At 39.2% G+C, this 473409-nt stretch overlaps 5 protein-coding genes, 2 long non-coding RNA genes and 2 pseudogenes across 35 annotated transcripts; 4 read left to right on the top strand and 5 right to left on the bottom strand.

The window, feature by feature from the left end:
* Window positions 1–13583: 13583 nt before the first annotated feature.
* Window positions 13584–45167, bottom strand: LOC141420838 (uncharacterized). Of its 7 annotated transcripts, XR_012445505.1 has the most exons (4): window positions 44227–45158; window positions 43392–43514; window positions 29352–29474; window positions 24375–24465 (listed from the first exon to the last, which is right to left on the bottom strand). XR_012445505.1 is itself a non-coding variant. In XM_074066167.1 (3 exons), exons 1-3 carry the CDS (start codon window positions 44623–44625, stop codon window positions 14725–14727), a joined length of 525 nt encoding a protein of 174 aa, XP_073922268.1. In that variant the 5' UTR covers window positions 44626–45158; the 3' UTR covers window positions 13584–14724. The 7 variants fall into 7 exon arrangements, 5 of the variants coding, with proteins under 5 accessions (XP_073922268.1, XP_073922266.1, XP_073922267.1 ...); XM_074066167.1 differs by lacking the exons at window positions 24375–24465; window positions 29352–29474 and adding an exon at window positions 13584–14727; XM_074066165.1 differs by lacking the exons at window positions 24375–24465; window positions 29352–29474 and adding an exon at window positions 14737–16910 and having other exon boundaries at window positions 44227–45160.
* LOC141420839 (uncharacterized) lies at window positions 24407–39256 on the top strand. The gene is made up of 2 exons (XR_012445507.1): window positions 24407–24513; window positions 37795–39256. It is a non-coding gene; the product is annotated as an uncharacterized lncRNA (long non-coding RNA).
* On the bottom strand, window positions 40170–40696 carry LOC109702057 (small ribosomal subunit protein mS33 pseudogene; annotated as a pseudogene).
* On the top strand, window positions 44321–262441 carry Herc1 (HECT and RLD domain containing E3 ubiquitin protein ligase family member 1). Of its 14 annotated transcripts, none has more exons than XM_074066147.1 (80): window positions 44321–44459; window positions 109467–110422; window positions 115447–115542; window positions 120260–120454; window positions 121254–121565; window positions 123749–123845; window positions 124331–124474; window positions 125917–126044; window positions 129421–129565; window positions 129792–129963; window positions 131545–131679; window positions 131971–132136; window positions 141131–141256; window positions 142310–142531; window positions 143325–143477; window positions 143615–143747; window positions 146324–146515; window positions 148872–149093; window positions 151878–152051; window positions 155700–155814; window positions 155903–156023; window positions 157653–157824; window positions 160794–161133; window positions 161901–162021; window positions 167568–167619; window positions 170001–170024; window positions 171934–171999; window positions 175054–175322; window positions 176310–176525; window positions 177137–177257; window positions 177454–177691; window positions 177805–177998; window positions 180330–180485; window positions 181977–182083; window positions 182595–182705; window positions 186142–186318; window positions 193059–193298; window positions 193837–193920; window positions 195241–195761; window positions 197640–198415; window positions 201291–201489; window positions 203640–203800; window positions 208887–209003; window positions 209935–210166; window positions 211365–211489; window positions 212495–212715; window positions 213635–213907; window positions 214938–214986; window positions 215660–215860; window positions 216734–216908; window positions 219355–219625; window positions 219753–219966; window positions 220812–221068; window positions 221805–221932; window positions 222558–222685; window positions 223450–223650; window positions 230815–230945; window positions 231771–231970; window positions 232153–232258; window positions 233971–234117; window positions 234551–234652; window positions 235898–236071; window positions 237215–237508; window positions 238828–238893; window positions 239069–239194; window positions 240374–240512; window positions 241585–241766; window positions 242462–242617; window positions 243348–243470; window positions 245100–245202; window positions 247235–247404; window positions 248524–248662; window positions 249601–249770; window positions 253647–253816; window positions 254178–254343; window positions 255110–255186; window positions 256062–256314; window positions 256818–256970; window positions 258518–258823; window positions 261782–262441. In XM_074066147.1, the coding sequence occupies exons 2-80, from the start codon at window positions 109493–109495 to the stop codon at window positions 261965–261967; spliced, it is 14754 nt and encodes a 4917-aa protein (XP_073922248.1). In that variant the 5' UTR covers window positions 44321–44459; window positions 109467–109492; the 3' UTR covers window positions 261968–262441. The 14 variants fall into 14 exon arrangements, 13 of the variants coding, with proteins under 13 accessions (XP_073922248.1, XP_073922255.1, XP_073922253.1 ...); XM_074066154.1 differs by having other exon boundaries at window positions 44325–44464; window positions 160845–161133; XM_074066152.1 differs by having other exon boundaries at window positions 44325–44464; window positions 160821–161133.
* A 4691-nt stretch (window positions 262442–267132) lies between these two features.
* Fbxl22 (F-box and leucine rich repeat protein 22) lies at window positions 267133–271521 on the bottom strand. Its single transcript, XM_020182557.2, has 2 exons — window positions 271132–271521; window positions 267133–268694 (listed from the first exon to the last, which is right to left on the bottom strand). Exons 1-2 carry the CDS (start codon window positions 271464–271466, stop codon window positions 268352–268354), a joined length of 678 nt encoding a protein of 225 aa, XP_020038146.1. The 5' UTR covers window positions 271467–271521; the 3' UTR covers window positions 267133–268351.
* Window positions 271522–273824: 2303 nt separating this feature from the next.
* Usp3 (ubiquitin specific peptidase 3) lies at window positions 273825–363117 on the bottom strand. Of its 10 annotated transcripts, none has more exons than XM_020182558.2 (16): window positions 362879–363117; window positions 335725–335785; window positions 330735–330866; window positions 317998–318081; window positions 314774–314855; window positions 313729–313811; window positions 312348–312461; window positions 309809–309922; window positions 305667–305759; window positions 302641–302787; window positions 299181–299287; window positions 298934–299014; window positions 279469–279587; window positions 279082–279195; window positions 278878–278945; window positions 273825–276801 (listed from the first exon to the last, which is right to left on the bottom strand). In XM_020182558.2, the coding sequence occupies exons 1-16, from the start codon at window positions 362967–362969 to the stop codon at window positions 276636–276638; spliced, it is 1656 nt and encodes a 551-aa protein (XP_020038147.1). In that variant the 5' UTR covers window positions 362970–363117; the 3' UTR covers window positions 273825–276635. The 10 variants fall into 10 exon arrangements, with proteins under 10 accessions (XP_020038147.1, XP_073922261.1, XP_020038150.1 ...); XM_074066160.1 differs by having other exon boundaries at window positions 335725–335778; window positions 362879–363009; XM_020182561.2 differs by lacking the exon at window positions 362879–363117 and adding an exon at window positions 362381–362529.
* A 24445-nt stretch (window positions 363118–387562) lies between these two features.
* LOC141417522 (uncharacterized) lies at window positions 387563–409627 on the top strand. Its single transcript, XR_012442153.1, has 3 exons — window positions 387563–387659; window positions 407046–407183; window positions 409568–409627. It is a non-coding gene; the product is annotated as an uncharacterized lncRNA (long non-coding RNA).
* LOC109678598 (lysine--tRNA ligase pseudogene) lies at window positions 399027–400494 on the bottom strand (annotated as a pseudogene).
* Window positions 409628–412505: 2878 nt separating the features above from the next.
* Window positions 412506–412880, top strand: LOC141418434 (small ribosomal subunit protein eS12-like). The gene has a single exon (XM_074058883.1). It carries the CDS (start codon window positions 412506–412508, stop codon window positions 412878–412880), a length of 375 nt encoding a protein of 124 aa, XP_073914984.1.
* The last annotated feature ends 60529 nt before the right edge of the window (window positions 412881–473409 follow it).

Genomic DNA, 473409 nt, shown 5'->3' with positions numbered 1-473409 from the left:
AATTAGGAGTCACATAGAACTCTGTGAATTCCCACAGGTGTGACCTTGGGCAAATCAGGTTGCCTTTCTGAGCCTGCCTTGTGGGGTTGTTGGGAGGGGCAATGCTTACGGCTTTAGAAAGATGCTTAAGATATTTTGGTATGAAAATCAGATTATTAAAAAAAATGTATCTCCAGTCGTGGTGGTGCATGCTTGTAATCCTAGCACTTGGGAAGTTGAGGCAGGAGGATTGCAAGGCTGTGTAATGAGGCTAGCCAGTGCTACATAGCAAGGCTCCTACTTCCCCACCACCCCCTTCCAGCCCTTCTACCTCTGCCTCCCAGCAACTTCCTGCCCCTTCCTTCCCTACCCAAAATCCCTCCCTCCCTCGACTTCAAAGGTAGTTACAACAATGTCATCAAGGCATTGAGAATCTATCTTTTCCTCAGTCTGAAGAAGAAAAACCCCACTCCCTCTTTCCTCTCAGGAGGTTCCCCTCAGAGGAGGTGAAATTGGGTTTGTAAATATTCCTCTTACCAGCTCTGAGGTTGAAAATTTTAAAAGGAGTTATGACCCCTTCTCAAAGATCCCTCTGGGGTCTCAGAACAGGTTGGTTAATTTCTGGGACCACAGATATATACTTGGGCTGAGTTAATGTCTATTTTGGGAATTCTCTTCTTGGGAAGAAAGAGCCATGATCCATAGAGCAGCAATGGCTATCTAGGAGCATGAACATTTCTGAGGACAAAGTATCCTGGTGGCTGATGTTCAGTCTCCTGATCAAGATCCCCAATAGGAAAACAACACCCCAGGGCACTGAGAAAATATAAGAGACTTGAGAGATTTAATAATTTGGGGATAATCCGGGGGAGGTGATTAACACAACCATTGGCTTTATAAATTTCCTGGGAAGCCAGGGACTTCATATTTCAAAGAATAAGCTACAGCTTGCTGAGAATGAAGTAAAATATCTTTGACATTTGATCAGTAAGGGCCAACGAAGGATTGGCCCAGAAAGAATGGAAGGAATCACTGGTCTCTTGCTCCCAGGAACAAAACAAGAATTGAGAAAGTTCCTTGGCTTAGTGGGATACTGGCAGTTGTGATAGATGCATATGCCCTTAAAAGTAAATCTTTATATCTCAAACTGACCCAAGAGGGACCAGACTACCTTTCTGTACCCCCAAGGAGATAAAACAAGTAGATGAACTAAAACAAGTCCTTATCACAGCCCCGATGCTAGCCTTGCCTTCTCTTGAACAGCCTTTTCACCTCTTCGTAAATGTAAATAAGGGAGTTGCCCTTGGGGTGCTAACCCAAAAACATGGGGGTCAATGAAACTTGTGGTCTTCTTATCTAAATTCTTAGATCCTGTCACCCGAGGTTGGCCTGAGTGCACTCAGGTAATAGCAGCTATAGCCCTTCTAACCAAAGAAGGTGGAAAAATCACCTTTGGGGGAAATCTAGTTATTAGCACTCCCCTTCAACTTAGAATGATCTTAAACCAAAAGGTGGGCAGAAAATTGACAGATTCCAGGATCCTAAAGTATGAGGCTATCTTGCTAGAAAAGGATGACCTTACTTTAATTACTGATGAGGCCTTACATCTAGCCACTTTCTTGGAAGGGGAAGCAGGAAGTAGAAGCCCCACACATAAATGTTTAGATATTGTTGAATACCAAATGAAAGTAAGGCCAGACCTCAGGGACACTCCTTTCCAGACCGGGTTCCATTTCTTTGTCAGTGGATCCTCCCTGGTAATTGAGGGAAAAAGACATAATGGGTAGACCTTGAACTATAATAGAATCAGGCTGACTCCCTCTAACAATTGGTCAGCACAGACTTGCAAGTTGTTTGCTCTAAATCAGACTATTAAAAATCAGCCTACTAAACTAGTCTTAGAGACCAGATTACCTTCAATTAATTGCCTTCCCATAGCACTATTCAGGATAAGGATGGCCCCTCAGAAGGACATTGGCCTCTCCCCCTAAGAAATGCTTTATGCAATTCCCATCAAAATCCCAATGACATTCATTAAAGAGATTGAAAAATCTACTGTCAAATTTATATGGGAACACAAGAGGCCACGAAAGATAGCCAAGGCAAGTCAAAAGAACAATGCTGGAGGTATCACGATACCCGACTCAAACTATATTACAAAGCAATAACAATAAAAATAGTGTGGTACTGGCACAAAAACAGACATGAAGACCAGTGGAACAGAATAGAGGACCCAGATATGAAGCCACACAACTATAACCAACTTGTCTTTGACAAAGGCGCTAAAAATATAGGATGGAGAAAAAGCAGCCTCTTCAACAAAAACAGCTGGGAAAACTGGTTAGCAGTCTGCAAAAAACTGAAACTAGATCCATGTACATCACCCTATACCAATATTAACTCAAAATGGATCAAGGATCTTAATATCAGACCGCAAACTCTAAAGTTGGTACAGGAAAGAGTAGGAAATACTCTGGAACTAATAGGTATAGGCAAGAACTTTCTCAATGGAACCCCAGCAGCACAGCAACTAAGAGATAGCATAGATAAATGGGACTTCATAAAACTAAAAAGCTTCTGCTCAACTAAAGAAATGGTCTCTAAACTGAAGAGAACACCCACAGAGTGGGAGAAAATATTTGCCAGCTACACATCAGACAAAGGACTGATAACCAGAATATATATGGAACTTAAAAAACTAAATTCTCCCAAAACTAATGAACCAATAAAGAAATGGGCACGTGAACTAAACAGAACTTTCTCAAAAGAAGAAATTCAAATGGCCAGAAAACACATGAAAAAATGCTCACCATCTCTAGCAATAAAGGAAATGCAAATTAAAACCACACTAAGATTCCACCTCACCCCTGTTAGAATAGCCATCATTAGCAACACCACGAACAACAGGTGTTGGGGAGGATGCAGGGAAAAAGGAACCCTCTTACACTGTTGGTGGGAATGTAAACTAGTACAACCACTCTGGAAAAAAATTTGGAGGCTACTTAAAAAGCTGGACATCGATCTACCATTTGATCCAGCAATACCACTCTTGGGGATATACCCAAAAGACTGTGACACAGGTTACTCCAGAGGCACCTGCACACCCATGTTTATTGCAGCACTATTCACAATAGCCAAGTTATGGAAACAGCCAAGATGCCCCACTACTGACAAATGGATCAAGAAAATGTGGTATGTATACACAATGGAATTTTATGCAGCCATGAAGAAGAACGAAATGTTATCATTCGCTGGTAAATGGATGGAATTGGAGAACATTATTCTGAGTGAGGTTAGCCTGGCCCAAAAGACCAAAAATCATATGTTCTTCCTCATATGTGGACATTAGATCAAGGGCAAACACAACAATGGGATTGGACTTTGAGCACATGATAAAAGCGAGAGCACACAAGGGAGGGGTGAGGATAGGTAAGACACCTAAAAAATTAGTTAGCATTTGTTGCCCTTAACGCAGAGAAACTAAAGCAGATACCTTAAAAGTAACTGAGGCCAATAGGAGAAGGGGACCAGGAACTAGAGAAAAGGTTAGATCAAGAAGAATTAACCTAGAAGGTAACACACACGCATAGGAAAGCAATGTGAGTCAACTCCCTGTATAGCTAACCTTATCTCAACCAGCAAAAACACTTGTTCCTTCCTATTATTGCTTATACTCTCTCTTCAACAAAATTAGAGATAAGGGCAGAATAGTTTCTGCCAGGTAGCAAGGTGTAAGGGAGGGTAAGGACAGGGGGTAAGGGAGGGGGTCGGGGAAGGGGGGAGAAAAGACCCAAACATTGTATGCACATATGAATAAAATAAAAATTAAAAAAAAAAAAGAAATGCTTTGTGGTCTTCCTTACCTTAGCTCTGTTACTGATGTGCCTACCTTTGAAACCAGACTATTTCCTCAAAAATTATATACTTGGATTGTCCTCTACCTTACTTTCTCTTAGGAAAAATGGGTTGTTAGCACAAGCTCCTCCACTTGACTTTTCTGTTCATGTATACCAGCCTGGCGATTATGTGCTGATCAAGACCTGGAAAGAAAATTAGCTTGAGCAAGCTTGGGAAGGACCCTTCCTGATCCTGCTGACCATGGAAACAGTCTTCTGGACCACAGAGAGGGGAGTGGACTCATCACACATGGATAAAGAAGGTACCCCCACCTGAACAGAAGGAACAATGGACCATGCTGTCACATCCAGGAGACACCAGAGTAAACTTAAACAGACTATAGTGAAATTATTCTTTCTCTTTCATCTGGGAAATGGTATGTTTATTATTAATGTAACTCAGAGTACTTTTCCCTTAATAGTTGAATTCGATGCATGCCAGATCTTTCCTTGTGAAGACCTTACATCCCAACTCCAGCTCCAAGGAGACTCATTTTATATGTGTGCCATCCAGGGACCCACAGGGAAGCCAGAGTGGACAGATGTGGGGTGAAACACTGATTATAAAGGATACACTTCTCCCTTTTATGACAATCCTAAGGGCTGGATCAGACCCCAAGACACTGGTAAGACTCCAATTTCCACCATCTGGAACAATTGACAGTCTTTTAACAGACTACACTTGAAATTCAGCTGTTTTAGACACACCCCTTTCCTTCTTGCAAAGATAAACAGTGTGACCCACTTAGCTTGGTCATAGAAAGCTCTTGGAGTATGATAAAGGAATCATCCATATTTCGTAAATATGGGTTTGGGGTGGATGTCTCAGGAACAAACCTGTTAGGTGCCTTTGAGCTCTGTCTAGCTCCCAAACCCTCTCAGGGGACATCCAGTTCTACCTCCACTCAAACATTACCTCCACGTTTATACAACAATCAAACTCAAGTAACTGTAGTAGACGTCAAGGACCTAAGACAAACTGTGGCTGTTGAAATCGTGTATGGAGATACAAATGCTTGGATGGAATGGATAAAATATTCTGTCTGCACATTAGATAAGAGCAATTGTTACTATTGGGAGGCCAAAGTCTCAGGTGGTCCCATTTCCATTAGGATGGTCCTCAGATCCACATGGAATGTATTGCATCTTGGCTCTGTTTCAGGATGTCATGGCTTGGGGTAATGAATCCTGCTGGATTCAGAGGTCAGAGGTCAGAGGTCTTTTGGGTCAGCCCCCGAGGAATATTATACCCGGTGTCTCACCAGGCAGGGGGAACAATCGATAAATGTAGAAAACCTGTTGGGATACAGTGAAAGCCGGGTCTCCAACAGTCTCACAAAGCAGTGCACACTCTTGCTGGGCAGAGCCGATGTCTGTGGTACTGCAGAAGACCTTTACTTGAGACTCTCCCAGGTTACGGGGAAATCACCTGAGCTCTGGTGCAGTTGGCAGTCCCTTTCACCCTAGCATTTAGACCCCAAGCCCGTGCCACAACACCTAGGAAAAGGAGGGACATAGGCATAGATGTTGCAGCCAGCCAGAGAGGCTCCTTGGGTCCCTATCTTTATATTGATATCATTGGGGTTCCTAGAGTGGTGCCAAATAAATTTAAAGCCAGAAATCAAATTACAGCAGGATTTGAATCACTACTCTTTTGGTGGTCCTCCATAAATAAAAATGTTGATTGGATTAATTATATTTACTATAACCAACAAAGGTTGGTTAACTAAACCAGGGATGCTATCTAAGGAATAGCAGAGCAATTGGGACCAACTGGTCAGATGGCTTGGGAGAACAAGCTAGCATTAGATATGATGTTGGCAGAAAAGGGAGGGGTTTGTATAATGATTGGAGTTTCATGTTGCATGAATATCCCAAATAATACAGCCTCCGATGGAACTATTAGTGAGGCCCTACAGGGATTAACTACCCTATTCAATGAGCTAGCTGAAAATTCAGGTATAAATGATTCCTTCACTAACTTAATGGAAAGTTGATTTGGGAGATGGAAGGGCTAGATGATCTCAATCTTAACTTCCTTGGTCATAGTGGCTGGAGTTTTAATTTTAGTAGGATGTTACATAATCCCTTGTGTCCAAGTACTAATACAGTGGTTAATTGAGACAGCCCTCACCCAACAATCACCCTAGCCCTACCCAAATAATTTGTTCTTATTAGAAACATAAGAGCCAATGGCTCCTAAATGAGTTTGAAGAAAAGAATTTAAAATAAAAGAGGGGGGAAATTGTAAGAAAAATGATCTTTTGTATCAAAATATATGTCACCCTCTTAGATTACTTAAAATTCCTTAGGTGGCCATTTTAGGTGACTTGTGTTGTTTAAAGGGTTCCTGTTTCTTCCTCTGGATTCTTGTACAGCTCCATTGCCCTCAAAAATTGCCTGCCAAATTATGTGCCCTAACCCATCCTCCAAGCCTTTTAGGCAATCAAGAAAGACTGTGAACCTTTGACCTGGACAAATCCCAGGTGAGGGGCAGGTACAACTGTGTCAGGGATGTAAGGAGGAGCCACTGTTGGCCATTTTGTGCTTGTGTGTCTGCTCAGCTGGAGTGAGTACATGCTTGCACCCTTTTGATCAAAAGAAATTGCCTTGTCAAGATTTTCTATCTCTCATGTACCTGTTTTCGGCACCAGGGGGTCTTTAATTCATTCCAACAAGGAACTCTGAACTTATGAAATGACTCCACTTATCATTTTTTCACACTAAAAATATTTATCCAGTACAACCCTGTATAGTTTGGGTCTGGAGAACAAAAGGGAGAATGAGCCATAGATTCAGGATTTCTTTTACAAAGCTTTATTCAGTTTGTGGAAAGAGTTCATTTACACAGCTTTTCAGGAACCTTGCTTTCTCTCCCATGGGGGTATCCATATCATCTGTAGGATTACTTCCTACTGCATTTACTTCCAGGTTATAAGGATTGTGTAGAGCTCAGGAGATTTAAAATATTGTCATAGAGAAAATTGTTCAGACTGGAGGTAAAATAAAAATTGAAAGTGAGAGGCAACTGTCAAATAGGCATGAGCTCATTCTGAGGGGGAGATAAACCCACCCAGATTGTCCTCTACACTGGAGTCCTGGGAAAAGTGAGAAGCAGCAGACAGGCACACAGAGTTCTCTGAAGTTCCAGAGTCAGCCAGCACTCCTTCTGGAAGGAGTGAGCTGCAGGAGGGGGCTCTGTCATATACATAGTCAAGAAAACCAGCAGCCATTTTCACATTCAGTTCCAGATGCTTCCAACTGTACTGTGGTGGGTGCCATCTGAAGCAGAGGAGTGAGAAGCAGTTGGTCTGTCCCCAGTCAGCTACCTCCAGCTGTACTCACCCAGGTCTTTAAGAAGCAGACACTAAGACAGGATTAGATGTGCAGAGGGTTACTAGGCAAATGCCTCTGTGAAAAGATGGGGATGGAGCTGAGGAGGCTGGGAGAGACCTTGGACCTCAGTGCAGGTCTGACCCAGGTGAGGGAAAAGGGGAAGAAAGGAAGACTAACCTGGAACAGCTTATACTTGGGCAGCTCTAAGAAAGGTGGGCAAGAACACCAAGAGTTCTTTTCAGAGGAGTCCCTTGACTTCTAGGTCTGCCTTAGTATCCCCACTGGGAGTAGCCCAAGGGAAGAATAGACATAGGGCAAACACCTCAAGCAAGTTATCTCACTTTTCTGAGCCTCAGTTTCCTCCACTCTAAAATAAAGGTTGTTGGGAGCAGTAAATAAAATTGCATACTTAAAGGGCTTAGAATGGAGTGACATGCCTAGCAAATGTTCAATGAATGTAAATTCCCTTCATTCCCTTGACCTAGGCAAGTTTAGCACCACCCTGTGACCTCTCTACCCAGCTCTTCCTTCAATCTTCCTTCTTCCCACTCCTAGCCAAACAAAAAAGAGGTAGATGTGTGTACAAAAGGGCTCAAGGGTTTGTGTTTTGCTAACTACCTTTGAGTCTTTACTGCAGAGGACATGGGGCTCCAGCCCTGAGGTGGGGAGGAGGAAGACCCCAGAGGGATAGCTGACATTCTCACCTGGAGGGATAAGCCACGTCTGTGGGGAAGGACTCAGGCAGGCTCTGCTCCTAAACACTCAGGCTGAGGTCCAGACCACCCCTACCTTACCTTACTCTCCATTGGCCCCAAGCTCCTGCCATGCTGTTCTCTGTCTCTGTCTCCCTCCCCACCTTGTAAATGCAGGCTTTGCTCCTCTGGTCTCTTTCGCTAGAATGTCCTTCCTCTTCCCTCACACTCCTAGTGAAGCCCCTTCCTAGTCCAGCTCAGATATCCCCTCTCAGGACAGCCATCACCCATTCACTGCTCTCACTACTGGCTCCAGTCCCCTTGGCATGTCATCCTGCCTCTCTTTGCCTGTCTGTGTATCTGGAAAATAAGGGTAAGGAAAGTAGGTAATCATGGTGTAGTGATAAAAATTAGATGAAATCTTGATATAAGCACCTTGAAAGAGCTGTATAAACAAGCATCATGGCCAATAGTAGGTGTGTGTCCTATAGACATTGCTGGACAAAGCAGTTACTTTTGTGTGGTGGGTATGATACACAGATGACACACAGGAACTTTTAGCTGTTGAGGGTTCTTGGGTCCACTTTGAGACTGAAAGCAGAGGCGAACTCCAGCAGTAGAGGTCAGAAAGATTTTATTTGTAGAGACGAGATGAGAAAGGCTGCATGGGGGCATGCAGTGAAACCCAGAAACCAGTGGTCCCATGGGTCAGATTGGAAATTGGGTTTTATAGTGTTTATTTATTTATTTATTTTTTGGTATTACCTGAGGGTGGAGGTGTCTCTCAGTTGCAAACTTTCCTGGGAAGGAGAAATGTCTCCTTGGCCAATTATCACCTTTTGGGAACTCCTGCAGTCCTTCCCAAGCCCACAGTGTAGTGACATGGGAGAAGTGCTAGACTCTCTGGGCCTCAGCTCCCTCCTTTGTTCAGTTAGGCCTGGCCTCTAAGGACCCTCTTAGCTATGCTAACTTGGCTCAGAGGCTCTGGGTTGTGAACTCTCAGGCATCACCTGAGCCCTCCCCAGCTCTGCTCCTCAGTGCTGGCTTCTGAGACTGGACAGCTCCCTTGCTATTTCTAGAGGCTGCAGACTCTCAACTCTCAGCATCTGGACAGCACCTCAGACTGGGATTGCAGAGGCTGGGGACAAACCAGCCAAGCCAACAGACCTCTGGCCTGGGCTCTTGGATGATGTGTGAGAGAGGCGCAGCTCCCTCACAGAAGAGGGGGTGGACACCAGCAGCAATGAGGAGCTCCAAGGCCTGTGTGGGGGCCAAATCTGGGCAGATTCTGAGGTGTTTGTTGTTATCTCCCCTTTTGCATTCCTGATTCTACTGATTTGGGTTTTTTCTCTCTTCATTTTAGTCAAGTTTGCCAGGGGTCTGTCGGTCTTGTTTATTTTTTCAAAGAACCAACTTTTTGTTTCATTAATTCTCTGTATGGTTTTTTTTGGTTTCTGTTTCGTTGATTTCAGCTCTTATTTTTATTATTTCTCTCCTTCTATTTGTTTTGGGATTTGCTTGTTCTTGTTTTTCTAGGAGTTTGAGATGTATCATTAGGTCACTGATTTGGGATCTTTCAGTCTTTTTAATATATGCATTCATGGCTATAAACTTTCCTCTCAGGACTGCCTTTGCTGTGTCCCATAGGTTCTGGTAGGTTTTGTTTTCATTTTCATTGACTTCCAGGAACTTTTTAATTTCCTCTTTTATTTCATCAATGATCCATTCTTCATTAAGTAATGAGTTATTCAGTTTCCAGCTGTTTGCATGTTTTTTGTCTTTACTTTTGTTGTTGAGTTCTAGTTTTGTTGCATTGTGATCAGATAGTATGCACAGTATAATTTCTATTTTCTTATATTTGCTGGGCTTCCTCACTATTTTGAAGCAGAGAACACTGGGAAAGTTATAGTTTGGAAGATGAGGACACAGAAGGCTATTGTCCAGGTTCCTTTTCATTTGTCATTCTTTCAGCACAGATGAATGAGAACTGGCTAAACAGGATAGTTGATCTTTGCCCAGAGACCTAAAGCCATGGTCATCTATGGTATGCCAAGACCAATGGGGAATCAATACCACTCACTCCTATCCTGAAGAAGAAGGAAGAATAGAAAGGATACAAATAACTAGAACCCATATAGATAGGTAACTGAACTTGTAGAAAAGCACCAAGGAAGTGAGGAGACAATTCCACCAAATTAGAAGTCAAAATGTTAACAGCACTGGTGCAGTCTGTGATCAGAAGACTTCCAAATTCTTTGTATCCCACCAGGAAGAATCCATGGTGGGTTCTGTGGGTGTAAAGGGAGTTTATTAAAAGTTAGAGAAGAGAAATACAAAGGGGAGCATGGTGGGGGCCAGGTGGAAGCCAGAAACCTAGAGAGCATGTTTCTGCTCTTCAGGGGTTTTAAAAACCTCTGATAACCTATGGGAAGGGGAGAAGGAGATCCCATCCAATCATCACCCCACAGGCCGGGCAAGGGCGGTTCCTGAGCCTAAACATGGTTAATCTAACATTTTCTCTATGAGTCTCTAATGTAGCCTGCCTCAAAATCTCATGAACTTTCATGACCTTTATTTTTATTTATTTTGAGAAGTTTGTAGAAGTTTTTATTTAGAAAATTAGGAAACAAAGCATATTCCAATAGGCTGGAGATGTGTGCACATGAGAAGTGAGCCAAGTCCCTGTGTAAGGTTTTTTTTTATAAAGTTCAAGCCATCTCTGCCTCCTCTTTCATTTTGCCCACCTGGCATGCTAATCATTTACTGAGACACCCTTCTTTTAATTATATCTTATTTCATGACCTTTAGGTTAAAATGTTTTACATAATGCTGTTTTGTTTTGTTTTTTGTTTGCTTTCTACCACTTGAGCCATACTCCCAGGTTTTTTTTTTTTCCTTTAGTTTATTTTTCAGATAGAGTCTCACACTTTTATCTTGGCAACCCAAGGCTCAGACTTTGATTTTCCTAGCTCTGCCTCCCAGGTAGCTGGGATTACAGGATTGAAGCACCACACCTAGCTTAGTTATTCTTTTCTTTTCTTTCTTTCTTTTCTTTACATAGGGGCTTGCTTTTTTGTCCTGGCTGACTTTGAACCTTGATCCTCCCACATAGCTGAGATTACAGGCATATACCACCATGTCTGGTCCACAGTAATGTGTTACATAGTGGCAACACAGGGTTTAAAACTATATCCTTGGGGCTTGGTGGAGTGGTTCAAGCAGTAAGTGGTTCATGCTAGCAAGCATGAGGCCCTGAGTTCAAACCCAAGTGCTGCCAAAACCAAAACAAAACTATATCTTTGGGCCAGGTGTGGTGGAGTACATCTGTAATCCCAGAACTCAGGAGGCTGAAGCAGGAGGATCAAGGGTTAGATGCTAGCTTGGGCTACATAGTGAGGGCCTGTCACAAAACAAACAAGATAGATTTTGTTATGTATATGTGTGTATACATATATATGTTTGCATTTGTGTGTATATATATGTACTTTGCTATCATTTTCACTATATTTTTCACTGTGTACAAGGTTTATTAGAAAAGGAATTTAGTATAACAGGATAAAAGTAGGAATAGGGAGAAAAGGGAGAAACATTTCCCTCTCCCCATGAAGGAAATGGGAGTAAAGATTTCTTGTTATAAAAGGTTTGTTCAAGAAGAATTAACCTAGAAGGTAACACACATGCACAGGAAATCAATGTGAGTCAATGCCCTGTATAGCTATCCTTATCTCAACCAGCAAAAACCCTTGTTCCTTCCTATTATTGCTTATATTCTCTCTACAACAAAATTAGAAATAAGGGCAAAATAGTTTCTGCTGGGTATTGGGGGGGGGGAGAGGGAGGGGGCGGAGTGGGTGGTAAGGGAGGGGGTGGGGGCAGGGGGGAGAAATGAACCAAGCCTTGTATGCACATATGAATAATAAAAGAAAAATGAAAAAAAAAGATTTCTTGTTATATGTATTTTACAACAGTAAAAATGAGTTCAGGGGGCTGATGGAGTGGCTTAGGTGGTAGTGTGCCTGCTTAGCAAGTGCAAGGCCCTGAGTTCAAACCCCAGTACCACCAAAACAAAAGTTGAAATAAAAGAAAGAAAGAACAGGTATGAAGGAGAGTGTTTTGCAATCGGTAGCATAAAAGGAAATAGCTGTGTACAGTGTGAATATTTACATTTCTGCTGGAGCAACAGTCAGAACTGCCATCCTCACCCATCGCTTCTATCACTTGTTTTCTAATCTGAGAAATATAATAGGAAGAGGTAGATACAAAAAAAAAAAAACCCAAAAAACAAAACAAAAGAAAACCATTCATCAAAAGAGTTGAAAGGGTTCCTCTGGGAAGTGAGAAACCAAAGTGGTCAGGACTGATGTTTTTTCTAACAGCCTTGTAGAACTATTGGACTCTGAGAAAAAGAAATCAAATGTTTCCAGTTCATTATTCTTTAATGCTCCTTATTTACTCTCTGTTCTGTGTTATTGAATTTTATTCCATAATAAAATTGGACCGGGCCAATGAAAAACACATTGTTATTGACAGGAAGAGGCTGCCACAGAGAACTGAGCTACCGGTGCTCTGCTCACTCACCAGGCACCCAGGACAGCGTGGTGCATCTCCCTCAGTGTCCATCCGTCTCTCAAGAGTCTGGATCAAGGGTGTTCACTCATCTGGGTTTCACCCTGACTTGTGGTTGAGAAAGTGGCTGAGGGAAGAGTAGAGCATCCCTCTCTTGTTCTCCTGCCTGGTGTGAGTTTGTCTGGTCACACACCTTGCTGGGTCAGGAGTGTCACTCGAGGGCACCACCATGTGCCACACATTCCCAATGGACACAGCCCAACACCACAAGCAAAACAATGTGTCCACGGGTGACACAATGGTACCCACGTGTGGTTTGTGTGCAGGGCACATAAAGGGGATGGGCCCAACTGACTGGAGTTGGTGATAGACCCAACTGCCTGGGACACACACATGCGTTAGCTGTCCCTATGCATGCTGGTATGCCCCACACCATAGTTTTTATATTGGGCACATTCATTCATTCCAACACTCCAGCCATTCATACATGTGTGGTATATATCATCTATTTGATCATATAAATATAAGCAATGTATATGTTAGGTCCCCCTCCATGAGGCTGGTTCACAGAAAAGCAAGAAAGAAGCAGAAGCAAAGTTTTAGTCACTTTCCAAGGGAGGATGTGGTGGACACTGGGAGATCAGTCCTGAATGAGGTTAGGGCTGGGGCTTATAAGCACTTAAGATATAGAAGGAATACACTCTGTGTGAGTGTGTGTGTGTGTGTGTGTGTGTTTAAATAGGAAGGGATCAATAGATAGACGCAGGGGTTTTGTGTGTGTGTGGTACTGGGGTTTGAACTCAAGAGTCTAGTGCTCTGCTACTTGAGCCATGCTCCACCCACCATTTTGTTATTTTTGAGCTAGGGTCTTGCTTTATGCCCAGGCTGGCCTGGACTGCAATTCTCCTATCTGTGTTTCCTGCATAGCTGGGATGACAGGCACGCACTACCATGTCCAGCTTTTTTAATTTTTATTTTTTTATTATTCATATGTGCATACAATGCTTGGGTCATTTCTCCCCCCTGCCCCGACCCCCTCCCTTACCACCCACTATACCCCCTCCCTCTCCCCCCCACCCACTCAATACCCAGCAGAAACTATTTTGCCCTTATTTCTAATTTTGTTGTAGAGAGAGTATAAGCAATAATAGAAAGGAACAAGGGTTTTCGCTAGTTGAGATAAGGATAGCTATACAGGGAGTTGACTCACATTAATTTCCTGTGCATGTGTGTTACCTTCTAGGTTAATTCTTCTTGATCTAACCTTTTCTCTAGTTCCTGGTCCCCTTCTCCTATTGGCCTCAGTTGCTTTTAAGGTATCTTCTTTAGTTTCTCTACATTAAGGGCAACAAATGCTAGCTAATTTTTTAGGTGTCTTACCTATCCTCACCCCTCCCTTGTGTGCTCTCGCTTTTATCATGTGCTCAAAGTCCAATCCCCTTATTGTGTTTGCCCTTGATCTAATGTCCACATATGAGGGAGAACATATGATTTTTGGTCTTTTGGGCCAGGCTAACCTCACTCAGAATAATGTTCTCCAATTCCATCCATTTACCAGCAAATGATAACATTGCTTTCTTCTTCATGGCTGCATAAAATTCCATTGTGTATAGATACCACATTTTCTTAATCCATTAGTCAGTAGTGGGGCATCTTGGCTGTTTCCATAACTTGGCTATTGTGAATAGCGCCGCAATAAACATGGGTGTGCAGGTGCCTCTGGAGTAACCTGTGTCCCATGTCCAGCTTTTATTGAGCTGGGGTCTCAAGAACATATTGCCCAGGTTGGCCTCAAACAGATGTCCTTCTGAGATCTTTACCTCCTGAGTAGCTGGGATTACAGCTGTGAGTCACCACACCCAGCAGTAGTCATTCTTACTGTTATCACCATGTCATTACCACCACACCGCTGCTATTCTGACAGTACTATGGCTCCTGCTGCTGCTGCTACCACTGCCATTAGCAGCAATGACATCTATGGCTGAAAAGCAAAACAGGTGGCACAGGAAGGATCAACAGAGACCGCAGAGCAATGACTTTCAGAGTGAACCCAATTTCAACCTGCTATCGGGGACTCCCTCTGTCTTAAGGCTCTTGGTGTCAAGGAGGTTGTTCTCCACATCTGCAGTCCTGGAGGGTCTGTGTCTGTGCTGCAGCTTCCTGACAGAGGGACTGACTCCAAATCCCCAGTCAAGGCCTTCCAGCTGTGCTTCTGTACAGGTGCTTGCCTTTAAGCCAGGCATGGAGCTAGTGGATTACTGGGGAAATGCAGAGATATGTTACAGACCAAAATTCACAGGGGTGGCCTACTCCTCTAGGACACAAACTGGGATCTTGAGTTCAATTACACTTATCATTTCACTGTGGTATATTTCAGCAGAGAAAACAAAACAGCAAAAGAATGTGTGGACAAGGCACAAATGCCTCCTTTTGGTGATTCCCTCCCAAGGCCCCACTATCCTTTAGGAGCCTTCTTCTCTTTCAATGTACAGCACTAGAATGCTCTTCCCTAAGACACCGTTTGGCTGAGTAACACAGTAAGACAATATATTGTAGATATTTTAGCATGCAATACCACTTAATGTGGTGGTTAAGAACCCTCTTCTGGAATCAGATAAAATCTGGCTTCACATCCTAGTTTTGTCATTGTGATGTTTTTGTTTTGGAGACATCATCTCTGCCCTCAAATTCACAATCCTCCTGCCTTAGCTTCCCTAGTGCCGGGATTACAGGCTTGTGGCCTCCACACTGGGCATATATTCTAGCTCTGATTCCTTTAGCTATGTGGTCTTAGGTAAGGTTCTTAACTTCTCAGAGTCTCAATTTCCTTTTTTTTTTTTTTTTTTGTGGCACTGGGGTTTGCACTCAGGGTCTACACCTTGAACCACTCTCCATACCTTTTATGTGAAAGGTTTTTACAAGATGGGGTCTTGCCACCTATTTGCCCTGGCTAGCTTTGAACCACAGTCCTCCTGATCTCTGCCTCCTTAGTAGCTAGAATTATAGTTGTGAGTCACTGGCGCCCAGCTTAAAAATGTTTCTTACTACAGGTATCTTCTAGGGTCTAGTAAGGAGAAATGAGATAATCGATCTGCAGGACTTAGCACCCTGCCTGAACTTTGGCGATTATACAGTAATTGTTGGTTATCGTTGTTGTTAGTATCATTGTGATGTTATTCTCATTTTCAGAACATAACTTTAGCTTATGACCAGAGGTATTTGCGAGTCTTTTTGTCTGTTTGTTTTAGTAGGGGTACTGGGGCTTAAACCCAGGGTAGCATGCTTGGTAGGCAAACATCCTACCACTTGAGCTACTTTCCTAGCTCTTTGTTTGTTTGTATTTTGTTTTTAGATAGGAACTCACTAGCTTTGTCCAGGCTGTTGTTGTTAGAAATATTGTGGCATGGCCATGTTCACAAATCAGTCACGTGCTCAAAAGCTGATGGACAAGGCAAAATTTACTTCTGCAGAAGGGTGTGTGTGCCTCCGACCTAAGCTAGGCAAGCCAGCACACACTGAACAGAAAGTCCACTCAGTGTTTATCTCTTATGCAAGTATGCCCCTCACCTTGATGGACGGGTTTGGATCACAATCCAAAGATTGGCTAAGGTTGAGGTTTAGGGGTGGGCATAGGGGGAAGAGCAGACATGATTGGAGAGCACGGACAGAAACTTATTGGTTGGTGTACTCAAAGACAAAGAAGTGAACCATAAGGTGGGAATTGTAGGATTCTGGGAAAACTGAGGCCTGAAATGACTGTTTGACCCAAAATGGCAGCACCAAGTATATAATTAACCTATGGGCCAAAGGGACCATAAACCAGAGATTCCTTTGGACACTGATTATCCTAAAACTAGCAGTTTGAGTTTTAGGACATCTGATAACAAGCAATTCTCTGCTTAAAGAGAGAAACTTTACAGCCAGGCAATGTGCCACCGAGCACAAAGACAACTGGGGAAATTAGCTAATATCCACACAATGACAGACACATTCCATAGTGTGATACTGGGGGTAGGTGGTCAAACCCAGGACCCTGAGATTAAGAGTCTCATGCTCTACCAACTAAACTAGCTCTTTGACAGATAAGACCCAATTTAGTTGATTCTCACAGTCTCAAATTTGCAATTCTCCTTCCTCCATCTCTTCAGTAGCTGGGATTATAGGCATGAGCCACTAAGCCTCACTAGCCACTAGTATTGATGTCAACTTGGCTTTGCCTTTCTATGTTGTCACAGTGGCTAAAGTCTGCATGCTTGACAAGGACTGGAAAGTCAGGCCTCTTTTCTCTCCAGAGTTCAGGTTGATGGGCAGTCAGCCTGAGGAAATATCCCCAGTGGGTTCAGCTGGGCATGACTGTAGTTGACAAAGAAGACTTGTTGACATGTTCCAGATGTGCTCCACAGCTGTTGTGGTGGGGACTGGTGCTGTCTGTCCCACTAAACTGTAAAATTAATTAAAAAAATAATAAAATTAAAAAAAATCATTGCTGTGAAGTTGATTTCTCATTTCATGTGTCTTTGGACAGAAAGGTTGAATTAGTTGACTGGTTAATTGAATTATGAGTGATAAAACATATATAAGAAATTATGAAACTTGAGATTTATGTCACATGTACAATTAAAAGCAAGAGCCCATGATTAGCATGTACAAGGTCCTAGGTTCAATCACATTAAAAAAAACAAAAAAGAGCTGGCTCATGCCTATAATCCTAGTTACTCGGGAGGCAAAGATCAGGAGGATGGTGGTTCAAAGCCAGCCAGGGCAAATAGTTTGTGAGACTCTTATCTCAAAAATACCCAACACATAAAATGGCTGGTGGAATGGCTCAGGTGGTAAAGTGTCTGCCTAGCAAGCGTGAGGTCCTGAGTTCAAACCCCAGTACCACCAAAAAAAAAGAGAAAGGATTCCCCAAGTGTGTAAATAGGATGTATAGAGTGAGTCAAATGATGTTTGGCCTTCAATTCATGCCCTTGCAGCAACAGCAATTGATGGAGTACAGTGAAATAAGTATTCTGTTTCTTTGTACATGGCAGTAAAGTCACTATAACTTTTGGGAATGTATTTTGCCTATTCAAGTCAAGGTGTTTATTTCTTTTTTTTCTTTTATTCATATATGCATACAATGTTTGGGTCATTTATTTATTTTTTTTTTAACTTTTTTTTGGCAGCACTAGAGTTTGAACTCAGATACTCATGCTTGCTACTTAGGGTCTCAACCACTTGTGACACTCCACCAGCAAGGTGTTTATTTCTTTAGATTTGCTAATTCCACCTCTGAGAATCTATCCTAAAGAAATAATCCACAAATTTAGAAAGTGCTGTATGCAAATGTTTGTTCCTTGTCCAATTGTGTATAAGCTGGAAACTTCCTGAATGTCAAACTAAAGGTCTAACAATATGAAGCTGGTTAAATAAATGACTCATATCCACTCAGCAGAGTATCTACCCCACCACTGCTAGTGAGTTTCCAAGGAACCACGTGGCAATACAGGGAAAGCCTATGGGATTCAGTGGGTAAAAAAAATCAGAAACAAAATGGCATACCTTTAACTATGTGTTAATAGGAAAGAGGATTGGAAAATTAAAAATATTAACATTTTACAACACTAATTATTAACAATAACTAAAGTTAAGAAAGATATTATTAGTAATTGGCTCACAATGAGGGAGGAATTGCGGGTGCTTTTTTTGTACATGTTCTGAGTTTTTAATTTTGTAGTGAAATAAAGTGTGTTGTAGGCAGAATAAAAATCCCTCAAACAATCTCATATCCTAATTGCTACAGCCTGTGACTGTGTTATCTCACATGGCAAAAGGGACCTCGCAGAGACCAGGAAGGATCAAAAACAGTGGATTAATTATACATTTTCTTTTCTTGGCAGTATTGGAGTTTAAACACAGAGCTTCACACTTGCTAGGCAGGCACTTTGGCAGGTACTCTACCACTTGAGCCACCCCTAGCATACATTTTCTTTATATTTATGTTCAAGACATTTTTTTTCCTTGGATGAGAGAGAGGATTGATTTGCATCACTGGGTTTGCAGGAGGCAGGCCTGAGTTTGTAGCTCAGTTACCTCAGTGGTTGGCTGTGTATAAAAATTCTGATCTCCTCATCTTCATAAATGTGAACTGAGAAATAAGATCATTTTAGCTACCGTGGCTCTTGGAGTGGTCTTTTTCTTTCTTAAATGCATTCTTTGAAATTATAAAAAAAAATTAACATTACAAACAGAATAAAAATATAGAGAAACTTTCCTATGATTTCTTTACCCTAACACAATAATCCTTTTGCACATTTCCTTCCAATTAAAAAAAAATACATATGGAACTGGCGGCTCACGCTTATAATCCTAGCTACTCAGGAGGCAGTGAGCAGGAGAAGCGGGGTCCAAAGCCAGCCTAGGCAAATGGTTGGTGAGACCCTGTCTTGGAAAAAAAAAACACATCAAAAAAGGGGTGGGGCTGGGGGGAAGTGGCTCAAGGTGTAGGTCCTGAGTTCAAACCCCAATACCGCAAAAAGAAAATAGTACAAACTGTGTTAGGACTCATGGCTACTAGTAGCCCAAACCCATAGTAGCTTAACTGAAAAAAAAAACCACTGGGTTTTGGAACAGCTAGATTTAAGCGTGCTCACACGATATTATTAGGGCCTCGTGTCTCCTCATGTTTTGGCTTGGCTTTCCTCTGTACGGCTTCATTATTTGACCTCTTAATGTGGTAGGAAGAATGGCCAACAGCATGGTGTGGCTCCTGTGGTCCTTAATAACTCTTGAGCCCAGAGGAAGACAAAGCATCAGCCATTGAATATCATGCTTCAATTCTCTTTGGCCATCCATGGATCACATGCCCCACCTTGGACAAACCAGTCTTGGGTGGGAGGAAAGACTCCTCATTACTGTCCAGACCTGTGTCACATGCACAGGGATTGGCAGGAACAGTATGACTGCCATACAATAAGAATGAGAGCGGTTGTATGGCTGGCATTGGACATGAAAAACTAGGAGCCGTCCTCTATATTTTACTTATTTATTTTGCTGTACTGGGGTTTGAACTCAGGGCCTCAACACTTACTACGCAAGCACTCTACCACTTGAGCCATACTCTCAGTCCTTTTCTGCTTGCTGTTTTTGAGATCACCTCATTTTTTCCTTCCTGGGGCTGGCTTTAGGACCAAGATTTTCCTACTATGCCTCCCTATCCCTGCATAGCTGGGATTAAAGATGTATACCACCATTCCCAGTTTGTTTGTTGAAATGGGATCTCACTAATTTTTTGCTGGGGCTGACCTTGAACTGCCATTCTCCTGATCTCTACCTCCTGATTCTCTGGAATTACAGGTATGTACCACCACACCTGGCTATTTAATTAATTTTTAAAAATATTATTTTGACATTAAAAACTGTATATGTAATTACATACATGTATGAAAATGACACAATGAAGCCCATTATTTTTTTCATACGTAGAATCTAGGGAAGAAAGGACATGAAAGTAGAAAGGGGACTATCAGGAAAGAGGAAAGGGGGATGGGGAAAGGAGAATAGGAGAGGGTAATGGGGGTAAATATCAAAATATATTATATGCATGTGTGAACGTGTTAAATAAAACCTATATCTGGAATTTAGAAGAAAGATATGAAAATTGTATATATTTATCATGTTCAACATGGTGCTGTGAACCATGTTGTAGAATGCTAAATTCAGTTAATTAACATATTCATTACTTCACATATCTATCCATAGTTTATATCATAAGTAATTTGTATTTCTCTCTATAGTCTTCATAATTACCATTTTAATGGATTTAGGATTGCAGCATACCACAGTTTAACTAAACCTTGTCAAATATTGATGGCTATTTAAATTATTTTAAGAATTCCTCTATTATAAATAAGGCTGTAATGAATATCTTAGTGCTCTTGGGTTCAGAAAACGATACCCCAAAGATGGGAGTTGGACATGCTGATATGCCTTAGAACCTACTTCATAATCTAAGTGCCCATGTCAGTCCTTGTTTTCTCTTCCTCCCTGCATAGAGAGAGGCTTTCTGCAAAGTTCCACAGTCTATCTGACCTATCTGACAGGTTCCATCAAAAGAGGAACACAATTGCCCCGGTCTTCTTACTGGAATTTCAGGGTTGGGTGGTTGGTCCAAGTGGTAGAGTACTTGCCTAGCAAGTTCGAGGCTCTGAGTTCAAATTCCAGTACTGCCAAAAAAAAAGACCCATTACCCAGAAGAGACAAACTCATTATAGAAAGAAATAATGAAGTCTGACAACACATTTTGACAGATAAACTTTTGTCATACCCATTGTCTATGAATCATTTGCAATTCTGCAGTCTGTGCCAGCTAAGGACTTTGTTCTCCAAGCCCATTAAGTTCTGGAAAAAACATCTACTATTCCCTTAAAAAAATCATCATTCTTCTTGTCCCCTATAGAAAAAGGTGTATATTAAGTTTCTGAATCGTGTTGGGCTGGTGAGTAATTACACTCCTCTGATTTTCCCCTGTGCTGTGATGTTTTTTCCATTTGTCCATTAATAAATTTACATGTCTTTTTTCCTATTTAAAATGTCTGTTGTTAGTTCATTCTAATGAAACTTTAGAGGACAGAGAGGAAATACAGTGCATATAGTTTTCTATAATTTAGATTATTTCTATAAGAAAGATCCCCAGAACACAGTTTGTGGGGTTAAAGGTGAGAACAGTGATTTATTCTGGCAAATTGTTTTCCAGAAGGGCTTGACCAGCTGTTGAGGGGAGAGGGAGAGTTGTGCTGTCAGGCTTTGCAAACTGAGATGGGCTGAGGCCACAAATTGGTATGTTCTGAGGACATGACCAAAGCAGCAAACAGGAAATATACTTTCCCTGCTTAAAACTAAGATGAAATGAAAACTCACTTATAATTAGGGAAGTGCATATTACAACCATGAGATACCATTTTTCATCCTTCAAACTGGTAAAACCTGAAAAGATGAATCCATAGTCTTTGTTATTAAGACTGAGGAACAGATACTCTTATGGTCAGCTGATAGGATGGGAATTATAACAACCTTGTGGGAATGTAATCTGGCCATATGAATTAAAATTTGAAATACACATAGCCTTTGAGTTGAGAATTCTGTATTTGTGAACCTGTCCCATGAAAAGAAGGTGTCAGATGTGTTTTCTGTTTGTGTCAGTTCCTCTTTTTTGTCAGTTACAGTTCTGTGCATGGATTAGGCCTATCAGATGCCTTTGGTCAGGAGATGCCCTGTTGTAAACAGCTGAGCTGTGGCTGAGGCAGCTGACTTCAATAGTCATTTTCCCTTTCTTCCTTTTAGTAATAAGTCCCAGAGAACCTCTGACCACCCAGTTAGAGACCACATAACCCAGCCTCCCTTACAGCTAAGTGCAGCCATATGAATAAGCCTGACCAATAGGGTATGAGGGGAGGAATGTCTACAACCCCCTGGGCTGGAGAGTTGTTTGTCTGGAAATTTTGTCCCTGACCTGGACACTGGTGGCTCATGCCTGTAATCCTAGCTAATCAGGCAGAGATCAGGAAGATTGCCCTGGTAAATAGTTCTGGAGACCCTATCTCAAAAAAAAAAAAAAAAAAAAAAAAAAACCACAAAAAAGGGCTGGTAGAGTGGCTCAAGGTGCAGGCCCTGAGATCAAATTCCATACCACAAAAAAAAATTGTCTCTGAGAGGTACTAGTGAATATTTGTTGGACTCGTGAACTAAAAAGTTACAGAACTGAGAGCCACAAGATGGCTGCTTTCTGACATGCAAACACAGAAACAGGAAGAAGGTGTTTGCAGAGAAAGAGAAGGGAGCAGATGTGAAACAAAAGAGGTGAGATGGGATTTCTGGGGAACCCATGGGACCCCAGGGTTCCTGGCTCTCATTCTTCATGAGTGAAGCTACACATCTGTCCCTGTTTTGTTTTGATGCTGATTCCTCATTTTCCTTCAGGTAATGTGAATAATTTTTCTGTTATTTGCAAGAAATCAGGCTTCATAAAACAGAGTCTATTACAATAGCCCTTTGCTTTGTATAAGACGGCCAGTAAGGTGTGATGGGAAAGTTGAGATGTAGTGTGTTGCTTTTGTTTGTTGTGGAAGAATTATAAAGAATGACAGCCATTTATTTATCTACTGCTAGAATTTTCCTTCCTTTATCTGAGAAGATGGATAGGGTTTTTTTTTTTGCCACAGAGGAAGTGAATTCTAAGGCTGAAAGAAGGCCTGCAGTCCTAGGTTTGATTTGCAGAAGTGGAATCTTTCTGTTATGTGTCTTAGGGTAGAGCAGTGAGAGTGTCAAAGGAGAGTTCCTGAGTTGGAGGGGATAGAAACATGTAGGTTTTGTGACTCTCAAAGACCTGTACCCTAACCTGCTAGTCCCAGGGAAATGGATGGATCACAGAGGGTACCAGCAGCCTTGTGCATACAGAGAGAGTGGACCTTAGAGTTTGGCTTTCCACACTCAACTATCTCTTCCTTTTATTTTTATTGGTGTATATTAAATTGTACGTAGTAAGGGGTTTCATCTTGACACTTCCATACATGCATATAATGTATTTTGATCATACTCACCTCCTCTGTTACTCCTTCATACCCTGTCTTCCCTCCCCTTTTTCTTTTTCCCTTCCACCTCCCTAGTAGCTTTCCTTTTACTTTCAAGATTTTGGTTGTTTTGTTTAGTGTCCCCTTGTAAGAGGTGCTTAAACTGCTTTTGCTGAAAAGCACTGACTCATTACTTGGGCCCATGAATTAACTAAAAACAGGAGAAGCTTGGCATCCCTGCCTCCTTTGCTCTGAGCCATTTTCTCCTGCATCCACCTTGTAATCAAGGAAGGACATGAATGATCAATAACATCTTTATGCAAGGCATTGAAACTACCACTAAGGAACAGCAGAACCTTACAGGACAGACACCCCTCCAAATGAAGACAACTACCTACAATGATAAGGCTGCACCCTGGAGCAGGAGTAATCATGCCTTGGGAGCCAGAGTTCTCCCCTCAAGTGATGACAGTGATAAAAACTTCTCTGGAACACTATGTAAGAAAAATGATCTTTTCTATCAAAGTATATATCACCCTCTTACATTACTCAAAAATTCCTGAGGTCACCATCTTAGGTGACTTGCATTGTTTAAAGGGTCCCTGTTTCTTTTTCTGGATTCTTGTACAGCTTCATTGCCTGTGAAAATTGCCTGCCAAACTGTATGCCCTAACCCAACCCCCAAGCCTTTTTGCCAATTGAGAAAGACTGTGAACCTTTGACCTGGACAAATCCCAGGTGAGAGGCAGGTACATCTGTCAGACATTTTGTGCTCACATGTCTGCTCAGCTGGAGTGAACATGTGCTTGCACCCTTTTCATCAAAAGAAATTGCCTTGTCAAGATTTTCTCTGCCTCTCGTGTGTCTGTTTTTGGCACTGGGGGGTCATTAATTTCAACAACTGGAACCTTCAAAGAACAAGGACTGAGGTAATAGTCATCCAGGCCCCACTGAACCACAGGAACACACTTGTGACTAGGACTATGCGTAACTTTTGTCCTGTACCCTAATTCCTTGTCTATTTAAAGCTAAAGATCATGTCTGTATCCCAAAGATGAAGGAAGATGGGCTGAAGTGCTTACTTTGCCTTTTCCCATGATTTGTCCAGGTCTTGTAATAAATCTCCTTTCTCTTGCCCTTTACCATGTCTCTTTAATTGGTGTGTAGGGGCAAGTGGCCCTACCTGACATATGGAAGCCTGGGATTTTGGTCCTGGGGTCCAAAACTCTGGTTTCACCCTTAGTTTCCTCAAATGAGAGAAAACATGTGATACTTGTCTTTGTGAGATTGGCTTATTTCACTTAACATGACGATCTCCAGTTTCATCCATTTTCTAAGAAACAACGTAGTGACTATCTCTTCTTTTTTTTTTTATTAAGTAGATATTGTCTGGTGAATACATGCAAAACAGATATTGCTCTGGTCATCCATTAGAATTACTGGGAGCTGAAAACAAGAATACAAAGTATGTCAAAGCCTTGGGAGAACCCATAGGTAAGAAACAGCCTGATGCTTCCTCTTTTATTTATTTATTTATTTTTTATTCATATGTGCATAGAATGTTTGGGTCATTTCTCCCCCTGTCCCCACCCTTCTCTTTCCTCCCCACCCCGCCCTTCCCTCTCCCCCCCACCTGGTCACTACCCGGCAGAAACTATTTTGCCCTTATCTCTAATTTTGTTGAAGAGAGAATATAAGCAATAATAGGAAGGACAAGGGTTTTTGCTGGTTGAGATAAGGGTAGCTATACAGGGCATTGACTCACATTGCTTTCCTGTGCGTGTGTGTTACCTTCTAGGTTAATTCTTCTTAATCTAACCTTTTCTCTAGTTCCTGGTCCCCTTCTCCTATTGGCCTCATTTGCTTTAAAGTATCTGTTTTAGTTTCTCTGCGTTGAGGGCAAAAAATTATATCTAGTTTTTTAGGTGTCTTACCTATCCCGATACCTCCCTTGTATGATCACGCTTTATCATGTGATCGAAGTTCAATCCCCTTGTTGTGTTTGCCCTTGATCTAATGTTCGCATATGAGGGAGAAAATACGATTTTTGGTCTTTTGGGCCAGGCTAACCTCACTCAAAATGATGTTCTCCAATTCCATCCATTTACCAGCGAATGATAACATTTCGTTTTTCTTCATGGCTGCATAAAATTCCATTGTGTATAAACACCACATTTTCTTAATCCATTCATCATAGTGGGGAATCTTGGCTGTTTCCATAACTTGGCTATTGTGAATAGTGCTGCAATAAACATGGGTATGCAGGTGCCTCTGGAGTAACCTGTGTCACAGTCTTTTGGGTATATCCCTAAGAGTGATATTGCTGAATCATATGGTAGATCAATGTTCAGATTTTTATGTAGCCTCCAAATTTTTTTCCAGAATGGATATGCTAGTTTACATTCCCACCAGCAGTGTAAAAGGGTTCCTTTCCCCCCACATCCTTGCCAACACCTGTTGTTGGTTGTGTTGCTAATGATGGCTATTCTAACAGGGGTGAGATGGATCTTAGTGTGGTTTTAATTTGCAGTTCCTTTATTGCTAGAGATGGTGAGCATTTTTTCATATGTTTTTTGGCCATTTGAATTTCTTCTTTTGAGAAAGTTCTGTTTAGTTCACTTGCCCATTTCTTTATTGGTTCATTAGTTTTGGGAGAATTTAGTTTTTTAAGTTCCCTATATATTCTGGTTATCAGTCCTTTGTCTGATGTGTAGCTGACAAATATTTTCTCCCACTCTGTGGGTGTTCTCTTCAGTTTAGAGACCATTTCTTTGGTTGAGCAGAAGCCTTTTAGTTTTATGAAGTTCCATTTATCTTGCTATCTCTTAGTTGCTTTGCTTCTGGGGTTCCATTGAGAAAGTTCTTGCCTATACCTATTAATTCCAGAGTATTTCCTACTCTTTCCTGTACCACCTTTAGAATTTGGGGTCTGATATTGAGATCCTTGATCCATTTTGAGTTAATATTGGTATAGGTTGATATACATGGATCTAGTTTCAGTTTTTTGCAGACTGCTAACCAGTTTGCCCAGCAGTTTTTGTTGAAGAGGCTGTTTTTTCTCCATCCTATATTTTTAGTGCCTTTGTCAAAGACAAGTTGGTTATAGTTGTGTGGCTTGATATCTGGGTCCTCTACTCTGTTCCACTGGTCTTCATGTCTGTTTTTGTGTCAGTACCATGCTGTTTTTATTGTTATTGCTTTGTAATATAGTTTGAAGTCAGATATCGTGATACCTCCAGCGTTGTTCTTTTGACTGAGTATTGCCTTGGCTATCTTTCGTGGCCTCTTGTGTTTCAATATAAATTTAACGGTAGATTTTTCAATCTCTTTAATGAATGCCATTGTAATTTTGATGGGAATTGCATTAAACATGTAGATTACTTTTGGGAGTATAGACATTTTTAATATATTGATTCTGCCAATCAATGAGCATGGGAGATCTCTCCACTTTCTATAATCTTCCTCAATCTCTTTCTTCAGAAGTTTATAGTTTTCCTTGTAGAGGTCATTCACATCCTTTGTTAGGTTTACACCTAGGTATTTGATTTTTTTGAGGCTATTGTAAATGGAATTGTTTTCATATATTCTTTCCCAGTTTGTTCATTATTAGTTTATAGAAATGCTAATGATTTTTCTATGTTGATTTTATATCCTGCTACCTTGCTATAGCTATTGATGGTGTCTAGGAGCTTCTGAGTAGTTTTTTGGGTCTTTAAGGTATAGGATCATATTCTCTGCAAATAGGGATATTTTGACAGTTTCTTTACCTATTTGTATTCCTTTTATTCCTTCTTCTTGCCTAATTGCTCTGGCTAGGAATTCCAGTACTATGTTGAATAGGAATGGAGATAGTGGGCATCCTTGTCTAGTTCCTGATTTTAGAGGGAATGGTTTCAGTTTTTCTCCATTAAGTATAATGCTGGCTGTAGGTTTGTCATATATAGCTTTTATAATGTTGAGGTACTTTCTTTCTAATCCTAATTTTCTTAGAGCTTTTATCATGAAATGGTGTTGGATCTTATCAAAGGCTTTTTCTGCATCTATTGAGATGATCAAGTGGTTTTTGTCTTTGCTTCTGTTAATTTAATTTCTGACATTAATTGATTATTGTATGATGAACCACACCTGCATCCCTGGGATGAAGCCTACTTTGTCGTGGTGAATGATCTTTTTGATGTGTTGTTGAATTTGGTTTGCCATTATTTTATTGAGGATTTTTGCATCAATGTTCATCAAGGAGATTGGCCTATAGTTCTCCTTTTTGGAGGTGTCTTTGCCTGGTTTTGGGATAATTGTAATACTGGCTTCATAAAATGTGTTTGGCAGTTTTCCTTCCCTTTCTATTTCGTGGAACAGTTTAAGGAGGGTTGGTGTCAGTTCTTCTTTAAAGGTCTGATAGAATTCAGCAGAGAATCTATCAGGTCCTGGACTTTTCTTTTTGGGGAGACTCTTGATTGCTGCTTCAATTTCATTTTGTGTTATAGATCTATTCAGTTTATTAATATCCTCTTGGTTCAGTTTTGGATGATCATATGTATCTAGAAATCTGTCCATTTCTTTAAGATTTTCAAATTTATTTGAATATAGGGTCTCAAAGTAGTCTGTGATGATTTCCTGGACTTCCATGGTGTTTGTTGTTATCTCCCCTTTTGCATTCCTGATTCTACTAATTTGGGTTTTTTCTCTCCTCATTTTAGTCAGGTTTGCCAGGGTCTATCAATCTTGTTTATTTTTTCAAAGAACCAACTTTTTGTTTCATTAATTCTTTGTATGGTTTTTTTGGTTTCTATTTCATTGATTTCAGTTGTTATTTTTATTATTTCTCTCCTTCTATTTGTTTTGGGATTTGCTTGTTCTTGTTTTTCTAGGAGTTTGAGATGTCTCATTAGGTCATTGATTTGGGATCTTTCAGTCTTACTAATATATGCACTCATGGCTATAAACTTTCCTCTCAGGACTGCCTTAGCTGTGTCCCATAGGTTCCGGTAGGTTGTGTTTTCATTTTCATTGACTTCCAGGAACTTTTTAATTTCCTCTTTTATTTCATCAATGATCCATTCTTCATTAAGTAATGAGTTATTTAGTTTCCAGCTATTTGCATGTTTTTTGTCTTTACTTTTGTGGTTGAGTTCTACTTTTACTGCATTGTGATCAGATAGTATGCATGGTATAATTTCTATTTTCTTGTATTTGCTGAGACTTGCTTTGTGCCCTAGGATATGATCTATTTTGGAGAAGGTTCCATGGGCTGCTGAGAAGAATGTATATTGTGTAGAAGTTGGATGAAATGTTCTGTAGACATCTACTAGGTCCATTTGATCTATTGCATATTTTAGATCTTGGATTTCTTTATTGATTTTTTGTTTGGATAACATCTATTGATGATAATGGGGTGTTAAAGTCTCCCACAACCACTGTGTTGGCGTTTATATATGCTTTTAGGTCTTTCAGGGTATGTTTGATGAAATGGGTGCATTGACATTGGGTGCATACAGTTTGATAATTATTATTTCCTTTTGGTCTATTTCCCCTTTTATTAGTATGGAATGTCCTTCTTTATCTCGTTTGATCAATGTAGGTCTGAAGTCTACTTTGTCAGAGATAAGTATTGCTACTCCTGCCTGTTTTCGGGGGCCATTGGCTTGGTAAATCTTCTTCCAGCCTTTCATCCTAAGCCTTTGCTTATTTCTGTCGGTGAGATGGGTCTCCTGTAAGCAACAAATTGTTGGATCTTCCTTTTTAATCCATTTCATCAAGCGGTGCCTTTTGATGGGTGAATTAAGTCCGTTAACATTAAGCGTTAGTACTGATAGGTATGTGGTGATTCCTGTCATTTAGTTGTCTTAGTTGTTTGAAGGTTTGATTGTGTGTACCTAAGTTGAGGTTACGCTCTACTGTCTTGCTTTTTCTTTTCCTGTGGTTTGGTGCTGAATGACATGCTCTGACATGAATGAGGTTACATGAACTTTTATAGCCACAGAACAAAGAAGGTCATAAATCAATACATTTGCCAAATACATTGATAGGGCATTAGCATTAAGAAGGTGGGCTACAGCAAAGTAGGGAAATCTTTTATATAGATTTCATTTTTATTTTTCTGTGCTGGAAATTGAACTTGGGGCCTTGCAGAAGCTAGGCAGCCACTGTAACTACCATTGAACTACATCCACAGCCCTTAGATGTTATAGCATTCTTAGCTTTATGGTTGGGGGAGGCAAGAGGTCTGCCAAGTTTTACCTAATAGTAACGAGGATGTTACATCAGATACAGAGGTTGAAAGTAAATGACTTCTAAAGGAACTAAGATAGCCCAAGAAAATTTTGATTCTTGACCTGCAACATTCCATCTGTCCACAATCAGGATGTTCTGCCTGCCCAAGGTCAAGCAATCTGAAGGATCTTTCATACTGATGCATCTTCTTCAGAGAACTTCATTTCATTTCATGTATGGCTGAGCTATACATTAATATGTAAGAAAGGTTCACAAGAGAAAAATTGTATATAATTACATGCATACACACAGGAGTCCCACAAAAGATGAAGCTCAAAGAAGGGCTGGATATTGATAGCACTCAGAGCTTGGAATTGGGGCTTGGATGAGGGGAGTACAGAAATACAGTTATGGGACACAGAGGGGAGAAAATGTATGGTGAATAAAGGCTGACTGATTATGCAAGGAAAAAGTTCTCAGGTAATAAAAAATTGTCTGGAGCAGCCCTCTTCCTGTTCCAATTATTTTTAGAAATGTAGATTTCCTTTATAGATGTAAATTTTATAGAAGGGCATTTCAGAACCATTCTTATGTCTGCAGCACCTTATAATCACTTGCTCTAAATGTGCCTAAGAAGTATAATTTGGGTGGCATATCTGGTTTTCTACAGTTATATTTTGGGGTAGGGTGTCCTGATCCCCAGAATGTGCATGTGGATCTATGTTGCACAACCTGGGAACTCTCAGAGGCCTACTTGTCTCAAATGTTTGATCTATCCCCCCTCAAATTGTTTGATATTTCTTGGAAATTTAATTTATTTATTCATTTATATTTATTTATTAATTTTTGCAGTACTGGGGTTTGAACTCAGGGCCTATGCCTTGAGCCACTCCATCAACATTTTTTTTTTTTTTTTGAGATAGGGTCTCACAAACTATTTGCCCAGGCTGGCTTCGAACTATGATCCTCCTGATCTCTGCCTCCTGAATAGCTAGGATTACAGGCATGAGCCACTGGCACCCAAGGTGCTCTACCACTTCAGCCACTGCACCAGCCTGGAAGTCTAATTTAGAATGCACGAATGTGTTAACTAGAGGGATGTGTACATCGATCCTTAGAATGCAGTATCACTATGGAGAAAAGTAGGACAGGACAGATACATTTTAAGGAGAGAATAGATATTTTTTCTTTTTATGGGGGAGGGTAGGTTGCTATCCTGGGCAGCCAGGAGGTGGTATCTAAGGTAAAGGATGAGGATGAATATGTTACAAAGGTAAGGAAAAGAGAAGTTGAGCATGCCTATTATTTCACTGTTTTTCTAAGATCTTGGTAATACCTACTTGTGCCGTGACTCTCTCTTCCTGATAAGAAAGTAGGTGTGGTGGAGCAGAATTGCTCATCTCATGGTGGCCAGGAAGCAGAATGAGAGAGGAAGGGGTCAGGGAGGGACAATGTATATTGTTTCCAGGGACAAGGTGACACCCACAGTGACCTACTTCCTCTAACTAAGTCCTATCTCCCAATAATGCAATGTTATGATTCCTTCAAGGGATGAAGTCATTGATTAGGTTAGAGCCCTTATGACCCATCACCTCTCAATGATTGGATCTACCAACTGTAAACCAAGCTTTCAACTAACTCATGAGCCCTTTTGGGGGGGCATTTCATAAGCAAACCATAGGCCAATTCTCACTCATTTGGCATTCTACAATCACATTTCTCAATTTTCTTCTTTCCTTCTCTTCCTTCTTTTTTTTTTTATGGTGCTAGGAATTGAACCCAGGGCCTTCAAATGCTAAGCAAGTGATTTACCACTGGGCTACATCCTCAGTTCCCAATTTCCTATCTTTTATTTATTTTGTACTATTTCTCTTACTGGCCTATTTTAGTACCTTCTAAATCACACTCTAACTACTCCCTTATGCATAAGAGATATGGAGCCATAGAGTCTTCCTTTCCCTTTGTTGTTGTTTTTGCTTCCTTAAAACTTCTGGTGCCCGAGGCAATCATGAAATGAAAGGAGTTTCCTTTTATGGGCAACATATAATTAAAAAGAATGATGTATTGAGTGTTGGCTCTGGAACAGGCAATTGGGTGATACATCTTACATGGGTTCTTTAATCTTCATGATAACCCTGTGAGTGGGAATTATCTCAGACTTATAGAGCCTTATAGGTTTGTTTTAATGATTAAATGGAATGTTTGAAAAATTCTTAAGGGGGGTTAGGAATGTACCTCAGTGGTGTGCAAGGCCATGGATTTGACTCCTAGCACAGGAGGAGGAGGAGGAGGAGAAAAAGAAGAGAAGAAGAAATACTTACAATACTGATATTTAATTACAGATGTCAGTTGTTATTACTACTTTTATTTTTTAGTGAGGAAAGAGGAAATAGAGGCTTGGGCTGGTTAACATATCCACCTAAAATCACCCATCTAGAAGGTTAAATACTAGGTCTTACAATCCTTAAGCCAGTGTGAAAACTATTATTTTTCAAAATATCTTTTTGCAGTGCTAGGGTTTGAGTTTAGAGCCTCATGATTGCTAGGCAGGTGCTCTACCACTTGAGGCACTCCATTAGCTCTGTTTTTTTTTTTTTTTTTTTTTCAAAATAGAGCCTCAAGAACTATTAGCACAGAAGCAAGAGTTTTGGTAGTGGCAAAGCTCCTGACGCCTTGGTTTATTGCCCTATGCTAGTTTGACCGTTCAGTCCTTTTTTGGATTCCTTTGAACTAAATCTTCCCCTTCCCTTTTGCCTAAACAAGTTCAGATTGGGATTCTGTCATTTGCAAAAGTTCTGGATAACATAAGCACCGCAGAGCGACACAGAACTGAACTACCTACTGAATTTTTGCTTCTGCTGTTCCTTGTTCATACAACATTCCCTATTTCTACATGCTAACTACTCAGTCTTCTAGATTCCACTTCTCAATAACTGTCCCTGTTCTGACTTGCTGGAATTCAACTATCCCTCTTTTCAGCTCCCCAGTTCCTTAACAGGAGGAAAAGGGATACCACTCTTACTGAACTTAGAATTTTTGAACTTGTATTACAGTTATTTGTGCATGGAGCCTCTATTTTCTTTCCAGAACAAAGATTTGCCTTGTTCATATTTTTCTCACTGTGCTGCCAGTGTCTGAGGTGGATTACACACTATAAATGTCAGTTCTCTTGCTTCCCTTTCCCCCCACATAGCTACACTTTCCCCCGTTGTTGGCAATAATGGTGCCGATAGGTTTCAGTTCTTACTGCACCCTTAAGCTTCTGTTTTCCAGGGTCACAGTCCTGCCTCAAGTCTAGCTTGAATCCTCCTTCTGCCCCAACCTCCAATCAGCATGAACCATAAGATCCTAACCAATCAGATCATGCTGAGTCCCACTGAGGGGTGTTTAAGCCCCTGCCCTTCCTGCTTCTCTCTCTTGGCTCTCTCCCTCTCCCACCCAGCAACAAAGAATCTCTTGGCCAGTTCACTTCTCTCCACATGGTCACTTTGGACCTACATTTGCCTTATATTTGGTGCTGTGACTCAGATGGGGGCTCCCCACTAATCCTGGTGGGACCCCCATTCCGACTCGCCCCACGACCACTGAGGACATGACTGGCCAGGACTCATCCTCCTGATTGCTCTCACTCACATCCAACACTGGACATTCTTTGGTGAGTCCACCTACCCTTCTTGGGCTCCCTTTGCAGTCCCTCCCTTCAGTGTCTCTGGGGTTTTAGAACACTTCCCCCGCTTTGGGCTATCTCTGGGTGGCTCAGACGGTAGAGGGATCCCCTTCTCTGCAGGGCTTGGATTTTACAGGGTCCGGGACCCTACAAAACCTAGGCCTAGGTAATCCAAGCCTCCAGCCTCTGGCCTGCAAACCACCTGAACTCAGTGATGACTGATTCGCGTGCGCTTTGCGTTTTCTTGGATACTTGTGCTGTGCGAGGACGCTCCACAGTACATAATATCCTCCTCTCCCATTCCGGGACCGGGTCCCTCATAATGGGTGCCTCTACATCTTATCTGTCATCTGACTCCCTGTTGAGATGCCTCCTCAATAATTTAGACACCTTGGGTTTGACCCCAGATATAAAACCAAAAATTTGATCTGCTTTTGCACTCAAATCTGGCCCACTTATCCTTTAGACAACCAAAGTCACTGGCCCCTTTTTGGGTCTTTAGATCCCAACCTTTTACAGGACATGTAACTACTGTGAGCGATCGGGACGATGGGGAGAGATTCCATTATGTCCAAGCCTTTTCATACCTCCATCTAAATCTGGTTCTCTGTACCATTTGCAAGCCACCTCAAACCCTCCCTCTGTACTTTGTGTTCCCCTGCGCAGATTCTATAAGCCTGTAAACCAGTTTCTAAATCAGCCAATTCCTCTCCAAACCTCCTCCTTCCCCACATAAACAGACTTCTTGCACTGCTTACCATACCTATCTCCTCCTATCTTCCTGAAAAACTTTCTGTCATGGAGTTAAGCAAGCCACTCCTTGCCAATTCTGGCCTCAAGGAGGTTCCAGCTCTGGAGATCTCATGCTCCCTTCCTCTGGGCTGAGACCAAGCCCGGGACTTATTTGGTGACTGGAGAGTGGAGGTTTTGTTTCCTGAAAGCCTGCCAGTACCAATCAATGGGAGCAACCTGGAGGCATAGGTGATGGCTAATCCCTTAAGAGTGTGTCATGCCTCCAGGCTCTGCCTTCCCCTCCCTTACCTAAGATGTCAGCACATCTTTTCTGCCTCCTCCATGGTCTCACCACGTGTCCTTTGTCTCTGTCTGCCTTCCCCTCCCTGGGCTTACCGGGACCCTGCCTCCCATGAAAAACTTGTAACATGGTACCTTATGACTTAAGCTATTCCAACTAGTTTGCCAGGCCTCTCAGTCTAAAGTCACTTTAAGTCAGCTGCTTTACAAAAGCGCTTACAAAAACCTGCAGCTGCCACGCTTATGCTCTAACTCCACCTTACAAGGGGAGGAGGGAAAGCGAACAGGCACACCTGTGCACAGGATGCCAGCTTCTGGACATAGCAAAAACACCTGCCAATAGCTAAGAAAATCCATACAGAGGACCCAGTACATCCTGGGTTGCCAGCCACACATGGTGATGGCTGCATCCTGCCACCACTTCCCCTAGAATAAACGCGCACAGAGTACACAGGAAGGGGGGAGGGGCAACAGGCCGCAGGATCAGGCCTAGGCAGTCAGGGTCATTTGCCCCAGGTGTGTGTGGAGGGAGTGGCGCCTTGCACAAGTCCTGCTCCTAGCCCCACCTCACACCTCACGGCATCAGACCCAGCCCTTGTAAGCCAATTGTTACCTCGAGGTTATAGTTCCAGAAATAACAAAATAGACATTACTGTGATCTCTAAACTTCTCATTTAGAATTTTCCATACCTTTGGCCTCAGCATAAATTTTTCCCTCCAAATAGTAACACTAGTTGTCCCGTATGGCACTGTTATTGGCCTGAATGCCCTCTGAATGCCCTTCTCTAACATTGCAAATGATTTCTTTGTTAAAAAGGTAGCCTTTATTAAAGAGGCTGCCTGATGTTAGCTAAAAGACAGGATCCTAACATTTTGTTCTTTCTAGATGGGACCTGCATCTTCCAGTCTTTGGCTGGTAGATGTTGGAAGCTTTGTACTGAGGTCGGCCTCAGTATGCCTTGGGTGACCAAGAGAAGTGGCCTTCACAGGGTTCCTTAAATTACAATACCATACTCCAGTTAAGACCTTTTCTATAAAAGTCAAAGTAAACTGAGGTCCCCTATACAAATTTCTACCCTCTAAGCCACCCCAATACTCAGAACCTCTAAACGAGTGCTTCCCTCTTCAACAGGCAATGGTAGGAAGAGGGCAAGTTTTAGGTCCCCTTCCACTTATCAGATCTAAGGGCAATTTAAAAACATCTAAACAGCTGTACTGATGCTCAGACAAATACATTCAAGCCTTTATCTCTGTGATCCAAACCTTTCAACTGACATGAAAGGGTATTATGCTTCTATTAGACCAGACTCTTATCTCATTAGAGAAGCAGTGGGTTCTGGCCCAGGCCACTCAGGTTGGAAATGATTATATGGCTCAAGCAGTAGAGTGCTGCTTTACAAGCATAAAGTCCTGAGTTCAAGCCAGTACAGCCAAAGTAAAAAAAAAAAATAATAATAATATTTGGGGCTAAGGAAGTAGCCCAATGGGAGAATGTCTGCCCAGCATGTGCAAAGCCCTGGGTTCAATTCCCCAGCATTACTAAATAAAAAATGGTAAAGAAGATAAGTGGCATTAATGTCACTTCAGCCATCTCATAGTAGAAAAACATAGTTTAACCTAGACCAGATCCCTCATTCTTCAAGTGAGGAAACTGAGGCCCAGAACAGTTCAGAGACTTGCTCTCCAGAGTGTCAGGTGTCAATGTAAAATAACAACTTTACAGCAAGAACTTAAAAAAAAAAAAAAGAAAAAATACTCTTACCTTTCTACAGCATCTTAAGGACGCTATCAGAAAGCATACCACGGTGGACTCAGAGTTACAGGTGAGAGAGGTTCTCCTCAAAGATAAATTTCTAACAGTCAGTCCCAGATATTTGTAAAAACTCAGACTGTGGCTGAAGGGAAAAGTCATTGAACCAAGTAATACAGCTAGCCATGTCTGTATTTACAGCTATGTCTGTATGTCCGGGACCTTACTAACAGGAGAAAAAAAGTAAGAGACACCATGGCCTCAATGCTGCTCTCAGAGAGGGCCCCACCCAGCTGGGGCCTGTATCCTGAACTTGCTACTGTGGTGGACAGGAGGGGCACTTCTGCAGAGAATGCTTAAGGGGGGACAGCCTGGGAGACAGCCCCGCCCCCAACCGGGACCCTGCCCTCTGCAAGGGTAACCACTGGAGGTCTAAGTGCCCCCGTTACCAGATGGAAGATGAAGTGCCACCTTCTATGGATTGATGGGTCCAAGCCTCCTGTCCACACTCCACTTCTTGGCATCAATATTGAGGAGCCATAATGGCAGAAAAACAAAAGGTCATTTTCCTCCTAGACAGTGGAGCCCATCTCTCTGTTTTACTTTTTTCTCCTGGTACCCAGTCCAATGACAAAAGTTATCGTTCAGGGCAAATCTGGCTAGCCCCTAGAGCGCCAGTTTACCTGGCCTCTGGCCTGCTCTTGGGGAGACTTCCTCTTCTGTCACTCTTTCCTCATAGTACCTAAAACTCCAGTGTCCCTGATGGGACAGGATTTACTATCTCAATTAAAAGCTCAAATTCTCCTCCCCCCAGGCAGCTATCTCTGCTGCCCCCTCCTTCAGGAACAAAGAGATTCCACAGTGTGGACCGATGAGATGAGTATAGGGTAAGCCAGGATGGCCCTCCCTATTCAAATAAAACTCAAAAATCCCTCACAGTTTCCACACCCAAAACAATATCACCTCAAGCCTGAGGCCTTATGCCTATCACAAATTCCTTAAAACAACAAGGGCTACTAATTAGTTGTTCCAGCCCCTATAGTAAGTTTAAAATTCTTATAAAAGTTAATTTTAAAATACAAGTTACAAAGTAAACAACTGGAAAGGATATAGATAGGTAATAAATGTATTTTTGGGGAAGTTAAAGGAAAAAGGAATGGCTTTTTGGATGAGAAGGGATTTTGTAAAGAAGGATTTGTCCTAAAGATTGTTTCAAATAGGAAGGATAAGGACAAACCATCGAAGGGTTTAGTATGTTGTATGAAGGTCTGAGTAAGTTTGAAAAGTGTATAATAAAAACTTCGGTGTGTGATAAAGTTGAATATAATCTAAGAGTTGCCTAAAAGATTTTTAGGGTCATGTCAAACTAAAATCAAATCCTCTATGTCTATGAAATAACAAGGTTATCTTAATGTTGTTCTGCTCTGAGTAACATCTACAAAAAAACATTACAGCGAAAGTTTTTATAAAAGAAATTATTTGTGTTTTCTGCTGATCTTGTCAAGCTTTAAGTACTACTAAATCAGAATTCATTTACATATTTGCTTATGTGTCTTAACTGACCACCTTGTAACAGTGTTATGTTATGCTTTATCTAAATATGGTACAAACATTTAAAAAGTTAAAAGTGTCAATTTATATAAAATAATGAGCTAAAGCTCTCTTTTATCCAAGAGTGTTACATTTAAATCCTGACAGCCCCTGCCTCCCACAGGTCACCTACCTAGGTGTGGCCTTAAAGGGACAGACTCACTCCCTGAGTCATAAATGCATCAACCCAATCTTCCGTTTCCCAACCCCCATACCATAAGACAGCTTACAGCTTTCCTGGCAGTTATAGGATTTTGCAGAATTTAGATTCCTAGGTATGTAGTCCCTGAACAGACACCTTTTTATGCTCCTCCTAATATTCCTATTTGGGTCTTAGATAATGTATGGCCACCCATTTCTCTCTCTGTAGTTGGAGGACTCTTGAAATTGTCTAGGGAACAACATTTCACAGTGGTTCTCCTGGCCAATGCCCATCCTGATGCCTATGTTCTTGCTCTCCTATTCTTAAGCTTCCTCCCTTGTATCATACTGCATGTCTGCTATTGCTAATCAAAAATTTAACCAGTTGTACCTCCAGGGATACCAACCTCTCCAAAATGCGAGGATAGTTGGCTGATACCTACCACGCGGAGGTCGGAGGATTGGCTCGAGACTCTTTATGACCTATGGCTACAAGGGACTTTCATCAACTTCAGGGAAGAGGAAATCTTCATTTTTGGAGCCTGGGTGTACGCCACTATGAGGCTCACCATCCCAACACTGTTTGCCAACTAACCCTCCCTTCCCCTACGCTGCCCCTTGCCAGCATGAAGAAGCCAGAGCGAAGACAACGCCCTCCTTCCTTAACAAACAAAAAACGGAGGAATGTTGGCAATAATGGCGCCGATAGGTTTTGGTTCTTACTGCACCCTTAAGCTTCTGTTTTCCAGGGTCATAGTCCTGCCTCAAGTCTAGCTGGAATCCTCCTTCTGTCCCAACCTCCAATCAGCATGAACCATAAGATCCTAACCAATCAGATCATGCTGAGTCTCACTGAGGGGTATTTAAGCACCTGCACCCCCCCGCCCCCAAGCTCTCTCCCTCTCCTACCCGGCAATAAAGAATCTCTTGGCCAGTTCACTCCTCTCCACATGGTCACTTTGGGCCTACATTTGCCTTACACCCCTGCAGTTTCATTTTCTTTCCCCAGCATCAACATTCCATTCCCTGCTGCTGAGTAAGAAAATGTTCACTGGTGTCTGCCCCAAGCAGTTGTGTTTTGATGAAACAACTCTAACAAACTGTTATAAAAATAATTTATCTAAAAATGGTTACTGCATTGTAGGCTTACAGAACAGCATGTAAATAAAGTTTTTAATAAAGTATAGATGGTAGGTTGTCCTCATGTATATGATAGTTCATTTCGTTTAAGGAGCCCACATAGGAACTCCAGAAGTTTTGAATCTATCAAGGAGGAACTCTATTTCCAAAAGAAGTACTTGCCAATCTTGTGATCCCATTTTTAATATTCCGGCTGCCCTTCAAACCTTTTTGGCAGATCAATTATCCATTAATGAGAAAGAAGGTTCTCATATGGAGATACATTTAACAAAAATTCTAATCAACTTTTTTTTTTCTTCTGGCTTGGAGGTTGTTTTTTTTTTTTTTTTTTGAGAATACGTTATTATCAGAATATGTGATTTTTAAAAAATATATTTTGCTATGAGCACCTCCCACCCTAATTCTACCTCCTGAATGAGGTTCTGTTTGTCCAGCAATCTCTTTTCTAAGTTCTGGTTAAATATATTTCATTTTTTCTTCTACCTTCTTCTAGTCTGTACTGTGTTGCTTTGTATTAATGGCTATTTTTTGCACAATTTTTTTTCTCCTAAAATTAATTTTACTTGGCCTTTGGATTTGGCTAATTTCAAATTTTACCTGTACCAAGAGAAAATTGTAATGGCTGCACTGTTTAAAGGACTTACTAAATTGCCTATTATAGATCTGTAAGTATCAGGTTACAATAAACATCCTGCCTTTCCTTGACATCCTGCTTCCCTGGAGAAGCAGTCATGTAGAATAAACAAGTCTCAGAAGTTGGGCATCTAACTTTTCACTTTAGCAAATGGAGAGGGATAGCATCCACTATAGGGATAGAGTGATACAATTATTGATTATAGAGCTCTCTTTTTATGAATACTCATCTCCATCTCTAGTTTTCATACTCCTAAGGGGGCATGGACATACTTTATACAGCCTGTATTTCTAACATAACTTACTACACACAGGTGTTTAATAAATGTGAGAAACAACTGACTGATACACTCTCTTAAGAGTTTCTTTGTGGAGAACATGATTACAAATAAAATGTTAATAGCTATCGTGGGCTGGAGATGTAACTCAGAGGTAAAATGCTTGCCTAGCATGTGTAAGATCTTGGGTTCAATCCCCACCACCAAAAAAAAAAAAAAAAAAAAAAAAAGGTAGGTGCCGGTGGCTCATGCCTGTAATCTAGCTAGCTATTCGGAGGCACAGCTCAGGAGGATGGTGGTTCAAAAATAGCCTGGGCATATAGTTCATGAGACCCCTATTGCAAAAATAAATAAATAAAAGGGCTGGTGGAGTGGCTCAAGATGTATGCCCTGAGTTCAAACCTTAGTACTGTCAAACCTTTTAGGCTGGGGATATGACTCCATGATGGAGTGCTGGCCTAGCATGTATAAAACCTGGGGTTCAATACCCAGCACTGTAAAAAAAAAAAAAAAGCCAGGTATGGTACTACATGCCTATAATCTCAGCTCTCAGAAGGCAGGAGAATTGCAAGTTCCAAGCCAGCCTAGGTTACATAGTAAAATCTTGCCTCAATTTTTAAAAGTCTTTTTGTAAATAAGTAGACTATAAATAATCCATAAACTAAAAATGTAAGGTATTGTAGCATGTTTTGTTTTGTTTTGTTTTAACTGGATTGGATGATGTATTTCTCCAAATAACCTTCATTGAGGAAATATGTTCCTCTATTATGTTCCTCCTCTCAGTCACTAAAGAAGATATGTTGTTTCTTGATGGGCTGGCACTATTTCTTTTTTTGCTGCTCTTTTCCCTTCTCCTTTCTTTGGTTTCCCTTTTCCATGAAGCTTCTTTAAATGTCTTTGCTCATCCTTAAAATCCTGATGCTCATCTCTGTAGAAGCCAAGAAAAGGGAGTGTGCCCATGAGTGCAAAATACGTGTTGTGATTTGGATACCAGTCATAAGTCTCCTTCCTCTTAGCCAAGGGCTGTTCACTGAACAATTTCACCACTTTCATGGACTTGGAATCTGTAGGCTTGGCAACTTCACCAAAGAGGCGAGCACTCAGGCGAGACATGCGCAATGCATATTCTGAAAGTGAAGACATTTCTTGAGCAGTAAGGAACAAAATTCCCTGGTCCTGACCTTCTTCACCCACGCGCCCCAGTTCCGGAAGCTGTAGCATGTTTTAGAAACATCTCTTGGGCTCTGGATTAGAAAGATTGGCTGCAGGGACCAAGCATGTGAGGGGGATGTATTCTTGTGTTCTGGTGTTGAAACACAAGATGTAAGAAGAAAATGTTTCTAATTAAGATACCATGGATTTTTCACTCCATTAATCCCATCTTTCTTCAAAGCTAATGGGTGTATATAGTGACTCTACATCAAAGATTCTTTTCTAATGGTTTAGGAGATGTGAGTTTTATTAGAACAAAGCAGAATTCACAACCCACAACACAGCAAATTTGTTGGAGTTGTTCTGGAGCTGATTTATGAATCACTCTTCATGAAATGGGCTGGATTCTCATTATGTGTGCTATCCTTCTAAGCCTCCTCCAAAGTCTTTCAGCTCCTTCCCCCTATACCTTTTTGTACTCCATTTATACCCCACTCCCATAGTATTATAATTATCTTTCCTATTTTCTCCCCTTGGACTGTAAGTTCCTTGAGAAGGTATTAAAACTTGTTCAATAGTATATTCAACACCTTACACAGTGCCTGGCTGATGACAGACATTCTATAAAGGTTTGTTAAGTAAATGAATAATCATGCCTTACATTTACAGTGATTTCAAAGTACTTTCTTATGTTATTTGACTTTCACAATACTCTTTATTATCATTATTTTTTGGAGGCATGGAGTTTGAACTCAGGGCTTTGAGCTTCCTAGAGAGATGCTCTACCACTTGAGCCATTCTGGCGGCAACTCTTACACAGGCAACTCTTTTTTTTTTGGTGGTAGTACTGGAATCTGAATTTAGGCCTACACTTTGAGCCACTCCACCAGCCCTTTTTTGTTTAGGGTTTTTTTGAGATAGGGACTTGCCACCTATTTGCCCTGGCTGGCTTTGCATCTTATCCTTCTGATCCCTGCATCCTGAGTGGCAAGGATTACAGACTTGAGCCATTGGTGCCCAGCTCATAATACTCTTGAAGGAAGCAGGAAACCTATTTATTACCTGTTTAGTAGTGTGAGACTAGGCTCAGAAAGGCTGTGGAAGCTGAGGGCAAATAGATACAATTTTGGGAGATGCCAGGACTCCTGATGCCAGGACTTCTGTTTGTGGATTCCTGTGTTGGCACTCCTTTCTGTTTTTAGTGCTATCTCCCGAGCCAAGTGACAAGGGCACAAAAAACTTATTCCCTGAGTCCTTTTAACCTCTCCCTCCTCTGTCTCCACACTTTACCCCTCTGCTAGATCCTTTTACTTCCCACTTAGGTCTAATTTTTATTTAGGAGCCATACATTTTCTATATGCAGATGAAAGATAAAAAAACATACATTATGTTGATTTTTCAGGTCTTTCTGGCTGTGGTGTGAGAGTGGAATGTGGCATGAGATAAGGATAATTTCCATATGTGAGGGGAGGAAGACGTGGCTGACTTGTGTGTGATCAGTGTCCTGTCAGAGGACTATCAGGACAAGTACGTATGATACTGAGGCCTTGGCCTTGTTATCTCTCTATCCACTTTCCCCATGTCCAACATTTTTCTCTAAGGGAGATCTGCATAAAATGCTGACAAGTCTCAGGAAGATGTTGACTTAGTGTGAAAGGGTGTTTTGGGAAAGGGTGATGTGGTCAAGGTGAAGGTGAAAAGTAGTCAGGGTTTACTTGCTTACCTTAATTATATTTAATAATTGCACACAATTGTATTCAATTCTCTTTTGTAAACAGTCTTAAGGCTGGATACTAAGGAGAGGGCAAAGGAGGGAATCTCTCAGCCTTTTAAGCAGTCCTTTTCTTTTTTTCTTGAGACATGATCTTCTATTTAGCCTAGGCTACCTTCAAACTATTGATGACCCTGCCTCAGCCTCTCTGGTGCTGGGATTACAGGTATGTACCACCACACCCCACAATCTACTTCTTTTTCTTCTTTTTTGGGGGTGGTGGTGGTGGTATGGGTCTTTGAACTCAGGGCCTCACATATGCTCGGCAGGGGCTTTTACCACTTAAGCCATGCTCCCTAGTCTCTAGTCTTATTCTTGTAAGAGAATGGGCAAAATTAGTACATCTTTATAAATTGAAGGAAAATGAAATGTCATGAATGATTGTGAGTGCCACAGATGACAGTATCATCAAGAAGTTAAAATGAGAATGATTAAGGTGCTGGGCAATGTGGCTCAGTGGCAGAGCCACTGCTTAGGTTGCACGAGGTCTTAGGTTCAATCCCCAGCACCCAAAAAACCAAACCAAACCAAACCAAACCAAAAAATTGATAAGAGACAAGAGAGTTTGCTGGTTTTGAGTCAGCTTCATACAGAACACCTAGATCATAAAGCAGTAGCAATAATGACATCACTCCACATATATCTGCTTCCTAGTTCACCAGTAGATACATATTTTATACACAGAAACTTAAAAATTACACATGTAAGAACTTCCACTTAATGGGTACTTAATATATACCAGAAACCTAACAATTTTTTTTCTTTACTTCTCAGGGGACCCCTGTGATAATAAGAACTAATATTTTAAGTGGACAGTTAAGGAACAGTTTTAGAGAGGTCAGGCAACTTGCCCAAGGTCACATACCTAGTTAAATGGGATTTCAGAATTCTGGCTCTTAACTCTTAGGTTAAACTGTCTCACATGACACACAGATATATCAAATTTAACCACGGGAAAGTGCTCCCTCTTCTGCCTATACCATACTTTTTAACACTAGGGACACATACGTGGCTATTTCTCCTATGCTTCTGGAGGGCAGACACCAGCTTCATCGGTCCTCGTATCTTCAGCCAGTTACCGATAAATTGGTACTCAGTAGAATATTTTGATGAAGGATACCATGAAGGTACCTAGAAAAGATCAGAGGCTAGGAGTGAAAACAACTATAGAGGTACTCATTCAACAATTTAATGACCACCTGAACCTATGCTAGGTGCTGAGAATACACTGTTGACCAAGCCTGTCAGAGTTCTTCCTCTCACCGAGCTTCATTGTAGAGGTTAGGGTCAAGAACAAAGATGTAAATAAATCACTCAAAGGGCAATTTACTTCAGTTTTCCTTAACAGAAAATAAAACCGGAGAAATCGCAGGCCCCCGCGTCTGCAGGGATCTGGCAGACCTGCAACGCACAAAGACAGGAATATCAGGGTGGAAGTAGGTCAAGTGAAACGCTTTCAAGGGGTTGAACTTGACCAGCCAGAGAGAGGGCTATGGCCGGCTGTGATGGGAGATAAAAGAGCGCTGAGCGCCCGGAGCACAGCAGGGATAAAAGGGTGTGGCCACCTGGCTCGCCTCCAGCTTTTCCACCCATCCCTGAGACCCGAGGCACCTAGATGCCAGGCGGTGGAGTTTTCCCCGCAGACCACGAGGAAAACAGGGCGCGCTAGCTTGACCTCCACTCCTCACCGCCCTTGTAAAACGCCCCCAATAGTGCTTCATCTGCAGAGTGCAGTTCCTGCCGGCACACCCGACTCCGCGAGGGCTCGAAGATGAAGACTGCGTAGTGGCGGGGTGTCCCCAGAACCTCGCCTCCTAGTTCCCTCCCCCTCACTCCCGCTTACCCGCGCTCCTCCCGCGCGGGACCTGAAGGCGGGACGAGGGCTCCGAGCTGCGCGAGAGTTCTGCCCAAATCCCGCGAGACTTTCCTGCCGCCGCTGCCGCGGCCTCTTACGTCTCTCCCTTTGACAAGTCGCCGCTGCTGCAGCAAAAATAAAGGACGCGACCACCGCAGCCGCGGCAGAGCCGGGCTCGGGTCGCCGGAGCCGCACCCCACGCTCGCCAGCTCCGGAGCCACGTACGGTAAAGCCTCCTCGTCTGCCCTTTTGACCTCCTGTGTGCGCGCTCCTCTGGCCTGCCGGCCAGCAAGGCCGACTGGGGCCGTTTCCGGGCCGCCCCCGACCGGGGCTGCCGGGGTCCGGGTGGGTGGCAGACAGAGGCCTGAGGGAGCGCTTCCCGCTCATGGGGACCCCAACCCCAACCCCAGGACCTCCACTGCTTAGGCTCGTCCGAGCCGCGTTGGAAGCCCGGCCGCCGGCTCGGTGGAGAGCTGAGGGACCCGCCCCTCAGCGGCTGGCCGAACATCCCCGCGGTCCCTCGGGTCGCTCTCTGACCTTCTTCCTCAAACCTTCATTCGCCAACGAGCGCCCCTCCCTCGGCCGGGTTCGGGCCGGGGCGCGGCCCTCGGTCTGTGGGGAGCCGCGACCCCGGTGTCCCCGTTGCCGGCTGACTTTTGAGGGCTGGAGGTTGGGGCGATGTCTTTCTTCTCGCCTAAGCCTTTGGGTGGGGGTAGCTCATCATTCAGTAAACCTATCTGCAGATCTCCCGTGCTATAATTAATAATATCTGAAGTCTTTTCTACCAGGAGAGACGAGGCGCATTGTTTAATCTCCAGTGTGAGACGAGGATGAGAGGAGCTTCCTGGGGAGCACAGTGCTGTGTGACAGAGGTGGCAGGTTCCTGGGAGACACGAGGACAGAAGCCTGGCACTGCCTCTCCCAGGAGTTATGTAAAAGACACGCTGTCTGTTTTAGATGTTAAGCACAGGGGCAGAATTTGCTTTAGTGTTAAAAAATAGCTATACTTTGAAGTATGGGTAATCCCATAAGAATAACATCTGAGTGAATTAACTCATCTCCAGAGATAGACTTCAGAGTTAATATTTTGGTGTATTTCCTAACACTTAGGTTTTTTTCCAAATAGTACTTGGCTCATCCTTACATGGGACTTCCTCATTTTATATATGTTCCAAAAATGATTTTGCTCTATTTGAATCATTTCTTTGGCCTGCTTGATTAAAATTGGTTACTTGCTCATTATCGTTGGCTGTACTCTTTCATCACTATCCCTTTCATTGGCCCTTTTCCAAAATGATTGTTAGCCAAGTGGCTTCAAAAATTAAACATTAAATTTTTTTTCAATTTGGATCTAATACATACGTATTTTATTTTATTTTACAGTTCTGCTTGTGGTGGGTGCTCAAAAAGGGCAATGTTTATGAAAAGCAAAAAGCCTGATTATTCATAATGTAAAGAAATCACTTGCCTCAAGGTTTTATATAATTGATTTCCATTAGTTATTTTTGTACTAAAATTATGTGACATTGTTTCATAGTGCCTTTTGTGATTATGTGGGATGATGAGGTACCTTTGATTATGTATGCTCTATAGTGTGTGTTTATACAAGCAAAAATGAGTGTTGTTAGGCATACATACACAGGTATATACACATATGTATTCTGTACCTGTACATACGTATTTGTATGTCTTGGAAGTGAGTTAAAATGTGTTACATTATTTGAGAGAAGACAGCAGTAGGTAGGGCAGTGAACAGTCAGTTATAATATTTCCCTCAAACCATATGACAGGACTGTATGGCACAATGAGGTATCTGGGGAGGTTGGAAATCTGGAGGCTTTTAAAAATAGGATAGATTGTCATTTGTCTGGAGTTGTTGTCATTGGAATGGATTAAATGGTCTATTAAGGCCTCTTGTAATTCTAAACTTTTATGAATTTTGCTTTCCCTAATGTTCTTATCACTTTGCTTCTTAAATTTCCAGTCATGCTATTTGCACGTGACACTTACCCATTTATTTGCTGGTCATGTATTACATTTCTAATGTAGAGATGCTGGTGATACATGGAGGAGAAAGCAAATGTGAATGTGTCCATTAGTTTGCTCATTAATGTAACATCTCCTGAAAATCTCATATGATTAAAAGGAATAAAATTACTCCTTAGTATTTGTGTGTGGGTGTGTTTGTGTGTATATATGTATGTGTGTATGTGTGAGAGAGAGAAAGGAATAGGATATACTAGATCGCTGATTTTTTTTTAAAGTTCATATTTTTACAACTTGAATGACATTAGTGACAACATCGATGTTTGGAATGTGGGGAGAAGTTTGTGTTAGATAAAAGCAAACTTGTGAAACAGAACTTGAATTTTAGGTGGAGGCAAGAGGATCTCAAGTCTTTTTTTTTTTTTTTCCAGTAGTCAGATTTGAACTCAGGGCCTACATCTTGAGCCACTCCGCCACTCTGCTGGCCCTTTTTTTGTGATAGATTTTTTTTTTTTTGAGATAGGGTCTCTTGAACTATTTGCCTGAGTGGCTTTGAACCTCCATCCTCCTGGTCTCTGTCTACTGAGTAGCTAGGTTTAGAGGCATGAGCCACATATCTCAAGTTTGAGGCCAGCCTTAGCTACCTAGAGAGTTCCAGACCAGCCTGGGCTATATGGTGAGACTCTGTCTCAAAAAACAAAAAACTTGAATTTCATAATTGGACAACTATATAAGTAACAGGATTTAGTGAAGATAATTTTTATTGTAAATAAAACTTTAATAGACACATGAAATGGATTGTTATGGGCACACTCTGGAGATTATCATGATTTTGCAAACATAAAGTATTGGCTAAAAATCATTTAAAAAGGAGTTTGCAAAGCTAGCAAAGTCAGGTCAGTTAGCATTTTTTTTTCCTAAACAATGAGAACACAAATAATTAATTTACTTATTAGATGCCAGATTCGACTTTTGTGATTTTAGTTTGTTCTGCTGTTTCTTACTGGGCACTCTAAATTAATGGGAATATTAACTTTCAGATGAGATCCCTGAGCAAGGAAAAAATGACAGTTGAATCAGATGATCATTTGAGAGATTTTTATTCATTTTTAAAGTTTAAAAAAAATGTTAGACTTAGAAAAGTTGCAAAAGTACGTACAGAGTTCTTATACATCCTTTACTCAGTATCCCTAATACCAACTACTTGCATAACCATAGTATAATTATTTAAACCTGGAAATTAGGATTTATATAATACTATATAGATTTTGTATGAATTTCAACAATTTTCCCCCAATGTCTTGTTTCTGTTTCGAGATCTAATCAAGAAAGCCACATTGCACTTAGTTGTGTCTTAGTCTCCTCCGCCTTTGACAATTTCCTAGTCCCTCCTCACACCTTTTTTTTTTTTTCATGACCTTTACACTTTTTATGAGTACTGGTCAGTAGTGTTGTAGAATTTCTCTCATTTTGGGTTTGTGTGATGCTTTTCTCATGATTAGACTGAGATTCTGCATGTTTCAACAAAATTATGGAAGTTTTGTCTTTCCCAGTAGGTCATGTTAGTGGGTACGTGGGTGTTGATGTGTCATATTTCTAGTGGTATTTTAACCTTGATGACTTTGTTAAGGTGGCTTCTGCCGAATTCTTGAAGGTGAAGTTACTATTCTTCCATTTATCATTGATAGATATCTTGGAATAGAGACTGAGACTGCAGACACACTGTTTTTCCTCACATTTTTCTCCCATTGATTTTTTTTTTTTTTTTTTTTTTTTTGTGAAGGGTATTTTCAAGATAGGGTCTTTGGAACTGTTTGCTTGGGCTGGCTTTGAACTGTGATCTTCCTGATCTCTGCCTCCTGAGTAGCTAGGATTATAGGTGTGAGCCACTGGTGCCCAGTTCTCCCTTTTTTTTTTTTTTTAAAACATACATTGGTGGATCTTGTCTGCAATAATTATAACTGGTGTTTGTCTAGTGGTGATTTTATATTCCCCTCATTCCCTACATTTATTAACTGAAACTTATATGGGAGAGATATCTCTTTTTCTTCATTTACTTATTTAATTATTTACATTAGTATGTCCTCATGGGTAATTATTTTATCCTACAATTATCATCCAAAACTACTAGGTCATATGTTTGTTATTAGTTTTGAAACATGATCTCTCTATGTTGTCCATGCTGGCCTCAAACTCCTGGGCTTAAGTGATCCTCCTGCCTCAGCCTCCTGAATAACTGGGACTATAGGTATAAGCCATTGTGCCTATTAAAACTCACACTTTTGAAGTGTATTGTTCAGTGGTTGTAAGCACATTCACAAAGTTGTACAGTAGTCATCAGTACCTAATTCTAGAACATTTTTATCACCCCAAAAATAAACTCTTTGACTATTAGCATTCACTCCCCAGTGCCCATCTATTGTACCTTCCTTCTGTATGGATTTGCCTATTTGGGTATTTTGTGTTAATGTGTTCTTTTGTGCCTGGCTTGTTTCAGTTAGTGTAATTTTTTTCCAAGGTTCATGTATATTGTAGCATGTATCAGTACTTCAAAAAATTTTTTTATGGCTGAATATGTGGATATACCTCATTTTGTTCATGCATGCATTAATTGATGGACATTTGATTTTTCTACCTTTTGGTTATGTGAATAATGCTGCTATAAACATTCATGCTCATGGGTAGGAATTCCTGGATATATGATTACTCTATGTTTAACCTTTGTGTGTAGTGTGTATGTGTGTGTGTGTGTGTGTGTGTGTGTGTGTGTGTGTGTGTGTGCTGAACCTAAGGTCTCATGCATGCTAAGTAAGCTTTACCAGGGAACTACAGCCCCATGTTTAACTTTTTGAGGAACTTCTACAGAGTATTTCTAGTCTTTTCTTACATGAAGAAAAGAATATTATACTCTTTTACTATTTACTTTTTCACTGAACGGTATATCCTGGAAATGACTCCAAATTAGTTCATTCTTTTGAAGATACATTCTTTTCATGCTCATCATTATATTTTAACAGGTGTTACTACTTCACTGAGTAGATACATCTTAATTTATTCACCAATTCTGTATGTGACATTCAAATTGTTTACTCATTATGAACAATGTTGCTATAAATTACCTAGTACATGTGTATTCCTATGTTGCTAAAGGTCTGTCTTCCAGGTAGATTCCTGTAACTAGGATTGATGGGTCAAAAATTAAGTATACATGTAGTTTTGCTAGGTATTCTAAAATTTTTCTCTACCTATGTTATGCATATTTTCATTCCCACAGTAAACTATGATAGCATCTGTTTTTTTTCCCCATAGCTTCGCTAACAGAATGTGTTGTTATGCTTTTTAATTATTTATTTAGCCAGAGATAAGTGATCTTAAAATATGCTCTGTAGTCATTCCCGTGGAAGGGCTGTTATTGGCAGATTCTTAGAGCTTGAAAATAAAATACGTTGTCCATAATATTTATTGCACTGGTCCATAAAGGTTATTGATTGGAATATGATTTCTGGCCTAGTTATGATTGCTCATTTGAAACTTTGTGCTTTTTTTTTTTTTTTTTGCTTTACTGGAGTTTGAACTTACAGTCTTGTGATTGCTAGGCAGGTGCTCTACCACTTGAGTCACTCCACCAGCCTGAAATTTTGTGCTTTTAGTGGAGGTTCTGCATTGGTTTGTAATAGCCTGTGCTTTAAAATACTTGTGAAGTTTCACAAAGAATTTATGAAATTGTAAAAAGGATATTTTTTCCTCTAGGATTATTTATGATACAGTACTTATTGGTCATATCTTATGCTAGTTATTTTGAACAAGCACATTTAGTACCTATTGATACCCATGGTTTGGTAGTTGTTTTGACAAGTAATGGCGGTATTTGTCATAGTTCAATAAGGAAGCAGGCCATTCTTCAAATGAAACTGAAAGTTTAAAGTTCTGGATTAGCACAATCCTGTTCAATTTTAGTGGTGTCAAGAAACTAAGACAACATTAAAACATTTCCAACATACTTAGACATCCATGTATGTAAAGAATTAATTTCTTCCCAGTGTATCTAGAATGAGACAAGTTATATACCATCCTTGGGGGAATTGGAAAAATAATATTCTCCTTGACTATTGTCTCTGTTCTCTGCTTCAGATGATAAGTTTCATTTGAGAAAGGTCATGGGCATTGTAGTCAGTTATATACTTTTTTCCTCTCCACTCTGTTTTTTCTAGTATTACCACCTATCAGCAGAGTGATGTTAGGCAAGTATTAATTGCCCAGACCTGGTTTTCTGATCTATAAAATGAGGAGAATAATACTTGCTATTTCATAGGGCTGATGCCAGGATTAAATAAAAAAGACTTTCTAAATTACATTTATCTAGTTTTATGGCTTTCAATACTATCTTTGTGTTAATTGACTTCCACATTTATGCCTTCAGCCACCAGCCACCATCCCTTCCCTGAGATATTCTGCTTCTCATTTGGCTATCTAATAGGTATTTCAAACTAAATTTTTACAATAGAGAAGTTGTGATTTCTATCCTCATTTCCTCTGAATCTTTTTTTTTTTTTTTTTTGTGGTACTTGGGTTTGAACTCAGGGCCTACACCTTGAGCCACTCCATTATTTCTTTTTTGTGATGGGTTTTTTCAAGATAGGGTCTCTTGAACTATCTGTCTGGGTTGACTTTGAACTGCTTGTGAATTTTCTTTTAGTAAATGGCAGCACCATTTAACTTGTCAGTCCTAAGTATCACCTATGATTCTTATTATACTTCATTACTAGACCATTAGCAAATCCCTTTGGCTCTATTTTCTGAATCTATCTATGTATCTGTCTTTTTTTTTCAGTGCTGGGACCACCTCATATATGCTAGGCAAGTACTTTACCACTGAGCTAGATCCCCAGCTTATATATTTCTAAACTGATTGTATTCCATCATCCAGCCTTATTACCCTGATATAAATTACCATTATCTCTTGTTGGATAATTACAAGTCTCTTAGCTGTTTTTCCTGCTTTCTTACTTGATCTCCAAAAGGCTATTCTCTACTTTATAGCTAGAATGATTTTTTTGTTTATCTGTCTATCTTTTGAGATAGGGTCTTTTACTGTGTTGCCCAGGCAGGCTTTGAGTTTGTGATCCTCTTGATTCTCCTGTCTCAGCATTCTAATTAGCTGGAATTACAGACTTTTGCTACCATGAATGATCATTTTAAATGCCAGTCAATTCTGTAGTTAATTCTTTTTTGTTTGTTTGTTTTTGTTTTTTTGAGACAGGGTCTTTGTAGCCTAGACTGGCCTCCAACTGGTCATCTTTGTGCCTTAACCTCCCCAGTGCTGGGATTCTAGGCATGCAGCCACTATGCCCAACTCTACTTAATTTTTAAAAATGATTTCTTTTGTAGTATAGATAACACCCAGATTTCTAGCCATGATCTTCAAGGTGCTACCTGATGTAGTCCTTGCCTTCCTCTTCCTGTTCACTCACTTCTACTACATTGAATTTACCTGAGTTCCTTGACCATGAGTTCATTCCCAGGGTTTATTACTTGCTCTTGACTCTGTTTGGAGTGCTCTTTCCTTAGGCCTTTGTGTTGCTGGTTCCCTCACATTATTTAGGCTTCTGCTTAAAGATAGGTTCTCAAAGTCTATCTCTTTAGAGAGGTCTATGATGATCACACTATAGAAAATAATGATCATCTCCCATTCCTTTTGTTTCTCTTGCTTTTTGAAAAAATTAGATTTTCTTTTTTTTTTTTTGAGACTGTGTCTTCTTGTGTAGCCTAGGCTGCCTTGAACTCTGTATCTTCCTGCTTCTGTTTCTTGAGTGTAGGGATCATAGGCATGTACCATCATGCTCAGCTCTCTTGCTTTTTTTTTTTTTTTTTAATGGCACTTAGGATTCTTGAAATATAATTACTTACTTGTTTACCTGTTTATGATTTGTCATCTTCACTAGAATATACATTCATGAAAGAAACATATGCTTTGCTTATTCCAGTGCCTAGAAAAGTCCTCAGCTTGTAGTAAGCTAGGGATATGGCACTAAGAAATTGTAAAACTGTCTTTAACTTAGATTAAATGATTCTACCTTTGTAAGGCCATTCACATACTCTTATCCCCCGTTGAATCCATGCCCTCTACCAAGCTCACTTCCTTTAAGATTTAAACTACAGGAGCGCTATTAAATCAGTTAAAGAATGCTGTGAATTTTTTGCATTAAATATTAGGATTTAAAATTTATAATATTAAAAATATGTAATTATGCATAAGGTATACTAAATAATATGTAAAAAACAAACTTGAATTTTCAGCTCTTGTGCTTCTTGCAAATGTTTAACACTTTTTGGTTGTCCTCTATGATGGATATTAATATAGTAGACATATTTCCTCTTGCTTCTGGCAAGTTATTTTTCCTCAGTCTAAACTGCCTGTTGAGGGCTGAGGGTTTACTTCAGTGATAAGAGTGCTTGCCTAGCATACATGAGGCTCTGGGGTTGATCCCTATTATCACCAAAAAAAAAAAAAAAAAAAAAAAAAAGTTTTGATTTTAGGGGAGGATATAGTGCTTTCTGACCTTTAAAAAAATATAGTAGCATTTGTAGAAGTCCCTTAAAATTTTATCATATTTGAAGACCATGACATTCTTTGGTCACAGGCAATTTTATGTGACATAATTCAAGTAAGCAGAATTGCTAACTGATAGTATTGGAAATGAATACAGAACCTCATCTAGAATTTCAAAGATTATATTATCTGTGTTAATATGATTTGAAAGCCTGTGGGGGCCAGTATTTTATTTTTTTAAATATATATCATTGAACTTTTTATACAGCCAAATATCTAACACATATAATGAAATTTGTTGGTAATATAATCATAGGTTTTGCTTTCTTTCAATTGCTGTTCTTTTGGGAGGAATGAGTAATGGAAAATGATGGCAAGATTTGTATTATTTAGTAATGGTGGTATGGTGGGGCAGTAGACAACTCCACATATAAAGGAATAGTATAGTTCCTTACTGAGCATTTACTGCACAAGTACTATGTAAACAATTTCATGTATTGCTATTTTTATTTTAACTTGACAAAATTACATATGTTTATTGTGTACTACATGCTATTTTTTTGAAGTATGTCTAAATCTAACTGTTTCTTCACATTTATTTTTGTGGTGAGTGTACTTAACATCCACTCTCTTAGCATTTTTCTGTATATTATTTAAACTACTTTTAAACCTAGGAATAAAGCTTTATTTTGAGGACAAGGAAATTGAAGCACAGAGAGGCTAAGTAACTTGCTCAAGATCACAAGGCTAGTAAATTATGTAGACTAGTTGAAAATTCAGGAATGAAATGGGTATTTGCAGAAACAGGAAGATGCAGATCATATAAGTGTCAATATGATGGTTTTTGGTGATCTAAATAAAGTTCCATAAAAGTAGTGTCCTGTGGCAGGACCATTTTTACATGGGTATTCAGAAATTCCCATGACAGAATTTTAGGGGCTACATATTGCTGTGATTTCTTAAAACATGTTGCTAGTTCTGTTTTTGCCAAGAAGATGAATAGATGTTAGAAGAGAACGATAAGTAGTGTAAAATCAGACTGCTATAAAAAAGTGAATATTAATGAGTCTTTTTTGTCCCCAGTTATCAAGATTTTCTTGGTAGAACATGAAGCTCAACGCAAAGAGCAAAGTTAAGCAAACTGTCTTTAGTGCAGACAAGTTGTGAAAAATAACACAGCCATTTTAATTTATGGCTTTTTGGTTCACAAAATACTTTTGAAATCATTTTCTCAATTGGTCTTCATAACACCTCTGTGACTGATGTAAGCAGGCTGGTGTTCTTCCCTGTTTGGTAAACATGGGAGAGAAATTGCTGCCCTTGGAGGGATGAGTCATGATACAACATCAACATCTAGTTGACTTTTTTTAAATGATGCAACCAGAGTTTATACTTTGCTATTCCTTTGGAAAATGGCCAGAGTGTGAGTGGTAAACTTCTGCATTGTGTTATTTTGTATGCTTGATCTTTTAAATAAATGATTAGAAAGTTGCTTAACCTGAAATGGGAAAATACTTGGCACGATGAATGGGCCAAGATAGCCTATTTTATTTGGCATGTTCTTAAAAAATGTTTGTTATAATGAAAGCCTAGGGTGGGTTTTTTTTTTTTTTTTTTTTTTTGGTGGTACTGGGGTTTGAACTCAGGGCCTGCACCTTGAGCCACTCCTCCAGCACTTTCTTTCTTTCTTTTTTTTTTTTTTTTTTTTTTTGGTGATGAGCTGGCTTTGAACAGTAATCCTCCTAATCTCTGCCTCCTGAGCATCTAGGATTACAGATGCAAGCTACTGGTGCCCTACTAGGTTTATGTATTTTTATTATTATTTAAAAACAAAATAAAAGCAAAACTCTGCTGGGGATTGAACCCAGGACCTCGTACATACTAGGCAAACATTCTACCACTGAGCTACATCCCCCCAGCCCAAAACTAGATAATTTAGGCCATGTAATTTAGATTAAAACTGTAATTCTAACAAACTGTTGTAATATATTTTAAACTAATATTTTAATTAAAATTTCTACTAGTTAAGCTGCAGTAATATTGAGGTTTTTTAAAAATTATGTTAGATTAGTATAGAGGTTGGGAGCTTAACTTTTCTGAAGGTCAAAAAAAAAGTCTAGTAGCTTCTGAAAAGGTAGATGTAGAGCAACAAATGAAATTCTGTAAAAGTTTGTCATGTTCTGTTTCTCTTGTTCATTTTGAAAATGGTTTGTATTGCTTTGGTTAATTTAAATTGCTTTGAGATATTAAGAAGGACTTCTCAGAACTTTTTTTTATTTTTTGGTGATACTGGGGGTTGTACTCAGGGCCTGGTGCTTCTGAGGCAGGTACTCTATCACTTGAGCCACTCTGCCAGCCCCAAACACTTTTAAGTATGCTATATAAAGGCATAAAGTCAGATGCAAATTGACAGAATCACTTAGCTTTAAAATAATTGAGGATTGACAAAATGTGACTTTGTTTTTCAAAATTTTAAGTACTTCCTGAATATTTTGTAATTTTAAACTACTATTTAATGTGTCTTTCAGCTCTCTCAATGTTATTTTCTCTTTTCAGCATGTTCTCCTACTGCTTCTTTATCAGTACCCTCTCTCGTCTGCCATCTGTTAGTTTAGCTCCTTATTTCAGCATAGGCAGGAAAGGGTTTTTGTACATAAAGATAAAACTTGTCCTGTTTGGGAGCCCAGTGAGCTGGAATGCTTATGCGGTAGTCTGTTGCTGATAAATTCCAGAAGTACCAGAAGCCCATAGGACAGAAAGAGAATGATGACTGTGCAGTATTGTCTGCAAGTTTTTTCTGTGTCTCTGCAAATTGTTTCTGTGACTTTTATTTAATAAATAAAAGATAAACCATATTTAAACACTGTACTTTTTTACAGAACGAAATAAGTTGTTTAGATACTGCTAAGAGACTTGTAAATAAGAGTAATTACACAGGAGAATTCAGTATATGTGGGTTGCTAGTAAAGTTCATGTCAAATGATTTCTCTCTTTATTTTTGCAGCCTTGGATGGAACCCAGGGTCTTGAACCTCCTAGGCAAGTGCTGTACCAGCCCCTCAATTTTTTTTATAGTACTCTATAAATATAATTTGATTTTAGTAAATTTATAGCCACTTACGTTTGACTCTGGATTCATCTGTTACGGGAATATGTAGAGATTATATGTAGTCCTAGGTAGATAATTCAATTTCCAGGTAGCATTTTTTTCTTTTTTATTATGAACTATTTTAAACAAATATTAATATAAAAGTAGAGAGAGTAAAACAAGAGTAGAAAAAAGCTGGGAGCCAGTGGCTCACGCCTGTAATCCTAGCTACTCAGAAGTAGAATAATGAGGTCCTGTGTACGAAACATTGAACTTCAAGAATTATCAACTCAAAGGATGCCTTGTTTTTTTGTTTGTTTGTTTTTTGTGGTCTTGGGGTTTGAACTCAGAGCCTACACCTTGAGATACTCCACCAGCCCTTTTTTGTGAAGGTTTTTTTTAGATAGGGTCTTGACAACTATTTGCCCATGCTGACTTTGAACCGTGATCCTCCTGATCTCTGCCTCCTGAGTAGCTAGTAGGGGCGTGAGGTATGGGCTCCCGGCCCTGGATTGTTTTAAGTCAAATTTAAATCAAATTCCACACATATGTAATTTATACATTTCAGATATTTCAGCATTTTTCTCTTTTTTTTAATAGCATAGCCAGAATACATTATCATACCAAAAATTGTTTTTGGCTGGTGTTTGAACTCAGGACTTCATGCTTGGTATTCAGGCTCTATTGATTGATCCACACCTCCAATCCATCATACCAGAAAATTTTTTTAATTTTTATTTTTTTTATTAGGATATACTTGTTATACAGGGGGAATTCATAGTCACAATTCTGATTAGGCTTATATTGTACAGTATTTAGATAACCCCCATCTCCTCTCTCCCTCAACCCCCTCCCTGTGCCACTTAAAGCAATTGCAAGAGATTTCTTTGTTCTATTTCATATAAGTACATGAAGTTCATCAACCATATACCCTCAATCTTAATCTCCTTCATTCATCCTCCTCCTCCCTACTAGTACTCCCCCACGCCCACCCCCACTGTACCTCTCTACCTATTTTACAGTCCTGTCTTTTATTATTACTGTTTTTTTTTTTTTAACGTTACTGGGACTTGAACTCAGGGCCTTACGCTTACTAGACAGGCACTCTTGCCATTCTAACAGCCCTTGTCTTTCATTATTAATATTTAAGTTGATGTTCAAAGATGTTTCTCAGTGTATCCCCTCTGTGAGTATACTTTACTTTGGTCTATTCAACCCCTTCCATTATTCACATCCTTATATTCTCTACCTTCACAGATGTTATGTTTTATAATATTATTGATGCTCTATCATTCTGTTTTCCTTTCTCTCTTTCCCCAAGTTCCATAGACTAGTTCCATTATTACAAACATGGTCTACATATGAGTTTGTATATGATCATGCTTATTTTTGAGTATATGTTTATATTTTGGATCTATCTTCCATGTATGAGAGCAAATATGTGGCTTTTGTCTTTCTGAGCCTGGCTTACTTCACTTAACACATGTCCTCCAGTTATATCCATTTACCTTCAAACCATGTCATTATTCCTTATGGCTGAGTAAAACTCCATTGTCATACCAATTTTTAGAGCAAGTTCTTTGTGTGTGTGTGTGTGTGTGTGTGTGTGTGTGTGTATTGCTGAGGATGGAACCCAGTACCTTGCAGGTGCTCTACCACTGAGCTACTCCCCCTACCCTGTAGAAAAATCTTAATATCATTGTATATGTAACTAGGTTCTAGGTTTCATATTTCTCTGATATCCCCCAAACCCCCTGCATCGTGGTGCTAGGGATTCAAGCCAGGTCCTTTTGAATGCCAGGCAAACATTCTAACCACCGAGCCATTCCTCTAGTCCCATAGTTCTCTGATTTATATATACATAGCTTATTTGCTTGAAGTGGGATCCAAATAAAGTCCATACTTTGTAATTATTTGGGATATTTTATTGTTAAATCACTTTAAATCTTTAGACTCTCTTCATTTCTTTTTTTCTTTTCCTTAACAGTTTTGTTAGGAAGAAACCAGGTTGTTTGCCTTGAGAAGTTCTCATAGTCTCATTTTGCTAATTGCTTCACCAAAATATCATTTAACATATTCTTTTGTCTCAAATTTTCTATATATTAATAGTTGAGATTGTTTTGATTTTTTTGAAAGAATACTTACTAGGAGTTGTTTGTATTTCAGCAGGAAGTACATAAAGTCTTATTGCTGTTTGTGATGTTAGTAGTGACATGATCATTGCTTAGATTTATTAATTTATTAGGGATTGTAAAGTAGTAAAATTCTACTATTCCTTCTTCATGTATTAGATGCCATTCTTTTGGGTAGTTCTTGTATGTTTAGGGAACTGTATTTATGCCCACACTGGTACTGGGATGATTTGATAAGCTTATGTATTGGAATTCCTTTAGGGGATGACTCCAAGTCCTTGTTTAAAAATGAGAAAATTTGGGAATGTTGAATGAGTAGGCTTTGTTTAAAGGATGTTTGGTAAATAAAATAGGTTATAATCCCATAAAGAAATGAATAGCTTATCACCTAGTGTGTGGAGCTCTGGTCATTGGTGTTTGTTCTTTTTTAAGAGGTCAAATGTTCATCTTAAGACATTTCAAAAGTGATTTGTACAGCTGGGCACCGGTGGCTGAAGCCTGTAAGCCTAGCTACACAGGAGGCAGAGATTAGGAGGATTGTGGTTCAGAGCTAGCCCAGGCAAATAGTTAACAAGACTCTATCTTGAAAAAAACCCATCACAAAAAAGGGCTGGTGGAGTGGCTTGAGGTATAGACCCTGATTTCAAATCCCAGTACTGCAAAAAAAAAAAAAAAGTAATTTGTACAGAGTAGCAGTTAATAATTTCTTGAGCCAGATTTCTCAACATGAACTTGAAAACAGGCTGTGTGTGTGTGAATCAGATTAACAGAATATGAAGTTTATATAATGCAACACAATGTATTTTATATTAAAGGTTGTCAAAGGACTAGAGCAGCAGCAGTTTTTAGTGTGACTTCTTAATAAAAGGGTTTTAGGTCAAATAAATTTGGGAAATAATATGTACTTTATCCTCTCATGGAGTGTCATAGTACATATTAACATGTAAAAGGCTTACAGTAAAGAAACCTGTTTAATATTAACTCAGCAATTTCCAAATTTATTTAATCACTGAACCTTTTTCTTTCTTATGTACATCCTGAGTAAGTAGAGACCTGAGAACAAATTTTGGGAAATGTTGGATTAGAGTATTTGAATAGAGTTAAGAAAAGTAGCCAATGATGAAGAGTCTTTTTGACTTTTTGAGATAGGCTAAAGTTAGGGAAAGTTGGGGACTCATAGAAAAATATTACATCTTACATTAACGATATTTTGGCTCAGGAATTGCCCTCACTTGGCGGGGAACAGCCCATGCCCCTCCCCACTTATTGATTATTGGGTGGAAATCACCTGGTTCCTCCCTCACCACATGTTATCTTAGGTTTTAAAAGCACCTGAAGAGCAGAAACATGGTGTCTCCGCCAGCAGACTCCACCTGGGCATCACCATGCTCCCTCAGCATTTTCCTTTCCTAACATTTAGTAAACTCCATTAATACTCACGTGTCCTGCCATGGATTAGAAAAGTGCTTCACTTACTGTAACATTTACTGCACCCAGGCATGTGTTTTTAGTACTTTACACAACCTACTATATGGGTGTTCTGTTATCTCTTTTATAGATGAGGAAACTGAGGCACACAGAGATTAAGTAAATTGTTAAAGGTTGCATGTGACATGCTGAGCCAGAGTCCATGTTCATAGCCACTGTTAGGATGAACAAAAGGGAAGCTATGTTAGGATTGACCCCCCTCACCCTTGCAGGCAGCTTACGAGAAACACCTCAGCACTTACTAGAAGGAACACACCTAACTTCAAGGAAATGACAAAACTCTCACCTTGCCAGGGGGTCCTGAGCTGGTCAGCACCCTATCTAACTTATTTCCTTTAGCTTCCCCTAGTAATCATTAACTCTGCCCAACCAAATTTCTCCTCCAGACCCCTCTCCAGTATCTACAGATTACGATATCTGTAAGCGGGGTGGGCTCCAGCTCTCTTGGTGGGGACCACCTCTACAGGGCTCCTTCCTGAATAATGAACCCTATGCTGCTGTTTGAGTTGTCTTCCTGCCTATTTATTCTGTGCCTCTTTCAGTCTAACAGCCACTACTTTATACTGCAAGACATGGAAGGTGTAGAACATGAAATACAAGTTAGTTTAAGGGGGGAATTAAAGTATACTTGGAAGGCACTGGAAACCAGGGCCATAAGAGAAGAATGTGGAAAATTGCCTGTGTCCTAGTGAAAGTTGAAAACGTGAGCACCTGGGAACCATTATCCATTAAAAAAAGGTATACCTCCATAAGAGGTAGATGCAGGTAGAAGGCTGAGTTAAGAGGATACTGTTAGTACCAGAATTTCAGATTTATACATGAATCTGAGATGAATTTATACATGAATTGGAATCATTTAACATGATCCCCTCATACAGAAGATAAAGAGTTTACATAGTTTGTTCATGGACTTCTAATAATCACAGCTCACATTAGTGCTTTCCATTAAAGTACTTTCACATGGATTCTTATTTGAACTTCTTAATTTTGAAAGGTAGCTAAGTAAGTTCCATGTTTTCCAGTACATTTTGAAAACTAATGTCTGGGCTGGGCGCCAGTGGCTATCGCCTGTAATCCTAGCTACTCAGGAGGCAGAGATCAGGAGAATCATGGTTTGAAGCCAGCCAGGGCAAATAGTTCAAGAGACCCTATTTCGAAAAAACTCTTCACAAAAAAGGGCCAGTGGAGTGGTTTAAGGTGAAGGCCCTGGGTTCAAGCCCTTGTACTGCAAACAACAACAACAACAAAACCCGGTAATGTCTGGGCTGGGGATGTAGCTCAGTGTTAGAGTGCTTGCCTAGCATGTGTGAGCTCTGGGTTCATTCCCCGGTACCACAGGGGGGAAAATAAAAGCTGCTTTACTATATCATATTGCCTCGGTTCTTGATGGATAACATATATTAAAGAAGAGTAAGTAGTACATGCTTTTAAATGTGACAGGGTTTGGATCAGAAAGAAACATTTCATTTTAATAAGTGGAAATAACTCCCACCTGTGAGAAGTAATATATGCTTGTTAAAAATAATTCTTTGGTTAGTATAGGGAGAACAAAGAAAAAGGTAAAGCTGGATGTTGTGATGCACATGTCTAATCCCAGGTTGAGGCAGAAGGATCATGAGTTTGAAGCCAGCTTGGGCTATAGCCTCACTATAGACATTCTCTCAAAGTAAAAAAGCCAGGTACCTGTGGCGCACCCCTGTAATCCTAGCTACTTGGGAGGCTGAGATTGGGAGGATCTCAGTTTGAGGCCCAACCCAGGCAAATCGTTCTTGAGATCCCCTTCTCCAAAATAACCAGAGCAAAATGGACTGGAGGTGTGACTCGGGTGATAGAGATTCTGCTTTGTAAGCACAAAGCCCTGAGTTCAAATTCCAGTTCCACCAAAAAAAAAAGTAAAAAATGTTTGTAATCTTACCATGCAGAGTAGCCACTGTTAAATTTTGATGTGTAATTCTCCAGTTTTCCTCCCTAGCTTTATTTATATTTTATAACCTGAAATTTGTGTGTGTGCATGTGTGCATGTGTGTATATATCCGTCCTCTTTCTGGAGATAGAACCTAGCACCTTGCAAACTCTATCTGAACATATTACCGCTGAGATACATTTCCCCCAGTACTTGAAGTATACTATTTTTTTAAGAGGCCATTGATAGATGTTTGATCTTTTGCTTCTACTACATGCAGGGACAACAGGGATAAAATGGTAATATTCTGGGTAAATTGGGATGTATAATTCTTTCCTTCTTTTTTCCATAGTAGTAAGTTGACTTGTTAGTGAAGGTTAGATGAATAAGTAAAAACCAACTAGGGGATAGGTTAATTTAAGGAGGCAGAGTATAGTATAAAGCTTTCTTTTACTGTTTTTCTGTAGTCTCTGGGATTACTGATTGTTTTGTAGTTTGATAAAACAAGAAAAAAGCCAGCAATAACAGAAACCTTTCACATTGGTCCTAGATTAAAAGATGAGTGACTCAGGCCTTTTGAAGTAAATATTAGGAATAAAGTGTGGTTCTTTTGGAGCATTCTACATGTGAGCTCTGTGTGTGTGTGTGTGTGTGTGTGTACACGTGTATACTGATTATCAATACTGTTGGAGTGGGAAGAGAGGAAAAGAACTTGTGTTCTGTAATAGATTTTGTATTTGGAGTCAATTCTCAGGGAACCATCTTTAGATTCTTTAGCAAATATTGTTTCCTGATTTGTTGACACTATCTCATAATTGGCTTTATTAAGTTACTTTCTTTGCCCAAGCAAATTTTTGGGATAATTTTATTTTTAAAAATAATTTTCTTTTTGAGGGTTGGTTATATTTTATTTCTGTCTCTCAAGATTTCCTTAAGTTCTAAGTTGATAGAAAGGTTTATTTAACTGTCCTAGTTGCTTTGCCTTTCCATATAAATTTTATATGCTTTTTTTGGTGGTATTGGAACTTGAACTTAGGGCTTTCACCTTGAGCTACTCCACCAGCCCAGTTTTTTGTGATAGGGTTTTTTGAGATAGGGTCTCATGAACTATTTGTCCAGGCTGGCTTCGAACAGCAATTCTTCTGATCTCTGTCTCCTGAGTAGCTAGGATTACAGGCAGGAGCCACTGGCGCCCAGCTATAACCTGCTTTTTTCTACTTAGCAATGTTGTGAACACTTGTTCATGTCAAAGAGGTTTTTTGTTTTCTGTGGTGCTGGGGAGCAAAGTCAGTAAATACATACAATCATATAAATTTTTCTTTTTGATACAGGGTCTTGCTTTGTAGTCCAGGCCAGTCTGGAATTCATGATCCTCCTGCTTCAGCCTCCAAGTACTGGGGTGTATCACCATGTCTGGTTTATAAATTTTAAAGTAAGATTATTGATAGTTACGGAAATTGTTCTGGGATTTCAATAGGTATTACATTAAATCTATAGACCAGTTTGCAGCAGATTTGATATTTTTATAATAGCCTTCCAGTCTAGGAACAAGACCTGCCTATCTGTTTAGATGATCTTTGATCTTTCTTTCATTAGTATCTTGTAATTTTGTGTACAAAGAGCCTACACATTTTGCTAAATTTGTACCTAGATAATTATTTTGCTAAAAATGTTTAAATACCAGTCACAGTGGCACACATCTATAATCCTAGCACTTAAGAAACTGAGGCACGAGGATTGAGCATTTGAGGCCAGCTTAGGCTACGAAGGGAGCCCTGTATCAACAAACAAACAAACAAATGCTTAAAAAACTTTTTATCAAAGTAGAATATACATTCATAGATGTGTATATATAGTATGTGTATAGTTTGATATGTTCCACAGGATGGGCTTATTTTCAAACTGCTATTTTCTGTCATCCTGAGAGATTTTTAGGAGGGTAGTTTCAAGATGAGGAAACAGGAAATACTTTCCACTTCTTTCTGAGTCAGGTCTTCTTAGTGTGACTTCATTGTTTTGTTTAAAAGTAAATCCTCAAGACAATAGACATTCAAATGATAAGCATATATATATTTCCAAATTAGTTTTGCCATTTAGATTTTTCCTTGCTGTAATTTACCTCATCATGTTATAATAGAGATTTGCTTAGATGTTTTCTGTTTTAAAACAGTTAAGATGTGGGTTGAAAATTGAAGAGAAAGTTCTGTCTTCCCATCATTTTTGGTGAACCAAACTATTCCTGCCCTTTAGCTTTGTTCTGCGTGGTTGGTACAATGCACAAGCTTAAGTAAGCTTGTCATCTTGCTGTCCCGTCTTTTATCTTACGTGTGGGAAGGGTAGGCAACTAGCGTTTGTGTTTATGGAGGCAGTATTTTTCTTTCAGCTCATTTTTGAGTGAGAGTTACAAATCTAGTTCAGAGTGAGTTTATTATACATGCTCCATTAGGAATTGGAGAACATCATTCTGAGTGAGGTTAGCCTGGCCCAAAAGACCAAAAATCGTATGTTCTCCCTCATATGCGGACATTAGATCAAGGGCAAATACAACAAGGGGATTGCACTTTGAGCACATGATAAAAGCGAGAGCACACAAGGGAGGGGTGAGGATAGGTAAGACATCTAAAAAATTAGCTAGCATTTGTTGCCTTCAATGCAGAGAAACTAAAGTGGCTACCTTAAAAGCAACTGAGGCCAATAGGAGAGGGGGACCAGGAACTAGAGAAAAAGTTAGATCAAAAAGAATTAACCTAGAAGCTAACACACATGCACAGGAGATTAATGTGAGTCAACTCCCTGTATAGCTATCCTTATCTCAACTACCAAAAACCCTTGTTCCTTCCTATTATTGCTTATACTCTCTCTTCAACAAAATTAGAGATAAGGGCAAAATAGTTTCTGTCGGGTATTGAGGGGGTAGAAGGAAGAGGGAGGGGGTGGAGTGGGTGGTAAGAGAGGGGGTGCGAGCAGGGGAGAGAAATGACCCAAGCCTTGTATGCACATGTGAATAATAAAACAATAAAAATTAAAAAAAAAATACATGCTCCATCAGGAAAAACATGATTAATAATGGAAAAACTGTACTTATCATTTAACCCCTATGTATACTTCAGTTTTTAAAATTTTTTTGCAGTACTGATGCTTGAACTCTGGGTGTACATTTTGAGCCACTCTGCCAGCCCTTTTTTGTGATGGATTTTTTTGAGATAGAGTCTCATGAACTATTTCCCCAGGCTAACTTTGAACCTCGGTCTTTCTGATCTCTGCCTCCTGAGTGTCTGGGATTACAGGTGTGAACCACTAGTGCCCAGCTTATACTTTAGCTTTTTGAGGTAGGGTCTTATTACATAGCTCAATCTAGTCTCTCATTATGTAGCCCAAACTCTCAAATCTTCCTGTCTCAGTTTCTTTAGTGCTGGATTACAGGCATGTACCACCACTCTTTGCTCTATCTGTGCTCCCCCTCCCCCTTCTTTGCATTGGCTGTGCTTGATCCATTTGTTTCCACCTTTCTTCCCAAACTTTGATTGTGAAAATTTTCTCAAATCTATAGAAAAGTTGAATAAGTACTACAGTGAACATCCATCTGCTTTTTACCTAGATTTGTAGCTTGTAACATTTTGCTGTAATTGCTTTTTTTTCCTTTTCTAAATATACTCACATTTTGCTTTAAGTGAAAGTAAGTTGTAGTGATAAAGGTACTGCACCACCACCTGCCCCACCTTGGCATGTGACTCTTAAAAATAAGGGCATTAATGTGATAATACCTTTATTACACATAAGGAAAGTATTACTGATGCATTTTCACCTGATATGCCATGTTTTTTTTTTCCCTCCAGTTTTGGGGTTTGAACTCAGGACATCATGCTTGCTAGGCAAGCATTCTACCACTTGAACTATACCCCTTTAAAATTTTTCTTGTTTCCCACATATCTCCTATAGGTGTTTTTTTTTTTTTTCTGATCCCAGGATCCAATTACATTCACGTACTGCCTTTGTTTTTTATGCCTTTAAATCTAGAATAATGACCTGCTTTTTTAAAAAAGTGGCATTAACTGTATTAAAGACTCGAGGCCAGTTGTCTTATATAATGTCCTGCTGTCATAATTTGCTCCTTGTTTCTTAGATTATGTATTCAGATTAAACATTTACTGCATTAACACCATAAAGGTGATATGTACTGCTTGCATCACCTCATAAGGCACTTAGTTTCATCTTCTACAGATGATGCTAACTTTGATTACTTGTTTAAGGTGGTGACTACCCTGTCACTTCCCTGCTGAAATGGGGGTGGGGAGTCTTGCTCATATTTTGCTGACCTTGAACCATGATCCTCCTGATCTCCACCTCCCAAATAGCTGGGATTATAGATGTGTACTGACAGCTGGCTCCCTGTACCTCATTGCTGTTAGTCTTCTTTACCTCTTCTCTAGTCACTGGCAACCACTGATCTTCTTTCTACCATATTAGTTTTACTTCTTCTGAAATTTCATATATGTGGAAGCTTAATTATGTGGTCTTTTATGTCTGGCTTACTTCACTTGGTGTAATGCTTTTGAGATTCATCCATGTTGTTGCTTGTATCCATAATTCTTTCTTCCAGTTACTAAGCAGTATGCAATAGTGTGAATATACTATAATTTACTTAGTCATTTGTCACTTGATGGACATTTGATTTTCCAGTTTTTGGCTATTATGAATAGAGCTGCTATGAATATTCATATGTAAGTCCTTATGTCATCTTTGTTCTTTTTCTGGATAATCATGTAAGGGGTAGAATTTTGTGTATTACTATAAGTATAGTATGCTTTAATAAACTTCATAATAAGTTCTTAGTTTTTTGTTTTACATTTGTACCAGCAGTGTATGAATGTTCTACTTGCTCTGTGTCCTCACAGGACATGGAGACTTGAGACAGGGTCTTGCTATCCAGGATGGCCTTGAATTTCTGTGCTCAAATGATTCTCCTGTCTTAGCCTTCCAAGTGTCTGGACTATATGTGTGTGCCACTATTCCTGGCTTTAGGATTCTTTTTATATATTCTTGATAACTACTTATTGGATATTTGGACATATGTTTCACAAATAGCTTCTTTCAGTTATGGCCTTTAATTTTCTTTTCTTTTTTTGCAGTACTTGGGCTTGAACTCAGGGCCTACAGGTTGAGCCACTCCATAAGCTTTTTTGTGATGGGTTTTTTTGAGATAGGGTCTTGAGAATTGTTTGCCCAGGCTGTCCTTCAAACTCAGATCCTCTTGATCTCTGCCTCCTGAGTAGCTAGGAATACAGGAGTGAGCTACTGTGCCAGCCCTTTAATTTTCTTAACAGTACTTTTTGAAGAATGAAAGTTTAAAACTTGGATCAGGTCCAATTTTTCTTTTTTTTTTTGTGGCCTATTTAAAAAACGTTATCCTAAGATTTTTAGGGTTGGTAAGGTTTTTTTCCCATGTTTTCTTCTAGAGATTGATATTATTAATTTCTTACAATTAGGTCTGTGAACTAATTTGAGTTGATTTTTGTATATGGTATGAAATTAGGGTCATAGAACTGTTACCAACATCATTATATAACTTATTTTCATCATTCCTCAAAAGTTTCACTGTACCTCTTTGCTATTAATCTCCTTTATCTATTCCCTTGCCATTGGTAACCACTGATCCTCTTTCTGTCACAATAATTTTGCTTCTAGAATTTCATATATATGAAAGATTTATTTCTCTATATATGTATAGCCTGTTGTTCAAGCATCTTTTATTGAAAACATTCTTCTTTGTCCACTAAACTACCTTGACACCTTAGTTAAAAATCAATTTGCCATATGCATGTGGGTCTATTTCTGGACTCTCAGTTCAGTTCTGTTGATTATACTGCTATCTTGATGCCAGTACCGTGTCTTGATTACTGTAGCTTCACAATAAGCCTCAAAGTCAGATAATGTAAGTCCTCTAACTTTGTCCTTTATCAGAATTGATATATTCTGATATCCTGATCCCTTTCCTCCTTCCCCTCCCCCACCCTTTTTTTTTTTTTTGCCATGGAGTCTTGCTGTGTTGCCCAGACTGGTTTCAAACTCTTGAACTCAAGTGAGCCTCAGTCTGAGTGCTAGTATTATAGGCATGTATTGCCATACTTGGTTACACTTTTGCATTTCTGCTCTGTAAATTTCTGATGAGTACTGTAAAAATATTTTGCCTTGGTTGCTTTTTTGTTTGTTTGTTGTCTGATTGAGCTCATTTAGTGATCTTGAGTGAGTAGTTAGGAAGAACTTATTTCAATCATATTCATAGCAACAAGCCTCTAAGAGTGAATAGAATTGGCAATTGATTCATTGAAACATTCTGAGTGTTTCTTTTCTTTTCTTTGTAAGTACTGGGATTTGAACTCAGGCCTTGTACTAGCTAGGCCTTACCACTTGAGGGGCTCAAGCCACCAGCCCCTTCTGAGGGGTTTTTTGTTTGTTTGCTTTTGCTGGCACTGGGGTTTGAACTCAGAGCCTCACGCTTGCCAGGCAGGTGCTTTATCGCTTGAGCCACTCCATCAAGGCCTTTTTTTTTTTTTTTTTTTATTGTGATGGTTTTCTTTCAAGGTAGGGTCTCACAGACTATTTGCCCAGGGCTTAGAACTGTGATCTTCCTGATCTCTGCTTCCTGAATAGCTAGGATTATAGGTGTGAGCCACTGGTGCCCTGTCTGACGTTGTTAATTTAAAAAGTTTAGAGTGATGTAGAACATGTGAAAAGAAGCGGTGTGATTTAGTGATTGAGAGGTCAGATGTCAACTGCTTGAATTCTTAACCAATTACTATCAGTGTGACCTTCACCAAACTATTTAGCCTCTCTGTGCCTTTGTTTCCTTTCTTGACAAATGGGAGTAATAAGCACCTATTTTATAGAGTTGTTCAGAAGATTAAACAGTTCTTGCCACATAGAAAGTGCTCAGTGAATGTTAGTGTAGATATCATTTCTTTGTTTATGTAGAGAATGCAAGAAAGCTTCAGAATTTGACAAACTCACTTACAGGAACTATTTTAAGGGCTCACTTACAGGAATTGTCTACTCAAATCTTTCAGTCTTTCTTATTTCAGTTTTAGAAAGATATTGGTAGTGCTAATTGAGTTTATTCCTAGTCCTTGATAGTTTTTCTAACTCAACTTTTTTGTTGGTAATTAAATTTGGATTTGTATGTTGGGCCATGAGGGGAAAAAAGAACAGTGGGTTTTTAGAGACATAGGGTGAATGTGATTGATATACTTCCTATACAAGAATGAATACAGAATTTTTAAACTTGTTGAACTCATCATAAGAAAGGGGACTAAAGTAGAAAGGAGAAAAATAGGGGAGATGAACCTATTTGGGTTATAATACATATGTAGATAGACATGTAATACTGAAATACCATCTATAGCTATCTTAAACAAACAAAAATGCCATTTTTTTTGGTTTTTTTCAAAAACAGAACAGGAAGGCAAAACAGTTCCAGTGTAGGGTTTGGTTCTAGAGGGAGGAGGAAAGATATAAGGAAAGGGTATAGGAGGGTGAATATAGTAGAAATATTATGTACACATGTATGTAAATGGAAAAATTAGACCTGTTGAAACTATTCCTGGAATGGGGGAGGAGGGATAAAGGAAAATGATAGGGGTGTGTGAATTCAACTATGTTATATTGTAAGAACTTTGTAAATATCACAGTGTACCCCCATTACAGCAATATAAAAAAGTTATTTAGCATATTAGAAATCATTACTGTGAAATTTAAAACAAAACATCAGCAGTTTTTTTCTTTGCCAGTATTGATCTGGTTCATCAGGATTGTGAACTGGTGGTTCTGGAATAAAATAGAATACCTATTAATTTGATTCTGTTTTGTCTGTAGTCCTTTACTTGCTGAATAAGTATACCTGCTTCCTATTTTATTTATTTCTTGCTATTGTTGTACAAAATAATTTGGTAGCAAACTCAGCAAGTCTTTTCCCTCTCAAATGTATTTCCTTTATAAATAATGGCAATAACAAAAATTACACGTTCAATTTTGTGCAGCTAAACCAATTTTTTCAAAAGATAAAATTTTAACAAATTTAATTATAGATCGGATTAGCTTTTATTTGTGATTCATGAATCAAGCAGCACTATTCTGTAAAACAACATGAGTGTTCTAATGGACTGAGCATAGGAGATTTGTTTTACAGACAGAAAAGAGCTCAAGAAAGCAGAAACAAAGAACAAAAAGTAGATGAGTCTTTTTAAATTTACTTACTTGTAGGTTAAAGCAGAGGGGATTATTGTGTTAGCTAAAATGTCTTGTTTTTTCTCCTGATTTTTTTTTTGAAGGTCAGATAAACAGTTTCATTTTGTCTTGGCAATGTGAAACTTTGGCATGAGTTACTCCATTTTGGTTTGGTCTGTAGGACTTAATGCAGGAGCTCAGTCCAAATCAGTGATCTGTTCTACATCTTTGTGTAAGAGTTTGTATGACTTAATGAGTAAAAAAAAGTGCCAGAGTCAATCATTTAGCCTAATGAATCCCTCTAGAAGGGACGTACTTGTGGCAGGAGTGGGGAGAGCTGGAGTTTCAGTTGCAGAACTTTGTAAATGGGCTTTCCCTCCTGCACTTTGAGAAATGCCATGATGAGTATCCTATTGATATTTTTCTTTTATGAACTCTTAAGTACTTTGTAAGGGGAGTTGGGGTAATAGATGATGAGTTCAGTTCAGGATAATTTTGTGTGTGTGTGTGTGTGTGTGTGTGTGTGTTTGACAGTACTGGGGTTTGGATTCAGGGCCTTGCATTTGCTAGGCAAGCACTCACTTGAACCATGGCTCCAGCAGATTTAGTTTTAATTATGTTGAATTTGAGATTCCCTTGGGACATTGAAGTGGGTATATCATGTTAGTAGTGGATATTCAGGACTAGAGCTCAGGAGAGAGAAGTTTGGATGAGTCATTTGCATATGAGAGGTAAGTTAAAGCCTTGGAGTGGCTGAGATCCAAAAATGTATGTACATTGAGAGTAGGAGACAGAAGTGGACTAAAGACAAGAGTCCAGGAATATGTCCTACTGTGGTACCATCACAGTTAGTCTTGCTTCCATTATATCAGTTCAGAGTAAGACAATATCTGGTTTTAAATAATATGTGAATAATGAACTACAAAGGCCCAGAGTGATCAGCTTAATTCAACAAATACTTATTGAGGTCCTATGTGTGCTTTATCTGAGCTAGTAAGCACTGGGGATATAAGGCATATCAATAGGCTTTACATACATGGATTTATAGTGAGAGAGATTATGCTGTTTTTATTTACAGCATTTCTGACACAAATGGGCTTTTTTCCTCACCCCTACCAATTCTTTACTCAGACATCAGTTGAATATCTGCATTTCAATTGAGTCTTATATAAACTACCCAGATTTAGGATCAGTCTCCACAGTTTTAGGCTTAGTTCCACAAGACTACCTTCACTTCAGATGTCAATCACATGTAATGAGTCCTCAGGTTAATCACATCTCTGTCTGACTTGCATAAAAGTTGAAGATTTCCAGCCGGGAGCTGGTGACTCAGTCCTATAATTCTTGCTTCTTTGGGAGGCTAGCGGTTCCAGGTCAATTCAGGCAACAAAAGTTTGTAATACCCCATCTCAAAGGAAAAAAGCTAGGCATGGTGGTGTGCACCTGTCATTCCAGCAAGGGCAGGAAGTATAAAAGAGGATCTTTGTCCAGACTGGCCTGGGCAAAAAGTGAGACCCAATTTCCAAAACAACCAGAGCAAAAAGGACTGCAGATGTCGCTCAGTGATAGAATGCCTGCCTAACAATCAGGAAGTCTTGGTGTGGAGGTGGTGTGGTGGTGGGGTGTTTGTAATTACTACCGTCCATTAGTTCAATAATCTGCTAAAATGAGTCAGAATTCAGAAACACTTTTACTTCTGATTACTAGTTTATTATAAAGGCTATAACAACTCAGGAACAGCCAAATAGAAGAGATGCATCCAACAAGTTATGGGGAGAAGGGAGTGGAGTTTCTGTGCTCTCTGATGTGCCACCCTTCTAGTACCTCAATATGTTTACCAACCCAGAAGCTTTAAAAAATTCTGTCTAGTGGACATTCCTTTATGTGGGCTCAGTTGATTAAATCATTGGGTGTTGGTGATTGGCTCGGTCTTCATGGCCTCTCCCTATTTGGAGATGGGACTGAAAGTTCCAAAGCTTTAATCACTTGTTTGGTTCTTCTGACAACTTATTCTCTGTCCTGAAGATAGAGATATCTCTATCTCTGTCTAAGGGCCCACAAAGAGTCATCTCGTTATAAACTCAGATATGTTTGAAAGGGGCTTGTATGAATAACAAAAGATGCTCCTTTTACTCTTATCACTTAGGAAATTCCTAGGGTTTTAGAAACTATCAGAACAAAAAAAATATAACATGTATAACAAAGAAATATACATTTGGTTTTGGAGCAAAAACCAAATGTATATTTCTTATTATGCCATAAATGGACATTAAAGGAATAACCACATAAATAGTACACAATTGCAAGGTGCTGTTAAGTAGAGTAGTGACTGCTGTGTGAGCATTTTAAAAGAGGGACTCAAATGGGTCCCCTGTAAATCCTAGGTACTCAGGAGGCAGAGATCAGGAGAACAGAGGTTCAAAGCTAGCCCAGGCAAGTAGTTTGTGAGACTCTATCTCGAAAATATCCAACCCCAAAATCAGGACTGGTGGAGTGGCTCAGGTTGTAGGCCCTGAGTTCACACCCAGTACCATACACACACAAAAAAAGAGGGACTTGATTTCATATAGGTACCATCAGAGATAACTTCTCTGGGAAGTGACATTTTATTCAACTTATAACTTATAATTAGGTTGAATTTCTGAGTACAGAATATGTCCCTGGTACTGGGCTATTTAAACTGATATCTTGTGACTAGATATTAACTGGATAAAGGCAGGCTGTCGAGGGAACTGCATGTGTAAAGCTCCTAAAACAGAAAGGAACATGATGCCTTCCAGGAATCAAGGATCTCTGGTGTAGCCTTTAGATGGAAGAGAGGTCATTCTTGGCTGCTGTGGCCAGAGGAGAGATTTTGTTTTCTTTTAGTAAACTTTTGAAAAACTTGTTTTCTTGTTTCATTTTTATTTATTTTTTTAATTGTAGGAAAAAAAATTAAACATACACTTAAGTGAAAAGAAAATTCCCTACATCACTTTCAACAGTTAATCAGCTTATGGCCACTTCTATTTTATTTGTGTCCCATCCATGTTTTCTGCTTCTTGTATTATTTTGAAGTAATTCTCAGGTATGCTATTCCAAATGATTTTAAGCCAAGAGAGGGACATAATCAGATTTGACTTTTGAAAATGTAGTACTGTGGCCAGGGAGGCAAAGAGGGTACAGGCAGTGATTTAGGAGATTTTTTTTGCGGTGGTTCATATGAGAGATGATTGTACAATTTGTAAGAATTTGCAGGGTGGCTGTTTTGTAAGGGATAAGTGGATGAGGGTGGAAGATGATAAAGTGGAAAAGGACCTTAATTCCTGATCGTGAGGAGTTAGTTGGTATGAAATAGTTGATCTTTACCTGGCTAGGTATCAGGTAGTCATTTGAGGTTTTCATAAAATGAGTTACCTCAGATTTTGGTTTGTAAAAAGATAGAGGATGCATTGGAGTTAAGGAGAACCTAATAACAGGAGTTGAATGTGGAAGCAATGTAAATGGGCAGCAAAGAGAATTTTCAATTAAATTTCATCTAAAGTATGTATTCTAGAAGGGAGAAGTAGCAGGTGGTGGTGTCACACTTCTTCAAAAGAAGTGAGAGCTGTGCATACATGTTTTGTCAAGTACTTACACTCGATTCTTATTCACAGCCACCCTGCATTTAGAATTTTTTCCAAGGAGTGATATTATGTTGTAATGAAAAGAGCACTGTCTTTCTCTCTCTCACATCTTCCTTTTCCCTCTTCCTCCCTGTCCTCCTTCCTCCTCCTCCTCCTCCTCCTCCTCTTTCTTTCTTAACTTCTCACACTCACTCAAGATGGCATCTGTGTTGTCCAGGCTGACCTTGAACTCCTTGGGCTCAAGCAATCTTCATGCCTCAGCCTCTTAGTAGCTGGGGGGCATGTACCACTATGTCCTGCTGCTGGTTTTGTTAGGATTTTTTATGATAATTATGTTGAAGTATATGAAGTTTGGTAATTATTCAGGAAAAGATTATAAATTTAAGCTTAAAAATTTAGCATAATTTTATAAAAAAATTATAGGGCTAGCGTTGTATGTAGCTCAATGGTAGAGGCCTATTCAATCCCATGCACTAAACCAAACACACACACAAACATTAGAACCTACCTGAATTTAGTCAGATTTCAGTACCATTATCCACATAGTATAAAATGAAACAGAAAGATATTAAAAATTATAGATGTGACTATTGAAAAATGTATTCAGTGGCACATGGATTTAAGTAATAATATGCTTTAGTAATGAAATAAATGTAGTTTTATTTTTTTATTTTATTTTTTTTCCTTTTTCTTTTATTATTCATATGTGCATACAAGGCTTGGGTCATTTCTCCCCCCTGCCCCCACCCCCTCCCTTACCATCCAGTCCGCCCCCTCCCTCTCCCCCCCCCAATACCCAGCAGAAACTATTTTGCCCTTATTTCTAATTTTGTTGTAGAGAGAGTATAAGCAATAATAGGAAGGAACAAGGTTTTTTGCTGGTTGAGATAAGGATAGCTATACAGGGCATTGACTCACATTGATTTCCTGTGCGTGGGTGTTACCTTCTAGATTAATTCTTCTTGAACTAACCTTTTCTCTAGTACCTGTTTCCCTTTTCCTATTGGCCTCAGTTGCTTTTAAGGTATCTGCTTTAGTTTCTCTGTGTTGAGGGCAACAAATGCTAGCTAATTTTTTAGGTGTCTTACCTATCCTCACCCCTCCCTTGTGTGCTCTCGCTTTTATCATGTGCTCATAGTCCAATCCCTTTGTTGTGTTTACCCTTGATCTAATGTCCACATATGAGGGAGAACATACGATTTTTGGTCTTTTGGGCCAGGCTAACCTCACTCAGAATAATGTTCTCCAATTCCATCCATTTACCAGCGAATGATAACATTTCGTTCTTCTTCATGGCTGCATAGAATTCCATTGTGTATAGATACCACATTTTCTTAATCCATTCGTCAGTGGTGGGGCATCTTGGCTGTTTCCATAACTTGGCTATTGTGAATAGTGCCGCAATAAACATGGGTGTGCAGGTGCCTCTGGAGTAACAGTCTTTTGGGTATATCCCCAAGAGTGGTATTACTGGATCAAATGGTAGATCAATGTTTAGCTTTTTAAGTAGCCTCCAAATTTTTTTCCAGAGTGGTTATACTAGTCTACATTCCCACCAACAGTGTAAGAAGGTTTCTTTTTCCCCGCATCCTCACCAACACCTGTTGTTGGTGGTATTGCTGATGATGGCTATTCTAACAGGGGTGAGGTGGAATCTTAGCGTGGTTTTAATTTGCATTTCCTTTATTGCTAGAGATGGTGAGCATTTTTTCATGTGTTTTCTGGCCATTTGAATTTCTTCTTTTGAGAAAGTTCTGTTTAGTTCACTTGCCCATTTCTTTATTGGTTCATTGGTTTTGGGAGAATTTAGTTTTTTAAGTTCCCCATACATTCTGGTTATCAGTCCTTTGTCTGATGTATAGTTGGCAAATATTTTCTCCCACTCTGTGGGTGTTCTCTTCAGTTTAGAGACCATTTCTTTTGATGAACACAAGCTTTTTAGCTTTATGAGGTCCCATTTATCTATGCTATCTCTTAGTTGCTGTGCTGCTGGGGTTTCATTGAGAAAGTTCTTACCTATACCTACTAACTCCAGAGTATTTCCTACTCTTTCCTGTATCAACTTAAGAGTTTGGGGTCTGATATTAAGATCCTTGATCCATTTTGAGTTAATCTTGGTATAGGGTGATATACATGGATCTAGTTTCAGTTTTTTGTAGACTGCTAACCAGTTTTCCCAGCAGTTTTTGTTGAAGAGGCTGCTATTTCTCCATCGTATATTTTTAGCTCCTTTGTCAAAGATAAGTTGGTTATAGTTGTGTGGCTTCATATCTGGGTCCTCTATTCTGTTCCACTGGTCTTCATGTCTGTTTTTGTGCCAGTACCATGCTGTTTTTATTGTTATTGCTTTGTAATATAGTTTGAAGTCAGGTATTGTGATACCTCCTGCATTGTTCTTTTGACTGAGTATTGCCTTGGCTATTCGTGGCCTCTTGTGTTTCCATATAAATTTAACAGTAGATTTTTCAATCTCTTTAATGAATGTCATTGGAATTTTGATGGGAATTGCATTAAACATGTAGATTGCTTTTGGGAGTATCGACATTTTTACTATGTTGATTCTACCAATCCATGAGCATGGGAGATCTCTCCACTTTCTATAGTCTTCCTCAATCTCTTTCTTCAGAAGTGTATAGTTTTCCTTGTAGAGGTCTTTCACATCTTTTGTTAGGTTTACACCTAGGTATTTGATTTTTTTTGAAGGTATTGTAAATGGAATTGTTTTCATATATTCTTTTTCCGTTTGCTCATTGTTAGTGTATAGAAATGCTAATGATTTTTCTATGTTGATTTTATATCCTGCTACCTTGCTATAGCTATTGATGATGTCTAGAAGCTTCTGAGTAGAGTTTTTTGGGTCTTTAAGGTATAGGATCATGTCATGTGCAAATAGGGATATTTTGACAGTTTCTTTACCTATTTGTATTCCTTTTATTCCTTCTTCTTGCCTAATTGCTCTGGCTAGGAATTCCAGTACTCTGTTGAATAGGAGTGGAGATAGTGGGCATCCTTGTCTGGTTCCTGATTTTAGAGGGAATGGTTTCAGTTTTTCTCCATTAAGTATAATGCTGGCTGTAGGTTTGTCATATAATAATTGTAGTTTTAAAAATCAGTTTTTTCTGTGTTGACCTGTGAGTCACATGGGCAAATATGAATTACCTTCAGATTAATTCAAAATAAGGACCTTTATGTATCAAGCATAATACTTAGGGGATGGTGGTGGAAGGGGTGGATTTCAGTTTTTTTGAAGTTAACCTTTTCTAGTTGATTGAAAATAAGATTAAATAACTGACTTCTAACTTGCAAAAATACTGATTTTCTTATATGAAACAATTTTCTCTGTTACATTTACGTCTCTGTATCTTCAGTGCTACTGCCATCTCTCATGCACCTTTTTTTTTTTTTCTGCAGTGCTGGGTTTGAATTCAGGGCCTATACCTTAAACCACTCCACCAGCCCTTCTTCGTGATAGGTTTTTTTCAAGAGAGGTCTGTGAACTATTTGCCCAGGCTGGCTTTGAATCATGATCCTCCTGATCTCTGCCTCCTGAGTAGCTAGGATTACAGGTGTGAGCCCACCAGTGCCTGCCTCATGCACATTTTTATAACGTGCTTTTATTGAATTTTTAAGTTGTCTTTACTCTTTATCTACTTTGAAGTCTATTTCCAAAATGATAGAGAAAACACAAAGTTTTAACAAAACCAATGTAAGAGGCAATCTTTAGTGAATAAGATAATTTTCCTAGCTTTTCCTTCCTCAAAATTTTAATACCTGGCTTCGAACCATGATCCTCCTGATCTCTGCCTCCTGGATAGCTAGAATTACAGGCAGAAGCCGCTGGTGCCTGGGACACAAAATAGTTGTTGGTAGATAAAAGTTGTACACTGGAAAGTAGTTGATTAAATCAGTGATTTTGCTTATTTTTGAACAATTATGGGGCATCAGTATTGTTTAGCTTTGAAATAGATGGTCTGAAAACTAGTTTTGATGAACTATTTGAAGAAATACTAACAACTTTATTTTGTATCCTAGTAAGGGAGAAAATTAGTTTATTCTGAATTTTCACATGTAAGGAAGCATTGCTGATTGTAGCTGATCTGAATGGGTTTACTACAGCTTGGAAAATTTAGGCATCTAATTGATATTAGTTTATTATAAGTGTTTTAGCACTGAGGGAACCTAGATTTGCAATTTGAGCACCCTTGATAAAACTCCATTCTTTTTTATGCTTCATTTGCTTACAACAGACTGACTAGGCAGAATTTACAAAGTACCTCAGATTTTTATTGGAAATGTTGCTAGTTTAATGTAGGATCTTATTCTTTGAAGTTCTCTTTGCTGATGATAATTATTTGGAAAGCATCCCTTTATCTTTGTCAAATCTTGTTTCATTGATGATTCATCTTTCTATTTTATAGAATGCATCATCAAAATGTATGCAGAAATTGTGTATGTAATATATAATATATAAGCAAAGACAAGTCGTAAGTAAAACTACCTCAACGTATCTGGGGTAGAAGACTAACGGAAATGGTATCTCTAGGGAACCTGGTCCCAAACTGCAGATTTCTGTATGCCTACAGAAAGGATAAAACTGCTAAACTTACCTTACTTAATTTTGCTTTCCAAACCTTCTGTGTTATAGTTAGAAGCAAGATAGATACAGCCAGTCATTTTACAAAAGGAATCTTTAGACTTTTTTTGTTGTAAAATGTTTACAAAATAAGTTTTCTATTACGATAATCTTTGTTGTTTTTTCCTTTTCTTAAGAAAAGCTTAATACTGAAGAGAAATGTAAAACATACAATCCTCCTATGTTTCTTCTGTCACTTAACAATTATAAAAATGTTTTCATGTTTATGGAACTATTTTTATTTTTTGCTGAGCTTGGAATTGAACCTAGTACTGTGTATATGTGAGGTAAGTATCCTACTACTGAGATATACCCACAGCTGCAACTATTTCTAAAATAAAAGAATTAAAACATTACACACAAAATTGTCCTTTTTTGACACCTGCCATCCCTAGGCAATCACTTTTGTGAATTTGGTCTATCATTTTAGTCTTGAAAATACTTCAAATACATCTCTACAGCCAGTATATAGTAGTAATAGCAATAATAAACAAAATGATAATGTTCATAATAGCAGCTTACATTTATTGTATACTATGTTCCAAGCAATGATTCTAAGAACTTTTATATGTGTTATCTGATTTAACTCATAACAACCTTTGAGGTTCTCTTATTGTCTACCATTTTCCAGAGAAGGAAATTGAGCCATGGAGAAATTAAGGAACTATCTGTGGTCAATATGAGGAAATGGTGTAGCCTCAAATCAAACCTATACTGACAGACTCAGACTTTGGGGTGTGTGTGTGTGTGTGTGTGTGTGTGTGTGGTTTGAGACAGTCTGTTTATGTAGCCCAGGCTGACCTTGAACTCAAAATCCTTCTGTCTTTACCTCCTGAGTATTGGATTAACAGGTATGCACCACTATGCCTGGCTTCTTGAATTGTTTTTGTGTGTGTGTGTTTCCTAAGCACTAAAATTGTTTGGAGCACTAAAAACTTATTTTTTTGTTGATTTGTTTGTATTTCTTTATAGTATAAAGCTTATAGTTTAACATATGAATATACTACATTTTAATTATTTCTTCCCTATAGGTAAATATTTAAGTTGTTTTCTTATTATAAGGAGAATCCAGTAGATACCCTTAAATATGTCTCCTTGTAAACTGGGTATGATGATTCATGCCTGTAATCCCAGCTATTTGGGAGGTTGAGATAGGATTTTGAGTTTGAGGCCAGCCTGGGCAAAGTTAGTAAGGCCCTAGCTTAAAAACAAAATAAAAACAAAAGGGCTGGGAGCATAGTTCAAGTGGTAGAGCAAAGGTCCCAGTTACCAGCCACCCCCTAGGAACCCCCAAACAATCTCCTTTTATACATTGTGATGTAAAAAATATATGTGTTCATTTGGAATAACATGTTTATTATATGCTGCATTCATCAAATACCAACTTCCTGTATGTATTTGGTTCTATGTGCAGACTCTCAATTATTTTCTTTTGACTGTCTAATGTATCTGTTTATTCTTGTGCCAGATCACATTGTTTTAGTTGTTTTTGCATTATAATGTCTAATATCTTATAGGGGGTTTCCTTTCTAATTTTTTTCATATTTTTTGTAATTTCTGTGTATGTAATTTTACAGATAATCTTAACAAACAATTGATAAAATCCAGGCTAATTTTGGTTGTTATTACATTAATGTTATACATTAATTGAAAGAAAATTGATTCTCCAAAATGTGAATTCTTTCCAACAAGAGCATTGCTTAGCTTTTCCCTTTATAAAAAAAAGATTCTCTTGGTCTGGGAGTGTAGTTTGGTGGTAGAGCATTTGCTTAGTACTAGGCCCTGGGTTTGATCCCCAGCACCACACAAAATACAAATCCAAAATTCTCTCTTGTTTGCTAGTAGTATTTCACAGTTGTGTTTTAAACAAAATTTCTGTACATTTCTTACTCAGTTTATTCCTAACTATTTTATATTCTTTGTTGTAACTTTTAAATGGGGATTTGGTTATTACAGATGTTTAAGGATACTTGTGAGGGTCCTCCCCTTCACCCCACCACCCCGGTGGTACTGGGGCTTGAACTCAAGGTCTACACCTCGAGCCACTTCACAAGCCCTTTTTTGTGAAGGGTTTTTTCAAGATAGGATCTCATGAACTTTGAACCATGATCCTCGTGATCTCTGCCTCCTGAGCAGTTAGGATTACAGGCATGAGTTACCAGTATCCAGCTTTTTAAGTTTTTTTGATTTTTGTTTATTAGGTATTAGGTCCTCAGTGTGCATTTTTCCAGTACTTAGCAAGATTCTTCTGGTAGATTTTTTTCCCAGTTATTCAGTAATGTCAGCTGCAAATAGCAAAAATTTTTAAAAGATAAAATACTTTGTTTTGTTTATGTGTTATTGATAATAGTGATGAAAAGTGGACACTTGTCTGTTGTACTTGATTCTAGGAGCCAGTGCTGCTTGATGATTTTTTTCCTTACAAAATGTGATTTTTTTTTTAGCCATTAGAAAAGAAAACCTTTATAATATATCATTAGAAATGAATGTTGCATTTTATCAAGTGCCTTTTTAACACCTCTGAATATAATACGCCTCTTGTTAATCTTAATAGATTTGCCTATGTCGAACCATCATCATATTTCTTGAAAGAGTCTTGCTCCATGTGGTGTTATAACCTTTTAATGTACTGTTTCATTTTGTTTGATCATACTTTAATTGAAGATTTTTGCAACATCTTTTATGTGGCAGTACATTTTCATTTTGAGTTGTGGGAAACTTACTGTATTGATTACTTTAATAAGAGTGAGATGCTTTTCTCTATGCCTTGCTTAGGAAAATTTTCTAGTTCTTGAAGGCATTATAGAATTTTCTCTTGGCTGTGGTGGTGCCAAGGCTGAGGCAAGAGGATCTTGAGTTTGAGGCCAGCCTGGGCTACATAGTGAGTTCAAAGCTAGTCTGGGCTACATAGTGAGACCCTGTCTAAAAGCAAACCAAACCAAACCAAATCAGACCAGACCAGACCAGAGCAGATCCCAAACCAAATCAACCTGGTTTGATTTTGTTGTTAGTTTCCTTGAATCCCATTACTGACTTATTTTAGCACTATTAACTATATTATCCCAGCTCTCCAATTAACAGTAAATTACTGTCAAATCACTTTTTTGGAAAGGCATTCTTCCTTGAGGGAACATGAGTCACTAGCTAGTGTAAGTGGAGATACCATTTTTGTCCAACAAATCATCAGTTTTAACCCCTTGTAGGTTATGGAATTAAAATCCAGACTCATTGGTTCATTAGTTTTTTTACATTTTGAAGTCAGCCTTCATTTTCCTGTAATGTATAAGAATATTTTTATCTTATAGCTTTTCTGATATCTCTATTTTTTTAAACATGCTTATACTTTTTTCCATTTAAATTCACAATTTGATGAATCTTGCATGCTGTCCTGTGATTTTATATTACCCATTACAGTCATTCTTTTAATATTATTCTTTTTTTTTTTTTTGGTGGTGCTGGGATTTGAACTCAAGTGCACTTGCAAGGCAGGCACTCTGCCACTTGAGCCACTCCACCAGCCTACAGTCATTCTTTAGAGGAAAAAAAAAAAAACCAACTTTTTTTTTTTTTGAGACAAGGTCTCACTATGTAGCCCAGGCTGGTCTTAAACTCATGATCCTTCTGTCTCAGCTTCCTGAGTGCTGGGATTATAGGCATTTCTACCATGCCTGACACCCATTGCAGTTATTCTTGATGTAAAAAACACTTGTGTATTTGGTTGCCTATCATTGATTCTTCTCTCTTGTGGGGGGATTGGGTGGGGTGATAGTGGGGTCATAAATTCTTCTTTCAGTAAGAAATCCTAAGTTCATTTTGGAGAAACACTATCTGCCACATTAAATAAAAATAATTTATTGAGTTAAAATGTATATAATATGTAATTATCCACTTTGAAGGGAACAGTCCCATGGCATTTAGAACATTTACAACATTGTAAACTACTGTTTCTGACTAATTCCAAATGTTTTCATCATTCTAAATTAAAGACGCTTACTCATTAGGCAATTTGTCCTCATTCTTCTCTCTTCCTTCCAGCCCTTGACAACCACAAGTTTTTCTGTCTCTATGCATTTTCTAATTCTGGATGCTTCAGATAAATAGAATCATAACAATCAGTGGCCTTTCATATATCTGGCTTCTTTCAGTCAGCATAATGTTTACAAGCTTTAGTCAAGTTTGTCGTGTTGTAGCCTTGTCAATATTTTGTTCCTTTTTATGGCTAAATAATATTCCACTGTATAAATATTACTACATTTTCCTATTCTTTTTAAAAAAATTTCATTTATTCGTATGTGCATACATTGTTTGGGCCATTTCTCCCCCATGCTCCTCCCTTTCCTCTCCACCCCCCTCACTTCCAGGCAGAACCTGTTCTGTCCTTTTCTCAATTTTGTTGAAGAGAACACATAAGCATGTTAAGAAAGATACAACGTTTTTGCCAGTTGAGATAAGGATAGCTATACAGAGAGATTCCTAGCATTGCTTCCATGTACGAATGTGTTACATCCCAAATTGATTCATCTCTACCAGACCTCTTCACTACTTCTATTTGTTCTTTTTCATGGACATTTTGGTTGTTTCTTCTTTTCAGTTATTATGAGTAGTGCTCCTATAAATGCTCATATATATGTTTTTTATATAAAACACATTCTCTTTATTCTCTTGAATATAGACCTAGGGGAGGAGTTGCTAGGTCATATGAAAGGAAATTCTATTTTTAACTTTTTGAGGAACTACCAAACTTTCCCACAGCTGTCTTTCCATTCTTACTCATAATACTGAGCAACTTACGTTTTGTCTTAATTTTTTTTGTGGTGCTGGGGACTGAACATAGGGCCTTGTGTACCACTGAGCTGCACCTCTAACTCCTTTCTTTTTCTTTGCTGTTTTACTTGATAAGTTTAGTGGTTTGTTTTCATATTTTCTGCTAAAGAACCATCTCATATTTAGATATCAATCCTGTTTTTTGAAGCTTCCTAAATTGCCAATTTCTCTTTTCCTTATTATTCCTTTCTTGAAGTTTATTTTGTTGTTTTTCTAATACTGAATTGATTTGTTCATTTAAATCTTAGAAATGAAGTATTTAAGTCTTTTTTTTTTCCTATGTGCATACAAGGCTTGGGTCATTTCTCCCCCCTGACCCCACCCCCTCCCTTACGACCCACTCTGCCCCCTCCCTCTCCCCCCTACCCCCTCAATACCCAGCAGAAACTATTTTGCCCTTATTTCTAATTTTGTTGTAGAGAGAGTATAAGCCATAATAGGAAGGAACAAGGGTTTTTGCTGGTTGAGATAAGGATAGCTATACAGGGAGTTGACTCACATTAATTTCCTGTGCATGTGTGTTACCGTCTATGTTAATTCTTTTTGATCTCACCTTTTCACTAGTTCCTGGTCCCCTTTTCCTACTGACCTCAGTTGCTTTTAAGGTATCTGCTTTAGTTTCTCTGCGTTAAGGGCAACAAATGCTAGCTAATTTTTTAGGTGTCTTACCTATCCTCACCCCTCCCTTGTGTGCTAAAGCTTTTATCAAGTGCTCAAAGTCCAATCCCTTTGTTGTGTTTACCCTTGATCTAATGTCCACATATGAGGGAGAACATACGATTTTTGGTCTTTTGGGCCAGGCTAACCTCACTCAGAATGATGTTCTCCAATTCCATCCATTTACCAGCGAATGGTAGCATTTCGTTCTTCTTCATGGCTGCATAAAATTCCATTGTGTATAGATACCACATTTTCTTAATCCATTCGTCAGTGGTGGGGCATCTTGGCTGTTTCCATAACTTGGCTATTGTGAAAAGTGCCGCAATAAACATGGGTGTGCAGGTGCCTCTGGAGTAACATGTGTCACAGTCTTTTGGTTATATCCCCGAGAGTGGTATTGCTGGATCAAATGGTACATCAATGTCTAGCTTTTTAAGTAGCCTCCAAATTTTTTTCCAGAGTGGTTGTACTAGTTTACATTCCCACCAGCAATGTAAGAGGGTTCCTATTTCCCCGCATCCTAGCCAACACCTGTTGTTGGTGGTGTTGCTGATGATGGCTATTCTAACGGGTGAGGTGGAATCTTAGCGTGGTTTTAATTTGCATTTCCTTTATTGCTAGAGATGGTGAGCATTTTTTCATGTGTTTTCTGGCCATTTGAATTTCTTCTTTTGAGAAAGTTCTGTTTAGTTCACTTGCCCATTTCTTTATTGGTTCATTGGTTTTGGGAGAATTTAGTTTTTTAAGTTCCCTGTATATTCTGGTTATCAGTCCTTTGTCTGATGTATAGTTGGCAAATATTTTCTCCCACTCTGTGGGTGTTCTCTTCAGTTTAGAGACCATTTCTTTTGATGAACACAAGCTTTTTAGCTTTATGAGGTCCCATTTATCTATGCTATCTCTTAGTTGCTGTGCTGCTGGGGTTTCATTGAGAAAGTTCTTACCTATACCTACTAACTCCAGAGTATTTCCTACTCTTTCCTGTATCAACTTAAGAGTTTGGGGTCTGATATTAAGATCCTTGATCCATTTTGAGTTAATCTTGGTATAGGGTGATATACATGGATCTAGTTTCAGTTTTTTGTAGACTGCTAACCAGTTTTCCCAGCAGTTTTTGTTGAAGAGGCTGCTATTTCTCCATCGTATATTTTTAGCTCCTTTGTCAAAGATAAGTTGGTTATAGTTGTGTGGCTTCATATCTGGGTCCTCTATTCTGTTCCACTGGTCTTCATGTCTGTTTTTGTGCCAGTACCATGCTGTTTTTATTGTTATTGCTTTGTAATATAGTTTGAAGTCAGGTATTGTGATACCTCCTGCATTGTTCTTTTGACTGAGTATTGCCTTGGCTATTCGTGGCCTCTTGTGTTTCCATATAAATTTAACAGTAGATTTTTCAATCTCTTTAATGAATGTCATTGGAATTTTGATGGGAATTGCATTAAACATGTAGATTGCTTTTGGGAGTATCGACATTTTTACTATGTTGATTCTACCAATCCATGAGCATGGGAGATCTCTCCACTTTCTATAGTCTTCCTCAATCTCTTTCTTCAGAAGTGTATAGTTTTCCTTGTAGAGGTCTTTCACATCTTTTGTTAGGTTTACACCTAGGTATTTGATTTTTTTTGAAGGTATTGTAAATGGAATTGTTTTCATATATTCTTTTTCCGTTTGCTCATTGTTAGTGTATAGAAATGCTAATGATTTTTCTATGTTGATTTTATATCCTGCTACCTTGCTATAGCTATTGATGATGTCTAGAAGCTTCTGAGTAGAGTTTTTTGGGTCTTTAAGGTATAGGATCATGTCATGTGCAAATAGGGATATTTTGACAGTTTCTTTACCTATTTGTATTCCTTTTATTCCTTCTTCTTGCCTAATTGCTCTGGCTAGGAATTCCAGTACTCTGTTGAATAGGAGTGGAGATAGTGGGCATCCTTGTCTGGTTCCTGATTTTAGAGGGAATGGTTTCAGTTTTTCTCCGTTAAGTATAATGCTGGCTGTAGGTTTGTCATATATAGCTTTTATAATGTTGAGGAACTTTCCTTCTATTCCTAGTTTTCTTAGAGCTTTTATCATGAAATGATGTTGGATCTTATCAAAGGCTTTTTCTGCATCTATTGAGATGATCAAGTGGTTTTTGTCTTTGCTTCTGTTAATGTGGTTTATTACGTTTATTGATTTTCGTATGTTGAACCACCCCTGCATCCCTGGGATGAAGCCTACTTGGTCGTGGTGAATAATCTTTTTGATGTGTTGCTGAATTCAGTTTGCCATTAATTTGTTGAGGATTTTTGCATCAATGTTCATTAAGGAGATTGGCCTATAGTTCTCCTTTTTGGAGGTGTCTTTGCCTGGTTTTGGGATAAGTGTAATACTGGCTTCATAAAATGTGTTTGGCAGTTTTCCTTCCCTTTCTATTTCGTGGAACAGTTTAAGGAGTGTTGGTATCAGTTCTTCTTTAAAGGTTGATAGAATTCAGCAGAGAATCCATCAGGTCCTGGACTTTTCTTTTTGGGGAGACTCTTGATTGCTGCTTCAATTTCATTTTGTGTTATAGGTCTATTCAGGTGATTAATTTCCTCTTGGTTCAGTTTTGGATGATCATATGTATGTAGAAATCTGTCCATTTCTTTAAGATTTTCAAATTTATTTGAATATAGGTTCTCAAAGTAGTCTGTGATGATTTCCTGGACTTCCATGGTGTTTGTTGTTATCTCCCCTTTTGCATTCCTGATTCTACTAATTTAGGTTTTTTCTCTCCTCATTTTAGTCAGGTTTGCCAGGGGTCTATCGATCTTGTTTATTTTTTCAAAGAACCAACTTTTTGTTTCATTAATTCTTTGTATGGTTTTTTTGGTTTCTATTTCGTTGATTTCAGCTCTTATTTTTATTATTTCTCTCCTTCTATTTGTTTTGGGATTTGCTTGTTCTTGTTTTTCTAGGAGTTTGAGATGTCTCATTAGGTCATTGATTTGGGATCTTTCAGTCTTATTAATATATGCACTCATGGCTATAAACTTTCCTCTCAGGACTGCCTTAGCTGTGTCCCATAGGTTCCGGTAGGTTGTGTTTTCATTTTCATTGACTTCCAGGAACTTTTTAATTTCCTCTTTTATTTCATCGATGATCCATTCTTCATTAAGTAATGAGTTATTTAGTTTCCAGCTGTTTGCATGTTTTTTGTCTTTACTTTTGTGGTTGAGTTCTACTTTTACTGCATTGTGATCAGATAGTATGCACGGCATAATTTTTATTTTCTTGTATTTGCTGAGACTTGCTTTGTGCCCTAGGATATCTATTTTGGAGAAGGTTCCATGGGCTGCTGAGAAGAATGTATATTGTGTAGAAGTTGGATGAAATGTTCTGTAGACATCTACTAGGTCCATTTGATCTATTGCATATTTTAGATCTTGGATTTCTTTATTTTTTGTTTGGATGACCTATCTATTGATGATAATGAGGTGTTAAAGTCTCCCACAACCACTGTGTTGGTGTTTATATATGCTTTTAGGTTTTTCAGGGTATGTTTGATGAAATTGGGTGTGTTGACATTGGGTGCATATAGGTTGATAATTATTATTTCCTTTTGGTCTGTTTCCCCTTTTATTAGTATGGAATGTCCTTCTTTATCTTGTTTGACCAATATAGGTCTGAAGTCTACTTTGTCAGAGATAAGTATTGCTACTCCTGCCTGTTTTCGGGGGCCATTGGCTTGGTAAATCTTCTTCTAGCCTTTCATCCTAAGCCTATGCTTATTTCTGTCAGTGAGATGGGTCTCCTGTAAGCAACAAATTGTTGGATCTTCCTTTTTAATTCATTTCGTCAAGCTGTGCCTTTTGATGGGTGAATTAAGTCTGTTAACATTAAGCGTTAGTACTGATAGGTATGTGGTGATTCCTGTCATTTAATTGTCTTAGTTGTTTGAAGGTTTGATTGTGTATACCTAAGTTGAGGTTACTCTCTACTGTCTTGCTTTTTCTTTTCCTGTGGTTTGGTGCTGTCTGTCTTTTCATGGTTAAGTTGGGTTTCACTTTCTGTGTGCAGAATCCCTTGAAGCATCCTTTGTAGTGGTGGCTTTGTGGTCACATATTGTTATAGTTTCTGCTTATCATGGAAGACTTTTATTGCTCCATCTATTTTGAATGATAGTTTTGCTGGGTAGAGTATCCTGGGGTTGAAGTTATTTTCATTCAGTGCCCGGAAGATCTCACCCCATGCTCTTCTTGCTTTTAATGTTTCTGTTGAGAAGTCTGCTGTGATTTTGATGGGTTTACCTTTGTATGTTACTTGTTTTTTCTCTCTTACAGCTTTCAGTATTCTTTCCTTAGTTTCTGAACTTGTTGTTTTAATGATGATATGTCGTGGAGTAGTTCTATTTTGATCTGGTCTGTTTGGTGTCCTGGAGGCGTCTTGCATCTGTATGGGAATATCTTTCTCTAGATTTGGGAAATTTTCCATTATTATTTTGTTGAATATATTACGCATTCCCTTCGCTTGCACCTCTTCTCCTTCTTTGATGCCCATGATTCTCATTTGGTCTTTTGATGGAGTTCATGTGGGAAGTGGGTCTTCCCCCCTCTCCTGTGCAGTTTTCCTCCCACCGCCACTTTCACAAGCTTTCCTGCTCCTGATTACTGGGTGGTGCTGCTCCTGCCAGCCACCATGTTTGTTTACAGTTCACATGGGAAGTGGGTCTTCCCTCCTCTCCTGTGGAGTTTTCCTCCCTCTGGCACTCTCATAAGCTTTCCTGCTCCTGGTTGCTGGGCGCGTGCCCCTGCTCCCACCAGAGCCTCTCCGGCCTGCCCGGCTTGTTTATTTATAGTCCTGGGAAGGATTCCCTTCCCCCACTCTTTGGAGCTCAGTGCGCCCCACCCTCTTTCCTGTGTGTCTTTATTGTTCTTATTGCTTATTCGTCAGTTTCTCTTTTTTCCCCTGGGTGGGGGGTCAGTCTGTCCAGGGGGCTATGCTGCTCTGGCCCAGGCTTGTCTGTGGGAGTACTGCGGTACCGTGAAGCCCACCTGGTCCGGGTCTTCCCAAGCTGTCTGGGCGCAGGCGAGTCTTTAAGTCTTTGTATATTTATTTGAGTTGGCTTCTATTGATTTTGATACATAATGCTTTTTATATAATTTTCTGGATAACATGCAGATTCTTTTTTCCCCTCCCCTCTTTACCTGAGAAACTCTTTAGAAGAGTTAGTTTCCAAGATTTTGTTTTTTTTAAAACTATGTTTTGGATTTCTTTTTTATTTAGAAGTGGTGTTTTTATTTGTACAGATATTACACACGTATATATGAAATACAAAAGGTTACATAGAGCTGGGTGCTGCCACACCTGTAATCCTAGCTACTCAGGAGGCAGAGATCAGGAGGATTGTGGTTGGAAGCCAGCCTTGGCAAATAGTTCGTGAAAAACTATCTCCAGAAAAAAAATAATCACAAAAAAGGGCTGGTGGAGTTGTTCAAGCTTTAGGCTCCATGTTCAAAACCCAGTACCATAAAAAAAAAGAAAGTTACATAGAGTTACTCCAACTCTTAGTAACTCAAGGCTTTTTGCCTAAAAGGCAACTAGTATTCCTAGTTTTTTTAAAAACAATCTTTCCAGAGTTTATTTACGAAAATGTGTATTTATAAACACTTATAAATATGTAAATGCTTATAAATATGAAGGTATATTATATGTGAATTATCATACTATATACAAATGTATTTCCATGTTAGCTTTTCTTTTTCTTTCTTTCTTTCTTCTTTTTTTTTGCCACCCCCCTCCAGTACTGCGTTTAAACTCAAAGCCTTGCCCATGCTAGGTAGGCACTCTCCTGCCTGAGCCATGCCCCAGCCCTTTTATGCCTTAGTTATTTTTTGGATAGAGTCTTGTGTTTTGCATAAGGCTGGCCTGGACTGTGATTCTTCTATTTATATCTTCCACATAGCTGTGGTTATAGACGTGAACCACTGTGCCTGGCTTATTTGTTGAGATGGGATGTGGCTGACTTCTTGCCTCAGCTAGTCTTGAACCTTTATGCTTCCGATCTCTGCTTCCAGAGTAGCTAGAAATACCAGGGTAAGCCACTGTGCCCAGCCCTTCCATATTAATTCTTTTTGTAAATAGTTCCTGGTTTTACCACTTTAGAGTCAGGAATATGTCTAAATTATACATATATTTTAAAATAATGTATAAAACAATGTATATTTATGTATACTATAAAATATGTTAATACAAAAATATTAACATATACACATGTTTTGTATATTATATAGTATCATGTATTATATAAAAATATAATAACACTATAACGTATTATATATATAAAACAAATAAATCAACCATTTATATATATTTATACTAATTAATATAAAATATTGCATACTTTGGAATAATATATTTTGTATAAATTATGTATATATATTGGAATTTTTTTGTTGAAAACAGTCAACTTGAAAAGATTCTCCATATCTTAATAGTGATCATATCATTTTCCTTCCTCCCTCAATCACTCCCTCCCTCCTTTCCTTCCTTCTTCCCTCTCTCTCTTCCCTTCTCTCTTTTTCTTCCTCCCTTCCCTTCTCCCCCCTCTCTCCCCATGCATTGGGGATTAAATTCAGGACTTTGTGCTTGTTAGGCAGATGCCCTGCCACTTGAGCCATGCCTCCCACCTTTTTCCTTCACTTTTTCAGATAAGGTCTTGTGTTTTTTTGTGTGGGGCCACCCTGGACCACTGTCCTCTTACCTATACTTCTGATGTAGCTGGGATATAGGCATGTATCAACATGCTTGGCCTTTTTGTTAAAATGGGGATCTCACTAACTTTTTTGCCTTGACTGGCCTCTAACCCCTCCTGAATTCTGCCTCCTTAGTAGCTGGGATTACAGATGTACCACCACAGTTGGCTAATATTATTTTTCTGGTTTACATTTTCTTTCTATATTGTTACCCTACATTTTTGTCTCCAACGTTGTAAATGCCTTATTTTAGATTTACCTCTTGTAAATAGCATATACTTTAAATAAAAAGATTTAGTTATTAGATTTATTATTTATATTTAATTTATAGCAGAGATTATAAACTTTGGAGCACAGCTACCTGCATATGTTTTGTTTAGCTAGCATATAGATTGTTATTATTATTTATTATCATCCTTTGTCTTTTGATTTTAATATTTGAGATATACAGATATTGATATGGTAGGAATGCTTGGTCTTATAGCTGACTTTTCTATGCTTTTAAAACTTTTTTGCTGTCTTCCTTTGTTTTCAGTCATTTGTTATATGTTCTTTATTTCTTTGATTCATTCTTTATTTTATCTTTGTGTCATTTGGAAAAGTATATGAGTACCAAGATTACTAGATAGCAGTAATTAATTGGAAAAGGAAATGAGGGAATTCTATTAAAATAGCCACAAAACAAAGAATATGTAAGACTGAGATTAACCAGAAAAATACAGAAAATTAAGATAAGAACAAATAAATAGGAATACTATATTCTTAGGGGGATAAATTGACTATGATAAGTCTTCTGAACATACATAAATTTAATGCAAATAAAATTAGAACCTTAGTTATGTGATAGAAGGAGTGAAATAGGGTGGAATGTAATTGAATAAGTAATCTTAAATATTGGGAACTTGCCTTACTAGTCATCATAATATTTATAAAGCTACTGTAACCAAGTCACTATTCTTTTAAGAATGGACAAATGGAACAGAAGAGAGAAACCGCCAACAGATCTTATTAGTCTGGGAAAAAGATTATATTATTTTGTTTCTATTTCCTTATTTTTGATCACTTGCTCCATCTTGCACTGAGAGCTGCATATTAAAACCTCCCATTATTAATGTTTCTGTTTCTGTAGAATTTTGCTTTATAAAAGCTTTTGCCATGATATTCAGTTAGTTTTAAAATGTCTGATGTCAGGCTAATTTTTAAAATTTAAATTTATTTAACTGTTACATAAAAATATATTTAATATATTAATATTATTAATTATTAATTTATTTAACTGTTACATAAAAATATAAAAACTACATATATTTATGGTGCACCACATGGTATTTCAGTACATGTATGAATTATATATAATGCTTAAATCAGGTTAAACATATCTGTATTCTCAAACACTTAACATTTCTTAATGGTGAATACATTTATACTCTTGTAGCTTTTTGAAATGTACAGTAGATTATTGCTATTGATAGTCATTCTACTGTATAATAGCATACCAGAACTTCTTACTCCTATCTAGTTGTAACTTAGTAACCAATGATCAGTTTTTCCACTTCCCCTCCTACTTTCCCTGCCTCTTTTAATCACCATTCCACTCTCAATTTCTGTGAGTCAATTTTTTAGTATTACACCTGTGGGTGAGAGCATGTGGTTCTTGTCTTTCTCTGCCTGGTTTATTTCACTTCAAATAAGCCAAAATAAATAAATAAATAAATACAACTTTCAGTTCTATCCATGTTGTCGTGAATGACAGAATTTTTTTTATGGCTAAAAAGTATTTCATAGTGCATATGTACTGTATTTTCTTTATTCATTTGTCACTTGGTCGACACTTAAGTTGTTTCCATTTAAAGATTTTTTTTGGTGGTACTGGGGTTTGAACTCAGGGCTTCATGCTTGCAAGGCAGGAGCTCTATAGGTGGAGCCATGCCTCCAACCCTCCGTTTCTTGGTTATTGTGACTAGTGCTGCAAAAAACATGGAGCACAGATGTCTCTTCAACATACTGATTTCATTTCATTTGGATATATATATCTATATATCTAGATATATATCTATATATCTATATATAGATATATATCTAGATATATATGGCAGTTCTATTTGTAGTTCTTAAGAAAGTTTCACATTATTTTCCATATCCTATCAACAGAATGCAAGGGTTCCTTTCATTTTCTTCATAGACTTGCCAGTGCTTATTATCTTTTTGACTTTTTTGAGAAGAGCCATTCTTTGAGGTAATATTTGATTGTGGTTTTGATTTGCACTTCCCTGATGATGAGTGATGTTGAGCATTTTTTCATGTACTCATTGTCCGTTTTCTATGTCTGTTTTTTAAAAATGTCTACTTAAGTCTGTTGGCTATTTTTATTTTTTTTTAATTTTTGAAATATAAGATAAGATATTTGGAAATATTTTCTCCCATTCTGTAGATTGGCTTTTCACTGTGTTGATTGTTCCCTTTACTAAGCAGAAGCTTTTTAGTTTGATGTAGTCCCATTCATCTATTTTTATTTTTGTTTTTGTTTCCTGTGCTTTGGGCTCTTGTCCTAAAAGTCTTTGCCCATTCTAATGAAGTGTTTTTCCCTATGTTTTCTTCCAGTACTTTTATAGTTTCAGGTCTCATGTCTTTAATCCATTTTGAGTTGATTTTTGTAACTGGTGAGATGGGGGTCTAGTTCCATTCTTCTGTGTATGGATAGATGATTTTCCTAGCATCGTTTGCTGAAATGACTGTCCTTTCTCCAATGCATGTTCTTAGTTCCTGTTTTGAAAGTTAGTTCACTATAGATGTGTGTCCCCCACCTTCCCCTGGCTGTCTGTTCTGTTCCATTCATGTATATGTCTGTCTATATGCCAGTTTCATTCTGGTTTGATTACTACAGTATATTTTGAAGTTAGGTAGTATAATGCCTATCTGCTTCCCCCCCCCCGCCAGGGTGATTTTGGCTGTACAGGGCTTTTTGTGGTTCCATACAAATTTTATGTTCATTTTTTTTCTACTTATGTGAAGAATGTTATTGTTATTTACATAAGGATTGCATTGGGTCTATAGATTCCTTTGGATATGTATATTTTAACTATTTATTCTTCCAATCCATGAACATAGATATCTATCCATTTTTTAGTGTGTAATCTTTCCAAGTTCTTTCATAAATGTTTTTTTAATTTTCATTGAGGGATCTTTCATTTGCTTCCCCCACCCCCTCTTTGGTGCTGGTTATGGAATTCAGGATCTTGTGTGTGCAAGGCAAGCTCTTGAGCTACATTCCCACCCCTTGGTTTTTGGAGACAGGGTGTTCACTATGTAGCTTAGGCTGACCTCCAGGTCATGATTCTCCTGTTTCTACCCCCCAAGTTCTAGGAGTACAGGTGTGCCCTATCATGCCTGGCACTTTCACCATTTTGAATAGATTCATTCCAAGGTATTTGCAATAAATAGCTATTGTCAGTGGGATTGCTTTTTTGATTTCTAGTTCAGAGAATTTTCTACTTGTGTATAAAACAATCTACTGATTTTTGTACATTGATTTTGTATCTTGCAATTTTGCTGAATTTGTTTAATTAGTTCTAATAGCTTTTTGGTAGAGTCTTTGGGGTTTTCTATATAGAAGATTATGTCATCTGTAAACAGTGACAGTTTGACTTATTTTCCTTTTTGCATGCCCTTTATTTCTTTTTCTTTCCTGGTTGCTGTGGTTAGGACTTGAAGTACAGTGTTGAATAAAAGGGGTGAAAATATACATGCTTGTCTTTTCCAGATCTGAGAGAAAATGCTTTGAACTTTTTCTCATGTATTATTAACTGTTGGCTTATTGATAGTATTATATTCTAGGTGCTGGGGAGCTGTTGTCTTATCACATATAACCTTTATTATGTTGAAATATGTTTCTTTTGTATCTAGTTTGTTTAGAGGGTTTTTTAATTTGTTTGTTTTTGTTTACTGGGGCCTCATGCTTGCTAGGCAGGTGCTCTACCACTTGAGCCATTCCACCAGCCTTAGAATTTTTTTTTCTTTATCATGAAGGGGTGTTTAATTTTATCAAATACCTTTTCTGCATCTATTGATATGAATGTAATAGTTTTGTCCTTTTTCTGTTGATCTGCTATATCACTTTTATTTTTTTTGGTAGTACTGGGGTTTGACTCAGGATCTTGTGCTTGCTAGGCAAGTACTTGAGTACTTCAGCCATGCCCCCAGCCCTATTGCTTTAGTTATTTTTTGGTTATGGTCTCATGCTTTTGCCCAGACCAGCATCAGACCTTGATCCTCCTATCTCTGCCTCTTGAATAACTAGGATTATAGGCATATTCCATCATAACCAGCTTGTGCTGTGTGATAGAGTCTCGCTAAATTTTTTTTTTTTTTTGCCAAGCCTGGCTTCATATTTCAGTCCTCCTATCTTCACCTCCCCAATAGCTGGGATTATAGACATGTGCCACCCTGCCTGACTCTGTATCACATTTATTGTATCCCTGGGATGAATCCCACTTGGTCATGGTGAATAATCCTTTTAATGTGATGTATTCATTTTACTATTTTTTTCCCCTGATACTGGGGTTTCAACACAGAGCCTACACCTTGAGCCACTCCACCAGCCCTTTTTTGTGAAGGGTTTTTTCAAGATAGCGTCTCAAGAACTATTTGCCCAGGCTTTGAACCATGATCTTCTTGATTGCTTGTGTCCTGAGTAGCTAGGATTACAGATGTGAGCCACCAGCACCTGGCCATTTTGCTAGTATTTTGTTGAGAAGTTTTGCATCTCTTTTCATTAAGGTGCTTGGCCTATGGCTTTCTTGTTTTTGTTGTGTCCTTGTCTTGTTTCAGTATTATGGTAATGCTTGCCACAGAAAAAGAATTCAAAAGAATCCCCTCTTCTTCATTGTCTTGGAATAATTTAACAGAATTCATATTAGTTCTTCTTTAAATTTATTTTCTTTTTTTTTGATGCTTGAACATTCTTAGTATGAGGTCTACCACTGAGTTCCATCTCCAGACAGCTCTTTAAATGTTTAGTAGATCTTGATTGTGAAACCATCTGATCCTGGGCTTTTCTTTGATGGGAGACTTTGTTTTTCTTTTCTTTTTTTTTTTTTTTTTCTGGGACAGGATTTCACTATGTAGCCCAGGCTGGGCTTGAACTTGTGATCCTTCTGAGTGCTGGGATTACAGGCATGTGCTGCCATACCTGGCAATGAAAGACTTTATTTATTGTTGATTCAGTTTTGTTATTGTTCTGTTCAGGTTTTCTATTCATTTTTTATTTTGGCTATACTGGGGTTTGAACTCAGGGCTTTGTGCTTTCTAGGCAAGCACTCTACGGCTTGGCTGCCTAGTAGTGGGGTTTGAACTTGGACTCATGCTTGCTAGGTAGGGATTCTACCACTTGAACCATTCTGCCAGCTCTTTTGTGCGTTGGATATTTTTGATATAAGGTCTCTTCATTATTTGTTGGGTCTGGCTTTGAGCCTCCATTCCCCTGATCTTTGCCTCCCACAGTCATGAGTCACCGGCAGCCAGCCCTCTAGCCCTTTTTGCTCTAGTTATTTTGGAGATAGGGTCTCACTTTTTGCCTGGCTGGCCTGAAATGTGATCCTCCTATTTTTTGCTTCCCACAATAGCTGGGATGATAGGTGTACCACCATGCCCATCTTTTTCTGCTGATAGGGGTCTCCCAAACTTTCTTTTGCCTAGACTGCCCGGAATTGTGGTTCTCCTGATCCCAGGCTACCATGTAGCTGAGATGACAGGCATATGCTACTGTGCCCAACTATTGGTTGAGATGAGGTCTCATGAACTTTTGCCCAGGTTAGTCTGGAACTGTGATACTCTCGATCTCTGTCTTGAGAGTAGCTAGGATTACAGAAGTAAACCACCAGCACCTGTGGGTTTTCTATTCTTCATGACTACTCTTGGTAATGTGCGTGTGTCCTTAAATTTGTTCATAATAATCTCTAATGAGCCTGTGTATGTCTGTGGTGTCAAATGTAATCACTGTCTGTTCAGCTCTGATTTTCACTTTCTTAGTTTATTTTGTTTACCTTTTCCAAGAACCATCTTTTTTCAAGAATCCTTTGTTTTATTGATCTTTTGTATTATTTTCATATTTTATATTTCATTTATTTCTGTCCTGATCTCTTTTACTCCTCCTCTTCCTCCTCCTCCCTTCCTCCCTCTCCTCCTCCCTCTCCTCCTCCCTCTCCTCCTCCCTCTCCTACTCCTTCTCCTCTTCCCTCTTCTCCTCCCTCTCCTTTTCCCTCTTTTCCTTCCTTTCCTCCTCACTCTGTCCTCTCTCTTCCTCTCTCCCCTCTTTCCTCCCTCCTTCCTCCCTCTTCTCCCTCTCCTCCTCCCTCTTCCTCTCTCTCCTATTCTTTCTTCCCTTCCTCCTTCCTCTCTCCTCCTCCCTCCCTCCTCCTCCCCCTCCTTTCCTGCCTCCTCCCCCACCTCTCTGTCCTCTTTCCTCCCTCCCTCCCTCCTTTTTTTCTCCTCCCTCCCTCCCTCCTCCCTCTCTTCTTCTCTCTCCTCTTTCCTCCCTCCCTCCTTCCTCTTTTCTCCTTTGCCTCCTCTCTCCCTCCTCCCCCCTCCTCCCCCTTCCTCCCTTCTTTCTACTTTTTTTGGCATCTACTGCTTGAGCCATACCCCCAGTCCTTTTTTTCTTTCCTTCTACTAATTTTGGGTTTCATTTATTCTTGTTTTTCTCATTCCTTGAGATTCAGTGTGATAGGTTAATTATTTGAGACTTTTCTGCTTTCTTGATGTTCCATTTAATTATTAGTTCTGCTTTTGCTCTAGCCCATAGATTTGGTAAAGTGTGTTAATGCTGTTTTACTTTTTACTTATTTATTTTAGGGGGCTTTTGAGAAAGGGTCCACTAGTCTGGCCTAAAATATATTTATGTAGCCCAGGTGAGCCGCAAACCCTTGATCTTCCTGCATTAGCCTCCTGAGTGCTGGGATTACAGATGTGCATCACCATACCTGGGGCTGTTTTTAATATAGTTCAAGAAAATTTTAAATTTCTTTGTTGATTTCTTCCTTGATATATTGGTTATTCAAGAGTATGTTGTTTAATTTCCATGTATTTGTATAGTTTCAGTATTAGAATTCTCCCTAGAAACATAATCAATAGTGTGTGTGTGAGAGTGTGTGTGTGTGTGTGTGGATTACATTGGCTCTGTGATCTGAGACAGAAATCCACAGTGACCATATGCAGGCTGGTAGCTCCTTAGCCTAAGAAAATGGGAGCCACAGAATTAGGGAGGTCAGTGATGTAGCCCTGTTGGCCCAAAAGCCCCTTGGGGAGCTGCTGGTTCAAGTGTCTGTATTCAAAATCTGAAGAACCTAGAGTTCTGTGTCCACGGATGACTGCAGCAGGAAAACCCACTTGCTTGAGAAGTGTTGAGCTTGAGGTAGAGGTTAGCTTCCCCCTTCTGCTTTTTTGTGCTGTCTGGGCCTCAGCTTATTGAATAGTGATGCCCACATGCAGTGTGGGTTCTTCTTTATTGAGTTCACTGACAGTCTTCTAGAAACATCCTCACAAACACACCCAGAAGTATGCTTTACCAATTTGCTAAGGCTCCTTCAATCTAGCTAAAGTCACAACCAAAATTAGACCTCCCAGTTTTCAAAGTTTTTGCTGTTACTGATTTATAATATTATTGCATTGTGGTTAGAAAAGTATCCATATTATTTAAGTTTTTAAGAAAATTTGTCAAGGCTTGTTTTGTGGCTTCTTATATGATATCTTAGAGAATGTTCCATGTGCTGTTGAGAAGAATGTATGTTCTAAAGTTGTTGGGTGGAATGTTCTGTAGATATCTGTTAGGTCCATTTGGGCCAGGGTCATTTTAACTCTGCTATTTACTTGATTTTTTTTATCTGGGTGATCTGTCTACTGCCTTAGCTACATCTTCAGTCCATTTTACTGTGGTTATTGTGGAAATGGGGGTCTCCTAAATTATTTGCTCAGGCTGACCTTGAATCTTAATCCTCCTGGTATCAGCCTCCCGGGTAGCTAGGATTACAGCGTGAGCCATTGGTGCCTTGCGCATATGATGTACTTTGATCTTATTCACCCCCCCCCCACTTTCTTTTTCTTATTTCCCCTTCTTTCTCTTCTCTTTCTTACCTCCATAGTAGTCTCAGTTTTACTTTTATGACCTTTGTTGTTTCTTATTTGTTTTGTTTTCCCCTAGCTTCCACAATTAGAAAAAACAAAAGACTTGCTTTTGGGGACTGGCTTATTTCTATAACATCAGTTCCATACATTATCTAGCAGGTGACATAATTTCATTCTTCTAAATGGTTGAGTAAAGCTCCATTGTGTATATGTACCACATTTTCTTCATTTATTCATCCATTAATAGGTTCCTATGCTGATTCCATAATTTGGCTATTGTGAATAGTACTTCAATAAGCATGAGTATATAGGTATCATTATAGTAATCTGATTTTGATTCTGGTAGGTGTATGGGGTTTTGAACTCATGACCTTGTGCTTTCTAGATAGGTGCTTTAGCACTTGAGTCACTCTCCAGCCCTGCTATTGGATATATACCCAGAAGTGGAATGGCTGCATCATATTTTTAATTTTTTTGAGGAACTTTCATACTGAGTTCCATAGGGGCTGAATGAACTAATTTACATTCCTATCCACAGTAAGATGTTCCCCCTCTGCCCCTGTCACATACTCACCAGCAGCCATTCTGATTGTGGTAAGGTGGAATCTCAGCACAGGTTTGATTTGCATTTCCCTGGTGGCTAAGGATGTTTAATATTTTTTCAGATGTTTGGTGGCCATCTGTACTTCTTCACTTGAAAGTGTCTGTTGAGATCATTTCTAAAAACCAAGAAGTCAAGGGATGATGTACTTCAAGCCCAAAAGAAGTAACTGTCAAAGCTATCCTTCATAACTGAGGAAAAATAAAAAACTTTCTTTTTTTGTTGTGTCCTCAATCTGATTTTGGTATCAGTATAACACTGGCTTCATAGAATGAGTTTGGAATTGTTGCTTCCTTTTGTATTTTGTGGAATGGTTTGAGGAGCATTAGTGTTAGTTCTTCTTTAAAGGTCTGGTAGAATTCTACAGTGAATCCATCTGGCACTGGATTTTTTAAAAAATTATTTTTGCTGTTTAAATCTCATTGTTTGCTATTGATATGTTTAAGTCATTTGTATCTTCTTCATTCAGTATTGGTGGTCACACATATCTAGAAATATATCTAATTTATCTGAGCATACTTTTCAAAATATTCCTTAATGATCTTCTAGATTTCAGTGGTATTTGTTGTAATGTCACCTTTTTTCATCTCCAATTTTATTAAGTTTGGTCATCTCCCTCTTTCTTTTTGTTAGTTTGGCTAAGGGTTTGTTAGTCTTGTGTTATTCTTTCAAAGAAGCAACTCTTTGTTTTACTGAGTCTTTGTATTGTTCTTTTAGTTTCCATTTCATTGATTTCAGATCCTTCTCTCTACTAGTTATTCTATGTTTTTTGAGATCTTCTTTTTTTTAAGTCTCATAGCTATAAACTTCCCTTAGAACTGCTTTCGTTGTATCCCATATATTCTGTTATATTATGCTTTTTTCCCCTTCCTTTCCTTCTTCCCTTCTAGGAATATTTTGATTTCTGTCCATATTTCTTTGATGACCCACTGATTATTCAAAAGTGTATTATTCAGTTGCCATGTGTTTGTATGTTTTCTGTAGTATCTCTTACTTTTGATTTCTCATTTTGTTCTATTGTGATCTAATTGTAAGTGATTTCAGTTATCTTGTATTTTTAAAGACTTGCTCTGTGTTCTAAAATGTGCTCTATTTTGGAGAAAGTTCTGTGTACTGCTGAGAAGAATGTGTATTCTGCAGCTGTTTGGTAGAATATTCTATAGATGTCTGTTAAGTCCATTTGATATATAATATCATTTAATTTTGAAGTTTATTTGTTGATATTTTGGTCTGGGTGACCTATCAGTTGATGACAGTGGGGCGTTGGAGTTACCCACTGTAATGCCGTTTACCAGCAGAACCTGGGTGACCGAAGCCAGAAGAGATGAGGGGACTACTGAGTCCTGCTCAGTAGCCACTTTAATGAAGTATACATTGCTTTTTATAAACTCCTTTTACACAGAGAGCATTTGGTCAGAAAAAGCATGCCAAGTATTATGTGTCAAGGTTACATTAGCACAGGGAAGCACAATTAAAATTAACTCTTTGTTATGTCTCCTTGAAAACGGGAACAGAGAAGCAGGAGAAGCACATGGTCAACATAACTTTCTTATTTACATCTGAAGGACAGGAAGCCATCTGGGAACCTTGAATATTGTTTTTCTGGATGTCTGGCTTTCTCACAAGGCCAGATACCAACTCACACAGGCACAATCTGGTCTGAGACTTTTGCCCCAGTTCCTTGGAGCTTTCTCACAAGGCCAGATGCCGACTCACACAGGCATAGTCTGGTCTGAGACTTTTGCCCCAGTTCCTTGGAGCTTTCTCACAAGGCCAGGTACCAACTCACACACACATAGGCACAGTCTGGTCCTGAGGCTTTTGCCCCAGTTCCTTGGAGCTTTCTCATAAGGCCAGGTACCAACTCACACAGGCAAGGTCCCATTGCTGGCTCCAACAACCCACTATTACTGTTTTGAGGTCTATTTGTCCAGTAGTGGTTGTTTTATGAAATTGGGTATGCTGAACTTTGGTGTGTATATGTTTATAATTTCTTGTATCCTCTAGATGAATTGTTTCCCTTATCAGTATGAAGTGCCCTTCTTTGTTTCTTCTAATTTTAGTTTGACATCTGCTTTGTCAGATATGAGTGTAGGTACTCTTGTTTCCTTTAGGGTTCCATTTGCTTAGAATATCTTTTTTCATTAGCATGCATTAATTGTACAAAAATGTTTCATTGTGATATTTCCATGTGTGCATATAATGTACTTTGATCAAATTCACTCCAGTTGTATTTGCTTGGAATATCTTTTTCCATCCATTCATTTTGATTCTGTGCTTGTCTTTGCCAGTGAGGTGCATTTCTTACAGTCAAAAAAGAATTGAGTTTTGTTTTTTAAATCAATCCTTAGGCTGTTTCTTTTGATTGTTAATTGAGTCCAGTAACATTGAGAGTTATTATTGAAAGCTTTGTAATCCTGTCATTTGTCATTTTTTTGTCATGCTTATTTCCTAATTTTCATTTGCCTATCTCCTCTGTTAGTGAGAGTTATTCTTTCCTGTGTTCTCATAGTTGTGTTTATCTTTCTTTTGTGCAGAATTCCTTAAACATCTTTTGCAGTGCTGGCTTAATGATCATGAATTCTTTTAGTTTTTATCATGGAATTAAAAAATTTTTTTTCTCAGTTATGAAGGATAGCTTTGCTGGATATGGCAAAGTTGACAGTTATTTTCTTTCCGGGCCTCATCCCATGGACCTCTTGAGAAATTTTCTGTTATTCTGATGGGTTTGCTTTGATAGATGACTTGGCACTTCTTTTTTTTGCAGATTTCAATATCATTTTCTTTTTCTATATACTTATTATTTTAATTATAATATGATATGGAGAGGATCTTTTCTGGTCATGTCTGTTTGGTGTTCTAAAAGCTTCCTGAATCTTGGTGATCATCTGTTTCTCAAGAATTGGGAAGTTTTCTACTATGATTTTATTGAATGTTTAATTTTTATCTTTCTTCTATGCCTATCATTCATAGGTTTGGTCTTTTAATGGTGTTCTAGAGGTCTTATATGTTCTGTTAGTACTCTCTTATTTTTTCTTTGTCATCTACCTTGTCTTCAAGCTCTGATAGTCTGTATTGTACTTGATCTAGTCTATTGGCAAGGCTTTCAGTGGAGTTTTTTTTTTTTTATTTGAGTTATTGAGCTTTTCATTTTCAGAATTTTGATTTTATTTTTTTCCAGGATTCCTATATCTTTATTGAATTCCTTTCATATATCCTTCATTATCTTCCTTATTTCATTTTTCTGTTTGTATTCTCTTTGAATTCACTCAGATGTTTATTGATGTCCTCTTTAATTTTGTTGATCATTCTTACAGTTATTCTTTAAAAAATCTTTGTTAGGAATTTTATCCACTTCCCTATCCTTAGAGTCCATTATTGTGGAGTTAATTTTTGAAGGACTCACGTTGCCTTGATTTTTCATATTTTTGTGTTTCTGTATTGCAGTTTGTGCATCTGAGGCCAAGTTGTTGGTTGGAGGTTTTAATCACCTATATTCTTTTAGTTGAAGTACTCTGAATGTTCAAGTGGGACTGGGTAGTGACAGGGTTGAGGTGCAATTTCTCACCACTGGACTGGAGGTATAGCTTAGCAGGCAAACATTTGCCCATGTATTCAGGGCTCTGGGTATGATCCTTGGCACCACTAACAATGAAGAAACTACTAGAGTCTCTTGTAGTTCCTGCTGCTCAGGCTGGTGCTATATGAAGCCTGAGGCAGGACTACTCAGGGCTCAGTTTTCTGTTTCAGGCCTGCATTCACTTTAGAAGCTTCTTTTCTTTATGCACTGGGAGTTGCTGCTGGCTGTAAGGAACTTTGAGACTTTGGGCTGGGCAGGTTCCCATTTGCTGTGCAGGCATTCCTGCTTGTGTCCTCAAGGGTAGCAACATCCAAGCCTAGGGGCATCTCCTGAATGCATCAGGGAGTGGGGGAAGAAAACAGAGCACTGAATTCTGCACTGGAGAGGAGAACTGGAGAAATTTGGCACTCTACCTGCTAATCTTAGCATTTTCAGACCATGTACAGCAGTTTACCACCCTGTGAGAGGCAGGAGTCTGTTGAAATGGAGTGATCCAAGGGAATTGGTTTCAGAGCACTCAGTTCTGTCCAGCAGCCAATCATTCACAGCTGGGATGCAGTTCCTGGAGGGTGCCAGCAGTCTGCCAGCAATGGGATTGTAGCTCTGTTTCTGCAGATCCTCAGATGATTGACCTTGCTCCTCACTAGAGAGGGTAGGGCTGCCAAACACCTTGCCCTTAACTACTGAATCTCCCTGCTATTTTTTTGTTTGTTTGTTTGTTTTGTTTTGGTGATACTAGGGTTTGAATTTAGGGCTTTGGGCTTGCTAGGCAGGTGCTCTACCAGTTGAACCATTCTGCTAAATCCTTTTTTGTACTGAGTATTTTCTTTTTTGTGTGTGATTTAATTTTATTTTCTAGTTTAAACATTTATTTTCTTTATTTTAAATTTTATTTTATAATTTTTACATGTACTTACACGTGTATACATTATTTGGACCACCTCCTCCTTCTCCCTCTACTGTATATTTTTGAGGTAGGGTGTCACAAACTATTTGCCCAGGCTGGCTTTGAACTGTAATCCTCTTGATCTCTGCTTCCTGAGTAACTAGGACTACAGGCATGAGCCACCAGCATCTGGCTGCTTCTCTGCTACTCTGTCATCTCAGGTCCTCTGTCCTATGCAACTACCTCTTTGGCCATCTCCCACCCAGACACTGTGGCTCCCTCAGTTCCTTGTTTTCAGGTAGCTGTGTTAAACCATAGGCCTCTTCTCAAGGTGGCATGTGGTCACAGCTGTTTGAAACTGGCGAGCAACAAAATGGCTTTCTTGCTGACCTTCCACACAGGAGGAATTAGTGACATACCAAATCCCTGCATTGGATTTAAGACTTTCCAAGAGTATGGGCTTTTCCTGTGATTAGATCTGCCAGACTATTGTCACTTGGTTTCCACTGTCACTTGGTTTGTCTGATTTTCTTTATGGTTGTGGCTTCTACTTCTTCCCTCCCCATCCCTGAGGAGCTGGGTTTGGAGCTTGGAGCTGTGAAGTTTTCCTCCTTTCTTGGTAGCCTTTCTTTGTGTGTGTGTGTGTATGTGTGTATGTGTGCCTTTTCAGCTGTCCTGTCACCTCTTTTATGGTTCCCGATGCTTTTCTTTTTGGAATGTAGTCTCTTCTTTGTTATTCTAACTCTTCTCATTCATGGAGTCATAGGGAGGAAGGTTCAAATACAGCGTCTTGCCCTACCTCTGGCCTCATTTACAGTACATATATATTTGGAAGTGTTACTTTCTCTTAGTGAATTGACCCTTTTCTCATTATATAATGACCTTCCTTTTCCATTTTTACTGCTTTTTCATTTAAAGTCTACTTCTGCTTTCTGTTGAATTCCGTTTGCATGGAATATCTTATTAAATCCCTTTACTCCCAGTGTGTCCTTAGGGGTGAAGTGAGTTTTTTGTAAGCAGCATATACTTGGATCTTTTTTTTTTCTCTTTATTTCTAGTTAGTCACTCAATATCTTTTAGTTGGAGAATTTAATCCATTTACATTTATGGTAATTATTGGTAGGTAGGGGCTTACTGTAGTCATTCTGTAACTTGTTTCCTAGTTTTATTCTAGTTTTTTTGTTGTTGTTCCTGTGTGACAGTTACCTTTTGTGGTTATGTAATTTATTCTATGTGATGCTTAATCTTGGTTGTCAACTTGTTTGGATTGAGAAGCACCTAGAAGATTAGTAAAAGCATACCTTTGGATGTGTCTGTGAGGACATTTCCGGAGAGGATTAGCTAAGGGGGGAAGACCTGCCCTGAATGTAGGCAGTACTGTCTCATAGACTGGAGGCCCACATGGGATAAAAGGAGATAAAGGAGAGAGCCCACTAGCACAGCATATGCTGCACCCCTCTTTCCTAGCTACCATGATGTGAGCTGTTCTGCTCTGCCTCACCTTTCCCAACATTATGGAATGAAACTTCTGAAACTGTGAGCTAGAATAAATCCCTCCTCCCTTAAATTGTATCTCTCAAATATTTTTTGATAGCTATAAAAGTTTGACTAGCATAGAAAATTGGTAGTAGGAGTGTGATTGATGTACTTTAAAAGGGCTTTGGACCTGGCTTGTGGTAAGTATTTGTAAAAGTTTGGAGAAACAGGCTAGAGAAAGCCTTGAATGCTGTTAAGCAGAGCTTGCTGGGTGATTCTGATTGGACCTCAGAAGACTAGAATGCCAATAGAAATGGGGACAGTAAAGATGGTGCTCATGAGGTTTCAGATGGGAAAAAAGGACTGTATTAGGAATTGGACTGGAGGCCATTTTAATACATTCTGACAAAGAACTTGTCTACATTTTGTTCAGCTAAGATCCTTGAGACTTTGTGGGAGTCTGAGCTTAAAGGTTATAGACTAATTAATCTGGTGGAGGAAATTTCAAGGCTGTCCAGTATTCAGGCTGTGGGCATGGTTACTGCTGTCTGCCTTTAGTCAGGTTTATGGTGACAATGAGGAGCAAAAAGTGGAGCAGAAAGACTTGAAAAACTTGCAGTTTTGCCAGAAAAGCCAATATAAAGGTGGGGATAAGGAGGGCATGGTTTCTGAAGAAATTAATGCCGTTACAAAGAAGCCAAGTACTTTGCATGGGACAATTTGAAATTAGTGCATTTCTTCTTTTGATCTTTGCATTTCTGATTCAGGGTTTTTATATCATGGTATGTTTTAGTCTGTTTAATTTTGTTTGAATTGTTAACTTGTACTTGTTTTTGATTTGTTATCAGTGAATTTCCTTCAGTTCTTGGTGTGTACTTTTATTTCCCGATTTTCTCCAGTGGCTCTGTGTGAGTTCACTTTTTTCTTGTTTGTTTTTATAGTATTGGATATTTTATAGTAGTTCTAATTTAGTGGTACCATCTTCTGTCATCATGACCAGGTAGCCCAGGTCAAGGTAGCCCAGGCTACCTCGAATTTATAATCCTACTGCCACAGCCTCCCAAATGCTGCAATTACAGAAGTGTACCACATACCTGGCCTCTTTTTCTTTCTTTTATTTTTGAGACAGGGTCTCACTATGTTGAACTCAAGCTCCTCCTGCCTTAGCCTCCCAAGTGCTGGGATTACAGGCTGTACCACCATACTCATCATTTTTTGCTGTTTCTCTTAGTCTGCCTTTTCTTGCCACAAAGCCTTATGGCTGAATGGAGATGAGTGTGTGCACTGGGATTTGATGATTTTTCTCTCTTTATTCACAATTATTTGCAGTTTTGACATTCTATATTTTTAAGTTATGCTACCAGTGTGGTTTGGTATAGAATTTAATTATTTCTTTTTTCCTTCAGTGTTGGGGAAGAAATTTTGGGGGTTAACTGTGCAGTGGAGTATGTATAAATCTATGTATCTATCTACAAAAGATAGATTTAGAAGAAATATTTGCAGTGTTGAGGACAGACTATGATAAAATATTTAAAAACTTTACAAATTGACAAGATAACCAATAAGAAAATACATGAATAAGCATTTCATAGATAATAATGCATGCAAATGGCCAATGAACATAAGATATTCAGATTGATTAGTAACCAGAAAAATATAAATTAGAACAACAGCATATCCTTTTACAGCTATCAAATTGGCAGAATTTAAAAGCGAAAATCAGTATGGCTTGTAGCAAAGTATAAAGTACTCATATTCTCTACACAATATTAGTGTTTAATAAATACTAAATAGAGTTGAGGGTGGGGGGAATTGTGGTTATTTTTACCCATCATAAGAACATACTTTCCAAATACCTAATGAGTATAATAAATTAAGCATAGTGACCAGAAATTTGGGAAGGCAAGTGCCATCAGATTTATATTTAGGGTGTATTATATATATATTTTATAATAGGACATATTGTGAAATAGGAAACTCCTTTTAAGTTCCAAGTCTGGAATCTCTATTGAAAGTGTTGTCTTGAAGATCTGCCTGTCTCCTGAAAATTAAATTCTTTTCAGAGATTAAGAATCATTTTCTACTACCAACTTTGACTACCATTCTAAAGACTTGCCTGAGAAACAGGACTTAGTCCTCTCCTCTTCTCCTGCCTAGCAAGTACAAGGTTCTGAATTCAAACCCCCATACCAAAAAAAAAAGAAAAGAAAATTGTCTTTTTATTACTGAATTTGTTGGAATTCTTTTTATCTTTTTTTGGTGGGACTGGGGATTGAACTCAGGGCTTCACACTTGCAAAGCAAGTACTCTACTGCATGAGCCACACCTCTAGTCCATTTGGAGATGGGGTCTTATGAACTGTTTGCCCAGTCTAGCATCAAACTGTGATCCTTTTGTTCTTAGCTTCCTAAGTAGCTAGGATTACAGATGTGAGCCACTGCTGCCCAGCTTGAAGTTTTTTTTTTTGTTTTTGTTTTTGTTTTTTTTTTGCGATACTGGGATATGAACTGGGGGCCTACACCTTTAGCCATTCCACCTGCCCTTTTTTGTGAAGGTATTTTTCAGGATAGGGTCTCGAACTATTTGCCCGGCTGGCTTCAAACCACAATCCTCCTAATCTCTGCCTCCTGAGTAGCTAGGATTACAGATGTGAGCTACCAGTACCCGACTGAGTTCTTTATATCTTGATGTCAGTCCTTTGTGGAATATATATTTTGGAGACCTTTTCTCCCTAAGCACTTAGTTTTTAACAAATACCTATCAAGTTCTTAATATGTGCTAGAATACAGAAGTAAGCAAAATACACAAAACATCCCCACTCTTTTGGAATCTACCCTTTAGCTCTGGAGTCAAACAGTGGAAGTAAATACAAAATACAGAGTTTCAATGGTGATCTGTGCTATAGAGAAACTAAATCAGGTAAAGGAGAAAAGGAATACCTGGTGGCATTAATAGGGCATCTGAAAAGATCTGACTTAGGAAGGTAACATTTTAGCACAGATACAATGAAGTAAGAGAGTAAGCAATGCTGATATCCTTGGAAAGAGATTTCTAGCCTGAGAAAATAGCAAATATTCTGTATGTCCAATAGACAAGGAGACCAGTGTGTCTGGAGTCAGGTAAAGAAGAGAAGCAGGAGACAAAGTTAGAGAGGTAATGAATAGGTTAGGTTTTGTATAGATTTATTGGTCATCTTAAGGTTTGAGCCTTTTAAATCTGAGAGGAGGGGAAGCCTTTGAGTGTTTTAGCAGAGAGAAAGAAATGATCTCTTATACATATTCATTTCAGTTATTGTATTTTTCAGTTCTGAAAAATCTATTTGACATTATTTTACTATTTGTTCTGTTTTCTGAAATGGGCTTTCACTATGTAGTTAGGCTTGGCTTGATTTCCAGTTCTCCTGCCTCAGCCTCCCTAGTGCTGGAATTACAGGTTTGTACCACCATGCCCAGCAGACTTTTCTTTCTTTATGTTTTACAGTTCTCCAGTGAAATTTTCTATCTGTTTTTGCCATCATCTCTTTTCTTGGGATATGCCAATTATAATGTTAAAATAGTTTTCTGAGGGGTAGACTTGTGGCCTAAGTGGTAGAGTACATGCCTAGCAAGTGCAAGGCCCTCAATTCAGACCCCAGTACTGCCAAAAATAAAAGCAACATAAGATTGTCTGCTGCTTCTGGTATATTGGCCACTTTTAGATCTGCCTGTTTGTTTTCTTTATTTATGGTATGATATTAACCTCTAAGTGGGCTTGGTAATTTTTGATTAACTGCTTAGCATTGTGTATAAAAATTAGAGGCTCTTTCCTCTAACAGTTAGGTTTGGGTGGCAGTGATGGTGCTTGTGGATTAGGAGTTCAGGTTTGGATATGTTGAATTTTAGATGCCTATTTGATTTATCTATGTTGAGAGCTGGGTATCATGGTACATAGTTGTAATCCCAGCATTCAGGAGGCTAAAACAGGAGTATTGCAAGTTTGAGGGCCTGGACTACATAGTGAGTTCCAGGCTGGCCTGGGCTATCTAGCAAGACCTTACCTCAAAAAAAAAAGAAAAGGTTAGATCAAAAAGAACTAACTTAGAAGGTAACATCCACGCACAGGAAATCAATGTGAGTCAATGCCCTGTATAGCTATCCTTATCTCAACCAGCAAAAACCCTTGTTCCTTCCTATTATTGCTTATACTCTCTCTACAACAAAATTAGAAATAAGGGCAAAATAGTTTCTGCTGGTATTGAGGGGGTGGGGGGGAGAGGGAGGGGGCGGAGTGGGTGGTAAGGGAGGGGGTGGGGGCAGGGGGGAGAAATGACCCAAGCCTTGTATGCACATACGAATAATAAAAGAAAAAAAAAGAGTTCAGGAAAGAGGTCTGGATTGGAGATAAATATTTGGAATCATCAGTATGTAGGACTCACTGTTATACTAACAGATCAGAACATGAAGGTAGAAGATATATCTGAAGAAATCACTATTTTTCACAATAACTTTTTAATTTTGGAATTTTAGATTTATAGAAAAGTTGCAAAGATGGTATAGAATGTTGTTACATGCCTTCATCCATTACCTCCTAGTGTTAATGTCTCATATAACCATGGTACATTTATCATAACTAAAGAAGTAACATTTGTATATGAGCTAACTTCCAGGCTTCATTTGCATTTCACCAGTTTGAAATCATTAATTGTAATGTAAGGTGGAAATTTAGAACGATTTTATGAATCATCCATATGAATTTTTGACTGTTTTCTTTCTCTATAGAACTAATGGCTGCAGAATAAGTCAACATGGCAACTATGGTTCCACCAGTGAAATTGAAATGGCTTGAACACCTGAACAGCTCCTGGATTACAGAGGACAGTGAATCTATTGCTACAAGAGAAGGAGTTGCAGTTTTGTATTCTAAACTAGTCAGCAACAAGGAAGTAGTACCTTTGCCCCAACAAGTTTTATGCCTCAAAGGACCACAGTTGCCAGACTTTGAACGTGAGTCTCTCTCAAGTGATGAGCAGGACCATTATTTGGATGCCCTTCTTAGCAGCCAGCTAGCACTGGCGAAAATGGTATGTTCAGATTCTCCATTTGCTGGGGCACTTCGAAAACGTCTGCTTGTACTCCAGCGTGTATTTTATGCACTTTCCAATAAATACCATGACAAAGGCAAAGTGAAACAGCAGCAACATTCTCCGGAGAGCAGTTCTGGTTCAGCAGATGTCCATTCTGTTAGTGAACGTCCCCGGTCAAGCACGGATGCACTTATAGAAATGGGTGTTCGAACTGGTCTAAGTTTATTATTTGCACTTTTGAGACAAAGTTGGATGATGCCTGTGTCGGGACCTGGTCTCAGTCTTTGCAATGATGTTATTCATACTGCAATTGAAGTTGTGAGCTCTTTGCCACCATTGTCTTTAGCAAATGAAAGCAAGATTCCTCCCATGGGCTTGGACTGCTTATCACAAGTAACAACGTTTCTTAAAGGAGTAACAATTCCCAATTCTGGAGCAGACACTTTAGGTCGCAGATTGGCTTCTGAGTTACTGCTTGGTTTAGCAGCTCAGCGAGGCTCTTTGCGATATCTTCTTGAATGGATAGAAATGGCTTTGGGGGCTTCGGCAGTTGTAAATACCATGGAGAAAAGCAAGCTACTGTCAAGCCAGGAAGGAATGATCAGCTTTGATTGCTTTATGACTATATTAATGCAGATGAGACGTTCTTTGGTATGCACTATAAATGTCAACTTTAAAATTTTGTAGCTAATAATTTTTTGGAAAAGTCAATCCAGCTTTTTTGTTTGTTTGTTTTTTTAAATAAAAATTTTTATTAGGAAATACTCATTATACAGGGGGGATTTGTAGTGACAATTCCAATTAGACTTATATTGTACATTATTTACATTGCCCCCATCATCTTTTCCCCTCAGCCCCCTCCTCACCTCACTTAAAGCAATTACAAGAGATTATTTAGTTCTGTTCTATATGGGTGTTTCAAGTCCATCAAACATATACCATCGTCTTAATCTCCTTCCTTCACCCTCTCCCCTCCTACTAGTACCATCCGCCCCCCCACCCCCTGCCGCACACACTGTGCCTATTTTTCAGTCCTGATTTTTGTTACTAATATTCAAGTTGACGTTCAAAGGGGTGTCTCAATGTTCAATTCAGCATTTAATGAATTGGTGGTTGTTTTGGTGTTTATTATGTTAATTAAATATTTTGTGTACTTTGTGTGAAGAAACTTACACATATTGATATACAGGGACAGGCCAGTTGGTATAACATTACAACCAATGGATCAGGAGTCAGGTTTGAAATTTTAGTTTTATGACTTCTTATGGGAATTTGGTAATTCTTTGTGGTTTAGTAAATTCATACATAAATTGAGAAACCTTAGCTAGTGAGTATGGAGGTCTTTTGAAAACGTCTTAAATTTCATCCATCCTAGTTTTTATTAATCACTTGCTATAGACCAAGTATTATTCTACACATTAGAAATACAGTTTCTCTTTCTTAGAGCTAACAACCTAGTAAGACAGACAGTATTTCTGTGAAAAGTCACTTTATTTCTCATTTTATAGACTATATATTTTACATTGCATAATTATAGTTATATGATTATATACTTGCCCATGGTGGGTTTCCTTCTTGAACAAAATGCTGGTTACCTTGAGTAAGAGGCCTTTTCCCCATCTTTTCCTCTAAGGCCTTATTTTACAATATTGACCCTTAGTAGAAAAGGGATAATCCAGGAAACTTGGCTACTTTTTAAATTTTTTCTATGAATGCTTACCTTAAAATAGGTGTAAAATATGACAAATTTGTTTTATTGCTGTAGTTCTAGTTCTTTTCTCTACTTGGTTTCTCATTCCTGGACAAAATATCAAGTATACTTAGTTAAGAGTCACCTCCCTCCATAGCCATGCCTTGTAATATAGCTCCTTACTTGGCCAAGGGTGCCCCCAAAAACTAAACTGCTTTCCCCAGAATTCTGAATCTACTCTGGGGAAGAATTTTGTATGTATGATTTTGTTTGCTCTTAAAGTCATCTCAGGTCTATGTTAGATAGAATTTTAAATCTCAGATTGGGTTTAGGGGAAAGGAATGGTTATTTAAGTGAAACTTGTATTAGTTATTCCCTCTTGCATGGTGATAGAGTTTGATGCTTTTAGTCTCCAGAAATGTTTCTTATCCTTTACTATGTGGTCTGAGAACTCAAAAGTAGGTAGATTCTCTCTTGGTACGCTAGGCCCCAGCCTGATCTGATTCTCCCTGCCTTGTATTTCTCTATCTCTGAATGACTGAAGCAGGGTTTATCCCTAACCTAGAAGTTAAGAGGGAGAGGCACAAAACCATAAGTTAAGTACCTGACACAAGGCCTATGAAAAATAAGTTTAATTTGTAAATTATATTTACTTGTATATATTGTAATGTCAGTGTATATCTTTGAATTCTAAAAAAATAAGCCACAAGCTTAGCTTTGGGGCGTGATTCTGGTGGCAAGCAGTAGGCTCAGAGTTCAAACACCAATACCACCAAACAATAAGAAAATAAAAGTAAAAAATCATAATGTAAATCCCTTTGGCTTTTGATTCCACTGGCTGTTTACTGAGCACTATATGCCAGATACTGTTAGGTGCTGGATTGAAAAGATACATAAGCTTTGGAGTATCCATGCCTTTAGGGAGGGTTTTTTTTGTTTTGTTTTTTTTTGTCTTGTTGGAGATTGAACCCAGGGTCTCAAACATGCTAGGCAGGTGTTCTGCCACTGAACTGCATCCCTAGCTTGCATCTGTGATTTTAGGTAACTCACAGTTTAATGAAAGAGTGATGCATGGCCATTGCAAATTAATGATAATGGGCTAACTAGTAGAGGTCTGTATTGAGAGGAGGGAATGGGGCATAAGAAGAGGGCTGAAGGGGAAGAGGCAGAAAATGTCTTATGGGGGAAGAATCCCTGAAATTAGGGAGAGTTTGCTTGCCAACATGAAGTGTGTGAGTTTGAGAAACTTGGAAAGTTTTTAGGTAGGAGGGCCAAAATGCACAAAGTGGTGACGGTGTGGGACAGCAAGCCCCTGGATGAATGGGCTAGCAAGGGAGAGATGAGGCTGTAGGCAAGGCAGGTAGTGCATCCCATACTATGTGGGGCATGAGCAGTGGGGAGGTATTGAAGCACTTTTGAGTAAAACTAAATAGCAACAATATAAAGAAATATACTCCATTCAGTATTATGTCCTTGTCTGAGTATCTTAGACAAATGTGGGAAAAATAAAGTAATACATTCTTTTGGATGGTAGGTATTTAAGAGAAAGGTAGCTGAGCACTGATAGCTCATACCTGTAATCCTAGCTACTTGGGAGATGGAGATTGGGAGAATCATAGATAAAGGCAAGTCTAAGGAAAAAAGTTTGTGAGATTCCATCTCATAGGAAAAAAGCTGGGCATGGTGGTGTGCACTTGTCATCCCAGCAATAGTGGGAAGTGTAAAATAAGAGAATTGTAGTTGAGGATGGCTTGGGCAAAGAGCAAGACCTTGTATCCAAAATAACCAAAGCAGAAGGGCTGGAAGCATGGCTCAACCTGTAGAGTGCCTGCCTAGCAAGCCTGAGGCTACTTAAATGAATACTTGTGAGACCACACATTTTTTGTTATTTTAATTTCCACTTTATTTTTGGACTGTTGAACTTCCTGACATGTATTAAACAGTGTATGAAGCTATGCATTCAATGCACTATTTTTCCAAAATTAAGTATCTTTAAAAAAATGCTTAAAGTTGGGTGATTTGCTACACACCTGTTATCCTAGCACTTGGGAGACTGAGACAAGATGATTGTGAGTTCCAGGCCAGCCTGGGCTACATAGTGAGATACTGTTTCCAAAAACACAAAGCCCAGTTTTAGTTGTTTTAAAAATTATTGTTATGTATCATGTTTATAAAACAGTTAAGAATTCTGTGTAGAATGGGTTTTAGAGATGTCAAATCCCAACTGACTGGAGCTATTGACTTGTTTGGGATAAGATATCAATGACAGTCTGTATTAATAGAGAGTGTACAGGATGTTTTATTAGTTTAGTTTCTTTTAAATTTTTTTTAGTGCTGAGGAATTGAACTCAGAGCCTCACACATGCTAGGCATTCACTAGCATGTGTTTTTATTTAAAAGGATTTCTTATTATGTATCTTCTCAGTAGTTATAGGTTGATGAAAATTTTACCAGTATGAGACAAGTGAGGTGGTACACATTTGTAGTCTCAGCTACTCAGGAGGCTGAGGCAGAAGGATCACTTGAGCCCAGGATTTTGAAGTGCCTAGTTGATATAGGGAGACTGTCTCCCTCCCCAAAATAAAATAAAATAAAATAAAATAAATTTCACTATTATTTTGTTTACTTGATGGAGTAGAAAGAGGGAAGATAAATATGTAGAACAGCAAAAAGCAAAGAAAAGCCTTGTAAAACTTAAGTGTGTTATAAAACATAAAAGATTGTAACTAAATGTCATTAATATAAAAGCTAGAATTAAATATTGTGGGCATTTTGAAGGCACTGATTGGTATTTTTAAATTTGGTTCGAAACTTTTTTTATTATAGGAGTCATGTTAATTATAAAATAGTTGAATTTGCTAAAATCATAGAATCATGGTTGGATGGGCTCTTCTAGGACATATAAGTCAACTTTCCTTCCACAGTAGGGGATGTACTTTTCTATGGCATATCTGCCAGGTGATCATCTGGAGTAATACTTTTATAATATAGTATCTTTTGAAATTAAGCTACCAATGAAAATCTTAAAATTATAGAGTTAATAAATGACAGAAAATAATTTGACATTTGTGGCCTAAAGATTTAAGGATATGGAAATTTGAGGGATAATGGATATTGCAATAAATTTCTGATTTATCATAAATATCATTATCATTTTAAGATAATGATTTCTCAGACTGAGAGTTTGGCTCAAGTGGGTAGAGCGCCTACCTAGCAAGCATGAGGCCCTGAGTTCAAACCCCAATACTGCCATGAAAAAAAAAAAAGAAAAAAGAAAAAATTTTTCTCATGGGAACTTACTGCAGAGAATAGGCATTAAGTTCCAGCGAAGCACTGGAATTCCTCAGCTGTGCTAGGAAAAAGATGCTTTGTTGGTAGCATGGATGAGTAGACACGTGAACTGATACCTATGACTTTGATTGTGTTGAAGCTGAGAAGGAAGACTTTTTGCTGTTCTGGTCAGGGTCATTACTCAGGTTGGCTGTATTCCCACTTGCCAGTATTCTTTGGGAATAGGTGGGTGAGGTAATCCTGGGGGAGTAGAATATTGGTATGGACGTCATTTACTGGATATTGGTTGCCTAAAAAATGGCAAAATTTGCTGACAGAGTGGCTCAAGTGAGTGCCTGCTAGCAAGTGTGAGGCCCTGACTTTAAACCCCAGTATGTCCCCACCCTCCAAAAAAAGGGCAAAATTCCTCCTCCTTGACTGTTTCTGGAGCTTTGTGACTCTTGAATCAAATCACTGTTTAATAAGGTTGTTAGAAAGGGATTGGTACTCAATTGACTGTTTGACTTAGTAGCCAGATCTTTTATAACACTTCTGTGTAAAAGTTGGTTTTTATAACTTAATGTTGGGATTTGGTCTTAACATACATAATTATATAAACAATTCTTCAAATAGATACTGTTTTTTTGTATTTAAGTGATTTTAATACATATATCTCTCTCCTTTCCATACTGTATCCCACAATGTTCAATTATAGGGTTCATCTGCTGATCGCAGTCAGTGGAGAGAACCAACCAGAACATCTGAGGGCTTGTGTTCACTCTATGAGGCAGCATTATGTCTGTTTGAAGAGGTATGTAATCATTATGGCTTTTGCATTAAAAATTACTTTGTGTTAAAATGTTACAGCATATATTTAATCCCTTGCAAACAATCCATTCAAGTCTCTAAAAAAAAGAAAATGGCACCAGTAGTTGCCTCCAGAGAGTGGAACTGGGGTGTTCAGGGCTAGAAGTGGGAAGAAGACATACTTTTCAAATGTATCTGCTTTTTATTCATTTTTAATTGGAGAAAAACTTAAGTATAACAGATTCAGAAAGACATTATAACAAATGTATGTATTAATAAATTGTTATAAAATAAATACCCTTCTTTTCTGTATCCAGGTAAAGAACTAGAATTTTACTAGCCACTGCAGAAGCGCATTCATGTCCTGGTCATGACCTGTTTCCTCCTTCTCAGTGGAAATGCTGTCCTGACTTTGAGACTAATAACTTGCTTGAAGTTCATTATAGTTTTGTCAGCCTGGACCCTTGTTCATTCTTGCCCATTAAAAAACCCCAAAATGTAGAGTGTCCTGGTACACCTCTTCTCCTTCCTCTTTCTCCTCTGCTTCCTCCTTTACTTAACCTTCTCTGTATTACACTTAAATCTTCTTTCCTTCAAAGACTGCTGATTCTCAAAGATACTGAGGTGATAGAATTAGAGTATAACCATTATTACATGTGTATATCTATATACATTCTATACACACACAGAAATCCTAAAATAACAAAACAAATGCTGCTGTGTGATTACTGAAAATGTTAACTTTTCGTGCTGCCCTCTGTTTTGTTTGTATATGTGTATGTATGTATGTATGTACGTATGTATCTAGGTATATATTTAAGGTACTAGGGATTGAACTAGGGCCTTGAGCTTGTTAGGCAAGTCCCCAACCACTATAGTTACTACCCAAGTCCTTTTGTTTTTCTTTTGTATTTGAACTAGGGTCTTGCTAACATTGCCTGGGCTGCCCTCAATCTCAAGATCCTCCTGCTTCCAATTCCCAAGTAGCTGGGATTACAGATGTGTACCACCATACCTGGCCCCTCTGTTTTTTATAGTTGTATCATATTTGTTTAGAATATATAGACATGGCATACTCTTTGCCTTTTAACACTTATTTAATACTAGTTCTACAAGTAACTGCATAGTTAATGCTCACTAGCAGCCTCTTTTTTTTTTTTGGTTGTCTGAAGCCCATTTTTAGTAGATTTCTCAATAAGAACTCAGGAACAAGATTCTCTTAGTTTTTACATGCTGATAATTGCTGTGCTTTATTGTAGAAAGTCAGTTTTGAAAAAATAAAAATCTTTTGCTCACATTTTCTTTTCTTGTGTATCTTAAATGTTGCCCTGTTTTCTTCTGACATAGAGTTGCTACCAAAGTCTAGAGATGAACTGTCTTTTATATGAGTCAATGCTCATTTTGCTGAGAAGACCTTTAAGGAAAGGATTTTTTTTTAATCTTTAAACATAAGTAATTTTACTGTAATACACGTTGTTGTGCATTCTGGGTTGATTTTCTTGTAGATGTAATAATTTAATATGTAGTTTCAAATCTTTTTTTATTTCAGAAAAATATCCCTAAACTATATTTTCTAGTATTATTTTTTTTCCTTTTATTTGGTTCTCTTCTTCATGAACTCCTAATTACCTATATGTTAGATCTTTAACATTAATTTGTCACATTTTCTTCAGTAGTTTTTATATCTTTTTTTTTAGTTTCACCTTTTGTTACTAGTAGGACATTGTTCACTGTATTTATTTACTCTTGGATTTCTTCTAGTTTACTCTTCTGAAACTTTTTTAAAAATTTATAATACTTTCCTGAGTTATGTCACTTTATTTTTGATTATTTCTAATTCAGATTTGTGGTTTTCTTTTGCATTTTGTTTCATTTTTCTAATTTCTTTTAATTTGTTTTGGAATAGATCACAATTTGCTGTTTTGTGGGCAAGCATCCACAAAAGCACTTTCTGATGTATTTTTATTGTAGTGATGTTATTCTGCTCCTCTTTTCTTTTCTTTTCCTTTCTTTCCTGTCTTCCTTCCCTTCTCTCTCCCTCTTTCTTTTCTACTTGTTTGTTTATTTTGAGATAGAGGCTAATTATGTAACTCAGCCTTTCCTTGATTCAAGATCCTTCTGGGATTGAGGAGTGTGATTTCAGGAATTATAGGAGTGTGCTCTTTCTTTCTTATGCTCACTCCATATAGGATTTTATCTTGGTACTTTTCTCATGCAAAATTTAGGTGAAATTAGTTTTCCTGTGAAATTAGCTCAGAAAAACTGAAGTTTATTCCTTCCTCCCTTCCCTTCCCCTCACACCCCTCTTCTCCTCTCCCCTCCCTCTCTCTCTAACTGTACTGGGGTTGAACTCAGGGCTTTGTGCTTGCTAGGGAGCCACATCTCCCACCCTTTCCTGAATTTTTAAAATGGTTTAGGATCAAGGTGACTTTTCTAACTCCGTAGAAGTCCTCCTGCTTTTGTTTTGGTGTGATAGTAAGAAAAATGGTGTTTTTCCAGCTTTTTCTCCCCCTCAGCTTTTTATCTTCACGTTCTCCTCTTTCCTCTCTGTTCCTGTCGTATGTAGTTTTGATTCTACTCCCTGTAGTTTCTCCTTAGTGTGGGGACTGTGTCCTGGAAAGGAATCCTAGTTGATTAATGTTTCAAGGGTACACAAGAAGTAGATTACTCTAGCTTTTTTAGAACTTCTTGTCACAGACCTTACAGTTACTTGCTATCAGAAAGGGCAGAATGCCTTCCAGTTGCATATCTTATTGACTGTTTTAGGCATTCCTGTCAGAGGTCTGTCAGACACATTGCTTCCTCCTGCACAGATGCCATTACCAAGGTTGTTTTTGTTTTATGTTTGGTGGTGGTTTGTCCTCACCTAATTTTATTTTGGAGTCATTGGGGCTATCTTGTCACCTAGCTTGTTATGAATATTAAATATGGGTTTGGGATTTTGTTTTCTGGTGATTTGGAATTGTTTAGAAAACTATGTTGTTGCCACTATTGTCGTCTTCCTATCTTTACAGAATCTATACCCCATGCTCCAGTTTTCATTAAAATGCATTATTGCCAGATGTGGTGACTCATGCCTATAATCCCATCCCCTCCAGAGGCAGTGATCAGGATTGAGGTTAGAGTTCAGCCAGAGCAAAAACTTAGTGAGACCCATCTCAACAAATAAGCCAGGCATAGTAGTCCATGCCTGTCATCCCAGCTATACATGAAGCATCCATACTGGCCTGGCCAAAAATACAAGACCCTAATTGCAAAAATAACTAACTCAAAAAGGGCTGGCTAGGGCTGTGACTTAAGTTGTAGAGTGGCTGCCTAGTAAGCATGAGGTCCTGAGTTCAAACCCCAGTATCAGCAACCCCCCCCAAAAAAGCAAAAAAATAATTTGCATATACTTTTATATCCTCAGAACTGTCCTTATGTTCACTGGGAAATATTTGTCTAACACATATATTATTCTATTGATTTGAGTTGTATTTAAAGGTTCTGACTAAAACTATTCTATCTCCTCTCATTTAATGTGCTGATAAGCTAATATACTTTTTTTTTTTTTTGTGAGACTGGGGTCTGAACTCGGGGCTTTGCACTTGCAAAGCAGATGCTCTATTGCTTGAGACACACCTAGTTCTTTTTGCCCTGGTTATTTTGGAGATGGGGGTCTCTCGAACTATTCGACTGGGCCAAGATCCTCCTTATTTCGGCTTTTCAAGTAGTTAGGATTACAAGCTTGAGCCACCAGTGCCTGGCTTGTATTGACTTTTTGAGATTCTTTTATTGTTTGCCTAAAAGGCAGAGAGCCCGTGGACAATAGTTATAATCATAGGTAATACATTTATTTTTTTGAGTTCATGCAAGTTAATAAAAAATTACTCATTAGGCTATAGTCAATAAGGGGGCAAAAGTTAGTTCACTTCACAAATAAACAAATAGATGGAAAAACTTTAACTCTGCTGATAATAAGGAAATGGAACATTAAAATAATGGCATCTTTTTGTCTCCACTTAAGTTTGTTAAAAAAAGTTTAAAAGCATTCTGCCTATTGTTGGTGAATTCAGTGAAACTGTTATTTTCAGGCAGACCTATTCCTTGGTAAGGGCAACCTAAAGGCCACCCTGGGTTCTAAGCTTTTGGAGAGGAGCCTAGATTTTTGAAAAGCATAGTGAATGTCTGTGTGCTTTACCATTGTATTCAACACAAATTGTAAATAAGCCATGACTTTAATTTTAAGTGTGTGTGTGTGTGTGTGTGTGTGTGTGTGTGTGTGTGCGCTCGTTAAGTTACTCTGGGCTTTCCCTCCTTTTAGGACAACCTTCTTTTAGTACACTGCTGGTGATACTGGGGAATGAACTCAGGGCCTCACACTTGCTAGGCAAATGCTCTATCACTTAAGCAAGTCTTCCTACTTTATTTTTTAAACTTATTTTCTGTAATGCTTATATGTAATAATAAAATTTTTGTTTGAAAAGACTTCATTGTGTGTCTCTCCCTGCCCATTTTTTGTCTTTTTTTATTATCTTTTAGTAATTTATTCTTTGCAAGTAAATATTGTAGCTATCTGTATTTAAGACTGAATATGTTGTCCTTAGCTTTGAGCAGTGTAGAGTGTTAGAAGTAAAGACAACAATAATTTCAGAGAAATACATAAATAAAAATATATATTCATAAACTGTGTAGTTTAACAATGTCTTGATTATGTTTTGTATATTTTTTAATTTTAATAGGTTTGTAGAATGGCTTCTGATTACTCAAGAACATGTGCTAGCCCAGATAGCATTCAGTCTGGTGATGCGCCCATTGTCTCTGAAACTTGTGAGGTTTATGTTTGGGGGAGCAATAGCAGCCATCAGTTGGTAGAAGGCACACAGGAGAAAATATTACAACCCAAACTGGCTCCTAGTTTCTCTGATGCTCAGACTGTAAGTTCTCTGTATACTTATAAATTGGTACATACGGGGGTATACATTCATACTTATTTGCTTTAAATAATGTTAAGAGTATTTTTTAAATGAATGAAAATTCTTGGTTGATTTTTTTTTTTTTCCTGATCTGTGTTGTTTCTGTATGACACTGCATCAGTTTTTCATCTTAATAGAAAAAAGCATTTTTGGTCTTCCCTATGCCTGACAGCATCCAAGTTCAAGAAATTAAATTGGGATCTGGAGTTTTAAAAAGTCTTAGGAACAGCAGCAGAGTTTACCATGATATCCAACACAAATAAGAGTAAATAAGAATTGGACTTCCCCTTTTGTAGATTGACATTTCATTTTCTTATTGTGGTCATGTTTTAATAATTTGTAGTCCAGACTAGAACTTTTAATTTTATTATTATTTGCCCAAATAGGTGTATTTTTTCCCAAGGAGGTGTAGAATATAGTTCTTGCCATAATGGACCCTAAGGAATTCATAGGACAATTTTTTCCCTTCTCTAATTATAAGAGGAGGCTAAAGCATTTTACTTTGCTGTTTTATTCAATTGTGATCTGGTAGATAATCTGTAAACATGATATGTATATGAATTTGACCTCAGTAGTGAAGTTAGCATGAAAATACCATTAGTGTTTTCTTAATTTTCTATTTACTCCATCTGTATGGACAGTTAATAATGTAGTCTGCCTTAGGTGATTTCCTCTGAACCTCTTTGGTAACACTGACTTTAAGTATTATACTTTGATTCTTATAGAGGCATTTTATATTCATGATTTTGTTTGTTTCTAGATTGAAGCTGGGCAATACTGCACTTTTGTCATTTCTACGGATGGTTCTGTCAGAGCTTGTGGTAAAGGCAGCTATGGCAGACTAGGCCTTGGAGATTCCAACAACCAGTCTACTTTAAAAAAGTTAACCTTTGAGCCTCACAGGTCCATTAAAAAGGTTTCGTCTTCTAAAGGATCTGATGGCCACACTTTAGCTTTCACGACAGAAGGAGAAGTCTTCAGCTGGGGAGATGGTGATTATGGGAAACTGGGACATGGAAATAGTTCAACACAGAAATATCCCAAGCTTATTCAAGGCCCTCTGCAGGGAAAGGTAAGTGCTTTCTGCTTTACAGAATGCTTTCACATATATTACTCAATTTTAATTCCTTATAAGTATCTTTTTTTTTTGAGACTGAATCTTACTGTGTTGCTTAGGGTAACCTTGAACTAATGGATTCAAGAGATTTTCCTGCCTCAGTCTCCATAGTAGCTGGGAGTACAGGTGCATGCCATTGTGCTTGGCTCAGTTTTAATTCCTGTTAGAATAATGCTTCCTCTTATTATTTATTTATTTTTGGTGGAACTGGGGTTTGAGCTCAGGGCTTCATGCTTGCAAAGCAGGCACTCTACCACTTGAGCCATACCTCCAGTCCAGTTCTTATTTTCATAAGGTAGGTTTTCCCATTTCACATGTAAGGAAAGTAAGGATCATTCATTCAGTATTTATTTAGCATCTTCACAGTGTTAGGCAGTATTTTAGGCATTAGATATATAACACTGAACAAGACAGACAAGATGTCTTCTCTCATAGAGCTTTAATCTTTAGGATAGAGATAAGTAATAAACATAAAAATGTTTCACATAATAATAAAGAAAAAATTGAGTATTAGAGACTAACTTGGACAGGGCATGATATTAGGTAACGGGGTCAGAGGAAACGCTTGAGGAAGTAGCTTTTTAATAGATCTGAATCATGAGGCATTTATAGTGGTTAAGTAATTGCTGAGGGTCCCACTTAAATAAATGATGCCATTTGAAACTGAACCTAGCTATTCTTCTTATGTTTATTTTATTTTTCTTTAAAGAGGAAATTTATGCAAGGTTTCTCCATTTTAGGATTGCATTCTTTCCATGAAAGTTGCCTTACATAAAAATCTTTGTGAAGTCTAATTTTAATTTTCTAACAATATATTAGGTACATTTTTTCCTTATGAGAGGTTTTCTGATAGGGTTGACTATGAAACTTTACTCTGTTATAACTTTCAGTATTTTAACTTACACATTGGAACATTCCACTTTGAAAACATCAGTGGATACTTGATATGACGTTGAATATGCTAGGAGTGATGTCACACGTCTGTAATCCCAGTACTCAGCAGATAGAGGCAAAAGATTTGTGAGACTGAAGCCAGTCTAGGCTATGTAGCCAGACCCTGTCTCAAAGCAACAACAACAACAACAAAATATGGGGTTCTGAGGAACTTCAGATACTATTTCAAATACTATTTGAAATTTTTTATTCTCTTGGTCTTTCTCATACCTTCTTTCTCCCATAATTCCATTTCTTTATCTATCTTCCTTTGAATGTCCCACTTTTATAATGGAAACATGGCCAATTAAAAGCAACATAGTATGAGCATCCTGAAGGAAAAATGTCACAATTTTAAATTAATAATGTACAGATAAAAATTTTAGAAGTTCTTAGCATAGCATTTAGAATGTGTGATGTGTTTAGCTTTTTTTTAATTGAATTTATAATTTGAATTAAGTTCTCCTTTTTGGATATTAAAAGATACCAAGCTATTGGTACAGACTTTTTTCTCTGTGTAGTTTTTAGCAGTCACTGATTTTTATCAGTGTTAGAAGGTATGAGTGCTCCCCAAGTTATATTGTTATATATCCTTATTTCCCTTAATCTACTAATTAGTTGTATAGCTATTTAAGGGGAAAGAAGTATTGTCATTAGTTTAATTAATATAAGCTTATATACTGTTTAGATCTCGTTATATTGATAATAGTCTATGTTTTCAGTTTTTTTTTTTTTTTTTTTTTTTTACAGTTATCCTTATTATGTAATGGTTTTTCTTGATCATCCAGGACCAGAGGTTTTTTTTGAACTGGAGGTTTTGTATAATGTTATATTTTAAAAATTATCACTGTTCCATGGGTGTCGAGCTCTCTCCAAATCCTTAAATAAAGACTTGATTGATGATACAGTATTCCTTTAAGTGATTAGACTGATATCTTCAGAGCACCTGCTATCAGTTACTATGCCTGTGAGTTGAAAAGTTGTCCTCTCCTTTGGGTAGAAGCCAGGGTTCATGCCTTGGCAAGCATAGGCACTTACTTAACTGCTTGACCGGTCACCCTTGTCCTGAGTACAGCCTTCACATCTGTACATGGATGAATACAGATGAGTTTTGAATAATACCTGTGAAGTCTCTGTATAGGTTAAATACAGACCATGAGTTTTAGCATCTATGTGCTCATCAGATTCACTTGTATGCAATGCAGGTTGTTGTTTGTGTGTCAGCTGGATACAGACATAGTGCTGCTGTCACTGAGGATGGTGAATTATATACATGGGGCGAAGGAGACTTTGGAAGATTAGGTAAGATTTTTTAAAAAATTGAAGTTATTCCCACAAAATGGAAATGATTACACTTACTGAGAACCAGTGAAAGTATATTATTTTGTTAATTTTAAGATCAGAGTAAGATAATTTTATGTAGCTAGTACCCAGATTCTGGAATTTATCAAGTGCCTATTGAGACCAGACACTATAGGGCTTCAGGGATTAAAAAATAATAATAATAACATCGTGATCCTGAAGTTTATAATGTTCTGGGTAGTGAAAACAAGTTGACATGCGCATGATACAAGATAGAATAAGGTAAGTGCTGTGAGCGTAAATAGAATGGTTCATTAATTTGCCTGGATTCCCCAGTTTGGGAGCAGAGGAGAAAACTGAGAAGAAATGATTCTGTTTTTCATATTTAATTTCACTTGAAAATAGCTTGTAACATTTATTCCACTTGTAATAGACTGGAGAAAAAGAGTTAACATTGTTTCTTTGTTGTGTGTGTTTTATACAAGGTCATGGTGACAGTAATAGCCGTAATATTCCAACATTAGTAAAAGACATAAGCAATGTTGGAGAGGTTTCCTGTGGCAGTTCACATACTATTGCTTTATCTAAAGATGGAAGGACTGTGTGGTCTTTTGGAGGAGGAGACAATGGTATGTAAAAAATATTTATTGATGGCTTTGGTCTTTTTCTTGAAATTATTTTTAATTTATTTTTTAGGCATACATGCCTAGTGTAGAAAAAACATAAAAATGCAGATTAGCAGAAATAAAGATCAAATTATTCTTTTTCCAGTATTGCTTTAATCATTATTAACACTTTGGTAGATTGACTTCTAAAAATATATGTTTATACAAATATTTACATATATTTCTGCATAGATGCCTTTTAAAAACCCAATCTTCCTATATATTCCATACATACTATTTTATAACCTGCTTGTTTTAATCTGACATCTTATGAGTATCTTTCCTGTATGAACAAACTTGACTTTATACTTTATTCATTAATTCTCTCATTCATTCATTCATTCATATATTTATTGCTGGGGATTGAACTCATGGCCTTATGCATGCTTGGCAAGCGTTCTACCACTGAGCTACATTTCCAGCCCTATACTATTTTTTTAAAAGGCCCAAAATATTCTTTCATATGTCTGCAGTACAGTTTATAAAACCAGTTTGTCATTGTTGAGTATCTAGATGATTTCCAGTTTTTTTTCACTATTAAAAACAACACTGCCTACTCCATCTCTTCCCTTCCCTCATTCTTCTTTCTTTCTCCTTCTCTTTTTACCATGTGAGGACATGAAGTGAAGACAGTTATCTACAAATCAGGAAGAGTAAACAAATAAAACACTGAAATGAATGAACAAATCTTTCTTCACTTTAACTAATCACTCCTACAAACAGTGTAAATGCTCACTTGCCCATAGCACTCAGCAATATAAAATATTAAAAGGAAGATAATTTTAGCTGGGTATGGTGGCTCATACCTATAATCCCAGTACTTGGAAGGCTGAGGCAAGGAAGTCTTGAGTTTAAGGTTATCCTGGACTCTATAGTGAGACTCAGTCTCAAAAAACAAGATAATTTCAATAGTGAAAATGGTTTAATTTAGTTTTTATTTCCTTGATTTCTAGTAAGGTTGGATTTATATGCTCGTCATTTGTTTTCCCTTTTCAGTGATTTTCCGAGTTTTCTATTTCATGAACTATTCAACCTTTTCTAAGTTTCTAAAAATTATGTGAATGTATTGTGAATGTATATTCTTGTTGAGAACTTGTGTATTATGGTATCACATTTGAAGTTTAGAAATATGACCACTTAAGGAAGAGAAAGAAAGAACAATAATTTTCCATGTCTCTTTAAAGTGATTTTAACTGCTTGCAATTAAGATACAAAAGGTTATTAGTTGGTTGTTGAGCATTCATTTGTTAACTTCCTCTGCTATCAGAAACTTAATAACTTTCCATGTCTGTCAGGTTAGTGATATAAAGATTAGAGCGCTTTATCAACTTTAGTACTTATACAAAGAAGTAGAGACTCTTTAAAACAAGTGACTTGTTTAACTTGACTGTATTTGTTTTTTGTAGGCAAACTTGGTCATGGTGATACCAACAGAGTATATAAACCTAAAGTTATTGAAGCTTTACAAGGAATGTTTATTCGCAAAGTTTGTGCGGGGAGCCAATCTTCACTTGCCTTGACATCAACAGGACAGGTAGGACTAAGGGATGAACATAAAAAGAGAGGATTTCAGAGGACTAGGTGACTAAACAGTAATTTAAATTTTGAAAAAAAATTATTTAAAAGTAAAACATTTTTAGGCAGCATACTGAAATGAAATACTTCCTTCTGTTTGAAGTAGAGTATCTGAAAAGTAACCCAGGTTTTCTGACTGTGTAACCCAGATGCATTTTTCTTTAGCCCCCTGTAAGCAGCTGACTTTATAAAATCATTTAGCACTTAGCACCCCTTAAACCTTTTTCCCTAAAAATCATAGCTGGTGGGGAAAAGCAAGAGTAAAACTTGATGGAGCCAGGCAGGAAAGTGATCAAAAAAAGGATAAAGAGAAAACTTTCATATGGAAAATAGTCTGGGGTTTAGTTATTTCTGAGGAACAGGTTTAGCAAGTTAGGATAGTTAGAATTTTATGATACCTTTAAGGGTTTTGAGTTTTTGCATATGTGTTTTGACTCCTTCCCCTATTTGTTGGTGATAAGGATGGGCTAGGTATGGTTGACAGTATTTCCTCCCATATGTCCATCAGCAATAGCAGTGAAAAAGTGAGCCAACCACTTATATTCTTTTATGTAGGAGCTCACTATTTGCAAGGTAGTGGTATAAAATTGTTTTCTGACTAATTCCCAAGGCAGATGAGCAGTAAAGCTGAGATTTACATATAATTTAGTTATTCTTTGGAGACTGAAATGCTTTGTGTCCTAAAAAGTCCAACTTAGACTGTTCATCACCTTATATTCATTACATTAGTTAATTGTATCCTCAAAAATTTCTCTTTGACATGTTTGTCATTATCAGCTTTGTAGTAAGAATCCATGAATTGAAGTCAGAAGATACTTATTTGATGTATAGCCACAAGCAAATCACAGACCTCCACTGAGTGTCATGTACTTCTTTATTATGAGAGGGGAAATAATTTCTGCTCTGTGTACAAGTAATCATGTAAAATAATTATTTGAATTGAAAATTTCTGTAAACTATGAAGTACTGTTTAACAGTTTATTGATGGTAAATAATAATTAATATATCCATTATATTGAATTCCAAGGGTACTTGTAAGTTATTTGCTATATAGAAGAGTTGTATCATGAGTACATTAAGTTATAGGAAATCAAATATGTATGTTTATAAGAAATAAAGTGAGAGATATATTTTAAATGGTAAGATTAGTTCTGTTTACTATTATACTGGTTGAGTGTGAGGTGAAGATCAATATTTGCTTTTCTCTCATGCCATCTGAGTTCTCTCATGCCTCTTCCAAACTAACTTCCCACCATACTAAGGGTAATTCTAGATATGGTATTTGTTTTCTTATACAACATGATCTGATCCCTAAATGCACAACAAATATTCTTTATCTGGTGCTCACCTGAAGGAACATGCAAGAGAGATCTAGTCATGAGTGATTTCGCTTTTCAGTAATGATTTTGACTGTGTATTATTTCACCTTCCTTGTCTTTTCCTTATCTCTCCTAAAATAAGCCTTTACTGTATTGGAATTTTGCACTTATCTTAAATAAATTCTCTGGCATCTAAATAAGGATTTTTGTTAAAGAGGTTTAACCTGTTAACAGTAGTCTTTTCTAGATAACTGAAAGACCCAAATAACAACAACAAAACAGTGAAAAAACCTTTATGGCATAAAGATAAGACCATGCATACTCTTATCAAAATCCATTGAAAGTGGGCACTAGTGGCTCATACTTGTAATCTTAGCAATTTGGGAGGCTGAGATGGGGAGGATCATGATTCCATGCCAGACTGGACAAAAAAAGAAAGTTCATGAGACCCTATCTCAACAGAAAAAAAGCTGGGTATGGTGACAGGTGCCCATTATCCTAACTATGTTGGGATGTTTAAAATAGGAAGATCCCAGTCCAGCCTGGCCTGGGCAAAAAGTGAGACCCTATTTCCAAAATAACCAGAGCAAAATGGGCTGGAAGCACGACTCAAGTGGTAGAGCTCCTGCTTAGCAAGCATGAAGCCCTTAATTCAAGCCCCAGTACTACCTCCCTGAAACCCTTCCAAAAACCAAACCAAACTAAAAGAAAACAAAAAACTCCCAGCTCATTGAGGGACAAAAACCAGTTTGCTTATTGTTTTGATATTGTTCATTTTGTGTTACCAAATTGGCAGTCATTCATCCTTTCCTATTCCTGTATTCTTTGTGCAACACTTTCCCCAATCATCTTAACATAGTCAGTAGTCATTTTGGCATTAATTAGTAAAAAATGAAATGTTCAAGGGAAACTCTGTTGACTACTGCTTCACATGGCATTTTTTGTAAGTGATAATTAAAAATTATAACAATGAGAGGTATTTTTTAAACTAAATCTTAAACATCAGTTTTGTGATTTATATAATCCATTTTATATTATCACACTTCAGTCTAATCTTGGTCTCATCTGCAGAAACATGTAACACAACATGTAAAGGAGAAGTTTTAAGATAATATTTCTAAAACTGCTAAGATTGAGCAAAATAATAAAATACAAACTAATTAGTAAGAGCTTTAACAGAATTTCTCAGATGGTTCCATTTTATCTATAACCAGTTTTTTTAGCCGCTTGTCTGCCTATAAAATGAACATTTCAAAACAGTAAATCACTGTGACTATTTTTAAAATGACCAGGCAGTAAATATTATTTTAATATTAGAAAGTTATTTAGTATTAAGTTGCATTCTTGTTTGATAGATGCTATTTATTCCTTAAACAATTCAGATTGACAGCCTAATCATTTTAGGAATTTTTTTTTTTGAAATTTGACCTCATGATTTTATTTTCTGTATAAAAAGAAAAATAGTTGAAGCTTAGAACTGGATCACTTGCCGCTCTCTCTTCTTCTCCCAGTTTAAAATGCTTGCATCTCTTAATACCCAGCATTCTCTTAGATCTGCAGTTGGGCTCAACATACTCAAGCCTCAGCACAGTTTTCTTTGCAGTGTTAGCTTTTTTCTGGTGAATATGCCCACCATAGCCACTCTACTTATCATAGTGTTGTTTCCCTGAGCATATAGAGAATTCTTGCCCTTCTTGTTCTGTGTCACTTTGTGAGGTTGGTGCTTGCCATTCTTTTTACAGATAGTCTGAGGGGTTTTAGGAACATTAACCTCTTTGATTCCACCACTTCAGTTCCTCGTCCGCAAGGTTCCTTCAGAGTTGCTCCCGCCAATATTTTTTTTTTTTGACATATTGGGTCACACATGAGCCTATCCCTATCCTGGGAAAGTACCACTGAAGCAAGGGGGCAAGGATTTTAGCTACCTTAACCCCAGTCTACCATGATTATGGGAGGGCTATTGGCACCAAAAGCTCATCTTAGGAATTTATGTGTTGTGTATTTTTTTCTTTTGAGGTCTATGCTTGGGGCTGTGGGGCTTGCCTAGGTTGTGGATCTTCAGAAGCTACTGCTTTGAGACCCAAGCTTATTGAAGAACTGGCTGCCACAAGAATAGTTGATATTTCTATCGGAGACAGCCATTGTTTGGCTCTTTCTCATGGTAAAGTCATTTTTTGTTTTGTTTGTGCTTTTCTGAGAGAGTATCACTATGTATGTAGTCGAGACTCACCATGAGCTTGAAATTCTCCTGCCTCAGCCTCCCGAGTGCTGGAATTACAGGCATGCTAAGTCATTTGTTTTTAAAGAAATACTATTAACTATTACCTTTCTTAAATATATTATATTTATATTTGGCTTTTCTTTTGTAATTTATGTTTCATTTTTAGATAATGAAGTTTATGCCTGGGGCAATAACTCAATGGGGCAGTGTGGCCAAGGAAATTCCACAGGTCCTATTACTAAACCAAAGAAAGTGAGTGGTTTAGATGGCATAGCTATTCAGCAGATCTCAGCTGGAACATCACATAGTCTGGCATGGACTGCTCTCCCTAGGGACAGGTAACATTGCTTATGTTTTAAAATTCTTGTATTTTAATAATAGCAACACCACCAGATAAAACAAGAATAACTGTACTTTGTTCATAAAGTGTTCTTCTGAACATTTCTAGTATTGATTCTTTACTATCATAGAAAGACACATAGATCCTTTTTCATTTGAATATTGAGATTACATCTGTTTCATAAGCAAGAAGTTATACCCTGAATTTAATGGTCTTCTAAACATTTTAAATTCCCTGTCTGTAGATAATGATTTTAAAAATTAAATGTTTATACATCAGGAGAAAGTTAAATAGTTAAAATGAAAACTTGTCTTTATTGTTTAAGAGAATTGTTTAACCTCAGTGCTCTTTACCTGGTTGGGTTTATGGGGGAGAAAAAACAAACAAAACCAAATGAGGATGGTACTAGGACTTGAACTCAGGGCCTCTCACTTGCTAAACTGACATTTTACCACTGAGTCACACCCCTAGCCATTGTCGACATACTTTTAAATTAAGGCAGCTTTGTTTTGCAGAAATTTAGATTTTTTTCTTAAAGTGATAATCATACCTTTTAAATTAATTAGGTAGGTGATTTTAGTCAGTTATAGGATACTGAATTTTAAGTAGTTTGTTTTTTTTCAGATATTTACAGATGCATGTGGGCTGATTTATAACTGAGAATGTATTGTATGTGCATTTTATAAATACCTTTGATTCAGAAAGGGTTTATTACGATATTCTAACCAATTTCACTATTTATAGGTAGTTATCTCCCTTCAAACAAAAACCAAAAACAAATAAATTGAATGTAAATAATTTGCTATTGGTGTGAAATCTGCAGTCTTCCCCTTCATATGTATGTAGTTGTTTCCTAAGATCTTCAAAGTCTTGACAAGCACTTTAAGAGACTTTCTTTTCCTTTCCTTTTTTTTTTTTCTGGTGGTACCATTGGTTGAACTCAAGGCCTTTTGGTTGCTAGGCAGACACTACCACTTGAACCATGCCTCCAGCCCTTTTAACTTTGGTTATTTTTGAGATAGAATCTCACATTTATGCCTGGATTAGCCTGGATCATGATCCTCCTACTTATGCTTCCTGTGTAGCTAGGATGACAGGCATCTGCCACCATGCCCAGCATTTTATTGGTTGTGATACGACCTTGTGAGCTTTTTACCTGGGCTGGTCTTAAACTGTGATCTTACTGATCTTCACTTCCTGAATATTTGGAATTACAGGCCTGAGTCACTGTACCTGGTTGGTGTTTTTCTTCTAATAGATTCCAATATATCATTCTATAGAGTCAGGCTAATTTTCTTAATACGAAATACACATTTTACCAACCCTTAGATCCAGAATTTAGTAGATCATGTGCCTTAGCTCTCTGTTTTCAGTTGAGTGGACATCCAAACTTTCCAGCGTAGGTGGTGGTTATGTTTTCTTCTTAAAGGTGACAAAATTCTTGGTTTTCCTCGTTTGCCAAACTAAAGAGTTTTGTCACTTTCATAATCAGAAGGTTTTCTTTACATCTTGTTATTGAGCACGTGTAGAATTTCATTTTAAGACTTTTTCATGATTTTCATGTGCTTTTTTCTTCTAGACAAGTTGTTGCATGGCACCGACCTTACTGTGTAGATCTTGAAGAAAGCACCTTCTCACATCTGCGTTCTTTTCTTGAGAGATACTGTGATAAGATAAATAGTGAGATTCCTCCACTCCCTTTCCCTTCATCAAGGTGTGTTATAGATATGTATGTGTATGTGTGTATTAATTACTGTTTTTGAAATTTGACCTACTAGTTCTTATTTTTCTCCAAACTAATAAAACTTCTTTGAAGCTAAAAAAGAAATGAAATTATTATTAATAACTTTTAGGCTTAAAAAAGTTACCCACAATTATACAAATCATATTTTAAAGTTAACATTCATCATGATTTGACAAAATTTTTAAAGAAAAAAATTTACCCAAACTGTATAGTACATATACTTTTATGTTTCAGAAATTCACAGCAGTTTATTGGTTTCAGGGAACACCACAGTTTCCTCAAGCTGTGCCTGAAGCTGCTTTCAAATCACCTTGCCCTTGCACTTGCTGGAGGGGTAGCTACCAGCATTCTTGGGAGACAGGCAGGTCCACTTCGAAATTTGCTCTTCAGGTTGATGGACTCAACTGTGCCAGATGAAATTCAAGAGGTAAGAGAATAGGACTCATGAATCTGTAACTCATGTCATTGTTCCTTGAAATTTTAGCTATATGATATATTCACCTATACATTGGACAACTTCAGTTGTGCGTTCTTTCTTTTATTACTATTTTTTTGGTGGGAGTAGATACTTTTGGTTAACTCATTTTTTTAAGACAAATGTCAGATACTGTCTCTGAGAAACCTTTAAGTCTTTGCTCTCCTACCAGGTTGGGTTTCTGTCATATGTGTTCTCATTGTATCACATTATATTTTAGTTGCCTACTGACAAACATATTTATCTTTTTTGTCACAAAATGAACTTTTTTGTTTTTTGGTGGTATTGGGGTTTGAACTCAGGGTCTTGCTTGCTAGGCAGGTGCTCTATCACTTTAGACATGCTGTTAGATCCACAAAATGTATTTCTGAAGACGAGGATCTAGTTTTTATTTATTTTTGTATCCTTAGTGTCTAGTGCTTGGTTTGGTCAATCATAGTAGCTAAGTGGAGTTCATCTACTTGAACTCCATTCAAAACTAGGAGATAATTGAGGAGGACTATAAGTGGCTAGAATAGAACAGTGATTATAAATAAGAGACAGTTTGAAAAAGCACATTTGATATCATAATATTAATGTAGAACTTAAACCATTTTTGTAAGACAAAAATAAGGATAGAATTATAATAATTTTTAATATATTCACTCCTAAATAACCAGTGGTTCAAAGAAAAGATCACAAGGAACATTTTAAAAATAATTTGAACTAAGTGAAAATAAAAATACAGCATAGCTGGGCATGGTGGTTCATGCCTGTAATCCCTGTGCTTAGGAAGCTGAGGCATGGGACATGAGTTTGAGGTTACCTTGAGCATACCTAGTGAGATGTATGCTCAAAAAACAAAATAAAAAAACCAGTGTACCAAAACTGAAAGAATAACGCTAATATTTTTATAGGAAAAATTTGTAGCTCTAAATGCTTATGTTTAAAAATAACATAGATCTCAAATCAGTGATTAAGGGCTAGGGCAAGTAGAAAAAAAGGAAGGTAGTGTAGATTAGAATGAAATTAAAGAAACAAAGAATAGGAAACAGTTGAGAAAATCCATGAAATCAAATGTTGAGTTTTTGAAAACATCAGCAAAGTTGAGGACTTCTAGGTATATTGACCAAGAAAAAAAGAATGGAGATTCAAATTACTCAAATCAGGAATGAAAGAAGTGACAGTATTGCTAACCCCTCAAAAATAAAAGAGAATTAGAAGGGAATGCTATGAACAATTGTATGTCAACAAATTAGATGAAATGAACATACATTCCTAGAAAGACAAACTACCAAAAGGAACTCAAGAACAAAATCTGAATGAACCTATAATGTATGAAGATTAAATTTATAAGTTTTTAAAAATCCCATAAAAAAGTTCAAGGTCAAATGGCTTCACTGGTGAATTATTCTAAATGTTTGAAAGAAGGATTAGCCTCAGTACTTCACAAACTGTTCTAGAATATAGAAGTAAATACTTCCCAAGTATACGAGGCAAGTATTATCCTGTTGCCAAAAGTAAATTTTGAAAAGTAAATTTAAAAATTTTGAAAATTTTGAAAGGAAAAAAAAAAAAAAACTATAGATAGTTTTCCATCATGAATGTAGGTGTAAAAGTCCTCAACAGACTACTTGCAAATCAAATCCAGAAATTTCTCTAAAATATTGCCAGGTGCTGGTGGCTCATGCTTATAATTGTAGCTACTCAGGAGGCAGAGATCAGGAGGATCACAGTTTGAAACCAGCCCCTGCAGAATGGTTCTGTTGAGACCTAACCCATCACAAAAAAAAGGGCTGGTGGCCTGGCTCAAGATGTAGACCCTGAGTTCACGCCATAGTGCCATAAAACAAAATAAATAAAATAAAACACATAAAATAAAATAAATTATATACTGTGACAAAATGGGACATATCTCAGCAATGTTAGGTTGGTTCAAAATATAAGAATTGGGGATCACCAGTTTCCAGGTCCCCCTGCATTCCCCAATATGCAGTTTTTCTCTTCTCTTCTCTACAAATAAAATCTTTCCGACCTCTGCAAAAAGAAAAAAAAAATTATATATATATATATATATATAAATCAATCAATACACCATTATTAATAGAAGAAAGTACAAATATGTGATCATCTTAATACAGAAAAAGCACTTAACAAAATTCACTTTTGTTCCATGATAAAATATTTAACAAACTAGTAGGAAGGAACTCTCTTAATGTGATAAAGAGTGACTATGAAAAATTCATAGCTAATAAAATAGTGTAAAAAAACTGAAAGTTTTTTCCCCTAAGATCAGGAACAAGACAGTGATTTTAGCTCTTGCTATTTCTATTCTAGCCAGGGAAGTCATGAAAGATAAATTAAAAAAAAAAGGCATCTAGATTGGAAAGGAGGTAATCTTGTGTATAGAAAATCCTAAGGATTCCATAAAGAAAACTAAACAAAACATAAAAAGAACACAGCCTACTAGGGCTAATAAATGACTTCAGCAGCATACAGGATAGAAGATACTATAATTAGTTATATTTCCATATATAAGCAATGCATAATCCAAAAATGAAATTAAGAGAACAGATTTATGTACAAAAGCATCAAAAAGAATACTTAGGCCAGGTGCCGGTGGCTCATGCCTTAATACTAGCTACTAAGGAAGCAGAGATCAGGAGGATCATGGTTCGAAGCCAGCCCAGATGAATATTTCCTGAGACCCTATCTCAAAAAAAACCTTCACAAAAATAGCGCTGGTGGAGTGGCTCAAGATGAAGGCCCTTACTTAAAAAGCTAAACATTGATCTACCATTTGATCCAGCAATACCACTCTTGGGGATATACCCAAAAGACTGTGACACAGGTTACTCCAGAGGCACCTGCACACCCATGTTTATTGTAGCACTATTCACAATAGCCAAGTTATGGAAACAGCCAAGATGCCCCACTACTGACAAATGGATCAAGAAAATGTGGTATCTATACACAATGGAATTTTATGCAGCCATGAAGAAGAACAAAATGTTACCATTCGCTGGTAAATGGATGGAATTGGAGAACATCATTCTGAGTGAGGTTAGCCTGGCCCAAAAGACCAAAAATCGTATGTTCTCCCTCATATGTGGACATTAGATCAAGGGCAAACACAAGGGGATTGAACTTTGAGCACATGATAAAAGCGAGAGCACACAAGGGAGGTATGAGGATAGGTAAGACACCTAAAAAATTAGCTAGCATTTGTTGCCCTTAACGCAGAGAAACTAAAGCAGATACCTTAAAAGCAACTGAGGCCAATAGGAGAAGGGGACCAGGAACTAGAGAAAAGGTTAGATCAAAAAGAATTAACCTAGAAGGTAACACACACGCACAGGAAATTAATGTGAGTCAACTCCCTGTATAGCTATCCTTATCTCAACTAGCAAAAACCCTTGTTTCTTCCTATTACTGCTTATACTCTCTCTTCAACAAAATTAGAGATAAGGGCAAAATAGTTTCTGCTGGGTATCGAGGGGGTGGGGGGGAGAGGGAGGGGGTGGAGTGGGTAGTAAGGGAGAGGGTGGGGTCAGGGGGGAGAAATGACCCAAGCATTGTATGCACATATGAATAATAAAACAATAAAAATAAAACAAAACAAAAAAAGAAATTAAATTCCAGAATGTCAAACATGGTGCTTGTATGATTGGTTGATTCTCTCTGCTCAGGATTCTTTCTGCTTATAGCCAAATTGGAATTAAAAAAAAAATTAGTTGCTTTCCCAAAAAAACAAAAAACAAACAAACAAACAAACAAAAAAGATGAAGGCCCTGAGTACAAACCCCAGTACCACAAAGAAAAAAAAAAAAGAATACTTAGGAAGTGGAAAGATACCTTATATTCACATTTTGTTAGCCTTAACTTTGTTAACATGTCAATACTCCCCAAATTAGTTTAGATTCAGTGTAGTTAATATTAAAATTTGTTGCATTTTGTTTGCAGAATGTTGACTGCTGATCTTAAAGTTTATATGGAAATTCAAGGGACCCAGAATAGCCAAAGCAATCTTGAAAATAAAGAAAGTTGTAAGACTCACCACTCTTATTACTTTCTAGCTAATCAAAATAGAGTGGTACTGACAGAAGGATAGACACAGAGATAAGTGGAATAGAATTGAGAATCCAGAAATAAACGCATACTCTTGTGCTTTACTAATATTTCTGTAAGAGTGCTAAGATGATTCAATGAGAGAAAGATCTTTTCATCAAATGATGTTGGGCCAACTGGTTACCCACATGCAAAAGAATGAAGTTAGATTGTATCTCACATTATATATGAAAATGAACTCAAAATGTAGCAAAGACTTAAGTCTAAGACCTACAACTATAAAAATCCTAAAAGATTTTGGTCTTGGATTAGGCAGTTCTTTCTTAGATAGGACACCAAAAACACAAGCAACTAAAGAAAAATAAATGGGACTTCTTCAAAATTAAAACTGTCTGTGCTTCAAAGGATACAATCAAGAAAATGAAAAACAGTTCACAGAATGGAAGAAATATTTGCGATTGAGATATCTGATAAAGTTCTAGTTTCTAGAATATATGAAAAATCCTTACAATTGAACAATAAAAACAAAAAACCTAATTATAAAAAATGAGCAAATAATCTTACTAGGTGTGTTTTCAGAAAAGAGATACAAATAGCCAAAGAGCACAGGAAAAAGTAGTTGATATCATTAGTTATTAGCAATATGCAAATGAAAACCCACAATGAGGTACCTCTTCATATCCATCCACTAAATAGCTAAAATAAAAAAGACTGACAATAGCAAGTGTTTATGAATATGGAGAAGATAGAACCCTCATGGTTTTGAGTAATGTAAAATGGTGCTGCTACTTCAGGAAACATATAGTTCCTTAAAGAAACATATTTACCTTATGACCAGCAATTACACTACTAGGTCTATACCTAAGAGAACTGAAAATATATGTCTATAAAAAACTTGTATGTGAAACCTGGTGCGGGTGCCTCACACCTATAATCCTAGCTACTCAGGAGACAGAGATCAGGAGGATCATGGTTTGAAGCCATATCTGGCAAGTAGTTCATGAGATCCTATCTCAAAAAAACCCATCACATAAAAAAGGGCTGGTGGAGTGGCTCAAGTGTTAATAGTACCAGCCTAGCAAGCATGTGGCCCTGAGTTCAAACCCCAGTGCCACAAAATACAAAAAATAAAAAACAAAACCCCTTGTATGTGAATGTTCATAGTAGCTCAAAAATGAAAACACCACAAATGTCCACAACTGATGAGTTAACAAAATGTGATATATCTATACAATGCAATATTTTCAGCCATATAAAGTAATGAAGTACTGATACATGGCTACAACATGACTGAACCTTATAAACTTTATGCTAAGTGAAATGAGCCAGACACAAAGGGCCAAATATTGTATGACTTCATAAATACGAAATTTATAGAGCAAGCAGAAAAGAAAGAAGATTAATAGTTGTTACAGATTCAGGGGAGGGGAGATTGGGGGGTGACTGCTAATAGGTACATCGTTTCTTTTTGGAATGCTGAACACATTTCAAAATTAGGTAGTGATGGTTGCACAATTCTGTAATTATGGCACATCCATTATATATCAACTTTAAAGACATATTTTTCAACTAGAACATATTCCCTGGGATGAGGGTGGGAAGAATATTAACCTGTTGGTGAGTAGGAGCTATAATAATACTAGAATAGTATGAGGTGGTGTTTGTTGGTTTTTGGTGCCATCCTGGGAATTGAACCAGGCTCTCATGCTTGCTAGGTGTGGATTTTTAAAAGGTTTAAAATATTGGAATAAAATGAAGAAAAATTATCTTTAGAATTGTCTGCTCCTTGTATTTCCTTGGTAGCTACCCCAGCTTAGGAAAATAGAGATGGATTCTCCTAGGATGTGTATAGGGTTCTTCTGATTATGGCTATTTCTGTTCCTCTTTGCTTATCCCTGAAACTTTTAGTAATACCTGTTTGTGGTAGGTCTTTTGTTCTTTCTCTCTTTTTTTCCTTGTACCCTCTCTGAATTTCCAACTTTTTATTTCAAGCCAATTGTAGACTTAAGGAAAAGTTGCATAAATAGTTTTTTTGTCTCTCACCAGCTTTCCCTAATGTTACATAATCATAGTATAATAATCAAAATAAGAAATTAATATTCGTTTAATACTATAAACACTAGTTTTCCACAAGTGTCCTCATTCAGTTGTATGTTCCTATTCAGGATTCCATTTTACATTTCATTGTTACCTCTCTTTAGTCTCCTATAACAATTCCTCAGCCTTTCCTTGTCTTTCATGACCTTGACACTTCATGGTTTGGTCTATTATCTTATTAAATATCTCTTATTTTATTTACTTTATTTTTTGGCAGTACTGGGGTTTAAACTTGCTAGGCAAGCACTCTACCACTTGAGCCATGTCCCCACCCCCTTTTCCTTTAATTATATTTTGAATAGGATTTCACAGTTTTGCCCAGGACTGAGATCCTTTTATTTACACTTCTCAAATAGTTGGGATGACAAGCACTCACCACTATGCCCAGCTTATTGGTTGAGATGGTGTCTTGCTAACTTTTACTTGGGCTCAACCTCTAACCATGGTCTTCTGAATCTCTACCTCCCAAGTAGCTTGGATTACAAGTGTGAGCCACTGCATCTAGCACTTCTCTCTGTTATTTTCTCATGAAAAGATTGATTGTATATTTTTGGCAAGAATACCACTGAAAGGAGGCATCACAGTACATCATCATATGGGGTTCATATTGACATGGCTTACCTTGATCTCTTGGATTCAAAGAATATATTTTCTATTTACCCATTCTTTGAAGCTAGGTCTGATGGTGTATGCTTCCTGGTACTCTTCCCTTTGTTGCAAAAGTACCTAAGTTTCTAGGGATTCTACAATATAAACCACAGTGCTTCTTTACTTTCTTCATTTTTTACTTAAAATGCAGCCATTTTTAGTCTCTCTAAAAAGCCAGCTAACTTAGCTGTTGCTTTCTCCTTCCAAAATTTTGATGCTGTTTTTCCCTCACCACTTTATTTATTTATTTATTTATTTTATTGTTTTATTATTCATATGTGCATACAAGGCTTGGGTCATTTCTCCCCCCTGACCCCACCCCCTCCCTTACCACCCACTCCTCCCCCTCCCTCTCCCCCCAACCCCCTCGATACCTGGCAGAAACTATTTTGCCCTTATCTCTAATTTTGTTGCAGAGAGAGTATAAGCAATAATAGGAAGGAACAAGGGTTTTTGCTGATTGAGATAAGGATAGCTATACAGGGAGTTGACTCACATTAATTTCCTGTGCATGTGTGTTACCTTCTAGGTTAATTCTTTTTTATCTATAAGCTTTTCTCTAGTTCCTGGTCCCCTTTTCCTATTGGCCTCAGTTGCTTTTAAGGTATCTGCTTTAGTTTCTCTGCGTTGAGGGCAACAAATGCTAGCTAATTTTTTAGGTGTCTTACCTATCCTCATACCTCCCTTGTGTGCTCTCACTTTTATCATGTGCTCAAAGTCCAGTCCCATTGTTGTGTTTGCCCTTGATCTAATGTCCACATATGAGGGAGAAAATACGATTTTTGGTCTTTTGGGCCAGGCTAAACTCACTCAGAGTGATGTTCTCCAATTCCATCCGTTTACCAGTGAATGATAACATTTCGTTCTTCTTCATGGCTGCATAAAGTTCCATTGTGTATAAGATACCACATTTTCTTAATCCATTCGTCAGTGGATTAAGTCCCTCATCACTTTAAAAATACATTTTTTTTGGAGGTATTGGAGTTTGAACCCAGGGCCTCACACTTGCTAGATAAGTGTTCTTCATTCATCCCAGCCCTTTTTGCTTTAGTTTGTTTTTCACATAGGATCTCATGCTTTTGCCTGGACTAACCTCGGAACATAGTCCTCCTACCTCTACCTTCCAAGTTGCAGGCATGTACTTCCATGCCCAGCCCCCAAAATATTTATTTATTAAGCTACCCTTGCCACCTCATCCTTTTAGGTTGGCATTGGGAGAGGGAGTATATTTATTCAGTCCTTAATCTTTAGTTATCTCTGTTTAATTTCCATGGCTAAATTTGATTTGATTATGACCTGAGGAAGTCATTGAAGGTTCTTTCAATTCTTAGATGATGGAGAAAATATAACTTTTGATGGAAGCTATTAATTATTCCTGTTCACTTGAATTTTTAATCACTATACCATTTAATTCAAGGAATTATAAACATTGATTAACAGGAACTGTTAATCAATTTAGAACTGAAAAGCACTACAGAATCTGATTTTACTGATAAAAAGCCATGAAGTTATGAAGTTTAAGATAATGCAAGTAGCTATTGCTTATACTGTTCCTACTCTCTGAACCTTTGTTTAGTTGAGTGCTAATTAACTCTTTAATTCTCAGATGAGTAATACTCACGGAGACTGTCCATGAGCCTGTGGGCCACACTGATTGCCTGTGTTTGTGTGTATACCTACACAAGTTTCTGTTTCTTTTTAGTTTCCTTATATGGCTCCTTTCACAGTTATAATTACTTGCTCAGGTTTTTTTTTCCCCCATTAGATGATATTCCCTCCTGTTTCTGTATTACTTTGCAGTCTCAACAGAGTAAGCTTAACATTTATATTTGTTGGGTGATGATTAAGTACTGTTTATTTTCCAGTCTCAAAGACATCTAAAGAGGACTTACATTTTCTTTTCTGCATTCTACCTGTTTTTAGACCTCCATGATGCTAATAGACAGTGGTCAATTTTCATGCATTTTTATTAAAATAATAGGAACTGGCTAATCAACCAGTTGGTATTAATTGTCTGGTTAGTAGGAAAAACGCCACTGAGCCCTGTAGCTTTCTCGCTGCTAAGATGCCATTAATTTTCACTCTGTGATGTTTCTTAAATTTTTTGTTTTCTAGTCCATTTCTTTGGGCTTTAACCCAGGCTTTTGTTGTTAGGTTGTAATTGAAACTCTGTCAGTGGGAGCAACCATGCTATTACCTCCATTAAGAGAACGTATGGAATTACTTCATTCTCTTTTACCCCAAGGACCTGATAGATGGGAAAGTTTATCTAAAGGACAGGTAAGCCTTTGCATGGTATCTAAGTAAACCAGTCATATCACAAAAAATTAGATTGAGAGGAAAATAAAGCTAATCAGCTGCCTTGTGTTCATGAAGTAGTACTTGATGGACTGTAAATCCTACGTATGTAATGTTATATGTTGGAAGAATTCCCAAATGTCTAGTGACCTTAGGTGAAGCAAGTGGTAATTTACTAAATTATTTCAAGTCAATCATTAAGTAATAACGAATTTTTCCATCGTTGATTATGGTGTAAAAGTAGAATTCCCCTTGTTTATAGTGTACTGAGTTGAATAAATGTGCTCTTGGTTCCATGTCCACAACTTTGTTTGGAACTGTTTAATCTAAAAAGCAGTAGATGACTGCTAAGATGAAGTATTTGAGGATAGGAGTATGCTTATTCTGTTTATTTTTATTACCTTAAATTCCTTAAAATAAGTACATTTTTGCTGAACCTAGTAGAGCTATGGATTTGAGGGGGGAAGTGGTAATTACTGGCAATATAATATCTGCAGATGTTTCCCAATGAGAATATTGTGTTAGCATAGATTTCAGGTGATTTATTTACTTATATTTTTGTTTGGTGGGACTGGAGTTTGACTCAGGTCTTCATACTTGAGAAGCAGGTACTCTGTCACTTGAGTCACACCTCCAGTCCTTTCTCTGGTTAGGTGCCAGTCTAGTGATTTATTTTAAACATCAGAATAAGTAGTCGTCATTGGTAATTCTATAATATAATGTATAGTATAATTTACCTGTTGGTGTTTCCTATTCCTGTTTCCTTACAGTGCTTAAATTATTATGCACAATATGCCATTTTAGCTTAGAGTTGTAGGCATTATAATAAACAATGAAATAAAAGCCTAAAGTTGCATTTTTTTCAATGGTATTAGTTGGAGTTTTTAAAAATACATATTCTGAATATTATTGTTTATTAGGCTATTAAGTACATTAGTTAGCATTATTAGTGTGTATACTTTTTTCTAGGACTCTTTATTCCCTCTTCTGATTCATTTTAAGCTAATTATGGGTTTCTTTTTCATGGTTCTTTAGAGAATGCAACTCGATATAATTCTGACAAGTTTGCAAGATCATACCCATGTAGCCTCCCTTCTTGGCTATAGCTCACCTTCTGATGCTGTGGACCTCTCTTCTGTGTGTACTGGCTATGGAAGCTTGTCTGATCAGCCTTATGGTACTCAGAGCTGCCATCCAGACACTCATCTGGCTGAAATTTTGATGAAAACCCTCTTAAGAAATTTAGGATTTTATACAGTAAGTTGCTTTTTCATTATCATAAGAAAAGAATTAAGGGATAAGGATCTTTTTAGATCATAGTATTTTTACATTTAAACATTTATTATATAAGTAAAATTTTAGTCCTTTCGTCCCAAAGAGGGAAGCATATCAGGTCTTCTGAAATATTGTAGGAACCAAATGACATGTAATTGACAATTACGAAGAGATTTGTGCTATAATTTTATCAGACTTTTCTCATATTAATAAAGAATAATAAACAGGTAAAAGTAGTGAGAGTGATTTTTCAAGAGAAAAAGGATTAACTTTAACCATATATTATCTTACTAAAATAGTGTGATTGGTATTAATTGTCTAGTCAGTAGGAAAAACGCCACTGAGCCCTGTAGCTTTCTCCCTGCTAAGATGCCATTAATTTTCACTCTGTGATGTTTCTTAAATTTTTTGTTTTCTAGTCCATTTCTTTGGGCTTTAACCCAGGCTGTCATGATCTAATGTTAACAAGTGTTAAAACCATTGACTCTACTGGTGGTTTCTTTTCAGCATCTCACTGATGGAATAACCTCTTTATATTAAACTAACACCCCTTCAGAACCTTCATTATCAGCTTTCTCACCATTCTTGTCAGTGCTCATTCTTTCCCAAAATTGCACATGATATACCTATCTATCTTCTGCCTTTTCTTCACCAGTGTGAATCTTAAGACTTGACTGTTCTAGGAAACCTTGCCCAAATAATCCCTTCTAACCATGTGAATGTTGCTTCATTGCCATGCATTTCAAATATAATCTTCATTTGTGTGTCATTTTAGGATCAAGCATTTGGTGAACTAGAAAAAAATAGTGATAAATTTCTACTTGGAACATCATCATCAGAGAATAGCCAGCCTGCTCATCTTCATGAGTTACTGTGTTCACTACAGAAACAGCTGCTTGCATTTTGTCATATTAATAATGTTAGTGAGGTATGTGATTTTTTTTTTTTTTTTTGCCTTTTATGGTTATCTACCACAGACCTTGAAACAAAAGACTTGGGTATACTGTAATATTTTTGTACCTTATATTTTCAAAGTCATAATTTGGGGAACTTTTTTCTCCTCAGAATTCAAGCAGTGTGGCATTACTTCATAAACATCTTCAACTCTTGTTGCCTCATGCCACAGATATTTATTCACGTTCTGCAAATTTGCTCAAAGAAAGTCCTTGGAATGGCAGTGTTGGAGAAAAATTAAGAGGTGAGTTTGGTATTGAATTTCACATTTAAAGCCAGAATCATAAGCCTTTCCAAAGCCTCATGAGTGAGGGCCTGAAGTCTTAGTGGAAGAGGAATGATCTTAAGAGTCAGTTTTTCTGTCTCTCTCTCTGCCTTTCTCTCTCTCTCTGACTTTCTTTCCCTCCTTCTCTCCCTCTCTCCCTCTCTCCCTCCCTCTCTCCTTCTCTCTCTCCCTCCCTCTTTCTTTCTGTACTGGGGATAGAACTCAGGGCCTGAGCTTGCTAGACAAGCACTCTACCACTTGAGCCATGTCCCAGTCCTTTTGTTTTTGAGATAAGGTCTCACTAACTTTGCCAGGACTAGCCTTGAACTTCCAATTCTTCTTCCTCTGCTTCCCAGGTAGTTGGGATTACAAGTGTGCACTACCATGACTGACTTAAGTCTCCTGTTTACTGAAGATCTTTTGATCTTGGTTTAGGGCTAATGGTAACAGTGATTGGTCTTGAAAGAGTTTAATTGGCATGACAGAAGTCTAATTTAAAGACATTGAATGGTATAAACTCAAAAAGATTAATTTTAAATGCATAAATTGAGAGTTGGGTTTTTGTTTGTTTCTTTGTTTCTTTGTGGGACTGGGTTAGAACTCAGGGCTTCGTGCTTGCAAAGCAGGTGCCACTTGAACCACACCTCCAGTCCATTTTGCTCTGATTATTTTTGAGATGGGGATCTCATGAACCATTTTCCTTTTCTGGCCTCGAAGTGTGCAATCCTTTTGATCTCATCACTGAAGTAGGTAGTATTACAGGTATGAGCCACCAGTCCCCAGCTTGGTTGGTTTTTGTTTGTTTGTTTGTTTGTTTGCAGCATAGGGGTTTGAACTCAGGCTTTCATGTACTTGCTAGGTAGGCATTCTATTTCTTGAGTCTTGACCCCAACCCAGAGAGTGAGATTTTTATGTAGTGTTTCTTTATCTTTCTCCAGTATTTGCCAGTATTCCTCTTTTCTTTGTGAAATGCTTTCTTTCATGGGCTTATAAGTAGTTACGGTTCTGCTTTTTCTCATCTGTCTCTGACCACTGTGTTTCTCTGGGTTCCCTTGAGGATACTCTGCTTTTTGATTTCAGCCTTCATTTCTCCCTAAAGGGACTTGTGTTGTCTCAGTGCCTTTAACCAACACATGTATGTTAATAACTCCCACAGCTACATTTAGCTGCAAGTTCCTTTCCTGAGCACTAGAGCCTTTCTGTAGTTGCCTACTGAGTATATTTTCTTGGCTATCCCAAAGCAACTAAAATTCAGTATGTCTGTCTCAAACCAGCTCAACTGTGAAAGAAGCTGTGAAGCTTAACCCATAGCTTGTGAGATACCTCCATTTATTCTACAAGTAATTATATAATTAATATGTTCAAACTGATCTCTTCCCTGAATATTGCTCCATTGTATTCAGTGAAATAGTGAAACAACTTTGTTTTAAAGAGAGACATTTTAAGGTGATCTTAATTTTAAAAAGTAAATTTGGTTTAAAAAATATAAAAAAAACCCTTCTATTGCTAGAATGTTTCCACCACAGCTGTGTCTCCTTCACGTAGAACAGTGAAATTTACTTGAGTAAATTTAAAAATGAGACTGAATTAATGGGTGAGAAATTCATAATACATTTTAAGGAAAATAATTATAATTCTATGAATTTATTGTCTTGCAAGATTTGTGTGCTTTTCTGCAAAGTGTCTGTTGGTGGTACTTTCTGAAACTGAGTGAATACTAATATGATGCTAGCTGTCCAGTGGGTGTTCAACAGTTACTGAATTGCCATAAGCCCACCTTACTCGTAGATTTAGTTCACAAACTTTTGACTAGGTGCAGTCAAAAAATAATAATAATAAAATCAAAAGAAATTTCAAAAGCAAAACTTTTAAATTCCTGCATATGCACTATGCAGTTCAGTTGATGTGGAGAAGCTCTCAGTCCTGTATATTGTCAGTTGTGTTTAAATCATTGTATGATCTGCTGAGTGTTTCTGTGCCCTTAATTTTGTAAAAATATGCCTCCCAAAAATTAAATGGTGCTGAGAAAGTAAGGTTAAAGTAATGGTAGTCTTCCTAAGCTATAAAGGCTATCTAAATGTGCTTAATGTAAGTGATAAAGTGAAAATTATAGGTTTGTTGAAAGGTAACACATCTTCAGTGGAAGTTGGCAGTGTTAGGGGAAGAATAAATCAAGCTTCCACAGTATTTAAGACAAAGAACATGAAATAAGATCTACTTTTGGGTGATCAATATTAATGTATACAACAATAAATTTGTGACAGTAATGTAGCCTTCTCCATGCAGCTTCAAATTATGGACACTTACGTATACCAAAGGTATACTTTAGTCTACTCTCTTTCCAAACTCATAAGTTCCAGCTAGAGGTGTGGCTCAAACAGTAAAGAACCTGCCTCTCAAGTGCAATGTCCTGAATTCAACACACACCCCGCCCCTGCCCAGTAACTCTAAAAAAGAAAAAAAAGTTCTGAACTAAAGAAGTAGTTCTTAGTTTCTTTTTCTTTTTAAAATTTACTTGAAATGATGAATTTACCTTGCATTTCTTGCCTTTATAGATGTGATATATGTCTCAGCTGCAGGCAGCATGCTCTGCCAGATTGTTAACTCCCTACTGTTACTCCCGGTGTCAGTGGCTCGTCCTTTATTGAGTTACCTGCTAGATCTCCTGCCACCTCTTGATTGCCTTAATAGACTGCTGCCAGCTGCTGCTCTTTTAGAAGACCAAGAGTTACAGTGGCCTCTTCATGGTAAGTAAGAGCATGAAGTGGTAAATACTACCTTGAGGAAAGTTGTTCTTCTTGCATACATTAAGTAAAATCATATCTGACACTTGGGTGTCTCAGGCAATCAAAAAGATAAGATTATCGTTTAAGTGTTTACAGTGTAACATGAGCAACTGACCTAGGACAACTAAGAAAGTTGCTTGTTATGTGAGAATCACAGAGAAACATCTTTATGATCATCAGGTTTGAATACTAGTTTTTATTCATACTAAGACTTTTTTTCTCCAAATTTCGGCATTGTTGAAATTAAAATGCATCTTACAATGGGTGATAGAAAAGCATGGTCATAATTTAGTTAGCATTATTTTTTTCCTTAAAGGTACTTAAAATAATGACACATTTTACAATCAGTGGATTATTAGACTCAATTTAAAAGTTTTAATTTCTCAAATACAAAGGTTTTTAGTTTTAAATCTCTTTGACAGTAAAATGTTTGACATTTTGGTTACATATATAGATAAGTTGAATGTAATAGATGGAGATTGAGAATTTCCAATTTTTATCTTCCAGTGCTTATAGGAAATAGCATTTGTATACAAATTCACTCTTGATTTGTAAAATGTTGGCGATTCTAGACAATTGCAAACACCTTAAAATATCGTTTCTGAAAGAATATCACTGTATTATCCAGTAGACTCTATCTCTCTTAAGGCTATCAAAGGAACTTCATCACTAAAATCTTAAAACCTTTTGAGTTAAGTGAGACCCCTTGTTTTGTTGGAAAGATGTTAAGATGAGGCATTTAGAAGGTCTAGATTTTAGTCTTGGCTTTGGTAGTGACTTGATTTGTAACCTTGAGATAGCTGTGTATCACTGCTTAGAGCCTTGGTTTCTTCTGAAAAGCATTGAGGCTGGACAGGATGACCTTTAGGGCTCATCTTACTTTAACATTGTATATTTCTGTGACTACTAAATTTAGATAAAGCCAACTTGTCAAGTTTGCAATCACATCAGGATAGCAATTAGGCTTTGTATGGAGCTGCTCCAGGTTTATTCTTCCTTTTTAAAAAAAAAATCTTTTTCTTTCTTTTTGTTTGTACATTTTTATTAAGCATATATTAATGATATAGGGAGGTTTCATTGTGACATTTACATATGTGCTTACAGTATATCTTAATTACATTCAAACTTCACCCTTCTACCCTCCTTTTTTGTTTTTTTTGAGATAGGGTCTTGTTATGTAGTCCAGGTTGGCCTTGGACTTGCAGTCCTTCTGCCTTAGCATCCACCACTCATGGCTTAGTCTTGCTTTTCTAAAGTGTCTTACAATTTTCTAAGAGTCACTATATTTTTGTTAGATGAGTTAGGTATCTTTTATTTTGGATGTCTGTGTCTTGGTTCACAATTGATATTTTTCTTTAATCTTCCTTTTTTATGTTATCCTTTTCTAGTTTTTACTGCCAAAATTATTCTAACCTTAGAACATGAATTTGGAAGAATATTTCCTTTTTTTTTCCTATTTTCTGAAATAATTTGTGTACGAGTTATCATTTTTTGAAGTTTTAGAGAAATTTATTTATAAAATTATCTGGCCTTGGTGGTTTGTTGTATTTATTTGTTTATTTGGGTAGATGGGCTGTTGCAATTTTTGTTTCCTTTCAGATTAATTTTGGAATTTTTTTTTCCAGAAAATGTCATTTTGTTGTTTTTCAAATTTATTGGTATAAAACTGTTCATCATGTTCACATGTAGTGTTTAGAAAGCTTGCTGTAATGTATTTATAGCCTCTATTTTATCCTACTTTAAAAAAATTATGCCATCGGTTCTTAATTAATTTTATTAGAAGTTTTTCCACTTTATTAGTCTTTCTAGATAACTGCTTTTTGGATTTTTAATTTCTATTTTTCTTTTTATTTCACTGTTTTCTGTTCTTTATGACTAAATAGCCCTTTAAAAAAAAAAAGTAAAGAACTTTTAAAAATGAAAGCATGGGTCTAGATCTTAATACAAGCCTTAAAAGCACTAAACAGTGCTATCACTTTGTTGATTTTGGAGGAATGAGCTCAAAGACTTACTAAAGATGATAGAATTTGATCTGGACAATAGGAATAGAATCTACAGGGATAATTTGTCATTTGCTATTTTAATGTTTATCTTAAAACCAGTAACTTCACAGAGGAAAACTTTTAATAGCACACTTATCTGAACATATTTTAAATCATCCTGGTATTCCAGAGACTATATCTAGAAAGTATTGTATGTTTTCATTGTAAAATTATTTTGCATATCTTATTGCAGTGTAATAGATTCGAGACAGTGAGAAAACTTTTGAATCTTAACAGTGCCAGATAAAGACAATTACTACTGATTTTGTTTTCAGGAGGGCCAGAAGTAATCGACCCTGCTGGTGTGCCATTACCTCAGCCAGCTCAGTCTTGGGTGTGGCTTGTGGATCTGGAAAGAACAATTGCTCTCCTTATTGGGCGGTGTCTTGGTGGCATGCTTCAGGGCTCCCCTGTGTCTCCGGAGGAACAGGACACTGCATATTGGATGAAAACACCACTTTTCAGTGATGGTGTAGAAATGGATATCCCTCAGTTAGGTAATGTGTTTCTCTGTAGTATTTAAAACATGTTCCTGTTTGTACCTTCTTTAGCGATCTATTTTTTTTAGTGTTTTTTTTTATTATTGTTGTATTGGGATTACATTGGGATTTACCAAGGATCTTATAATATATCACAGTTGAATACACCCAGTCCATCATTCTCCTTTATATCCCTCTCCCCTCATTCCTGGAATAGTTTCAACAGGTCTCATTTTTTCATTTTCATATATGAGTATGTAATATTTCCACCGTATTCACCCTCCTCTACCCTTTTGTTATATCCTCCCCTCTCCCACTAGGACCAAATCCCAGACAGGATCAGTTTTACCTTCCTGTTCTCCTTTTTTTTTTTTTTTTTTTAAAAAGGCATTTTTGTTTGTATGTGATAGCCATGTAGGGAATTTCATGTGACATTTCTATGTATATATGTATGATAACTCAGGTTGGCTCCTCTCTATTTTTCTCCTTTCTACCTTAGTCCCCTTCTCATGATGATTTCAATAGGTTTAAAAATTCTGTATTTATTCTTGTAACTTTTTTTTATTTTTTGGCAACACTGAGGTTTGAATTCATGCTTGCTAGGCAGGCGTTCTAACACTAAGCTATACTACCAGCCAAAAATTTTATGTTCATTCTTGTATAGAAAATACATCAACCATGTTCACATTCTTTTTTTTTTTTTGATGGTACTGGGGTTTGAACACAGGGCCTCAGGCTTGCTAAGCAGGTGCTCTATCACTTGAACCACTCCACCAGTCTTTAAATTTTTTTTTTTTTTTAAATGAGCAGACTTCATGTCTGCTAGGCAGGTGCTCTATGATTTGAGCCACTCTGCTAGCCCCATAGTCACCTTCTTAACTTCTTTCTTTTACCCTTCCTCGCCCATTAGTGACCTCCCCTTAGTGTGACCTTTTATATATATTGCTTATATTTGTGTTGGGCCTTATATTCCACATGTGAGAGGAAACATTTGGCCTTTAGCTTTCTAAACTTGGCTAACTTTACTTAAGATGATGTTTTCCAGTTCTATTCATTTATCTACAAACAACAAAATTACTTTGATAGATATTTGCAACATTTAGCAGTATAGGGGATCTGATAGTATAATATTCAACCCTCAGAGAAAACATTTAAATCCTGTAGCATAGTGTAGGAGTCTTCTAAATTAAGAAAATGTAAGTCTGGTCCTCTTCTGTCACATTTATCACTTGTTTTGAGCAAGTCACTAGGAAAAATACTTGATTAGTTATGTTCTGAAGCTTGGGAGTTATGAAATTGCTTCACAGAATGTAAGGCACTGTAAGAGTACCTAGCATAACTTGCCAGTGCCCAGTTTTCCAACACCCCTCAGATGGGAGTGGCAGTCTTTTTTTCTTCCTCATTTGAAATATCTTGGGATTTTCCTTACCTTCTTCATCTCCCATTTCTCTACTTGGCTGACTCTCAGATTGAACCTGAGGACTTATCCATGTAGGGTTGGTCCTTTATTCTCTCTGGCCCTCTAATTTTGATTCTGTGAAACAATGAGTTGAATTAGATAGCCTTATATGGTCTTATTAGATCTAGAATTTTATGTTTCTATAATAAGAGAAAAAGACTCAGAGAACATTCACAAAGTAAAGTCCAGAGAGAGAAAGGGAGAGGGGAAGAGAGAAGTAAAGAAGGGGAAAGAGAAGCATGGAGGAAAGGGAAAAGAAAAGAAACAAACCAAGACAAAATGAGAGATGATTTTGCTGTAGGTGTTGTAAGTACGAGAGTTAGGAATGAGGGAAGCAGTTGAAGGTTTTCCTTTCTTTACAATAAGAGTGTGCATTCATTGCTTCGTTTATGAGCCAGAAAGTGATTTTGGGCCGGGCTGATAAATTCTAGACTGGTGTTTATAATACATATGAATCGAAGAAAGTAAAATCATGGGTTTTTAAAGGGATGTTTAATAAGATAAAGAGAGTTCTCTGATGCTCTCAGTGTTTACCCTTCTGGCAGTCCCAAATGATCTCCAAGAGAAAAATAAAACTTCGCCTTCCTTATATTCCTATTATATTCACTCACTATTCTGGATTTAAATATGAATAAAATCAACCTTAGTTTTAACATTATTTTTCAGTATTTAGGTTATAAAACATGAAACAATTAAAGTATTATCTTTTGTTTAAATATTTGCCTAAAGAAAAAGATACTATCTTATGTAAAATAAACATAATAAATCAACTATACTATGGATTAAATTGACTTTTGGTAGACCATCATTACAGCATTTTTTTTTAATTTGAAAAGAATTCTGAATGACAAGGTTCCCATTGAAAAGTTAGGAGCCACGTGTACAAATGAATTATCACTTGAGAAATTGTTCCTCGCTGTCTTTGATCATTTTTGGATCATTCTTAACTAATTAGTCCTTAAAGTAAAAAAAAAAAAAACTTCTGTCTGGTCTCTTTCCCATGGTCCCATTTTTCTCAAAGAGGACAGATACCATTCCATTTTGAATAAAACAGTTTTTTGTTATATGAGATTGTACTGCATGTGAAAGACATTTTCATCCCTGGCGTTTATGTGCCAGAATGCTAGAACTCCTTGAGTGTCACATCCATCTAGGGGGAGTAAGAGGGTTGATGCTACCTCCAACTCGAAGACATTAAAGGACTTTACCTTTGTAGCGTCTACTTAAAATGGTTTGAAATATGTATTTTCATATACATTAAGTAAATGTGGTAAGATTTTTGTTGTAGCTCCAAAATTTATGAGGTTTAAAAATCAGTAACTTAAGAATTTTTTTTTTTTTAGATAAATGTATGAGTTGCCTATTAGAAGTAGCTCTTTCGGGAAATGAAGAACAGAAGCCTTTTGATTACAAGTTGCGGCCTGAAATTGCTGTCTATGTTGACTTGGCCCTGGGCTGTTCAAAAGAGCCTGCCCGAAGCCTTTGGATGAGTATGCAGGATTATGCTGTTAGTAAAGGTAAGATAAAGGATAAAGTGAGTAAATCTGTACTTACCTCACAATGCTGACTAATATATGTATTTGACTAAAGTATTCCCCGTTGTCTAAGTGGATCTTCCCTTTGCAGGCCCTAGTTTAGTAACTGAAAGGATGTGTCCTTAGCAGTCTAATTTACAGGTCTGATGGTATTTCTGCATTCTACAAAACTCTTGCTGCTGCAGAGGGCTGGTAAATATACCAATTTGAGATAAAGGTGTACTATTGAATATAGTAATGAGGTACTATTCAAATATGTGCTGGTGTTTCAGTTTCTAATATTATTTGATTTGTAAAATTAATTTTATGTATAAATTTTTAACAGATATACCTGGTTTATTTTGAGCACTCATGTTCCTTTAACATTGACCTGTATTCAGAATCACACATCTGTCGTTATCCCTTTGCCATGTTATTTCTGTCTTTTAGTTTTCTTCCATTTCTTTGGATTCTTTCCTTCTGTGATATAAATAGTAAAAGTAAATATGTTTTTACTTTTAATTGACTTTTATCTTTTACAAATAAAATGAACTGGAGTACATATTATATTTAGATCTTTAAAACGGCAGTGAGAAGATAGCTTTGAAAGCTTAGTCTCATCCAGGTATTGTGGCATGCACTTTTGGTCCCCACTTCTTGGGAGCTGAGGCAGGGGGACTATTTGAGCTATGAGTTCAAGACCAGCTTGGGTGACATAGGGAACCCTCATCTCAAATTGAGCAAACAAACAAAGTTTAATGTCATCCATCTCATCTGAAGTAGAGTGAAGGGTGTTACTGTAGTTTACTCTATAAATTGAATATCAGCCTCCCTGAAATGGAGTCCTGTTTGATTGTAAGTTATAGCAGTTTTTCAGAATAATAAGCAGTCCTGTCGAGGACATAATTTCTCAAGAACCTGATGTGAGTAAATTTTGTATGTAAGGTTCTCCATGGGCTTTCAGAGTTTCTTAAAGTCAGGCATATTTGTGTTGTCAGTTCTTTCACCCATAAAAGTAGGTAAGTCTGAACTTAGATTTTTGACCGAGGCATACAGAAATGAAATGGATGAACCAATTCAGAATACAATACATATATACATGGAAATGTCGTAATGAAAGTACCTGTGTATCTATCTTAAACAAAAAATGTCTTTTTTAAAAAACAGAGGACAGCTAGATAAAACAGATCCTGTGTGGAGGTTGGTGTGAGTGGGAAGGAGAGGATATAAGGAAAGGGTGTAAGAGGGTGAATATGGTGGAAATATTATGTACTCATGTTTGAAAATAGAAAAATGAGACGTGTTGAAACTATTCTCAGAATGGTGGGAGGAGGAATAAAGAAGAATGAGGGAGGAAGTAAATTTAACTAAGATATATTGTGTGAGCTTTTATAAATGTGACAGTGTACCCCAAGTATAACAATAACATGATAACTTAAAAAAAAAAGAAATGAAATGGATAACCAAGATAAGATAACATTTCTTGACAGCCGGGCATGGTGGCTCATGCTTCTAGTCCTAGCTATTCCTGAGGCAGAGATTATAGAGATTACGAAAATCCCTGTTTGAGGCCATTCTGGGGGGTGGGGGTGGGGCAGAGTTCAGAAGACCCCATGTTACTCAACAAAAGCTGAGTGTGGTGGCCGTGCAGTGTCATTCCAGCTATGCAAGAAGCATAAATGTGAGAGACTACAGCAAAAATACCCACAGCAAAAAAGGCTGGGATTGTGGTTCAAGTGATAAAGTGCCTGCCTGGCAAGTGCAGGGCCCTGAGTTTAAACCCCAATACTGCTTCCTGACATTTTTTTTTTTTTTAAATCTCTTGAGATAGGAGTCTTAAGATTAGAACAAACAAAGTTAAGCTGGAGCTTAACATTATCCAGGGGTTTTTTAAAATTTAGTTTTGTTTTTAAGTAAATCTATCAAATGCACAATCTGTCAGTCACTCTGGGAATGGAGTGCCTAATAAACCGCCTACCACAATTGAATATATTCTTTTAAAGGTACAGTGTGCCAACATAGAATGAGGAGAAAAAAATAAACTTGACTAGTCCTCATCTAATGTTGTGATTTGGGTTTTCAATTACATATATTCATTTTTACTCATCTTGTGCTCACAGAATCTAACATCATAGCTTCAAATATTAAAAATATACATACTTGAATAATTTATCCAGTATCTGTTAGGATGTCTTAACAGACAGTATTCAAAACTAGACCTTTTTTTGTGGTATTGGGGTTTGAACTTAGGACCTTGTGCTTGCTAGGCAAACACTCTACTGTTTGAGCCACACCCTCAGCCCTTCCTTGCTTTGGGTTTTTGTTTTTTTTTTGTTTTGTTTTGAGATAAGGTCTCATATTTTTGCCAAGGCCAGCTTGGACTGTGATCCTCCTATTTATGCTTCTCTTGTAGATGGAATAATAAGCATATGCCACCATATTCAGCTCTTTTTGTTGAGATGGGATCTCAATAACTTTTTGCCCTGGCTGTTGTCAAACTGTGCTCTTTACCTCCTGAGTAGCTGGAATTATAGATATGAGCTATCATGCCTGGCTCAAAACCAGACATCTGATTACAGTTCTTTTCCATAAAAACTCATATAATTTTTCTTTCTCAGTATATACCAACTACATTGTAAATACATTTAGATTTAACTTTGACTTTTCTCGGATCACATATCTGGTACACCAAGAAAGCCTGTCTAGCCCTTCAAAATACATATGGACTCTGACCACTTCTCATTACCTCCCTTGTTCCTGTTCTGTTCTGAGCCACCATCATTCATCACATAAATTACTGCAGTAGTAACTTCTGCTATTGCTGTCCATATAATCAGTTTTTTGGGTTTTTTTTTAAACGCAAGTCAGATAATGACGTATTCTGTTCAAAGCCTTTTAATGCTGCTTCTCATTTTCCCATAAGTAAAACCGGGAGGATTTGTACTGGTTTGCAAGACAAATGTGTTCTAATCCTTGGACAGCTCCCTCATGTCTTCTTCTACCACTCTTGTGCCTTTATGTACTTTGTTCCAGCCACCTTTGCCTCCTCAAACCCTCTCACTATATCTTATGCACTAGTTTTTCCTGAAGGGATACTTTTTCCCCATGGCTGCTTTACCTTCTTCATTTAGATCTCTGCTCAAACGTAATCTTATCAAAAACTTTATCAGATCTTGCTGTATAAAATAGTAATACATACAGTGTAGTACTCTGTATTCTTACTTTGCTTTATTTTTCTCTATAGCACTTACCTGTCATTAGTCTAATGTTTTGTTGTTGTTTATGTGTGTATGTGTGGGTTTTTTTTGGGAGGGGGTTGTTTGGTGGTACTGGGGAGTTGAACTCAGGGCCTGGAGCTTATCAGGCAAATGTCCTACTACATGAGGCCACTCCACCAGCAGCATTTACCTGTCATATTAATGTTTTTACTTAGTGTTGCTTCTGCCTTCCCTGACCCCAGCAAGAATCTAAACTCTGTGAGATCAAAGACTTAGTTTTGTTTTCTGCTATATCCTCAGCACCTAGATAGTATGAGTATTTGTTAAGTAACTGTTTATATAGGTGATAAAATTCACATGTTGAATAACTAAAGCTATTAAAATTTTCTCTGAACTGTTTTCTGAATAGTCAGTGTATCATTTTTATTTTCAGATTGGGACAGTGCAACTTTAAGTAATGAGTCACTCTTGGACACTGTGTCTAGATTTGTTCTCGCAGCACTTCTGAAACACACGAACTTGCTTAGTCAAGCATGTGGAGAAAGCCGGCAAGTAACTTAAAAACTATCCTCAGACAAATATTTGCTTTTATGCTGTTAGAATTTAGTAACTTGTCTATTTTGGCTCTTCATTTAGATACCAACCTGGTAAAAGTTTATCAGAAGTGTATCGTTGTGTATACAAAGTTCGAAGTCGTTTACTTGCTTGCAAGAACCTTGAATTTATTCAAACTAGGTCATCATCACGAGACAGATGGGTAAAGTTGGAAATTAATTAATTTCTGTGTTTTTCTTCAGTCTGTGAGCGATAGCTCCATTATTGGTTTATGTGAGAAAAAAATGTGCCTTGGTTATTTGAGTAGTGAATTTTCTAGTGAAAAAAATAGAAAAATGAAAGATTTGAGGTTTGCTTCATCTTACTGTTATCAAGTGTGATAGGGCTGCGAAAATAATAATCTGCATAAATAATCGGTAATGAGAAGATGAACTGTCTAGATCATAGGAAATAATTACTCCTCTTTTTTTGGCAGTACCAGAGTTTGAACTCAGGGCCTTGCTAGACAATTGCTGTACCACTTGATCCATGCCTCCAGCCCATTTATTCTTTCTTATGCTGCTGAGGCCACATTTGAATTATCCTGTTTAATTTAGGATGCCAGAAATTATGAGGGACATTAACAAATACCTTGGATTGCTAAGATAGCCAAAAACCCTCTTATACAAGAATTAGAAGGTATCAAAAATGTTTGTTCTAGAGAATTGAAAATAAAGGAGAGGGACTTGTCACATGAGAATCAGCTTCCTTATGATTAGAATTATCTACTGCTGAAAGTGAAGATTGAAACCATTATCAAGGATTGTCCAAAAGTAATTCTTGTAACAAAAATGAGATGATTTTTAAAGTGCTTGGTGGTCCTGTATTATCGAAAAGAAAGCCTGGTACCCCATCTTTATAAGTGCTTGCTTTGAAACTTAATACATCAGATACTTTGCACACTATTGTTTTATTCTTAGTTTAAAAAACAATACAAAACTATCACTGCATTTGTGTTATAGTAGACTTTTGGCATGTACTGATTTAGTATTTGTGGATATGACTGTTTGAGAGTGACCTTGAAGGTCTATGAAATGCATTTGCCATTTTATTTAAGGCTCGAATTTGAAACTCACATTATGGGGGTAAATGACCCGTATAAGTGAGTCTTACTGCCCAGTAGCCCCATCTGTGTGAAATTTCTAAGTTATTTACAGGGCATGAATCACAAAACAACTTTTATCTTAGATCTAATTAAAAGTTTTCCTTTGTGCTTTATCCTGAAATTTGTGAGACAAACTACATATTGCTACGGTATTTGTGACTCTTTGGGTACTTGTTGTTTGGACTCTTTCCTTTATCTAGATAACTACTTAGTAGCAAGACCACTATGGGAAATAAAGTTAACATTGTCCTTAATAGAGTTCTATTGTTGGGGATTTTTCAGGGGCAAAGTTAAATTAAAATAAAGGTGCTTTAAATTTAGAGTTATTAAACATTATTATATAGAGTAATAACATATACAACTTGGAAGAAACAATGGAATTATAGTCATGTTCTTTTATTCTTAGTGTCCTGTTCAATGCAACTCATTTTAAGTTGCAGCCATGTAATTTGTAGCTGAATAGCAATGTAAATGTGAATCAATATATAACGTGACATTTAAACCAATATACTGAGGAAGAGAGATCACATGTATGTCTATGTATATATTTTGTGTCCATACATTCTTTCTAAACTTTAAGATTTATGCAGTACATATTTTGGGTTTTGTTTTAAAAGTTAAGGTTTTATGAAAGTTTTGAAATTTTTGAAAAATATATTCATTGTAGTTTCTGATAATTTCTGTAAGATCCCAGACAACCAAGACTCTGCAGATGCTGATTCTCAGGAGCGTTCATTTACCCGAACCATTGATGAAGAAGCGGAAATGGAGGAACAGGCTGAGAGAGACAGGGAAGAGGGGCATCCAGAGCCAGAGGATGAGGAGGAGGAACGGGAACATGAAGTGATGACAGCTGGCAGTAAGTACATCTTTCTTTCTTTAGAAATAAACACCATGACGTTCTTTTTCATGGGAAAACTGACTTGAAAGAGAAAGGGAAAGCATTTGCATAGTTTTTCTAAAAGAATCTGACATCATACTGGTGATCTAAATTTGTGTTAGCCAACATTTCAGTGCCACAACTGTGCTAGTGCTATTCTAATGCTTTTGTATTGCATGTTGTGGTCTGAAAAGTTGTGGAAGCAGGCATGCTGTTCTATGAGCCTTGTACATGAAATGACACCCTTGTTATTGAGGTTTGTTTTTTTTTTTTTCTTTTTGGTACTGGGATTTAAACTCAGGTCCTTGTGCTTGCAATACAGGTGTTCTACCACTTGAGCCATTCTATCAGCCCTTATTGAGTAGTATCATTCAAAATACTTCTCTGGGGGAATCAAGTTGTCCATCAGCCTTGCAGACCTCTATGTATGAGGAAGAGAGCCCTTTAGCAGAGCCAAATTAAAATTACAAGTTTCAACTACACTGCTATTTTAGTAGGGAGCAGGAGATGACAGCAATGGTAAGACGAGCAATGGTGTAAGAATACCATTGAGTGGGTGAATGAAACTTTTCATACTTTTATATTCCAAGGCTCCAGATATTTTTTAAAGGTAATTATTTATATGTTTAAAGAGAAAGAACAAAGCCTTAAAAAACATTTATTAGTATCTTTTGAGTTATTTGACTATTTGAAGTCAAAGTATATTTTCAATCTATAGCTTAAAACATGGCCAGCTATGCATTTGGTGTTGAGACTGTATAAATCAATCAACTTGACTTTTTTTTATTGTTAATTTATCTGTATTCTACATCCTACTAAAAATAATTTTGAGATTTCTCAAAACAAGACTAAAAATCATTTAAATAAGAAGAAAAAGATAAGGTCCAGATGGAGAAAAAGACTGTGAAGACAGTAAGGAGGAATAATTGATTTAGAAACCTAGGCTGAGGGAACTTTTACGGTTGAAAGTGAAAGCTTACTTTAAAAATTCCTGGACACAAAGACCAAAGAGGATAGATAACACAGTAACAAAGTATAGCTTTCAATTACAGTAAAATAAAGCACAATCGTTTGGGGAGTAAAAAATTTTATTGTACTATAATAAAATACTATAAACAGTAGCTATAATGTTTGGGCACCAGTTATACATTGGGCACTGAGTCAATTGATTGATTCATAATTTTCATGACAGTCTCATGAGGTAAGTTCTAGTTTTATTCCATTGTAAAATGGATGAGCTGAGGTTTAAGGAGGCAAAATTATGTGTGTTGGACCATTGTTAGTAGCATCTCGAATTAGAACCAGGACTGTTGAAATTATATTACTTTTATGTGAACTACTGTCACTGATTTCTACTTCTGGACTCTTGAGAATGTTTGTTGCTTTGATTTTATAGAAGTAAAGGACGTTTAACAATATCATGAAAATATTATAATAATTACATAAATACACAGATCCTATTTAAAAGTTTTTATTTCCATATTGACAGCTGAATCTAGTATTTTACCAACTTTTCTGCCTGGGTTCCCCATTAGGAATTCTATCTTTACTCTAAATGTGAGCAAAAAATTCTTTAGCCATTGTGAAATATCTACTACTATAGCATTAGATAGCCTCAGATCCTTGCTAACTACAGTAGTGTTTTCTACTTGTGAATTGGGGAAGTGCTGGCATCAAATGGACCTTTTTGATGATGCCTCTGACTGCAGAGGTAATCTTGCCTATGGATCATACCCAGATTCTGTTTTTGCAAAGACCTCAGGTGCATGCATTTATTTAATATGTTTAAGATATAGTAAAGTCTGTATATTAGAATTATATAGACTTTAGAAGGAGAGAAGGGTTTGTTCATTATATGTAGTATTACTTAAATTTTGTCCATTTTCTTTATAACCTGACATTTTTCATAAGGTCACAAACATTTAATAAAGTTATTTTTATCTAACCTATTGCTTCATAAGGTTTAGTGGTTTTTAAAATCACCTGGAAGGCTTGTTAAAACAGATTTCTAGCCTATATGCCTAGAGTTTCTAATTCAGAGGTATGGGATGGGCCTGATATTTGCACTGCTAACAAGTGCCCAGCTACTGCTGCCACTGCTGTTGCTGCTGCTGGTCTGGGAATACACTAGAACCACTGTTCTAACTCATTAGTAAGATTTGAAGTTGTAGGGGAAAGTGAGATCCACTCTACCACTCTTCAGTTTCTGCCTCTCTTTGGTTGGATCTAGGAATCAAATTAATACTAGAGCTAATAAGAAAAGTACACAAGTTTTATTAATTTTACATGTACATGTAGAAGAAGAGAAGAAGCCTGAAGAAATGACCTTACCTTGATGCTTTTATAATTCATAAATAAAGAGCAATACAATTGTAAAGGAATGATAGTATAAATGGATATCTGGACTAGGGAAATACATTTTAGGAATGTTTCCAAAAGATATATTGGATGGGGGGGTTGTAGAAGCAAGTGAAGATAAGGGTTACTTAAATGATTTTACTTATTCAGATTCATTACAGCCCCAGTTACAAGTCTCTGATGATCAGGGCTGTTTCCAGCCTTGGTATGTGAAGGGGATCCTTTCCCAAAGAAGCTACGTGGCTTGTCTCATGTACGAAAGACAGGCCAAATGGCCTCTTCTAAAGTTACAGTTCCTCAAGTAATTCTAGCTTGAAATAGTGTGTCGGTTTGGCATATTTTAAGATGGCCTGTTCTTAATGCCTTCAAAATAGAATCAGCTAAACAGAATTTATATAGACATATGAATATTTCCTATTATAATTTTTATGAAAAGTATAATATTTTGATACATTTTGATATAACTTTAAGCTACTATATTGTGTATTTAATGTCTAAAAATAATTTTTCCCCCTTTCAGTAAGTTTTTGGTCAAACTTTTTGACTATTTTTATTATATTTTCTTTGCTCTTCTCTCCCCATGTGTTAAGACCTTGTTTTTGTGTTGCGTGTTACAGAAATCTTTCAATGTTTCCTCTCAGCTCGTGAAGTAGCTCGTAGCCGAGACCGAGATAGAATGAACAGTGGGGCAGGGTCTGGGGCTCGAGCTGATGATCCACCTCCACAGTCTCAGCAAGAGCGAAGGGTCAGCACAGACCTTCCCGAGGGTCAGGATGTGTATACTGCTGCTTGCAACTCCGTGATCCACCGATGTGCCCTGTTAATATTAGGAGTAAGTCCAGTGATTGATGAGCTTCAGAAGCGAAGGGAAGAAGGACAGTTGCAACAGCCTTCTACAAGTGCCTCTGAAGGGGGTGGACTTATGACCAGGTGAGCCTAACTGGAAACTTAAAAATTTACCCTCTTCTCTTTGTATTGAAATGGTTTATTCTCAGAAAGTTACAGTGTTCTGAAATTAACAAAGACACAGAGCAAGAAATTGACTAGGATGAGTTTATTTTTATTTTTTATTTTTATTTTTTTTCACAATATATCAAAATTTATTAGATGTCATTAAAGTGATGCTTAGAGGGAAATTTCTAGTTTTCCCTGATGGTTCCCTCCATCCCTCTTTTCTTTGGTAGGACTGGGATTTGAACTTAGGGCTTCATACTTGCAAGGAAAGCACTCTACCCCTTGAGCTACACCTCCATTCCATTTTGCTCTGGTTATTTTAGAGATGGGAGTTTGTTGAACTATTTCCCAGGACTGGCCTTGAACCCACAATCCTCCCAAGCCTTCCAAGTACCCTTCCTTCATTCCTTCTTTCTTTTCTTTCTCTCTTTCTTTCCTTTCTTTCTCACTCTCTATTTCTTTCCTTTCTTTCTTTCTCTCTCTCTCTCTTTTGACTAGGATGAATTTAAAGTAACATAAAACAGTGAACAACAGAAGCTAAAAAACATAAATTATTTGCATCTTTTTGTACTTCAGTGGTCTAAGATTATTTTGATATAATTGAAAAGGTCTTTATGCCTTAATTAGACAAGATTTCTCTTGGACAGATATAATTAATTTTCACTGTGCAAGTATTATCTCTATGCTACCAGGTCCACTAATAGTCCCAAATCAAAAAACTTCTCTTTGTGCATGTGCAACAGGAGTGAAAGTCTTACTGCAGAGAGCCGGCTAATCCATGCAAGTCCAAATTATAGACTAATCAAATCGAGGAGTGAATCTGATTTGTCTCAACCTGAATCAGATGAAGAGGGTTACGTATTGGTAGGTATACCTAGATTCATTACAGAAGCATTTTTGTTTTCATGGCGTAGGTATATAAGGCTTTGGTTAAAGTAATTTATGTTTGTTTGGACATACAAAACTTTTTTTAAAAAAAAAAATCCCTTTAAAAGAAATAAGATAACTATATTGCATGAATATTTATAACATATGTGTTAATGATTTTTATCTTTATCTCTGACTTCTTTCTAAGCTCCAGCTTTATGTACCTGACTCCTGAAAGGACATTCCACTGAATGTGTCCTGATCTTCCAATCCTCCCCTATCTAAAAGTGAATTCATCTTTCTCCCGAACTTTCTTCTCTCATATTCCCTATTTTAGAAGGTACTATTTATTACCTAGGCTGGAAACCTGGGATCATTGTTAATTCTTTGTTTTCTTATCTCCTGTTTTCTTCATACTCTCTCCCTAATCCAATTAGTCATCTTGAAAATTTAACCCTTAATATTTCCAACAGTATCCTCTCCATCTCTCCTATGACTCCTGTTTTTCAAACCTTTCCTTTTCTTTTGTCTGCACATGTGCAAGAATCTCCAAAAATGGTTGCTTACCTCTTGTCTTGTGCTCATCTTCCACATTTCGCTAGAAGAATATGTCTCAAATGAAAATCTGTTTATATCTCTTCTACTTAAAGTCTTTTAGTACATCTCTGTTGCCTGCCATAAAAGGTGATTAGGGTAAAAATCTGTCAAGTAAGATGCTGATTTAGATTAGAAGTAGGAAGTAAGGTAACAATGTGCTATAAGGTGACTGGTAAAATAAATATAGAGTGAAAAATATTTAAAAATAGCTTATATTCAAGGAACTTTGAACATGCAATTGATAGTTGGATTTCCTTTTTGCCTGTTATTTTGCCTTATGTGTGATTTCTAGGTACGTTGACCTCTCTGGGCTTTAATGACATGAAGATACTAGTGTCTGCTATATATATGACAATATGTCAGAGATGGGGTAAAGTGCTTCCCTAGCATGCATAAGACCCAGGATTTGATCCCCAGACCACAAGAAGGCAATGTATGCCAGACTTGGCTTCTGGTCCTGAAGGTGTGAGATTTTTGGCTGTGTCATGTGACAGCTCTAATAGTAATTTTTTTTAACTAAGTGATCTGTATGCGCTAGTGTTAGTTCTGAAATTCTTCTATTTTGTAAATTAAGATAAGGGATATAAAAATATTTCTGAAAGGTATAAAATACCACATAAATACAAAGCTATTTAAATTTCAAAACATAAAAGATTCCTCATCTTGGAAAAATTCAACAGTATCTTTAAGGAAATTTCATTAAGAAATGGCCCAAACAATGTATGCACATATGAATAAATGAATAAAGAAAAAAAGGAAAGTTTTATTATATTATGATGCTTTTATTTTTCATCTCCATTATATCTCTTATGTTCCCACTTCATGCTCCCAGTTCTGTAGTCTGGTGATGTTCCTCTGTTCACTTATTTTTCCAATCTGGTCAATCTCATCATCTAGTCTCCCAGCCCTGTGATTATTTTAAAGTGTAGATCATGTCCCCCACTTCTCTTCTCAGAATCCTGCAGTGACTTCAGTTTTTTTCAGAATAATAGCCTAAGTCCTTATAGCGTTCTATAAGACTCCACATGATTTGGCTACTCTGCTTTTTGGTGACTCTCCTTCTGTCACCCTGAATTCTTGGCCACTCTGTAAATATACTGTACACAAGTTCCCCTTTGGACCCTTACTTGGCTATTTCTTCTGACTTAAATTCTGTGTCTCTGCCTGGATAATTCCTTTGGTTTCTTTAAGTCTTCATTTCAATGTTACTTTTTCAGTAAAGCCTACCCTCACCCCTCTATTTAAGATGTAGTTTTCCCTTCTTTTCACATACTCCCTGTTCTCCCTTGTCTTGCTCTATTTCCCATAGCACCTATAATTTACTTTTTCTTTTATGCATTGATCAGTTTCTGTTAGGCTACACTAGGGTATAAGATCTCAAATGGCAGGAATTTTATTTACTCACTGCTGATTCCCTACCACCTATAGCAGTTCCTGGCATATAGCAGATATTCAGAAAACGGTCTTTAAGTATATTAATAAAGATGTAGTTTGAGGGTAGAATTTCTGTGTCCATTAAGTCTTTTCTTTTTAGTTCAGGTCTTTTGCCTTTGCCAGAAATAAGAGTTCTCAAACTGATCTATTTTTTTTCTAGTTTCTCTCCTTAGACAATGCTCTCAAAGTTCAGAACTCTTGAAAAGGCACATCTAAAAGATCTGCTGGTTGTGATACCATCCTATACAAAAACTCTCAGTGACTCTGCACTGCCTATCTGAAAATCAGAGATTCTGGGAAATGTTACTTGCCTGCTTTGGGAGCCAGTTTCTGCTTGCAGAAGTCTGCATTTTTGGCCATAGTAGTCCATCTGTCATACCTCAAATGCCTCTTTGAGCCTCTCTGCTCAGGCATTGTTGGCCTTAAATGTCTTTTAGGCTTGCTTCTTGAAGTCTTGCCTCTCCCTTAAGGATGGGCTAAAATATCACCCCTTCCAGAAAGCCTTCAAAGATTCCTTTACTCACAGTGACTCTTCCTATTATTTCCATGAGTGTTTAGAACCTCTAGTAAACCACTAACAATTTTTCTCATGTTAGATTTTTAAATGTTTTATTAGTACACCTTCTCAATAAACCTAGAAAGTCTAACTTTTTAAATGCTTTTTCTAAATGCCCAACAAAATTAGAAATAAGGGCAAAATAGTTTCTGCTGGGTATTGAGGGGGGGGAGAGGGAGGGGGCGGAGTGGGTGGTAAGGGAGGGGGTGGGGGCAGGGTGGAGAAATGAACCAAGCCTTGTATGCACATATGAATAATAAAAGAAAAAAAATAAATCATACACAGTGCTCTTTACATATTGTAAATGATTGATAATTTATCTCAACTGAAATGAAAAGATAGAAAATGAGGATAGTTAAAGTAGTATGTGTTTTGGAAGCAAACAATGAAATCTGATTTAAAATAGGCTTGAGACTCACCCTGGACTTTGGCCTGGATTAGACATGTAACATAGTTTGTCTTTGAAAGGGGGAGTACTGCTACCTGTTATACTTGCCTCAACTGCATTGTTGTGAAAAACACATTTGGTAACACAATTTAAAACATTTTGGGCTAATGGCATACACTTGTAATTCTAGCTGCTAAGGATGCAGAGATGGGGAGGATTATGGGTTGAGGCCAGCCCCAGCAAAAGTCATCGAGACCCTATCTCAATCAATAAACTGGGCATGGTGGTGCACATCTGTAATTCTAGCTGTGTGGGGGGCATAAGTAGGAGGATTCTAGTCTGGGCCAGCATGAGCCAAAAACAAAAACAAAAAACTGGAAGACCCTATTTGAAAAATAAGTAAAGTAAAAAAGGGTTGGAGGCATGGATCAAATAGTAAAGCACGACCTAGCCAGCATGAGGCCACAAGTTCAAAATCTCAATAAGGCCAAACAAAATTTTTTTCTGAAAATTTATAAATGAGGAAGAGAAATCAATGAAGGGAAAATAAACCGACTTAATTGTCAAGATTATGTTCATTTATGTTTTTTTGTTCATTTAGTTTTTGCAAAATTTAAAAAGAGAACTGGGTGTGGTGGTACATGTTACCTTTCCATAGTGTATGAGGTTGCTTATGATTATCATTCTTAGCTGACTGTGAGATTACACCTGTAATCCCAGCTACTGGGAAGTGGAGGTAAGAGGATTGCAATTTGAGGTGGTTGGAGGCCAACCAGGCAAAAGTTAGCTAGACCTGTCTGAAAAACAAGCCTGGCATGGTGGCTATTATTCTTATCTTTGTGCTTTTTAAAACAAACAACAACAACAACAAAAACCAGTGCTGGGGATCAAACCCAGGCTGCCTACATGCTAGGCAAACTGTCTGCCAGTGAGCTACATCCTCTGTTCATTCTTTTTCAGGGACTGAACTGAGGGCCTCAAGCTACCTAGGCAAGTGCTCTGCCACTGAACCATGCCCTCAATCCTTTTAGTTTGTTTTGGAGTTAGGGTCTAACACTAACTTTGCTTGGGCTGGCCTCACCTGTTGATCATTCTGTTTCTCTCTCTAGAGTAAATGGGATTATAGGCATGCACAACCATCTCTGGCCCTGTAGCCTGTTGTTTTTATCTTTGATGTCTAGTAGTGCCTTATGTAGTCTGAATTGTTAGTGAGTGAAATGCTTTTTTAAAGTGACTGAAAGTAACCAGTTCAATGCTAAATCTTTGTTTTAACCTTCTTTCATAAAATATATCATGAATTATCTGCTTTTTTTTGTCTCTTATGAGTGAATAGAGAATTTCTTGCTTGATTGACAGCTATCATTCTTTTTACTTTATTTATTTATTTGGAGATAGGGTTTCTGTGTAGCTCAGACTGTCCTTGAGTTGACTATGTAGCTTAGGCTGATCTCAAACTTACATTTCCTCCTGAACCCCCAGAGTGCTGGATTACAAGTATGCACCACCACACCCAACTTGACAATTGTCGTTCTTATTAATATTTCTTACTATATGTCTAATCTATTACCTATCTTCTTCACATCTCAAAAGATGTTAGTTGGCATATAAAAACTGGTGAATGAATTAGGGCTAAAAAAAGCCCAGAGATGAAAATAAGTGGCCTGACAATATACCTATTTCTGTTGATGTACATGTGGATGGGTGGGTAATAAGACAAAATATGTTTATCTACATGTAGTTATTGGATCTGTATGTGTGACAAGTAGAGATATTTCTACAGTGGTATTTCCCAAATAAATCTGTTTTATCACTTCTGCAGCCTTACTTCTTTGGCACTAACTTTTTCAATTGGGTGATAGAAAACAATTGAAATTGCTAGGAGCAGAATGTCAAATGCATACTTAAGTTGTATATGGTTTATTTTTGATCAGCTATACACATGGACATGAACACCAGGCACACACAAATATACTCTGTTCTTCCTGAAGGCCTTCATTATCTGATTAAGCTGGCTATAGTTTCACCAATGTGAGGTTTCTGTATTTTAAGAGGTTTAAAAAGTCATATTAAAGTCTTTTAAAATGTACAGCTAGATGCATAGTACTGTGTTATTAGAGATTATCTTCTCTAAAGACTAAGCCAAAGTAGTATAAGTTTTGGAAAGAAAGGAAAATGAGAATGGACAAAAAAGTAGTAATTTTGGAAAATGACACTTTGCTCCAGGGGCTTTAGGTATTTAGAGAGTATTGATAAGATCGTACTGTGACTGGAAAATGAAAGACAAAGGTTCCAAAAAAGAAAAGGTAACTATAAAGAAAAACTTCTGCACTTTATTGTGTTAATTAATGTGCACTTTGACTTTCTGTTTGAGTATGTCCAAAGTTATATGCTGGGGCTTTCTTAGGTTTTTTCATTGTGTAGTTAGAAACATTTTAGTATCAGTCTGAATTTATTGATGAGTAAGTATGACATTGCTGTAACTATATTGATTACTTTTTATACTAGTACTTTATTACGTGTTAATGCTAAAATTCTTTTCAGCTAAACTTTATTTTTTACTTTTAACAGAGTGGCAGACGAAATGTTGACTTAGATTTGGCATCATCTCATAGAAAGAGAGGTAAGTGTTAAGAAAGTATTAAACATCTGGTTAAATTAAGTAGCTTTTTCTATGTAGATCTGATATATTTAGATCTGATTGTCATTGAAATGTAATTACTGAAAATAATTTTATCAGAATCATTTTATCAGGAGGATTAAAAGGAAGATAATTTTCTTTAAAATATATACCCTTTTAAAATCCGTGAATGTTTAGGAGTTAATTCTTTTCATTTTCATGTGTTTTATAAAAGTGCATTTTTTAAAGTCCTGTGGAATTCCAGAAACAGTGCATTCCATTATGGGAATTATGTTCATAATTTTCCATATTTTTAGCTCACTGACAGGCGTTACGGTAGTTTAAATGGTGTTGCAGGCAGAACTTCTCTTTGCTCCATTCACCTCCTGCACACATGTATAAATACTTTCAAACAGAAAGTTTCTAGTTTTTTTTTTTTTTTCCTTTTGGCATATAGTACATGAACTGATGTTTTTAAAAACACCTTTTCCATAGGAACAAGTTTATAGTGTTATCAAGAGTCTTGTTAAAAACTTTTAGTGTCAGTTAAGTCATATATGCAAATGGAGGAAAAGAGCAATAATTTTAGTAATATGAATCCAAATATAACTAAAAAGTCTCTGAAATATTATTGTGTTTTAACTAACACTTTTATTTAAAACCATTTATACTGTGGTTGTGAAAATGTGAAATGCCACTAGTGGCAATTTTCTAAAAAGCTTGTGAAGAAATTTTTTTCCATGATAATAAAATCTTTTCCTTTCCAAAATGAAATTCTTCTTTTGATAGCTTCCTTGGCAGAATATTAGATTTATTCCTTTATGGCAGAGAGAGAGAGAGAGAGAGAGAGAGAGAGAGAGAGAGAGAGAGAGAGAAATGAAAGAAAACCAAAGGAATGAGGGAAAGAAATGCATGTACAATTTTTCCATTTCTGTGTATATAATTCAGAAGAAAAAAATGTTACTCTGTAGACTAAAATTTGGCAATATTTTATCATTTAATTACAACTAGAAAATACAGATAATGATTTTCATGATTTTTCTGAAATATAGGAGCTATAAGGACCAGTGCTGATGCTTTTTTGAGAGATCTTTTGAGATTGTAACATCAAAGGTGCTGGGATTCTAAAAGTAGATTACAAAGGAATTTGTGATGTCAAAGAAATTAAGTGATACTATAATATAATGTGCAGTATGCATTGCATTATTTTATTATTTTTTGAAAATTGACAGTTCTCTTGCTTTAGAAATTACATTTTTGGAAACTGTTTACTTTTCTAATTTTGTTTAGGTTAGGTGAATATTGTTGCTAAAACTTCTATGTAGGCCAAGGCTCAAGCCTCTAATCCCAGCTGTGCAGGAGGCATAAATAGGGAATCATGGTCCAGGCTGGTCTGGGCATAAAGTGAGACCCTGTATGAAAAATACCTAAAACAAAAAGAGCTGGGGGTGTGGCTCAAGTGATAGAGTGCCTGCCTAACCTAAGCATGGTGCTGAGTTCAACCTATAGTACCACCACCACCACCAAAAAAAAAAAAGTTCCATGTTATATTAATAAGTGCATATAATTTGATGCTAAAGAGAAAATGGCAGCAGACTTGCTGGGTAGCATAGGGATCTAACTTACTGTTTAAGAGCTTCCTAATATATTAATCATATTTATATTTATAAGTGAGAGTTCATTGGCTTCTCTCAAATCTCTATAATGCTTATAGAAATATAAAATTGAGATTTAATCCCTGTTAACAATATTAGCCCGTAGCAAAGTAATAGCTTTTGAATGAAGTGTCTTTTTTCGTGGTACCAGGGTGTGTGTGTGTGTGTGTTGAACTCAGGGCGTTGCACTTGCTAAGCAGTTGGTGTACCATTTGAGCCATAACCTCGGCTATCTTGGCTTTAGTTATTTTGGGGACAGGGCCTTGTATTTTTGCCTGGGCTGCCCTGGATCAAGATCATCCTGTTTATGCTTCCTGCCTAGTTGGGCTGACAGATGGTGCCACCATGCCTAGCTTTTGGTTGAGATGGGGTCTAGCTAACTTTTTGTCCAGATTGGCCTTGAACCCATATCCTCCTGATCTCTCTGTCTTTTTAAATTTTAATTTAGTTTTTTGTCTTATTAATATTTATTTGAATTCTTGATAACTGGAATTAAAGGCATGAGACACTGGGCTCAGGGCATCTTTATCTTGAATTAAGAGTAGTCTATAATTTGAATCTAAGTTACTTAGGAGCAATGAATGTGATGTCTTAAATGTACATACTAGAATTGCTATGTATTCATATTTTTAAGCAGTTACCCTTAAATTAGATGTAAATTTCCTATAATTAAGTTCTAAACAAATATAAATGAATTACGCCATTAATCCTAATTTTGTTTATGCACAGATCATCTTCTTCAAAATGCTAAAGGTAATAACAGCACCTGTAAACTTACTGGAATTTAGCTTTATTTTTTCTTGAAAGCAGAAAGGAAATTGAGGAACTCATGGGAAAAGTTTTTTTCTTTTTCTTTTAACTACCCATTTGGAGATAAACTATAACTTTTCCTCATATCACTTAATATGATACCAGTTTATTATAGTAATCATTCCACTTACTGTTCCTAGGGAAATTTTTAGCTGGCATTTTTGTTCCTAAGGACAGGTGACTAGAAAGTAAAAGAGTTTTAATTTTAGGAAGATTAGCAAAAATAGTTCCTTTTCAATTCCATAGAATCCTGGAGTTGATAGATTAAACAGTGCAAATGTACACTTTATAACTTTTTATCTTATTGTAATAGATGCCTTCAAAAAAGTTAACATCGAAAATAGATTTAGGAAATTATTTTGAAACTTCCTAAACTAGTTAGGAAGGAATTTTTTAAAAAAATCTTGTGTATGTAGTGATTACTCTTTGACTATACAGTATGGTTTTATTTGTTTTGTTTTAAAATGATGAAATAAACCACCCTATTTTTTTCTTACTTATTATCAATATGTACCAGATGACATAAACTGTAAAGCTGGGCAGATGAACCTAACAAGTATGAGACTGTTTATGGCCAAACTGTTAGCTATCCTGATTCTGACTTGAGCCATGAGGGGTAAATGTCTGGCCAAGCAAGGACTCATGCTCATTTACCGCCTTCCAATATTAAGGAGGAAATACATATTTTTTTCCATTATACAGCTTTTGTGTTTATTAATATTAGTGGTCCTGACTTACTAAAAGCCAGATAAGAGGAATAGGTGAATGATAACAAGGTTTCCCTAGGTTAAATATGTGTATAAATGACATTTAATGGTTGTATGCATATTTTCAGTTGCTGTTATCATTGCTTCCAAAGACAATTCCTTGACAGTGTTTATTGTCTATATCTCACTGTTTGGCATTGGGGATCCTAGGGTTCATGCTATTAAAGCATGATTCTTTCTCTCTCCTCACTCCTGCTTCCAGTGTTTCACAAAGATCCAGGGAAGCAAATATGGTAAGAAGGAACAGAGCAATATGAGCAAGTAACCTTTAGTTTGACCACCCTGCTCAGCATTTCAGAGGCGTCAATGTTAAATTCTAGGCCAGGTGCATGTCTGATATTGTTTGAGCCTAAGAGTTTGAGCCCAATGTGGGCAACGTACCAAGACCCCATCAAAGCAAGCAAACAAACAAGATGCACACATATATATATATATACACACACATGCTAATTTTAAAACTAAGAATATGTCATAAATTATGTTAAAAAGAAACAGATAAAGCAGGTGTTTCTTTTGCTTGCTATGTCAGAGACATTATGAAATTTATATCTGTTAAAGATGTATGAACTGCTTACTCTGTGGCAGGCATTTATAAGCACTTTATAAATATGAACTCATTTAATTTTCAGCCTTTCAAAATTCATGATAAAACTTGTCAAAATATGTTGGTATTTTGGAATTTTGACAAGTACTTAAAAGATTTGCTATAGTTGTGTAGAACTGAGATAGTTTTTCACAGAAAGACAAAAACTTTTTGCACACTTGATTTTAATTTTCATTTTTCAGCTGAAACACTGAAAAATTGTGAGATATCAAAAAAAATTTAAGAATCAGTATTGGAATATTAGTTAAATCTTATTAAAGTATGGTTTGATTACCCCCCCAAGTCTTTTTAATGTTAGGGTTTTATTTCTTAAATAATACTGGAAACATTTATCAACATGTGTGTTTCATGGTAATAACATATATGGGTGAAATGCTATTTTATCTTTGCATTCCAAATTAGATTTTATAAGGAAGAATAAATGTAAATGTTGTCTCCTGTATCAAATTTCTCCTTTTGTCTTCTGATTCTCATGTGGTAGTGTATTTACTCCTTTTTGGCCAGTTGAGCCCCAGAAAAAAGAAGAGCTTCAAGCAAGTACACGATGGCATGTTTTAATTTTTTTTACTATTTTAGCTTGCCTACATATTTTATTGTTTATAAAGTATGTATTGCAGCTCTGCCATGTTCATTTTGAGAATTCCATTTAAAAAGTAAAGTTATAAGGACAAGTAAACAACTTCAAAAATGTCTTGTGAGACTATATTTTTTTAGTAGTAGATGATTCTGAATTAATATTAAGTAAGAATTGGGCTTAGTCTCACTTACTCTGTAGAAGCCTTTCATGTTTTCGGATGATATTTCTTATATTGAGATAAAAACAATACAGAAAAAAGCAAAACTGCTAGATTAGTGTGATTTTTTTTTTAAAGATTAAATTTTCTTTCCCATTTCCATATGTTTAAGATTTCATGTTTCATGGTATTTTTGATGTTAGACTAAGTATTTTGGTGAAAATTATTATTTATCCTAATGCTTTTGTATAGTCTTTCCTGTCCTTTTTTTATATTCTGTTTATAGGAAGTTTTGAGTCGGACACCTAATAATTTTCATCCTTTAAGGTTGGCAAGTTACAGCTAACAGGCCATATCTGACCTTCCATCTATTTTTGTGAATGAGGAGCACACCCATACTCCTTTGTTTATGTATTATCTGTACTGCTTTTCCAGTGTAACAGCAGAGTTGAGTAGTTGAAACAGAGACCTTCTGGCTCATAAAGCCTAAAATATATACTGTCTGACCCTTTACAGAAAAAGGTTTGGTGACGCCCTGCTTTAAATTGCAGAGGACTTAGTTCTGGGCATAACCAACGATTCCATAAAATATCTGGCATATCTGAAGGCAATTCACTATTGGTGAATTAACAATTAATACTTGAACCTTTATGAAACCAAGCAATTGACATTTCCATGGATTAGTAGTTTTTGAGTTGACTAATAATAGGAATTTATAAGATTACCTCCCATAGAATTAAGAATTGATTTTATTAATCTGGCAGATCAATTCGTTTGAGCCTCATTTTCCTCAGTTGAGGAAATTAAGCTAGATACTCTTTAAGGTGTCTTTTGGTTCCACGGTTCTAATACTATACATTGCACACTTGGTGTTTGTTTTCAAAAGTAACTTAAATGTATTTACAAAAAACCCTTTTGTTTTGAAACATATTATTGAATAAAACAGGCTTAATACAATGGGCCCAAAACTGTAATTTGTAAGTTAAGGCAATTAATATAGCTTCTGGATTTGAGCTGCTTAAGGAAAATGAGTATTCCTTTTTTTCTTTATTAGTCTCTGCTTTATGTAATTTCTTAAAAATTTAATATATTATGCATTTTATTTTTGCTATCTTGATACTATATGAAAGATCATTCAGCTATATATACAATTTGGGAAGTTTTTCAGATTGGTTATTTTTCATGTTCACTAGAACTGAAGATTAAATGTTTTTCTAATTTTAAGAATCTTCCTAAAACTTGGATGGCAGTTAAACCATGTATCCTTTGCCATTCTAAATTATTTTGCTAGGATTATGTAATAGTTACTTCATGATATTAATTCCTTGTTAAATTTCTTGTCTGATTTTAAAATCCCAGTATTTAAATGACACCAATGTAGTAATTAAAAATAAGATTGTGTATTCAATATTATATTAAATTTTTTTTCTGCATGGGCATTGAGTGCTTAAGTAATCATCTTTCAAAACTTTTCCATTTGGTATAATGTAATTAGTAAAGTTTTATCATATATATTTTAAGTATCTAAAATGCATTCCTAATAGATTTTGTATATTCACATGATAGGGTCTTATACAGAAGTCAAACAAATGAACTATGGCTACATTTAGTAATTTGGATGAATGTTAGCAGTATTATATTGAACGAAAAGAGTATGTTCAAAAGATTATATAAAAAAAGATACTTTTTTTAGAAAGTCAAAAATGACTAAAACTAAATCTTAGCCATCTTAAGAGTACATATAAAACAAAATTCAACAATAATAAAAGTAAGAGAATGACAAACCTGGGCTTTAGAATAATAAAACCTTAGGAGGAGATAGGAAAAGTTGGGCTCAAAAAACAAACAGATACAAGTTATTACCAATTTTCCAGTTATTATGTTCATAGGTATTATAATAAATACATAAATATAAAAGTGGGCCATGCATGAACCAATGATGAGACTATATCATGAACCAAGAATTATAAATCAGACTTATGTATCTGAGCTCATTTAAATATTAAAATCAAAGGTATGCAACAGTTGTATGTGTATATCTATTTCTGTATATATCTGTATCTATATTTAAAGCTAATCTTGACATATGAGTGGGAGAGTTGCTCTTGTACTCAAACCTGTTAATCATTTTAATGTCCATAAAGATTTTAGCTTAAAAATGCCCATTGGCAAAGCCAATGGTATTATGATGGCACTCATAATTTTGTATAAGTCTCATTTTATAGTAAATCCACATATTCTTGTTTTGAAACTTTGCTTCCTCAATATAGGAGTTTCACAACCTGCAGTAAATATGCACATGACATAGAGTGTTCTTTATATTAATGAAACCCAAAGGGTGATGTTTATGTCTCCTTTTTGTGTAAGTTTACTTGCCCTTTTATATTATTTTTTTGGTAATGTTCATTGCAATTATGTAGACATTTTGTGCAGTCTTTATCTTTGCAATGATAATGTTAAATTAGATAAAGTTCTGTTTTGAGTAGATTTATCAGCAGTGTCCTAAGTGCCTCGTTCCTTTTTGTTCTCAAATGATAGGTTTAGTATTGCAGAGCCTTTTTAAGTTTTCAGCATTTTGAAAGCAGCTTCTGCCTTTCTTTTTCTTGTGGCAGTGTGTTGCTAAAGCGCTTCCAGAGACACTGGTACATCAATAGGGCTTTCCCTTTGTTTTCTTACATTGCTCTAGTTTTGTTTGTTTATTGTTATTTTACCAAAGCATTTGCTCAGATTCACTTAATGCATGCATGTATTCAAACATGAATATCCATTTCTCACCAGTGGTATGATAGCTCTTAGCCCGCATCTAGTTTCAGAATGTATGTTCTGCTTGATTGCCATTGATGCATGTCTGTTTTGTTTGTGTATAGGTACTATGCATAGTCAATTGGAATCCCTGAGCGACTCTTGGGCTCGCCTGAAACATAGCAGAGATTGGTTGTACAACTCCTCTTACTCTTTTGAGTCTGATTTTGACCTTACCAAGTCTTTGGGAGTTCACACACTGATTGAAAATGTTGTAAGCTTTGTGAGTGGAGATGTGGGGAATGCCCCAGGTTTTAAAGAGCCAGATGAAAGTATGTCTACAAGTCCCCAGGCTTCCATCATTGCAATGGAACAGCAGCAGTTAAGGGCAGAAGTAAGTCTTTTAATATTTACTCTGGAAACTTAAATCAAACCACTGAATGTACAATTCTAGGAAAAACTTTCTCATTTCTTTTCTTCCTTGCTTTTTCCTTTCATCCCTTGAGCTTTTGACATTCCTTTCTTAACTAAAACAGCCTATTTTATTTATACTGGATAGAAGCACATTTTTAAATGATTATCTCTTAGAATAAAATACTCTAATCATACCTCTTCTCTTGTCTCTTAAAAACTATGGTAAAATTGACTGGTAACCATAGGGATCCTTACTCTCCAAGCCTGTATTTTTGACACATTTGATCTCCCACACCAGTGATTGCTAGTTTAGATTAGAACTCTGCAGCAATGATTGCTGTAGTAAAGATGGTCTAATGAATTGTAAAATTAGTGAGCAGGGGTGGGGAGGTGGGGTGGTGGCACTGGGGTTTGAACTCAGGGTCTCATGCTTGCTTGGCAGGCGTTCTGCCACTTGAGCGAAACCTTTATATTTTCTCATGAGTAGTTTAGATAAGGTACTGTTAGTCTCATTTTGCACTTTAAGAAACTGGGACTAAAGAAGTTAAATGACTTTTCCAAGATGACACAGTATATAGGAGAGTCTGGCCTTGATGCTGTATCTCTTATCATCTACTCCTCAGGGACTGTAAGTTTAGCTCATCAGTACAGCACGTGTTTAATGTGCATAAAGCCCCAGGTTCAATCCCTAGCAACAAACAAAAAACTCAGATTTAACTAAACTCAAAATTCTTCCCATTGTATTATGTAGCCTCTTTTATGTTACAGTATGCTTAAGGAGTTTTTAGAGAAATCTTGGTTTTGTTTTTTTTTTTTTTTTAAAGAGTAATGTTTATCTTAACAGAGTAGGTTACTAAGAAATGACAGAATTTTCTTTGTACTAAATGACATATTGTCTGTGACATGCAGAATTCTTGTGTGTCTGAATTCAGTGATGAACTCTAAATTTTTTTTTTCTCCCCTGGAGCTTCGTTTGGAGGCACTTCATCAGATCCTTGTTCTATTGTCTGGGATGGAGGAAAAAGGTAGCATCTCCATGGCAGGAAGCAGGTCAAGTTCAGGCTTTCAGTCATCCACACTGCTCACATCTGTGAGACTGCAGTTCCTAGCAGGGTGTTTTGGTTTAGGCACTGTTGGACATGCAGGAGTGAAAGGAGAGAGTGGCCGATTGCATCACTATCAGGTGGGTGACTCCTTGCAATATGTTCAGATCTTAACTATCTTTTTATAAAACCAATTTAATAACATGAAATTTTGTAGTGTTTATGTCTGAGGATCAAAAATATAAAGACTTTAAAATTGCTTTTTAAGATCTATCATTAGTCAAGTTTTTAAGTAGTACAGTTGGGATTAGATGAGCCATAGTACTATTGTGCTTTTGGATTTTTTGTGTACTCAGTTTTCTTAATCCTTAGTCATATTGGATATAGCTACATCTAAATTAAGATAAGGATTAGAATTTGGGAAGATAGCTGTTAAGAGCTTACATTTAGGATTTGGTTAATTTACCTGGTTTCTCTGATATATTACAGTTTCTTTTAAAAAGTGTTTATGTCTTTTGTATTTAGAGGAAAATTGTTTGGGGAGGAATGAGAAAAATTATGCAGAATCAAGAATTGTCAAGCATTTTAAACTAGACTTACTATAAATCTTTCATATACTGAGATATAATAAGTAATTAACAACCGCCATAGGGCCCTAAGATAGATAAAGGATAAAATGTTATTATTTCTCTTAACTAATTTGAAACTTCTTGTTACTAATCTTAAAAGTAAAAATTTATGTGCAATTCAGGATGGGATCAGAGCAGCTAAGAGAAATATTCAGATTGAGATCCAGGTGGCCGTGCATAAGATTTATCAACAATTGTCTGCTACCTTGGAGAGAGCCTTGCAAGCAAATAAGCATCACATTGGTGAGTGTGATAGGTAATGTTCTACATTTCATGTTTCACATTAGTAGACCAACTGACAGATAAAGAATAAGTGTTTGAAGATGGAATAGTATTCTGTACTACTGTTTATGTTTTGGGAAAGAACTCATTTTAGTAAATGCTTTGTTTACTGCAAAGAAGATTCTCAACCATCTCTCTTTTATTTATTTTTTTTTAGAAGCCCAGCAGCGTCTCCTTTTGGTTACAGTTTTTGCCCTTAGTGTTCATTATCAACCAGTGGATGTTTCCTTGGCAGTTTCCACTGGTCTGCTAAATGTGTTATCACAGTTATGTGGCACAGACACCATGTTAGGACAACCCCTGCAGTTGTTACCAAAGACGGGTGTTTCACAGCTTAGCACAGCTTTGAAAGTGGCCAGTACAAGGTTGCTGCAGATTCTAGCCATCACTACAGGGTAAGTATCATGAGTGTTGTGGTAGAACTATGTGGGACCTGGTTTTTCCATACTTTCCACAATGTTTTCCCTTCTGTGTTCATAAAGCTCCCCCCCTCTTTTATTTCACATAGGACCTATGCTGATAAACTGAGCCCCAAGGTAGTTCAGTCCTTGTTGGATTTACTCTGTAGTCAGTTGAAGAATTTGTTATCTCAAACTGGTGTACTACTTATGGCCTCTTTTGGAGAAGGGGAAAGAGAAGAGGATGGAGAAGAAGAAAAAAAAGTTGACTTTAGTGGAGAAACTGAGAAGAAAGATTTCAGAGGTATCATAAGCCTTTTTCTCTGTCATTACTTACAAATATTATTGAATCCTCATTGTGTGCATATGATAAGAAAGTAGACTTCTTTCCATTGTGAGACATGAAAAAAGGCTTTTATTTGTTCCTCTACAAGCCCCTTTTCTCTCTAAATGTGTGTTAGTTAGATGAGCTTCTGACCAATCCTTTATTTAGTCTATTCACACTAATGCTACAACCATACTGCCCATTCTCTAGGTTCCCTCTTCTTGGCTGCACAGGCTCTAGGACTTAGATTTTAGGGGACCAATTTCCCCAGGTTATGCATCGCCTATGGGGAGGCTCAGATTTTCTTTAGCATTTGATCCTGACAAGCCCTTTCTAACTGCAACTCTTAAACTATCTCCTGGAACTAGGGGTTTTGCTATTTGAGAACTGACTTATAATTAGAGGACCTCAGCCTCTTCCTAGGCTGTTGTGTTCTCTGCTCACTAATAGAATTCTTATACTTAGCTGACATAAGTTCTGGTTGCTGGTACATCATTTACTCTCAGCTTCATTGTGAACACTGTTCACAAAAGATTGTGAACCTGCCTGTTTTATTACCATAATAACTCTGGGAGCCCTTAAAAATACTTTCTAGATTAGCTGGATAGAGTGAGAGAGCAAATTACTTAACCATTCTGTACCCCAGTTTCATTTTCTGTAAAGATAATTAGAGAACCAACCTTTAAAGATTATTGTGAGGATTAAATAACTTAGAGCAGCATCTGGTACAGTACATGGAGAAAGCTCAGTGAATGTTAATGTTAATATTGGCATGTTATAATAAATTTAGAAATTAAATGCTATTTAAATCATATTAGTATTATTGATTTATGAAGTGGATAGATAGAGGAAATACTTTTGGGTTGCAAAATGATAAACTTTATCCTTGACCTTCTAGGGTATAAGAGAGGCAGACATGTAAACAGATAGTTACAGTATAATGCAAGAAGCTCGGAAGAAATATTTGAATCTCTTAAAGCCAGAATGTAGGAAGACGTGTATCTGGCTAAGAACTAAGGTATTCAGTTTCAGAGGCTAAATCAGTGGCCGGTTCCTTTTCCCTGTTTATGTATAGAGAACCATCTTTACACAAAGATCTTAGACAGAATCACAAGGTCTGATAAGTAAAAACATGGTTTTCTGCCTCCTCTGCTTTCCTGCCATCCAATGGGAGATAAATGGTTGTTAATGTAATAGGCTCTTACCAGTCTATGCGAAGTACTATGCATATGAACGACAGGGAAGAGTTGTAGTTACTTTTCAGCCTACAGGACTTAAAGAAACTGGATCCTTCCATGTCCAGTAAAGAGAGAAACAGTTCTTCAATGACTAAATCTTGGCATATGTAACAGCAGACCAAGTCCATCTGTTCCCCTCTAGTTGTCCTAGAGAGAGGGCCATTGAGAATAGCAATTCTCTTCCTATAAAAGTAATTCTCTGTTGCTTCCAAGTACCTAGGGTAGAGGGAAACAATGAGCGTGGTCCTAAGGGAGAGGCTGATGTTGATGCTGGTGGAAAAGCCAAGAAGATTGGTTAGGGCAATATTGTGTGAAAGGTCTTATATGTAGAGTTTGCTCTCAGGCAAACCAGACTCAGGCCTAGAAATGTGTTTCTTTGTAGAATCTGAGAAAATAAGTCTTTTTAGGAAATACAGTATTCAGTGGTGTTGAGCAGCAAGAATCATTGATTTTTTTGAAAGTGTAATAAAAGTTGTGAACTTTTAAAAGTTAAATCCACACAAGTACATAATTTTATATACAACTTTAGGGGACCCAGAGCATTCTCAATAGTCTATCCAGTAGAACTCTAGGCTTGAATAGGGAACCATTGCTTTCTAGAATAGCTATCCTTATCTGAACCAGCAAAAACACTTGTTCCTTCCTATTATTGCTTATACTCTCTCTTCAACAAAATTAGAGATAAGGGCAAAATAGTTTCTGCTGGGTATCAAAGGGGTGGGGGGGAGAGTGAGGGGGTGGAATGGGTGGTAAGGGAGGGGGTGGGGGCAGGGGGGAGAAATGACCCAAGTCTTGTATGCACATATGAATAATAAAACAATAAAAAAAAATAGACAAAACAAGTACACATATGCATTCTGGCATGCTTACTCCTTTTGTACACAGATGTGAAGGATGCTTAATTTAGCTTTTTTTAAAGGCTTTCCCCATTCTATTCTTTTAAGTTTTCAAAAGTGAGTAGTTTACTGAAAACCTAGATTGTGCTTACTGCAATCCAAATGTAAGCTTGATGAGATAAGTCTGTTTTCTATTGGCTTTGTGTATAATGTAAACTTACCTCTTCACTCTTCAGCCACTCTTAGGAAACAACATGCAGCTGAACTACATCTAGGGGATTTTTTAGTTTTTCTTCGCAGAGTTGTGTCTTCAAAAGCAATTCAATCAAAAATGGCTTCCCCGAAGTGGACAGAGGTGCTTCTAAATATAGCATCTCAAAAGTGTTCCTCAGGTAAATGTCCTTTGCCTTTGTTTTAGAATATTTTAACAATCATATGCATTTTATTAAAATAATGCCAGACTTTAGTAACGTTGGACACTTGGTTTTGATTTCAAGGCTTTTCTTTCTTATTTTCTGAGTACACTTGTTTGATTGAAAGAAAACTAATTTCAGGGGTAAAAATTGATAGAGAATTAATACTAGAAAGTATCACTGGAGAAGGTTGTGTACTTAATCTAGAGAACTTGATGCCATTTGTTCAAACTGTAATATGCACTAAAAACAAGTGGAGAATATTCCACTTCATATGATAATGTGGTATAGGATCTGATCTCACATGTTGGATTGTCAAGTTGCAGATCTGAGTTTGTCCATTCTCTCTTACTATGATGTGGTTTCAGTTGCCTTGATTATGACTCTGATTGTGTGGTCGTTCTAAATAATAAGATTAATTCCTTCTTCTAACGTGAAAGTCTTGTCTGCTTCTATGGATTACTGACAGTCCTTACCTAATTTTTAAAAATTAAATTAACTTAATTAATGAATTTAAACTATACATAACATAAAATTTAACATTTTGATTATTTAATTGTGCAATTCAATGACATTAAGCGTATTCATAATGTTGTATAACCCTCACCACTATCTACATCAAGAAAACACTTTTTCATCCTCCCTAATGTATTTTAAACATGCAAAAACACAATGTAATGTAATGTTCCATGTTATGGGTTATTTTATATGCTTACATTCTCAGTATACTAGAGTAGTTTTTCTTAGTAGTATAACTTACAACAGCTTTTTTTTTCTTTTAATAAAACGAGGCTTGGACTGGTAAAGTACCTGCCTAGCAAGTACAAGGCCCTGGGATCAATCCCCAGTACCGAACAAAAACAAAATTAGGCTTATTCCATATTAAATTCTCATATATTCATTTATTTTCAACTGTTTTTATTAGTTATATGTATATAAGGCATCACTATTCTGTTCCTACCTTTTCTAACTTTAGTACAAACTGCTTATTCCCCACTAACCTTAACAATCTCTGTGAAACAGTGAATGGACTAGGGAGAGACAATGAGAAAGTATAAATAAGCATGAGCTTTAGAGATTCACAGACCTGTTTAAAATTCTACTTCTACTGAGCTGTGTGACTTTGATCAGATTATTACTGTGCCTCAGTTTTCTTGTTAGTAAAATAGACCTATAATTTAGGGTCTTTGAGAATTAACAGGGCTAATGCATGTGGCAATGGATAGCACAATACCTCACAGGGGTATAGTGCTATCCATTGATAGTGCTTTCCGTTGATATGTATAAACTGAGGCATGAACATGAAATGTGCATTAGTAGGTATAGGTTAGGTCCAGAATTTATGTTGAAAGGAAGTCTGTTTCACTCATAAATGCTTAGCAGCCCCAGGGATTTTGTTAAACAAGAATTTGGTTTAACTTTGAATTTAAGTCATATGGTTAATAAGAAAATGTCTCTCCTCCACCCTAGGTATTCCTCTAGTTGGTAACTTAAGAACAAGGCTCCTTGCACTTCATGTCCTTGAAGCTGTGCTACCAGCTTGTGAATCTGGTGTAGAAGATGACCAAATGGCCCAGGTTTCTATTTTTAAAGTTACTAGATGTGTTCCATATTTGCAACATGATTTGCCCAAAATCCAAACTTATATATAGTCTATTTACTTATAAATATATCATAATTTCTACTTTAAAGATTGCTTTCTTTACTATTTCATCCTCAGGCAAGAAAAAGAGAGATTAAGTTATGAGATGTGGGAAGTAGAGGGATAGGGAATACAGGTAAAGGACAGTCTGTGGAATTTCTTGAGTAGGCATAGGTCTTTAGAGCAAGAAATGCTTGAGATTGTACAAACTAATCAGAGGTCCATATTCTAATAAGGCAATTTAAAGGCAATGGAACCTATTTTGTAGTGAGTTAATGATCTTCCTAAAATATATTCCATTTCAATCCACCAAAAGTAGTTGTTGGACATTGGTATAATTAAGCTTCATTTGTATTTTAATATTATAATTATATATATGTCTTTTTCAAAAATATATAAAATTCTTCTTTATAAATTTCATCATCCTTTTTACTTTAATAAAACAGGTTGTTGAACGGTTGTTTTCTCTTCTATCGGATTGTATGTGGGAGACTCCCATTGCTCAGGCCAAACATGCTATTCAGATAAAGGAAAAAGAACAAGAAATAAAATTACAGGTAATTAGTTCTTTCAAAAAGGTGTTTTTAGATAGTATAAATGAATACCCTATCCCCTGTCTCTGAATGCAAGTCCTATGAGGGACCTTGCTTTATCAGTTATTCCAGTCCTCTTTTGGATTCTGCCTTCTTCTCCACTGGTTCCTTCTCCTCAGCTTATGACTATACTTATGTCTCATTTCCACCCTTTCAGGTCACACATTTACCCATGAAGCCTTCTCTGTCTTCTCTCTTGTTCTTCATTATTAAGTTTCTCAGAAGAGTAATCTATACATGTCAGCCACATCCTTACTTCTCATCTCTTCAACCCAACTGTTTATGATCCCTTTAGATTCCAAAATTGAATGACAAAGATAATTGTTAATTGCTGAATACAGTGAACAGTTATTCATTAGTGTCCATAGGGAATTAGTTCCAGGATCTCCCAAGGATGCCAGAATTGGTGGATGCTCAGGACCCTTTTATAAAATGGTGTAGTATTTGCATATAGCCTATGCCTATCTTCCCATATGCTTTAAATTACCCCGTATTACTTTTAATACCTAATACTATGTAAATGCTATGTAAGTAGTTGTTATACTGTATTGTTTAGGGAATAATGATGAAAAAAGTCTGAACATGTTCAGTGTAGGTAGTTAAAAAGATATTTTCAAAGTGTGCTTAATTGAATCTACAGATGCAGATCCTGAGATATTGAGGGACTATACTGTATGTGTTTTTGTTCATGTCTGTTCTACCTCTGGAAACTCTAGGCTTCTGTTGTTTTCAAAGCACTACCTTTCCTATATCTCCATATATCCTCTGTCAGTCCTTGGTAGCCTCTAGCAATAACTCTTTTTTGGTGCTGCTTTCTTGTTGGCTCCATCTCAAAATGTTGGCTTGCCTTAGAATTCTGTCCTTAGCTTTCTTTACCAGCAGTGTTGTCCATACCCACAACCATTTTACTTACATGGAGTGTCTTCCAAACTTAATGGTAGCCCTAGTATCTCCCTTTAAAGCTTTTCCCTTTTTTTTCTGTCCCAGTTTTGGGTAGTGGAGCTATCATTCATCTAGTTTTCCAAACCTAAATTCTTGGGAGTTCTAGATTCACCTAATTGTCCCCATCCATGTAACCACTTATTTTATTCCCTAAATAGCACTTGAATCCATGTCTAAATTCTTCACTTAGTTTTCACAATTCTAGTTTTTCTGATTTTCCTTCCATTTCAGTATAATGGTTTCTCATTCTCCTTTATTGATTCTTCCTCTTCAGTTTAATCTAAGCATTGGAGTATATGGTGGCCTAGTTCCATGATTCCTTTTTTCTCAACCTCTACCCTTCTTCCCTTTTCCATATGATACCTCAAGGAATCATATTGGGATCCTTATGCCAGATTCTTAAATTATTATTTCCAGTTCTGACATTTTTCCTGAATGCTATACTTACATACCCATCTTCTGTGGTCTCAACACTTGTATGGTAGTTTAATAGGCATCTCATACTCAGGATCTCAAAAATAGCATGTTTAATTCCATCATATCCTGTTCTTTCCCCAGGTTTTCAGTCTCCTAGTGAGTTACTCAAGCAAATAACCTAGAAGTCATCCTTGATTCCCCTGTTACTCTTCCAAGTTTTCTCCATTCATACAATTCCCAGGCTCTTCTGTTGGCTCCTGTTTAAAATGTTACTTGACTTTGCCCACCTCTTCATCTCTGTCATTACCCTATTCTAAGCCATTGCCATCTCTGCCCTAGACCATGTAGTAGCCCCCTAACTAGTCTGTTTGCTTCCATTGTTACCCCTATAGTTCATTCACTGCACAGGATCCAGATTGATCTTTTATACTTACAAATCAGAATATATTGGTCCCCTACTCAAAAAGACTCCAATGATTTCTCATCAATTTTAGGATAAAGTCTAGACCTTTTTGTCCTCTCTCTTTGTTTACTGTACTCCGAACAATTTGTCTTTCTCCTTTTCATGAACACACTGAACTTGTTCCTTCTTTAGGGACTTTTTTTCCTCAGTACTGGGGTTTGAACTCAGGACCTTGTGCTTGCTAGGCAAGCTCTCTGCCATTTGAGTCAAACCTCCAGCCCTTTTCACTTTAGGTTGTTTTTCAGATAGGATCTTACATTTTGCCTGACCCTGCCCTCAGACTGCTATCATGTTACCCATGGCCTTTCACATAGCTGTAATGATAGGTGTGTGCCACCACACCCAGCTTATTGATTGAGATGGGCATCTCACTAACTTTTTTGCCCAAGCTCCCCTGAACCATGATCTTCCCAATCTCCATCTCCTAAGTAGCTAGGATTACAAGTGTGAGCCATTGGGCCCAGCCTTCATTAGGACTTTAAACTGGATATTCCTTCTAGGTGTGTTTCAGAAACTTCTTATCATTTAGAAATCAACTTAATTATCACTTCTGTAGCATCCCTTCCCTAGACTATTGAAAGTAGTTGTCACACACCCTTTGGACATCACCTAGCACTTATTACTTGTTTTTTACTTATTTTTTTCATCTCACGCTTCCAGAATATAAGTTCGACAAGAGCATAGTTTTTGCCTATCTTCTACACTGCTGAATGTAGGGGATCTGAGAGCGTGTCTGGTAGATGATTAATAAGTGTTCATTGAATGAATGAATGAATGAATGAATTTACACCTTCATTATTTCTAACCTGAACTCTTGCAGCAATCTCTTGATTAGTCTCTATGCCTTCATCCTACACACCACTGGTAAAATGATTTATAAGACACAGATCGGATCACAGATCACCTATAGAAATCATCTCTGTAGGCATTCTTTAATTAGTCTTTAAAGTTTAAACTTAATTTGGCATATAAGGCCTTCTATGATTATGTTCCTTTTCTGCCACTCTCATCCTCTAGAAATTTCATACTGCTTGCAGCAACTTTAAATCACTGAACTCTTATTCCTTTACTCCTTGGCACATGCTGTACATAATGTCTTAAGTGTCTCTTTCTTCTTTGACCTTCTGCTTAATAATGCCTTTTCGTCATTCTGTACTCATCTTGGAAGTCATTCTCTTTTGAATGCTTACTTTGTCCTTCTCAAGTGTGGTTAGATATTTATACTTCAATGTTTCCACTATGCCTATCATGTAACTTCTATAATTTTCTCACTATGTAACTGACATTGTTTGTCTCCATATTCCCTAATTGAATGAAAGCTCTTTATAGGCAGGGACCATGCACTATTTGGCATTGTGTTCCCCCTGCCCTGCACAGTAAGTGATAAATAGTAGATGTTCTCTCTATATATATAGATAGCTAGATAGATAGATAGATATAGATATAGATATAGATATAGATATAGATATAGATATAGATATAGATATAGATATAGATATGGAATAAAGCCACAGAGTCTCGTAAAATATTAGAGATCTGATTTATTCCCAAATACTGATGCAGCTTCATTTTTGGTAGAAGCAAGGAGAGCTGGAGGAAGAAGATGAAAATCTTCCTATACAAGAAGTATCTTTTGATCCAGAGAAAGCTCAATGTTGCCTAGTAGAAAATGGGCAGATTTTAACTCATGGCAGTGGAGGAAAAGGATACGGATTGGCATCAACAGGAGTAACTTCTGGGTGCTATCAATGGAAGGTGAGTAGAATTCCAAGTAGTTTTAGCATTTTAGTCCCTTTTCCCTTGGTTCTTTAATAAAAAAAAAAAATCTGTGGACTTTCTTTTTTTTTAAATTTTTTACTTTTTAAATTAATTTTCTTTGGGTAGTCTTTTAAACAACTGATGTTCTATCATTATGTAAGATGTTATCATAAATGGGAACTGATTGAGGATATACATGAACTCTGTACTATAACTCTTTTCTAATTCTAAAATTACTTAATTTTTTTTAAATGAATAGCTAAAAAATCATGATATATCCCTCCCATGAAGGAGGTGTATTGTGTGTCAGGAGAAAGGTGGGAGATGTAGAGTTAAACTATCAGTATATTGTTGCAAATTAGACCTAATCCAGAAAGCTGAACATAGTAAGTCAGGTCCAGAGACCAGCCTCTTTAGAGTGCAGGGTGGGGTTTCCTGTCCCCTAACTTTCAACTTTTGCTAGGAATCACAACTAGGCGTGTAATTAGTCTCAGTATTTAAAATAAATAGCCAATCAGTAGCTCAAGTTAGGTGATTCCATGAAAAATAAGTCCTTTCCCATAAGCATCTGCAAAAGACTGAGTCCAGCCAGCAAACATAATATTTTAATAATTTACATTCCTACAAAGGAATATCCTAAATCTGCAACAGACCCAAAACTTGAGTTTTGTTCTGTCTGTTTTTAGTGAAGCATAGCTTCATGTTGAGTGACCGTATCAGGTTTTAGCTTGAGTCTGGTCCAAGCAATTAGAATGTGTTCAGGATTCCAAAAAGCCAGCAACTTTTGGGGGCATAGTAAACATAGATGCCAGAGGACAGCACAGCTATGTATTAAGTCCACGTGGCCAGCAAAGCTTTTGTAAGTATATGTATTTCGTATGTAGAAATACAAATTTAGTAGGGCTAGCATGGCTATGATTGTTGGTATTAAGATTAGGTCATTTTTGTCAGTTCATCAATGATGATTCATTTTGGTAGGAATCCTGTTAGTGGTGGGAGTCCTCCGAGTGATAGTAGTGAGATGAGTAGTATTGGGGTAATTACTGGGGTTACATTTCAGGAGTGGGCCAAGGTGAGTGTGTTGTTGTTTGTGTTGTAGTTGATTATTGTAAATATGGTGATGGTTAGTAAGATGTAGATGATTAGGTTTAGTATAAAGGCTATTGAGCTATATGAGATGATGGCTATTATTCATCCTATGTGGGCGATTGATGAGTAGGCTATGATTTTGCGTAGTTGTGTTTGGTTTAGTCCTCCTCAGCCGCCTACTATAATTGATAGTAGGGCTATTGATATGAGGAGTTGATGGTTGATTGATGGTGTTAGTTGGTGTAGGATGGAGATTGGGGCTAGTTTTTGTCATGTTAGTAGTAGTATTCCTGACATCAGGGTAGCTCCTTGGGTGATTTCTGGTACTCATAGGTGGAATGGAGCTAATCCGAGTTTTATGGTTAGTGCTATTAGGGCTATGAATGACATGATGTGGTTTTGTGTATGGGTGATTGATCATTGGCCTGAGTCTAGCATGTTGATTACAATCGCTATTAGTAGTAGTATAGATGCTGTGGCTTGTGTCATGAAGTATTTGGTTGCTGCTTCTGTGGATCGTGGACTTCCTTTATTGATTAGTAGGGGGATGAATGCTAATATATTAATTTCTAAACCCGCTCATATTACTAGTCAGTGGGAGCTTGTTATTGTAATCATTGTTCCTATAATTACAGTGGGTAAGATAATTAATTTGGCAGTGGGGTTAATTAGTACGGGAAGGATATAAACCAACATTTTCGGAGTATGGGCCCGATAGCTTAATTTAGCTGACCTTACTTTAGAGTTGGGTGTGATATGGTAGCACGAAGAATTTTGAGTTCTTAGGACTAGGTTCGATTCCTTTAGCTCTAGAAATAAGAGGGTTTGAACCTCTATATTTTACTCTATCAAAGTAACTCTTTTGTCAGACATATTTCTATATTTGTGGGGGGATGCTTGATATGGCAACTGGGATGGATACATGTAGCATACATGCGGCTAAAGTGATTGGGAGGAAGTTTTTTCATAGTAGGTGTATGAGTTGGTCATATCGGAATCGGGGATAGGATGCTCGGATTCATAGGAATAGTATGGTGAGGCAGAGGGTTTTGATGGTGAAGTTGATAGTGTATAGCTCTGGGGCTAGGGGGTTGTGGAATGCTCCTAGGAACATGATTGTTGTGAGAGCATTTATTATGATGATGTTCGTGTATTCTGCTATGAAGAATAGGGCGAATGGTCCGGCGGCATATTCTACGTTGAATCCGGATACTAGCTCGGATTCCCCTTCAGTTAGGTCGAATGGGGCTCGGTTAGTTTCTGCTAGTGTTGAGATAAATCATATTATTGCTAGTGGTCATGTTGGGATGATGAGTCAGATATGTTCTTGTGTTGTGATTAGTGAGGATATAGTGAATGACCCATTTATGAGTATTACTGATAAAACGATGATGGCAAGGGATACTTCGTATGAGATTGTCTGTGCGACAGCTCGGAGTGCTCCAATTAGGGCATATTTAGAATTTGATGACCAGCCTGATCATTTGTAAGTATGCTTTTTTTACTCGTCTATCTTTTGTTTCAAATTGACCCACTAAAAAACATGCATTTCAGGCCAGAAAATTATCATCTGATTTTACAAAAACTCATTGGAAACTAAAAACTCCTTTTTAAATCACTAAAAGTATATCTGTGTATCTTTGTGTGGAGCTTGCCTTTCTTTTAATTTTATCTCTCTTTTTCCAGAGGCTCCAATATGAAGAAGTCATAACCAAAAATTCATCAGTAGCTGGGCATGGTGGTACATGAGTATAATCCCAGCATTTAGGAGCCTGAGGCAGGAGGATCATGAGTTCAAGGCCAGCCTGGGCTACATAGAGAGACGTTGTCTCTCTCTCTCCCCCTCTCACAGACCTCCCTCTCCACCAAGTCGTTAGTTAGGGACACATTTTACACATTTTATCTTCAATACACAAAGAATTTAAATCTGTTCACACTGATGGCGAAAAGGAAGAAAGTTGTGTCCACTAACCTGTTTTTGTCTTGCAGTTTTCCCCGATCAAGATGATCTATCATTTTTATAATATATCCAAGTGTAATAGCCACAAAACAAAGAAAGCTACTTTTAAATTTTTTCTTTCTCCCACTGAGCTCTTAAGTTTACTCAGGCTCCTAGTATAAATTTAGCATTTCTAGGGTTAATTCCTGTGGGAGAAGCTGCTGTAGCAATCTCTGCAAGAGACTAAAGAAAAAAGCTAGATTGTTTCTTTTCTTTCTTTCTGTAGTCTAAAACTTTGCTCCAGCCCTGGGAACTGATTTAAAGTTACCACTTACTTAGGAAAGAGAGACACACACACTTCTAACAATTTTGGTCTACTCAAAGCTTATTTTCAGGGATTTTTGAGTCCTTTCCCCTCCCACTGAAGGGGGGGATCTAATTTTTATTCTCTATATATATACATATATATATATGTATATATATATATATCATGTTATATACAATATAATTTTTATTATATTATTATGTTCAAGCTAATTTTATTCTTTGGTCTCTCTACAGCCCACTTGTAGGAATATTTGGGTCCTTTTTTTTTCCCACTTGGAAGAGAGAACAACACAAATTCACCTGAGCTGCTCTTTTTTTCCTAACTTTAGCTAGTAAGACCAAAAGTGCCCTGGAATCTAGTGAACCAAGTGTCTTGTGGTTATAGCTATCATTGTTGAATCCCACAGGTGACTTTTCCCTCTCACATCTGATAGCAACACACCTGCTACATCATACCACACGTAACTCCTTAGCCACCCAGACACTAGAGTTTTTTCTTTTCCCACTCCTTTCTCTTTCTTTTTCCCAAATAATGCTGTAACTGTATTATAATGAATCAGAGTTGTTTTAGTGAATCTCATTGCTGCCACCACTCTGTCATGGTGTTACCAGTCAGTTGTCTGGAGTCATTTTGCTTTACCTGGATAGGAATCACAGGAAGATGAAGAATACCTCTTCTACTTCTGGCATTCCCAGGCCCTTGAGTGCCAAGGCCTAGGGGCTGGACTGGCAGACTCAGAGGCTTATATCTCCAAACCCTGAGAGTTAGGGGCCCATTGCTTCAGCCTGTTGAAGGCTAATTACCTTGGCTTCTTTTTTTTTTTTTGATGGTACTGGGGTTTGAACTTAGGGCTTCATACTTTGCTAGGCAGGCCCTCCAGCTTAAGCCATTCCATCAGCCCTGGTCTTGGCTTTTACTGCCAACAGCCCTTGCACTTGGTACCTATTGTAATCTTTAGCTTCCAGCAGAAGTGAGCAACAACACCCAGTAGCAAGCTGTAGTAGGTGGGGCCAGCTAGTATTACAATTCCCAAACAGGCCTTGGATGCCAGTAACCTGAGCCCTACAGCAACAGGTGTTACAGCTCTTGGGCCTAGAGTGTTGGTACCCTCAACTCTTAATAATGCCTAGTGTTACAGCTTTTAGGGCTAGGATGATTGAGACCTTTGGCCCTTAAGGCTTGGAACTCTTCCAGTGACCAGTGCTCACAATTTTTTGTCAGCTTTTCATATCCCTTGTCTCCATTGCCTCTACTCCACATTGTTTCTGGTACAGCTACTCAATTCAGCTGCCCTCTTGTTGCTGTTACTGCTTCAGTCACTACTGCCCCCTTCACTGCTGCTACCCTTCTGTTGCTGCTTCCACTGGCTTCTCTTCATGTTACCAATTCAGCTCATTCTACTAATGATAAAGATAAAAAATAGTCAAGAAAAGACCATTCAAGAGAAGCCTTTTATTGAGCCTAATGTTGAACACTAGGGAGAAGCACAGGAGGTATCTCCAGGCTGACTTAAAAAGTGAACCAAACAGTCTGCTTATGTAGCCAGAAAGGCAGTGTGGCAAAAGTTTGCACTAGTCACAGCAGGCCCTTGGGGAAATGAAGGAGTGTGTTGGTACTGATCATAACACAGTCCTTCATGCAGATTGCATCAGTCATAGCCTTTTTGCTGGACCCTAGAGGAAGTGATACCACCTTGGCCTGGGTAAAAATGGCTGCAGAATCATCTATAGATCATGGTGGCTTATGATGGCAAAATGTCCATCCAAGCTGTTTGAAATGGTTGTGACTGGGATAGCGACTTCTGGAGCTGGAGTTGTGCTTTGGCAGCAAGTCCTTTGCTTAAAGCACCAGGGAGGGGTCTACCAGCCATCAATTAGGGAGTCACATTGCTCCAGCTGCTTATGTATTAGCTTATTAAAGGAAAAATAAACATTAAAAGGGATTCTTACACTAAAGGCTTACCTATTAACATTAATAGTGATTTTAAAATTATTTAACAGTGCTCTAATAATGCTTAACTCCTTCCCTACTGCCTCAGGGAGAGGAAGGTCCCTCTCATCTGTCAGTTGGTCCCCAAGACCACCCTCACATTCAGAGATTCACAAGGAGGACTCATAAGACTTGGCTTGAAGTTGTACTCATGACAGATTTATTATAATGATACAGTAAGGATATGTAGTTAGATAATAAAGACAGAGCTGACATATGGAAGAGTTCATGTGCAGGCTTCTTTATGTTCTCTCCCTCCTATGAGCACAGTTTCTCCAGCAACAAAAATGCAGCAAGCAACTTTGTATATGATATTTCTAGGGAAGCCCATTAGAGACTCAGAGTCCAAGATTTTTACTGGGGGTTAGTCATCTAGTTACCCTTTTTCCTCACATAAGTCAAAATCCAGGCTCTCAGAAGGTGTGAGCATAAACCATATTTTTCCTTTATCACTTAGGAAATGTTTTCTCTTGGTGTAAGAAACTGTTTACCAGTCGAATTCGCAGATACTAGCCAAGGGTCAGTGTTGCTAGCATACCTTTGTAAAAATAAGTGTCAGACCTGTTATGTTAATTCTTTTCTGAATAGAAGTATACACAAGAAAGTAGTTTTAAAAATATGCATATGTTAGGAATTGAAGTTTTCCATTAATAATTTTCTGGACTAGACATACTTCCTTAGCTTCATAATGAAGCTTTAAGCTAAAATTATTTTATTTACTTTTCTCTGGCCCTTAGTTTCCTCCTTTGTAAATTGGGGGCAACAGTAGTACCTGTCTAATGGAGTTGTTTTTAAGGCTTTGGAAAAATAATTCATGTGAACACTTGTATACTACCTGAACACAAAGTGAATGAATGTACACTGGCTTTTGAGTAATGTTAGTTATTGTTATTACTACCACTATATTGTTATTATTACTACCACTATTACTACTGTTCTGAAAACATTGCGCTTTTTTACTGACCAGCTTTAGATACTTCTCATAAATTAGAAACCTCAGAGGTCATTTTTATCTTATACTAATTGTAGTAGTATATATTACTGCTACAATAAAATAATCCTGTGTGTTTCTTCTTCCTAGATAATTTTAATGATCTGGAATGTTCTGAATGACTTGACTGAGTATAAAATTGCTTATTCTAAATGTTATAAGTACTTAGTGGTTATTCTAAATGTTCTATAAAATAAAGAATTTGTTGTAAAATCTTTATAAACTGATAAAATCATTTCATTTTTATGTAATTTCCACTTAGGATGAAAAGAAACTTAGCATACATAAATAAAGAAATTTAACATGTTATTTATAAACATATTTTCCAGTATTGGGCTGTTAATGGCATCGAAACAGATTTTGGATTTTAGTATTAATGGACATTATGACTTTTATTTTAGTTCTACATCGTAAAGGAAAACAGAGGTAATGAAGGCACATGTGTTGGAGTTTCTCGCTGGCCAGTACATGACTTTAACCACCGCACTACCTCAGATATGTGGCTCTATAGGGCCTACAGTGGTAACCTCTATCACAATGGAGAACAGACTCTAACGTTGTCCAGCTTTACTCAAGGAGATTTCATTACCTGTGTATTAGACATGGAAGCCAGGACCATTTCCTTTGGGAAAAATGGAGAGGTACTAAAACACATTCATAAGCATTGCATTTTTTTTCCCCAAATATATACTCAATTCAGTTACTCAATTGCTAGCTATTCAGTTTATAAATTACCTAGTTTCTTACTCTTTTTTAAATACTTTTTTGCTCTTATAATATTTTATCAGTACCAAACTATCAACAGAAAGGTGCTAAAAGTCCCAGTAAGATTTTTTAAATATTTCTGAAAAAATTAGAATCATGTATGTGGAATTTACTTGGTTAACAGGTTAGCTAAGATTTATAACTTTTGTTCTGTCTCATAAGGGCTGTGAATTTTAGTGTGGTTAGATACTATCAATTTTATTTATTTTTATATTTATCTTTGTTGTCTCTTTAATCATTTTATTATTGTACTGGGAGTATATTGTGACATTTACAAAAGCTCTTATACTATATTATAGTTGAATTTACCCCCTCTATCATTCTCTTTTATTCTTCCTCTTCCCATTCCTGGGATATTATCAATTTTTAAAAATCTTTGGTTTCTTTTTTTTCTTCACCTCGGCCACATTCTAGGAACCCAAATTAGCTTTTGAAGATGTGGATGCAGCAGAGTTGTACCCATGTGTAATGTTCTATAGTAGCAACCCAGGTGAAAAGGTAATGAAACTTTAAACCTTTATACTTAAGCATAAAGGATATTTGCTTTTTAATTAATATTTGTCAGCATCAGATGGAGTTTATAAATATAATGAGCCATTTCCACCATTAAAAAGTGCCTGACCTATATAATTCATTCTTCCAGAAGGTTAGATACTTTTAGAAACTGAAGTTTAGGCTGCCCAGTGTCTGATATTATCCCTTGCCCTGATGATATCCTTATAGCCCAAAATAGGTTCTGGCATGTTCTGCTTAGAATAGTGGCCTGGTGCTTTCCAGCATCTGTCAACCTTGGAGAAATTAATCTAGCCTTAGACTAACCATTTATTCTACTTAGAAGGCTTTTCTGATAAATTTCAGAATCTCTGAGAAAAATAATACTAATAGTAGTTAACTTTTTATTTGAAAACATTTACATTGTACCTGACTCTATACTATAACCACTTTAAGTGCATAGTTTCATTTAATTTTTTAAATAACTGTAGGAGACACATACTATTACTGGTACCATTTTTTTTCACATGAAAAAGCTAAAACTTAGATTAGTTTTCCCAAGACTAGGCAGAATTAAGATTTGAACCTGTCTTGCTCCTCTCTTAACTTCTATTTGCCATATATGTCCAAGCTGAGACTGTCCCAGTTGTGTCAATCTAGAATTTTACCATTGTGCCTCTTGAACAATACAAGATAATTCCAGGGTTCATTATTTTTTCTAGAGTTTTTTTTTTTTTTCCTTGGTGATACTGGGGTTTGAACTCAGGGCTGCTAGGTAGGTGCTTTAACACTTAAGCCACATCTCCAGTCCTTTTTCTCTAGTTATTCTTTGAAAAGGCCTCATATTTATGACCTGGATCACAATCCTATTTACTCTTCCTGAGTAGCTGAGGTGACAGGCACACACCACTACACCCAACTTCTATTGGTTGAGGTGGAATCTTGCTAACTTTTTGCCCAGGCTGATCTTAAATTGTGATCTTCCCAATCTTGCTAGAGCTATTGTATCCTCCAGACTTTTCTTATTGTGTGTGTGTGTGTCTAACTTGAGTTGGTCACGTGCACTTTGGTTTATATCCATCTTTTGAGTGTTTCTAACAGCTCTGGAACTCATGGGTTTAAATGATGAATATTCTAGAAAACTATACTGCTAGTTACTTGAGTCTATAAAAATTTCCTCACTTCTTGTAGGGGCCATATGTTATAATATACATGCATTAGCAGACAAAATACTAATTCATCATGAGATATCATTTGCTAGGATGGGATACCTGCTAGTTAAGGAAACCTGTTAATATCACACATGTTCCACCCTCTTTTATGTAGGTGAAAATTTGTGATATGCAGATGCGTGGCACACCACGAGACTTACTTCCAGGAGATCCCATTTGTAGCCCAGTAGCAGCAGTGCTGGCTGAGGCCACTATCCAGCTTCTCCGTATCCTTCACCGAACAGACCGTTGGACTTACTGCATTAACAAAAAAATGATGGAAAGGCTGCATAAAATTAAGATATGTATTAAAGAGTCAGGTCAGAAGCTGAAGAAAAGCCGCTCAGTTCAGAGCCGAGAAGAAAATGAAATGAGAGAGGAAAGGGAGAACAAAGAGGATGAGAAAGGTAAACATAATAGGCATGGCCTTGCTGACCTCTCAGAACCACAGCTGAGGACTCTTTGCATAGAGGTGTGGCCTGTGCTGGCAGTGATAGGAGGAGTTGATGCTGGTCTTAGAGTTGGAGGTCGGTGTGTTCACAAGCAAACTGGACGCCATGCCACGCTGCTGGGAGTGGTCAAAGAGGGCAGCACTTCTGCCAAGGTCCAATGGGATGAAGCAGAAATTACCATCAGGTATGATCTCTTGAGTCATACTTTTAGCAAATAAGTATTTAATGTTGAAATGGGCCATTGCCCATGGATTGAAATTATGTATTTTAGGTAAGCTGCTAGTTAACTTTTTAAAAAAGTTTCTGTGTAGCTGGATATTGGAATTGTTGATTTCCTAAAGCAGTATTTCTTTGAAATACTAGTGGTTTATAAAATATAGAGTTTTTGTTTTATTTTATTTGGTGAAGATAAATTCACTAGTTTAAACTAGGTGTAACTGAAATCCTTTTTATTTTTCATTTGGCTTCCTGCTTTTTGTGTGTATGTGTGTGGTGGGGTGGAGGGGAGTGCTAGGTATCAAACCCTGGGTCTGGTGTATGGTGGGGAAGTGTTCTGCTCTATTATTGGGCAACTCCCCAATTTCCTGCTTTTTTGATCATTTCCATTATATACTGAAAGAGTAACAAGCCACCTAGCCAATCCTGTTGATTACATTTTCTGTTAGAAGGGCTGTGAGTACAGGATGGGAACATTTGAGTAACTAAAATTAAGTTTTGAATTACCTGTAATCTAAAACACTGTTGCTTTGCCTGTTTTTTAAAAGCATATATTTCTGAGACAACATTTTGAAAAAAATATAAAACTTGGATTTGTTTGACACAGCTGGATAGCTAAAGCTAGGTGTGTTCACATTCAGATAGAATTTGAAATAGAAACTATATTTAAAAAGAAAAATGTCAGGTATCTCCATTCAAAAGGAATGACTACATGATTGCAAATACAGATTTATTGATATTATATAACTATTATATTTCCTAATGTGACTCCTAAGTTATTGTTAGTATAAAATTGAACATTGTCTAAAACAGTGGTTGTTAGTGTTTTATAGAAGTAGTACTATTTTAAAATTCAGTGAAGGCTGTGGACCCTCTTAGTTTGTGGACACAAACATAAACTTTACATAGAATTTCAGGAATTAATGGACTCTATCCTCCCTACCCTCCTTCACTAAACAAAGAAAGCAATGACAGTTTTACAAAGTCACATGAAAGTGTTTCCTTTTCTTTCGTGCTTTGTGTTGTTTTAGAAAAGATTTATGGTACCTTATTAATATGTATACAATATAGTAAAATAAGTAAATTGATAAATGAAAACAAGAAAAATGAGGCAAAGGGAAAATGAGACTAGGAATGTAAGATAGAACCAAGATGTATGTTAGTACAACAAAACTTTACATGTTTGCTGAAGTTTTTTTAAATTATATTTTGTATAATTATACCATTCTTAAACTTCAAGAATTTCTTGCCAAATATCAGGAAAAGAAATTATAATCTTTGCCTAAATTATAAAATAGAAGCTTCAACTGAAGCCTACAAGGTAAATTTTTTAAGAAAATAAAGTCTATGAAGTAAGTTCTCTAAAGAGGCATTACCCACACAGTAAACTAGATTTATTTTGCAAGTACTCCAAATAGCTTATATCAGACTACATCTGGCCCACCTCCTGTTTCTATAAATAAAGTTACATAGCCCCACTCAGTTTCTGCCTTTACACTATGATGGCAGGGTTGAGTGGTGGCAACATAAACAATGTGCCCCACAAAGTCTAAAATACTTACTCTCTGGCCATTTATGGAAAGTTTGCTGTCTGCTGGCTTACGTGATATAACAGTAAATAGTCTCATTTGAAAGCACATGCACATCTCATTGCTTTTGCATTTAACATCACGTGTCCCATTTTCTCATAAGACTCATTTTTCTCTCTGTAATGACATCTAGTTTGTGTAAATTATTCTCTGTATTATGTACATGATACATCTTGTTTTGTCTGCATTATTTTCTGTACCTTCCTCCTGTCTTTCCCTCACTGCTTTTTCCTGTGTCATTCTGATCTTTATTAAAGCTTCCCAACTTTTTGGTCGCCTAGTGATACTCCTTTGTATAACCTGGAACCCTGTGAACCACTGCCGTTTGATGTGGCGCGATTCCGAGGCCTGACAGCTTCTGTGCTGCTGGACCTAACATATCTAACAGGCATTCATGAAGACATGGGAAAACAGAGCATCAAGCGACATGAAAAGAAACACCGTCATGAGTCTGAGGAGAAGGGGGACATTGAGCAGAAACCTGAGAGTGACTCTGCTTTAGATGTGCGAACAAGCATAACATCTGATGATGCCAAAAGTCAGGGTACCACAAGCTCCAAATCAGAAAATGAAATAGCTTCATTTTCTTTAGATCCAACGCTGCCAGGTGTGGAATCCCAACACCAAATAACAGAAGGAAAAAGAAAAAATCATGAACACGGTTCTAAAAACCATGACATAGTCCAATCAGAAATAAGGGCCGTCCAGCTGTCCTATCTCTACCTCGGTGCTATGAAATCACTTAGTGCTCTTCTTGGCTGTAGTAAATATGCTGAGCTATTGCTGATACCAAAAGTTCTTGCTGAAAATGGCCACAACTCAGACTGTGCGAGCTCTCCAGTTGTTCATGAAGATGTGGAGATGCGTGCAGCCCTACAGTTCTTGATGCGACACATGGTGAAGCGAGCAGTCATGCGGTCGCCCATAAAGAGAGCATTGGGATTAGCTGATCTGGAACGAGCTCAAGCCATGATTTATAAATTAGTGGTTCATGGGCTTTTGGAAGACCAGTTTGGGGGCAAAATTAAGCAAGGTATGTTATCTGATGCAATTATTTATAACTGTCAAAAATGATACATTTTTAAAGTGATTTTTAAAAAACATTTTTTTTTCTTTTTTTGGCCAAAGCAGTTTTCACATTGTTTTTCCTTTGTAATGTAGACAGTCCTTTTTTTTTAACTTTCATATTATTAATCATGTCTACTTATAATTTTCTATTTTATACTTGCTTTAAACTAAGCATTAGAACTTGATAATTGTCACTAAATTTTGTAAAACTGAAATTTAACTCATTCCACAAAAGTTACTCAAGTGTTTATTGATCTGATTCAAAATATATAATAGTCTCATAACTTCTTAGAAATATTTTAGAGGACATTTTAAAACCTACTACTTCATAGACTATGTATTGTGTGTAATAAGAAAAACCACTTTCTATCGTATGTTCTCCCTCATATGCAGACATTAGATCAAGGGCAAACACAACAAGGGGATTGGACTTTGATTACATGATAAAACGAGAGCACACAAGGGAGGTATGAGGATAGGTAAGACACCTAAAAAACTAGATAGCATTTGTTGCCCTCAACACAGAGAAACTAAAGCAGATACTTTAAAGCAACTGAGGCCAATAGGAGAAGGGGACCAGGAACTAGAGAAAAGGTTAGTTCAAGAAGAATTAACTTAGAAGGTAACACACATGCACAGGAAATTAATGAGTCAACTCCCTGTATAGCTATCCTTATCTCAACTAGTAAAAACCCTTGGTCCTTCCTATTATTACTATACTCTCTCTTCAACAAAATTAGAGATAAGGGCAAAATAGTTTCTGCCGGGTAGCGAGGGGTCAGAGGGGGAAAGGGGGGGAAGGGGGGAGAAATGACCCAAACATTGTATGCATATATGAATAAAATAAAAATTTTAAAAGAAAAAGAAAAACCACTTTCTTTTATCCTCAGTTTTGGGAATAGTATAAATTCTGAATAAAAACAAGATTCATTCTGGAAATGTTTATTGAGTGGCTACTATTTGCCAGGTACTTTTTCTAGAGGGGCAGCAGTGAACAAAACAAAGTTCTTTGCCTTCAAGAAACTCATGTCCTCTATTCCTTCCCCATCCCCTTCTTTTCCTGTTCCCCTCCTCCTGTCCTTCTAGTTTAACTTAGACAGCATGCAAGCAGGGAGAGGTGCATGTGCATGTAAGTAGGCATGTGAAGAACATATTGATTATGAAGGAATGTGGCCATTTAGCAAACTTAACAGAATTAACTCTCTGTAGCAACTACTGTTGAGTTGAGTTTGTGCTCATTTGTAGATCCCTTTACCCAATAAGGTAAAATATATAAATATGTTATAAAAATTTAGCTCCCTCCCCCTTTTTGAGTCATTATCCCATTTATTTATTTGTTTGTTTGTTTATTTATGGTATTGGGATTTGAACTCAGAGTCTACACCTTGAACCACTCCACCAGTCCTTTTTTGTGCAGGGCTTTTTTGAGACAGGGTCTACTAAACTATTTGCCTGGACTGGCTTTGAACCATGGTCCTCCTGATCGCTGCCTCTTGAGTAGCTAGGAATACAGGTTGAGCCACTGGCTTATTATCCCTTTTAAAGCGCAGAGTTTCTGTCTAGGTTTTCATTCTTCTTGCATTTGTATGCCTTTATCTTTGCCTATTTATAGATTGGATACAGGAATCAAAACCAAAGTGCTAGGCAGAAACAGTTTTAATGATTGGATATCTTTAGAGAACTTCTCAAATCTTACAACCAAAAGTGAGACCTTGCTTTTTGTTTGCTTTTGAGAAAGGGTCTCCTTACATAACTTGCTCCTGAATACTGAATGCTGGAATTATAGGCGTATGCTGCCACCATGTTACTGCCTTTTTTCTTTGTAAGAGAGATCTCTTCTCTCAAAACAACTGAGTAATTCTCTTCCCCTCCCCTCACCCTCTTCTATACTGGGGATTGATCCTAGGGCCCTGGACTTGCATATTCTAGGCAAGCACTCCACCACTTGAGCCCTGTCCTCAGCCTATTTATTTATTTACTTTATTATTTTTTCTTGTGAGACTGGGGTTTAAACTCAGGGCTACAAACTTGCAAAGTAGGTGCTCTGCCACTTGAACTACACCTCCTTTATTTTGTTTTTGAGATAAGAGTCTCATGCTATCTTTGCCTGGGCTGTCCTCAAATTTGAGATCCTCCTGCCTTCACCTCCCAAGTATCTGGGATTATAGTCATGCATAAGAGCTTGTCACAGTACTGTCTATAGAGCTTGAAATAAAGAACATAATAGTGACTATAAGGATATAGTTATAAATCTTTCAGAAAATATATTTAGAAACTTTTAAGCTTAAAAGTTTTCCATTTCTTTTTTTCTTTTTTACTAATGTTATCCATTTATTTAAGTTTTCTTTAATATCTTTCAATCATGTTTTAGTTTTCAGTGACCACATCTGTGTTAGTCAGGGTTTTCTTTAAGGATAGTTTTGTGGCTTTTTTTTAAATCTTTTTATTATTATTGTACTAGCAGGTTCACTATAACATTTACCAAAATTCTTATAATATATCATAGTTCAATTCACTCCCTCAGTAATTCTCTTTTTTCCCCCTTCATTCCTGGAACCGTTTCAAAAAATTTTCAATTTCTACTGTCTTTTTTTCTACTTCTATATGAAAAACAAATTCTTACTACTTTTTTTTCCCAGTAGTATTGAAGTTTGAACTCAGCATTCTACATCATGCCCCTAGCCCTTTTTACTTTAGTTATTGTTCAGATAGTGTCTTGCAGTTTTGCCCAGGTCTAGTATTGGACTATGATTCTCCTACCTCTGCCTTCCTTGTAGCTGGAATTACAGGTCATTCCCCCACCCTCTTACTACTTTCTTAATCTTTATCTTGGCTTATAGATACTGATCAACAAGCTGAAGAAAGTGACCAAGCCCAGCAGGCGCAGACACCAGTTACCACTAGCCCATCAGCCTCAAGCACAACTTCCTTTATGAGCAGCTCCCTTGAAGACACCACAACTGCCACCACTCCGGTCACTGACACAGAAACAGTGCCTGCATCTGAGTCCCCAGGAGTGATGCCACTTAGTCTTCTCAGGTAGAAAAGTTGATTTTTAATGTTTGCCAAACCGATTGCTATAGTTCTGAAGGCATGATTATTCTCTTATGAAGAGTGTGCCCAACTGAATGTAGAGCTAGAAGGCACCTGAGAGTATATAGTAAAATCCATTTTACTAAAGTTGAAAACGTCCCTCAGAAGTTTAAGAACTTGCCTCAAAGTCTCGTAGCCAGTTAGTGGTAGGGCCAGATCAAATCAATCATGTCTCAACATGTGCTCCAGCACTCTCTCTCCCTATGATTTTTTTTTTGGGGGGGTTGGAGGGGAGGTCAGTCTGGCCTTGAACTGTAAGATTTGTATATTTTTCTTCAGAAAGTGGGTTGTGTGTGTGTGTGTATGTGTGTGATGCTGGAGATTGAATGCAGGGCCTCTCACATGCCAGGCAAGTGTTTCACCTCTGAGCCATATCTCTAGCCCTGTACTTATATTTTGAATATTAGAGTCAGAGAAAAAAAACTCACCTTCACGAAAATAATTTTTTCTTCTTGGGTTGTTTCCCTTTGAAGTACAATCCTGTATACTTTTTTTTTTTGCTATAAGATCAAGTCTACTTTCCAACTGAAAAGGCATGTCTTCCACAGCCAGCCCTGTATTATAATAGATTTGTAAATTCTAAATAGTGTTTACCTATTTAACTTTCTTTTTGCTTTAATTTGCCAGATACATGCAAAAATGCAGACTTTAGAGATAAGACCTTTAAGGAGAGACTGTTACGGACTCTCTTAAAGTTGGCTTAAGTGAAATAAGAAAAGCCAAATAGTCTCCCTTTTTCTCCTTTCCTTCCCCTCGTCCCTTAGTTGACAGATCATTATTATTCCTGTGTGTAGATCAACATCTTAGAGAGTGGCTCTGATTATAGTGATTCTGAATTTATGTGTGCATAAGAATTAATTACCTAAGAGACTTGAAAGTTCTAGGGCTGTATGCCCCAGCAAGTCCGATTGGGTAGGTCTGGTGGGGCCCATAGTTTGCATTTTGATTAAGTTGCCTTAGTGATTCTATGCAGAGGTCTTCAGCTCATTCTTTGAGAATTACTACTCTAGTTTTGTTAAGAGGCACACTAATTCTACTAATCACCACTGCTACTACCCATACATGTCCTATTTCTTAGCTGTCTCATTTGAGTAATAGTTGTAGAGGGTGCTTCTGTTTCAGAAAGGGGGAAGAGAGAATGATAGGACATTCTATCATTTTAAGTTCCTCTAGCAACTGCAGAATTCAAGGCATCCACAGAGAATCTATGACACCATGTTACCTTTCAAGCTGGTTCTAGAGTAGGCATAGGATTCCTTCGTAGAATTATGCCTTCTTGCTCCCCATAAGCATTCACAAGGCCTTTTGACTCCTTTTTTGCTTCTTTCATTTTTTTAAAAAAATGTAGTTCTGGGGATTGAATTTAGGGCTTGTGCTTGCTAGGCAAGCACTCTACCAGTAGACTACACCCCAGCCTTCTTCTTAATCTTCACTTCTCTTCTTGGCTGGGAATTGATTAGAGCTGCAGTTGTTTCCACCTGGAAAAACATCATTTTATAAGATAAAAATCAGAGAAATACTGATCCCTGAGTATGTACCATTGTACCACAGTTATTTGATTGAATAAATGGTGGTGCTGATATGTAGAAGGCTTCTAGTTCTTTTGAACGAATGTGGATTTCATTCTCTAGCCAGTGTCTACCTTCTAAGCCTGAGAGGGCTATTTCTCTCCTGTACAGCTGGCATATCATTCAAATACTGTTTTGCAGTTATGCTGGGTGACTAGATACTTTTTATAACTTTCCTATAAGTTTGTAAATATTTCCATAATTAGCTAGTGAATTTATATTTAATCTAACTGCAAATTGTGTAACTTTAAAGTCCTTATTTTATGCATACTAAAATACCTAAAATACTCCTCACCTACTATGTTCCTGACTTTTTGATGAGCAAATGATAAGGTTTCATTACTTTCATAATGAAAGTACCTTATGAATAATCATTTTTAAAACTGAGGAGTCTTTCTCTCAACACCCCCATTAAACTATAGCTAACCTATTTAATTTCCCAGGTTGCATATTTTCCTATAAGAAGTTTGTTATGTGTCTGTTATTGCCTAATTGGATCTTTACACTAATCTTTGTTATTGCTTAAAGGCAAATGTTCTCTAGTTATCCAACCACTACTGTACTTCCCACACGTCGTGCGCAGACTCCTCCAATATCATCATTACCAACTTCTCCTTCTGATGAAGTAGGAAGGAGGCAAAGTTTAACTTCTCCTGATTCCCAGTCAACAAGGCCTACTAATCGCACAGGTGAGTTTGCTGTCATGCATTAAGACATGCAAATCTCTTGTCATTCCAGATGTATTGACTTTATTATATGGTCATTGTATTTTGTCTTTATTGAAGGTAAAGAAGTGATTTTAATGTGGTATTGCACCCATCAAACTAAGTGTCTTCTACATTTTGAAAGTGTACATTGAATTGTGGCTGTTTGGAATAGACATAGTTTTTTTCCTAATACAGACAATCTTTAGTGCTATAAATTTCCCTCTAAGCACTGGGTTAGCTTCAACCCATGTATTGGAAATGCTGTGTTCCCATTTTCATTTAAAGTACTTTCTAATTTACCTTTGCTATCTGTTTTGACCTCTGGACTAATTGGAAGTATGCTATTTAGTTTTCAGATATTCAGAGACTTTAGTTCTAGATAACTTTCTGTTACTGATTCTACTTTTATTGTAATCAAAGACAAAATCTTCTTGTTTTTTTTTAATACAGTGTCTCGCCAGCCCACACTGGCCTCAAACTTTAAATCCTTCTGCCTCCCCTGAACTACACCTCCAGCTCAAAGAACATATCTTATATAATTTGAATCCTTTTCATTTTATTGGAACTTGTTTTTTATCATAGTATGGTTTGTTTTGGTAAATACCCCATGTGCACTTTAAAAATGTGTATTATGCTGATGCTGAGTGGAATGTTTTATAAATTGTTCCTTAGGTCAAGTTGATTAATAGTGGTGTTCAAGTCCTCTTTATCCTTACTGATTTTTTGAGTACTTAGTCTGTCAATTATTGAAAAAATAATCTTTGCCTTAATTGCAGATTAGTCTATTTCCCCTTTCCACTGTCAATTTTTGTTTCATATGTATTACAGCTCTGTCTTTAATATAAATACTTAGAATTCTTATGTCTTTTTCATTTATTGACCTTTTTATCTTATGAAATAACTTTTATCACTGGTGATATTCTTTGCTTGGAAGTCTACTTTCTCTGATAATATATACACTCCTGATTTTATTTTTTAAAATTTAGAATGATAGATCTTTGGGCAGCACTTTGCTCTTACCTCATTTGTGTCCTTATGTTTAAATGGGTTTCTTATGTTTATGGGTTTCTTGAAGGCAGCCGCAGAGTCAGGTTTTGCTTTCTAAATCTAGCCTGATATTCTCTGCCTTTTAATTGGGGTGTTTAAACTTTTATACTTAATATGATTATTGGTTTGGTTGGGTTAAATCCACCATCTTTCTATTTTGTCCTGTCTGTTCTGTGTATCGTTGTCCCCCTCCCCCACCTTGGCCACTTAATTGGTGTAAATGAAATGTTTTTGATTGGATGGAAATGTCTCCTGGAATGGCCAGTTACAGTTTTGCAGTTTGGACTGGCCCTTCCCACTGGCCCCGCCCATGCAGGGGCTCCAGATGCGAGCTCGAGGCGATACTCTGCTTAGTGATCTGGGCCCACTGGCCTCGAGGCCCTAGGAACTCAGAACTGGGAGGGAGATGTTCTCACGAGAGGAGAGGGGCACTCGCCAGCCCCTAGGGCCAACGCCGACACTGGCCTTCCTCCAAGTCAGCCAGGCCCAGGTCTGTGTGAGGATGATCAGAGTCTTCTGGGGAGTGGTCAGAATCATCTGCTGCAGGGTTGCCTGGGCAAGGAGAGGGAAGGCGAGGCCAACGGCTGCAGCAGCCCCCTCTCCTCCGCGCCTCCCAGCCTCCGCCCAAGCCTTGCTTGAGTACTTCTTTATTACTCCATTTACCTACATGTTTGACATCTTAGCTGTGTTTTCTTTTGTATTTTTAGATGTTACTTCCGATTTATAGTACACATCTTTGATTATCAGAATCAACTTTCTTGATGTTATACCACTTAATATATAGAAAAAGAATTGTACAGCAGGATGCTTTTATTTTCCCTCTCTCAGCATTTATACTTTGTTGTTAGATATTTGGCTTCTAAATAATGTTATAAGCCCTGTAATTGTTACTCATTTTGGATAATCTTTATTGCTGTGTCTTCTAATTCATTAATCTTTGCTTCTGCAGTGACTGATCTGTTAATCTCATCCAGTGTATTTTTCTATTCAGACACTAGTTTTCATCTCTAAAAATTTTATTTGGTTGTTTTCCCCCCATATCTTTTTAATATAGTCTTTGCCTTACTGAATACATGAAATAGCATGTATTGATTCTCATTATTAGCAATAGTTGTGTTTTAGAAAGACAATGAGCATTGAATCACTTAGGGAAATACAAGGTTAGGTTCCTGTGAACATCTGGTCATATTTTCATTAACTGGCCATTATATAGCCTTATTTTATGTTTCTTACTACTTAAAGACACCATATTTAATATTTACTGTTGGTTCATTGACATTGAATTCATGGCCAAGAAAGCTATAACTTACGCATAAATGAAGCTTATGTAATATGTTACTTTTTTCTACATGCTGCAGCTTTCTTGTTCTTAGAAACACTGTAACCAACACTTTAGCACTATGCTTGGGGGCCACTTTAAATAGTGACATCACCAATAAAAAGTAGAAAAATGCAAAAATTGTGACACTACATAGACTATGAAAAGGGCCACTTGTTTACAATATGAGAGCTGACACAAGAAGGCAAACATCACCTTGTTTGACTTCAGCTGAGAACTCATTTTTAGGAGATTCATTTTGTTTTCCATTTTGAACCCTATCTGCAAATGACCACAAAAGCACATGAATATTGATTTGGGATTAGAGATAAATTTTATCAAATAGGGAAATTCACAATGAAGGCCTCTGCAAATATTGAGGTTCCACTGTATTTTAAATACCTGTTTTAATATTTTTCTCTAATTTATCATCTGTCTCATTTCACTAGTGTTATTTTTAAGCAAAAGTATCTTCTCTTCCTTCTTTCCTCCTCTTCCCCTCTCCCCTTTTCTCCCTTTACTTATTGTGGGGATAAATTAAGTAGCCAGCAGGGTTTGGGGAGGTATGTGATAATGATAACCTAGAGTCAGCTGTCAAAGCCAGATTTGGATTAGAAGGACTCCTTGTGTTGGGGAGTAGTCTGTTTAGAACATTAGAGTCTGAGTGGAGTGGAAAATGTCCCTCTGTCCCAGTACCAGATATCAGAATCAAGCAGTGTGAAGAGGGTATCCTTTAGCAGTGTCCAATGAGACGGCCTGGAAGCAGTGATATTTCATTTTTTAAAAAGTACATCTACAGCCTAGTTTTGTCTTCTTACCTGTTCTCTACTAAAAGGAACCCAAATCTCTTGGGAGAAATGATGAGCCTAAAATAACTTGTACTAAGAGAATAAGCACTTACCTAAAGGATATAGAAATGGCTGGAAGGGACTGCACTTGACTGCTTCTGAGAAGTTTGGGGCATCAAAATAAGTAATCATAATAATAACAGATAATACTCATGAATACAATATATAAGCTCATACTTTTTTTTTCTTATGGAAAAAGGAGAAGCCTTGTCCTGGAGTGGAATATCAACTGATGAATCAAAAAGGGATGATGGCCAGGCACAGCAACTCAAATCTGTAATCCTAGCTACTTAGGAGGTAGAGATTGGGAGAATCGAGCTTCCAGGCCAGGCAAAAAGTCCTCGAGATCCCCCATCTCAACCAATGCCTGGAAGTAGTGGTGTGTGCTTGTCATCCTCAGCTACATGGGAAAGCATAAATAGGAAGATCATACTACAGGCCAGCCCAGGCATAAAGCAAGACCCTATCTCAAAAACAACCAGCAAAAAAACCAAAAGGGCTGGTGGAGTGGCTCAAGTGGTATAACGCCTGTCTACCAAGCACAAAGCCCTGGGTTCAATCCTCAGTACTGCCAAAAAAAAAAAAAGATAGAATTAGAAAATCATCATAGAAATAATTCAGCCATTAAATATAAATGGATGCTTGTAAGTGAAACTTTGATGAGGAATGGGATGTTAACATATTATTATGATACTTCCACATGAATATTTATTAGTTCCAAAGGAAGAAAAAAAAGAGTAACCTTATAGTGGAGAAATATGGCAGATACCACCTAACTCAAGTGAGCAAACTTAATATCACCAGTAATGGGACAAATTGAAATTGTGTATCATCTAATAGAATGTAATGAGAAGGACCAGGTACACCTGTAATCCCAGGTACTTGGGAGGTAGAGATCAGGAGGATTGCAGTTCAAAGCCAGCCCAAAGTTATTGAGACAGCTGTCTAAACAAATAAGCCAGGTATAGTGGTACACATCTGTAGTACTGGCTATGCAGGAGGCATAGGTATGAGGATTGTGGTCTCAGGGTGGTCCTAGACAAAAATGTAAGACTCTATCCAAAAAAATAACTAAAGTGAAAAACGACTGAGGATGTGGCTCAAGTGGTAGCAAGCAGGAGTTCAAAACCCTAGTGCTACAAAAGAGAGAATATTCATTGAGAAGAAGGCAGTGTCACTTTTTGTGATACTCCTGCTTAAAAGCATAATCCGAATGTAATCATGAGGAAACATCAGAGAAACCCAAACTAGGGATATTGTACAAAAACATTGGCCCATAATCTTCAAAGTATCAAAGCAGCTGAAGGAAATCAACTTGATAGCCAAGTAAAATGCAAAGATGATCCTGGATTGGATCATTTTCTGTAAAGAGCATCCTTAGGGAATTTGGTGAAAGTAGAACAGTCTGGATTACATGATGGCACTCAGTTCCCTAACTCTGCTGGCTGTGTTGTGGTTATACTGGAGAATATCCTTATTTGTTGAAGTTGCTATTAATATGTTAAGGGGAGATGAAGTATCTGCTGCTTATCTACAGTAGTTCAGGAGAAAATGAGATATTTGTACTATTCTTATAAATTTTTCATAAATGGGAAATGATGCAAAATAAGAAAATTTTAAAGAAATTTTCAGCAGGTTAATTTATATTACTAATAGGCTTACCTGTATGAAAACTCTTATATTGCTACAATAAGTTTAGTCACATTTGGTCATATATTTAGCATAGTTTTAGTAGAGGAAATTATATTAAATTTGGATAGTACTAGCAAACTGGATAACTGTGGGTACTGTGAGTACACTTTACCCATGGTATGTAGTGACACTTAGGCCCATGCTTCTCTTTCTTTTGCCTCAGCCCTGTCAGACCCAAGCAGCAGACTTTCAACTTCTCCTCCTCCTCCAGCAATTGCAGTCCCCCTGCTGGAAATGGGGTTCTCTCTTCGGCAGATTGCCAAAGCCATGGAGGCTACAGGTAGGATAAATTTTTTTATATTAGTATCTGTAGATTTGAGAAGTCCTATTTTACTGAAGGCAACATGTTTTTTTTTCTTTTATTATTCATATGTGCATACAAGGCTTGGGTCATTTCTCCCCCCTGCCCCCACCCCTTCCCTTACCACCCACTCCGCCCCCTCCCTCTCCCGCCCACCCCCTCAATACCCAGCAGAAACTATTTTGCCCTTATCTCTAATTTTGTTGTAGAGAGAGTATAAGCAATAATAGGAAGGAACAAGGGTTTTTGCTGGTTGAGATAAGGATAGCTATACAGGGCATTGACTCACATTGATTTCCTGTGCGTGGGTGTTACCTTCTAGGTTAATTCTTTTTGATCTAACCTTTTCTCTAGTTCCTGGTTCCCTTTTCTTATTGGCCTCAGTTGCTTTTAAGTTATCTGCTTTAGTTTCTCTGTGTTAAGGGCAACAAATGCTAGCTAATTTTTTAGGTGTCTTACCTATCCTCACCCCTCCCTTGTGTGCTCTCGCTTTTATCATGTGCTCATAGTCCAATCCCCTTGTTGTGTTTGCCCTTGATCTAATGTCCACATATGAGGGAGAACATACGATTTTTGGTCTTTTGGGCCAGGCTAACCTCACTCAGAATGATGTTCTCCAATCACCAGCGAATGATAACATTTCGTTCTTCTTCATGGCTGCATAAAATTCCATTGTGTATAGATACCACATTTTCTTAATCCATTCGTCAGTAGTGGGGCATCTTGGCTGTTTCCATAACCTGGTTATTGTGAATAGAGGCAACATGTTTTTAAGAGGTCATTAAACTCAGTAAGATTTTTAACACCAGATCAGTTACAGGGGCATCAGAAAAACCACTCTTAAATTGATATTATAAAAACCTAATTACTTCATTCAGATTCAGTATCACACATTTTTCCCTGTGTTCAGGTGCTCGAGGAGAGGCTGATGCCCAGAATATCACTGTTCTTGCTATGTGGATGATAGAGCACCCTGGGCATGAGGATGAGGAAGAGCCCCAGCCAGGCAGCACATCAGACACCAGGCATGGAGCAACAGTTCTGGGCAGTGGTGGAAAGTCAAATGATCCCTGTTATTTACAGTCACCAGGAGATATACCGTCAGCTGATGCTGCTGAAATGGAGGAAGGGTTTAGTGAAAGGTAAAATTACAGTTTTTTTATTTCTATTCCAATGGTGCCTCCAAAGCACCATTTATTTCCCTTTGTGGTGTGTAAAGTTATTAACTATAGGACTATGAAAAGATGGGCATTTTAGTCATAATCTTAGCTTTCTGTGAGGGATAAAACTGAGATGACACATTTTGATATGAATGGATGTTTTTTTGGACAGAAATAAATTCTTAAATTTTATGTAAAATTTAGATGAAAAAAAGGGAACTGAAAATTAGAATTTATTCTATTTTAATATAAAATAAATATGCTGATAAAACAATTTCATAAGTGATAATAGAATGTTTATGTTAATATTAGAAATTGATTTACTTAATGCATTTGATAGAAATTGACTTTTCTGTCTTCATGTAATTATATTTACGGTTTCTTCTATAGTTTTTAATATTTAGTATAATATGTCCCTTTTTTAAATTGTAAAAAGAATTCTGAGATTATGCTTACCTAAAATAAGGTATAATAAAAGTCTAAAATTCTCCCTAAAACCTTTTCGTTCTCATCACTTGTTATGAATTAGATCTTTATTTTTCTTTTAACCACAGAGTCCTATGGTTATCAAGACTTGTATCTTATGTAACATGTAGACTTTTCTAACAAGCTTATAATTTATTTTGAAATGGCAGTTTTTCCTAGGCAAGGATTCCCAGTCATTTCAAATTTTATGTATATAATCATTTAGGATTTAGTTAAGGTCATGTTTGATAATTTGAAATTTTTTTCTTTTTTTTAGGGATTGAACCCAGAGCCTCACATGTGCTAAACAAATGCTCTACCACTGAGCCGCATTCCTATCCCTGATCTCATTTGAATTTGAAAATGAATTAAGCATCATTTCACTGTTGGCAGAATTAAAAATAAGATAAAATTGTTGCTCAGGGCACAGTATATGATATATTCTTAATTTAGGAGCTTTACAAAGGACAAAAGATCTGTTTCAAAGTTTTATAGGCTGAGGATAGAGCTCAGTGGTAGATGAATGGTGCTTCAATATGCAAGAGACCTGGGTTAAATCCCCAGCAAACTCCACCCCTCCTCAAAAAAAAGTTTTATGAAAAATTTGGGGTAGAAGGGGGAGTAGTACCACAAGCAAGCTTGCATATTTGCATATTTGCTTTCTTTTTATGATGGCTTTCAAAAATTTGTGTTGCTTTTAAACTTGCATTTGTAGCCCTGACAATCTGGATCATACAGAGAATGCAGCTTCTGGAAGTGGCCCACCAACTAGAGGTCGCTCAACAGTAACAAGAAGGCACAAGTTTGATTTAGCAGCTCGCACATTGCTAGCAAGAGCAGGTAATTATATGTTTCACATCCTAATTTTAGTGAAAGATTCTATTTTAAAATCAATGTAAAAGCAACATTAAAGAAGATGCCAACTAAAGAATATGTAAACTGATAAACTGATGATAATGAGTACTCAGCCCTTCCACATCAGCAGAACAACTATTTGCATATAACTCTCTACACATTTACATAATTTTACTTAATCAAAATCACAACATACATTCATAGGTTTTTAAGATCCCTCTGGATGCAAAAGGCTATATTGGCCACATGTAGGTTTTAAGAAGTTTTGAAACTGCTCCCTCTGCCTCAATCAGTTACAGTTTAAAAAGTGATGATACATGTTTAATATTTAGCATCAAGTGGTGAGAAGAATCTGGAAAAGACATTGTACCTAAAACAAAGTAGGTACTGGTTTTTCCGTTGTACTTTATGACCCTAGATAAACAAAAATAAATGGTGTCAATACATTAGTAAATTCTTCTGGGATTATATTTTGGCATGTGAAATACAGGTTGTATGGAATGTATTTTCCAATCAAGAAACTGGAATATGTGATTTGTCCAGTCAAAATTTGGCCATTGAAATATTAGAACATAAGAGATGATTCAGTTGTTTATGGGAATAGTGAGAAAGGAATTGAGATTGCCACATAAAATATAAGTGTTTACCATAAAATGAAGGTGAACTGATTTTTTAAAAATAAACCTGAAAGAGTAATAACAGCTAACATTTATTGAGTGTTTTTTCTACATAGCTAACATTATAAAGAATTTTGCATGTCCATCTTATTTAAACTTGTCAGTAGATCATGCATGAGATATGAGTGCTATTATCTCCATTTTATAGGAGAGGAAACAAACATGATAGGTATAATTCAAAGTTTGTGGTCTAGGATCCAAGAAACCAGCTGAGATAAGTTCTTGTGTGCATGTATGCCAGTTAAGATCTGGAAAAATATTCAGGATTATTTTATTCATGCAAATAAAATGCTTTTTTTTGTTTTGTTCTGAGCGGGGTTATACCGCTCTGTGCAGGCCCACAGGAATCAAAGTCGGAGAGAAGGAGTATCTTTACAGCAAGACCCAGGGGCGTTGTATGACTTTAATTTAGATGAGGAATTGGAAATTGATCTTGATGATGAAGCAATGGAAGCTATGTTTGGACAAGACCTGACCAGTGAAAATGATATTCTGGGAATGTGGATCCCAGAGGTACTGGATTGGCCTACCTGGGTGTGTGTGACTGCAGCGGGGGCTGCTCTGACTTATTTTCCTGCCCCGCTATTCTTCCAGCTTACTAACAGCAGCCTTGATAGAGTTGAAATCTCTAAAAAAGCTATCGTCTTTAATGCTTGAGGTTGCTTTGATAGCTTCAGACTCATAAGAAAAAGTCTTGTTGCTTTCTGTGTGCAATTTACTGCTTCCTTCCATACTAGATAAATAGAGCCATATTGTGGTAATATTTCTATGTGATGTCAAAGATAGATTTCCAAATTGGCATCAGGCCCCAGTAGATGCTGCTGACTTATGTAATATGGATGCTGTGTTCACGTTGCTATCTGAATGCATGCTCTTCTCCTTCATAGGTTCCATTTAAACACTAATGCCTCATTCTGGGAACTACTGCCCACCCAGATTTTGTAAATACCTCCATCCAGGGACAGGGTACCTAGGGTTTGTATGTATACATTGTTTAGCATTATGTTTTTATAGTAGGGAGACTGTAAAAATGCTCATAGATGTAAGTTTTATGGAGAATCCACCAAGTTAATAAGATAAACGGATCCTAATGACTTTTCTCAGAAATTCAGGAAATAGATGTGCATTTTATGACCAGATAAAAAGAAGTTATTTTCACTAGAGAATATTTTTTAATTGGTTTGATCAGACAAATTATTTTGTTAATTCGTTTATCAGGATAATCATTTACTTATATTTTAACTTATGGGAATGAGTGAGGGTATAGAACATCTTGAGGTTGCATGGTGTGAATTCTGATTTGAAAGAAAATTTTTCTGTAGCAGTAACAACCATCTTGCAATATTCTAAGATGTTTAAGCCCAGTAGTTAGTGTAATATCACAAATAATCTGCATACCTCTTGATTTTATGTTAAACTGACTAATAATTTGATATGAAATTGTTTTGTGCAGCATGTCTGTGAGTCTGAAGACAGGGAAGAAGTGGTAGTGTGTGAACTGTGTGAGTGCAGTGTTGTCAGCTTCAATCAGCACATGAAGAGAAACCACCCAGGATGCGGGCGCAGTGCAAACCGCCAGGGCTATCGTAGCAATGGCTCTTATGTGGATGGCTGGTTCGGCGGTGAATGTGGGAGTGGAAATCCATACTACCTACTCTGTGGCAGCTGTAGGGAGAAGTACTTAGCACTGAAGACCAAATCCAAGACAACAAATTCTGAAAGGTACCTTGAAATTGTGTAGATATCCAGACCCTTTGAATGAGAACATCTCATACCTTAAAATGTGGAAACTATGTTTATTTTCCATGCGAGGAGGTTGAGGAATTCATGTTCTCAGCAGATCTGGGAACCTTTCAGGGTCTATTGAGAGTCCAGGCATAAAGGCATGGTGGTAGGTCCTTTACTGGAGTTTGATTGTGTTAACCTTCGACAGGATGGCAAGTTGTAGTCTAAACCCTTGCCTTAACCTTTAGGAGACATATGGTAAAATTTTTAATTGACATTTACCACCATATTTCTGGCATCTCAAAACCTTTATCTTAGGCTGAGTGCAGTGGCTTATACCTATAATTCTGGCCTCTCAGGAGGCAGAGATTGGGAGGATCAAAGTTTGAGACCAATCTAGGCAAAAAGTTAGTGAGACCCCTGTCTCAGCAAACAAGCTGGGTGTGGTGGTTCAGTTCCATAATCTTAATTACTTGGGAGGCATAGGTTAGAAGATCACAATCCAAGCCAGCCCAGGCAAAAAGTGTGAGACTCTCTCTAAAAAAATGACTAAAGCAAAAGGGCTGGGATATGGCTCAAGTGGTAGAGTGTTTGCATAGCAAGTGCAAGTCCCTGAGTTCAAATCGTAGTACCCTCCCCAAAAAAGACCTTTTTTTTTTTTAAATAGACTGTTCTATTTAAATGAGTTTCCATGAAAATATTTCTTTACATCCTTATTCTCTAATGAGTAAGATTTTTTGCCCTTATTGTCAACTATTTAATCTTTAAGGTTTTGTGGAATAGAGTTTGATTAAAAGAGTTGTAGGTGACCAGAAATTTCCCCAGTTGCTTAGTAAAATGGTCATTGATTTATAAGCATGTGTGTACATACATCTAGCAGTTTTTATTACATTTATCCCATAACATGAAACACTTTAATTTTGTCCTGCTTTATTAATGAACTCTTAAAATATTCTAATGACTTAATTTGCATTTTGGGTACTAACTGTTTTATATAAAAACACAATGTTCTTCATGTTTGGTGCAGGTACAAGGGACAAGCTCCAGATCTAATTGGCAAGCAGGACAGTGTGTACGAAGGTAGTTGTTTGTTTTCAGAGCTTTATTTTATGTGTATTTTTATATATACTCCTTGCTTAACATCTGTTACTAAAATTTACCATCATGTGTGTTTGTATTTATGTATATATTAACTTGAACTTTCCCTAAAAAAAATTCAAGATAGTTTGATAGCAACAGCCCCAGTTTGGAAGTGAAAGGAAAAAGGACCTAAGTTCAAATGCAGAATGTTAATTTCTGTTTGGCATATTTCTTTTCAAACTAAGAATAAGATACGCATTTTAAATTTTCATCTTAATTGTGGGAAGTAAAAAATAAAAAAAGTTGAGCATTAATTTTTCTGGAGCACTCATTTTCTTGAAGTAACTCATTTCCTAATGATTGTGGTCAGGGTTAAGAACTGTGACCACACAACAAGAAAGTTTGTCAGTTATGAAGCCTCCATGATCATCTGTACCATTTCCTATTGCTTTCAGTGGATTGTGTTATACTGGCTTCCTTTTCCTTTAGAGTCCAGTCTCATTATGCTTCAGGAATGTAGTTTGGTCAGGTTACCAGGAGATGGTACCATAGTTCATTTTGTGGGAACTGGACTTTAAATCCATCCACATTGTAGCTGTATCTTACAATAACCTTTGTTGGCAGAACTATGTCATGTTTATATTTACATGCCATACATTTATTTAAATTTCAGAAGACTGGGACATGTTAGATGTTGATGAAGATGAAAAGCTAACAGGTGAAGAAGAATTTGAATTGCTTTCTGGACCACTCGGTTTAAATGACAGGCGAATTGTACCAGAACCAGTTCAATTCCCTGACAGCGACCCACTGGGAGCATCAGTAGCAATGGTCACAGCTACCAACAGTATGGAAGAGACTTTGATGCAAATAGGTAAACTGAAATGCTAATTTGTATTGACTTTATCATGTATTTTAATTTGTTTCCTAGAGAGTTAAGTAGGAAGAGTGCTGGTTTAACATTGTCTCTCCCTATCAAGTCTCTTTAATCATTTGTTTTAACATTTTAAAAGTATATATAATAATGGTATTATAATTTGATTTTCTGTATTTATGAAGTATTGAAGTGATTAAAAAGGATTTAGAATATATGAGGAAAGATTTTTTTTTTTTAATTGTACTGAGGTTTGAACTCAGGACCTACACCTGGAGCCACTCCACCAGCCCTTTTTTGTGATGGATTTGTTAGATAGGTCTCATGAATTGTTTGCCCAGGCTGGCTTTGAACCACAATCCTCCTGATTTCTGCCTCCTGAGTAGCTAGGATTACAGGTGTGAGCCACTGCCCCTGGCTATGAGTAAAGATTTTTAAAACATGATACGAACATTCTGTAACTAAAAATTATTGTGCAGTTTTTTTCCTTTGGGTGAGAGAGTGATAATTTTGTAGGCAATATAAAATAAAGATTTGAGACAATTGGTGACTTAAATCTTTGTGTGTACTCAAAGCATATTTTAAAAACTATCTTTCCTTATATATTAACATCAGTAGAAGTGACACATGAACAAAATGAGCAAAAACGAAAATGTATTTAATAGAAAATTTCTCCTATAATAGGTTGTTAACTTGAAAATATCTAAGTTTTTCTTAAGGAATTTTCTACTAGTTCTAGATGAGCAAAATACATTGGTTTATTATATTTTCTTGCATGCAGGAACCTGTGTAAAATAAGAAAATGTTTCAGCAGTCCAGATCCTTTTTTTTTTCCTTACTTTGTGGAGAATTAAACACAATTCTATTTTCTAGGTTGCCATGGTTCTGTAGAAAAGAGTTCCTCTGGAAGAATAACATTGGGAGAACAGGCAGCAGCCCTCGCAAACCCTCATGACCGGGTGGTGGCTCTCAGGAGAGTGACTGCTGCTGCACAGGTTCTTCTAGCTCGAACCATGGTCATGAGAGCCCTGTCTCTTCTCTCAGTCAGGTAAGTGTTATTTTGTGTCAAATGATGCTGACTTAGTTTCTGGTATATATTAGAAAGGTGTCTGATGTAATGTGGGAGGGCAAGATAGAATTTTTTTTTTGGTGGTACTGGGGTTTAAATTCAGGGCCTCACACTTGATATGCAGGCATTCTACTGCTTGAGCTATTCCACCAGCCCTGAGGTAGAATTCTCAAACTTGACTATATACTGCTGGTTGAAAGATGTTAGACATAGTCATCAATACATAAATTTTCTATTTTAATGCAGTCCACTTTACCAGTCTTTTTTCTTTATTATGGATACCCTTTGTGACTTGCTTAAGAAAAATCTCCCTGTCCCAAGATCAAGAATAAGTTCTTGTATGTCTGTTATCGTCTAGAAACTTCATTGATTTACCTTTCACATTTAAATCTTAGAGGAATTTTGGAATTATTTGGTTTATATAGTGTGCTGTTGGGACCAAGACCTATTTTCTCGTTTCCTATATGGATGAACCACCTCACACTGCCCTGGTTACTGAAAAGATCATTTCCTCATTGTTCTGAAGGGTATACCACTGTCACAAATCAAACTGTAAATCAAATGTAAAAAGACACTGGGCCTGGTAATGCATGCCTGTAATTCTAGCACTCAGGAGGCTGAGACAAGAGGATCTTGAGTTTGAGGCCAGCCAGAGGACAGTAAAGATTGGTCCTTTGTTATGTTCTGTTTTTTAACAGGGCTGCTATGTAATGCGTGGTTAGCCTCCCAAGTACTGGTATTATAGGCCTGAACCACTGGGCAGGCACCACTGGCCTGGCTTGAGACGCTCTCAAAAAATGTTAAGAATAAGAATAATAAAAAAGAAAAAAACAAACCACAGAATGGGAGATAATATTAGCAATGCATACAACCAACAATATGTAAAGAATTCCTATAAATCATAAGATAAAGACAGATATCTAATTCCAAAGAAAAATCGGCAAAACTTTAAGAAATGCTTCACAAAAAAGAGCATCTTCAAATGGCTATTAAATATTAAAAGATGGCCAACCTCTTATGAGAATTGAAAATTAAAACCCAATGATACACTATTATGCATCCACTAGAATGGCTAAAATCGAAAAGATTTGGAAAGGGTAGTGAACATAGGCTATGAAATACCTAAAACTCCCATACACTGCTGTTAAGAAAATAAATTGGTACAACTGCTTTGGAAAACTGTTCTGTAGCAAGTGAAGTTGAACATGAACATACTCTGTGGCCCAGAATTCCACTTCTGGGTACCAAAAGCAAGAGCATTCATGACATAATAGCCTCGTGCTAGAAACCATCTGATTTGTCATCGGTATGGATAAATGGATTATGGTAGGTTTAATTTATATGCCAATGAAAATAAACTATTAATGCAACCACATGGATGAAGCTTATAAACTTAATGCTGAGCAAAAGAAGCCAGTCACAAAAAGAGTACATACTTTATTATTCAATTTATATAAAGATGAAAAATTGACAAAGCTAATTTATGACTTTAGAAGTCAGGCAGTGGTTACTTTTGAGGGCATTGTGACTGAGAAGAGCCCAAAGCAGGCTTCTGAGGTGTTGGTTGTGTTCTGTTTCTTGATCTGGAGGGTAGTTACTTGGGGAAGTTCAGGTTGTGAAAATACATGTTTTGTGAATGTTCCTATATGTTATACTGTAGTAATTCAGTGATACTTTATATATGCACTAATATTTGTTAAAATGACACAAAGTTTAGAGAACGGTTTCTAGCTTGCATAGTGGTGTTGTTTAGTTGTACTGGAGTTTGGACTCAAGGTCTCATGCTTGTAGGCAGGTACTCTACTTCTTGAGCCATGCTGCCAGACTTTTTTTACTTTAGCTATTTTTCAGGTAGTATCTCCCATTTTTTCCTGGGACTGACCTCAGACTTCATTCCTCCTACCTACAGCCTCATGACTAGCTGGGACCACAGGCGTGTATCACCTTGCCTGGCTTATTGTTTGAGATGGGATCTGGCAAACTTCATCTTCCAAGTAGCTGGGATCACAGGTGTGTGCCACCTTGCCCAGCTTATTGGCTGAGATGGAGTCTCACTAACTTTTTGGCTGGACTGGCCTTGAACCATGATCCTCCCAAACTCCACCTCTTGAGTAGCTGGGATTATAGGGGTGAGCCATTGCTCACCTTTGTTTTTTGCTTTTTAGAGGCATGGTCTCACGATGTAGCTTACTCTGGCCTTGAACTTGAGATCCTCCTGCTCCAGCCTTTGGAGTGCTAGGATTACAGGCATGTACCACCATGCCTGGCTTCCCGTGTTTTTGATATCTATTAGGATGTAAATAACTAGTGATGGAACACAGCTTTCATTTATTTTGGTTGTTGATGCTGTGGATGGAAGAGTGGATTTCGAATAGTCCCTCATGAAATCTATTTATCTATCTGAAATGTCTTTCTTTCCTGGCAGTGGTTCCAGTTGTAGCCTGGCTGCTGGTCTTGAGTCTCTGGGGCTAACAGATATCCGAACGCTGGTCCGGTTAATGTGCTTGGCTGCAGCAGGAAGAGCTGGCCTCTCCACCAGCCCTTCTGCCACAGTAAGCTCCTCAGAACGTTCACGAGGTGGTCACAGCAAGGCCAGCAAGCCCATTTCTTGCCTGGCCTATCTGAGCACAGCAGTGGGATGTCTGGCATCAAACACTCCTAGTGCTGCAAAACTGCTGGTGCAGTTGTGTACACAGGTAATCTAGCTTTGGTGTGTTCCCATTGCGTTGCTTATTCCTCCTTGAAGGACCTTTTTAAATAAATTCTTTTTGTTCCAGAATTATATGTAAAAATTAAACCTGTTTGTTCCCATTTCCTCTTCAGAACTTGATTGCTGCTGCAACAGGTGTAAATCTAACCACTGTCGATGATCCAATTCAGCGAAAGTTTTTACCCAGCTTTCTCCGAGGAATAGCTGAAGAGAATAAGCTTGTAACCTCTCCAAACTTTGTTGTAACACAGGCCCTTGTGGCATTACTAGCAGACAAAGGAGCCAAACTGAGACCTAATTATGATAAGTCAGAAGTAGAAAAAAAAGGTAGGTTTCATACTATTTAAAGACAGTCTTCTAATCAACTTGATTTATGCTTTAAACGATGTGTTTTTGCATTTGTTGTATGTGATAAATTACATAACATGTAAACTTAAGGTTAAAACATAAAAGAACTATGTTTTTCACTCTGTATGGAAACAGCTGTTAGAAAATGTACCAAATTAGTATAGTTATAGAGTATAGTTTCAGTCACCATAGATAATAATCCTGTTTGAGTAATAAAATTTAGATAAACGTAGTGTTATAAGAAGATACCACTTTGAAAGGATTACTTAATCATGACTGTCTACCCTTCTTTTTATTAAGACCATTTAGCCAAGAGAGATGGGCTTTTGGATCCATCAGTCAGGTTGTTTGACAGGTTGTGTGTTAAGATCCTCTTTTTTTTTTTCCCCCTCCCCCCTTTTTTGGTACTGGGGATTGAACCTAGAGTCTTGTGATGCTAAGCACATGCCCTACCACTGACGTGTTTAGTCAAGATCCTCTTTGAACAGCAAAAGCAAAACCAATATTCTTAAGGGCATTCTTTCTTTGCCTGGGCCTTAAAATTATTTCTGCTATATACCCAGGGTACTGAATCCTTAGAGCAAAGAATATTTATTGATGTATAATGAAATGTTCATTTGCAGTGAGTCATATTTATTATAGAATTTGATGTGAGATGAATGCTTTGTATCTTGTGTATCTATTGATTTATCTATATATTTTTCTTAGTAAAACAATTGCTTGCAAAAGTACTAATTCTTAAAAAGAAATGGGTTAACCCATTTTTGTTTGTTCATCACCACCAGCTCTTACCTGGGCATCATTTCATTGTTTTGTTTAAGCAGGTTTAATTGCCCAATTGTATGCCCATCCTTCCTATGATCCTTCTGCTGTAGGCCCTCTGGAGCTGGCTAATGCCCTGGCAGCCTGCTGCCTCTCCTCCAGGCTGTCCTCACAGCATAGGCAATGGGCTGCTCAACAACTCGTGTGCACTCTTGCTGCACATGACCGTGATAACCAAACTGCTCCACAAACACTCGCTGATATGGGAGGAGATCTCAGAAAATGCTCCTTTATCAAACTGGAGGCTCATCAGAACAGAGTATGTATTTTGAATATAAAGTGTGTTAATCACCTATAAAAGATAAAATAGTCTCTGAGCACCTCAGAGTTTAGCCTCAGTGTCTCTTGTATCTGTCTCCCTCTGTGTCTCTTCTTTCTGCTTGTTTGTCTCTTTCTCTCCCTTCTTCTCCCTACCCCACACACAATTAATAGTATTTGCCTGGTAGTTAGCAACTCTACTTTCTTTCTATACTTCATTACTATAATAGTGTGCAAATTGGAGAATAAGAAGAGAAATGAGAAAAAATTGCTTCACTAAAGATGAAGACTTATCTATACTAAAGGAAAAGTAATTGGCCTATTTTAATGTAACCCACTGGGCCTCTGGAATAGTGATAAGTATATTTAGGAAGTGAAGACTGAACTGTATTACTTAACCAACTTTAAAATCACTAGTTTGTGTTATTTTATAGAACATATGAAAAATATTTGTGTTTTATTGAATTAAGTAAGCATTTTGTCAAGATCTTAGTAGGTCTCAGGTAATTCAAATGAGTTTGAGCATAGTACTTTAAAGCTATTCTTCAAATAGGAATATGGCAAGCCATTTAGAAAAAAATGAGACTGCATATTTGAACTATAAGATAGACAGACACTTTTCTTTTATGGTTTAATGGTTATTTTTTTTAATTTGATATTACTTTTTCAAATGATAAAATCATTTGAATCAAAACTTACTTGAATATTGCCGTATTTATCTTTTTTAATTTTTCTAGGTAATGACATGTGTTTGGTGTAATAAAAAAGGTCTCTTGGCTACAAGTGGTAATGATGGCACCATTCGGGTGTGGAATGTTACCAAGAAACAATATTCACTACAACAGACCTGTGTGTTCAACAGATTGTGAGTACTGATACCACCTGTGTAAAATTAAAGAGAATCCTAAACCTGCCTCATCTTGGTTGTGTAAATGTAGTTAATTTGTCACTAAAGTTTTAAAGACTTTTCTTTTAGAATAGTGTTACTATATCTCCAATGTGTATTTTTATCTTTTGAGGATAGCAATTCAGGAAATGTAATTTTAAACTATCTAAATTTAGAACAGTAGGTTAATTTTTCATCAGTCTTTAAAGGTTATTTAGGAATTAGGGTAATTACATTGCTTCTGAATCAGAATGTTACATTTTAAAATAATGACCAGTTATAGGACTTCCCTAGAGATTAAACAGAAATCAGTGTGCTCTGAATAAAAATCATGTGTACAACCTATACAAATTTTGAATGTCTTTGCTGACAAATTATGTGCTAGTTAAATGAGGAAGGGTGCAAGTATCATTCTCTTGTAATTCCATATTTTTCACATGATGACAAATACTAGCAAAGGTGTGATTGTCAAACACTACTAAGAAAGCTTTTGAAATGAAAATCTACTATAATATACCCTAGTCTATACAAAACCCTTATTTTAAGGTTTGATATTTAGTTTACTTTTGGGTAATGAATTCCATTCATGTCTGTTACATTATAGGGAAGGAGATGCCGAAGAAAGCCTTGGGTCACCCAGCGATCCAAGTTTTTCACCTGTTTCTTGGAGTATCAGTGGCAAATATCTAGCTGGGGCTTTGGAAAAGATGGTGAATATTTGGCAAGTTAATGGTAAGACTCTTGTAAAGACTAATAAATTGTTGAAAGTACTTTTTAAGCCTTTCTTTTAGCTTTCTAAATCCAAGTAGTGATTTTTCTTTATCTTGAAATTAATGAGCTATTCAACAATTGTAAAAATCAATGGCACAGTATGGTTTAAAATTAGAGGAAATGCTCATTTCCTGACTTTTCTTTCTAGAAGTTTCAACTAAGCTAGTAGTAGTAAACTAAAAACTCTTTTCATGTACCACTAAGGGTTTGGGGAGAAGTATTAGTAGTCGTCACTGAATTTTGAGTTGTGTAGTCTTTTGAATCACTGGAAATATTTCTGTTCTTCATGTTTATTTCAGAGATATTAATTCTTGTTGACTTATACTTCTCTGGAAAAGAAAAAATTATTGTACTTGGGGCTTTTTAGTATTTTTGTTCACTTTTATATATTCGAGGAATAGTTAGCCTTAGCTGTAGGTAAATTACTTGTATTAATTGGGTTTTCAGTAATTATTAGGAAAGGACTATGTGCTTGATTTGTCACTAAATTTTTTCCTTTATGTCCTTTTCTATAAAACTACCATTTTGTCTTACTAATAATTACAGAAAAGCTTAACCTGATGATGATGTATGTGTATATAAATAAAGGATCCTGTCTTCACCGACTTACTGATTAGTAGGCTATTATGGAATGGGAGACTGCATTGAATGTATTAATAAATTTAGTAGTGATTTTGTTTTTAAAGAACTCAATAACAATTCGTTTATATTTTCTTCCTCTGTAGGAGGAAAAGGATTAGTAGATATTCAGCCTCACTGGGTATCTGCTCTTGCTTGGCCAGAAGAGGGTCCAGCTACAGCTTGGTCTGGAGAATCCCCAGAGTTACTGTTGGTGGGGCGGATGGATGGATCTCTAGGACTGATTGAAGTTGTTGATGTGTCCACCATGCACCGTCGAGAACTGGAACACTGCTATCGAAAGGATGGTAAATGACTGCATTCGGGTCTAGTTAAGAGAGTATCTTGTAAAACCAAATATACCAAGAGTTTTTTGGCTCTTGGTTTTATTTTTTTTTTTTACATTCTTTTTTTTTTTTTTTCATTTTTCTTTTATTATTCATATGTGCATACAAGGCTTGGGTCATTTCTCCCCCCTGCCCCCACCCCCTCCCTTACCACCCACTCCACCCCCTCCCGCTCCCCCCCTCAATACCCCACAGAAACTATTTTGCCCTTATCTCTAATTTTGTTGTAGAGAGAGTATAAGCAATAATAGGAAGGAACAAGGGTTTTTGCTAGTTGAGATAAGGATAGCTATACAGGGCATTGACTCACATTGATTTCCTGTGCGTGGGTGTTACCTTATAGGTTAATTCTTTTTGATCTAACCTTTTCTCTAGTTCCTGGTCCCCTTTTCCTATTGGCCTCAGTTGCTTTAATTTATCTGCTTTAGTTTCTCTGCATTAAGGACAACAAATGCTAGCTAGTTTTTTAGGTGTTTTACCTATCCTCACCCCTCCCTTGTGTGCTCTCGCTTTTATCCTGTGCTCATAGTCCAATCCACTTGTTGTGTTTGCCCTTGATCTAATGTCCACATATGAGGGAGAACATACGATTTTTGGTCTTTTGAGCCAGGCTAACCTCACTCAGAATGATGTTCTCCAATTCCATCCATTTACCAGCGAATGATAACATTTCGTTCTTCTTCATGGCTGCATAAAATTCCATTGTGTATAGATACCACATTTTCTTAATCCATTCGTCAGTGCTGGGGCATCTTGGCTGTTTCCATAACTTGGCTATTGTGAATAGTGCCGCAATAAACATGGATGTGCAGGTGCCTCTGGAGTAACAGTCTTTTGGGTATATCCCCAAGAGTGGTATTGCTGGATCAAATGGTAGATCGATGTCCAGCTTTTTAAGTAGCCTCCAAATTTTTTTCCAGAGTGGTTGTACTAGTCTACATTCCCACCAACAGTGTAAGAGGGTTCCTTTTTCCCCGCATCCTCGCCAACACCTGTTGTTGGTGGTGTTGCTGATGATGGCTATTCTAACAGGGGTGAGGTGGAATCTTAGTGTGGTTTTAATTTGCATTTCCTTTATTGCTAGAGATGGTGAGCATTTTTTCATGTGTTTTCTGGCCATTTGAATTTCTTCTTTTGAGAAAGTTCTGTTTAGTTCACATGCCCATTTCTTTATTGGTTCATTAGTTTTGGGAGAATTTAGTTTTTTAAGTTCCCTGTATATTCTGGTTATCAGTCCTTTGTCTGATGTATAATTGGCAAATATTTTCTCCCACTCTGTGGGTGTTCTCTTCAGTTTAGAGACCATTTCTTTTGATGAACAGAAGCTTTTTAGCTTTATGAGGTCCCATTTATCTATGCTATCTCTTAGTTGCTGTGCTGCTGGGGTTTCATTGAGAAAGTTCTTACCTATACCTACTAACTCCAGAGTATTTCCTACTCTTTCCTGTATCAACTTAAGAGTTTGGGGTCTGATATTAAGATCCTTGATCCATTTTGAGTTAATCTTGGTATAGGGTGATATACATGGATCTAGTTTCAGTTTTTTACAGACTGCTAACCAGTTTTCCCAGCAGTTTTTGTTGAAGAGGCTGCTATTTCTCCATCGTATAGTTTTAGCTCCTTTGTCAAAGATAAGTTGCTCATAATTGTGTGGCTTCATATCTGGATCCTCTATTCTGTTCCACTGGTCTTCATGTCTGTTTTTGTGCCAGTACCATGCTGTTTTTATTGTTATTGCTTTGTAATATAGTTTGAAGTCAGGTATTGTGATACCTCCTGCATTGTTCTTTTGACTGAGTATTGCCTTGGCTATTCGTGGCCTCTTGTGTTTCCATATAAATTTCACAGTAGATTTTTCAATCTCTTTAATGAATGTCATTGGAATTTTGATGGGAATTGCATTAAACATGTAGATTACTTTGGGGAGTATCGACATTTTTACTATGTTGATTCTACCGATCCATGAGCATGGGAGATCTCTCCACTTTCTATAGTCTTCCTCAATCTCTTTCTTCAGAAGTGTATAGTTTTCCTTGTAGAGGTCTTTCACATCTTTTGTTAGGTTTACACCTAGGTATTTGATTTTTTTTGAGGCTATTGTAAATGGAATTGTTTTCATACATTCTTTTTCCGTTTGCTCATTGTTAGTGTATAGAAATGCTAATGATTTTTCTATGTTGATTTTATATCCTGCTACCTTGCTATAGCTATTGATGATGTCTAGAAGCTTCTGAGTAGAGTTTTTTGGGTCTTTAAGGTATAGGATCATGTCGTCTGCAAATAGGGATATTTTGACAGTTTCTTTACCTATTTGTATTCCTTTTATTCCTTCTTCTTGCCTAATTGCTCTGGCTAGGAATTCCAGTACTCTGTTGAATAGGAGTGGAGATAGTGGGCATCCTTGTCTGGTTCCTGATTTTAGAGGGAATGGTTTTAATTTTTCTCCGTTAAGTATAATGCTGGCTGTAGGTTTATCATATATAGCTTTTATAATGTTGAGGAACTTTCCTTCTATTCCTAGTTTTCTTAGAGCTTTTATCATGAAATGATGTTGGATCTTATCAAAGGCTTTTTCTGCATCTATTGAGATGATCAAGTGGTTTTTGTCTTTGCTTCTGTTAATGTGGTTTATTACGTTTATTGATTTTCGTATGTTGAACCACCCCTGCATCCCTGGGATGAAGCCTACCTGGTCGTGGTGAATAATCTTTTTGATGTGTTGCTGAATTCGATTTGCCATTATTTTGTTGAGGATTTTTGCATCAATGTTCATTAAGGAGATTGGCCTATAGTTCTCCTTTTTGGAGGTGTCTTTGCCTGGTTTTGGGATAAGTGTAATACTGGCTTCATAAAATGTGTTTGGCAGTTTTCCTTCCCTTTCTATTTCACGGAACAGTTTAAGGAGTGTTGGTATCAGTTCTTCTTTAAAGGTCTGATAGAATTCAGCAGAGAATCCATCAGGTCCTGGACTTTTCTTTTTGGGGAGACTCTTGATTGCTGCTTCAACTTCATTTTGTGTTATAGGTCTATTCAGGTGATTAATTTCCTCTTGGTTCAGTTTTGGATGATCATATGTATCTAGAAATCTGTCCATTTCTTTTAGATTTTCAAATTTATTTGAATATAGGTTCTCAAAGTAGTCTGTGATGATTTCCTGGACTTCCATGGTGTTTGTTGTTATCTCCCCTTTTGCATTCCTGATTCTACTAATTTGGGTTTTTTCTCTCCTCATTTTAGTCAGGTTTGCCAGGGGTCTATCGATCTTGTTTATTTTTTCAAAGAACCAACTTTTTGTTTCATTAATTCTTTCTATGGTTTTTTTGGTTTCTATTTCGTTAATTTCAGCTCTTATTTTTATTATTTCTCTCCTTCTATTTGTTTTGGGATTTGCTTGTTCTTGTTTTTCTAGGAGTTTGAGATGTATCATTAGGTCATTGATTTGGGATCTTTCAATCTTTTTAATATATGCACTCATGGCTATAAACTTTCCTCTCAAGACTGCCTTAGCTGTGTCCCATAGGTTCCGGTAGGTTGTGTTTTCATTTTCATTGACTTCTAGGAACTTTTTAATTTCCTCTTTTATTGCATCGATGATCCATTCTTCATTAAGTAATGAGTTATTTAGTTTCCAGCTGTTTGCATGTTTTTTGTCTTTACTTTGGTTGTTGAGTTCTACTTTTACTGCATTGTGGTCAGATAGTATGCATGGTATTATTTCTATTTTCTTATATTTGCTGAGGCTTGCTTTGTGCCCTAGGATATGATCTATTTTGGAGAAGGTTCCATGGGCTGCTGAGAAGAATGTATATTGTGTAGAAGTTGGATGAAATGTTCTGTAGACATCTACTAGGTCCACTTGATCTATTGCATATTTTAGATCTTGGATTTCTTTATTGAGTTTTTGTTTGAATGACCTATCTATTGATGATAATGGAGTGTTAAAGTCTCCCACAACCACTGTGTTGGCGTTTATATATGCTTTTAGGTCTTTCAGGGTATGTTTGATGAAATTGGGTGCGTTGACATTGGGTGTGTACGGATTGATGATTATTATTTCCTTTTGGTCTATTTCCCCTTTTATTAGTATGGAATGTCCTTCTTTATCTCGTTTGATCAATGTAGGTTTGAAGTCTACTTTGTCAGAGATAAGTATTGCTACTCCTGCTTGTTTTCGGGGGTCATTGGCTTGGTAAATCTTCTTCCAGCCTTTCATCCTAAGCATATGCTTATTTCTGTCGGTGAGATGAGTCTCCTGTAAGCAACAAATTGTTGGATCTTCTTTTTTAATCCATTTTGTCAAACGGTGTCTTTTGATGGGTGAATTAAGTCCATTAACATTAAGTGTTAGTACTGATAGGTATGTGGTGATTCCTGCCATTTAGTTATCTTAGTTGTTTGAAGGTTTGATTGTGTGTACCTAACTTGATGTTACTCTCTACTGTCTTGCTTTTTCTTATCCTGTGGTTTGGTGCTGCCTGCCTTTTCATGGTTAAGTTGGGTGTCACTTTCTGTGTGCAGGATCCCTTGCAGAATCTTTTGTAATGGTGGCTTTGTGGTCACATATTGTTTTAGTTTCTGCTTATCATGGAAGACTTTTATTGCTCCATCTATTTTGAATGATAGCTTTGCTGGGTAGAGTATCCTGGGGTTGAAGTTATTTTCATTCAGTGCCCGGAAGATCTCACCCCACGCTCTTCTTGCTTTTAATGTTTCTGTTGAGAAGTCTGCTGTGATTTTGATGGGTTTACCTTTGTATGTTACTTGTTTTTTCTCTCTTGCAGCCTTCAATATTCTTTCCTTAGTTTCTGAACTTGTTGTTTTAATGATGATATGTCGTGGAGTAGTTCTATTTTGATCTGGTCTGTTTGGTGTCCTGGAGGCCTCTTGCATTTGTATGGGAATATCTTTCTCTAGATTTGGGAAATTTTCCGTTATTATTTTGTTGAATATATTACGCATTCCCTTCGCTTGCACCTCTTCTCCTTCTTCGATGCCCATGATTCTCAAGTTTGGTCTTTTGATGGAGTCAGTGAGTTCTTGCATTTTCTTTTCACAGGTCTTGAGTTGTTTAATTAATAGTTCTTCAGTTTTTCCTTTAATTACCATTTCATCTTCAAGTTCTGCGATTCTGTCTTCTGTTTGTTCTATTCTGCTGGATTGGCCTTCCGTTTTGTTTTGCAGTTCTGTTTCGTTCTTTTTTCTGAGGTTTTCCATATCCTGGCTGTTTTCTTCTTTATTGTTGTCTATTTTTGTCCTGAGTTCATTTATCCATTTATTCATTGTGTTCTCTCTTTCACTTTGGTGTTTATACAGTGCTTCTATGGTTTCCTTTATTTCTTCTTTTGCTTTTTCAAATTCTCTATTTTTATTGTCTTGGAATTTCTTGAGTGTCTCCTGTACATTTTGGTTGACCCTATCCAGTATCATCTCTATAAAATTCTCATTGAGTACTTGTTGGCTCTTGGTTTTAAAAATGCTGAGTGAATATTACTTTTGGCTTTGATTTCTAAATTTTCCACTTGGTGCTTTCGTTTTAATTACTGAACTGAAAAATATTTTTCTTCAACCTCTTACCACACCTCTCTGCCCAAATGAGGTGTAATAGTGTTATGTCAGTCATTCATCCTTGTGTAAATGACTTAGCATTTACATCAGGTTCCAAATCCTTCTTGAATGTTAGAACTGTCCAGGAGAAAAAAGCTAATAATCACTGGTAGAGATAAAAATCATTACCAAATGAGTAGAGTTGAGAACATGGGGAAAAGTGAGAGGCTGGATTCCTGCTCTTGACAAGAAATAATAGAAAGTCTGCTTACATTTACTTTCTCACTATGTGCCTTTCACTTGGTAGGCATCTTATTAGTAGTTTTTGTTAATTATTTGGAGGAAGTGGAATAATTTAAAGGTCATAGTGCCTGCTTACCTGGTGGTCTATTTGGGGTTTTCTTTTTTTTTAACTTAGTTTTTTGTTTTTGGTAGCACTGGGATTTGAACTCAGGGCCTCATGCTTATTAGGCAGGTGCTCTACCACTTGAGTCACTCCTCCAGTCCTTTTTTGTGTTGGTTATTTTTGAGATAGGGTCATGAACTATTTGCCCAGGGCTGGCTTTGAACCTTGATCCTCTTGATTTCTGACTCTTGAGTAGCTAGGATTATAGGCATGAGCCACTCGTGCCCAGCTTAACTTAGTTTTTTTAAATAAGTAATAACCTTTACTGGGTTCAAAAATTAAGTTTAGAGAGTTATAGAATAAGAAATTTTTCTCCCATTTAGTCTTTTTCCATTCCCCTATTTTTCCCAGATAGATACTGTGATTGTTTTTTGTTTTTTACCTGTTTTTCTTGTGTTTTAGCATTCCATATACTTAAAGAAGGAAAAATTAATGCAGATTATTAGGATAGATAGAGTATGGAAACACACTGAGTAGAGAATATTAAAGCAGAAGAAGGACTGGTAATTTTCTATGACTTGCATTATTTTGTTTCTCAATGTCATGGTAAATTCTTTCCAAAAAGAAATAGCCTGGAACAGTGACTTAAAATCAACCAGGGAATTCAATTTTGTTTCTTTTTCTCAATAACCACCTAAATGACCTGGGGTATGGCTCAAGTGGTAGAGCATTTGCCTAGCATATACAAAGCCCTGGAGTTTTTGTAGTACTAACAACAAAAAAAAAGAAAAAGAATGAAAAATTTAAAATGGGGTAGTGGCCAGGTGCTGGTGGGTCATGCCTATAATCTTAGCTGTTCGGGAGGCAGACAGAGATCAGGAAGATCGAGGTTTGAAGCTAGCCCAGGCAAATAGTTCATGAAACCCTATCTTTAAAATTCGCAACACATGAAAGAGTTGGCAGAGTGGCTTAAGTGGTGGAACACTTGCCTAGCAAGTATGAGGCTTTGAGTTCAAACCCCAGTACCACCAAAAAGAAGGGGGGGAGTAGTCTTTGTCACTTATAAATGACATTTTTAAAGTGGGTAACATGAAATAGAATCTCTGCTGTAAGCCTACATTTTGTGTAATGCAGTGGTGGCAGTAGCCACCACATTCATTCTAGTCTGTCTTTCAAGTCAGATCATAACAAATACATCTTCTTTCATTTTCTTTTGTCTTTTTTTGTCCTGTTAGTGTCTATTACTTGCATTGCTTGGTTCAGTGAAGACAGACCATTTGCAGTAGGATATTTTGATGGAAAATTATTAATGGGAACAAAGGAACCACTTGAGAAAGGAGGCATTGTTCTAATTGATGCACATAAGGTAAACACCTCTTCTTCAGATGGTTACTTTTCTTTGCTATTTATTGTGGTATTGCTTCATACCAGCATCTTTGAAATCTTTTTACATCTGTCATCTTTAAAATCTTTTTACATCTGTCACATAATTAATATTTTATTGCTACAAATAATGTTCGGACCATGTATATACATGGAAAAGTCTTTGTAAAAGAACCATCAAGCCATGAGAGAAGTAAAACCAAAACAATGAAATGGGAATACTCTGAAATTCCAGTTGTTCAAAGTGTCTCCATTAGTGATAGAAATTCCACTCATGAAGGTGGTTCCTTTACCTTAAACAGAGGTTCCCACTTCAGATGTACAAGGCCACCTAGGCAGGTAACAGAAATGCATGAAACTAGAAATTGGAGCATGTAGAAAGGTTTCATGACCATAGAAACACAAAACATGTTCTAGGTTTTCATAAACTTTTTTTATTGATTGTGAGAGGTGCTTTATGTTTTTTTTTTAAATTTCTTTGTCACACTGTAATGATTTACCAGTCAGTAAAAATGACTTAACAAATGCGTGTGTAAATGAAAGCTAGCATATCCTTTCAGAGTCAGAATTTCATAATTCATTCAACTTAATACTTATTGAGCATTGATTGTAACAAATACACAAAATGCAGACTATATTAACAGGTAGGTTGATCTAGTGATTAGGAATGAAATGGCAATATGTGGGACATAAAATTTTTATTTCAAAATAATTCAGTTATAGAAGTACAGGTTATGAATTATTGAATATAAAGTACTTATTTGTGAAGGTGCACTACTGATTTTTTTCCTCTCCCTACCATTTTAAGGATACTCTTGTCAGTATGAAATGGGACCCAACAGGTCATATTCTTATGACATGTGCCAAAGAAGAAAATGTGAAACTCTGGGGGCCCATTTCAGGATGCTGGCACTGTCTACATTCACTCTGTCATCCATCTATTGTAAATGGCATCGCTTGGTGCAGCCTTCCAGGAAAAGGATCCAAGTTGCAGTTACTCATGGCTACGTATGTTATAAATTTTTGTGTATGTCTTCATTTTTATATTAGTATAGACTATTATAAATGTGGTTTCTCAGTAGTCTTAAACCTTTTGTTAGCAGTTAATAATATCACCTGAGAGAAATAAACAGCAGTTTTCCAGTGTGAAACTTGGTATGTAATTTCCTTATGTGATCAATTTTTTACAGTGGTTGTCAGAGTGGCTTAGTATGTGTTTGGCGTATTCCACAAGATACCTCACAGACCAATGTGACTAGCTCAGAAGGATGGTGGGACCAGGAATCAAGTTGCCAGGTAATGTACTGGTGTTTTTGAAGCCCTTATTTGAAACATCAATAGTATATGTTATTAAAATAATTCTTTGGTTGGTGAAGGTACTCAATACCATACCCCAAAAGATAATATCCATTAGGGAAATATAAATAATTGTCATACTTTATGTGCTCTCTTGAATTTGCTTAACTTTTTATAAGTCAGAGACACCATAATTATTTGTTAAGGTACAATATTTAATGCTTATAGAGTGATGATCATTATGATGGTGATGAATAGAATTGATGCTACAAATAGACAAGTCCTAAATTAAATCTTTGGTACAGTGAAGTAGTCATAACACCATGGAATATTCCCATGAAAAGTATCTCCTACCAGTTTCAAAATTTTACCTATAAAGAATGAATCCTTTTTTGTAAACAAGAGTTATAAGTTTAATTACTTACAGAGTCATGTAGACAAGCAATATAAATTCATGAAGCTGGGAGTTGGAAGATGTGGAGAAAGTAAAAAGCAAAACAAAACAAAAAAGTACTAAGGAAGCACACATGCTTTATATAAAGAGCAAGCTGCCATAGAGCTGATTGTCACCCCCTAGAATTGAAAACCTATATTGTTAACAGAGTATGGGTCTAATTTTGCTTGTTTCTTTTTTAGGGGTGGTATTGAGCTTTGAACTCAGGGACCCCAACTGCTAGGCAAGGGCTCTACCCCCACCCTTTTTACTATAGTGTATTTTTCAGATAGGGGCTCCTACTTTTGCCCGTGGCTGGCCTCAGACTACAATCCTCCTACCTCTGCCTCCTAGATAGCTGGGATTGTAATTGTGCACAGCCACACCTGGTTGTTATTTTTATATAAGCCCCAAACCTAGCATTTTAAGTAAAATCTCCCAATTTTAAATGCTGACACCTAACTTAAAATTCTTTAAGACACTGACTTGGCTAATCATACTGTATCTCTGAATTACCAGTTTGCAATCTCTGTTACTCTCTTTTTTGTCTGTAATAGAAAAACCCTTGGAAGAAGTACCCCGGATGTGGTCTTTGGGTGAATGACTACATATGATACTGTTGTCTCATAAATAGAAGGAAGAGGGAGCTTAAGGGTGGAGAGAAAGGTGAAGAGGGAGGGAAAAAGTAGCCAGTTTCATAACAGGAGAAAAATATCACAGCAGTGGGAACACTAAAGGTGAATCTGGTTTGCTCTTTGTCCTAGTGAGTAGCTCTGTGGACTGGCCTTACCTGTCTCACTCCTTAAAACCCACAAAACAAATACGTTAATTAAACATATGTTATACATATAACCATCACCTAACAAAAAAGGAAACTATTTGTGTGGAACTATAACATACAATTCACAGGTGTTATGGGATAAAAATGAAGAGTACATAAAGCTAAAATTTTAAAACTAAACCACTGGCTAAAAAGTAGAAGTCTAAATTTTCCTATATCTAAGCGATATTGAAACTTTTAAATCATTTTTGCCAATTTGAGGAGCAGAAATCTAGTTTGGGAATGTATCAAAAAGGGTGAAACTCAGCTTTGTCAAAGGAGACCCAGGCTGATATTTTATTATTTATTCAGTTAGGCTCACTAACCTTTCTTAGAGGTGTTTCTGCCCCAACTCCCTGTTCAATACTACTGAAACGCAAAATTTCTGAGTGTGAATTGTAATTCTTAAACCTATAAATTGTTTAAATTTTTATGTATGATAAAAATGATGAATTGCAGGATGGATATAGGAAATCAACAGGAGCCAAATGTGTTTATCAGCTGCGGGGACACATTACTCCGGTTCGGACTGTGGCCTTCAGTTCAGATGGGTTGGCCCTGGTGTCTGGTGGACTTGGAGGGCTTATGAACATTTGGTCTTTAAGGGTAAGAATATAGCTCTTATTTTTATGATTAGGAATATTTTTACATAAACTTTAGAAATGAACCAATCCTAGGAATATTTTATATAATACTTATGTTTATTATATATGTTATATGTATAGTTATATAATATATACTTATCACATATTATATTTATATTTGTGTAATAAACATTATGTAATAAATATTTATTAAAAAATAAAATTCCTTTAAGAATCCTCTGCCCTGAAAAAAAATCCTCCATCCTTTATTTTTCTTATCAATGATATTTTTAAAGTCATCAAAACCCTAGAAGAGTGAGTAGTAAGTAGGCAGTTGTACATTGTTAAATTTAGCTTCAGTGTAGATTTCAGAATATTTTTTGTGACTATAAAATATAAATATTAAATGTCAATGATGTTAAGTAACAGATATTAATAAATACATCTCATTTTAGGATGGCTCTGTCTTGCAAACTGTTGTGATAGGTTCAGGAGCCATTCAGACCACGGTATGGATTCCAGAAGTTGGAGTAGCTGCTTGCTCAAATAGATCAAAGGTAATACTGCATTTATAGTGAACCAAAAGGATAATTTAGAAATCATAGTCTCAGCACCTCACTTCATGGACAAAAGCCTAATATCCAGAAAGATTATTATTTGCGCAAGATAATGCAATTATTTAGTGGTAGTTAGACAATAAGAATAGTAAGGAGAATTAAAACCAGATCTTGACTACAGGCCATTACCATCCTGAATGAACCCTATCTCATCTGGTATTGGAAGCTAAGCAGGGCACAGTTTGGGGTTAGTAAGTGGATGGGAAAACCTAAGTCTGATTTATTGTCTAGTACTCTTCTATCCCTTGGGCTTTGGCTTAATTATAGAGTGATTTTAGACTGGGGGCACAGCTCCAGTGGTAGAGTGCCTGCCTAGCAAGTATGAGGCTCTGAGTTCAAATTCCAGTACTGCCAAAAAGATAAAAAATTATTGAGTGATTTCATTTCCATTGGAAGATACCAGGTGCATTTCGATTTTCTGTCATGATTTTTGATATAACACTAAACTATCTCAAAAGGATTTTCTCTCAAAAGAAGTACCGTCTCAAAGACATCTAAGTCAAGTATGCAAAATATACTTGGCTTTCAAATTTAAGTTCTAGTAAAAATACTAGCCACCCTGCTGTGAAGGAATTCTATGATATATTAGCCCCTGCAGTATTTCATAGTCTTAATGATGAGAGCCAATGAGTGTACTGCTTTGTTTTATATTTTACATGACTAAAAGATGTTAAGCTATAAAGCTTCATGAATATTCCTATTAAAAGTAAATTTAAAAAGCTAACTTAATATTAAGAATATGTTCTGAAATACCCTAGGCTATAGAGAACTGTGTAAATGTACCATATAGCCAGAGTAGAGCAGTCCTGTCACTTTTGCTGATGTGTTCCTCAGTAAACTAAGGGCTAGTTCCTCTAGTGTTCTGTGGTCATGTCAGACTTTTGCGATAAATACTGTATACTTTGTCTTACAAATCCTATGAAATAGCAAATAATTGACAGCTAAGATGAGGAGTTACAGATTTTATGATTATGTCTTATTCACTCATTTTACTTAGAAAAATTTAGGATGTTTGGAAGTTCCATAGACATTAAAAGGACAATCCTTTTGGATGTAAAAAGTCTAATAAGCCTAATTATTTAATGAAATTACTGGAAGGAATTTTTCAGATTGAATGGTGATAGCATTTTCTTTTGTCTTTTATTTAAACAAATTTATCATGTAGCATGATTTATTTTCTACCAGGATGTTTTGGTTGTGAATTGTACAGCAGAATGGGCTGCTGCCAATCATGTTTTAGCAACCTGTAGAACAGCACTGAAACAACAGGGTGTTCTGGGATTAAACATGGCTCCCTGCATGAGAGCATTTCTAGAGCGGCTACCCATGATGCTTCAGGAGCAGTATGCTTATGAAAAGGTAACTCATTATACTCATTCTTAGAGATTTGTGGGTGCTTGGTGCTTTGGGATTTGAATTTATTTCCTTAAGAACATGAAGTCTGAGGAAAATAAGTACAGCTATTTGGGAAGAATCAGATAAAGTCAGTTGTACCTAAAGAAATTAGTTGTTCTTTTTGCTAAGCTACATTAATAAAGTGAGATTTTACCACACCTAGTTAATTTCACTGAGTTATTTGCCTAGGTTTTATTATCTGCACCTCCTCAGTCTCTTACAGAGTTGCTCTGCCATGACTACGGAGTGTCATAAAAGAAGGAAAGATTTTCCTTTAATGGTTTCCAGGGGTTTTTTGGTAAAGGAAGAAATGTGAGAAGGGGCAAGTCTTTGTGATTTAGTTATGTCCTTATTTACTTATACATACATACATGCATACTGGGGGTTGAACTTAGGACTTCATACTTGGCTAGGCAGGCATTCTGCTACTTGAACCACACCCCCAGCCCTTTTTTGCTTTGGTTATTTTTAGGATAGGGACTCACTTCATGCCCCAGCTCACCCGAACCATGATCCTCCTATTTATGCTTCCCACATAGTTAGGAAGACAGGCATGCACCGCCATGCCCAGCTTTTATTGATTTGAGGTAGGGTCTTGCAAACTTTTTTGCTTAGGCTGACCTCAAACCATGATCCTGTGCCCCACCTCTATGTCCACCTCCCAATAGCTGGGATTATAGATTTGAGCCACCATGCTGGCCTGGCTGCCTTTTTTTTTTTTTTTTTAAATCAAGAAGAAAGCATAATGAATTAAATATTAAATTTGATATGATATCCTGGATGGATCCTGGCAGAAAACAGGTATTAATAAATAAAGAATAAATTAATAAATAAAGTTCTGTGGTTTAGTTAATACTGTACCAACAGTAGTTTCTTAGTTTTAATAAATGTGTCATGACTATGTAAGATGGTAACAGAGGAAATTGAATGGGGAGTATAGAAATTCTCTGTACTAACTTTGTGATTCTGTAAATTTAAAATTGTTTAAAAGCAAAAACCTTAAAAATAGTAAACCAAAATATGATTATAGACTTTCAGAACAAAGTAAGTTAATTTAGAATATTTGCCACAGGCTCCTCAACATGCTATCCCTGCATTTTCTCTCAGCCTCATGTGGTTTGTGGTGACCAGCTTGTTCACAGCCCCTACATGCAATGTTTAGCTTCCCTTGCCGTGGGACTTCATCTGGATCAGCTGTTGTGTAGCCCTCCAGTGCCACCTCATCACCAGAACTGCCTCCCTGATCCTGCATCCTGGAATCCAAATGAGTGGGCCTGGTTAGAATGCTTCTCAACCACCATTAAAGCTGCTGAAGCTCTGACCAATGGAGCACAGTTTCCAGAATCTTTTACCGTTCCAGATCTAGAGCCTGTTCCAGAGGATGAACTAGTATTCCTGATGGTAAATATAACATTAATTGCTTTTATTTGTAGCTGAGTTTGTATCATAGGTGTTTGGCATGCAACAAACCCTTAGTAAAGTTTTGTTAGAAGAATGCCCTTAGATAGATTGAAAGTATTTTTCTCTCAGATGGTCATTTCCAGTCTTGATAGCAGGCCCCTGTGGTGTTAGAGTTTGATCATATAATGGCCTTGGAGTCTTGTAAACTTAATTATTCTCAATGACATAGTCCCATATGTTTCCATTTCTTTTATCATAGGTGCTTGTTCAATGCCTTATTTATGTATATGTTAGCAATTTCTTCTACTCAAGTTGTGAGATTTACATAAACCACACATCGATTCTAATTTATTTGGCATACCTTGATTCTAATTTACTTGACACTTTAATCATGCCTTTAATCAGTGCATCAAATAAATGTGGGAGAGCATTAAAGTTGTCATTTATTTTCTTTTTTTTTTTGGTGATATTGGAGATTAAACTCAGGGCCTTGTACTTCTTCCACTTGAGCCATGCATGCACCAGTTCTTCTTGCTATTGGTTTGTTTTTCAGATAAGATCTCATACTAATTTTGCTCAGGCTAGCCTTAAACCATGATCCTTCTACTCCACCTCCTGAGTAGCTGGGATTACAGTTGTGTGCCATCTTGCCTGGCTCTTGTTTCTTTTTAATTATATTTGAAAGTATCCAACTCTAGAAACTGTCATATAGATAAAATGCCTTTGTAGGCAGTGCAGACCAGCACCTGATCTATCAGCCACTTTAATTAGTTAAGATTTGTGTATACAAACATTTGTACATATAAATGTAAATACAATATAAAACAGACAAATACGAATTGAAGAAAATTATCTAAATATAGAATATTTTAATCAAGAAATGACCTTCTGAGTCCATTTGGTCCAGGCACCAAAAACATAGTTAGCTTTGAATCACTAAGACTGTAATGATAGTAATAGTGATGGTGAAAATACTTATAATAAAGACAAATATTAGCAATCTATAAAATCAAGTTTGAAATTATGATAAAACTGATCTAGCTGGGTGTGTTGGCATGCGCCTATCGTCTTAGCTACTTGGGTAGATGAGGCAGGAGAATCTCTTGAGCTCAGGAGTTTGAGGCCAGCCTGGGCAACATAGCAAGATCCTTTCTGAAAGCAAAAACAAAATTAACAACAACAATAATGAAAATTTCTTGACTTGTCATAGTATTACCATGTTCTTCTTTGAGAAGAAGAATTTGTTTTGTTAGAAGATTTTGTTGTTAGTGAAGAACAAAGCAGGATTGATCCTGGCATGTATGTCCCCTGTCTTACAGGATAACAGTAAGTGGATTAATGGCATGGATGAACAAATTATGTCTTGGGCAACTTCCAGACCTGAGGTCAGTAAAGATGAAGATAACTATATGGTGGTTTTTAAGTCAGTCTTTAATTTTAAATCCCTATGGTTTTGTGTCCTAATGTGTCTCTTAGAGACTGGCACACACTTGGTACTCAGAACATTCTTGTTTGAACAAGTGGGTGACTCTAACTTTTTGGTGATTTTGGTGTTTCTAGGACTGGCACCTGGGAGGTAAATGTGATGTCTACCTGTGGGGTGCTGGCAGACATGGACAGCTAGCAGAAGCTGGAAGAAATGTGATGGTGCCTGCTGCAGCTCCCTCATTCTCACAGGCCCAACAGGTAACTAATGGTACAAAATGGAGAAGAAACTTGGGACTCAGAATTCTCTTCCTTTGCTGTCAGCAACTTATTATGGGATAAAGTTTACCCCTTTCATAGTCTATTATAAGGGCTCATTAAAGAAAGTCATGATGTATAGCCTCCAAATAAAAGCTTGCTAAGGTTTTTATCAGACTCAAGACATCTTGTTAAGAAGTTTGTCAATTTTTCTTGCTTCAGAGTATAATAGATTAACATCATACAGCATTAGGCCTGTGCAGCACATTTTCATCGAGGTTTAGATACTCCTATTAATGATTATCCTTTGAGGGTCATAAACTTCCTGAGATCTTTTTTGTTTGGGAGGTTCTGGGGTTTCAATTCATAGCCTCTTGCTTGCTACACAGGTGCTCTACCCTTTGAGCCATGGCCCAATCCTTTTTTTTCTTAGTTGTTTTTCAGAGAGGGTCTTGTGCTTTTGTCCCAGGTGGGCCTCAGACAGTGATCTTCCTACCTGTAGCTCCCATGTAGTTTGTACTACAGGTGCACACCACCCTACCTTGCTTGTTAGTTGAGATGGAGTCTTGCTATCTTTTTCCCAGGCTGGCCTTGAACCATTGTCCTGACATTTGTCTCCCAAGTAGCTGAGATTACAGGTGTGAACCACCACACCTGGCCACTTCCTGGGATTTTTAACCAGGAAGTAGTTACATCACATTTCTTTGTTGACACCACTCCCGGCTTCTAATAATTCTGGTACTGTATTTCCAAACCATTCTTGAGGCTACTACTTTCTCTCTTATTCTTTTCTATTTCAGCTGTCTCAGAATTCACTACTCTTCTTTGTATGCGTCCCCTCAATTTTCTCTCTCTTTCTAGGCCAGTCTTTATTATTTTCTTGTCACTCTTTCCTCTTTCATCTTTTATCTGTTTTGTTTCTCTGGATTAACTCTGTACAGTTGGTTGAATCCCATAGTTCTAAACTATCCTGGTCAGATGGGCCTCTTATGTATTTTGATTAAGTAAGCAGTTTTATAGTAATCAAAGGTTATAGGAAAACAATAATTTAATCAGTCTTTCCCCTTTAGTTAAAATGATAAAAGAACAGATAAAGGTATCCTTGGTGTCATTGGAACATTTCAAATGTTTACATGTTAAAACTAAATAAGGATATATTTTAATTATGTATTTTTATACTAGGTCATATGTGGTCAGAACTGTACTTTTGTCATCCAGGCCAATGGCACAGTGTTGGCTTGTGGGGAAGGAAGTTATGGCAGATTAGGACAAGGAAATTCAGATGACCTTCATGTACTGACAGTTATTTCAGCTTTACAAGGTAAAATTGTCCTTAATGTAAAAAACAGTTAGAAACTACTATCTAATGTAGGAATGTTTGCTTCTATTGGAACTCTTCTCAAACTTTTGTTAGATGAAATCATAGGGTTTTACTTGTATTTGAGCTCAAATTTAGGCTTATATACAGCCTACATATGCCTATAGGCATATATTTGAAGCTACATTATTTTATAAATTATTTATAACAGCAATGCTAGAATTCAGTGATATATAATATAAATAAGTGTTTTTGAGATCTAAAGATTATAAACCAATTCTTTAGAATTGTGAAAGTATAATTTAGGCAGCTATTAAAAGCAGTATCAATCATATATATGTTGCATTAGAATTAAAAATCACTTCATAAGGAGATACACTGATGTGCTAATGACTTTAAAGGGCATCTCTGGCAGAGTTCTGTGTGACCTAGAGAAACAATACCTTTAGAGAACCTATTGCAAGAGCATTGGCTTATTCTCTAAGTGAGTGCTCCTGATTCCTTAGCCTACCCAGGGAGCACAGAGGACTTTTTAAATGAATGCTTTTACTTAAAACATTATTGGTAACAATGTGTTCAGAACAGATTCCTGGGAAATTCTAGGTTTTTGTCGTAGAGATCTGGATAGGAAGAATACAGCGATGGGAATGGGAACATGGGCTGAATTCCTATCCATTCCTTCTGGTCCCGGCTTTGGGACCTTGCACAAACTACTAGACCTCCTAGTGACTCAGTTTCTACAGTTGTGCAAATGAGAATATTAATATTTGCCTCCTACATTCTGTGTAAAAATAGGAAATGGGACAATCCATGTAAAGCATTTGTAGAAGTGGCTAGCATACAATCCTTAGTGACTAACTGCTGATATATTCTTTTCCTTTTCCTTATCATCTTCTTATGTGTGTGGTCCCAATTTTGCCAGCTACAAATTTCATTTAAAATTAAAAATGATTTTTTTATTTCCACAGTACTATTTTGGTGTTTTTCAATTCTGAGGGCATTCTGTAGCAGCTGCAAATAAAGGGAGAAGTTTTAATATCTAGTTGACACCTGTTGTGTTTCTGTTCTCTTCCAGGCTTTGTGGTGACCCAGCTGGTGACTTCCTGTGGTTCTGATGGGCACTCAATGGCCCTGACAGAAAGTGGTGAAGTCTTTAGCTGGGGAGATGGTGACTACGGTAAACTTGGCCATGGGAACAGCGATAGGCAGCGGCGGCCTAGGCAGATTGAGGCCTTACAAGGAGAAGAAGTGGTGCAGGTCAGGCAGGACATGGATAAGTTTGCCCTTGAATGTAAATATACTAGTTATTGAATAACATTCTTAAATTTATGCAACAGGAAATAGTAGTAAAAATGGATTCCACAAGCATTATAAAAGACCCTCTATTTTGGGGTTGTTCAGACTCATTCTTGAGCTTGTCAGACATTTAAATGGGCTTTAGTGTTAGAATGGACTTCTTTTTCCTGAGCTGACTGGTTGATCCAGACTGGGTTCTGCAGGCTGTTGGAAGAAACACTAGGGGGTTAAGTCCTGCTTCTCAGATCATGATACACAGAAAAAGGGAAAGCTTTGATTTTAATCTATCCTTTTTGTTACAAAAACTGAGTCCATATTTTTACAAAATCAGTTAGTGATCTAAAATAATATTGTATAGCTCCCTAGCATTTATAAAGAATTTCCCTATTCATTATCTTCTTTAGTCTAGCTCAGCTGTGCGTAACTAAAGAACATGACAGTTATTCCAAGGTCAGCTCTTCAAGCTTGTTTTTCCTGTGGCTGGTAAGGAAGATCACACCCAGGGAAAGGACAGCCACTTGGACAGATAGAATAATGCTGGTCTTGATTTGTCAATGAAGTTTATTGCTCCATTAATAACTAAAAGTTACTGATCTATTTCTTTCTTAGTATCCCCTCTTCTTACAAACTTTTTTTTCTCCTTGTTCCTGTCCTAGATGTCTTGTGGCTTCAAGCATTCAGCAGTGGTAACTTCAGATGGCAAACTGTTTACCTTTGGGAATGGTGACTATGGCCGTCTGGGCCTTGGAAATACTTCTAACAAAAAACTTCCAGAGAGAGTGACTGCATTGGAGGGATATCAGATTGGACAGGCACGGACTAAGTCAATATGATGTTCTGGCTGGTTGTGGTTTTTTGTCTCTTCTATGAGCACTTAGCCTCCTTTCAGGAAGACCAGGGTCACTAGTTGTATATAACCTCTGTACATTTTGTTTGACCTAGTTGATCATTTTTCATGATATTTTCTCAAAGTGTGAAAATTCACATTTTAGGTCAGTTTGTTTATACAATAAACAAATGATACTCTGTTTTAAAATTTTTTTATTTAAAAAAAAACCCTCCATAAAGTACTAGTACAACTTCTTATAAAATCTTTAAACAATACAAATTTTTGTGGCTCCTGTCTGGCAGCCTCGAGTTGGACAGCTGAATTGCAGCATCATTGGTAGCTACTATTGTATAGCAGTAATTGTCACTGCTCTGCACACTGAGAGTGTCTCAGCACTGGGCAAAATGTTTGTCTTTCCCTGTATCGTTGCTCAGACAATCTCTTGTGTGAGTATTTTTTAGCTATATGTATATTTTCCTATCTTTTTTAGCATTTGATAGATTTCACTTTGAATAAAAAGTTGTTTGTTTGTGGAAATTAGGAATTATTTCTAGTTGACCCATTTTGGTTAACGTTTGTAGTAGGTGTTGAAGCCAATAAAAATTTGGGGAGATATAACCGAGTTTTTCAATAGTAGAGAACGAGTCTCAGAAACAGGTTTGTGTGTTTTAGGTTGTAACGATTTGCCATACTGAGTACTCTTACTTTTCCAGGTGGCCTGTGGGTTAAATCACACTTTGGCAGTATCAGCAGATGGCTCCATGGTGTGGGCTTTTGGAGATGGAGACTATGGAAAACTAGGCTTAGGAAATTCCACTGCAAAATCTTCGCCTCAGGTCAGTTACTGCCTTTAATCTTGGTTTTTAAACAACAAAAAATAGTTTCATCTATGTCAGTACCTCTTCTCAGTTGGAAATAATTTACCTTTAACATTTTTTGGTAATTTATATTGAAGCATCTATTGATTACTCTTGAATGTCTAACGTTCTAGATCTTGATTTTAAGTAAGCCATTAGTAGCAAAACTGGTGGATATAAAAATTGTTCAAGAATAAGCCTCTGTCTATGGACAGGCTGAATGCAGTACAACTATGTTTCATGTAGAGAAGAAATAGTTACAGACAAATCTGCAGAGTGTCTTATGGAGGAAACCATGGGCAATTTTTTGTAATCCTCTTATGGCAGCTACTATTTTAGTTTACTACCACTGAATTATGCATCTCCTGTTTCAAAATAGTATAAAAATTTGGACTCACAAGTTTATTGCAAATATCCTGAGCCAGGAACACAATCAGGTTTCAGGCCAGTTTGATACTGGCTAGTCTTAATTCCCATATGAGTGTAGGACTTCACACTAAATATTATGTCAGTAGGACTATGCTGTCTGTGAAGAGTTATAAATAAAACTTGGAGTCATAGGATGTTAATGTACAATTTAAGAATTTAAATTTTTTATAATTGTGAAAATGGATTAAGTGATTTTTTTAGTATAGAACTGCAAGAATAAAAGTAAGTTCTCCAAATTTTTTTTTAAAAAGAAGTGAGTGCATAAACAAATAGAAGCTATTAGTCATATTTTAGGTTTTTTGGTTCTATAGACTTCCTATGCAGTTTTTTATGTGGATTTTCTGGACGCATTTAATAAGCAGCATGATTTACAAATAGTCAGTTTGTATTCACTATATATATAGTCTGTGCTACTGTTTTTCATTACTGTCTACTAATTGTACAAAATAATGGGTTTCTTTATGTAATCTGACATCTTAATAGCTAGACTAATGAACATTCGAGTAAGGATGCAGAGGCAGGAAAGTCCCTGATGGGGAACATAGAAGGCAGCTGTTCTCACCTCTGAAAGCTAAAAAAGTTAACTAATAGGAGCAGCCCATGACTTTACATGGTCTTGCAGTGTTCTTTGAAAGGTCATGGACTCTCTTTTATCTCTGTTGTCCAAAGGATTGCTTTTACTTCACATGAGGTCCTGCTCCTGCCCCTGTACTCTTCCTCCCAAAATTCAGTTAGTTTACAGAGCAGTAGGAGAAAATAACATTTAGCAGTATGGGTTTGGGTGGAATAGGTGGTGACAATTTTGTTATTGGAGACAGTACTCGAATTTGTACATGCCAGTAGGCAAATTCAAGTGGGATTTTTTGGGGGGTGGAACTGAGGTTTGAACTCTCCTGTTTACAAAGCAAGTGTTCACAAAGCAGGCACTCTACCGCTTGAGCCACTCCAGTCCATTTTGCTCTGGTTATTTTGGAAATAGGGCCTTGCAAACTGCTTGCCCAGGCTGGCCTCAAATTTAATCCTCCTGAGTTTAGCCTCATTAAAAACTAGTATTATAGGCATGAGCCATCTGTTCGCATCTTTTTTTTTCTTAAAGTGTGCACCTTCCCTTGTATTAATAAGTGCTAATTCAAGATAAAAAAATTTTTTAAATGTGTGCCTTATGTTTTTATTTTGCAGAAAGTTGATGTTCTCTGTGGAATTGGAATAAAAAAGGTTGCCTGTGGAACTCAGTTTTCTGTTGCTTTGACCAAGGATGGTCACGTATATACCTTTGGTCAAGGTAAGGTATTTTCCAGCTTACATTCTATTACAGGAACAGAGTAATTTTTTTTTTCTGGGTGTTGAGTAGTCGTTGTAACTCTTTTTAATTGCTATTTTCCACTCCTGTTTCATAAAGTTTGATTGAATGACAAACTCCCCTTCCATTAAAGCTCCTTGTGACAGAGCCTTCACTTGTTCTTTTGTTTGTTTGTTTGTTTTGGCTTTTAAAATGCATCATTTATTTAGCTCCTAAATCTGAAAACTTATCCTGGCCCAGCAGGGAACGTGGCTGTCAACTGAGATGTCAGCTGTGTTGAAGGCTGAGATCGTTGTCTCCAGAACTTTCACTCTTGCTAGAAGAATCCGTGCCAAGGCCTCCCTCTCCCTTCCTCCTTTCCACCACCTTCCCAAGTTGTAGTGACTGAAAGGTGTGTGTGGCAGGTGTAAGTAGTTGAGAGGAAGAAGTAAACCACAACTAAAGTTTATAGTCTTGGGAGAACATTGATCCCACTGATAAAAAACAAGATAGTTTATGGAGAAGTGGAGAATAAGGATCTTAGTTTTAGTTACTGTGTTAGTTTTTTCATTGCTGTGACAAAATATCTAACATAAACAACTTGAAGAAAAATTTGTTTTGACTCATGATTTCAGAGGTTTCAGTCCATGGTCATTTGGTTCCTTTGCTTCTGGGCCCATGGTGAAATAGAACTGATCATGGTGAAAAGTTGTGATACAGCAAAGCTGCTTACCTTATGGTGAATAGGAGGTTGAGAGAGAGACAAGATATGCCTTTCAAAGAATTGCCCTCAGTGATCTACTTCCTCCAACCAGGCCCCACCTCCTAACAGCCTATTCAGCTATGAACCCATCGGTGGATTATCCATTGGTGAAGTTAGTATCCTCAAGGTTCAATCACTTCTCTGTAGCGCCACCAGCTGGGGACCATGCCTTCAACACGTGAACCTTTAGAGCTATTTTATATCCAAACCATAACCACCATGTTTAATGAGACCTTCTGCTCTAGATACATGTATGGAAATACCAAGCAAGCTTTTGAAAATTTAGATCTGGAATTCCAGAGAGATTGGTCTTAGAGCTGTAGCTTTAGAATATTAATTACATAGTGGTGATAGGTGAAGCTTTATTCTTGGGCTCTAAAAAACCAAGGGACAAGTATAGAATGATAAAAGAATAGAACTCTGGGGGACATGAGTAGGGTAGGTGATCACAGGATGAAGACTTAGAAAAGTTGACTTCGAAAGGAGTACTGAAGACAGGTAGCTGGTGTGCCAGGGTAAAGGGGAGAGTTTCTGAGGGGATGGAGGAGCTCAGGCCACATTATCAGGAGATCGTGTGGTGTTCCCATGGACTGGAGATGGAGAAGTAACTACGGCAGCAGGCAGGAGGAAGCTATGCCAAGGGTGTGATGATGTTATAGAAGTTTGGCAGCTGGGCACTGGTGGCTCATGCCTGTAATCCTAGCTACTCAGGAGGCAAAGTTAGGAGGATCGCAGTTCAAAGCCAGCCCAGGCAAATAGTTTGCGAGTCTCTATCTCGGAAAACCCACCAAAAGAGTAGGTGGAGTGGCTCAAAATGTAGGCCTTGAGTTCAAACCCCAGTACCATAAAAAAGAAGAAGAAAAAGAAGAAGAATTTGGCAAGGTAAAGAGAAAAGTGGGGTGGAAATTTGAGAACAAAACAGGCTAAATGACATCCCTTTAAAAGAGTGCAAGAAACTTGAAGGCCTTTTTGGACTGTGTGCCAGACCTTTCAAATATGAGGATATTAAGGGGCCTCTACTTTTGAAAAAAGCCACTGATTTTAGGTGTTATTTTCTTTATTTTTAGGATAAGAAGACTGACATTTTGTAAAGAAAAAGCTTCAAATTTTTATTTACTTAAAATCTGGTGTAACTTGCTGGAATAGCAGCTTTTACCCCCAATAAGTTACATATTTCATTGCCATTCCACCATAGAATGTTAAATGACTACTTAGAAAACAAGTGGACTATGGTGTGTTACCCATAACACTTCCTCTTGCTATTTTTTTTAGACCGTTTGATAGGCTTGCCTGAGGGACGTGCCCGCAATCACAATCGACCACAGCAAATCCCTGTCCTAGCTGGAGTGGTCATTGAAGATGTAGCAGTTGGAGCTGAACACACACTTGCTTTGGCATCAACTGGAGATGTATATGCCTGGGGGAGCAATTCAGAAGGTCAGGTAAATATCTTGCTTGCTGCTTTCTCATAGTCTAATAATCCAACAGTAGCCCTCATTTGTGAAAGGGATAATTTAGCAAATTAATCATACCTACCATAATGTTCCAGACATATTACTTTGTTTTGAGTCCAGTTACGTGTTGATTGTGGCCAAGGGAGTATTATACAGTGGTTTCTAAAAAATCCAGCAATGTAGCAGACTTTAAGAGAAATAACTATTTGCTGCTGTCATTATCATCCTTATTACTATAGTGGTACATGAGATTAGGTCCCAGGAACATCAGTTCATCTAGAAAAAGGAAAGAACAAAACAGTAATTTTATATTTTGTAAGATTAGAGTATACTGAGTTTTGCACAAAATCTCATCATCCCATTATTCACAGGAGTGAAGTAAGCATTGTGAGAGGATGAAAAAAAAGATTCAGGGTCCTTCTAAACGTGGAGGAAAAAGAGACCTTTATGGGAAACATCTGAGATGCCTGTTACAACAGTGGCTTTGAGCCCCACATGCAGGGTTACCTTTCCTTCTCACCATAAATCCTCTCTGGATCTGTTTGTCCTTAGATCCAGGGACCGTGAACTTTAAGGTCTAATATTTATAGTAGCTTCCTGTGTCCTCCTTATCACTACATTAATAGACTGGGAAACTGTTCACAATGTGGTTGCAGGTTGTCTTAATGAGAGGACAGTTAATGTTGAAGATAGTTTTGGGAATTCCCTCAACATGATCCTCCCTACTAAGACTGAGTTACTTAGCTGCTGAAACACTAGTATCCCAGAGACCCTAAGAACAGAAATCTGGAGATCCATGTATGCTTTTATATATGTCTGTTTTTATACAGAGACTAATGTGTTTTAAGTAATGCTCTACAGAGCATTCTGCTTTGTTTTAACTTTCTGAGAACTTGTTTCCTTTCCAGAAGTGGAATCCAAGGATGTGTTCAGTTAAGACTAATTTGCAAGATTTGGAATGAGATAGTTTGAGCTATGAGGAGCATTATGGTAGAGAAAAATCAGAATTTAATTATTGATGCTGGTGCTTGTTAGAGATAGTAACAGATTTCATCATCTTGAGTTCTCTTCCTCTGTCTAATTGAATTGCTATGTGTTTATCCTTAGCTTGGCCTAGGCCACACCAACCATGTTCGAGAACCAACCTTAGTAACAGTTCTACAAGGGAAAAACATTCGGCAGATCTCAGCTGGGCGTTGCCACAGTGCTGCATGGACAGCACCACCTGTTCCACCAAGAGCTCCAGGTGAGGAACAAAATGTCCATGGTCCTGCAGCTGCTCTTTCAGCAATACTGTGCCACACTGTCTGCTTGCCATTTCCAAGATGTGTCTAGCATCTGTCTGACACTACCACACTTTCCCCTACACAACCAGAGCATTCTCTTTGCTGTGAGCACCATAAATACTTCACTTACATACTTTCTTTAGTATGTAGCAGTCCTTCTCTGCAGCCTCTAAAGAAGACAATGTATGATTTAGGCAAGCAAAAATTGACAATTTTAGAGCAGCTATAAGTATTTGTGTGTGTGCGCGCGGGCGGGGTGTGTGTGTGTGTGCGCGGGCGGGGTGTGTGTGTGTGTGTGTGTGTGTGTGTGTGTGTGTGTGTGAAGGTGACAAATGCTTACTGTTAGGAACAAAGATTAAAAACCCTGAGATCCATATGTCAAATTCCTCACCCCAGTTAATCATTTGCAACATGATGTCTGTGCATTGGCTCAGCAAATCCAGTTGCTGCCATTTTACTCCAGTGTATAACAAAACTGGTGGACTGTTTCTAGCTTTTTGTTATTTGTTTTAATTTATCACAAAATCCTTATAGGTCTAAAATAAGACCTTCCTTTCCTCTGTCCTTCCTTCCTTCCTTTGAACTGTTTTGAGTTCCATTCTTCAAAGAGAAATGCAATTAAAGGAGAAAAGACCAGGTATCCATAATGGTAATTTTTTTAAAGCTTTAAAAATCAACACAAATGAATAAAAAATTTAAGGTGAATTGATGGATAGAGGAATAGATATATATGTGGAAAAGCCAAATATGACAGAATATTAATTGTAGAGTCAAGGTAGTAGGAATAGGTGTCCATATTTCATAATTATCTTAAGTTCTCTGTGTTCAAAAGTTTTCAAAGTACTGAAAATGAAAGCAGTGCATTTTCCTTCACAAGTGCTTGTTTGCTTTTGGGCAGGCGTGTCAGTGCCTCTGCAGCTGGGCCTGCCTGATGCAGTGCCTCCCCAGTACGGGGCACTGAGAGAGGTGAGCATTCACACTGTGCGGGCCAGGCTTCGGCTGCTGTACCACTTCTCCGACCTCATGTACTCATCCTGGAGACTACTGAACCTCAGCCCCAACAACCAGGTAACATGCTGAATTGGTAAGCAGGGCCCATGGCATACATGCTTTTTTCTTGGCCTTTGAAAAATTCTTTTCTGGCCAACGCTTCCTTTACTCTTCAACCCAAGAGAAGCAGCAAAGACGAGAGTTGTAACCCATTTTATTGCTAGCTTAGGGACAGTCTAGACAAAAAGTAGTCTTCCCTCTATGTTTTGTTTTGTCCAAACTTGAAGAAGTATGAACTGCTGAGCATGTCATATATTGTCTACAAAGTCTAATGTATCATATTAAGACCTAATGACTTGGAGTGTAGCTCAATGGTAGAGCTCTCAACTAGCACATATGAGACCCTAGGTTTGATCTCCAGCACCGGAAAAAAAGGTGGGGGAGACGGAGTCGGGGGGCACGGATAGAGTTCTTAAGTGTACAACACTATGAGATCCATATATAAGTCCATCTGAGAAATTTATGAGACTTCTTTCTCTTTTTGAGAGTAAACATTCTGGAGCCAGACAGTGGCTCACTCATGTAATCTCAGCTACTCAGGAGGCAGAGATTGAGTGGATTATGGTTCAAGGCCAGCCCAGGGAAAAAGTTAGCGAGACCCCCCATCTCAACTAATAAGCTGGGCATGGTGTCATGCACCTGTCATCCCAGCTATGCCAGAGAAGTAAATGAAAGAATCATTGTCCCAGACCCATTCAAAAAATAACTAAAACAAAAAGGGCTGGTATGACTCAAGTGATAGAGTGCTTGCCTAGCAAGCATGAGGCCCTGAGTTCAAACCCCAATACTGCCATAAAAAAAAAGAAATTTCTGGGTCCTGGAGAGGACCTTTCATGGAGGAAATAAAGAAAATTTGGCTGATTTGTGTCTTTATAGAACAGTAATTTAGAAAAAAGCGAGATGGCTTATTTATTTGTTTAATATGTAAACTCATCTGCCAAAAATGTACATCAGTTTGTAAAACTGTTAGCTAAACACCTTTGGGTATCCAGTCCAGTAATGGGGACACATATATAAGATTTGAAAAATCAATTAGAAGTAGGTAAAGCCAGGCAGCAGAATGCTTTGCAGCACTAAATAGAATGTCAACAAATTGTTTGTAATTAGGTGAAGAAATGTTTAAGATACAAAGCTTCCTAGCCAGAGCAATTAGGCAAGAAGAGGGAATAAAAGGAATACAAATAGGTAAAGAAACTGTCAAAATATCCCTATTTGCAGACAATATGATCCTGTACCTTAAAGACCCAAAAAAAACTCTACTCAAAAGCTTCTAGACACCATCAACAGCTATAGCAAGGTAGCAGGATATAAAATCAACATAGAAAAATCATTAGCATTTCTATACACTAATAATGAACAAACTGAGAAAGGATATATGAAAACAATTCCATTTACAATAGCTTCAAAAAAAATCAAATACCTAGGAGTAAACTTAATAAAGAATGTGAATGACCTCTACAAGGAAAACTATAAACTCCTTAAGAGATTGAGGAAGACTATAGAAAGTGGAGAGATCTCCCATGCTCATGGATTGGTAGAATCAACATAGTAAAAATGACTATACTCCCAAAAGCAATCTACATGTTTAATGCAATTCCCATCAAAATCCCAATAACATTCATCAAAGAGATTGAAAAATCTATCGTTAAATTTATTTGGAAACACAACGGACCATGAATAGCCAAGGCAATATTCAGCAAAAAGAACAACACTGGAGGTATCACAATACCCAACTTCAAACTATATTACAAAGCAATAGCAGTAAAAACAGCATGGTACTGGCACAAAAACAGTCATGAAGACCAGTGGAACAAATAAAGGACCCGGATATGAAGCCATACAACTATAACAAACTTATCTTTGACAAAGGTGCTAAAAATACGTGATAGAGAAAAGACAGCCTCTTCAGCAAAAACTGCTGGGAAAACTGGTTAGCAGTCTGCAAAAAACTGAAACTAGATCCATGTTTATCACCCTATACCAGTATAAACTCAAAATGGATCAAGGACCTTAATATCAGACCCCAAACTCTAAAATTGGTACAGGAAAGAGTAGGAAATACTCTGGAACTAATAGATATAGGCAAGAACTTTCTCAATGGAACCCCAGCAGCACAGCAACTAAGAGATAGCATAGACAAATAGGACTTCATAAAACTAAAAAGCTTCTGCTCAACCAAAGAAATGGTCTCTAAACTGAAGAGAACACCCACAGAGTGGGAGAAAATATTTGCCAACTATACATCAGACAAAGGACTGATAACCAGAATATATAGGGAACTCAAAAAACTAAACTCTCCCAAAATTAATGAGCCAATAAAGAAATGGGCAAGTGAGCTAAACAGAACTTTCTCAAAAGAAGAAATTCTAATGGCCAAAAAACACATGAAAAAATGCTCACCATCTCTAGCCATTAAGGAAATGCAAATCAAAACCACATTAAGATTCTACCTCACTCCTGTTAGAATAGCCATCATCAAAAACACCACTAACAACAGGTGTTGGTAAGGATGTGGGAAAAAAGGAACCCTTATACACTGCTGGTGGGAATGCAAACTAGTACAACCACTCTGGAAAAAAATTTGGAGGTTTCTTAAAAATCTAAACATAGATCTGCCATATGATCCACCAATACCACTCTTGGGGATATATCCAAAAGAGTGTGACACAGGTTACTCCAAAGGCACTTGCACACCCATGTTTATTGCAGCACTATTCACAATAGCCAAGTTATGGAAACAGCCAAGATGCCCCACTATCAATGAATGGATCAAGAAAATGTGGTATCTATACACAATGGAATACTACTCGGCCATGAAGAAGAATGAAATCTTATCATTTGCAGGTAAATGGATGGAATTGGAGAACATCATCCTGAGTGAGGTTAGCCAGGCCCGGAAGACCAAAAATTGTATGTTGTCCCTCATATGCGGACTTTAGATCAAGGGCAAACACAACAAGGGGATTGGACTTTGATCACATGATAAGGCGAGAGCACACAAGGGAGGTATGAGGATAGGCAAGAAACCCAAAATAAAAAAAAAACAAGATAGCACTTGATGTCCTCAATGCAAAGGAACTAATACAGAAACTTTAAAGTGACAGAGGCCAATAGGAGAAGGGGACCAGGAACTAGAGAAAAGGCTAGTTCGAGAAGAATTAATTTAGAATGTAACACATATGTACAGGAAAGCAATGCGAGTAAACTCCCTGTATAGCTATCCTTATCTCAACTAGCAGAAACCCTTGGTTCTTCCTATTATTGCTTATACTCTCTTTTCAACAAAATTAGAGATAAGGGCAAAATAGTTTCTGCCTGGTATCAAGGGGGTGGGGGGGAGAGAAAGAGGATGGGGGAAAGGGAGGGGGCGGGGGGAAGAGGAGAGAAATGACCCAAACATTGTATGCACATATGAATAAAAGAAAAAAATAATAAAAATGATACAGAGCTAAGTGACAAAAGTAGATGAAAATTATCTAAACAGCATAATCTCAACATCGTGAAAATTATATGTATATATGCACAGAAGAAAACTGGAAGGAAATGGAATGTCATTGGAACTGTCTCTAGCTGGTAGGAGTATGGATGTTTTCATACGTACATGTATATGCTTTTCTGTGTTTTCTAAGCTTTTATAAATATCAGATTATTATTTTTTATCAGAAAACATGTTTTTAAAAAAATTTCTAGTAGTTATTGATACCCAGGTTTATGCTTTTAAAGTGCATTTAAGAAAGAATTTCAGGGGCAGGGGGGAGAAATGAACCAAACAATGTATACACATGTGAATAAATGAATAATTTTTAAAAAGAGAATTTATGTTCTAAACTGAGAAGTGTTGTTTCTTTTAGCCTTGTATTATACCATTTCTGATGACTTTACCTTCTGTTACAGAACAGCACATCTCATTATAATGCTGGAACTTGGGGCATTGTACAGGGACAACTGCGGCCTTTGTTAGCTCCAAGAGTCTACACTCTCCCAATGGTGCGCTCCATAGGAAAAACCATGGTTCAAGGCAAAAATTATGGACCTCAAATTACTGTAAAGAGAATATCAACCAGGTTGGCATTTGTGTATGTGTGTTTCACTAGCTTGCTGGAATTTTTTAGATAAATGTTACTACTGACTCATCTCCGTGAGCTTTAACTTCCTCACTTGTAATGGATAGTAATAGTACTTTAGTAAGTACTGGGGCTGGTGGAGTGGCTCAAGTGGTAGAGTGCCTGCCTAGCAAATGTGAAGCCCTGAGTTCAAATCCTAGTGCCACCAAAAATAAAAATCAGTAAGTACTGACCTCAGTGGGGTCAGTGTGGATATAGCCATCTTGTTTATTCATTGATGGTAAGATAGCATCAGAGATCTTTGTGATGATTTGAGGAAGTTGGTGAGTAATATATCATTCCCTTCTGCCTTTTCTAAAAGAGGTCGGAAGTGTAAGCCCATCTTTGTTCAAATAGCAAGACAAGTGGTTAAGCTGAATGCATCAGACCTCCGTCTGCCCTCCCGAGCGTGGAAGGTTAAGTTGGTTGGAGAAGGTGCTGATGATGCAGGAGGAGTGTTTGATGACACCATCACAGAGATGTGCCAGGTATGTTCTGCAGTATCCCTGCTGAATTCTCAGTTAGTGGTCCTGTTAGCTGTTTCCAGTGATCGCTATTAGGTGTGAATTTATAAATGTAGCAAAGAAGTATTTATGAGCCACATAAAATTATGCTTTAGTACTATATAAGTGAACTATAACAAGGGTTTAAAAAATGCTTCGTGAAGATGCCTTACCACATAAATGACAGTGCTTTGCCATCTACTAATGACTCACCCATCCTCTGTTTGGCACAGGATGCAACAATGACACATAAGTACATTCATGAAGTAGACAAATCCAGGACCACCCATTCATAACTTGTACACTACAGGGGAGGTAGAAAATAAGAATTAAGAGATTAGACCAGTTCTAATTTTTAAAGCCACACTGGCAGCTTTGCTTCCAGATCAACTTTATCCTTTCCAACTTTGCCTAATATCAGGATTTTTCTGATAAGCTCTGTGATAAGAATAATACTTGGCTACCGTTTATTGAATCTGTTTGAATTTTTACCCACACCCTGCTGACAGATACCCCAACTCCTTACTTTCTCATCCTGGTTCATCACACTACAGGAGATTTTCCACATGGAGGATTGCCTAATTTCATTTTAAGTAGAAACCACTAAAATAATTAAAATATACATATCTGACTATTACATAGCATTATAAATTCCTCAAAATAGTATCTTGTCAATATGATTTTTAATGAAATTGGTTTGTTCTCTTGATGCATTTGATTATCATTTCTCAACAAAATATTTTTTCTACAGGAACTTGAAACTGGTATAGTTGACCTTCTTATACCATCTCCTAATGCCACTGCAGAAGTAGGTTACAATAGGGACAGGTAAGAGAGTCATCAAGTGTTTTTCAGATGTCTAAAATAATAATAGCTCACAATTATTGATTTCTTCTTATGTGTCAGGTACTGTTCTAAGTGCTTCACATGTATTATCCTATTGAGTCCTCATTATGATCCTAAGGAGTAAATACTGTCATTATCCCCTTATCTCAGATAATGACTCAGTATTTATTATGGGACCAATTCAATGGTAACACAGTCAGACTTATGAAGCCTGAGTTATTTTGTGTTTCCACAGGCCCACATAGCCTTCCCTTAGTGAATTTTCTACCCCATAATTCATTTTAAAAGCTTTACTTATAAAGTTATAGAGCTTAGTATTTGCAATTTTTAATAATCTTATATTTGTAAGATTTTGAATTTTGGATCCTGCTTTGTAGCTTTATAAATATTAAGTGAAATTATTTTAGGATATAGGACCTTCCAGAGCAGGTAGACTACAGATTGATAGGCCTTTTACTTGTCTTCTACAGTTCTTCTTAAAATAATTCAAAATATAACTGGGTGAGGTGTTACATACCTATAATCCCACACTTGGGAGGCAGAGGCAGGAGGCTTGTGAGCTTGATGCCATCCTGGGCTACATAGAAAGATCGTATCTCAAAAAACCAAAATAATATTCAAAATATGGTCTCTGTGATGTCCAAACAATAGTCACTGCTAGTAACTCAGGTAGTTGGTGAGCATTCAGAATGTGGTTAGGGTAGCTAAAGAACTGAAGTTTAAATTAATTAATTTGAATAGCCACATGTAGTTCATGACTACCATATTCAACAGTGCAGGTCTAATCTAATGCTGCAGCCCAATTTCTAATAGAAATGAGGAAATTTCCATTTGAAGCATTTCCTTTTCTTCTGCAGGTTCCTTTTTAACCCCTCTGCCTGCCTCGATGAACACTTAATGCAGTTTAAATTCTTGGGAATTTTAATGGGGGTTGCCATTCGCACAAAGAAGCCTCTGGACCTCCACCTGGCCCCTCTGGTGTGGAAGCAGCTGTGCTGCATCCCACTCACCCTGGAGGACTTGGAGGAGGTGGATCTGCTCTATGTGCAGACCCTCAACAGCATTCTTCACATTGAAGACAGTGGCATTACTGAGGAGAGTTTCCATGAGGTAAACACTGGATGATCCAGGTTTCTGTGGCTGTCGGCTTCTTCTGTGCACAGATTAGAAGTTTTCTGTGTAGGACAGTCTTCCTCTTGCTGTCAGGCTGACCCTGCCATGTTTGTGTCATTGCTGCCCTTAGCAGGCTCAATGCCAGTGCTAATGGGTAGAGTTGGCTCCAGCCCTTGGCTTCTACAGCTTTTACTTTAATCTGTTTTTGCCCATTAGGGTGGAGAATGAAGGGATCCAAGTAGAGAGGGAGGCCTGGGGGTGGCAAGAGATTTAATAGACCTGGTTTGGGGACAGAGAGGTTTAGGCTCATTTTTAACTACAGGCAGACCAGTCAGCACATTCCTGCTGATCAGGCAGCCTGATCAGCCATACCGATCCTGTTTGCCCTGTTTTTATTCTTAAAAATCTTGACTTTTGTTACTGTGGTGACTATAGTGTGTGTGGCATGCCTTTTTCTATTCTTTCCATAATAAAATTTCTTTTTACTTTTCTGTTCGTAGATGATCCCTCTTGATTCTTTCGTTGGCCAGAGTGCCGATGGCAAAATGGTTCCCATCATCCCTGGTGGAAATAGTATCCCACTCACATTTTCCAATAGGAAGGAATACGTGGAGAGGGCTATTGAATATCGACTTCATGAGATGGACCGGCAGGTGAGATGAGAAATTAGAGAAGATGCACATGGATGCTTGGGTCTGTGTTCAGATGAGGGCTGACCAGTTACTACTGAGTTGATCTATTTGTATCTGAATTTCAGACCTTATTCAGAGACTTGTCAGGCCATGTTTTTGGGTCTCCTATCTCCTTACTCGAGGCTTTATAGCAGCTCTGAATTAATCATTGATTATATTAAAGCTAAGCTTTCACCTTGGTGTCCAGACTTTGTCTTCTCAGTAATGCTGGTCCACATATCTTACTACTTCCCAACCCAGTGCTCCAATTCCAGCTGAGTCAGTCAACCCCCAATTCCTGGTTTTGAGTGCCTTTTTTTTTTCCCCTCTCCAGCTGCAGCCCTTTAAGCCCCAGCTTAGAATACATCTCTTCCACCAATACTTTGTCCTCTGTCCAGCTCCCTAATTGGTAGAGACCTTTTCCTTTACTTTGAAATTCCTCAAGCTCAATCACATACTTCTATGTGATGATCTAAGGCCTAGAGTTTGAGTCTTGTTTCTTCAGTTAGCTTGTAAGACCTTGAATGAAGAATGTGTTGGGTTTTTTTTTCATTTGAGTTATCCTTGTTCTGTGCTGATATACAAATAAGCTTTAACAAATGATGGGAGTATGAATGAGTGACCATAGAAATGAATATTGTGTCCAAAAATGGTTCTTTTGGTAATATCATTAGTAGCTATTTCAATAATATTTTATTTTCAGAATATATTGATTTCTTGACAGCTGGACCCAGGCTTTTCGGCTATAGAAATTCAGTAAAAGTTGAAGTGTAAATAGTCCACACCATTCACTCCCGATTCCTTTGAGTTTGGCTTTGGGCCAAATCCAGTCAGAATATTCTTTACCTTAGCTTAATGAAGGTGGCTTCATCTTCTAGCCAGGATCCAGAGTTTGTTTCCAGTTCATGAATGTATGTATGTGAGTGTGTGTGTTGCTGGAGACTGAACCCAGGATCTTGTGCATGCTAGGCAAGTGTTCTACCACTGAGCTATATCCTCAGCACTAATGAATATTTTTAATACTCACTGAGTAAATAACAGACTGAAAACATATTGATTATAACCTCCTACATCCCAGGCATGGTGCCAGACACCCTCACATGCAGTTTTTCCCTAGTCACTCTGCAAAGTAAGGATTACTGTCACCATTTCACAGAAGAAAGCACTGAATCCAGAGAAAAGAAGTGACATGCCCACAGCAGAGCCAGGATCCCAAACCAGGCTTCACTACAGTGTCTAGGTTCTTCCACTGACCCTTTCTCTGAGACCCGGATTGACATTCCACTCCCCATTGGCTGTGCTCTTGTTCTCCCCTGGCCTTGTTTCTTTCTTAGTAATGAGGCCTCTTCTTTCATTTCTTCCTCCCAGAGAACTGAATGTTTTCTCATAACTGTCCCCAATACACACACACACACACACACACCAGGCCTTAGGCAGGCAACAGGAGACCCCCACCCAACTGGGATACAGTGGACACCTACCTGTACACACATACATATGTTAAAATGAGCAACCTCTCCTGGGAGCAGGTGGCTGCGGTCCGAGAAGGGATGTCCTGGATTGTTCCTGTGCCGCTGCTATCCCTCCTCACAGCAAAGCAGCTGGAGCAGATGGTATGTGGGATGCCTGAGATTTCTGTGGAAGTCTTGAAGAAAGTGGTGCGGTACCGTGAGGTGGACGAGCAGCATCAGCTGGTGCAGTGGTTCTGGCATACGCTGGAGGAGTTCTCCAATGAGGAGCGGGTACTCTTCATGCGGTTTGTGTCTGGACGCTCTCGCCTGCCAGCCAACACTGCAGACATTTCTCAGAGGTTTCAAATCATGAAGGTCGATAGGGTAAGTGGGCAATTCATATTTCCTTGGTAATATCTGCCCTTATTTTTTTCTCTTTTGCTTACAAGCTGGGAAAACTAAGCTGTGACCTCCAAGGAGGCCTGCTGATTCAGACTTTAATCCTTGAAAAGTCCAGATCTTTAAAAAGAAAAAAAAAAAAATCAAGCAGTAAAACATCATGTAACTTTAGTGAAAAAGTCCTACATGAGTATGAAAGTAGCATAATGAAACCCACTGAAAACTCTTAAGAAAACGTAAAATAGGATGAATTTGATCAAAGTATATTATGTGCACTGTATGAAACACTTTTGTACAGCATAGGCTAATAAAAAATTTTTTAAAGAAAAGAAAAAAAGTCCCACATGGATGTTAAAAGTAACCACCAACCTTCCTCGAGTCTTCTGGCATCTTCCTGAGTTAAATCCAGACGTGGCAGGAGGACCAGCACACTGCCTCCGCCTCCGATGCCCTGTGTGGTGTGCGCTGCGGGGCAGGTACTGCTGCTCCCTGCAGCCTGACAGAAGGCTCCAGCTGCAGAGTCCTCACCCAGTTGCCATTTTGACAGGTGGCTTAGGAATAAAAGGGCTTAGAGTCTGAAGTGCACACTGCTGTCAAGAGTCATCTTTCTCAAGCACCCTGCGACCATGTCACTCTCCTCCTTTCAGACCTATCAGAGCCACTAGACTGGCTCCAAGATAAATGCCAGTGGCTTTCACTGCTTCAGATGCCTCCACAGTCTGGCCTCTGCCTCACCTGTGGTGTCATCTTTTGACACAATGTCCTGGCCATGATGGGCTCCTGCCTTTCTCCCCTGCAGATGATGCTAATTTTATACTTCTGTGACTTTGTGTTTCCTCTGCTGTAGTAAGTTCTCCTTTGCACCTTTCCATCTTTGCCTAGCAAGTACTTGTTTGTCCTTGTAAGTGTAATGCTGCTGGTCATCTCCTTCAGAAAGCTCTCCTGGATCTTTCCTGTGCCCTCTGCCCCATGCCTGATGGTAGATTTAGCTAGACATCCTTGTCTCGGCCTCCTGAACACTTACTGCACTAAGTTGGGAATGTCTCTGTGCCCTCTGTCTCCACTGCATTGTTCCCAGCCCCCACCCTTCCCCCTTCCTTATGAGCACTCAGTGTTCCAAGCAGGCCCATAGTGTTTGATAAGGAAATGGTAAGGAAAGTGGAATCTTTTCATACAAGGCCATTCCTACCAGTTTTAGCATCTGCCCTTCTGGTTTTTTTCCAGTAATTATTCCTGAGGTTGCTGAGGACAAAGCTGTGTATCTCCCTGCTGCCTCCTGAGGCTGCAGGCCTGTGCTCTGCTTCTGGGCTAGGCTCCCTGAAAACACCATGTGTGGGGAAGGTTATGAAAAGAGCCTTTTCATAAATTTTCTATATGATTAGCCAGAGACTAAATTATGAATCTGTTTTTGTGACTTCAGAGTGAGATGGGGAAGAGAAAATCGCTTCCTTCTGTTCAGCTCTAGAAATAATCCTTGCCTTACATCTGGTGGGCCATCCCTTCCACCTCAGAGTTAATCTACCACAGTCCCCTGCCTCCTAGGGGTTGTCAGCCTCAATGAACTGACCACTGGGGTCTTTCCTTTGTAGCTTTTAGATCATTTCCCCAGTAACTACACTGAAGTAATGAGAGCCATTGGCGGCCTCTCCCTTGCACCAAAGCTTTCTGTCATCACCAGTTCTGATATGGTCAGGCCCTCCACTCCCCCCCCCCCCCCCCCCCCCGGCCCCGTCACTGAAATTTAGCCCACCTATGTATAGGACTCTGAGGTTTCAAAAGGAAGCTGAACAAGAAAGGAGGATGGGGTGGGGGGGGCAGCAGGGGGGTTGAATACTTGCCTAGCACACCCAGGACCTTGGGTTTGATCCCCATTACTGGGGGAAAATGGGGAGCAGGTTCTTTTAAAATTTTCATTAGAAACAGTATAGCCACGTGTGGTGAAATCTGTAATCCCAGCACTAGGGAGGCAGAGGCAGGAGAATCATGAGGTCAGCCTGGGCTACATAGAGAAACTGTCTCATAAAAACAAAAATCCAATGTAAATGTCTTTACTGTCATTACAAATAGACTAGAAAATGGTTGTTTGATGGACAGGACAAAGATACAATCTTCTCTCTAGCGGGAGCCATTTTCACCTTTTTGTAATTCCTCTTATTCTTTGCCTCAGCCTTACTTTGTAGGGGATAGGAGGTACTGGGGAGCCAGCCTAGAGCCTCATGCCTGCTAGGCAAGTTCTCTCCCACTGAGCTGCATCCTGAGGCCACTCAACACATTTTTGCATGATGTGTCTACAATTCTCTTCTTTTTGTTTAACTTCATCTGCCCCAAACACTTTTCTGTTTTGCTGCTATTCATAATTATCATTTCTTAAATGACTGCATTTAAGAATTCATGGCCTGGGATTTGCCTTGACTGTCCCTTCCACCTGTGACTGGTAACCATGGTGGGTTCAGCACCCTAGGAGCATAGAGGGGGAAGAAGAGGTGGTGGCTCCCACAGCCAGCTGTATAGCATGCCTCTTTCTACTTCACTTGCTCTGTTGGGGAACCCCAGGATCTGGCTCAAGTCTGTACTCCCTTGGTGGACAGGAGCGAATTGTCACTGCACACTTACTCTACACCCAGCACCGAGGAAAGTGTGCTTTCTCGAGTAATCCTGCCAGCCAGGGTTACTTTACACACACGGAGCTTAGAGGAGGTGGGAAAAGGAAGGATATGTCTTCACAAAAGCCTTGAGGGCCACAGGACAGCGAGGAGCCCGTGCTCTCTCTGCTATGGCCTACTCTGCTTCCACTTGAGTTGGCCATACAGTCATGTCAGTGGATTCCATCTTGAAATCAGAAAGAAGTACTCTCCTGCCTTTGGGGTGGTGGTAAAGGGCAGTCCCATTCCCCCTCATGGCACCCCAATACCCAAAATCATGGTTTTGGATCTCTCTTCACAGCCTTACGACAGTCTGCCTACCTCACAGACCTGCTTCTTCCAGCTGCGGCTGCCCCCCTACTCCAGCCAACTGGTCATGGCCGAGCGCCTGCGCTATGCCATCAACAACTGCCGCTCAATTGACATGGACAACTATATGCTCTTGAGAAATGTGGACAACGCTGAAGGCTCTGACACTGACTACTGAAGCTACTGACTGTTGTGGGTGCTGTCACCCCTCTTTTTTTCTCAATAATGCTCAGTTCCAATTTGATGTTGATATACTTTTATGGTAACTACATAGATGTTTTAGGAACATAAACCGACATGAACAGTGGCCACATTTAGTTAGTCTAAATGTAACAAAGAAATTAGATGTTTTTTTATTTTTCTGTGATTGTACAAAAACAAAAAAACAAAACAAAGTGCTCTCAGTCAGGTTTTTCCCTCCATATTTTTGGTTACTTTTGATAAGTTTGCATGGAACCATTTTGGTGCATTTTTAGTTGGGAATGATACATTTTTGTATACCCACCCAGTGAACATGAAATTGTACATTGTGTATAATTGTTCATTAGAAAGGACAGTTTTACATGAATATTCATATATTTATTTTGTTTTAATTTGAATTGCCTGTGCAGGGTTCCTTATGCAGAGAAATAAAACAGATTCAGGAATCAGAGTGGGGGCTACTCTTGTTGCTTCCAGGGGAGCTGTGGCCTGGGAGTTGCTGGCAAGGCAGATGTGAGCCCAGATGGCATGAGCTTTGCTGTCAGGCCAGCCTCACTTTGACCCATTCAGAAATATTCCTCACCTTGAGGGCTGTCTTCACCTGGAAATGAATTGCAGAGGAGCATGTGGTGACAGGAGCCCTGGCTCAGTAGCCTTCTTTTCATTTGTCCTTCTGTCATCCTAGATCTCTCTCATTTTGTCCCCTTACTTCTAGGCACATGCTTCAGCCACTCACCCAGCCCTTCCTCCTTTGACAGGCACCAGCATACCTGGTGTGGGGCAGCTCCACTAAGCCAACACCATGAGGTTCTGGCCCTGCTGGTGAAGATTTGAAGACAGAATGAGCAAGTGATGGCTTGAAAAACAGTGGGAAGTGGTACAGAAAGGACAGCTATCCATCTGTAGACACTGGCATGTATAAATGAGTAGCTGTGGATGAGTGAACAAATGTAAATTAATATGAGAATCAGTGTATGACTTTTACTTCCTTGAATGATGGATGGTAGGGAGTTGTGCAGGGGTCTGGGAAGGGGTCACACTTGCTTCTTGAACTCAGCCCCTATCCCTGGGTGATGTGCTCATCCACTCAGGAGCATCAGAATGAGCATGTGTTCTGGGTATAGGGCCATCTTTGAGAGCAGCTGTGAGACTGTAGATGCTGGTGTGTGAGCAAGGCTTGGAGCAGCTTGTTTCCCTCATCTCCACCAAGTCCATGTTGCAAGCTGCTTCCAGTGGGCTTGAAGCATTCACTCTGAGGTGAGAAGAAACCAGGCCAGGAGAGAGGTCCCTTGGGGTCCTCTGGCTGCTTTCTGATGACAAACAACTCTTCCTCTTGCTAGACTGAGGGTGTGCAGAGCTGAAGGATACATCTGCAGTCTCCCAGGATTATTTTAATTGAACAGAATGCCTCAACCCCTATGAGGCTCACCTTTGCTGCCATGGTTTACTCAGGCCTGAAGGTTAGGAGCTCCCCAACAGACTGGCACCCACAGGTCCAGGCCCCTTGGTCAGGCTTCACAGACTGCTTCTCAGGAGGTCTTAACCTGCAAGAGGAGTCTGCACAGATGCAGTTTTACAACATGCTGTTCCAGGCTGGAAACCTGTTCCTTCCTTCTCTTGACTTTTGAGAACTCTAGGGGATAGAAAGAGGCCCTGGGACCTGACTGGAGTTGTTCCAGTGGGCCTGAGGCAGGGATTTTCCTTGGTGCATGTTCAACCCCTGCAGAGATTTGGGCAGTTTCCTTTGTGGTAGCCTCACTCAGCTAACAAACACTTGCAGTTTTTTTTTAATCCTTAAGTCTTTAAAATTGAGATCTCCCCAGATGCCTTTCAGGTGTGGCTTTTTTTTCTGGGCCTCTAGTGTTGTGATCCTTGCTAGATGAAGTCTGACATCTGGCGAGCTCAGCTGGAGGGAGGGGGCTCTGGAATCAGATGATGTCCTTTCAGACAGGTGTGGGTAAGGGATGTCCTAGGCCAGGAGAGAAAAACCAGTGGGTCACTAGTGCACCAGCACTGTGGCAGAGCCTAGGAGGCTTAGTCAGCCCCCTCCAGACATTCAGCCTGTGTTGAAAAGGTGTGTGGCTCTGCAAGACAAGCCTCAGAGCCCCACCTTCTGCTTCCCGGGACTGGAGCCCTGACCGAAGTGGCCCTGGTCACTGCTGGCCCAGGTTCCGATGTGATGGGGCAGCGCCCAGCCTACAAGGACACACATGGCCCCCGAGCCACTTCCAGATGGCTCTAGCAGTTCCCACCTGGCCTGGCTTACTGTTCCAGGAAGGGGTCTCGTGTTTCTTTGCTGAGCAGTACCTGTTGATCAGAAGCTGTGGGAGCTTGAGCTGCTCAGCACAAAGGCTCAGACCTCCACAAAGTAACCCTGCATCACTGACATGTAGAACCCAGCTTGTTCTTCCTGGCGCTGGGACCCTGTGAGTCCTGCCAGACACCTACCTTGTATAGGCCTCCCTAAATGTAAGGACGTCCTTCCCTGCTCCAGCCTTCCAGGCACAGTACCTCTAGAATAATCTCATAACTTTGTCATAGTGAGGATTTGGTTCCATTTAACAGATAAACAGGCTTCAAGAAGTCCTACCTTGGGAGTGGCTATGGAGAGCAAGGTAAGCCATCACTCAAGAGCATTCCTCAGCCCCGACTGCACATTTTCTCCCAAAGCAGGGCAGAGGAAGGGACTCAGCCAAGCCTGTGGCAGTAAATGTTGTGAGAGAAACAAGTTGGCCCATTAACTAAGCATGCAGTGCCTCCTCCTGTACAACCCCAAGGGAAGACCTTGAGAGCCGTTGGAGTAAGTGGGACACCTGGTCATCGTGGACAGTGGCTGTTAGAAGGCCGAGTGGGGAGTCGTGGGTCCCTGTCAGTGCCCGCCTTCTGGGAGCACTAGTGGCCTTGGTTCAGTTTAGTGCTCTGGAAACAGTATTGAACACAGGTATGGGCACAGCTTTGTTTCTGTGATCACTGTTGCCTTGATATGTGGGGGTAGGCCTCATACTACCCTCATTTTTAAAGAGCTTCCACAGAGAAGTAGGCTGTAGGGGAAACAGGTTATTCCATTGAAGCTCCACCTGCTTTATAGACACAATCCTGATCCACTGAAGAGCCTGCAAACCATGTTCTCTAGCTGCCCCAACAAACACAGGTGAGGAAACGGGTTTGTTAGGAGGCTGGAAAATGAAAGAGATGCAATGGAAACCTGGATCCATTAGTCTGAAGCCAGGATCCTGTTGATCCCAGGGCAAACAGGACCTTCTGAGAACTGGGATTTACTGGAGATGGTGAAAGTAAGGGCCTGTGGTTTAGGTGGCTCAGGTTTAGACACAACCCCTCCCACCCTGAGCTTGCTTCCAACCTTGCTCTCAGTAGGAGGAAGAAAAGTAAGTTCTTATAAGGCCCCTCTCCAGAGTCCAGAGCAATGGAGGGAAAGGAAAACTGGAAATGGCCCTATGGAACCCTTGAGTGGCATGGGCTTGAGTGGGCCTCCACTGTGCACATGTGCCGAGAAAAATTCACAGCCTCTGAAACTCCACCTGCATTTCTTCTGTACTTGGGGCCCTGGCTCCTGCTGGGATGAGTTGACCTCCAGCATTCATTTCATCCTCACCATAATCTGTCCATTCATGGTCCCCACCATCCTTCCCTTCTCTGGTCTCTGCTCAGCTCCTCCTTACTGCTGCAGCCATGAGGACCTCTTGCAGCTCTCCTAACACCAGTGAAGCTCCTTGTTGGGTCTTCACACTCCGTCCTTTGGCCTACTATATCTTTTGGGTGGCTTGCTTGGTTCCCAGCTGACTTCATACCACAAATACCACCTCCTCAATGAGGTTTACACTAGTCAACCCCTTCTAAGTGCCATCCCTCTCCAGTCTTGCCAGTGATCCCCATGCTCCCCAGCACCACCCTGCAGTACTATCTTCTTATGTGTCAATTACTGTCTCTTCCACCACTAGACTAAGCTCCAGATCAACAGAATTTGTTTCTTTCCTTGATGTTTCTGCCTAACTTTCCTTCTGTTTGCTGCCTAAAGGCAGCAAATCAAGGAACCTTGTAGGAACCGGAATGACCCTTCACAAAGCAACACCTGCCCCAGATGGCTGAAGGCTCTTAGTTATAGTGGGGGTGGGTGGAGCTGACCATGAGCAATGCCCGCCATGGTGCTCCCTGCCTCTGCCACTTACCCAGTGGTCCCAGTGTACCTGGGACCAGAAAGCTGCTGGATGGCTGAGCCCTTATTGAAGGTGGAGCATCAGTGACTAAAGCCCTGAAATTGACATTGAAAGTCCAGGCATGTACCCACATCCAACAAATCCAGCAGGTGAAAATCTGGTTTTGTTTCAGCTTATAATGGCTCCATTATCTAAAGGACTTAACCAAAGCTACTGCTTTTATTTTTAAATATTGTCAGTAAGCTGTGCTGACAAACACATTTGTGTCTTTCCACAATGTCAGAACGTATTGAATAACAAATTCACAAGCTATGTCAATTTTGTTGACTTTTAACTCACCTTGACTTGGTACTCCTGGCTTTGGGTGGCGGGGGAGGGGGGGGGAGGTTAGTCCTATAATCCCAGCTTCTACTCAGAAGGCAGAGGCAGGAGAGGCCAATCCTGGCAAGGGTAGTGAGAGACCCTGTCTCAAAAATGGGCTAGTGGCATGACTCAAGTGGTAAGACTACCTGCCTCGCATGGCCTGGGTTCAATTCCTAGTACTGCCAAAAAAAAAAGGGAAGGAGGCTGATTTGGTACTCATGACCATTGGCAAACATGGGCTCTTTAATTCTAATCTCAATTAGATTAGATTGTACTTCATACAATGATACACAGGTTATAGAATGACTAAGAAATGATGAAAGTGGCTGCAGGGCTCAAAGGGGCCTCGATAAAGGCAAGGGCCAAAGCAGATACAGGTGCAAAGAGCCACTGCAGGTTGTTTAGATGAGACACTAACCAGAACTCAGTCACCAAGTAGTTGGGGGGCAGGGCTGCCAAATGCAGAGCTCAAGGCAGTTGATCCAAGTGAACAGAAATTCATGGTTATATACCTAATGGCTCAGTGACAGTTTGGTGATCGTGATGACCTGAAGGAATTTTCATCCCAGTGAGTATAGAAATAAAAACAGAGTAGAGCACGAACTCTCAGGCAAAAGTTTTAATTGGAAGGCAAAAGGGGTTGAGGAAAGGGGACAACACTGACTACCAACAGAGAAAAGAGCGGTCATTTTATCACATTGTGTTGTGGGAACAGCCTGAGGCCTGGTCCTTTTTAGTCATGAGGATGGTTTATTTCTTCATAGTCTTAAGGTTTTTCCATCTGAGATCCTAGATTGATGGCCACTTTGTCCTTGAGAGCATCCTGCCATTAGCCTCTACCTGGTGGGCTTTTTTCTCTTGTGATAAGGAGGTAACAGACACATTACATATGTTGTTGACAAGGGAGTAGAGAAACTCTTGGTGGGTAACAGGCTTTATGGATTAAGGTCCCAATTTATATTTCAGGTGCCCTTCCTTTTATATGATCCAGGTGAGGGGTTCACATAATCCATTGGTCTAGTGTGTTTGATAAAACTCGCAGGCCTGGTCTGATAGGATTTTGGTGTACCCAGTGTGTCCATGTGTTCCTCATTTAAGTTCATAGATGGTAATATTTGCATAAATATTTATCAGTCTGTGCTTCATGGTTTGTGTTGGACAGATGGTTGTACTTAAATAAGAACAAGATGCAGTCATTCTGCCTTGATATCTGCACTCAAAATGAAGTATTAAACGGAGTCACAGGCATGCCAAGTTTTCTGCGTCATGGAGTAACTCACAGCAGGACACAGCCTGATCACCACAAATACTTAGCTTGGCTTTCTTTTTTCAGATGGTCTGCTTCCCTTATGAGAATGAAAGACAATATGGATAAGTAAGCACTTTGTGTAAGAACGGGAGATTTTCTAGAATGGCTTGTGCACACTGCTGGGATCACATCTGCTCCAGGCGAGCAAACCTTCCTGTCCTGGCTCAGCCCCAGGTTCCCCCTCCTGCAGCCCGTGGCGTCACAGGTGGTGGGTTGCGGAAGCCCGGAGGCGGGGGTCCTCCGGGGTCCCCGGCCTGTCAGAGCGCAGCCGCGAGCTCGGGGGCTCAGGCCCTCTCCACCGGGGCCACGTAGACCCCAGCAGCAGGAGTCCCCGAGGATGGCGGGGGCGGGGAACGGTGCGGAGTTCAGTGACAACCACCGAGTGTTTCCCAAGCCTCGGACGTGAGGTAGACAGCATACCCTGCCGTGCAGACGGGGACACGGACTAAGGAGGCAGCGGTGGAGGCCCCGGGCTCGAGGCCGGGACGGTCGGACGGCGCGGCCCACCCTCCGTCTAGCGCGGCGGCAGCTTGCGGAGGGCCGCGCCGGGCGCGGGTGGGCACGGGTGCTGGTCGGGGATCATGGCCGCGCTGTGCTCGGCGCGCAGGACCAGGCGCGGGCAGGCGGCGCGCAGGCGGCGCAGGCCGGCGGCGCTCACGTTGCGGCAGAAGTCCACGTGCAGCGTCTGCAGCGCGCGCCCGTGCGCCGCCACGGCCGCCAGCGTCCGGTTAGTGACGCGCGCGCAGTTCTCCAGGCGCAGGGCGCGCAGGCGCGGGCAGCAGAGCAGCAGGCGTACCAGGCAGTCGTCGGTGACATGGCCGCACCCCGACAGCGTGACGGAAGCCAGGTTGGGGCACCTGCAGGGAGAAAGCCGTCAGCAGGGCCGCCGGCCCCCTGGTCATTCCGGGTCCCGAGCGCCCTGGGGTTCCAGCCAGGGCTTCCCGGCTCATTGTCCCTGCCCTTGCTTCCTCCGCACCCCACTGCCCCGGAGTTTCAGAATTTACATTCGGAGCCTCGGTCCCCAAGTCCCCCCAGAGCTGATGGGACAAAGGGGATGCGGTTCCAGGAGGGACGATTTTTGTGTCTTTGGTCCTTCCGGGACTTGTTGCCTGGGGGTGACCACTGGATCTGGCTTCCAGCAGGACACGCGGGAGGAGAGGTTTCCTTGGGAAATGTATTGGGTCTAGGTTCTAGAACCCAAGTTTCAGCTCGATTAGCTGGGGCGGTAACTGCATCCCCTGGGAAGGCAGCCTGGAAAAGATCAGGATCCACAGCTGCTAGTACGAGGCCTCGAAGGGGACAGCCAGGGGAACTGTCCCTGAAAGCTGGGAGGCCCCTCTGCGTCAGCCCCACCAGCATCTGGAGCTAGATCTTGAGCAAAGTTAGACGTGGCCTTGACCTTGTCACTAAGTCTTGTTTCCCCTGTGACAGGTGAGATGTCTACCTATATGGGTTTGTGAGAACTGAGATAGGGGGTGTAAGCAACCTGCAAAGGGCCTCCTGGACACAGGCATAGCCCACTTTCCTAGAAGAGGACCAGCCCGCTGCTGTGCAGGGGGAGCTGCTCAGGCGTGGGCCCTGGACTCAGAGGGAGCAGAGACTGGGCTGGAGTGGAGGCCCTTTCCTTTCTGCCTCCCCTGATCTCCCTGACTAAGCCAGCTCTGCTCCCTTGTGCCTCGGAAAGAGGATAAGGAAATAAAATACACTGGGCTTGGCTGCATGTCACACACTGAGCTCAGCCTTCCTCAAGTCCATGGTACCTTCTTCAGTGCAGCTCCCCAGTTTTGTAAATGAAAAAACTGACCCAAGACAGCTCAAGTGACTGGCCTGGGACTTCTTTGCTGTGGGACCCAGGCCAAATGTTCAAAACTTCTGAATGACTTCCTCATCTGTCAAGTGGGACAAATGGATACCTTCAGAGTGGTTAGGAAGATTGAGATGTGGTGGGATCCCTTTCCCCAAGAACATGTAGACTAATTCTGAGGTGGGAAAAAAGCAGACTTGTCAGCTGACTCTCTCCTGACTGGCCATTCTCCGCTATTTTTCCCGACAGAACAAGATTCCACAGATTTTATCCATACCCATCACGTGCCAGCTGCTACTTTTACCACTTAATTCTCTTACCCTGAGAATCTACCCCATTTTACAGAAGAATAACCAAGATTGAAAGTTTAGCATTTGAGCTGGGCTCACACAGTTGGGTGATAGCACAGCTGGCACTCAAAGCCCTTTTGCTCTCTGTGAGACCAGGGCCCCTTGCTTGACTCCTCCTATGGCTTGGGAGGTCCCCTCCCCACCTGCTGGCTTAGGGAATTAAGTCCTACAAGAGTAGGACAACTTCAGAGCAGCCTCCTCTCACCCCGTATCACCCTCTGGCCTTGGGAAACCCACCAAAATGGTCTGACTTGTGCTAATCGATGCCCATCCCTCATCCGTCTTTTTTCTGCTTACTAGTTTACCATAACAGAACAAATGAAAAGTGGGCCATGACTCCCTCTCCCTACCCCCATTCCTGTGCTGCCAGCAAGCAGCAGCTGTTAACCTTGGGGCAGCAAACCTACTGAGCCTAGCTTTCCATCCTCAGCCAGAGCCTGCTAGTCTGCTGGAGCTTTTCCTCAGAGGCAGGATGGGCTGCTCTATCCAGGAGGCCACGACAACAGAGGAGTCTACCTAGTGGCTCAGCCTGTGCTGGGGTAGGATGTTTGGGGGTACACATATATCAAAAAATTAGTCACAATCTGAAAAAAACATTGGTGGCCTGTGGTTTTATTTGCTAAAATCTGGCAACCCTAGACTTGGGCAAATCACATCACCTTTGAGTGTCAGTTCGTTCCTTTGAAGATGAAAACACCCTGCAGGGCCTTGTGAGTGTGAACGCAACCCTGAAGGGACGCTGCAACTCCTGGGGTCGGCTGGTCCAGCTGACCTGAGCCCATCCTCTCCTGCCTCTCCTCCTCAGCCTTTTTCAGGCTGTGGGGGACTCACTGATTGCTCTATCAGAAGCCTGTTCCCAGGGCCTGACCTTGAAAATCTGGGCCCAGCTAGACCCAGCTAGCACTTAATGGCTGCTAGAGAGGACAGCTGCCCAGCTCAGTCCAATTCCTCTGCTACAGAAGCGGTTCTAGGACCTGGGAGGCTGAAAGGGTGGCTAGCAGTAGTCACCCTTAAGATTTTTCCCATTTGCTCAGAACTGCACCCAGTCATGGCTGGCCTAGTCTGAGGTGCCCAGAGGCAAAGCCGTCTTGGTCTAGTAATTTGCACTTCCCTGTCCCTAGGAGCCAAGGGCCTGCCTACCTCTCGCACACCTGGTGGAGAAAGTCACTGACTAGGCTCTCGTGGCGGCTGCAGATGGTCCTCTGGAAGGTGCTTTTGAGCCAGTCCTCGATGCTGCACACCTGCACGCGGCTCGAGTGCCAGCAGATGGACAGGCTGCGCAGCGCTGGGCCCAGCAGGAAGTTGTCCTTCTTGAGTTCAGTGAGGGAATGGAAGTGGAGTAGGGGCCAGAGCGCAGGGTCCTTAAACACATCGTAGAGCTGGGAGCAGGTCCTGGCGAGGCTCTTCCTGCTGTCCTTGTCCAGGAAGGAGAAGAGGTGCAGCAGGCACTCCCGGTTGAGCTGGGTTATGTGCATGGTGAGTGGTGGCCACACGTGAGTGCATCCAGCCAGGGTCTGACCTGCCTCCTGCTGCTCCTCCCTAGCTCAGGGCCATTGGACATATATGGTTGAGGAATGGTGTTTATTTTTGGCCAACAACTGGTGCCGAGGCTCTGAAGGGGGAGCAAAGCCAGGATCTAGACATACATGCGGCAGTCTGTGGTTCAGCTTATGTTCACTGGGATTGGAAGTCCTGGCAGAAAAGCAGCCTGTTGAACTTAACTGGTTTCCTTAAAAGGGATTTCTTCTCTTAGCTGACAATGGCGTTAGCAGAGAGCGCTTTGGCTTTTCCCGGGGCATTTTCCTTGGAGGTGGCTGGCCAGGAAGACTCTGCCTTGGCTTGCAGTCTGTGCTTAACAAGGGAGGATGGAGGATGTTAACTGCTGGATTCTGTGGGCTTTGCTCCACTCTTACCAGGGAAAGGCCTGTTGTGTCTGCAGGGTTAAGGGCAGCGTGTCCTGAGCTGGAAGCAGAACCTTCGGGCCACCTCTGCTCAGGAGACTGATGATTTCCACATGAGCCTGCGCTGCCTTCGAATCCCACGTCCTTAGTGGGCATAGGGATTGCCTTGGCCCCCCACAAGGCTCTATTTTTACCTTGGGTTTTTCATGAAAGACTTAACTGAAGCAGCTTAGCTTATCTTTCCAAGGCTTGCATGTGTGACTGCATGGCCATACTTTAAGCTCTTTAAAAGTTTACTTGGCTCTACAATTTGTCATTCTATATCCTACTTCTAGCCTGTATGTCCCCAAATGACAGGACAGATGAAGTAGCTTTCAGTACAACACTACACAAAACAATTTCAAAGTATTTTAATCTCTGTTTGCTGGTTAAGACAGTCCCAGGATCCCTGTGAGTGCTCTCCCACTGTTGAGTGGCCTGGAGGTAGCACTGTTGAGGCTCTCCTTTCCTCAACTACCAGAGGCCTGAATGGCGGCCCACTTTCTCCTACCTGCTCTCCCCAGCCCTGAACTACCTCTGTTCCCTTGCTGCGAGTTCCAGCCCTGCTGCCCTATCAGTGGGATGGTTTGTAGGCACTAATGCAGTGCAGCTCTGGAGGCTGCTTCTGCCCTTGCAGTGGTGACATGAGAAGTTTCCCTCTGCCAGCTCAGGATACCACCACCCAGGTCCCCTCTGTGTACGCTCCTCCTTGAACTGGAATCAGAAGATACATTTTCAGGGTCTGGAGTGACCCAGATAAGGTAGCTATGGAACCGAGGCTCAGTCAGGCCTGTGCAGATGTGACTTTCCAAGAAAAAGGCAGCTAGGGAGTGTCTGTCACAGTCAGTGTCCTTCCCCGTGAAGCCATTCTCAGCTGATCCTCCTGTACCCACTGTGCCAAGGGCACAATGTACAAGGGTGACTTTTCTCAAAAACAATGTAACCTGAAGAACAGCTGAAAGGAAGCATTTCCCAACGAAGGGCTAACAGGCTGCTGCTGGTTTTTCAGGCTAAGCGTTTGAGCTGTTGAGAATTAAGTTGACACCTCTGGGGTCTGTCCAGCTGTGCATCCCCCCACAGCACCACAGGTGGCTTTTAGAGAGCGCAGGTGTCTCCATGCTGCCTCAGGTCCTCTTCATCAACACTACTCATGGACAGCTGACTTCAGCTTCAGAAAAGGCAAAGTCTGTAATCACACTTGCTGAGATGTTCACCGTGGCTTCCCAGCCACACTACACCACAGCCCTGCAGCTGCAGCAGGCTGGCAGGGGGCCTGTGTGAAGCCTTGACCCTCCTATCCTAGACTAGGTGGTTTGCACATGGCTAGTGTGGACAGGGCAGCTGATGGAGCTCAGATGTTTGGCAGCAGAAGCAGCAGCCTGTGACTAGCACTGCCACCAAAAGGGAATTGGGGTGGGGGATACACGGGACAATAAGGGCCAAGGCGCCGCTGCCTTCAGTTTTAGAAGACTGACAGATAGATAGGCAGCAGGTGTGTGCAGTAGGTATTCCTGTGGGTGAGAGGTGGGGACAGGGTCTGCCCTGGCACAATGTTGAACAGCAGCACACACATGCCTGTTTCACTTTAAAAGACAACCAACAGCCTTTGCTCAAAACCCCAAAAACTGGTTCCTCAGGGTCATGTCTGGTTTTGAAGGAGGAAAAGGGGCTGTACTTTTGTAGGGCCAGTGGTCACAGGACTCTATGAAGATTTCGGGGGGTGGGGAGGGATCCTGTGTGCAGCACCACTCACTTCATCTTGCCCAAGAACAAAGCTGTGGGGGGGAGGGGGCACTCCTGTGAAAACTGAGCCCTGCTGGCTGCCAGGGCCCAGAGCTGGAGTTAGTGCATCATGTACTCAGCTCCACAGAAAGGAGTTCAGAGGTCACAAAGGAAAGAGAAGACACCTTTAATGACACTTTCCACAGAACAGTCAGGCTGGTGAAGCAGGAGAGGAACGTGATTACAACTTGAATGGATCAGTCACTCGAATAATTAATTAATCCTCTTGGTATCATACAAACTAGGTTTTAAGGGCAAATAATCGTAGCAGGGCATAACCACCAGTTGGGGAATGCAGCCTGTCACACTCTCACCTGGGGGAGGTTCTAGTTCTCTACGATGAGATGCAAAGACCCTGGGCTATGGACACAGCCAGCTGCTCTTCCCTTCCTGCACTGTGGCATCTTCTTACGGCTGCTCCCGGGCTGTGGGTTCAGGCTTTGCCTTGAGCCTTTCCCAGCCTGAGTGCAGAGGCTACTTCAGCAACAGAGGGGACATGAGCGTTTAGGGCACAGTGGAGGTTACACTGGGATATGCATTTCTAAGCAGACTGATGTACACTAAGCCGATGAAGGAGAGGAGGCTTGACTTTTAAGAAGTAAGTATGTCCCAGTCCCAGAAGCCACACTAGGAGGTTCCACAGGTGAGACACACATTTCACACTTAACCAGGGCCAGCATACGTGACTGGTTTAATTCCATTACATTTGTCAGCACTATACACTGAGTAGAATACAGTGGATAAGCAAAGGTTTCTCCACCATGGAGAGAGATTTGTGTTGCCACAAAGTGTTTCTGTCTCCCCCTGTGTGGGAGGACTTAGGAGAGTTTCCTGTTCCAAGGAGCCATGGGATGAGGCCTTGCCAAAGCACCAGCTCTGAGCAAGAAGCCACATACAGGCTAGAGCTAGCACGGTGTGGGCAGAGCCCAGGTCAGCAGTTAACAGAGATGTGATAAGGCTACAAATAGGCACATTTACATCATGGGTGTTCAGATGCACAATTCAAATGGGTCCAGTCCCTTTTCTGAAGAGTCTTCATGATACCACTCAAACATTGATGCTTAAGCTACAAAAATTCAAACAGACGTATAGTACTTGCAAGCCAACAGCACTGCCTGTCTGAAGCTCACTTTCTCCAGTAAGTTATTCCAGTGTGCTGTTGAGTTCCACATGGTCTGAAAGACAGCTTTTCCTCACCAGCAGCACCTCCACCCATGTCTTTAATGCATAAGTCTCACAGTTGCCCAGTCAGAGACTACAGAACTAGTGTTAGAACTAAGCAGAAGAGCCTGAACTCAGGGGACATGCACATATCAGGTTCAATTAGAAATGGTGTCAGTGTACTGATTAGAACAAATCATGTGAAACTCATCTCTGTAGAGCAAAACCAGTCAAATATCACAGTTTCATGCAGTTCAAACTAATTATCATTGTACATTAACAGTGTTGTCCAAGAGGACTCCAGGCACTGTGGAAAGTCCTAGACATGTGATGTAACTAATCTCCTTTCATGTTAAAGTATGTTCCAGCTAATGTGTTCTGTGCTGAGAGCATGGGGAACTTATCTAGCTAATGTTAAAATGGAAATGACCACATCTCCGCAACTTTAAGCTGACCTAAGAGGAAAGACACCAAACATTCTCTTATATTCATATGCTGTGAAAAGCTTGCTTTCTTTTTTTAAGTAGAAAAATACTAAAAAGACGGCCTGGCTAGCTTAACATGAAATGCCTTTTGTCCCTGTAGAGCAGAGAAGGGAGGAAAACAATGATGGGGACAACAGGTGGGCATAAGAACAGCACGTAGTCTAAATCTGCAAGAAGCATCACCAGCACCCCAAAATCAAAGGGCTGGCTAGACCACTACCAACTTCTCTAACTAAATGAGATTCTGGGTCCAAATTTCAACTTGAGTTAAATCTATTTTTCTTGACAATTTTAAAACATATTCAAGAATATAAACTCTACTTATCTAAAGAATATTTTCAATTTGCTCAGCTCTCAGTTAAACACAAACTAGCAATGACTCCAATGTCCTCCTGCAGAAGCAGATCCCAGTGATACCTGAAGTGTAGATAACAGTCACAGTCAATTCTGGAGGTTCATCCTCAACCTCAGATGGCCAAACACGGAACAAGTCTGAAGCAGACATGCAGCTGCAACTAATAGGATTTAGATGCTGCAAAAATACAAATATACCTAGACTATGGAGCTGAGTCACAGTGTTTTAAACACTGCATGTATTTGGTCTTAGTACTCCCATACATACTACCTCTCCCATGAAAATACAAAAAATACCCCAACAAAAGAGTAATTCTTGAACTTGCAATACAGGTAAACTGACCCAACAAATTTATTTAGTGCTGATTAACAGCAGCCTGAGAGACAATCACCACAGCAGTTACCCCCTCTACTTAGAGATGTCCTCTGTTATCTCTTACAGTCAAAAAGAATGACTACTGAGCAGTCACTGTGAAATCTCATGGGCCACAGAACCCAGCACCCATGGCCCTTGCTGGAGTCAGCCTTATCTCTGTCAGCTGTGAAAGGCAGCTACATCCATCTCACACCCAGGAACACTTTCAGCATGTTGGAGTCACAAAAGCATTGATGTAAATGTGCCTCAAAGTGAGAACTGAAAACATTAATATAAAAAGTCAAATAGAACTAAGTTCTGGAAACTACATATAAAAACTGAATTATTACAACTAAAGCAGCAAATCAAAATGTCTGCTGAGGTTTTCTGGTAGAACAACAACAAAAAATTAGTTGGTGCCATGTTCAATAAGTCACTACAATTAACAAAACTAAACCCAAAACAGGAAATTTGAAAGTGCTTAATGAAATTAAATCTTGGATCAAGTATTTATGGAAAATTGGAAATGTTTGTCCGGTATAGTTGAATAATGATTTAGAGGAGGTATTAAAGTTTATCTGATCCAGCTTTGGCCTGGCGCTCCACGTAAAAAAGGATGTAGGCTTTTGCCTTCACAACGGTCTCTTCATCAGTCAGTGTTACAGTACTGTCATTGAAATGGAACCAGCGGCCTTCATGAGTTGCATATGCTGTGTAATGTCCAGAACCAACTCTGTAAAGAAAAGGCGAAAGATCAAAGGAAAAGACTGCAGAAATCACAAAAGGATCTGTGCAACCATTAAACTTGTAATAGATTCTAATAAGTATGGCAATTAAAGAAAAAAACCTAAACACTTGGTTTGTACCTTCCTCTCAACCCACGGAAAAGACAAAGTATTGACAGTGGAAACCAGGAAAGAATACACATCAATTGACAGAAACTAAGGGTTTTTCTAGAACACCTAAAGCAGATGACACTGGATTAATGGAGAAACTAAACAGCTGTGGAACTCTCAGCCTGACAAGTACAGGTCAAAGCGTAAGGAAACATGGAAAGCTGAATGACAGATTTCTTGTCAGAAAAAAAACTGATCTTAAGCCGGGCATGGTAGGTCTTACTGTAATCCTAACTATTTGAGAGGCAGAGATTAAGAGGACTGTGGTTCAAGGCCAGCCCAGGCAAAAAGTTCATGAGACCCATGTCAACCAATAAAAGCTGGGTGTGATGATATGTGCCTGTCATCCCAGCTATGTGGAAAACAAATAGGATAGTGGTCCAGACTGTCCTAGACAAAAAACACAAGACCTAATAACTAAAGCACAAAGGTCTGGGGGCATGACTCAAGTGGTAAAGTACCTGGCCTAGCAAGCCTAAGGTCCTGAGTTCAACCCCAGTACAACCAAAAAAAATAAAAGAGCTTAGGAAACTAGGCTGCTTCAAAGGAAGCACCTTCCCTTATGACTTGGTCTTCAAAGGCTTTTTTTTAATCAGCCAGCATGACCCAACTACCCACACCTAGCACCCCAGGGTCATCCCTCCCTGTCAGGAAAGACCTTCACAGATGCTAAAAAATAATAATAATAAATAATCAAAAATCCACTTTTTGAGGGATAAGAAACAGCATGAAAGAGAGTAAGTAAGGCAATTAATCCCTGAAGAATTCAATGAAGAAAACAAAAGAGAACATCAAAAATTCTATTCAGTACCAATAGTTTCAGGAAGATACTGCAATCATAAAACAAGAATAGGCTGTTAGGGAAAAGCTCTCATAAAAATGTGACAGTCAGAATCTAAAAGTGTTCTGATAGATTGGAGGGTGCAGCTTAGTGGCAAAGTACTTGTAAGCATGTAGGAGGTCCTGGGTTTGATCCTCAGCACCTCAAAACAAAACAAAATGGGCCATGGTGCAAAAAAAAAAAAGAAACAGAAGATAAATCCTGTATTCTTAAAAGGGATTCTAGAACATAGAACAGAGAATGGGGTGGAACAGGTGAACATTTCATGAGCTGAAGATACCTAAGTAAGTGTCTACCAAGTAATAAGAAAGAATGCATCTGATTTCTTCTTAAGTCCTATGGTAATGAATCCCACAAACTCCCGGAAGAGAAAGCAGGACACCCTACAAAGAAGTGAGAGACAGCTATAGGATCTGTCATTTATAACACTGACTGGATAGTAAACTCAGTGGAGCTGTGTCTACAAAGTTGTAAGGAAAAGATTTTCAAGTTGGGTAGTGGTTTACCCAGATATAGCTGTGTGTGTATACACACACATACACACACATATATATACTAGGGATGGAGACAGATAAATAGATACATAGATCCATCCCTAGTACAAGCTTTCGGGGAAAAAAATTAAAAATTATAATTCAACAAAATAAAAAAATGTCTTCAAAGTAGATGGCATAGGATAAGTTATTTCAAATACTGCCCCATTCCCCCCATTTAAATTTCAGTTAGCAGGCTATCATAGAGAAATGGACTGGGTTCTCAGTACTGGGCTTACTCTGGACCAGTCTCCATTATGTGCCTACTGTTCATGGTTCACAACATCCTCTCAGGAATGCTCTTCCCCACCAAGATTGAAGGAAAGTTCTACTTCACATGTTAATGAATCTGAATCCATTTTTAGGGAGTTTGGGGAGAATTATCAAGAACAGTGCAAAATTGTAGGTCCTGTTACGCTAGCCATCAGGTATTCCCAACCTGAAAGCAGCATAGGAGGCAGAGGCAATAGGGTCACAAATTCAAGGCCAGGTGGAGCCCATCTCAAAAAGAAAAAATAGCAGCCGGCTGAAGTACTCACCCAGAACCATGGTGCACCACCACAGCCGCCAGGTCGTACAGGCAGTTCTCTGGACCACTGTTCTCAGGCTACAGAACAAAGGAAAGGCACCCCCACAGCCAAGTTAGGAGCAGTGGTCAATGACATAAGTATCTCCTGCCTCGATGACCTCTAATTTTAACAAAGAGCCATCTTTTTGCCATGCTAAAAAGGCAATTGCCTTACCTCAAGTAAGTAGCATTTCATGTCTAGGCCTCTGAGTGGAAATTCTACGTAGGTATCAACTTTGTTTCTTAAATATGCTGTCCAGTGAAATCTTTTCAAATGTAAGCATAGCACCTGGATGAGACAGGTAAGGACAAAGATGTGAACAAACACCAACTGTACCTTTCAGTCACTACTAATGTCTCGAAATATGCCTGCTGCCCTATCAGTTTTTCACCAACCCGTGACAATGCTTTTTTCCAATGCATTCTCAAAGGTCTCAGCTTTTACTGAAAACCCTAGAGACAGATAAGAGAACAGTTCACAAGTTGTAAAGATACAAAGTAACTGTTCTAACTAGTCAAGCATTTCCCCCTTGAAATTGCATAGCTAAAGTTCAACACTTACCTTGGGTAGTTTTTGAATCCAAAACTTTTTTGTGGACTTTTGTTTCTTTTTGCATTTGTGGCACATATATAACTCTGTCTCATCAAGTTCTTCTAAGTCGGTAAAACTGCGAAGACAATCTAAAACCAAATTGATTTTGACAGCATTAAGAGTTTAGAAATGCCTTTTATAGAGGCGGTGCACTACAGGAATAAAAAGACTGTGAACTCTGAAGTCAAATGACCCAGATTTAAGGCTCAGCTTTATCAGTGATGGGGCATTAGAAAGAGCAACCTTCCTCAGGTAAAAATGAGACGACATAATTCCTACTTTGGACAGCTGTTGCAAGAAAGAGTAATGTAAAGCACGTGGCATGAGCCCAACAACCTAAAGGTCAACAACAGATGATGCTTTGTTTACAGTAATTAATGAAATAAGTAGTCTGAGAATGCTAGTAAAAATGGGTTCCTGATTAAATCAAAGTTTCTATAGCAATTTCTCTCCACATATGACATTATGTAGGATAAAGCCTCAAGCTCATAAAAGTCAATTTTAGATTAAACATTTTCACAGTCATAATTTATTTAAAAATAAGCACAGTGTTCAGAAAACTAATCCTCCTACTAACCTCCGGGGACTCCTCAGTCCAGACTCCTTTCTAAGACCCCTAGATAAACCACAGATTAAACACCTTTTTAAAATATTTTAATTGTTTAATCTGGGGTTTGGTAAATCCACATGGTCACCTAGCTTTGAAAATAATGTTCTGTTGGAACACAGCCATGTGTTCCCATACTGTCTGGCTGCTTTTACACTATAACAGCAGAACTGAGTAGTTGGGGCAGAGACCTTTGTGCTGGAAAGCCTTTATAAAATATTTATTCACTGGTCCTTTATAGAAAGTTTGTCAACTCTTGCTGCAGTCATTCTTATTCAGAAGTCTATGTTTTACTTATGTTGTTATTCTGTAGAAAAAGTGTGAATATCTAAGTACCCACCACTCAGGGCAAGACACAGATTCTCTCCAGGACTTGAGGAGCTAGGACCTGTGTTCACAGACTCTGCTAGTGGTGGAGTGGAAAATCTGTGCAGCCATGAGCAAGAGCCCTGGTAGACATTTCTTGTGCACCTTCTCCCATCACAGCTTCACTCCTCCTCCCCCAGAAGTAGCCATTATCTGTATTATGGCATTAATCATTTCTTTGCTTATCTCTATAGACCACATATATGCATGCAGGTATCTATAAGCAATGTGCAGCAAGCACAAACCTAGCTGGGCGAGGAAAGGCAATGATGTCTCTGTACTTGAGGTTTACAGTCATAGTCAGCCTTAGCTTCACTGAATGTTAGGCAGCTCTTTTGGGAAGTTAGGCCAAGGTTTAGTGTGTAATGTCATACCAGTCAGGCAACTTGAGGTCAAGGGTCCTTACATTATTGAATATGTCTTTGCTCCATGATCCCAATGCCTGGGAGGTACATGTGACCAATGCCTCCTCTCCCCTCACCTCAACTTAATTCTGTCTTCTTTTATGGAGTCTTTCTCAACCTTCATTTCCTCAGTTTTGCTCTAGTAGAACCCATGAACACAGCACTGTAAAGAATGGTTCCTAGGAAAGGTATGCTGTTTCAACACCATTCTTCCTGAGGCAAGTCACAGACACTTGCAGACTTGCAGACCTAGTGATGCCCTGTCCTCAAGAGGCCTCCCAAGCTCCACATCTCCAGCTGTGGAGACCACTTCAAATTCCTTTAGATGGCCACTCTGGTGCTGGTAAGCTTTAAAGCCCAAATCATGCCAACTTTCATCAGAAGGTACCTGTGGCATCATGAAAAAGCTGCGTCCTCAGCAGGCCTGGGGGATTTGGAGAAAGGGATGAGGTATGAAGGGGAAAAAAAAAGAAGTTTTCATGTTCAAAATCAGTTTCTGAACACTCAAATTAGGAGAAAAGGAGAATTTCTTCACTATGATAAAAAGCCATATATGAAAAGCTCACATGGACACCAGATTCAATGGTGAAAGACTGAAAGCTTTTCCCTTAATATCAGAAACCATGGTAGAGCGCCTGCCTAGCAAGCGTGAGGCTAAGTTCAAACCCCAGTAGCTCAATAAAAAAATTTAAAAAAAAAAATCAGAAACCAGAAAAGGATCCCATGTTTGACACTTCTATTCAACACAATACTAGGAGTTTTAACCAGAGCAATGAGGCAAGAAAAATAAATAAGACATCCAAAATACAAAGGAAAAAATTCAAATGTCTGCTCACAATGGCATTACCTTGTATGTAAAAAAATCCTCTAAAAACTAAAAAAAAGTTAAATGAATAATACCTGAAAACTACAAAATGTTGCTGAAAGCAACGGATGGGAAGACTCAATATTATCAAAATGTCATTTCCTCCCAAATTGATTTCAGAGTCAACGCAATTCCAACCAAGATCCCTGAAATAATGCGGATTTTGGCAAAATGATTCTAAAGTTCATATGGAAGCCAAAAAGGTGCAGAACACTCAACACAACCAAAGGAGAAAAACAATCTGGAGGACTGACATTACCCAACTTCAAGACTTACTGTAAAGCTACAGTAATCAAGAGTATGGCCTGGCAAGAGAGATCAGTGGAATAAAGTAGTGCCCAGAAACACACTCCCTCAAATATCCTTTTTGTCAAATGATACTTGATAACCAAGTAAAGTCAACAGTAGAGAAAGGATAGAGTTTTGAACAAATGGTGCTGAAACAACTAGACAGCTACATGAAGTCTAGACAGTTAACTTTTGCCACAAAAGTTAACTCAAAATGGATCAAAGACTTCAATGTAAAACACAAAACTATAAAACTCTTAGAAGATGACACAGGAGAAAATCTAGATGTCCTTAGGTTTGGCAATGACTTTCTGGATGTAACACCAAAGGCATGATCCATGAAAGGGAAAATTTGTAAGCTGGAATTCATTAAAATTAAAAACTTATGCGCTGCACAAGATATAAGAATGAAAAGATACAAAGCACACAAACGTCAATGGCATTTCTATACACCAACAATAAATAATCCAAAATGGAAATTAAAGCATTTCTAATTCCAGTTACATTAAAAAAAATAAAATATTTAGAAATATACTTAATCAAGGCAAGACTTGTACCTGAAAGACACTGAAAAAACATAAATAAGGAGGAGCCATTCCCCTGTCTGGAAGCATAGTCATTTGGAGGGGTAACTAATGAGTAGTAGAGGGTAAGCTTATAGGGGTGTTGTGATTTTTCAGTTTCCCCTAAATTCTAGAATGGACATGTTTCTTTGAAATAAAGAAAGCCATTATGAAAACATCCACACGAAGACTGGGGGCTGCCTGAAGTGATAGAGCACTTGCCTAGTGAGCTCAAGGCTACATTCCATCCCCAGTACCATAAAACAACAGAACATATCCACACAAACTCTATTTCTTTAAGAGGAAGACTGCCCAGATACAGAATACCCTTAACATTCACGGATGAGACCACTGCCTGTATAACTACTTGAAAAGTCTGACTGACTGTGAAATGTGCTAGTTTACTATTTTGCAGTGGCATGATTATCAATTCACCTCCAAGCCTTACGTGGCAGTGAGTGACAGGGCTGCCTTGGCAAAGCTTAGCTGATCTCTATTCATCCTTCTCTCATTAAAAAGCCGAGGAAACTGCTTGCTTAAAGTTTCAATTGGTATTATTTTCAAATTTCATGAGGGGAAAAAATATATGCTATTTTGAAACTCGTAAGACTGTCAAAGGTTTCAGGGCATATTTTTCACAACTGGCAGTTTTCCGCATGAAAAAAAACCTTCAAATAGCATCTCCATGGAGAACAGGAAGTAACACTGCTTTGCTAAAGTTATTTGATTGCCTTTATGTACTAAGTAAATTTAATTTAGCAAAGCAGTAGTTGGGAAGTCTGCATAAGATAACAGGCATTTTGTTTTACTCCCTCAAATATTATAAATAGGCTTTAAACATGAAAAAATAAGTCACAGTTCCACTCCCTCCTGAATCACAGTGCCTTGAGATAATCACCGGGCACAGCACAGAGAGAATCCCTGGGAATGCTCTGTTTTAGAAGTTTAATGTACACATTTTTTATTGTACACAAATGAAATCATTCTACATATGTATTTCCTTGATAGTTCTTTTTTACAGCATTTTGTTGTTCCTATGGCATAACTATTAATCAAATTTTTCTTATTTACTACATAATAAAATTTATTATTGGGGGGCATTTAAATTGTTTTTTCTGTCTCTCTTTTTTATTTTTCCCAGTAACAAAGAGTGCCTCCATAGTGAAGAACTGGGAGAACATCGGCCAGGACTGGGATCCAGGCTGACCCAGGAGTTTTACCACTGGGCAACACTGCCTCCCATCTGTGGCATTTTAACTGTCACCTGATCTGTTGTTATGGAAATCAGAAAACTTCAATTTTTACAAACTTCTCTAGCAAGTCTTAAAGCCAAATAATAGCAAGGGTAAACTTAGTGTGAGTGCTATAGGAGGAAACAGTGATATTACTAGAAATTCTGTCTCATTGTTTTTAGTCTTTATTTTTTCCTAAGATGCTCACTAAAGCAGGGTTTTGCTAAAAGAAAAAAAAGCATTAAGAGCATAACAGAAAAATGAAAGGCAAACTATGCAAGAATAGAGTAAAAAATATGCTTTAAGTGCTAACTGGAAGTTTCCTGTGATTAAATATATTTCTTTTCAAAATAAAAAAGAATGCTTTGTGGGCTGGGGAGTGGCTCAAGTGATAGAACGCCTGCCTACCAAGCACGAGGCCCTGAGTTCAAACCCCAGTATTATCCCCTGCTCCCCCCAAAATATATATATACATACACATATATTATTGTCCATGTTTATAAGTGAAATGACCAGTCTAAGGAAATGCCTCTTACAAGTGATGATAGCACTACCCTTCTAGAACAGTCACACCAATTTATAGGTTCACTTTCACTAATAAGGATACTATCTATCCTTATCATTTTTACCCATTTTGTTTTATTTATTTTCTGGAATAAGGATTAATATTTTTTTCACAAGTTATACTGACTGTATGCATTTATTTTTCTTATTCATGTACTTGCCCTTTTTCATATGTCACAAATATTTGTCTCAATTCTATCTTCTCTTTTTCTACATTATGGTGTTTCATTATTATGCAGTTAAATTTATAAGTTCTGGCCTTGGCAACATATGTAGAAAGATTCCCTCTATGACAAGATCATAAAGCTGTTTTCTCATAGTTTCCTGTGATACTTTCCATTTTTAAATCTAGAAAGCTCAAATTAATTTAGGAAAAGATATGACGTAGCAATGAAATTCATGTTTTCCCAAATTAATTATACTAACAACATGCACTGACTAATTTATTTCCCCACTGATTTGAAGTTTTTCCTCTGCCATATAATAAACTGACATGTATGCCTTTTTGCACTGGCACCTGCTATGTTAGTATTTCTAGGACATTCCTACCCCACTCCATCCTGCTCTCTTACCTTTGTTTTAAAAACTTATTTGGCTTCTTTTGAGGAATTTCTGCCTACAGAGGCACTTTTGAACAAACCAGAATAAATTTAGGGGAAAATTTGGGAGAAAAATGACACAGCTACCATATTGGGTCTTCACACAGAAGATGACACTCTATTTATTCAGGCTTTTATTGTCTTTTCATAAAATTTTATTATTTTCTTCCTCTAGGTCTTGCTTTTTTTTTTTTTGGTAGCACTGGAGATTGAACTCAGGGCCTCTTGAGTCTTACACTCCAGCCCTTTTTGGTTTAATTTACTTTTCCGAAAGAGTCTCATGCTTTTGCCTAGACCATCCTCAAACCACAATCCTTCTACCTCCCAAGTGGATGGGATTACTGGTACGTACAACCACACCCAATTTGTGTTTTCAGATAGAGTCTGGGTGACTATTTTGCCCAGGCTCAAGCTGCAATTCTCCTATATCAGTCTCTCAAATAGCTAGGATTACATATGTGCACCACCTCACCTCACCAGGCTTTTTTTTTTTTTTTTGTAGTACTGGAGATTGAACTCAGGGCCTACTACTTGCTAGGTAGGCACTCTATCACAAGAGCTATACCCCAGAACCCTAGGCCTTTTTTTTTTTTTTGGTTTTACTGGTGATTGAATGCAAGGGTCAAGCGAGCTAGGCAAGTACTCTACTACTCAAGCCATACCCTCACCCTCCGTTTTGGCTTTTTGGAGATAAGGTCTTGCTAATGTACCCATCCTCGCCTCAAAGCTGAAATCCTCCTGCCTCTGGCTCCCAAAGCTGGGATTACAGATATGCACCACCATGCCCAGTGGTCTTGCATTATTTCTTAAGTTTATTCTTAATAACTTTTGAGTAGCAGTAGCTTCTGTGAACACGACCTTTTGCTTTGTACAGAAAAGCAACTGCTTTCTCCCTGTTTACTTTCTATGTGGCCACCTCACTGAGCTTTTCAGCTTCATGTGTAGAACTTACTTATCAAAGTACTACCTGTGATTGATTTTTAAAACTTGAGGGATAGATCGGGGATGCAGCTCAGTGATGGACCACATGCATAACATGTGCAGGCTCTGGGCTCAATCCCTAGTGCCACAGAAAACAAAAAATTGCGGGCCTCTAGAAAAGCAAATCTTCTACCCAGCCTTGCTCTCTTCAAGACAACTGTTATAAACTCTCTTGTACTTTTCCTGATTCTCTTCTAATGTTCTAGGTATATCATCAATTTGTCTACAAATGTTGATGATTTTCTCCTCTTCCATGGTTTGCTCTTATTTCTCTTGTCAGCAGCCTTCTTCCTCCAGAAGAGGGAAAGTGATATTGTCAGTAGGTGTCCCAGCTCATTCCTGACTTTAATGGAAAATACTGAATGCTTTACCACCACTACTCATGGTGATCACTGTTGCTTCTGGTGGGTAATCCTCATCAGGTTAACAATATTTCTATCCTTAACTTAGTAAAAGATTTTTCTTCTTCTTTTAATCAGGAATGGATTTAGAAATTTGTTAAAGTCTATTTGGGCATTTTGGCTTGTTGTTCTCTAATAAATCACATTTTCTAATGTTAAATGACTCATCCATTACTATCATAAATATTACTTGATCTCTGTGTTACTGTTTTAGTAGACTACTGAATTCCATCTGCTAATATTTAAGATTGGCTGATCTACAATATAAGTGTGAGTAACATATTTTTTTTTCCTTTTTAATGGTATCCGTCAAACTTTAGAAATGGGGTTATTTTAGTACTTTAAATATTAGGTTAAATATCTTAACCAGAAATCCAGGGTTCTCACCATAACCTTTACATGAAAATTTAGCATACCAATTATAGACTTATAAAGCACATATATAGTTCTTGCCAAGTGGACTTGAAGCATGTAAAAGACTCCTTCTCCAGTTAATAAACATTTATCAATCAGCTAAAGTTCACCTTGCTCTGTATGTCCAAAATAAAAAGTGTTTTCAATTAATGAAAGTGGTAACATAGAGGTTTTTGATCCATTTTGAGTTAATTTTTGTATTCAGTGAGAGGAAGGGATCTAGATTCATTCTTGTGCATATGTACATCCAATTTTGCACCACCATTTGTTGAAGAGACTGTCCTTTTTCCACTATATGTTCTTCACACTTTTGTCAAAACTCCCATTGGCTATATGAATGTGAATTAATTTCTGGGTTGTCTGTTCTGTTATTAGGTCTGTGTGTCTGCTTATATACTAGGCATATGATTATTTGGTTACCACACAGTAAACCCTTAGTATCCAAAGGCATATGGTTCTAAGGAGACCACCAATGAGGAAAAACCACAAATGCTCAGGATGCATCCAGTTCAGTAGTACTGCACCATGGATGCTTGATACACTTCTCCCTCTAAAGCCATGCCGCCTTTCAACATCTCATATTTCTACTTTATCACTTAAATTAAGTACATTCACTTTTAGCTTGCTTTCATTTGCTTTTGGGGAGGCAGATTTTCATAAAATTAAGGTCAGGGAAACACTCAGAAGATCACACACAATTTAAACACAACTGACAACAATGCAGGACAGACTGAACTTCTCTGTATCAACTATACTGAGTAATGAGCACAAGGGAATTGAAATTTTTGTTTATGAAGCTTCTTTTGATTTTTTAAATTTGGTTTTATTATCAAGCATGGTTAAAACCATGAGTAATAAATCCACAAATTAGATCAGTATACTGTATAGCCTTTTGCATTTTAAGGTCTGGTCCTTTTATTCCTCATTTGTTGAAAGTTTTTTAGCAAGGACATTGAGTCTTACTAATTGCTTTTTCTGCACCTATTAAAATGATCAAATGGTTTTTGGCCTTCATTCTGTTCATGTGTTGAACTATGTTTGTTAACTTGTGTATGCCTAACTACCCTTGCATCCCTGGAATGAATTCCACTTGATCAAGGTGTGTGATTTTTTTTTGTTGTTGTTGTGCTGTTGAAATTGGTTTGTTGGTGTTTTATTGAGAATTTTTGCATCTATGCTCATGGGCTTATAGGTGGGTTTTTTTTGCATCCTTTATCTGGTTTCGGTATCAGGTAATTCTGGCCTCAAAGTTTGCCAGAGTTCCTTCCATTTCAATTTTTAAGAACAATTATTATTGTAATTATTAACTTATTATACAAATTAATGAGATTCAGTGTAACATTTCCATGCACACATATTATCATGCATTGTTCATGCCCATTTACCTTTCTTCTACCTTCTATCCTCCCCCTAGGTACCTTCCCAGTCCCTAGCAATTGCTGTTCTACTTTGAAGTTACTTTTTTTTTTTAAGTTTCCACACCTGAAAAAGAATATCCAGTACTTGTTTGTGTCTGACTTATTTCACATAACATGATGTACTTTGGTTCCATTCATTTTCCTGCAAATGGCAGGAATTCATTCTCTATGGCATGCATACACCATGTTTTCTTTATCTAATCATCTAGATTGGTTCTTTATCTTGGCTATTGTTAATAGTATTGCTATAAACATGGACTTGCAGCCATCTCTTTTATATGCTGACTTCATTTCCTTCAGATACATACCCAAGAGTAGGTAAGCTGGATCATATGATAGTCCTAGTGTTAGCTTTTTAAGAAACCTCCATACTGTTCTACATAGTACTAATTTACATTCCCACCAACAATATATACGGGTTTCTTTTTCTCCACATCCTTTCCAGCATTTGTTTCTTGTTTATTATATTGCTACTGATACCTGAGATCATGCAGTCCCACTAGTCCCCCTGCAACCCTGTTCCCATTGGTGGTGGAGGTGGTCCACCAATGGTGGCAGGGGCCTTTGGCAGGGAGATATGGTGCCTGCCAAAGCTGTCAGTAATGAGGCCAGGGCCACCCTTAACACCAATGGTCTCCAGAAAGTTCTTGGAGTGCTGGCTGTCCTTCTTGGGGATGAAGGGCCTCAGATCGAGCAGCAGGAACTTGCAGCTGTCTCCATAGAGCTGCTGTGGGCTGATGCAGAACTTGTGGATGGAGGCCCTGTTGCAGTATTGGTGCAGCAGCACCGTGAGCTGCTGGGTCTGCTACAACACCTTGGTGCGCAGCATCATCATGCAGTCCTGGAAGCAGCTCCATGCCAGCTTGCTCTCAGAGTCTTGCCATGGGGTGACAACAGCATGCAGAAGGGCAAGGGTGACAGGCCTCCAACATCTGTGGAGTCAGAGAAGAAGAAGGTGCTGGTCTCTGCACTACAGGGCTCCATGTCCACTTTCGTGGAAGTCATTGCTCAGTCCATAAAGTCGATGGTGGACTCTATGTAAACAATCTGGAAAACCTGGCTGAGCAGGGAGCACAGCAGTTCCACAGCGAACTTGGTCTCTGAAGCCAGGATGACCAGGCAATAGACTGACCAGGCAATAGACTGCGACGGCCCCACCATGCTTTCCAACAGGGAGCCTGTGCTGAGGCATCTGGAACTTTCTGCACCTGTGTCCTGGGCAGTCTTCAGGACCAGCAGGTCTCAGACAAAAATGTCTGAGATGGGCACCGAGACAGACCAGCTTGATGTTATAGGCAGACAGGCGGAGCACAGCACTGTGCTCCTGGGTCAGGTGTCCAGGAAGCTGGTGGACTAGCTTTGCACTATGAAATGCAAATTTTAGTCCTACTGGAGAGATTTAAATGACCTAAGTAACTCAATTCCTTTTCAATACAGTCTCTCAGCAGGCTTAAGGTGCTCCAGCAATAAGGACACCATAGTGTACAAAAGGTGCCTTCTCACAGGCTTTCTTGTCTCCACTCTTTTCATCTATCAGAATACTCATTTAAATGGTGCTGTTAATTCCAGGCTTCTTACCCTCCTCCTCCATGTCAGTTGGCCTGCCTCAGGTCTTACAAGTCTTTGATCTATTTTGAGTCAGCTTTTTTTTTTTTTTCCCCTGTACAGGGAGAGTGCTAGGGTTCAAGCTTCAATCTTCTGTATGTGGATATCCAGTTTTCCCAGCACCATTTCTTGAGGAGGTTGGTTTTTCTCCAATGTATGTTCCTGGCATCTGTATCAAGAAATCAGTTGGCTATAGATGCATGGATTTTTTTCTGGGTTCTCTATTTTTTGTGCATGCAAGTGTGATACTGGAGACTGACTGAACGAACGGCCTCATGCTTGCTAGGCAAGCACTCTACCACTTGAGCCACATCTCTAGCAATTTTTGCTTAGTTTTCAGATAGGGGTTTCATGCTTTTGTCCAGGGCCGGCCTCAGACTGCGATCCTCCTACCTCTGCCTCTCCAACAACTGGGATTACAGATGTGTGCCACCGTGCTGGGCCCCTGGGTGTTCTATTCTGTTCCATTGGTCTATGTCTCTGTTTTTATGACAGTATCCTGCTGGGTTTAGCTTTTACTATGGCTCTATGGTATTTCTTTTAATCAGGTATTGTGACTCCTCTAGATATGCTTTTTCTTTCTCATGATTGCTTTGGCTATTTGGGATCTTTTGTGCTTCCATCTAAATTTTACTATTTTTTTCTAGTCCTATGAAGAATGTCATTGGTATTTTGATAAGGATTCCATTGACTCTATAGACTGCTTTGGGACATTTTGAATAAAGTCCAATTCTTCCAATTTATGAACATGGTAGGTCTTTAGTGTCCTGAATATTCAACTTCTAAGTGTTTTGTGATTTTTACTGTAGAGTTCTTTCACATTCTTAATTAAGTTTTTTTCCTAGGCACTTTATTTTTTTGTGGCTATTGTGCATGAGATTGTTTTCATGATTTCTCATTAATTTCATTATTGTTATATAGAAAAGTTACTGCTTTGTATGTTGACTTTGTATCCTGCTACTGTACTGAATTCATTTATCAGGTCTAATATTTTTTGGTGGAGTTTTTCATGTATAGAAGCATATCATCTGCAAATAAAGATAATTTGACCCCCTCCTTTCTTTCTCATGCCAAATTGCTCTGAAACGTCTAGTATTAAATGGAATATGAACAGTGAGAGCGAACACCACTGTCTTATTCCTGATTGTCAAGGAAATGCTTTAATATTTCCACATTTATTATGTTATTGGCTATAAGTTTGTCATATATGCCTTTTATTATGTTGAGGTATAATCCTTCTAAACCTAATTTGTTCAGGGCTTTCACAATGAAGGGATGATGAATTTCATCAAATGCTTTTTTTCTACATCTATTGAGATGATCAGGTGATTTTTATACCTCTATTTATGTGATGCTCAAAGGGAGTAACCTTACATAAGTGATGCCTATATACTGACCTTCTTTGTCTCTTCTTGTTTTTGTCTTAAAAGTCCATTTTGTCAGATATTGCTTATTTTGGATTCCAATTGCTTGGAATATCATTTTCCATCCCTTCACTTTCAGTCTGTGTGTCCTTTCTAGGGAGGTGAGTTTCTTATAGGAAACTTATTGTTTTGTTTTTCAATCCATTCAGCTACTCTGTATCTTTTAACTGAAGAATTAAGACCATTTACTTTCATAGTTAGTCAATAAAGGCCTGCTATTTTGCTGATCTTCTAGTTTTTTTTTTTAATACTGTTTGATTCTTCCTCTCATTCATCTTTGTGGTTTGATGATTTACTGTACTGACAATATTTTATTTTTTCACATTTCTCTTTTGTTATCTACTCTTTATATTTTGCAGGCTGTCATGGTAGTTATCTTTCACTTCTGAGTACAGGACTCCCTTTATGCATCTTTTGTAAGGCTGCTCTCGTGGTCATGGATTCCCTTAGCTTTTGCTTATCTTGGAAGATCTTTATTTCTCCTTGGATTCTAAAGGACAGCTTTGCTGGATATAGTAATCTTGGCTGTCCATTACATTTTTAAGGACTTGAACTACATCATTTCATGACCTAGAGCCTGTAGGGTTTCTGCTGAGAAATCTGCATCATTCTAATGGGGTTACCCTTAAATGTGTCTTGCTGCTTTTCTCTTGCAGAGTTTAAATTTTTCTTTGTCCTGTACTTTTGATAGTTTGACTGTAACAGGTCATGGTTAGGATCTTTCCTGATCATGTTTATTTGAGGTTCTACAGGCCTCTTGTACCTGGATATCCATGTCTTTCCCAAAGATTTGGAAGTTTTTACAGAAATGGGTTTTTAGCCTTTATTTTACCCCTTTAGGTATGCTGTTGATCTTTTAATTGTGTCTCAAAGACCTATGTTCCCTTCATTTTTTTTTATTTCTGTCTGAATGTGCTATTTTAAAAACCTGTCTTCACATTCTGATACTCTTTCTTCAGCTTGATCTAGTCTGTAATAAGCCTTTTAACTGTTATTTTTTAATATGACTCATAGAGCTATTTCCAAACTTTCTGACTGGTTATTTTTCAAAATATCTCTTTGTTCTCTTAAGTTGATACAAGAAAGAGTAGGAAATACTCTGGAGTTAGTAGGTATAGGTAAGAACTTTCTCAATGAAACCCCAGCAGCACAGCAACTAAGAGATAGCATAGATAAATGGGACCTCATAAAACTAAAAAGCTTCTGTTCATCAAAAGAAATGGTCTCTAAACTGAAGAGAACACCCACAGAGTGGGAGAAAATATTTGCCAATTATACATCAGACAAAGGACTGATAACCAGAATATACAGGGAACTTAAAAAACTAAATTCTCCCAAAACTAATGAACCAATAAAGAAATGGGCATGTGAACTAAACAGAACTTTCTCAAAAGAAGAAATTCAAATGGCCAGAAAACACATGAAAAAATGCTCACCATCTCTAGCAATAAAGGAAATGCAAATTAAAACCACACTAAGATTCCACCTCACCCCTGTTAGAATAGCCATCATCAGCAACACCACCAACAACAGGTGTTGGCGAGGATGCGGGGAAAAAGGAACCCTCTTACACTATTGGTGGGAATGTAGACTAGTACAACCACTCTGGAAAAAAATTTGGAGGCTACTTAAAAAGCTGGACATCGATCTACCATTTGATCCAGCAATACCACTCTTGGGGATATACCCAAAAGACTGTTACTCCAGAGGCACCTGCACATCCATGTTTATTGCGGCACTATTCACAATAGCCAAGTTATGGAAACAGCCAAGATGCCCCACTACTGACTAATGGATTAAGAAAATGTGGTATCTATACACAATGGAATTTTATGCAGCCATGAAGAAGAACGAAATGTTATCATTCGCTGGTAAATGGATGGAATTGGAGAACATCATTCTGAGTGAGGTTAGCCTGGCTCAAAAGACCAAAAATCGTATGTTCTCCCTCATATGTGGACATTAGATCAAGGGCAAACACAACAAGGGGATTGGACTATGAGCACATGATAAAAGCGAGAGCACACAAGGGAGGGGTGAGGATAGGTAAGACACCTAAAAAACTAGCTAGCATTTGTTGCCCTTAATGCAGAGAAACTAAAGCAGATACCTTAAAGCAACTGAGGCCAATAGGAAAAGGGGACCAGGAACTAGAGAAAAGGTTAGATTAAAAAGAATTAACCTAGAAGGTAACACCCACGCACAGGAAATCAATGTGAGTCAATGCCCTGTATAGCTATCCTTATCTCAACCAGCAAAACCCCTTGTTCCTTCCTATTATTGCTTATACTCTCTCTACAACAAAATTAGAGATAAGGGCAAAATAGTTTCTGCTGGGTATTGAGGGGGGGAGCGGGAGGGGGTGGAGTGGGTGGTAAGGGAGGGGGTGGGGGCAGGGGGGAGAAATAAACCAAGCCTTGTATGCACATATGAATAATAAAAGAAAAATGAAAAAAATAAAAAATAAATAAATAAATAAATAAAATAAAAATAAAAAAATCTCTTTGTTGAATTTCTCTTTCATATCCTGCATTGTCTTCCTCATTTCACTTTACTCTATATATTTTCTTGGATTTAATTAAGCTTTTTAAAAGTCATTCTTTTGAGTTTTTCATCAGGCACTTCATCTACTGTGGTATCTTTGGCATCTGTTACTAGAGAACATAAATTTTGAGGTGTCATATTACCTTGCTTTTTCATATTTCTTATAGTCCTATGTTGAAGTTTGTACATCTGGTAAAATAGATATCACTACTACTTTTATGGGATGCCCTTCTTAGTGGTTTTCTCCTAATGATGTGTTTTGGAATATCAGTCTATTATGCAATGTTGCGTTTATTTCCAGTTGAATTCCATAGTGTAATTGCACTATACCTTCTCCAGCTGTGATTACTGAGTATGGACACAGTGAGTACCATATCCGAGTTGGAGAGACCCACTGTTGTACACAAATGGGGACACACTAGCAGTTCAAGAAGGTGTAATGTAGGTAGTAGTGTGTGGGGGGATCCACCCTACATGGTTACCATTACAATAGGAATGGTGGCTCCTATAGGTGATGTGGATTTCCTAGGGCACAGTTTACATGGCTCTGTTACTTGAACCATTTTCTGGTGCTGGTTATACCATTAATAATGAAGTGCCTGAGGCACTTGTCCTCTGATTAGATATTGGTGTGGTCCAGGTACTTCACAGGGAGAAGGCAGGGATGAAATCATGGCATTCTTTCCTAGTTTTGACAGTGGGGCATGATCAGATAAGGTGCAGGGGCAACCAATGTAGAGGATGTCTGTAGGTGTGGGTGCAGGAAAAGAACTATTCATCTGTCACTCCCTTCCCTGGCTATGCACACCAGTGGACAGGGCAATGGCTGGAACTTTTCCCCCTTCTTCTTTCAGCTACACTACCCACCAAGGATTAAAGAAGAGTGGGTCCCAGATGGAGAGAGGCAAAATTCCTCTTAGCAGAGATACAGGGGAGTGAGAATGGAATGTAGCTGGCACCACCAGGCAAAGTTCTCTCTGGACTTTCCCAGACTATGTGCCTGACGGCAGGGTGATGGCCAGAGACTTTTCTATGCCCCCCTCCCCAAATTTCTTTTATTCATAATGCCCACTGGAGATAGAGTGGGAGTGGGTCACAGCTGGAGTCAGGTGAGATGCTCTAGGAATAAGGGCAAGCAGAACACAGCTGTCGTGGAATAGGGCAATGTTTTTCTCCAGACCTTATGAGGCGGTGCACACTGGAGGAAGGGCTATAGCAGGAGCAATTTTTTTTTTCTGCAGACCTTATGAGGCCATGCACCTTGCAGGCAGAGCTATAGCAGCGGCAGTGGTATCAATGGGCACTATTCATCACACAGGAACCTGCCTCAGTCCTGGCACCCATGAAAACCACATACAATGGGCTGTGCCTCCAAGCTCATAGGGCAGGCTCACTCTGCTTTCCTCCATATCACAACACCAACTCTCAGTCATGTCATGAGTCAGGTCTGATTCGTGAGGTAACCCACCCACTGAACCGGTGTAGTACACTAGGTTCCAGAGCTGGGAATATGCAGGGAGTGTCTGGCTCCTAAAGCAGTCCAAATCCAGACAATGAGTCCTTTTTCAGGATGGCTCCTGGCAAGAGCACCCTGGGGTTCGCTGGGAGATGAAGTGAGTTTTGCAAAGTCAGATTACTGTGCAGATTTCAGGCCTCTCATCTATTTAGGCTGAAAGCCTGCAGGACCATGAAACTTCCCATAGCCAAGACTGCCAGTATCTGCACTATAGAGTTTGTTAGAACTCTTTTTTTGCCTTTGTACCTGTGAAGGGGAGACTCCCCCTTGGCTGTGGAGACAGGTGATGGGATATTTTGTTTCTCTTCCTATACTGCTGCTGTCCCATGTTTCTGGATTTTACAAGGTTTCTCTTTCTGTAGTGTTGATTACAGAATACTCTTGCAGTCATTGCAATATCCAGCTATACACCTGGAGATAAATTTTAGGCTGTGCATTTGAGATGTATTTTTTGATCATGTATTTATTGTTACCAGCTTCCTTCTCAGTACTATCATGATTGTTTTCTTCTTATTCTGTATATTTTTTGTTATTTTCCACCTCTCTTATTATTTATTTTTGTAATTTTGTAGTTTTCTGTCATACTAAGGTTTGATTTTCTTCTCTTTCATGTATCAGTACTTTTAGTGAGTTTTGTATTTGTGTTTTCATGATGGTAGTTATATCCTTTTGTTTCTAGGGTAGGGCTGGTTTGGTGATGATGAATTCCTTCAGTTTCTGCCTATCTGGGAAAGACTATTCTTGAAGGATTTTTTTTTTTCTGTGTATAGTATTCTTGGTTGGTAGATTTCTCCCCACCCAGGTCTTTTAATATATCATTCCATTCTCTTCTGGCCTGTAAGGTTTCTACTGAGATATCTACTATAAATCTAATGGGCATTCCTCTATGTATCTTGACACTTCTTATTTTTAGAATTCTTTCTTTTGTACTGTACTTTTGACATTTTGACTATACTATGCCTTGGTGATGGTCTTTCTGCCTCAATTTAGTTGGGGGTTCTGTGAGCTTCTTGTATCTGGATGTCTATGTATCTCTGAAGATTTGTGAAATAGATTTTCAATGCCTTTCTCCTTTTCCCCTTTTGTAATTCCCATAATGCAAATATTTGTTAACTTAATAGTGTCCCATGAATATCATAGGCTTTGATTCTTGTTAATTTTTTTCTTTTTTCTTGGCAGTACTGGGGCTTGAACTCAGGGCCTCACACTTGCACTTGAACCACTCTACCAACCCAATTCTTATCTTTAAAGTTCAGAAATTCTTCCTTCTGTTTTAGTCTTTGTGGAAGCTGTTCATTGTATTTTTTATTTTACTGACAAAAGTTTTGGCTCTAAATTTCTGATTTTTTGGGGGGGTGTGTGAGGGGGTACTGGGGTTTGAACTCAGGGCCTCCACTTGAGCTATACCTCTGGTCCTGGTTGTTCATTTTTATGATTTCTCTCATGTCTGTTTACTGTCTGTCTATACTCTTGCATCTTACTGAGTTTCCTTAAGGTCATTATTTTTAACTTTTTCATGCATTTCATAGATTTCCATCAAACTGCGATGTATTTTGAAAGATTACTTTATTTTGGACATATTATGTATCTGTGTTTTCTGCACATCTGGTGTAACTCTTGGAAGAAAAGATTCTTGCATTTAGATGGATAAAGAGTGTCAGTTGAGTAGGTGTTCTGGCTTTGCTTACAAGAATTCAGAGTCATAGTATCTGTTTTTTCTTTTTCTATGATGCCAGCAGTGTCTACCAGTGCCTCAATAGTCTAAACTGCAACAGTTCATGAAGGTAGCTGTACAACTGTGCAACAGACACACACATTCAAAGGGGCATATCCTCAGGCTTCACACAGTCAAGCCCTGATCTCACTGGTGCTTGTGACAGCAACTACCACAGTCAAAATGGTGTGGGATGGGGAGAAGACTGTCACTAGATCCAACAGGGCAAGCACAGGTGGTGCCAAGGATTACAGAGCCAACAGTCTTAGTTTCTGAGCCACAGTATGTGGAAAAATTTCCTGTGACTCTAGGATGAATAAAGGAAATGCCTGGGCCTGTGGTACCAGAAGTCACAGGATGGAATGGGACCTTCACCAGGACCTGTGGGATGTGCACAGTTGATGCTAGGATCTATGTCACTAGTAACTGCAGAGATGAGGTTTTGAACACAAAGGACCCATTTCAGTTGGTACCAGGGCTTATAGCACTGTTAGCCACTTTTGTAGAACTGTGATGCACTTCCCTAGACTCCCCATGGCATGTACAGATAACATTTGGGCTTGTGGCACTGGAATCCATGCTCCTGGAGGTATAAAACATGGAGGAGACCTTCCCTAAGTCCTATGGGTCCAGCGTGGGGGCACCGGGGCTTGTGGCTTTGGCACTGGTAGTCATGTTCCCAGAGTGGTAGGACATGGGATGTTACCCTGGGCCTGAGGGACAAGCTTGGGTTATGCCAAGGATTCTTACACCAGCAGTTGTAGACTTAAGGCTATTGGCTAGGAAAAGACCCTCCCTAGTTCCTGTGGGGCACATGGTGCCAGTTTTGGGGAACTCGTAGCCACTACCCTAGAGCTGCAAATGGAACCTTTCCCCAGACCTCTGGGACAGGAGTAAGTAAAACTAGGGCTTTTTGCATAAGCAGTCCCAAGGCTGTGGTGAGCTGAGGTAGTGCTGGGGTTAGGGGCACTCGTAGGCTGTTTCTGAAGGCATGAATGGGACCTACCTGAAGTACCCAGGGGACAAGCATGAGTGATGCTGGGTTTTTAAACCTGTAATACCAATGTGTAAGGCACATCCTGGCTCTAAGGCAGGATGGGTTCTGGGGGGTCACTTGGGTTACTGTAAGTGAGTTACTTATTTGGAGCAGGGCACTCACTCTTAGATTAGCCAGATCCCCAAACTGGATTTCAAGCCGGTTTGTGAGAACTATGGAATTATGTAGTTAGGACAGGCAGTCTGCTGCTATAATTGCTGGCATTTTCCTGCTCCCCCATCAGACTAAAGTGCTGCAACCCAGGTATTCTGTGTGTTTAGGATCTCTGCCACTTTCTTGCTGATTTCCAGACCTCTCCCCAAACCACTCTCAAGATACGGTTTTTCCTTGTTGCTCTGGTTCTCCTCTATGGCAGCACTGCACTGGATGTACCTCTTAGCCATCTTGGATCCTCTTTCCACAATTTTAAATTAGATCTTTAAGGGAAAAAATTAGTTCAAAATCTCCCAAGTAAGTGTGCACTTTAATAGTCTTATGATTAAAAGCAGGTCTCAGGCTTAACCAACAGTCAATTGATTTCTCAAACATAATTTACAAAACTTTACCAACTATTCTTTCTTTCTTTAGTTACTAATGGGATATCTATAGACTAAATTCTGTTTTATTTGGTTAGAAAACTTCTTCTTATATGCTGTCAGTATTAAAGTCAGTATTAAAAAGAAAAGAAAGATGAGAGGTATTTTCTGCTTCATCTACTGTCCTCTTGTGGCAGACCTTCTTATTAAACAGGATTTTAGAAAGTAGGAAAAGACATTCAGGTTTGATTTTTGTGATGTTACAATACAGATTCATTAAAGACATGAACCACATAATACAGACCTATTCATCTTCTTAAGGAATAAATGAATTCTAGGACATTTAAAACATCTTTACCTCGTAATGAACACACTGGTCCATTTTCTTGATTCTTAGAGCGTTTACTTCTGAACTGACTTGGAATATCTAATGAGAGATCTTAAAAAGGAGATAGAAAAACAGATGTTATAGGCGTATGACTGCACTCAAAAATAATTCAAAAACTGATGTATTTCTAAAGATTTCTCTTTTTACTATCTTATTTTTCAAACAAAACACTAAAATTATTTTAATAAAACAGCATACCACAGCCAATCTACCTTACCTAGGAATGGATCAAACTTCCTTGATTCTGTCCCACATATGAGGCAGTTGACCTCGTTCTGGAGAATGCCTCCAAATATAGCTGTGACAACAGTTGATGCTCCATTTCTAAGGAAACCACCACACACAGAAAACACCTCAGTAAAAATTTCTTTGACATTTAAAACCTAAATTTTTGTGAAAGCCTTTGTAATAGATGCCTCCCAGTATATCATTTATATTTATTTAAATTACAAAATAAATAAACTTCAAAGATATATAGATGTATACTAAATAAAAGACTTAAGCCTCTGGCCTCCCTCAGCTCCTCTTCTAATCCCACTACCTTCTCCAGAAGTAATTAACACTGGCCATTTGTATTATAGCAAATGGATCTCATGTCTAACTATATGCAGGACAAAATGAGCACTTCATCCCTGCCCCTCCCCAATATAGAAAAGAGAGGCCTCTCATAGTACATGGATTCTTGAAACTATTTGACTTTGAACAACATTCTCAATCTCAGGAGGTAAAGAAATTTAATACAGATTTAGTAACTACTGCTGGAGATGTAATTTCACAATTGAAGGTGCTGGGGCTGGATATTACTGTCTTTTTTAAAAGCTCACCTAAAACTATACTATAAATATTTTCTTGTGGAGATCAAAATTTGATCAAACAAGGACAACCAACTGCCCTAATGTTGCATATCCTCTCTGTGCCTTTGCTCCAGTCAATATGAAAGGGAGTAACAGGAAGAGAACCTACCTCAGAGGCCTGGTGTGAAGATGAGTTACAGAAGCAAGGTGCTTTCAGAAGAATGCTACACCAGAAAGAAAGCACTCAAATGCTGACATTGTTTTATTAGCACCAAGTCAGATTAAACGTGCTCCTTGCTTTATTATTCTCCCTAAGCAGGATTATAGCGGCTGCATGGTGCACCACAGACCCAGGAACAAGAAAGGGCACCGGTGGAGAACAGGAGTAACAAGCACCTTCAGAGCACTTACAACACTACATGCAGGCGCCATTCATTAAGTTAATCCTCACAGCACCTCTGTAAGGCAGAGACTGTTATACTCATTTTGCAAACCTGGAAGCTGAGGCACAGAGGATAAGGACTTTGGCTCAAGGTCACACAGCAGGGTGGTCTAAGCATCTTCTCATAACACTATGCTCTTTATTAAACTATCATATTATTATTGTACTGGAGATGCATTGTGACATTTACAAAAGTTCTTACATCATAGCTGAATTTACCCCCACTATGCTCTTCTTAATCTAACCACAATAACATTAATAAATATAGAGGCGGCTTAAGATGTTTGCTGTCATCAATAGGACTCCAATGAACACATTAGCCTTTCGGACCTTAGGCAATTACTTAAGTCAGAAAATGCTCTTTTTTGCTAATTACAATTTGAGATGGTTTCTATCATTTGCAATCAATTACTCATACACTGAACTATACTTTCTGAGTCACTCCAAATTAAACCTACTACAATTATAAAGCAGACAAAACCTACCCAAGCAATTCTTCTATTTGAAAAGTTTGATTCCTTTTCTACGAAAGGGCTTCCTTCCTTTACTGGCAAAAGAAATGGACTAAGTTTATTATTTTTTTTTAAAGTGTAGTAAGACATACTGGCTTTAGAAATTTTTTTTTAAATGGAAAGCACACTGGGAACCATTAGGATATAAATGGCCATTTCAGGTTTTAGGTTTATACCTGTGTCATAAAGAACACAACAAAAACCATCTACTGAAAATAAAGAGACTACAACTAACCCTTTCGTGCATTCAAGGTTGCCTTTAATTAAAATAGGAACTGCTTCACTGAAAAGAAGTTAAGTGGAAACTCAATGTAGTTCTTCCTCTGTAATTTAGGTATACTATGACTTAAAACAAGATTCATAAATCAATTCCAAAACTGCTTGCACTTCCATTGTATTATAACTGCACACCAAGAATGTCTGAATATTGATTACTTAGGTTCTTATAGTGTTCTTTACATTAGCACTAGTAGTTTTGGTTTTTTAAAGACAGGGTCTCTATGCAGCTCAGGCTGGCCTCTAACTCACGATCCTCTTGCCTCAGCCTCCTTTGTGCTGGGATTGCAGACATGTGCAACCATGCCTGGCCAGAACTAGCCATTTTCTATGTATTAAAAACATGTCTACTTTATGTTTCTGTCATATCACCACCCCACCCCACCTTTAGTAGAGATAGGTGTGTTTGTATGCATAGACACAGATATTGCATGGGAGATCTTTTCTAGTTTTAGCAAACATCCTTGAAATGCCTCCTCCAACGTAGTAAAGGAAACTGGCATTTTTAATATTTGATGATACATTTTTTCTTTCTGTTCCTAACTTAAAAATGAAACTTGTGTTCATTAAATAGACTAATACTGATACTAAAGAATACTAATAGTGTTCTTTAAATAGACTAGTACTGAAAATTCACTAGGTACTAAAAAAACATCTCTAAGCATGATAGCATTGATTCCACAATGGTGCCCTGGGCATCATCTAAAATAATAAAGACATACTTCATACACACTGTCCTTCCTAGAGTGCAGTGTGTGAATATACAGTGATAAAATACAAACAGAATTTTTCACTTTGTGCTAGCAGGAAAACCAGTTTTACCAGGCCACAGGTCCTTGCCTTTCTACACTGGGGTCATAAGCATCTTAAGAAGTATGGCAATTCACATCACTGCCCTTCTCTGATACTAACAGAGGAGCTGAGGCTGAGTTGTCATCAACGTGTCTACTAAGCCACATCTATGGATGGCAGGCAGTACTGCAGTGACCTCTGTGTAGTGCTTACTCTTTTCTTTCTTTGGGGAATGTGTCTTCTTGTAAATACCCTTTCTATATAGATCAATACTGACAAATTTTTCAAAAATTTGAAGAAAATGAAACTTTAACTGACCAAAATCCAGACTAAAATAACTGTAAATCATTCCTCAGCAAAATAAATGTTCTGATCTCAAACTACATTTTGGCTGTTCTACATGGGAAAGCAATCCAAAAGGTTTTCTTTGTTCATATTGAGAGGCAAGAAAAAATTCACTGAAGAGATAAACTTTAGGAAAATTCACATTCAAAATATTATAAATTTTTGATTTTAGTGAACATATATAATTACTTTTATTTATAAAATTTAAGTCTACACACTATTCAATATATTTGGAGGATGTCAAACATTAAATTGTACACATATTTTTTACTATTTTTTTCAAATTTTAAAGTAGTCTATACCAAAAAATAGAATCAAAATCACACTAAGATGGAAATATAAGATGTCTCTGGTCTGGAAACAAGAGGCACATTTTAGCCCACTTGAAAAAGTTCAAGTCCACAAAGGTTTCAGCAAATGTCCAGGTAAACTCTCCACCTTCCATAAGTCTAACACATAGTAACGCCAACAGAAATGTCTGAGGCACTCGAAAGGCAAAAGGAAAGTAAACCTTACATGCAGCACTTGTTACTTGCAGACAGAGTAGAATTCTCCTGTAGAACTGATGAGCGGGAAACACCATTGAAGCCGCCCTGGAGTTCCAAGTGTAGGTGGTCCAAAAGGTAGCGCATGAATTCGTGGGCATCCTGCTGCTGATAGCCCCTTGAAGCAAACAGAAGCACTCAGTACGGGGGCTCTGTCTGACCAGCCAAACGCACCAGAGGCAAAGCATCAGGAGGGACTGTGATCTGTGCTCTTGAGGATGACTCAGCTTCCTCAGCCTTCACTCACTAGATACAACCACGATGTGTAAAATTTCTCTTCAAGAAAGAAATCTACTTAAAAACAACTTTGAAAACCCTGAGTATTAGAGCAAAATGGATTTGTAATGACCTCCTCCACTGACCTCTCCACTTTAGAGATGAGGAAATTGAAGGGCAAAAAAGGCCTATGACTTGCCTAAACTCCTACAACAAGAGAGTATCACAGATGATACTAAAACTCACATTTCTTCAGTTCATGAAAACTGGTGACTATGATTGTAAAGCAGTGAATAGGACCATGTGGTTAAGTACTGGAGCCTATCACCAGCCACTTTCCTTTTATGGGTGATGTTCTCAGCTTCCACAGCCAAGGTCGTTCATATTCTTGCATATCTACTAATGAGTTTGATGAAATAAAAAACCTCACATTTTTTGGATGCACCCTGAAACTTCTCACTTTTCCACAGAACATCTCTAGAAAAGGTTCAAATGTTAAAAGTTTTACCTAAAAAGTAGGTCTAAACCCCTACTATAAGACATAAAGAATTTAGAACACCTTAGATTGAAAAGTACTAATTCTTCAGCAATGCTAATAAGGAAGAAAAACTTCAGAGTTAAAAATACTTAACATTTTATACTTGTAACTTAATCTCTCATTCAAGAGAGATTAAACACTATTAAAATGCACTAACTCACATACAAGTATACTCTATTTTAAACCTGAATAAATGTAACAACATATTCTTACATTCCTATACTATACTCAGACAGGAAACTTCATGGAATTCTTATACTAATACAGATCGGTGAGAAGTAAATAGTAATGAAGACAAACAGAAAATACAACAGACACAGTTGGAAAGCCTGAGGAGACTCAGATACAATACAACAAGCAATAGCATATAAAATACTTTCAAAAACTATAACAGAAAAACTCCGTGTCTGTGTTTTGCCAATATGGAAAGTTCTCTTTAATTGGTCTCCTAAGTTTTTCTGGCCTGTTTTTAAGAGTCAATCACTCTCTACACATGGTTCCATAAACAAGCTTTCTTTCAACAAGTTTCCCTTATATATTTTTGCTGTTTTCTTGGAAATTATAAATTATGAAAACAATTTTCCTAATCAGAGGCACTTAAAGACAGAAGTCACTTAGCATTTCACTACAGCTTTTCCCAAGCTATTGTATTTAGCAACTTCCAACACATGTTCAAGTATTTCTTCTAAGGCTGATATGAATAAAAATGTCAAAATACAAAGTTAAAATCATTCAAATTTGGTAGCTTTTCTATGTACTTAGGGAGGTGCTTTGAGTGTATTCAATATCCACTTGTTTTCATGACACAAAGGTAGGAACAGTATTATTCCTAACTGACACAAAGCTTCATTCTCTTTCCAAAATAACCTAAGCCATCATTTTCCTAAAATGTGCCTTGAAACCAATACCTTGTAGTTATACCAATATGTGTTTTTATCAGGTGAACGTATACCCAACCTTTTAATTAAAAAAAAAAAAAATGCTGGACAGGTGGAGTGGCTCAAGTGGTGGAGCGCCTGTCTAGCAAGCATGAGGCTCCTGGGGCTTGAACTCAGGGCCTTCACCTTGAGCCACTCCACCAACCCTTTTTTGTGGAGGGTTTTTTCCGAGATAGGGTTTCATGAATTGTTTGTCCAGGCTGGCTTTGAACCGTGATCCTCCTGATCTCTGCCTCCTGAGTAGCTAGGATTACAGGTGTGAGCCACTGGCACCTGGGACACCTGGAATTTTTGATTCTGACTAAAGATACATTTACAATCCCTCCGTTTAAAAAAAAAAAGTTTAGTTTTTGTGTGGTTTTTTTTGGCAGAAATGGGGTTTGAACTAAGAGCTTGACACTTGCTACTCAGGCACTCTACCACTTGGGCCATCCTACCAGCCCTAAAAAAATGACCTTAACTGACTTTGATTCTAGAATTAGGCAACACTTCATTCCATTAAAATAAGAGTATGTGTTTCCTATAAATCTACTTTTAAACACTTCAATATATCATTTAGCTGACTTTTCTGAAAGTCTTAATAAATATTATTTAGTGTGTTAAATTCAACAAACCTTAATTATCTTCTCAGTTATTTCCCAAATATACAATCCAGGCTCCAGAATTTCCTCTGTAGTCAACTTAGGTTTCTCTGTTTTATATTCACATTAACAGAATATTCCTTACATTTGGAGAAACATACTTATGTTTTGTGTAGATATATCAGCAATAATACCCAAACAGTTCCTTGTGAAGAAATGGGTTCATGAAGAACAAACTGGTGTCTCTGTGACAGACCAGAATTAAGAGAGAAAAGAAGACAGGGAAATAAAATGGCTCCAGTTTTAACATGGTTACTTATCATCACTTGTTGTTGACCTCCTCAATGTCTACAGAAAGAGCAACAGAAAATCTGTCATCAAGATGTTATGAGAAATTGTAGTTGGAGATCACACTGCAAATACAGAAAGCATGAAGGACCCTGAAGTACCTTTTCTGAAGAGAGGACAAAGGAAAGAGGAGCAATGCTGAAGCACAAGAAAATGAGGGCAACTATCTCTTCACAACAGTTTTCACAACAATTTTTGGAATATTCAAGACAAATCAAATTTACCCAAATCTTAAAGACAAAGGTCAGGTGTGGTGGCTCAAACCTATAATCCCAGCTACTCAGGAGGCAGAGATTAGGAGGACCATGGTTCAAGGGCAGTCCAAAAAGAAAAGTTAGCAAGACCCCCATCTCAAACTGGGCATGATGGTACACACCTGTGGTCCCAACTACATGGGAGGCTGCAGGTAGGAGCATCAAGGTCTGAGGTCGGCCACAGGCAAAGATGTGAGACCCTACCTGAAAAATAACTAAAGCAAAAAAAGGATGGGGTGTGACAGAGAGCCTGTCTAGCAAGAGTGAGTTCCTAGTACCACCAAAATAATAATGATTATGATGATGATGATAATGATAATAATAATAAAGAGAAATGTTCCAATAAAAAAATAACAAAGAAAAGGTTACTTGCACCTGCTCAAGTGTGAAAAGCAAGCATTCCAAATAATGAAACAGACACAGAGGATGCAGACACACAAATATCTGTGTGATGCAACAATATGCATAACTGACATATACCTGTGCATTACTGACTATTCTGTGCTTTGGCAGTGCCAGTACATAACCTATAAAATGTTAAAGACCAATAAGAGGTAGGATATACCTCTACAGAACCAAACTTTATCACTCTAGAATTAGCGTCCTCTAAAATACTAGGACACATTAGAATTTTAGGTTCTATTTATATTTAAAACATCTCTAACATTGATAAAAAGAATTCTAAGTTATTGTTGTAGCCAAACTATCTGCAAAACCAAAATATGTTGAGTTATTCTTCTCCAGCATTGGGCACCAATCATGGCTGAGTTTCCTTAAGACAAAAACACCAGAAAATGAAAACATCAGAAATGAATTTGTGTTCATAAACATGCACAAAAACTATACCATAGCAAATCTGCTAACTAGAAGAACTAATATTGTTTATAAAATATCAACAGCATGGTATTTTTTAAAGTCCCTCTCTAATTACAAATATTCCAAAAGACTATTAACATATTACATACAAAGAACTCTTTGTTGCCTACAAAGATCTATTATATTGTCTACAAAGCCAGGAAGAACAGCTAGCAAATAAGAGTAAGGATTCAAGCCAGGCACCGGTGCCTCACGCCTGTAATCCTAGCTACTCAGAACACAAGAGGTCAGGAGCATCGAGGTTCAAAGCCAGCCTGGGCAGATAGTTTGAGAGACTATCTCAAAAAAACCCTTCACAAAAAAGGGCTGGTGGAGTGGCTCAAGGTGAAGGCCTTGAGTTCAAGCCCCAGTATCACACACAAAAAAAAAAAACCAAAGAGTAAGGATTCAGTAATTTATACTCCCATGACTTTTAAACATTAATTATAATAAGAACTGATTAAAAAGTTAAAGTAAGTTCTGCTTGGGGAAGTCGAAGCAAATAAATCACGTTGTATATGAAAGTAGAAATAGCATGTAAGTGAGAGGAAAAGCAAGTGAACATCACCATGACCTGATGTGAATTATGAAGAGATTTTCCTGAGTGTCAGCATGAAGCTAGATCCTAAAGAAAGATATGGGGATGGCAAGGCAAATGTTAGTAGGCAGAAGTACATGCCAAACAAAGATAGCAAGGCAACAAGACAAAACCATGTTACAGGAAGCAAGGAGTAACAAAGGCTGACATAAAAGACTATCATAATTACAAAAGCACATACCCTCTGGCCCAGCAATTCCTCCTTCAGATACCTGCATTTGTTTACATATTCATTGCAGCACTGCTTGGAACAGCAAAAGATTAGAAACTACATATAACCACTGGTAGGGGACTCTTCCATATATTATGACACAAGTATAAAATGGACTGGGGAAGCTACATACTAATATGCAAGTCAGATAATTAAAAAAGATGACAATCACCGTTTATGTTTAAAATTACACAAACACACTTGCTTACGCCTACACACAGATTATCACTGAAAGGTCACAAAAAAATCCAGTAACTACAGCTGCTTCCAGAAAGTAACATGGATGACTAGGGAACAGAATAAAAGAAAAAAACAAAACTCTCACTGCATATTTTTTTTTAATCTTTTGAATCTGAACCATGTGTATTTTGCCTATTTAAAAAATAAACTTTCAAGTATTTTCATGGAAAAGAAAAGGACAGGAAGAGCAAGACATACCAGGAAGCCATAAATGTGGTGAAGTCAATTTTTATGTTGGAAAAGGTCTCTACTAGGCTTTTGGTTTGAGTAGGGACAACAGAAAAAATGTCAACTACATTTAGAGTATTTTATTCTGTATTCACTTAATAAATGAAAGTTGTTCCTACTTCTACACGCATGTTTACATTTCAGAGTCCTCGTATTTCATTCCAGAAGATTAGGTTCCCCAGACTTCATGTGTTAATAAAGAAAAATGGGTTTTCTAAACATAAAAATAATTGGTTTGGAACTATAAATAAAAATAGAAACACAATTCAAGACTCACTGTGCTTCCGCATAGGCATCTGATAAAACTCTTACCCGCATATCTAACAGTAATGAGCTACAAGAAGATAGCCCACCTTTCTACCTCACGCCTGGGTGCTATGCAAGCAACCATGCACTAAAGCTGTATCTGTGATTTAATCTCAGGTCTAGATCTTTAACAAAGAGAAAATTTTTTTGATTACATGAAAATGGGGGAAAATTACTGCAGAACTAGAAAAGAATCCAGCTAAGAATTTTAACACCTATTCTTAACCACAATTAAGGAAATTTAAGAGTTCACATGTATCAGAAATCACCTCAGAGACTCCAGATAAATTCCTCAACTTGGTTATCTTTTCTAAAAGCTCTTTCCCTTCACCAGTAGGAATATTTAAATGTGTAAATTAAGCAGATAAAAACTAAACTATGCACAGCTGGGCTATAGAAACTAGAATGGGCAGAGACGTGGGAAGATTTAGAGGAAAAGAATTATATTATATGAAAGTATGATATTGCTTCTAAACTTTTAAGAATGAAAGATCCTGGTCATCCTGGGGACCAACAAGAACAGTATAACATTAATGGGCCTCAACTTGAAGCACAGGAACAAATTACTGCTAATAGGTCTATTGTTAGCCAACTCTACAAACACGAGGGATCTGATTTTAGTCATAACACTGAGAAGATGTATAAGATTGAACAAGTCACTTCTTCTCTCAGTTATGACTTCTCTAAAATGGGGTCAACACTTCCTTCCTTGACTGAAATTTTGTTGTTGCTTGTTTTTTAATAAGTATCAGATATAAAATATGTAGCGCGTGCCACATAGTAGGCACTCAAAAAACAGAAACTATCATTATACAATAATTAAACACAAAGATTAAACCCCTCAAGAATCTAATTAGATGAATATGTTAGGAATTTTATGTAAAGTCCAAACCTGACAAGTGGTATCTGAACAGTCATTTCTATCTTTTCTACTTAAAAGTCAGAAAATCCTAAAATTCTTACAAAACTAGTCTCTCCTGAGAAGAGATTTAGATGGCATGAAACATAAAAGAAGTTTCCTTCAAACAAAGACCAGGATTAACAATACTTATTACCATCAGATCCTCAAGGTTAGACTTTTCAGCAAGACAATAAATTACAGTCCTTTGAAGTTGTTACCTTTTAAATATTTCTGTATACTAACAATAATCTATTAGGAAAGGGGCAAGGTATATTGCTAGGTTTTACTACAGTGTGCCTTTTCTAAACAAAGGAGAAGAATACACACTAGGTGCCAAAATAACTAGTGAGAACCATGACTTGCTTCAGAAGGACAAGATCAGTTGAATGTGGCCATGGCTGTTGTCCAGCACTTGCAGTGCCCCACATGTCCTAGGGATGACTAATCAAGAGAGGTGGAGCTCTTCTGACAGCACAGCAGCTAGAGAGAGGGTGGGTAACAAAGTCACCCTATGTCCACACTAGGATGTGGCACTGTTACCTTCCGAAGTGTGACTCCTAAAGAAGTGGCCAATCTCTTAGGAGCCTGGGACCCAGACAAAACCATGAATACAATTCCACAGATGTCTACTGATCTAATCTGGATTTTTTAGTTGGGATAACAAGACAGTGTATGATGGCGACTATTCCTTCTAAGATTTTGAAAGAATCAAGGAAATTGTCTATTGTGTTTTCCTAGCACACATAAGTTATGTATAAATGGTTTATTTAAAATAAACACATCTGTTTAGTCAGATGTATTCAACTTCTGTTCTAAAAACAAACAGCATTATTTAGAATATTCAGAAGCTACCACTTTATCAGAAATTATTTTAGTAGTATACAAAGGCTAACAATGTTTTTAAACATCCTTCTTTAAGACTTACCTAAAATTCGGCATAATCTTCCAAACAACATAAAACAAGGACTCTGGACTAAACGCAGTCTGGCTGCCTTGCCATAAAGCACAGAGTGTCTTTCTAAACTCTTCTACCAAAGACCTGGAAAACAGGAAGGAATCACACTCTTACCATTAGCGAAGAACTACTATTTCAATGCATAGTTTTTAATTGTTTAAGATACATAATGAAAAATGGAAAATTTAAAAGGCCTTACATCTTTTCTGAACAAGTTTGACAGCTAAGTAATAGTATCTCAAAAGCCCACATAATTAGCAGTAGTTACTGACAAAACTAGCTTTTTAACCACGTGGTTTACTTTGTACCAGAATACTGGCATAATTTATATACTGAATTTAAAGCAAACACACAGAAACAATAAAGCAGTAGATAATTTACAAGCCAAATTGACTAAGAATGTTCATTTTAAAACCTTAAAACAATCAGTAGGAGCTCTTTATCTCAAACTTTTCCTTCTTATCCTCACTAGGAGTACATCCTACACCTCTGTCTGACCATCTGCTCATCTCTGCACCAGGGTTCATGTGACCACAAAGCTTCAATGCTCAACTCTCAAATTTGAGAGTCTCAGTGACTCTCAACTCCAAATCTAAAAGTCAGATTTCTCATAACCACTTTTATTCAGGTTTTTCCAATGTCCAATAGGAATTTCCAACTAGAGGCTATCTTGTCACTTCAAACTCACTGTGTACTAAACTACAAAAGTACTTACAATTCTCTGTACTCTCCCTACTCTTACCCAATATTCATTCTCTTCTTCATTTTTTTAACTGAACACACGAACTCCCAGAATAAAAACACTGAGTGTGACTAACTTGTGAGGGAATTTCCTCCAAGAAAAAGAGTAGTTCTTATTAATCCTTCCTGCTTCCCACTAGTTGGAATGAGGATGTAATGGTGGACCTCCACCAGTATCTGGGACCATGTAGGTGGGTAAGAACCCCATCTTAGGGCTGGTGTAACAAAAAGCTAGAAGGAGCCCACTGACTTTGTAAAATAGGCAGAAAACCTGTGGCTTTTACAGAAGAAAATAAACCATACCTGTTTAAGTCACCGCTAATTTTGGTTTTTTGTATTAACTGATACACTTCAAGTTCAATTTCTGTATTTGTCAATATAACCACCACACTCGGATATCTCAGGCAACTTCAGTATTTTCTTTCTCAACCCCTATAATCTAGTAGGTGCCTGGAATGCAAATCGTATGACTTCCTAGGATTTAGCCCTCTTCCTATATTTGGGAAGTTCCCCACCTTAAGAGTCAGAGCCTGCCTCCTACCAGATGCTGAAAAGGTCAGGTGCTTGCTTCCATGCCCTCCCTTACAGTCAGAGCATGAGTACCTAGACTGGGTTCCACACATTTGAAGTAGGAGTTAGTGACACAAAGAAGCAAGGACAGCACCAAATCCTCCAGCAGGCATTGTGCTCAGATGCAACAGAGGTAGCAGTGTCCTTCCAGGACAATTCCAAGCGTGAGTGTGGCTGTGATGCTGGCTCCAGACCTGATTTTTCACCCATCCAACAATGGTTAGCTTACCAATAGCTCTTCAGTAAATTCATTTTCTGCCTAATCAGCCACGGGCAGTTTCTGCAGTCTATAACTAAGCCCTAAGTGACACTGACACATTACGTACAACTAATTCTTTCCTTAACTTTCCTCTTCATTTCACTATTGTTCTCCTCCACCCCCTTTCTGAAACAGTTAAAGCCTCCTTGAATGCAGGCTCTTTCCAGCTCATCCTATAAGCTGCTACCAAAGAAAGCTGCCTTCTATTCCATTCCATCCCTGTTCCAGTGCCTGTCTTTACAATCTCCCCATACTGGGGCTCTATCCATACTGCCTACTCTTCTCACATGTTCTATCCTGCTCTCCCACAGCCACCAAGGCAGGGAAGTGTTTGATTAAAAAATGGCCTATAGAATGACTGAGAATGGGGATGTGTGGGAATGGGGAGAGGAAGGCAGGGAAAACATTAAATACATACAGATTAAAAGTCAAAGCTCTATTTCAGTAAAGATAAGAAAAATGTGCCCCACATAATCATGGTAATATGGCAGATTTTCTGAACCCCAAATAGGGATGGCTACAATGAATTTGAATGTAAGTTGGTCCTTAATAATCACTTGACTGTTTTCTCCTTCTCCATAACCACTACAGATTGACTATTACCCTAAAAATTAATTTTATTAGCCCAAACAGGTTATCAGACAAATCAATTCAGATGAACTAATGATACTTACGTTAAGTCTACACCTAGAATTCTATTACATACATAGATGTCAATTCTAGAATGCCCAATTCTGCAAAGACTCAAGCAGAGTGCTAAGTTTATTCTTTTTTATTATAATAGAAATAAAAGAATTCCAACAATTGTTAAGATATTTAAAAACAATATTTAGAAGAGCTTTTTTTAAATGTGACTATTAACTCAAATAATACAATAAAAAGCATCAGCTAGTCGTTTGTTTTACAGCTCAAAGGAGAAAGGACATTCTAACAACTCACACATTGTTGTCCCCTTGGCTCCTGGTGTGGTACATTCGCCTTCCTGCTGTTTTTCCATTCCTTAACTCCACAGCTGGCAGTTCTTTGAAATAACAGCAAAACTGCTCAATGTTACTATTTAAAAGGAAGGGAAGAAAATTATTTTTCTTAAAGAAAAGACTTTAAAAGGATGGTAAAGAAAATACTATGGAATCTGTATATGGATTTTGAAAATAGGATCTTTCAATTGTCTCAATTTAAATTGTACTCAATACAATGTCTTGCTCTGAGTTCCTTCATGATGGGTCATTCAGTCTAAGAAACAGTACAGACAAACAACGTTGTAGAAATGAACAAAGAACTTAAAATCTCTTTTCAAAAATTCCCCAATTTTCCTCCATCTATAGGTTGTCAACATTTCTCTTTTCAAGGTACTTGCATCCAATAAAATTTCCTCAAATAAAAACAAATTATAAAAACAACCATATTATTTAGATACACTATACAGAATTATAAGGAGAATTAAGTAGGAACTAGAATTTTTACTACTTTGAGCAAAACCAGGTAAGCAGAGATAAATAAAAAGCCTTGCTCTTTATTCACAGTGTGATTTAGGAAGTTAATCTCCTATGGCCTTTGATGCCTCATTAAAACCTGAAAGTACACAACTTTCAGAATAATTTCTTCTACTGACATCAGCCTTACTGACTTTAATATTACTATTTGTTTTACATTTTGAAGACTTCTAAACATGACCTTATAACCAAGCTGGAGGACTTAAACAATGACTAAAATCCTGCAGCCTAGGATCTGCAGACTATAGCCCATAGGCCAAATCTAGCCCTGACCACAGAGTTTTACATTTTTATGGTGAGTTTTAATATTCTTTGTCTTAATGGGGTATTTCTATGGTTGCCAAGGCTGGGTCTGAACTAACATCCTCCTTGCCTCATCTTCCCTAGCAACTGGGATTACATGCATGTACCACTGTATCCAGTCTAAGTTTTATTTTTATAAAGGTTTAAAAAGAAATTAAGCAAATGTGGAGGGGGAAAAAAATAGGAGCAAGACATGTATAATAATTACCATCCTGCCTCTCACAGAAAGAGTCTGATGATTCCTGCTCTAGCCCATTTAAGAAGCAATGGCAAATAGTAACAGCTAATAGTTATTCACTGTGTTATTACTCAGCACTGCTCTAAACACTTTAAATAACTTTCCAATTAGCTTATGAAGTAGCAATCATTAACCCCAGTTTTACTGATGAGGAAACTAAGGCACAAGGTATTGAAGTAACTTATTCCAGACATAAGACTGCAGTCTGTGGCAGAGACAAAATCTGAACACAGATTCTTTGCTCTTAACCTGTAATTCAGTACTTAAGCTCTGACTGCAGTGTTACCTGAGTGACTGGAGAATGGCATTCATGAAACATGTGTTGCCCAGATTCCGAAGGCCTGTTGCACAGATGGCAGTGGTGCTCCCCTGTAAAATGAAATAAGGAGGCCATCAGTAACGCCAAGGGAAGGCTGACTGCTTCAAACACTGAACCTAAGCAAAGGCCTCAATGTGAAATTCTAGCACCAGACCAATCTCTCTAATCAGTATTTCAAGCTCCCTAGTCTCTGTGTGAGCAGAGTATTTTTGTTCCCTAACTTTTAACTGTAAGCCATACATACATGACCGATATGCATTTTGCTAGCATAGAATATGAACCGTAAAAATCTACCTGAACTTCTCTTAAAAGACTGAGGTTTGTTTTTCTGATTAGTTCTACAAATGCTCCATGATGTCCAAATACTACACCAGGAGGTAAATCTGCCAATCCAATCCAAAGCATCTCTTCTCATAATTCAGATGCCCATGAGAGTATGGTAGCTGTTTCTTTCGCAAAATCATAGTATCTTAAGTGCATGCCCAAACATAGCTAGCGTGACAGCAAATGGGTAACTGCAGGGCAAAAATATTGGTTAATTTAAAAATATTTAGTGGTCTTTAAATTTGTTAACCTATTAATGGTTACCAGAATGAGGATGCATACTATTTTATGGTGAAGTTATATTGATGAAGTCCTAAGAAAAAAAATTTACCAAAAGTTCAGACCTCTAGAATTTATACTAAGGGACCTTTAACAGAAGGAAGGATAGATCATTTAGAGTCCACAGAAATGGAGCAATAAATTACATGTGACAGGTTTTCTAAGGCAGAGGAGCAACAGTAATAATTCTGATGGGAAGAAGGCACTGAACATGGACTCACTTGGGTCATCAAGAAGCATTAGTACAAGTGGCAAATGTTTTGTGTAACATTCCTAATCAAGGCACAGATTAATAAAAGTCCACTAAAAATGATGCAAAAGAAAAAAATTACAAACAAAAGTTCACTGAATGTTAGAGTTACAACAAAACAGTCATTAGATCTCAACTCCTTGAATAAATTTTACTTACATTTACTTTTAATAACTTGCTGTTTAGTGATGAGTTTTCCATAAGTTTTCTTTTCCTATGCCTGTCAGCTGTGAAAGCTGAGCTATTAAAACACAAACATAGCAAAAAAGACATTAATGTACACATGCGACATATCAGGCCAAAGAACAACCTAAAGCTGCCCTTGGTGTCCAGGGCATAAGCCCAGTCTACCTGCTTAATCAGGCCATCAAGTGACCAGCCAGGTCACAAGTATTTGAAGTTAACTGAGGTGATCACTTCTTTGGCAATCCCCACTGCTTCTCCACAGCAGAGCCAGAGCTGGATGCTGCTCCCAGGAAAGCTGACCAGGCAAGTGTAATCTGTGCGATATGCCACCCCCATCTGCCTAATCAACTGTGAAGTTTCAATACTGAGAAGACCCTCTCCTCAGGACAAAGGAAAACCCTGGTCTAACATGAATGATCTAAAATTTAATAGCCAGTCTTAAATTATATGCTATTTCCTTCTTCGTTTGGAAAACAGCATCATGTTCCACTCATAAACCTTAATAGATTATAGTACAATCTGAAAGGAATGAAAATTATGGGAACAGAGGCATAAATAAAAGCATCTGATTCAGTTATGCTGCAAAGGACATTCTAAAACAAATACTAATTAGATTAGAAATTCTGAGTTAAAAGTCATTCAAAATTTTTCTGGATGAAAGGTATTTTGCTTAAAATTTATTAGAAACTTATCCCTGTATCTAAAAGATCACTCTTAAATTATTATGTATCAGGAGACCTAATATGAAGGAAGTAAAAAATACGGTTGAACAGACTTTTAAGTCTGCCAGCTCTTTCCCATCTTTTAAAAGTACTAAGCAAATAAAAAGTAAAGACACAATTAGTTTTCCTTCCAGAATTCCAACACAAACTATAGTGTCTTTGTATCATCAATCATTTAGTGAAAGTCAGCTGCTTCAAACCCCAAAAATGTTCTTCAGAACTATGTGTCTCCTAGACTGTTGGTGACTGTAAGATGAAAAGACCAATTCCATGTATCACAGTGCTACATTATTCCCTCACAGACTGTGTAAGTGAAGAAGGTGAGTCACAAACACAGTGTATGTGCAACTTAGTGACAATGCCTAATAATTTACAGTTTTAACCTATATAAGTAAAGCATTTGGCTTTTTAAAATTGAAGTACTACATTTTACACTCAGTGATTCTCAAAATGGCAGAATCCTCTAAATGCACACTATCTAATACTGTAGCCACTCACTACACATGGCTATATAAATTTAAGGTAATTAAATTTAACAAAAGTTTAAAATTCAGTTTCTCAGTTTTGTCAGCATCTTTTCAAGTGTTCAACAGTCACGTGTGGCAAATGGTTACCATATTAGAGAGGGCAGATCCTAGAACAATCACTGTTGAGCTGGCATGCAGGCCTACCCAAGTGTAATGAGAGCTTTTGCATTCCGTTGTGTTTCACAAAACATAAAAATAAACTTAGGTGATGTTTCTCAACACAGGAAATAGACTGCAAGATGGGTTCTTCAGTAGGGCCAATAAAAGGGTTTGAAGTAGTCTATGACACCTTTTACTTAATGGAGTAGTCAATGGAGACAAACTATTTCCTGACTGTATAAACATACACATGTTCTGGAAGGCCCTTTTCTCTTTGACTTACTTTGGATTGATATAGCAGCCTATTCTTAAAGAAAACTTTAAGTGGCAAACAAAATATTTTGATAGCTACCTACTTATGTAACAAAGAACCAAGCATGCAAGATCTTTACAATGATATCAGCACACAAGAGTGTGATACTACACGAGCCATAGCAGGAATCTTCTTTATCTTGTATACTGAGTGATTTCAAACAAAATTAAATATTTGGATCTTTCTACACTTATGTCTCTAATTCTATATAGGCCCATGATGCTCCTTTCTAATAAAAAGGAGGGTGGAAGACTTTGAAAAAGAAGTACTTGACAGAAGTACTTGAATCCAAATTTATAATCTACTTAAACAACGAAACATGCAAAAAGACTTTGGTGAATGCTGTACAGTACTTCAGTGGAAGAAGACATTTCCTCAGTACATCTAAAACATTGCACTGGCTTTACATTTAAATTTGCCACCCCTCCTTTGGGTACGTTTTCAAAATACTATCTCTATGTCAACTGCCAAAATAAATCAGATGGCACCTGGTGATTTGGAGTGGTTTACAGACTTCACCTGAGTCAGTAGTCACTCTAGGTACATGTTTCTCTCCGCTGTAGATTCAAAGGCTTTGCTATTTGGCTTTCTATTTACTGCTTCAATTCCAGGTCCAGTGAGTTTTATCTGAATAAGCAATTTGGCAATAACATGAAAAGTCTATTCATATAAAGTCTTCAATTTCTTTATGTTCACAAAGCATTCACAGCTCTTTGTAATTTCAAGTTATATGTGCTGCCCCTAACAAAAAATGAAGAAACTTGAATCCTGTGCTGTAGTACAGATGCAAAGTGTCCAATATGACACTTCTCTTAAAATAATACATAAATCTTAGTCTACACAGAGCTCAAATTACATTTAACAGATTTTCTAATACCAAGGGTAACTCTGTAATTAGATTTTTATATCCTTTACTGCCTTTTTCTTGCACCCCCAAAACTGTCCTTGCAAACAGATCAAGTAGCTTGTAAATTTATGGATAACAGCAGGCTCCTGGCTCCCTGGATATGGCTTATGATTAAAATTAAATGAAATATGAGCAAAGTTTCAGACATCAAAACCCAAGGCTTAGTTTCTCAACATTTCAATCATATTAAAAAACACGATGAAGCCAGGTGTCAGCAGCTCATACCTGTAATACTACTTGGGAACCTGAGATCAGGAAGAACACAGTTTGCCAGCCCAGGCAAAAAATTAGTGAAACCCCATGGCAACAGAAAAAAAGCTGAGCATGGTGGTACATGCCTGATATCCCAGTGAGAGTGGGAAGCCTAAAATAGGAAGATTGTGATCCAGGTCAGCCTTACACAAAAAGTAAGTCCCTATCTCCAAAATAACCAAAGCAAAAAGGGCTAAGGGTGTGTCTCAAATAGTAGAGCACCTGCTGAGCAAGTACAAAACCTGGAGTTGAAGTTCCAGTACCACACACACACAAAGATGAAGTTATGGAACTGAGAAGCCAAAAATCCCACTCAATTCTAAATAAACCCTCAACCCCATTACATCCTCTTCTCTTTCCTGAGACCTACTACTTACTTTTCCAAGTTCTGTAAGTGTTCTCTGACTTTCTGTACCAGTCCCAGCTTGGTGTCATTAACCACGAAATCATCACAGCGATAACTGCAAGGAAAATATTAATCAATGCGAGTGAAGAACTTGAGGAAATTACAGTAATGAAATCACTAAAAGGCCTGACTGCTGCCAGGATGATTACATGGCTCTAGTCTAGGCAGTTACTGTAGGTGGTAAGTTCAGAGAAGATTTGAAATCCACAATGGAATGTTTAAGAGCCTCTTTTTAAAAAAGCCACGTAGGCAATGAACACTAGCTTTTTTTCACATTTTTATTTAAAAGCTCTTCAATTCCTCCTTTGAAAATGAAATAATCTTCTACATGTGTTACATTCTTTTTAGTGGTACATAATACATGGAAATAAAAAGCACCAATTCTTTTCTTGGAGCATAATGCCTGAAGCTTAAAGGTGACACTTCTAATCCAAATTAATGAAGAATTTGGGGAAGAAGAGATTTAAGTGAAAAGCAAAGAAAGGTAATTAGCCTGTGGGAGTATCTGAATAGAAAAAGTAAAAGCTATACATTTTAAATATAATTTAATTAGAGTAAAAAGAATTCAGATGAGTTAAGAAGAATGTATCTTTCATTTGGAGGCACTAAGAAACAGAAGTATGAAAAATACGGAACAGCTGGCTACATCTTTCAGGAATTTCCTAAGTGCTCTAAAGAAAAATGTTGACGGTGTTTTTAAAAATTTATAGTGTATATTTTACACTATTTTCTTTTAGTAAGTCAGTAAGCAAATAATATAAGGAATAACACATGATAAATGTTATCTTGCAATTAGCATTTTCCTGGAATGATGCCAATTTTAACAAAAACAACTCACAGGCTAGCATTAAAATATTTTTTAAATATTCAGCTTTATATAAAACGATGTGCGATAGCTACTGAAAAATAATGAAAATAACATTGCCATTCTGAGCAAACAAAACTTTGAAAGCAAAGCAATTAGTAAAAAGTAAGTTATCTCTAACAGAATCCAAAAAAAAGTCTCATAAATCAAAACCTATTAAAAAAAAAAAACCAAGAAAGGAGTGGAGGGAAAGTAATGAAAAAAAAAATCAGTTACACACAAGAGCACGGCTTGTGACTTTTATTCAGGAGTGAAAATGTTTAGTGAATACTTTTGAAAACTTAACTAGTGTTACCTATGCAATTATATGACACACACCTCATTAACTGACCACCTACACTGTCAATCAGGATCTCTCAAACATTCTACACTTGGAGAATATTAGTAGCCCCAATATCTCAACACATTGCAAAAGTAATCGTTTATATCCTATACCATCTTTCCATGATCAAAATCCCAAAGACCAGATTCTTTATTAGTTTTATAACCAATTCATAAAAGAACTAAATCAGTGAAAAGGTTTAACTCTTTGCTCCTCTCAGATAAATGTTAACAATGTACAACCTACTAGCACTTGGGAGCTCAATAAAATTTAAGCATTCACTAAAGAATAAAACTGAATTATTACTCTACTTTAATTCCCACTTACATTTTCATTTTACATTTCCATAAATTTAGCATAAAGTTTTGATGAAACACTACTTGGTGTTCAAAATAAAAGTCACTCAAATGCTAGAAGTCTACAGGAAAATTCCTATCACTTTCCTGTATTAACAGGATGCCATTAAATGTAACTGAAAAGTAAACCCCTAACATCCACAAAAAGGTGGTTGCTGGCTGGAGGCATGACTCAAGTGGCAGAATGCTTACCTAGCAAGCATGAGTCCAAACCCCAGGACCTCAAAACACAAACAAAAAAGAAGTGGTTGCTTTGTTTAAAGAAACAAATTGTTTCAAATTAAATGACTGATTTATTTCTTAAAGGATTTTTTTGGTATGACATGGATTCAGCCTAGAATATAAAATTACACTTGTTAAAGAACATTTTTATATATTGAAATGTAGCCTTAATCATAACCTTGTTCTGTTCTTAACTAGTCTGGCTCAATTAAATCAAGCTGCTTCATTTCTCTAGATGAACTGGTTCACTTTCATCACTGAAGTGAGTAAGTTGCTCTAGACTCCAGAGCTATGTTAATGTGATTAATACAATTAGCCACCAAGCAACTATCAGTAAATAAAGGACCTTTCTAAAATATTAAAGATAATCAACTCAGTATTTGAAAAACTGCAAGTACTTTTATTTTTTAGTTTTAGATGAGATTTAACAAGAGATACTTCCCCAATTAATACTAAGGGTATGTTTTGCCCCAAAAGACTTACAAATGCACAAAGAAATGTCTTCGTTTACTTGCAATCTTAAATAAAATCAATTTAGAGTTGTAAATATTTTTTAATCTTTTACAATTCACTTTCAACTGATATGAAAATGTTTCTATCAAGACAATGTCCCATTAAAGCTCTGGACTTACTGGAATTCTTTCCCTGATTATTTTGTTCCACTATGATACAGCAAATATCTGCCCTCTGAGGATGACGATATCATGGAGGAAGCAATTAAAATCAGTTAGCGTATATATATGAGTACTATGAATTTGAGCACTATGAGTTTATGGAACCATTAAAATGAATGGAAGACAGTGAATTTAATGACCACACCTGTTCTTTGTCAAAACTGGTTACTTTTCATGGAAGAGTTTTACAAAGATTTACTGTACTGTAAACTAACTCAAGATTTTCTTGGGCTGAGGGCGTGGCTCAAGTGGTAAAGTGCCTGCCTAGCAAGTGTGAGGCCCTGAGTTCAAGTCCAAGTGATTTTGTCTATTATCCGAGGCATTGACAGTGAGAAATGAAAAGTGTGGAAAAGTTTCTTTTTTAAAAATAAAATCTACTAATAGTTTGAATGTTAAAAAAAAAGCAAACTATATTTTTTCAAGCAAAAGAAGTGCTTGTCAATATTCAAGACTCAATTTTTTTTTTAATCTATATCCCAAAGCAGATGAATGAGCTGAATTTGAAAATCCACAGAATAGCTTATGTGTGACCTAGCTAAACAAGTACAAGAATCTATGTTAAAACTGAAACTTTTCATAGCACAAATAATGACTTTACATATTTTTCAACATGAATAAATGTGCAGATTTTAATTGCAATACACATCATGTAAATTGATTGAAAAACCTGCAAAAAATTTGAAGAATACTTTGTTGATACAGACAAACTCAAGAGTTGATTTTTAAATTTATATGATGCCCACTTGAATTTCACATGATAATACAGTTATCACAAGAATAATGGATTTACTTGAACGATGTTTTATAAGTGGTACGGTTTCATTTCCAAATCAAACCAATTGTTCTTATGAGTTAGTTTTGCCAATACAGATGTAAATATTAAAGAAATATTATTTTTGATACTTCATTTATTAAAAGACTTTTAATATTTAGAAGTGTGTGAATCTATTTTTAAATGCAACTCTTATGACTCATATAGACCAAATATTTTTAATGAAAATATGGCACTTGAATTGAGATGTCCTATAAATGTAAAATTCACACTGGATTTAAAAGATGTTATATGAAAAAATGCAAACTATCCCTAATAATGTTTATACTGATTACATGTTTATATGATACTATCTTAGATATACTGTGTTAAATAAAAATTTTAAATGAATTCTGTTTCTTTTTGCTTTTGGGATCTGCTTTTAAGACAGGCTCTTGCTGTGTGGCACAGGCTGGCCCTGAACTTGAGATCCTCCTGCCTCCGCCTCTCAAGTGGTGCTGGGTTAAGGTATGCACCACCACACCTGGCCCTCTGTGCTTTTTTTATGGCGTTAGGCATTGAATCCAAGGCCTCACACAAAGTGCTTCACCACATGAGCCATGCTCCTAGCCTTTTTGTTTATATTTTGTTCTTAAGATATGGTCTTGCTAACCCTGTCCAAGCTGGGCAATCCTCCTACCTCCACCTCCTGATGAGATACAATGATAGGCATTTGCCACTATGCCTAGAAGTACTACTAGAAAATTTTAAATATGACTTTCATTATTTCTCTTATATAACATTGATAATTTAGGTCATCTACGACACTAATCTGCTCTAAAATTCTGTAATACTACCCAATATCATGATGGGGTAACTGATCTAATCTTACTGAACTATAAGAAGTAAATTTTATTTTACCTGGATTTGTTTCATAGGCTTAAAACATTTTTTTTTAAAGTTTTACGACTATCCTTATTTCTCAAGAGCCAATCTAAGTACTCTTATAGTCACTAAGAGGAACACTTACTTTTCAGGATGTAACTTTTATGCTGTCTGAATCTACCACACTACACAAGAGTTTTACTTATTATTTAAGAAAGCACCTGCTTTACAAATCAAAGCTTCTAAGAGTTCCCAGCATGTGGAAGAGTAAGAATAAACGTTAATTTTCTTCCTCTGGGTAACCACAACCTCACAGCACAAGCCTCTCTAGCTACCAAGATTCACATTTTTATTTCTTCTTCCTTCCTAGCCCAAGAACAACAACAGCAAAGTGGTAAAGGTGGGAAATAAGTGAAAATTTAAGTGTTGCCTGGCTTCTTAATCTTTACATGAAACATTGCTTTCAAACTTGAAGTTATCACATTAATATGGAGTTTAAAAGTCCCCAGGAAAACAGTAAGCTAGTTCTAGAAAAATCTCTTCTGGTTTGCTGCAAGTGTATTGAAGCTATTTGGTTACATTTATGTTCATCTTTAACACCTGAAAAAAAAATTTAACCACTCTTCTTAAGTTTCTCTTCAAGAGAATTATTACATACCAGAAGTACAAAAAAGTGCCTAACTTAAAGGCTGTGGTTCAAAAGCTTATAGACTCATCCTCTGAAAGTTGAACTGCATTTCCCATTTCAAAATAAATGTTACAAAAAAGGCCCTATATGAAAACGTATTCTTCACAAACTACAGTTGAAATGGTATTATAAAAAGTTCTACTCCTTGCTTCTTTGTAACTTGCACTAAGAAATTTTGAGAGGAGAAATCTGGGCAAGATTCAGATAACCTACTCCTAGAAGAGAAAGTCCAAATGGATCAGCATCTCTTAACACATACAGAACTTCATGTGCTAAACAAACAGAGGTCAGGGACTATCTACGTCATCTAGCTAACTTATAAACTATTAAACTTATACTTATTAAACTTATATTTGAGTAAGGTTTTTTTTGTTTTGTTTTGGCGGTATTGAAGCATCAAATTCAGGGCCTTGCACTTGTTGGGCAGGTACTCTACTACTTGAGCCACTCCACCAGCCCAAAAGTGAGGTTTTGTTTGTTTATTTGTTTTCCAGTACTGGGGCTGGAACTCAGGGCCTATGCATGCTAGGCAAATACTTAACCACAGAGCTATATCCCCAGACCCTAAAAGTGAGTTTTTATTTAGCAGTTTTTGGTGATCAAAATAAAGATGAGTTCTACTTCCGATAGACTACTTGTGAGATAAAGAGAAAGGATCATTTATTTAGTAAAAAGAAAATTTAAATTGAGTATTAAAAAGGAAAATAATATTTAGAAATCATATTAGGCAGTATTTGGAAATGTTAGATTAAGTAAATAGGACACCTGAGACAAGAAACATGATCACTTGGCTATATAAAGATGTGGTTCAAATTCAAATTTCTGGAGCCAAATACAGTCTAAAGCAGTTATAAATTTCTCTAAGTCAACAGTTAATCATTAAAAGCACAGTAATGCTACCCTGTATTCACACTGTTAAGAAAGAGTCCACACAAATGATTTCACTATCAAGTGGCAGGGATTTTCATAGAAAAGACAAGCTAAATGCAGCACACATTATTTCACATTCTGTTCTAAAAATGAAACTTCAATTTTTTCCATTCTTTTTATTCCTTATGCTTTATTTGACTTAAGGTGTTTAATGAACTCAGAGTAGGAAGGTATCTTAAGTTTTGTTTTTGTCTTATTCAGTATTTAGATGATGATGATCTTGCAGAGGTGTTATTTTTACAAAAATCTTTAAAACGTGTGCCCATGTGGCCAAGTGACTCCACATAACTGGACAAATTCATACGGCAATATGCTCACGTAAACACAAGCGATGACACCACATGTGAACTGGTTTAGGAGGCAGAAATTCTCAGCATACGACCATCAAATGTACAGACTACTGGCAGTAGGTATGTTAAGTATCTGATAAAGTTTTTTTTTAATAAAATTAAAAGTTGTAATAAAAGTTCTATTTTCTTCCTGCATTGCCATACACTCATTATTTTGTAGACTCATGTAAAAAACTAGGTCTTTAGCATATAGCAGGTTCTCAACGAGTACTTACTGAATAAAAGCAACACATTTGCTATTCAAATTTTTTGGATGTTGTTCACATATGTTTGAAGACTATCATGTAAGCCAGACTCTGTCCCAAGTAAAATTTTAAAGGTAAAAACTTGGAGAAGTCAGGCATGGTGCTTCATGCCTACAACCCTAGCACTGGGGAGGCTGAGACAGGAATACTGCAAGTTCAAGGCCAGCCTGGGCTATATAGTTAAGACACTGTCTCAAAAACAAACCAACCAACAAATATTTTTGCTTTGTACCTTTTGTTACTACATCTATTCCTCAGCATGTTGGTAATTTTTGCCATTCTGTTGAGTATTTCTTTTGTTTGTTTGTTTGTTTAGTCATTTCAGTTTTCGACTAATGACTCATAACAAAGACAAACCTATCACTTTTTGTATATTTATCACATATCATGTTTCCAAAATTTCTTAATTCTAGTTCCTGTTTCCTACTAGACTCCCCTGAGGCTTTCTGAGCATTCTATAGTATCATTTGAAAATAGAAGTCTGGCACAGTGGCTCACACCTTTAACTCTAGCCACTCAGGTAGAAATTAGGGGGATCACAGTTCAAGGCCTGCCCTGGGCAAAAAAACTCATGAGACCCCCATCTTAAACATTTGAAAAAAATAAAAAGGCCAGGTGTGTTGGCATGCATCTATTATCCCAGCTATGCAGGAAGCATAAATACAAGGATCACAGTCCAGGCTGGCCCAGACACAAACATGAGACCCTATCTGAAAAATAACTAAAGCAAAAAGGGTTGAGGTGTGGCTCAAGTGGTAGAATGCCTGCCAAGAAAGCACAGGCCCTAGTACCTGCACCAAAAAACAAAGAAAATAGAAGTATTTTTGTTTCTAATATTTATATAAATTATTTCACTTACTAACTTCAGTGACTAGAACTGACAAAACAATGTTTAATAATAGTTATAATCGCATACATAATAGGAGTATTTCTGTGTTATTTCTGATTTAATGGAAATGCCTTTAGCATTTCATCATTAGTATATGTTTTCTTTCTGGTTTTTTGGTAAAGTAAAATAGTTTAATAATTTCCTTTTATTTCAATGTTAATAGTTTTTAAATAAGAATTGGCTCTTGATATTTATAAATGACGTTTATAAAATATATTTTTGCTTCTAATGCTATAGTAATCTGAGGTTTCCTTTAATGATGAATATGTTGGCAGACTTCACATGACATTAACTCTAAGTATATAACTTTCTGATACAACGTACTGTGTTAGACTTGCTTTTAAGTTACAATGTTTGCCAGTATTTTAATTAGTCAAACTGTCTTGCTTTTTTTTTTGAAACTTCTATCAGATTTCTATCTTAAGGTTTTCAAAAAATCACTGTACTCGATGCTAAAGTTTCTTAAGTTGAGGCTACCCTATCCAATATTGCTACTAGCCACATGTGATTAAGTGTTAATAAAATAAAGCAGAATATTCAATTCCTCAGTTATACTAACCACTTTTAATCATTCGATTGCTATTGTAATAAATAATATACATATCATCCAAGACAGAAAATTGCTATTGCTTTCTCCAGCTTTAAAATTCTATTTTTTTCCCATTCCTGTTGTTAGTACTATTGAAGTTACCCAAGCCTTAAAGTTCTACATCAAATTCTTGCTGAAGAAAATATACCGAACAATTCTTCCCTCATCTGAAACAAGAAGGAATCATCATAGAAGCAAACCTGATACATATGTACACACCCATTTTTTGGCAGAACTGAGGTTTGAACTCAGGCTTCATACTTGTGAGGCAGGTGCTCTATTACTTGAGCCATGCCTCCAGCCCTATGAACCTGATTTTTTTAAGCAACAGTTAAGAAACAAGTACTTCAGTACATTAGCCACGAAGCTCTTTATACAAGAAATTATACATAATACTAATACTATTTTTCAAAAAGCACCTCAGAAAGGGTACAGTAGATCTTCCATCACGTTTTAAATTTTTTTTCATTTACTCAGACATCATTTTGATATTTAGAGGCAAATACAATTACTTTTTTATCATAAATGAGCAATATTGAAGGGGGGGTAAGCAAGCTGACATTCTAATAACTATGTATTTCAAACTTATAAAAGTTAAAATCCAAAAAAATTCCTTTAGAAAGCAAGTATGTGTTTAAATCCTCTTTTATTAAATTCTGATGTCTTACCATTAAATAAACCAAATATGGAAAATTAGAAGAACCTTCAGAGAAAATCCATACTCTTTATTAAAAGCAGACAAGTACCATCAAGGAAGTATTTCATGTTTTTAGACCATGTCTGTTAGAAAATTTCTTTTTAAACTTCAAAACACTATTTTTAAATAAACAGAACTCTCCCCGTTCTCCCATTTAAAAAAAAAAAACAACAAAAAAAAACCACTGACAATTTGCTCCAGCATCTGTAGTCCCAGCTACTCAGGAAGACTGCTTGAGCCTAAGAGTTCCAAGCCAACCTGAGCAATGCAACCAGACTTCACTTCTTATTAGGGTTGGGGAGGGTTGAGAAGAAAAAAAGAGAAGAGAATTTGTGTTCAAGTAGTTTTTAATGGATAGTCAGAAAGACTTTCCTTTTTAAACTACCTTAGAAAGCTATGTGGTTATCAATATAAAACCACAAATAAGGGTTTTATCATATGTGTTTAAAATATAAAATACAAGCCATTTTGAACAAATTGTTATTTCATAATATTTGTTTGAAAGTATGTTTTTAAGCATTACCTGCCAAAAGGGAGCTATTCTAGTAATTTACTTTTAATATTCTTTTCCTAATTCTTTATTCTCAGAAATTCAGCTATTGTTTACAAGGATCAAAGTTGACTCTTTTAAATGTCAGGAAATTATTTCCATGGTATTTTAAATCTACTAACTTCAATTATCTACTTACATAAAAGTTTCTAGTTTTGATGTTTCTTTCCCACCATAACATATATCACATGCAATTCTATTTGTATTGGTTAGGGGAGGCAACTGGATGGGAGGGAAGGAAATATGACTTAAACAGTAAACTGAACAATAGCCCCTATATGAAAATCTTGAGAAAATCTTCATTTTTATTTGAATCTCCATTTATTTTTCAGTTTCATGTTAATCTATTTATCACCTCAAGGAGAGGGCTTGTGTCAAATCACAATTATTTGGAATTATTATTTTGGTATTGTTTTCTCTCTTTTGAAGTGAACTGCTTTTGTTTTTCTGACGGTTAACGCAGTATGTGCTTTCTCTCTGGATACCCTGCTTACATCAGAACTGAGGAAGCTGCTCTACAAGGGTGTCTATCATGGCAAGGAAATGAATAGTTCACCTGGGTCATGACTCAAGTATTCTGCAGGAAAAATGTCCTGTGGCTCTTCAGTCCTCCAAGGTGATCAGAGGACAGAGTATTACAGAATTGGTTTAACTATCCCTAATTTCAGAAGACAGCTGTCAAAACTCAGTCTTCCAAACATATAAGGCCTACTCTGCACCAGACACTGAATGCAAAGATATGGTTTCTGCAATTCCCAAGGCCATTTACAAATAACTAACATGCAACAGGAAATTAGAAGCATCCCAAGAGCTACAAGTTCAGGAGAAATTATATCCAGCTGCAACTGGAGCTAGAGAGTTGAAGGGAGTATTCAGTGATGATCTCATGAAGGACATAAAAAGAAAGGGTAGGGAAGGGACTCTTGGTAAAAGAAACTTAGGACAGAAAAACTGTAAGCTTCAGAGTATGTTACAACTTCACAGAGTATGCTGGTGTTTGGTTCATTTATTTTTAAGGGGATCTAATACTAACTAAAGTCGAAATAGTTAATAATCAAAAACATTAAACCACTATTTTTACCCCTGCAGCCAATCATTCAGTCTAACCACAAGAAATTTATGTCCAAGAAAGTAAATTTACTAAACTGCATTGGGAAATAACAAATACACCCTACACAGAGAAAGAAGAAACCTCTTTTTGTTTCTTAGTAATGAGGTATGGGAAAATATTAATTTAAACTATAACTTCATCGCTTATAGCTAGTAGTATCATGCTTCAGGGTGATTCCCTGGCATTTTGTTCTAAAACCCACAAATGAGATGATAATGTGATGGATCAGCTGCAGCTCCCTTCCTGTATCTCAGAAGCTCTGGGTATCCACACACTTGAAGCTCTGTAGGATTTCACACAAAAGACTGGCAATTGGCCAAGAAGCCTCCACCATTGTGTTTTCTCCCCAAGGCTTAAAATGTTCTATTTAATTATAATTTGGCCATGAAATGACACCTACTTTAATGTGCTATTATCAAAGTAAAACAAGTTAGACACCAATTTCTGATTTTAAAAAAGTAAAATGCAAAATATAAAGCCATTAAAATATATAATCTGTATTTTTAAAGAGTTCTTTGAATATAATTTCACTCCATTAAAATGATCTTTAAAATTTCCTCAAAGAGTTACTATTTCCTCAGAATCCTAGCAATAGCAAGAAAACCAACTGCAAACTTTTTATAGAACAGATATTTAATATTTTTAAAGTTCCCCATTAAGCATTTCATACACATTGCTAACTGAAAATCAAGAATGAATGCTTTCAACATCTGATCTGTACAGGTTAACATGACTTATGGTCATGATTGTGAGACAGATACTTCAAGAATGATGCTAATTTCTGTCTTTAAAGCAAAACTGCCTATGAACATACAAAACATGTGGCTCTGTAAATTGGAGAGCTAGGTCATTCTAGTAAGTATGTAAGTTTCCTAAGGAAAAGGGAGGGAAAACTAATGGAGAACTGGGGATGTGCTCAGTGGTAGAGTGTTTACCTAGGATGCGCAAAGCCCTGGGTTTGATCCCCAGCACTGCAAACACACACAAACACACACACACACACACACACACACACACACACACTCCTCTTTGGGTGAAAATCTCAGAAAGATTTTCACTTTTAATGAAATCTTTATCTACTTCTAGCTGCTCAGTCTTCTAGGTCTGAACAGCTTCCACACAAAGGATCACTAAAAGAGCACCTGTCTGAATGACTTAAACCTTAAAGAAGTTTATTCAATAGCCAAATTTTAATCATGTTAAACTGGTAAAAATTTAAAAGATCTGGAAAACCACTGACCTTATTTTTTCTTCCTTTGGATTGGTAGCTTTCTATAATTATCTACTATGGAAAAATGTAGAAAAAGACTGGCACTACATCTGAGTACAAACTGCAAATCAAAAGTGATATATGGAAGCTGGGCATGGTGGTGCACACCAGAATCCCAGCACTCAGAAGACCGAGGAAGGAGGATCTCAAGTTTGAGGCCAGTCTAAGCTACACAATAACTCTGTCTCAATGCTACCTCCCTAAAAAAAAGCCTAAGCAAACAAAAAGTGATATTTGAACTTTAAATCCTCACTTCTGCCCAGTTCTACCTTCCTTCATTTGACATTCAAGGACTGTTTGGCAAGAAAAACTATCTCTAATGGGATCCTTTAAATGACTTGGTTTTTTTCCCACTTCAATATCAACAGCCTTTAGAATTGAGGGTAAGCTGATTATAACAAGAATTATTCATCACAATTTGCTAGACAAGGAAAGAAATTTGCTTCACCCTTAAATTAAAACTGCAGATTATTATATGAATTATTAAACATAGTTTGTAACCTAAATAACTCATTCTAAGTAGTTACAAAAATAGCTACTATTTTACTATCATTTACATGAATGGGCATGTACATTATATTGCAAGGAAAAACAGGGCCTCCAACTTTTTTTGAGACGGGGTCTCACTATGTAGTTAGCCTCAAACTCACTAAGTGTCCAAGGCTGTTCTGGAACTCTCCATCCTCCTGCCTCCAAAGTGCTGGCATATAGGCATGCACTCCCCACCCCCTCCCCCCCCACTCCTGACTACCTCCAACTTTCTCTTATAGGATGAGATACATTAAAAAAAAAAAAAAAAGTTGAAATTCTTGACATTTACCTCCCAGGTAGCAGAAGAGGAGAACAGAAAAGGAAAATTATCAAAACAATCTTCCAAAGAAGTTAAAATTTGTAGGACTGTATGACAAGACATTAACTGGATAGAAGGAATATGAATTTTTTTGTTGTTGCTGTTGTTAATTTTTGAACAAGCTTTTATTATATTATTCTTAAATCTAAAACACTATAAAAAGAAATGTAATGAATAATAATAGGAATGGATATTTTTTTTGATTCCCAGGAGATTACTGGGATGGACAAGGAACAGGGGGTGGTAGAAGAGAGGAAGCCCAGTAGCTGAAAGGAACAATGCAAAGTGAAAGCTGAATGAGTGAGGACAGAATTCCTGGTGGCTCCAGTCCCCTGAATCCTAACAGGACTAAAAGGAGGTAAATGACAGTAAAAATCAGTTTAGAGAGGGGGAAGGGCAAAGGAAGATGAGAGGACACTTGCATGCCAGTGTAAAAAATGTAATTTCCAGAAACACTAACTTACCAGTATGTACTGTAGCTACTGCAATCCATACACACTGTGTGCTGAGCTTTATCTTGCTTTTCTGATTTCTTATGATTGCTTAAGGGTATTTGTGCATCTTCATAATGTTTTTTTGCATGACCATTCACATACCTTACAAAAAACAAATGAAAATTTACTTTAATCTATAGGTTTGGAAATTAAGTTAGGAAGAGATAATAAAGTTAAATGTTAATCAAATTAAAATGACAAGGAACTTAGAAGAGAATTCAATCATTTGGTGATTTATTAAGCTAAATACTTAAAATATACTTCTGTTTTGCAATTAAATACTAACAACTTTTAATTATATGCTAGATTAGAGCCAGGCAAAGAAAGGCATCATCTATGTAAATCATAAACTCCTATGCTAACGCTTTTGTTATAGCTTTTTTTCTTTTTAAAGTTTTTCTTGGACTACTAAACCTCAGCTTGGACTATTAGCAAAGATAAGCTCTGTAAACTACACTACTCAACCACTTTTCACAGGACTATAAGCTGGGGTTGCTGCTCAATTTAAAATATAAAAGATGGCTATAGAAACAGAAAAATCTATCTTTTCCTCAATATGGCTTCAGATATTTTATTTGAATGCCTGAATAATCAGCTCATTCATACAGAAATGAATCTGTTTTAGAAACAATCTAAACAAAACACAAATCAACTTAAATTTATAGATCTATTACTTCTCTACTGGACAAAGATAATCAAAGGTTGGTTACATTCATATAGATTTTGTAACACTTTCCAACTCAGGTTTAATCAATCATTTTATACAGCAGGCAAATGAAATCAAACTAAGGATTTATATGCAGAGGGTATGCACCCAAATTTATCTACACCTTTACCTAAAGACTGTACAGTGCTGTTATACAGGCACTTAGAAACTGGTTTTCCTGAAAGCACTGACTCCTTACTTGGACCCCAAGTTAACTATAGCAGGATAAAGGCCTGCTTCCATTTTACATCTGAGTATCTCTTGCAATCACCTTCAGTTCCAGAAAGGACAGGACTGACTGCTAACATCATTATGACAAAGGACCAAACCTAACCCCCCATGGAAAAGAACAGCATTGTCTCTCAGGACAGACACCTCCCAAGTGAAGGTAATTACCTATAATGATGAGGTTGTACCCTGGAGCAGGAGTAATCATCTCATGGGGACCTGACTGCTCCCCTCATGTGATGACAGTGACAACTTCTCTGGAATCCCTTGCAGAACCAGAACTAAGACAATAATCAACCAGATCACACTTTGCCTGGGACTGCTTAATTGTGCAGACATTCTACACCTACCCCAATTCTTCCTCTATTTAAACCTAAAGCTCGCATGAGTACCTCAAAAATGGGCGGAAATGCTTATTTTGCCTCTTTCTCCTGTATGCCTATGCTGTGTGATGAATCTTTCTCTGCCCTTCACCATTACCGTCTCTGTATTTGCTATATTGGGACAAGTGGCCAGATCTGACATGTTGGAACCCCTGGAGTTGGGTCTCTGGCCTACACCCCAGGCCACACTGTCACTGACCATTACTGTGTAAACACAAAACTTCCCAGTTCCTAAAAAACAGTCAATCTATAGAAGGCAATGTCTACTTGAAAACTCAAATAGTTGAAACAAATCATGGTTAAATGGCACCAAAATAAACAGGCTTGGAGTTCAGATGACATTTTCATCAGGAGACACATTAATTACATCTAAAACAACATTTACTTTGGGGAAAGTAGGGCAGTTGTATAAAATAGAGGAGATCAACTTCAAAACTCTAAACCCCAGGTAAACTGGACACATTCAAGGCACTATTAACCTCAACTCAGAATTTAATCACATTCCATTTTTTCACTGTGTTAGTTTAAATACTGTGTTAGTATTAATTTAAATACAACTAACACTAGGGTATACATGGGTCCTTGATCCCCCAAAGTAGACTATACTGAGTCTTAACGCAAAATAACTAAAGGTATAAGCTCGAAAATTAGACTGCCTGGGTTCAAAAGCAGGCTTTGTCACATCCTGGCCATATGAGCATAGGTGAGTTACTCAGCTTTTCTCATCTGTTAATGGAGATTATAATACAGAGTTACACTGCATGGGTTGTTGAGTGACTAAAAAAATCTGTGTCTCAAAACAAATGACTATATTTTATTAGCATGTTACCTTCTATGTTTAACTACCATTTATTCAAAATCCAAATGACACACTTGCTGAGAAAGTAGGCACATATTTTGAGTATAGGTAAAGAAACACTAATTAAAAAATTAAACTTCAAGACATCACATAGGTTTAATAGCTAACCAACTTAATTTTCTATTCTACTTATAGCATATACCAGGAAAAACAATGATAACATTTACATTGAGGAGTGCCTTCAAAGTCAAAGAAAAATTAATATTGAACAATAATCATAAAAAATGGCAATACTACTTCTGAGTCTTTGAAAACTGATCATCTTTACATAGTGTGTATATATATATATAATATTATATATATATATATAATATATATATATATAATATATATATATATAGTAAGTAGTTTTTTAGTTACAATGTTGTAGTTTCCAAATGTGCTAGATGTTTAAATGGTTCCTATAAAGTGTCAGTGACAAAGAAGTAGGATTGACATTAAGATTAGCAACATTTCAGCTAATACCCAAACACATCAGTCAGAAGTTAGCAGTTTTGTATAAACTGGCTTACATAAAAATAAACATTTTCCTCACCTACTTTTGGAATCTTAGCTACTGTAGACTTTTTGTGTTTTTGCACAAGAGGAAAAGTTTCAGCATGTATGTCATAGATTCCTAACAATCTCCAAAGTTTAAAAAAAATAACTTAAATAGGATGGTGTTATGAAGAACAACAGAATATGTAACTCAAATATACTACTGATAAATGATGTTTCCTACTTGGGAGAATATTCGATTTAAACTTCTCTATAAACAAGTAGTCTTAAATTACTGAAAAATCAGTATATCTGGCAGTCAGCACCTGAAATTACATGATAAAAGAAAGCTAACCAATAGGCTATGTAAAAATGGAGATCCAAATTCAGGCTATGGGCAATTATCTGTTTAATCTACTTAATCATACTTCTCCAAAACTATGTCAAATTTCTAAATTTAAGCTTGCCTGCAATTGGAAAGTCTAGATAATTTTCAATTATTTTTCCAAAACCTATACAGAGATTTGTTTGTTGCTTGGTATTAAGAACATTATTAGCCAGGTGCCAGTGGCTCACACCTGCAATCCTAGCTGCTTGGGAGGCTGAGATCAGGAGGCTCATAGTTCAAAGCCAGTCTGAGCAAATAGCTGGAATAACCCCATCTCCAAAGTAACCAAACCAAAATGGACTGGAGGGATGGCTTTAGTGGCAGAGTGCCAGAGTGCCTGCTTTGCAAACAGGAAACCCTGAGTTTAACCTCTGTCCCGCCAAAAAAAAAAAAAATTAATCTCTCCAAGTTTTGTTTTGTTTTGTTTTGTTTCAAAATTTGTCAGGTCGTTTCACTGGATATGATCTTCAATATTTAGGGTGCAGAGTATCATAAGAAGATAACTACAAAAATGTTATTGCATTATAATTCTCACCTCTCAAAATCTAAGAGGGGACTCTGTCTCTTCAAGTGCGCCTACTTTTCTTCTTTAAAAACAAAAAATTATCTATTTTCAGGTTCCCCAAAACCTAGAAATTTTTAAGCCACAATTAAGATACACAGTTAATATTTTCCAAAAGTACAGGGGAAGGCTACTCAATTTCAAGACTCAAAATGTGAAGAATCAAGTTAACTGAACAAAGAGGCTCTCTTCAGCAAAGAAGATTTAGAAAGAACAATGGAAAAATACTGAAGATAAGTACAAACAGATCTCAACCTGCGTGACTTACATAGTTCCTATCTCCTTGCTGGTAAGCTAGTAACTCCTAAGGTAAATTCAAAGTAGATTTTCTAAGCTAAAATCACAGTAGAAATGAATGTGCTATTATAACTAAGAGAACACAGAAGCTGAATTTGTGTTAGAAGAAAAAAGTTATTGAATATTTAATACTATTTTGAAGCCAACAACTGGAAGGAAATGGTAAGGATTGAGACTAGGTGGTCTCCAGGTGGGAGAATATACATGGAAAACAATTTTTTTTTTTCTCTTTGTGGTACTGGAGCTTGAACTCAGGGCCCACACCTTGAACCACTCCGCCAGTCGTTTTTTAAAAGCAAAGAGTTTTTTCGAGATAGGTTCTCATGGAACTATTTGCCCAGGCTGGCTTCGAACTGTGATCCTCCTGATCTCTGCCTCTTGAGTAGCTAGGATTATAGGCGTGAGCCACTGGTGCCTGGCAAGAAAGCAAAATGTTTTAACGGAACAATAAAACATATGGTACATATTAGGCAAGAATAAATAATTAACTCCACACTGAGGTCATTTTCAAAGGAAATTCCTTTATTGGTAAATATTTATTTTTTAGGATTTTTCTCCCCAGAACAATATGATATCTGGGATTTGATTTAAAAGTCAGTAAAGGTAGGGACAGGTTAGGTAATAGGTGAAACAAGATTGGTTCCATGTTGACAACTGTTGAAGTTGAGATAAAAACAAGAGATCTAATTATACTCTACTTTGATGTGTGCTTAAATCTTACCCTACCCTACTAGAAGGCTTAAAAAAAAATCAAATAAACTTTTATTCCAAGATTTGAAAGTTCCTTTACTTCATTTCCCCAACCAAATGCTAAAAGTAGATTGTTTTCCTCAAAGTAATTCTTCTGAGTAGGAACATAAGGGTTTTTTCCCTAGATTTTTCCCAGTTGTATCAGAAAACAAAGGGATTTAATTAGTCAGGGAACCCTACGGAGAATTACGTAATATGATTAACAAAAATACCAAATAATTCCAAGTCAATAAACTTTGATATAAAGCTTTATTATAGGCCAAGTTTTTAAAAGCAAGTAGGGTAATGAAGTAATAAATGTGTCACATACCTTCCACAGTGAACACTTGAACAAGTCAAACAGACCCAGGGGCTTTTGTTGGACCTGCACACTAATAAAAAGAAAAATACAATATAGCAATTGTATCATGTTATTTCTCAATTTCTTCCCTAATCACATATCCTGTGATCAAATTATAAATTCCATGGCTACTTAACGTTACTGAAATCACAAATCCCACCTTTGTGAATGCATTTACACAAAATGGCTGCCTAATTTAAATTATAATGAAAGAATTTAAATGCATGTCCACATCAGCTCCTCATTTTAATTGCTTACTCAATTCAAATACAAATAGCTTAACCACAAGTTAAACACATATACACTTTTCCACTTTGATACTTATTCCCTTTTACCACAATCTCCAACAAGTTAATGATAGTCTATTTTCCCATTAAAAGCATTTTTTTTTAAATCTAGTCTTTTAATAACGTACCTTTGCCATGCAGGTCACACATCATTATAAATAACAACTCTTTTCCATTTACTTAATAAGAGGCATAATCTAAGGTTACAATTAAGAATAAGCCTGGTTTTCTAAAAGTAATTATCAGTTGCCTAAAATATATGACAACTGAGGACTAGGAGTGTGGCTCAGTGATAGACTGCTTGTCTGGCATGCACAAGACCTGGATTCAAACTCTAGCACTTCGAAAGAAAAAAGAAAAGAAAATATACGACAACTGCATCATTCTTGCAGATGTTATAAAAAGGGCATTAATTACTTTAAGTATCACGGGTGGGGCAGGCAAGAAGAACTATGGAAACTTTTAAAATACTGATTGAAATTTTATTTGTTGGACTAGAGATATGGCCCAGAACTTGCCTAGCATGTGCAACTCCCTGGGTTTGATTCCCAGTCATTGTGCCACAAAAATGTTTGCTGTTTACTCATTCAGTTAAAAAAAAAAAAAAGTCCAGTATATAACAATGATTTTCAAAAGAAGAGTAATATAAAAATCACCTGCAAAAGCTTTTTCAAAACACCTCTGTTCTACTCAAAGATATCTTACATTGGGACTAAAAACATACAAAAAGAAGTATATTTTAAGAAAAGTAGCTTCCCAAGTAACACCTTAATACAACCCCTTGAGAAGCACTAGTGAGACCCCTAGCACAAGGGAGGGGCACTACAGTTCAACCACACACTCAGCATCACAAGTCCACTGCCTGGCCTACAGTAACTGCTCAATAACATCTGCTGAAAGAAAGTTTGCATGCTTTTCCAAAATCTCATCTCTACCTTCATCTCTCTTGCATTGTCACACGTCGCAACAGGCCCTTCCCATGGTTAAGAAAAATTAACCACTATAAATAAAGCAAATCAAGAACTGTGAGCCCTTTTAATATATACTAAAACATTGTTTATTAAGTTCTCCTAAAGATATTTCATTATAGTGCCACTGTTTGACCAGCACTTTACTATTGATTAGGACCCAAATTCTGTGAACTTACTGGTTAACTTACAGGTTTCTGTTTTGTGGAGGTAATTTCTATCCAGCACACTCCCACTATTAAGGTTTTGCTGCCCTAAAGGAAGCTTACCAATTTTGTATATATGCTAATAATTATATTCCAGTGCTCTCTTTTCAGTGTCCTTAGACCCTTAGATCCCAAATGCCCGTGGGATGAACTTTACCATCCTACTAGCTGTCACTAATTAGGCAAATCTTTGACTAAGTTACTCGATATTCCAAAGGGAAGGGAACACAGCACAGTGAGACTATCAAGGGACTGATTCTCCTGTCTGGTCAGCACAGAGCTTTGACTGTGCTTCAATATGAAAGCTTGGCGAGGTAGAATCCACTTCCAATGACCTCCCTTTCCTTAATGCATTCATAGTCACCTTAACTGCCAGGACCATCCTTGAAGACATTGAGTTTTTGACTCAACAGGGTCCAATTCTGTTACATAGACATGTAAGTGACAAGTCAGAAAGACCTAGAATACCTACCAACTACTAACAACAGTTATTTTAGGCAGGTACTACTGTGAGGGGAGACTTGATTTTTTATTTCTACATCTCTGCAGTGGCTGGCTTGTAGCAATAAGACGATGTTTTTATCGTTTGAAAAGAAAGGACAATAAAAATATTTTTTTAATGTAAAGTAAATTTGTACATGGCTTAAACAGTAATTCATGGTTTGAGGTATAATAGAAAGAACTGAAAAACTATGAAAACTATACTTTTTGTTTCCAGTAAATCTTTTCCTCTTAGTACATATTTTAAAATACCGTATCTCAATCTGGAAAAAAAATTTCATTTTATATTATCGTGAAATAAATGATTATGCTAACAATAGTAGGTTTAGGTTCAAGTTTTAGTTATTCAAAGATTTATTTTTAATTGTGCAGGATTTTTTCCTCCTTTATAAGAGAAAAACAACTCTGGAGCAAGATCATTGTTACTTTGCTTTGGTGTATTTTTCTACCAAGTGTTTCTTTTTCTCTCTTCATAGTTGTAAACACATAGGCTTTGAGATCTTATTTTTCCACCACTGCTATAAATAGATTTTTTCATGCTATTACATTTAGAACAGGTCATTAAAAGTCTTAAAATACCTCAATTATCTCACAAAGTTTTGTTATTTTTTTTAAATTTCTGAATTTCAAATTTTAAAAAAGATACCCAAAGGCTAAGAGGAGGAAAAAATGGGAAGTAACTGCTTAATGGGTAGGGAATTTATTTTGGTATGATAAAAATGTCATGGAACCATAGAGGTGGTCATTATAAAATAATTGCGGCTATACTAAAAGCCACTGAATTTGTTCCCCTTAAACTTATGATATGAGAATTCCGCCTCAACAAAGTACACAGATACATAAATACATACTTAAGACAGTGATAAGAGAGAAAGTAAGGCTAGGCATGGTGGCTTACACCTGTAATCATCCTAGCTGTTTGGGAGGCAGAGATTGGGAAGATCGTGGTTTAAGGCCAGTTTGCACAAAAAGTTTGAGACCCAAATCTCAACCAGTGGCTGAGTATGGTGGCACATGATCTTGGTCCCAACTGGCTGGGCAAAAAGCAAGACCCTATCTCAAAAATAACCAACACAAAAAGGACTGGCAGAGTAGTTCAAGTGTCAGAGTGCCTGCACAGTAAGCATGAGGTCGGTCCTGAGTTCAACCCCATTACCACAAAAGAGAAAGAGAGAGAGAAACTAGAAGAGTTGACTTCTAAAAGCACTGGAAACCAAAAGCACTGATAACTGTGTCTTTTTAATAAAACAAAACAAACTCTTTACCTTCTTAGTCAAGAAATCTGATGTCTACCATGAACACTTACAATAAGAAAATTAATGTGTAAGAGGACAGTGTTAGCTTTTATTTATTATTTTTTTTTTGTCATTGCAAGAGTTTTGAACTCAGGGTCCAAGCGTTCTACCACTTGAGTCATGCCCCAGGTTTTACCTACTTAAATGGCAGTACTCTCAGAGGGCATAATACACTGACACTAGAAAATTATAGAGAATAGAGTGTGACAGGTGATTCTGAAGTCAACAAATGGTCACTGCTTGGGGGAATATTCACTCTGTTAATACATAACTTACCCAATTTAAAAACCTTTAATACACCCATGACAATTATGAAATAAAATGAGAAATATTGGCCTTTAAAATAAACTAATTCTCAATTACTTTTAAGACTAGAACAGGTCATGGCATGAATGAAAGAATTCTATAAATCATCTTAAAGCCATTTATAACTTTAGGGAAAATATCTTTTTATTATAAAAGGAAGTTTGTTGTTTTTTTTTTTTGACGATCCTGGGATTTGACCTCGGGGCTTCATGCTTCATGGGCAGGCACTCAACTGCATGAGCCACTCCACAGCCCTTTTTGAGATGGTTACTTTTGAGATAGTTTTCACTTTTTGCCCAAGCTGGTGTGGACTATGATCCTCCTATTTATGCTTCCAGCAGTAGCTGGGATGACAGGCACACAGTACTGCACCCAGTCAATGGCCAAGATAGGATCTTGTGAACTCACTGCCCAAGCTGGCTCAGAAGTATGATCCTCCTGATCTCTACCTCCAGAGTAGCTATGGTTACAGGCCTGAGCCACAAACACCTGGGAAGGAAGTTTCAATTTACAGACAGGTAAGGTGCAAAAGTTTATATGTAAGATGAACACACTTCCTATGGAAAAAGAATTAAAAATTCCCAGGCTCTTCTATAAAACACAATCTAATTGAAATAAATTGAAATACACACACACATACACATACACACACACACAAATACATGCTTACATACATACACACACAGTAAAATGACACATAATCAAAAAAATATTTTAGGCTCTGAAAATAGAATATATATAGAAAAACATAAAAATATTAAACCAAGGTTTTTTTTTTTTTTTTTACATTTTTAACATTATTAGTATTATTAACCTGAGAGAAAGGTGAGTAGAGTGAACTTTTAAAATTTCAAAAAGTTACATTTGGGAACTTATAAGTACTCTTTAATACATCTAATTACACTTCAAGGTGATGTCAAAGAAGAAGAACCATGCATTTTATTTCTCACGTGGTTACACTTGGCCACAGCAGGGCCATTTGCCATCTCTTAAATAGAGTCCTGTCTTTCATTCCGATTACAAAATTTCCTCACACCAGGTACACTCTTCCAACACTCTCTTCTGCCAAATCTCGTTGGATTCCCCCAGTCCTCATCTCAGTCTTGCCTGTCAGTCCTTGGACATCTCATGCAGAAGTTGGCACTGGGAGACTCCTTTCACTCCCCTCCTCTTCAGCAATGACCTCAGAACCTTCCTCTGTCCGTTGTCACCTAAGCCTCAAACTCCTCAAGTTGACAGGATGGACCAGGTGTGTGGAGGGAATGAAGAGCTGTGATCTTCTCCTGAGGTAGGCCCAGTCCCCAGAAAGTAGAAGCTGTAAGGCAAACTAGGCAAGGGAAGTGGGTGCAAGAGCCCCAGGCTCTAAATACATGTCCTCTTCCTAAAGCTGAAAGCTTCAACTTTCCTAGAAGCACAGAGACAGAGGGAAGGCATCTAAGTGATCTACAGGTCAAGTGGTTTTACCTACTACTATTCATGTGAAGGGAAGAGCAGTCTGGGAATAAGAAGGGTAGAAAACTAAACACAATTATGTGCTTAAAGGGGCCTACATGTGAATGCTTTCAGGCTATGAATAAAACAAAAACGACATCCACAATGAATATTCTGTACTATTCTTTCTATACAATCACTGGTCTTTAAAATCCTCTTAGTATTCATTGCATAAAACCTAGCAATAGAGTAGATTTGATAACCAAAACTTATCAGCACTCTGTGTTTATTCACTTATTTATTGTGGTGCTAGGGATTGAAACCAGGGTCTCTTGCAGGCTAGGCAAGCACAACTCCAGCCCCTAAATTTTTTGACACAGCACCATGCATTATCAGTTACAACACAGTGCAATTCATCACTGTTGCTACACATAAAATAGTACAAGCACACAGCATCGATAGGTAAGCCATTTAAAGTACATCCATTATTAAGTGTTTGCTTCAACTAGGACAGAAGCACTTTATCTTCCCAAGAATTCATGCCAGGATTCTAGTCCTAGCTCTTACCATTACTAGATACAAAAGTGAAAACATCACTACTAGTCTAAGTCTATGTCTTCATGGTAAAATAAAGAGTAGGCAATAACCATGTCCCCTCCAGTTATAAAATCATTCAAAGAACATGATTAAGAACTGACAAAAATAAGATGAAACAGTAGTGCCATCTTCCCTTATAAATAAAATTCTTGCAACTCTACTTTCCACCTAATTTTCTTAAAAGGCTTAGAAAAATATAAACTGCTAATGTAGTTTAATTTTTCTAAACCTAATAGTTTTCAGGGGTTTTTCTAAAAAACAACCCCTGAGAGCCAAACATTCCCACCACACCACTCATCAATATCACTAGCCAGGGACAGGGGATGGGGCTGGGGGGCAGTGGTATGTGGAATCACTGTGCAAAACCATTATAAACACACTGCTATAACTGGAAAATTCAGCCTTGCCTCACATGCAATTTTAAACTGCAACAATCTTAAATAAATAAGATACAGTATAATATAGTATACATATATTCATAATTTACACTATATATACTATATTTATATACACACTACGTGCGAAAACACTATCTCTCCCCGTTTATTTTTTTGGCTCTGTGTTTTGTGTGTGTGTGTGTGTGTGTTTTGTTTTTTCCCTTTTTCTTTACCTTCTTGCTTTCCCTCTCCTCTCATCCTTCCACACTAGATATCACCATTGTTATTATTGCAAGCTAGACAATACTGAATTACACACAGTACAGGGACAGTAACAATAGCAAGGGCAATGATGGGAAGACGGAAAAAAGAGGGAAACCATTTTCCCCCCAATAATAAATTAGTACAGGAACCAGAGGAAAATGAAGAAAACAGATACCCAGATCCAGACTCCAACAAAACAAAGATAAACTATGCCAAAGAACCCAAAGAAGCCCACAAGAACACTCTGAAAGAAGAAATCTATGCTCAAAGTTCTCAAGTCTCTCCTATTTCGAGTCCCCTGAAATTAGTGGGGGGGAGGAACTGGTAAAGTTACAAAAAGAGAGCAAACACTGAACCATAAAGTAGTCCAGAAAAGAAGAAATCATACTATACTAAGCAACTGCCAACAGTGCCAAGGCAGCTTTCATATAGCCAAAACCATTGTCTGATGTCCCCATCCCCCCATACACTACTACTACTCACTTTGGGTGTGCGGTATTGAGTTTCCAGAGAACAGGAGAGTTCTAGTACAAAGCAACAGGAAGTAGCCAGGGTCAGAGGCATGAGCCAAGGAAGACTTGGGAAGAAATAGCAGAGGTTCAAATACCGGGAAAAGGCCAAGCAAGAGCACCAAATCCAAAGTACTCCAAAAGCCAGGTTGAGACTCAAGGCCACAATTACAGAACAAAGAGCAAGAGTTCAGGGCCAAAGCAGGGAAGACAATTATGAAACAAAGCTTATCTTGGCTGTCTTTCTACTTTCCTCTAAGAAAACCTTTTCCATTTTCACCCTTCTGGCAGCTTTTATCTCTATCCCTTTCTTACTCCAGATTGGCAATCAATCAATCTCTCCCAAATCATTAAAATCATTTACTTATCATTAGACAACTGAAAAAGCCACAGTTGTATCACACAATTTTCCTCTTTCTGCTTAATCACCCTGTGGTAGCTTAAAGATGACCACAAACTCTTTGACATTCTTTCCATTGAGAGGTGAGGTCTACGTCCCCATTCCTTGACTCTGGGGAGACTCTGTGACTGCCCCAGGCTACTGAATATGGCAGAAGTGATTCTATACCAGTCCGCAAGTCCAGGTCTTAAGAAATTCACAGTTTCTCCTTGCTATTGTTTGGATTGCTTGCTCTAGGTAAAGTCAGTCACCACTTAAGAAGTCTGATTACCCTGACACTAATATACCAGGAGAAGCCCAAACCCTCTGTGGAGAGACTGGAGGATATGACATCATGGGAGAAACACCAAATTTACACAAGAGATGTGAGTTAAGAAGCCACCTTTGAAGAAGATGTTCCAGTGCCAGATTCTCTGTCTGATAAAATCCCAGGCAAGTTCTTCCTGAATTACTGATCCACAAGATTAGAAGCAAAATAAAATGGCTGTTTTAAACTACTAGGATGCAGGATGGTTTGTTATGGTGCTTGTAGAAGAAGAGGTACAGTGATAAAACATCATCCACACCTGCCAAACAACTCACTGGACTGATTGACACTATTATTTAGCGTAAGTGAGGACAGGAACTTTAAGAGGTCCTATCCAATAGGAAAGCCATCCCAAGACTAGAGTATCTACACAGAGGTCAAGAAAGTAAAGGCATGGAAGTCTAATCTCAACTAAATTGCCATCACCCTGTGGATTAGATATTTCAAATCTATCACTTCAGCATTTTAGTAATTTGAATTCAGATGTGCTGCCAGCACAACTTAATTCTTTCTTGAACACAAACATCACTCCTAATGTTGCACTATATTATTAAAAACAGTAACAAACAGTAGGTTCAAAACTTTCAAAAATTCAAAGGCACTATTCTTGTTCAAGCCCCAAGTTCTCAGTAAAGATCTTTAAAAAGTAATATAGGCCCTTATGGGAATTCTTTTTCTCTTTGTTAAACGCTATAAAGTTTTATACTTCATTCTCTTTGCTTCTCCGGATTATATTATTTAATAAGCATTCTGGGAAACCTCAGATTTTACTAAAAGTTATACTCAAAACACTGTCTCTGAATAACTATAAGAGTTGAGGACATCCTACTCCATCTGTTTTCAATTCTGCATTTATCCCAAGAGTTCTGACATACTCCTCAGCCAGCCCTGCTTGATTCCCATCATGGAACCCAGGAATGCCTGACATCAGGCCTTTGTTGCTTGATCCCCAGGTCCACCAAAAGTTTTTTACACAAAAAACCAACAACTACATTAAGAAGAATAAAGTGACTGTCAGGGATTAATGCTGGTAACTATTATATACAAGATCAACATATATTCATATATATCATTAATAATTTTCAGCACTTTTTTTCTTTAGCTTACACTTTTAAAAGTGTAAACATGCAGCTAAAAGGCTGGTGAAGTGGCTCAATAAGGGCCTGAGTTCAAATCCAAAAAAAAAATGCAGTAAACTATCTTTTCACAGAAAAATTCCAAATACATAAGTTGCACTAAAAGAAGTAAAAATCCCTCAGAAGTTCCTCCTATGTACTTCACCTAAAATCAGCCTGGCACAGTGAATCAATCTACCTCCTCCGGAGGTAGAGATCAGATGAATTGTGGTTTGAAGCCAGCCTGAGCAAGACCAACAGCTGGGACTGGTGGCAAGCGTCTGTCATCCCAGCTACACCGGGACACACAAATAGGAGGATGGAGGTCCAGGCCAGCTAGACATAAAGTCAGACCCTATCTCAAAAATAACCAAAGCAAAAAGAGCTGGTGTCATGGCTCAAGTGGTAGAGTGCCTGCCTAACAAACACAGGCCCTGAGTTCAGATCCCAGTACCACCAAAAGAATTAAAAATTTTTAACTTACATGTAAAACATCAAATGAATGTTAAAATACTCAATCCTAATAAATGTATTTCATCTGATACAACTATTATAATTAACCTAATGCTAGAATCATCAAATTGTATATATCAAATGTAAAATACTGCTTGAGGAAACAAGGCATTTCAGATGTATATTTTGCGAGACAATGTAAATAGGTTTAGATAACTTAATAAGATGTTACTCAGATAAAACATTTAAGTACAGAAGCAACTCAAGTGTAAAACCATACTGAAATACATCAAACTCAGAACACATACTGAACCCCGATTCACCAACGTCAGTAACCAAAATATACCTTAGGTATTCTATTTTATGTAATACATCGTCAGTACATCACCAGCATAGCAACAAATGAAAATGTCAGAATTCAGACTAAGAAAGTAAAATGTTAGTTGGGGGGGGGTTGTTTGGTTGATTGGGATTTTGATTTGAGGTAGTGTCTCCCTATGTAGCCCAGGCTGGCCTATAACAGTCCATCTCCTGCCTTAGCCTCCCAAGTGTGGGGATTACAGGTATGTACCACCACACGGATATCTAAGGTCTTAATATGAAGTGTTCTATATTCCACTATCCAACAGGCTAAATCATTTAAAAATATATTTTCACTACTAACTTTTGTTTGAGCAAAGAAGTGACTAGGAATCATTTCAATTACAATATATAAATTGTACTTTAATCAGTCTAACCCTATTACTCTTCCTTACCTTTTTTCCTTCTATCCTGTATTGTTCAACAGTTTTCAGTGTTTCATTATGTCTTGTTCCTACACAGATACTTTATGCATTTTATTATTATTCACTGTTTATCATTCTCGTCTTCTTTCTCTCTTCCTTTAGTCTTCTCTAACAGTCCCATATATACATATGCTTGTATTTGTATTTGGATCTATCTTCCACATATAAGTCTTTCTGAACCTGGTTTACTTTATTCAACATGATGTTCTTCAGTTCTGTCCATTTGCCTGCAAATGACAAAATTCTGTTCTTCTTTATAGCTAAATAAAATTCCATTGTGTGTATATATACCACATTTTTTAAATTCATTCATCAGTAGTGGGGCATCTTGGCTGTTTCCATAGCTTGGCTACTGTGAATAATGCTGCAGTAAATACGGGTGTACAGGTCCCTTTACTGTGATCTGACTTATATTCCTTTGGGTAAATCCCTAGAAGTGAAATTGATGGATCATATGGCAGTTCTATTTTAAGTTTGAGGAACCTCCATAATGTTTTTCATAGTGGTGTACTAACCTACATTCCCACCAACAATGGATGAGGGTACCCCCGCCCCCCCACCCCCATCCTTGCCAATATTTGTTGTCGTGTTCTTGATGATAGCCATTCTAAAAGGAGTAGGTGAAATCTTAATGTATTTTGATTTGCATTTCCTTTATGGCCAGGGATGTTGAACATTTCTTCATGTGTTTTTGGTCATTTGTACTTCTTCCTTTGAAAAATTTGTGTTCAATTCATTTGCCCACTTCTTTATTGGGTCATTGATTCTTTGAGAGTTTAGTTTTTTGAGCTCCCTGTAAATTCTGTTATTAATCTCTTGTAAAATATATAAATGGTAAAGATTTTTTTCCCAGTCTGTGGGCTATTTCTTAAGTCTGGTGAACATTTCCTTTGCTGTGCAAAAAGCTTTTTAGTTTCATGCAGTCCCATTTGTTAATCATTTCTTAGTTGGTGAGCTACTGGAGTTCTATTTAGGAAGTTGTTGCCTATGACTGTTTTCCAGTGTATTCCCTATTCTTTCTTGCAGCAGTTTCAAAGTTTCAGATCTTATATTAAGGTCCTTGATTCATTTTGAATTGATATTTGTACAAAGTGAAAGGGATCTAGTTTCAGTCTTCTATATGTAAATACCCAGTTTTCCCAGCAGCACTTTTTTGGTAGCCCAAAGAAGTAATGTTGTGCCTTCTCAGGGTCCTGTAAAGTTAGCATTTTTCTTCTTCATATTCAGAATTTGTGGGAGATTCTCTGAGATTATGAATCTTGCCTATCACCAGATTTTATCTAGTTTAGCATCCATTAATGGTTTTTTACTAAATGAGTTATTACTAGGATTGTTGCAAGATGGTAGTTTTCTAAATCACATCTCTTTGCATGTTCATTGGTATTCAGTAAGGAAGAGCTTTCCATTTTTGCCCTACTTGTTTAGTCATTTGTTTACGTGTTTTGGTCAAATATTTTTATGTATTCTGTGATACTCTGTTATCATTATTTGAGGCTCAAGTTGTTTTAGATTTGTCCAGTGGGATCCCTCTTAATCTGTAATTTATTCTCCCATTGTGCTTTGAGCCCTTTCTTACTTTCTGGCCCAATAAGATGTTTCAGATTCATCTTACACTCAGCCTGGGAACCAGCCCTTCCTCCAAGTAGCCCACCATTCTTTTTGGTTGGGAGAAATGTTTATAAACCAACGTCTCTTTGCAGACAAGAACTAAGAAGTATAAATAAATGGACATGTATACAGTTGTTTACGTCTGTATCTGTGTGTGCACAGTCGTGAGTTCATACTGATACCTGCAATTCTATTAAATCACCACAGGCCTACTCCTGCCCCCTTCCACGTTTGTTATACCATCCTCTAATGATGAGAATTTGGTTCCCATTATCTGCAACATATATACTTGTTTGCTCAATTCTCCAATCAGAAAAAGTAGTTCCATAATTGCTAGTCCATGCCATTGTAAGTAAAACCCTTTATAACTAGAGTTTAGTATTGTTTACAATTGCTTTTGTCTGGATACTGATGATATATAAAGTATTATGTTCAAAAGTTATTTGGGCTAGTTGTCTTCCCCTTTCACTATATTTATTTATTTGAAATACAGCTAGGTTCTTTTTTTGTGTTTGGTTTCTGTTTTAGATTTTTATCACTTCATTCTCACTGCTTTTATTTTACATTTTGAGTATATAAAACGTAACATGGCTCTGAATGTTAAAACTATACAAAAAGCTCATAGCTATAATCCTAGCTACTTGGGAAGCAGAGATCAAGAGGATCAAGGTTCAAAGCTAACCTGGGCAAGATAGGTCCTGAGATCCTATTTCAAAAATATCCAACACAAAACAGGACTGGAAGAGTAGCTCAAGCAGTAAGAATGCCTAGCTAGAATGAGGCTCTAAGTTCAAACCCCATACAAAAAAAAATGCTGAAACATCTTATTGCCAGAAAGTAAGAAAGAGCTCAAAGCACGATGGGGAAATACATTACATATTAAGAGGGATCCCACTGGACAAATCTAAAACAACTTCAGCCTCAAAATAAATAATGATAAGAGTATCGCAGAATACATAAAAATATTTGACTAAAACAAGTAAACAAATGACTAAACAAGTGGAGCAAAAAAGGAAAGCTCTTCCTTACTGAATACCAACAAACATGCAAAGAGATATGATGTAGAAAACCACCATCTTGCAACAATCCTAGTAATAACTCATTTAGTCAAAAAACATTAATGGATACTAAAGTACATAAAGTCTAGTGATGAGCAAGATAATATATTCATAATCTCAAAGAATCTCCCACAAATTACTTCTGAATATGAAGGAAAAAAATGCTAACTTTACAGGACCCCAAGAAGGCACAACATTACTTCTATGGTATTCCTACCAAAAAAAAGAAAAATGTATAACTGGAATGTAATTATAGGGAACTCAGAAAAACTCAAATTGATGTATAGTCCATCAAATATGTGAACCGGATTCTTCAAAAATTCTAATTCCAAGACAGAAAAGACAAAGAAAAGCTAAAGAACTATTCCAGATGAAAGAAGACTCGATTTATAGTAAGTGAATGTAACACATGATCCTGGTGAGATCCAGAGTAGTTATAGAAATAGAAAGGGGAAGTGAATATAAAGAGCATTACTGGGACAAGTGAAATCTGAATATGGAATGTGTGTTAGATTAATAGGACTGTTTTAGTATTAAATGTCTTAACTTTGACCAATATCCTATGCTTATTGCAAAGAAAGTCCTTGTTCTTGAGGAAAAAAAATAATTTATGGATAAAGGAGCATTATGTCTGCAAATTATTCAGGGGGGAGTATAAACAAAGAATATAAATAAATGATAACATGAGGCAAAAATCCTTAACAACTGACAAATCAAGGGAAAGCGGATATGAAAACTCTTTACACTGTTCTTAGCACTGTTTTTAAGTATGAAATTATGTCAAAATCAAAAGTTTTCTTAATTTTGAGATTTAAAATGCTGTTTTTTACTTCCAATTAAGAACATATTTTTTTTAAAACACAAGAAATGAAGTTAAGTTACCTAGAGTCAAAAAATCCTTACATTTAAGCTATCCAGTTTTCTCATTTTCAAAATAACCATGGGGAAATATACCACATTTCTCTCTAGGAAACTACCATTCAAGCTATTATTGTTAAAAGTGAGCTTTCAGATATTAGAAGTTGTTTGAAGGTATAAAATTAAGATGTAAGCAGATCAAATGTAAATCATTCCTAAAGCACAAGAAAAGAATGCACCTTGCTGTATATATATTATTAAAACGCTTATTTCACTTTACTTTAAAAATGGCTTTAAGGATAAAGAACAAATGTGATAGCCATGCATGCACTGTACTGCATATGTAATATTTGCATTTGCAAATTCTTCATTGTTTTAATAGCTGTGTGGCTTTCAATTTTAAGTGAATGTACATACAGCCCATAACTTTATAATGGCTGCTCATTTATTGTATCTTTCCAGTTAGTGAAAAGTTTTTCAATCTAAAATTTGAGACTGTTGTTGTTTTGTGTTCCATTTTCACAATTATTAGATTTAGTTGTGTAAGACCAGTTAATGTATGTCATAAATATGTAAATAAAAATGTTGAATCTTGTTTAAAAGCATAAAAAAAAATCCTTATAAACCTGGCACTACCATCTCTTCATTGATGGATGAAGTAGTTGAGTAAAAATATTACAACATACTGACTGCAGTAGTTCAAGTGCTTCTTTAGCAGCCTATATATCCAAAGTCTAGCTTGTTATTTGGCTTCCCAAACAAAGCCAGACCTCTTTGGGTTCACCTGTCCTCTCTAATAACTCTGACAATAATACAGTAACTCTGATAAAACTACAATACTGCATCTTGTTCTGTTCATCAAGAAGGTAAATAGGGAGTATGAATTTTAGTTAGATGATTAATGCAAAATTTCAGTTTTTGTGATTTAACTCTCTAAATAACTCATATATAATCCATTTCTTAATCCAACCCAGGGCCTTGCACATGCTACATGAGCTACATCCCCAGTCCTAAGATCCATTCTGACAGAACTACATTTAAAACAATATTCTTCTTTTTTTTTATTTTTATTTTATTCATATGTGCATACAATGTTTGGGTCATTTCTCCCCCCTTCCCCTCCATTACCCCCCCCACTCCCTCCCTTACCCCCTCTTACCCCTCGCTACCAGGCAGAAACTATTCTGCCTTTATCTCTAATTTTGTTGAAGAGAGAGTATAAGCAATAATAGGAAGGACCAAGGGTTTTTGCTAGTTGAGATAAGACTAGCTATACAGGAACAATATTCATTTTTAAAAGGACACCAAACTAAATGTGACAAACCAACTTCTCCTACCTAAAATCCCACTAAATTGAAAATAAAGGGAAAAACCAGACAGGAACCCTCAGGATAAAGAGAATACGTGAGGCCTTCAAAGCAGATGAAAGATTTCAGCAGGGTTGGGAAATCAGAAAAAAGTCAGAGGAACATAAGCCTTAATAGTCCAAAGGAAGCTGCAGCTCAAGTGTCAGCAGACAAGTATGCAGGTGGGGGCATGCTTGAGCCCAGGGACATGGGGCAGCCAGGGCAAGGATGGGACTGAAAACAGGAGTCCCAGTGCAGTAAGAAGAACTGACACACTGAAGTCAGGACATCAGTGGCCAATAGGCCAATATCCAGGAAGCCCCTTACACAAGCCCAACCCACTTACAGAGCCATATACTGCTTCACTCTTACATGAAGACACAAAAATAGAACAGATACTTAAAGAAAACCTCCAGTCTAAGAGAATCTTTTTGTATATGTAGTGCTTCGTTTTTGTTGTCGTTTGGGCAGTACTGAAGATTGAGGAAGGTAAGCAGAAAGGTTTCTTTTTTTTGGTAGTACTGGGGTTTGAGCTTAGGGTCTTGCACTTGCTAGGCAGGCACTCTACCACTTGAGCCACTTCCCCGGCCCTTTTTGCTTTTGGTTATTTTCAAATAGAGTCTCTCATTTTTGCCCAAGTCAGCCTGGCAAAGCTGGGATGACAAGCATACCACACTACACCACACCCAGTTTTTTGTCAAAATAGGTTCTCGATAACTTTTTTGCCTGGGTTTCCCTCAAACTGCAATTCTCCTGGATCTCTGCCTCCTAAGTAGCTGGGATTTAGGCGTAAGCCACCAAATCTGTGGGCATCAGGTTTCTTAATAGGAATACTCTGAATCTAAAAATAACTTTTAGAATATAACTAAATAACTAATATAACTAAATATAACTTTGTAACTAAGAGAAATCCTTTTCTAACTAATATTCTGTACTCGGTCAAGCAAATATAAAGGCAGAAGAAAATATCAGATTTGTAAGTGGTCAAAAGTTTACTTCTCATGGGAAGGGACCTAGATGATATATACTAAAGTAAAACAATGGAATAATCCAAAAAAGAGAAAGACATAGGAAAGAGAAGAAAAACATAGGAAATGGGAGCTCTAATATAAGAGAACAACAAAGGGAATCACAGGATAAAAACTGTCAGTAGGCCTAGATAACAATTATTTCAAATGGGAGCACAGGACAGAGGGCTCAGGGAGGGAGGTCTTCAGAAAAAGCTCTATGAGATTATCTGATATGTTGAAGTGGATGGAAAACAGTATCACAGACATTTAGCAGATTCATTAAAACATTTAAGAAGACTATGTGTCAAAGGTAAATTAAGTAATTTTAAAAGAGGCAATTATAAACTCAAGGAAAAATACAATGTTGGATAAGAAAAAAAATTAATCACCATTTGTAATTTAATATTTAGGAATCTAATCCAACATTAGGAAATGAAGAGAAGGAACAGAGGGGACAGCAGGGTAAGTCCTCATTTACTACAGAATAATGGCAAGGAATAATCCCTAAAATTGATAAATCAGTAACAGTACATTCTTACTTATAAGTAGACAGGTAAATGAGAAAAAGCTAAATAGAGCTTAAAGAGGTTGCTTGTGGGCAGCAAGACTGGGGGCAGAGGAAGGAAGATGGCTGTTATACTTTAAGCCCTGTGATTTTATAAATTAACTATGTATATCTGTATTACTCTTTTAAAACATGAATTAATCTGCAAAAGGTGTAACAGTCCTATCAATTCATGAAACTGCCCAAACCATTTTTTTTTAATTTTAAAAAAATTATCAGGACTTAGGATGAAGCTCAGAGTGCTTGCCTAGCATGTGCAAGACCTTGGGTTCCATCCCCAGAACAGTAAGGTGGAAAAAAAAAAAGTCTAAACTCTATTACACAAGATAAAAATTAGAATATCAGTTAATCATTTAGGGCCAGGACCTACTCAATTCCCTATACTTCAAAGCTGATTTGCAGAGCTAATGGTATGGGTCCTGTACTAGCTAATGTAATTTCAAAGCTGGCCAAAATTTGTCATCTATATGTTAACAGATCCAGATACCTACGGAGCCAGAAAACAGAGGGCATCTGGTCCTGCTGACTTCACACATAGAGGCAAATTCTAATCCATAAGGCTGATCCTTGCACTGGCTCAAATATTTTGTTCTACTTTTAAATGCATTTCTGAAATCAGTGTTAATAAACAACACGTGTGAAACATATTCTCAAAAACTGTAATACACTAAACAAATTTGTTATTATTCCTTCTATCACAAACCTCATGCTTGTTCAGACTTACTTTGGTGAAAACCATGTATTAAGCTACGTCTACTCTATCAGTCTTTAGCTTAAATACTGGAACTGTGTCCTTAACCCCAAATAAGAGGAAGGATGAGTGAGGGCAGGGAGAGCATCAAAACCACTGAAATCAAAGCAGATTTAAAATAGGCCACTTTTGTCTTTGGAAAACCAGACACAAATAGCTACAGAAAAAATTACCAGGAGTTTATATTATTTCAAAAATAACTTACCCTATGAAGCTAATTACATAGAAAATGGAAACAAAGCCAAGAATCACATAAGAAAAATTCTGACATCTAATACTTCCACTTATTTAATATAGCAAGATCTGATGCAATCCCATGCTTCTTCCAACAACCCAAGTCAACAAACCTGCAGTTAAAAAGCAGTGGTATTTAAAAAGAAATGAAGCAAAATAAAGCTAAACAGGGCATGGTAGCTCAAGCCTGTAATCCCAGCTAAGGCTGAGATTGAGAGGATTGAGGTTCCAGGCCAGCCTAGGAAAAAGTCAGCAAAACTTCCGTATCTAAACTCAGCTGGACGTGTGGTGCACACCTGTCATCCCAGCTACTCAGGAGGCATAAATAGGAGAATTGTGGTTCAAGACAGCCAGGGCAAAAACACAAGACCTTATCCAAAAAATAACTAAATGAAGGGTCTGGAAGTGTGACTCAAATAGCAGGGCACCTGCCCTGCAAGTGTGAAGCCCTAAATCCAAATTTCATTACTGCAAAAAAATTATCAACTAAAGCAAAAAGGACTGGGGATGTGGCTCAAGAGGTTGAATGCCTGCCTAAAAAATTCTGAGTTCAAACCCCAGTACCTCCAAAAAATATCATAAACACCACACAACTATCATTTTGAAACAACAGCAAGTATGTGAAATGTAAGAAAAGATTCTCATATCTATTAAGGAAGCACTCCCTCCTATAGATAAATAAAACAATTACAAGGTTTAGGGACCTTTTAATATCAGACTTTGCTCAGAGAACAAAAGGTTTAATATCTGCATTGTATACTTCTTTCTAGTTTCTTATGGTTCTATAATAAAGGTTAGTAGTAAAGCACAAAGTGGAAAAAATTTTCCACACTTGTATTTACTGATGGGCTGGAAAACGCTTTATTTTTTTTAAACTAATGGGACTATCTATAAAGAAAAGGAAAGGAAAAAAAATACAATCTAGGCATATAGTATTGGCTAGATACTCAACACTCCAGAACAGGTACCTGCAAACTCCAAAAGCATTAACTGCTTTTGTTTATTTTGTTTGTTTGTAGGTGGTTACTAGGGTTTGAACTCAGGGCCTATTTTAGTTTTTTTTTAAATTTTTGTTTTTAACCCACATTTTCCAAAAAGTCTCTTAAATATTTAAAAAAAAAATCCCTGAAAAAATATTTTTAAATGAGGCTCTAAAATAACCACATACAAAACACTCAAAATGAATAAAATGATACTAATGCACTGAAGCTCTCAGAATTAAATTCTCATGGCATGAATGTTGAGATCTGGCAGCTACTTCATACACATAGGTGAAGCCTGATCCTTTATTTACTGTAGAGCAGTTTCTCCAAAATGCTAAAGTACCTCACTATTAACATCCACAATAATCCACCTAGAGAATTATCTCAATTAAAATCAAGGACATTTTACTACCTGAATGTAAAATAAAGAACTGCCCTATTATGTTAGATTATCATGTACATCTCTAAGTTAAAGTACATCTTTTTTTAATGTCTAGTATCAGGGGCTGGTGGAATGGCTCAAATTGGTAGAGAGTCTATCTAGCAAGTATGAGGCCCTGAGTTCACACCCCAGCACTGCCAAAAAAACCCAAAACAGCTGGGCAACAGTGGCTCATACCTATAATTCCAGCTACTCACAAGGCAGAGATCAGGAGGATCATGGTACAAAGCCAGCCCCTGGCAAATAGTTCACAAGACACTACCTCAAAAATACCTAACACAAAAAGAGCTGGTGGAGTGGCTCAAGGTGTAGGCCTGAGTTCAAACCCCAGTATTGCAAAGAAAAAAAAAATTAGAACATAAATGTCCAATGTCATATCAGAACATTTTTCTAACATGTTGTATACCAATGATCACAGGGAAAAATTCACAGAAATTTGTTGCCTAGAAATTTCAATATGCTCTCAAAGACTGAGCAAAATACTAACATCCCGAGACTGTGTAACAAATGTTCAAAATAATCTATTATTTAAAAAAGAAAACCTAACCACAAAGCCCTGAGTTCAAACCCCAGTCCACCAAAAAAAGAAAGACGAGAAAACCTGAAGCTAGGTGTGGTGGTGAATGCCTGTAATCAGGAGCCTCAGGCAGGAAGATCTCAAATTCAAGGCCAGGCTATACAACAGTGAGACACTGTCTCAAAATCAGTAAATCAAACAAACCAAAATAAAAATGAAAAACACTGAGTTTAGTCAGGAAGGAGAAGGACTTAAAGAAGCTAAACAATAAGTGTACTATCTTAAAATCAGTTAAATTAAACCTTCAAGAACATAAGAGTTAACTGCCAGCCTGGCTCTTCCTGGTGATGAGGCAGTATCAGAACAGTCCCTAAAATTAAAAGTCTTCAAAGCCAATCAAGGATAACTAGGTAAGCAGATTTGTGCAAGGAAGGCTATCTTAAACCTAGCTAAAACAAAGAAAAAAGAACAAGACAGAACATTTCAAGAAGGAAAACAGCTCACTCATTACTCATTCTAAAAACAGAATGCAGTCTTCAGATAAAATCCAGTCGGTTATATCTTTTAAAGATATATATGCTGGTATATCTTAAAAATAATTTCTTCCTCAAAGGGTCTTGTAAAATTAAATTAGCTACCATTTATTAATTGTGAATGATCCCAGCTAACAAAAACACTTAAAGAAATGTAAACTTCAGTTTTTAATGTCCACACTTAATTTCAACAGTAGTTTTCAAGATCTGAAACTGTCTTCCTAAATCATCTGGATTTTATACATCTGTAAATAACATTCATATCTACTTTTAAGTATCTTAAAAGGGGAAATGTGTTTTAAGCTCTGCGATCAAAGACTAAGTAACTTTTATAGGGAACACAATTAGAAAATTTTAGAATATACTAAATGGAATCAACAGTGTATGTTGCCTAAAAGCAGATTTCAAATAACCTCCATACTACCAGAGGCAAAGGCAAAATTCCATACTATAAGAACTCTCTCCTTCTATCCAACAAGAAGCAGAATATCCTGTACCAGAAAAAAATGTAAAAGTGAGGGAGGACTCAACTGAATAAAACACATTTTTTAAATAACCACAAGCTAATTTCACATTATCCATAGCGATAGTGAGGATACTGGTTTACAATGTCTGAACTAAACTAATGTGAATTTCAGCCTACAAAAAAAAATTAGATTTGAGCATAATGAAGTTGACATTCCAAACAGTTTTCTTCCCATTTATACTGCCAATATTTTATTTGAACTTGTCAGAATTTTAATCAATAAATTGGATCAGGGAAGTCAAATACCAAGTTTTAATATGAGTAATTTTTAAGATGTGGAATTTAAAATATATTTTCATGTCAAAAATCTTTAAAAGAATTACTTCAAACACTTTAAATCCCTTAAATTACAAAATAAAGATCTGGTTTTGTAAAAGGCAAGTTAAAAGTTTGAGTGGTGCTTGAATTTAAGCTTTGGGATATCTTAACACCCCTGATCATTTTAAGCAACTCTTAGCCTTTGTCTCAGTTTCATAATCTATAAAACAGGAAAAGTTACAAAGATGGGTAGTTAATTAAATTAGTCAGGATTAATGCCAGCAAACTGCTTTGAAGTTACTTTATGTTGTTCTCAATTCTCCTCCTACTCAGAAAACATCTGGAATTACTACAGATGATAACATCTGTAGACTCACAGCAGTTGACCTCTATTTACAAGTTTCTAAGCCAAAGTTCACTCAACAACCCCCAAAGATTTCAAGATATTAGTGAAATGTACAATTTTAGGTGAATTTCCTTTCAGCCTCAAATCTATGCTTGCCTATATTCTCAAAACAATCTATTACACAGAAGTCTTAGAGCATCTTGAGAGGTCTTGGCACAAGACAAATCTAGGTAAGATGAACAAGCTGTTACTGTTGTTAATGCTATTCTCAGCATTCTAAACTGTCAGTCAAGGTTGGCTTCATCACAAGTATACCCTCAAAAACGGACCAACCCCCACTGAGAATCTATCAAAACCCTTCCTTCTAAGCCATCTATCCAGGAAAGCTCTAGTAACACACCTAGAATGCAGTTGCTCTCCTGTCTGAGGAGGATATGAATAAACACAAATCCTCACTAAACACACTAAAATAGTTTGCACAGTCTGTATTTTCAACTTCAAACACTGAGAAGCTACTTACTAATCTAGCCTTGGTTGAAGACAAAACCTGAACGGAGGTAGATGGAAAACTGCAGCTTAATCAAAAAATAACTATTTCTTTCCAAAGAAGTAAAAAATACATAAAATGAGGCTCAAGAAGGGAGGAAATGCTCAAAAAGAAAAACAAAGCATATTAGAAGAAATGTACATGCAAATTATTCCCTGATGGAAGAGGGACTCAAATTTTAAAACAGGGATTTAAATTAGTCACTATACTATATACTACTCATTGGTCTGCTTACTGAAGTACAAACACTATACAATCGTAAGTATTTCTGAATCTATTTTGAAAGATCTAAAACAAATCTTTTAGATTCCAATAGAGAAGGAAATTGCATACATTTCAATGAGGGAAAAAGTAGGATGGTATACAGCCTAAGGCTAATGGTATAAAGGCAAAAAAGATGATGAGAAGGAATTATTTTGAGGCTAAATGAGTAAAAGAAAACAAATCAAAGAGTTTTCTTACCTCAACCCCATCATTTCTTCTGTATAGGCCAGGAGGGATGTTCTCCATATACTAAGTATACTACTTGGGAAATAACTTGTGATCACAGCAGCAAAATATTAGGCTCAGTTCCTAAGCAGCCTTTTCAAACAAACACATGGAGCACATTCTAAATTTCAGGTCTTTCACATCCACAAGCAATTATTTAGAGACTATGGGAACAAGCTGAGGCTGCTTAAAGGTTCTGGGAAGTGAGGTGGGGAGGAATACTGCCAAAAAGACAGCTTCATTTGATTTAGGCTTGACAAATACTACAAAAAAGTTTAAATTGTTAAAAAAAAAATACATAAAATTCAAACACTAATCTTCAGAATTCATGTGAAAAAGTATCATCTGTCCATTGATTTTTAACTGCCCTGTCTTCATTTATAACATGATCATCTATAAATACATAATGTCAAAAGAATACAAATTCATTGTGGTAGCAACATTGTAAAAATGGCTATTTGCTGACAATCCAGCCAAAGTTTACTGGCTAAAATACTGAGAGTGAGGGCTGGTGAAAGCATGAGAGTAGGGGATGTCAGTTAATTTGCATTTATTTTCAACATGAAGTCAGAACAATTCCGGCTACAGATCTAAGTAAAAGAAAGTTCCTTCATTAAGCAAAGCAAATATTTACTGAGTGTTCCACTATATGGTTGATGCTTAATAAACTGACCATAGAACGTTACCTGAAAGCAGTAAGTGCATTTAACCAGCTGAACAAAATGACTAATCCTATTTAGAAAATTTAGTTCACTGAACAAACTAGTTCTTTAAATGTAGGTTGTAAGAGAAATAGGATATAAAATAACCCATCACTCCATGGAGATGATTTGGTACCTTTATCACAAGCTGATCAGTCCACTGACAAAGAACTAACAATCAATACCTCCTACTGAATGGATCTTTAAAAAAAAAATTGAAAAAAGGTTCATCTCCAATATTCACTCCCAAAGCTACAGGACATTTACTTGATCTACACTCACTTTTCGTGAGTAGAGTAAAACAAGGACAAGTGTGTACTGAAAACTCGAAGAGGCACCTTCAACTCTTTGAAGAAGTAATCAGAGAAAAATTCCCATGCCTTTGCTATTAAAATAGCTGCAACTTAATTCCCTACTTAACCTAAACTGCCAGTCCAAATGCTTGATTTTTGGCTTTCCTTAAAGCAGTTCTATTTGGGACATTTTTTAAGGCAGAGAGAGAGTGTGTGTGTATGTCTTTCGCCACTGGTTAAACACTTTCACCCATAAAAATAAGGAATGTCCGTGTGTGTGTGTGTGTGTGTGTGTGTGCATGTGTGTGTATGTGTGTCTTTTGCAACTGGTAAACACTTTCACCCATAAAAATAAGGAATGTCTGTGTGTGTGTGTCTTTTGCCAGTTTCTGAAAAATAATACTACACATAAACAAAAAGCTTGAGAATGCCCCAGATTTTAATTAAAACTTATTTAAAAGTACAATGCCTTTAAACAATGATTAGACAAAAAAAAAAATCAGCTTTTACCTTATTTGGAGATTGTATTTTCAGCATTTACCTTAAACCACAACATGGACTTACCTTCTAACCAGTTAGCTTCCTGTTGTTCCCCCAATTAGATTAGACTGTAACTTTTGAGAGCAAGAGGCTACTAAGACCCCATGATCTGCTTCCCAGCTAATGTTATTTCAAAAACTCCAACTCTCTACCAAGGAATAAATGTTGCCAAGCCTTAAAGCCTTATGGATTTCTCTAATTTTTTAAAACTATTTTGGTAAGAGCTGGTGCCCTTAATATTATACCAATACCTTATTAAAGTATGGTCTTGAACCTCTAAGAGCTCAGGGTGCTTTCAGGAAATCCAGAAGGTCAAAAACATTTTCATGAATAACATTAAATATTACTTTGATTGTTTGCTCTCACTGTCTGAAGAACATGTAATGAACTTTTCCAGAGGATACATGAAGTGTGATAGCTCAAGAGATTGAATGCAGAAGCAGGTATGAGGATTTGACTTCTTCCACTAATTTAGACAAAAAGTTCCAAACATGTAAAATAACTCTACTCATTAAATTTTAGCTTTGAAAAACATTTTACATAAACTGTCATTTGTGTTAACAGGTACTAGATCTATCGTTGCTACTTGTAAGTAAATTAGTACATATTTTAAGTTTTCCTCAATTTTAATTTCTGATATGGCAATATCAATATAAGTCACACAATGGATTAAAAGCCACACAAACTCTTTGGGTTCTCAAAATTTTTAAGACTTTTAAGGGGTCCTGAGAACAAAAAGTGTGAGGCATACAATTATATATAACCAAACACACAGTGCCTTCCACAGATAAGAAGCTCAAATTAATTCTTAAGTATAATTACTTCTTACCCCCTAATCTTGTTGAGTTCTGTATCTCCTTGTAAAATATAATTCAACATAAAGCCAGTCTGTTCTGGGCTCCATTTAATAGGCTTTAGATATTTAATTATCCAGAGTCCTCTTTATACAGCTGTTCTGGCCTGCAATACCACCTATTACTTGTGTAACACATAGCAGTTTCTTAGCATTTTCCCCAAAAATTAACACATTCATGCTAATAGCAAATACATGCAAAATATTACTTTTACAGATGACATACTAAAACTGACACTAAAGGGAAACAGAAGTTCTTATCTAAGGATGTACTGCTGCTAACAGACCAAGGATGTTGGTCTTTTGCAATGTGCTTGGCTATCTCCCTGGGATTTAATTGCTAGCTCCCAAAGAAAATAAGGCAAGGGCATTATTTTCATTGTCCTGGTGCCAAAACTGGGGTTTCCCCCTCCTTAGTAAGAACATAATCAGACTCAATACTAGTCACAGTATTATTCAACACATTGGCTACCTTTATGGTCCCTTCCAATTCAAGAGTGTTGGAGAGGGAAAAAAATGCCTGAATTATGTATTTCTCCAAGATGAGTTAACTAAGAACTCACAGATTTACTAATCATTTAATCACTGAAACAACAGGCAAGCAAGAACAAGCTCAAGCCTAACAGAGTAACACTAGATTATACCAATGAGCAGATGCCAGCAGGTTAAAATGGGAGGCCCAAATGAAATGGGTTCAACTCACAGAGTGTGGATAGAAGAAAAACCCACACAGAGACGGAATACTAGCTAGCTTTATTGGTTCAACAAATCCAAGCAAGTACTAGAACCACCTTGGCAAAGCAATGCGAGAGGCAAACTGTTACAAGATGCAAAGATGCCACCCTACCTCTTGGACCGAAATCACCCCTCCCTTAGGCTGAACATTACTATTTTGCTCTTGTTATCACCACAGGCCTCTCAATTATGCTCCATTTTAACTTACTGAAGTCTTCAACAGTTGCTTTTTTGTATCTCTATTCCAAGTCAAGCGGATGCCCTGACTGACAGAGGCAAGACTGACTCGCAGCAGGATATCTGCCACTTGTATAATTCTTGTCTTTTTTAGATGCATGTGCCCAGTGAAGCCATTTTAAAATTTGATGTGATTTTTATACGGAAAAAGCCAGAAGTATGCTGACTGACCACTTTATATTCCTGTAGATGGACAAGAGTAATTTGCTCCTAGTAAGTTATGCTTTTCCTAGTGTTCATTTTGATGTTTTTTTCTCCTCCCTCCAAATCTCTCTTGGAAAAAAATTAAGTTTATTATAGCATGGCAGTTATACCTAATATATAATCAATCAATTTGTGAAACAATGTGATACCCATTTTTTGTCCCATACTCAACACTCACTGTTAAAGATCTATTTATAGGTAAGAGCTAATTTACACAAGTTTCTGCATCCCCACAAAAGAACTGCAAGACCGGCTTGGGGAGGGGGAGCCTGTAATCCCAGTACTTGGGAGGCTGAGGAGTACCTCGAGTTCAGGTCAGGGTGGGTGACATAGTTTTCCAGCCAGCCTGGGATATATAATATAGATATCTATATATCTATAGATATCGAGAGAGAGAGAGAGAGAGAGAGAGACCGACCCAGTGTCAAAAGCAAACCAACACAATTGCAATACTACACTGTGGAAACTAATTAACTGGTTAATTGTTAAAGGCTTCATGCAGAAAACGATCTGACTTTACAAAGGCAAGGAAATCATCAGAAAACTGCTCTAATAATTGCAGAAAACTGCAAATATTATCTTCCCCCTCTTAGAGTATTCTTTGTGGCACTGGGTTGTCCCCCCCCCCAGAACATAATCACCCTTTAAGAAGTAATCTGTCAAAAGTGTTAAGGCATTCTCCAACCCACCATGAGAAATGTCACACAGCTAAATCCTTCACCATCGCTGGGTTTCTGTTTCTTCATCTGAACTTGATTTCTGAAGTGCACAATTCCAATTTGATAGCACTGATCCAGCTAGCAGTGATCATCTTAAAGCTAATAAACAAAGACTCTGGTGGCGGCATCAGGGCCGGACCAGGAAGTAATCAAAGAGGGAGGCTGGTGCGATCCTAAGTCCTCAGACCAGACAATGAGAGGGCACCAGGGCTCCCAAGGGGGCGGGCAGAAAGAGTTAAAATGCTCAAGCTACTCAAATGCATTATATAAACCTAATAACTGTCAGGCAGCACACGAACTCGCGAATCCCAACACAAAACCACACAACCCAAAGACTGTTTTGAAACAGTCTTGGAAAGGCAAACTCGAGCCGCCCCTCCAAAGCAGCTGCGGGCTGCGTCTCCCGAGCTCTGGTGCACGAAGCCTGTTTTCAAACTTCACCCTCCCCGGCGGAGTGATGAAAGACTCAAACCTCGGCCTCCCGGGGCTCCGGATGCCCGAGCCCGTGGAAAGGGTAACGCAGCCGGGCCGAGACCGGCGGCGGCCCGCGCGCCCCGCAGCCCAGACAAAGCTGCGCCGAAGAGCGGCGCTCTTCCTGTCCGGCCCACGGACGAACGCGAGCCGAGCCAAGCCGGCCGGGCCACACGTGCGACCGCCCCGCGGGTCCCCCACCCAGCGCCGCAGGGCGGGGCGAGAGGCGCGGGCCACACTCCAAGCCCCCCACGGCCCCACGCCTCGAGGCCCCCGCGGACTCCCGCCCCTCGCGGGCCTCTTCTCCAAGGGCCCGGCCGTCGGGCTGCGGGAAACAAAGGAGACGCTCCCGCCCGCGCCCGCCTCACCGCGCACCCCGAGCCCGTTCGCCCGAGCCCCTCCCCCGGTCCGTGCACCGGCCTCCCGCGGCCCTTCGACGGCAGGCCCGGCAAAGCCGGGGCCTCGGGTGCGCGGCCAGCCGGCTTGGGGCCGCACTCACCACTGCAGCACCAGGACGACGGGGAGCCGTTGGGGAACTTGGCTGAGTCCGGAGCGATGCAGACGCTGGAGCTGAGGTGCGGACACTCCATAGCCACGAGGACCGCGGCAGGGACCACTGAGACTCCGGAGCTGAGGGACTCCGGAGGCTCCGTCTGGGGTCGCTCCTTGCCGGGCGCTCGGCAGACGGCAGCTAGATCCTGAGCCTTTGCGTCAAAGAAAGCAAGGGTTTCCGGACGCCGGGTTTTCCCGCCTGCCGACTCCCAGAACTCCGCTCCGGAGAACGTGGTACTCCGGAATCCGGGTTCTGCCACTGCCTCTAGGCCGGAGGCTTCCGCCTTCCCAGGCCGGCCCCGCCCACTCCGAGCCGGCCCCGCCCCCAGACCCCGCCCCGCCCCCGTGCACTTGAGCGGGTCGGGTGCCGGCGTGCACATTCGTTGATGGTTCCGTGTCCCGCTGCGCTCAGAAGACTCTCCCAACTACTGCGCCCCGGGCGGCCGAGACTGATCCTGACCCCACTGCAAGGGTGGGTCCCTAAGCCAGGGCAGGCCACTGCGGTCAGAGGAGGAGAGTGACCCTGCGTGCGTGGTGTGTGCAGGTCTGACTGCAGCGAGGCTTCGTGGTAGAAAGTCTGGCCACACAGCAAAGTGTGAAGGAGAAAATAAAAAGCCACTCGGGCAAACAGGCTTTGTAGCCCCCATCTTACACAGCAGGAAACAAGCTCAAAGGAAATTAAGGTCCTGGCCCCTAGTGGCCCAGTGGGCTGCGTAGGTGCCAGAGCAGTACTGACTTGACTTAGCGTCCGCTCCCTGCGGCAGGTGCGATCCAGCCCCTGTTCTGGGTTCTGATCTCGGGGCCTTAGCCGGCCATCTGGATGCTGCGTGGCTGGGCTCGTAGGGGCGTCCACGAACCTGGCTTCAAACCCTGTCACTGTGACTCACTGTCTTCGTTACCTCAAGCACTTCGTCGGATTTTTCATACCTCGCTCTTGGCTGGAAGTTAAGTGAAATAAGTATGATTTGGTTTGCTGAGCGAGGTCCCCGTTAGCGGGTGATAAAAAGGGGAAAGATATAACACGTGTGAGATGCCCAGTACTGTCACCCAGCTAGGTACTTAGCATACTATAATTCATTTAAACTTCGTAACACCTTACCAACTGCGGTTACTGGCCCTTTCCCCCGACTCCGGGGGGTGGAAGACGCAGAACCTGTTGTGTAATTTGCTAACCCACGTGGAGATTGGATCCCCCGACCCTCTGAAAGGGGTCGGAGGTGAGGGCGAGTCTCTCTCGGGGCTGCCTTACACCCGAGAGCGCCTCTGAGAGACCTCACAGTCTTGCGGACGTCCCAGACTATCACAAACGTCGCCTCAAAGTTGGGGCTCTTTGTAAAACCCGGCGAAGGAGCCGCGAGTCTCATGGCAAGTAAGGGGAGGAGGAAGACCGATGTGGCAATTCTGAGGGCAGGACGTGAGGAGGAAGGACAGTCAGGAAATGATTAACTGGGCCGGACCGAGTAATGGTTAGAGCAGGGTACCTCCCCAAACTGCACTCTTGAAGCAGCCCACGGTCGCCCCCACTCCTCCTCACTCCACACTCGATCTTCTTCCTAATGGTGTCCACCCAGTTAGGACATCTCTGTCCACCGTATTTCAGAATCATCAAAAGTTCCTCTGCCGCTTTCTAAATTCTATTTCATTGCTCTTACAGCAAGGCTCGGACCTGTTATGGCAATGAGATGTGCCAACTTAACAAGTGTACCTAGTCCTCCCAAGCCTTTTGATCCTCTATAAACTGGAAAAATAACACTCATCTGGAAAGGAAGTTCTGAGAATTCCCACCAAGTAGGTACCAGATAGATCATAGTTTGTTTTTCTTTTTTAAAGTAACTGCAGGTGAGGACTGCTTCCCTGAGAAGAGGGAAGAGAACAAACAGTAACATCTGACCTTTGTTCAAGCTCGTCCACTCTTCTCCTATTAACCTATTTGTCTTTAAGTTCTGATTCAACCATCCTTCTGTTTTTCTCTAGACTCCTACCCCATTTACAATCCTCAGCCTCACGTTCAGCCAGGGAGCATGGAATATGTAATGTTGCCTTTATTCACCCTCTCAGAAACAGTTTCCTAATCCTCTAGACCTCAGTTTAAACATCACTTCCTCCTGGAGTCCTTTCCTGACCCTGCTCCACCCCCTGGTTGCCTGCCCGAGTGTGATGCCCTTGGCTGCCCCCACCCTGCCTTTTAAAAACACTCTTCATGCATGTAATTATTTGTTTTATGTCTGTCTTCTCCTTGGAGGTCCATAAGGGCAGCAAACAAGTCTGTCTGGTTTCCTGTTTTATTTCGTACATAGAACATGGGGAGTGTTCACTAGATAAGTGTTCAATGGATGAATGCGGGAGTGAGTGAATGGTGAGTTAGCAAGGTCTACGAAGAGAGGAGCTCAAGAAGTGGCCCAGTATATGGCGGGTGTTTGGCCCCCCTAGAAATGATCTCTAAATTTCCTTTAAGTTCTGAGTTAATGATTTTTAAAGGATCAGGAATTTAAGAGTATCTTGTAAAGCGTAAACTGCTTTTTAAAACTATTCAACCGGAATAAAAAAAAATTCTTGGAGCCAGGGCCCTAATTTAGTCACCCCTGATTGCAGTAGTTGCGGAGAAGGCAAATCCAAAACAAATTGGGCAAAATCAGGCGCTCCTGAGACTTTTGCTACACTGTCCTAAAACAGCTAACTTTCCTGTGTCTTGGAAAGTTTTCATAGCAAGGGAAAAAAAAAAAAAAAACCTGCCGTGAGTAAATGTGTCAAACGCAGGAAGACCACGGGGCACACTGGGAAATCTGCCTTTTCAGTCCCTGGGTTCTGCAGCTGCATTTAATACAACGTTTGCTTTTTTGCTCTTGGCCAGCATCCCTTTGGCATTTAAGAACCCGGACTTGCAAACCAGCGCGAGCAGACGGGGATGCGCCCGCCCCCAGCGCCCCGACTGTGCACGCCGTGGCCGCTGAGAGTCCCCATTCAGCCTCTTAGAAACCCACGTATGGGGTGAGGGTTCCAGCGTAAAGTCCGCCAGGCGCAGGCCTCCCCTCGGGAGGAATGAACAATTTCAACCTATCAAGCATTTCTCTTTTAAAGAATATATATACATGCATTCGAGTGGAAGAAAATGAAGACTCGAGGAGGTCAGACTTTGCGTGGGAACCATGGTCAGGAAAGGTCTCAAAGTTGTTGCGACCTTCCCAAAATCTTAGACGCTGATTCTGTGACTTCTCTCAGAATCCGTGGTCCTCAAGCAAGAATTACAAACTGACTATTCCTAGTTAAGTAAGGCTTGCAAGAAAACACCCAGAAAGTTGGCTTAATTATTTACCGTAGAAATTTTTCTAGGAGCAAAACCTCCTTGGAAAACTCAAAACTACACCAAAAAGTCTTGTAACTGTTCCAAAGTTTGGGGGAGGGGAAGCAGCCTCTCCGGGACTCTTCTACCACAGGTTTAATTTTCCTAAAAAGCATTTATCTGGTATTTTCTTGCTTGTTTACTTGTGTATCTATTATCTTTCTCCATGAGAATACGGATCTTGTTTGTCCTGTTCTGTTGCCTCATTCCCAACTCCTGGAACACAGCCTGGTACTTGGCAGATCCTTAATAACCATTTGTTTACTGCAGTTCAGTGATAAGAGTCCACATGCAAAGGCCCTGGGGTCAATCCCCAGCACCAAAAACGCTGTGGGAATGGGATAGGCACACTTGCTCAAAATTTGTTACTTATCAATTCTTTTATTCTACCAGATTTTATTCTAAAATCTCAAATCATGGCTGCACCAGTCACCAGCCCCTCTCCTTTTGCTTAAGTTTTTCTTTTTCTTTCTTTCTTTTTTTTTTAAACCATTCCAGCAGTAGCTAAAATAGTTCCCTTATTGTACAAAATGCGGTTCCTCATTCTTCTATCCCTTTCTACCTGGCCAGATCCTCCTCCTCCTTAGAGCCTCCCTCCACCACTCAAGCAAGCAGATTTCCAAGTCTTCCCCCTACTATAATCACCCCCATTCTGTCCCAGCAGCTAGTCACATGGTGCTGTTATTTTTCTGTTCACACTTCAGGCTCCCTTGGGAGCAGGTGTTTTTATTTTCATCTGTGAGTTCCTAGCACCAGTTAGCAATAGCAGATATTAGAACTGATTATATTTTTGATTGAATGTTGTTGAAAGCGTCCCTTTCGAGAGTGATTACATCAATAATTATGTGTAATGGTCCCCTAAGTATTCACAAAAAGGACCTCACTCAAGTAGTTAGAAACTTACATTTATTGTGTTCAGCTAGATGCCAGATACCATGTCAAGTGGTCTTCATTTCTTCTTTTTTCTCTGAAAGGTAAATATTACTATCTCCATTTTACTGGTGAGAGAACTAAGCTTAAAGAAGGTTAAGTGATTGCACATATTTACACAATTAATAATTGTTCTTGGATCAAAGAAGGCAAAGTTTCACCCCTCCTATGCGTGGTCATCTAAATGATTTTGCAGTGTTTTATGGGGAAGCTGAGGTTCCTAAAGAGGAGGAACCACAGGACACAGAGGAGCATTCTGGTTAATTAGAGAATCATTTATGTTCAGAACCATTGTAATAATTACCATTATATCATTAACATCTTAATTTGTGTTGCTTTCTTTTGTGTGTGTGTGACAGCAGGGTGTCACTATGTAACCCCAGGCTGGCTTTGAACTAGTGATCCTCTCACCTCAATCTCCCACTGGGGGTTATCACTTTCCTTTTAATCACTGAAAACTCCGTTTTGTGAAGGAGATGAGAAGGTTTTCTTGTTTAAAGACCCACTTTGCAGATTAAATGCCAGCAGATTAAGCAAAACAGTGGGGCTCTAGCACCAGAGGACCCTCTGACACTGGGCTCGCTCGCGCGCTCTCTCTCTCTCTCTCTCTCCTTCTCCTCTTTTCATTTGTAAAATAAGGGAGCTGAATAAATTATCACCCAGGGCCTTTCCAGCCTGCCAATCCCACAATCTGTGATGGCTCACAGCCCCAGTAACACTGGCAGAGGCAAGATCATCCTTGTATGTTGTGGCAGATTGCTCACTGTTCACCCCAAATCTGTGTTCTTTTCCTCCTGAGTTCACAAGTAGAAATGTCTCAGCTTCCTTTGTGGTGAGGTGTGCAGTTTTTGCTCTATGGAATCTGAGCAGAAATCACAAGGATCAGCCTTGGCTGGCACCGTGGACAAATGCTTGTAACACACACTCAGTGTCCAGTTGGATTTATCAACACATGAAGGAAAAGAGAAAATACATTTAGGCTAGACCCAAAAGGAAACATGCATCTTCTAAGCTGCCAGGATGTCCTTCCTGTGTTCTCTCAAGCATTCATTCATTTATTCAACAAACATGTCTGCAGTCCTACCATGTGCCAGGCGCTGAGAGACACAGGCTTAGAACTCAGTACCACATGGGTTCTCCTCTGTTGACTTCTCTCTGCCACTAATGAGATGGAATGCATCGGTGCTGCCACTCATTTCGCCCTGTTCATCAATTTCCTAAGTGGATGTCCAAGCCTCTTGAGAGTCAACGTGCCATCTAGACCAGGAGCTTGCAGCCTTTGGACTGTGAAAATGACATCCCATGTAAAGTGCCTGACTTGGTGCGTGGCATATGGTAGACCCTTGGATAATGTCTGTTTCCTCCAGACCCTTGGTCATTAGGAGATGATGCAGGAGGTGGGGAGATCATTGGTTCTAGTAGAGCTGGCAAGGAAGGTTATCCTTTTAAAAGGAGCTGAACCAAATCAATTGCTCAACAAATCTCCCTGATGCACTAAGCTTTCTGATATAAAGCTCAAAGTGATGAGGGATGGTATAAGAGAAGCAGATCGACAAATAGATAATCGCAACACAGTGTGATAAGTGCTTGGGGGGAGGGGGAGTACAGGATGTTGCTTAGCCACAAACCAGGGACTACTAACCAGGGTGGGGGAAGTGTCAAGTAAGGCTTCTTGGAGGAAGTGGCTTCTGACCTGGACTCCCTTGACACCTCAGAGTTACCCAGATAGTGTGTGAGGGTGTAGTGGCTGCAAAGGCTCAGAAGCCCAGAGAAGATCTGAGGCTGTCCTGCTGGAGAGTCAGGTGCCAGGCTGAGACAGGAGGCTAGGAAGATAGGCAGAAGAGTCAGAGGGTCTATAAGAGAGAACTGTCTGCACAGAGACAACCAGTCTCCAGGACTCTGGCATCTTTTAGGGTTGCATTTTGCCAGATCTTGGGAAAGGAGAGAAGGAGGCAAAGGTGTATGAACAAGACAGAGACTAACAATAATAAAACATCTATAAGAAGTTTAATTGCATTAGTCATCTGGGAAATGCAAATTAAAACCATAGTGTACACATAACCAAAAATAAATCAGGGTAAGAATGTAGATATGATCCTCCCACTTGCACACCCTGTCTTGACTAGATCCCCAGACACTATGTCCCTTTTGGAAATTTCAATCCACTGAGAGGGGGACCCTTTAAAAAGTAGAATTGAGATGGAGAGAAAAATCCTTAGAGCATCCCTACTTCTGCCTCCCCTTCTTTTTTCCTAAACTTACTCTGACCTGACAATTCATCTGTCTAGAATATTCAACTAACCAGAGAGTAAATTCCTCAAGAATCTAAAACAGAGATTTTCAGAGTCCAACACCCTTCAGTAGGGTGCTGATGTACTGAGAAGGAGCAGAGCAGGCTATGGTCCCCCTCTACCACTTAACCTGCTGTGTGACTTCAGGCCTGACCTCTCCTGAGCCTCCATCTATGTATGACATGGGAACAATAGCTGCTTCCAAAATGGTGACATCCTTTCTGTGCTTCCTTTACCCAAATACTTAGTGTTTAGAAAGAATGGAGATTCACGTGTTAGGATTAGAAACATTTTCTGAAGTTGCTAGCACATGTAATTTATGCATTTGGGTAATCCTGTCAAAAGTTATAGCATATTTTATAATTAAGTTATTAAGAAAGCTCTGCTGTGGCTAGCCTGCTTATAAATAATTTTTGGCAGCAGCAGCAGGGAAAAAACCAGTATTTAACATTATACATCATCCAAAGGGCCTTAGAACCCTTTTGGCCACTCTCAGTTCCTTGTGGAGTAACTGGGGTTTTCAAGTTGAAGTTGGAGACCAGAAGCAATAGGCTTCATGAAAAATGATGCTTTCTTTGAGTTCTTTGAGCAGAGCCATTAGGAAGTTGAGACAGTCAGGAGTATCTTAGAAGGAAACTGGACCTAGAAGGTGATGGGCATGTCCAGCCTTATAGTCCTCCCATAGGCTCCTGATTGCTCCCAGCTTTCTTGATTTTTTTTTTTTTTTTTGGTGGTACTGGGGCTTGAACTCAGGGCTTCACGCTTGCTAAGCAGGTGCTCTTATCATTTGAGCCACTCCACCAGCCCTTTTTTTGTGATGGGTTTTTTTGAGATAGGATCTCATGAACTGTTTGCCCAGGGCTGATTTCCAACCAGGATCTTCCAGATCTCTGCCTCCTGAGTAGCTAAGATTATAGGTGTGTGAGCTATCAGCGCTTGGCCACTTGCTTGATTCATTGGAGAGTCAAGCTGAAGAAGAGTTCTGTGTACCTTGTTTAGCCTCTTCCTGAGTGCAGAATGCACAAGCTGGTTCTACTGGGGAAAGACATGGCCACAGAGGGAAGGCACAGAACACAGCAGTCCATGTGGCTGGTCCCTCCATCGGTAACCCCTAGGCTTCAGCCAGTGAGCCCTCTAAAGGCAGCAGTGGACCCAGCCAGTGCCTGGCAATAGGAGACACTCAGGAAAGAAATTACATTACTTTCATAAATAAATGTGTATTCACGTTGAAAAGCTTAAGTAAGATTGATCCTGGAAGGACCAGAAAAAGGGCCATAATAAGAAATGAAACAGCTGCTGGCTCTGCTGAGGGAGTCTGGGTAGAAGAAAAGTGAATAAGGAAATTTACTTTCTGCTATACATCCTTTTATTTAAGTTTAGTACCATTGATTATCAAAAAAAAAGCAATATTTAAAACATTAAAGCCTAATGTGATTCTCCACTCGGAAATTTGCCTTGCATTGGGAGGGGGAGAGCAGGTCTTTATAGTTAAACTAATTTGTGTTTGACACCCAGCTAATCCTCCTTCTTCCTAGCTGTGCATCCTAAAGCAAGTTACCTACCTTCTCTGACCTCATACTACCTAACTACAGTGAGGACAATAATCATCCATTGCATCATGACAAAGGTGAAATGTGACAACATGGCCACACTCAGGGAGACCCCCTTTGTGCCAGGCACACTGCAGAAGGCTTTCAGTGTATTAACTTATTTTGTCCCCAGGGCACCAGGCACTAGTGTCTCACGCCTATAATCCTAGTTACTATGGAGGCAGAGGATAAGGAGGATCATGGTTCAAAGCCAGCCCAGGCAAATAGTTCACCAGACCCTATCTCAAAAATGCCAAACACAAAAAAGAGCTGGTGGAATGGCTCAAGTGGTAGAGCACCTGTCTACCAAGCATGGGGCCCTGAGTTCAAACTCCAATGCCACAAAAAAAAAAAAGTAGTGAGCTGTTGGATGTAGTGACAAGCTAGGGAGAACAGTATTTCAGTATTTTCAGTGGGGGAGGGGTGAGAAGAGGCAGGGGAGACAGAGGGGTTGAGATTCAGTTCTAATGAAGTTAAGAATTTTGCAATCAGAGAAGATGGTTGAATTGTAGCATTGGTGTAACTTTTCTGCTTTCTGCTTTATTTTTAGAATCTTGAATTATATATTGAGGGAGGACACCATGAGTTCTTCAGGTCTTAGGGCCTCTAAGACCATGAATAGGGTACAGCAAACTTTTTGGGTGTTTCCCACACCCCTGCAATGGGTCCTAAACTGAGTACCTTTTGCTGCCACCTCTAACTCTGCTCTTATTCATGGTAATATTTTTGTGGTTGACATTCTCATGTTAACTTGTCTGTGGTCAATGGTTTCTTTTTAAAAATAACTGAATTTAAAAATTCTAGTGAATTAAATGTCCCAAGCAATTGGTTCTCAATTTCATTGAATTTTTACTGCACTTAGGAAAACATTCATCTGCACTTCCTTAAAAAAAATCTGGGCATGGCAGCTGTCTTCTGTAATCTCAGCACTTGGGATGTGGAGGTAGGAGGGAAGATGACAGTTTGAGGCCAGCCTGGGCTACATAGGAAGACCCTCTCTCAACCTATTCCCACTCCCAACCCCCAGAAAAGAGTTTCAAAGCCACAAATGAGCCTGAATTTTTAAGGGATATGGACATTTATTTCCTTTGTCTGAGTTGAAAAGACTTCCTTACCATGTCCCAGAAAGGTGCGTTTCCCTTCCACTTTCTGCCCATGCCACCACCCCTCTCTGTCCCAGGACCTTCAGTGTTTCCTACAGACCCCCATCAGGTTACACCCTCTGCAGAGACCCTCACTCAGGCCTTAAAAGGACCTTGTGCTCAGCCTCTCCTCAGGTAGGGAGCTCCCAATACTGAAACCAAGCCCCTCTTCATGTTACCCCTGAACTGGGCCAAAGAAGGAAGGAGGCACAACAAAGCCTCACCCACTGCCTCCCACTGCTGATTTTCACATCATCTCTCCCTGCTTCTGAAGCTTCCAGCAGCTCCCCATGGCAAGCAAAGCCCTTCTCTGGCATCCAGCTTCCCTACCCTTGATTCTGACAGACCTGTCAGCCTCGCTCTACCCCTCCATGAGTCTGTTGCTGAGCAGTCCTGATGCTCCATCCCTGGCTTCATTCTTGAGGTGTCCCCTCTGCCTGTTCCATTCCAGCCTGGGAAAATTCTCCCATGTACTGAGACCCAACATAAAGTCCATCTTACAGAAAAATTCTTCCTGGCACCATCTCACTCATATTTTCTCTTTCCTTCCGTCCTCCTCTCCCCCTCTTCTTCCTCCTCCTCTACATCCTCCCCTATCCATCCCCACCCCCTGTGTAGATTACGTCCTAACTTCATCCGCATTCCCATGAGGCTGGCTGTATTTGGACAGGAATGTACCATGTAACTTCAGTACATGACAGGCCACATGTACGACAGTGGTCCCATAAGATGATAATAGAGCTGAAAAATTCCCATTGCCTAGTGACATCTTAGCTGTCATTATGTCAGAGGGCAACTTATTACTCACACGTTTGAGGTGATGCTAGTATAAACAAACACTGTGCTGTCAGGTGTCTAAAACTGACACAATTACATACATGTCACTATAGCAAATAACGCTCAATAATGATAAGAAGTGACTCTGTTGGTTGTTTGTGCACTTACTATACTGTGCTCTTTATTGGCATTTTAGAGAGTACTCTACCCATAAAAATGTTTACATTTTTATACAACAGTGCTGTGTTACACAGGCAGCAGCTCACATGTCTTATGTACACTGTCTCTGGATTGCATCATTTTTTCTTGTGCTCAATTTCATCTCAGGTTGTTTTGTCCATCAGTGCCCAAGAGCAGTGAGCTATCATACATAACTAGGTGTGTCCTAGATTGTGCCATCTAGGTTTTTGCTCTTCTGCTCCTTGATATTCATTCAGTAATTAAATCACCTAATGCTTTCTCTGCATGTGTTGCCATGGTTAAGTAACACAAGGCTATACCGCTGAGGTGCCCTTATTTTGGTGTGCTTTAGAGTAGAGGGATTTTTGTTTGTTTTGTTTCATTTTGCCAGGGGTGGGGATCAAACCCAGGGCCTTGTGCATGCTAGGCAAGTGCTCTACCACTGAGCAACTTTCCCCCTCCCCCTGCAGCCCTCATATTTTTATTTTATTTATTTATTTATTTTATTTTTGAGATAGGGACTGGAATGGAGTTCTGTTCCCTCCACCTCCAGGTTAGAAACTGTGTGCCTGGAATGCAAGAGCTGCCCAGTCCTTGTTCGTGTGTGTGTGTGTGTGTGTGTGTGTGTGTGGTGTTTATAGATATATAGATATATATAATCGTATCATTGTGCTGGCCCCAGCGTTTGCATCTGGAATAGGCCCTCAAATAAACTTTTGGCACTTGACTGAGAATGAAGCAACTTTATGGACCAAGCCGAGTCTGAGTGTCCCTCCACTTCCTAATAATTATGTGACATTGAACTAGCAACTACCCTCTTTGAGCCTTTTCAGTCCAAAGCCTATACAATGGAGGGATGTAACAATACCTCCCCCATAGGGTGTTGAGGAATGTAGGAAAGAATGAGTGTAGAACATGTAACAGGACACTTGTCATTCACAAAGTAGGTTCTGGGTAAGCATGAGTCACCAACTTCATCCTACACACTTTGGAGCTTTTTCTTTTACCCTAGACCCTGTGGGGTTGGAATCTGGTGAGAAGACCACCAGACTATTCACACTGAAAGGCAAAGATATGTCTGGGGAGTTAGACTGCTTGTGTAGCATACACAGGTCAGGTCCTAGGTTTGATCTCCGGAGTGAGGAGATCAAAGGACAGCCTGCCAGCCCTGAAAGAGATGGGGACACTCCCCTTCCCAACTGAAGAGATCAGACAGTGATGGCTCTCTTGGGAGCCATCTCCTTGCTGGGCTAGGAGCCTGAACTTGACCAAAGCATGAAGCTTGGAGCACAGAGAAGGGGGAGTTTCACCGGAACTTGGCCAGCATGAGAGGCCCCTCCTCTCTTGGGACACATTCCATGCCAAACAGCTTCTGCCCTGACTCTGGTTGCCAGGAGCAACCATCTGGGGAGGGACGGTGGGGGAGGTATGGTGTGTGGTGGTCAAGGATGAGTGGGAGCCATGTCCTCAACTTAGCAGCTAGGCTCTCAGGGCACATCACTAAATGGACTCCTCAGAACTTGGGCGACTACTGGCTTGTCTCAGAGCTGAGCTCTCTTGAACAGGTTGGTCTGCTTATATCTGCACACCGTCTCTGCCCCCTGGCCTAAAGCTAGATCCCTGTGAAGGGGCAGTGTTGTGGGACTGATACTGGGGACAGAGGAGTCACCATGGGAAGAGTCAAGTGCCATGTGACTGCCTTTCCCCTTGGAGATAGGATCTCAGACTAGGACCTGGGCACTGGAGTGACTTTTGGAGACAGTCTAGTTTAATCCACCCTGTTACAGACGAGGAAACCAAGACCTACAGAGCCAAAGGCAGGAGAACAAAGCAAAGTGACTCATCCCCAGGTTGGGGTTTTTATCCTGTTTTTCTGTGACAGTCCCATGAAGACATTTTTTTCTGTGGTGGGTTGCAAGTGTCAGCATACAAATAAATCTGGATTCACCTAGAAAATGTGAACCCTGCTTGCCCTAATGTCAGACTGGAGCCCTTCCTCACTTCTTGCCTTGCCTGTAGCTTCTTGTTCCCGAGCTGGGAGAGGGTGGGCAGAAGGGCTCGTGGGAACAGTAACCAGATTTGCACGATTATAGAATCTTCAGGTGGAGTTGAGGGGAGGTCCAGGATGTGAGAGTTCTGACTTGATCTGTCTGCTTTTCTGAGTGCTGGCCAGGTAGGCTGCATTCTCTTTCTCTTCCCTAAGAGATCCCATTCTTTTCAAGACCAAAGAAGGCTGTTATGCCCTGAGACACCCCTAGCGGGTAGCTTCTGGTACCTGTCTAGGAAAATGAACAGACTGAATGAAAAACTTATGGGAATTCACATTGGAACCAAAAAAAAAAAAAAAAAAAGGAATTAAGGCCAAAGGAAGGGGGATGTAGAAAAGAATGGTGAAGGGCCAGGTGTGGTGGTTCACAGCTATAATCACATTAATCAGGAGGTGGAGATTCGGAGGATCTCAGTTCAAGTTCAGACCTAGGCAAAAAGTTCCTAAGATCCCATCTCAATCAATAAGCTGGGCATGGTGGTTCATGCCTATGATTCCAGCTACCAGGGAGGCTGTGGGGAGAATTGTGGGTCTGTCTGTGGGCAAAAACAGGAGACCCTATTTGAAAAATAACTAAAGCAAAAAAGGGCTGGCAGCATGGACTCCAGTGGTAGAATGGCTAGCATGAGACCCTGAGTTCAAATCCCAGTACAGTGAAATTCACAAGGGGAAATTCATTCCCTAACCAAACACTTCCTGTGTATCAGGCGCAGTTCTAAGCACTGGAGAAATCAGACCAAGAAGGGTACAGAGACTCATGCAAGGGACCCAGCAAGAGGAACACTCATAGTCCTGGACAGATTCTCAGTGAAGTGAAAATTGGAGTTCAAGGACAGCAGGAAGAATGAGCTCTGGAAAAATTGGAAGGCAATTTCAAGAGGATGACATCTACACAAGTCACAGTTTTAAGCCAGGAGAAAGGAGGCAGGGACACAGTTGGAAAGCTGGTGGGCACTGTGCCATGTTTGCATCACTTGCGTAGCTCAGCTTGTTTCTCCAGCCACGCCTGGATGCCTGCTCTTCCTCACCCTCACTGTGCAGTTCCCCATCTATAAGCAAGTTGAAAATGATGTGCCAGATGAAAGCACAATACTCTAGAGAGGATCTTGTCTCGTTTATCTTTGCACACAGTGCTAGATGCACAATAACCATTTAGGGAATGTTTGATGAATGAATATCATTGTTAGGTTCAGAGGAAGCTTGTTTTTCTTCTTCCTTATGTCATGATCACAACTTTGGGTTTTTAAATTGTTTTTTGAGTTGTTTTTTTTTTTTTTTTGCTGTACTGGGGTTTGAACTCAGGGCCTGAACCTTGAGCCACTCTACCAGCCCTTTTTTGTGTTTTTGAGATAAGAGCTCAAGAACTATTTGCCCAGGACTGGTTTTGAACTGCAATCCTTCTCATCTTTGCCTCCATAGTAACTAGGATTACAACTTTGTGAAGTACATCTAAAATGTTTTTAAATCTACGAAGAAATACTAACAGTAGTTGAATGATGGAATTATGGCATAACTTTCTTTTTTCTGTTTTTCCCACTTTACAGATCATAGCCGTATTTTTATAATGAAAAAGTATGTTTTATTTTGGTTCCATCCCTAATCTGCTCTCAATAAGAGAATTGTAAGAATTACAACTTGCAACCTAATTTTTAAAGTCTTGTTCCACATAGGTTGTACACTATGAAGACTAAGAAAACATGACCTGAATTTCATAGTGCAATAAAATTCATCTCCACATTACACAGATGTGTGTGACATCATGCATGACCATTGAATATCTGGGCATAAACAACAGTTCTCACCAAACACTTTGATTAGTATCATAGTTGTCCCTTGGTATCTGAGGGAGATTGGTTCCAGGACCCCCAAATAACAAAATCCACCAATGCCCTTTATATAAAAAAATACCCAAATCCTCAAGTCCTTTATATAAAATGGCATAGTATGGCCAAGCATGATGGTACACTGTAATCCCAGTTACTCAGGAGGTAGATTCCTAAGAGTTATGAGTTCAAGGTCAGCCTCGGCAAAGTCATCAAGACTTTATCTCAAAAAACAAAATAAAAACAAAAGGAGGTTTGGGGGTGTGAGTCAAGTGGTAGAGTGCCTGCCTAGCAAGCATGGGGCCTTGAGTTCAAAACCCAGTACCGCCACAAAACAAAGGGACTGGGGCCTGGCTCAAATGGTAGAGTACTTACTGGTTTCAATCTCCAGTAAGGAGGTGAACGTGGAATTTGCAAATAACCCACACACATCCTCCTGTATATTTTAAAGCATTTCTAGATTGATTATAATTCTAACAGTGTGAATGCTGGGTAAATAGTTGTTACAGTGTATTAAACATCACTTTTTTCTTTAAATTTTTGGTGGTGGTACTGGGGTTTGAACTGAGGGCCTCACGGTTACTGGGCAGGCGCTCCACCACTTGAGCCACTCCACCAGCCCTTGTTGCAGTGTATTGTTTAGGGAACCATGAAAGAAAAAGTCTGTACATGTTCGGTGAAGGCACAATTTTCTTTTGCCCCCAGAAAACCTACCCTAAATTGGAGCCTAATGTTGGGCCTAGCTAAATCATATCAGCTGTTCTACCTTCTCTGTCTGCACTGAGGACCAGTTTACAAAGCTTCAATTTATTGACCATTTGCCACTCCTGCACTGGGCAGTGCCATTCATCCCTCTTCTCTCCCCTCCCCTCCTATGTTTATCCCTCTCCCTCCATCCTCCCTTCCCCTCTGTCTCTCTCTTTCCCTCTCTCCCCTTCCTCCCCTTCCACCATTCCTCCTCTCCTCTCTCACCTTCTGTCCTCTCTTCTTCTCTACTCTCCTGTCCCTTGCTCCCCTTTCCCTCTCTCTCCCTGTCTCTCCCTCCTCCTCTCCTCTCCTCTCCTCTCTGTCTCTCCCACCTTTACATTTACTGTGGCAGCTTCACCTACAGTAAGCTCCACCCCTTTCTCATACACTTCTGAGTTTTGACACACCCAGTCATACTGGCTACCTAATCAAGATATAGAGCTTTTCCATTACTCTAAAGAATCCCCTCCTTCCTCTTTTGTAGCTGCCTCCTCCCCAAGCCAGCTCTGGCAACCACAAACGTGTGCTGACCCTATAGTACCCTATAGTTATGCCTTTTCCAGGTTGTACCAGAAGCAATTTTTTTGGGCAGTACTAGGGTTTGAATTCATGGTCTTGTACTTGCTAGGCAGTTGCTCTACCACTTGAGTGGTGCATCCAACCTTTTTTTTTTAGATAGAGAGTCTCAAATTTTGTCTGGGGTGGCCTCAGATGGTGGTCCTCCTACCTACAGCCTCCTGCTTAGCTGGAATTACAGGTGTATTTGCTGAGACAGGGCCTTGATTACTTTTTGCCTAGGCTGGCCTCAAACCATGATCCTCCCATCTCCATCCCCTGAGTAGCTGCCTCTTTAAATATACATTATACATTTTTTTCACATATGGTTGGATGAATCTGTAGGATGAAGAATCTATGAATACAGATGACCAACTGTACTTGAAATAGTCAAACAGGCCTGTCAGAATGCTGGGGGAGGGGAGGAGACCCTATCTCAAAAAAAAAAAAAAGAAGGACTTATTTGGGCTAAAGAGCTAGAAGAATATTCACTCATGCAATAATGCACCGATTATCGATGAGGAGAGAGGGTGATGTATTTACATGGTATTTCTTCCTGGCCTCTGCCTTATATAGATGTTATTAGCTCCATTAAACCGATGATGGAACGGCTCAGGGTCACACATTTACGGGAATGGCAGCACAAGGTGGACATTTAAGGGAGGGAAGGGTTAATTCAAACCCAGCTCCACTAGCCATGCAAGGCCTTGTGCCTCATCGCAGAGGTCTCCGGACTCCCTGGCCACGGCCTTGGGGACCGGCAACAGCTGCCCTGGGTCTCAGCCTCCTTGTTTACAAGATCAGCGCGTGAGAAATGCGCTTCCCAAGCGTCCTGGGCTTGGTCAGTTTCCTCCCTGGCCTCCCGCAGATTCCGCGAGGGCCTCGGTCCTCGCCAGTGCTCGCCCCCTGGAGGCCTTCGGAGGCGCTGCAGGAGCCACGCTCCGGGAGTCCCTGCGACCTTCAGACCAAGTCAACAGCGTCACGTGGTATAGCAACTTTAATTATGGCTTTCCTTTTGAAAACCGTGCATGTAGAAAACGTTCTTACAGCCCTTCCCACGCTCACCAGGGCAATGCTGCCGGAACACTTCGTGACGACAGCGTGTGTAGCCCGAAGGCCAACTGGTTCTGAGTCATGTTTTAAAATTGGGTTCTATTATTTACTTCCCACACCTCAGTTTCTCTTAGGTCCTGAGAACATTTATTGATCCGATGCTGGTTTCTCAGGGATGCCAAACTGTAATTGGAAACCCTTGTATTTGTCCCTATTTAGTTATTTTTATTAAAATACCCATTTTGAGGGGTTAGGTAATTTGCACGTGACATTCAAAAGTCACTATAAGGTTTTCAGTAATTATCAGGTTACCCAGCAGTTCCACTCCTGGATAGATACCCAAAGAAACTGAACACAAATGTTCAAACAGAAATCTGTACACAGTATTCACAGCAGAACTACTCATACTAGCCAAGTGTGGAAACAACCCGAGTATCATCAAGTGATGAGCAGATACACAAAATAAGGTTCTCCATAAATGGAATATTATTCAGCTATAAAAAGGAGTTAAGTTCTGACACATTCTACAGTATGGTTGAGCCTTGTAAACATTCTGCCAACTGAAGAAGCCGGACAGTATCATTCCACCGATATGAAATATCTAGAAGAGGCAAATCCACAGAGCCAGACAGCAGGTTACTGGTTGCCAGGGGCCAGAAACAGGAGGGAATAGGAAGTGACTGTTGGGCTGGCAGAGTGGCTCAAGTGGTAGAGCACCTGCCTAACAAGTGTGAAGCTGGGAGTACCGCAAAAAAAAAAAAAAGTGACTATTAATGAGTATGTGTCTCCTTTTGGGTGATGAAAATGTCCTGAAATTAGATAGTGGTGATGTCACACAACACTATGACTATATTAAAAGTCACTGAATTGTGCATTTAAAAATAGATAAAATGGTGGGACTGGAGGTGTGGCTCAAGCCTTAGAGTACCTGCTTTGCAAGCACAAAGCCCTGAGTTCAAATCCAGTTCGACTAGAAAAAAAAGATAAAATGGTGAATTCTATGCTATGCATATTTTACTACAATAAATAAATAAATAAAGGGTATTTAGTAAAAAGTAACTTTCTCTTTCTCCAGGTTCTCTCCCTGAAGGCAAAAACAAGTATCATTCTTCTCAGTCCTTCCAGAGATTATTATTGTATGTGCAGGTGTATGTGCACATATGGCATTTATATCATTATGTTTGGATATTATACATATTGTGTTTTTGTATACTGTGTAAGTATGCTGTATGTCATTCTGTGTGTGTGTGGTGCTGGGGATCGAACCCGGGGCTTTGTACATGCTAGGCAAATGCTCTGCCACTGAGTTATACCCCAGCCCTGTATATTCTTTTTCTCTTGTTTTTTGGACACAAATTCTCATATGCTTCTGCAACTTACATAGGAAAATATTTTGGTTGGCTTCAAGTCAGTCAGTATTCATTCCTCTTAATAAACAGCTTTCAATCCCTCCAAAATGATAACTGAATAACATCTCATTATAGTTTAAATTTTTCTTCATCTTCCTAGGAGTGAGGTTCAGCATCTTTTCTTTCTCTCTTTTTTGGCGAGGAGGAGATGGTTTGGGGATTGGACCTAAGGCCTGTGTACACTAAGTGCATGCTCTTCTGCTGAGCTACATGCACTCCCAGCCTCCTTTTCATATTTTTAAGAGGTTTTGTTTTGCTTCTTGAGACAGGAGCTTGTTATGTTTTATGACTGAGGTGAGCCTCAAACTTGTGATCCTTCTGCCTCAGCCTCCTGAGTGCTGGAATTACAGGTGTGTGCCACCTTTCCTGGTCATTTGTATCTTTTTCATCTGTGCATTTTCTTTTTATATTCTTTGCCTGTTTTTATGTGCAGTTGTTGGTTGTTGGTGTTTTTTTTTAACTTCCTCTCTCCCTTCTTCCCCCTCCCTCCTTCCCTTCCTCTTTTCTTTCTTTCTCTCTCTTTTTTTATTTTTTTGAGACAGTCTTTCTCATTCTGTAGCCTTGAACTTTTGGTCCTTCTGCTCAGTCTCTTGAGTGCTAGGATTATAGGCATGAACCATCTGGCCTGGTCTCGTCTTTTTGTTTGTAGGTATTCTTTATAAATTAATACTAGTAGCTCTGTCTACAATGTAAATTCTGAATACTTTCCCCAGTTGTCTTTTGACTTAACACTATGTTTATAATGGTATGGTATTTTTTCTAATAATATTATTTTATGTAGTTGACTTTATAAATACTTTGATTTACAGCTTCTAGGTTGTCTAGGTATTTAAACATAATTCCCTACTCCAAAATACTAAAAATTAATTTCATGCTTTCTTCTTATACTTTTTTTGTTTCACATTTTACATTTATTTGATCCATTTGGAATTTATAGCACATATGTGTAAAAAAACTCAATTTTTTTCCATTTTTTTCCTTACCATATTGAAATGTGATCAGTAGTCATATGTTAAAGACTACTTTAAGATGATTTTGGCCTTTTATTTCTTTTCATTGATCTGTTTTTTTCCCATGCCAGTACCATACTATTTTAATTACTGTAACTTTACAATGTATTTTATTATTTTTTTGGCAGTACTGGGGTTTTGAACTCAGAACTTTGTTCTTGCCGGGCAGGTAAGCTACTGCTTGAGCCACACCTCCAGCTCTATAATATATGTGTGTGTGTGTGTGTGTGTGTGTGTATGCATATACACACATATATATGTATATACACACATATATATGTGTGTATATATATATATTTTTTTTTTTTTTTTTTTTTTTTGCAGCACTGGGGTTTGAACTCAGGGCCTATACCTTGAGCCACTCCGCCAGCCCTTTTTGTGTTAGGTATTTTCGAGATAGGATCTTGTGAACTATTTGCCCAGGCTTTGAACCTCGATCCTCCTGCTCTCTGCCTCTTGAGTAGCTAGGATGACAGGCTGAGCCACCAGTGCCTGGCTATAATATACTTTAATGTTTGGAAATGTTCATTGCCTCCTGCTTCATCTCTTTTCTTTTTTAGAATTTACCTGGATACTCCTGCTAATTTATTCTTCAGTTAACTTTCGAACTGGCTTCTCTTTCCAAAAACAAATCCTACTGGTCTTTTAAATTGAGGTGCATCTATGATGTAGGAATTAGACTCCAATCTCAGCAAATTAAACCTTCATTCTCACTTCCAGTTCAAAGCTTCTCACATCTTTTCTTCTTAGTCCTGGCCTGTGGTCTGGAGAGTCAGGGAGGAAGAGAAGGAAGGGTCTCTTCTTCTATTGCTTCTTCCCTACTTCCTGCACCACCACTGGCCTGCCTGTGACAAGAAAAGGGCCCGGGTCTCCCTTTCCTGAGCTGTTTGTGGCTCTCCCTAGCTGCCCAGTGGCCCCACTTTGGCTGGCTCATCCAGGGTGGGGTCAATGTGAGTTGTTTGGTGAACTCACAGTCTGCTTTTCTCACTGTCTCTCTTTTTCCTGTCACCACCATCTTGACTACTCCCACAGGCTTCTGCTCTCTCAGCTCTCCAGGCCCTACCTGCTTAATTGGCAGGTTTACACATGACCACCATCACACACTCCAGGGTCACGTACAATGCTTACCTAAGGACTCTCAGAGCTCCCTTGCTTCATGCATGGCTCTCTGCAGGGCAGTAAGCCTCCAGCTGGGCAGCCTCCCTTTTGGCTTGACCCCCACCCCAGAATCCATGAGGGGTTCTTTTGCAGTACCCATTGCTGGGAGCTGCCCTGTGCATTCCCTGAGAGAGGAGGAAAGCCATGGTGTGCCCCTCCACCACCAACTCACCACTTCAATGGCTCTCTTGACTTCTGTTTTCTACTTACCAAGTCTTTTTGTTTGTTTTTTGTTTTTGCTTTTAAGATAGGAAGCCAGGCTGGCCTCAAACTTGCTATGTAGCTGAGATTGGGCTTGAATTTTTTATTCTCCTGGGATTATAGATATGCTCCACCACTCCAGGCTTTACTTACCAAGTCTTCATGGGGTGGGGAGGAGGAGGATCTAAGGACCTTTGCACCATCTCTTAGTAATCCTCCCTGGGTATGTCCAGCACCTCTCTTTAGAATATCATCACCTACTGGCTTCAGCTAAAATTCTGAGGCAGCTTGCAGGCACCCATTCAGCATTCCTTATGCATACACATGTGGAAGTAGATAAAATGGGATTGTCTCGTAAAAGGAGTTTCCTAACAGGTTTCTCTTAATGTTTTATTTTGAGCATTTCCCCCATGTTGTTAAATGTTCTTGAAAAAGATGTTTATTTTTGCAGCTTGGGGAATGAAACCCAGGGCCTTATGCCTATCAGGAAATGCTCTCCTGCTGAGCCACCCCTCCACCCTGAAAAGGATGTTTTTATGACAACATTTTACTGTATTGCTACACTATAACTGATCTTAGTATTTACAGCTGGACATTTAAGTTATTCCCAATTTTTCAATGACATGGTTCTGAATGTCTTTAACTATGCACTTACTAGAGATTCTGATTGGTTTTTTAGATTAATTTCATACAATTAGATTTCTTGGTTGAAGAGTACTAACTCTTTTAAGGCCTTTACAATTCTTCTCTTCCTCCTCCTCCTCAGGATTTGAACTCAGGGTTTCTCACTTGTTATGGAAGTCCTCAACCACTTAAACCACACACCCCCAGCTCTTTTGAGGTCTTTAATACATACTGTAATCATTTTCCAGAAAGCAGCCTGTGAGGCTGTGTCTACTAGCAGTGCTGGACTGCACATCCTAGGTCTTCCTTGCCAGCACTGAGTTATCTCATTTTATTTTATTTATTTATTTTTGCATTACTGGGGTTTGAACTCAGGCCTCATGCTTGCTAGGCAGCTCTACCACTTGAGCTACTCCATTAGCCCTGAGTTATCTATCCCATTTTAAATGTTTGCCAGTTGAATGAGTGAAAAATTATGTTCCAGTTGTTTTAAATACTCTGCCTTCTTAAGAAGCATAAGTTTTTCTTCTTCAGTTTTTTTCTTCATATTTATCTGTCATTTATATTTCTTTTCCTGTGAAGTACTTGTTTTTGTGGGTTTTTTGGACCAGATTTTGACAACTGGGTTAAGTGGTAGCCCTCAGCCAATGGTAATAGAAAATTCTGGTGATAGGTTTCAGAAAACTGTCTTTCCATTCCTGTCCAGGACAGAGTTCTTCCAGTCACTGAAGAGCTTGTGCAAGACTTACTTGGGGAAATAATGTCTTCTTATTTTTACCTACTTATTTATTTAGGTTTTTTCAGACAGGGTCTCTCTATGGATAGGTCAGGCTTATCTTAAACACACAGTCCCAACTGCTGGAATTACCAATGTTTGCCTGCTGGTTTCTGTATTTTATGGCATGCTTAGACACAAGTTCATTCCAAGATTGTAAAAATATTCAACTAAATTTTATTATCTCCTTCTTGACATTTAGGCTTTCATTCATCTGAAATTACTTTTGGAGTACGGAGTAAGGTAACAATATAGCTTAAATGGTTTTCTCAAATGAAAAATGGTGTCGAGCTAATTGTGTGAACATCATTTGTAGGATAACCTCTCCATCTCACTTGATTTGGAATGTCAACTTTATTAAGTATTACATTCATCTATGTACTTGTATCTATTTCTGGGTTTTTTCCCCCCATTGTACATCTGTCTATTTCCAAGTCAGTAATAGTTTGTCAGTCAGAAGTAGCCATTCAGTTTCATATAAATAGCTCCAAATTGGAAGTAAGTAACTTTGGGAAGTCAAAATGCAGGAAAGGAAGGATGAAGTCTCTTTAGTCTGAGAAATCAAACATTGATTGAGGGGAAAACATCAGAATACTCATTTTCTAAACCAAGGTTTCCTGAATAATTTTTCATCGATAAAGCAAATAAATGTTGAATGTCTGTTTTCAACAGTAAGTTATATATTCTGTTGATTTTTGCCTGAATGAAAAAAAATCAGTTTGAACTATGACTTTGTGTTTAACCTTTTTTAAAAATAATTATTTCTCACATATCAACTATTTATAAAAACATCAAAATCAAGAACTTGCAATGGTGAGCAATTCTCTCTATGTAGACAGTTTGTTCCTCACACACCGTTAGCAGTTACTTGGACATAGTGCTCAGGAGTTTTAGTCTTATTAGCGATTGTCTCAACAGGAAGTTAAGTAAATAATTATTTTTTTTAAAGGAAATGCCCATGACAGTGAAATGAAGCACATGTGCTGGGCTGGAAGTGAGTTGTTCACCCTATCTTATACTCATACTTGCTGTCTTCCTGTGTTGAAACCACTTTTCAGTGTTTACATTTTATGATTTTTTTTTTGAGGTAGGGTTTTGCCATGTAGTCCAAGCTGACCTGGAAATTACTATGGAGCCCATACTGGCCTTGAACTTGGGATCTTCCTTCCTTGGGATTCTGCTACCTCAGCCTCCTCAGGACTGGAATTCTTAGGCATAGACCACTACACCTGGCTACCAGTGTGACATGCTAAAAGGCTTTGAGAACTATTTTTATGTGTGGGAAATATTAGTTATTTTGGTTTCATAATTATTTTTAAACTTTGTTGTTATTTATTAATCAGAGTTACTCTTGGCATTAGAATCCAAGAAGTTCTGCAAAAGTAGCATGAAAAATACTTCCTTCGCTTTCTACTCTCCTGAAGCACTTTTCTACAATTTTTATTCTTTTAGGATGTACTTAACTTCCACACTGACAAATAGCATGCTTTTATTTCCTTGTCTTGAATTTTTAGGTTTAGCCACTAGTTCCTGACAGGATTTAGCTTTTGGTGTTCCTTGTGTAATTCTTACCAATCTATGTTCCCCCCAACCTTTCAGTTTTCTTAGAAAACTGATTTTTTTTTAAGGAATTGGGAGGAAGTTTTATTACAGAGAGAAAGTACACCTCAAGGGATGAGTGCAGGTGTTCTTAGAATGAGTCACCTCGCCAGTGCTTACTATTTATTTTATTATGCCTGTGTAAATGCTAGTCACAGCTGACCCGTGTGGAATGTCATGACTTTTCATTCTGTACAGTTTTTCTCCCAGTGTTCTCTGCTTCCTTCTCCTCTTCCTCCTTTTTTCTTCTTCCTTTTCCCATTCGTCTTCTCTTTCTCCCTAGTCTACCCCTTCTTTCTCCTTTTTGAGAGATTTTCTAACTGTATTCTTTCACTGAGCTTTAATTCTACAGTTATATTTTTAACTTCAAGAGCTCTTTATTAGTTTCTGAATGTTCCTTTTTAAAGCATCCTGTTCTTGTTTCATGGATACATTATTTTCCCTTTTCTTCATGAGGATTACACATAAGATATTTGTGTTTTTCCTCTTCTCTGTATGTTTCTGTTTTCTCTGTATGTTTCATTTGTTTTAGTTGATGTCTTTCAATTAGAGACTTTCCTCAGTTTTATTAGTGTTATTGCTAATTTAGTTTTGCAGTGATGGGGATTGAGCTCAGGGCCTTGCACATGTGAGGCAAGTGTTCTGCCACTGAGCTACATATCTAGACCTGTGTTATGGCTTTTCATTAAGAATGACACATCAAGAAATTGGAGATTGGGTTGGTGACACACATCTGTATCACAGTTACTTGGGAAGCAGAGTCAGGAAGATTGAGAGTTTGAAACCAAGCTGGGCCTAGTGATACATGAGGTATCACTGGATTAATAACTGCTAATGTGAGAGAGTGTGTGTGTGTGAAGACTGATTCAGTATATGATCTTTGACCTTTGACCTGAAAGGGCTGAGCCCTCTCAGCTCAGCCATCTTTGACCACTATAATGCTGCCATTTGTACCACACACTGAAAGAATACCCTGTAGAACCCTGTGTGTGTGTGTGAAGGTAGAAGGGGTTGCTGGTGGTGAGAATAGAGCCCTTTGGAAAACAATTCCATTTGTAGGAATCCTAGTCTACTTCCCTACAACCTGCAGGACTGTGTAGTGCTAAGGATGGTCTCAGTGGCCTGTTTGGCTTCTATAAGCTCATCGTTCCCTTTTCCTGTCTAACCATAGATCATAAGTCTAGAAATATTTTGCCTTGAAATGTTTTTATTCCAGTAAGAAGACTCAGTTTCAAACACAAAATGTGCTTGTTTTAGATCTGTGCTTCCAAATCTCCAAAGGCAAGATCTTTTGTAAATTTGCTGAATTCTCTGTGACCTTGTGTTTATCAAGTCCTGCTGTTTGCAAAGTATTTTGCTGTGGCATAAACACCCCTTACAACAGGAAGTTCACGTTTAATCTTTGGTCTGAGTGCTTTGGAAAATGAAAAGGTTCCATCTGGAGGAAAGTTTAACATGACACAAGTCACAACAGGAAGGTAGGTGACTCTGGTTTTGCCTCTCCATTCACAGCTTTTAGACATGTTCATTAATTTGTCCCTGTTAAATACCTACTTGTGCATCTAACACAATAGTGTGCAACCAGGCCTCATTGAGCACTCTGGTGTGCACCAATTGTATGAGCAGTGCAAAGCCCGAGGCACATGAACTTCCCACCTACACAGATGTGCAAAAGAGACTTTGTTCTCACTGCTATGCAGTTGTGTGAATGAGCTGTGATTTGTTTATTCTGCTGATTATAAATAATATTTGGGTTCTTTCCATTTTTTCTCATTATACACATTTCTGCAGTGAACAATATTTTGTGCAAGGATTTCACCAAGATAGCAGTTCTAAAAGTGTGATCCTGGGCCTACAGGGGTTCCTGAGGCCCTGTCAGGAAGTCCATGAGGTTAAAACTACTTTCATAATGATTTTCACACTGTGGACTTTTCCAGAGACTGCATCCACAATTATCTGAAAAGGCTGTTAAAATACTCATCCCTCTTCCAATTATATAAACTGCGCCAGGCTGGATTTTCCTTCGTACTTCAACCAAAACAACATAGTAAAACAATGCCACTTTTGTCCCTAATGTTAAAAATAGAATTCTCTCTCTTAAATTATGTTAGCCTGGAGTGAATTTACTTTCATTTTAAATTGATTAATAAATACTAAATTTTTCACTTTAAATGTCTAATATGTTAAATATTTATAGGTTAAATGAAATTGTAGGAGGCCACTGAATTGAGCTCCTGCACTAGGCCCAACAGAATGAAGTCATTCATTCACCAAGCCAAAGTTAAGATGTTTATTTGAGCTTCGAAGAAATTAGGAGAGGGAAAATCGCCAAATACCTAAATGGAGCAGTTTTAGCTTTGCTAGGAAGCCCCTCTGCTCTAACTTTCACAAGCCAAGTAACTTTGAAGGGAGCAATCTGCTTTCGGTTCTCCTTTTCTGCTTTTTTCAGCCCTTTCCTGTATCTAAAGCCAACTTCCTCTGTTCAGCTCATTGGAACACTCTTTGTATTTGACAGAATATGGTGTTGCTGGATTGATGACTCACAAATAAGTCAATTAAGATTTTTAAATTTATTGTAATTTTGTCTCTTGACACATATAACAAATGCTCTTTGGGGTCTCTGATAATTTTTAAGAGCATGAATGAGTCCTGAAGCTGGGGGTATGACTCAAGTGGTAGAGCCCTACCTAGCAAGTGAAAGGCCCTGAATTCAACCCCTAGTACTGCCCCTCTCCCCAAAAAAGTAAGAGTTCTGATACCAAAAAGGACCATTGTCCTAATGTATATATCCAGCAATGGAATTGCCAGGTGGTGATAGGTGCGTGTTCAAGTTTAAACGGTAAAGCCACTGTGGATCAAGTTCAGTTGGACATCATTGACATACAGCCCCCCAAACGAGCACAATTTAAAATAACAACTAACACGCCATTGTTGAAAGGAATTAAGTTGAATTGAATAGAATCAAACCCCATTGAGCAGGTGGGCTACAAAGCAGCCTTGCAGATAAAGGCCATTGTCCCTTAATGCTGTCCAGCTGAGCTCAAGTAGCCCCACAGTCCTTCCATGTCTGAGATTAGGAGGTGACAGCGCCAGGGCCCCTTCAGGGAGGTTGGGCTGTTTTCCTTTTTGCTTGTTTCTCATAGTCACTCTCTGTGGTAAGAATCAAGTCAAGAGTCAGACGCTGAGTGCCTGGGGCAAGAGGAAGGTGAGTGCCTTTTACAGATTTTCAGAAAGGACAAAAAATGAAAGGAGCAGAAACATGGGACAATTAATGATGTGAAATGAATTAAGTAACTTGTAACATATAAGTCATGGTTGTCCCTGGATGAACAGAACAGGCAAACCTGAGGGGTGCTTATGAGTATCCCCGGGGTACAGCCTGAACTTGCACCTAGGACTGGAAGGGAAAGGTGGAGGGGGAGAGAAGAGGAAAGTCAACCACTATGCTCAGCTTGTAATTAGTTCTCATGACAAATCTGTGACATCGATGTTATTTCCATTTCACAGAAGGCTAAATTGAGGTCTGGAAGGATTAAGCAATATAAGGCAAAGATATGACCTTTGGAGGCAGAAAAATCTGAGTTTCACCATTACAGACACCATACCCTAATGTCTGCATAATTTTGGGTAACCTCTTACCCTCCCTGACCCTCAAAATTGGACCTATTAATGCCTACCTTGAAGTGTTGTGAAGATTAAATACAACCAAAGGAAATGAATATGCAGGAGGCAGGCGTTCACTGAATGTGACTCGTCTTGCTCCTTGCTTGAAGCATCTAGGCAGAAGGTCCAGATCACAACCTGAAGTCACCTGAAGGTCATACAGCTTAGCATGTCCTCCAGGAAGTGAGGTAGGCAGAATCCCAGTGCTTCCTTGTGTCAATCTGTACCTACCCAGGAATAAGCAGCTGGAGTTGATTTTCCAACATCTGGGGAGATACAGGCCTTTGCCTGTAATTTTTTTTTTCTATGCCCTGCCAGCCCTGACCCCACACACACCTAAGTCCTATACTGTGTCACTTGCTGTACTTGGCAATATCTCCCCATGTTCTCACTTTTGGATAATACACCCTCAGCACCCAGAGAAAGGCTGATCCTGCTCCATGACACTCACAGAGGCTCACTACTGGTTGGTATTAGCAGTTTGATGGTGCTAATACTCCTGTAACCCCACTGACCCACATCCTGGTCTTTCATGTGGAGGCAGTATGATGGTGGCCTCCCTGAAACATCTTCAAACACAGTGTTAGTGCACACAATTTGTGTGTACTGCTCACTTGGTCTGGACCTCCCACTCTGCAGCCTGGGTGGGGTGCTAATCCAGGGGACTTCCTCTCCACTCCCAGGAAGGAAGATCCCAGCTGTCCTTGTCCCTTCATTGGTTTCTCTCCTGCCCTTCTTCTACCAGGTAGTCTTGCCTCCTGGGGACAAGTCAGCAGGACACTCCCTGGCTTGTACAAACTAACTGGGGCATGTGGGGAAGGAGAAAGCCATTTGGCCTGTGTGTCCTCCTGTCCAGCTTTGGGACTAACAAGGTAATACTTTGAGCTGATTTGATTCCTGGGTCAATTTCTCAGTTGGTTGAAGCTCAGAAGTAAGAGGAATGTGTTTTCTACTCATTCTTAGCAGACCAGGAGCCTTATCTAGAACCAAATTCCTATAAACAAGTTAGTGACTCTGAGACCTAGCGTGGAGTGAAAAAGCAAACACCCCAACCTAGCAGAAGGGGCCCTGTGCTGTGTCCTCCACCCCTCAGACACCAAAGATGCTTGGGTTGAGGTGGGCCCTTTTTTCAAGGCTGCTGTATCTTCTGCCCATTTGATGGGGTTTGATTCTGTTCAATTGGATTTAAATTTTTTCACTAACTAAGCTTCAGGTGCTGGGTAAGGCAGGTATGTTTAAACTGCTGAGGCCTATCTTCCCAGAAAACAACTTTGTGAGTGGCATAATTCCAGAAATAGAGCCTAATTAGCAGGTATTTAAACTGGGGCAAGAGATGGGTTGACAGAGAACCGCCAGGGGAGGGAGAAGTCACATTTCACATGAAATAGACCACATCATGGAGAGCTGCCCCCCAGCGGAGCTAGAAGCGTGGGTGCTTGTGCTGCTATGAAGCTGAGACAGATTATCAAGTAGTAAAAAGCAAATCAAGTGTGTGCTGGGCATGGACACAGATGTAGCTGTCTCCTTAAGCAGTCTCTCTACTGGAAATTTCCAATTTTTGACATACATTTTTTTTTTTTTCATACATTGAAAACTACCAACATTCCATGAATGAGTTGTTCAGTGAGCAACTCTAATCATAAGACAGTAGGAAGGAGAAAAAGATATCAAGATGAGCTGGTAAAAATAAAACAAAAGCATATGAGTCAGACCTTATAAAGACAGACAAAAGGAGATGAAGAGCAAAACCCCAGAAGAATCCAAGAATGCGTTTACATTCTTGCAACCACAAATGTGAAGTGAGCTCAGAACCCAGTGGGAGTTTAGCAAAATAAAGTGCAAAGTGGAGGCTTCTCTGTGTAGATTCCCCTTCTTGTTACCCTGGCAATGATGTAATCTGCTTATAGTAATGAAATCATATCAAGAAGAGACCCACAGGCACAAGAGTTGTTAGGCCTATGGCCTTGCTGCTCACCCCTGACACTGGCCTTTGAGTGTAGGGCACAGATTAAGTTGTTAAAAAACCTGGTAGCTGTCCCTGTAACACTCATGGACACCACTGTCTGTCAGGAAACCTTAGGAGCCTAGGAGTGGGAAGTCCCAGGAGCTTAGCCTCACAGAGGCTGCCTGAGGGGTGTGGTCTCAGGAACTTGCACTAAGGAGCATTAGAGAGAGAGCTGGAGTTCACTCAGTAGCTAGCTAATTAATTCCTGAGCACATCATGGAGATGTCCTAGAGAAGTGAAGGGGATGAGATCCATGTCCGCAAGGGAGGGGACGTGCAGCTGCAGGTACACAATTAGCTGTGAGTTGAGGACAAGTCTTTTCCCATTCATTATTCTTTTTCTCTTTACATAGGCCATATTTTTATAGAAAGAAGCTTATCAAATGTGAAAATAAGTAAAAGGAGAAAATGAAACTCATTCTAGATCACACAGACAGAGAAAGCCATGACTAACACGTTAGCCTTAACATTTACAGTACATCTTTTCAGACTTTTTGCTCCTGAAAATACATGCACATGTTCAAAGCATGTCGTGGCCTTTTCTTTGTATAGACATACAATTTTTCTGAAACACATTATCCTATATTATGCTGTATGTAGGATTTTTATCTTTTGGCATCTAACAAAAGACCATGAGAATCTTTGCAACTAACACATATATTTGGTACCAAAATATTTAATACTTGGGCCAGTAGTGTGGTGGCTCATGCCTGTAATCCCAGCCCTTGTCTGAGTGAGGCCCCCAGTTGCTGCCACATCTTCCCTCTGAGACTCTTGTGGTCCTGTTTGCCTTGGCCTGCTCTTAGTAACTCTTGGTTTTTTTTTCTTGTTTGTTTGTTTGTTTTTTGGTAGTACTGGAGTTTGAACTCAGGGCCACACACTTGCTAGGCAGGTGCTCTAACACTTGAGCCACTCCTCCATTTCTGCTCCTAGTAATTCTTGCTACCAATTCCATTGATTCATGGCACCTCCCACTGGCTGGCCCAGGACTTGGCCATGACCTCTTTCCTCAGTTCCTCCTACCACCTCACCACCTCCCTTCTGGCTTCCCCACCTGGAAAGTCATAGCTTGCCCAGCACTCACCACCATGTGACAGACTCAGGTTGTCTTTTTAACCTGTGCTGTGGGCCTAATGTTTGGCCCAAAACTCAATAAATGGATGTTAGAGTTACAGGGAACATCAACACTCTGACTAGATGGGCCTGTGATACAAGAAAGAACATGGGCCAAGGTGGTTCAAATCCTGGCTCAGCCATTAACTAGCTGTGTGATCAGCTAGATTGGAAGTCACTGAACTTTGAAACTCAGCTTTTTCATCTGCTAAAACAACTGTGAAGAGTGAAAACAACACGAAGAGTAAAAATATGAGCTGGGCATGGAGCTTTGTATTTCTAATCTCAGTACTCAGGAGGCTGAGACAGGAGGATTGAGAGTTCAAGTCCAGTGTGGACTACAAAATGAGACCCTGTCTCAAAAAAAAGGGTAAGGAGAGAGGTAAGGGCATGTAATAGAGGTCGTGAACTTGTTCAAAATACACTGTACATATTTAAGGAATTATCACAATGAAACACTCCCTGTACTAGTAATGTATGCTAATAAAAATAGTAAAAAAAAAAAAAGAAAACAGGTAAGAGTAAATAATATACCAAGTGTTAAGCCACTGGGCATGTACCTGATACAGTAAGTGTTAGGTTCCTTTCCTTCTTTTCTCTTCCAAGTCTAAATGCAAACTATAGCTTAGAAAGGTCAAGAAGTTACTAGGATGCTCTTTTTTGGGGCAGTACTGAGGTTTGAACTCAGGACCTCATGCTTGCTTAGGCAGGCACTCTACCTCTTGAGCCACTCCACAGCCCAAAAGCTCATCTTTCTAAGTGAAATGAGGATCCCAGGCATCAGGGACAACCTCTGGGTTTCACATTGCCCTGGAAAAGATTTCTCATTCTGGGTCTAAAGTCCAGCAGATAAGGAGTGTGCCAAAGGCCATTGGACAAACAACACTTGGCAAAGAGAAAGTACAGTCCACAGAGAAGCCCAGGGAGCGGGATCTCCTGGAGGCCTGAGAATGACCCTGGGGCTAAGAGGAAGAGCAGTGACCTTGGAATGGGAGCAAATGGCCAAGCCAGGCATCCTCTGTGCTAGGGCAGTGTGGAGCCTGACATCCCTGATCCAGACTCCATGAGAACACAGTGGCGGTGAGAGCAGTATCTGTCCATTCATCTGTCACTTCAGCAGGTGAAATGAGTACAATTTGGAGATGCCACACTGAAGGAGGAGTGAGGAATCATCTTGCTGTGGTTCTTAGAGGAGCTCCTAGGACCTCAGCCTCAGTGGCAAATTCAGGTTTGCTCGCAATGAAGATTAGCAAGTCCCATCTCAGACATAATGAGTGAGAACACGGGGGCTGGGGCCCAGCGGTCTGTGCCCTCTGGGGGAGTCCGATGCGCCCTCAAGTTGGAGACTCTCTGAGATGGCAGGTGCTTTTGTTCATTGTTCTGAAACAGCTTTCCTGGAATGGGCATAGCCTTCATAGACAAGGAGATCTGAATCCAGATCCTGGCTCTGTCCCCAAGGGGCAGTGGGGTATGGACAATCCCATCTGTCTCTCTGAACCCTGATTTCCTCAAATGTAAGAAATCTAGTTTGCAGAGTTGAGGGTAGATTTAGAGAAAATGCAAGGGAAGCATTTGCAAAGTGGCTGACACACAGTAGGCATGCATCTCATCACTGTCGCCATCAGTACCATGACTGTGAAGAAGCTGAGTAAGACTGCAGGTGCATTCAGGGAACCTCCATGCCACATGGGATTCAGCTTGCTTAAGGAGCATTTCATAGGCTGCTCAGAAAGCTGTTTTACACTGAGGACCATCCTCATCTAGCTCAGAAGACTTTTCCTTGTCAGATTTGATAAGAAACAAATTCCTGTTTAATTTGGATGTACCAAATGAGGCCATAGTGAGAAAAGCCACTCCTTTCGTAGTATAAGTTCCTTGTTTTCCCACCCTACCCCCTTTCCCTTTCCCTTTCTCCTAAGTCTCTTAAGCAAACAGTAGCATTGGGCAAATATTTGTTGAGTGTCAAATGATAGGATTGGCTCAATTTACTTTATAATACCCTACTGTTGCACAATACAAAGAACCAAATTAGTGGCCAGGTCTTACTCTGAGGTGAAGTCATGGCAGGACTGGCCATAGCTCCAAAGCGACTGACATACTGAAATCTTGGGAAGTCAGGCCCGCAGGGCACTGTACGAGACCTTGTTGTCAAGAAGGTAAAGTGTAGGTGGCTTTCTGAATGGACAATTAGATGGCCAGTAGCCCTCAATATCTGGCTATACTTGAACACATGACCACTTTTCTTTTTTTTTTCAGAACTGGAGCTTGAAGTAGGGGCCTTGTGGTTGCTAGGCAGGCACTGTACCACTTCAGCCATGCCCGTGCCCCACTTTTTTTGACAGGATCTATCTAGTCCAGGCTAACCTCAAACTCTTGGTTATCCTGCCTCAGCCTCCTGAATACTAGAATGGACCACCCTGCCAGGTTATACCTGGCTGCTTCTGCTCACCTTCTGATCAGCCTGGGGCTTGTCTCACAGCCTCTGTGATGTAGAACAGAGCGCCAAAAATGGCCTGCCGTTTTGCCTCATGGGGAGCAAAGGTAAATATTGCCGTTCCAGTTCCAGCTGAAGGACATTCACCAGTTCAAATCCTTTCTGCTTCTCTCACCCCAGTGTTGCAGTAGTCACCTCGTGGGCCTCCCTGGCTTCAGTGTGACTCTTCTTCATTCATCTCCAATCCATGCAGGGCATTCGAGGTCCTTTGCATCCAGCAAAGCCCACACCACCCAGCCATTGGGAAGGAGGAGATTGGGAGGCTCCTCCCAATCTGGACCTCAAGCCAGTCCAAGGGAAAAAGTTAGTGAGACCCCATCTCAACACAAAAAACAAAATTGGGTATGGCTGTGCACACATGTTATCTCAGCTACATGGGAGGCATAAGTAGGAGGATCTCGGTCCAGGTGAAAAATGCCAAACACTATCTGAAAAATAACTAAAGGAAAAAAGGGATGAGAGTGTGGCTCAAGTGGCAGAGTGCCTGCCTAGCAAGTGTCAGACCTCCAGTCCAAACCCTAGTACTGCCAAAAACAAAGGTCCTTTGCAATTTGGCCCAGTCTATGTGTCCATGTTTACTGACTATAGCCAGTGCCACAGCCACATCCATACTTCATCCATACTTCCAGGCTACAGGTAAGGCACTTCCTCTTGTCATCTGCCCCAAGGATGGTGACTCTTCTTTCTAGAACCTGCTTGGAAAAAATCACTCTGTAAAATGGGCCTACCAGGCCCTGTGACTGCAAGCTTCCTTTTCACTTAGCCTGGAATTAAGTTCCTTTTACCATCCATAAATTTCTTCAGGACATGGTTCTACAATCTTTGTTAAACTTTTAGCTCTGTTTTTTTTTTTTTTTTGTTTTTTGTTTTTTTCTTTTGGTGGTACTGCAATGATTTAAACTCCAGGCCTCATGCTTGCTAGGCAGGCACTCTACCACTTGGGCCACTCTGCCAGCCTCTTCTTTAAACTTAAAAAAATTTTTTTGAAATGATTTCAGGCTTAAAATTGCAAGAATAATACAAAGAATTCTAGTGTATCTTCTACTTAGAGTTCCTAAATATTAATGTTTTCCCACATTTCCCTTACCCTTCTATTTATCTATGCATTTAGAGATATAATTTAGTTTTTTCTGAACTGCTTGTGTGTTATTTACAGACATGAGTCCCTTCTATTCTTTTGGTGAGTTTGTTTTCTAAACTCAAGGATATTCTCATATGTAATTATAGGTAATTATCAAAATTGGGAAATTAACTTTCATATCAACTGTCATCTAATCTATAGATCTTATTAGATTTCATAAATAGTCCCAATAAAGTTTAGTAAGAGAAAGCCCTAGGTCATGTACCACAGTTAGCTGTCATGTCTCATGTTTCATATCCTTTAATCTTGGTTCCTTTTTTTTTTTTGGCAGCACTGAGTTTTGAACTCAGGGCCTCATGCTTGTTGGGCAGGTGCTCTACCACTTGGGCCACTCTGCCAGTTAATCTTAGTTCTTTAGTTTTTCTTTTTTGTTTGTCACAAAAATTGGTGTTTCTGAAATGTCTAGGCCAGTTATTTTATTGGAAGTAACTCACTTGATGTTTTCTTGTGATGAGTTCATGTTGTGCCAGTTTGGCAGAGTGATCTGTGTCTGTCTTGGGGCAGGCTGTATATGATGTCAGTTTGTTCCACCCCTCTCTAGAGATGTTAACGTTGGTCACTTGGTTGATTCATTGACATGTATAGCCAAGGTCAAGGAGAGACACAGCTAGATTCATCCTGCATCCTCATACTGAGTACTTGGGGATACAAGAAGGTGAGGGGCACACACCACCTGAACCCCTCTCCATGCCTATTCCATCCTTGTTTCTCATTTAAAACTCACAGCAACCCTATAATTTACAGCTGTTATGTTCATTTTGGGGTGTTGAATAAGGATGAGCAATTTGCCAAATAGCAATTGACTGGTAGCTAGTAGAGTCAGAACCAGGTCTGTCTGCCACTTCCCATGACACTAACACCAGGACCTAATCAACAGCATTTGTTGTTTTGAATGGATGTTGAAAAAAAAAACAACAGAAAAAGCTAATACCAAGACCAAAAACAAAAAAAACTTTACACCCTTTTATATCAACAAGGATGCTTTTTATTCATTTATCTCTTAAGCAAATATTTATGTTGTATGTACCACACAGTGTTGCAGATAAAATGGACAGAATAATGAACAAGCAGCCTACCTGCTAGTGGGACTCTGCAAATACCAGAAAATCCAACTAAAGTGGGTTAAACAATACCACAGTAGCTGTCGGGAGAGCAGCTCCAAGCCTGGTTAACTTAGCAACTTGAAAATGTCATGACTGAAGTATGGGTTCTCTGAGATTTGCTTAGCCTTCCCTTTGGGGCTGCAAGATATTTGCTTTAGTTTACGCAAGACATCCTTAAAGGAAACAAAAGGGACATTCCTGTCATTGTCCCTTTATACGAACAAAGAAAGTTTTGTTAGAATACTCTGATTGACTTCCCTTCCACCTCACTGGCTAGAATTACATCACCACTTGGCAAGAAGGGACTAGTTTAGGCAATGTAGATCTACACTTCTGCCACCCAGGTTCCCCCTGGGCTCAACCTTCCTCAAAGCATTTGGTCATTGGCAGAGCAGGAGAGAGAATAAAAGCGTTTGTTTAAAGAACAAAATAACTGCTGAATAGGCAACTGACAACATTTGTCAAATTTCCCCCCTACTAATTTACCAAATATTTAGACTCTGGCTTCCCAGAGCCTCTTGTTCATACAAATATAAATTTCCCCATTGCTAATGCTTATATCCCTTATTTCAAGTTCTGCTTCTTTTTGTTTATTGTTAAGTCATATAATGTCGCCATCCCTCCATTTCTTGTCTCACCTCAAAATAAGGTCTCCTTTCTACAGAGTGTTGCCAGTAGAGGCTTAAAAATATTTAACAACTGTTACTAAGATGTGCACTAACCACTGCTCCAGATAGGGTTCTAGAGACTTCTGGGCCAGGCATTTACCATTTACTTGCTGGATAGTGGAATGTTCTGGAAGATATTAGTAGATGGGCCAGGGAGGCCAAGGGAAGCCCAGGCCCTTCTATGTAACAAAAGATACCTTATTTTATTTTGTTTTTTAAGAGATGAGACAGATGGTTTATGTGGTAACAAGGAGTGAAAAGGAATTCTTAATTCCTCTTCTTTTGGTGGTTGAATTGAACTGTGGAAGTCAAAAAGATGGTACATGCAAGAATTCCCTTGCAGACCTTGATCTTTTGCAGAAATGCAAAGATGCCCGAGATATACAATTTGCAATTATGATTTTGTAGGTGGAAGTGAAACTGTTGTGCTTTTCACTGCAGCAGTGGTTGCTCCATTTCTCCTGATCTCCAACTTTCATGGCAGGACACGGCAGCACTTTGTGGATGGTCCTGGGCTCTGTGAGAAACACTGTGATACAGCTGATGCCATGCTCCAGCCTGTTTTCCGGGGGTGAGGGGGGGTAGCTGTATTCCGGGGTGGTATAGAAGTTTTCATCTACGACCCTGGCCTCATTGCTGGTGACTCTAGCCTTGGTCTGTTATTCTGAAAGCTGTCACTGCTGCATGGACTCATTCAGCTCAGTGTAGTCACTGCATACTTCTTTCTTTATGACAAATACTTCAAAGCATTCAGTCAGCCCTTTTAGCCAAAGGGCTTATTCCTGGTGATCACAGATTAATGTCTAATTGAAGCAAGTCACTTTCAGGAACTCCAGGCCAAGCTCAGCAAGGAGCCTGGGTGTGATTGAGGAGGAAGGCATTCAAAAGCTTTGCCACGCAGATATCAGCAGGAATTTTGCGAGTTTCTTGTGTCTAAGAGTTGAATTTAATGGAAGTTTTTCCCCCAGGACTTACTTTAAGCTTTCTTACCGTGTTGAATCTCTGGAAGGGTGGGGTAAAGTCAGTGTTGTAGTCTTGACCTCTTGGGCCATCTGAGTGGTAGGTGACCTTGTAACCACCTGTAGTGTGCCTCATTGTTTCCTTGAAACCATCTTTTTTTGTGATTTCAAGAGGTTGTGACGGTCTGTATAGAACATACAGGAGGTGAATTAAAAATTATAGGTCAAAGCAATTCCTTCTGGAACTATGTCCAATTTTATAAACCCTGTCAGTGCCACCAGCATCTCACGGTAGAGTTCTGCAGCAATTCTCATGTATGAGTTCAAGTCCAGCTTGTTGTAGTGAGGAAAGCTTGCCCACCGCTCCCCCTGGTATGTCCATTGTGGAAGTTTCAATCTCTAGGAGCCCAGCTCATCCAAGAAACGTCTTACATATATGATGGTTTTGCAGTGGATGATACACTCTGGCCTCACAGAGTCATTCAGGATCAAGTCCAAGTATCTCTGATGATACTTTGTTTCTTTGTTTTTGAGGCCAAGGCAAAGATGAGGTTAACACATGTAAGCAGGAACCTGGTTTCCCTAATGTAGTGGTTATCACGTTTGCCTAACACATGTAAGCAGGGAGACAGCAGTGTGACCACACGGGGAATGATGCTCAGCTCACTCTGGTCTTCCCAGCATTTCCCTGAACTCCAATCATGTCTCCCCATGCTGTTACTGATGTGAATAAATTCTTCTGATTTATAGCACCTGGAATTGGCCATGACTTGCAATTTGACCCCTCTGCTCAAAGGTCACAGAAGATTAATTTTTCCCCAGAAGATCTTTTGACATGCATCCTATTTGCCACCTTTACTGTGAGGTCAGTCAGGTGATCCTCAGGATGCAGGTGACTATTTTCTTAGATGAAGTGAATGAGTGAGCAAGATGTCTACATGGATTTTTGTGGATTCAAATCTTCCCTGTTGACCTTCAGTCTTCGGACTGGTTGACTGAAGGTCTTAGAGCATTGATTTGGGTCCCGGTCTCTTCTTCACACCCACACCATTGTCAGGGCTGATGGCAGCAGCAGTGGCCTGGCTTGGCTGTTTCTCACTGAGTTCTTTCTGCTTGGTCCCTCGTCTGCCATTTTAGTTTGAACTTTCAAGTGTCCCTTGTGTGTTCTTGCTCAGTTTCGTCTTGCCTACATCCACTCTCTTTGGCCTGCCGTAAGACTGCTATCTTTCAGGAAAACCTGACCCAAAAGTCTGGGTTTATTTTAACAACAAACATAATGGGCACATGTGGCAGGCTGGATGTCAGCACTGACCTTCGTGATCACCATTTGCAGTGTGGGTGTAATACCTACAGCACAAGCTTCCCAGCTTCTGCCCAATAGTTGGGTATACCACCACAGCACTATTAAGGTGTTTTTTTTTCCCCTTTGACAGTCCTTGGGTTCGAACTCAGGGCTTTCCAATTGCTAGGCAGGTGCTCTACCTCTTGAGCCATGCTTCCAGCCCTTTTTTTCTCTAGTTATTTTGGAGGTAGGGTCTCACTTTTTGCCCAGGTTGGCCTGGATGACAATCCTCCTATTTTACACATCCCCAAGTTTTTTACTGTTAAGATGGAGTCTCATGAACTTTTTCCTCAGGCTGGCCTGGAACTGTGATCCTCCCAATCTCAGCCTCCTGCAAAGCTTGTGATGACAGGCCTGTGTCACCAGACTCAGAGAAGGGGTCTCATGAACTATTTGCCCTTAAATTATGATCCTCCCAATCACAGCTAGGGTGAATGAATCACTGGAACCCAGCTTTATTTTTATATTTTATAAACATATGTATAGATATAGTTCATATTTTATGTTTTTCCTTGGAACTATTCTCTAAAGGGTATTCCAAGGGCAAAGGGCAGATCAAATTTATAATTCGACATGGTGATATAAAAAGAATTTTATCCTTGGCTCAGAAATTTCCTTGTCTACTTTGTCACAGATGCTGGGGAATCAAGGAAACAGCATGGTATAGTGGGCACTGAGTAAGGAAAGTGGGCTCAGGTTTGGGCAGGGTTACTGTGCGAGGAGTTGGGGACCTGACTGTATCCTTGCCTCTGTGAAGTTGGTTTCCCCAACTGTAAAATGGAGGAGATGCCATTTCTCACAGTACCAGGTACAGCAGACATCAATTGTCCTGAGGCCCTGGTCAGCACCCTTATCACACCCCGACCTGTCCCACTTTTGCAGACTGTGTTCTAGGTAACAGGATTTGAACAAGTTTGATGGAAGGTGATGGTTCTATATCACATGGAGGCGTGCACAGTGCCATCTTCTGGTGTGAGGAGGTACTGTCCAGATGCTCCACTTGTCTCCAAGAGGATCTGCCCCAAGGTGAGGCTGCAACAGAAAGAGGAGGCCTTTCTCTCCACCCAGACTGCCCTTGAGACTGGCAGCCTCAAGGTCATGTCCCCCTTCTGCCAATGAAACTCTGGGAGATGGGAAGCTGCTGGCTTTCCAAAAGCAGTTTGTAAATGATGGTGCTGGCAAAATTCACCTCTACAAAAGCGGGAGGCCTTTATTAAACTCATCAGAGAGGCTGGCAGTAGTGGCCAGTTAACTCACAGACACTTACAGAGCACTGAGTATGTGCCACACACTTGCTTTGGCAAACATCATTGAGGTAGACAGGCAGATAGGTAGGGTTCCTGCCTTTTCCCCATTGTCTAGTCAAGACAGTTTGACGATCAGATTAATTCTTTTTGAACTGTTGTGCTTTCTTTTATTTGTTTAATCGAAGACAAAATGACATCTAAACAGAAAATTAAAAATAATTTAAAACAGAGTATGGTGTCTACTAAACACTACAGCCATTTTTATTTCAACACCTTCCAGCTCTTGAACACTGGTATCATTTTTTTTTGCAGCACTATAATCATAATCCATATGTTATCCTGAAGTTTGTTATAATTTACCCATAATAAACATGTCTCAATGTTGCTACTTAATCTTTATAATTATCCTTGTAGATAATGTAAGATGCAAATGTATGACTGTATCAAAATCTATGTAGCAATTCCCTTAAGCCTAGAAGTAAAGTATCTTTCTTTTTTTTGCTACATTAGATACTGCTGCTGTTAACTATCTTTATGTAGATTTTTATTGTACTACTCAACAATCAGGAATATGATTCTTCCTCTGTGTTGCCATTATCACTTCCCAAAAGAACTATTACAAATTTACAGTGCCACCAATATTGTATCAGTGAATCAGTTTTGTTGCAACATTGGGTGTATTGAATATTGTTGCTTTAAAACATTTTTGAGAATTAATATTTTAAATGGGGTCCCAAATCTGTATTTCTTGGAATACCAGTAGGCAGGTTCTCTTTGCATGTGTACTATTCACAATTGCTCTTACATGAAATGTCTGCTTATATCGTGGTTAAAACATGTGAATGGGTCCCTTGTTAGATGTTTTTCCTTAAAAGAGAGAAAAGCAATAGAAAATTGTGTTATTATAGCCCAGAGGGTCAGAATGATACTTACTGTATTACTACTCATTGGGTTAACAGCTCCTTCTGGAATCTTCCCAAGGAAGCTCTGCTGTTCTAGGATTTAGAGTGCAAGACTGTTCTGTGCCCAGAGCTACTAAGTGAGAAAAGTGATTCTATAACACCCTTGGTGTGCTCCATTCAATAGTGAAAATGACATGATTTCCCAGTGCCTCTGAGAAAGAGTTGGATACCAGCCTAGGTTATAAAAATGCAAATGAAGATTATGTGATTGGAGAGTTAATTTGTTTCCTAGTGACTCTGAGGGATACAGAATGCCCTTGAATGTCTCAGTTGGAAAGCCTTACCTAGAGAAGGGCAGTAACTTGCTGAAGCTCACCTGTCCTGAACGTGTGAACTATTCTGTGACTCTCCTTCTGGACTTCTTCTCTTCTCCATCCCTCCCGTATGCAACCCCATGTTCTGCTTCCCTCAGCCTGGTTGATTCGAGAGCATGGCTCTGTGTTGGAAGTCAGTTTCCTTTTCATAGGTAGCCTCTGACAAGGCTCTAGGCCTTTCACCACTGGGAACTCAAACTACTGTTCTACATAGCACCTTTCCAGCAGCTAAAATAATTTACCAGTGCCCAAGTCTTCTGCTTAAAGGAAGACTGCAAGTGTTAGAAACTGAGCCTATGGTTAGTTTTGAGGTAGGGTCTCACATTTATGTTCTGGCTGGCCGGGGCTGTCATCCTCCTATTTATGCTTCCTGGGTAGCTGGCGTGACAGGCACACACTACCACACCAGCTGTTATTGGATGAGATGAGTGTCTCACCAACTTGCTAGCCTCAAACTGTGCTATTTAAACTATTTTTAAATTTGTTGAGGAACCTCTGTACTGATTTCCATAGTGACTGGCCACTAACAGTGATTGAGGGCTCCTTTCCCCAGATCCTTGCCAGCATTTGTTGTTGTTGGTTTTCTTGATAATAGCCATTTTGACTCGGGTGAGAGAAAAGCTCAGTGTCATTTTGATTTGCATTTCCTTTATGGATAAGGATGCTGAACGTTTATCTGTGTATTTATTGGCCATTTGTATTTCTTTTGAGAACTGTCTGCTCAATTCACTTGCACTTTTACTAACTGCCTTATTTGTTCCTTTAGTGTTTAATTCCTTGCATTCTGGATATATTCTAGATATTGAGTCCTTGTCAGATAGAGAGTTGGCAAAGATTTTCTCTAATTCTGTAGGCTGTCCGTTCATTGTGGTAATTATTACTTTGTCGTGCAGAAGTTTTTGAATTTGATGTAATCCCTTTCATCAATTCTTGCTCTTATTTTCTGAGCTATTAGATTAGAAATGATTTTTCCCCCTGAAGTTCTAAAGATTACTTCCTGCTTTTTTTTCCCCCCAAAATTGAAAAATTCCAAATGACTGTTCTTTCGGCTGAGATCCTGAATCTTTCCACAAAATGGTTGTGGTGGCCCAAGATTCTTTCTGTTCCAGTGGGCTGCTTTTCACACAGAAGACTTCAAGTTCTGCTAGATGGCAAGAGAAAAACTCCATTCATGGAGGGGTGTGACCATCCAGCCTGGCTTCCTTGGCTCTGCAGCGCCAGGCCTCTAGGGGGAGCTGTTGCACTGCATGTGAGCATCCAGTCTCCCGCTTGGGGTGCCCCAACCTCTCTTGCAGGCTGCAGAGGCAGCATCAGCCCTATTAGCTTCATGTGCCACCAACCCACTGGGTCCTCTCTTCTTGTTCTTCCAGTCCTTCTAAATCTGACCTCTTGCCTCTTGCTTTGCCTCCTTTCTTGAAATTCTCCTGATTCCTTCTTGTCTTTGGGGGTCCCTCTCCATTCTTTTACAGATCAGGTGCTGCTAAGCTACCACAAATCACTGTGGCATGTAGGAAATGTAGCTACAGGTTCCCCAAAGTATCAGAGTACTAGGGAGCCACAGAAGATAGACACACAAAGAAAGGGAATGGTACCCTTTGCCTGCTTGAGTTTGATTTTGCCTTTTCTTTCCAATTTACCATTTAACACCTGGGTTAATGGTTTCCTTTTGCCTCCATTTTCTGGTGTGTAAGACTGAGTCACTATCACTCTCTGATAGTTTTTATAAGGATGAGATGATATAACATAAGTAAGGTTCACAGTGACCTTCCCAGGAAACAGCCTGAAGTCAAAGTCAGGCCCTAATGCTTTCGTGGCTGCCTCAGAAAAGCAAGGGTCGGGGGAGAGGAGGCATGAGGTGGGGAGGAGGGAGAGCAGACCCTGGATGGTCCAATTGAGCTGTCTGGGCAGGTTTGAGTCGTGCGGGAACTCTCTGGAGAGGTGGCATGGCACTCCTGGAGCAGAGAAGAGCACTTTACCATTAGTGCCTCCCACCTTCTCATCTGTCAAGGTTCTCCCTGTGGGTGTTGAGTCCTCTGCATTCTGGGATGGTCCTGGGATGTTTGGCGAAGCCAAGGGCTGGCTCAGGTCTGGTGACTGACCTGTGTGAGTCCTGTCACAGATGGAGGAAGGCCATGGCACCCTTGGCCCTTGTCCTCAGATGAGGTCACAACAACAACCAGTGGCATTAGCAGATGGGGTGATGAGCTCAGAAACAGTGTGTGCTACCTGCTGGGACCACTCTGGTCATGAAGCACTCCATGCCCAGGGCAGGAAGGCAGGTGGCAGAGTGGATCTCTGGAGAAGTGTAATTGGATCCAGCACAAGGTTCTATTTTCACATGTTCATGTGAGCTCTGCATCCTAGCATATCTAGCACTGGTCACATTCATATAGTCACTCAACATCCAGAAGGGCACAGAGATGAATGAAGCATGAGTGAAGACTGCTTTCTTGTGCACAGAAAATGTTGTAATTTTAGAAGGATGAGCATTAACATGTCTTGTCCTGTGCTGATGCTGTGGAACTCTAGGCTAGTCGGGGTAGGTTAGTCTGGGGGACAGTCAAAACATTTCCCTAAAGAGCCAGATAATATTTTAGGCTTTTCAGGTCATATACATCTCTGTTGTGTATTCCTCTTTATTTACATACTTTAAAATTGAAAAAAAAACAGACTGAAACTGTGATTCAAGCATTACAGTGCCTGCTGTAAAAGTGCAAAGCCCTGAGTTCAAACCCCAATCCCACCAGAAAAAAAAATTGAAAAAAAAAAAAACAGAGCCAGATTTGGTAGCACACACCTATAATCCCAGCACTTGAAAGGCTGTGGCTGGAGGTCACAAGTTTGAAACCAGCCTGGGCTACACATAGCAAGATCCTGTCAGAAAGGAGAGAAGGAAGGATGGAAGGAAAAGGAGGGAGAGAGGGAGGAAGGAAGGAAAGAAAAAAAGAAAGAAAAGGAAGGAAGGAAAGAAAGGAAGGAAGGAAGGAATAAAGGAAGAAAGGAAGGAAGGAAGGAAGAAAGAAAAAGCTATTTATAATCTGCTTGTCATACACAAGCAGGTCGGGAGCCCATGGGTTGGGTTAGATGCTGAGTTAACAAGTTTCCAGTAAAGTGACTTAATGTGTTACAGGTTTATTCTTGCTCACATCATTGTCCAGTGCAGGTGAACTGCTCTCCAGAGCAGGTCACCTCTGCTCACAGTGACTGGAGGACTTAGGCTGCCTTCATCTTCTCAGGCCACCCTGTTTGCCATCTGGTTAGTGGGAGAGGAGAAGAGAGGACTGGAGGCTTGCACAAGATCTCCCAAGGGCTGTCTGACTCCTGCCTACATTTTCTTGGTTAGAATTCAGTTGGCCCCAACCTGACAGACTGGGAACTGGGGAGAATTGTTACCCTGTGTCTCAAGCATAGTAAAAGTACCACCTTCATCTCTCCCGCAGCACGAATTACGTATTGAAGTTCAAACACATGGGGTCCGGTGGCAGCTGCTGTTGTTGGGACTTTTTTTTTTTTTTGCGGTGCTAAGGTTTGAACTCAGGGCTTACACCTTGAGCCACTCCACCAGCTCTTTTTTGTGAAGGTTTTTTTGAGATAGGGGCTCACGAACTAATTGTCAAGGCTGGCTTTGAACCTTGATCCTCCTGATCTCTGCCTCTTGAGTGGCTAGGATTCCAGGCATGAGCGTGATGTTTGATTCTTTCTCTGCAGGTGAACTCCATTCTCAGTTTCGCAGGGTCTGAGAACTGGGTTCCCACACGAGTCAGCCTCCAGTGGCTGAGCACCATTTGTCTCTGGGGTATCAGGCTGTTTGCCACTGCGCAGACTGGAAAACCCTGCTCCTTTGTCATCTTCAGGTGCATCTGTAACTCTAGCAACTCCAGGAGGCAATTCCAGAGTGAATACTGACACCAGAAAAGCACAGAGACACTCTGGGCTTGAGCTGGAGCTGTGTAGGTGTCAAGCATGGGTCACAGAACAGCAAGAACATCCAGGTATGACTTTTTATTCCATAGATGGGAAGCCTGGGGCCCAGCAAGAAGGCAGCACCTGCCCAAGGTCACACAGTGAGTCAGTGTGAGTGGGGACTTGAACCCAGGCCTCTGGGGGCCTGTGCTGTGTCATCAACAGTCACAGACCCCTAGACAACTCTTCAGCATCTATGCTGTCAGTTGTGGTTTGGGTTAAAGGTCACTGAATCACTTCTGCTTCCTGTCTCTTCAGTTTCATGGTTCTCTGGGTTTCTTTGACTTAATTCCGTTCTTGTTAAATTCAGGATATCAAACACTACTGAAAATCTTCTCTGGAAGTTCCTCAAACAGTTAAATACAGTTAGCATAGGACCCAGCAATTCCAGTCCTTGGCATATACTGATACATCCTTGTAAAATGTGTCCTCAAATATTTGGCAGGATATCCCATAACAGCAAAAACATGGCAACAATCCAAATGTCCGCCAACAGATGAGTGGACAAGCAAAACATGTATCTGTGAACAATGGGGTGGTATTTGGCAATAAAAAAGAATGAAGGACTGACACTTCCTATAACATGGATGAAGCAAAGCTATGAGTGGTGGCTCTCACCTGTAATTCTAACTATGCAGGAGGTGGAGAATGGAAGGATTGAGGTTCTCAGCCAGCCCATCCCAACCACTAAAAGTTCGTATGGTGATGCAAGTCTGTCCTTCCAGCTGTACGGGGAAACAAACAGGAGATCATGGTTCAGGCAGGCCTGGGTGTAAAGCAAGACCCTATCTCAAAAATAACTAAAACAAAAAAGGCTGGGGGCGTGGCTCACGAGGTAGAGGCCTGTCTGGCAACAGTAAAGGCCCTGAGTTCAAACCCCAGTACCACCAAAAACAACAATAAAAAAAACCCAATACAAACAAACAAATAAAAACATGGATGTACCTTGAAACACTGTGTTGAGTGAAAGATGCCCTGCATTTATATGACACATCAAGAGTAGGCAGATTCATAGAGGCAAAACTAGATTAGTGGTTTCTAGATGCTTGGGGTGGGAGGTAACGAATGTGGGGTTACTCTGTTGGGTGAAGAAAATGTTCTGGAATCAGATAGTGGTGATTATTGCGTAACTGTGAATATACTAAAAAAACACTAAATTGTACACTCTAAAGGGTGGATGTTAAGATATGTAAATTATATCTTTTAACAAGATGGTCAAAACCTAAGAAAAAAATGAAGTTGGAGGAACTCTGCCATGAGAAGAGGTATAAGGTGGAGACCTATGCTTCAGCTCCATTCATGAGCCTAGAAAAGCAAGTAGAAGCAGGTCTGCTCTGAAAAGTGGTTACTCAGGTGCTAACTAGAATCCTGGCCCTTGGCCTGTCCAGATACATGACCTTGTCCAGTTTCTTACCCCACAGCCTCAGTTTCCTCATCTGTAAAATGGGATAATGAAGTCTCTATACGTAATGGCAGGTGAGAGGTACTGTGCAGCATTCAGCACCTAGTTGTCTTTGGTTTCTTCTTTTATTTCTTTCTGGGTCTCAAGAGTCACCTATGCAGTACTGGGGTGCTCGTATTCCCATAAAAGGGTCTGGAAGTTTTGTGAGGTCCTGGATTCAATCTTTGGCACTACAAAAAAAAAAAAAAAAAAAAAGAAAAAGAAAAAGACTGGAAGATTTTCTTCCCTTCCTCCTCCCTCCCTTTCTTCCTTCCACCCTTCCCTTCCTCTCTCCCTCCCTCTCTTCCTTACACCCTCCCTCCTTCCCTTCCTTCCTCCCTCTCTTCCTCCCGCCCTCCCTCTCTTCCTTCCTTTCTTCCATTCTCCTCCTTCCTTTCTCCCTCCCTCCCTTCTCTCTCTCTCTCTCTCTCTCTCTCTCTCTCTCTCTCTCTCTCTCTCTCTCTCTCTCTCTCATTCTTTCTTTCTCTTATCCTGGGGTTTGAACTCACAAGGGCCCAGAGTTTACATGGGAGATTCTAATTCAAATCATAAAATTAATAGCAACATACATATTGTATGGCCTGGCCACTGCCTCTAATACCTCCTGCTTAGAGCAAGTCTGGGAAGCAGGCAATGTGGGGAGTGACAAAAGCAGGTGAAGTGGGCCGACCACACCGAAGACTACTCTACCCCAACCTGGGGTCTGGGCTCACCCTCCTGCCTTATCATGACATGAGAGAATTTAGTGTAACTTCTGCTCCCTGCAGGCAAAGAAGCCAGCTTTAGGGTAAAGAAGAAAAGAGAGAACTGGCAGCAAAGGGTATCCTCACAGGTGCAGGGTTCAGAGCCTCCCTCTCCTTGGTTCCACTATACAATTCAGGATTAAAAAATGTCACTCTTGCCTACCTGAAAACAAGCATGTTTGGGATCCAAACAGCCATCCTGCTATCTTCTTGCTTTTGTTGTTTACAGGAAAGCAGGAAGGGTGAAGGTCGAGCATCGTCAACACCTGCCAGCCCCCCTGTCACAGGTCTGTGTGATTAGGACCCAGAAAATGCTCGGATCTTTGGGGTGAATGTGGGATGTCTGCTAATTCAGTCAGTTCAGCATTCAGGAATCTGGGTGTGACTTCCAGCCTTGGAAGTCTAACCTAAGGAAGGTTTCCAATATTGACATCTGGGCCCCATCCCCAGAGGCCTGCAGGGAGGTCTGAAATTTGTAAAAGCTTCTCAAGCATTCCAATGTACAGTTAGGCTGCAAACTGCTGAACTGACCTCAGGGATTTTTTTTCTTTTTTTGGTACTGTGTTTTGAACTCAGGGCTTCACACTTGCTAGACAGGTACTCTACCACTTGATCCACCCTCTACCCCTTTTTTTTTGTTTTGTTTTTGCTTTAGCTATTTCTTAGATAGGTTTCATATTGTTGCCCAGGATGGGCCTTGGGCCACAATCCTTCCACCTATGTTTCCCACATAGCTTGGATTACAGACACACACCACCATACCTGGCTTGTTGGTTAAAGATGGGGTCTAGAGAATTATTTGCCCAGGCTGGCTTCGAACTATCTCTTAACTCTGTCAACTCCATTGTGTTTCATTCCACCTGATCGAATTAAATTCCTTTCACTCCTTCCTATTGAGACCTCAACATACTGAGGCTTAACTCGAGCCACCAATGCAATGCCATCTGCCATGTCACTCCCAACCCCATCCAGCCCTGGCAGCCTTTCTGACTGCTCAAAGCTACTGGGTTCCATTCAGCTCCATTCTTCTACACCCCTCTATTCTATAGGTCTAACCATAGTATACCCAGTTAAGTTTGATTTTAGATAAACATTGAGCAGTTATTTTAGCATAAATATGTCCCATGCTTCATTCAAATTTAAATTTGAGCTGAGCATGGTGGTCATGCCTGCAATTCCAGCACTGGGGAGGTTGAGGCAGGAAGATGTGGAGTTTGAATCCAGCCCAAGCAACACACACAAGTAAATACAGGTTGCTCATTGAATTGTTGGGCAATATTAAAAAATTAAATTTGAAATATTTTAAAATAAAAGTTCAAGCCAGGTGTGGTGGCTCCTGCCTGTAAATCCAGCTGCATGAGAGGCAAAGACAGGGAGGATAGCTGTTTGAAGCCATCCTGGGCAAAAAAGTTATCGAGACCCCATCTTAACAAGCAAGCTGGGTGTGATGGCATGCATCTGTCATTCCAGCTATGAGAGAGGCCATAGGAAGGAGGGTCATGATCTGAGGCTGGCCCTGGGTAAAAACAGGAGACCTTATCTAAAAAATAACCTAAAAAAGCAAAAATAATAAAATTTTTAAAATTTTTTAAAAATTAAAAAAAAAAATCAACCTAAAAAAAAATAATGGCTGAAGGTAGAGCGCCTGCCTAGCAAATACAAGGCCCTGAGTTCAAACCTCGGTACCACCAAGAAAATTAAAATTTAAACCAAAGGTATTTTATCTGGCAACCCTACCCTGTAAAAATTCTCCTTTGTTTCCAGGTGCTGGTGGCTCATGCCTGTAATCCTAGTTACTCAGAAGGCAGAGATCAGATGGATCGAGGTTCAAATCCAGAAAATAGTTCTCAGGGCCCCATCTCAAAAACACCCATCACAAAACTGCTGGTAGAGTGGCTCAAGGTGTAGGCCCTGAGTTCAAACCCCAGTATGGCAAAAAAAAAAAAAAAATCTCCTTTCTTTGTATGGACTTGATACTTTGTGTTTTCAAAATTTAGATGTATCCAAGGGTTTAATTTTAACTCAAGATTGAGGGGGAGGTGATCCCCATCTGCCTCTTTCTGTGGGAACATTGGCACCTGGTCTACTCTGACTCCTCTTTCCATGCCTTAGCTCTGGGAGTGCACTGGTCACGGTCATGGTTGGTGCAAGCCAGACATTTTTTGGGGGGCAGCACAAGTTTGAACTCAGGGCCTCACATTTCCTAGGCAGGTGATCTTACCGCTTGAGCCACTCCTCCAGCCCCAGCACCAGCCTACTGAGGGGCTTTAACGAATGCTTTTCCTTGCTCTTTAAAAAACAAACAAACAAACAAACAAACAAAAAAACCCAAAAACTTTTTCCATCGCCACACCTGGATTCTTGGCTGTTTCCTGATGTATTTTTTCTGCTCTTGCTGCTGGACGGTTTTGTGGTTGAGGGTGGCGTCTGGAGGCCGACAGCTATCTTGGGCAGGGGCTGGAGGGGGCCCTTGAGCCAGGAATCCAGTGCTGCTCTTCTTCCCTCTTCCTGAGATGTTACAATGACTCCTCACTGTTCAAGCTGTCTTGAGTTGGGTTTTCTGTTTCTTGTAGCTGAAAGCTTTCTGGTTGACACACCCCTCTTTATAGGTAAAACTGGCTTGCCCAGGGTTGCACAGCTGGTGACCTAGAGAGCACAGTCCCAATGTCAGTGTGCCTGAGCCCAGGTTCAAGGTTGTGCTGACCGATGCCTCATGTCTTCTTGCCAGCCATGGTTCTCCTTTGACCCTGCCACCCTAACTCAAATTCCCACTGCTAAGTTGTCTCTTTGGGTTAAGATGGGTTAAGATGAGGTCTTTTTAAAAAGTGCAATTACATTTGCATTTGGCTTCTGAATGTACATGTTACATATGTGTGGACTGATTGTTGTTTTCCCTGAGAATATTTTGTTAACAGGTTACCCTGTGGACACCTACAGCCAAAAGAGGGATTTTTCTCCTTTTAAAAAACATGTTGAAGTGTGAAGCTCTGAGTTCTAACCCCAGTCCCACCAAATATAAATAATATAAATGTACATATACATGATGAAATGTTTTAGAAGCATACATTTCATATAAATAGGAATTGTAAGCAACTCCTATATGCTAAAGACGATAAGGCTAAGGCGTGCGGCAGCTCTTTTCCCGCCCGCGGGTGGATGCGGTGGGGATGGGGCCTCAGCCGCTGCAGGTGGCGGAGGAAGGCGTTGCTGCTGGGGTTGTAACTGCTGTTGATGCTGCTTTACAAAGGTGCGGAGGACTGCCTAGCGCCGGCCTTCACCGAGCTGCCAAGCCCTCTCTGTGGCTCGCGCCCACCTGTCCTGAACCCACCGAGGGCAAGCTGGAGGAGGCCCTTTGCCCCGGGCACCAGATCCACCTTGGTAAGCGGGATGACCAAGAAATCGGGGAGCCGGTAGCCTCTGCAGGGTTGATGGAGAGGGAAAACCCTGTGAAGTGGTTGGCTGCAGTTGTGTGGTGGTTAAGGACTGTGGCAGAGTCTCAGGCCAAGGGTGTCAGAGAAGAGTACTTCAAATGCAAGAAATGAACAAATAAAATTTTTACTCATAAAAAAAGTATGGCTGATTAGCAAGAGGTCTGAATCCTTTAAATTTGCTTTCAAGAATTTCTTCCTAGTTTGTTCTCATTTTTCACATAGACATATCTCTGTGAAATAAAAAGTTTGTGCCAGTGGGCTGGTGGATCACTCCTGTAATCCTAGCTACTGAGGAGGCAGAAATCAGGAGTATCAGAGTTCAAGGCCTGGGCAAATAGTTGGCAAGACCCTATCTTGAAAAAACCTTCACAAAAAAGGGCTGGTGGAGTGGCTCAAGATGTAGGTCCTGAGTTCAAACCCTAGTACCGCAAAAAAAAAAATTTTTTTCTAGTAAAAGAATGATCCCAGGGATTGTGAATGTGATTAGTTCTGTTGAACTGTATAATTAAAAGTGGCTAAGTGGCAAATTTCATTATATATATTGCCACTTTTTCTTTTTTGCAATGCAAATCAGGCACTGTACCGCATGAGCCCCCCCAGGATTCCAGCTATGGTCTCTCAGGCAAAAAAAGAAAAGATCTCACTATTTGTTGCTGCTTTAAAATACAAGGCAGCAAGGGCTACAGCAGGGACTTTAGGAACAGGATGGAGCTGGATCACCTCTCCTTGGCAGGGTAGGTTGGGGTGGGGCTGAGGTTGGGCCAGGACTTGAAGGGAGAAGGGGAGGAGCCTTCCTCCTAAAGAAGAATGCTGGCTGGAAGGATAGGCCTGTTCAGAAAGAGGGTGGTGCTCTGTAGAAGGCCTGGGGGGCGGGGTAAAGGATGATTTTGGAAAGTGGGGGCAGCCAGTCCTGAGGGCTGAGTGCACAGACAGGAAGCACACATGGGTTTCTGTTGTCTTAATGGGGCACTTGTGTCTTTAAGTAGAAGAGTGATGTAATAGGATGTGTTTCACTTTAATTTTTATGTATATTGTCTCCTTATGATAAAGACTATTACAATGAGCTATGTATTTTAAAAGTTTCCACTTCTAAGGCTAGTGTTTTAAAATTATAGGGTACACAACAACATCCCACAACAAAAATTTCCGTGGGATTTCATATAGCCGATAATTAAAAGTACATTCGTTCTATGTGTTGCTATTTTAATGTAGTAATATAAGCATTTTCATTCCTGTTAAATTATATGCCCTGCTAAATAATTGTGAAGTCCAAGTAGGTTGGCTAAGTCTATAGAAGAATATTCTTAGGTCAACACAAGTTACTATTTTTATTTGCTTTTTCAATTGAAAGAATAGCTTTTTTTTTTTTTTTGAACAGCTTTGCCTGGTGACTCCCAGCATGCATCTGTGCTCACTGGGCATAAGCCATTTCCCTTCTGCAACAACACCACCAAGTAACTCCAAAAGTTTTGTCCTTTTAGAAACAATAGCTATGCTTCAGAATAAAAGTATTTTTTTTCTGGCTTTCATAGCTTGCCTTGAATATTATTTGGCTATTTCTAAAACTACTTGTACTTCTTCCCCTTTTTCAATTTTAATTTTTCCTTAAATTTTTTTTAAATCTAGAGAAATGTTACAAAGACAGTAAAACAAACACCTGGATATCTTCAATGAGATTCACAGCTGTTAACATTTTATAACACTCTCTCTCTGTATATTTATACATACATGTATGTACACATGCATATACACATATACATGTACATGTTTATATCTTTTCTACTCAACCATTTGAAAGGAAGTTGCAGATACCATAACTTTTCATTCCTAAATACTTCAGAATGTAAATTGTAAAAACAGTGATATATTTTCACGCGACAATATAGTGATTAAATTCAGCAAATTTATCATTAATATAATACACATTTAGAAATCAAGCTTCATTAATTATTCCAGTAATATCCTTTAAACAAATATTTTTATTTGCAATTCAGTGTTCAGTTCAAGGTGATACATTTCATTCACTTTCCAAGTCTTTTTTATGTGTGTGCTGGGGTTTGGATCTGGGTCCAAAATTTAAAAAAAAGAAGGAAAAATATATATACACAAACACAAGTTTTTTAAAAATTAAAAGAAACACCAGCCATAACTAGACATATCCTTGAAGACCCTGGAATGCCTTGGAGAGACAACTGGTCCACCCACATGCTGCACCCCAGCCCCTACATTTCATGTTTCTTTAATCACATTAATTTGGAGGTGTTCCTTAGCCTTTCCTTGTCATTCATGATACTAACAATTTTGAAGTTTATAAGTCCATTGTTTGGTAGCATGTCTGTCAGTTTGGGTTTGTCTGAGTCGTCTTGTGAATTTTGGCAAACATCCTATAGAAATGTATACCTGGGACATCGATTCCCAAGCACATAACATTGGTTGTGTCACTATTGATAATGTTTAATTTTGGTTACTTCTCTAAGGTTGTGTACTTCAGTCTTTTAACTATAAAGGTACCCTTTCCCTTTGAAATTAATAAAAAAAAATTAGGGGGACAGACTTGAGATCGTAAATACGCAGCTCCCCAGTAAACTTTTACCCAATGGGCTCAGTATACATTGGTGATTTTTGCCCCAAGTCATTTATTACAGTGGCTACAAAATGCTTTTTCTGGCCTGGAAATGTAGCTCAGTGGAAGAGCACTGCCTTGCATGCATGAGGCACGGGGTTCCATCTCTAACACTACAAAAGAAAAACCAAAAAGATTTCTTACCTATCATTTCTTCTGCATTTACTATTTTTTTTTTTATGGTACTGGGGTTTGAACTCAGGGCCTCATGCTTGCTAGGCAGGTGCTCTACCACTTCACCAGCCTTTTTTGTGTGTTGAGTTTTTTCGAGATAGGGTCTCTCAAACTATTTCCCTGGGCTGGCTTCGAACATCAATCCTCCTGATCTCTGCCTCCTGAGTATTACAGGTGTGAGCCACCAGCACCTTTCTGCATTTACTATTTAACATAAAGAAGAACTTTCCTTTCTCTCACCATTTATCTATATGTATGTATGTGTTTATTTATAAATATCAGTATCAGTATGGGCTAATGCTTTCTTGTGTGTACGGTACTGGATTTGAACTCAAGGCCTCTTGCTTGCTAGGCAAGTGCTCTATCACTTGAGCCACACCCCAGCCCTAATAGATTCTTTTTTTGCAGTTCTGGGGTTTGAACTCAGGGTCTCGTGCTTACTAGGCAGGCACTTTACCACTTGAATCACTCCACCAGCCCTTTTTTGTTTTGGTTATTTTCGAGATATGGGCTTGAGAATTATTTGCTGAGGCTGGCTTCGAACCGAGATCCTCCTAGTCTCTGCCTCCTGAGTAGCTAGGATTATAGGCATGAGCCACTGGTGCCTGGCCCTAATATATTCTTGATAGACTTTATGTTATAATCTTTACTGTTACTATTTCTCTTGATGCCAAGATTGTCCTTGATTTGTCTTATAGGAACTCCTTCACAATGGCTCCCAATTTGTTTGACATGAACTTTTTTTTTTAATTAATGGAGATCTGTTCTATGAATTTTTGAGCTCTGTCATTTTCTTGAACCACAAGATGTTCCAGGGTCACCTTGTATTTCCCTGCCCCAGGCCTGGAATCAACCATTCCTTCAAGGAGCCTGGTTCCTTTTCACTAGGGAATGGTTTTTAGAAACCCAGACCCAGGTACTGGGTGTGCCAGAGAATGTGGTTTAAAAAAATAGTTCAAAACTCAGCAGATCACATGGGGGAGTTAGAGAGGGACCAAGTGAAAGACCTTCTCCTTTCTATTTCTGTCATTACTGGATAGGGCATTCAGGGGCATTGGTGACCTGCCACTCCCCAGTGCTTGCTTCCCTGGGCTGAATGTCTAGACCACAGAAGTGATGGGGCCTGCTCTGACCACCTGCCCTCTTTTGCTGCCTCATGGGTGTTGAAGTCCTATGAATCCCCATCTTTGATGAACTTGGAAGCTTGTCCTGCTCTGAAACTTTCCACCCTCTCCCACGTCCAACAAATTCCCCACCCCAACCTCCCAGTTTTCCAGTGTGCTCCATTCTTTGGAATTAGGAATAAAAAGATTTGAGCTCAGAGTCCAGTTCCTCTACCTATGTGGCCACAAGGAAAGAAATGTCTCTGGGTCTCAATTTCTTCATCTTTAAAATGGATCAGTAATCCTTAAAATCATCAATTAATGTCTATTAAAGTGATTTGTGAATGCTAACACCTCCATTAAAAATGTAAGGAACCACTGTTATCATAAATGAAACCCTTTTATTCATTATTCACTTAATGAGTTAATGCTCCTGAGTTAACAAGGCAGCTCACTGCGAAGTCAGAGAGATCTAGTTTGCCATTAAGCTGCCATTATGTGACCTTGAGCAAAACCATCCAACCTCTCTGGTTAATTTCTTCATCTGTACAATGGTGCTCACGATACCTACCTTGCAATTGTGTTTTTTTGTGACTGCACTGCTGGGCACAGGACTTGCTGGAGGACCACACTTGCTGGTGTGGGAGAAGGAAGTGAAGGAGGCAAGCATTGAGCACTGGAGTGAGACAGTGATTCTCAGGCTTGGATACACATTAGAATTCTGTGGGAACTTAAAAAAATTACCAATGCCCAATATGGGGGACAAGGGTGGGACCAGGGATCAGCACTTTTTAAAGCTCACAGGAGAGACCAATGAGCTAAAACACCTAACTTCTGCTGTTCCTTCTCTTCTTTCCCTTAGTGGTGATGACAGAAAAAGAAACTAATGGTGCTTTAGTTAGTAGACATGGGAACAAGGAGGTGAGAAAGTATTTCAGGACAGACTTCCAGATTCCTTTAAACATAATCAGCTGTGCATTCGGCTGCCTGTTACCTGCGTGTGTTTAGGTGCAAGTTGTTAAGTGACATCATTTGACAGCTAAAGTGGTCAAATTATAGCATCATGTTGATACCCCCTCTCTCACCTATCCCCCTTGCCAAGTACTCTTATTTTTAAAAACTCTCCTTAATGATAGTTATATACCGAAACGTTGTTGAAGCTGCCCGTTCAAAACATCAACAATATACTTAAATGTATAATAAGCACATTATGCATTTAATCTGGGGTTAGACAGAGACTTGTCATCCTGTGGACGTGCTGTGTTGTCGGCAAAAGGCTTCCAGAAGACCACGTGGCCACCTGTGGCAGCCCCTTCCACGGTGGGTTGTTCCCTAGCCCACATTTGAATAATTTGGGTTTGGGGTTATAATGAACTATGTCTAGATTATGTTCGTGCCAGCTCAGTTTTGGAGTGACTGTAATTTAGTGCCTTTGCCTCCAAAGACAGGGCACAGTGACCCCTTGCTTTGTCAAAAGGAGGTCAGGAGAAGCAAGAGCCAGACCTAGGAGCCTTGGCTATGGGGATTCCTCTCTTTCTTTCCTTCCCTTTGGCTTCTAAAGAGCTTTCCTTTTCCAGGCAAATGCCTGGTTCTACCTGTGACAAGGCACACTAGGTAGATCATAAGATAAATAGCACGAGTGAGTCTTAAATCAAGTGGAGTCTGGAGTGCTCTTTCTGCTGCTGTGTATTGATCACCGACTATGTGCCACGTGTTTATGTGCACTATTTAATCTGCCCAATACTCTGCTAAGTGGGTATTATCCCCTCTTATTTCTAATGGTGCAACAAAGATTCAAAGAGGTGAAATAAGTTGCCCAGAGTTACACAGCTAGTAAGTGGCAAGTCTAGGATCGGGACTCAGGACTGACTGACCCCACTGACTGATTCTACTCTTGACACTCAGCCAAACTGTCTCATGAAATCCAAGTGCAGCTCCATCGTCTCCTCTCGCTTACCGAAGTATGAGGGTCACCAGCAAGTCCTGGTGCTGCCCAAAATAATCAAGCCGAGAGAGGTAGCACTTACGAAAGTCCTATGTCTTCTTAGAGTGGCTCCTCTTACCCCCACAGACATGACAATAATTATGTCACAGACAGCAAGGAAATGCAGTTCACTCATTCTGGCATCATGAGAAGGTGGCCTGCCTCCTCTACAAAGTCATCATGTGACTTGCCTAGAACAGAGGCTGTCTCTGGCTTTCATACTCAGTGTGGCGTACTCAGCTTTTGTGCCCATCCTTGCTGTTCTCTCCCTGGGCAGCAGAAGCCATTATAATGAGTTTATCTTAAAAGCCAGTCTTGACTTGTAAAATTCAGGCCTAGCTGTTATTCATGCTGGCGTTGAACTTTCAATCTTCCCATCTCAGCTTCTGGAGTAGCTGGGATCACAGACGTGAACCACTACACTCAGCTAGGTGTATAGTATCTTATAATCACAGCATTTAAAAGCTGGAAAGAACCTCGAGGCTCATCCATTTTAATCCTTTATTTAACTGGGATTTAGAGCTATTCAGATACTTGTTAAGGTCATGCTGTGAGTTGGTGGTCAGAGCCCAATATTCCTGAAGAAGGCTATCATAGGCTGCTTTCTCTTTACCTGTCATGGAACTATGTTCCTCTCTCACACTTTGATTCTATTTCTAACCTACTTCAGGGAACCCTCTATCTAGGGATGAAGCAAGGTGGGCATGACCTGTGCCATCCATGGGTGGGCCTGGAGGAAGGGACAGGTGTTCCAATTCCAGGCAGCAGCTTGGGTCAATTGCAGCACAGGGAGATGCTGGCTGCAGAGCACCTGTGCCTCAGAAACAGAAACATTCTGCCAGGATTACATGCAGAGGTAGAGGGACAGGGCATTTGGCAAAGTCCCTAAAGTGGATGCCAGCCTGAGGAGACCCCATTGACAGGGGAGGCCTGTGCCCTGAAACCCAGCCATGAGATCCTGGAGAGCTCCAGCTCCACTCATCCCTGGCCTACAGCAGGTGCTCAGTGGATTACATACTGTCACTGAAACCACCTCGGAGCCACACAAGGAACCCAGGTGCAGGTTTTTAGGCATTTCCCCTTGTTTTAGAAGAGCAGTATCTCACTCCTAACGGGCAGATTCAGTTCTGAATGATGTTAGCTGCTTTCCAAACATTCAGTCTACCTTTAAAGGAAGTTTTCTTACCTTTGAAATGATTCAAAGGGCAGGACCATCGACACTGAAGGTGTTTCTACAAGATAATTCCCAGAAGGCTTTGGGCGGGAATTCTCAGCCCTCTGCATGTCAGAATCACCTTGTGAGGTGTAAAAACGTCCTGTGCCCTGGCCCCACCTGCTTGCTCTGTCTGCACTCTAGTGGGTTGGACACACATCAGTATTTTAAAGCTGTTCAGGTGACTCCAAGATTTTCCACCTGCTGATGGAAGAGGGGAGTCTCTCAGGTGGTTACTTTAAAAGGACAGTGATGGTTTGGAGAGTTAAGTTCCCATATGATTGTTCCAAACTATTCATTTAACCACCTTGTATTCTATGGCATACCTCTGTCCTTGGGGCAAGAGGAAACACAGCTGGGTTCACTTCATTCATCTGATTAGATTCAGATGCAGTCAAACCTTGAACCATGGTTGGATGGCTCTGGATGGTAATTTCTAGATGGCACCACCTTGAGGGGAAAAGGAGGAAAGAAACAGCCTGATAAGACCAGGTCTTCCTTTTGTTCCAGTGGTTGGTCCCAAGCCTAACTCTCTTTGCCAATTCATTTTGGCTGGTGGAGAAACCCAGGTCTGTGATCTGAGTAAGTTAGTGTCTCTGGACTTTGGTTTCTTCATCTGTAAAATTGGGATAATACTGACCTTCAAGCTCTGAAGGAAGGGGTGAATAAAATGATGTAGATCAAACACCTGGCCTGGCACCTGCCATGGGAGAGGCGTGCTCTGAATGGCTGCTAATGAAGGCATCATGACTGGTCAGGCCCTTCATCATAATGGAAATGCTCAAGGAGTCAAGCTCTTTTTTTTTTTTGGCAGTACTTGGGTTTGAACTCAGGACTTTGTGCTTGCTAGGCCACACCACTACCACCCCACCAGCCAGCCCCTTTTGCTTTTAGTTATTTTTCAGGTAGGGTCTCACATTACCTCTTTACTCCTCTTCCACCAGCCAGCTTGGACCTCTGTCCTCCTATTTACTCCTCCTGTACATAGCTGGAATGACAGGTGTGTGCTATCATGGCCAACTTTTTATTGGTTGAGATGGGTTCTTGCTAACTGGGGTTAGCTCGAGGTCAGATTCTCCCTATCTCTGCCTCCCAAATAGCTGGGTTGACACTAATAAGACACTGTGCCCAGCTGAAGGAGTTAATCTTTAAAGAGGATTCTCTAGCAGTCAGTTCTATTTCAAAGTGCATAGGAGAGGTAAAGAACTTCCACTCACTCACTGTTAGTGGCTGGGATGTGACTATCGAGATCACCATTAGCCACATTTAGTATTCCTGCAGTGGCTGTAGTCCAACATTACCCTCACAGGGTGGCTGCATTTCATTGTCATTACAAAAATCAGATGGCATGAAGTCCTTTGTAGTTTCAAGCCGGCCCTCTGTATTCATAGGTTCTGTGTCATTGGATTCAACCAATCAGGGATCCAATATTCTTCATAAAATAAATGATCTCTGTGCTAACATGTATAGACTGCAGACTTTTTTCTTGTCATTGTGCCCTAAGCAATACAAAATAACAACTAGTTCCCTGTGGATACCAAGGAACAACTATAACCATCTTTCATGATCAAAAGAAACACACTTTCAGGTCTGCTTTTTTTTTTTTTTGGTGGTAGTTCTGGGATTTGAACTCAGTGTCTCACACTTGCCAGGCAGATGTTCTACCCCTTGAGCCATGGCTCCAGCCCTTTTTGCTTTTAGTTATTTTTCAGGTAGGGTCTCAGGCTCCCCCATATGCCAGCTGGCCAGCTGGACCTTGATCCTCCTATTTATTCCTTCCATGAAACTGGGATGACAGGTGTATACCACCACACTCAGATTTTTATTGGTTGAGATGAGGTCTCACTAACTTTTTGCCTGGGCTGGCCTTGACCCTTGATCCTCCCTATCTCTGCCTCTGAAGTAACTGGGATGACAGGCATGAGCCACTAAGCCTGGTCATTCTAACTGCTTTCATACTTGATCCCAATAGAGCTGAGAGGAAGAGGCCCCCTTCAACAATAGTCGTATCTCTTAAGTTTACATGCTTCTAGTTTTCAAGTATTTCCAGTACTCACTGAAGTAAACCTGAGAGAAGGATAGGGAGCCTTATACCCATTTCACAGATAAAGAAATTGTGGATGGAGGCTCCCCAGTCCACACATCCGACACATCTTCCAGCCGGGCTTCAACAGTGAGTTTCTAATGTAAATCCCCACCAGGGATGTGCTATAGAACAGGCAGCTGCTTTTGTCCATCAGCCAGATGTAGGACTTCTTCAAGGCTACAGCATTGTCACAGTGTGGTCACACTGTGCCCTCACGGGGCTGGTGGCCACACCCCACACATGTTGTCTCTCATATCTCAGACATTTGGGGTCTGCACCACACCAGAGCCCGGTGGCCAGGAGCCTGTCCTCACTTGCTGGTCCAAAGCTAACACAGGAACCTTGATGGCTGGTGTTCCCTTAACCACAGTTTGAATTATGGGTCCTTGGCCACAGGCCCAGTGACTACTGTAAGTCAGGTGTCAGGGGTGGAAAAATGGTGAGGAGGGAGGCTGGGGAGCTATTTTCATCTTGTCACAAGGATTTAAAACACCAGCTTCTCTTGTACCTTATTTAGATGAAGAGTCTTGACCTAAAAAGAAGTTAAACTGTGACTCAGTTGAGTTCCCAAGTTGCTCAAAATGATCTGGGCCCCTGTCTGGGGCTATTCTGAAGGACAGCTTTGGATACTATGAGGTGGACACCACTTTAGGGCAGTGAAAGAGCTTTTGGAAGTCATCCTCCTGGCTTTTTTTGGGAGCCAGGATGAAAGGTTCTGATGTTTGAGAGCCCAGCTTACTTATTTTGCCCACTCTTATTTTTAAATAGCACAGATGTGGGGGTAAGTAGGCTTGCCCACTCAAACAGAAGTACTATAACAGGTACTCAGAAACTACTTTTATTAAGAAGCACTGACTTTTTACTTAGGCCCATAAATTAAGTAAACACAGGAGAGAAGCTTGACATCTCTGTCTCCATTTTGTATCTGTCTTTGCTGTGAGCCGTCCACCTTGCTGCCACCTTGGAATCCAGGAAGGACAGGACTGATGGATAGCATCTTTACAAGGAGGGATGGAGAAAACTGCCCCTAAGAAAAGGGACAGTAGAGCTTCTACAGGACAGACCACCCACCAGGCAACAATGACTTGCTTATCCTGACCAGATTTTTTGCCTGGTGACAACAGCCATAACAACTTCTCTGGAACCCTCCCTAAAACAGGACTGAGATAATGATCAAGCAGGCCACACCTTGTCTGGGACTGTTTAACTAGCATACCTCTCACCTCCTGCCCTAATTCTTCATCTACTTAAACCTAAAGCCCAAACCTGTACCCCAAGATGGGTCAGAATGCTTGCTTTGCCTCTTCCTGTGTGTGTGGCTCTGCAGTGCAATAAGTCACAACTATCACAACTATTAGTCTGATTATTATGCACATTAGGGAGCATCTGGACCTTGAATGTGAAACTCCTGGGGTTTGAGCTTGAGGCCTAAAACTCTGGTTTAATTTCTAGCTTTTCACAGCAGAGATATGGAACTTACAGCCATATCAAAGTGAGCCCTGAGACCAGATCCCACCTGGGACCACCCCACGTGCCCCTGGACAAGAATGCACCTCCTGGGCAGAGGAGCCATGTGGCAGGGCCACAGGTGGAGTGAACATGTTCATTTCACACTCTCATCACAGGCTGGCCTGAGGGAAGATCATAGGCCTATTTGCCTCTGGTGTCCTGTTGCCACCCTCTGGTCACTGCAGTTGAGTCCTGTCCATGCCTTCATTCCCAGACAGTGCCACACACTCCAGAATGACCTCTTTGCCTTGTCCCTAAATGTTTGCTTTTTATTTGTGCAGACCCTCCGTTGGCTGGAGAAAAGTGTGTTCCTTGCTTTGTCCCAGGGTCCAGGCTGCCTGGATTCCCTCTGAAACAGGATGTGCAGACAAGGATAGCTGGACTGGGTGAGGGCAGACATATGGGTTCAGGGGTCTTGGGTTCAAATCCCACCCACACTGCTTCCTGGCTGGGTGACCTTGATCTAAGTCTCTTAACCGCTTTGAGCCTCAGTTTTTTTTTCTGTGACAATCTCATGGGCCAAAAATCTGTAGAAAAAAATGTCAATTAAGGACTTCAGACAAATACAAGTAATAATGATGGCCTTATATAAGTTTTGAAATCTGCCTTTGGTTGAGATGTCAATGCCAATACAACCCACAATCCATTCTACCTCAGACAGGGTTGATGAAGTTCTGGTCAGACAATATGCTGGTGCTGACGTTCAGAAGAGTGTTGGCAGTGTTTAGTGTGCAGCGCTGCAGTAGAGGTTCGTTTCTGAGGGCACCCATTTCCTGGTTGAAAGGTCTGAGAGATGGAAACAGTGTTCTTATGAAAATGAAATGAGTTTATTCATATGAGGCTTTTCAAGCAGCTCCTAGCCTGAGGCCGGCGTTCAATAAATAATATCACTAGTGGGTTACCTCTGTAAAGACCGCATCATCTAATTTACACTTGATTCCTACACGTGTTATAAGAGGCATTTTACAAATGTTATCAGAGCATTTTACAAATAAGGCAACTGGGAGCCAAAGGGATCCAATGTTTCACATGAGAACAGAGCCCTGATTCCATGACCAGCACGCTTTCTGTTTTCTCTGCTGCATGAGCAAAAGTATTCTTAAAATGAGACAAGAAAGGCTCATCCCAGTCAACTTGTAGGTCAATATTGTCATAAATTCTTGTCAAGAGCTTGGTAAAATCAAGCAAAGGTTTAAATGTGGTTTGGGCTGGTGGGTTTCCCCCATGTTTGCAGTATAGTAGTGTCAAGTGTGACTTGTCAAGTGACAGTGTCTGCACAGGTGACCTCAGTGGTGTATCTCCCAACCAGTGCTGGTGGCAGGTAGAGGGGTTGAAAGAGATGGAAGTAGGCCTTAGGCGACCTCTTACAACCAGCTGTATTGAGGGATTTTATTCACTACAGTTTGACTGATCTTATTAAATGTCTTTTTCAAGTAAAAAATAATAAAAAAGTGTTTAGTAAAAAGCAGAATCCAATATTCTAAACTGAAAAATAGTTCCAGAAATACAGGAGCACATGCAACCAGAGCTCTGCCTGTCTGTGGGAACACAGAACCCTGATTCTTTCGTTCTATTCATTCCGTTCTGTCCAACCATCCATCTGTCCCATCCACACAGTCACTCTTTCATCCAGAAAGTATTTCTTAAGCTCTGACTGACTTCCAGGGCCGCCCTCATGAGGGATACTTGTGGCTCATCTGGCAGTCACAACCACAGCTAGGACAGTGGCCATGGTGCCTCTCCTTAGGCCAACTCTGGCTAAAAGTAGCCGCCTGGCTTCCTTGGATTTTCTCTTTTCTTTCTTTTAATCTGAGAGGCCAATGTCCTCAGACTTGGTGAGGACAACGATTCCTCAACACACGGCTATTATTTTGTTTTCATATTCGGTCCACCTGGATGCCACACATTTAATTTTGAAACGCTAATGGCCTCTGCTTTTTTCTCTGCTTCTTGGAAATAGGTCCTCCTAGAGCTGCCTCTTGGTTCCTCCCCTGCTATACAAGGCTGGTTACACGCATGTCCCCTCATCAGAAGAGCCTAGAAGGCAACCACTGTGTGTCTCAGCTGCCGGTCATACACAGATGACAAAGGTCCCCATGATCTTTGCATAGAATATCTTATAAACGGTGAAACTATCAAGCAACCAAGCCTAGTTTTGACAAATACACTAGAGCTTCTACAACAGAATGTTGTGAAAATACTTCTAGAAGATTCTTTTCAGATCAAAATATTCCTTTAAGAGATTTTTTTGAAAAAATGAGCCAGACCTGCCTCCAAGGCTTTACCAGCAGTCTTTAGCACCCTCTGAAAGGGGTTGACGTCTCTCTTCCAGGGTTTTGGGCTGGCTCCTAGCTCCACTCCTCAGCAACCACCCTCCTGCCATTGGCCTCCTTGTTAGGGGACCTGGGGAGGTGCTGCCCTGATGCCTGGGCCTCCGGAGCACCTGTGGGGCCTTTCACCTTCCAGGCATTCTCTGGCTCTCCTTCAGCCCTACCCTGCCCCCTGGGGGAGGTGTTCAGGGGTCAATTGGCTGTGAACCCCTGCTGGACCTCAGGGTACTAGACATCCCCTGCCCAAGCAACCCCAAACCCACTTTCAGGGCCGGTGTGACCTCTCCTAATATTTTTATACTTGCCTTTAGCCTAAGGAAGCCCCAGGGCAGCTGTTTGTGTGGGGGTGGGCATGTGAGTTTTGTGGGGACTGGGGTTTGAGGTGCATTCACCTGAGGTCCCTCATGGTATAATAGAGCTGGAAGTGAAGAGAAAACGAGAGAGAGGGGACCTATAGATTGGGCACTCTCTCCTGCTGCTATAGTCACACTTTGAGGAACATTGTAGGATTTTTTTTTTTTTTCCAGGTAGAATCTCGCTATATAGCCCAGGCTGGCTTAGAACACACGATCCTCCTGCCTGAGCTTCCCAAGTGCTGAGATTACAGGTGTGTTCCACCATGCCTGGACTCTGGCATTACATCTTGTTATGAAGATACATTTGTCAAGGTAAGATGCTAGAACATTTTTTTTTCATGCCATGTTTGTTAGGTTGAGTTAGAACTTTTCAATATGGAAACATAAGGTCTGTGGCCTCTGTACTCTTGCCATGCCCACATAAAGGTAGCATGTCTGGAGCAGGCCTGGGGCAGGCCTGACTCTCTGGCCTGGAATCTGCCTCTCACTTCAACCCTGCTGGTAGGCCCTGTGGTCTTCCAGATCCCAATATTTAACTCTTTTTTGTTGTTCTGCCTCTAGGCCCAGGGTCAGCACCACCTACCAAGACCCCATCCTGGTTACCATGAGTTCTGGGAAGGAAATTCCAACAAATGGGAACCAAACCTGATGGGCAGGCTGGGACTTAAACTGGGCCATTGCTTTTGTTTGTTTCCAGATGTGGGAGGCCACACAGGCAAGAGGGCTGGCTTCTTCTGTGCCTGCAAGCTGCTCCTCGGGCACCTCCCTGACAGCTCTGGGGCATGACAACATGGTGGCTGGAGGGAGGCAGTTGGAGTTCTACTGGAAGGAAGAACCAGGGGGCCATACCAGGAGAAAGCAGAGCCCAGTCCAGGACCAGAGCACCCATGAAAGCTGCCTAGTCCATCTGAGTCAGACAGGAGGACCGATGCAAAGGACAGCAGCACCAGGAAATGTGCTTCACCATGCTCTTGAGACACTGCAAGGAGACTCAGTCTGGGAGGGGGACTGAGTGCCCCAGGCCTGTGCAGTAGTTTATATGGTGCCTTCCCAGGGCTGTGCTGGGCCTGTAGGATTCCCTCTGCCCACTGGCCTGTTCTCTCCTGAACTCACTGTGTGTTTTGAGGCAAGAATATGCTGGTAGTTTGTATGGTGTGGGAACCCAGGTTTCTAGAGTGAGGCAAAGCAGCAGAGGACAAACTTCAGCAGGCAGGATCCTGCTCAGGTGCCAGCTTCTCCAACAGCTGTGTTGGCTGGCTTCTCCCTTGCCAGAGCTCTGTGGCTGAAAAGACTGGATCTCAGTGTTTTCCATTCATCTGGTCTACAGAGTAGCCTGTGTGGCAGGCCCCTCTATATTGTCCCTAATGGTCGGGGGAGTAAGACTCTGGGTTCTGGTGGGTGAGACAGACAGGAAGGACACAGATGTATTACAACACATCTCAGGTAGGACACAGAGCTGGGCCTGAGATCAGAGAGTGTTTGGGGGAGGGGCCTTTAGGTGGGTGGGGGTGGGGTCAGAGACAGTCCCTCTGAGGAGGTGGCATTTGAACAGAATCCCCAAGGAGAGGAAGGAGCCATGTGGATACTGGGAAAAGGCCCTGTGGGCAGACTAATGTGAAATGAGTGAGGGAAGCATGGCAGAAATGGGAACAGGCGGTAACCAGGGCCAGACCACACAGAGCCTCATCGGCTGTGGTGAGGACTTTGGATTTCACTGATGGTGATGGGCTGTTGCTGGAGGCTTTGAAGCAGGTAGTGACATGACATGTAGAACGGGAGTCACTGGGACTGCTGTGTAGAGAATGGCCTGAGGGAGACCAGGCTGGAAGCCAGGAGATGCATCAGAAATCCAGCCTGAGATGTCAGGATGTGAATTCATCCAGGTGTTCTTAGCCTAAATTCAGGGAGTTCCTGCCCTTCTGACATGCACAGCCAAGTGGGAGGGATATGTATCGTTACTAACCTCTAAGTCACTATTAGATTCCCTTTAATGATAAATGTAGGTAACCAACCACGCAAATATGACAGGTGCCTGTGACTTGGTCACCACGAAAAACCACAGATGCATCTGCCACATTACACACAGTTTCTGCAGGCACCTAGAAATGCTGTTACTAAAGAGTCATAGTAGTTAGTAGACTTGCCTCTAGATCTTTTTATTTAATGTGGTAATCCTGAAGCAACTGTTTTGTTATATCGTAAATTTGTTCTTTAAAATATTTTGGGCACAATCATATTTCAGTATGATTGGTTTCCTTAACAATTTTATCTTATGCATTGTTTAAAACAGTATTAAAGTTTCAACAAGGTGTCGTGAACATCCCTGAGGCTCTAAAATGAGGTTTCACTTTTCCCAGAACTTGCTTCGTCCTGTGTGGATGCCCAGCAATTCTGGGGACAGGGCAGAAATTTCCAGGCAGGAACGTCAGGGCTTCTTTTCCTGACTTGCTGCTCCAATCCACAACAAAGCTTTCTGTATTTTGGGGGGCTCCAGTGAAAAGCACTGTTTTGATAAAGAAACAATAGGTTTCTGGCAAAAAAGACAGCCGGAATTATATAAAAATAATGCATGTGGTGAAGTGTGGGTTCAGGCTATGTTTTGCAGGTAAGGCTGGCAGGAGTAGCTGGTAGATTAGTGGGGAGCAGGAGACAGGAGGAGTTAGGGCTCCGGGTCTTTGGCCTGAGAGGGTTGGAAAGTGATGATGTTTGGGGCATGTTGATTATTGTGAAACAGGAAATGATTATCGTGCTGGGAAGAAATTATTCTACAAAGTGCCTGGCACACAGTAGGCACCGGGAGGTAGCTCTAACTACTCATTTGTCCCAGGTCACATAAATGTGGCAGTGCTGAGAACTGAGGCCGGTCTCAGTCGACAGTCATATACACGAATCTAGAGCTTGGGGAGGGAGTGGGGTTGAGATTTGCATTTTGGTGGCAGTGGGGTATAGGCTACATTTGAAGCCACAGAAGTGTTACCGTACCCATTTTCTAGAAGGAAAGGGCCCAGACAATCCAGTATGGTGCCGGCTAGGGGCAGAGCTACTTCCTTAAGCCTGATCATTGACTACTAGTGCTCCTGTGTTTCACCAGGCTGAAAATCACTAGTTTGGCGGGTTAAGCCTCTCATCTAAGGCCCACAACAAAGAGGAATTATTTGAAAAGAAGACCCTCTATGACCAGGGTCTGGACCCCACCCCCCCGCCGGCCATGTTGACAAGGGGAACAACTTTCTCTCAACTCAGGTCTTTGTGTATCTGCAGGACCCATGGCCACCTCGTGCCCAAGGCCAGAACTGAACTGCTCCAGCCACAACACGGTCCAGGCAGAGATTACTCTAGCAAGGTGGTAATTTGCCTGCACAGCCAGCGGTGTTCTCATATACGATCGCTCATATTGATGCTAAACCTCAAACACTGTTTACCAGAAACATAACGGTGCTTAGTAATTTTGTCTCAGACATGGACGGCAGGAACAGTCATGACCAACGTGACTGACTGGGCCTCAGTTTCCTTATCTGTTAACCAAACAGGTTCAACAAGGTGGAGTGACCATACCTGAGGCTCTAAAACAAGGTTTCACTTTTCCCAGAACGTGCTTTGTTTTTTGGAGGATGCCCAGTAATTCCCAGGAAGGAGCAGAAACCAGGCAGGGCCTCAGGATTTCTGTTCCCGACTTGTTGCTTCTTTCTACAGCCAGGCTTTCTATATTTTTGGACCCCGATCCTTTTAAGAGGGAGAACTTTCAGAAGAGGGTTGATGGTAGAACACTGGGAACATAATACAAACAGCCCGGAAGAATCCTTTTCCTCAATCACCATCAAAGTATTTCTCGAGTATTTTGTAGCACAGTGACCATGGGCCTCTGCGTACTACGACGTGATGTCATGGACAGAATATGGACTTTAGAGGCAAAAGACCTGGCCCTAAGCTCAGTGCTGCCACAAGTCACCAATCTACCACCGGGTGCCTGCCTACTCTGTGTCAGGTACTTTATAAAAATAAAAATGATTTCACCCCTGCACCACAATTCTCCGTTTTACAGAGGAGATTGAGTGTGGGTTCCCAGCTAGTACGTGGCAGGTCTAGGATTCAGTCGCAGATGACCCTGATAATTCAAGATCCCTTTCCTGTAGGTTTGTGGCCTCCTAGCATTTTCTCTAAGAAGAAGATGCGTGTAGAGGACCTGGGCCCAATCAGTTGCTCAGTAAATGTCAGCTTCCTGTCACTTCTGGGCTAAAGCAGGTAACACAGGCTGGCAGTTCCAAAGAAGATTCTTTTGAATCTTTCCCTCCCTTTGTCTTCCTTAGAGCCTTCGAGAAACACCGGCTGGAAGGCATCACCCCAGGCCCTACCTTCATCCCAGAGTCTACTTTGGCCACAGGAAGCTGCAGGAGTGGCTTTCCTCCCTCACCTCCAGTGGCTGGGCTCGGCCCTCAGGTGCAGTGAGTCAGGTGCCGTCTTGTTCCGAGCAGGTTTTGCCTAAGACTTCCGATACGTCAGCCAGGGCTGGGTGTGCATTTTCTTGCTTTGTCCTTGGAAGAAGCCCATGAAGAAGACATATAGATAGATGAGAATCTGAGTCTCAGAGAGGGCCAGCCACTTTCCTGAAGCCAGTCAACTCACCAGTGGCAAAGCCAGGACCAGGAATCAGGTCAGCCTTGCCCCTAAATTCTTAGTGCCCCTCAGAAAATAGAGATCCTTTTGGGCAAACTGGAAATTTCCAATCTATAACCGCTGTCGTCTGTACTCTCCTGACAAGCTAGTAAAACAAATACAGGTTTAAAATAGATGATCGTGAAATGAAGATTCGTAGACATTTGGAAGGCCCAGAGACTCTAAGTAAACAGTTATGGTCAAAGAGAGTGCTCTGTGTCACAAGGCAAAGGCCACGTGGATAGTAACACCCTCTGACACTTAGTAATTGTATCCCTGTGATTGCTGCTAAGGCTATATTTAACATAAATGGAAACCTTCACAAGTATATTTCTTGTAAAGTTATTTCAATATTTGAAGTTTAGAAACAACATCGATGTCCAGAATCAGGAAATGGTTGGTGAGTTACTGTATCCACACGCCAGGGCATTAAATATGGAAAAACATTTATGGACATTCATGAGGAAGTGTGAAAGGCAGAATAGGAAATGCTTGCACAATGTGATTACAAAGAAGGTACACATGTGGGCAGGGTCCAGAAAAGAATTAGAGAAAATGGAAATTTTAGTGATAGGTTGATGGAATTAAAGACGTTTTAATTATTTTTTTTTTGGTGGTACTGGAATTTGAACTCAGGGCCTTGCACTCCTAAGCAAGTGCTGGCCACTTGAGTCACTTACATAGCCCTTTTTTGCTTTAGGTTATCTTTCAGATAAGGTCTTGCTAACTTTGCCTAGGTGGGCGTTAAACTGTGTTTCCACCGATCTTTACTTCCTGGGTATCTTGGGTTATAGGTATGAACCACTGAGCCTAGCCCATTTTAATATTTTTAAAAAAGCATTATCTGGAAAAAAATTACCTACTCAAGTTAAAAAAAATTCAAATAATAAAGAAGATTTGAAGTTGAATGTACAGTAAGCCCACCATATTCATGGGTTTATTACAGGAAGTTTTGACTAAGTATGGTCAAAAAAATAAATAAATAAACCAGGCACTGGTTGGTCACACCTGTCATCCTAGCTACTCAGGAGGCAGTGATCAGGTTTGAAGCCAGCCTTGACAAAAAGTTCATGAGACCTTATCTTGAAAAAACCATCACAAAAAAGAGGGCTGATGGAGTGGCTCAAGGCAGAGGCCCTGAGTTCAACTCTTAGTACCGAAAAAAAAAAAAAAAGAAATTTCAAAAGGAAAGAAATTAATTCCTGTACATGCTTTCCACAGCTCAGTGGATGTGCAGAAGCTCTCAGTCAGTCCCGTGTTATCCTCAGCTGGGTTTATTTTTAAATCATTGTGTGATCTGCTGAATGTTTCCCTGCCCTTAATTTTGTGCAAATCTGCCTCCCAAAAAACAAATGGTGCCCCAAAAGCAAGGTAAAGTGGATGTGCTTAATTGAAGTGATTAAGTGAAAATGTGAGCTTTGTTAAAAGGTGGCACGTCTTCACTGGAAGCCGGATGGCCTTATGAGAAAAAATGAAGCAGGCCTCCACAGCGGTGGTTCCCTCCATGGTGGCCTCCTTGGAGTCCTGACCTATGGATTCCAGGCTTGCTGTATTTTGGCTCTCCAGTGGTAGATCAGTTACGCCCAGGATGGTTTTCTTCTATTACATTTTCTCGTACCCTTTTCATGGATTAGTTTTTACATTTTAAAAAGATCCTTAATGCTATTTTTGGTTGAAAATGTTGAAAGCAAAGCAAGTTATCTTCTTCCTTATGGCCCTTTCCATTTCTTTCAGATAATTTGGATTCTTTTGATGGGATTTTACTTTGTTACTACTTTTTATTTTGAGAAATTTCAGACATAAAAGCAATTTGGAAAATAATGGCTATTTGTGTACTTTCTACCCAGCATAAGAAAGAAAACATTTAACATACAATGGAGGCTTCCTGTGTCCACCCTCCATCTCGTCCCATCCCAGTCCCCCTTCTTTGCTGGTGACTCTCTCAAATTTGCTGTACATTATATTTTCCCACTTTTACTATCTTTCTCTCTCAAAAATATTCTATTTTGCATGTTTTAACCTTTCCTATAATTTTTATATTTGTATCCTTCGGCAACCCCCTTAATCACTCGGTATTGTAGGGGTGAGATTTTTCCATATGGGTACACGTAGTCCATCCATTTCACTGTTTCCTTCTCCTTTCTGTGAACGTAGCATTCCCTGTTGGGGTCTCACCCCAACATCTCCTCTTGGCTCTTGCCCTTTGCCTGCACGCAGGCCTGGCACCCATGTGACAGCTGCAGATGCTCTGTTGCCACATGGGCTAGACCCCAAAGACAAGCATTAACACCCTCCCCACCCGGTGCCCTTGCTAATGACTGCTGGGGGTGCTGGAGGAATACCCCAGCTCTCTCCTTTTGGGGAGGATTCCTCCAAACATGGCTCCCACTGCCTCCCAGAGCCTCCTGGCCAGCGAGCTCCAGCAGAGGTAACTTGCTGGAGCATCTCAGGCCAGCTTCTCTCGAAGCAGAAGCTGAGCTGGAGTTTGGGGCATGAGAGGTCTACCAGGAATCAACACCCATGAAAGGGAGGGGAGAGAGCAGAACTGGGCAGAGAACAGTAGACCCACAGTGCAACCCTGGAGCAGCCTCGCCAACCTGCAGGGAGCTGAGGAGCCAGCAGTGCCCATCTGAGTGCGGCTCCTTCACCCCGCTGTGGGCTGTCCCAGAGACAGTGTGACCTCGGCCCAGGCTGTCCTCTGTCACAGACCTTGGAGGCTGTCTGCTGACCCTGACCTTGCAGCTGGATAGCAAGGGGGAGGGAAGTCTGGGCAGCACACCCATGTCTACAAGAACACACCTTTGATCGGTTTTTTCCTTCACCTGTCCTGCTTTCCTGCCACTCTCCTGAGATCACTTCCTCTATATACCACCTACATCTTTGTCTCAGAGTCCACTTTGGGGGGACACAAACTACGACAATAAATGTTTCTCCCTTCGCTTATCCATTCTCTGTCAACTGACATGACATTGTCTCTAATTCTTGACTTCTGCCAGCTCTGTTGTAATGGGTCTTGTCTACAAATCTCTGCATAAATGTGGGATTTTAAGGTAAATCCTTAGGTCAGGGTTCTCGGGTCATAGTGCACGCTTATCTTCAACTTCACTAGATGTTGTCGAATTGTTCTCCACAGTGGTTGTCGGAACAACTTTTCTGAGCCCTCAGATATTTCATGACCTAAAAGAATGACTCTCTCCATCTGTGTCTACCACAAGCCATCAGCATTGTTGGGTACCTGCATTATTTATTGGATAAAGACATTCCATGGACTGGCCTGACCACTGTACACAAGCTTTCTAGAATGCTAAGCTGCAATGGACTTCTGAGATTGCATTAGTTGGGACAATGAACAAAGCCATTTTAAAAATCAATAATTAACAGACTGTGTTATGATGTTGGCTACAGAGAGGAATATGGCTTTGGGATAGTAGCTAATTGTCATTCAAGAATCGTGTAGGGCTGAGCATAGTGGTTCATATCTATAATCCCAGCCATTTGGGAGGTGGAGGCAGGAAGATCTGAGTTCAAGGTCAGCCTGGGAAACATAACAAGTTCAAGGCTAGCCTGGGCTATGTAGAGAGAGCCTGTCTGAAAAACACAAAACAAAACAAAAAGAATCATATGAGAGGAATTCCAATGTCAAGAACCTGTGGATATGTCTCTTACAGGGCGAAAGGGATTCTGCACGTGTGAATTCAGCTAAGGACATTTAGATGGGAGTTGTCCTGGTGAACCCAGTGTGATCGTCCTTACAATGGTGAGGACAGTGATGTGACGTGATGGGGGGTGCAGGGAGGGGGAGGAGAAAGAAAGACGGAGGGAGAGCGAGGGAGGCTAAGGGAAAGACACGGGTGTGAAGATGCTGTGCTGCTGAGCTTGAAGATGAAAGAAGGGGCCATAAATTGAGGAATGTAGGCAGCCTCTAAAATCTGAGAGAGGCAAGGAAACAGATTCTCTTGCTAAGCCTCTAGAGCAATGACGCTCTTGATTTTAGAGTAATGAATGAATGTTGTACTTACTTCTCTTGGCAGTACTGGTGTTTGAACTCAGGGTCTCATGCTTACTAGGCAAGTGCCCTACCATTTGAGCCCCAGGCCCAACTCTTTGTTGCTTTCATTACTTTTTTGGCTAAGGTCTCATGCTTTTGCCTGGTACCAGCCTTGGACTTCGATCCTCCTACCTTTGCCTCCCTAGCAGTTGGAATTACAGTTGTGTACTACCACACCCAGCTTATTTATTTGGGATGGGGTCTCATTAACCTTTTTCCCTGGCTAGCCTTGTCGAACCACAAATCTCTTATCTTTGCCTCCCAAGTAGCTGGAATTGTAGGTATGAACCACCAAACCCAACTGTGTTGTTTTAAGCCACTAAATTGATGTTAAATTTGTTACAGCAGCAACAGGAAACTAATACCCCGACACAAATCAATGATTTTCAGAGCAGGGATACCCCAGCTCACAGCTCTAGACTGACCACCAGCCTGCACCAATGTCTTGTGTGTTGTTAAATGCTCGGTGCCAGGAGCACCCTTCACAGAGAAAGTATTTAACTCCAGGCGATTTTATTCATGGGGGAACAGTGCGTCCTGGGAGGTCAACACTGCTGCTGTCGGGACCACCAGCATGAACCTTCTGTCTACAGAGTCATCTCATGCACAAAACTAAGTTTTCTATCCTTGTTTAAGGGAATGTTTTGATCAGCTTACTGGAGGCAGGTGGCAGGTGGCACTGGAGCCCAACTGACAGCTAAACAATTCTGTGGCAGAAATACTGGCAATTTAGGCCAGGAGGAGTTGCAGAGAAGAAAGAAAAGGGAGGAGTGGAAAGGAAGGCTGGGCAACTTGGTCGAAGTTCAAGTTGGGAGAAAAGGCAGATGGATGTTTTTAAGAACTGGGAAGTCTCAAATTCAAGTGACAGAGGTCCGTATTGCTGTGATTCTCACCCACTGGCCCCCAGACTTGTGAGGTCAGCTCCAGCCAAGGGCCTGTGCGAGTGGCTTCTTCCTTTGGTAGAAACCAAGGATAAGGAATGAATCCATGCCTTGTGGTGGGAGCAGAACACAGAGTAAGTGACACCAGAACACATGTGTCCTCGAAACCCACAGAATCCTGAGTTAGACTTGTTCCTCGCTGTTAAGGAACAAACAGGGGATCAGAGAAATTTTATCCAGCCATTAAGCAGGAGAGTGACCCTAGCTGACATCCAATTTGTGGTTCTGGAGCACAGAGCTGACCTCATTAATTCTGTCTTTCCAACCTCTCTCCATAGTTTTTCACATGGAGTCCCAGTGTTCACCGCCCACTGTGAGAGATCTTCTATCTCCCTTCCTTCCAGCCCCACTTCTCCCCCTTCACCACACTCTGGGCCCCAAACAGGATGGCTCCTCCTTTCTTACTTTAAAAGGGCCTGTGGTTTCTTGCCTGAATTATGTAGCCACCTTCTCCCTGGCCTCACCACTCCTCTCCCAGAGAGACCTTTTCATATTGCTTTAGTATTGTACTCTTAACACAGAGCACGGTCTACCTTTTAAAAACTGTAAGTAATGCAGAAGAGTCAAAAGCAAAAGCTCCCCCAACCTTCTAAACTACTTCTCTGTCCAGAAGTAACTTCTGTTAAGTCTGGAGTGTACTATAATTACCTGTCACATTCACTGCACTGAGTTCCTTCAGGATAGTGACTGGCCTTTCAGTCCTAGGCCCCAGGCCCGGCACAGTGCCAATCATGCAGTAGGCATGTTATTACTATTTTACTGAATGAATACACAAGTGATACATGGATATTTATACTGGAAACCGATGCCAGCCACTGCCTTATCTCTTGGTGGAGAACTGTGTGTTCTAGAAACTCCCAGGTCACCACTAGTCATGCTTTCAGATGATATCTCTTCCCTGAAAATTTCATTGGTCAACTTCACTCAATAGTAGCCACAACACCAAAGGAGCTACCATGTGACAGGCCCCATCCAGAGCAAGGTCATTCTGGGTTGTAGGGTGTTTCCTTCTGTATCCTTGTGTTTCTTCCACTCCCCTCATGGGTACATGAAAGATGGAGTGACACTCAGCATGGTCAAGCTCTGAGTGCACATGTGGCTCCTTGTGATCAATATCGGCAACTTCTTTGCCATTGCCGTCTTCCTCATCAGCTTGGAAAGCAGATCCAGCAGAGAGTACAGTATGCTGTGCTCAGAGGATTTCTGGGGAAGACTGACCAGATTTCTTTTTGCTCTATACATTCTTTTAGAACTAACTCTGCTAAATTACTGAGGTGATATTTCAAGCTGGCCTTGACATGAATAGTCAGCTTTAATGTAGAAATTGCAAGGTTCCCTACCATGGTTTCTGGGTTCTGCTTTGTCTGCCTTGACTGTTTTCCCATTAATGCAATATGAGTGGTTTTCCTAAGACAGCGATTGGACCAAGGCTGAGTTCAAGATTAAGACTATGGAGGATCAGCGGCAGTGACTCGTACCTGTAATCTCAGCTATAAGGAAGGCAGAGATTGGAGAATTGCAGTTAGAGGCCAGAATGGACAGAAAGTTAGTGAGATCATTTTCCTAAGAACAAGTTGGGTATGGTGGTACATACCTGTAATCCCAGTCACACAGAAAACACAGGCAGGAGGATCATAGTCCAAGGTCAGTTTGGGAAAAAGCACAAGACCTTTTGAAAAACCAAAATGGACCAAAGGCATGGCTCAAGGGTTAGAGTGCTTGCCTAGCAAGCATGATGCTCTGAGTTCAAATCGCAGTACCACCAAAAGAAAAAAAGATTGAGAGTCTGGATAGCCTGAGCAGACAGCCTCATGTTGGAGAGTGCTAAATGGACTTTGTAGTCAAGCCCTCAGAATCCTTCCAGAGCAGAGTGTCTCAAACTTTAATCCCCTGGGGCTTATTAACTGAGGATTCTCACTAAGTAGGCCTAGTTTGAGGCCTGTACTTTCTAAGCTCCGCTGCTGCTGCTCAGTGGCCTCTACTCTGAGTAGCAGTCTGTAGAGCATGAGTCTGGTTAGGGGTATCAGAATATCAACAAAAGGGTCTGTGACAATTGCTAACAGGATAGGGTGAAAAGAGGCAGTCCACCAGGGGAACAGCCCCTGGGCTAAACCATTAGGATACTAGGAGTGGGGGAGGCATTACACTACTGGGGGGATCTCAGGATTGACAATTGGTGATCTTTTGTAGTCACTCAGTTCCAGGGTGCTCCTTGATTTTGTCATGGGGAAAGACAGAAGCCAGAGTTGTCTTACAGGAGTGAAAGTTCATCTTATTAAATGTCAGCTGGCTGTCACCTCTGGTTTTGGTAGTTTTTCCAGACAGTGTTTGGTTGTCAAGCACGTCTATTCTTGAGTCTCCAAGGGGAGTAGACCTGCTTGGAAGATTTGCAGTATGGATCAGCTACATGGAAAAGTCCTGTGTTCACTCCCATGTGTGCGACAGACACTGAACAGTTTTAGGACATCTACTTGAGTCAACATGGAGTGATAAGAACTGAATTTACTTTGGCACAAAAAAGCAACTAAAGAACTTGACAAATATTTGAAGCAATGGCACCAAATGAGATGGCACAAATGAGGTGTGGCTACAATTGCTGAACTTAGTGCCAGACAAGACTTCAAACTGTGGCATGTGGTGGAGGAATCCAGGCTAAGTGAGGAGTCTCTCTGAGTAGAGCAGCAGTGTAAGGGTTCAGAGAGGCCACCTGACCAGTGCTCCCAGAAAAGAGTAATGGAGAGGAGATAACAGCTCAGAGAGAGAAGCTGGAGGTCTGCAGAGGGTCCCCTTGAGTATTCATCTGAGTGCTGACCAGCCCGTGAATGTGAGCAATCTCCTGGAGACCAGAGAAAGAACCATCCAGAAGGTTTTGAGGGACTAGTACTCAAATTCACAGACAGCCTAGAATGCCTATTCCCAGCCACCAGGATGGGAAACCCCATAATTTAGGAGGCATTGATTGGCATGTTGAGATGCATGTTGCCTTGGTAGTGGGGGAAAATTCACCCTAACTTAAACCGTGGTAGTTTAAGCAAAATTGAAGAGGAAGCCCTGAAATGATCAAACTGTTTCAGGTAACTTAACTGTAACCCTAGAACAAAATATAAGAATATTTAAGGAACACACTGGGCACAGTGGCTCAAACCAGGAATCCCAGCTACTTAGAAAGTGGAGGTTGAGAGAATGGAGATTCAAGGCCAGTTAGAGAGAGGAGACCCCATTTCAGTGAAAAAGCTGGGCATGGTGGCTCATGCTTTTCATCCCAGCTACACGGGAAGCTTAACTAGGAAGACTGCAGGCCAGGCCAGCCTGGTAAAAAGCACAACACTCTACCTGAAAAATAAGTAAGGAAAAAAGGGGTGGTAGAGCACTTGCCTAGCAAGTGCAAGGCCCTGATCTTGAACCCCAATACTGAAAAAAAAAAGAATATTTATAGGAACACAGTAAAATTGACAATGTTTGGCATCCAAACTAAAGGAACCAGACATTCCAAAAATCAGGGAAATATCTTCCAGAACAAGCAGAAAAACCAGTCAAGACTCACCAAAAAATGATACAGATAGTTTTTGTTTTTTTTTAAAAACCACTTGAGCCACACTCCCCCCATCTTTGCTTTAGTTATTGTTCAGATAGGATCTCTGTGCCTTCCCATGTCTGGCTTGTTTGCTGACATGGGGTCTCACTAACTTTTTGTCCAGGCTAGCCTCAAACAGAAATCCTCCCAATCTCTACCTCCCACGTAGCTGGTATTACAGTATGTGCGACCATGCCCAGTCTAGATGATGTATATTGCAGAAGAAAAGAATTACAGCATTAGAAGCTATCTAAGATGAATCTTAGAAAAAAGACTGAAGTGAACTAAGATCAAGTGTAGAAAAAATGAACAGAGCATCAGTGAAATGTGGGATACCTTCAAGTGAAGTGTAATTAGAGATGGGGATCCCTAGAACCAGAGGCTAATGGGTCAAAAGTAGTAATAGAGGAAATACTGGGCAATTTTTTCTAAGTCTGATAAAAACTATAATCCCACAGATCCAAGAAATGTAACAAACTCCAAGCACAGAAATATGAAAACACAACAACACCAAGCAATATATTAATCAAATTGTTTAAAACCAATGATAATGAGAAAATCAAAAGCAGTTGATGAAAAGGACGCATTATGTACAGAGAAGCAAGGAGGAGGATGACAGTGAAAAGTAAGCTAGAAGACAGTGGAGTGACTTGAGATCCTCCCTCCATTCCTTCCTTCCTTCCTTCCTTCCTTCTTTCTCTTTCTCTCTCTCTCTTTCTCTCTCTCTCTCTTTCTGTGCTGGTGATCAAACCCAGGGTCTTGAGCATGGTAGGCAAGTGCTCTATTACTGAGCCACACTCTCAGTCTCTAGAATGAAATTTTTAATGCACTAAAAACAAAACAAAGCCCTTTCAAACTAGAATTCTATACCCAAAATGAAGCTGAAATGCTTTTCAGATATACAAAAGTCAAAAGAATTCCTTACCAGTAGACTCACTTTCCAAAAAATGTTATTAGGAGTTCTACAAGCAAAAGGAAAATGATATCAGATAGAAATCTAGATCAACAGAATGGATAGAGTATCAGAAATGACAACTATATGGAGCCTCTTTTCCTTCTTTGCTAAATGTCTTTAGAAGATAACTGTCCATTTAAAGTAAAAATATTAGCAATGTCACTGTGAGGAAGTAAATGTATGGCAAATAATACAAAGGGCAGGAGGGGAGAAATAGACATTGTAAGATTCTTATATATGAAGTGGTATATGATGTGGAAGTAAACAATGATGAATTAAAGATGTATATTATAGCTGGGCATGGTGGTTCATATCTGTAATCCCAGCACATGAGAGACCAAAACAAGAGGATCATGAGTTTGAGACCAACCTGGGCTACATAGTGAGATCCTGTCTCAAAATGCACAAATCCTAAAGCAATCACTAAAATAGTAGCTGTAGTTAATAAGTTAGTAAAAGATAAAAATGGCAGCATGAAAAAAATCCAACTAATTAAAAAAAGGCATAACAACAGAGAAACATGAATAAAAATAGAAAAAAACCCCAGAAAATGTATAATAAGATTTAAAGCCAACCATACCAATATCATAATAAATGTAAATGGACTAACTACCCAAATTAAGAAGACTGCCATATTATATTTACCAAAAACAAGACTCAACTATATATTATCTACAAAAATCCACTTTAAATATAAAAACACAAATAGCCTAAAAGTAAAAGGATGGAAAAGATGAAATGATAACACTAGTTAAAAGAAAACTGAAGTAGTAATACTAATACCAGACAAAGTAGATTTTAGAGCAAAGAATATTACTAGGGACAAAAAGTAATTTTTCATAAGGACAAAGGGATTGATTCATGAAGATTACATAATAATGCCAGTCATTTGTACATATCATAACAAAGCTTCAACATACATGAAGCAAACTGACAGAACTGCAGGAGTTATAGATAAGTCCACAACTATGGTTTGAAATAATCAGAGCAAGTAGTTTAGCTCATTGAAATGAAAGGTGCAGGAACAGGCTGAGTGGCGACAGGCTCAACTATCCTGGAGGGCCAGACAATAGGCCAAATGTGAAAGCAGATGAACTCAGCAACTCAGGGCTGTATTGGTTATGTTTGCATCACTGTGACCAAAATACCTGAGAGAACAACTTCAAGGAAGGAAAGATTTATTTTAGCTCATTGTTGTAGAGGACTCCATCCATGGTTGGTTGGCCCCCATGCTCTTGGGCAAAACATCATGGCAGTCGGAATGTGTGGTGGAAGAATTTCTTCATCTCATTCCATACAGGAAACAGAGGTGGAGACAGGAAGGGACAAGAACAAGATACCTGTCCCAAATGACCTACGCCTCCAGCTAGGCCCCCTTCCTAAAGTTTCCAGAACCTCCCAAAATAGCACCACCAACTGGGGACCTAGGCTTTAACACATGAGCCAGTGGGGGTGTATTTCATATTCACACCATAAGAGGGGGGCTAAGGGAAGGGAAGTGCTTAGTAAACATGAAGCGCTCCTATTACTAACCAAGATTAGGTCAAAGGATTTGCAGATCCACAGTCTCAGGCATCCTTTTTATTTTTGTGTAAATAATCTACAAGTTTTCACCACAGGATCACTCTTTAGTCACAGAACTGACCTGGAGCAGAGCCCTTTGGATTTATCAAGTCAAACTGAGTGCAGTCTGTGACTGACAGGAGACTTGCTTTTGAATCCAGGCCTAGGTGCTTCTCCAAATGGCTCCAAGTACAGACAGCTGACGCACAAAGAAATGATGTAAGCCACTGTAAATCACAGGAGTAACGGAGGCTCATCCTTCGTTTGCTTTCAGGGAAAATTACCATCTAGGCACACACAGATCATCACTGTGTCTTGGGAACTCTGGCAATACAGTCTGTTGCATGAACCAGGGCCTATCCCATCAACTCAAGCCTGTTCAATCAGGCCAGGGATTAGGCTAGAGTGAGAGACACATGTAAATCAAATTGGGTTGAAGGAAGATGGATCCCTTGCAGAGAGGCCCTTCTCCAAGAAAGGAACAGGTATGTGGAACTGGGAATTTACTCATTTTCCTTTGCTTCTCCCAACCCAACAACATAATCTGGTTCTAAAGAGCCAACCAGCCTCATAGCTGACAGATGTGTGAAACTTTCTAGAAAGGCTTGAATGAATCCCATTCTCAAAGACAATTTGTAGTTCTGCACAGAGCACTGACCATGGAGTCTTGAGAAACCTGGAATCAAATCCCAGCTCTCCCTTATATGCGGACTTTAGATCTAGGACAAATGCAGCAATGTGGTTGGACTGGGATCGCATGATAAGGGGAGAGCACATATGGGTGATCTAGAAATAGGCAGAAAACCCAAAACATGAAAGAGTTTGATGTCCCCACTCCAGAGCAGCTAATATAGAAACCTTAAAGCGACAGAGGTTATCATGAGAAGGGGATCAGTAACCCGTGCAAAGATCAGTTAGAGATGAATCAACATGGGTCATAACATGTGTACACGAAAGCAATGCTAGGAATATTTCTGTATAGCTATCCTCAACTCAACTGGCAAAAATGCTTTGTCTTCCTTATTATGCTTGTGTCTTCTCTTCAACCAAATTAGTGATAAAAGCAGAACAGGTTCTGCCTGGAAGTGAGGGAGGGAGGGGATAGGGGGTGGGGGAGGGGAGCATGGGGGAGAAATGACCCAAACAATGTATGCACATGTGAATAAATGAATAATAATAATAAAAAAAATCCCAGTTCTCACACTTAGAAGTTGTATGATCCTGATTAAGTCATTGAAATTCTCCAAATCTTGGTTTTTGCATCTGCGAAATGGGGGTGACACCAACCTTATAGGGATGGTTGAGAGGACTGAGCCAAATAACACATGTGTTGGCCTAATAGTTCTCAGCCTACCTTGGGCACTCCCCAAAAATCTAATTTTATTTTTCTGTAATTTAGTCTTGAGCTCTCATTTTGACTCCTGGTTAAATACAAATAATTGTAACAACAAAATAGTCAATGCCAAGCAAATTCCATCATTTGAATGTATTTGCCAGTCATTTCAGTTTTAAGTTTGCTCAATTCAGTATTTTGTCCTCCCTGGGGTGTTGTCCTCTGGCCTGTGATGGGTTGAGTGAGATCACCATTGTGGAGGAGACACCTGTCCGTGATTATTCCCTCAACTCCAATCCATCTTGACTAGCCTTTGGTCTAGAATATTCTGGCATCTTCTGAGATGTCCACATCCACCACATGGATGGTAATCTGGTTACCAGGCCAGGTATACACATATCCTAGTCCTTCTTGGAGCCTCAAGCTCTCCTAGGCCACTGCTATGGTTTGGACAGATGTTCCTCCAAGGGTGCATATGTAAAGGCTTGGTCCCCAGGGAGATGTTGTGGACATTTAGGAAGTGGAGCCTAGTGGAAAGTCCTTAGGTCCTTAGGAGTTTACCCTCGAAGAGGATGGTGGGACCTAGTTTCTCCATCCCTCTGTTCCTGCTCAAGATGTGACTCATTCCTCTCTCATCCCAAGGTACTTGATAGGGCCAGCAGGGGTCTTAAACCTGACTGAGGCTTGAGGCAAACATAAGAATTACAGATCAAGCCTAGAAACCTTTCTCAGAATCCAGCTCTCTCTGCCCACCATGTATCTTGGCTGAAGTCAGCCTCTACATGATTGGTCAGTCACAACATCTAGTCAGAGCACCTAAATCTGGATCACTCCCCTAATTCAGACCTCTCTGTGAGCAGAAGCCTTCATCCAATGACCCAAATGGCCTCCTGGCCTTGGAGCTTTCTACTAAATGAATGAGAACTTAATGGAAATGAATGCACACTTGCATACATTTTGAAAACAAAACACAAAACTTGGAAGAAATTTTCCATTTTCTCCAGGGTAGCTTTGAGCAATGGCCCCAGGCTCTGTCTTAGCAGTGCTTCAGTGAAATTGTTGAGAGATCCTGAGTTGAGTACTTATTTAGTGTGGATGCAGATGGTTCTTAGAAAGTCACATCTGGCATCAAACATAATTGCCTGTTTGGGTTGAGGCTGCTCTGTTTAGAAAACTCGAACTCCCTGTCATGTCTGCACCTTGGTTCTCCTGAAAATGTCAGGGCTTATTTTCTCTTAGAAATTCTGGTCCATATAGACCCAAGCTGATTTCTTCATTCAGGCTTCAGATATTTCAGACTCAGAGCTCTCCATGCACCTGCTCATAGGCCACTGTTCTGCCTTTCCCCGGAGAGGGAGGCCTCCTCTTCCAAGGAAGGGTTCACTGGGACATTGAGCTTCAATGTCACTTGTCCTTCTTCCCAATCCTGAACTTGGAGAGCCCCTCTTGTCCCTGATTTGTTTGCAAAAGTATTCTGAGTTGCTTTGTGATTTTCTAACTGAATGTTGCCTTGTTAGTGAAATAAAAACTGATGTATTTCAGTTTTAGGAAATTTTTTTTTTCTTAGACAAAACACAGACCAAACAAAATTTTCATGTCAGAGGAAGAAATTTTAGGCAGAGAAGGCATCTTGGCCCTCTGAGTTCTACCTTGAGGCACTTTACTGAGCCCAGGGATGTGCTTATTGGTCCTCTGGCACAGGGTGGCCAAATCTTCTTCTTTGGCTTCCCAGCCAATATGAACTGGCGCACTGAATAGAGTATCATCTTTGGGTCAGGGCAGTTGATGAACCTGTCTTGTGCCTGCTGCCTTATGGGATCCTCTGCTGGCAGGTGCCCTCCCCAGGGAGTGAGAACAAGCAGCCAAGGTGACCTAGGACAGATAAGGCTCTGGGGCCCTGGAATTCTTGGCTGACATGACTGCAACCCGCCTTGCAGATCTCCCCAAATCCTTCTTACCAAAGGTAAGCAGGGCATCTGATGTACACATTCAGGTGCCCAAGAGGTGGCCAAGGGGCAGCCTTTTGCTGGTGGATGGATGAAGCTTGGGTAGGGTTGTGTGCATGTGTGCATGCAATACCCCCAATAGTAAGGAACAGAACCAAGGGAACAGAAAGGAGTGTGAGATGTGTGCAGAGAGCCCCATGTGATCTTTTGACCCAGTCCCTGCAAACGTTAGGAGTGAACCTGCCAAATGGAAAATGGGTGGGCAGTATGCAGAGAAAATACAGAATCATGAAGCCTGTACATTTGTCAGCATTCCTGTTTTGGTGGGAGAGAAGTATCACCCAAACCATTGCATTGACAGACCTAGATTCAAAGCTTAGCTTGCTTTTCATTTTAAAATTAAGATGAAATATTGATTATTCTAGTACCTGAAACCTTTTATTTTCAAAATTGTGATAATAGGTCCCTATGCCATCACCATGATAGAACAAGAGTGCTCACAGGATCTAGCAGAGGAAAACACTTGATGCATGTTAATAGAAGTGGTCTTTTCCCATTTTCCTCCAACTGGTTGCCAAGATAATTTTTAAAGCTTTCTTTTTTCCTTCATTTGTCCTGCATCGTCTGGTGTGATATCGTCTGTGAGCCCAAGCTCAGAATCCAAATGACGTCATGGTCATTGCCCAAGTCAGACCCCAGCTGGGGCATCTATCCAGTTTTGTGAGGATGTGATTTCATCCAGTCTTGTCTGAAAAGAAGGAAGAGCTTCGAAACCAGGCAATCTGTCTAAAGATGAAACCACACTATCCGTGGTTAGTTTGTCAACGTCAGTGTAATGCAGGCTGTAAGGGATGTGGCTAGTGCTGGATCACTCATCATCTCTTGAACTTGGGTACCTGATTGCTGTTTGCAGAGGGCTGCCCTAGACATGATTTCACACCATCCTCCCATGGAGGAATACTCTACGTTTCCCCAACTTTCATTTTGGGAGCATTTAAAGAGAATGACACTGGCTTTGTGGGTTGGCAGAGCACTGTATCCTCAGAAAGTAGCACGTCAGTGGCTGCTGGGACTCAGCTCTTCCACCCTCTGCAAGACCTCTGATAAGGATGGAAGCTACAGTTGCCTTCAGAGAAATGAAGTCTGGCCAACCCCATGCCTCCACCACTAAAGCCCTGGGTGCTACCCTTCCCAAGACCCTGCTAATGGGGAGGCTGTGGTGCTGACTTCATGGCTAAGGGGTTTGCCTCTCTTCTGCATGCCCCGGAGGAACAGTTTCTCCTCACCTGAGAGGGTATCAGGAGACTTGTGGTTTGAGTCACAGATGTCTAACCAGCATCTCTGGCCTGCAGACCTGGTTGGATGGAGCAGCCCTGGGTACCTCTGAGAGTCTAGAGCTCCTCAGAGCCTAGAGCACCGTCATTTCGGAAAAGGGAAAGGTGCTGTTTGTCAGCATTTGCTTCTCAACAGCACACAAGGCTCTGGCTAGGCTCATGCTAGAAGCCTACCAATGCTGTGCCCAGACTCAGCAGAGATCAGGAACCAAGGCATTTTCTTTTTTTAAATTTTTATTTTATTCATATGTGCATACAATGTTTGGGTCATTTCTCCCCCTTTCCTCCACCTCCTCCCTTACCCCCTCAACCCCTCTTTCTCCCCCCCACCCCCTCACTACCTTATCTCTAATTTTGTTGAAGAGAGAGTATAAGCAATAATAGGAAGGAACAAGGGTTTTTGCTGGTTGAGATAAGGATAGCTATGCAGGGCATTGACTCACATTGATTTCCTGGGTGTTACCTTCTAGGTTAATTCTTCTTGACCTAACCTTTTCTCTAGTTCCTGGTCCCCTTCTCCTATTGGCCTCAGTTGCCCGAAAGTATCTGCTTTAGTTTCTCTGCGTTGAGGGCAACAAATGCTATCTAGTTTCTTAGGTGTCTTACTTATCCTCATACCTCCCAAGTGTGCTCTCACTTTGTCATGTGATCAAAGTCCAATCCTCTTGTGTTTGCCCTTGATCTAATGTCCACATATGAGGGAGAACATACAATTTTTGGTCTTTTGGGCCAGGCTAACCTCACTCAGAATGATGTTCTCCAGTTCCATCCATTTACCAGCGAATGATAACATTTCATTCTTCTTCATGGCTGCATAAAATTCCATTGTGTATACATACTACATTTTCTTAATCCATTCGTCAGTGGTGGGGCATCTTGGCTGTTTCCATAACTTGGCTATTGTGAATAGTGCCGCAATAAACATGGGTGTGCAGGTGCCTCTGGAGTAACCTGTGTCACAGTCTTTTGGGTATATCCCCAAGAGTGGTATTGCTGGATCAAATGGTGGATTAATGTTTAGCTTTTTAAGTAGCCTCCAAATTTTTTTCCAGAGTGGTTGTACTAGTTTACTTTCCCACCAACAGTGTAAGAGGGTTCCTTTTTCCCCGCATCCTCGCCAACACCTGTTGTTGGTGGTGTTGCTGATGATGGCTATTCTAACAGGGGTGAGGTGGAATCTTAGTGTGGTTTTAATTTGCATTTCCATTATTGCTAGAGACGGTGAGCATTTTTTCATGTGTTTTTTGGCCACTTGAATTTCTTCTTTTGAGAAAGTTCTGTTTGGTTCACTTGCCCATTTCTTTATTGGTTCATTAATTTTGGGAGAATTTAGTTTTTTAAGTTCCCTATATATTCTGGTTATTTGTCCTTTGTCTGATGTGTAGCTGGAAAATATTTTCTCCCACTCTGAGGGTGGTCTCTTCAGTTTAGAGACCATTTCTTTTGTTGAGCAGAAGCTTTTTAGTTTTATGAAGTCCCATTTATCTATGCTATCTCTTAGTTGCTGTGCTGGGGTTCCATTGAGAAAGTTCTTGCCTATACCTATTAATTCCAGAGTATTTCCTACTCTTTCTTGTACCAACTTTAGAGTTTGGGGTCTGATATCAAGATCCTTGATCCATTTTGAGTTAATATTGGTATAGGGTGATAAACATGGATCTAGTTTCAGTTTTTTGTAGACTGCTAACCAGTTTTCCCAGCAGTTTTTGTTGAAGAGGCTGTCTTTTCTCCATCGTATATTTTTAGCGCCTTTGTCAAAGACAAGTTGGTTATAGTTGTGTGGCTTCATATCTGGGTCCTCTATTCTGTTCCACTGGTCTTCATGTCTGTTTTTGTGCCAGTACCATGCTGTTTTTATTGTTATTACTTTGTAATATAGTTTGAAGTCAGGTATCGTGATACCTCCAGCATTGTTCTTTTGACTGAGTATTGCCTTGGCTATTCGTAGCCTCTTGTATTTACATATAAATTTAATGGTAGATTTTTCAATCTCTTAATGAATGTCATTGGGATTTTGATGGGAAGTGCATTAAACATGTAGATTACTTTTGGGAGTATAGACATTTTTACTATGTTGATTCTACCAATCCATGAGCATGGGAGATCTCACCACTTTCTATGGTCTTCCTCAATCTCTTTCTTCAGAAGTTTATAGTTTTCCTTGTAGAGGTCTTTCACATCCTTTGTTAGGTTTACACTTAGGTATTTGATTTTTTTTTGAGGCTATTGTAAATGGAATTGTTTTCATATATTCTTTCTCAGTTTGTTCATTATTAGTGTATAGAAATGCTAATGATTTTTCTAGGTTGATTTTATATTCTGCTACCTTGCTATAGTTATTGATGGTGTCTAGGAGTTTTTGAGTAGAGTTTTTTGGGTCTTTAAGGTATAGGATCATATCGTCTGCAAATAGGGATATTTTGACAGTTTATTTACCTATTTGTATTCCTTTTATTCCTTCTTCTTGAGTAATTGCTCTGGCTAGGAATTCCAGTACTATGTTGAATATGAGTGGAGATAGTGGGCATCCTTGTCTAGTTCCGGATTTTAGAGGGAATGGTTTCAGTTTTTCTCCATTAAGTATTATGCTGGCTGTAGGTTTGTCATATATAGCTTTTATAATGTTGAGGTACTTTCCTTCTATTCCTAGTTTTCTTAGAGCTTTTATCATGAAATGGTGTTGGAGCTTATCAAAGGCTTTTTCTGCATCTATTGAGATGATCAAGTGGTTTTTGTCTTTGCTTCTGTTAATGTGGTTTATTATGTTTATTGATTTTCGTGTGTTGAACCACCCCTGCATCCCTGGGATGAAGCCTACTTGGTCATGGTGAATGATCTTTTTGATGTGTTGTTGAATTTGGTTTTCCATTATTTTATTGAGGATTTTTGCATCAATGTTCATTAAGGAGATTGGCCTACAGTTCTCCTTTTTGGAGGTGTCTTTGCCTGGTTTTGGGATAAGTGTAATACTGGCTTCATAAAATGTGTTTGGCAGTTTTCCTTCCCTTTCTATTTCATGGAACAGATTAAGTAGGGTTGGCATCAGTTCTTCTTTAAAGGTCTGATAGAATTCAGCAGAGAATCCATCAGGTCCTGGACTTTTCTTTTTGGGGAGACTCTTGATTGCTGCTTCAATTTCATTTTGTGCTATAGATCTATTCAGGTGATTAATATCCTCTTGGTTCAGTTTTGGATGATCATATGTATCTAGAAATCTGTCCATTTCTTTAAGATTTTAGAATTTGTTGAATATAGGTTCTCGAAGTTGTCTCTGATGATTTCCTGGACTTCTGTGGTGTTTGTTGTTATCTCCCCTTTTGCATTCCTGATTCTACTAATTTGGGTTTTTCTCTCCTCATCTTAGTCAGGTTCGCTGGGGTTCTGTTGATCTTGTTTATTTTTTCAAAGAACCAACTTTTTGTTTCATTAATTCTTTCTATGGTTTGTTTTTTTTTTTGGTTTCCATTTCATTGATTTCAGCTCTTATTTTTATTATTTTTCTCCTATTTGTTTTGGGATTTGCTTGTTCTTGTTTTTAATAGGTGTTTGAGATATATCATTAGGTCATTGATTTGGGATCTTTCAGTCTTTTTAATATATGCACTCATGGCTATAAACTTTCCTCTCAGGACTGCCTTTGCTGTGTCCCATAGGTTCTGGTAGGTTGTGTTTTCATTTTCATTGGCTTCCAGGAACTTTTTAATTTCCTCTTTTATTTCATGAATGATCCATTGTTCATTAAGCAATGAGTTATTCAGTTTCCAGCTGTTTGCATGTTTTTGTCTTTACTTTTGTTATTGAGTTCTAGTTTTATTGCATTGTGATCAGATAGAATGCATGGTATAATTTCTATTTTCTTATATTTGCTGAGGCTTGCTTTGTGCCCTCGGATATGATCTATTTTGGAGAAGGTTCCATGGGCTGCTGAGAAGAATGCATATTGTGTAGAAGTTGGATGAAATGTTTTGTAGACATCAAGTAGGTCCATTTGATCTACTGTATATTTTAGATCTAGGATTTCTTTATTGAGTTTTTGTTTGGATGACCTATCTATTGATGATAATGGGGTGTTAAAATCTCCCATGACCACTGTGTTGGAGTTAATATATGCTTTTAGGTTCTTCAGGATATGTTTGATGAAATTGGGTACATTGACATTGGGTGCATATAGGTTGATAATTGTTATTTCCTTTTGGTCTATTTCCCCTTTTATTAGTATGGAATGTCCTTCTTTATCTCGTTTGATCAATGTAGGTTTGAAGTCTACTTCATCAGAGATAAGTATTGCTACTCCTGCCTGTTTTCGGGGGCCATTGGCTTGGTAAATCTTCTTCCAGCCTTTCATCCTAAGCCTATGTTTATTTCTGCCTATGTTTATTTATTGCTTACGCAACAAATTGTTGGATTTTCCTTTTTAATCCAGTTTGTCAAACGGTGCCTTTAGATGGGGGAATTAAGTCCATTAACATTAGTTACTGATAGGTATGTGGTGATTCCTGTCATTTAGTTGTCTTAGTTGTTTGAAGGTTTGATGGTGTGTAGCTAAATTGAGGTTACTCTCTACTTTATTGCTTTTTCTTTTCCTGTAGTTTGGTGCTGCCTGCCCTTTCGTGGTTACGTTGGATTTCACTTTCTGTGTGCAGAATCCCTTGAAGAATCCTTTGTAGTGGTGGCTTTGTGGTCACATATTGTTTTAGTTTTTGCCCATCATGGAAGACTTTTATTGATCTATCTATTTTGAATGATAGTTTTGCTGGGTAGAGTATCCTAGGGTTGAAGTTATTTTCATTCAGTGCCCGGAAGATCTCACCCCAAGCTCTTCTTGCTTTTAATGTTTCTGTTGAGAAGTCTGCTGTGATTTTGATGGGTTTACCTTTGTATGTTACTTGTTTTTTCTCTCTTACAGCCTTCAATATTCTTTCCTTAGTTTCTGAACTTGTTGTTTTAATGATGATATGTCGTGGAGTAGTTCTATTTTGATCTGGTCTGTTTGGTGTCCTGGAGGCCTCTTGCATCTGTATGGGAATAGATTTCTCTAGATTTGGGAAATTTTCTGTTATTATTTTGTTGAATATATTATGCATTCTCTTTGCTTGCACCTCTTCTCCTTCTTCAATGCCCATGATTCTCAGGTTTGGTCTTTTGATGGAGTCAGTGAGTTCTTGCATTTTCTTTTCACAGGTCTTGTGTTGTTTAATTAATAGTTCTTTGGTTTTTCCTTTAATTACCATTTCATCTTCGAGTTTTGAGATTCTGTCTTGTGTTTGTTCTATTCTGCTGGATTGGCCTTCCGTTTTGTTTTGCAATTCTGTTTCGTTCTTTTTTCTGAGGTTTTCCATATCCTGAGTTGTTTCCTCTTTAATGTTGCCTATTTTTGTCCTGAGTTCATTTATCTCTTTATTAATCGTGTTCTTTGTTTCACTTTGGTGTTTATACAGTGCTTCTATGGTTTCTTTTATTTCTTCTTTTGCTTTTTCAAATTCTCTATTTTTGTTGTCTTGGAATTTCTTGAGTGTCTCCTGTACATTTTGGTTGACCATATCCAGTATCATCTCTATAGAATTCTCAGTGATTACCTGTAGTATTTCTTCTTTTAGATTATTGTTGTGGGCTTCATTGGATTCTTTGGCATAGTTTATCTTCATTTTATTGGAGTTTGGATCTGAGTATTTGTTTTCTTCATTTCCCTCTGGTTCTTGTACTAATTTTTTGCTGTGGGGAAACTGGTTTCCCTGTTTTTTTTGTCTTCCCGTCATTGCCCACCAAGGCATTTTCTCCAAGAGCAGCATGCTGTTGTCTTCTATGGTTCTGTTTCAGGCTGCCTGCTTTTCCTTGATAGAGAAGAAAGACATTGGATGCCTCCTTCCCAGTCCTCATGGTCCATAACTCTCCTGGAAGACAGGAGCACATCCCCAAGGGGGCCATGGTGCAGAAGAGTGCAGCATCTGGGGAATGGTACCCAGAGTCACTGTTGGGCCCTGGGCTGGAGCAGGTGCACAGAGCACACATCAATCAGTAGAGTGAACCATGAACTGACAATGAGTGATGGATGGCATCTGAGGATGGGCCAGAGGTTCCAGGAAGATGGAGGAGGTAGAGCTAAGTGGGCAGGAGCCCTGGGAACCAGCAGGTTCCAGGTAGAAAAGAAGCAAGGGGGGTTCTGGACTTCAGCTAGGGGTTACAGGTGCATTCAGAACTGCCTTTTCCTCATTGTTGGTCTTGTGGATTCACCAGAGTTAAAAGAGACAGGTAGACCAACCCATCACTCATTCCTATGAGGACTATTGTACAAATTAAACAACAAAAAAAAGCCCTACAGGATTAAAGGCAAACTCTTCCACATAGTGGCATCCGTTTTTCTTTCTAGCATGACTTCTGCCAATTCTCTTGTTGTACAGCCTACCCTGCAGGTCAAAAAAGGTCTGTGTCTGTGTTTTCCATAGCACGCATCTTTATATCTGACGAGGGCATTGCTGCCCCCTCCCCCGAAATGCTAATTTGCTGGCTCTCCACCAGTGGAAATCCTGCTGATCTGTGGTGAACAGGCAAGGCATGTTCAATCAGGAAGCACGTGGAAAAACAGTAATCAAAGAAATAAGATTTAAAATAATGATGAGAGATCATGACATAGTTAGGAAATTGTAGCAAGTTAAAATAAACCAAAACAACACACCCAATAATCACTTTGCCTTCGTGAAACAGGCATATCTATTGCTGGCAAATGGGCTGGGATGGTTAATTTTTGTGTCAACTTGACTGGGCTAAGAGATTCCCATATAGCTGGTAAAATATTACTTCTTGGGTGTGTCTTGAGAATGTTTTGGGAGGAGATTACCATCTGAATTGAAAGATTGAGTGAGGAAGATCCTTTGGAAATGGGCACTGTCCAATCTGTTGAGGGCCCAAGTAGAACCGGGAGACAGAGGAAGGGTAAATTCAATTTCTTCTTGAGCTGGACATCACCTTCTGCCTGCAGACATCAGCACTCTTCATTTGCTGGACTGTGGACCTGGACTAGAACTGCCCACTGACTTTCCTGGCCTCAGATGACAGATCATGGGACTTCTCACCCTCTAGAATAGCCAATCCCTCACAATAAACCACTTTCTATTTATCTTCCTATATCCTGTGGGTTCTGGGAGGAGAATGCTGCCCAATACATGGGTCCAATCATTTGGGGGAAAACAATGGAGTAATATATTTCAAAAGAGATAGAAATGTTCACACTCTTTGAGACCCCCCAATTCTATTTTTCAGGGTTGAAGAAAACAAAATGATACTTAAGAAGAAAATAGTGCTGGTGGAATGACTCAAGTGGTAGAGTGCCTGCCTAGCAAATATAAGGCCCTGAGTTCAAACCCTAGTACCACACCCACACACAAAAGAAGAAGAAAAAAAACTACATGCATAAAGATATCCCTTACGTTATGTTTTCTAACTGTGGAAAAGACTAGAAATATCTTAACTATCTCACGCAGGAGACTCTTGAAGCAATTACCAACAGATGAAAATTATGATGATAAAAACTATTTAGCAAAGGACATGCTTATAGAATAATGGTTAAGAGACTCAGAATTTGTGACTATACTGTAAGAGTCACATACATGTGTACGGATGTTTAGGAAAATGCAGAGGAACACTATTTACTAGGGTGTTATTTTTATTAGACTGTTGCTGATATAATAAAAGTTCCTAGAAAAAATTGCTACCCTTCTTTGAACCACTGATTCACCTTGTTCCTATCTGGTCTGTAATTCTTACTAAGTTATCCACTAAGTCTAATTATTTGTATACTGGTTTCAACCCTCTTTGGACCCTAAACTCTTCAAGAGCAAGGACTGTGTTTTATTTTCCTTTATCTCACTGTAATACAGTAAATGTTTGGCAATTATTTGTTAAGTGAATTAGCCACTGCTAAAAGATTGTGTTATGTTCAAGAATAAAACTCAATGGATCTATTTTATCCATTCTCTTACCTCCTGGCAAAGAGCACTCATATAAATAGGTATCTAAGTTATCTTTAAAGGCTTCCTGGGAAGAAAATCCACATATTCTATCTAGAGTGAAACAGATACCTTACCACAGATGACACTTGGAAACTGACTGAGGCTCTTGGACCTTATTTACCTTTGCCTCTTCAGGCAATAAGATGTTTAAAAATTAAAGCCATCTTGATGTTTGCCACTGGGGGCCAACTGGATCATGGCTGGAAGGAAAACTGCTCACTGCTCCTATTGGCAGCCCCAAAGCTGTTGTGCCTAAGTCAGAGACTGTGTTTTTTGAGTTTAAAACTCAGGGCTGAACCCTTAAGTACTGAGCCCTCATTGCATACCAGGCACTGTGCACATAGACTCACACTGTCATTTTCAGATCAGAATTTGCAGTTCGGAGAGATCATGTGACTCGCTCAAGATCAAATAGCTAGTGAGGGGTGGGTGAGGACCATAGACTCTTTTTTTTTTTTATTTTTATTTTATTATTCATATGTGCATAGGACCATAGACTCTTAAGTATCTCTACCCAGCATGCCCTGTGACTCACTAGCCACAGGCCCAATGGGGTTATTTGTCCAGGACGATGAAATCTTAGGTCCTTCCTTTTCCTTGTCCCTTTATTTGTATACATATAGACATCAGCCTTTTCTGTAGCCCACCACTCAGGGTATTTTCCCTGGATCACATTCTTTTTTTTCAGTACTAGGGTTTGAACTCAAGGCCTACACCTTAAGTCACTCTACCAGTCCTTTTTTGTGATGAGTTTTATTGAGATAGGGTCTTGCACTCTGCCCAGGCTGGCTTCGAACCACGATCCTCCAGATAGATCTCTGCCTCCTGAGTAGCTACGATTACAGGTGTGACCAACATGCTTTCTCTAGGGTCACCAAGCTTCTGGAATCCATGGTGGTGATCAGTTGTTTTCTCTCAAGAAAATCCCATTATCTTTTATCAGCAACCATTCCTGAGACCTGAGGGTACAAATCACTTCTAAGGTGTGTTTTCTTTAACTGAATACAGTTGCACACACTGAGAGGATAAAGTTTGGGGAGCGCTGTGGTTCAAATGTGGCTCCTCCAAAACTCAAGTGTTGCCAATGCGTAGCATCAAGAAATGGGGTCTATAAGAGGTGACAGGCCATGATGGCTCTACCCCGATAAATGTGATTATGCCCTTATACAAGAATTTGGTGGAGGGAGTTCCTTTTGTCCTTCACTTTCTGCCATGTGAGACACGGCATCATCCTCTCCAGAGAATGCACTGCTCAAGGTGCCATCTTGGAAGCAGAGACTGGGTCCCCTACTGGCACTGAAACTGGTAGCATGTTGATCTTGGACTTCTGGACTCCAGGATTTCAAGAAAATAAATTTCTGTTCTTTATACAGTGTCCAGACTGTGGTTTTCTGTTACAGCAGCATGAATGGACTAAGACAATTATTAATATAGCAATTGTTCCAGAACAGTCTCTTCTAAAACTATGCTAATTTTCTTGGAAGAGAAGCTTTTTCACAAATTGTACTTTTTAAAAAATTTAACATTTTCCCACTCTAGCTGTGACTCTTCCTCCTCCGCCATTTCCTTCCATGTATTTTGTCTGTGGTACAAAGCTGACATTTTTTTTCTCTCTTAATGCAAGTGACAATGACATCTAATTATCACCCAGAGACACTCAGACAGAGGCAGAAGCCTGTCCCTCTGCTGTCCTATTATAGCTGCCTCCCCTTTTGCTCATTTATGGTCCTACTGGCATTATTTTGTGCCCTTAAAATTGCCTTCTTAAAACACAAAATTCCACATCAACTGATGGCTTTTAAACTGCAAAATCCTGCCACCCTCATTGTCTGGGACATACAGAGTTAAACATTAAATGGTACCAGATGCTCCTTGCTGGAAACTGAATTTCTAGGCCTGGGTTTCATCATTCTCTCTAAAAGATAGATTTTTCCACTAAAAAAAAAAAAAAAAAAAAAAAAAAAAAAAAAAAAAACTCTATTTAAGCTTAAGTAGAATAACAGAATTTAAATTTCTGCATTTGGGAGGAGAGAATAGCTACTGATAGATACATTTTTTTTTTAACCAATTGAGGGAAGTTGTGGAAATTGAGTCTGTCTTTGCTGATTCACTGTATATTTCAATATATTAAGTGAATATTTTAATATATATGTGTGGTAGTTAAATGTGGCCACAGATTGTTCTTTTTTACAGTCCCTCCCACCAAGAGAAGGAATCTGTTTTCTTGTCCTTTGAATCTGTGTTGGCCTTGTGACTTTCTTTGACCAATAACACGTGACTGAATCGACTTCTTGTGAGCCGAGGGGCCTAGACATTAAGAGAACTTGTAGCTTCTGCTAGGTTCACTGGAAATGTCATATTGAGAGCACCACACAAGAAGGCCTCTGGGAGGCCAACCAGAAGAACCAAGCTGCCCCAGCCGATGCCCAACACCGCAGTCAGGTGTGAGGAAGGCAATCTGTAAAGTGTGTGCAAGCCCAGGTGACACCTGCAGAACAGCCACCAGCCAGCCTACCATATTGTGAGAAATGACAAATCACTTGTTTTAAGTCATTAAGTATTAGGGGTGAAACAACGTGCTACTCCCAAATCTCTCTCGCTCTCTCTCTTCCTCTCCTGCCCTCTGAAATCCATAGTGGTTTCTTAGAGCTCAAAGGCAATTGCTTTCTTTATGCCAAGTGCAGAATAGAAATGGCTTTTTAAGGCGATAAATAGGGCATAGTCTAGGACTTTGCAGTAGTGATATTGGGCAAATAAATGTCTATGCATCCAAAATATATGCTGCCTCTTTCAGTGTGACCCGTGTGTGTGAAAAATGTGCACCTTAATTTGTTTTTTTTATGAACAATTCCATCTTGCACAAAAGATAGAAATGAATGTTAAACAAAACTGCACAGCTCTGCCTAGTTAAGGGAAGATCGTAGATAAATCGAAAGTCCCTCCCATCCCCCTCCCCCACCTCCCTAGAGGGAATCACTGTCCCTAAATGTTGTTCCTTATTCCCGCGCATACCTAGGTTTAATGTGTGGCTTTGCAGTTTCACAGTTTGATGCAAAATGATTCATGTGTGTGCCTACAACTGGCTTCCTTTGTTCAGTGTCAGAGTTTGAGGCTTATCCATCTTTTTTTTTTTTAAATGGTGCTGGAGTTTGAACTCAAGGCCTACATACTTGCCAGGCAGGAGCGCTTACCGCTTAAGCCACTCCACCAGTATTTTTTCTGTGAAGGGTATTTTTGAGATAGGGTCTCACAAACTATTAGCCTGGGCTGGCTTTGAACCCTGCCCAGTTCAAAGCCAGCCTCCTGAGTAGTTAGGATTATAGGCGTGAACCACTGGCGCCCAGCTTGAGGTTTATTCCTCTTGGTTCAGGTTGAAAACCACTGTACCCTTGTAAAAGTGAGCTGCTCACCCTATGGGAGTCAAGCACAGGAATCAGGGCCACCCGGGGACAGCAGAGTCTGTGGCCCATCTCACACCAGCTCCAGGGCCCACAGAGTCACCTGCCTGATGAGCTCCCCCACTTCCTTCCTTAAATGTGTGCAAACAATGCGTGATGTTGTAATGATGTCTAGATTGCAAAGCAGAAGGCCAAGTCTATACTGTGTAGGTCCGGCTGAAGGCATGGCTCAAGTGGTAGAGCGCCTGCATAGCAAGCACAAAGCCCTGAGTTCAAAACCCAGAACCGCCAAAAAAAAAAAGTTATGTTGTGTAACTTAATGTCTCCAGTTGAAACATAAGGAGGGGCCACGTGTGTAACGTTAAATGTTCTTCTGAATCACACTTCTAAAAAGTGAAGAGGCAAGTTAGCTCTAATAAGATATTTCTCAATTTATTATAATATATTAGCTCAGTATGTCCAAAATACTAGCCTTAAGCACTACACGTTCAATGTACAATCAGGGTACAATTATTGATGTACGAATTATTGATTGCGAATTTTTTCACGCAAAGTATTCCAAATCTGATGCGTGCCTCACAGTTATAGGACGTGAATTTGGACCACACTTCACGAGATCAGTAGCTACAATTCAAGCACAGGTAGGCCTTTAAGTCTGACCTGGAAACACACTCTGAGCAGTGCTGTGTTTCAGTCATCGCATGGATAAATAGACCTTGTGAGCGCCTGGGTCTTGCCATGAGACTAGAAGCACAGGGTCTCCAGGCTGCTGGGTTGGTGAGCTGGAGGGAAGGCCACTTAACCTCCCAAGTGCCTTAGGCCTCAGTTTCTCTCTGTATGTGACTAGAAATGGCCTAAGAGTCCTTGTAGCACTGAGGGTTTTGACTACTCCACCTTCCATGGTCAGGCAGGCTCAGGATAAAGGACAGTGGCCGGTGTCCTGCCTCACAGGGTGCCACAGAGAGCCTCTCATTAGGAACTGCCTCCTCCGTGGTTCAGGGAGCCTGAGTGTCAACCTTTGTTCTCTGAGGAGGACCATGACTCTGCCCAAGACCAGACTAGTACCAAAGATGTCCACGGTCACAAAGAGCCACAGGAGACTCCTCTGGCACGGGCCAGGCGCTGCTTTCTTTAGGTGAGTTCACAAAGAGATGCTACAGTTTGGTGTGCACATATGATTATATGGTTTTGATGCCATGTAGCCTTAGAGAAGTCAAGAGCACATACTGTAAATCCTGACTCATGCCAAATTGACTGTGCCCTGACTCAGTTTCCCTTTTACTCAACTTGGCAATATAACTAGTACTTATCTTGTAAGTGTGACAATTCTGTCCTGGCCCCCTTATAGAAACACAGCCTTTACTTTAAGCACCACATAAATCCACTGTCTAGGGTGCCCCTGGGCTGAAGTGGGCTCTGAAGTCAGGTAAGCACTCCATCTGTTCTCTTTTCTTCCTTGAAGATCCAGCCAGACTAAGGAAAGCAGGCAGCCAGACTGGCCCAGGAGCACTGAGGAAAAGGAAGAAGGATGGGTTGTTTTCATTTAGGACCTCAGACTCTTATTGAGAGAGAGGAGACTCAGTGCAACCGGGGAGGGCGGTCCACTGGCTCATAGCGTCTTCCCAAGGTCCCTTTTGAGATGGACACCAAAGGGCAGGCTGGAGGGATGGAGCTTCATCTCTTTGCATTTTCTCTTTAATTAATTAATTAATTTTGGAGATATTGGAGTTTAAATTCAGGGCCTCTTGCTTGTTAGGCTGGTGCTCTACCACTTGAGCTACATCCCCAGGCTTTTTGTTTTGTTTTATTTTAGTTATTTTTCTAGTAGGGTCTCACACTTTTTACCCTGAGCTAATGTCAGATCTTGATCCTCTTATTTAATGCTTCCAGGGTAGGTGGGATTACAGACGTTCACCACCACACTCAGTTTATTGGTTGAGGTGGGCAGGTGTCATGAACTTTTTGCCTGGGCTGGCCTTGAACCACAATCCTCCCAATCTCCACCTCCTGAGTAGCTGGGATTACAGGCATGAGGCACTGCAGGTAGCCCTGATAATTATAAAAGTTTATGCTCACACATACACTTATCTAGTATGAATTCAAATACTACTAAAGGGTATTTAACAAAAAGTAAATGTCTACCCCATTCTAGCCCAACAGCAATCTGCTTCCAGTTTTCTGTGAGTCATTTCAGCTCTGTTCTATTCATAAAATATATTTTTTCAGACTTAAAAAAAAGACGCACTGTTTTTATTTTAAAGGTACTTTATAATGATTTACGGAAAGCAGAGGGCTACCCCATAAACTGGAGCAGGACGCAGAGCTGGAGGGGTGTTGAAGGAAGAGGCGGGGGACTGGGGAGGGAGGGGCAGGCGGGGTACCAGGGAGCGGGGGGTGGGGGCACACAGAGGTGGAGGCCAGCACTTCTGCAGGTGTTGCTAAAATGGAGACTTGTGGGGACTGACAGTGTCCACCCTGTCCAATATGGTAGCTGCTAGTGTGCCTGAGCACTTGAGATGGGACTGGTGTCACTGAGGAACTAAATGTTTCATTTCATTTTGTTTAAACTTCAATGGCCACCTGGGTAGTGTTCACCATAGTGGATGGTGCCACACCTTTGGGAGATCACTAAGCACAGAGAGAGGAGGAGGAGGGGAAGAAGAGGAGTAAGGGGTGAGTAAAAATAGAAGAGGGAAGAAGGAAGGGACGGGAGGCGTGGGTAGGAAATGCAAGATGAAAGGACAGCCAGCCAAGAGCATCCCCTCACCTTGGGTGCCATTCTGGGGTCTTCTATGACAACAGCACAGTAGGGTCTCTGAAGGGTTCCTCCAGAGCCTCTCCACCTGCCGGCCCTGGAGGCCTGTGATGGGAGCATGCAGTCTCCTTCTGGAGGCTGCTTCCACCCTGCCTGATAAAACAGAATCATTTCCTCCAAAAGCTCATGGTTTCCTATACCACTAGGTGTCACCATTAACCAGAATGAATTTTTATTTTTTATTGTTTTTAACCTGCAGAATTTGGTGAAAGTTCCTTCAAACGCTTAGTACACCTATACAACTGAGTTAGGTATTTTTTTCACCTTGTCACAACACAAAAAGAAAGTGGTTGGTGCTTTGGGAACCTGCTTGACAGGGATACCCATTCTAATTTATTTTTCTTTCCAGTTAAAACCTTGTTAAATACCGCAGATGTGTGTAAACACATGCACTCATTCGTTATTAAACATTTACCATGTGTTGGACAGGGGCCCATGTACAGCTGCATAAGTTACGCACTGCACAACTCCACAAGGTCCCTGTTCACATAGACCTCAGTGCAAATGATCTTCCCCGAAGTTTTGCAGCAGCTGAGCCGCTCTGTAAGACTCTGAGCTGGGTTATGCTGCTCTGTTCTATCTCTTAGCGAAGTTTACTAGTGTAATGCCTTCTTTGTAACTACACATTTTGAGTTATAGACACCACTGGTAGCTTTCTCTTCCATCCTTGGAAGGATGGAACTAAGCTTTAGTTCCTTTCTTTTTTTTGCTGCACTGGGGTTTGAACTCAGGGCCTTGTACTTGCTAGGCAGGTGCTCTACGATTTGAGCCACACTCCCAGTCCTTTTTACTGTAGGTATTTTTTAAAACTTGGTCTCACATTTATTCCCTCAGCCAACCTGGACAACAATCCTCGTGTTTATGCTTTCCATGTAGCTGGGATGACGGGCATGCACTGTCATGCCCAGAGTCAGTTGAAACAGGTCACAAGGACTTTTTACCCCAGCTGGCCTTGAACCACAATCCTCCTAATATTCTTCTCCTGAGTAGCTCAGATTACAGACGTGAGCTACCATACCCAGCAGTTTAGTTACTTTTCAGAAGAGAGATACTCGTCCCTGAACATAAAGCAATGTACCAAACTAGCCAGAAAATCAAGTCATGGCCTTTGCCCTTGAGAAATCCAAGATGAGGCTTCATCCCCTAAGACCCAAAACAATGCCTTCAGTTTGCATTCCTAAACCTGGCCTTGGAAAAGCAGTAGCGACTGAACAGGAACCTTGGGATGAGGACCCTTACCCTCTCAGCTTTCTGGAGAAATATACCAGTTAGTATTTGCTAAATAACAAGCCATCCTGAAGCTTGGTGGCTTCAAATGACAAGCATTTATTATTTTTCACAGTTGTGTGAATCAACAGGCAGTTCTGACCCAGGCTGGAGAGGCAGCTGCCTTGGCTGAGCTGGCTGGCCTCCCTTGGGTGCCTGCACACTGGGTGACTGAGGAGGCCTCTGCCATGGCGTCTTCCAGCAGACTGCCCAGGCTTCATGTGGCGCTTTCACCATGTGAAGGTTCAAAGCAGCAACAAAAGAGGGCTGGTTCCAATACATACAAGTGCTTCAAACCTCTTCTTATGTCACATTAGCTCGTCTCATTGGCCAAAGTGACATGCCCTGAGGCAATGCGAAAGGCTGTTACCCAAGCATGAGGTTAGACAGGTATGAAGAAATTGAGGGCTATCGCTGCCCGCAATAATCTCCCGAGGAGAATTAATTTCTTCTTATCTCAGTTTTTATCAAAGTGATAATAATATCTTCTTGATCTACTGCCCAGAGATGCAAAGGAAGAAACACAGAAGAAACAGCCGTATATCATCAAAGAAAGCGGCAGCAGAAGCTTTATTCATTTCACTTAGCTTGCTTCACTTGCCCTTTTTCATGCATCCTCCCCAACACGGCCAGCTGCTCATGGGGAAAGTAGTGCTTTTGCTTGGTAGGAATACCTATCCACGGTAAAGGTAAGGATTTCGAAAGAAATTCCCCTTTGCTTCATAATCCTCTTCTATAAACAGGTACGTCTTATGGGCTGTGTGTGGAGGCCAGGAATGTCTGCCACATGCCGACTTCTACAATTGTGACTACATGTTAAACCACACATGCGTTTTGCTGAAAACAACTGCTCTCTGCTGCACAGGGTAAACACCTGTTGCCAGAGCACTTGAGGACCGAATCAAATAAAGAGAATAATTAGGACTCACAGGGTATGTTCTCTGCATCCTATTTGCATGTTTATCTGCATCCTATTATTTAAGATGACAGCATTTCTGTGAATTCACATGCAACCCTACTGAAACCAGGATTAGCTCAGAACATTGATTCATCTTTACTAATAACCTCTTTTTCCTACAATTTTTTGTGTGTATATGTGTGGTACTGGGGATTGAACCAGGGGCCTTGAACATGCTAGGCAAGTGCTTTCCCACTGAGCCAGAGCTCCAGCCCTACAATGTGTGATCTCTGTTACTTAATTACACACATGAACATTTATCAAGCAACCATGATACATTAAGAACTGAATGAGAAATAGAGATATGGATCAAACTCAGTCTTTGCTCTCCTGGAGGTCACCATTTAATGCAAGAGTTATGTAACTAACAGATTTGTGCTCTGAAGCAATGAGGAAGGAATGATTTATATCAGTGGGATGACTTTAAGAAGACTTAAAAGATGAGAGCTTTTGTTCTGAGTTTTGTAGTATACGGAGGATTTTCCAATGCAAAGCTGGAGTGAGCGAATTCTACAGAGCAGGAATCATGTGGTAAACAAACCGAGGTTTCAAGAGCACAGCATGGGCGGGCAGATTTGGATTCAGGTGTTATAGGAAGTGGGAAGGAGGCAAGGCCAGCTTATCCAAGCCCTTTGAGTGCTATGATAAGTTTATGTGAAGGCCTACAAAGGCTTTTGGTGAAAGCATTCCCATTATCATAACCATTTTAGAAATGTCACTCTGACTTGTGAATCCAGGCTAGTGACAAGCCAACAGGGGATTGCGCCTATCTCCCTCAAGCTGGCCTGGGAGTACCTTGGAAATGGGGCAGTTGGAGGGTCTGTAAAGATCAAGCAAATGATTGGGCCCCAGGTGTGTGTGTGTCCTACAGGGGAAGAGGGCCAGGGACAAGCTGGAAGCTTTTGTCCTGGGCACCTTCTCTCTCCTATATTTCCATAGACAGCAGAGAAGGCTGGAGAAAAGGATGCTGGGAAGAGAGGAATGACAGACAAGACAAGAGCCATTTAAAAACTTCCCTGGGAGAATATGGAGACAGGGCATAGCCCCTTAAGGTTTGGAAAATTTGATACAGACAAGATAAAGGAGAGCAGAGTGTATGTGTGTTTGTGTGTGTGTGTGTGTGTGTGCATGCACTGGAAAATAAGAGGAACCAGAGGAGAAAGTACTACTAAGGGAACTACAGAGAAACCAAAACCAATTTGTATTATTATTATTTTCTTTTTTGGCAGTACTGGGGTTTGAACTCAGGGCTTCACACTTGCTAGGCAGATGATTTCCAGCTTGAGCCATGCCTCCACCTTTTTTCCAAAACAAACAAAGTGACACAAAACAAATGTCCTCTGGTTTGGATTTTTTGAAAAATTTTTATAATGGAAAACTTCCAAGCACATATAAAAGCAGAGAGTGTTGAACTGAAACCCCAAGCACCCATCCCCTGCCTCACGATGACCGACTCACACGAGTCATCTGACTCAACACCCTTTCCCCAGATTATTTTGAAACAAATGCAAGACATCACATTACCAGAATCTCCAGGAGAGCTTCACCAAACTCCACTAGCTGGGCCCATCAGAGTCTGACTTTGTAGGTCTGAAGTGGGGCTGAGAATTTGCAAAATTTCAGTTGTCACTGCTGTTGCTGGTCTGGGATCCACACTCTAAGAACCACTGCATTTTCCTTATTTATTTATTATGATTCTTTTTTTTTTTTAACAGTACTGGGGTTTGATCTCAGGGCCTTGCACTTGCTAGGCAGGTGCCCTACCACTTCAACCACAAATTCAGTTCTTTTTGTTTTAGTTACTTTTCAGACAAGGTCTTGTGCTTTTGCTTGGGCTGGCCTCAGATTGTGATCCTCCTACCTACTGTCTTCCACATAGCTGGAGTCCAGGTGTGTGCCAGCAGGTCCAGCTTACTCTTTGAGACAGAATCTTGCTAACTTTTTGCCTGAGCTGGCCTCAAACCATGATCCTCCTATCTCTGCCTTCTGAGTAGCTGAGATTGTAGGCATGAACCACTGTGGCTGGTATAATTTCCTTATTTAAACATAATCACAGTGTTACCACCACACCCCCAAGTCAATAATAATTCTTTAATATCATTTTTCCAATTACCCTGTAGGTGGTTTTATTAGACACTTATTTGAGCTGAGATTCAAAGACCATACACTATACTTGGCTAATATGCCTGTGTAGATCTTTTCATCAATGGATGGAGTTTGAATCAGTGGCATGGGAAATAGTTGAGCAGCAGTTTAGAGCGATGTGTAGATGTGTGTCGTGAGACGAGGACACATTTCAGTCTGGATGCCAGCCTCATCACTTTCCAGCTGAGAGACATTGTGCAAGTTGTCTAAGTCTTTGAGCCTCACATCTTTCATTTGTAAAATGAAGAATAAAAATCTATCCTGTGAAATATTTGCGAAAATGAAGCCTGTGGAATGATATCTGATAGAGAGTAGGGCTCAAGGAATTGGAAGACATGGATTCGAATACCCAGCTCTGCCACCCAGAAGCCCATTGGCAAGTACTTAAGGTCACTGGACTTCACTTTCCTAATCAATAAAATGGAAATAAAAATAAGAGTACCTATTTTATAGGGTTGTGAACAAGCTAATGGATGTAACATTTGAAGCACATTAATATGTAATCATTCAAATTTTGTGTTGTTATGAAAAATACCTGATACAATCATTAGGAGCACAATGAATGTCACTTCTCTTCCATGACAGGAATGGCTTCTTACACTATCTGTGTGTGCATGTGTGTGTGCATGTGTGTGTGTGCATGTATGTGTGTGGTGTGCATATATGTGTGTGTCTATGTGTGTATATATGTGTGTGTGTCTATGTGTATCTATATGTGTGTGGTGTGTGTATGTGTATGTGTGCATGTGTGTATGTGTATGTATGTGTGGTATATATGTGTGGGTATGTGTGTATGTATGTGTGCATATGTGTGTATATGTGTGTGTGGTATGTGTATATATGTGTGTGTGTGCATATGTGTGTGGTGTGTGTATGTATGTGTGCATGTGTGTGTGGTGTGTGTATGTGTGTGGTGTGTGTATGTATGTGTGTGTGTGTATGTATGTGTGTGTATGTGTGTGTGGTATTGGGGATTGAACCCAGAGCCTCATATTTATTAGGAAGTAATCTATCATTTGAGCTATGCCCCTGGCCCTTTTTTCAGTTTATATTTATTTTTGAGATAGGGTCTGTCTAACTCTGCCTGGGTAGGACTTGAACTCACAGTTCCCCTGTCTCCACTTCCCAAACAGCTAGGATTACAGGCATGTGCCACCATGATCAGCTATTTCTTAGAATCTTGACTTGCAAAGGGAAAGACTGGGAGAACTCACATTTGTTTCTTAGTTCAGCTAATGACACCATCATCCTCGCAGTTGCCCAGGTTCAAGTTTGGAGTGAGCTTGGACTCTATCTCACATCAGTAAATCATCTGTTGTTGTAGTTCCCCTGTCAGGGCACTTCTAGGAACCTGGTCCCAGTGCCCAGCACATGCAGGTCCTGAGCTTCGTGCCGCCACCACATCTGCTGTACATGGGACCACTGTCCTCTCCCTCCCGTGCTGCCCACTCCTCTTTCCTGGCCTCTCCCACTCTCCTCTCATTTCTTGTCCCTCCTGCCAGTGTGACACACGTTCTGTTTCTCTCTCCTCCTCTTCTTTCTCTTTCTGACATCAAGTGCAGTGAAAGGAGTTCGTGGCTCCCTTAGGTCCATCTGCATGAGTTAATCTTTCTGTTTTCCCTCTTCATCCCTGAGACACCATTTCCCTCCCTCCCACTGGCCATCACTCGAATGCTTTTGTTGATATGCTCTTGGGTATGTATGTGAACTTATAAAATATGCTACTTTGTGTGGTTTGTGTTTGTAAAACTATCTATCACATGGAATTATCCTTTCTCCTAGACAATGACTCCAAATTCCTGAGACTAGTACTACAGTGGGGTGACTATTCTCCTGATGATCCGTTAGGAACTGTGTTAGAGTTTCCCTTAAGAAATGCCCAAGAGTGGAATTGCTGAGTCTTACCACTTATGCATATCTGCTTTCATGAAGTTTTGCTAGGTTGTGCTTGAGAAATACAGAACCCCCAGCCCATGACTCCCTCCAAACCCCTGCACCTTGCAAACTATAGCATGAATTCTAGCAGTTCAAGGCTGTGTCCCTAGGATGACCGCAGACCCTCTTAAAGTGGCTGCCTCATGGATGTTCAGCTCTGGTGACGCAACCTTTTCCCACAGTTAGAGTTGGGTTCTTTAGAAGCACTAAATCCAGAAGTTTGACAGACTATTCAACATGTGAATTTAGAGTGAAGACTTGTTGACATTCACCGTGGCAGCCTCTGCTCTTGGCTGTGAATTTGGACCCATCGTTAAGGGCTCACTTCCTCAATGTAACTAGCATTATGTGTGTACTCACTTCTGTCTTGTCTCCATCAAGCGCTGGCCTGCTGGTGGTCTGCCCAGTCATACTCATCTGGATCCTTCAGACTGTACCTGTGCTGCCCTTCTAGGAATTCTCTGACTTTGAGGAAATCATTCCAGAAATTTGACTCCCTAGTCACTAGTTTTCCCAGGCTTCATGACTTCTGAAACTTAAGATTGATGTTAAAATTATTAAAACTATGTAGAAATGTGGGAAAGGGTTTACAATCCAGTATTCGTATTTTTTTAAGTCTTTTTTTTTTTTTTTTTTGATGGTACCAGGTTTGGACTCAGGGCCTCACGCTAGCTAGGCAGGCACTCTACCACTTGAGCCACTTTGCCAGCAGTATTTTTTTAAAGCAATATAGACATGATGATATATTCACTCCACGGTAAATAGGTAAATTTTGTTGTTGTTGACATGAACAATAAGGAAAATGGCACAAAAATGAAGAACTGATACGCCGGATGGATTACTGAGCATTTTTTAAAGAAAATTCCCTTTAAATAACATTGTTTCTAAAATCCACTTGGCTGGGATGTTTTCCTGTTCCAGATCAAGGTATAAAGGTCTATTTCCAGTCTCAGCCAGGCATACTCCAGCATCAAAACCCGAAACCACCATGTTGCTCACTGGCTCCCTCCAGTGGATGGCCCTGGATTTACATTCATTTCCCATACCTCCCCTTTTATCTGGACAATGGCTACAAAAGAGCACCTCTCTTTCCATAACCTTTTTCTGCCCACTTCATCAGTTCCTACCATTTTTTTCCTGCTGACTGCTAGTTCTATAATACTAATATTAGGTAAGTAGGGTGGTGCACACCTATAATATCAGTACTTGGGAGGCTGAGGTGGGAGGATCATGAGTTCGAGGCCAGTGTGGGCTACTATTATAATGGAATTTCTCTCATTCACTGCATCTGAATTAATTTCTTTCCTACAGCTGGGCCTGTGTTACCCCATTTTTCTCTCAGTGGAGAAAGGAGCCCAGCAGCCTTATAGACAGGTCTGATGCTTCCTGCTAACAAATAAATCTCTAGTTGCATGTGTCAGTCACCTTTGTAATTAGAGACTATGATGTCCTTCCTAAATATTGCAAAAGGATTTTATGTGTTTTCACTGGGATTAAGTAGCACAGTCCCTACCATAAAAATGGAGTGACTAGGGTATTTTCCCCACCCCTTCTCCCCAGAAGAAACAGAATTTGCAGAGAGAGCCCAAGTTTCTGGGGTTCTAATTTTCTGATTCTTTAAACATTCTTTAAGAACTCTAGCTACATTATATGTATGTGTAAAAATAGCATAATGCATCCACAAAAAACTGTTAAAAAATGAGGGAGGAAGGAGGAGGGGTTTAGGGGAAGCTGGATCCCAGCCAGGGTTGGTTGGCTGCTGGCCAGAGGGGCAACTCAACTAGATGGGTCTGGGGAGAACTGGTCTTCACCTATCCATGTCACAAAGCCAGCAATGCAACTACACCAGACTCCCAACTCACTGAGCTCTATCAGGCACCAAAGCCTAACATGGCCGCCCAGCTCCGTGTGCCAGCTCCTGCTGGAAGTATAGAGTCCCACTGTGTGCTCCTGGTACCCTTTACCCAGTGGAGATGAATGCAAACTGAAATACAAGCGACCATGGGTTGCCTAAACTTTTCTCTGAAAGCCCTTAAAGTGAGGGATTAGCTCATCAGTTCCTGCAATGGGAGAAAACTAGAGTGTCCATGTAAAAAAGAAAATCCTAGCTTATTCCAGAGTATTCCTCCCAGCCCCCAAATTCCACTGGTCCTGTATTTCCTGTGGTAAAGTGGTTCTGAATCTACTTGTTTAGAAGATAAGTAGTTACCTTCATTTCACATACCTCCCCTTTTATCTGGGCAATGGCTTCAAAAGAGCCATTCATTTGGGTTTGTGATGACCAAAGCTACATTTTTTGAAAGACCAATGTGTAGAATTATGGGGAAAGCAATATTTGGAAATCTTTGCTCATTCCTGAGGGTTTATGGAAATTTGCGGGGTTGCCCTAACCAGGTTTGGAATTATGGAAGAAAATAGCCCTCCTTCAGCCAGTCAGGAGCCAATCTTCAGAGTGAAGCACCATTTACACAGAGTCACTGTGCTAGTTCTTCACATGACCAGCCTATTATCGCCATTCTCCCCATGACCACCCTTTTGTCCTTACTCTGTGGCTCTCATCTCATTATTATTATTAATTTTTTTGAGGTGGAGTCTCTATGAGGCCAGGGACTGGCCTCAAACTTATGATCTTCTTTCCTCAGCCTTAAGAGTGCTAGGATTACCCTATCTCTTTAACCAGGACAAAACTGAGCTCAGACAGGAGGTGACTTGCCCAAGGTTACTTTAAGCAGTGGAGTTGAGTTTCAAAACCCAAGTTCATGTGATACCAAAGCTCTTTCCCCCGTACCGTTCTGCCTACCTGTCTCAGAGCAGAAGTTGTCAGATTTGCTATTGAGATTACTCGCTGATGTTGGCACTTGCGAGCTTGCTGGAAGGTGTCTTCGCAGACAGGTGGGAGAGGTCAGTGCTTCAGACCAAGGGCCTAGAACAGGATTGGGACCCTGAGGATGGAGTAGAGTGGATTGAGTTAGCAGGTGTGAAAGGAGAGATGGCTGTGCGAACCCTTCAGCTACTATGGCTTCATTATATCTCCTAAGCAGTCCTGGTGCCAGCTAGCCATGGCTTTCCATGGGAAAACATAAAGTGTATTGCATCAAGGCTTATTTCCCTTAAAATACTAACTTTCCTTGTGAAGAATTTTAAATTTATTTTATTAATCATGCAAAGTACTTCATAAAAGTCCTGAAAGAGCCATTATTCCTCACTCAACAGAAGTAGCCATGGAAGGATCAATGGGCAAGTAACTGGACCATAATCACCATGGTAACTGGAAGCAGGGGTCGGGTGGGAATTCCCCTGTTGGAATCCAGCTTTCATTTTCTTATATTTGTAAAACCAAGGCTGAGATCAAGCCTACTTCCTTTCGTTTCAAGATCACTCTTAGGGGCTGGAGGAGTGGCTCAAGTGGTAGAGCCTACTTGCCTAGCAAGTATGAGACCCTGAGTTCAAACCCCAGTACCACCAAAACTAAATAACTCTCACTCTCAGAAGTGATGACTTAATGTATGTCAAGTGCCATTATTTTTTTCCCAAAGCCCTTTCACATATACAACCCCAACCCTGCGTGTGGTTAGATACTTATTCTGACTAACAGATCAGAAAACTGACACATGCACAGAGCAAGAGGTTGGCGAAGGTCCCAGAGCTCCTGCCTGGAAGAGCCAGGTGTCTGGCATTTTGCCCTCCAGGTCACACTGTCTCTTTTCCATCTGATCCTGCCTGAAACTGAGCCTGGTGGCCAGGGTTCACAGAGAGGTTATGCCATGGTTGCACAGGTGAGAAAGATGTGAATAAAGCTATAAAGCAGACTATATTGGGGTGTGGTGGCATACACCTCTAACCTCTGGTAGTCAGGGGGTGGAGGTAAGAGAATCTACGTGTGAGGTTGGCACAGGAAAAATCATGAGACCCTATCTGAAAAAACTCTAAAAGCCATAAGGATTGGGGGTATGACCCAAGTCGAAAAGAGCTTGCCTAGCAGTGTAAGGCTGAGTTCAAGTCCCAGTAATACAAAAAAAAAAAAAAAAAAAAAAAAAATTGCACCCAGATCAATGGATCCATTTGAGTCTTGGCCTAGAGGTTGTCTCAGTCACTACCAAAAGGATACAGCTTGGCTTTTTCCTCCTTTGTTCCCTCCCTGTGTCTCTCCCTTCTCTGGGTCCCTCTGCCTCCCCTTTCCTTGGTCACAGCAGAGCTCATTAGTATAACATGGAGTTGGAGAACTGATGGAGTGGTGGTCTTGGCTACCTTTAGTCACATTTTGGTAGATGCTCTCTGTATTGATCAGAGTGCAGGGTCCCTCAGTAACCCCATGGGGCTTGAAGAGGACACAGCCATGTCCCCTGTTGAGCATCATTTGATTGTTAGAATTGTCACACTGTGCCTCTGATGGACAAATAAGGGCTCATAGCTTCTAGAGCTTCTAGGGACTCAGTAATGACACATTACTGAATCCCTATTTGAAGCATTCACCATTTGAAGCGTTTCTAGGCCAGCCATGGAACAGGCCTACCTGGACAGAATCGTCCAGGTTGATAATTTACTCTGTCATTCAAAAGCCTTGTGAACTTATGCTGAGAAAGGACTGAATTTCTTCGAGCTCCAGATCCCTCACATGGACAAGTCTCACTATTGCCATAGGTTGTTTAAGAACTAAAGCGTCATGCCCTGCCAGGTAAGCAGTGAGTGTTGCTCTTCTTCCCAGCACTCCTTTCTTTAGTTCCCAGGTGAGTGACACAATTTCAGAATTAAATTCTCTATAGCTAAACTTTCGGTCTGAAAAGTTAACCATTAGCTTATGGAATGGACAAATACCACCAATGGTCCCAGCATTGGGAGGGAGGAGGCTGACAATTGCTGACATTTCAAAGGTTTTACAAAGTCATAGAATCTAATCTCACACTGACGTGTCCTGTGTCACTGCCCCAGGACAGAGTGAGGCCGTGTTGTTATATATCAACTTTCCATTGTGCCCTCTACCATCACAATTACAACTTGAGTTGTTTGTATACCCTCTAAGAACAAAGACTGTGCCTAGTACAGGGCCCGGCACATACAGGATGAATGGATGAATGAACAAAAAACGTTTCCACTTGCCCTATCTCCAGCCTTACATCAGTTCTGTTAGTGATCCAGGTAGGGTTACACATCTTACAGAAAGCCTGCACTAAGTGTTGGTCAGGGACTTTGGCCTAGGCTTCCTGACTCCAAATCATTCCTCCTTTCTCCTCTGCCCTTTGACTCACCAGGCTCACCCTCTGGTCTACTCAAATGCAACATTCTAGAGGGGCACTATTCCCTGGAGCTGGGGTGTGTGTGTCATCTGGAAACCAGTTGGCATGTTTATATGCACCCTAACTCACTGAGTAATGGGTGATTTATTGGCTGACCACAGCCCTGTCTGATGGGCGAAGCAAGCCCTCACAGGCTCATCCACACAAGTTGCAGGAAGCAGGAAAAGGGTTCCCAGAGATGTAACTTCAGCTACTCAGGTGCTGTTGTTGGTTGGGAGGAGCCTTGACCTTCAGCTTGAATACACTGAAGTTTGGTCATCCCATTGGATTCCCTAAGAGTAGTTTTAAAAAAAATTCACTCATGAACTGAGGCGGGGGTGGCTCAAGCAGTAAGAGCACCTGCCTAGCAAGCATGAAGCCCTGAGTTCTAAACCCCAGTTCAACAACAAAAAAATTCACTCACACAATGTGATTGGTCTCAGTTTATATTCTTGATTCTCTTGTCCTTGCTTTTCATTCTTTACTAATTATTCAAGTCTCTGATATAGACATGCAGTAAACTCCCAACCTTTCTTCTCTTTTCCCTGTTCACAATGTAAGCCTTACGGACTCACACATCTGCCCCTTTCTCCTTTTTAACATCTCCACCTTAGCGGTCCCTTAGGGGTTTGTGTTTGAGGAGATATTGAACCAGACATTCAACCAGGCATAATGAGAAAACACCTAGGGGGAGCAGGAGCAGGTGTGTGGTTTTTTAGTGAACGTTCGGTGGCTCCCTGGGGGGTTATGGTGTTCCTTTGTCTATCCCATCTTCTAAACAGATCGCTTGAGCAAGCTTTTTAAAAAATTTTTTTGATGGTACTGGAGATTGAACCCAGGGCCTCACACTTGCCAAGCAGGTGTTCTATCACTTGAGTCACACACCCCTAGCTCTCAAGGCTCCTTGTTATCAGGCAGAAAAGGTCATCCTTAAGCCCAGTGTGGTCTGGAAGTAATTGTGACAAGATTGTCATTGTAACAACTTCCTTAAAGCGTCTTCAAAGCCCTTTATTACCTACACAATAGTGGAGCTGTTAGGGGCAGAACAGTAACACTGCCTTGAACTGTGAGTGGCACCTGCTTCCTGGTGGTTCTCAGCAGAGAAGGTGCTCAGTTCCT

This window comes from Castor canadensis, chromosome 2 (genome assembly GCF_047511655.1).
Source record: "Castor canadensis chromosome 2, mCasCan1.hap1v2, whole genome shotgun sequence".
NCBI classification, from domain to species: Eukaryota; Metazoa; Chordata; class Mammalia; order Rodentia; family Castoridae; genus Castor; species Castor canadensis.
Note: the sequence above shows the minus strand (reverse complement) of the source record. Positions and strands in the feature narration are given on the sequence as shown.

Coding starts and splice junctions, on each gene's coding strand:
- LOC141420838 (XM_074066165.1), bottom strand. CDS start 44,625: ATGAGCGGGAAGCGCTCCCTCAGGCCTCTGTCTGCCACCCACCCGGAC. Junction 43,515..44,226: donor CCCGCGCGGGAGGAGCGCGG/GTAAGCGGGAGT, acceptor GATCTTTTCTAG/GTACCTTCATGGTATCCTTC. Junction 16,911..43,391: donor AGCATAGGAGAAATAGCCAC/GTATGTGTCCCT, acceptor TTAATTTTACAG/TTTAGTGGGACAGACAGCAC.
- Herc1 (XM_074066147.1), top strand. CDS start 109,493: ATGGCAACTATGGTTCCACCAGTGAAATTGAAATGGCTTGAACACCTG. Junction 110,423..115,446: donor TGCAGATGAGACGTTCTTTG/GTATGCACTATA, acceptor GTTCAATTATAG/GGTTCATCTGCTGATCGCAG. Junction 231,971..232,152: donor TTGCAGTTACTCATGGCTAC/GTATGTTATAAA, acceptor AATTTTTTACAG/TGGTTGTCAGAGTGGCTTAG.
- Fbxl22 (XM_020182557.2), bottom strand. CDS start 271,466: ATGCACATAACCCAGCTCAACCGGGAGTGCCTGCTGCACCTCTTCTCC. Junction 268,695..271,131: donor CTCCACCAGGTGTGCGAGAG/GTAGGCAGGCCC, acceptor TTCTCCCTGCAG/GTGCCCCAACCTGGCTTCCG.
- Usp3 (XM_020182558.2), bottom strand. CDS start 362,969: ATGGAGTGTCCGCACCTCAGCTCCAGCGTCTGCATCGCTCCGGACTCA. Junction 313,812..314,773: donor GCAAGTTATTAAAAGTAAAT/GTAAGTAAAATT, acceptor TTCATTTTACAG/GGGAGCACCACTGCCATCTG. Junction 279,588..298,933: donor ACCAGTGTGTTCATTACGAG/GTAAAGATGTTT, acceptor ATTTGGTTTTAG/ATTGTCTTCGCAGTTTTACC.
- LOC141418434 (XM_074058883.1), top strand. CDS start 412,506: ATGGGGCCTCAGCCGCTGCAGGTGGCGGAGGAAGGCGTTGCTGCTGGG.